The sequence below is a fragment of the Cuculus canorus genome, chromosome 12 (genome assembly GCF_017976375.1).
Source record: "Cuculus canorus isolate bCucCan1 chromosome 12, bCucCan1.pri, whole genome shotgun sequence".
In the NCBI taxonomy this organism is placed as follows: Eukaryota; Metazoa; Chordata; class Aves; order Cuculiformes; family Cuculidae; genus Cuculus; species Cuculus canorus.
Window position 1 is genome coordinate 1364475 of NC_071412.1, and position 560847 is coordinate 1925321.

A 560847-nucleotide genomic window follows, 5' to 3' on the forward strand; every position below is an offset into this window, starting at 1 on the left:
CAGGATTGCCTTATCTTGAGGGATGCCACATGGGATGTAGGGGAGGAGGCAAGTCTGGTAAGGTTGCTGAGAGCACTCTGCCCCTTCTGTCCCAACATGAAACTAAACTCTAACAACGGACTCTGTCTTGAGAATCTATCCCGTGTTTCTCCACAGTGCATATCGCACACCTTAAGCCACAGGAAGCCATTGCTAGAGAGCTCCTGGGGACAGATAAGGGCTCTGATCACATCAATACACACAGAACCATTTACTCCCAGAACAGAAACTGCAGCAAAAGCCAGAGCTATTCCTGCTGTGTCTTTGCTGCAGCCCTGCCTCCCCAGCAGTCTTCCTTGTGCAGCGTTTGCCTCTCAGGGAAATACACAATTTGCCACATATTTATGGAAATAAATGCCAGCGGTACAACAGACTTTTCCTTAGGGAATGCGGAACATTTGACCCTCTCCACAATTCCCATCGGATTCCCACAGGTGGACCTCACTGGTGCCACCATTTCAGATTGCTCCAGCGGGAAAATGACAGCAAAGCTGTCCAATGGCGTTCAAAAAGACCCAGGAAGATGCTCTCAACTCCTGTACCCACAGCAAATTTACAGCCAAGGCTCTGGGACAAAAGTTTTAAGTTTCATATTCTAACAGATACAAAAAATATGATGACAAAATCACCACAGGTAGAGTTTCTCAGTGTTTCAAGACACCTCGCGGCTCTTTCCTATGAAAATGCCGAACTTCTTTTCTTCCCCATAGTGAACTGCAGAAGTATTAAAAAAAGGCCAGGTGCAAACTCTGTTAAAGGACAGTGTTGCTGGTTGATTTCGATTTTAAAAACACATAGAACATCCCGAACTCTTTCTCAGGGATTTGGCAAAGAGGCCTATTTAACTCACTGTGTTCTTAGGTAGAACTGCAACAAATGGCTCAATGATTTGTTTTTACAATGTCCTCTCTGGGAAGACTAATTACCAGACAGCCTTCTAGTGTGCAGCGTCAAACATTTGGGGCCCATTATTTTTCAGCCAAAATTCATACTACAGACTGCAGAACCTGTCCTGGTGAGGAAATTTTGCTAGAAGTTTCTATAAGCTTTAGGATTATGGGCTGGCCAAGAGATTTCACGATGCTTCTAAAATTTCTAAAACTTAAGTAGGAAAACCCCATGCTTTTCTCTGTGTTATTGTTTGGCTCTTTGGGGCTGTTTGACTGTATTACTATACAGTCACCAAACTAAAGGAACTGCAAATGCTGTTCTCAGCTGTTTCGTACACAAAACTCAGAAGAACAAAGGTAGTTTTCATCCATTAATTGTGAACACTGTGTTCAGCAACAAGAACCACATCGCACAGAGCAGTGCAGAGAGCTGAGCCACCAGCAGATTCTGTCTGACAAAAAAAAACCAAAATGATGGGCTGCTTCCAGTTTCTCTTCTTTCTTACGCAAAGTCTCAGGATGATCAACTTTTCTTTCTAATTATTCTCACTAATAGACTTCTTTCTCCCTTCTTAATTCCTACTCCTCTTGGAGTAAATGATGTCTCTCTAAACATTCTGGCAGAAGCAAAGCACTGAATCGTAGAATCATAGCACAGAATCATAGGATAGTTTGGGTTGGAAGGGACCGTAAAGCCCATCCAGTTCCAACCCCCCTGCCATGGGCAGGGACATCTCCCACTGGCTCAGGCTGCCCAAGGCCCATCCAACCTGGCCTGGAACACCTCCAGGGATGGGGCAGCCACAGCTTCCCTGGGCAACCTGGGCCAGGGCCTCACTGCTCTCATGGTGAAGAAATTCCTCCTTATGTCCAGTCTAACTCTGCCCCTCTCCAGTTTATCCCCATTGCCCCTCGTCCTATTACTACCAGCCTTTGTCAACAGCCCCTCCCCAGCTTTCCTGCAGCCCCTTCAGGCACTGGAGTGTACCTGAATGTTTAACTTCACTCTGCATATAGTCTCTGCCAGTATTTCCAGCTTTGTCATTAAACACCGGGCATGCCAGACAGTAGCTCCTTACAGACTGTGTTCCTGGGTGACTGAGACTGCAGAAGCAAAGCAGCAAACACAGCGGTTTCCAGACTGTTTCAGCAGCCAGCGTTCAGTAAGTCATTATTAGCCTCATCCGCACAAGCCAGTCTTAACCCATCCAAATCGGCTTTTTTCCAGTTACAGACATCAACTTTTACGGCAAATACATTTGTAATCTATTTCTATCTAGAAATTAAGCAGCAGCAAAGGTACTATATATTCAGAACTCATTGTTCAAACACGTTTTATAACCTTTAAAATAAAAAATAAACAGCCACAAAGACTTGCTCAGCTTCTATCCATATCTTCTATCCATAGCCGAGTCTTTCCCTCGTATGGATGTTATTAAAGCTCTGGAAGACACGTTTGCTTACTTTATTTTGAGTCACAAACCATCTCCTGTTGCGATCACAGGCAAATTACTATCTAAGCAACTTCCGATGCTGATGACCAGAGCGAAAAAATTGATCAACAGGGATGAAGGGAAGGTGTAGTGGAGTGGCTGGCTAAAATGGGCTTTCACTGTCTCTTCCCCTCAGTCCTTGGCACAGCTCTTACAGCCTCATGCCTTGCTCTCAGTCATGCACTTGATTGCACCTCCTGCACAGCTCTTCTTCTACAACCTTCTGCAGTTGTCCTTTGAGTGGCGTTACTTTAAAATCTAAACATAAAGGTTCCTCTGCCTATAAGAAATCAAGCTACACACATGCCACACAATATTAAGAATTTCCAGAGTCCATACAGAAGCCAAATCCATACATTTGCTTTAGTTGCTCATTTACTTCAGTGATGTTCAAGAAGTTCAGACCTGGAAAGAAACTCGTCGTCTCCTCACGAGACTGTGGAATATATTTACAACACAAATAGGCTTTGGACAGTCTGCAAACCAGAGTTACAAGATCTGAGGGAGTTACAGTTACAAGGTAAGCATCAATTTTGAAACCCTTCTAATAAAATCAAGTTATTTCAGCTGTACTGGCCTGCAGGGACAACAATATTGGCTTTCTTTTGCCTCATCTTTGTCCACCTTCCTCCATGGAACAAAAAAAAAAGAAGAAGGTGTTAACTGATCACTTGATTATTTGTGTGCAGTCCATCAAAACCACGGCCCCACTGTCCCCTACAAACATCATAGGCTTGGTCTAGATCTCAAAAGTTTTAGTAGTAAAAGGAAAAGCCAGGAAAAAGGGAAAATAACTACTATTACCATTTTACAGATAAGGAGCTGATTAAGAGAAACGCACGCAGCAACTCTTCCGAGGATTGCAGAGGAAAATCAGCCACAAAGGCTAGGACCAAGCACAGATTTCTGGACTCCCAGCAGTGTCCTGCTTGGTACTGGCCTCTTCCTGAGCCCTGTTTCTTGCATATAAACACTGTAGTTACAGTACTGTAAAGGAAAAATTAATACAGGCAAACATATACCCAGAGCCCTGATGAGGCTCTTACAGAGGAATTCTGCTTATCTAAAGATCTGTAGGAGTAGAATTTAAATACTTTTCACTTCTGACAAACTGAGCTGGCGAAAGCCCTCGGAATTCATGGGATCTAATGATCTTTTAAGACTGTAGGTACGGGGGTCTGATTTTTCTTGTTTCAAATAACCACACCAGACATTCATTTCTACATATTTAGACTCAGTGCAGGATCTCTCAGCTAATAAATAATACCATCAACTTTCACCAGGTCTTGGTTGTAGACAAATGAGCTTTTCAGCAATTGTATCATTTTACTGCAGTTTTGGTGTGTTGTTTCCTGTTTCTTCACAGCCAAGTGGCAAGCTCCATGCTTGGATATGCCTATAAGTTAATTAGTTACTTTTTACACACACACACACTCCCTTTCTCTCCCCATTCCATCCTTTGCTTCCCACAACAGAAGATGAGCTTGCAGAGGACCTAAGCACTCTTCATCCCTGCTGAGTTCATTGGGAACTGAGAGTGTTCAGCAACTCTGAAAATCTAGGGTACACAGGGATTTAGGCATCTGCAAGACTTTAACTCAGCGAAGCAAGCAGGCATCTGTTGTATGGCTGCGCTTAACTCCAATTTGTAGTTGCCTGACGAAAAAAACCTTCGAAAAGTTGAGTCCGGAGGTGGACCACTAGAGGAGATTTCTGACAGAGGCTCAGTCAGCACAAACTGCATAGAATCACACCAGCTGCTTGCTCTTAGCTCCTGGTATTTTCTTTTTAAACTGCAGTCACAGTGTAAGACCCTCCTAGAAGGTACCAGGTACTACAGACAATTCAGCTGCCTTCACAACTACAACAACACACTCAAGCCAGTGCAAACAAGTGATGCAATGCAAGCTGTGTTCTTCCCAAGGGTGGAGAGCATCCCCCAGCCAGACTCTCAACTTGTTTCTTCCCAGGGAGAACAACTTGCAAGGTCACTTTTGAACCCTTACTTCCCATGGGGCGGCCACAGTCCACCCAGCAGAGCTAAGGGAAAAGAAAATAAACCTCTGAACTATCTTTGCTCATGTACAGAGGACATGAACTAGCAGGGAGCAATACATAACACCAATTAATTGCAGCTTCACTTGCAAGGATTGAAAGATTCTCCTAAATAATCTGGAAGATACATGACTAGTAGTGATTCTTGTGACTTTATTTGGAAGCTTAAATTAGATGGTAGCATATCAGTGTATAAGTCTGGTACGATTTCCAAATGCACGGACCTCAATCATTTTCTTACTGTTTCTATAAGAATCACTGGTGATTCCCATTCAAATCTATTATTTAGAAACTGGTTTAACTAGAAGAAAAATATCATCATCTAAATAATTATAACTTCCTTAATTTTTGCTTTTTAAAGCATAGTGGAAATAGAAAATGCTCAAATATATTCTTTAGTGTAACAAAAGATTTGACATGATTAATACGATATCAACTTTTGAGTTATTAATCAGGTTTTATGATTATCATTGTTTGACCACCTAATATCTACATTTGTTATTCTGATGTAAATAAACAGCATTTTTTCACCATCATTCTCTTCTTTAAGGAGCCAAAATATGTATCTCTGAGTTGGTCCCTAAAGGGATTTGGACTTGTAGTGGTTTTTCAAAATAGGGAGGATTTCAATAATAGATCACACAAATAAAAGTCGATCCATATTTCAAGTAAATAACATGAGTGAAAAGCATTTAAAAGAAGGTATACAAGTCAGGTGCATTAAGAAACAGTTTGAAATTTCACCAAATGTTGAACACCTCTGAACTCTCATCAAGACTGAATATTCAAGTACACCTCTGTTCCTCTTCTTTCCCCTACTTCATTCCCATTCTCAATCTGTTTCATAGTTCATTGCACCAGATAATTTTTTCTTGTCAAGACTGTGTCAGTTCAGCTGACTCTGATTAGAAATCTCTTCTTGCGGCAGCTCAGCCCGTTCTCCACACCAAAGAATGGCGATAAGCAATCTGAATTCTTAAAAGCCAGACGAATGTTCTTTCTGATCTTTTCAGACATTACTTGCTCATAACATAGAACAAAACACTTTAATAGCAGCCTTTTGCAAACCTAACAGCTTAAAGAACCCCCAAATTCTCATTATATTTTCTCTTAAATGTTTATGCACAAATGTGAAAAAAACATCCAAACCAGAATACATCACTGCACATAGAAATAGTCATGAGAATACACACACAACAGATGCTAGTTATTCCGTATTACCGGAAGGTTCTCAGACTGTACATGGTCAGGAATAGTCTGCAGGGAGACTTTCATACCACCTACAAAACATCACTGCTGTGAGATTGTCTAATGTCTTTCAAGCAGATAAACAGCTTCTGCAGTGTTCCAAAGGGCAAACCTGGACTGAATTGGGCTGAAATTTTGCAACTGCTATACACAATAACAAGTTTTCTTGCACAGTGTAATAGGACCTACATAAAACTTAGTCTTAATGCCCATGACATTCCATAGCATCTATAGGTATTACGAACCAGAGGTCAGACCCTCCAGCAGGTGACATCTGTTGTCCTGGTGATGGGTTCCACAACAAATTAGGGCATAATACTAAAGAAAACATGTGACATCGGTAAAGAAAAACAAACAAATGAATAAACATGGGAGGAAGAAAAGACAAGAAAAGACATCACATTTTTTTTTTAACAGGGCAGAACAAATGTTTGACTGAAAAGCTTCAGGTCCAGCTGGGAGAAGGCCAAGACTAATTTAACCTTTGGTCAAATGGTTGGGAGTTAGCTGGTTTCCTTTTTCCTCTTACATCACTCCCAGAGATTTCGACAAAAATAATATGGCCCTTATTACATGACATTACAGGCTCTCATAATGCACTGGGGAGGATAGTGTTGAAACCCCTTTGAGGCAAATTAATCCCAGCAAAGCAACAGCTGTACAATTGCTATAAACAGGGAAAACAACTACAATGTTTGCATCGTGCACTTATATTATTTTAATATAACTTATTAAGGGGATCAGATTATGGAATTTTTTTAACAGATTTGACAGCCTCGTATCATCATGAAAATATCAGTTGTCGGGCTGCATCTAGTTTATATTTAGACATATAACTACTTGGTACATTCTTTCAAAAAGCTAAAGCAGACGCCGGTATAAGATGATTTATCTTGCTTTCAGAAAATGTATGCAATCAGAGAATAAATGATCTACGGGGTTTTTTTTTAAGTATGCTGGAACAGCTCAGCACTTCTGCCGCTGTCTGCCTCTCTGAGCCCCTGTGACCGATCGGGTGTCAGGCACCTGCTCAGCCCGCGGAGCCCCCACGCGTGGGCACGCTGCTCCAGGCAGAAACCTGCTTCTGCCTTCACACTTTGCAAAAACAGAATTCCCCCATTGAAGAAAACACAGCCCTCCCGTCCCTGCTTTCCAGTTACTCTATACACACACCGCTTTTCTCGCTCACCACATGTAACACATGCTTATTTGGGAAAAAAAAAACCCAGACCTGAAGGCAGATTCTGGGTTGAGCGCCCTCACTGTAGCTGCAGCCATGCCCAAAGCATGCATTCATCATAGGGATGATGCTTCCAGCATAGGAAGGACCAGGATGAGCAAAAGGTAGGTTTTCCCAGTCTAGTTCTGGATGCAGACAGCAGGTGAAGAGAAGCACTGCGAGGCCACCCCGGCTAGAAGCTCTCTCTAGCCACAGGGGCGGTGATGAGGGGCAGAGCTGCCCACAGGCTGGCTGGCGTGTCCCTTGTCACTGCAGGGCTCCCCAGAGCACGCCCAAGTCAGCCTGACCCCTTTCTCGCAGCAGCCTGCAGAGCAGAGGGCAGCCGGGTGGCACTGACCTTGCAGCGCTGCCAGGCCAGTGGCTGTGCCTCCACAGCCCCCCACTCCAGGAGGCACAGAACCTTCTGGAACCTCTCCTTGCTACAGTGGGAGGCCACAGTTGTGAACCAGCAGTAGCCTCATAGTCAACAACAACAAGAACCATCACCGATCTGCAGCCGTGGTCCAGCATCCTGAGCTGGCCAGCCCCACCTCATCGTCAGCCACACCAAGAACCATCACCCATCCACGGCCGTAGTCTGCAACTGTGAGCTGGTCAGCCACCGCCTCATCGTTAGCCATACCAAGAACCATCACCCATCCACAGTTGTGGTCCAGCATCCTGAGCTGGCCAGCCCCACTTCATCATCAGCCACACCAAGAACCATCACCCACCCATGGCTGTGGTCTGGCACTGTGAACTGGCCAGCCCCACCTCACCGTTAGCCACACCAAGAACGATCACCCACCCCTGCAGCCCTGCCCTGGTGGCAGACAGCCCTGGCACAGCCCTGCCCTCCCCTTGTTCCTTTCCCTGCACTCCGGTCTGAGGCATTGGAACAGGCTGCCCAGGGAGGTGGTCGAGTCGCCTTCCCTGGAGGTGTTTAAGGAACGGGTGGATGAAGTGCTGAGGGACATGGTTTAGGGAGTGTTAGGAATGGTTGGACTCGATGATCCAATGGGTCCTTTCCAACCTGGTGATTCTGTGATTCTGTGATTGGCTTGGCTACAGCAACCGAATGGTGCCGGAGGGAAAGACTTCAACAAAACACAGTGCTTTCCTGTGGTAACGCAACCAAAACTACTTCCCTAAGGCTGCGGCAGCCATGGAAAGCTGTGCAGTGAGCGAGAAGTGCAGAGACCTCTCCATGTTCTATGAGGACAGAGGGAGGTGGGTTTTTTCCCAACTGAGAAAATATGCTCATATGGAGGAGTATTTTTAGGTGCTTTGTGTTGCTACTCTGAGAACAGGCACTGCTTGGGTTTTATTTTCCCTTACTTGGTTTGGATTGCATTTCTGCCTTCCAGTTTGGAGGAGTAAAGATAGCTGTTCATGGTAACTGTGAAATCTGACAATACATTCAATTTTAAAAATTGCTTTTATATATGGTAGGCTCAATTTTATCAAGTTAAATTTAACTTGTGATTGCAATTTGAAATGCTTCATTTAATAGATTGTAGCTAATAATGTCATGACTAAAACAAATAGTATACAACATTGCAAATATTGCTGTAAAATTTAGCCCATATTGAAATGACAAATTTCATTAAAGGCATAAAGCAGTTTCATGAAAATCTGCATCAGTTTTAAACAAACACAATTTTTCACTTAAAATTATACAGGTGAGATAAGATGTGACTGGATTTGCTGTTATGTTCTCCCATGTGTTAATCCATTTTATATGTGTGCTTTGTGAAAATGAATGGATTTCTTGACAGATATTAGGAATACATTAGAATAATAGAATCATTGAATCGCCAGGTTGGAAAAGACCTTTTGGATCATCGAGTCCAACCGTTCCTACCTGCCACTAAACCATGTCCCTGAGCACGTCGTCTATTCATCTTTTAAATACCTCCAGGGATGGTGACTCCCCCCGCCCCTCCCTGGGCAGCCTCTGCCAGGGCCCGATGACCCTTTCGGTGAAATCACAGGAACTATACCTCAATAAACATTGTATCATTCCATTGTACGTAATCCACAGGGGTTTAAAATGTAAAAAAAACAGAGGGTTTTAAAAAAACATACTTTCTTCTTAAAGAAATGTTAACATTATATAATAAAATGTGCAATCTTGAGAAGAAGAAGTTAAGAAAACCAGTGAAAGTGCACACAATGTTGAAAGCTCAACACTACCCACAAAGTAAAAACTGTGAATGCAAACGCATTTTTCACTGTGCAGTTTTCACTTCAAGTTTGGGCTGGGCTGCTGCCCATCTGAGGGCTGCATCTTGTGTTGGAGACGAGAGATTTCCCCTGACGGTTTGGGCAGGTTCTCAATCCTGCATGCTCACTACCCTCTGCCCTTCTGGAGGGGACGGAAGCGGCTGTAAGGTGGCACGTGGAGCCAGCTCTCTCTGTGGAGAGCACGAAGAGAACTGAAAGAGTACCTGTTGGGGTATGATTCCTGTTTATGCTGTTCACAAAGTCACGGCGCTGGGCTAACGTGAAATCAAAAAGACAGAGGGTGCTTCCAGGCTGTGAACACTGCTGTGAGTGTAGTGAACGTGCAGGTGTCTGCTGTGCCTTGCGGGGAACAGGGCTCTGGCATTCAGGCGCTGCCCAGGGTCCATCACCGCGGCATGGCAGGCAGGGCCTTCCTACGTTTAGTGAGGAAAAGTGAGCCTGTTAGGGGGACATGTTGTTTCCAGGAGGCCAGATAAGCGATTCTGTGTGTTCTTGTGGAGAGCGTAGCTGTCATTTCTTAGGAGATGCTAAGTATGTCTCAAAGACAAGAGTTCTCCACTGCTATGCAAGGCATGCTTTGATGTTATTCCTCCGAATGATCTTTCAAGATCTACTGAATTGTAAAGGCATCTCTACATATGGCGGAAGAAACAATAAGATCTGTGAAGTAACAAGGCCATAACAGAGCACTTCCCTTGAAATGCAACCATTTTGTATGTTATGCAAAAGAGATATAAGCCTGCTGGGAAACACATGAGGTTTTGCAAAGATCATTCCAAGCCTAGAAAGGAAGAATGCTCTTGCTTCATGGATACCTTATTAGCTTTATGTATTTTCACGTGTTTTCTAAATGAAGTTTACAGCCTATTTAAAGTGTATGGCCTGTGCCCCCCCTCCAAAAAAATTATCTAAATACATTCTCTTCATTTGCTGTGAGCAATACTACAGAATACACACCTAGGAAGTACATGTATACCTTGCACAGCTACACCATCTTTTCAGTCCTACATTACGACACCTGTAATCTCAAGCAGGCACTAAGTAAATGAGACAAGCACATTTAAATGTGTCCCACAGCACAATTATTGGAGCTTTGGGGCCTGAAGCTGACCCTGGTACCATGCTGCTGTGAAGGGCATGATCTTGGCTATCTATCAGCATCTAAACAAGTAAGTTCCATTTCATCAGCTTTGCTCTAGAATGCCAACTAAAGAGACTGGTCTGTTTTTGTAAAGGAATAACATAAAGGAATGAGCCAGCAGTGTGCCCAGGGGGCCAAGAAGGCCAACGGCATCTTGGCTTGGATCAGAAATGGGGTCACCAGCAGGTCCAGGGAGGTTATTCTCCCTCTGTACTCGGCACTGGTGAGACCGCACCTCGAATACTGTGTTCAGTTCTGGGCCCCTCACCACAAGAAGGATGTTGAGGCTCTGGAGCGTGTCCAGAGAAGAGCAACAAAGCTGGTGAGGGGCTGGAGAACAAGGGTTACGAGGAGCGGCTGAGAGAGCTGGGGTTGTTTAGCCTGGAGAAGAGGAGGCTGAGGGGAGACCTTATTACTCTCTACAACTACCTGAAAGGAGGTTGTGGAGAGGAGGGAGCTGGCCTCTTCTCCCAAGTGACAGAGGACAGGACAAGAGGGAATGGCCTGAAGCTCCGTCAGGGGAGGGTCAGGTTGGATATCAGAAAAAAATTCTTCACAGTAAGAGTCATTGGGCACTGGAACAGCTGCCCAGGGAGGGGGTCGAGTCGCCTTCCCTGGAGGTGTTTAAGGAACGGGTGGATGAAGTGCTGAGGGACATGGTTTAGGGAGTGTTAGGAATGGTTGGACTCAATGATCCAATGGGTCCTTTCCAACCTGGTGATTCTGTGATTCTGTGATTCTGTGATTCTGTGATTCTGTGAATGCAGGATGGTAGCAAGGAGACTGCTAAAGTAACCTGCAGCATAACAGGCGGTCTACACAAATCTCAACCCACACTAACACCACTCCAAAAGTTCACTGTTTTCAAACAGGACACTAGAACACACACACTGTCCCACCTGTTAGCATGCAAAACTAATTATATGCTACTTGAAGAAAAACAGGGAGTGGTAACCCATGATGCTCACAGCCAAAAAAAGTCAGCACATGTATCAACCCTGAATACCATGTAGGAAGGCTAATCTGTGGCTGAAAGCTAGAGAGGTATTCATGGAAAGTAGCAGCTTCCAGCTTCCGCTGAGTTCAGCTCCAGGTGGAGTCACTATACCACCCAACAGCTGCACCATCTGGAAATCAACACGAGCTGGAAGTGCTGCCTTGCCAGATGAAGGTGCTGCAACTAGCTCTGATCTACTTGCCTACTTCACCTTCAACTTTAGAAGGAAATAGCCAGTTTGGCACTGGGCACCAAAACAGGGCCACTCATAAAACGTTGCTGACTCCAGCGTTATAACACATTGTTAAGCCAGTTACTCAACCTAATGGAGTAATTCTGGTGAAGTTGCTTGTTATAAATATTGGGACCATACTCTTCTAGCAACTGCATGAAGAAACTCTTAGTGTTGTTTAGAGCATAGCCTGGTAAGGGGTAACTAATCAAGGAATCATGGAATCATAGAATCATAGAATAGTTTATGTTGGAAAGGACCTCAAAGATCATCCAGTTCCAACTCTTTTGTGATAGGCAGGGACACCTCCCACTGGCTCAGGCTGCCCAAGGCCCATCCAACCTGGCCTTGAACACCTCCAGGGATGGGGCAGCCATGACTTCCCTGGGCAACCTGGGCCAGTGTTTCACCACTCTTATAATGAAGAAATTCCTCCTTATCTCTGTGGTAAATCTACTCCTCTCCAGTTTATCCCCATTGCCCCTCATCCTAACACTACAAGACTTTATAAGAAGTCCCTTCCCAGCTTTCTTGTAGGCCCCTTGCAGGTACCGGAGTCATAGTCAACACAGTCTATCAGCAATAATAATCAGCATAGTCAATTTAGAGGAGCAATGACATTAGAGCTTGTGCCACGGTTATATTTCTGCCTTATTAATTACAATATGGAAAATAAATCCCTTCCTAGGACTGACTAGTCAAGGTCGGCTGGGTGAAGGAAGGGGGAAATAACTGAGGTTGCTCTCCTGAGTCTCTGCAGTAAAAGTCCTCTGTATGATCCTGCTTTTAATAGAACATCCTAAAAAATCAAAAATAACAGTTTATAAAAGTCAGCACGCAGCCTCACTGCATATCAATGCACTCACTTATACATGCATATTACTGAAAGATATATTTTTACATAACCTCTCAATATGAGAGCCATGCTGGTGGGCAGGCTTCTCAAATGTCTTCCATTTCATGGTGCACTTTAGTGGTGGGAAGTCACTGACATCAGAAAGGAAGAATAATGAAACTGAGGTCACAGAGTTATTTACACTGGCGGGTGGATCCCACAGCATTCCTGTATGATTCGATTGTTTTGATGACCCTCTTTTAGGGATTCTGTCACACATTACATCTGATATTTGGATCTTGGTAAGTTGAAAGGGACACTGAGAGGTTTGTTTGGTTACCATTACTAGTGAGTTAACATAAGGTTAAAAACCCTGTCCCTATTCAAGCCAATGGCACCATTCCCAACGACTTCAGGAAGTTTCCAAACTCCCTACCCCAAAGCACTAACAAGCCAAACAGAAGAAAGAGCCCTGTAGGTACCAAGCCGAGCAGGGGACCAAGGAACACCCAGAGAAATCTGATGAAATTATTGAGCAGGGGAAGGAGAAGGAATAGTCAGCAGTATGCAAGTTCCTTTAAAAGGCAAGCTTTATTTTTAACTCTGGTGTTGAAAGGGAAATCTGCCTTTAAGGCTTTTGTTTAGAGTTGAGAACTGACAGCTTACTGCTACACAAACCAATAAAAGAAATCGAGTACAAAAAGCTGTGTTCAGATCATAAGCAGAAATCTCATAAACTCCCCAGTCCCGAGATAAGCCTTCCCTCTGCCTTCAGACCATTACTGTAAAGCTGTTAACCTTCACAGATACTGTACCACGGTCTGACCACCGCAAATTAACCACCCAGGACACGGTGATTAGAAAAAACAGACTAGTGACACATTAGCAACGAGGACATGTAAGTATAGCTGTGACTGACGTGGCTGTGATCCTAGCGCAGAAGCTCAGGGCTTCATTACAGTTAATTACTTCCGGCTTTAAATCAAGGCCTGCTTCAAAATGAGGGTGGCTTCTATTAAACTGAATTACTTTCCCCTCAAGCTCGTCTGGGAAAGTACAGTACCAAAGGAAGACAGCTTCTATTAAAAGCAGTATGGTAAAGGTGCTGCTGCCAATCTAGAGATGTTTTGTGACAGGGAGCAGCTCATAAATGAAGTTTTATACGGTATCTGTCTTTAATACTTTATGAGGGAGAAACCTTTGTATTTGGTTTGGTTCCTTTCTGCCTCTTCCTTTCTCCTTCTCATTGTGCATCTCTGAATTGCTATAGTATGACCTTTCCTAATGCAGAAGTAACAGATCAGCCCACTGATTCTTTTTCCTGTGGGTTTCCCCCTGGCAGGGTGGGTAGAGGGAGTGACGGTACGATACTCAGCAACACGGGACTTCCCAGAAACAGAGCGTACTCTGAGACATGGGCAGGTTTGAATGACCGTGTGTTTGAGCCTAGATTTCAACCATAAACACACTAAGTGATAGAAGAAACTCCCTCCCACAAAGGTCACAACACTTATATCCTGGACCTATCCAGATGACAGCCCTAATTAGTATTGATTAAAAAAGCAGTAAGAAGCAAAATGCCCGCAACAGCATTCGATAAAATAACCTTCTGTGGGACAGACCAGATTCCTAGTGGACAAGCTGAAATAAAAAATGCAGGATGGGTTACTCAAATCAAACCAAATACAAACTGAAAGAGCATTTACCCAAATCTTCTGACAGGTTTTTTTAATCCCTCTTGCGTTTCTGGCTCTCACTCCTATTCAGCATCTGCTCTCTATCCTTGATCACTATCCGAATATTTGTTCCACGCACTTAATTTCATTCTCTTTCATTTTACAGCCTGCATGGTTCGTTTGTTCATTCTTTGATTTGCCCTCACATTTTCTCAGCTTTTCATCTCTTTCTGCTTCTTTTTCCCTGTCTCCTGGCTTTATTGTCTCTTTCTCTCCCTCTTTTTTTTTTTTTTGCCCTAGCCTATACAGCCCTAAATTTCCCTTCCCTATTTCCCTGTTGCCTTCCTGTCACCATTTGTTTTCTATCACCCTGCTTTTCTGCTGGCTGATGTTGGAAATATTTCAGGAATTTCTAATTCACAGTGCCATGAGAACTGTTATCTTCGCATTTTCACTAGTGAAAGTGCTCTTGCATGGTGAGGATGATGACGGAGCAAGCCTGGGACAGAGAGGCTTAAGATGGACTCTTCCCCGAGCCCACTTTGCCTCCAGAGTGGTATGCTCCAGTGTGGAATGTGTGAGAGGAAGCTAGGTCCATAGGGAGTGTGCAGGCTGGGGGCAGGGAATGTGTATTGAGAAACCTCAAATTCCACACAACAGAAATGAGTACAGGAGAAACTGAAATACAAGAGAGAAGGAGAATGAGGGACCAGCTGGAGAAGGGTGGGGAGGAGAGCAGGAAAAAGAAATACACCCACCATCACCACACCCTAGCCTTCAAGTTTTTCTTCCATGCAGGTGCAGATAAGCAGCAGTACCAGCTCTTGCTAATATTCACTCGTTCTTAGTAAGTACTAAGAAAGCTTCAGACCTCAATCTATCCATTATTTCTTCCCTGAGTAGGGCTAAGGGTCAACTTTAAAATAACAACTGCAAACGAAAGGCAAGTACGTGCAATAAAAAATGATCAGTGACCAAAAAAGACAGCCAATACATGCACTGCTGGTGACTTGTCATTGTAGTATGACAATATGCCAACTCAAAGTCACTACAGAGAGAAAAGTAAATAAATGGATAAGTGACTATATTCCAGCATCTAGAAATGTCTCAGGAAAAGACCATTAAAGGTTAAACCACCTACTTTGTTATTGCTTCTGCTGCTCCTGCTATTGTTATTTGTATTCTGGTATCACCAAGAGGCCTCCACCAAGATTGAGGCAGTTTTGTTAGGCACAAGATAAATACACACAGGAAAAGAAAGTTCCTGTTTTAAAAACTTAAAGTTTAATGGGTAAGATGAGCAAGAAGTTGAGGAAAAACAGATAAAGAGAAGTGAAATGACTCAAAGTGAGTCACGCCAGGGCAGTCAGAGAGCTCCTGTGTTTTAAAGTTGCAAGGAGCTGAATAGGAAGAAACTGGGAACCCTGTATGTATTGTTACTTCTATTGTTTAGAAATATAAGAATTCCATATGCTTTTTCATCCACAGCGATGGAAGCCTCCTCTGCATATGGAGATAAAGGTTAGTTCATATTTGCTGTTTGCTAGGTTGGTCCTTCACATGCCCAACATACTGTCTCACCATAATAAACATACGTTACCATTTACAGATCATGTGTAGATAGTGATAAGATCAGGATATGTTCAGCTAATAGAGAATATCTTTGTATCGTCTAGTTCTCTTCCTTCTTCCATTCAGTTTCTGCAGTGGCTTTAATTAAGCTCTCACAGTCTCAAGAGCAGCCAGAACCGTCATGATGTTAGAGAAAAGGTGACCTCAATTAGCAGGTAGGACTCGAGCTCCTTGGACTCTGAGGTCATCTTTGCTTCAACTTCACATCTTCCAAATATTACTGCAGTTTGCTAAAACTCAAGTGCATAGAACTCATTAACTCATCACAGCTCTTCGAGCCAAACCTGTGCATGACAATCTGCTTTATGCATGCTTTTTTAACCACTCTCAAATACAGATGCAAGAAAGTTGCTGCGAAGCTGAAGTTCAAACAGTAAAGTAACCTAGTTGCTAGTAAAGGGAAAGCAATAGGTATACACAATGCAACAGCAGACTTCGTGCTCAAGAGCAGCAGCACAACACAACGCTCAAAACTAGTGTTTTAAAACCTTCAGAAACATTTTAATGAAGTGCTACAACTTGCCAACGTAAGATAGTTCCTATGACACACAAGGGTGAAGCTCATGGAAGAAGCACTGCAAAAAATGGTACAATCACCCCTGTGCTATCCCAGTAACAGCAGCCGCTCCCAAGGCTTCAGGATGGATGCACTGTGGCTGGTAATGTTACAAGACTCTCATAAGATAATTAAGCACACCATTTGTTCATACTGGGTCAACAGGACAAAGTGGTACCATGTTAGAGACATGGCTATCCATTAAATTGACAAGTACTGAATGACTTTCAGCAGGATTTGCTACTATCAAACAGCATTTTCCCCCTAAAAGACAGAGAAGAATAAGCAAAAGAATGTCTGTAATTATTTCCTTTCCCTACCAAAAAGGCTTTTCCTTGTCAAAATCAGATGGAAGTACCCCTGAGCCGACCAGATGCCAAGGCCAGTCACACAGTTTTCCAAGGACCATGCAAGCTCCAGGCAGAAGACCTGTGACTATGGCAGAGAACCCATTAGACTTTGTTCTCATCATTTCCCCTGAAGTCTATTAATTGGTTATAATTGACTGACAGTTTCTGCAGCACTGATTGACTCCTGTTTTCAAAATATAAACCAAAGTAGCATATTTCTCAAAAGTTGTTGAGTGGTTTGAGATGGTCAGTTGGAAATGAAACAAGGAGGTTACAAAACCCAGACATGGGGAATGAGGAGTTTTCTGAAACCATGAGAGAAATAAGCAAAGGGAGGTACTTCCATTGAGTGTGCCTCTCTCAGAATAATGCGTTCCTGAGCACCTATTTCAAAACTATTTGGGTCCAATCTACAAAGATCGAAAACCAATAATACTCAGAAGCAATCAGCTGTGAAAACAATTAGGACAAGACTGAGTAGGTTAAACACTGTGTCCCATTTAAGTACTTGGAAAACAAAGGTGGTCCTTTATTCTCAGTAGTCCTCAGGCTGGTCACCATAAAATCCTTTAAAGAGAATAATCAAATTCAAGGTATTTAATAAGCCTCTTCTCGGGTTCTGTTTTGAATATTTTACCTTTGTTTGTAATTATTAAGCGCTACTGGCCTCAGGATGCAAAAAAATCTGAGAGGTAAAGTCAGGAAAGGAGTCGGATACGAATCAAAATATGCCTGACCACAAAGAAACTTCATCATTATTTCCTAAGTGCTTGAAAAAATGACCCAGCTCTGTTGTAAAGATCAGAATGAAAACACTACTTGAGATGGTGTTCAAAATATGGCATACCTAAAGCAAACGTGGACACATCAGACAAATGGAAACTTGCTGAAAAGCATCTGTGGATTTCAGTGAATCAGAAAGTGAACAGAGTCAGCTAAGTCATGCTATTGCAAAAAACCTAAATGAAGAAGACATCCTTACAGTGTACAGCTACAGATTAGAGATGGTGAAGAGAAAACACAGAACTGAGCAGTGATTCTAAAAGCATGATCACAGAAAGACTCAATGAACTAGAGTTACATGGCCCAGTGAAAATACTCTAGAAAGTAATGGGGGGTGGGAAGGCTAGGAGTAACAACCAAAAGCTATACAAAAAAGACCGTAATGGGACCAGTGCTATTTAATATCTTCATCAATGATATAGAACAGTGAGATCGAGGGCACCTTCAGCAAGTTTGCAGATGACACCAAGCTGAGAGGTGTAGTTGCCACACCGGAAGTACGGGATGTCATCCAGAGGGACCAGGACAGGCTGGAGAAGTGGGGCTGTGACAACCTCATGAGGCCAAGCACAAGGTCCTACACCTGGGTCAGGACAAACCGTGGTTTCAGTACAGGATGGGAGGTGATGTGATTAAGAGCAGCCCTGCAGAGAGGGACTTAAGGTGCTGGTTGATGAGAAGCTCAACATGAACCGGCAATGTGCGCTCGCAGCCCAGAAGGCCAAATGTGTCCTGGACTGCATCAGAAGAAGCGTGGCCAGCAGGGTGAGGGAGGAGATTCTGCCCCTCTATTCCTCTCTTGTGAGACCTCATCTGCAGTCTTGTGTCCAGTTCTGGAATCCTCAACATAAGAAGGAGATGGAGCTGTTGGAAAAGGTCCAGAGGAGGCTACAAGGATGATCAGGGGGCTGGAGAACCTCCCATAGGCTGAGAGAGTTGGGCTTGTTGCACCTGGAGAAGAGAAAGGTCCAAGGAGACCTCAGAGTGACCTTCCAGTATCTGAAGGGGCTACAAGAAAGCTGGCAAGGGACTGTTTACAAAGGCTTGTGGGGATAGGACGAGGGGCAATGGGTATAAACTGGAGAGGGGCAGATTTAGACTGGACATAAGGAAGAATTTCTTCACTATGGGAGTGGGGAGGCCCTGGCCCAGGTTGCCCAGGGAAGCTGTGGCTGCCTCATCCCTGGAGGGGTTCAAGGCCAGGTTGGATGGGCCTTGGGCAGCCTGAGCCAGTGGGAGGTGTCCCTGCCCATGGCAAGGGAGTTGGAACTGCATGATCTTTAAGGTCCCTTCAAATCCAAACTATTCTATGATTCTGTGATTCTATGATTCTGTGATTCTATGATTCTATGACTTGAAGAGTTTGACCTGCATAAATTTAAACTGTAGCAATGGAAATTCAGATTTCACCTTAAGAAAAATTCTTCTAATATTAAGGCATTATACCAGGCAAGATCAATACCTATTATACCAGGCAAGATCACTTGAAAAACAGTGGTATCTTCATCACTGGGCATCTTAAAGAACAGTTAAACAAACACCTGTTGGGAATGACTTAGCTAGACCACATTACTCCTTTGGGCAAGGAAACAGACTGGATGCTTGTTTACCAGAATGCTTTTTCACATTTGTCATCATAATTGGTCAGTCAATAGACTTCCTTTCTCTGGACAGGAAAACAGACGTAGACTTCCAGTAATATTCATGTTCAAATCCCCCGTGGCCAGACATTCAAGTTAGATAATGGGTTTGGAAGAGCAATAAAGAGAAGTTATCAACATATTTTGAATGGCAACCTGGAGTCTAAAATTCAGACAATCAATTCAACAGTGAAGGACAGATTGCATTTGAAGGTGCTTTCAAATCACTTCCCATATTGAGAACTCATAGTCATCATTTTCTGTGCAACTGACAGTTCTGAAATAGTGAGGCCACTTTCACATTAGCTCAGGTATTATCTCTATTCATCTTATCTGATGCAAAATTACTCTTGACTTTTCCTTTGGAGAAAAGAGGGAAAGGGCTCTCCCTGCAAGGCTTGTGGTCAAAAAAAAGGAAAAATAAATTGACAGGATTTTTGAACTAATGCACTTGATTACCTCTCGTGTTAGGTTCAAAACACCATCTTTCTCATTCAACATGTCAATCTGTTTGACTTTTATAACAAAAATACAGTCAGACCTGTGCATATTGCATTTCAGAAAAGTCATTTTTTGAAACATCTGTTTGGAAGTGTTAAGGTTCTGCTGAAAAACCTCACACAGATGTGAGCAGTATGCCGTATTCTGAACAACAATGGAATCTCCAAACATCCTCCCAGAACATCCTTAAATAAAACTCCCAAAGAAGAATGAAATCAAAGGTTTTTAACTAAAATTCAGATTTGCTAAGCTGCACGGGGTACCATATCTGTCCAGCTGCATGGAAGACCAAGTAATCTGCCACTTTCCAGCAGTCCTATGTCTGCACATGGTCCCACAGTACGTTTTCCACTATCCCATGTCTGCTGATCCCTAGCACATTAGGTAAATGAGAAGAAAATGTAGGGGGAAAGTACCACAGAACTCAGAGCAGTATGTTTTTCTTATTTCTTCCCTTTATGCCATTACAGTACCCTGTATGCACTGAATATTTGCCAGGATTCTCCACCCAAACTTATTGCTCTCAATCCTCCCATGTTTTTCAACACTTCTCTTGGGATTCTCAACCCATTGTCTCTTTCAAATTTTGTTTTCTTGTCTCTTTTTCTCTCTAACTTTCTTTACTTTCCCCCCTGTTTTCCACAGTCCCTCTCACCCCTGCAGGAAAGAAAAAAAAAAAGGAATGAAATGAACTGCATTTTAACAATCAGAATAACAGCGAAACAATGCTCTTGAGATCCCATCTGTTGCCAACACATCTCCCAAGACAGCAAATGATGGGCATTCCTAGCTAAATAAAGAGAAAATCCCACACCCATTAAAGATCTATGCAGCAAAGACTGTTGCTTAAGTATTTCCTTTTTATGGCATACAAGAAAACTACCTGGAATTGTAAATACCAATGACATATTGTTCACATCTCTACCAAACATGTGGTCAGTGGCCATATGGATAACTTCTGGGTGTGAAATGTCCTTTCTCTTTTTTACAGTGCCACAATATCCTTGTGCCAGAAGCTTTTTTAAAAGTTTAATTGCATAATTCTACCTCCAGCGGGTGAAATCAAATTCTATTTACAAACAAACCCACATTCCTCCCTACCCTAAAAATCTACCAAAGCAAACTGTGACTCATTTCTTACATATAAATTTAATTTTTTTTAATTCATTCAAACTTTCTCTGATTAGGATTTCACAATTCTCCATCTGAAAGAGCAACATTTATGCACACAATTTACATCCTCCATTTAATTCACAAAGAATAGTAATGATTTAGACTATGATTGCCTTGGGTTGCTAGGGTGGACTTATCAAAACCATCAACACCGGCACAACACTTCTCAAAGTTATATAGTTTACTAAGGACCTAAATGGGAACACAGTGAAGCTACAGCACAGCATCTTTAAAGGCCATTTCCCATTAACTTCCTAAATAACTTCATTAAAAAAGGAAACGTGACAGACTTTTTAAGAGATGTTGTGTGAGTTCTTAAGAATTTTGTGTGGAGTTGCCTTGACATGCCTACTGTTCCGGCTTTAAGTCTGCACTCCAGAGAAATGCAATTTCCATATGGTTAAGCAAATGTTTCTCACCAGCATATCTCCAAACCCAAGTTATTTTCTATCTCCTTTTTCATCAGAGTCATATCCCAGATGGTGTTTCACAACAATAGGTGTTACTGTGAAAATACTGAGGCTTCAGAAATGTAAAACCACAGGAGAACATCTGAGACAAAGATGGGGAAAAAAAAGTAGTGCAAATTAATATAGCTTTATTCGCACCAGAGCTGAAAGACCTTTTGAAAATGGGTGGAAATCCATGATCCAGAGAAACCAAATTATGAAAAGGAAATACGGAAGAGCGTAAGGGTAGGTAACAGGCATCTATTAGAGGAACAGAAGAAAGAAGGGAGAAAAAGAGATCCATACAGAAGGCTGGGACAATCCCAAGACAATTTTAAAGTCAAGCAATGCTTTTTTTGAAGTGGTTCGTGAGCTGAGTAGGGAACCACTGGAGTTGTTTGAGGATCTGGGCGATGTCATTATGCTCTCTGGCACATGAGAGAACCTAGACAGCGCTGCCCGGCACAAGCTAGAACTTGAAGGAGGGGAAACATGGAAAGCCACAAAGAAAGAAACTGCATTAGGAAAGGTGGGAAGAAAAAACCAACCACAAACAGGATTATGCCTAAAGCAAATCTGAGTACTGGTGTTTGGTGTGGTAGAGGTAAGATAGATGCTGAGAGGAGGAATTCATTCAGAGTTTAAATAGAAGGACAAATCTGCAGGTAGTCAAAGTAATCAGAATGAAGTAATCTGCAGGCAGAACAAGAAAAGGAATCTGTAGGTAGTCGAAGTAATCAGAGAAGGGAGGCAAATGATATGGAGTCATGGTGAGAAAGTTGCTCAGACTTTGAGAGATATTTAGATTAAGAGATTAGCCAAAAGATATTTATTGAAGGCTCTGAACAGATTTATACTTGAACCTGATTAGGATGAAAACAGTGTCACTAAAGCCGTGCCTATCTAAGAGACAGTTCACAGGCAAGGGTAGCATCTTGAGTTAAATATAGCTGGTGTAGACCTCATTGATAGAATTGAAAAACAAAGTCTTCCAAATAAAGAATTCTCTCTTCACATCGCATACAAATAAAATACAGTCGATATTTTGGAGTTGGAGTAAAGATGATATATCTGAGACAGAAAACAGTGGAAAAGACAGAAGCCTAGACAGTATACAGGTATACATCCTAGCAGACACCATTATCTTTATATACAGAAGAGGAAGGAGAGACAACTGTCTGGGTGCTGTACATACAACCTTGGAAGGAGGAGGACAGCTGAGACAGTTCAGAAGGGTAAATGTATTTGAAAGCAGAATATATGCACTATCATTATCTTCCACTTACCAAAATCCTTAAAGGAAAATTATGCAGGATAAAAGGATGATCAGTGCCAAACTATAATGTATCTCCCCAGTCTGAGTACAGACATCTCTTGAAGCTCATGATTTGATCCTGACATCCAGAAAATTTTATTTCCAAAGAATTTTCTGACAGAATATCTGACAGAATATCACAGATAGGTTATTGCTGATTTGATCATCTGGTGCTGTGATAAACTATTTTGGAAGTACAGTCTATCAAGATGTAATATAAAATCTAGCTTCTGCCTACATATAATATGCTGGGTTTACTAATTCATTACTCAGCAAGTGTGCAGTTGTATGGCACAAACTGCTTGTGTCTCTTCTATGTACTTAAATAACCACAGCCAGAACTAAAAAGTCTGTTTCCTCATACAAGGAGGAAACAGGGAAAGCATGTCAGGAGGAAATGGTCACACCTGTTTAGCAATGCCTGACTGATAAAATGGTGTGAACACATTTGTAAATGAGCTAAAATGCCTGAAGGATTTCATATTGTGGTTACATTTACGCTTCCTTGTCTATTCTGGCAAAGTAACAGTCTCTCATATTTCGAAAATACTTCCATAAAGAGGCAGGAAGCACATGCAGCAGGTATAGCTCTATACTCCCTCCCAGTAGGAATTTGTTAGATCACTTTTGCCTTTTCCAATTTCCATTTCATGTCCCCTTTCACACAGTCCTCTTGCAGCCTGTTCCCTTATCTGGGCATGGCTGTGGAATGGATTTGTACCTCGCTATACAGGCAAATATTCAGTCTCATGCGCAAATCAAGCACAGCGGACATTTTTCCACTTTTTGTTGCTTGAAGAGAGTAGGAATAGATTCTATAAACAATTCTGAAGGATTATGAAGTGTCTGCTTCCATTCTGTGTGACAGAGCTCAAGTCAGCAAGAACCAGTCAGCCTTATGCTTTCCACCTCTCCTTTCTCTGCGAGATAAAGAAAACTACACCAATTTGCTGCTTGAGGAAAGAAGAGGACATGGGCACAATTCTCTCCCAGATGATGGGAGCTGAATTTACAGCCTTTGCTCTTTAGCAACAGTGATTATTAATACTGCCTCAATTATGCTTGATGATGATGAAGATATAATTAACATAAAGATCCATTATCTTTTACTGATGTTAAGTGTATGTTGATTATAAATGGGACAGGATGTATTTACTTAAGCTTCATTTTTGGAGGAAGGTTGTGAAATCAGAGTCCAATCCTACATTGAGAATAAAACCTGCACCTTTTATAATTGTAATAGTATCCAGATGTTCTTCTGTAACATGGATGCAGGTGGTGAAAGCAGTAAACCAGTATGGAGCAGATGTGCTCTAAGCACAGGTGGGACTTGCTCCCAGTGCTACAGTGAATTTTGCACTCACTGATGTAACAAAAGAAGAGTCCAGAAGATATAAAAGTGTAAAAAAGTGACTTAAAAATGTAAAAAACTGTTCTTGTTTTGGTGGCACACCTTGATTGTTGTGGTTTTAGAAAATAAAGTGAGCAAAACAGGCCTTTCTTAAACTGAGACTACAAAAATGCAAAGCGGCCAGGTGACAGAAAGAAGCTATAAGCAACCAAGCATACTCAGGTACAGGAATCTGGAGGATGTAGTGCTCCGTGCTTTGGGGGATGTGTGTAATGTACATCAGCTGCAGAGACTGTTTCTGCCTTGTTTCATCACATAAATTATCACTACTTCTTTGTTTTTACTATCTATTAATTACCTAACTTATACGTGGCAATTGCACTGTTCTTTTCTATTATTAGGGGAGACTGATATGACTTTGTCATCAAGGTGATAACGCAAAGCCAACCAGCCCGATTCCTATTAACTTTTCAGACTGCATCTAAATGATTCTAAAAAGTCTTCGCTGTCACACAGAACAGACTCTGAAATGTCACATAAAGGCTGAGCACTACTTGTACTTCTCTGACATTCAGCAACACATACGCCCAGAACACGTGCCTCAGTTGAGCCCACTCTGTGCTAGGTGTTGAACCAACCTATACCACTCTAAACAAGGATAATTCATGCCCCCAAAGTACGTACACTGAGACAGTCACTTGCATATGGAGGTAAAAGATGCTCTTGGAAACTGAGAATACAATCATTGCCTTGACAGCACTCCGATGGGCTACTCACTGGCATGTTTTCTGTAGACATATAAGTGAGAAAAAGTATTAGAGAGGGTGTAGAAGGGAAGGAATGAGCAGTACATGGATGTTTGTGGAGTGCCTGCCAAGTGTAGGAGGCAACATCAGAGTATATTCAATGGATGATATTATTAGGGATCTAGATATCAAAGACAGAATTTGTCCTCTGGATACAGAAAAGGCTAGGCTGTGACAGACCGCAACAATTAAAACTGAGATAGCTAGAAAGTAGAAGCCACTTAAGGATGTTCTGGCTTACCTGGAGGATAGGAGAGGACTCCTATAGCCACACTCTGAGCAGATCTGAATGGTGCAACACTATGGGTGTCAGAAAGAGAGGGAAAGAAAACAGCACATAGTAAATTAGCATGGTGCACCAGCACAGTGACCTTGGCTCACAAACCCCGCTCACTAAACTGGAATAGTTTGGTCAACAATGCACAGATTTATGTTGGGCTAGTTTTCATTATCTCCAAGTCATTATTTATACTAGATGTTCAGGGACACCACCCTAAATAGGTGCTTCAACAGAGCCTGGTTCCTATCCCAGAGAGCTTGCAGTCTAGACAAAAACATCTATGCTATTCCTAATCATATCAAGCTGAATCTGGCTGTTCACATTTGCAGCCCAGATGAGAATAAGATTTCTGAGGCATGCCCCATGACTACTTCCCCTCTGTGAGTTGGGTAATCAAGTTATAAACCATACTATGATGAGCTAGGCAATTAAACATTCTCTGGCTCATCTGAAGAGACTGCTATGGTAACAATTTCTATACCAGCTCTATTGTTGGTCCCAGTTCTTCTACCCTTCTTTATTTAGCAACAGCATTTGTTATCTTCTCTTTAGCCATACAAGGTGGTTATCCTGATAGCAGCAGACGTACGTAGTCTAACAATACTGCTATATAAGGAAAATGTTATGGCTATGATACATCTGGATCAAAGAGATGAAGATACCACATACCTAAATTGTGATATTAATTCCCTGTACGAATGAGAAGCTTTATGATAGCATGCTGTAGAAATTAACAGTGAGACAATACGATACATCTTTAAGCAACCTCTAGACAAGTGTTCTGGGGGACAATCACAGGACAGCAGAGTTCTTCCAGACTCCAATCACATAACTGTTTTAACACTGATAGCACATAATAGCTTGACAGCTGCAAATCATCTACAATGGCTGCAGTGCACTGTGGCCGTATCTGAGTTGGCTTTAAATTAACTAAAAGGAATACCTTTAAAACTTCCACACTTACGCCATACATTAAGATTCATCCTGCTCACAGATGAAGGAAACCATCTGGGGCAGAAGAACCGTTGTCTTTGATTGCTGCATAGCAACACTGCACGAGAAGATCAGAAAAGATAATAACGAATACCACGTATATTTGAAATAGCCTTTTGCATGAACGAGGCTAATTATAAGTTTGAATAGAACTAACTCCTCTTACAGTCTGGACAAAGGGCAAAGTAATTCTGCAAAGTGGGCAAAATCCTGACATTACATCTCATCCAAAGGAAAGGTTGAAGAAATATTTTTATATCTTGGAGTCTGCAAGACCGGCATTTTTACATTTTCCACTGTACTCACCTTTACCATGGGCACAAAGCACATTTAGTGCATTTCCATAATAAGTCAACTTAGCATATTGAGTGGAGGACTAAACATCCTAGTCTAAAGGTACTGGTAACAAAATATTTCTATAGTTTCAAACTTTTCCTACTACCAGCCAGAGTTAGCCTTGCAAAAGGATGTTCTATGCTGATGTGAACAGTTTGGGGTTTCTTTTAAAGCCTGTTATGAAGCAAAACTGACAGCTGTAGTGACTTAGCTATTCCTTCTCCTCCATACCTCTGGGTTAAGAGGAAGGACAGATCAGAAAACAGTTTGGAGTCCCATAGAAGTGAGACAATCTAAGAAGGAGCAAACCTCTGGGAAAGGGCAAAAATTGCTCTGCTCTGGGATCTGTGGATGGGCAGAACTCTACAGAGATAAGTATTATGAAGGAAGGGAGAAGAAGAAAAGCCTGGTAAAAGACTTTCACTTTTTCTAAGCCCCAATAAATTCAGCCTCCCAAATGAATCGGTCCCTGAAGAAGGTAAGGACTTCTTAGTAGGTAGTATAGTTGATAGAGCCTGGATATGATAAGTCACACACCACTAAAGATAACAAATACTCAAGATTCAATTTACTCACATGTAATAGCATGCAAATTCGTGATAGGAGTGAGCCAGTGACAGCAGCACACTGAGCTGCAAGTACGTAAGCACCACGGCTGCATCATAAAAATAAAGGATGACCAAATCGCATATGATTCCGTTAACTAGAGCTGACTACAACACTTGAAAAGTGATTAATGTTGTAGCCCAGAAAACCTATTTCCAGTAGCATAAGTGCCAAGGTCCTAACAGTGTGAAAGAATACAGCTGATAACTCGAGTCAACTTTTGGTATTTTCATCTGTAAGGCAGACACAGAAGTACACAAAAATCTTAGGATAAAAGTTGTCTGTGTCTTAATAAAGATACAAAGAGTTCCAACAGAGATTTAGTTTAACTTGGATGAGTTAATTGTTATGGTGCAAAACACGAGACAGTTTGGTTCAAGAACGCTGGGAGTCAGAGTCAGCTTTAGAGACATAAGACAAACAGACTTATTTTTCATGCTATAGTCGTGAAAGAGCATATCTAATGGTTTTTTGTTTCCATCATGGCTAGGTATGATCCGTGATGCAATGCAAAATATTTATTTTACCTTTATCACAAGTACACTCCAAATCCTTTCTTTCTTTTAAACTAAAGTAGCACTTGGCCAGTGTAGATCTACTTTTCTGTTCTCAATAGGATTTCAGCAGTAAGAAAAAGTCAGCTATCCTGTTAATTTTTTGAGGCTGAGTTTTAGCGCAATGTGAACGTGAACGTATACAACATGAGGGAAGCTGACAGAACAATGGTAATGTAACTTGACTCCAGCGCTGATTCTAAAATTACAGCTTTTCTTACCTTGTTACAGCATTGACTTGAATGCTTCCCCAAAATAAGCACCAAAACCAGAGCACATACACACTAACTCTGTTCTTTCTATCCAGATAGATAAAAAATATCTAAAGTATACAAATCTTGCAGGAATATTACAAGCTTGAGTGTTGCCTCATTTCACAGAATGATTTTGGTTATGTTTACACTTTATAGCCGAAGCTTCAGGACTGTCTCCTGCCTTCTGTGGAGGATGATGCTTTTGTGTCATTGCACCTGTTGTGAATTTTCCTTTTATTGTTTGTGGGTTAGGGATAGGTTTTAACACTTAGTTGGCTCCATGTCAACAATACCCAATGAAATCTTGGGGAAACATAGGGAAGACGCTAAGAAGAATACTATGGTGAAAGTGGAGAATACCTAGAGGAGTACTGTTCGGATGTATATGCTTCCTCCAATTGTTCCACCTCTGGCTCTTTAGTGTTGCCACCTATCTCTCTTCCTATCATTTGTCTTTCACATGGGCTTTTTTTTGGTTACAGCTGTTGTTCCTCTCCATAAAAGGTACATTAATAGAAAGGAAATGCCAAATCCCTGCTCTCTTCTGACTGATGTGTATTTTGCAGAGCATAAACAGCTGGAGATTTAAGCTCTGTGTCCTGGATTATATGTGACGAGAAGATGAGGCAGCGAGGGGGAAACCACCTTAAATTTACTGTTTAGCTTTTATACACAGAAGAATCCAGGGAAACAATTAAAATGGTCTTAGTCATGACGTGTAAGAGCTGATACCCATTGTGTTGTATGCAGAATTACACAGTAAAGGTCCAAGCGTCAAATAACACCATATTACCACATTCCTTGATATTCTAAGTATGGCTGACATACAGGGCAATATTTGTCGGTATATTTTTATTTAAGAATTTACATCAGGGATATCTTTGGTCAAAAGTGAATCAGCAGCAGTTCTGAGGACTCCTTAGAGCAACTTTTGAAATAATAAACTTTTATCACAGGTAATTACCTTATATCAAACTGAAATGGAATTGGGATTTAAGCTTCTCTCGGGAGAACCCAGATACTAAAGTAGTCAAATCATTAATAATCAAATTCCTTCCTGACTGCAACATACACGGAGTTTCAATTTAAGGAAGAAGTAAATGTTTTGTATGGACCCTGTTGACACTTGCACCGTTTGATGCATCTATGATTTTCATAAAAGAAAGGAGCATGAAGTTACCAAGAATCACGACGCTATTAAGCCACTTAGAGAAATGTCTGTGGGCGTCAAAGACAGAGCAAGGTTTCTAGTCTAACAGAAATGTTTCTTCTCCCAGTCAATCTAAACTTTTTAAAAGACTAGAACTTCCCCTGTAGTGCCCCCAGAGATGGTGACCTGCTTGTCTTCCTCTCCCTCACACGACTTGTGGTGCAAGAACTGCAACTTGCTCTCACTTCCTGCCTCTTGTGAGCAGCACTTAATCCTGCCCCGAGCCTTTGGTAGGCAGAGATGCACAGTATCTACCGCAGTGGGGGAAAAGGGACAGATGCCATCTCCCACTTCTACTGTCTTCCCACTGCCAGAGCATGGCAGGCATGAAAGGCTGGGCAGAAGGGTGGCAGAGACAAAATGGGGCTTCACTTTACTCAGCAGGACTAAGCTAGGTGCTACCCACAGTGTGGCACCTGCCTGGGCACAAAGCTCTAAGTGGGAGAGTTGCCAAGCTGAAAGATTGCGTTTCTAGCCTATTTATGTTGCCATTGTCTGTGTTTTCAAGCAGTACAATGAAGTTTGTACATTTTATGAGAGTGAGAATAATCTGTCGCAGTGTCTCTGCCAAATTAACTAATGTTTTTATTTGCTTTGACAATAAAATAATCGGAGTACTTCATTCAATAGTTTAAAGCATTTCCTAATTTGTATCACAATATTAAGGAAAATAAGAGGTTTCTTCAAGAGTCCTGCTTGGGAGAGGGCACCGTCCTACGCTCTCCAGTTCTCAGACCACAATTAGCGCTTTAGCAAAGCCTTCCAAGTACTTTCTATTGCTCGCTCTCAGTATTTCTTATACCAGACCTTCTTCAGGAACTCTCCTTCTATTATGACAGATCTGATTGTATGCTACTTGGTTTCTTCCTAAGGAATGTCACCTCAACATTTAGACAGTCTCAGCTTCTCATTTCTCCCTGTTTTCACCACACGCATCACCGACTCCCTCTCCTACTGTCCACCGTCAAAACTGACAAATGGGTATAAACAGGAGAAAGGAAGATTTAGACCAGATATAAGGAGGAATTTCTTCACCATGAGAGTGGTGAGGCCCTGGCCCAGGCTGCCCAGGGAAGCTGTGGCTGCCCCATCCCTGGAGGGGTTCAAGGCCAGGTTGGATGGGCCTTGGGCAGCCTGAGCCAGTGGGAGGTGTCCCTGCCCATAGCAGGGGGTTGAAACTGGATGATCTTTAAGGTCCCTTCCAATCCAAACTATTCTTTGATTCTATGATTGCTTTAGGCTGGAGATCTTCAAATGCACCTTCCTCTGAGCCAAAGATATCCTCCCTAGCAAAAAGGTAAAAGTACCACATAATCTCTTGCAAAACACTTCACCAAAAATCTCTCATTCACACCCAACTTCTATTAAAACACAAAACTGAGTATAATCAAACTGACTTCTACACCACAGCCCGAATTCTGGAGAAGCCCCAGGTTGTTCTTTTCTCTTTCTCGCTAATACTTGTGAAGGAGAAGTGCCAATTTCTTTGTAGTTTTAATTACAATTTGCTGACTACATGCCTTTCCTAAAAATCTGAAGTAAATAAAAGTGAGAGTTGACACACCTTTTTAATGTTGCTATGATTTAAAATATCCTCCACTTCTCACCCACACTGTCTTACAACACCAAGCACTAAATGTGGTGGTAGTTTTTTTCCACTTCTTGCTTGTTTTGTAGCTAAATACAGAATTTCGTAAAAGATCCATTTTACTTACCCTTTCATCTAAAGGGGCACCTAAAAATCTATTTTAAAGGTAAGCTCCAGTCGTGGAGAGCACTTTAGCTTTGTATAAAATACATTTACATCCATGCTAAGGTGCTTCTATTAAACAAGCACCTTTCTTGGATGGTGGCTAAAATTTCTTAGGCATAGCTGAACTGTAGCTCTAACACAGCTTTGTTACCCAAAGGCCTAATTCGTTACTATGATGTACAAAAGGAGCATTAGAGCTTTTATATGTAGGGTTTGGGAATACTTATTAGAACCAGAAGCAGTGCCTCCGAGAAATTTCTGTAGAAAGTACATTTGCTGTAGCACAAGTGATAAAGCTATTAACAACAGCCAAGTTTCCTTCCAACTTTTCATTTCTGAGTAATTTCTGCAATGAAGACAGAAGTGTAATAGACATGAAGGAATGTGGCAATCCATTTGTTTTATTTCTATGAAATTATTGCTGATTGCAGGTTTGGAGGATGTGTGGGTGAAGTTTGCTGATTTATTTCAGTTTGGTCAGGAATGCTTTCTTAAAACACCTTTAACCTTTTTCTTCCAAACAGTTAATTTGGGTCACTACTTCTGCACTGAAGCTTTGATTATTAGAGGAAATACTTCTGCATACTTTTGCTCTGCTGTAAGAGAGGCAATAGGTTGTGGGCCATATGCCAACAGATTTTAACCACAAACTTAGGGAAAGGAGACAGATTAGATTGTGGTGGTCTTATAATCAGTGTTTCTCAATATTCTTTTCTTGCTAAGAGCAAGTATTCACCACAAAAGTGGTTCTATGTCATACAGATGGTGGATCCATAGTAATAGAGCAAACGACCCCCCAGCTGCATTTCTCTGTTCTCTGATAAGTGTTTCATATTAATTTTATCACAGAAGAACTTATTTAAAGTGCTGAGCCAACTAATATAATTCAAGCTCTTCAGTGAGTTTTGCACTATTTTTCAGCTGTCTGCTTACAAGAACCTTATTCAATAGAGGAAGGTATTAAAAAAAGTCCTGGAGGTCTATGAGGATGAGGAAAAGCCTAGCTTCTATTCAAACACTTACAAATGCTGTCACTTTTAGAAGTGGGAAAAGGAACAGAGAGAAACAAGATCTATTTGGTCACTGCATCTGTCTGCCGTTGTCTGCCTCTAGCAGGAAACTCTCTAGTTGTTTGAGCAATGTAGCTTTAACCACTTAAGACAGAGATCAAATAGATCCTCCGCCAGCTCTCTGGGGAGACTACTCAACCATTTGTTAATCCTCCTGATACTACTGGTTAAAGTCTTCCCTTTCTTAAAATCTTCCCCTTCTACGGAACAGCCAGTGATGGTGTGCACCTATGCTGTGCGTTCTTTTGTTCCATCCCTTACTCCTTAGCAGCTGCTGAGGCCAAAGCAGGATCGGTTGATGTGACTGACCCAGTTTGCTTCAGGGCCTGCCCAGATCTAAAAGCGTGTGAATGCCCTGGTCAAGAAAATGTATGAACACAGTGGGTGTTCCAGGGAGCCATGAAGGAAGGGTGAGCTGTGCAACATATTAAAACAGATAGCAGGCTAGCCAGATGCACAATTTTTGTGATACAACAGCTGGAAGGGGACATTAGTGTCCTACGCTGGGATTGTGACACAAACAGACCGTAAAAGCCTAATTCGATATTCCCTCTTCGCCGAAAAACACAAACATTCAAATGAAAACAGCCTGTTGTCAGACTGCCACAGCCAAGAGTGCAAAGAAAGTTATTTCTTAGGCTATACAATAGACAACAGGTAGAGCATGAACCCACAAAACCATCTTTAGATAGAGGGAGTGTTAGTTACCACTGACTTCTGCTTTATATCCAAATGCCTGAAATCCCCAATAAGGACAATGCTTGTTTCAGTGTTGCATTTTTTTGTTCTTTTAAAACATTTTTCAATTTATAGAGACTTGATTTTGTAATTTTTAAGTGCTTGGAGGATCTTAAATGAATGCACGGCAGCAGCAGCAGCACACTGAAGTTTATAGTGTTTATGTAACTTCCCATATAAATTAAACTTTTACCAAAGCCTCGTTACTGCAGCATTGTGCCCATGCTAAAAACCTCCCGATCAAGCCTGAAACCAATTTACAGAACAGGAATCCATACAGAGTGTTTTTTTCTCAGATCTCATAATGTCTTTGGTAACTTTGCTGTGTAGAAAACTGGAATTTGTTACTAAGGAATGAGTTCCGGGAACTTGCAGAAGGAACCTCTTTCTCCTGAGGATGAATGAGTAAATGATGGGCAGCCACATGAGACTAACTTCAGCTTTTGTTTAACATGCCCATAACAAATGCATGCAGGACTAACTGAGGAGGCAGCTTGGTGTGGGGGGAGGCAAGGAGGGAAATGCAGGGCTAGCGAGACAAATAAATCAGCTTCCCACCTTACGAAAAAACATCAGGTCACAATTTAATTTCTATGTGAAAAGTAGCCCTGTAAAGCTGGCGCACTTGAAAAAGAACAGTTGAGAGCTTTGTCCTGCAAATTAAGTCATTTTCTATCAAATTCATAATCTCAAGGTTTGCCTTGGGAACAGAAGTCAAAAGCAATGGCACTTTCTTGCCCCACTAAAGAGGACCTAAAGTATGAACTTCGACCATTGCTTAACTTGCCTTTCTCTAATTACTCCCATTTAGACATTCTCATTTGATGATACAAATATATACAATACAGATGGTGCACGAACATTATATACAAACATATATAACATCGATGGGCATAGATGTACCTCTAATTATGAATCAGCAGTCTCAAACTGACGAACATAGGTAGCTAATTAGATTAGTCTCCTCAAGAGGTACTACCACCACTAATGCATTTAGGTTGGCTTTAAGTATCTGGAACTCAACTGAACACACTACACCCCACTCAAAGTGGTCCCCAGAGATCTGCTTTTCACAGGATCAGACACACTGTTTCACATTTAACAATCTCCATGCGATCCTACTTCACCTCTCTTGGAATTCTCTCTCACATAGATTCTCTTTGAGAGAGGAGACCTGATGGAGCAACATATGATCAAGGATTAAAGCGGTATTGCTGACTGGCTTTTAAGTAAAGGTAGGGGATAAATCTGAAAAGCTACAGATGAGCAAGACTTTCTTTCCTACAGAGCAAATAATTTAACGCTGTAAGAGAGAACAGAATGGTACACATAGATTAAAAATGATAGAAAGAAGAACGAGCTGACTCCTGTAAATAGAAACCAAACCAAGAACTTTTCACAAGACACTAGAAAAGATTCTTCAGGACTCTCAGCTGACATGTAAAAAGAGTCTTTCCTTTAAAAAAGAGAAAGCAAAAAGCAGAGATTAAATGGTCATTTTGCACCACAAGTTGCAACAGAAGCTGGTGCCAAACAGCTGGGCCCAGCACCGTTTAACACATCCCAAATTATGCAGAATATTGAGAGAATGAATGGTAAGACAGTAAGGAGGCACAGAGTACTGATGGCACAAAATTCAGGATAAAAAAAACCCCTAAAAATAACTAGGAACAGATAAAAAAATCATTTGCGACATGACACTGAATGAATGATCGAGCAAATAAAATAACAGAAATTCAGTGCGGATAAGCGCAAAGAAAAGCAGAAAAGTTAAACCCAACCTCAACTACGCATCTTAATCAATAGGATTCATATTTGCTATTAGCTCCACTACACAGATTTCTCAGTCACTGTTTTTCAAAACCTGTTCATATCATCCAAATGCTCAATAAGAATTAAAGAAAAGAGATTGCTAATAGTAATCAGAAACAAAAGTGAGGACAAAAAAAAAAAGGATCATCATACCTCAGACAGAACTACATGTGCAGCCTACATGGACAATGCTGAGAACAGGGCAGCTATCTATTAACTAGTTACACAGATTATGGTAGAAATGTGCATTAATTTATTCTTATGAAGATAACAGATTATGATGGAGAAAGAAAGAATTAGTCTGTAATGATGGCAATTATCCATGCTGGCAAAATAACACCTTTGACTCTTTAATATTTACATAACTTCCTATATAAATGAAACTTCTAGGTCACTTCCAGCCCAAGTTTCCTGAAGCCAGGTATTGCAGCGCGGCAACCATGCTGATTAAGCCTGAAACTGATTTGCAGAACAGAACTTTGTCCTATTAGGCACAATACTAACTTTTGGGAAACAGAGTCTCAGCACAGTACTCTACATCACTCTTACCCTAAATGAGAGCTACTGCATAATCACGTCAGTTTACTGAGCCATTCAGAGCAAGAAGTGATTACAAAAAAATAATTTGGTCGGGTAATAGATTCATTTTATTGTGTTCCAAACCAGGATCATTTCAATCACCATTTCAGTGTAAAATTGGAGAACAATTTCTCTAGCCAGTCTTATCTGCTTGCTTTTCTGTACTGGGGTAGGGACACTTGAAAGTGCCAGTGGGAATGTGTTTTTCCGCAGTCATCACTATTTTGTATTTCCTACCCTTAAAGCAAAAACATAAATATTTTCAGATTCTTATTCTTTCCATTCCCTCCACAGACAGATTTTCCCTTCACAAAGCTTTGCTGTGGACAAATGGTGCCTTCCAGACCTCCTCAGAACATCAGTCTAAGTGAGTGTATTTTGCTATCAGTGTTTAGCATATTGATTAACTTGTTTTTAGATAAAAGCTGTGAAGAAGAAGATGCCTCTTTCTTCTGTTCCTCAGCAGGGATCTCAGCAGTTTCTCATCACCTCCAGACTACATGCTGAAGAGAGGTGTGGGGCCAAGTTGTCTGCAAACATCAACAGCTGTGCTTGATGTAGCCAGCAAACCAACACATGTCATCTCAGCAATGCCCTCCAGGTATGTTATTTACTTATAGTGGTATAACCATCAGAAAGAAAATGCTTACGGGAGAAGGTCCATACAACACAGTAAGAAATGTTATCCTACTAGTTTGTTGTTCTTCAGCTACTCTGTAGAGTCGATACTAATATTATTCCACTTAGACTATTTAGCAAAAACCATATAACACCTACAAGGAGAAATGAGGTTCAAGTTGTCATTCACTAGTACGTGTAGGTTTTAAAGAGTTCTTTTTTTTACTTCTACCCTATTCTAAAGGGTCTCTAGAAAGCAATAAGAAATCCAGTATTCAGAATGATTCAAAACATCACTCAGGAATAACAATTTCTAGTTTAATTTCTCATTTTGGTGATAGACGCGGCCCTGCTTTCCGGTCTTTACCACAGTTACAGTTTAGGTAACCCACTCCCCAGGAGTTTTTGAAAGATTAGGCAACTTAATAGCCTTGAACGGAGACTTGAAGCATTTCATATTCTTCAGCATGAAACACTTCCATCATTTTTCAAGCATATTTAACATAAAATCTGAAAAAATATTTTTGTCTGTGGAAAAAGTCTTTACCTGGACACTCGCATGAATCTTTGAAACAGTTTTGTAGTGTCACTTATTAGCCATTTTCATGGGGTTTCATTTCATGCTATTGGCTCTGACAGATTGTAACTTGTTAGGCAAAGACTGCAACGACGTGGGAAGACATATCATGATAGAATCATACAATAGTTTGGGCTGGAAGGGATCTTAAAGATCATCCAGTCCCACCCCTGCTATGGGCAGGGACACCTCCCACTGGCTCAGGCTGCCCAAGGCCCATCCAACCTGGCCTGGAACACCTCCAGGGATGGGGCAGCCACAGCTTCCCTGGGCAGCCTGGGCCAGGGCCTCAGCACTCTCGTCATGAAGAAATTCTTCCTTATGTCTAGTCTAAATCTTCCCCTCTCCAGTTTATACCGATTGCCCCCCGTCCTGTCACTCCATGCCTTTGTAAACAGTCGCTCCCCAGCTTTCCTGTAGCCCATGCAGGTGCTGGAAAGTCGCTCTAAGGTCCCCTTGGACCCTTTTCTTCTCCAGGCTGAGCAACTCCAACTCTATCAGCATGTCCTCGTATGGAAGGTGTTCCATGAATGAATTACAGAAGCTGCCTCAAATGGCTACACTGTGAAAGCTCTCTGGCTAGCAGGAATATTCCTCGTAGTTAGTAATGAAGGATGGTGTTTTAGAGCCCAACTCTCCAGCCCTTTTCTGACACACTGAGACGTGACAGTGCACATCCTAATTGGATTACTAGAAGTAAAGCAACAAAGCAGACCTTGATTCAAAGCTTGGTGTTTGTTTCATAAGCGGATGCAAAACCAGGATCACAAAGTGTTCTCTTTGAAAGCTGGGATGCAGCAGAGCAGCACTTTCAGTCAAATTCAGGTACACCAAGAACAAGGCCATGATGATCCATATGCTCTAACACTTTCATTTGCTTCTCATGAAAGAAGTGATTTTTTTCGATGTCATTGGAATAATGAAGAATAGTTGCAATCTCAGGGTTGACAACTTCTCTTCAGTGTCATGCTGGTTTTAAGTTAACATCTTTAGAAGAAATGCAGGCATAGTCATGTCTCCAGCAAGCACATGAAAGAATATCACCAGAGAACCAGAAGTTCACTGACTAAACACATGGTTCAGAAGCTGACCATTTGCTTGCAAGCATATGTAACATTTGTTTAAATTCCCATGCTATTGAGATGATTAACAAATAGCTTATCCATCCTGTTCCCCCCCCCCATGTCCTAATAGCTCAGGCAATAAAAAAATCCTTTACAAAGGTTAAAAAAAATTTCCACAATCTGAAATCTGTTGATTCCAAATAATCAGAGACTACTAATTTGAGAGGCATCATATAAAACCCAGGACATGTTGTATTGAGTATAGTTGCTTAGAAGGTACAGGCCCAGGAATAGTCGTTTAGGAAACTAGCTTACATTTTTCTTCTGATTTTTACATCTGGTTTCATAATGAAAATTCAAAAAAAATTACTCCATACAGACATTCAAACAACATATGAACAAACACACAAAATGTCATCCAGCATCATCACATCACGCATTAAAAACAGCTAAACCCAAATGTACTTGCTCTTTCTGTTGTAGCCTAATATTCACTTAATCCAACCTAACCACTGAAACACACTGATGTACAATAGTTTCCCTTTATTATTTCATATTCATACAAAATTAAGTATTTTTTGAGCGTAGAGATATAATGTACTTGAGATTCTTCCTCATTTGCCATCAAAATACCAGCAGAGATTATCTATTACTATTGTAGTTTTAAAAGAAAAAGGAAGCACATGTAGACTGCAGCTGGCAAATGCAATCCAACCTGCTACAGGCAAAACAGCAGTGTTTACCTACCCTGCATTTGAATTTTGCTGTTGTATCTGCACCTGCAAGAATTCTATCCATATATCTACTAAGTACTTTTAATGAAACTTTTGTTTGTCTTTTGAATTCTCTGCGTGATCCAACTCACATCTATCTGCCTGCAACAATATCTCATGCCGTTAATCAGAGAAGGCATCAGGATCTATCTGCTATGAGCAGATTTTACAGGCATCGGTTCTTGTGGAAAGCATGTTGCCTTTGGATCTCAAAGGGCTCTGCCAAACCACAAATACCTTTAATCAAAAATATCACGAGAGGAAAAAGGCCTGCAAATCAAATCATTGTTTTCTTTTGCAATTTCATGGCTTGTAAGTGGAATGTATGGATTATCTTCAGGCATTTCAAATATACTGAGAAGTAACATGAGTGAAACTCCTCCAGCAGGAGGAGTTGATGTTCTGATCAAAATGTTTATATTTTCAGGTCAAGTTTTCAACCAGAACCACTGAAGCAAACCAGTTTCTTAGGAAACATGCACTTTACATTATAAGTCAGGACCTTGCAAGATATTTTGACATAGTCACTCAAGAACAAAGGCACAGAAAGCCAAAATCCTTTCTGGAATGCCTGACCACGAGTTACCCCACCTGATGTGACATGGTAAGAGAACACATAACATGACACTCATTCTAGTCCCTTGGAGCTTGGAAAGATTTTAAAGGACATATATAAAAATCAGTTTATGAATGGATTGAAAAACATGAAAAATGCATCAAACGGATCTTGACATTTTCAAAACTATTTTGATGTAAAGGCAAATATTTTTTCATTTACTTTTAATAATTTAGAATTTGTATTAAAAATTATCCCGACATTTAGGTTTTATATTCCTATTTCTCTCTTCTCTTTTAGCTTCTAAAAAAAAAAAAAGAAGAGAAAATGGGGAGGGCAAAATGCAGAAAATGATTTTGTCTGTTGGTATTGTTCTACAGAAAATACCTACATGCAAATAACTGAAAATGAGAAAGAAACGTGTATACACGCACCTGTCCCAACACATTATAGCACAGTTGTCTGAGGATGGAAAATCTCTAGTCAAAATTCTTATCATTCGAACATTTGAGATTGACATTGGCTAAGTAGATAATGATCCCATGTGATGAATGTATCTATTTGTCCGTAGGCTGAACCATAACCTTGTATCTATCCAGCTAAAACCCAAGTCCTGCCTGGGTTTATTTGATTTCATTAGCAGTGCAATGAGGGTATGTTACTTTGCGAAGGCAACAGCTTACAGTTGGGGTAGCGTCATATCCAGCTGCCTCGACTTGCCCACTCTGCATGAGGAGCTACTCATATTCATCTGGTAGAGGAGGGTCAGCTTTCAGAACAGACTAATCCTAGATCCAAACAGCTTGATCCTTTCTGCTATGTTATGCAATTTACCTTCAGAAACATCAAACCATATGCAACTTTAATATTACTTGAGGAATTTTTATTCCCGAACCCATACTGATATCTCACTTCCCACTAGGATCAGAAAGTAAATAAAGCCAATTGTGGCTCTGTACGATTCACAATCAGGAGCCTTGCTCTGTCCTTATCAAGAGAAATTATATGTTGAGTGATACTTAGACATTACAAACCCTTCATAAAAATGCTCCTCTCGAGACTTCAAGCATTTGAATTGTCCCAGCAGCACTGCTCTTTTTCATCAAGATTTTTTTGTTGAAGAGCAACTCTGCAACCTATTTTCTCATGTGCCACAAGAAATAAATTTTCTTATTTTTCCCATCAGTAATTTGGAACTAATCTTCCAAAATCTTCCTCAGATATATACAAAACAGAATAGATTCTGCCCAGAGAGACATTTGTCAATGGGAATACTTGTAAGAAAAGGATCTCAAATCCTTTATTAAAGTCATACAATTCAATACCAAATACTGTAAGTACCATGTGTCTGAATTTCCTCCTTATTTCATATTTAAAATAAAAAAAGTCTGAAGCACGGAGGCTTATTTCACAACGCTAACAGACTATCACTGGACAGGTCTGGTGGCTGAGAAGAAACTGCAGAACCCAGCTCACGCATTACCGGCTAAGCCATTTGTTTTGTTAACTACCTGTCAATGTTACAAAGTGATAATCTATCTGAGGTACATAGATTCACACGGCCTTCTTGAATAAATACTTCCCCACCCTGGACTTCTAAAGACAGAGTTCAAAAGAGAAAGCCAAGTTCATTTTCATATGCTGAAACAGTCAGTAATCAACAACCCTTGTTTCAACTGCCCTTCAATCCATTGAAGTTTACCTTCAATAGATTTGAACAACTAAATAATTGAACTGATGTATCTGTCCACAATGCTAAACCTGTAACTCCACATTAAAATAGAATTTATGCTTTTAAAGGGATGTGGTGTGAAACACCATCCCTGTTAGTATTTTGCAAATGTTGTTCAAAAAGGGAAAGGTATATCTACATACCAAAGCAGCGAGGTTATTATGACGGAGAACTCAACTGATAAATGCAATGTTCTGTTTAGCCTTTAATACATTTTATCATTTTATGCTGTAGGGTAGCACATTTACTAAGTAAAACACCTCCTTACTAGGTGTTGCAAAAGCAACAGCATAACGTTCTGGCACCTTCAAATTCGAGCCCAAAGGTAATAATACATGTATCAAATCTTCTATAATCCTAATAGCAGACCACTGGGAGCTAGGATAACTTACAAATGCTTTGCTTTGTAAGCAATCACCATTTCTCCGATGTGTTTGCCCAGGAATTAGCATAAATTATTCCCAAAGTACTTTTTTTGAGGTGTAGTTTCTATTGGAATACTCCGGCTAACATTGGAGAAGATCTTGTGACCCAGTGAAAGTAGATATTTCTTAAGCTGCTGCAGTGTTGCCGTTAACTGGTGAGCATGGCAGCACTGCTGGGATGAAGCGATACCCTTTATCATATGAAATAACAGAGCTAGGAAGGACAAGATTTCAAGTGTGTCGTTGAGCCTATTGGTGATATCCAAGTTCCTCACTGATACTTTTCAGCAGAGTGACAGTGGAACTAAATGTGCCTTTTAGCTACAAAAAAAACTTGAGAAATTTACTATTTTAGCAAATAGGTGTGTCCAAAGCAAATCACTGAAGTAAGAAATTTTCATTTCTGGGTAGAAAGTGTGGGTTGTTTAGGATCCTCCTCTGTCAGATGTGCTGCAATCCTGGTATTTAACCAAGTTTTCCACCTGATTAACCCTTCTTTGTCTCATTTCTCCATTCATTTTTTTCCACATATCTTAAGGAGCTTTTGTGTTCTAAAAAGGCTATTTTTGCACCTTCTTAGTATGAACAGCATTACTCATGGGGCCCTTTAAGAAGCAGAACTCTAGGCAATAACATCGCTTGCTGCTTTCAGAGAGGCAATGCAACTTTGGAAATGCAGCTTTAGCATTGAGAATACCAGTTCTTTAATCAAATGGCCTCGAAAGGGGTTTTATATTTGATCTCACAGACATGATGAACAGGATGAGAGTTCAAGGGTGCAAAAAGTCAGCCTGAACGCTGTTACTCCAGTGCCAAGATCCAGAAGTTGGCAATCGTGTTCTGGCTGCAGCTGATTCAAGTGAAGAGGTCACTTCTCCCAGCTACTTCCCAGAATATCCAAGATCACTACCTCACTACATGCTTCCTAATCTAGTTCAATTCAAATGACTAGGCTAGATTAAACACTTTGAAAATACACACGTAATTTTTTTACTCAGATAATATATAGAGAATTTACACACAAAGCTATCAAGGCAAATCTCTGGGGAGTTGGAAAAGAAAGAGAGAGAGCCCGTGGGCAGTAACCTGTTCACCCTGCAAAGCTGCAATCTGAACAGAATGTGTGACTTTAGTATATCTTCACATTATGGTTCCCTAGACAGTATTGAGCATTGTTTCCTTTGTCCATAGAGACAATGGCATGCATAACCCCACACTAAAAAATTATTTGCTGAAATTTCTTGACATTATTGTATTAATCTCACAGAGTTGGGGTTAGCAATTAAATTGTGGGATCAACAGAATAGCACAATGAGAGCATGTAATGTACATAATGAAGGAAGTAGATATGACACATGAGCTAATGGAAGGTCAAGTTGTAACAGGTACCAAAACACACGCGAAGGTTTGCAACAGAGATTCTCCAGAGAAAATTGAGCTGGCATGAGATTTTCAACAGTTGATAATGCCCCAAGTATTTTGTACAAGTCTGCAAAGCTGGTAGGTCCTCAGGAGAGAAGGACTTCTTGCAATCAGAGCATTCACTACAGGAAATATTTCGTCAATACCACCAAAATCTGAATTCCTGGACTATCAGGAAGATGCTGAGAGAGAAGGAAAAATATTTCCGTAAAGCACAGTCTCTTGTTTAAAGCAATGTGGAAATAAAGAAACTGCAAAGCCTGAACAGGTAAATAAATCCAAAGTAGAAATCAGGGAACAGTTTTAATTTCTTTTCAGTGCAACAGTTCAACAGTTCAACAAGCACAGAAGATCATTAGACTGCACAAGCAATAGTATCCATCCACAAGCCAAGGGATGACAGCATCTGATCTAGGAAGGGGCAGTGCTGTCGCTCTGCCAAAATATCTGTTTCCACAGTTACAACTAGAAGTTTGAAGAGACCTCAGATTAAGTCCCTCCGCGTAGTCAATGCTGTGAAGTTAAACTTTAAAGCCCCAAAGACCGCCTGCTGGGCAGTGTAGGGTAGGCCCATTGGAGGAAGGTGGGAGAGGGGTCATATGGGACAAGAGCCTTTATGGGCTCATCCTGGGCAGCACGACCTGTAGCAGCCCAGAATACAAGATGCTCTGGAGGAAAGCTCTCTGTCCACAGCCTGCCTCCAGCTCATTACAGAATTCACAAACCTGACTGTTTTGAGCGCCTTTTTTGCTGTCCACACCAGTTACTTGCGTTGAAAAATAACAAATACCTCCCCCCCGGCTTTTAAATTAAGAACAAAATAAAACAGTATAATTAAGTTAGAAATAAATTCTGACTTATTCTGTGACTAGCCACACAAACTCTCTGCAGGATATTGAGTTACACAATAGCCTTAAACAACAAAAAATTACTTAGAGGCATTACATCATCCGATCAGACCCAGGGGCAACAGCATTGTTACCTAACAACGTTAGACAGCTGATTAACCACTTTTTGTAGGGTGTCAGTTACACCACACCCTGCTTGTTCATAACTCTATTGTTGACAGCACAACACAGCAAGAGAAAAGCATACTACCCCCCCACACACACACCAATGCAGCTGCTGAAAGGATGTGTTTCATTTGTCGTGAACTCAGTTAGAAGTACTTAGAAACCTCCAGTAAATAAATAAAACAAACAAGCTCAGCAACATAATGGCACATATGGGCTTGTTATGAGGTGATATAGCAATATGTTAAATTTCTTAATGTTATTTCACTTGTTTTAGGACGAGCAATGAAGACCTTTACAAAGGGAGCCACTCACCCTTGACAATGCCACTTTGAGATTCAAGAATTGCCCAGTGGAAAAGAGTGTCTCTCTAAAAAAAAATATCTGGTTTTATTCAATTTCCTTCACGTTCTTTCTGCTCATCTTTAAGGTACAGTTCATCATTACCTACATTACTGGTGCTGAGGAATTTAAAGTGATCTTTCCGGTTTGATGCAGAACTGATAATGCATACTTTCCTTATAACCTCTCCTTTCCATGTGCTTGGCTGGAAATTGTTTTTCATTGTTCATAAGGCCAAGACGTGTTTACATTGGAATACAGGAAAAGCTAAAGGAGAATGCTAGTGTGTAAGCCATAGTGGCTTTTTTTGGCTTTTGCTGTGAAGTGATAAATGATTCTCGGTCCCCCATGGGTTAGAGGGCACCAAACTTCAAATAACTACAACATCCGATAACAAAGTTTTTCTCCATCATTTGCAATCAAAACACCAAGAACACAGCCCTCTGGACCTCTCATCCTTCATGTTCAATTGTAAATCCTGATTAAATAGCTTGCAGGTGTCAGGATTAGAGTATATTCATTGGGAGCCTAAACATAGCACCAGCTGGGTTCCTCATTTGCCAGTTGTAGTTGCTTCTTTGTTTTGAAACTGTTGACAGTACAACTAAAAATATTCCTTTGGGTAGAGACGGAGTTAAATAACAAGCAGGATGAGTAAGAGAACAGCTGTAGATATTTTTCTGTGTTTAACATACCTGCCTTGTTGATTTATAGTAAGCCCTCCATATAATGTACATTCTGTGTAATCCAAAACATTTAACCTTTCGAGCTGGGGCTGTGATAAAGCTATCAAACACAGGAAAGGGTCTTGACAAGTCCTGTATTACCAGCCTTTTTCTCAAAGGAAGAGTGAAATATAGTTTCACCTCACTTTTAGTATACAACAACAAGCAGTATTATGCCTTATCTGTTGCTACCAACTAAACTGTATGCCAGACATCCATACAAACAGAAGTGTGGAGATGGAGAAGAAAAGACGTAACTTTGGCAAGTTCTCAAACATCTTGCTCTGGTGAGTGTCCAGTTGGTTTCAGCATGGCTTCCTTGATGGGATGAGAAGTTCAGCTCTTTGAAAAACAGAACCAAAGTAAGTGCTTAAAGAACAGAGAGGCCGTTTTCAGTTAGTCCTTTGCAAAAAAGCAAGCAGCATCTGCCAGCGCGCAAGCCCATCAATCCGAATTCAAATCCTTTTTATTATGATTTTAGAGCACAAGGGTACACCATTGCCAGCACTGTTGTCTCAAGATGTAACATCATGATTTCAATCCATTTCCATCATTAAAGAATTTCTATTGTTTCCGCTATTTTGTCCAAAGCCATATTCTCTTTGGAATTAAGTTCTGGCTACTTAAAAATCCCTAAAGTTTTCAAATAGTTATTAATTTGGACTTCCTGTCTGAAACTCTTGAGTAAAACATTACTATGTTGTAATCCCAAAGGCAACTTCATTTCAGTGGGCAGTGAACCAAGTCATACGGAATAGATGTAAAGAGAGAGACGTGTGTGTACAAAAGACATTACTACTTTTCCTATAAAAGAGAAGAGGGAAAAATCTGAAAAATTTAATAGTCTTTTTATTACATGGCACTGAAGCAAAAAAAAATTTGTGAGGGTTTCAGATAATCAGTCCAAGATAAGCTTAAACAAAATATTGACTACTTTACACATCTGTATTTATGAGGGGGGAGGATCATGAGTAGACATGGGCCAAATGGTCCCAAAGCAATTTGCACAGTAGTGAGGCACTCACCTCACTCATGACTAATTGAACTCACTTTCCCCAACATCAGGTCTCAGGAGAAATTGAAAGCACGCTAAAGAGTCTATCTTAAATACTGAGATTTTAACAAGTTAGCTTGCAATGCTGCTGGAGTTTTAAAGGCAAGTTCTTCCTAATAAATAATATAATGAGAAAAGATCAGGACTTAAGAGGATGCCACAGGGTTAATGCCAGGTTTTAAAAGACTTCAAAATGGATTTTACCCAGTTCACATGTCAGGAGGCACAGCACGGAATCAATTTACAGCAGGAGCCAAAGATCACAAATTTTAGGGGAGCCTGGGGACTGATTCCCCCAATCGGTGCCGTGGGGTGCACAGATGAAAGAGCGAACTTGTTTTTTTTCTTTAATGGTGACAGCGTATTCTGAAATTACGCACAGCAGGCAGGAGAAACCTGCATAGATTTCAAAAGATACTGCAGGTTTGTGTGCTGAAGCACACATTTAAGGTCCTAGTTAATGTGCTAGCCTTTCACCTCTGGAGGTCTGGGCTCAGATTTATCTAAGGTAAAATGAAGCAGAATTTTGGATTTCTATCTTCTTAACCCTTATTGGCCTTCAGTCCACGTCACAGAAGTACAAACCAGTTATCAAACTCTTGATAAAGCTCTACTTACTTTTGCTATTCTGAAGTCAACCTGAAGTAATTCATCTAAACACTAATAACCTAGTTCTAGGTTTCCGCTGATTTAAACTGGACTTGCTGAATGAAAAGCCAAATTCTGTTCTTGTTTATATCAGTGAAAACCTAGACCTATAACCAGTATTCAGGGAAAACACACAAAGAAATTAAGTATAAGACATTAGAGAAACAGATACCCACCCAGACTGGAAAGCAGACTTTTTCAGGTCCAGAATATTTGCTCAGAGCCTTTTTGTAAGACGACATCTTCTCTATTTTTCTTTTTATGCACAAATGCTCCTTATATACAGCTTCTAAAAATGTTTGCATATATTTGGCTTTAAGTAATGCTGGCCTAGATAGAATTAGAGTTCAAGATGTGCCCGGTATTTTCAAACACACCAAGATAATCCTTTTTCTTGAAAGTGTAGAACATTACAAAGAAAACATCCAACTCTAAAAAAAAAAAAAAACAAAACTAAAAAGTAGCCATTTGTATGAAGCCTATCCCGACAGAGCGGCAGTCTAGCATCCATCCATTGAAGAACTGAGTTCATAAAACAGAGGAAAGCTCAGAAGACCATATTGTATTATCCAGTTTTGTAATTTTTAGGACTTCCACAGGATTATTCCTATATAGTCATGTTCTAAATGTTTTTCTTAATCATGTTTCAGAATTTCCAAGCAACAAAGTACTCGCCTATCCTGCAGCCCAGTTGCACTGACTTAACGTTCTTCCCCGTGCATTCATTCTCTCTCCTAATTTTCATTCTACTCATACGAATCAGATGAAGCATGTGAAACCTTTCCTTTCTAGACCTACCAACTACAAACCCAAGGGTATCTCTAATTCTGTGTTCTTTTACGCCTATTCTTAATACGTGTAAATCCTTGTTTCAGAGATTTGCACTGCATTGGGTGCATCCCATGAGTGGGTTTATTAACAGCACTTTCTACCCAGAAAAGCCATTTCTCTTGCAGCATGCCCTGAAGATAATGGCAATATCTTTAGCATTATGTACAACAGAAAGCTAGTCTGTATTCATAGGTCTCATATACAGAGCTTCTCTCTCACATCCTCTGTGTTATCAGATCTGTCAATTGAAGCAACCACAGTTAGTCTTAGGTTGACCAACCTGTACCCTATAACAAGGCCAAAGGAATCTTTATTGCAGCCAGGTACTTTCTAGAGAAAGGTACAGGACTGAGCTTATCTCCATGCTGATGCAAGTAAGGATACGTACAATACCAGCTGGTCCTTTATATAATAAATTCAGTCCGTAACAAAGTCATCTTGAATCTTCATGATCCTCCTTGCAACAGCATGCCCAATATTTCCTGCTAGGATGGGCAATATTTGTTGCACCCTAGCAATTTTTCTGTTAGCAATTTTCCTAAGGGCAGGCGTAACTTCTTGCAGGATATGACATTCCTGAAAAGACATGTAGCTTTTTTCGTTTGTTTTAAAACATTAGGTCATCTTAGGCAGAAGGTTATCCTCCCATTTGTCTTATTTCCTTTGTTATTATGATGACTGTAACTCATATTCATTGCTGCATTTATATAGGAAAATGCACTTCTCAGTTCTTCTGGTTTCCCCCAAAAACAAATTTAACCACCAAATCATGCCTATTAAAAAAATACCTCTTTGTAGTTTATAGCTTTAAAGTCTTCATTGTCTCCAGAGTGGCAGAACGAGTTATGCTTTTTTTTTTTTTAAGAAATATCTAAATAAGTTTGCTAAAGCTGATTGGGGAAGAGAGGGAGAGGAGGAATTTCCTCTGCAACCGTTACTTTTAAGTCCCTCTGAAATTTAACTTTAAACGATGCATGTAGCACTAAGCCTAAAAATACCTCAATATCCTTTCCTCCTTGGTTGCAGAAATATTTTGTAGGAAAACATCATAATCGCCATTTCTGTTTACTCATCATGAATGTTCCTCTTTCCTGTGAAGGACCTGTGAGTAAATTCTGTTGATTATGAACTTAAGGAAGCCCTCAACAGGTTGAGAGATTGTTATTAGAGTCATTTTTATAACCACCAAGCCAAAAAAACTTGTCATATATATTCACTGGGGCCTCCCTTCCCCCTGCTCACTCTTTCCAGGTTCATTCAAGAATCATGGGTATAAAAAAGACCAGCGTACACAGCTGTCTCAATATTGCTGGCTACAAAGTCTGACATGAACATACAAGAAGTTGGGTAGTTGTTTGTGTTGCAAGTGCTGAACAATGTTTTGTCTGTCCTTCGAGTGACAAAGTGGTTTCAGAAACAGGTCTAACACAACAATACAAATAGCCGTGAAAACAGCTACTTCGTAAGGTAAATGTCACACGCGCATTGTCAGAGCTCACACCCACGCAGAAGTATGTCAAAATAGTATAATTAGACAACAGAAAGGAGTCAGTTAACACGAAAGTTGTGTTATTCAATCCCATGCAAAGGAAAAAAAATTATTGCAACATATGACCTATTAGAATCAGACACATTAGACAAGCCTCTAACACACAGTAACACATATAAACAAATACACTGGACTGAAGGACTGAGCAGAAAATGACAAACTACCCCTTTGCGCTGGGAGAGGCAGTCATAAAAGATATATTTTGCTAACAGCCTTCCTCGCTTTGGCTCATTTCTTTTGTGTTAGGCAAGAGAAAAAAAAAATCCACGTTAGCTCATTAAACATCTTCAAGTTTGTTCTAAACAGGAGTGATGAGTGAAGTGAGGAAAACAGTGCAAACTACCCACGGTACTGCTTACAAGACAACAACCTGAGCCATGGTACATGGCAAAGAGCCTGTTCAGAACAGACAGAAAACAGAAGCTTCCTCATTATAGGTTTCCTGCAGGTATGAATAACCAAATAACTTGAATGTCATCTCCTGTGATCAGGTACAAGAAAGCTTATACGTGAGATGTTACTTTGTAACCACAGTAAAATAACCTGAAGCTTTTCTTCACCACAGTTCTATGCCTATATATGAATAGATATATTTCCCCAAATGGTAATGTCTTCATTCTGTGAACAACATGGAACAACCTTCCACTGAATTCATTTTAAAGCTGACTTATGTGGTTTCTAGCAGAGATTAGCCTGAAATGTGGCCACCACAAGCAAAGCATAAAGGCATTTATTTAACCTTAAATACTTGACCAGGGCTTCTGAGATTCCTAATCAACCTGTTGGTCTTGTCCTATTATTCATTTTGAAGATTCATTCATATTTTTTTTTTTTTTGGTAGATGATACTCAACAGCACCTGTGACGGTATTTTAGCTCTACTACTTGCAGTTAAATCTGTGCAAGACACCCAGCAACGCACCCCCTGTGCTCCGCGCCTCACAACTGGCACTGCACTTTGGTACCCAAACCACAGACCTGTTTGTTGAATCTAAAATATGCCAGCAGGAAACAGCATGGACCAGAAGATGCATTGGTAAAAACACCAACAACAATAAATAAAGGCCTGTAAGTAATACTGCCTGTAGCCGTTAGGTGATCACTGATTTCTTATCAGAAAGGAGACCTCAGAGCGACCTTCCAGTACCTGAAGGGGCTACAAGAAAGCTGGGGAGGGACTGTTTACAAAGGCACGGAGTGACAGGACGAGGGGCAATGGGGATAAACTGGAGAGGGGCAGATTTAGACTGGGCATAAGGAGGAATTTCTTCATGATGAGAGTGGTGAGACACTGGCCCAGGTTGCCCAGAGAAGCTGTGGCTGCCCCATCCCTGGAGGGGTTCCAGGCCAGGTTGGATGGGCCTTGGGCAGCCTGAGCCAGTGGGAGGTGTCCCTGCCCATGGCAGGGGGTAGAACTGAATGATCTTTAAGGTCCCTTCCAACCCAAACTATTCTAGGATTCTTATGCCAGCTAGAACAAGAAAACCGGACAACTGGGGATCAGATGCTTATGGCATCTAGCACACAACAGAGATAAAAATGTCCATTCAACAGGAATGCAAAGAAAGGTAGCAGAAATGCCAGCTTATATATTTTAGAAAGCATTCAGCACGGTGCAAACTGCAGTTCAATACTAACAAAAACATCACCCTACATAAAAAAGGGATGATTTTTCAGCAAACACAGAGCAGACGAATTCCATACTTCTATTCAATAAGTAAAATAAATCGAGATCTTTCAGACTGAAATTAATACAGCTGTCTTGGTGACACACATCAGTTCAGGGTTTTGTCTTAACCGGGCAAATTATTCCCAATCAATATAGATAATTATTTTCCGAATAATTATTTTCTGAATGAGTTGTTGCCATATTCTGCAAATTCCACTTCAGTACTCCTAAATGTCTCCTAAAATATGATGTGACTCCTGCAAATTCTTCCTACTTACAAAAAAACAACCCTCCTATACAACCTTAAATATTTAAATCAGCAAGAACTAATTATGAAATGATGTTTCACAGAACTTTATGCCTGATCTACCATTAAGTATTTTCATCAAATATGATGGTTAATTTTACTCTAGGTAATAAAAAGCTCTTTCATGTAGTGTAATTTAAAATGACCACATTTTTCAGCAAATGAAACGACATGTTGTCAATGAAATTTAAGCAACCTCAGGAGTACCACAGAGGTTTGACTGAGTAATGATCAGATGAAAAATTAGTTGGTTAAGTCTTACCAAGGATGTCCACACATTAGAGTTAAGTCTGCACTGAAATGCTGCATAAACATATACTTCTTCAGGGTTTTTTTTTTTTTTTTCTTCTCCCTTATTTTTTTTAAGTGAGTGTTTTTCATTTGGAGATTATATCACGAACAGATGTAGGATAATGTTAATAGTCCCTTCTGGAAACATTAATCACAAGGTTTTACTTATTATTTGGTGTCAGCATTTAAAAGTTAAAGCATTTCCAGAACTGTCAGCATTGAAATATTCTTTTTGCTTAAAGCTAAATTACAAAACAGTAATTTATTTTACAGTCCCAGCATGTTTTTTTAAAGCATATATCAGAAGGAAAATGGCAGGCAATGCCCTGTTCTCATGGCAGCAGTGTCGACTGACAGTAGTAAGCCTGTTTTTACTTTAGAAAGAGGACTGAAAACCTAACTCTACCAAACTTTTTAAATGTTTAGGCAAATTTCAGTCTCCTCAAAAGAGATTTTGGTTGTCAGCATGATACTAACATGATGCTTTCATAGGCGGATTTCCCATTCCCAGTTCACTGAGCAAACATTAACCAGAATCAAAACAAAAGCAGGGTAGGACCTTGTTACCAAAGAGACCCCAACCTCTCTTGCATATACCTTCCCATATGTAGAACGTTGGGCAGGCAAAGCAGACTACTATTGCTTCAAAATACTTATTAATGTATGTGCAGAAACATCCTACTGATTGTATTCAGAAAACTAAGAGAGTAACCAAAAGAAGTCCATATCCTTCCATTCCCAGCTAACAATCTTCTCGCTTACTTCAGTCCAGGTACTCAGGAACTCTGCCCTATTCTTCCAGTTCAAGATATGCTCTGTGTCACCCTGGAGAAGTTCAGCAGGGAGTTTACATGCACTTTCGTGTTTGGGCTATTAAAAAAAACCAAAAAAAAACCCCCACAAGCCTGTCCTTAAAGCATCAATAAAGTATAATCAAACACAGGAGCACAGAATCATCCCAAAATCATTTTCACATCTTCATTCACATTTGACCAAGGTGAAAGTTATTAACTGCTTCACATGAGATTGACCTAAGGTTTTAAAGCAAGGAGATAAGAGAAAAGACTATTCTCTTGTTTAAATAGTGCTCTATTTGTCAGCATTTAGAGGACATAAACTTTTTCCTGTAACATTCACTATCACTTCTTCTCTTTTATAATATACAGGATGGACATCAAATAAACTCCTCCTGGAGATGCCTCTGTCTCTCCACTGGCTCTAGAATTGAACCAGCTTCAACTAGGCACGGAGTCTTTAAGAGTGCTCAAGGGTATGAAATGAATCCTTAAGACCATTTAGCTATTCTAACATCTTTAGTTCTGAAACTTCAGCCTTGATCCTCCCCTGCCTAACTCCACTAACTAGTCCTTCAGATCTTGTTTGGCACCGCTGGAGAACAATAACAAAGGGCTAAAGGAAAGATGGAGCTGCTTTTGCTTCCATGTTCAGTAAAAGGGACCACATCTTGCAGTTTGTACAGAAAAGTGGCTTAAGCCTGCTCCCTGGCAAACTGATTCGCTATTTCATTTCCACAGTATAATTTTCAAAAATGTCCATGTGAAAACGCAAGCACGTGCTCCAAGGATTATTTTGACACATGGTATCCATCATTTGGATTTACTAATTTTCCAAAATAAACTGTTTTGTCAGTCTCCCTGTGCGTGTGAATTTTTGAGGAAAGGCAATGTGTAACGTTATAAGACCCAGTCATGTGCTGACCCTTCACAAAACCGAAATTGTTAGTAAAGCTAGGGTGGTGGGCAACACTCCATTTCCATTTTGGCCCCAAGATTAACACACCCAGATTCGAAAAGCGCTAGTGCTGACCAGCACTAGCTTGTGGGCTAATTCTGCTACCTCAGGAGCCATCTGACTGAGGAGGCAGCATTAAAAAGTGTTACTTTCACAACAAAATGTTTCTATTAATAGATCCGTTCAGAAAATTTCTCTGCGTACATGACAGGCACAAACCAGGCCTATACAAGTAACAGGAACTAATTGCAGCTTATTTCCAGGTCTAATTCCAGAGGCTCTATGTTCCTTTAGTGTGGCATAGGTATTTCTGCAGCACACACTCAGAGCCAAGTTTTGTGTATTCCTTCCTGTTCCCATAACCATAGCTTAATTCCTACTTTTTTCAGAACATCCACTATTAGTTCCCGTTCACAGGGCACTTACACACAGTTTGTTGACAGACTGAATTCTTCCTTATTGATAAGACTTCTTTAAAAAAATGTTTTCTTTTTCCAGTTAAATAGTACACTGGATTTGAATGCATTTTGAAACAAAAATTCCAACCTTTATAGAAAACCACCCGGTGGCTATGAAACATAGCCATGAAACATAACCACGGGAAGAGGAGTCACCAATGCAAGTCACTTAAAGATGCCGCCTGCTTCCCTACCAGGCTGCAGAACGAGATAGCTACAATTCCTCACTTCACTCAAGTCTCCCTTTTGGAGAGGGTTCGTAACACTGCAAGATTTCTCACGAGAATTTGCATGACAGAAGTTTAAATGCATTCTACTTTGACTAAACCATGGTTCACACTTTTAAACAAAAGTTTTTTCAGCACTTGTACATGTTTTCTGCTAAAACTGACCTCTGTTTGGAAAAAGCTCAAAATAACACCTTTTTTAAGCTGCGCGATCTGATTTTAAATACACTGAGTTAATACCCATTAACACATTTTGGCTAAATGCAATGAAGGCAAAACAGCTAAAACTCTAAGACCTGTTTTGTTACAGCAAACCTTAAGAAGCCAGGCTTGTTCCCTCTCCTTTACTTTCACCAAAGGCAAGAGGAAACTTCAAAGAAGCAACAAGAGCCACCATCTGCAATGCACCAGAGAAGAGCAAATCTGTCTCATCAGGTCTCTGTTCCTGATATCAGCCTCAGCTTCCATCTCCTAGCTTAGAATCCAGCTCCAGAAAACAAATCGGAATTGTCAAGGGTGTTCATCAATTCAAGTCTATGTTTAGAAAGCACTTCTGAGAACAGAGTTACAGACAATACAGTAACACTGAGCCGCTTTTAACTAACAAAACCCTTACAGAGACCTTGTGGCGTGGTCTGGAGCTATATTCATCGTCTCTTAGGAACTGCTGTGGCTGTATGACCTGTGCTACGTGCAGCCACTGCTACTGGAGATCCCATACCTTACTGCAGCTTCCAACTTCAATTCTTTTGGAAGATGTAAAGGAATACTTCTCCTCTCTGTCCTCCTCTACCCCTCCTCACTCCCACCTCCTATAAAAATCCACATATCCCAAAAATCCAGACATAAAACCAATGTTTCCTACCCTTTAAACTGCCCGCCTTAAACAAAATCAAGTAAAAGCATTTCTGTAAGGAGGAATAATCAATTTATCTTCTCTATATACAATTATGTGTATATAGGAATAATGACATTAAACTGTATAATCAGCCTTTGTGGCAGAAGAGAGTTCGTTTGGGAAGGACATGGAACTTCCCAACCACACAGCCCTACAGCATGCCCATCAAGGACATCTGACTTTGTATCTATTATATTGTTTGCAGTTTGCAGTTTCTGGCAGAATCCCCAAAGTAATTTTCAATTAAAAGGTTAAACGCTGGTATTTGTCAAATGTGATGACTTATGGTGGTAGAACTGGATGGTCTTTAAGGCCCCTTTCAACTCAATCCATGATTCAATGAAATAGCTTCCTTACAATTAAAATAGATTCATCGGGTATTCAGGTAGGGGTCGCAAATATTATGTCTTTGGGTAACCTGAACAAATACCTAAAAGAAGTGCAATCATTTTTTGTCGCTACTGTGTCTCAAGTGGAATACAAGCCTGGCCTTCAAATCCTTTCAAACGAGTGATTCCAAAAGACGGCGGACCAACATACTTTGGAATATTTCTGTTTCCATTAATAGCCTGCTTTTGTTAAATTAGCCATGTTGTTAAAAAAACAACATTTTTTTGTCCAATGCTAGTCTGGTTTTTCACCTGAAATATGTAAATTAGCCCAAAATGAAGAAATAGTGATGCTCCCAGATAATCACACAAAGAATCAATGCCTTTGACTGAAAAAAATACTGAATAAATTAATACCACCAGCCCCCCCTCCCCGTCCCCCCAGGTTAACTACTCAAGCTGTCAAACAGTAGAATTATTTCTTTGATACAGGTCCATAGAAAAGGGCTTGGGAAATGTAACACGCCTGAAACAAGGAAAACACAGTAAATGACTTCGGGTAATTGAAGACTCACTCTAACCTCCAGCAAACTCGAGAAAAAGACTTTCATAATCTTCAAGACACGTATGACTGGGCCTCTAATTCTTATACACAATTTGATGGAGGAGTAAGAATGATAAAAATATTAAAAAAGTATATTTAGCCAGAGTTTTGAAGCAGTCTGGGCCAGTGGTTATGCTCTGGCCTGTATTTAGAAGATAAGCTAACAGATTTTCATAGAATCCTAGAATAGTTTGGGTTGCAAGGGACCCTAAAGAGCACCCAGTACCAACCCCCTGCCATGGGCAGGGACACCTCCCACTGGCTCAGGCTGCCCAAGGCCCATCCAACCCGGCCTTGAACCCCTCCAGGGATGGGGCAGCCACAGCTTCCCTGGGCAGCCTGGGCCAGGGCCTCACCACCCTCAGAGTGAACGATCCTATGATTCTATCTGTCAATTGAAACATTTGGGAGATATTTTTAATTAATTTTCAAATATGTTAAGTAAAATAATACTCTTAAGCGCTGTCCCTGTTACATCAGGAGGTCAATGCAAAGATCCTGTGCCCGGATCACTGTTTGAAGTGTTGCAGGATTTTAAAAAATCGTATGAAATTGAAGCTTTGATTGGGCAAAGTCTTACAAATGAACTCAACCTCAGTGATGGGATTATCCTGGCATTTAAAATTAAGCATATAGACAACTTATGTGTTTAAATGCAGAAGTTCAGCTTGGCTGCCAGAAACATACTACATACAGAAACAAAGTAGAAATAAATCTTAATTTTCCTCTGCAGATGTAGGTGACAACCCCCCCCCCCTTCTCCTAGCCTTGGAACTTGTCCTCCATTCATCAGATGGTGTGTTTATTTTTGCTATATGTGATGTGACTAGCAGAACTTAGGCAATGAAAACTTTTTAATCAAGTGAAGATCTTTTGAAGAAAAAAAATCGACCTGCTCCACTTCTCAAAATGCAAGGTCAAGAGTTATATACACACATTTAGAGCACAGTTTCATTTAGTTACGTTTACAACTAAGAAAGGGAAACATTTCTTCATAGAGCCTGTGAAACCCACTGCCACACAAAGTTACAGAAATAAATAATGTTTTGGCAGTAACAGAAACAGAACTAGATAAGTACATTACCATTAATAATCTATGTACTTAAGCAGATTATAGCTCTGTATCAGATCACATAGCCCACAGGAGTGAATCAGAGAGAAGTTACTTCCATCTGATGAACAGCACTGCTCTCACTCCTGGGCAAAGCATTGCAGAAATGTGGTTTTATGCACTTACCTATCAGCAGAGTACTGAGGTTTTCAACCAGCAGTACTGTTTTATTATATATATATATATATATATATATATATATATCTGTATATATATATACTGTTATATATACTGTTATATATGTTATATATGAGCAGTCCTTTATTTCCATACCTAGAACATAGAACCAGAAATTAATCTCTTACTGTAAGGAGTTGTCTCTCCAGCCTCACACTGTCAGGCACTAAAGACTAACAACAACTTGTAGTGGAACACATACATTCACTCTGTTTTCATGTACATTGTTAACAGAGGTAGAAAGGTAGCAGAAAATTTTGAAGGATTAACTCAGCTTGTCTCAGTTTTATCAGCTTCAGTGAAGAGCCTTATCTTACATTTATCGCAGAATGAATATGCAAGATTGAAGAGTCCTACCTCTGCTAAACATTTCCCTAGAGGCCTTCCCAAAATGAGCTCATTCTTTGTACTCCAGGGAAATGCCCTGTGGAACCATGGGATTTGTGGTCTTAACTTTGAAGTGCTACCAGCATTTATTAGTGGTGGAAATGAGAAATGAGTTATTCTTATACTCCAAAGAATGAATAGGAAAATAGAAGGAAACTCTTGATTTGTTATTTATTTTCCTTGTTTATGTGCCTTTATTCTTTCTTTACAGAGGCAGTTATGTTCCCTTTTTTCTGCTTTCCGTGCTTGGTTAGCGAAATACAGTCAGCTTGCATGAGGCTTAGAAGACAAACAAGTCACGGGAAAAGGAAAGAATGAAGCATACATCAGCAGAGGAGATGATAAACATGAAACTTGAAGGAGACAGGGCAGTGAAGCTGCCTGCATGACTTCATTGGTGCAAGGCAAAACTGTAGACCAAACATTGCACTGTCTTTAAGATGAAAGAAAACAAGTCAAAACTACAGGTAGCCTTTTCTATTCTGCCTCTATTACTTTCTATGTGTGCCAAAGACTACGTTTCTTCAGGCAAAACCAACAATCACAGTGAGGTTTCTTTATTGGTTCCAGTGGAATAGTAAACTTGCTTTGCTCACGGCCCCCGAGTTGCAGCCCCAGTGCCTCTGCTTCCTTCCAGCCTCAAAGATCCTTCCATCCCGGCCACGGGCAGATGCTTCAACACTTGCCCAGTGAGGACTCTCTACACTGTGCAATCAGTTTGGAAGCTAGAGGCACGTTACAATGTCAGTTAAACAGATGTTATCTGCATTCATCATAGACTACCAGGACCTTACCTGAAAGCTAGGTGATATCTGTTGTGAGAGATATATATGTATCTATATCAAATATCTGTCATTCCATGGTAACCACTTCTGTGTGCGCTCTTGCACTCAACTGACTGTCATAAGCATGAGTTAACTCAGCCTTCTGTCCTCTTGCAGCAGAACTAGGGCAGTGACAGAGACAGCTAACACAGCACACCTTATGGACTATCGTTTCCCGTTCATTCGTACCTCGTTGTACCCACCTAGCCTTAAGCATGTGAATTACACCAACAGAACTGAAGATGAAGATATGTTTCCTTCTATTCTTTTGTAAGACTAATCCAAATAAGAAAGAACACCTGTTCCAGGGGAAAAAGGTGGGGAAAGAAAGGAGTAAACATAAGAAGATTAAGGAAAGAGGAAAAACATGAATTGTTATAATCTGTAGACATTTAGATCTGTAGACATTTTGTGTCTTATGATAGAAAAAGACAGAGTGGGAGAGAAAAAGAAGCTGAAGCTTAGGAAAGGAACGATAGCTTAGCAACAATATTTAACAAGACCAAAAATTAGATAGGTAAAAAACCCACAAAAACAACAAAGGACTGGCTGAAGTAAGGCTGTGTTTTAGGCTTCAAAAGGTAACTCTCCCAGAACGTTATGGGTTAGATTTAGAGCTTTTGGATTAAAACAGTTTTATTGGAGTTAAAAGTACAGTCAGCTGCTTAGCTTAGAAGGAAATTTCCACTCAGGAAATTCAGAATCACAGCCCTCACTCAGTACCAATCAAGAAGAGAAAATGGGATTGTTTGCATTTTTTTAAATTACATAGGAAGTCAGTAGACAGAGGTGTGATTATTCCACATAGGTATAAACCGTGGGTGCATCTGCCCTAACAGAACTACAGCCATGCTTTGTTCTAAGCCATCAATGAAGAAGCCACAGTTAATTATAAGGTCACATTCAAAACTGCTAAATCCTTTTTGGCCTTTTTGTGTCAGAGGACTAAGGCACTAGTAGAGGATTTTCATGAGTCAGTCTGCAACTGCTTTATCAAGCCACTCAAAATAATCTCGTCATTTCCATGTTTCATGCAGATGACTACAGCCATTAAGATACAATCAACTTACATTAATTTTAAAATAAGTTTTAAAGTTATAAACAGCTTTATCAAACTCTCATTCTCTTTTCACGTGTATAGATTCCACTTACTTATTTTGTCAGGTTCAGAGAGTTTAGTTCCATATCCAGTCAAGCTTGATTCTTCCTGGGAAGCCTAAACAACTGCCTATTTATCTCTGGATTTATTTTGTCAACAGCTACGCCGCTTTCTGTTTGCAGAAAACTGCAATGTCCATTTTCTAGAGAACTGAAATTCAGTTAATTTAACGTTATGTTTAAGCACAAAAGGTAAGGTACTACTAAGCCAAACAGAAGCTTAAGGAAATCAGCAATGTCAGATGTTATTCAGCACCAGAAATTCTATGGGATCAGGTCTTTACATCTTGAAAAAGAAATAGCATTAGAGAATAGAGAGAGCAGCTAGCACGATCAATTGTTTGCAGCAATTAACTTGCAAGGAGAGACCCAAAAGACTAGAATTTATCAGTCTGAAGACAAGATCAAAGGGGAATATAACCGGGATTCCCAAAATGATGAGGGAAGCGTGAATAATGAATGTACAAATTTTATTCTCACAAATGCCACCATTTTGGGGGCTATTAGGAGGCGCTGAATAAACACGTAATACAAAAGAGATAAAGTACTTTACACAGCGGGCAGCACAGTTCCTGACTGCTGGCACAGGAGATAGCAAGAACAGACTGTACTAGCAGGTTCAGAGGGGAATTTTACAAACGCATGGTTAATGGGTCCATAAATAGATAATACACAATGACTACTGGTGGACTGTCCACACATCTGCAGACGCTGGGGAGCCTAAGGAGAATGGACCACAGCAAGCAGCTAGGCTCTAGGCTCATGTGCTAGAGAGGGTCTCCTGGTGCCAAGGTTGGGGGCACAGGGCTCTTCTGATCCAGTAAGGCATTTCTTATCTTCCTATTTAGATGACCTTAAGAGAACCATCACTTTAACTATTCACTAAGGAAATGTTACCTGACCTACCTACTGAAAACCTCAAGCTAGCTGCACACAGGTCAGATCGTTTGTGAAACGCAGCCAAATCACGACGCTAGGGGAGAGCTGCGTAGAAATATCAGAATGCACTAATCTACATTGTGTCTAGATAAGGAATGCATGAATAAAAGAACAGTATTTCTATATTTAATTTAGAAGTCAACGGTGTTACTCGTGTTTTTCTGAACTGCGGTGCCCTGGTACATAGATGCGGAGCTTTTCACTATTTAGTAGTTGTCTCAGCTGCTGAAGTCATACAAAATAACAGCTTTCCATGGAAAATCCTTACCACTATGCACATTTTGAGACTGGGGGTTCTACCATTTTTTTGGGGACATAACATTGAGAAAAACATCACCGATCTTCCTGAGAGTAAGAAGCATAGCAAGTTCCCTATGCAAAAGCCCTTTCTTTTCAAGAGAAGTTCTCAAAAAACCACAAGAAGCATAGAAATCTTAAGTAATGCATCTTAAATTTTTTAGGGTATATTACACACACAGCTGCACATATGAAAAAAAGAATTCAGCCAATTAGCACAGGAATCATCATTTTAAGGCCCCTTTGGTGTCATTTTTTGTTTCAGTCAGAAGAATTTAAATTTCATTTGCAACTATTCTGGGATATTTATTTTATGGTAATCCACTTCTCAAAAGTTTGCATCTACTTTACTTTCATTAAAAAAGATGTTTCTAAAATGAAACATCTGGCTAAAAGAAGAGAAGGAGTTTTGGCATTGCTTGGCTTTAAAAACCTTATGTATATATGAACCTATGGTGACACACACATCAAAAGGGAAAAAATTAAGGAGAAAAGCTGTCATGGGCTTAATGCTGCCAGAAGGACAATTGTTTTTCTTCCAAAATGAAGTACTATAGCAGCTTTTAGAGGATATCAAAAGTACAATTTATCTTGACCACAGAACATAAAACACTGATTGACGTCTATATAAATTTCCACACACAGTATTTATTTTCCTATATTGCTGCATTCTATTGTTATGAATGCGAAATACTTATGAAAGATTCTTCTTTGGATACCATGCCATTCTGATTAGACCAAAAATAGGTTGACAATTCTACCAACAGGATTTTGGCTGCATATAAGTTTAAAAAGTCCTTTTGATGAGAAGAAAATTATTCTGGTTTCATGGTACTTTCTTTCCCAAGGTGCTTAGAGATGGAAGCGGATAAGAAAGTATTATTTTTTTATTTAGCAAAGATATTTTTGAGCAAGTTATAAACACAAGCTAAACTGGGAATGTGAAATATTTTTTTAATCGGGAAGTAAAAATGTCTGGTCCATCTAAATATGTTAAGTGGAATAAATATGCCATTTGCACTATTAATTGGTTAAAAATGAATGTTATAAAAGATAAATGATAACAGAGCATGTGAAAATCTGGGAATCCACGAAATCCAGAATAAATGTTGGCACTGTGGAGCAGCTCCTATCTCTGTGTACTGATTTGCTAGTCTTTCAGACGGGTAATGACAGATGACATTTTTTAGCTTTAATGGCTTTACACTTCCAAAACCATAAGGATTTGTTAGATCTTGTGGCCTTCTAAAAAGGGTAGTTTTCCCTGCATCAAGGTTTATCTGCTACAGTTTAACCAGTGAAAGACAAATAAAATCTCGTGCAATTTCTACTCACTCCTTAAAACAATGCCATCCAAGAATTAACCAAAGTGGAATAACTTAGGATCAAGCAGGAAGTTGAGAAGCTCCTCCATAAGAATTTGGGTCATGTCATCTGCTTTGTCCATAGAAAAACACACTGTACCACTCCGCTAATAAAGTGATACTGCTCTGTAATAAAAACAGTTCTACTTCTCCCATCCTACTGTGCTTGTCCTAGAACTTGGCTCTTCCATTAGTTAGAAATCTAAACCCCAACTCAAATTTCCTCAAGGCCAGTTTATATCCTTTTGTTTGTCTTTAATTATTGTCTTTTAAATGGCACTGCTTTTCTGGTATTTTCTCTCATGGATATATTTATAAGTCACATCTGTGATTTCATTTTGCTAGGCTAAATAAACAATTGTCAATGTAGTTTTTTCTTACAGATAAGCTCGTCATTCCCATGATCCTGGTAACTCTTCTATGCATTTTTTGCAGCTTGAGTTCCCCTTTTTTTAACAAGGAAAATTGAAGTTGTACATGGTGTTCAGATCCAATTTTATTGTGCCTCATCATATACAAATGCTTCCTTATTTCAAGTGGGAAGACTTGGTCAATCTCAAATTCCATTTGTCCTTTGGTGCCTGGAACATATTGCTGGCTACTACCTAGTCTGTGATCACCTAATGTACTCAAGTCTGTCCTTTCCTCTGTTATTTCCAAATAATGATCTTCCAGTTTGTATCAGAACTCATCCATGATCCCAAAGTGCATGACATTGCACTTCATCCCTTTAACTTTAGGGATCCCCTCAGCCTGTTCCTATTATTCCAAACCTAGAGGTCATTCATTTCTTCCTGAAAGATATTCCTGCCCTTTCTGCATTAGCAACGGATCTCAACTGTATATTATCGTCAAATTTCCTCAACGTTCTCTGTCTTTTTATGCCAAAGTCACTAATAAAAGCATAAAGATATCCAGGCCCCTGACTGATCACCAAAGAACCTCATTTGTTCTTCCCGACTTGTATTTCCCCTCTCAACAGAATCCACTCTTCTGTCTTTCAGGCAGTTTCTTACCTGCAGTGCCTGTACAAATCCCCACCTCCTACAGTCTAAAACTAGGAGTGAGTCCTCTGTTGCTCTCTAGCAAATATTTTGCTGCAAAACATCTAGAACTGATATACTTTTTCTAAATAATCTGTTGTTTTAAATACCTGTTTAACAGCCTATGGACCTAACACACCTCACATGTTGTCGTTTGTTTTTTACTCTTCATTTTTAATTATATTTTGCCTTCAACACTTTTTTTCAAGTCTTGAAAGTATATTATATCTGCCACAGCAGGGAGGATGGAGCAGCACACAGATTCACATCCTGAACTGTATCTAGTCTTGAATAATATTTTAAATTACTTTTCTTCCTCATTGCTTTTCTGCCAATGGATCAGAGGACAGAATGTATTACACAGATATTGTTCCATACTTTCTAATTCTAGAGTATTTATTTGATTGAGATCTTTGCTAGAAAGAGATGACAGCTATGAAAAAGCTTTGACATGGTGAGAAATAAAAGAAAATAACATTTTAGTTGAAAAGAGAGAACTTGAAGGAAATATGGTTGAGCAGGGAATCGCTAGTCATTATTTTTCACAATGAAAGAATAAAGTAGGAGTGCCACATAAATTGACTTAAACAAAATATTTTTTTTTGCCATAGAGTATGATGAAGTCAAAATTTAGAACATCTTATGAAAGGCTAGATATGCTCATATCTACTAGACACAATAACCCAGCACAAATGGCCACTGTTGGTACTTCATTAAATGACTATATGGTCTGACAATGTGATTTTTGCTCTAAAAAAGAATCATAGAATCATACAATAATTTGGGTTGGAAGGGACCTTAAAGACCATCCGTCCCATCCCCTGCCATGGGCAGGGACACCTCCCACTGGATCAGGCTGCCCAAAGCCCATCCAACCTGGGCTTGAACACCTCCAGGGATTGGGCAGCCACAGCTTCCCTGGGCAACCTGGGCCAGAGCCTCACTGCCCTCATTGTGAAGAAATTCCTCCTTGTATATAGTCTAAATCTGCCCCTCTACAGTTTAAAGCTATTGGCACTAGTTTTATCACTCCATGCCTTTGTAAAAAGTCCCTCTCCATCTTTCCTGTAGCCCCTTCGCATACTGGAAGGTCACTATAAGCTCTCCTTGCAGCCTTCTCTTCTCCAGGTTGAACAACCCCAACTCTCTCAGCCTGTCCTCGTATGGGAGGTGGTGCTCCAGCCCCCTGATAATCTTTGTAGCCTCCTCTGGACCCATTGCAACAGCTCCATCTCCTTCTTGTGTTGAGGATTCTAGAACTGGGCACAATACTCCAGATGAGGTCCCACAAGAGAGGAACGGAGGGGCAGAATCCCCTCCCTCGCCCTGCTGGCCACACTGCTCTTGATGCAGCCCAGGACTCGGTTGGCCTTCTGGGCTGCAAACACACATTGCCAGCTCATGTCGAGCTTCTCATCGACCAGCACCTTAAGTCCCTCTCTGCAGGGCTGCTCTCGATTACATCATACTCCATCCTGTATTGAAATCAGGGGTTGCCCCGACCCAGGTTTAGGACCTTGCACTTGGCCTTGTTGAACCTCATGAGGTTCTCACAGCCCCACTTCTCCAGCCCGTCCTGGTCCCTCTGGATGACATCCTGTCCTTCCACTGAGGCAACTACACCACTCAGCTTGGTGTCACCTGCAAACTTGCTGAAGGTGCCCTCGATCTCGCTGTTCTATATCATTGATGAAGATATTAAACAGCACTGGTCCCAGTATGGAGCCCTGAGGGACACCACTTGTCATGGACCTCCATCTGGACTTAGAGCCACTGACCACTACTTTCTGAATAGAACCTTTCAAAACATGATTGGGTGGAACTCCTAATACAGCTAATTCATTTAATGTTCTCTAATTTTATCCACGGCACTGAATAGAATTCAGGCCTCTCCATTGATACATAGGAAATATCCCTTAGAAATTAATGGAACATATTTCTGTACTCTAATTCACTCACCCACACAAAATTCCAGAAGACTGTACAATTCTATTTTATCAAGCTTCTCAACAATTTACTCAGCTCTCTGCTGAAATGAACTTGATCCCACATCACTCTTACACAGCACAGAAAGTATTGCTTCCCTTTAACTTTAACTTCATTTGAAATTGTGTAATAACAAAACATAAATAACTATCCATGTACTGAAAACAACGAAGACCAATTTCACAGGAAACCATAGCTCTTTGATGCACTCAAGTGACGCTTCTCGTGCTCAACGCAGACACTGTTTGACAGTAAACCTGTAAGATCCAACACACTCTAGAGTTCAAACTCGGCCAAAAATATGTTTCCTGATGAAGAGTAAGACAGTCAGCCCCCAGAAGGAGGCTGTGGGAGGAAGAGAGATGGGGGTTTAATCATTTTTCTCCCAAAATCAAGGAACTGGTTTGGCTTCTTCTTTGCTGAGGTAATTTTGTGTCTGAATAGATGATAATAAATAAATACATTGTAATCACTGTGGATTTATGAGACAACTGAAGCTATTTAGGCTCCTTCAGAAAGCAAGGCTGGGAAAATAAGCTGGCATTTTTTTTGATGTGACACATGCCCAACTAAAACAAGGTTAAATTTCACTTCCCTTATATATTCTGGGGGGAAAAAAAAAAAAAAAGAGGCAGCCACAGCTGGCACTAAACCCATCGTGCGTGGGCAGCTGTATTATGTGCCCACTTTGCAGACTTCAGAAGGAGCACTCACAGGCTGGTTACACCACTGACAAAGCAAACACTACCCCAACAGATTCTTGCACACCCTTGGCAACCAGTTCTCTTCCTGCTTATTTTACTGGCTTAAATTAATGTTCCAAATCCTCACATGTAGCTACACCGTGCTGATTTGTGTCCTACTTATGAACACAACACAATCATTAGAGAGTTTCTCCAAATGAACTGCCACAGAAATCACATCTTGTTTTGTTTTGGTTTTTTCCTGAAAGGAGAAGTTCTTGATGTGGCATCCTAATTTGAGTATCTATTGACTGGTGTAGCAAGCTGTCTCTACCTCCAAGATCCCAGCTGCTTCCTCTACAGATGTTAAACTTTTTGGAGCTTCTATACAAAAAGGCCAGGGTTCAAAACATTAGGAAATAATACCATATTTCCTGAAGTACACCTTATAATGTCAACTCACTCTGACATGACACCTTATGAATACTGTAATTTTAAAATTCTCACTAAAATAAGTGTTGTTTTTTCCTCAACAATGCCTTTCCCACCACAAGAGCAGACTACTGGAAGCTACAAGTACTGCTATTCCAGTCCTAAGTTTCCACTCATCTACAGCTTTAGCATATAAAGGACATAGGGACCCACTTTAGGATCCCTACCAATATGCCATAAAAAACATACCTCAAGATTCAAAGCATTTTATTGCCAGCTTTTTGCCATTTTGCCTGTACATTTATTTAAGTAGACTTACTTAAACAAAAAAGAGACAGTATCATAGAATCATTAGGTTGGAAAAGACCTTTGAGATCATCAACGCCAACCATACCTGTCCACCACCTAATCATATCCCTAAGCACTTCATCTACCCATCTTTTAATCATGTCCAGGGATGGGTACTCCACCGCCCCTCTGGGCAGCTGCTCCAGTGCTTGAGAACAAGTCCTTTCGGCAAAGAAATTTTCCCTAATTTCCAGGCTGGACCTCCCCTGGGGCAGCTTGAGGCCACTGCCTCTCATCCTATCACCTGTCATTTGGGCAAAGAGACCAACACCCACCTCTCCACAAGCTCCTTTCAGGGAGCTGTAGACAGTCATAAGGCCTCCCCTCATACTACCCCTCGAGTGTACTGCTTTTCCATTTTTAAGTTCTCCAAAAGACTCTAGGTCTCATTCCTGTACCTAAGCCTTGCAGAGATAACAGATAAGTGAAGGAGATACAAGGAACGCCAGCCATTTCAGTCATAAGTGCATAGCTTTTAAGTGGTCAATGAATAGAATTCACCCTGCCCCAAATCTAAAGTAATGAAAACAGACAGAACTTTCACATACAGTGAAAATAAAGTTTTAGCTGACTTAGCAGGAAGAACTCAACAAATGGAGTGAACAGGATAAAAACTTTTGTTACAATATTGGCAGCTGTATAGGACTCCAGATTCAAAGCTGACAAAAAGATATTCCTAAGGAAAAATAACATTATTCTATTTCCCTGAGGTTAGTGGCACATCTCAGGATATTCATGAACAAGGCCTGAAAATTAATGTCTATTCACTTGCGGAACGTGGCTTTTCTCTGTTGCTAATGTTACAATCAGAGGTGCCAGTTTACTTAACAGAAAGTACTTCAAATTATCTTATTAATGAGACTGAATATTAGCTATCACAACTACTACTTGAGACCCACATCATGAACAGGAGTAAGGATGTAAGATCTTAGTTCCTAGAGAACAAACAAGAGCAGGATCCCCTTGTCTAAGGCCAAAGCCTGCGTGGACAACGACAGCATGGACAAAGGGAGGGGATGGCACATACAAACAAGCAGAATGAGCAACATGAGACCACTTACAGTCACGTTAGTTCTACATTTATGTATTTAATTTTCATGGGTAAGCTAGTATGTCATTACTAGGAGCCTAGCTAGCTGCCTTTAATTTCCCGTTCTTGCTAAACAAAAGACCCAGAGCACTACAAATGCAAATTTGCCCACCTAGGAGATTTTGCAAGGTTTTAAGAGCTGGGAACAATGCGTTGCACAACATGGCTTGTGCTGTGAAGTTCCAGCTTCCCTGATGTCCACAGCAAAATTCCCATTGACTCAAGCAGAGCCAGGACTTCCTATCAGTTCCCAAGAGGTCAGCTGTGCTGAGAATTGTGAGCTGTGTGCATTGCAAAGAGCGAGTATCACCAACCCTTCAGCTTTCACTCACTCTTCTTGTGATCGTTTTTGCATGTGGTGGTTTTAACTTTGCATGCTTTACAGATCAAGAAGCCACCACAGCATTCTGGTTTTGTTTTATTTATTTCATGCAATAGCGAGGCACACTTAATTTCCTTTTTTTTCCAACCATAAGTGCTGCAGGGATGGAAATTAGATAAAACCTCATAATTCATCTGGTTTCCCACCCCCATCAAGTAGCTCTTTTTGTAATTACCCATTTGTTGCAGCTCAGTTACTAAAACTTTTCTCTGCTCCAAAATAAGCTTCAGGCCTTGTTTCTTCAGCTTCAGTTACACATTATCCGCAGAGCTTAAACTGTTCTTGCCTTACTGATGCATGAATAGAACCTGAAGACAAATGTAGATTTGGATGAATTGCTGTCGCCATAAGGAGAGTAGTTGACCATGGGAAGACGCTGCAGTTCTTGGCAGTACTGCTCCTGAGAGCTACCACCATCGGACCCTCTGGCCTCCACAGTCACGTAGCAAAGAGGAGGAGACTACGCGAATCCACATAAATGGATAGAGCCTGAGCTGTAGGACATATTGCAAGTTTTGTTTGCATAGGTTCTTGTGATATTTTTCCTTTGATTTTTCCATATACGTAGTTTTGCCCCTCCTGAATTTCACTTTGAGTTTCAGGTTTGAACAAGAATGGTAAAAGCTCAAATTGAAAGTCACTTGAAACCATCAGATTTCATTTCCAAAACCGTAAGTGGGTTTCAAGGCATCTGAAAGGTGCAAATTAACAAATTTAAGAGCAACTTGAAAGTAGGCAAGTTTTGTGTGGTTCTGTAAGAAACATTTCATGCAGCAGTTCTCTTGGGCTTACTCTCAATGTGTGTGGAGAAATGTGCTCTCTGTGCTCGCCTAAGATGTTGCAATACTCTAATATGCCAGATTATTTTTTTCTTTAAACCTCTGCTTAATATCTCTCCTCCTTACTCTCTCTGGAGAAGAACCAGCACCAAGACCTTTGGGCAATGAACTCTCATAATAACTTCCCAGAAATCTCCTCTCCTCTTTTAGGACCTAAGGGGTTCCTGGCTCATGGCTATACACCATCTGTCATTATCTACTGAGACTAAAATGCCAAGGATGGCCTTCAGCTGTCAGCTCTGCCCCTCTGAACAGGGTGTTACAGGATGTCTCGTTCAGCATTTGCAGTCACAGGAGAGGGGAGATTCTTTCATTCAGAGCAGGGAATAGCGTCCACAGCTGCAGAACACAGGAGGCCCAGGGAACTTCCTAAGGCCAGCAGCTGTGGAAGAAAATTTTGGCTGGATTGGTCCATTACTGTTGATGAACATAAAGGCTGAAAATTGTTTCAGTAAAAAGAGTGCACATGCAGAAAGGCTCATGGTCTTATTTTTTCGTATTTTTATATGCAACTGTATAATAATTAAACCTTGCTTTGATGTTATGCTCAATACTTCCTAGCATTAATAAAAACTCATGCCAGCTCTTGCAGTGAAGTCATATTAAAAGATAACTCAGACCTGCCACCACCTCCTTTTTCAACTAAACCAATGCACCAGTGCAATAATCGTGACTTGGAAAAGCTGTCACAAGCATGAAATTAAACTAAGGTAGACATCTTTTCTTCCACACTGTAGTATGTATGAAGTTGGGAAGATTCAGTTTTTACTCTTACTGGGTAAGTACCATCTACTTACCATCCTGTATCACCCAACAGTACAATTGTATGCCCAATCTCATTGCAAACGTTCATCTGCCCATCTTCCAGAAGCTTCCTAGGAGATCTATATGAAGACAGCGAAACCTATCATGGTGTTCAGCACTACATTTTTTTAGTATTTCTGGCTCTGCACAGACCTGAAGATGGGGAGATTTCCCGTCACTCTGCCACCAAATTTCTTGAGACTTCTTGGGCTAACTCTGGAATAACTCATACTGGTTTTGTACCTTGACTTCAACTCATATAGCATAGAGGCAACACTTGCCTAACTTCACACAGATGTGTGTTTCGCTCATGACCCTGTGGTATTCTCAGACATAAATTCAGAACGTTATCAGCAATACACATAACTCTAGAAATGGCTAGAAAGAAGTTTTCCCCAACACATTCAGGCAGCCACTAGGCACAAACTTTCCATTCCAGTTTCAGTCTGAGGTGAAGCAGCAAAGACTGCCCCTCCAAACCTAACATTCCGCAAAGCAGTGGGTGATTCCGCATTCCCTGCTTCATACCCTGTGGAGTAAGCCAAAACTTAAGAAACAGACTTGCCCAACAGCTGAACAACAGAGGCAGAAATAGATCCATTCAGCAAGAAGAGCAACCAGACAGAGCAGCAAGACAGAGAGACAAAGTCATTAGCTTCCTGCTGCCTATGCAAGTAAGAAAAGAGCCCAGAACAATGGAGGCAGCAGAACAGGATTACATTGGGGTCCTTGGCTTTAGTTCCCAAATTGCTGATAACAGATGCCTCTAAGTAAAATTTGGATCACGTTGCTGCTCCCTCATCACTCTGGAGCCACATACCCCATGCTCAGTTTGGCAAACTGTTTCTCCTTGTCTGCTTCATGTACCCAGGCTGAGACCCAGACATCGACTGGCCCATGTGTGGGGCCCAAACTCCACCATCTTCCCATGTTTTGAACCCATCCCTAGAACTGTTAATTGTTCTTTTGGCAGAACTTGCCTGCCAGAGAGTATCTCCCAGCCCACCCCTGTGGGGTTATGAGAAAAGTGCAGCTGAGAAAAGGACTGATAAATAATTGGTCAACTGAGAAGCAGAACAGTAGCAAAGACCATTTGATAAGCACAGGAGTAGAGGACAGAGAGGCAGGAGAGGACACTGAAGGACAGGAAACAAAAAGGGACAGATCATGGGAAGGGACAGAGAATTTAGGGAACAAGAATATAAAGGCAATAGCATGACATGGCGGCTCCCAACCTATGGCTTGAAGGCAACACATTGTAACGTTGCTTAAGACGCGGGAAATGAAAATATTCTGAGGAGAGATGGGAAACAAAGCATGACATTGCCAGTAGCGTGATACTTCCTCAGTGGTGTTGTCAATATTTGCCTCTTTTAGCTTGCTGTTACACTTCGTCTCCCCCAGGTAAAAATTAAAATTACTCCACCTGATTGCCCTCCAAATTTATTTTTCCTTTTTTGTTGGCCTCATCTCTGCTCATAGGAATTTGGCCCCGGAGCTGGCTTGGTCTAGCTGGCTACAACATGTGTAGGCACACTCTGCAGTCAAGACAAAATGGTCACAGCCCATTTCACTACAGACAAGCAAAGACCACACAGAACGTCCGCAGTGCTGCACGTAGCTGAACAGTCCTCTAATTCTTAAGCTGCTCATTTTGGTGCTCTCACCAATGAGATGGTGGCAGGCACACAGAGAGATGCTCACTGCTGCTTTCTGGGATGATCCTGATCTGAGAGTATAACCGTAACTTCCCGAAGTGCAAGTCTGCTGTGCTTCACAAGTACCTAATAGAGCACAGAAAAATTAAAGATTCCTACTGGAGACCACATGAAGGAAAAGACCCTCCTGTGAGAATCAGAAGATAATGAAATTTCTTCATTTCTAACCAAATAAACACTGAGATGTTTGTTCTCTGGCCTCCATTTCATGCACATGATGATTTTGAAACATTTATGTTTGTTTTTTAATATGCAGCAAAACGAATGCTCCTTACGCAGCCCCTTTTCTCTCTGCCATACGCATACACCAAAAAAAATCTAGCAAGAAACTCCTTTCCACATCCTTCCTTTGTGGTTGTCAACTCCTCTGAGGCTGACAGAACTCCCAGCAGAGCCAATAGAACACTTTCTGCTGCTTTCAGCCGAATATGATTGTGCCCATTTCTTACAGCAGGCAGAGAGTTAATTGAACAGAGTTGAAGAGCTATTGTAGGAGACAGGAGTAAATCAAATTATACGAAAACATTCCCACGGTTTTGATTTACTTCACAGAAAGAAGCAAAATATTAGACATCTTATATTACTTCACGTTTGCCTGGAGGGCAAATGTGAGGTAAATGGTCAGAAAATTCTAAAAATGCAGCAATAAGCCCCTTCTTCTAAGTTCTGTATGAGTTCTGCATTACTGAGAATACAATGTTATTCTAAGATGCTGAATAGCTGTCTATAATCCTGTCTCAGGGGCCAGTAGATTCCACTGGTTTAGATGGGCTGTTCCTTTGCAAAACTGAAATTGGAAAACTAATTAAAATTGTAAACAGGAGGGCTCTCCAAGGGATAAACTGCGCAAGTTTGTAGTGTTGCTGACATCTACTGAGAGAATGCGAAACTGCACAGCTTAGTAAATGGATGAGGGGAGGGCTCTTACTCGTTTGCCATTTTAGTTTTCAGCTGCATTTCATGCATGCTGGCATATTAGTTTATATACTTATCGATATTCACTTACACTCATAGATTCGTAGAATAGTTTGGGTTGGAAGGGATCTTAAAGATCACCCAGTCCCACCCCTGCCATGGGCAGGGACACCTCCCACTGGCTCAGGCTGCCCAAGGCCCATCCAACCTGGCCTGGAACCCCTCCAGGGATGGGGCAGCCACAGCTTCCCTGGGCAGCCTGGGCCAGGGCATCACCACCCTCAGAGTGAAGAAATTCCTCCTTATGTCCAGCCTAAATCTGCCACTCCCAAGTTGAAAGCCATTCCCTCTTGTCCTGTCACCACAAGCCTTTGTGAACAGCCCCTCCGCAGCTTTCTTGTAGTCCCTTCAGGTGCTGGAAGGTCGCTGTAAGATCTCCTCGGAGCCTTCTCTTCTCCAGGCTGAACAACCCCAACTCCCTCAAGCCTGTCCTCATAGCAGAGGTGCTCCAGCCCTCGGATCATCCTTGTAGCCTCCTCTGGACCCATTGCAACAGCTCCATCTCCTTCTTATGTTGGGGATTCCAGAACTGGACACAACATTCCAGATGAGGTCTCACAAGAGAGGAACAGAGGGTCAGCATCCCCTCCCTCCCCTGCTGGCCGCACTGCTTTTGATGCAGCCCAGGACACGGTTGGCCTTCTGGGCTGCAAATGCTCACTGTCGGCTCACGTAAAGCTTCTCACTATCCATTTGTTTCATTTAAGGTCAGTGAGTCAACAGAGACGTTACAGGGGATGTTTAAGAGGGAATGTAAGTGGCATTCAGGAGCTGGCTGTATCTCTTGTATGAATTTTGCAGACTTGTTCCAAAAGTCTGAATGCCCAGATTGACACACGCTACTGGGTATATCAGAACACATGCCCGGTTCATACTAGCTGCACAAAAAGCCCTCAATTTGTGGCAACTGAAGCCAAAATCCACATAGTACAAAATACTTGATTTAGGAAATGCTGTACATGTGATATTGAATATTTATATATCATATTTTCCCTACAGGAATTGGAAAATTTAAACTATAGAAGGAATAAAAATGTCACCGCTAAGAGAACGGTACTCCAAATAATTATTCAGAGATATTTTCTGATATGAGTGCCTGTGGTCGTGATGACATATGGCAGATACACTGTTCGGGCTGCTCAAGAAAAAAATTTGCTGGTGTCTCATACATTATAAAGCATCTTTTTCCCCAAGCTGAAGAAAGAAGAATCCATAGCCATCTTTACTGCCACAAAATAATCATCATTGCTTACAAATCTCATGTCTAGGGATTTCATTTTATAAAGTTAACAAGAAAAGTCTGTCTATATCAGTTTGGGTAACAGCAAAACTAACTCTACAGTGTGGGAGAGGGCAGAAACAACACATAAAATTCTCATAGAGTTGGAATGAGTCAGGGTGATAATGACTGTGAGTGGATTTGTGTTTCTCCACTTCTGGGTGAATTTCTCATCACTGAAGTTAGACTGAATTTACAGGATTATAAATAAAAACTAATTTGGCCAATAAATATTTGTAACATGGGGTAACACTAGCATTAAAGCGGTTTAACCGATTTGCTTTTTGTAATGAGAGAAACAGCTACAGTGAAAATTAAATATCACATTACATGATTTGATCTGTGATGAAGTTGTTATGAAATGCCCCTCTTACCTTGACAGGGGCAGGATTTCAGTGTCTGCATGTCCTTTTCGCATTTGTTTCTGGAGATTCTGAAATAGATATAAACGTAAGATAAGATGCTTGGCTCATGTATCCGATATATAAAATATCCCCAGTAGCCATACTTGATCATATAAGGCTGAAACCCAGGATTTTTACATGAGTAGGCCCAATGGATAAAGCTGATCCATCCTCAGCTCCCACTTAAGTTCTGCTTTCATCACATGAAGATTAAAAACTGCAGCATGGTGTGGAAAGCCCTCTCCCAGTTGTTCTCCAACTGAAGGTACTTCATTTCCATCTACGGTCCAGTTTTCACCCTGGAGTTCTGGTACCTGAATCTTGGCCTCTATGTGCATTCTGACACGCCACATCTCGGGAAGGCTATGCAACTCACCACTTACTTATCACTCCATGGTCCGTCAGGATTCATGCAGCCATCAACTTGTGGCTCATACAGTACGCATTCTCATTGCCTACACTGGCTTCCTCAGAAAAAGAGGAGCCTCGTCTTTCTTTTGGAGTAGGAAAAGGTGGCTTATACAGCTTGTCCACCAAAATAATCCTTCGAAGAATGACTGGAACATAATCTTTCCCTTCCACATGCCAGATAGGTTAGAAAACCAGGCATGTTCTCTCTTTCCCTGAAGCTTGGTAATCTGGATAACAGCTTCCCCAGAAGTGATAAGCTTACACCAGTACAGAATGGTTTGCAGGCCTGTGGCTAATGAATTCTCCAGAGACATACAAGAAATAGATTTGAAGGGAATAGGCTCTCTGCAATAAAGGGATTTAATTCCAGCTGAGTTCTACACTCGCTTCATCATTGGATGGTCTGATTTCAGAAGGAACCAGACTGCAAATCAAGAGTACCTGGAGGTACTTCCTTACTGGTTCTCTTTTCACGTTCTGGTCTAATCTGGACTCTGCACGGCTCTTTCAGAAGGGGCTTCTCACGTGTTGTATAAGAAGCCCTGGCACTGAGCTCCTGCCTGTGCCTTTCACTCTGTGCTCAGACTTCTAAAAACTGCAGAGCACGGTGCTCAAGACGGTAACATCTAAGCCGCAGAAAATCTCTTAATGAAATGCCGTTTATACCTCCATATCAATACACTTTAAGAGGGCATTTAGGAGGGTTAAGCATCTAGCAAAGCAAAATCCCACAGCCTGGTACTTGGATGGAGTTCTAACGCAGTATTATATTTTAAAACACACAGATCAGAGATAAAGATGAGGGAGCAGATAGATTTGAACAACTGTTCCTGAACAGAAATAATTTCCTTATTCTATTATAAATCTATTTCTGATTACCTAAAAAGAACGTTGAAACATTTGGCTTTCTAGAAATAACCCATTTCCAAAGACGAGTCTCTGAAAAGCTCGTTCTGGCCTGCGCTCATTGAAAACCAAGGTTCTCAAATTAATATCAACATTTTGGCAATTCTAATAACAGAGACTGCCAAAAGTATGTTGTCTATCGAACGTACACGGAAGAAAGATGTTAGAATATTAAGAACAGATGTCACAGATATCTTGAAAATGCTCATGCTCCCCAAGTACTCTGCAAGGCAAGATGTACAAAAGCTCACGAAAGATTAAATTAATGCATTTTGTCCAAATGCTTCCAAATGCCGTAGAGGTATGTGAACTTACTTATAGAATATGTACATTTAAAGATGTTAGAGAGGAAGGATTGTGTCATAATTTGATAATAGCCTCGTAGCTTAAAATACAGAGATTTAACAGTTCAATAATATATTAAGGACTACTTTTTATAGTCTTGTTATTTAAACCACTCAGTTCTGTTTCAGAGAAAGCCTGCAAGGCTTTTCAGTTATTGAGTATTCATTTCTTTACATTTTAATGATTATTGTACTGACAAAGGAAGTTTACAAAAAAAATCTCCAATTAAAAAAACTTTACACAACATAATAAGAATAGCTTATTTTCTAAAATTAAAAGACCACTTCGAAAACTTAAATATCTTATGAGTTTATTTGAGCAGGCACAGAACACACTTTCATCCTCTGCTCTAGTTATTTTCAGTACTGATAATTCCAAACAGCAAAAATTAAGCCAGTTTCCAAACAGAAAACCATGGCGATTGGCCGATTTACTTATTTATTTGTTAGTAAACATAGAACATATTGGATTCTTTTTATTGATAATACTAAGAAAAAAATTTACCTCTAGAGCTGATGTTTCCAGATTCTAGGCATAGAAAAATCACCTTACACAAATGAAGCCAAATTTTTCTTATATTACAGATTCAGGTCACGAAGTGTTTAAAAAAAAAAAAGTAAAATAAAAATTAATAACCACACACAACCCCCCCAAAAATAACCCAAAACCAACCAAAACTATTGAATTTCATTTCAAGCACACAATAAAATAACGGACGATGACAATGCCGTGTTTCTTAAGGGATGATACTTTTAAATCATCAATAAAGAACCCTAAGCAGAGCAGTTTGAGCTAATAATAAGTTTTTAATTGATTTATTTATTGTAGCAGTTCAGTAAGAAGTGGATCACAGCTCTATAAAGTATGCCACAAACCTGCATTCACTAGAGCAAGCAGAGCTGAGTAAGATTTGTCTTTATTATCAGTTTAAACCTGTATGCATGTGAACTATTTTCTGAGGTAAAAGACAAACAATTTGATGTTAAAATGACTGTGCCAAACTCAGAAATGTGATGTTATGAATGATATTAGAGTAACGTAGTAATTAAATAATAAAACAGTATCGTAAATCATAATGTAATAACAGTAACAACAGTGACATAAAATCATAGAATAGTTTGGGTTGGGAGGGACCTTAAAGATCATGGAATTCCAACCCTCCTGCCATGGGCAGGGACACCTCCCACTGGCTCAGGCTGCCCAAGGCCCATCCAACCTGGCCTGGAACACCTCCAGGGATGGGGCAGCCACAGCTTCCCTGGGCAGCCTGGGCCAGGGCCTCACCACCCATCATGGTGAAGAAATTTCACCTTATGTCTAGCATAACTCTCCCCCTCTCCAGTTTATACCCATTGCCCCTCATCCTGTCCCCACAAGCCTTTGTAAACAGCCCCTCCGCAGCTTTCTTATAGTCCCTTCAGGTTCTGGATTGTCACTCTAAGGTCTCCCTGGCATCTTCTCTTCTCCAGGCTGAACAACCCCAACTCTCTCAGCCTGTCCTCATATGGGAGGTGCTCCAGCTCTCACATCATCTTTGTAGCCTCCTCTGGATCTGTTCCAACAGCTCCATCTCCTTCTTATGTTGAGGATTCCAGAAGCGGACACAATACTCCAGACGAGGTCTCACAAGAGAGGAACAGAGGGGCAGAATCCCCTCCCTCACCCTGCTGGCCATGCAACATTTTCTGTTCTTTCAAGTTTTTAAAACACTGCTCATTTCTTCTGACCACATAATGCTGACAGGATAACAGTGGCTCAATACTGACAACTACAACAGCTCCTTGGCCAAGGGGGCGCCGGGTGCCGTCACAGCGTCGCTGGATGCCGTCTGCCAAGCTCCAGCCCGTGAAGGCCAGCTGCCTTCCTGCAGCACTGCTCTGCCAAACATCTTTTATTTCCACGAGCACCAAAATGTGAGGGCTTCAATTAAAGGGATGGATTTAAGCCCATTTTTGTGAAGTACACATTTACACGCTTTGCTCGCTTCTCTTCTTTTAAAATCACCCCCTTACAATTACAGGTGAGAACGCAAACTTGGCATTTATGGATGGCTGAGTTTTCTTCACTTTGAATAACTTGGTTATCTATAGTTTCCACTGCAATCGTATGAGTGTTTACGTTGTTTTTTTTACATTTCCCTCTTTTAATAATACAAAGCAGACGCAGTGCATCTGATTTACTTCAGGAGGCAGCCGGAGAGGAAGGGTACTACTGGCTCCTCCGCGGAATGTGCTGAGGGGAGTGGAAGGGGATGCTGCGGTCGGAGTTATTTATTTTGTTAATATCTTCGGACCCCAAGGGCCCCATTCTCATCCTCCCTGGCTGCTCTCCAGACCGAGGCTGTCAGCCAGCAAGACTATAATATCTTCAGGCTATGGCCCATTGAAAGTTTTTCCTCAGGTCTCACGGAGCTTTTCCTGCAGCTCAGGGGAGGCCACGCCATCCTGCCTTGCCATGCAACGGCCGCCGGTACCGAGGGCTCAGGTCCCTTGGTTCCCCCACAGAGCTCATCCCCGCTGCACCTGCAGCACCCAGGAGCCCCTCACCCGGGCTTGCTGGCGCACAGCGGCCGTGAGGACGGCTCTGTGAGGGGAGACCTTATTGCTCTCTACAACTGCCTGAAAGGAGGTTGCAGAGAGGAGGGAGCTGGGCTCTTCTCCCAAGTGACAGGGGACAGGACAAGGGGGAATGGCCTCAAGCTGTGCCAGGGGAGGGTCAGACTGGATATCAGGAAAAAAATGTTTCACTGAAAGGGTCATCAGGCCCTGGCAGAGGCTGCCCAGGGAGGGGGGGAGTCACCATCCCTGGAGCAGTTTAAAAGACAGGTAGGTGAGGTGCTCAGGGACAGGTTTTAGTGGCAGATAGGAATGGTTGGACTCAATGATCCAAGAGGTCTTTTCAACCTGATGATTCTATTATTCAGCCCTTCCTCAGCAACCCAAGACCTGTGGTGCAGCCCAGTCACCATCCCAGTTTCTGTCACCCTGAGTTTTTCTGCCCTCACAAACAAAATCCCTGGGCCAGTCCTGGAAACTGGGGTTTTCCCTAGTGCCCCAATGCCAAGTGACCGGCAGGGTTACCTGCTTTATGCAGTTTCTCTTCCTGCTTTCTATGCTTCCCTTCTTCTTATGCTCACGATGGTCTGATACTTAACAAACGTATCACAAAAAAAAAAATGTAGATACTTAATTGCATGATGATGTCAGATAGCCTAGCTTGACAGAACACCGTAAATCCACAGAAAATTGGTTTAATGTTGGCGTTGAGCCGTTACCAGCAATTGCAAACAGACCAGCTATATTCTTCAAGCAATGTGAATAGAAGCAGTATCAGGCAGGGTTGCGTATACCTGTATTTTTCAGTAAAAAATAGAAAAATAAAAATCTTAAAACTCTTTTAACATTTAAAATATATCTTGCTTGGTTACTCTACCAACATGAGGCTACGCTACCTAGCACAACATCATTCATCAGCATGGCTTAATGAAGGCATGAGCTCAGTGCTTATGAGGCTATGTTGCCTCCAGCACCCTGACAAGCCAGCCAGCTTTCCAGTGCGCTCCTGGTGCCACATTGATGTCTCCAATGGCATTACACCAGGAATACACTAGCTATAATATAATGATATAAAAAACCCAGTTACAATTTTCAAACCCCAGAGCAAGTTCCAAACAAGGCCATTTTTTATGAAAAATAAAAAAAATGTTCCTTTTTATCTTAGATTTTAAAGTTACTATGGCAGCCTTGACCCATTGGCACAATGACCAAAACCATGAAATGGTCATATGGCACAGCTCAGCCCTGCAGCAGGAAACAGGGGGATCACAGGGGTATATCGACTCTCCAGCCAGAAGCACAAACCAGGGTTGTACTGAGCTTGTGGCTCTATCAGACAGCAAGCCTAGTTTTAAGCACCCAGTCCCAACTACAAACAAAACACGACTGGGCAGATGGCTACAGTGGTTCAGACTGACCCCATTTGTTCCAGCTGTTCTGAAAAACACCTTTCTCTGTTTGGCTGCAGGCTGGATCTCCTATTGCTTGTCGTTACGCAGCTGGCATAAAATTGTAAAGGCAGGATAATCAGCACACTAGCTGCTCCGGCTACGTAGACAGGAGTAAGTTCTGTATCCATGTGGTATCCTGGTTGAATTAGTACTGTTGGGTGATCCTGAATTATACAGCACCAGTGTTACTAATAATAAAACCATAATCTGGAAAACCAATTCCTGCCGCAGTGCCAGGTTGTAAAGTGGAGTCTGGCCCTCAGTAAGTCTCCTGGTTCTCCTCTGGCTAGACCAGCCAGGTGGTCCTTGATCAAAGCCCATGTACAATGTATTTAAACGCGATCTGATCCAGTGCAGTCCTGTGACTTATAGCACTCCTACAAACATCCTCTTCTATTACTGCCACAGACATCCATCTCACCGCAGTGTTCAGGCAACAAAGTATGGATTTCATATCAAGTTCCACGATAAAGTGTAATCTAACTCTCATGTCTCCTCTACTCCCACCAGCAAAGCTATTTACTTAGACATCAATTTAGCAGGGGACATCCAAGTATAGTCCAGGTTTAAAGGCAAGTGTCATGCTCCCTTTTCTTAGCACATGGCTGGAAAAGGTGTTCTAGGCTTTCATCCTATTCTCTACATCATTTAATCTTAGAGATGCCAAATATTTTGGAGCTATCCTTTCTTACACACCAACATCCAAAAGAGCAAACCAAGTTCTCTGGAGCACTTGCCTCCTAAGCTGGAGCAGAGAATTATGGACCACGTACATGGGTTAGACAGATGTGACACAGGCTGAAACACAAACTGCTGCTTCCTCCAGACCTATGAAAGTTTATCTCTCATCTCCCTGTTTTTAAAAGGCAGGAAATGTGCAGTTCGGGTGACAGTCTCCCACAGATCCACCAGTAAAAACACAGTGATGTATCTAGCACAAACCAAGAGGCAGAGCCCCTTTTCTGTCTCATAAGAGATGCACAATGGGTGAAATCTGAAATGATGCTTTGCCGATTCTTTGTATGCTAAAAGCCAAACACAACTGATAACCATGAACAACAACTTGTAAGATAGAGAACTGAGTTCCTCTGAATATCTGGCCAATATATCTCCCTTGTATTCTCTTTTGCAGGAGGACTCTGAAATCCTAATAACAATATATGCTGTTTGCTGGGTTCCTTTTTTGGTGGGGTTTTTGTGAACAAAGTGCTGTTTATAAAGTGGCAAATTGAAGCTTTGACAAATAATGAAATATGTAGTTGATTAACATTTTTTCTACATCTTGCTTTATTTCTTTTTAAAACTTTCTCTGCATATAATGTAGGTGTGTGGCACCTCATTACGAAAGTCAGCACGCAACATGTGTACTTCAAGGTTATCTTTGGGTCTCTAAAAAACCTCATAATAATTGAGGCAATAAAAATACCCAAAGAGAGGAATGACTTAACATTTTAAACATCCACATGTCAAGTATCTCAATAGCCACCAAGTACAAACTTATAAAGTTCACTTCCTCTCTACTTCACAGCAGCTTGAGTCAAAGGAGGGATCAAGGCATACAGCTTGAGCTTTTCTGGTTTTACACAAGCAAAGCATGAGAAGAATGCATAAAGAGAATTTATACTTGCTACAAATAATTTGAAGTTAATTTTATTACTGTTTTCTATCAGGATTTTCATTCTTGGGAAAAAGTAATCAACGTTGGAACAGGGCACAGCTGATAAGTAAAGCAATTACCCAGACTGCCCTATCCTTTCAGCAAGATCAGAAAACAAAACTGGGGGAGCAAAAGACAATTGTCAATGTATTTCAGATTCAAGAGCTGATGAACAATTTCCCTTAAATTCTATGTGAGTTAAGGTAGCCAAACCAGACTCTCGGGTTTTAATCCCAAATAGAACTGAAAACAGCAGCTGCCCTGCAAGAGGGGCTGCACACAAAGCAAAGGCAGCAAACCCTGATTACCTGTTTACCTGGTCAGCACAGAGCTGTTCTCTGCTGCCAGTACTTTGCCCAGTGGAGTTTTAAGCGCCTGCAGCAGAGAACCTAACATCTTCCCATAGAGAATCATTCAATAGGTAATTCCTCTGTTACAAAAGTTTTTGCTTAATAGTCACAATCTACATCTTCCATTTAGCTTCAACCATTAAGCTTTATTTGCTGTCTTTCCTCAAATGCCTCTCTCCAAGTAATAAACCTCTAAATAATTTGTCTTCTCCCTCAGTGTTCCTGTAATAATGCACAGGCTACACTGTCTGAACTATAACACTACAAATTTCCGGTCCATAGTTTTAGCTATAAGGAATTAGGTATTCTAATAAATACAAGGTTAAAACTAGGGGAAATTAATTACCAAGCTATAGATCAATGAGCAAGAGGTGAAACTGCCGAAGAGATGCTCTTATTAGATTATCAGGCTCAAGGCTGATTTATAGCTTTCACTGTGCTTCCTTATCCATCATTTTTATAGTATGTGGAAAAGGTTACAAAGCACAAATTGCTTATTTTAATTAACGCTGAAGTTTTAGATAGGCTCAGATCAGAATAACCAGGCTAGATTACTTCTTTTTTTCTCCTTCTAAAACACGAAAGCAGAAAATATTTTATTGATCTGGGAGAGCTGTGACAGAACTGAATAATACAAAACACTCACCAATCTAAAGCTTCCAAATATACTTGCCTAAAATTTACCCAGAAATGAGAACAAGATGAGGAGCAGTCCTGCCAAAAAGGCCATGTAGCAAGAGCAAGTTGCACGAGCAGCTGGTGGTGTACCAGTACAGTGGTACCTGTTCAGCCTGGAGAAGGGAAGACTTCAAGAGGATTGAACAGCAGCCCTCCAAGACCTAGAAGGGGGGTCATCAAAAGATAGAACCAGACAAAAGCTGAAACAAGAGAAGTTAAAACTGGGTTTAAAGGAAAATATCTCCCCCCACTCCAGAAAGACAGTCATACATAGGAACTGGTTCTCCTGAGAGGCTGTGTAGTCTCCAACCTTGGAGGTTTTGAGTACTAGGTTGGATTAAAGCCCTGAAAAGCCTAATCTGGCCTCACAAGTGATTCTTCTTGGTGCAGAAGGTTGGCAAAAAGCAAACCCCCGGTGTCCCTTCTAACCTGAACTGCCACATGAATGCAAGTTTGACTCAGGACACAACAATTTTGACAACTAGCATAGAGGAGAATTTCTGAATCGTACTCCAATACCATTCTGCCCTTCCACTTCTGAACTGGATAATGACTCATTGGTCAGGCTGACACTGCACAGTTGCCTAAAACATTCTTAACCTGTTGATATAGCAGGACTCAACCAGCGGCTCAATAACATGGGCAGCCAGCATATGCTAGCACTCATGCTAGTGACAGCCAAGGTGGGAACCCATAGGAACACGTGCCGATGTTGACAGCCTGGGATGTGAGGAAGCATAAATTCAACTGCAAGTGGTGATGAAGACTACTAAATCCTCAATGCTCTTCAGAAGAATCCCTCGGTTTGCCTGGCGACCCTGGCAACAAAGATACAGATCATCTCAAAGTAGTAGTAGTATTAATAATATTGGTGTTTTAATATACGTAAATAACTCTGCAATCTCAGATACGTGATTAATTCCTTGTGAAATAAGTGGGTTTGCAATTATTGCCCACACTAGAGGCTTTTCTAAGGAATATAAAAGGTGCGCAAAAGCGGAGCATGCTTTTACTAACCATTCCCTCATCACAGCTGTATTATCAGGACCAGATCCGGACTGCAGCCCAAGTTTCATTCAGTGATGTAGTTTCATTCTTTTAAATACTTCTGTACATATAAACATCTTTTCCCTGTCTGTAAGGGATATCACTTTCTTAGCACTACCACGTTACCAAAAGTAAAAGGATAAAGTAAAAAAGATAAGGAAAGAATCCTTTAAAACTACTGAGATTAACTTTTAAAAATGATTATTTATCATTTTCTTTTCAGCACAATTTAAGTGGTTACCATAGCTGGAACAAATTATAGTGCACTGCCAGGATTTTCAGAAAAGGCCCTTCCACCTCAGGAAAAGTTCAGTTGCATTCGGCTTTAATGGCTCTTGGCAAGCTTGCACTATTGTTTTTGTACAAACAGAAGTAAATTTGATATAAATAAAAAATGGAACTTTATGTGAATGAAGCAAACATCAAATTCCTGAAACTTCAAAAGAAATTCTATCCCTGAATAATTAACTATGATATATTTATAAAACTAGAATAATTGAAAACAGAATTCTAAGTTGATTCATGTGGACTGCGCTGAAATATTTATTATTGCAAGTCCAGAAGATCTGTCTGGGTTTTGTCACTGGAAATGTCTAAACTCAGTGTCCAGATGTTTATTTAAGTTGCTCCCACATAGTTCTAATGTCAATTACCAGGGGTTATCAGAGAGCATCACTGTGTATCTTCCTTGACTAATATTCTCATTTCTTCTGCATCTTTGATGTTTTCTTTCATTAAAATTCCTGGCTCACAGCCACAAAAATCTGCCATGCAGGCAAAAAACTGGTCTGCAGACATGACATACAATGATGCCCAATGTCTATGCAAGGATAATATTTATCATCACTATCGTTTAAGCAGTAATATAACCAGTACAATGCCAATTCAAAGCAGCTCAGACAAATACATGTGAAACCAGGGAATAAGAACTTCTAACCAACGTGAAATAATTTGGGTCGGTAAAGAAAATATTATTGCATATAACGAAGATTTTGTAAATCTGTTTTGTTTGAGTTGTTTTGGGTTTTTTTTTTCCCTTCAGGAAAAAGCAGGGGGAAAGCCAACAACAAAGTAATTTCACACATAATTACAAATGGAGTTGATGGATCTGTAACTCTGGAAACCACAATTACATCGAGTCTTTTATAGTAACCAGGAGACAACACAGGTCACTCATAACAGTGACTTCAACAGAAAGAGCTTATCACACAGTCTCTGAAGATTTCCAACATTCAAATGCAAATAGTTGGCTAACACAGCTCATTTATATATCTATATCTGTTGCCCAAAACAAGGTATTTCATTTGGATTGTAGGCAAATTCTGGAAGAATTCTTTTTAAAGATTTTAAAAAAAAAAAAAAAAAACAGAAGAAGAAAATCAGTGCTAATTCAATATAAATGGAAGTAGAGGCATAAAATGGCTGGAGAAGACACTGCCAATCCCACTTCACGTTTTTACGTCAGTATCAACAGATATCGGGTTCCTCTCTTTGTAAGGAATGTTATCCATTTTAGTTAATCCATCAGTAAGAGCCAAACGCCTTGCAACTTCAATGGACAGTGGTCTAAATGATTGTGTAATTTACTCCTCTCCCTCTACTGTCAGTTCGGGAAGGTGTATCCACCCAGCAGATGAAGCCCTAACAGCTAAGCATTCAGCCTCGCTGAGAGTCATCCTCCCTCCCTGTGATCTCCTACAAACGCTGTCACTGCGTCTCCAGAATCAGTTGTAATTACGTGTGCACAGTAAAAAAATCCTGTCGCTTCCTGCAGAATCTCAAGGTTTGTCCCAGAATTCGTGCTCTTTGCAGCACAGGTTGCACGCAACCTGCATGCACAGGAGAGCAGCGCAGGGGACAGCTTCAATTCAGGGATGGATGCAGAAGACATGCTGCTATAACCAGAGCAACGGTACTCCCACCACTGTCTGACTGATCTCTGAGTAAATTAAATGTATACGTTACTAGCACTAAGTAACAACGAAGAAAACATTTTGGGGAGGGGAAAGGAAGGAAGCCAATAGAAGAAAAACAGACAGAAATTTTGCAACTGAAATTTCTATCGAGGAGAATCATAGAATCATAGATTCATAGAATAGTTTGGGGTTGGAAGGGACCTTAAAGATCACCCAGTTCCAATCCCCAGCGATGGGCAGGGACACCTCCCACTGGATCAGGGGTCTCAAAGCCCCATCCAACCTGGCCTTGAACACCGCCAGGGACGGGGCAGCCACGGCTTCCCTGGGCAACCTGGGCCAGGGCCTCACCACACTCATGATGAAGAAATTGTACAAAGACTATCTCCTACCAAGTGCTCGGCCTCAGAGACTCAGCAAAACCTTGGACTGCAACTACTTGCCACATTATATCACTGCCCTGATCTAATAAGCAACTACATTAATACCAGCTGTGTGGATAGAGGGAGGAAATAGGAATACGTTCATTAAGCATTATGGCCCCACTTATCTCCCTCATGACTTCGGTGGAGATGTGCCAATTCATGCATGACACAATTATGGTCCCCAATATCAAGCCTGGAAGAAAAGCAATGAAGGTGTCACTTAATACAAATTCTTACAAATTCCCCTGTCAAGAAACCTCTCTTATACTTACTGCTGGAGGACACATTCACTCTTATTTGGATGATTAAAAGTGAAATACTTAGTTCAATGATTCGAGCAAGTTGAAAATCAATTTGCTTCCCACACACATTTCACTGTGCTCATTTGTATCATCTCCTCATATACAGTAATTGGTTCACAACCCTTATTCACATATTCCCATGCACACAGAGATTAAATGAAACACGGAGCCAATATCTCAGTTCAACTTGCACCGGCGCATAAATGTTTGTAGCGGAATAAAGCTTTGACTTCAGTACGTGCTTTCATGCTTCACCAAATCAATGGCCAATTTAATAAAATCTTAATGACCAAATGATCAAAACAGTTGCTTTAAAAAAGAGATGAGTAAACGCCATATGTGTACATATGGAGTAATAATTACAGTATTTACAAAGGAGTCAAATGGAGCTAAGCACTCATATCCCACGAAAAGTCAATGTGAGTGTAAAATGTTCGGATTACGGTCAGCTAACATTAATCTGACACAATGTCAACAGTGACACGGCACTGCAGAAGTGCGAGAATAAAAAACTATCATTAGCTTATTGAAAACAAACAAAAAAAAAAAAACCCACAGCAAAATAAATGTTGCTTACACACAGCTGTCTTTTCTACGTCCCTTTCTCCCCCACCCAGAACGTGGGAGTTCACAACTGAAAAACAAACATTAGGAAACCGGGAAATCTCAGTGGTCATCTCCACACATACCACCCCAAGAGCAGTGGCTTGGAACAAAACATGAACAACAAACTCAGGAAAAACACAGTTCCATTAGCATCTCCCTGGAGCAGGACCACACCATGCAAGACTTACTCCCTGAAAAATTTGTCCTTACAAGACAGTTTGGAGAAATTACACTTCTTCTATTGCTCTGAAGAAAAAGCGAGGCTGGCAAAGCAGAGAAAAGCCACCTTTTACTACAGCAGAGTCCACAGGGTAGGGCACGGATTTTCCAACACTGGACTCCCATTCCCTGTCCCCTTTATGGCATTCATAAATTGGCATTCAAGGCCAAGAATTCTTTACAAAATCTTCTGACCAAAGGATATTCCTAGCAGGCACTAACTTTCTAAAGGCAGATGATGAGCCAAATGCCACTCAAACTAGGCCAAAACTGTTTGAACAGGGTCCCGCTGCAGATGATTTCCCCTGGCAGAACCGAGCTTGGTACAGAAGGGAGATTAGAGCCAGCCTCCTGGGTGCAGGCAACTGGCTCTGCAATCTCCACCTACAACTCGGGCTAGTCAGCTCCTACCTCTTCTGTGAGACTGCTAAAGGCTGCCAGCTTGTGGTGTGTCTGCAACATGGAAACTGTCTGCAAGTTCCATACAGAAACCCCCAAACTACTGCCCAGGGCTGCTCACCGAGCATGACCAGCTTTTGCCATGGCTTCCTGCTAAAGTTCCTACTCATCAGTCTGTAGCATCTGGATATTCTTTTCCCTAACTCCTGATATGGTATCCCTGTGGCAGGTTCAGAAATTCCACAGCACAGAGCCATGGTTTTCAAATTCTCTCAGTGTGCAGACCCTGTTTCCTCCACACAGAAATTTGCAGCTTAGTGTCACTGACTTCTTTTTCATTGCATGGCCTGTAGCAGCAGTCCATAAGCCAGCAGATGGAAAACTGCTAACAGAACTGCTGGCCTGTCAGCTAGATCTAATTCTAAAAACCAGGAAAAGCTGATGTGTCTTTTTTACCCTTACTTACTCTTATAGTCCCCCCAAAATAATTAAGTACAGCAGTATTTATGTCTTTCTTGTTTAAAATGTTATCTCCCAGATATTAGCAAATGTTTAGGCTGCTAAATCCTGTAGATCACATTAACATCCCAGCTGGCAAAGCAGATTGCATGTTCCCTCCCTCAGCAAAGGTTATAGCACTTTTCTTTGGTGCCATTTGGGGATCAGGTAGCCCCAACGATGCAAAAATCAAAGCTATGCTGCACAAAAACTTCATACATGCTACAGCTCTCATATTTGCACCATAACATTGAAGCTCTTTTTGTCATCTTTCAGATCTACATGATTTCCAGGCTTTAGGTCTTACAGATCTTTTCTCATCCATTTGCATACCCAAAACTTTTCTTTCTCTATATAGCAATTGTTTCCTACCTTCTTCTACAGTGCCTTCTTAAGTACAAGGTTTTAGTTTTCTCCAAACTTTACATGATCAAAACAAAACAATCTTCACACCAGGAACTTCAGAAATATATTATCAACTCTTTATTTTCTACTGGGTTAACAGCCCACTCCAATGAAACAGTCCACTCCCAAAAAAAGAGAGCAAGCTCCTCAATTTTCAGTGTTCTGAAATGCTCTGGAACTGGAGAACTGTGAAACACACAACAGCAGTACCATACATCAGGAACTAAGTTCAGTATGACTAAACCATTCTGTGATTCATCCTCTTAGTCTCTAATCTTTTACAAACTTTTGGACTGGACAACCTCCTTAACATGGGAATCACTTTACACCTGACTCTTCCTCCTTAGCATGGAAATCACTTTACACCTGACTCTTTGCTTTCTTATCATCTTATCACTCACAAAATGTTAATTCAAAGTATATACCTATGGCCAGAACCTATGACCAACACCCCTCCATGAAAGCTTCCAGGTTTTGCACAAATAGAAACCCCTTAGCAATAACTTAAAATTCAGACCTTAAGCTTGGTTTCGTATCCAGGCAGCACTCTCTTCCACAAGGACTCCTCTAGCACTGTGCTGAACAGCTGCTAATTGTATGACAAACATATAATGCACTTCACCTGTTACTGAAGTAATTTCTTTCTTCCCACCCCGTTAAAGGTGGCATTTGTTCAGGGGATTCACTTTGGCAAAGTCCCAACAGGTTGAATGCTGTCAAAATACAGACCAAGAAAACCACCTCACAAAGCTTAGAGGAAAAGAAAGCCTTAAAAGGGTAAGGAAAGAGCATAATTTCAGTTAGCACAAGAGCGTAGTCAGCAGAAGCCTATGTTGAGCTAGATTCAAGTAATCTAGAAAACAAATTCTTAACTGTGTAGCCTTGTGCAAATTCCTTTAGCGCAGAAAAGCCAGCATGGAAAAACCACATAGAAACTTTGAGGCGTGACAACAGTCAGTACAGGGACAGGGGTGATGATAGTAAAAAGGAGGAGAGGCAAACAGGCCTGGAAGCAATACCTTGTGCTTCCTGCAACAGCAAAGGGAAAGTCAGTGCGCTTATGAGGCCTCTTGTCCTCAATCAGTACAACAGACTGAAATAATGGGAGGACTGATGACCAGAACTGACTGGGTGAGCAGGTAGTGGCACCGGGCAATGGTGATCCAAGAGACCAACTGCATCCTCAAGAGCTATAAGGCCTGGAAGTGGCAAACACCTGCACAGTCTGAAACCAAAACTGGAAACAAGAAAGCAAGCCTCAACAGGAGGGCACCCTCAGCTAAAACACAGAGACATTTAGGTTTCTGTGAGATAATCAAGCAACTGAGGTATGTAGAAGGTGCTCAAATGGTATTTAGACAGAGCCGGAGAAATTAGGAGAAGATTGCAATGACAGGAGGATGTGTGATGCATGGTAGAAATCAAATACAGCTAAAGGGAGCAATATGTCATATGAAAGGGAATGGATGGTACAGGGATGCAGAGAGGAGATAAATCTTATAAGAAGAGGAGGGCAGACAGCTGCTGAGAACCCAATGAACAATGAGAACAAGAAACCTGTGAGAGGAAAGAGTACAGGAAAGAAGCATCACAGATGAGCAACAGGTGACATGCTCAAAAATTACCACATAGTTGTTGGACAGGATCTGTCTGGCTTCAAGAAAACCCCCAGCACAGATCAGTTGATAAAAGCAGACGTGCTGGAACTTGTTGGCCACAGGAGGGAGTGAGATAAGAACTTGAACAAAGATGGCTGGCTTGATCGCGGCTTGATCGCGGGTACTTGTTGAATGGCAGGAAACTGTCGTTAAGTGAGGCAGATGTTTAGAGAGAAGACCCTTTTGTATTAGCCAATAATGAGCTTGCTTTTTGCAATATGTATGAGCCTAAATTAGCTGTAACTGGTATAAATATAAGTTAGCTGCGCAATAAGGACGACATTTTGCTTGCATCAAGCTGCGTCCCGTCTCTCAATCGCGGCACATAGTAGCTCAGCAGCACTTACACCTGTCAAACTGCACTGCCAGGGTATGGACCGTGCCACAAAGACTGCCTGGGAGAGCTGGTGGAGCATTTGGGAGAGTTACTGTCTGCTACTGAAGTGCTGTACGCTCTCAAGAAGTGGCAGAGGCTTTCATCGCCCATTTCTGGATGACATCATGCAGCTTTTTGAAATACTCAGATCTGGAGTGCTCTCTGTTTCCGGAGACACTATTCCTGTGGGAACACGTACACATACAAGGAAAGGCTTGCACGTCCAGCTGCCCTGCACGTGCTGCTGCTGTGTCTCAGAAAACAAGTGTTGCCAGGCTATGAGAGCCACCTCTGAGGTTTGTTTTTTAGATCTGAACTCACACTAGGGCAGGAATATCCTAGTCAACAATGGGATATCATGGTGAAATACTTCTCGGATGTATTCCTTACCTTTCAAAATTCACATTAAAAGGCAGAAATTGTTATTGTAGGGAAGACAGTTTTTTATCTTTAAAGAACAGCTAAACTGCAAAATGCACAAAACATTTTCTCAAAAAACAGAGGGTGGATCTCTTAATATACAGCATCACACGATCTAAAAATAGTATTCCAAAGCATGAAAGCAGTGTACAAAAATACGGGAAAACACCAAGACCTTTAATAAAAATATTAAAATCTTCAGATTAACTTGATCTCTTGATGTGCTTCGCAGTAATCACCAAAAATGATACAGCAGAGTCTCATAAGGCCCAAACAGAATCCGAGTTACAAAACAACTTGAAATTCTAAACCTGTTTAAAACATAAGGGCAGAAAGTGTTATTTTAAGGTGCAGGCACAGAAACAAGTTCTCATGTGATAAGAAGCTAACTTACAGCCTATCACGTATTTATTGCAGCTGTCCAGGCATGTATGTTCACCATATGGTAAAAGAAAGGTAATCTTAAATAGATAAAGAAGTATCTCACATTTATACAAGACAAAAACTTTCCTACACACGAGCATTTCATGGGCACCTTAGCTTACTCCACGGACATGTGTGCCAACGCCCTTTGTAATCATATTTCTGCACAGAAGAAACCTTCTCTTGTTGATGACTTGTCATAGCCTGCAAAAGCGTATCAAAGAGCCAACTTTGCTGTAGCTGAAAACTATGGGGCATTCTACAAGGATTAACTGCCCCAAGTACTCAAAACATAGTCCCCAAATATCACTGGGGTTACCACTTGATAACACTTATATTTATGGCGTTTAGACTGAACCCTTCCAAAAGCTGCAATTAAAAATTGGAGGAAAAAAACTGACTACATCACACATTCTAAATATCCAGGTTTGGTTTTTAAGAAGTACTGCATAAAGATCAGTTACATGGCTCATCCTCAGACATCCCTTCTTCAAATTCAGTCCTCTGCTGAAAAATAATCTTCATCTCTCACTTCTCTGTATTGCATTGAGGTCTCTCCCTCTGGTTCGAACTTGAGCATTTTTACATCCAATCTCTCAGCAAGCTTCTGCGCTGCAAGCTTGGCTTGCATTTCCTGTACAAAAGGAAAAAAAGACACAAGTTTAACCAAATGTTCATTTCTCATTTTCATCTTGGACATGAAAGAATTAATGCACTGAAGTATAAACTTGACATAATAATATTAGTAATTCCAGAGTGATCTTTAATTAAAAGTCTTTGTAACTAGCAAAGAAATTGTAGGTTTCTTTTTACACTTAGACATAAGTGTAAGTGCTAAGAGCACTGGAAAACCTTTCTGAAATTCCCCATGTGGCAGTTGTCACCTGCAATACCCTCATTAACAAAGGAAATCAGTCCACAACAGAGAGCAGCTGTGCACAGTAACCATGTTGCAACAGCAATCCTTTTCATTCAACAACCTCAGCTAAAAAAAAGTCTCTCTGTTTTCCAAATAAAATACCTCCCTTAAGATGCCAAGATGACTACATTAGCAAGTGCTTTTAAAACAATAGCAGCAATAAAACTTTTACAATAGCATCTTATTTAAACATTAGCTTGGCACTACCTAGGAAGTCAAAATCAAAATCCATTACAACAGAATTTGAAGAAACTCACAAGTCAAGTTCTTCAGACGCACTATTATTAAAGGCAAATGCAGACACTTGTTTATTTGACAAATAACAAATACTGCTAGGCGTTCATTTATGCAAGGGACAAAAACTCTCTAGAAGAACAATATGCAAGGTACATGCCTAAATTTCTAATCAGAGGCGAAGTGACTGCCATGATGTCAATGTACGAGCACACCAAGAATAACACTAGATGTTGTTTAATGCAGGAATAACAGTTTCAGGAGGGATTAACATTATATCATTAAAATAAATAAATAAAAGTGCCTTGTCTCACAGTTCGCACATCTCAATTTCATCATCAAATTCATCAGTATGAAAAGATCCCTTTGTGGTTTCTTCTTTCAGGAATGATCCCAACTGCATAATTAGTTTTCAGACCAAAGCTTAAATTCATACCTCATAAACTTCTTTTTGCTGTATCTGAATTGCTATCGATTCCTCTATGGATAGCAGCTTAGCAGGGGAATGGTGAAGTGGTGGCAGCTGAGCTGCTGTGATGTCATTCAAATGTCTCTTATCTCTAAGTCTTCTCTCTTCAGCAGTCATTGGAGAGCCAAATCCCCTGGGTGACTGACTGGATGAGGAATCACGCGATGATCCACTTTGCTCTCCTGATAACCTGGCAGTGACAAAACATAAAAGTTGTGACCCAAATTTGCAGCACGAGGTTGAAAAATTTCAGTTCCAAAACTTGTTACTTTCAATATGTAACAGTCAAAAATAAATCTGAAGTGTTACACCACCATAAACAAATGAAAAGTAAGCAGTGTTCAGAACTAAAAAGGTTTCTCTGCAGAGAGACAATACCATAAGTTTCTCCCAAGCCAACAAAGAAGCTATGCCAATCAATTAGCAAGCATGATATGGCTTTGGGAGTCGCACAGAGCATAAACTGCCACTGCTCTCAGCACAGACAATGTGAACCGTAATTTCCCTCTGCATGCAGGAAAAGCAAACGGCTCCCTACTATTAAAGTTCTTACAGTTCTAGAGTCTACCCACAACAAAGTTTTGCCAACTGTTTAATAGTTTTGTACTATAAGCTATGAAACTCTATGAAAATTCATGACAATACTTTCAAATGGGTAGCACTAGAACACTGCTTAAACTGAGATTCCGTGGCACTTAATACTAGAGAACATTCACTTTGCATGTCATATAATTTAAATCTCTTTAATCACCATAAGAAAAGAAATCCATTATGCTTGTTCTGTACCATTTCCAATTTTATACGAGTCAATTATTACACAAAGGATTCCTCTATTCCGTAATACTTACATATTTGGTTTGAATTTGCTTTTTTTTTTGACTGGGTTCTTGGCTCTGGCCTCTAGAACTTCAATATAATGTGGTGTCTTGGGGTGCTGTCCTCCAAAGATACTGCCCATACGTTTAGCCACATTCTGTTCTTTTTCCAATACTTTTTCACTATATTCCCCATCTATAATTGTAATTTTTTGAAAGGCATCAACCAATGCGTCTTTACTGCTGTCCATAGCAGCTGTACTTTCTGTACCATCCTCAGAACGGCTCTGCAATGCCTGCTGATCATTTTTCAGATCACTGCTTGTGGATGACTTGGAGATGACATCACCAAAAAGATTCTGATCTCCTGCAACAGGTTTTGCATTATCACTTTTCCTCTGAGTCCTTTGATTTTCCAGATCCGTAGTTGTGGCATCTTGCTGAATACATCCTGCTTCCTGCCTTTGGGAAGAAATCTCAGGAACACTTTTAATACTGGAGTTTTCATTAAAGAGTAAGGAATCCTCACAGTTTAGCGTGTCCTCATCTAGGATAACTTGTTGTCTGCTTCTATTAACCTCCTGTTTCACCCGAAACTCCAATCTGACAGCAGATAACAGCTCAGCCGTCCTTGCCAATTCTTCCTCTTGTAAAATGGCACGCGTCAGCTTTTCGGCAAAATCGGCGATCTTCTTACCCTTATCTGGAAGCCTAGCAATGAATTTCCTGAGATAAGGAAACAAATTATTTCATAGGTTATAAACAATCCTATTTCCATCCGATGTACAGAACTGTTTTACAAGAACGGATAGCACTCCCAAGATCCTCATCATTACATGAAGTTCCTTGTTTACATCCTACACCACTGAAGAGAAGCAAAGCCCCTCCAGCCTCAGAGGGTTGATAAAATCATAGAATCATAGAAAAGTTTGGGTTGGAAGGAACCGTAAAGATCACCCAGTTCCCTTGTCATGGGCGGGGACACCTCCCACTGGCTCAGGCTGCCCAAGGCCCATCCAACCTGGCCTTGAACACCTCCAGGGATGGGGCTGCCACGACCTCCTTGGGCAACCTGGGCCAGGGCCTCACCACTCTCACAGTGAAGAAATTCCTCCTTATGTCCAGTCTAACTCTGCCTCACTCCAGTTTATACCCATTGCCCCATATCCTATCACTACAAGCCCTTGTGAACAGCCCCTCTCCAGCTTTCCTGTAGCCCCTTCAGGCACTGGAAGGTTGCTCTATAGTCTCCTCGGAGCCTTCTCTTCTCCAGGCTGAACAACCCCAACTCTCTCAGCCTGTCCTTGTATGGGAGGTGCTCCAACACTAGCATCATCCTTGTGGCCTCCTCTGGACCCGTTCCAACAGCTCCATCTCCTTACGTTAAGGATACATAATTATATACCAATCTTATAAAGGCCCCATCCAACCTCGCCTTGTACCTCTTCAGGGATGGGGCAGCCACAGCTTCCCTGGGCAACCTGGGCCAGGGCCTCACCAGTCTCATGGAAAGGAAATTCCTCCTTAGGTCCAGTCTAACTCTTCCCCCTCTCCAGTTCATAGCCGTTGCTTCTAGCCCTATCGCTACAAGCCGAAGGAGACTGCGACACGCTTTTCTGGTCAGAAGCGCGGCTGCTGCTCCCAGAGGCGCGGCGAGAAGCGCCGCTGCAGTTCTCGGGGCGGAGCACAGCGGGGTCTCCGGTCCCCCTCGAGCTGTCGCCGGACGCCCCGGGGCCTCCCCGGCCGCGACACCCGCAGGGCTCGTCCTGACCCGCTCCGCCTCTCCTCACCGATCCGCCAGCAGCCGCTCCTGCCGCCTCAGCATCTCCCGCAGCTCGGGGAGGCTCCGGCCCCGTAGTCCGCCGCCCGCCTCCATGCGCGGCCGCCGGGGCCCGGCGCCTCTTCCGCACCAACCCGCGGGCCGCCATCTTACCGGAAGCGACGGCGAGACGGCGGGGCCCGAAGCGGTCGGAACGCGAAGGGGCGGTCGGAACGCGAAGGGGCGGTCGCGCCCCGCGCCTGTGGGTGACGTCTGCTGCCCCGGCTGCCGGCGCTGGCGAAAACCCTGCCGTTGCCCGCGTGTTGGAGGAGCTCTGGCAGCTGGAGGAGCTCTGGCAGAGCGTTGGGAGCGAGAGAGCCAGCGAAGAAAATCTCTAAGAATGGTTTTAGGGTGTAGGCAGCGAGCAGCCTTTATCAGCCCTGGGCAACGCGAGGGAGCGATCCCCATCGACCCTGTGCAGCGAGACAGGAGCTGGGACAGAACAGATTTCCCACTCATGCCTGTGGATAAATTTTCCCAGAAATCTGTGTATTCTATTATAAAATCATAGAATAGTTTGGGTTGGGAGGGACCCTTAAGATCATAGACTCGTAGAATCACCAGGTTGAAACAGGCCTCTTGGATCATTGAGTCCAACCATTCCTGTCTGCCACTAAACCATGTCCCTGAGCACCTCATAGACCTCCAGGGATGGTGACTCCCCCCGCTCCCCGGGCAGCCTCTGCCAGGGCCCAATGACCCTTTCTGGGAAAAAGTTTTTCCTGATATCCAGTCTGACCCTCCCCTGGTGCAGCTTGAGGCCATTCCCCCTTGTCCTGTCCTCAGTCACTTGGGACAAAAGGCCAGCTACCTCCTCTCTGCAACCTCCTTTCAGGCAGGTCTCCCCTCAGCCTCCTCTTCTCCAGGATAAACAACCCCAGGTCCCTCAGCCACTCCTTGTAAGACTCGTTCTCCAGCCCCTTCAGCAGCTTCGTTCTCTTCTCTGGACACACTCCAGAGCCTTAACATCCTTCTTAACACAGAACTTAACACAGGATTCAAGGTGCGGCCTCTCCAGTGCTGAGTACAGGGGCAGAATCACCTCCCTGGACCTGCTGGTCACACCGTTTCTGATCCAAGCCAAGATGCCATTGGCCTTCTTGGCCACCTGGGCACACTGCTGGCTCATGTTCAGTCGCTGTCAACCATTACTCCCAGGTCCTTCTCCTCCATGCAGCTCTCCAGCCATTCTTCCCCCAGTCTGTAGCTGCACAGGGTTGTTGTGCCCCGAGTGCAGTACCTGGTATTTGGCCTTGTTAAACCTCATGCCATTGGTCTCAGTCCATCAATCCAGCCTGTTCAGATCCCTTTGGAGCCACCCTACCCTCCAGCAGATCCACACTTCCACCCAGCTTAGTGCCATCTGCAAACTCGCTGAGGGTGCACTCAATGCCTTCATCCAGGTCATTGATAAAGACACTGAACAGGGCTGGACCCAGTACTGAGCCCTGGGGACACCACTTGTGACTGGCCTCCAGCTGGAGTTAACTCCATTGACCACCACTCTTTGGGCTCGGCCATCCAATTAGTTTTCCACCCAGGAGAGTGTGTACCTGTCCAGGCCAGTGGCAGAGTTTCTTAAGCAAAATGCTGGGAGAAACTAGTCCTTGTTTTCTGGCTTAGTTGGATCAGTCACATTCTTTCCCATTCTTTCTAACTGCAGCCTTGTTAAAAGTCCTTAGTTAAGTGCTGTCCAGGCGCAGGCCAGCTAAAAGTTATTATTCAAGCTAATCCTACATTCTAGGTCTAAAATCACAAAAGCTATACGTAATATTCAAATATATCATAGGTTAGCAACTTAGAACAAATCATTTCTTCTTTTAATAATAACATTATAATTAGACCTTGGAAAGTAATAGTATACGCATAAGATTTCTGGGAAGAGTGGGAAATCTGTCTGTCCCAACAACGGAGCAAGGTGTGACCCAGGAGTATTCACCTTAGAATATAATATAGCTAAAAAGAAAAGTATTGATATAACTAAGAAACATGTTCTAGCATAGATTATTTTTTTTTAATATTACACCAGTTACAAGGAACACTGGAGCAGACATTTGTGTCTGAATTCTTAGTATGTCTGCGTTTTCAATGCCGGTTACAATTAAGCTGATGCATTTTAGGCATTTTGGGACAGATGGCCATGAAGTACAACTGGCTGAATTTTTTCAGGTAGAAGAAATATGTGACCCTGTCCAAAATTAATATTAAAAGTAAAACTCTTGCTTCTTTTCTATTTAAGGTATCATTTCCATTGCCCTTTTCTCCTTTCTTCAACTCTATAAATGTTACTCTTGCTTCTCTTCACTAAAAAGGGGGCAAAAGAGACTTTAGAAAGTAGATTTTGAAGCGGAAAAAACCCCTATTTTTACAGAAATATTGAGCAGGAAGAGAAGAATCAAGCCAGACGTACAAAATAAACCACCCTAAAAAAGAACAGAAAAAATGGTATGGATGTTTGGAATTAAAATGAACATACCTCAAGTTGTAGATAGCTGCTATCACCTCATTTTCCTGTTTCTTCCATGTTCTAATGCTTGAGGTAGGGCTGGAAGGGCCTTAGCTCATCTCTTCTGCATAGTTCTTCTTTTACACATGCAGTTAGCCCCAGGTGCTGAATAGGAATGGAATAAAATTGTAAGTGGACTAAAACTCATAGCGTGTACATCTCCACTCTGTGGAGCAGGGATTTCCTGTACAGAATTACAGACTTTACAATGTGGAGAGAACTTAATTCTTACCTATTTGCTCTGCTCATTGTCCACATCTGAGTCTTCAGATGTCAAAACAAGGATTTAAAGCCTCTCTGAAAAGCATTAGTATCCAACTCCCAGAATCCTGTTGTAGGTTCAGCACTGAGCATTGCTGATTTCCACAATATTCTATGAGGTCCTTTTGACAATCTGTACTCAATACAGGTACACAGGGAAGCTTTACTCCAGTGACAAACTTCACATTCTTCAGCTGAGCATTGCAAAACAGTAACGCTGCGATTGTCACATTTGGATGACCTCTTGGTATTTAGTTGACATGTAGATTATTTCATTGTGATGGTCTTAAAGATAAATCCCTATTATCAGAGTGGATACAAACTGTTATAAAAGATGGGCCATGGTCATCCCAGTCCCACCAGGGACAGTATGAAGCCTGGAGGGCATCCCAGATATATTCAGATGTGATCTGTGGGATCTGAAGTTGTTGGGGTTGTTTTTTTGTTTTTTGAAAGAACTGAGCTACCCAGTTCTCATGTATCCTGTGCAAGTCAGTGGTTCTTTATTTCCTAAAAGTTCATCTAGTTTTGTTACTTGGCTTTGAGAAGTCTTGAGCCGTTAGCAAGGGAGTGTCTTCCCGTTCTCAAGAGCCCATCTGCCAAAGGAAACACTGACAAGAACAGCGAGGCTCCAGAGGAACTGGGTTTTGCATTCATACACGTCTTAAACAAGACTGAATAGAGTAAGAGTTTGCAAGGTTTTAAGGGAAGTTTATTTCTAAGTGATTGTTGACACAACAGAATAGAAAGGTCAAATACAATATTTATTGCAATTTATCCTTTTGAAGTCTGACATACAGGATATATTAAAAGCATACAACGTAACTGCATTATTTATACAGCGTATATGAAAACCATATCCCAAAATACTTTCCAGAGTATCTGGAGTAAATCTCAAAAGAATACTTATCATGATACAAATGTAGTCATACAATTGACTCATATTTAATGCACTTTCTGGAACCTAAATATATGGCTTTTATTGATGTTTACAGAAGTTTTACTAGTTTCTGATGTACCAGTACTAATTAACCTGATCTCTTTGACAAAATTTATACTGAAATGTTACAGTCTTTTCAGTCAGATTTGTTAATGCTAATTTATATTGCTGCCAATTTGACTGGAAAGCTGTACATTTTCATGTAACACAGTGATATAAATGCTCTTCCTCTCCTGTTCTTCACAGTTACCAAATGCAGAGAAGCAGTTCAATTAAATGATGGTCATCCAGCTCACTGCATGTCAAAATGTTCTTAAAATATAGCATAGACTTCAAGCTTTATTTGGTTTAGGAAAAAATATATTTCATTAAATAGTAAAGACAGAATTTACACAAAAAACTTTTACAGGAAAAATTCAATAGCTTGCTGCAGTCTCGGTAAAGTCTTGAACAGATGATCATCGTTTTGCAAGTCTGAGTTAAAATAGCTTGCATTGTTTCCCAAGGAGATCCTCCAGAATATATTAAAAGTAGAATGAACTTCCTTTTGAAGTCTGAGTCAAAATGGCATTTTGATACTTCATCCTGCCCTCTCCAAGCATTCACTGAGCCCTTCACAGTCACTAGGTTTAGTTTTCTGAATTCTGGCCAAAACCAGAGGGGTAAAGTATTTTTACTTATTTAAACTTGTCAGTCAACGTCTTGTTCAACACCACACATTTCCTTTTATCTATAAATACCACCTTCATCCATTCATCTTAAGTTCGAGGATAACTTTCACGAACCATGATTCAGACTGAAATAACCTGATATATAGAGGGACTATTTGGGCACAAAACAATGCTGAAAAGACATTATGTAATGAACTAAAGCTGCATCTCTGAGGGATGTGACTGTGGTCAGCTGGGATTAGTTCTTAGTTCATCTTCAGACCCTGTCTGAACACGTGCTGCACTCAGCCACTGGAGGGAGGTGCAACCACACAAGTACAAACCTTATCCCTGACATTTCAGTTGGGTTCTCATCTTTCGGATTCAGCAACGTACACTTCCAGTTCAAATGTTTTCTCATTTAGAGTTTCACTCCATGATCGTAGTTAATCATAACCATAATTAATTTAGTTATTTATCAAATGAACAGATATTTGAGAACTTTGTTGTGCAAATTCAGTCTCCCAAATTTACTCAAGCATCAAATCTTCATTCAATGAAAAATACCCTCTACACAGTATAGACTACAGCTTCTCCCAGTGTCCCGGTACGAGACAATTCCTCTGCTTTGCCTAATGAGAGGGTGTTTTATCTGAGGACTTTTTTTCACAGGTAGCAGCCTTTACTCTCAGGGGCCTCACCTTTCCCGCTATAAAGGGTTTGTGCCTCTTCTCTGGGAGAAGCTGTTTGAGCAAATGTGTGGTATCATGTCCATTTACTATTGTGGCAACTGGAGGGTTTTCTCTCCCTTTTAACAGCCTGAGATCTTTTGCGCTCCCTCATCACGTGCAAAGTAAACAGTTTCCTTTTAGAGCTATTAAAACTAACAATATATTTTAAAATTATTCTTTTATAAGAAGCACTGAGCAGCCGTTAATATCTGCAAATTCTATACCAGTGACGATTACAAGCTTCCTTCACACATTTACTTTTTTGTTAATTATTTTGATTGCAATCATTGCTTGAATGTTGTGCCTAATACAATCCATAATACTGTGTTCATAATAATGTGACTTCATAGAAAGACTGACTGTTTTAAGTTCTCAGGAGCTGAACAAGTCACAAGGAAAAAAATAGCTTATGTACAAACAAAGTGTGATCTGAGCACAAAAGCTGAAGAAGCCTGAGCTTCCCATTTTATTTTGTATGTGCTTTGATTATATCAAGCAGTTCATGTTCCTGCAAGATACCTGTACCACGTCAAAACACCATTCAATCCATCCTCCAATATAGGCTTCTTTATCTAGTAGTTAAACAGCACAGCTACAAAATAAACAAGTTCTCTAATAAATTCAGAAGCCCATGAAATAACGCGAGAGTAGGATTTGGATTATAAGGTCAACATTATTTTAAATACAACTCTAGTGAGGATACTTAATTTGAACAGACAGTACTGGCTTTAAGAACCTGCATTACGCTGGAGATAAAGGCAATCACTTTGTGGAGCCCTGTGGCAAGGTTAGTACGTCTTGGGATTGACATTCAATGCAAGAACAACATTAATCATAAAAAACCTAAGTTGTTTGTTATCTATAGCAGTTACTGTCATGAAAAAAAATACTCTTCATTCATGTTAATAGAACGACAATGGAATAGTCATAATTCATTTTAGTTCACTATGACTGGGAGATCAAAACATAATGTAAAAAATAACCTATATATATTTAAATAAGTTCGGTACTATATGCAGTCATTTCTGCTGGTAAGTGCTTTGGGAAGAAGAAAAAGTATTCAAAATCCTGATTCAGGATTGCTGTTGCTATAGGAATTGCAGGGAGTGCTGCAAGTTGCTGTAGGCAAATTTCTGTTTAATGAAAATTCCTTCCTCTAGTGGAAAAGTATATTTAAAAAGTGACAGGGATTTTCCTACACAAGTGCTACTGAGTGTATCACCATCAGTCACTCTATCCCATGACTGATAAAGCGCAAAGCAGTGCCTCAGCCCAACAAAGCCAACCCGATGATAATCTGCTCTTTTGGTTAATGTTTTGAGCAACAAATACCACATCCTTCTCCATGCATTGAGGGAACTGTTTGAGACAGCCCAGTTGCATCTCTCCCTCTCAGCAAGAGGGTGCTGGTTATAAGCAAATTTCTTCCAGGTGAACAGAGCCCTCAACTATACCAGTCTCTATGACAGGCGTGAACAGCCCTCGCACTTTGTACATGGCCAAAGGGGAAGCTTTCAGACGAATGTCCTTTGCCAGCATAGCTTCAGATACTGCTTCTAGTAGCATTGGAAATAAAATATATTAGAACTTCATAACACAAGTAGAATGACAACACAACTGAAGGAAAAAAAACCTGTACAGTTATACAATTCCTTCCTTACAGGCAGCTGAAATGACACATTGCACTAAGCAGCTTCTAAAGAAGCAATACTGACTGCTGTTTCACTCATCCCACCTCTTCCGTATCCCCCTCACAGTTAATGTCAGTCGTAACTTCAGATGTGAAGTTACTAAAAAGCTGATTTCAGGATAAATTTTGCAAGACTCCATGCTGCTGTTCTTCTCTACGACGGATAAAAATTTATCTAATCAAGCTGCAAAGATACAAGATATTTGCTCATATTTAGAAAGCATGTTGACTTGGGTGCTCAAGATGTACTGTTCTTTGTGCTGAATTCCAACACTCTCTTGAAAGGGGTGTATGTCCTCACTGGCCTTGCACTTTCAGGAGATCTTCGGTTCTCAGTACTTGTGCTGTTAAGGAGACAGGAAAAAGCTCACAGAGTTAATTGACGCCAGAGTGTCAGACAGCTGGGCTGGGAATGCTACAGCAATGAACTTGTGCCTTGTTATTGATATTTACAGGCTAAAATTAAGCTGTTCAGTATACTTGATATGTTCCATATTTGTTTTCTGTAATGCCACAAAGAATATCTGATAAAAAACATGGCAGGTACTGACAAGTTTACATGCAGGCATCTGCTGGAGCTCATACTGGAACGTCCAGCAATACAGCTACTAGGACTAAGGATCCTGCAACAAGAGACAGCAATATTACATTTAACAACAATAATAAAGACAGCAATGTTACACTTAAGAACACAGTTAATTGTGAAGAATTCCATAAAGTTTAAACTGCAGAAAGGTGAATTTCTACATAGAGATAAATCTCAAAAATAGGAAAAATATCAGATATGTAGGGGCTGTGGTTACACGCAGAGAGGCTCCAGAGAGGACAACAAAGATAGCTTTCTGTTGGCACCTTAAGTGAAAAACAGTGTTTTTCAGATTTCAAAACTCATGCCATTAAAATAGTCTCTAGGCTGAACACTGAAATGAATCTATTTTTCAGTTGGGGAGAAAATTTTAGTTTGTATTGCAGCCTGCTGATTTCACATGCTAATTTACATTCCTCAAACTAAATGATTCAATTTGCAGGGCAGTTAAGATGGAAAAGTTTACTTTTTTGTAGTAAAAGTAAGGTGTAATAGTCCTTCTTACCGTACTGTTTTGGTTTCTGGTTTGCCCCTTCACTATAGTGACTTGCTGGAGAGAAAATTGAAGTGCAAGACCACAGCTTTGCTCCCAGGGCTCAGAGCAATGCTGTCACAGTGTTCGGGGCAGAGAAAGGGGAGGAGGAGAAGGAGAGGCACAGTATCTGGATCTCTACAAAGCCAGGCTATAGAGCCACTGGCCACCACAGATCAGAGACAACCACTCCAGTGCAGAAGTGGTAATGTTACCGTGCTGCTTACTTGGCAGTCTTCCACCCAGGGCTCCATAAAGCACAGCAGCCCTAAACACTGCTACTGTGGGTGTTATCTGCCCTTTAAAATGCTCTGAATGCATCTCCCAGAATACAAAGAATAAAACATGAGTGAAATAGTATCGACCAGCCTCAAGGCAGAGCTGTCCACTGTCTTCTGCTGCACTGCCAGCAGACATTTTTCCTCAATATTTCACAAAGTCAAATCTCTTGACTCATACCTTAAATCACGCTACTGTAAATAAGTACTCCCCAAGGGTTTAAAGTATGTTTGCATCTCAAACAAAAGAAATCATAGAATCATAGAATAGTTTGGGCTGGAAGGGACCTTAAAGCCCATCCAGTTCCAACCCCCCTGCCATAGGCAGGGACACCTCCCACTGGATCAGCCCCATCCAACCTGGCCTTGAACCCCTCCAGGGATGGGGCAGCCAGAGCTTCCCTGGGCAACCTGGGCCAGGGCCTCCCCACTCTCATGGTGAAGAAATTCCTCATGTCTAGTCTAAATCTGCCCCTCTCCAGTTTATACCCATTGCCCCTTTCCCTGTCACTCCAAGCCTTTGTGAACAGTTCCTCGCCAGCTTTCTTGGAGCCCCTTCAGGCACTGGGAATTCTCCTGTGTAAGTCATTCCAGTACACTGCACCTAGCAGATGTGCTCTTCTAAACCTAGGAAAGTTTTGTTAAACTCTACAATCCACTCTTTCGGTTTATTAGCACAGTGGTTTGCTAATTCAGCACCAAACGGGGACATGATGAAGAAGTTTCCTATGAACAAGCAGAAAAAGTCAATACCTGTATGGAAGATCACATCCTACACCAGTGTCTCTGGTTTCTATATTGGTCTTTGGCTGGTTTTCCATTAAGTAGTCCAATTTATCTTGTAATTCTTTATTCTGGAAAACAGTAATTTTCATCAAAACCTTATTGTATTGAGATTATGTTAATTGAACAGGGAAATAAAATTGCATATTGGCTTATCCCGACAAGAAATAATTTATTAAGAAAAAAAGAAAAAAAGGAATCCTTACTTCTGGGAGAAAATGTAAATTAAAGTTTCATTCAGAAGCCTCCGGTTTAAGTCATTATAATATGGTCATAAGATGTATGTTAAGAAACGTAGCATGAACATTGCGACTTTGTATTACATAATTTCCTCGTGTGACTGGTGTTGTAAGTTTGATTTCCATACTTAAGAACAGCAAATACATATAGTAAATATGCATCCAGATAACATCAGGTGACATAGGTTCAAATTTTATTTGGCTTCATAAAATAATCACAATAAAATAAACTTAAAAGGTAACTTCTTACCTCACATTCTAAAAAAGAAATTTTTTCTAAAAGCTGTATTATAAATAATTCCTTTTCTTTTACTTTCTTCCTTAGCATTTCAATCTATGAAGGAAAATAAAACAGAGACATTTAGTCTAATGGGGATGGGAAGAGGAGAAGAAAGACTTAAGATTCCACAGGAAGAAAGCACAGTCAGTTTTATGGCTCAGCAACAAGTGACTACCTGTGCATATTCACAAACTGCTTTAACCCATGGATTAGCTGCCATCCCACACGATAGGATTGTCTACATAAAGATGATACACATATACTAACGTGGCTTTGTAAAGTTTGTATTTTTCTGGAAAGAGAATGAAAACTCGGACATTGTCACGTAAAAAAAAAAGAAAACGAGGGAAAACTCCATCTTGATTGAAAGGCCTTCGCCCTCGTCCATTTTAACTACACCCAAAAAGATGTTGCACGTTTGCTAGTTTCTTGAATGTCTTGTTTTGTTCAGTTCTTTCCTGGCATATTAGACTCCTCGGAAAAAAAGTGTATTTTCATTTTATACTTAGGGAATGGAAAGAAGTTACTTATGAATGTTGATGAAAATTAAAGTAAACCGCACCAGAGCATTGCATCTTAATGCTGTTCTATATGGAATAAGAGGCAATCTTCCTTATATTCTGGATTTCTATTGGTCATACAGCCATACAACAAGAACTTTTGCATTAAGTCCTTCCCTCCTACCACCGCAAGCAGGTATGAGCAGAGAAACGCAAACCAATAGCTAAATAACTTCAGTTGTTCCTGCTTCCCCAGAGGTAGGCTCGGGTTATTACTCGTAGGCAGCTGTAGGCACACCACCCTGCAAGCACAGAAGACAACGTGCTTTGTATCCGTGTAGTTACAGCCCACTTCAGCTGCAGAAAACACTGTTGAAAATATTTAAGGAGAATCATCAGAGGCTCTGCAAAGGGATCTGAACAGGCTGGACCGCTGGGCCGAGACCAATGGGATGAGGTTTAACAAGGCCAAATGCCGGGTCCTGCACTTGGGGCACAACAACCCTGTGCAGTGCTACAGACTGGGGGAAGAGTGGCTGGAGAGCTGCACGGAGGAGAAGGACCTGGGGGTGTTGGTTGACAGCAACTGAACATGAGCCAGCAGTGTGCCCAGGTGGCCAAGAAGGCCAACGGCATCTTGGCTTGGATCAGAAACGGTGTGACCAGCAGGTCCAGGGAGGTGATTCTCCCTCTGTACTCAGCACTGGTGAGACCGCACCTTGAATACTGTGTTCAGTTCTGGACCCCTCAGCACAAGAAGGATGTTGAGGCTCTGGAGCGTGTCCAGAGAAGAGCAACAAAGCTGGTGAGGGGCTGGAATCAGAAGTGCACTGAAAGGTAAGTCTGAGGAAGAAGAGGGAGTTGATATCATGTTTACATCCAGGCAGGAACTGGGAGAATCACAGAATCACTAGGTTGGAAAGGACCCACTGGATGACTGAGTCCAACCATTAAGAAGACTGATTTCCCACTGGGTTCAAGTCTCGTCCTACAGCAACAGCAATGAAAGCTGATAGCAGTGGATATTGGTTTTGCTCTCAGTGTTATATGATATTAGCTCAGTAAGTTTTCCAATTAAATTTCAGTCCACCTTTCTTGAACAAGCCATTTCAGGTCAGACGTCAGGAAAGTCAAAAACTCTGTTTCCCCCCTTATTAAGACCATGGGGAATACACATTCTCAACTGAGATGCTACATCATTATTTAACCCCCTCTCCCTACTTCATGGCAGCTTTCTTTAACCAGACAGAGCCCAACCAAGAACTTCTACTTTATGGAACAGTGCATTATCTAAGGCAATTGTCTCCACAACTCATTAAAGTAAATTAAATATATAAAAAGTTTCTGATCTTAAGCTTGAGAGCAGAATCAGAAATAAACCAAGCTAGTAAACGGGCAGTCCACATTCCAAATGGAATGTCAGTCTGCCATGCACTGCTTTTAGTAAAATCTCTTTTACTGTACAAAAAAGTGCACCCCTTAAAGCTACGTTAGATGAGGAAAGACAGATATTCAAGCTGCCATTACAGCACAGAAAAGTGTGGATCCCACACATTCTTTCACAGTTTTGGGCAATATGCCAACAGTGGGGAAAAAAAACAGATGTGTGCCTACAGCTTTTTTTATCACAAGAAAATGATAAAAATACCTGTGCATAATAGAGAATGGATATTTGCTATAAAATTTCACAGTAAGCGAGGTAGCTTTATTTTGTCCGTATTGATTTGCTGTGAGCTTCACAGACAGAATTTTGAGGGAAAAAAAAAAAAGAAGTAATTGTTAGTAAAAAACTCAGTCGACTTGCCTAAAGTTAAATCACTTTGTAGAACAGTCAAACTGAAATCAAAGAAAGCTCAGAATGCATTCGTTCTTCCTGGCAGCCAATATTGATATGCAAGAAAGACCATGTCTAAACACTTGGGTCAAATTTTCCATGCATTCTCACCTGGCACTTTTTTAACTCTATCTTAAAATCAGCATAAAAGAACATAACAAACCCCTTCAAACCACCAGTGTAAAACTTCTTAGCGTGTCTGGAAACAATTACTAGTAGAAATAGTCATGCGCTGCTAGAAGAGAATGATAAAATACTCAAAGGTACAGTAAAACAACAGTAGTGTTATCACCCTCCCAAAAAGTTAGTGCGAGGTATTATAAAACATTTCAACCCAAATGTACAGAACTATGAAAAAAATGAAGCAAAATAAATACATAAACTAAGCCAAAAAAAAAAAAGAAAAGTCATGAAACCAATTAAACTTTCATTTAGTCTTCATGATCTTCAGTTATCACATCTATTTGCACAATGATCAGTTATTAGTTGGAAAAGCTAAAATGTAAGCTCCATATAGTGTTTCAAGCTACAGAATATGTGTGCTGTCATCATGCATCTTTCACAAAATCAGGTTATTTCCTTTTTTTTCCTCCTTGTACTTTGAAGTGCATGTAAAAGCTATCCATGTCATCTAAAGCCATTAACAACTTCAGTTTTCAAATCACAGAAACAGAAGCATTTTCAGAAAGTCATAGAATGTGTTTCGATCTTCATATTTAATTACAACTCCGTTTAGTAGTATGACTAAATTAAGTCATCTTTATCTTCAATGGTTCAATCGCTTCAGTCCTGCCAAGAAATCACATTTCAGAAGAAATAAACTGTTCTTTTAGAACTTTCAAGTGGATCTTCTCTATTAATATTCTGTTCTTCTATGATGCGTACAAGGAAAAAATTTTAACACCAGTAATTGGTACGACACAAAGATGACTGAAGTCAAGCACAGCTACGTGATGAGGGAATGGGGTTTGTTTGGCAGATATCCATTCTTGTTATTGAAGATAGTACAGCTCATCAGCTCCCTAATTCATTTTTTACATCAGACACAAACTATTTCTATTTTCAAATAAGTGATGGAATTATCTATTATCCAAAAGCAAGACCGAATTCTGGTGTCTCATAGGCATTTACCATGAGTTATATTTACTCTATGATACGAAGGCTCCAGGACATGAAGCAATCTCTGACAATAACCATTATGTTCACCAGTATTATTCACAAACAGATTCACTGTAAGTTAAAATCAAACTTGTATTTGTTTATTCTTCACACTGGCTACAGAGACATAAAATCCTTAAGAATGTCTTTGAGTTATTTAACTGGAATAGTCTGAAGGTAAAAAATTACTATGAACACCTTAAAATGTAATGGAGAATCACAGAATCATAGAATCATGGAATAGTTTGGGTTGGGAGGGACCTTAAAGATCATTCAGTTCCAACCCTCCTGCCATGGGCAGGGACACCTCCCACTGGCTCAGGCTGCCCAAGGCCCATCCAACCTGGCCTGGAACCCCTCCAGGGAGAGCACACCCTCATTGTGAAGAAATTCTTCCTTATATCAAGCCTAAATCTGCCCCTCTCCAGTTTATACCCATTGCCCCTCGTCCTGTCACCACAAGCCTTTATGAACAGCCCCTCCCCAGCTCTCTTGTAGCCCCTTTCAGGCACTGGAAGGTCGCTCTAAGGTGTCCTCGGAGCCTTTTCTTCTCCAGGCTGAACAACCCCAACTCTCTCAGCCTGTCCTCGTATGGGAAGTGCTCCAGCCCTCGCATGATCCTTGTAGCCTCCTCTGGACCCGTTCCAACAGCTCCATCTCCTTCTTATGTTGAGGATTCCAGAAGTGGACACAATACTCCAGACATGAGGTCTCACAAGAAAGGAACAGAGGGGCAGAATCCCCTCCCTCCCCTGCTGGCCACGCTGCTTTGGATGCAGCCCAGGACACGGTTGGCCTTCTGGGCTGCGAGAATACAAAGAGGAAGACGATGACAAACAGCTCCCTCCCCTTCCCAAACACAAACCTGAACTCCAAAAAAATATTCTGTTATGTGGTTGGAATGTTACTGATCTTACTTGTGTGGTTGTGAGACTCCTCCAAGCCCGGCAGACCGAGCCGTACACAACCAGTCAGAGCCCATTAAATCCATCTACTTTGTCCCTTTGAAGAATTATGGCAGAAACTTAAAATAAGCCTTCTCTTCTACAGTATGAAGAAGAAACAATGTGGTACTGTATCATCACACGCACAAAGTCTTAGTCCAGCAGTAAGATAGAATGGAATGATGACGCAGATTACGGATGTGATAAGGCTGTGAATTGGGTAACATATAAAAGCTTTTGGTTGATCTTTAGAACATTATGTACTCAAAGACACAGCCACACAAAGCAAATTCATGCCAGGTGAAATAAATTAAGCAGGAAATAGATTCAGCCGCTGCAGAATGAAGGCAGGGACAGAATGCAGCAGGGCACTGGTGTTACTTCATACAGGCACAAGGCACCCCCAAACACACGGTCAACTAGTTCCAACTAGCTGTCTCAGCAGTCCAAGGGCTGAAATGACTTCCACCCAAGCTATGACGCACCTTTAAAGCTACCCACAGGTCTGATGTAGATGACACATCTCAGAGTAGTTTACTACAGAAAAAGTTTATTTACTGAATAAGGACTTGAGTACACATCACCTTATGCCATTAGCACCAGAGTAAGCAAACCTGGTTTGATGAACCATGAGGGCCTGTGCCACAGGAAACCAGGAAAACCAGGAATAACTTTAGGGGATTATACTAAAATATTACTATCTTAAATAAAACGCAACCTTTATTTGATACATTTTTATAAATCCCATTGCATAAAGTAGAAGTGATGGTTGCCTTTCAGGAAGGAATGTGATGAGAACACTGGATTATAATGCTGATATTGGGTAAAAGCACTTCAAAAATAAAATTCATGCCTTTCTAGTTAATGCCATTTTGATTTTTTTCCATAAAAATATTAGTTATGACAAACTAAAATAAGATGATAACACTTAGAGCACCATACGCCTGTATTGCACACGCCCAAGTCTTAAGAGTGTTTTTGTTACAAGAATTGCATAAAGCAAGAGAACCAGCGAGTGACAGAGAAATAGATTTTGGCTTTTGGTTTGAAGGTAAAGAAAAGGAGAGAAGAAGCAAGATAGGTCGAAGACAATCCTGAACTGAGGGCCCAAGTGATGGCCAGAATAGCCCAGGGTCAGAAACAACTCAGTGCAAGTCCAAGACTCTCAACTTCCACCAACTGACTTTTGGATGTGAGTCACTTCCAGACTGACTCCAGGACAAATTTATCACCAAGATGTTCCTACATTTTCTTTGCTCAATGCCCAGGGCCTATAGTCCACCTCATCCTTGCTCTGTCTGCAGACCTGAACATTTCAGCTTGCTGCCAGCTCAGCAACTCGCTTCCAAATCTGCTTTTTTGCATAACTACCCTTTCAGATTCCTCCATCATTTTCTACTAATGCTACTCAGGTATAACCTTCAGCCTCTCCTCTACCAGCCTTCTGTAGAAGCGCTCAGACAGACTTTCCCTAGCACTTGCCTCTCCATCTGACGTGCACTGACTGACTAGGCATTCTTTGCCCTCCGCTTTTCTACCAATATTTCTACAACCTTCTCATCCACATTAAGTAGTCAAACAAAACTGGCAACCTACTCAGCAATATCATCTTACGTTAATGATCCACTCATTCCTTTCAAAACAAGTCTAACTAAAAATGGGAATTTAGAAACCCTGGGCCACACCATCACCCTTTTCCCCATCACTTCATTCTCTCTTACCTCCCCCACCCCACCGTATTAGAATCGTAGAATCACAGAATCATAGAATAGTTAGGGTTGGAAGGGCACAAGGAACCTCCAGATAGTCATCTTATCCTGGTTTTGTCCTCCCCATCAATGAAGATCTATTTCTTTCTTACTACTGCACCTTGCTGAGTCTCCAATCCATCTGAAAGACCAAACAAAATTGTCATACTTGAATGGACTGTGTAACTACATTATAGGAAGAGCTTCACTTCTGAATTTCTGTCGCTCCACCAAGTAACTAAACTTTGCTTCACTGAGATGGGAAAGCTAGATGTACAAGTCAACAACATTAAATTGATCGAACACATAAGAAGAACAGCCAAGAGAAGAATCATGAAAAGAAACTCTGTAAAGAAATGCTGGAGATAAGAGTAGTGATATTAGAAAGGAAGTCAACAGAATTACAAAGCAATTAAAGCAGAGGGAAAAAGCATCTTACAAGAGATATAAAGTTGTGTCCAACTGTAGAGTCTTTTATAAAGAAAGTCTGAAATAGCAAACTTTATCCTGTGTTCTCAGACAGTTCTGCAGGCTTAAAATAAACAGTGAACTATTGGATTGGAACAGATTCAGCTGTTAGGTAAACTCAGTCAGCATTTACCACTTGATATTATCATCCGTTAATTTAAAATATTTATCACAACATGTTAGTTAATATATGTAAGTATTGTATATTATTATTCAAGTATCATGTATTTTCCTTATTCATCTACCATTAATGGAATGGGCATCCGTAACACTGATACAGAGACATGAACAAACCAGTTGTAAATATAAATAAACACAGGACAAACACATAGTATATGATACAAAACAAGGCAGACAAGACATTGCAACATCAGCTTGAACTCTCAGAGTTAACTGCTGTACAAGGACAACAAGATTTACTCCGTCCAATATTTCCCTGGACCTTAAGTGGCGCTTATCAGAGGCCAGGCAAGAGTGTTGAATTTTTTTCAGGGAACACAATACAGTAAACAGGAATGAGTATCTTCACCTTTTAATCCTCCTTATATAGCCTCAATGCTTTCTGTGTTACAAAACTCTTATTTTAAAAGAACCCTAAAAACTGACTGATTTAAGTTAACGCACCAACTTAGAGACCTTCCTAAACTAACGAGCTGTATGAACACATGACACCAGTCCTTGATGCACACCTACGTGTCCTAATGAGCTATAAACATTGGCACATTGTCTCACAGTTCAACCCACCTTATTAAGAGCTACCTTAGCAATGTGCAAGTTTTCTAATTAATGACTTGGCCAGGCAATTCCCAGCTGAAAGCGCGATGCTATGCATGTATAAACACTCCCACCAAACACCCGCAGTGATTCTACTTTTGCCAATAGATAAGCAGTGTACTGCATTGCTCAAGTCCACTGTGGCATGCCAAACACTGGAATTGGGGTGGTGGTGAGTTATTTATGTTCTGCCATTTATCTTCTTCCTCCAAGCTCCCGAAGTGGGTTTCTCAATTTGTTGTCATATGTTTTCTTGTTGTTGTTTTGTTTTTACTGTAGGCACCAGGCGATGCAGATTTGGTTAGTAAGAAGTTGGCATGTGCCTGTAGCTGGTAATTCCATCTTCTCATCCTCTATGTTTCTGTTTGGCTTCTTTTACTTGACCTAAAATTGAAACTGTACTTCCATACTAAAACTGGGATATTTTGCTACATATCTGGAGTTGGAGTATCTTGATACTGAAGTTTTCAGGTGGTTATTAAGTCTTCAGTGGGGAAATTTCTTCTTGATTCCCCATTTGTGTAATACAAAGCATCTTCTGTATTTGGATGTCATTTGTTCATTAGCACTTTGTCTTTTCATGCAAGTATCTTCCACAACAGAACAGGATACAGCTTCTTCCTGGTGTTTGGTCACCATTTGTCATCCAATGAATCTGAGACTAAAGCTGGAGAACAGCTCATGGGCCATGACCTAGAGACAGTTCAATTCAGTAGTTAGGGGAATTTCATGTGAAATCCGAGTTCTGTAGATAATTTCTTGGCATGGAATCAAATACCTTTTTCTCTTCTCAGTTACCTTCCGAACAACTCCCTTATAACTGCATCAACACACTCGCCTTGCTTACAAATGTAAATGGTTCTTTCCTTCCTTCTCCTGCTTCTCGCAATGAAACAATATTACATATAAAATCAGCTTATTGTGCCATGAAACTGCAACTCATTTCAATGCCAATCACACAAATCTCAAAACTAAAGCTCTCAATTCTCCCCAGGTCTGAAATTGAGATCAAGCCAGAATGTACTTTTGTTGCTGGTTTAGGATAAATGTTTGTCTTTCATCTGAAGACTTTTAATTTTATCTTGCACTAAACTCTCCCATCGCCAACACTGGCACAGACAGGATGAACTGATTATCCATATCAAATACATAACTCAAAAGACAAGCTTTTGCCCCTCTCACAGAACAACAGCAATTTCGGCCCTGAAAGAAACAATGTGCTGCAGCTTCCCATGCCCTCTCCTAGCGCCTCTGTGCCCGCACTCTGCAAACTCCGTAGTGGAAGGCCCTGAAGTTTGCACACTTCCACTTTTCATGCTATGAGTCTCCTGCAAATTCGTCATCTGATCAAACTGCCTTTTTTTCTGATTTGTCTTTGAAAGTCTCTCTCTGCCCAGCCATGCTTTAGGTGAGCTCCAAAGGCAAGAGGTAAAACAAACCCACCAAACAAAACAGTAATGAGTCCACCATTATTAATGTTCACAGATTTCACCACTGAGCTCGGGCAATCTATCTCTTCTCACTCTTTTCTTGAAAGCCTGCTACGTACAAACGGTATGAGAAAACGGCTGGGTTTCTACACACCTGCCAAATGCAGGTCTCGTGCTTTCAACTGCCAGCACTTCATGTAAAATGTACTGCGCTAAGATGGAAACAGATAGATTTATTTAACAAACAAGCTCCACACGGGAATAAATCTGTCAGTCTGAAATCATCTGCAATCTCTCTGTCTAATGAGAGCATGAGGCTTTAAGACTATGCAGGATACCTTTCTGCTCTCTGCTGGTGCTCTAATGGGCTGTGATCTTGGGTCTCACAGCGGAGACCCCCTTTCAGCCTTAAAAAGGGGGGCGCGTGGAATCTAAGACACAGAGATGTTGAAGGTCAACAACTCCAGCAATCTTCCATTTTATTTCTTCCATTTATTTTCTTCTGAAATTTATTTTCCATGCTCCTATTTAATTTACGGCTGGTCTGACTAGATCAAGGTGAAAAAAGTTCTACTAATGCCTGAGATGGGAGGATTTATTTTCAGAGAAAAAAATTAGAAGCAAATATTTTCTTTGCTAAGGAGCACAAGCACACTGAACTGTGACTATCCTCTGCCTGGGCTTAATTCCACAAGTCACACACCTACTGCACTCAGTACCAACAAGATGGGTTCTGTGAAAAGGAAGGCTTTAATACTCTTTTCCTCCATAGTCTCCTACATTTGGTGCTTCTCAGTCAATATCCCCTTTCATGCATGCTTAGATTAGGACTAACCACTGCCTCCTAATACATCTTTAAATGCCATCAAAACAGCACTGGAGGTGTTAAGGGTTGCCTATTGCATCACAAAACTCCACTATAAAGCCTCTCCCCCACTTCCTCCTGACCCTTGCTGTTCTTTTACAGAATGCTCTGCATCTGTCACCTGCAAATGATCTGTCATCTTTCCCTACAAAAGGCCTGAAAAGCAATCTATTTTGTGATTTTCAGCCAGTAGATTAATCTCACTACTTGTTTGATTTCCACAGATCTCCGTGTGAGTTTGAAGCAGCGTATCTTGTTTGTTCAGCATCCCTTGGAAATGATGTTCATTTCCGTAGCAGCACTTTATCTAAACTGGAGATAACAGAATAAACCCATTGTGGTTTACACTGTGAGAATAAAACCCTCATCTATACTTCAGATCTGTGTCTGAATATACCCAGATTAATACCAAATAAAGCTTATCCTGGAGTCAAGCAAGCATAGGCTTAGCCATCATTCTCACCTACTTTGTACGGTGGCTCTGTTTCAGCTTCTAACAAAGTGCTGCTGATAATTTTGACTACTTACTTTCTTTCCACTTCTCTTCCGAGTTTAGCGGCTTAGCCTGTTCTCAGTCTATTCTCACACAACAGAGAGGCTACGTGTTTCAGAGAGCAGGCTTTCTAGCTGCTTTGATCAGTCTTTATCAATTATTTAAATGCAAATTATTCATCATTATAATACCCTCATGAACCCTAAGATGGAATGTTATTTTACAGAGAACAGCCATGCAATAACGAGTTATTGCAATAACCAGTAACACGACAGGCTTCAGGACAATTCTCTGGATATTCCTAACCACTACATGCTGTAATCAGTAAATGTAATGTAGAGAGGAGATGCATTCAAGAATACCCCGATGAATACCTTTTCTAGGACTTAGTACAATTATAAAATCTTCCCTATTTACTCTAAAAAGTTTCATGTTGCTGCTCACTAGTTCTTAACTTAATTCCAGAACAGACTCTTCTGATAGCATTCCTTTTCACAGCCTACCTCTTAAGAAGTATTTTGGTTGCCAATTTCTCAGCTTCTATGGCATAATCAGTAAGTGCTGCTTAAAGTGAGCCTAAATATACTTATTTAATATTTATATACAGAAGAGCAAAAAGTCATGACAAATACTCCATACTTGGGTTCCTCAGGGCATACATATCCACAATGCTTTTTATCTTTCCCCATGGCAAACATCTACTCTCTTCTGTACTATTAACGCTTCTATTTTTAGGTCTTTAATTAAGAGTCCAGCTTAAAGTAGTGCATGCCATGTAGATATTTTCTCAAACACAGTACAAACACAAACCACGGATAGCACAAAATTAAAAAAACCCCAAGTGCCTAATGTATTTTGTACTATCTGACCTGACCAAATCTCTGCTACAGGAGTCTTTAGTTAGCTCACTGATAAAAATACAGATGTAGCTACAAGTGTTCATGCAGTTCTGAATTAAAAGAGAAACTAAAACACACAAGGACCAAAGGAAAGAGCACAAATATATTCCCTGGGGCTACATGGCAGTCAAGGATTTGTACAGAGATCTGATTGATTTTTGAAAATCAGCCAGTCAGACATAATTGAAAGAAGACCTTTTTGACAGCTAAGTAGCGAGTTGGTCATTTAACATTCTACTTGTTAATTAGGATAACCAAACAATCCAGAAGGGCTTCCTATGTATACGAAGGCTCCAGCAGAAATACATTACAAGGAATCAACAAGCTAAACACACCCATTAAACCTAACATTTATGAAATAATAATCATTGGGCAAGCTTTTTGCCAAAACACCTCGCGGAACTGCAAATATTTGTTATACCAATGCAGCCCACTAGAGGTCAAGTTACCTCTAAGAGTTTAAAATACAGTGCAAAGTTTAGGCCCCCATCCTCTTGCATGTTACTGAAATCATCTGGCTTGCCCCACATATCACAACGTGACAAGTCCTTTAGAACTTCTGGTTAGAACAAAAAAAAAGCTCATAATATGATGGTTGGCTTACAGAGATAGAAAACATATTAAATAATTGTTTCCATAATCCACAGACTGATTGGATTATTAGATTGGGGAAGTCTTCCTTATTAGAATACCACGGTATAAAGATTGTTAGCTCAGTTTCAGACCACCTGCTACGAGGCTTGAAAACAGGGAAAACAGCAGGCTGAACTAGGAACAAAACCTCAAGACTTTATACTGGTCTTCTATACTGATGATTTGACAGAATAACTTTAATGCACAGAGATATTTTGCATTCCTCTGTGTAAAAGACACTTAGTATTGCACATCTGATCATACAACAGGACTACATTAGAATATTATAAAACAAAACATAAATAGGTAAATATAGAAATATTTGTTTATATATATAAAGTATATATATATAAAACCACCACACTGATAAATACGGAAAAACTCCATGACTGATCAGAAATCCTGAAACAGTATATTAGGAGTGCAGGAAGAATGCCTAAGGTTTGAATGGTTTCCAAACATTTGATTTTGTGAATGCGTGATGCCCAAATAAAAGCTATTCCATGAACGCTTATCCTCTGTGCAACAGCAAGGCTCAGTGTAATACTCCTGTCAGTCTGCTTTGTAAAGCTCCAATTTAAACTTAATTTACCTATTTTCCATGTCATTCTTTGATCCACTTGTAGAAACAGAAATATTTGTAATCACAGCCTTCTGACTGCTGAACAGCTTCTTGGCATGTCGGTGGCCTGGAAATTAAAGCAGCTTTCCAGCAGAAATTCTATCAGCTAAAATTATATCTCAAGACCAGGGTGAAAATATGAGTGGTGGTAAGCTGTGATTGCCTCCCTATTTCTATGAGAAAACACATTAAAGGAGGGGGAGGGGGCAGCTTTTGCCTTTCATGAAGAGCTCCAGAATTAGTGTCAGCCTGAAGACCACAGTTTATAACCCATTGGACTAAAGTGCTTTCAGCTAGTCTTCCTGCTTCACTAGCTCCAGATGCTTAACTCATCTTCCATTGCATTTGTAACTACGGTGGCATAAAGAAACTGCACACAGAACAGAGTTCTTTGGATTATGTACTACAGGAGTCAGTGTTCCCAAAAGACTCGTAACTGTTTTACTAGATCTCACCTCCTCGACCATGTGCTTGACTTTCTTCTGCTGGCAGTGGACCATATCATCCAGATGTTTGATTCGCTCTCTTAGGCTAGCTGCTACCTCCTCCAGATGCTGTGACCTAGCAGAACATGGAAGAGTTAAGCACATAAGCTCTGCAGTCTAAGCAAAACAAGAACCCCCCCAGTCCCACCATAAATCAGGAAGACCTGCTCAAGAGGTAGGCAAGTCAAATTCCACTGACAGATGTCAAATTGGTCCAAAGTACATTATAATGGCAGTCTTTTAGTCGAAGCAGCAGTCTCCACCCAAGTTAACTCACCTTTATCTTGCATACCAGGTGCTGACTCAGAGCCTGAAGTGCTGACAATTAAACAATGTGACAAAGCTCATCTCCTTAAGATATCTGGTTTTCTTTGAAATGAAAGGCATTTAGACAACTAGATCTCTTATCATCACAAAGACACATTCATCCAAACATGAACACCTGCAAACTTTTTGGAAATATATACTAAATAACAGCCAGGAAGCACATCTGCTGGTTTCCTTTCGAAAGCTCTCCTGCTGCAGGGAAGCCTTGAGTCAAGGACTCTGACGTAGTTGCCAACAGTCGCAGAATGCTGGCTGGAGTAGGTGAGTTAAGACTAGATGAGATATTAACTCATCAACAGCCAGCAGGAATCGTTGCGGATGTTTCGGGTATGTTTGTATTACTCTCTAGACAGAGAATGCATTTCTTCAAACCTATTTAGCACAGAAATTGAACACCTACAGAACTCCTGCCATAAGTTCCCTTAACAGTTTGCCAGAAAAGTAGTTATCGAATACACAAAGAAACAGGAAGGAAGCTTTTTAATAAGTTTTTGGCACATTGGCCGTGGGAGCCTCCGTTTTTATCTGAATGTACAATTCTTGAAATTCTTCAAGGAAAGCAATCTCTTATTTACAAAATACACTTCTGTACTCCTAGGTTCAGGACTGGACAGAATTTGAGAAGTGGAGGAGGGGAATCAAAACCAACAAGGCTTTTTTTTCATTTTGATCTGTGCACAGCAGAAGAAACCGTTGAAGCTGCAAATAGAACAACCATTCTAAGGCAAAGCAGCAGATGGCAAACTGTATGACGATTCCAATGAATGACTGAATTGTATGCCGTTTCCTCCCAGAAAGAATCTCTATTAATTGTGAAGTACTCTACAGAACTGTAACTGCAGGACTTTTGACAAGGACTCAAAAAATCACAGCACTGCTGCAGGTTTTTCAATCTCTCATATAAAGGTCTCTCAAAACAGCAATTTATATTTTGATTGCAATTGTAACACATATTTGGTCTCTCACTGAAAGACTCCGAATCTTAAGCACCAACAGCAATGGAGACGTGGAACAGAGGTAGTTCCTCTGGTGGAGCTCAAGTGTTTAGTGAGGTACAGACAGATAAAGAGAACTCGAGGACAGTCTTGAGCATCTGAACACAGATTCATTGCTTGCACTGCATAGATTGCAATGGTTTGCTTGCTTGCATTGCACAATTCCAATCTGAACATTGCCTTTATCCTTTTTACTGCTGCATAACTTCTCACGCTGAGCAGACAGGGCAGGATTCACTGAAGCGGGAAGAGTATCTGTTACTCAGAAGTAAAGGAAGAAAGCAATTATCTCCCTTCTCCGTATTCTGTGTTGCATGCAACATCTGTTCAATTTAACTTATTATTTTAACAGGCTGCTGTAAAATGTCACTATTACCCTGAAACCGCATAAGCTGGTCATGGATCCATACAACTAGGCAGCGAGATGCTCTCAGCAGGGACCTCCTTTTATGTTTAGGCATCCTTCAGAAGAGCAGGATGCCAAAACCTTAAAATTCAATTTCTGGGTGCCACAGAAATGTAAATAGTAATCAAGTACAATTATTCGGTCTCTGCCATAATTCATCTTTACCCACTCAAGTAGTGTCACATAAACCTTTGAGTGGCAGATGCAATTTTCATTCCAATGGCTATTTCAGCGCTGGATGGATTTCTCTTGAAACTTTGCCTGTGGCTTTGCTTGAAGCTTTGTTTTGCCTGGTCTTGGTGCTCTGTCAGTCTCAAGGAAGCAGTACTGGATGGACATGCCACCTGTGGGCAGAAACAGCACATCCACAGGCCAACACTTTCTTCTAAGCCATTATCAGGGGTCTCACTGCCAATAACCTCACCCTCACACTCCCAAAGAGCTGCAGAGCTTATTTTTGCACCGTGATGCTACCTGACGCACTTCGTACATCCTTTCATTTTGTTCGTGGGCATATGTTAACATGCACTGCATGTGTAAACACGCCCCTCCGAGCCCCCCTTATCATCCCCGCTTTCCCTCTTTTATGCAGAAAACACACCTCTGGCAGTTATATGCAAAACAATTGCTCTCTTTTAAGAGTCAATCTTTTCAAAGGGGATGTCCCACAGCTTAATAGAGGATACAGAATGGGTTTTTTTTTTTCTTTTAAAACTGTGTTGAGCAGTCTAGGAGGAGATAACGGAAGTGTTCATAGTCGGGATCACACTGTGCTGGATTTGGGAATGCCGATTTAAGAAAAATCCACAAGTCGGTCACAACCTCCTCCATCTCAAATGTACTCTGCATGTTTGCAAACAACTTTTCAAGAAAGATGCAAAGTGCTTTTTATTGCCAACATTAACCCTCTTGATATTTTATATGTAAATAAGCTTGCATACAGACAGACAATCCCTACCAGACTGCAGTTTTATTAAAGTCAGAAAAAGTAAAATTCAGGTGTCTTCAAAAACCAAACCCCTGAAGTTTCCTAGCAATACTCGAAATTCCACAGACAAGAATACCTCACCTTTCACTGTCAGAGCTGTTTTCAGATTTTGCTCCAGATAATTGTATTTCATTTAATTCAAGTTGTTTTTGCAGCTGGTGCCGTTCCTAAACAAGAAATATTATCCTTCAGTCCTCCATGTGTCAAAATGTAAGTATGCTTCACAAAGCATATTCCGTTGCAATTCAAAAGATCATTTGTGAAATTAAAATAGAAACTGATTAAACAAAATTCATGCATTTCCTACAGCCAAGGAGCACAGAATACATAATAATAAAATCAAATTCCCAGCTATGCATGGAAATAAGATGAGCATTTTCAATTTGCTATTCAAAGATGTATGGTTGTACTCGAAACTGTATTTTTTTTAATAAAAATATGAGTCATCACAATCTTTAACTACAATAAATGTCAAATTTTCTATGTTATCACTCCAAAAAGATCTCTCAATCCAAGGCTGAAACAAAAGGTATTGCTCTGTTTTCTTCCCCAAAATATTCCTGTTTATTTTTTTGCTGCCCACCAGCACAGTGCTCATGAAACCTTTGAGGACTTTGGGGACTGAGTCAACACCACCTAACAGAGGATCTGCTATCCACTTTAGCGGGAATTCAAGAGGCATTCAGTTTTACTCTGCAACTATCAGCCAGATAAGAGCAAATTAAATAATCAACATGAAGAAACTCATCTGTACTTAAGAACTATATTGCAATCCTTTACTCACTGCATAACACTCACAAGTTGTAGGCTGAAGCCCAGATGAAGTTAATGGAGCTACTAAAGGGGCATCTTAAGCTGAATGATTTCTCAGTGTAATCACTAATTGTACTAACAGATGGGCAAGCATTAGACAAAAGGGGCTCCACACAAACGCACGTTAGACTAACCTGTCAAGCCAACACCACCAGCTTCTAAAAATCTATTGCTCGGTAACAAATATTTGCTATACTTATAAAGTTGGTGAAAAAATACTTCACTTATAAGAACAGATGATCATATTCCCTCCACTTACCAGCATGCTCTCTGCTTCTGTATTTTAGACAGCAAGGAATAGATGTTTAAAGAATTAAAAACAAAAATATATCCCTGCTATTGAATGAAATGAGAAATGTCCAGGTACATCCGAGAGCACCAGAGTCCCTCCTATACCCTTTCTAGTGACACTGTTCAGTCTAAGGGATAAAAAAAATAACATTTATTCTCAGTTAGGTAAATTATACCAGAAAACAAAGAGGAAAATTCACCCTAACTGTTTGAGACAGCAGATATAAGCTTTTTCAGGTATCTGAAATTGTTCAACAAATGAGATTCAGATGCAGTGTACGATGCAAAGAGAGGTATGGTGATACTCTTATGCTTAACAATACATTCAAATAATAATCAACTGACTACTAGTCCGAGTTTTGCCCTGGAGCAAAGTCCATAAAACAGGAGCAGGTAAAGCAGGAAATAAAAAGAAGCAATGCAAAACCTGCTACAATTAGTTTTACAGCAGTGCTGCGAGTGTCACAAGAGGTAGATGTCAAAGCATTTCTGCTTTCAGAGCTTTAAAAGTAAACTGTCAAAAACCTCCTCTCAGTTACAGATTGACAGTGAATAGTGAGCCAGGGAGAGGAATCATTAAAAGATTTTTAATGCTATCCATAAAGGAAGAACCTAAGTTTTGGATTAAAAGGCAGTAAAAATTACTTCTTCTTGTCTCCTCAAACTATTCTAAACCATAATCTAAATAAGAAAAATATCTGCATGGAAGATTAAGTGGCTGCTACATACCTACAAGAAATGCTCAATACATTTTAGTCCTCAGCTTTCAATTTAGCATCTTCCATGTGTGGAGAAATTTGGAGACACAATCCCAATCAGGACTACGAGCACCTAGATAGTAAGATCTGTTCCTAATTGAAACACATCCTAATGGACCTACTGGCAGCATTTCTAAGATATTTTAGGTCATTTATGATTAGTACTTCATTAGGCTTAGGAGATCTTCCACACTGAATGAAATCTGAACGGACTTTCAATTCTTTGTTTAAAATAATGTTTGATTTACTAAATAACTTGACACCTGAGGCAGCTTTGACTGTAAAGGCCACTAGAAAGATAGAACCACCACTCAATCACAGTGTCTCTGTGGTAGTCCACGTCCATTTACTTATACGGACACACTAACTGAGACGCAAACAGCCACGGTGTGTCACCGAGCAGGGGACTCAGCAGCAGGCAACAACAACAACAAAAAAAGCATCAAATCCAATTTCCTCCATGCACTTCTGCATTTCCTTCAAAGGCAGCAGTCAACTAACTCTCCTACCTCTTCCATGCGTTCAATCAGCCGGTCTAGCTCACCAATCCTCTGGTCCTTTTCCTGTATGCTTGTTTCTGTAACCTGCATCTTCTTATTTGCCTCTTCAATAGCCTTCAGAAGCCGATTCGTTTCCTCCTGCAAATAAGAACATTTACATATTAACATACACTATATTAACGAGGATTTTGGGTGGTTATTTTTGTAGGCCATACAGCCAGGCTAATACCATTTAAGCAAGCTCAAAGATTTTCACTACACCTGCCCAGAAGTCTGGAAGAGAGGTGACCCTAAATGTGAACTGTATAGAACAAAAGACCTGTGCACTTCAAAGCACCCCAGATATTTGTAAGGCATCATGAAAATCTGAGAATAATTTTTACACATTTTGTTTTTTGTGCATTTGTTTGATATTTGTTTTCCCTTGAGAAAACACCATAAGAAAAATATACTGCTGCAGTAGATAACACATTAAATACTGAAGTTTGCCACATTCAGCTCTGTATTTTCCTCACGTATCAAACAATATGCACAGAAAGAGACTGGGGAAATCTACCTTCAATTTCAGTCATTATCCATCTTTATCAGTTAGAAAAATGCAATGACCTTCTGCTCTTAGAAGGGTTTTACCTGAGGGTGGAGGGATATAAGGGGACAGGGAGGGTTCTTGCTCCAGTAGTGCTGAGTGAAGCTGTTCCCCCTCCCATTCTTAAACTACCATGACAACTGGACATTATATTTTGCTTTTTTTTTTTAGAGAACAAGAAGTTAAAACCTCCGACTTATTCAATTTAAAATTTCAAAATTTCAATTTAAAATTTCAAAATTTTATTATTACTGTTACTGTGCTTGAAAGCATTTTTTTTATTCTTTTTTCAGCCCTACAACCCCAAACACTTTGAAAACTTAGTAACTGTGACATGACCAGTTGCAGACAGGAAGCAAATGAACTGACGTCAACTCTGGAGCACTAAGAGACTGAGAAACAACACACAAGCTAAGAACCGCTCCCACAGACTGGTTATACATACTAGGAGGATTTCTTTCTCAGCTTTATGTTTCTGCTCCTCTTCTCGCATTTTTTCTTCATACTGACTATACAGTTTTCTTGTCATCTCTCTCATGACTTCAGCATTGGCTTCCTGAGACGATTCCACCTATGAGAGGGGAAAGTTGACTCATTGGTCAGTATAGCATTGCTGGCAGCAGGAGAAACAAAGTTCATACGATGCGAAAATAACCCTTTGAACTTCAGCTCCACCTTCTAATAAATTTGACACTGCTGAAGCAGATTTCCATTTGCATCAAAACCATTAAAAACACTGCCAGTACACAAATCGTTCAAATTTTCAGAAGCTACAGTTTGATCACATTTTATATTGTCTGAATTTAACCAGTCATTGCTCATCCAAGATCAGGCTGTGCCTCTTTCCTGACCTCTTCCATAAAAGCCTCCAAGTCACTTGGTTTGTTTCCTCATTGACAAGATATTGCCTCGCCTCTATTTACTGAAGCATAGATTAGAGATGGTCTAGACTCAACTCCTGTTCCCAAATTACCATGAACACCCAAAGCACTAATTACTTTAAGCTGCACCCAAGTATGTGTTGTTAACCAGAAGACACAGTTGTGCCCTCCCTTGCTTTTTCACGTACTGCTCTTTGTGGAGGCACAAGAACTGGGGTGACCATCGAGCAAAGCAGAGCAGGGAACAATCAGACTTAAAATTAATATGATCAGGGTGTGGAAGGGTTAATTTTTAACCACAGGACCACAAGCTTTACTACTGCTACATGGAAGAGGGCAGGAATAGTAATTCAGAGACAGGATTTCCCCCTTATGTTGGCTCAAAACATTGACTGAACCACACCCTCAGTGATTAAACCACAGATCGGATATTCGCAGCTTAAAACCAATCACTCTGTAAACTGCAATAAAAGCAAAGTAAAACAGCTAGTCCAAGGCTTAGTTCTCTTACTAGAGATGCTATAAATCAAACAAGGTTATCGTGAAACTCTGCGTGTGCTACTAGAAGGTCAGGAAGAGAAGGAATATACTGTCTTCTGGAAGAAGAATAAAATGTTCCTTGTTGACCACTGAAATTTACACAGCTACAAAATAGCTGTTTCTGATGATAAAGGTTGGGGGGGTGTGGTTTTCTTCCTACTTCAAAGACTGAAAGATTTACTAAATCCTTGTGCTTATGTTACATGGTGGGAACAAGCTGCTTTACTACCACGTAGGATAACAGCAGCGTGTTTCATCCTTCAAAAAGAGATTGAGTTCTGAAAGACTCTACTTGCACTGCAATTGCCCCCTTTGGCACCTCACCCAGACCAACGCTGGGGTCATAACCTGCAATTTGTGAGAAGGACTCTCCAAAAATGGACAGCCTGATCTAGTGGGAGGTGTCCCTACCCATCACAGGGACATTGGAAGTGGATGATCTTTAAGGTCCCTTCCAACCCAAACTATTCTATGATTCTGAATGATCATGGAATATGGCAGTTACTGGTAACTTCCCAAATTCCATATCACCTTCTTATATATACCATTGGAATTAAATCTCAGATGTCTTAGCATCTTCGACACGTGATTTTACCTTTAACTTTCAAAGGCAGCAATGAAGTATTTTATCTACTAACTTTGTAATAAACTGACAATTTCCCGGGCAAAATTTAAACTTTTCCCTCGTTAAGCCAGGGCACATCTTCTGCAGAGCTTGACATGCTTGAAGATAAACAAATCCTTACGCATTCAGTTTTGCTGGGACTTAACTTGTGGTTCTCTGCCCTTAGAAGCAGATATACCTTTCCCTGGCTTGTCGGTGCATGTCCATAAGATTATAATAAAATCCAAATTTCTGTTTTGAAATCCTAATTGCATCAGCTTTGCTTTCTTTTTTCCATTTGTTTTTTCTGTCTTTTTATTTCCTGCTGACAACAGCAGACACAAAATACAGCTGCTTTTAGAGCCTGTAAAGCTTCACTATGAGAGGAAACTAGAACGTGAATTGTAAATTGAAATAGACTTATGTTAATGTTTTCTCTTTTAACCACTCATCATTAAGCATGAATGCAAGTCACGGAAGAGCCAAAGAGAAACATCTTCTCTGACGAAATTAAACATGAATAAAGCAGCAGTTCACCTTAATTTCACAGTGACAAATTCTGATAGAGTACTGTATACAAATCAGTCTATTTTGAGCAATTTTAAAAGAGACAAAGGTTTCCAGAAGGGGGAGGTCAGTCAGTTGGTTGTTTTTTAAATGAGAGTAAAGGAATACATTTGGCAGATGAGGGGAGAAAACAGGCAAGCTTTCTGGCATATAAAAGCTTCCAGTTTGCGTTTTGTTCCCTTGCACTTCTCTGAAAGAAATAGCTTAATTCTCTTTCCAAAACTCTTACTGTTACAGCATGTATCTGCTGGCCATATGCTTGTAAGACTTCACAAATTACCTATTAAATATTGTGCAATACCAAATAAACAAATTCAACATCAAAAAATTCTTACAGCACTGTGTAGAGTTATAATATTACTTAAGGCAGTGAATGCTAATGACCATTTAATGGTTTGAATTTTCACCTGCCAACATCCCTGAATGGTAATCCCATGTTATGGAAACACTGAGTGCTGCCAGTTGAGATTCTTTGTTATTAAAGCAGTATTGATTCACAGGCATGTATCAGCCCTAGGGGATGGTGAAGGCATGAAGAATGAAAAACCCTTTACAAATAAGACCAAGGAACTGGGGCCTTGAGCAGCCTGGTCTAGTGGGAGTTGTCCCTGCCCATGGCAGGGGGTCAGAACTGGACAATCTTTAAGGTCCCTTCCAACCCAAACTATTCTACGATTCTATGATACATTTAACATACTCTTAATGCCCCTACTTTGCAATATTTTTAGGGTATTTTATATACTGCACCTTTAATTTCAGTAACTGGTTTTCAATTTGCGCTGTTTCCAGTTGCTTCTGCTTCTCTCTCAGCTTTTCCATAGATTGCTCATGTGTATGTTTTAAATTCCTTATTTGTTCCCTTATGTCAGTGTTCTCCAATGTAACATCCACTAGAGTTTTCTAGAAGAAAGAAGTAAACTGTATATTAAAAATCACAAATAATTTGTTGAACAAATATAGGCAAGAGATTATGGAACAAACAGAGCATTTAACGGTTCCTGATATGTCAATGCAGTGTAAACAGTTCTGCAGGTTTTAACATAAAGTAATGGGTTTTGTTATATTTGATTTGCTAGAAGGTATTTCCATGAGGAACATGCTCAGTGAAATCAAGTCCTGGAGCACTATAAAAAAAAAATAAAGTATACATTTCAGCATGAATTCTACTCCCAACAATCTTCCTTTCTTCTTTCCAACGGCTGTGCTAAACTTATCGAATGTACTAAACCAAGAAAAACTGTGATGTACAAGAAAGCAAGAACATTGAGTTGTTCAGCTCAGATATGTGGGAATTTGGAAGTATTTAAACAGAAAATTCCTTTCTATCTTCTCCCTCCCCCTACATTTCACAGGTATGTAAAGTCTCACAAGTGTTCAGCATCCAAACATGCCGTTTCCATTTCTGTTAACCAGGGGAGGTAGGAATAAGCCAGGAGATGTACCGCTCGGCACAACAGAGAACAAATCACACTTTCACCTTAGGTATTTAGTAGGGACAGGACTAGTGGCATCGTCTGCCGCAGACCGGTATCTTTTTATTGTATACTATTTTTTAACAGGTTGTTAAAAAATACAGGTGTTCAAATTGTTTTTCTCAGTTTCCTATATTGGCTGCCTTAGATATCCAAGACAGTACTTTACGGACTTGTTAAGTGTTAGAATCTGTATTTGTCATCCATGTTCTATGCTTTTAAATCCATGTCAGAAAAGGCAGTTGTTAGCTGTGAAACAGCTGTTAAAATGTACCTGCAAGTCTATTGATGCTGATGTCAAGGAGCTGTTCATTTCACTAAAGCTATCTAAGGCTGCAGCCTGCACGCGCACATGATTCTCTAAGGATTCCTGATGAGCATTTGTCACCTGAGCAGAAAAAAAAAAAAAGAGTTTTATATAGAATAATGATCAAGTTTACCTATTCTTGCACAGGGAGCTACAGAAGAGAAAGAAGAGAAAGATGCCACAGTTAATTTTCACAGTACTAGGATGCTTAAAATATACAGCCCTCAAATCATACTCTTGCACCTCAGAAACAAACAAACAAAACTTAAAACCCAAATATACTAACAGAAATAAAGCACAAGGATCGATGTTTATTGCTAGTCTAAATACTGTGAAAGCTGTTCTTCTGGAAAAGAAGAGAGGACACTTGGCAGATGTCTAATCAGAAACGTTATATACACAGAGTGGATAGTTTGTAAAAAGTCAGAGTCAAAAGCAGAAGAATGCAAGAAAGGAGGAAATCTAGAAAGGTCTGGGTGAGCTGTAGAATAGCCTTAATTAAGAAGGACTTGACTAATCAAGTATGTAAAGAAGAAACATCAAGACTTAAGGATGAAACAATGCGAAGCAAGTAGGAGGAGTCAGTAGAGAACTTTGTTGTGCAAAAATTTGTCATCTTCTGTTACGTGCACACACACACACACTTTAAAACTGGAGGGGAAAAGGAAAGCACAAAATGACATTTAAGAAGAGACCAAAACCCAAGCAATGTAAATAATTATGAACCATCCAATAATAAAGAGAAAAAAAAAATGTTACTAGCATTTGGCCAGCCCAACGCATCAGACGGACCAGATTTGTTTCTTGATAAAAACACAAGAACACTAGGGACTGATAAGGAGAACAATTAGTGTTTAGTAACCAAGTCATACACAGATTAGGACGCACAGGGAGCAGAGGCAAGTAGTTACTGTTAACCCTTTACAAAAGTGTGCTCATGTGAAAACAAAAAACCACCGCAGAAATTCTTCAGATGGATTAAGAAAGCTAGAAGACAAGAACTTGTGTGAAGCAGCATACTGCCCAGGCCGGGACATTGAAGTACGAACTTTAAACAAACTTTAGAAACAGAAGTAGTCCCAGAAACTCATGGGGAAAAAAGGCATAGAGATTCAAAGCTGGAACAAACAGGATATAAAGGATTTTTAACAGGATCCAAAAACTGTATAAAATATGGCAGTAATGTAAAACCAAAACAAAAAAAAACCAAGCCAACAAATTAAAAAAGCATATATTATTAGGTAGAACAACATCTGTGCTTTCTTTTGGGCACTCTTAAAAAAGGGGGTAGGGTGTCTTATAATGTGCCATCTGCATCAGGAGTGCTTCATAAATCGCTAATTTGCTTCAGAACTAGAGGTTCTGTCAGAGCTCGTCAGAAACCCTTACTTAAGAGAGATGTTCAGACTCGTGCAGGATTTCTACTGGTCTGACAGAAGATCTGGAAATGCAGAATATAACCACTGCTATTCAGTTACCAGCAGCAGGAGAGATGACAATGCTGCATCTGCATCAGCCTTTGCCTACAGGCGTGCTGAATAGGGGACTCGCCTTGTTGGCATCATTAAGACTATTTAACACAACTTACAGAAATTCAGTTTTCTCTCCTTCCTCCTCACAAGTCAGGAGATTTATTTATTTTTAATTTTTATTCGGTTGCCGCAGAATAAAAGTACCAATTTAACAGCAAGTTCTGGTCTTTGCATATAATCCAGCACACAGGGAACTGACGGTCTCCACATGGGGGTGGCAGAAGGGCACAAGTCAGGGTCCTAGTCCCCTAAAGTCAGAATGCATTTAATTGCCAAGATTTCACTTGAACCAGGGCTGTGAAAATCAATGTTGAAATTAAACCCACAGCAAGGTTTCAGGGAGAATTTTTGGACCAACAAACTCAGCAGTTTAATCTGAAGGATACTTCTACAGACTGCAGCAGCTTTTCTTGCTAAAGCAGCATGTCGGAAGAAAGAAAGGTCATCAAATCACCACTGAAAGGTTCAATTATGAACCAAAATGTAAGAAACTTTTAGAACTGTTATGCATTTTGATGCTAAAGAATACTGCTGCTTCTTTTACTATAGTGTTTAAAGACCACAGTCAGTAAACCAAAGCAAATTACATTGAAATGATGCCAACTAAGCTCCACGTTACTCCTTGTTATCTGTGTTATTTATTTAGTTCACCTGGCAGCTGACTGGTATGAACACCTCCACTAATTACCAATACACAAGGACAATCCAATCAAGACCATTCTTTTATTTCCAAGAAGCAGGCAATTATGAATTCCATATGTAAAAGCATCCCCGTCCTACTTTACCTTCCTGGAGGGAAAAGTAAATAAATAAAAGTATAGACATCATATAAAACAATGAACTGGAGGGGTTCAGAAATTATTTGTGGTCTGCTGAAGCGATAAAAAAAGGTTTCTAAATAATACTGGGACAATTATTCTCATCTACGTTCCCTAGAGAAGAATGTATACTTACTTTCAGTTCGTTTGTTAGCTGCTGTATTTTTCGTTTCATTTCATCATATTCACCATACATTTTCTTTCTTACTTTTTCCAGAGTTGCTCTCACCTGGTGCCGGAAAAACCAAATGCCTTTATTAAGCTTACTGATGATACTGTTTAGACTAGTAAAAAAACCAATTATGTCCAATGTCCTTCATTGTCACTTTCAGTAATTTCTGTCATTAATCTACCTTTTCATCAACAGTAATTTACACTAAAGAACAAGACAGAAACTTAAGTCTCAAGACTCGTTTACATAGTGATGATACAAGTACATGTCTCCGAGTAATTGTAAAGGTCTACGTACACTTTCAAACACTTGTAAATTAGTAATTTAAATAAGGAATTTAAGTTAAATTAACCATAACTCATTCTAACTTGATTATTAAAGGAATTAATTTCAATTCAAGCATATAGGGGTTTCTTTCTGGAAAGAAAACATCCACCCATGAGTTTAATATACCTTCATACATCTTAAAGTGGTTAATTAGTTTTCCCTGAGTATCCTTTGAAGACAAACCCTTTAATTTTGGACTTTCATGTTTGTAACTAGCTAAATAATATATTAGCAAAAATTTAACAATGTAATTTCAAATCTGAGGAGCAGAGTACTCAATTTGGTTTTATTTAAGAACTATGGATGTAAATTATACCTTGCCCCTTCTGAAAAGGAAGGCAGCTTGGGTCTAAATGCCTTTGTAATCATGCACTGAGCTACTCTTCTCACGAGCACATACTGTAAACACTAGTTAAATGTTTGTCTACTGTGTACCTTCCAGCTACGTAATTAAAACTCCTTCTTTTCACCTCACCTCCATCAAACACAGCCTGATTGTAGATAATCCAGGGCAGCAAGTTTACCTCATGTCAGCACAGGCTTAGGGAAGGAGCAAGGGGAACACATCAGTAGGGCCTTAGACAAGACGGGATGCTTCTAGCAGCTCTGCAGTACATCCCCTGCCTCCAAAGGACAGGGGCATTAGCCACCAACTCTACGCAAAGAGTAGGCACGAGCCTATCCAGACTGCCTGCTGAGTTCAAGATGAGAAACACAGAAGGATGCTGACTCCTGCACTTCACACCTCAGGAAAGCACCCCTCACCCTTACCCACACATATGTACGTGCGCTCACACACATGCCTCTCTTGCAAGGTGCAAATTTTACTCAGATACAGAGGAAACCATCAGCAGTTCTAATGCAGCCCATTGTTTTTGGTCTATCTAATTGCGCAGGTATGTGGGATAAGCTGAGGATTCTTATTTAAGATTCTGCTTTTGAAGATGAAACTCATGTGGCAGACCAAAGTTCACAAATTAGCACAGCTGTACACAGTTTCCAGAAGGTCCAGTACATCCAGTACAATGCGCGCTCACAGCCCAGAAGGCCAACCGTGTCCTGGGCTGCATCCAAAGCAGCGTGGCCAGCAGGGGAGGGAGGGGATTCTGCCCCTCTATTCCTCCCCAGTGAGACCTCAGCTGGAGTATTGTGTCCAGTTCTGGAATCCTCAACATAAGAAGGAGATGGAGCTATTGGAACGAGTCCAGAGGAGGCTACAAGGATGACCAGAGGGCTGGAACACCTTCCAGACGAGGACAGGCTGAGAGAGTTGGGGTTGTTCAGCCTGGTGAAGAGCAGGCTCCTGGGAGATCTTAGAGTGACCTTCCAGTGCCTGAAGGGGCTACAGGAGAGCTGGAGAGCGGCTGTTCAGAAAGGCTTGTGGTGATAGGATGAGGGGCAATGGGGATAAACTGGAGAGGGGCAGAGTTGGGCTAGATATAAGGAAAAATTTCTTCCCCATGAGGGTAGTGAGGCCCTGGCCCAGGTTGCCCAGGGAATCTGTGGCTGCCCCATCCCTGGAGGTGTTCCAGGCCAGGTTGGATGGGCCTTGGGCAGCCTGATCCAGTGGGAGGTGTCCCTGCCCATGGCAGGGGGTTGGAACTGGATGGGCTTTAAGGTCCCTTCCAAGCCAAACTGTTCTCTGATTCTATGATGATCTCTTCCCACATCTTTTCCACTTCTTCTTGAAAGGATCAGTATCCTGAACACACAGGTAAGTCATGCAGTTCCCCTGCTCTGACATGTCTCTCCATGCCACAAGCTGGCTGTGAACAAAAATGGGCTGGGAGATGGTTCCAGTCCAAGTAACCTACGCCCCAGGTACCAGGAACACTGCAGCCTGCGAGCTGGACCTGCCACTTGACAATTCTATCCCGAGACGCCACTCCAGCCAGGCAGATAAAATAACCAGCCAGGTAGGAAGCCAGCAGCTGTGATAGCTCCCATGCCTCACCTGCACTGCAGAAGTAACGTAGCCTAACTGCGAGTGCAGGAACTTGAGAGTGGCGAGTGCTAGGAGCTAGCAGACTGTGAGTAATAAAGCAGAGAAGCAAGTGCTGAGCGCTAGAGACCAGGTAGATGTTAAAAATACACATAATTACAATCTCTTACACTGCTGGCTTGTAACACGATAAGCATTGACCAATAGCTTCCTGGGTGGTGAAGGTGAGTGGAAAGAGAAGGTCAAATTATTTGCCCTGGGCTAATTACGGGGTTACTGCCAAAGCCTGAGAGCCAAAAACTGACAAGCAGAGATGCTGTTTCAAGCACTGAAATCGGCAGCGTCAGAAAAGCGATTTTCTCCTTTCAGGAGAGCTTCTGCCAATTATGATAAATGTGCATGCACAGAGAAAGTAGTACAAAGTCATCCTTACTAGGCTGACTATTTTAAGGCTGCCCCAAAACGTACCCAAGAGATTTTACTATGTCACCTAATTTAGAAGCTTTTTCAAAACTGGGGGAGTTAGGGAGGAGGGAGGCGGAGGAAGAGAGGAAAGTTTATCCTTTCACATGCCTGCTTACATAGCTTCTTCTGTATCACGTTTGAAATATGAAGGCCTATGGGCAGGAACCCCAAGATCTATTTGGCAGTTTCCTTTCCCAGCAACAGCCTAGTGAGCAAGCATTAACATGTACCACTGGATACAAAGACCTCGAGTCTGGACCACATAGTTCTCAGGTATACAGCATGCTTTTCTTTCTAATTTGAATACTAACAAGTATCCATCGGCAAGCCTTTATCTTCAGAATAAGTTCCCAATGCACATTCAGGTGTTGGATTACACATCAGTCATCCCGTATTCACTCACAGCTCTAAGTGAATATATGGAAAGTATATTTTGACAAATATTGAAGCTGAAAGCATAACTCACTTCTTTAATGTAATTCATCTCCTCCTTCAGCTGATCGGCTGACCAGCCATAAACCACCATTTCTCTCTTGTGGTTGTTGTCAGTTCGGTGCACGACACCGTACACCATCCCATGAGAGAGCTTCCCCGGAGACATACCATTTGGTACATGGTAGAGCTCCTTAAAAGTAAAAATAAATAAATAAATAGTTATTTTAAAATCTTTAAACTTCAAAAAAGTTACCTTAAAAAAAAAAAAACAAAAAACAAAAATACAACACCACCAGGCCAGGAGAGACAGCCAACTTTAACAAAAGCACAACAGTACCTAGGAACACTGTTCCGCACATTTTGAGGCCAAACTGTCAATCTTAAAGTTTTTGGAAAGGTAAATGACCAATTTATAATTGATAGAGATGTTTAATTTCCACTGGTTTTAATGGAAGTAATATAGGTACAGCTAGAGACAACAGACTGGATTTGTGCAAGGATAGGTAGACGCTATCTAGGATAGTTATCTCTAGATAACTAGAGAAAAAGTTATCTCGGCTTATTTTCATTCTCCAACATATGCTAATTTTCTGTGTTCTTCCAGGGCATTGTCAGCTCCCACAGTCCTCCTCAAACTCTTGCAACCCCAGAATTGCTCCTCACTCCACAATCTCCCTGCTGCAGGAAATATAAAAATTCCATAAGTTTAATCAAAAATTTTAAAAAGTTTTCAGAAAAAACTGAAATTAAAACATTTTAGGCAAGGTTCCTTAAACAGAACTCAGAAAATATCTGTTTATCTTGGAGATACAAAAAGTAGAATTTCAGTTTGCATTTAGAGCTAACTAAGGACCTCCAAAGCAATCAAACACTCATTTAAGGGGTGCGTTTCTCTTATAGAAATTGTAGAACTGACAATGCAAGAGCCAAAGCAAAGCTACGAAACAGCATTCATGTGGGTATTGCAGTATTATTAACTATGGTAGAAGGATAAAACTTTGAAAATCAGGTCTTGAGAGGTTAATAGAAAGGCTGTTCTAAAGCATTTGCATTTGTTGTTTTAAAGATGTGCAGAAATTTGTAAAATATACTGGTAATAATTGTATGCCTTTCTTTAACCCACCCTTTGCAACAGACTCGTCTTATTCATCTCATCAATACACTTAGTAAGAAAAATATTCATGCAAACATTACGAATCATTTCCCTCAGCACATCTGCAAGGTCAGGTGTGAGCACCTCAACTGACTACTCACCTCGCCTCCCATCCAATCAACCCAGAGAAACATCCTTCTGTAGCAATCCCCTGAAATGAGTCAGTCTCCAGAAGTACTCATTTCCCTTCCTGATTGCAAAGAATTCAAACAACTTAAGACACCCGCATTACAGCCTTTTGAAAAGAAGGTAAAAAAACCCATATTCCTACCTAACTTTGAATATCTGCAAACTAGGAACCTAAAATGGGTGATTATTTCTGATTTGAAAGTTAGAAAGATGCAATCTTGGAAACGCAGCTGTTACTGCTTAGTTTTGCATGTTGTCTTTGAAAGGCCAGCGCCAAGGGCGAATCGGTTATAGGTAGCTTTACTCAACTTTCTTTTGCATCCTAAGATATCAAGATACAGGTAAATTCGAGAATATTTACTACATTGACCTTTGAATACGTTTGGGTTTGGGTTTTTGTTCAGTAATGACACTGTATGCAAACGAACAAAGTTTGGGATTCTTTACTAAATTAAGAGTCTAAGCAGTGTCTAAATACTCTCCTTGACACCAAACAGACTGGAAGAGATGAAGCTCAGCATCTTAAACCCATTTGCAGCTGCATCCCAGTCTCCAGTCCTTACCATGACAGATTGTGATCACAGAATCATAGAATAGTTTGGGTTTGAAGGGACCTTAAAGATCATCCAGTTCCACCCCCTGCCATGGGCAGGGACACCTCCCACGGCACGATGATAGCGCCTGCAGTCTAAAGCAGTAGCACTCTGAAGTTGTAGCAGCCAAACTGCTACAAAGGCAATGGAAAAATAAATACTACTTTAGTATTAGAAAAATGAACAGCAAAATCTACCTGCATTAAGAAAAATGAGTAAAGATAGACATTCGGTTTACATTGTGTCTCTCCCACATGGCACCGAGATCTTCTCAACATTGTAAACCCTATATATTTTTCTTTACCGTATTATTAATAGCTTAACAATTTGACTGAAGCTCTGGGTGGGTGTTTGCAGGGCAGAGCTGACACTTTATAATAAAGAACCAACAAAGCTACAGGCAATCATTTAAAAAGAAAGCCGTAAAACAACTCAATGGAAAAATATTGGGCAATCAGCCCTACCTACACATGACATCATTGCACACTTTGAAAACATTGTAAGCAAAGCTTCATATCCTGATAATCAGAAAATTCATATTCATGTATTATTGGGGGGGTTGTTTTGCTGTTTGGATGCATACAAACAAAAACCCCACACATAATATCTGAGAGCAGAGAAAATACAGAAACTAGATAGTAACATGACTCCAAACTTCTCTGTGTTTGTTTGCTTCCAGGGTTGTACAGTGTCTTTGATAGCTTCACGGCAGCTCCTCCCCTGCATCTGGATAAAGGGATTACATACAAGTTTCCATCTTCCTGATAACCAGATGAATAATCACTGTGATTCTTTTAGGGGTTACTAAGGCGCCAGACACTGGATTCATAAATGCATACCCTTTACCCAAGATCATTCATTTTTTATGGGGTGAACAGCTGAATACCAGCAACTACCAAGAACCTTTGTGCCTCCAAAACATTAGCAGAATTGTTTAAAATGCTGTTTGCAGAGTTCAGTTTGAAAATTATGACCAAGTTCCTTATTTTTAGAATATTATAAACACACTCCTAGGGAATGCATTGGAGGACTTTTTTCTCTTCCCTCTAAGAAAGACCTACAAATTCAGACCAATGGTTTTTGCAGCTGGAGAATCACCCATGGCACTTACATATTTCACAGATGAACAGACTTAAATTTACATCAAAATGAGCAGTACATGCAGGATTAAGTAAGCACAAAGCCAGTCTGGTTACATGTCTCTTGCAACTATCCCAAACTTGCTTGTTGTCTATATTTGCAGAAGCCTCCCAAGATGCCTTTTGTCACTTCTCTTTCAGAAGATTAAAAGAATCTCCGTCATCTGTTGAGTGTTCCAGTTCTGTTATGTGCTCCTTAAAATACAGGATATTGCTTTTACTCCCTCCTTATTCCTCCTTCGTATCACAATCCTCAGGCAAGCATCTGTTGAACTTTCAGTACAGTTCTTGCTCGATGTTAAAGCTGTGTGAACCAACAGCTATACAAATAACTGCTGATAACTACAAATAATTTCCTGAGTCTCTCTCTTTGCTGTTCTATTCCAGCTATACTTGCCTTGTACTACCCCTTTTCCACATCACAAGGGACTCCAGAAAGTTTAAGTCAAATATTTTCCATTGTTTTCCTTTATGTCCCATGTATATCCACTCTCAGAGCTCAAGATATTGCTCTGAGGAAGTCTTTGCCTGTCTCCACTCTGATCTGCAGTGAGGCATCTCAGTGATGATAACAGAGTCAGTGAATACACCCAAGTACTTAGGAGCAAGTCAATACTGAAAAGCTATCCAGAAAGGTGCTTGAAGATGGACGTTTTCATTAGATTACTTAACCGTTGCTGTTTAAGGTCAAAATATCGGCCAGCGCCAGAGTACAGGGATGTTCTGGCTCCCCACCTGCCTGAAACAAGTGCAGCTGTTGCCTCAAATTGTGCTCAAAATCCCTTCTGATGCCAGCTCCTTAGCTGAAAAGGCAGGCTTTGCTTAAGCAATTTGTGAATATGTCTTTGTACCTACAATCAGTTACGTGACAGCCCAAGGTGACAGCAAGAACGCATCATGGGGATGCACACGGATGCTACAGCAGCTTCCAGGAACTCGCTTTGATTAGGTTGCAGCAACAGTCGTGTTGCACTTGCTGTGATCACACAGCACATACTAGAGAAACGCAGGCTGCGTTTACTTAATTAATAATTTTTTAAAGCAGAAGCCTACACCCCAGTGTTGCAAAAGTCTTGATAATTGCCACGTATCCTGTTTATGTCTCTATCCAAGGAAGTAGTGCGTGTACCATGAAACAGCTGCAGCAAAACCACTCTTAAAACCAAACCCTAGATGTGAGTTGTTAACTGCTTTCTCTATTGCCCATGGTTTTATTTGTATTGTGCAAATAACACTAACAGATTATCTGCTTCACAATCTATCTCCATCAGTTTTTTAAACAAAAATCAGATACCCTCACACTTTATGCTTTATGCCTACCCCAAAACTGGAAGCAGAAGCACAGAAGAGGTATCTTATTTTGAGGAAAAAGGACATTTGATGTAACGATTACTACAATTCTGGTTTTAACACTCATATGTCCTTAAAAGTTTGTAAAACCATGACTTTCTGTCTACCTACACCATCTAGAAACTCTTCATTGAACCAGAACTATATTCATTAAGTGAGGCTTTATTTTTTCCTCAGCTGCTGCATTGCAGAAGTTTCTGAAATATTCAGTTATCTTTTGCTTGTTCACTTTGTGAGCTCACAAAGAACGAGAACATTCACGTTGTTACTTAGGCTACAAATTTTCTGTTCAGTAAAATGAATGGATATGATTTATAATATTTATATTATAAATATTATCATTATTTATATTTATAATATTGAGCTTACCAAGGAAAGTTACTGTGCTGTGACAAAAGGTAGCTACATTTTTACGTTTTCACATATTCCTCAACAGCCTCATGAAACTCATGTTATGCTTAGGGATGTTTCATATATAAAAATAGGGAAAACATGCCAAGACATAGACATGAGCATTCTTAAATTCATGACACTAAATAAGAAGCATCATTTAACACACTCTGACTTTTAAGCTCCTTGAAATGCAGCATTTAGGTGCCTATTTCAAAACATAGACATGACAGGCATCATATCTAATCGATGAAGTTTGTACAGAGAACACCAATGTTTATATACTACAAAAATAAGATACAACAAATACAGCAGTAACCGCAGAAGTCACTGGAATTCTTTCTGTGATTTTTCATGCAGTGCTGTTTTTAATGAAGGTCTCTCTTAATTGGCACACATCAAAACCGAAGCAATTCGTGCTGGAGAGGCTGAGGAGCAGTAACATCAGCCACCTGCAGCTGGTGAACCACATTTCTTGCGACACAACTCCTGCTCCGCTGATGGGAGTGGGCTGGCAGCAGCAGATCAGCAAAGAAAATAGTCTCTGTCCTAGATTCAATGCACACAACAGCCGCACGTTCATTGCACTCATATTCTTTGACACAAGTTTCTGCTTAATGCTCTCCATCACATAAGCAGTAAATTCCCCTTCCAGTTTCTTTACAGCCTACATTTTTTTCTGGGAAACCCAGTGTTTGTTATGCTTCTGTATTCCTGCTTAGGAAGCAAAAAGTTTCACCGCCCGGTTGTGATGCTTTAAAAACATAAGAAAACTGAAGAGTCTGATGATACATAGAGCCAAAGGACCTATTAAAGTTTAAGACTAAACACTGCTCAAGCTCTGCGGAAAGCCATAAACACAGGAATGTGACACAAATTTTTAGAGTGTTATCTCATTTTCATTCCCTTGTCTATACATCCAAATGAAAAAGAAAGATCTGCCTATACATATCCTCATATTCTGCCCTCGACCGCCTAGCTGCAGCTTCCAAGGACACTTCCAAATTTAGCTATGACAGTGAAGAAAGGGACTGATGGATAAAAATAAACCCAGTCCCAAACAGGGACAATACAATTGTCTGGGAGTCCTTTATTATGCAAGACAAAGCAGGCTTCACGACATGCGGATTTTGCGTACAATCTGATGAACACAACACTTCTTTGTACTTCCTGGTGAAGTAAACAGCCTCACACTGTCACCCATCGTCTACCATTAACGGAAGGGAACAAAATCAGAATAGTTTCAGATTCTCTCTACCTAAAGTGCTGACAACTGAGAGAGATTTAACTACTGCTTAACAGCTTTTAGCTTGTAAAAAAGTGAAGAAACCAATGAACCAGTCTCTACTTGTGACTTCAGTTCTCATCCACTTCTTTCAAGGTATCATAGCCTAAATACAAGTACAAAAATCCAACCTGGCACACTGAAGCACAAGTTCACTCCCCTTCCGACTTCTGAGATCAGCTTCTAGTTGTGTACCATCTGCCAGCCTCTCACTAACAACAGGACAGTACTGTGCATTACTAGAACAGTAACGCCTGCAGCAATTCTGTCGTGACAAAACTGCCCAGCTCCATCGTTTTGTTTTCATCTTTTACACTGGTTCATTTTAATTTCATGGGTGGATAGCAATAAAAAAGTCAGACTAGAAATTTAATGCACTGATCCCGATTTAATGAAACACAGCGTGGGTTTTCTGCTAAACTTGGACTACGATGAAAAAGGCTAAACTCACAGCTACTAACACAACCAATAAAGAATCAGTTCTAATCCAACATCAAGCTCTGAAACAAGTTCTTGGGAGGATCAGCACTATCAAGAGCTTCCATGCCGCTCACTAGCTAATTTTGCAACTAAAACATCTCTTAATAGTACTGAGTCCCAGAAAGATAAAAGTAACAAATAGTCAGTAAGCCCTCGCTAGGTCACATTAGGGCAGCTCAAAATCACCTCCTTGTAATGAAAGAGCAGATTACAACCAAATGTCACGCCATGGTATATTTATAGTTTTCTGGCATTCCCTTTGGCACGGTGAGGTCTCTGCTCTCCACGCAGAGGCAGGGAAGCCTCTCTCTCTCTCTCTGGCACTTGTCCGGCTCCAACAGGAGAGTGCCTGGCAGTCAGGCTAGGGCTGCCAGAGCAGCGTGAGCACTCCAGCAAAACTGGACAATCCCTCAGATCACCCTTGCAGTTCATTGCCATAAGTCGCACAAATATATTTTAAATACCAAAAACATTTCCCCTGTTCCCATTTTCTTAATACCCAGCGTTTAAAGACAGCACAGAACTCCAGATTCCCACAAGAAGACCTGCTGTTACCGTTGATTCTTGGTGAAGCTCTACTTTTTGACCTTAAATCATAAAGTGCAAGGCAGAAAACTGAGCAGTTCCTGAATTTCTTTCCATTATCCCTACTTCCAAGAAAGGGGCACAGTTCTCATAGGATCATGCAATGATTATTTAACATTGGTAAAACCTGTTCTTCTCAAACTGCTTCAAGCAATTTCATTAACAAGAGTTAGTTGACCAAGGGTGGATCAGCAGAGATACCTGGTCACTCCTTTTAGGTGATGCTTTTTTGTTTATTTAATTAAATTTTGCGGTAAGAGAAGAATATCACAGCCTGACTAGTCAAGAGCCCTGTGTGCAATGCAAGTCACTGTGTAACTAATTCAAATATATAAAGCAATACATTACATAGACAATAAAAATCTATACGTAATACATTACTGTCTTTTTTTAGAGACATGAGGAAAAACCAGTTCACGAACAGCAATTTTTTTGTAGTTGCTTCTATATACTATGACTATACAATCTGTAAGGCTCTTTTTTTAATTGCACCGGGATGGTAAAACACAAGTAGATTGCGTAATTACTCTGTGTTTTTTAATTGCTATGAATTTGACTCATTAGATCCCATCTAGCTCTGAAGGCTTTATGTATGTTTTCTACAAGTCTATGAATTGTGTAAAAGTACTGAACTTTAGAAAACTACTCAGAACACACAATACTTAAATTAGACACCATTTTATTGATCTGCAGTGGGAGGTGTCCCTGCCCGTGGCAGAGGGAGTGGAACTGGATGATCTCTAAGGTTGCTTCCAACCCAAACTATTCTATGATTCTACTCTATAATTCTGTACTGGAACATAAGATAAGCCAAATAACACATTTATTATCTTTCAAATCCTCTCCTTAACATTCTCTGATATAAAACCCACTTGCCTTTATTTGCATTATGCAGAAAATACAGCTCTCATTAAATACAAGAGAAAAAAATGGTCACATAAGAAAGTCAACACGAATTGTCCGAACCCAATCATTCACATCTCTTTCTTATTATTACACTAGTCAGCACAGTAAAGTGAGCAAGCCATGAGTCAGTAGCTATCCTCCTCAAAAACAAACTCATATTCCCTCTAGAGGCAATGGCCCATAAGCTGAGGCCAGTCCGAGGGTTTCTGCAATCTGATACGAACTGACAAGAGTAAGTGCTGGGGGAAGCTACTCTTAAGAGTGCTACAACTAAACACCTCTGCACAAAATGAATTATTACTATTTAATGGTAGCCCAAATTTAGTTTGCATGAAAGCCTTTCTAATCCATTCTGTAAGTACCTTTTATAGATCCTCAAGGACCTATGACTCTGCCAAAGCAGTGTTTAAAAAGCCCATGTATACAACATTCCTGTACAAGAAATCTCTGATAAGGAAGTTTTATCTTTACCATTTTACTTGGAGTTTATTTTTATTGCTTTAAAATGTTTGTCGTTGAGTCATTTCACAGTAACTTTTGCTTCTGAATACCCCTAAGAAATTATTTCAAATAAATCCTATTGTTGTTTTGCTTCCTATTGTCGTTTTGCTTCCTATTGTCATATTGCTATTCAGACACTGGATCTGGTAAGCGCAACCAACTTCTTGTTTGATTTTAGCTTACCAAAGTATAAGTGTGGTGAATTTGTGGAGCCAGTCCAGCTCCCCTTTTCAGTCTCCATCCTTAAGACTAATTAAACACAAATTTATTGCTCTAAAAGAGCTCTTAAAGAACAAGTTCTGCACCAAAGCAGCTGTAAGACCTTTTTTGTAATGCCCTTCTGAACCCTTTTATACATATGACTTTCAAATCACTTTCACCTCAGAACAATCTTGAATTCTTTATTTTGTATTTCTTACCAGTACCTCAACTATTAGCAAAATCAGCCGACGCAGCAAAACATTCAGGTCCCAGCCAGCTCCCATACATATTAAGGCTCAAATCTTACACACATGAAACATAAAGCCTACACAAAACATAAAACCCCCTTCAGGTGAGGATCTGCTTAATGCAAGAGCCTGCCCTTGATGGCAGTTTCCTCCTCTTTAATATATGAACATTAAATAATCAAGTCTTAGACTCATAGAATGGTTTGAGTTGGAAAGGACCTTAAAGATCATCTAATTCCAACCCCTCTGCCATGGCAGGGACACCTCCCACCGGAACAGGCTGCCCAAGGCCTATCCAACCTGGCCTGGAAGGCCAAGATGCACAAATGACCTACAATCCCTGTGCTGTTCCTCTGCTACTGTCCTATTTTACATGCAGTTTTGCCATCCCCAACTCCAAGGTTCAAGCTCAAAGATCCCAACTGAGTTGGTTGACTTCCAGATCTTCCAAGACGACCCGGCTTTGGACTCCCAAAACAGCTAATAGCAGCTTCTGTGGATGGCAATATTTACTCCTTGTTTATACAGAATTTAACTTCGATCCTTAAAACTTACATTTTTCTTTCTTTCAGGTTCCTTTCCTCCCTGTTCAGGCTGCGAGCCCTCATCAGGCGGTACTGTTAAACGTAGCCTACAGACATTCATCTGGAAGAAAAACAAAAGCTGGCTTTTAGATTTAAGTATTACCAAAAAATATTTTAATAACTTGCTTTACAGAATGAACTCTACTGACATTCAACTATTAATTTACTATTTTCTGTCTTCTACCATCATTTTCTGCCAAAAGATTATTTTTTAAAGGTCAGAGGGGTTTTTAGCTGGCAAGAAATAATTCAAGGGCATCCTCATAATTACATACCTGAAATAGCAAAAATCCATTTCAATCAACAACATGTTCTTATGTACGCAGAAATGACATTGAGAGCTGAGATAACAGAACAATGAACATCATTTTCTACTTTCTCAGTTTTGTTTGCAGATTTGGTATACTTTTAATGTTCAAAAGGAATTATTTAGAAACACAAAGTGTATTCTGGGGTGGATGCCTCTTTTCTGTTCAGTATATACCCACATATTAGATCCAAGGATAGCTCAGTACCGCAACTGCACTGAACGTGAATAGGAATATTATTGGAATCTGATACACACAAGCTGTTCGTAAAAACCTAAGCTTCAAAATGCTTCAGAGAAAATTTAAGAGGTATTTTTTCCTATCTGATTTCAGAAAACCCATTCTTTTGCTGAGGAAATAGGCTAATAGGGTTGATATCTTTTAATCTGCAATTGCAGTTTGCCTTGCTTTTGACTGAGAGACACATAGTGTAACGATATTTTTAAAGCAACACCCTTCATACAAGAAACACAGTTAAAACTTTCAGTCTTAGTCCTATTCATGAAACATTTTTGTGGAAAACAACTATAAGTTCTGAGTGCAAAATAGCAAATGATGAAATAATAAATTTGTCTGTCCAAATTTGAAGCTGCACAATACCTTCCCATGAAATCCCAGCTGTTGACAACAAGCAGGGCTTTTAAAGCTTTTCCTCAAAATGTCTAAAATATCTCTTCCCTGACTACTGTGGGCCATCACCCAGCCCAGCATCTCATCTGATCTAGATCTCTCTAGTTTCTCCTAACTACTTACCTCCAGTCACGCTGACTGTGTACCTTCTCTCTGAAACACACCTTTCCATTGCACTTGCCCAAGCTCACGTCTTCATCATTATGGTACTTCCCTTTGCCTTGAAAACGGCAATCGTGTTTTGCTCACAGGTATTCAGAGCACAGCAGCAAAGTCCTTTCCATAGATCATAATTTTGCCATTCTATAATTCACCACTTCCAGCTGTCTCCCGTATCAACTAGGCTAACTTGACTTCACTTTCAAGGCTGTACACGACACAAGCTCCTCAGAGCAACACTAGTCAGCATCAAGACAAGGATTCCCATTTTCTCTGTTTCCAAACAATGGACCTTTTTTCACTCTTCAAACAACCTTTAACTACTTCTTCGTCCCAAGCACACACAATTGGAAGAACTCTCTGCAAGTATCTGCCACAACTTCACTATTTTTCTTTCAGGCTTTCTTTAAATCTCTTGAGACAATGGATCGACCGTGTTTAGCCTAATGCCCCACAGTATTGAAAAAAAATGCTACTTGGTATTGCCTTCCATCTTCCTCTCTCAGTTTGGTCTTTTAGGTCTGCAAGGCCTTCTCCTGATAAAGAGCAATGTCCTGAGATAAAATTCCTATAAAATATGTGAGCTGAGTCTCCATTATAAAGAAGGGGAAAAAGTCTATAAGAAGATCAAGGTGAAATATAACCTTGGACACACCTGTGGATGCTACTTCTTGTGCGTGTTCCTCCTCACCATTAATTCATCATTCAGTCACACACTAGCAAATGTAGAACAAGAACCCACAGAGACGGGTGACTTAACCTCCCCCAAAACTTAGTATAAAAGCAGATTATCCTTTCATATTTGCTAAATAATTCTGAAACAATGAGATTAATCTTAAAAAATGATAAATCCTTGCACATTGGCTTTTGACTGACATTGCACATTGACTGACTGACTGCTATGTTTATGTTTCTGAGAAAGCCACTCTCCCCATATATTCCGAAGCTGGCGCTGCTTACGAGTTAGTTATCAAGATATATAAATAAAAAACTCCTCAACTTTGGAGATCATAATTAATACCACCTTTCCTCACCTATTTAATTTCCATTTCCCCCTGCTCTTTCTTCCCATTAGCTTAGCAAGGCTCTTTCCACTTAAAACATGCCTGTTTACAACAAGAAGGGAAACAGGGTCTGGCATTCCTCCATGTGGAAAAACAAAGAAAGACCAGACCCACAAATAGGAAATAGAACTGAATTTGTGCTGTGTTGTGCAGGAAGTGACAGACGAAGCCAACTTGTTCTTACAGCGATTTCAAATGAAAGAAAACTGGACTAAAAGGAGTAAAAGGATTGTTGTGAGTAAACGTGAAAAATACCTCGAATAAATAGAAACAGATGAGTGGCAACTCAAAGTCAGCAGAAATGGAGTTGTGTGTGATGCTCCGGAGCAGACAAATAGCTTGCCTGTAAGTCAGTTTGGGACTAATTATAGCCAACATACATCTAGATTGACAGTGCAATGACTGTAAATACGTAATTATCCCTGTACCTGCCTATCAGCTAGTGAATCATGACTGCTTGTCACATTACAGCGACCAATGTGTTACAGGGCTACTAGGAGGGAAACCACAGAAGCCCAGTGCAGATGGCAGTCAAATCATAACAACTAGGTTGGAAATACACATTACTAACAGTAGTTTGTTGAGACTAAAACCACTGTATAATGAAGGGGCTGTTATCTCTTAAACCATTTTTCTTGCCCTTTTCACCTTGCCTCCTCTGTTACTCCCCTGAATCGCTTCCCCCCCGCAACATTTCATAGAATCACAGAATCACTAGGCTGGAAAAGACCTCCCGGATCATCGAGTCCAACCATTTCCACACTAGCTCCTAACTTTTAAAGCACCTCAAATCAATATCATACTTTTTGGCAGCATTTCTGACACAAAATAAAGCTGTAATGCTTTACTTTGTGGCCTGTTGCATGCAAATGCCAAAGCATGGCATTAGCAATCATCTACGGATTCCAGCCTTGAAGTCATACCCAGTGAGGCTTCTACAGCGCTGGCAAAGTACCACCCAACTCCTCACTAAGGCAAACGCATACAGGTTGTACTCTTCTTGTTGTTTATAACAATAGGGCTTCCTCAGCATCCCTGGGGAAATAGCAGCAAATGCGTAAGTAGTCATTCTCTCCTGCTCCTCGTGGGCCAGAGATAATGTACTCTACCCAAGGGCAGAATTACAGATCAATCTGCTAAAATTCAAGAAGGCTATAGAGACTGGAAGGGAAAACCAACAGGCACCACCTTTTCCCCTAACCTCCAGAAGCAATTATGAATATTGTGCCTACACTGTTCTTCATATGCAGCGATTCCTGAAGGAACAACGTGCTGTACCACTTATCGGCAAGTTGACTTGACCAAATGAATGAGCAGACAAGTGCTTCTGCAACAGCAAAACACTGCTGCAGCGATGCCTTAAAATGGAAATGAAATCATAACAGGAAGAGCCTCGACTCGGTGCCAAAGCGGCAGAATAATGTACAACTGAGGATAAAGGAGTAATTTCCAGAAATACGCTGGGTTCTGCAGAGAGAAAGCAGGGAGGAGAATGAAAGAGAAGTCCCCTAGCAGGGAAAAGGCTGTGATTCAATTTCCTTCAACTGCTGACTGCCAGGAAGAACAAGAGAGGAAAAACAGGGACAGGCTTCCACCCTACCTTTATGTCAGCGACACTGGAACTTTGTGAGCGTAACTTTTCAAAAGAAGTGCTGGATAGCAGAACCACTGGGTATCAGGTTTTCTAGACTATTGGATTTTAGTTTGATTTGAAGCCTCTGTAGCTTTGGCAAGCCAGCAATATATGTAATCTTAATTGTGCCAACATTTTATGTTCACTCCTGGCTTTTTGACACCAACAACCCACAAGCGGTATTTCCAGAGCTCATCTGACATCATTTGTGAAACAAATACGCAGGCAGGAAAACAAAGACTGACAGGTTCATCCCAGCACAACACCAGACAGCAGAAGTTTGCTGAGCACAACCAAAATTAACAGGTGAAGACATGCTCTTTTTGCAGTTTCTAAGAGGATAGTGGGACAGCACAGATGAGAGCTACCGCAATATGGCAGTTAAGAGAAAAGCCAATCTAGGTCAGTTAAAAACACTGAACTCATAGCCCAGATCCACAATCTACATTCTTGTTTACCATCCTACTCAAATCACTAGGGTGAAACTTAAAACAAATACAGATGACAGTTTGAGCCATGTTCTTCAGCCTCTTCTTCTCCCCTTCTAAAAACAAAGCACCCAGAAAGGCATAGAATAGTTAACTATCTACTGAAATAATTACAGAGCTAGCATTAAAATAACGAGCAACCATTAACCAACGTTACTAGTACAGCAACAGAAAAATACAAACTGTTCTACTAAGGACTAGTCCCATCCTAAGATTTTACAGCACTCCCAGAGGCTCAACATTGATCTAGTTTCTATCGACGTTAGAGTTAACATCAAAATTTAATATTGTTAATCTTTCTAATGTTTGATAATACAACAGTTTGGGGATAACAATTTGCTGAGTAACTAACTGTTAACCTACCAGCTCAAGGGCAAAAAAAATCACTCCCTTTGCCTAAGACCCAACATTAGTTTTAGATTTTTGAAGGTGAAAGTAGAAAAGGAGCAAGTGTTTGATTTCAGTCCTAAAAAAGAAAGAAGAAACCACCTTCATTGCTCATTTATCTGTTGATTAGGCTGCTCCACTTATGAAGTCTCTGCTGCCAGAGATTTACCCACACAATTAAAAGGCACTTTTCCTGTGACCACAGGCACACAGGAATGTGACAAACATCTTCAATTTATTCAGCAGTTATTCTAACTGTCTTCCTCCCCTCTTTTGACAACTCATGGTAACGGAGTCACATTTCATAAAAACAAAACAAATCAGCAGCTTCCCACTGGGTTTTATTTGCAAATTAGTTTTTTAACAGTTTCCTTAAGAAAATTTATCAAATACAGTTCATACCACATAATCCCCAGGAAATGTATCATGGGAATGAAAATAAGAAAAGTATCACTGAAACACAGATTTTCTTAGGTTCAACTTCTTTAAGAAACTCTAAAACAAGAAAACTCAATGAAACGTGGAAGACATTTAGGGAACATAAATAAGATAAGTCATCTTAATTTTTCCACACACACGAGCAATTTTATTTTTATGAAAACCAGAGTTTTTTCTGTAGAAGAGCCCAACCCTCACACTATCATGTAACGCATGTCAACATGACATTCTTCATTGTTTCAATTATAAACTCATCTTTTTCGAGCATCAAAAAAATCACTGAGTAATTCAAGAAGTATCACAATCGCAAGACTGTATTTCTTTGTAAGAACAAACTTATCACTTATTTTGATTTATTTCTTCACACGTGGAGTGCTCACTCACAATAAATGACAGTGCTGTGATTAAATACACCAAAAAGGGGTATTTAAAGCAGGGTGGCTGTAAAGACATTCTTGACATATCTGCCAGAGTTTTAACAACTTTTTAGAAGCATTTCCCAATAGATTAATCATAGAATACTTTGGGTTGGAAGGGACCTTGAAGTTCACCCAGTTCCAACCCCCTGCTATGGGCAGGGACACCTCCCACTGGCTCAGGCTGCCCAAGGCCCATCCAACCTGGCCTGGAACCCCTCCAGGGATGGGGCAGCCACAGCTTCCCTGGGCAGCGTGGGCCAGGGCCTCACCACTCTCAGTGTGGAGAAATTCCTCCTTATGTCCAGTCTAAATCTGCCCCTCTCCAGTTTATCCCCATTGCCCCTCGTCCCATCCCCATAAGCCTTTGTAAAGTCCCTCCCCAGCTTTCCTGTAGCCCCTTCAGGTACTGGAAGGTCGCTCTAATGTCTCCTCAGAGCCTTCTCTTCTCCAGGCTGAACAACCCCAACTCTCTCAGCCTGTTCTCATACGAGAGGTGGTCCAGCCCTGGGATCATCCTTGTAGCCTACTCTGGACTCGGTTCCACCAGCTCCATCTCCTTTTTATGTTGAGGACACATTATTATATGTCTCGTTTATGAGGTTACAAAGAAATACATCAGTAAATCATACTCAAGGAACTGTTGATAAAAATAAGTTACTGTTGTCATCTAAATCATTACAGTTCCTGATAGATAATGCATTATTTTGTCATTTATGAAATTATGAAGACATCAGTAAATAGCATACGAGAAGCTGTTGATAAAAAGAAGTTACTATTGCCATCTAGATCATCACAGTTCCCAACAGATAATGCATTATTATATGTCTCATTTATAGAATTATGAAGAAAGACATCAGTAATGAGGAGTATTTGAGGAGCTGATGGTAAAAGTAAGTTACTATTGCCATCTAAATCATTACGGTTCCCAAAAACTTAATGCATTATTATATGTCTTGTTTATGAAATTATGAAGAAAGACGTTAGTAAATAGTATTTGAGGACCTGATGATAAAAGTAAGTTGCTATTGCCATCTAAATCACTACGGTTCCTGATAGATAACTCATTACATTGCCTTTTATGAAATAATAAAGACATCAGTAAAGTGTATATGAGAAGCTGTTCATAAAAGCATGTTACTATTGTCATCGAAGTCATTGCAGTTCCCAAAAAATTAATGCATTAATATACATCTTGTTTAAGAAGTTACGAAGAAAGATCATCATCATCAACAAATTGTACTTGAGGAACAGATGATAACATTCCAACCCAAACGACCCTATGATTCTACTGCCATCTAAATCATCACAGTTCCCGACAGATAAGGCATTATTATATGTCTCATTTATAGAATGATGAAGAAAGACATCAGTAAATAGGAGCTGATGATAAAAATAAGTTACTATCGCCACCTGAATCATTAGAGTTTCTGACAAATTAATGCATTATGATATATCTTTTTTAAGAAGTTAGGAATGAAAACATCAATAAACGGTACTTGAGGAACTGCTGAGAACAGTAACGTCCCTTCCAACCCGAACTATTCTATTGCCATCCCAATCGTTACAATTCCAGACAAATTCATGCATTATGATATGTCCCGTTTATGAAGTCAGGAGGAAAGTCACCAGCAAAGGGTACCCGAGGCACCGGTGATGGCCACACGGTGCCCCCGGCAGGGGAGTTCTCCGCGCTCCTGTCGGGGCCCGCGGGGCTCCCGCCCCCCGCTCCGCGCCCGGCGGGGTCTGCGCTGCCCACAGCCCCGCGGGACCCCCGCAGCGCCCCTGTGGCCATCCCAGACGCGCGGGAAGGCGCTATCGCTCCCCGCGGGCTGCGCCGACCCCGAGCACAGCGCTGCGCCGGGCAGAGGCGAGGGGCGGAGGGGATGGGGGGTCCCGGAGCCCTCCCCCGCGTCCCCCCGCGTCCCCCCGCACCTTCCGCCGCTCCGGCCGCCGCGGGGAGGCGGCGGTCACCGAGAGCCCCGAACTGTAGCGCAGCATCGCCGCTCCCGCACGCAGCGCCTCTCCCGCCCCGGCGCCGCCAACCGGGGAGGGACCGCGGGGACCGGAGCCGCCCCCGGCAGGGACACCTCCCACCGGACCGGGGGCTGTAGCGCCATCCAACCCGGCCCTGAGCACCTCCAGGGATGGGGCAGCCACAGCTTCCCCGGGCAGCCTGGGCCAGGGCCTCACCACCCTCAGTGTGGAGAAATTCCTCCTTATGTCCAGTCTAACTCTGCCCCTCATCCCATCCCCACAGCCTTCGCAAACAGCCCCTCCCCAGCTTTCCTGTAGCCCCTTCAGACACTGGAAGGTCACTCTAAGGTCTCCTGGGAGCCTTCTCTTCTCCAGGCTGAACAACCCCAACTCTCTCAGCCTGTCCTCCTATGGGAGGTGCTCCAGCCCCCTGATCATCTTTGTAGCCTCCTCTAGATCCATTCCAACAGCTCCATCTCCTTACAATTGGAGATTCCAGAACTGGACACAATACTCCAGACGAGGTCTCCCAAGAGAGGAACAGAGGGGCAGAACCCTCTCCCTCGCCCTGCTGGCCACGCTGCTTTGGATGCAGCCCAGGACACGGGTGGTTTCTGGGCTGGGAGCACACATTGCCGGCTCATGTCGAGCTTCTCATCAATCAGCACTCCAAGTCCTTCTCTACTTAAACTTGTTTTGGAGGTTTAGAGAGCGAGGGCCTTTATCAGGCCTGGGCAATGCGAGGGAACAATCTCCATCAATTGTTTGCAGTGAGACAAGAGCTGGGACAGAACAGGTTTCCCACTCACATTTCTATGGATAAATTTTCCCAGAAATCTATGCTACTACTCTTCATGTTCTAATTTTAATGGTATGAAACTTTGCAATAGTCAAAACTCTTGCTAATTTGGAGCTGGCTCCAGCTCTGTCTGACCTGGCCGCCTGTTAAGATATGTATAAACTCCAAACAGAGGAGATTCCAGAAGAGACATCTGCTCAGCACAGATCACACTGAACACCAGTCATTATCTTCAAAAAATGAGCAGTGTCTGGAAAACACCATTTTAAAGAGAGCATGCTCTCAGAGGAACATTATGCTTAACGTTCAGGAAAAAAAAAAAAAAACAAACAACAACCCACAGCTGCTTAGGTGGAACTTATCTGTACTTTAGCTTAAGTCAAAAATATTTCACGTATCGTATCCCTGCACTCCTTCCCCTGCTGCAGAGAGAGCCTCCCTGCCCCAGCTCTTGTGCCCCACAGTGCCCCATTCCCTTCCGTGGGGCAGAACTGGGCAAAGTCACCATGGGACAGCATTTTGGATGCAGAGGTGCCAGTGCAGGGCAGCATTCCCACCAATCCTGGGAGCTGCAGGTCCTGGCGGGCTTTAAGAGGAGCCCCAGGCAGGTCCGTGTGGCGCTCGGCCACCTCCCGGGCAGTGCAAAACAGGGTGAGGGCTCACAGGAGCTGCTGGAGGCCATTCAGTCCCATTCACCAGTACCCACCACCCAGTGCTCTAGCCAGAGACTGCTAGATGGGAGCTGGGCGCTGTCCTCCTGTCATTGCCACTGCTGCTATTCCTGAGCCACGGCTCTCAATTTGCTAGCCGTGCTCTGGGAATGGGTACCGGACTGACCAGAAAGCACCCAGATCCCAGAGAGCCTTGGGGGAGAGGCAAAAGGCAGTGCAGCTCAACACACGAGCAACAGCGTAAGCCGCAGTCTCAAAGGTCCACCGAGGAGGCGAGGCGGGTGCACTGGAGGTAGCTGGCCCCAAGCCCAGCTGCAGGTGTGGACTTCAGCATTTCAGCCGCTCGGCTCTTCCAGGCTCTGGGCTAAGGGCACGCCATTCCCCTGCTCCGCTGCACACAGGCCGAGGTGCACACACATCTGCCGCCTTGAGCATCCGCCACGAGCAGCACGTTCCTCAGTAATCAAAAGGGTCACATCCCAAGGATATATAATTACCCTCAAATAATTAAGACCACAAAAAAACACAGTTATGGCTATGAAATGTCCTTGCCCTTTAGGATGTTAATAATCGTGCTGGTTCCTGATTTGCAGAATGCTGAGGAGAGGGAAGAAATTTGTATTGGAAAAATGGAAACTGCACTCAACTACCAGTGCCTCCCTCTCTGCATACAATGTGTCTGTTCTCTTTGGACTCTCAGTTCCCTGTCCCCAGGGCAAGATTCTGAGCTATCAGCATGACAAGGAGCTGAGGAAGAAAGCATTGATCAGGTCCAGAGGGATGAACTGAAGGCGCTGTGTTTAGTATTCGGCATATTTTCTGTTGTTTTCCCAGCTACTATTCTCTTCTCCACCTGAGGAAGCTAGTATAGCCCAAGGCAAATGAGACACAACAACCACTTGTATTTGGATTTCTGTCAACTCAAGACTGGCTGCATGTTACACGTGGGTTTTTTTTGTGCAAAGGTATATTGTCATTTCCATATGAATCATTCATTGTCTTAACTCCTGGTTCTAATACTGCCTTCAGAGTGGGTTTGCAAGCAGAGAACAGGTTTATCTTCAACAGGATCGTGCTCTTTCACCCACTGGGCTGTTCCTTAGCAGTGGTCATTACTTGTTCCTGATCATTCTGGTCAGCAGAAATACCTCAACTTAAATTCTGGTACGCAGCCAGCTGGTGGGCTTTGTGGTTTCAGCTGGGAAGGAGTTCATATACCTGTGAGATTCTCCTGGTGAGTGAAGAAGTTGTACCTTCTGGACTTCATTCCCCTCTGGGAAAAGGTACGTACACAGAGCTGTCCAAGGCACAAACACAACTGTTTTCCTAAAAACAGGCTCAGAGACTAAACTTGTCCCACACTATGGGAAAAGACCTCCCTTCCCATACACTCACGCATGAAAGAGAAAAGCACAGTAATCATATCACAATTTGCAACACCCACACAATTTTGAGAATTTTGATAATTTTTATGTAAATCTTATTGGTGTGGCTGAGAAAAAGACTTGTCAATAGATAATACAAAGAGAGAAAATATAAACATAACTTTCCTGGTTTTGTCTACATTGCTACCAGTTCTCCCCCCACTTTTTTCTTTTTTAAATAGCAGCAAGACATGTCGGCCTGATTTAACCAACATCTGTTTGAGCAGGAGCATCTTCTACTTTGGGGCATATCCTCAGATTAAAATCCTCAAAGAAAGAATAACCTGCCTGCATGGTTAGTGGTCTACTTTTTTTGGATACTATGAATCATCTCCTTCCTTTCCCCCTAGTCCACAAACTGCACAAGTGTAGTAAGGAGTCTAATTTCTTTTCTGCCTTGCTAGTTAGCTGTGTATCTGATGAACCAACCTGCAAGCTCTTCAGCCCTTGTGCAGGCTCTGTTGTCCTGTGTGCATGGTAAACATTTAAAAATACTTTATAATCTCTAAACTCTGGCAGAGCTGAGTTGAACATGTAGAAGAAGAAAAAAGAAACAAACCAGGTTTCAAAAGAAAAAAGAACAAACCACGAATACTGCTCTTGGCATCAAAGCAAAATTTGGCATAACTTTTTTTCTATCCCCAAAGCTCTGATACACTACAGGGATTATAAAGCCAGCCACTAGCATTGAATGAACATCCAATACTCCCAGGTAGGAAAAAGGAAGCTCAAGAAAAGATGTTGCAGCAATTTAAGATGTAGAAGGGCTTCAAAAAAAAGCTCCAAGTTATAGAGTTATTTTTGCATGAAGACAGGATAAACAGATTTGGGATCTTCAGCTTGGACAAAAGATACATTCTGTGAGGAATCATAGAGTGATTTAGGTTGAAAAAAGCCTTTAAGATCACCGAGTCCATATGGAAACTTGACTGCCAAGTCCACCACTAAACCATGGTCCTAAGCACTGCATCTACACTTCTTTTAAATACCTCCAGGGATGGTGAATGGGCAACAGAGGAATAGAAGATCAGGACTTCTATGCAGAAATGAAGGGGGATGGCTATTCATTATTTCCTACCCTTGAGAATAATGGATTTGAAACAAACCAGGCACTACATTTATGTGCAAAATTAAATTATGGCAGAGGATACTCTGATTATGAAAAGTATAAATACTGTCAAAAAGCAGCTGTATAAACTCATGGAAGACAAGCTATAAGGGCTATAAAACATGAAGATATGTCTACTGACTCAGGAAGTCCTTGAATTGTGGGTTTGCTTTATTGATAGCTCTCCTTTGACAGGACCTCTGACCACTATCCTTTCAGCCTGGACATGGCAGACTTCCCACACAACAGTGGCAAAGGTGGCAGGCTTCTAGCAAGCAACAGCTCTCCTCTGCGCTCTCACCCCCCCTGAGAGATCAGAGAGAAAAGTCTGCTTGGTTTTAAGCTTGTCCCTGTTTGCCAGAACCATACTGCCCTGGTTCTGATACAGTGAAGCAGATTTGCCATAGTTTCCAGCTCTTTTTCCCTACAAGGGACATAGTACACTGTTGTGAGCATTTCTTGCTGTCTATGGCTTGGACATAGAGCAAGCTCACAGAAACAGGATGGGGAAATAGAAAGTAAATCACTGCTTGGGGATTAGTTTCACTAAAACAACAGTATTCCGCTCATTTTTCCAGTTGGACAGACTACAAAAAAGGTATACAGACACATAAACTGCTCATAGACAATACACAACGTGGTGGCAGAACATCATCTGACCAGGATGCTGAGCTTTCTTTACAAAACCTACCAACGCTTTGTGAATGCAATGAACCAAAGGCACAGCAGGTTAATTACAAGACGACACTATGGTATAAATATCTGAAGCAAGATATTGTGAAACGTCTAACGTAATTACACAGAAACTACAAGAAATTTAAAGCATAGACACATTCTTCGTTTTTTTGCAGACTACCTATTTCCCAACCACCAGCATTACTGAAATATTTTTTTCCTAGGAGGCCCGAAGATCATTATGCTGTGAGGGAAAATGAAACAGGATGTCACAGAATCAACAGGCTTTTACACGGAAAGCCCTTGGTCACAAGCGGGCAACAGAGCATACAACACATGGAGTAGGAAGCAGAACCGCAGAATAGCAGATCACAAAAGAATTCCTGCAGGAACAGGTAGCCTGATCTTACCTTGACAAATTACCTAAATGTGGGCACGATAAAAGGCTGATTTTTTTTCATCAGGATCTCCTCTCCATCTTCAGGTTAACCACTAACAGAGTCCAGACGAAGAAGAAAAGTTTTGACAACACTTGGTCAGCTGGAATATTAATCCTGTGGGATTTGGGAATAATTGCACAGTTACAAATTGAACAAGAACTCACACCTGTGGTCATTAAGGTTATAAAATCCCATTTGTACTGCTACCAAAATGAGGTGTTATAATTAACTTCTAATAGCCTTTGCTTTCCACAGGGATTAAAATCTATTCTGCCTTCATCCCTAAGGCATGAAACCCATTTATAGCACAGATTATCAAAACAGACAGATGCACGTGAAATGTTTCAGAACCAGACACTGTAAGGCCTGTGGGTTTGATTACCTATTTTTCCTCAGAGCTGTTTCTTTTTTTCTGCTAGCTTTCACTCTTGCTTTCTTTAGACAAACACTTAGGTCGGCATCAAGTATCTCTCAAGCTCTGGTTTTGGGGGGCATTAGAGCTGCCTGAAAAGTTTTGGCCTGTGAATAGTCAGAAAAGAGCTTGTTAGAGGATATCAGAAATTGAGCCCCCAAAGTCAGCAGTCATAGGTCCTCTTATATGCCATATACAAACCAATATATAATACTGTTCAGTTTTCGTCTTGAGCAGTATTTCATCTTTCACTGGCAAATACATCTTTGCTGCATTTGGAGCTCCTGTGGTTTATAGTTAGCCCTTTCAAGCTACATAACAAGTACAGCTATCTAAATGTCCAGCTTGGTTTAGCTACGAGCATGATTTCACTTCTCAAACTGATTGACAGAGCTGTTTGTAGTCACTTAACAGTCTTGGTGCGTGGCTAATACAGAATTACTACAGAAACTCGGACCCTTCTTTGCTGATCTCATAAATACACATCTATAATCGAAATTCTCACACCACGAGTTTGAAATGCAGAATACACATTTCACTTTGCAAAGCCCTTAGCACCCATTTTACATTATTTCAGTTATAGTTGAATTGAATAAAAAAAGAGAAGTTCCTGTAGTTCCCTGCAATACAGCTTGATTCCATCTTTACTGATAATGTAGAGTCACAGACTGTAACTGCCAAACGTTTCTTTCAATGTTTTCTGCTTTTAATTGCTGTCCTACGTCTAATTGAGAATCTCAAAGTGCTTTTCAAACATGTATCAATTAAGTCACAAAATGCTAGATAGCTCTATAAAGAATATAATGAAATGTTGATTATCATTTCCTCTGGAAGAGACACAAAAGACAAAAGAGAATGGGTTAATCACTCAAAGCCATATCTAGGCAAGAACACAGAGTAAATCTACTGAAGCCAAATGATAACAGTAACATGATTCTACCATGTACATTGTGCATTTATGTATTTCACACAGTTTGTGCACCTAGCAGTTAGAAAAATGAGTTTTACACCCAGTAGCTATGATTTGCAGACTCAGCTGTTAAAAAACTATTCATAGCAAAAAAAAAATTACTGCTAAGATTTTTAAAGAAGGCTGCAAAGCCTTAGGAGGGCATGTTTTTCAGGAAAAATAGATTTTTTTTTTTAGCTTTATTTGGCAGAGCTTTTAACTGAGCGTGTCTGTAAGTCATAATATTTACACAGCTATAGTCAAGGCCTTTGCTTTATTAAATAAAAACCCAAAAGCTTGGACTTGACCAAAATCAACTTAAGAAATATAAAATATATCTAAACAAATATAGGACAATTTCATTTATCATGAATATGTAGCCACATATGAATGAAAAAATAGCACTGTCATTTTTCAGTCACAAATTCTTAGGTATTTAGAGAGCATCGCTTCAGATTTTGCTGAAGCATCTAGGGCATCAATCCAGTTCTGATTCAGCAGAAGTACCACCCCTTGATCCATCTCCCTATTTCTCGTTTCACGTAGGTCTCCCATTCAGTTAACAACTGGGCCACAGCCCACAGCAACGTGGCCCAAGAAACACGTGCAGCGCTAGAAGCCTGTCACTCATTCTCCAGCAGTAGCTGAAGAAGTTTAGTCAGTCCATGCAAGCAGGACAGTTCAGCTTGCATGCCATGTAAAAATAACGCAGCGCAGGAGCAGCAACAGTGTTCACACAGGGGTGTGACCTGGCCAGGTCACGTAATTGAACTGGTTAAGATGGGCAGGAGAGTAGAAAACAGGCACGCCCATCATTAGCACCAGGGTGATATTGTTAGGTAGCCGCATTTAAAATCATATTACACTCCCTGGAGATGATACCAAAGGATAGATCGCTTCCAAAAGCGTGATTTCATTTTTTTCCTTATGGCAAGAAACAAGGAAATTTTAGAGGCAGAAATAAATTGTGGAGTGCAAGTTCTACTGTAAGTGTAAGGAACGCATGTATTTCAGGGAGTGGGAGGATTAAGGACAAGAAATCACTACATGCATTTGACTGACTTCTTTTAGCTTCTAAGGGGGAAGACGACACAATTGGAAGATCTGGTTCTATTATTTATCTTCTTCACGCATACTAAAAGTAAGTTTATTAGAATATATAAAGAAGAATATAAAATATCAGGTCATACTCACTCGATAGCAGGGGACTTTCATTAGGAAAACTTTGGTCCCTCCAGCTCCAAAAACTGTTGCAGCAGACCCATCTGGATCTACAGTATAGTGAAGTTTTCTAATCCCGTCACCAGGAATTGTCTCATTTCCTCTGTGCATAAGTCACTGTAATAACAGAAAAAGTAGTAAACTTATAATCAATACAGAAGACATTGCTCAGCCTAACTGAAGTAATGTTATTAGGAGGGAGTGTAGGGAGGACTAAACTGTGAAAGGGTACTTAGTAATAGCTTAACCACAATGACTAAATACGCCCCTCTAACAACAGACCCAGTCCTCGGAAGGAAATGGATTCGTACACCTAACCACTTAAACATTTGGTCACAGACCGTACCTGTGAATCTGGATGGCCACTCCCCAGATTGCCACTGTGTCATCGTTCAGGACGCTTCAGCCCAGAAGGTGGAACATGGTTTTCCTTTGCCTGCGTACAGTGCATCATCCAGTTGGCAAGAATATAGCTGTGAGTAGCATGGATCTGGGTCCTGATCACAGAGCAGCAGATCTGAACCATTGCAGGAAGGCGCTTTCAAGAAATATTACAGACTTTGAAAGAGATCAAAACAGTAGCAGTGAATTGGACCAGTAGAGCAGGATTTCCTGACATTCTGCCTGCTTGATGATAATGTGAGACCTAAATAAGTGGTGGCTTTTGAGTGACAGAGGCTGGTTTACAAAGGGAGAGAAACCAGTTTGCAAGATCACTCATAATTCAGAAGTTAAAGTTTCCACTATGAAGTTAAATTGTTCCTGCAGTGAAACTACTCCCACCAGGCTTCTCTCCAGAGAAAATCACAACAGAAAGTAGTGAGTACTCGATCAAAAGACCTTAGAATTTACTTGAAAGACCCATTCACTTCTGTTGAGTTTTGACTTATTCTGTAAATTTATTCCTATCAGGAGATTCAGATTGAAGAAATCTCCATACAATTCTTCCACTTTCCCTGCATTTCAGAATATGCCTAAAATTTACTGTGCCAAACATAACTGCTCAAATCCAAGGGAAGGGCAGAAAAAGAAATACCCAGAAAGCATACCCACTGACTACATTATGTCAAACTTTTTTGCAGGCTCCATGGAAAGCCAGTTGTCTTTTGTATCGCTCTGAACTCCACTTTATCTTACTCTTTCTATTCAGACGCCTGGCCCCATCTCTGGAGCTTCTGACGTGCCTTTGAAAAAGCATTCAAGCTATGCCTGTTAATAAAGTCTTTATTTGCCCAAATTATATACATATATAGACTTACGAATATTTAGATATAAAAATTACATGTTATATGCTTATTAATATTTTTATCTTTAAATATAGATTTCCAAAAGGCATCATTAGCATTAACTTGAAAATTGAATTACCCTGAATGATTAACTGCTATTCTTCCTCTTCCCCGTAATTTCACCGTGCTTAGGCATTTTGCTGCAGTTCTGGCCTACCCAGATTACATCTTCAATTTATTATTAAAGGTTAATAGAGCACCATGGCCACTCTGGAAATCATCGAGTCACCTGAAAGCTCAAAAAGCTAACGGCATGGCTGGACTGAGTAACACCTGGGATTCTATTAAGCCTCTTTGAGTTAGCCTAATAGGGCACATATCCTCTAACTTGCTTGGGCAGAACCTCATCCTCATCTGCTAGAGGAAAACAGAAATGGCATAACTCAAGAGGCATCTTTAAATTCTTCCCTGTTGCACGTTTTTTTTGCGTAACTATTTCAGCATGGAAAGCAAATGCTATGGGGCTGCTGTATTTACTCCAAAATGCAGCTTCTGCAAGGGGCTTTCTTTTCCCATTAGCTTTGTCTAACTCCCAAAGCTTTTGTTTTACATGCACGCATACAGAGTCATGTGCATGACAGCTGATTAACAATGTCTTTTAGTTCGTAATCTTGCTGATTTTGGCACTGCAGTGTTCTTCAGCTGTCAGCAGAGAAAGCAGATCTAAGAGGGGTTTGGATAGTAATGAACGCTCAGGACCTGTCTGGAACACCTATTCTCCCCATTGCAGAACAAGAACAGAAAGAACACACACAAAAAAAATCACTAAAAGACAATTGCCCTATTTCTGCTCTAATTTCTTACTATCGTCTGTCTGATAATAACTGAAATGTAAACGGAGGTGCTCTGGGTATTAATGTGGGTTAATAGAATTAAAGTAGTACAAAGGAAATATCTCATTGCTTTTTATAATTAGCGTGGAGATCCATTGGTGCCACAGGTCAGTGAACAAAGAAGTTACTAACATTGAAGGAAGAGATACAGGCAGATACGTATACAGGATCAGGTTTGGGTCAGACAAAACGGTGAGCTAACTCACATGGAATCAGCAGAGCTATGAATCAGGTTTCCTCCCTGGCCAGCAGTGATCAGAGAGACTGTCACTAGTCTCCTGTGACACAACCCACCCTAGACACAGGGGGAAGGAAAAGAGCAAATTTGTCTTCTCATGGGGCCCTGGAAATTGACCACTGTTGAAAACAGGATATTAAACCATCACTCTACCCCCGGAAATTTCTATATTCCACCTTTTAGAGAAATATTTACCAAATGATTAATATAATAACACAACGCCCAATCCTCCTTCCTCTAAAATCAATACTAAAATTCCCAGTAATTTCTACAGATGTCGCACGGAGGCTATAATACGTTACTATGCTAATAGCATGCACTGGGGACACTGAAAAGAGCTGATGGTTGTTCATTTTCTAGCTCATTTTATTTAAGCAAACTATTTGGGGGAGCAACAAACACTTCAGAAATCTTCAATCCACTGTCCTATGACACCGAGTGTACTTTTGCTAAAGCATTAACATTGAAGTACAACAAAATATTCTGACAACAGATAGGCTAGCAAGCTCCTAAGGAGGAGTTTTGGTACGTTTCTTCCCACCTCTCCTCATGTGGCTGGAGTTATGGAGTTTCTATGATTTTAGGGTTCTTTTGTGTTAATATACACACTTGGTATCTTGAAGAACAAATGAGAGAGAAAATATGCAGACAAAAAGATCCTATAGAATTAAACGTTGGACAGAAATCGTTGAAGTGGCCTCCAGATTTGTATTCCCATTGAGGATTTCTGACCCTGTACTTAGGGACAAAATGTTGAATCAGGTTTCTCAACAGAGTATTATTATGCAAGCGACAATGGCGAATGTGTGCATAAACTGCAGTGGAAGAGAAGTATAACTAGAACCCTTTCCAGGTCCTATCCAGTTGGCCTAATCTTCCTGTTTAATGGCATGCCTTTTTTCTATAAATCTGCTGTAACCATAAACAGGATCTCGCCCTCAGATTGGAAACATTTCAGTATAAAGGTGATTCTCTGATAGCAATGGAAGGATCTAGAAAAATAGTGAATTTAAATGTACTTGGATATTTGGCTGAAGTTTCAACCCTGATGGGAACCCAACAATAACTTCCACATCTCCAGGTTGGATTTTTGTAGTGCAGGACGACCACATGAACACATACGGATGAACACCAGTATTAAGGTGGTGGGCTTTTTGCAGCTCACTACTGGCGCACGGCCAGATTTCTTGACTGTGTATTGCTGACCACCCAGTTTTAAAAGTGTCTGGAATCTGTATTTGGGCTGTATTGGGCATAGTTTAAATATCTTTTGTTTGTTTTCCCCATCTACAGAACCTATACAATTTATTCAGTTTTCAACTGCCTGCGGCTACTGTTCATTAATTTTTTATCAACATCACAGGTGTTTGATGGTTTCCATAGATCCCATCAAATTATCTGGCAAGTTTTCAGCCTGTGGTTCGATTGCTCTTTGACAGTACCAGAAACAGGTACAGTACAGAGTTCAAGATTCCTTGGCTGCCTTTAAGTTAGCATGTTTGCGTACTGGCAACCACTTTGCAACAGCAACACAAAGGTTGTAACTCACTGACTTACCCTCTTTATGCAGATATACCTTGAATTCCTCTCTTTCTGTAGCCACATATGGTCAAGGCACTTTTAATTGCTTTGGCTGAATTTTTAGCTGTCTTTTGGTAAATACCATCTGATCATTTTAATGTAAAACCTTCCAAAAAGATCAAGTCTTTCCGGTGCAGAAATTCTGAGGGTTCTCTTGGGCTAGAACAGTATGATTTTGTACAGAGCTTGGTGATACAATATGGGGAACCTGTTCAAGGATCATTTGGGGTCTTACACTCTTCTTGGTGACATGGCTAGCATAGGCCACCAGGGAATAAACAACAAGCATTTCACCACAGTTCGTTCTGTCCTGTGTGAATTCTGGAAAAGTAGAGGAATGCTTAGGGCTTGCACTGTGAAATGGTGACTGCTCAAATCTCACTGGTCTGTGGATGACATATTCTATACATCACAAACTATCTTTGTAACTGGGCTTACCATTAGCGTTGATCCATATTCCAGTAAGGAAACATCAAACAGATAATGTTTTCAGTGAAAGACAGAGATACTAGGATCTCAGCAAGTCAGATAAAATAAAGAAAACTTCTGAGAAAGACCACAATAAGAACTGAAAACACTCCTGTCTGCTAATGAAAGCGTGGATGTATCTGTTTATACTTTTCTTACACCGCTGACATCTTCACAGGTTAGTGCCTGAAGATGAACCCAGTTCTAAAGCGCTACTGAAAATCATTTGTTTGAGAATACATTAAAATGTTGAGATAAAAGACAACTTGGTTTCTGGTAAATTCTTTCAGAATTCATAGTCCAGCCCTAGTCACGAACTACCTCATCCTGCCTCTCAGATCATCACTCTGTGTTATGCAAAATAGCACAAATACCCAGACTGCACCAGAGCCACTATCTATAGCCTCTGTCAGTGGCCAGGATTTCTTGTTTCAGAAAAATATGCAAAAACTTCATGGGAGATAGATGTTAATCATCCTTTCACTCCGTCCAAATATCTCCTTGGCTTTCAAATCATTAGCCTGGCTTACTGCCTGAGCTATAGGTTTAGTAACTCCTGCTGACACATTTTCATGAATAATAGGCGTTCTTATCAGCTACGAACTTTTGTTTCTTGCTAAATTATCACCATCAGCACTAGCATATCGAATCATGCTGTACAAAACAGTACCAATTTCGGTTCTCCTTGCTCCATCCTGGTGGTTGTCTCCTTGTTCCTGTGTTACAAACCAGCACAGAGTAGATGTTATCTATGCTTTCTGTCCTTCATAAATGAATTTCTCCAGACTCAGGACTTTTATAGTCATGCATTGATATCTGAGCACTTCTTATGGCAGCAGCAATTTTGTAGGAAAGCATTGTATCCCTTCTACCATTAGTCACTTCATGTACATTTTGAATGCTATTTTGACTGTGGTTCTATAATGAAAAGTATCTTTGTTGAGCAGCAGGTCACTTTCTGTACAGACCGCTTGAGCAACCTGGATATTCTGTATTGCATTGCATTGCTGGAGAAGGATATCCAAGGAGGATTAAATAATTTCCCCCACTTGCAAGAATCTTGTGCTCTGGCAGGAGCTCAATCTCAAGATTCCAAAGCTTCAAGATACCCTTTAGCTTGTCAATCTCTCTTTTAAGTTGGTTTACATATGAACCCTCTTTGGAAAAGGAGCATCACAATTGGATCCACACCACTTGCTGCCTGGGAAAACAAAACAAAACAAAAAGGTGCACTATCAAGGCATAACCAACACAAGTCAAGGGGGGGAGGTTCAATACCTCAGTTCCAATGACAGCCACAGCAGGACTCCCTGCTGCTTAGCATTGCAGAGGAATGAATTCTCACTATACCAAAGGATGCCAACAACAAAATAAGGCAGCAGTGCCACTGGGCAGTTTTTCACCTCCAAGGGAAGCATTCACCACTTTCATGGATAGAGTTGTGATTCTTTGCCAACCTCTGTATTTTAGCAAAACGCATACAGTCATGGTATACAGAGGCCATCGTGCCATTAAACGTGATTCACAATGTATTAAAACATATCTGCAAAACAGGATCAAGACGCAGATCTGCTGAACTTCCCAGACCGAGGCAGGGCACTCCCTGGGCTCTCCCTGCAGGCTCTCTGCTGCCGCCTGCCCGAACGCTCCAGGCCACCTCTGAGCAGGAGAAGGACTCATCCAAGGCATCTTAGTCATGAATGCAGTTAATGGCTATAGTTAATAGCTTCCAACCTCCCTTTTCCCCCTTATTACATCTAAATTTGTAAAAATTATCATGATGACGAGAACAATTGCACTGACTAGATAAAGCGCCAGTCGAAGTTAAACTGTGCTGCTTTTATCCGATTCTCTGCACTCAGTTGCAGAGCATCCTCAGAGGAGCTCACAGCTGGTGTCTCGCAGGTGTGCGCACTCCTGTTTGTGGTTGGCAGCATGCATGGCATACTCTGGGAAAGCCTAATTGCAATTTGTCCAATGGGTATTACCAGTATGCTCTGTGGCTGGCCGGTATCTATATATTCTTACAAAAAAACCTAAAATGACGAGACTTATGAAAGTCTATGGAATCAAAGTTCAACTATCTGATGCTCCAGGCTTGCAGGTGTAGGAGGTCTTTTTAATCACTTGGTGTGGAGACCCACTCTACCCAGGAGTTACTAATCCTGTGCACTGCCACCTCCTGCCACCTGCACTGCCCTTCAGATGCAACTGCTTAACATCATTCATTGGATGGCACATGGACATCTCCAGGCGCTGTGGTTTATACACAGGCTCCCAAGGCTTGTGCCATCCCACTCCGAGGCACAAGCACCTGCCTTTCTTGGAAACAGTAGTGTGAAGCGTTACAGTAAAAGCCCTCCAGGTGAATACAAACACACTGCAACAAGAGGCTAAGTAAGTATTAATTGCCTAAGTACAAAAAGCGCATTATTTTGCTCAAAGCTGAAAGATAGGTGTGATGAACACAGTGCGTTGTAACATTTCCTGTACTACAAGCCTGGAAGTGTCATGACAGCCACTGCAGATCCTGCCTGCCTCTCACTTCCCTTGTGGACACCAGGGAAGCTGAAAACATAAGTAAAATGTAGTAACATGTAGTTAAAACATCTAGTCAAGATTTCACCCACGAGAGAGACGATGCAATGGACACCTAGAAAACACAACCAAGAGAGAAACCTCACCTGGCAGAGTTTTGTTTTTTTCCCTTTGACCAAAACAAAATGAAACCAAACGAAAACAAAAACTGCCAAAACAAGCTTGCCCCAAAAAACCAAAATTGCCCAAGAGGCACCTATCAAACAGGCAGACCTTTCTGTCAGCACCTGGGAACACGTTTGCCAAAAATAAGCAAATGCCAACTATGTTTTCCAAACATCGAGTGGTCAGGACTCCTCGGTTGCTCTCTGCCCTGGTGCAACTGATGTCATGCATTGGCTCTTCCAACAGAGTGTCTGCCCTTGTCACTCCTCAAGAAGGACCACAGCTGGGAAGTCCAAGAGAGACCGTCAGCCAGGCACCACATTAGAAAGCACATTGCAGCACAGCAGAAATTGGTAGACCTCAGACATTCTTGCACCTTTGCAGGCCTGCTGTGTGGTAGGTAAATAGCTGGCCCAGCAGGCACAACGCTTCCTGGCAGTTGTCACAGGGTGACGGATCTGATGAAAATCCAGTTGTCCCTGAAGAAAACACTTCCATAGGACCTAGTGCAAACTCGCTGACACATACATGTCTATAAATTGAACCTGTTTAATTTCAAAAAACCAGTTACATTTGTGAGCATTTTGAGTTGGTTTGTTATGTATGTACAAACTTAGAGCTACCTTTCTCCTGCAGAGAACATGAAGGACTCTAGGTTGCCAAGCAGGGATTTCCCAAGGCCACTATCGCTCATCTTCTCACTAGAGAAGCCTACAACAGCAATAAAGGCAGAAGAGGAAGAGAAGCTGATTAAGTAGAATGTAGTTTTCCTTCTGCCATCCCCACTCCACTTTATGCAGTGTGGAACATGCATAAAGGAGGCTTATTATGCACAGACCTACCAACATTGCTGTAGTGACTATTTCTAACTCTTTTTTTTCTCTTCTCTGCTTATCCCACAATGTTTATTAAATTCAATCCATCTAAAGAAGTTTCCTAGCCGAAGGACACCAGGCAGGCAAACTGAAAAGATGAATTCTTTTGAGCTCTACAGGAGACTCAGACTGCCCTTGGACATCCCAACAAATATTTATCCTTACACGGTATCATGTACAGCACCACATACGCCATGGCCTTTCATTGTGACTCTTAATACTGCTTAAGAAGTTTACAGTTGGGAGAGACATTTTGATCTAAATTGTGAATTTGATCTTATCTCTAAAACAGCTGGATACCACACACAATATGTACTGAAATAGCAAGGCACAGTGAGCTCTGTTTAAAGTAAATATAACCTGATCCAGGAAGCTCCCTTTCTTTGGTTGGCTGACGTTACTGCTTTTACATATTTTGATTGGACTAATTTTATTTTGTTCTTCCTTCTTCTCACAGCCATTTTACCTGTTACACAATAAACTATTCTCTTATTTGAAGAAAAATAAATTTGAAACTCCCTGTAAAGTAAGGAAATCTAGACTTAAGGCTATTTTTCTGCAGCAGAGGCACTCCACAGAGCCTTTTGGTTACTGCAAAGCCAGCCCAAGACCTTCAGTCTCAGATGTGTAGCAGGTCAAACGGCCCCTCAATTGGGAAGCACTGCAGGGCAAAGGGCTAAACACAGCACAGAAAGTGGATACGCTAAGACGTCAGATTCATTGAAACGTCAGATCCTTGGCATTTCTTTCTAGCATTTTGATCCAGGAAGTTTCAATGCAGACACAGTATCGAGTTTTCAAGGTCTAGTTTTGTGCTCTATTTTCTAGGCATGTTGACAAAAGCATGAGGAGGCCAAGGACTGAAGCAGCAGCTCAAACAGATTAGAAACCAGAATCCTCCCGATTCACAGTGCTCTACTTCCAACTATGAGACCACCCTGTCTTCTCTAGATGGTTCAGCTTCCTTTGTTTTTAATTTTGATGAAGCATTTAAAAGACAAATTAAGAGGCTTGTTGGGAGTCTGTCAAAAAGCTCTTTTATAAGGCAGATATCCATGACAATGCCAGAACTCAGAGGAGGGTGTGCTGGGAAAGATTTAGAGTAACCACAGTGTGACCATAGCCACCAAATTTGTTCTCAAGTTTTAAACAGTGGGGCAGGCACCAAATCAGCTGATAACTCTGCGTCACTGCATGTGCTCTATATCACTCTGCCTTCAGAGTGTGTGCGTGCACATGCATTTGCTCTTGGGTGCTCGAGTCACAGATACTCAGTGAGTCCTTTCTTCTTAAATAGCATTTGCTGTACTTTAACCAAAAGATCTAAAGAACAAAATGAGAACTACAGCAATCTCAACCTCATGTGTAGCACAGAAATCACATGCTGGTAGCCTCAGCCAAGTCAAGTTCTACATCTCAGTTCTTATCTTCCACAAAATAAAGGCCAGGCTGGGCCAAGGACAGCCAGCTCTGTGGGTGTGAGAGGTGAACTTCTAGTCAACAGCTCAGCTCTCCTATGAACTGCTTTCTAGAAAAGTGTATTTCATTTCTGGCACAGACTGGGTTTTCCCAGGGACGAGTCAGTCCATCTCATTACTCTTTCTACTCCAAGGGCAGCAATGTCACAAAAAAAGCCACAGAAGTAAACACACAGTTGACAAAAAGCCAGATCCGAGGGAGAACATAGAACTACGCACCCAATTTCTTTCAGGAAAAAAGGTAAGATAAAACGTGAGTCACACAAAACAGATGCATCTGATACTTGCAGGACCTTGGCTATCCAGGGCCTGAAGATGCTGAAATCATCTCTGCAGAACAGAAATACCCACACTGCACAGGGTTATGCAGCTCAGCAGTTTCAATTAACAGTGCATCCACAGAAATATCAGAAACATATGCTGTTCCTTTTTAAGCACTGTCATTTGTCTCAGCTGGACTCTCTTGAGAATCTTTGCTGCAAATGCATACAAGAAATAGGCATTTCCTACCCGTACTTCAATGTGTGCCTTACCATCCTGATCTTGAACCTCTACATTCTTTCCCTGGAAACAGAATCTTAGATTCATCCCAGCCTGACTTAGGTATGTGTAGGTTCAAAACAGCTTAAGCAACATTCAGTGCCGGGGTCTTTAAGAGGAGTGAAGGGAAGGTCAAAATCAAATTAATCAGAACTGGATTGTGCATTTATTTCTTACCGTCTGCATTTCCTCCCTTACTTCACATTGTGCCATTGGTAAGTTTCACCCTAGACAGACAACAGGCAACCAAAGTGAAGGGACTGCTTGAAACTAGACAAATAGCGTTGTACCTTAATATATAAAGCATTATTCAGAAAGCCCATTCTGCTGAAGAAGCAGAAGTACATAGAAAGCAGAGAAAAACTCAAGTTACCTGTAACGAGTCCCTTCTCTGCACTCACACAGAAGTGTTCCTACAGTTTTCCTATCGGCAGCTTGGAGAGCTTAAACTTTCATCATCCACTTGTGCTCAGAATTTAAATAAAGTTTTTTTAATTGCCTGTTCTTCTGCCAAAGGCATGAAGCTTCAGGATCTGAATAAAACAACAAATTGTTATCAGAGGCAGAGATTAAAAAGATTAAATGTTCCATCTTGCATAAACCACACAGTCTCTGCTGACAACACATGAGGTTCCCCGGTACTAACCATTAAAGGGCTGTCACACTTGTGCAGAGGTAGGTGAGCCCAATTCACTACTGCACTTGATCCTGTCTGTGGAACTTTACTCCCTACCGAGTCTTCCCTGTTTTACACATTAAAAGAAAAACCCATAATGGCTATACCTTCTTCTCAATAGTCCAGCGCTTATGAATCAATTTTGAAATAACACTGACATTCTCCCCATTATAACATAATAGGGTCAGAGGATTAAATACGTGACCTAGTCAGCACCTTATACAAAAATAAAGAACAAATGTGTTATAAATCCTGTCAATCTCTAAAGAATGTTGCTCAGTAAAGTCTTTGAACATTTTGCGACGCTACTTGATAACTGCAGTTGGTAGAAATTAAACAGCTGAAACGTGTAGCTCTACTCATAGGACAGGAAGCACCAGTAAGCTAAAAGCATCGACATTTAATTACTGAAATATGCTGCGTGATCCGGAAAAGGCCTAAAAGCTGAAGCTATTGCAATGTGTAGCTCACTCAGCAAAGCACGCAGCTGGTCTGTAAAAAAAAATGGGGAATGCACATGGCTTCTGGAACAGTTTAGAAAAATCAGTTATACATCAGAAGAGATTATTCAGTCAGGAAAAAAGAAACAATTAAGTTGAGAAGAATGAGGATAAATCAGAAGAATATGCAGATTAATCAACAAGTTACAGTCTCATCACCAAGATGACAAGGGGGGATCTGCCTGGCGACTGACCAATAAAAAGCAACTGACAATGCTGAATTAAGAAAGTATTTGCATCATATACAGTTTTCCTTAAATAAAGCACAAAGCAAGCAGGCTCAGGGGTACAACGAGACAACAACTTTTCCTTTTTCTTCCTCCATATGCTAAAAAGATATATGATAGCTGAAAGACCTTAACGTTTTTATGAAAAGGGATGCCTTCCAAACTCAAGGGCATTAAAATTCACTATATGTGAAAATGGTCAGAATAGAAGTTGCATTTGATTTTCAGTACTATAAATGACCACATCAATTCTCTTAAGGCACAAGTCAGGACCTGAATATGGTAATATTAATCTTACACAGCTGCTTGAAAAGCATGTATATTTAGGCAGAATGGAATTTTAATGGGAAGAAATACTGGTTTTATAGAACATCACCACGTAAAAACAGTCAAGATCTCACCAGGATATGAAAGGCCATTAATCAAGAGAGGACAAGTTCATTGTTCATCACAAATTACTCAGAGAGAAGCATTCACTGTATAAGACAACAGGTTAAGCTTCTATCAAAACTGATTTAGCTTGTGTCTGTTTATGAGATTTCTGGTAACAGGGAAGAAAACTAAAGGTGTCCATGGATCAGAATTCAAGCCATATCTCTATAATGCACCAGAAACATTGACGTTTGTACAAATTTCTGAATGTGTCACAACGATGTTTCTTCACATATTCTCCTCTTGCTAGATTGCATGGAATTAACAGCAAATTTTTTTTAAACCAAACTTTGACTTAAGATGAGTTATGATCAAAAACTGCTGTGAGATAGAATGAACAAATTATACGCCCTTAAACTATTACCAACCCTGTTTAGTGGCAATCAAGATCTAGATCCTACCTTGACCATAGCAAGCACGTATCAAGAAACAGAGCTACCAACAGTTTTGTGGATGAGTTGGAAAACGCTTTCCAACACCTTTTCTTTTATTTTAGTCGCATCATTTGAGAACTTGAAAGAGGAAATGCCATTTCCAAGGCTAAATGAACAAAGACCAGTCCTTCTTAAGAAGATGTAGGGGGAAAGGGAGGTCTAATAAGCAGGATCTCTCCCCCTAGGAGGCCACAACAACACGTTTCCCTCCTCCTAATTTATAAGTTCAAATGGAAAAAGGAGTATTCTCAATTACACCTGCCACCTGCTTTACAAGTTAAAAAGAAAGTAGCTATCCAAAAGCAGAAAATGCAGAAACTTGTTTACAGCATCAGTATTTCCCAGATAATTATTTTCTTATTATAAACACATTAATCCATATGAAATTAAATTGTCATATCAAGCTATGTACACATACAAAGCAGAACTGAAAGAACTGACTGTTTATTTTAAGTGAATTTTTCTTTTACAGTTTAGTGTAACTGGAGGTAGATGCGATATTAAGTGATTTTCTTCCAGTGGTTTGAAATAAAAATAATCTATGAACATCAGGATAGTAGATTATTGTATCTTGGAATCAATTTAAACTTTAAGTCCACATAAACATGCAAATGGAACAACAAAAAATAAATCACAGCAGGTTATAAGATGATTGTCAATACATTATAGTGCAGATCTTCTTGGAAGAACAGCTGTCTCTATGTTGTCAAAATAGTAAAGCTAGTGCTAAAAAAATATATATACTGTGTATACTTGAAGAGCTAGACAAGATTCAGAGAGTGTTACAACTATGCCATTCATATCATTTCCCATCTATCTCAAACCAACAAAACCAAGTTAAAGGGAATTACATGGCAAAAGAGTCTGTAGTCGGCTATGAACGAATATATTTCTGATCCCGCTGGCAGGAGTTCCATTTCACGTCATCATATGAAAACAGATACTGCCATTGTCAGGACTTTTCCCTTAACCAAGTCTATCTTACTTTCAAAGCTGTTAAATTTGTCCTCTTCAGTAGACACCTTTGTGGGAGTAATGGAAGCCCCCAGCAACTTTAAAGTATTATATTACACTATTAATTGGTGCATTCAATGAAGAAGAGCTCACTAACCTGTAACTGGGGACAAATACCAGTAATCAGACAGGACTTACCTATGGTTTAGTAACAAAATTATGTACTAGTGCCCTTTCCTTAGAATACTAGATTTGCAAAGGAGCAAAGTTGGCCTGGTGTAACATAAATGCAAAAAAATAAATACTTTTCGGAATTAAATGGAAACCGCATTTAAAATAAAATCTGCAATGCTTATTTTTTTTCCTTTTATATTTCCCACAATCTGATGAACAGACGGATCACCCAAAATGCAGATACTTCCGTAAACTGAAATACTAATTACATATCTGCATGTATGACCACACTCTGCAACAGATCACAAATAGATGCTCAAGAACAGCTTAGAAAGAAAAACTAGATCACATGCTTTGCGTTTCCTGGTGCAATTTCTTGACAGGTGCATAACATTTTTGGATCAATTAATGAACAGATTTAAGCATGTCAAAGACCACAAATAATTTTACCGGAACAAGTGGGACTGCTTAGAGATTTCAAGATGTCTGTCCTGATGCTCTCAAATCAGCAGGTCTATAACGTTTTGCCTCTGGCAGTATGGAGCTCCTTTCAGGAAATTAAGCATACCAAGTAATAGCTGACCTCGTGCTCACCTTTCCCTACTGAGAACCAAAAGCTGCCCAAACTAAGATTTTGGATTTCTTCCCAAACAAGAAAGCTACATGCTAGCCTCACTCATCATGCAGATATGATGGTCCTTTTAAAGTCCACAGGTAGAATCAACACTCAATCTCTAATATACAGAATACATACGATAAAACTTGCACTGGTTTCAAAACGGGAATGGACTTCCTGGCTTAGGACCTTTGAATCTGCTATGTAATGTATGAAATGTATTCATTTTCATTTGTTTTCTTCTTAGTTAAACCCCAAATATAGCATTCAGTATAAATTTAAGTACTTTACATATGAAACTGATTTATATAATAATTGAAACTTTAAAAAAATAGTTCTGAAGTAGTCATAAAAAGATCAGGTTTAAAATATTTACATTTTATACATCATTTACCCCTACTTAGAATTATTAAATAATCTTCAGTGGTTTCCTTAATTTTAGGGAAAAGCTTAATAACTACAAACTATTTTTTAATTCCTTTCAAATGGCTTTTTACTTGAACATAAATTTAGCAAAATCACATTTCCAATGTGAACCGTTATCCCTGTGTTTTCAACAGCAGTTATATATATACACATCTCCATGTTTTATAGCTTGTTTATAATGCAATCCAGTTTTCTATAATAAACAGAGATGTAAATAAGAAAATGGCACAGTATGGATGAAAACTTTGTATTCCCAACTCTTAAATCCCTTTATGTCATTTGGCTTCTAGAATATCCAGTTTCTTGACAATTTGCAATTCTTCCAGTACTTTTAAGGGAGCACAGATTCAATACTTATTTAGATTTTTGCATCATCATCTTTTGAAAAGTTATTTCCTGAAGGTGCTTCACAGAGACTATCACCATCTGTGCTGAAATCATCATCGTCATCATCTTCAGAATCAGGCAACACTTTACTTGGTGACTTCTTCAGTCTACTAGAAGAAAAATACACACCGTTGCTATTAAAACTGCACATGTACATACAGAACACTTAAAGCTTAAAATATTAACAGGTAGGATTTAAATGTTTAAAGGATGTCAAAGGAACTCATGCTCCAATAAGGGTAGTTAATACACTCTATCTTAAGTAAAAGAAACATTCAAGAAGAAGATAATCAATCAATCATATTTTCAAGCACGTTGACTAAAGTCATAGAGAGCGTAAACTGTAAACTTCACACACTGAGATATTCAAGGAACGCAGGATAGCTGTACCTCACAGTTATTAGCAGGAAATTTTTATCACTACAAATGATAAAAGCGTCAAGTCCCATCGCCTTTTCCCATTTTTTATTCCCCGCCTCAATGACCTTATTTAGCAGGCACATATTGGAAAGAAGGTTTGGGCACCCCGGAAAGAGTAGGAGAACATTTGTAGAGAAAGGAAATGCCAAAAAGATTCACAGGTTTGTCTCTCAAACTCTGTCCGCTTATGACACACTTGAAGTTTGTGAGAGGAAGACCTCAGTTTATGGACTAAAGAAGCAAGAGATCAATCTTGTGAGTGATGGTGTGATACATAATAGTAAGCTCTGATAAGCCATCCTACCTTAATTCCTTCTTTGCTGCGTTAAGCTGTCCTTGCAATTGTTCATTCATATCTAGTTGTTCTTCTAGTTCTCTCTGGAGTTTCTTTTTCGCGTTTTCCAGTCTGTCTATTTCTTCTTCAGCTTCTTCAACTTGCCGTTTCATTGCTTTCAAACGCAAACTCAACTGAAATATTTACATGTCAGCTGATTAGAGGACTATTTTAATAAAGGAATTTTATTCTTCCAGCATCTATGAGAGGGAGAATAAAGACACAACTTTGCCAGTGCAGCGACGCTGTAATCCTACACTTCAGAAATATTCAAAATTCAGCATTAAATTTTGAGAAAAGTGATGGGATACAATTTTGAAAGAAGAAATAACAGCTACAAGCGAACATAGCTTTCATACTGTGAGACAGTTTTATGTGTCAGCAAAAGCCCATTTACCGATAAGGGAAGACTGGAGCTATTGGTCAGTCCAAGTTAAACAACTTTACCAGACATATATATAAAATGCATTTAAAAATCCAGAGGGTATTAAAAAATTGTTCCCTTAACAGATGTCTGCAATTTGAAACACACTGTTCCTTCTCTAGGCAGAATATTGACTATTTGACTTATGCATTGAAACAAAACATGTTTTAAGCAAGGAATCAACAAGAACACAGGAAGGGTAGAGCATGTTGCTATTAGAATATCAATGTATGCCTAATACTTACAGCCCATATTTAACAATAAATAGCTTCTTTCTTTAACAAAATTTTTATGGTGGCAAAATAGAATATATTATTTTGATAGTGTATGTATTTATAGGATCATGTGTTATTGTATATATTACAGATTCATATACTGCCTGTTATTTGCTTTATTCCTTAAAATAATTACAGCATTGCTTCTAGAAGTGCTTCCTTTTCATAATTTCAGAAATTAATAACAATTTAGAACTGGACAAAAGAACATCACGACAATGGGAACTGCAAATCTCACTAAATGCGAGTTCATAAACAAGAATAATGAGTAACTACGTCTATTCTTCTTGTGTACTTTATATATGATAATTTATGCTAGTAGGATTAATATCAGATATTTGCATATTAGTTTTTTCCTCTACCTGGTCCTTTTGATCAGTCAGTGAGAGATGTTCATCATCTACTTGCATCATTAACTCCTTCACTTTTCTTTCAAGTCTGCGGTTACTTAGTTGGAAATTAGCTCTATCCCTAGAAAAATAACAAAACAAACAAGACGGGCTCATAAAAAAAAAAAAGGAACTGAAATACTTCCAGTTGTGCTGACATAAATCCTTAGCAATCTTCTAAAAATTAAGTTAATTCTAACGACCCCTGCTTTGACTTACTGATTCAATGCAACAGGTTAAGAAATTGTTTGAAAGCAGGAACCACTAAGTGGAATTTTTTCTGTCTCCAAGGCAACATTTAGAAAAACAAATACATTCCTCCAAGATTAAACAATGAAGTGAACATGGATATGGAAGTCATAAACTATAGTTAATATTTCTAAGCCTGTTACTGATGTTAGATATTGATAAAATAATGAAGAATGGAACCATGTTAGCACTGTGTCTAGTTTTAAATTTGGAAGGTAACTTCTAGTGTCCTTTAGGCAAAAGAACATTTGGAATACTTGTTTGAAACAGTCACCATTGAAATTTGGTGCTTGTGAGAGAAAAAAAATCAAGTTAATTGTATTAGAGACTTAATATTAGCAAGAGGCCAACTAACAACCGTAATGGTTTGATCTTAACATAACTAGTTTCACCTCTCTTCATTTTCAAGTCGTTCTTCTAGCTCCGCGATCCTTGCTTCCATTTGAGCAACAAGTCCCTCTTTACTGGATCGGTAAGAACCCTCCAGGTGAAGGATTCGACTCTTCAAGTCTTTGTTCTATAGTTTGAACATACTTGATTACTACAGACACTCCTGGATTAACAAACATCACCTTAACACAAAATCAATTCTTCCAGGCATACATACAGTGATAAGTTAATTTTAAATTTAGTAAATATAGGAAAAGAGAGTCGGTGAGATTTTACCATTTGCTGCAAACAAATCTATCACCATGTTTTACTTAAAAGAATTTAGTGATAAGCTTGGATTAAAGTTTTAGGCTTAAATGGACCTTTGAATTTCAGATAGTTGCAAGCCCCTTCCGATAGCATATGTTAATATGCCAAAATTTTTCAATAGCATCTGTCTTATTCTCCACACGATTCTTTGGTCAAATTCTGTATTCTTCCCCTCTACCTCTCTGCTATATGGCTAAAACAAGTAGACAAAGAAGTTACTTGCATCCAGTATCTCTTTACTTTACCAAAGCTGTTACTGTAGAGTTGTTTTCCTCCCTTTCTTAACTATCCAATGCTACTCCTACTACATAAATATTTTGGAAAATTTTGCAAGCTGCCTGATTTGTAAAAGTACATTTTTTGTTCAGATTTCAAACCATGATCTTGGATCTCAAACACTAAAAAAAACTACAACAGAAAAGTCAGAACTAAAGTATAAAGGATGTACATGGGATATACCAGTAGGTGGCATTCTTTTTTTTCTCAATTAAGATGAGATTAATTTCACATAATTTAAGGCACCAAATTAGGTGTCTGGTATAAATATTTCCCTAAATTCCCATTACAATTTATTTTATGTTCTGAAGACTGTCAATAATAGTATGACTTGCTAAGACAGCCTTCCTCTGGATCTCACCTAGAGGCTATGATAGTAATCTTGCTTCCAAAGACCACTGAGCAGCAGAATAAAACGTTGCCAAAACGCTAGAAAATATTTTTACTATGCTTTCTGTCACAGATATCGAAACACAAGTCATAATCCCCCACAGACAACAGAGAGCAGCAGTTCTCTATCAAATCTCTATCTTTGCTTTCAGAGGCACAGCATTTTTTCACTTGTTTTCTCCCACATAAGAAAAGACTCACCTAAAATCACAATTTGTGGTCAAAGGATTTACAGCTAAACTGGATAAGTGTCTTTAATATTCTATAGTCCTTTCTGTATATGTGCTTCTTAAAAGTTTCTATATTGATATCTCAGTTTTATTCTAAAACAAGCATATGCTTTCAACTGTCCCCAAATGCACAGATAGAATCTGTGTGGTAGAGAGATGCTGCATTCACTACAACAAAAAAGTTATTAATTATACAAAGAGATGTATGCATAGTATAAGTGTTTGGTATATGAAATTCATAACCTGTGACAAATCTCAAGCTAAAATGGAGGTACAGAAGAAAAAATATGCTAAGAGATGATTTAATTCAGGACTATAAGATTTTCACAGAATCACAGATTCACAAGGTTGGAAAGGACCCATTGGATCATCGAGTCCAACCATTCCTAACACTCCCTAAACCATGTCCCTCAGCACTTCATCCACCCGTTCCTTAAACACCTCCAGGGAAGGCGACTCGACCCCCTCCCTGGGCAGCTGTTCCAGTGCCCGATGACTCTTACTGTGAAGAATTTTGAGTATTAGTATTAAGATAGTCATGGTTTTTAATCTATTCTTACTAACAAATTTTTCCAGCAGCACATTATGGTGGGATAGTGCCGGCTACCAAATCCTGTATTCCTTAAATGCTTATTTGAATTTCCTAATGAAGGCAGATCCTTGGCCTGTTATCTTGCTAGACTGCTAGCATGTGATAGTTACCTGTCTTTCCAATGAAATTTTGTCACACTCCAAATCTTGCTTTATAGCTCTTTCCTGAAGTAGCTCTGTCCTCATTTGTTCAATCTATAATAGAAAGAAAAAAAACCACTTTAATAAAAGATTTAATTTACATTTACCTATGTGGTATTGTGTGTATGTACGCATATACACATAAAGTACATATACCTACACAATGAGAAAAAGATTGCTCGCTCTTAGAACTCAAGACATACATGTGATTTCATATGAAATCTACAACTACAACCTGAAACATAATTTTCTCCTTTGGGAAGCCTATTTTATTCCCAGTGCTTATTCTAGGCCTTTTCCAGCCACACTGGGTACTGTTGATGTTCAGTACATATATTCTGTAGCAGGGAATTGAATTCTAAAATGTTGCATGAGCTAGATATCGTGTGGCAGGGAGCTGAGCTCCACAACATCACATCAGTCTTCAAACACCTTCTACAGTCGTTTTCTTCATCTTCAGTCTGAGGCTTTGAAATGGCACTTTCCCTTAAGGCTGCTGACTAGGCTATTTCAAAGTCTGGCTCTATTAAAGACAAACTTGCGGCTGCAGAGAAGTGCCTAGAACTTCCCGAGACATCCTACAGACAATTACAGTTTTCTATGTCAATGAGTATAGTAAAAGCTCTTTTTCAACAGACTGATACATAATGGATATGAACATTGCCCCCCTTCACTTGTCAAGTTTATGCCTTTCATGCCAGAAAAGCACTGACTTCTGGATCTGGGGGTGGTAAGGAAGGGGGTTGTTTGCGTTGTTAAAACACAACTTTTGCTACAGTTTCTGTAAATAATTCAGTAGCACAGTCAATAACCAAAAGGAAAGTATATTCTCCATAAGCAAGAGATAAAGAACTACCTAATCGATAAATCAAGATAAGAATATAGAATTAGTTTGTTTTATCTCACTATTGGACTTAACTGGAAAAAAAAAAATTCCAAGGATCAAGAACTGAAACTTCAGGACTACAGGAGAAAGTCTGCAGTGCCCAAAGACTTTTCTTGCCTCTCTTTCCCACTGAGACTGCCCTTAAGTGTTTACAAATGCCTTTGCAGGCGCTAATGTTACCGCAGCACTCCTCCTGCTCCCTGCACCACATCTACTCTGATGACCATCACCTCAGGAACACAGGGAACACATGTGCCCATTCCTCTACCTGTAAACACACTGACAAAGGTTGGGTGGCCACAGCCGCCTTCTCTTCTTTACAACACTTACATATGAGCTTGTATAAACACAATATCATATTTAAGCAGCTCTAAGTTACAAATTTATCTCACTAAGGTCTTTCAAAAGCCATTGGGACCTCTTGCATAAAAAAATCCGAAAGCAATGCTAAGAATGCAAAGGTTAAACAAGGAGAGCACAGGAAATTTAACCTTAGGTCTTTTTTTTTTTTTTTTCCAACATTATAATATTGAATGATACATTTTTAGTGAATCACATGTTTCAAGCAAGTTAATTCCTTTAGCTTTTAAAAGATTATATGAATACAAATAATTGCAAGAACACATGCAGTTGCATATGTTATGTCACAGAATGATTTCAGAACAGCAGAAGGCATTCCTGAAAACTAAGGTCGTAACAGTTACTGGACTATAAATGTTAGCACGTGGCTGTGTTCTTAACAGTTCGGTAATTCCCTAAAAGCTTTCATTGTCTCATTGAACAGGTCCAGAGGAGGCTACACCGATAATGCGAGGAGTGGAGAACCTCCCATACAAGGACAGGCTGAGAGAGTTGGGGTTGTTCAGCCTGGAGAAGAGAAGGCTGTGGGGAGACCTTAGAGTGACCTTCCAGTACCTGAAGGGGCTACAGGAAAACTTGTACATCTTTAGAATCATAGAACAGAATCAGAGAATAGTTTGGGTTGAAAGGGACCTTAAAGATCATCTAGCTGCAACACCCTGCCATGGGCAGGGACACCTCCCACTGGCTCAGGCTGCCCAAGGCCCATCCAACCTGGCCTGGAACACCTCCAGGGCACAAGTCCCCTGGTTAACCTGGGACAGGGCCTCACCACTCTCATGGTGATGAAATTCTTCTTTGTATCAAGTCTAAATCTGCCCCTCTCCAGTTTATACCCATTCTCCCTTGTCCTATCACCACAAGCCTTTATGAATAGCCTCAACAGCTTTCCTGTAGGTCCCTTCCAACCCAAACTACTCTATGATTCTATTCTACGATTCTATGATTGTCACACAGAAGCCTCATGATAATAATAAGAATAATGCTTTATAGATTACATAGTAAAATACTATTTTATATATTATTTTAATATAAAAATTAGAATTACTCGTGTATGCAAAGCCTGCATTTATTCATTAAACAACTGAAAAAGTTACGTGAAGGATTACACAGAATTTATTCCGCTGTAATTGCTTTAGCCATGATGAGAGACAGAAAAAATAAAGCAAAATTTGTAGTAAAATGAATGACTAATTAAAAATGTGACTGTTAACCAAAGAAAGGGGTTTTGTATTATGCAGGAACTTGCTTAATGGAGCACTCTGAAGTTCCACTGTGCTCTTACTGTGCTCAAAGGCTGTGACAAATTTGTGCAACCTTCCCAAGATCTCAAATTAAGGAATTATTTAAAGGATAATTATTATATTTCCAAGATGACTGCTACCATTGTTAGACACCTCATGGTAAAAACAACCTCACAGAAAAACAGTGAGATAGAGAAATAGTACTATATCTGATTAGGATCAGGAAGCTATGTGCAAATATATACAAGGGATTGTAAAAAGGGAAGGGCGGCAGGACAAGTCTTCCTTGGGGAGGTAGAAACTGTTTTCACTTCTCTCTTTGCACTTTTCATTAGTAAACACATAATTAACACACACAAAGACAAAAAGCAGTTGACTGCCAAAATGTGCTGGAATTTTTCACTTATTTCACGTCAGTTATTATAGACTCTGGGTATGCACTGTGTAGAGCTTTGTGCTTCACATTCTACCTTTCCTATAACTAATATATTCTAATTACGCTAAAAGAATAATCTATTTCTGCAGCTCAGGGCAACAGTTATCACAGCTGGATTTGAAGAATGAGAAAGCAATAGTACCAGATTTTGCAAAGCTTTATTAGACATGACAGCACTTTGTGCCAGCTTTAGGGTTAGAAGCAGCTGTTGAGTTCATTATTAGTGAAAGTAATTTGATTTCTAATAAAACTTTAGACGCTACCACCGCTGTTCACCATCTTATACTAGCTTTATCATTTATGTTTCTTGTTAATACCCAAGTAAAGAAAAGCAAAATATATGTGCCTAGACACATATCTACTGACCTATATACACAATTCCCAAGTATGTGACCAAAAAGACGACACTATACAAACAAGCTAAAGCCAAGCAAACCCCTTTGAACCTTCATAACTGAAAAGCAACCTTCATGACCGCAAGTTCATTTTTTTGCTTCCCATACCTGATGCCAGCTAAAGAGCACGTATACAGCTATCCATCAGAAACGCTTTACCAAAAAGAAGTGAATGATGCAGTCAGTGCAATTTTATCCCTCTGATTTATTCCAAAATTGTCATGGAAACTAATGAGCCCATTTTTCACACTTCCTGGAAATGACTCTGAAGTCAATAAATACATGTTTGCATTTTCACAGAATAGAAACATTGAATAGGGTGTCTTAAGTATTTTTCAATTATGTTTGACAAAAGAAAATGGCAAGAAGTACTTCATTTCACTTGTTTGGAGGAAAAAAACCCATCAGGTACTAAAATGTGCCATGTCCCCGCTCAATTTAGCACTCTACCTTTCTATGTGTGTTATTTATTGGTCATTTTGCTCTTTCCAGAGCTGCTCTCTTTCCAGAGCTGCAAATATCTTATCACTTAAAAACTAAAAGGATACGATCTACCTACCCCTCATTTTTTTTTACCATTTTCACATTGTTGTGATAATTCTTGAAACCAAGGTAGAAAAAGCATGAATAGGGTCTCATGCCACCATTCCCAGATTCAAAAGGGTGTTTAAATTAAGGAAGGATAACATTTCATGGTAAATGAAATGTGAACCATCAGCCTTGCCAATGTTTAGTCAAACATTCAGCTTTATGTAAAATAGAACCAGTTGCTTAAATTTATTTTTACGAGATAGGAGTATTAAAGTTCATTATCGGTATATTAAAATAACATATTTATAATTAAAAAAACATTTCCAGAAATACAGATCTTACTAAAACAAATCCATTCTAATTTCTCATGTCATTATAAACGCTTAGCAGACCCTGAAATCTCTTCAGTAATTTGACTACTTAGTCATTCTGGCATAAAATCAAAACAAAGCAACCTTTGTAACTCATGTGTGAAATGAGAAACTCCAGACCTCAAAATAAACACGTCTCTTACCCATTATGTAACATTTCGGTCACTCGTCTGTATTTTAGGTTTCCACTCGGTAAGCAAATTAACCTACTATAGTACCCACTGTTGCAGCTATGACTAAGGTTCTTTTATCCCAGGCTTACAACACCACCATAGACTCTAGAATTAAAGGCTTCCTAATTTAACAATAGCATGACCCCACATTATTATGGGTCCTTTACATTCTATTTCACCCACTGACTCAGTCAGTGAAATATCAGTGGAATAATAGCAAAAAGACCATTGTGCAATCGAATAGAATCAGAGTGACCCGAGTCCCAATAAAGCAGTAATGGTGCCTCAGTGTTTCAAGGATGCATGAAAGAAACCTGCATTCTAACTCACTTCAAAACTCTCCAGGTGTCTCAGTAGAATATGCAATTTCACATCTTTCAAAATACAAAGCTAAGGCAAAGAACACTGCCTAGGCTAGGATATTCCAAGACAGCCACATCACCATGTTCCTTTCTGTGGAGTAATCAAAAGCTTGTATACTACGGACTACTCAGCCATGGATGCCCTGGTTACTTTCTCAGTAATCAGGCCTTAGTCTCTACTTTTCTGGTTTATCATAAATCTTTGTTACAGGACCTATAATTTCAAATGTCAGTTCTTTCACAAATCTTGAATAACATTATTAAGGCCTCTTGCTTCATAACAAGGAACTACTAATTGTCGCAGACTTGGTGACTTCCAGCTCAATGGTCTCATTTCCATTAGGCTGCTCCACATCCCCCAACATGCACTTTCACTGGCCTTACTGAAGACAGAGGCAAAATATTCATTTATTTGAGGAGACATACCCGGATTACTTTTTATCTTGACTGATAACTCATTATACAGTTTCCACAACTTCATTCTTCTCATTACACAGTCCAGAACCTTTTAGTTACTTGTTTTAATTACTATGATAGGTCTCACTTCACATTTTCTACCCCATGGGACACATTAATACATCTTTCTTCCCCTCTTTCTGGGCTATCTACTCACATAACACTTCTGGAACTAATGACTGGTGTTTTTATGTAGGAAATGCTTTCCAGCTGTCTTATCTTTGATATAACTTAATCAGTTTTTACACTTGTAATGAAAACAAAACTTCCTCTCTGCTGAAGCTGGCCAGCATCTTCAATTCAGCTGACTTCACTAATTAACTCCACAATTTCCTAAGCTCCTTCTTTTAAATTGTGACTCTATTACGCTGGCCTGGTTTAAAAATTGTGATCTTTCAATCTTCAAAGATACTTTCCACAGCCAGGCTTTCTCTGATAGCCTCACCACCCAAAACTAAGCCTGAGACAGCGTCGTCTCTGCATTCACCAATGATTACTTGATGAATCTTGCTGCACCAAGAATGATGATACGGGTCTTCTGTCTTTATGTGTTTATATTATCTTTGTCAGTCTTCCAGTTAGAAAAACAGGAAAAAAATGGTCTGCAATGATGTGGAGGAGCATCTTTAAACATGTTTGTGAACGTCGATTTTCTTTATTTACCTACTCCACTTAAGTGTAGTATAGTAACCTTACTACTAATTACTGTTTTAGTTAATCAATATTGTGTGTGTGATCCTATTAACACTTTTTCCTCATCATTATACAGCAGCTGAAAAACTTGTTCAAGTACCTGTTCTCTGCATCTACTGATCCTCTCAGACAACAAATCCGAGTTGGTCTTTTCTTCATCAAGCTCAAGTTCCAGGTGAGATAACTTGTCCTACGCGGAACAAAGAAAAGTAATTTCAACATAGTACTTTCCCAACCTCTTCAGATTGCTATCAGGGCATTCCTCCTTAAACTCCAAGGACTCAGACTGCCTGAAAGAATAGGTTCGCAAAGTGAAATGCCTCTGAAAACACATACAGAATCCAGAAAAAGAGATGAAATGTAGATAAGCCTTTAAAATTAATTTCTCTGTCAGAAGTAAAGTAGGAGTTTCATTTCCTTTTTCAGTCACTCAAATGTATTTCAAGAAAATAAGAGAAATTCTGTAATGTTTCTCGAATGTCTAAGTTACATTATTCATTTGGAAGACATGTATTTTCATGAGTACAAAGGTATAAATGTGTCTGTTTATGAAAGTCAAAGCTTAGGTGAACTGAACCAGTTATGAAGCTAACCCTGTAACAACAGAGTTTTTCTAACAATGTTATTTAGGTGCCTCAAACTAATTGATGTTAGATGCTAAATGGAACTTATACTTCCAAATATTCTCAAAGTCCTGACTGATGGGCCTATGAATGAAAACAATACAATTTTGCCTGATAAATTCTACAGAAAATTAATTAAAAAGAAAGCTAATCAAAATGATGAAAGAACAGCTGCAATTTAAAATAGATTGTCCTACAGTGGAGAACGCTAACAGATCACCTTTAGAATATGCCAGAATAATTCCTGCAATAGTACCACATGGATTTTCAACAACCTCCATTTATTTTGTTTCTTCCAAGGCAGAATCTACATGAAGTACCAATATTACTTTAACTAGTCCTAGTAAGACATCAGCCCTTACAGATGTTTTTTATGCTGTCATGGTTTAAGCCCAGTTGGCAACTCAGTACCACACAGACACTTGCTCACCCCCACCCGCAGGTGAGATGGAGGAGAGGATCAGAAGAGTAAAAGTGAAGAGACTTGTGCGTTGAGATAAGAACACTTTAATGACTGAAGTAAAATAATAATTTTAAAAATTGTAGTGACACGGAAAATAACAAAAGAGACAGAAATAAAAGCCAAGAAAAAAATGAGTGATGCAAATGAAAAACAGATGTTCATCACCCACTGACTGACACCTGGCCAGTTCCTGAGCAGCAACTACTCCCCCAGTTTCTATGCCGAGCATGTCATCACACGGCATGGAATATCCCTTCGGCCAGTGTGGGTCAGCTGTCCTGGCTGTGTCCCTTCCCAGCTTCTTGTGCACTTCCCTTCTCACTGTTAGGGACTGAGAAGCTGAAAATTCCTTGACTTAGTACAAGCATTACTTAGCAACAACTAAAGCATCAGTGTGCTACCAACCTTATCCTTACACAAAACCCAAAACACAGCACTATACCAGCTACTAAGAAGGAAATTAACTCTGCCCCAGCTGAAACAAATGCATACCTCCATTATTTTGATTTGCCTTGCCCGATCATCTTTTAAGTGGGTTTTGGCTTCCAGTTCATACTCCAAGCTTTTCACAGTCTGTTCTAGTAGCTGAGTTTTAGTTATTGCCTCATCCTGAGCTCTCTGGTGGTCCCTCAAGTTTTCTTCCATAAGACGCATCTGAAACAATAAGATTATGATAAAACACTTTATACTGTGCTTTCTGTAAATCAGTGATGCCAGTAAAGGGGACTGACACAGACATGAGAGATCTGGAAGTGTGACAGGAATTGCACTGAGTTACATGCTTTTCACAGTAATTTTTCTTTTATCCACAAGATGGCACCAAGGAAAAAAACTTGGATTAAATATCAGCTGTAAAGAAATGCTTCATACTGTAGGTTTTACAGTGACAATTAGACATAGCAAGGGAGTGGGGAGTGGTATTTATTTATTTTTTCCCCAGTTACAGCAAGCCAAAATGTTTACATTTTTCTAAATGGTTATATCCTTGGAACTTTCACTATATTATTCCCTACGCATGGCAGGGGGTTGGAACTGGATGATCTTTAAGGTCGCTTCCATTCCAACTGAAACTATTCTATGATTCCTTTCCTTTTCAGACTACCATATACTTTAGCTTTTAAATAATGACGTAGTTTATATTTCTGAGCACTTTGATGACTGCATTTTACTAATCACATAATAGCAAACATATATATTTATATTTATTGGTATAACTTTTAGATGTAGTAGGACTATCTGCTGAGGACAAGAGATTCCTACTCTAACAACAGCATGTATTCAATAAAATTCTCTCAAAACTTCACAGTACTTTACAAAAAAAAAAAAATAGTGAGAAGGGGTCAGGTGAGAGTGTGAGCATTCCTTATACTTGTAACGTGACAAAGCTAAAATAATGTACTAGTGACTGTTTACGGGGTCTGTACCTATTGCTAAGTTCTGACAACAAAATGCTAGACATCTGCACGACTCGGTGAACAGCTAGTTAAGTGCAGACATCTGCATATTAATGGCATTTCAAATGCATTTAATGTTCCAAAGGTTAGCAGAGCGTTTGAGATAGAGCAATGAGAAACTCTCATACTGCCCTGTGAAACTGTTACATCATTTTTCTGCTAGAACAGGATGATGATACTCAGTACAATCCTCGGCTTTTGATGAGACTCTCAAAAAGAACGTTTCGTGCACTATGACACCTACCAAGGAGGATTTTGACGGACAAGAGACTCTTTCACGTTGAATGGAAGGACTATCTATTTGTACTTCTTGTTAGACACAAAAGAGGAAGAGATAATAAAAATTTTCAATTGTCCTGATTATTCAGTCTCTCCAAGAAGTTTGCTGTTTAACCTGCCCATCCTATATTTTCAGATTTTGTCTTCTCTTTTGCAGCCAGATGCCAAACTACATTTTTAAAGCCCCAGGATCTTAAATATTGCCTCATGGAGATTCAGAATTCCACATGAGATATGTTTTGTCCTTTATGTAGTGTTGGGATGAAGGTTTATTTTGTTCTGACATTTTGTCTTTGTTTTGTAGTTAGATAGCACTATAAGTATTTTTTGTAATAACTAAACAGAATGTACACGTGTTTACATATACATATCTTTTATTTAAGCTGTCTAGTCTCATTTATTCAGCTTAAAAGTTCTCAACATCCCAGTTTTATCTTTCACACTTCATTACAAGTCTTCATCCATTTACAAAAGCTCTCTGGCCCTGAATGGAATAGATGCAGACAGAAGACAAAATAATATATAAGAATTATACTTCCTTCTACTGCTGTTCTTTTACATTGAATTTAAAACAATTTTGTTATGGGAGAGAGCAACATCAAAGAAATTCTGAACTGGAAAAATCAAAATATTAAAATATTCTACATACAGAAAAATCTGTGCATTCTCATAGTTTTTCCAACTGCAGAGAAAGTACATGTAGATCTTTAAAAGACCAGATTGCCTTTATGGCAAAATTTACATGCTAAAAGGTAGGCACTTCAAAACTGTGGTTGATTCCTGGTTACACAGACACCTTTGTCATTTAAATCTGGAATGTATGTCAGCTCCTTTCGAGCCAGGGTTTGGTGTGGGTGGCTTTCTTCCTGTTGGCTTTTTTTTTTTTTTTAACTATTTCAAGAATATTTTCACATTCTCAATTCCTTCAGCAGCAGGCATTAAAAGAGCAGCAGATCATCAATGGAATCCTTCTCATACCACTTAAGGTACCTTCATTTGTCAAACACAGCGTTTATCTGTCATAAACAGGAAACCCCATTTCCCTGGCAGAAGTAATATGCTTGATCATCAGCACCAAGAATGAAATTCAAAAGCATGCTGCTTGAGATCAGTCTCTCATGATGAAGTACACAAAGGCACAATAGCAAACATTCATTGTCTTGAAAACTATCTGAGCTGTATTCAAGGTCAAAGGTTAGAATTTGTTACTGAACTTATGAGTCATTACCTCATCTTGCATTCTCATGGTTGTCAGGCGTGCTTTTTCTACCTCTAGGTTTTTCTCTTTTAATTGCCTCTGCATATCCACAAGTTCCCTGTGATTTTTCTCCTTGTATTCATCAAGCTGGTTCTGAAGCTCCAGAGTTGATGTTCTTGAGGCCTCTACCATTTCAGATATCTGGGAAAAAAGTACATATAACAACTTTTCTTTCTACAACAGTGCTACAAAGTGTTCTATCATGCTTAGTACACAGGAAGTTTTTTTTCCCCTCTTGTTCAATATTCAGCTCTGTATTTGTGAATGGAAAATTTATCAAACATTCCCAAACAAATCAATTTCTATGCAGAAGTGTGAAAACATAAAACATTAAGGTTATTTTCTAATAGTCTGAATGGCAAGACTGTTCTCTGTCAGCAGTTCTTCCAGCTCACTGACATAATGAACTGTACAGTCACACTTCAGTATATCAATATTGAGCTGTATAGTTTATGCACAGATGGCAAAATAAGTCTAATGCAGTAGCATGTTGGGAATCAGCTGTAAAACTCTGAAATACTGCTACAGCATGCATGAGAACTAAATTCAAGTCTAGGATATTTTGTTTAAACAAAACAAAGCTGGTTTACAATAGTATTTTGAGATAGCAGTGTTCCAACCACTGTTCCAGCTCTGAAAGCTTTTATTGATAGACTCCAGGTTAAAGAAACTAATAGTGAAGTTTGCATTTCAATTTCTTTTACATGTTAAAAAAAAAAATTCATTACTATTCGGCAGCTCATTTGCTTCTGTCACATATTTAGATTCCTGCAGCCTCTTTGGAGTGAACTCATACCTCCTCCTGTAACTTTTCAACAGTCTTGTTCAGTTGCCATCGTTCATTCTCCATTTCATTCTTTATCTGTTTTAACTGTTCCTTCTGGTCACTTTCATCTTTTAACTGTTGAGTTAACTGTTGCCGTTCCTGCGAAATACAACGGATGTTCTCCTGCAGGAGATTAAGAAATACATATAATGAAATGAAGATCTTCTTTTCTAATGCCTTGCAGGATTGGTATACAACAGTAATACCATCAGCTGTTGGAATATTAAGACCAACTTAAATTTAAACAAAAAGAACATTTATGGCATTACAGTTTGGTAGCCAGTACAGGAGAAACATTATTCTAGCAATGCAGTGCTTTATACTTCCTACAAATTCCTAAAACACTGTTGCAACATTCAAAGGACCAAACGTAGACCCTTGTCATGATCCTGTTACACGCAAAGTGTACATTCTTCTGCAGTTGCACAAATCAGCAAATCCTGCACGAGGTTCAATACAGGTTTCACATTTTCCTATATGCTGCTTTTAATGCTTCCCTAAAACTTTTCTCAACAACAACCTTTTTCTCCAGATGAAGAAATAAAATAGAATAAAATACAAATCCGTTACTACAAGTAAGAAATATCAGTGGGGATATTTTTCCTGTTGCTGTACTTCCGTAGCACCCAGAAGTCCTAATCAAGATGATGTCTTGTTGTGACAGATGCTGTGAAAAGCAGAACTTCTCAATTCCTAGCACAGAAATCCCCTTCCTGAAAGAACTTTTAGTATTAATGTTGAAACCAGACCTTCATTATCTGGATTAAATTTCGAATTAACTGCAAAGCTATGCTGTATGCGCATCTACCAGGAGCTCCAAATGTTTCTGCAACAATGCTCAGGATGTCCAAGAACTTAACACTCTCCATCTTCTAAATGTTGTCCGTCAGCAGAATAACTGATCATCACAAGGTCACTCCAATACAAGAAAAGCAAGTTACCTTCCAACTGCATATTCGGACCTTCACCTCTTCCTTCTCCCTCCATAATAAAATACCTTAGGGGCCCTACACTAAAGAGACACTAGAAGACTAGAAAAGGGCTTTGTTTTTATGAAGTCTGAGAGGTACCATTAAATTGATTAAAAACAGATTATGGGCAGTTTAAATTTTTCCAATAGAAAAAAGTAAATAATTAAAATGAACGTAAATGGTAAAAAGCATCCCCAAACATTGTTTTACATTTTAATATTGGAAATTTCAAGTTTTGTTGATTATCTAATACCTATCATGCTTACTTCATTACACTTCAAAAAACTGAAATGTGAAAATGCAGTAGTATTTCTGTAGGCAATATAGAGCAGACAGAGCAACAAATAAGAGAAAAGTTATAAGAGAAAAGAAAGAACATCATCAAATATTACAAGTTAGAGATGTATTTAGAATCATTAGAATTACGGTGAATGCCCAAGAAGTGTAAACGGAACACTAAAATATGCCGGGGGCTAACAGATCTTGTTTGGCAATGCCTAAATATATGCTAGAATTGGTTTAGCTGACACCGAAGGATTTGAGGAACTTGAAAAGGTTCAACTTTAGCACTTCAGTTCTAAAAGTTTTGGGACCCTGCTAATGTGCTGTATTTGAACAGGTTTAAAATGGCATATGTGCCCCTCTCCCCACCATCAGCCTTTCACAGATCATTTAATTTTACTGTTTGTTTACAGATCCTTAAGAAACAAACTGCACAGACACAGATCAGTGAAATTCACTGTGGTAAAATAATGATGCCAGCAGGATGCTGTCCTTTGCCATAGAATAATTTATTCTGCAAATAAGTGAAATTACCACTAGAGCACAGTAGGGTCTTTGTTGTTTTGCTAAAACGTAGCCAGCAGAAAACTTGATAATGTAGGCACAGCATAAAAATATTCCTCATGAAAACTGAGCATTGCTACAGAAATTACCTCTAGTTTAATAAAAACCCTGCGTTACAACAGATACTCCTTCATTCCTGTATATAATACTCTGAATAGTATTACATGTCACATGCACACATGTAGTTTCTCATGAACAATCATTTTCCTTGGGCAACACAAATTATGATGTGGTATTTCCCTTTTCTAAATTAGCCGATAAAAGAGAAAAATTAGCATGCCTAACTTAACATTAATATTTAAGCTAGACCATTATGTCATGCTAGAAACAACTGAACTCCCATTTATATCACTATTCTTACATCAGGTATTATTTGTCAGTTGTCAATTTAAAGTCAGTCTGTAGTGGTAATTAATTGCTGACTCTTGTAAGAGCATTTCTCATTTTCAGGCTGGTGGACAGACAGTGGTCCAGAAGGCATAAAATAAGAATAGAACACACATTTCCACATAGCAAAGAAGGAAAGAAAACAAAAAGGGGGAAAACAAAAAGTAGTAACTTGCTTTTATAGTAAACCTGTAAGATCTTTGGGATACTTTCTTGCTTTCCAAACAGTAATAGTTGAACCATCATTTTGCAAAATCAATGATTTCTTTCAACTGATAACTGAAAATTGAGGATGTATTTCAACTTAGGGTGCTCTGCAACACTAATTTTATGTGCTCACCATTACTTACTACAATGAAAAGATAAGCTTCACATGCTTCCACTCATGGAAAGAATCGTGCATGCTGACTGTTCAATTCAGAAAATACAGAATACCGAGGATTACCATTTATAATGTCAGTATAACTGACATTTCTTAATACATTGCAGTATCATACGTGCTATGGTTATGAGGCATAACATTCCTGAGATAGTTCTCAAGAAACTTCCAAAAGTCTCCTCCATGTTGCAAAAATGTTAAGATGTATTTTATTTCTTGAAATAGTAAACTACACTGGAGAGGCTACCCTAAAACAGAGGTTGTAGCACTGCATGACACCTCACAAAAAATACCACTTGCCTGAGCATCCATAAAGAAAATTTCATCACACAGAGGTTGATTTTAGACAAATGCATTAAAACAAATTGTCTAAAATAATTACGTTTATTCCAGCTTTACCTTTTCTGAGTGGAAATTTGGGATGGAAGAGGCATAGATTTGTCTATGTTTACAGTAATTGTTAAAATTTTATTCACAGCATCATTGTGTTTCTTATGCTAGTCCACATTAAAAGTAATTATATTAAAAGCAAGATGGGCCATCAGAAATTAAGTTTCACTGTGATAAGCATTATTACCGTGCCAAAGTTTGCTGTCTGAATGGTCAAAGGTAATACAAGGCCAAATCAGCCTACTTCATAACACTGTTCATTAAAACAAGCAAAAATCTAAAGACAGAAAGGCTGAATTGTTCTAAACAAAAGGGACCGCTGATTACATCCTGAAGTCCACCAGCTCTTGTATCCGCTGGACAAGAAGAGTGTAGAATCAGAAAGAGTATTAAAGTTGGCGTGCCTGAAATCAGGCATAAGTTGTGAATAAAGTGACAGGACAGACTCTCCTATCTGTCACCTTCCCTAGATTTCTTTAATTTGAGACCCAGCCTGGAGGCAGCATTACTTGGCACCATGCCCTGAAGGATGCATAAACAGGAAAAGAAAGAACACACTTCTCAAGCGACTTGACCCAAAGCTAATCAAGATGCAGGAGATGCACATGGTGTGACGACTCACGTTGTGCCCAAAGGTCACACCCGACTGTGACAGAAGGGAATTCTTAGAGAACAGTGCTAAAAGCAAGGCAATGATGAGCAATGGGGCATCGATTGAGACCGTGCAGAGCATCAGCAAAGCGCACAAGCAAATGTGGAGAGCTGGTGAGGTAGAACAGATAAACACATTTATACAAGAAAAGGAACCAACCAACTAAAAGCCTCAGATTAAATTTATTGATGTAGTCACAAGAAACCTAGGCTTAAAACATCATTTTGTAGAAACAAAACTTCCTTACACATACTGTTAGAACCTTCTCACCGTTATCAAGTGAACCATGAAAACACCTGGTTAATAATATCTTCCCTTGGTTTACAATCCACTTATAGCCAAGTTTCATTTTCATATTTTGAGCAGTAATGTAAAATTTGTTTTGAAGACAAGGGAAAACATCTGTTCAATTAAAAAGAGGGTCACTAGCACTGTACACATACCTCACTTTTCAGACTGACTTGTTTGATAGAATCCCTTAAAACCTCTCCTTCTAGAAGCAAAACTAAGAGAATTCTGAACTAACTGATATTGTAGAAATAAGTGCTTCTTTGGTACATGTAAAAGGTGAATTACAATGAGAAAAGCTTAGGTTTGCATCTTTTTCAGATATAGATTACGAGGTTAGTAAGAAGAGTTTTAAGATTTATACACATTTGTCTCCTTATTAAAGAGATTTGAATTTTCACTGCATCTGAATCATTCCATCTTTACAATATTCCATCAATACAATATTGCCAACATCCCTCTCCACTGCTGTAAAGCAGATGCACTCTCTTCATGATTAATTTCTGGGCTAATCTGGAAGAAAGCATATCCTTTCCTGGATATTGAGTAGAGTAAGTAGCAAAGTGAACAGGGAACTTCAGTTCAGTTCAAGAAGCTGCAAGTCCTACTGATATTTGTTAAATTTCTCTGGGTTTGTGATGAAATATACCAGCTCCATTCAATATCTCCAAATAAGAGAGGTTCACAAAAAATAAAAAGAGAAGAAAATTCTTTGATATTTGTCTACTACAAATATTTTTAATCATTTACATGTAAATACCGACACACAACAAGAACTGAATAATCATTCAAAATAATAAAACAGATCTATAAAACCTTAAGCAGTTTATTTTGCAATTCATCTCCTTGAAATTTTGCTAGATCCATGGAAACAAAAAAACCAAGAAAAAACACCATAGCAAAAAACCAATTTCAATTAGATTACGCTATGCTTTCAGGAAACATTTTAACGTTACAGTGAGGTCTGGACTTTAAAATGAAGGGTACCTCAAAAAGAATAAGATATTGCTCTGCAGAAAGCAATGGTGAATCAGATAACAAACAGGAAATTTAAAATTTAATTATTCCAAATTGCTTTCTACTTACCTGTATATCTTCTAGTTGGCTTTCCAAAGACCTTTTTAACACCACCAATTCTTTTGCCTCCTTCTCAGCATGTTTCAAAGCTTCTTCTAATTGTTCCTTCTCTTCCTGCAATGAGATGATTTGATACATATAGAAATAGCAGCAAGGCCTTTAATCTGACAAATAAACTGAGCTATAAAGTATGTTCACTCCGGCCTATCGCTGACCTCCCCAGTTCCAAGCTGTGACTTGCTTTTACACTGGTTTTCACTTGAGAAATCTTTCCTACCCATATTAGCAAAGTGCATCCTGCTTCCTGAAGGCCTGCTGGTTTTGTTTAGCCTTCCCAACAACATTGCCCAGCGTCTTTTTATCAGTTTTGTTGTTCTGTTTCTTGCAAACAGAGAGAGACTACTTAATGGGCTTGTTTGCTTAACTTACCTCATATGTATTGATTTTTTCCTTCATTGACTTTTCCTCTCCTTTCATACTCTCAATTTGTTTGTGCAACTCTTCAACTTTCCTCTCTAGCACATCAACTGTTCTCTTCAACTGTTCATTTTCCTCAGTCAGCAATTTGACTTGATTTTCCATACTACTTTGCACCTCTTGTGCGGCGTTTCTTTCACTGGCAAGGGCAGCGGCGCTCTAGTGAAAACAAATTATGTCACATTTAAAAAAAAAAATAATAATTGATGCTATTTTCCAACAGAAGTTCACATGGCACCATACAACCACAGCTAGGATAAACCATTAATGTTTTAATAACATTAAAACATCAACAGAAGTTTTAAATTAAAGTCTGTATGCATTACAAGCATTTTTATCATTCATACTATTGTGGAGGACACATAAAAAGCATTTTTTTTCCTCAGGCATGCTTAAATGCTAAAGTAACATACAGCACCTGAACAGTCTCACACCTGCCATCACATATTTTCACTTTAACATCTTTCTCTTTATTTCCCTAAAATATTTTCATTACCATAGCCCATTGTTAGGTAATTCCAAATAATCTAAGAAACTTAACAGACATAAAAGCTATATGGGCCCTTAAAGAAGAACATATTAACGAAGAGCATCTCCCACAGCAATACAAAGTTTAGGCAATCTCAGCCCACTGCTTATTCCAAACACTAACATACAACACACTACATCCACTGAGCTATTTGTGCGGCTGCAGAGTAAATCAACTGAGGGGACAGTATCAACTGTAATACAGACACACAAACATAGAATCATAGAATAATTTGGGTTGGAAGGGACCTTAAAGATCATCTAGTCCCAACCCCCCTCCCATTTCACCTGGATAACAATGATAAATTGGAAGAGGGAGAGGAAGGTGTTCTTGGGGAAAGAGCCCCGCTCCTTTTCAAAACATAGTCCAACAAAGTTCTGTGCCAGCACAGAAGAGCAGACAGTGAGCAGGCATGAAAAAGCCTGGAAGTACCTTACAACCTTACAGTGGTATCAGTGCAGCTCGTATTATACAGTCTGCATTTCATACAGCCCACACTTTGGGCTGTACTTATTCTGTAGTAGTACTGCTAGGTTTTCACTAACTGCCTGAGGCTGGAAGGAGTTTAGCTACTGAGGTCAACTTGTATTTGAAAAGACACGCTTTGTATTTTTTCAGAAACTCTTATCAATATACAGCACAACGGCAAAAACAATAAACTACTCATCATAAGTTATCATGTAGTGATACACTTTTTTTTGGCAGGGCAACTGGCTGCAGCGTGGAACTTTTCAGAGCTAATCATCACCTTAGTCTCACCACTTGCCCTCTATAAAACACCCTACCATTTATTGTGGAATCCATGAGTGGAAGCCTGTCTACACAGTTATACTATCCGTACTGTTATACTACAACTCAGACCAGTTATGTACTTGTAAAGATTTAATTCTGTGGAGTAAAGAGCTGAAAGGATTTAATCTTTGCTCTTCACTGATTCGTCAGTAACAATCTCCTCCAAAGAACATTAAAAAATCCAAGGTACAATTTGTGGTTCTTGCTCTTGGCCATTAAGGGTTTAATACAAAGCAACGCTCCAATACAAAGACCTGGTTCTCATGTACAAACTCACTGCCTCCTACATTAAGGCTTTAAACAACAGTAAGAATACCACAATAGACATATGAATCGACATAGACCAGTATTCTCTCCTGTGGCCATTGCTGATGTTTATGGACCAAGAACTACAGGGTGAACACCTTTCCTATTACATACTTCTAGCTCTCACTGTTTTTACTCCATGAATGTATCATCCTTTAATTTCTTTAATCCTTTTTTTATCCATTTACACCTTTGGCCCCTACATTATCCAGCGACAATAGGTAACTACACATTAATTACTGAAGCATAACGTTTTTGCATGTGAAATTGCATTTATCTGGGTGAAAACAAAAGAAATCCTACTGAGTAGGTCATTAATAAACTATTTGGGGATGTATTTTATGAAAGCATTAAAATCACTTTTCAGTTATGCTATTTTTGATTGTAGCTCCTGATTTTCCCCTCCCCAGCCCCAAAATGAATAAGTAAAGTTATATAAAAGGGTGTTTACAAAGTGCACCCTCACAAGATTGTTTTCTAGGAAGCAACAGCTTTAAAATCATGCAAATTAGTTTGATAAAGCGTAACTCAGAAAACACTCTACTGTCTACAGGGTCAATGAACTTATTATACAAAAACTGGCAGCATAAGCGGGCTGACAAGTTCTGGTCTTTTGAAAATACTGAAAAACTTGTTCTTCTAAGTACACGACTAGTTAAAAGCTCCGAAATAAAACTCTGCTGATGCTTTAATTTCTCACAAACTGAAATTCCACTAGCATTTATATATTCCTTTAATTTTTGGGTTTTGCATACAGCCAAGTTTTACTAATTAGCAAGCACTCCACCAGTGGCTCCTTTTTGTCTCATTTCCCCTTTCTGGAGCTGAGTGAAAGCAGCTGAAGCACGCTGGGGAGTTCAGGGAAAGGAATGTTGATTTGTCTGTTCTTTTTCATCCAACCACCTACACAAGGCTGCGCGGTAAGAGAACTGTGGCAGACCCACAGCGTACCTGAAGATCCCACTATCTCATCTACCGCAGTTTGCTCTGCTTTCACAACACAGGAAGCATTATTTACTTAGAAGCGCACACACACACACAAAAGCAAACCACTGAATAAAACCCCCAGATTTACATCATAAATATACACATAAATACATAAATGTATTTAACCTAAAAGATTCAAAATTAAGTTCAACCTACGCTGATGCAGTGATATCTAGAGATCTGTGCTGCCATTCCAGCCACTAAAATTACAATAAACTGGAATTCTCTCTCTTTTTAATGTATTTATGTATTTTAGTACTTTAGTATTTTATGTATTTATGTATTTTAGTAAGTTGGCAAGATGTTATGTGAGTATATATAAAAGGTAGAGAAGTATAAAGGGCATATAAGTGGCACATATTATCTGTATTAACCTAATCTAAAATCTTGGAAATAAATTGAATATATAAGTAAAAGTTCCAGCTGCCTGAACGACCTGCACTTAACCAGTAGATCTCCACATGTCTCTAAGGACCCTGGCATAATTACAAGTGTTACAGCTTCACATGAATGAACTGTTCCCAAACAAGTTCTCTAAAACGTTAAGTACAAAATTCCTTTATTTTGCCTGGAAGAGGCATGTTTTTAAAAAATACCGACGCTGAGTACAAACACGCACACAAACTTTTTCAAGATGGCAGGAAAACTCGCTCAGTACACAAGGGGTATTTTACTGTACTAGAGTTGGAGAGTGGGGCTTTTTCTACATATCCTCTGGGCAGAGTAGGAGAAATTCTCTTCACAATGCACATTTCGCTGCACACTATTGTTTCAACATCTTTTCAACTTGTTTTTGCATAACATCAAAAAGAAGCAGTGGAGTATCTACCCTATCTGTTTACCTTATACAATTGTACTATACCCATAGAGCATGGAAGATCACCCTCAGGGTATCATTCAGGAGAATATTAGCAAAAACAATACACACCTATCTTCAATTTGATAGCAAGATTTAAAGTCAAACCAAACAAATAAAATTTAGTTCTTTGAGAGGAAATGCACACATGGCATCACTTCTCCAAAAGAGTTAAATTACACAGCTGGGTTTAGATAGAAAAGAAAAATATATTAATTCATCCCCACCGTAATGGGAAGCGCATGCATAACTCTTCACTGGCACAAATGAAGGTTCTGGGTTGTAATAGCTTTTGGCAAGACGTGCCATATCCCGTAGACTGCCAGAGAAAGTTAACGTACAAAAAACTCCATCCCTTTTCCCTTCTCCTTTTCTCCACTATCTGCAGTCCTATCTGCCACCTGTGTCACCTTCTGTCTTCCCTCCAGATCTTCTCATGGGAAGAGAGGTGAACATGACAGAAAAGAGCCTAAGTATCATTAGAATGGAAACGCAAAGGAAACAAGCACTGAAATGTAGTTCTGACTACATAGCGACGCTATTAGGAGAGAGCCCAGTGCAGAGAGATATATCCATATATTGAACAGTTACATAAGGTTCAGGCCAGCAGCTATCAAATCAGACACGGACACTGCTGAAGCAGAAGCAGGTTGTTGTGTCCTTTGACTGTGGAACTCTACCACGCAGGCAGTGCAGTCAACCAGCCCCCAAGCAACTAGAAGGCAATATTACTCATGTAGAGAACATACTTCTGTCGTTACAGATGGCCCACTGTATTCTGCACAAAATTCCCCTAATAAAACATGCCAGCAGAAGATGGGAAAACCACTGCACTGAAATTACAGAGAAATTACCATGGATGGTGGGTGATACATTCTGAATGCCAATTACTGCACTTCACAGGCTAAAACTGAAAGTGGCAACAGCAGAGAGAGTTTAAACTGTACAACAGATGGTATTTGCTAACAGCCAGCAGTAATCCGAGTCTCTTTGGTTCTGTCTACATGAGCAAGAACGCACAGCTTTAATTTAAAATTCAGTGACTGGCTCACACATTCAAAAAAGAAGCTGAAAGCTGTTTGCAAAGGCATGGAATTAGACTGTGTTAGTGATGAGGATGAAAGCAGGAGGATAACTGAACGCTATAGGGCTAGTAAGTACAAATGAGGGAAAAGGTCAGACAGGGAGAACTAACGTGTACAGATTGTGCTGGGGATCCATCTACTTCGGTCCACACATGACTTATTTGTAATAATGCTGTACATAAACAGCGTAAGCTAACAAAAGGTCCTTAGGGCTTAATCACTCTACATCAATTAATGACTCCTGTTGGTACCCATTCATAAGTCCTTCACACCACTACATTTAACATTTGGGGATGTTGGTAAAGTTTTGGCAACGATTTTAACTAAGTTCAAATAAATTTAGCCCATGGTAACAGAATTGTGTAAAGGTCACAAAGTAATGATTTAAGCTGACTATAAAACATTAACAAACATGTTGTTAATATAACGTGATCTTTTGTACACAGCATTGTGGACCAGCCTCTTCAGAGAGCTGAAATGAGATTATGTACATACGGAGTACACAACGGATAACAGTGGTTACAAAAGATGGTTAAAGACAAAAGCTGGAATGAAATATGCTATATTCCAACATTTTTGCCATTAGAAAAAACCCCAAACCCTCCAAAAATCAGGCAGAGGGTGGGTAAATTATATCAAGCCCTGAAGTGGGCTCTTTGGATCTTGAAATCAACAAATCTCAACTCCAAGACTGCAGCTTCTTCTCTATGATAAATAAACGTGCTTATTTCTTTTTACTTTGTGGCAGTATGTTTTAGTAAACTGATTTTTTACTATATCATATCATGGATTTATATTTCCATAAAGTAAAAACCCTAGAGCATTTTCCTTGATATGTTTGTTTGCCTGCATTTCCTTTGTCTTTACTTCTAGTCCGTCTGTCCTCACTCTGTCTTCCAGGGCATTCAGTGCCTTTTATTCCCTATGTTTAGACTGTTTCACATTCAGATTTCCAACTCTTCAATCTCGAAGAAATAATACTCTTAATACTCACATCCTTGTAGAGTTCTTAAACACACTCATCCCTTCTTATTTTTTTTGAACACATGAAATATTTTATTATGCTTTCTCAAATTTTCTCACGTTTGAACTCATGATTTAAGACTGAACAAAGCCTTATCAGCAGACTTAAGATACAGGGATTAGGTAAAAGAAGCTGGAAATGGGTCGCATATTACTGAAAAATAAAAAAGCTGAAAAAAGAAAAATAGTCCAGCTAGGAGAAAGAAAACACAGCTGTAATGATGAGGTCCCACAATACAAAGCCTTCTGCAATTGCCTGAAGATAAGCTGCTGCATTCTGACATTGTCATTGCGCCACACTACACATGCAGTAGTTTCAATTATTAGCCCAGCAGTGGGCTCAAACCACCATGAATACAACAAGTTATCAAACCCTGAAAGAAAGGTTCACTGCAAAAATATCAGTTTCTGACCACAAAACCAGATCATACATGGAGGAAAATAATTTATGGTGTTCAATAATCACTGAAATTCTTTACTAGTTCTCATACATTTTAATTCTAATGCCTAAAGGATTAGTCCATCAGCTTGAGAACAAGTCAAAAAGTTTACAGTGGAAGAGACCGTAGTTGCAGAAATTAGTGAGGCAGTAAAAGAAAGGATCATTTCACAACTAAGGTACCCAAATACAGCCCTAGAAGATCTGGGCTCTATTCTTGTCTCTGACAAAGAGCTCCTGGAAGCATGTCACTCAATCAAAATTTTCCAGAGGGGATCAATAACTGCATGGTGCTTCATTTGAGACAGTAGGGTCTGGTTTCTAAAGTCCTGGGTTCACAGCTGCAACTCAAATCAGCAAAATTTGTACCCTGATTATATAAAAGACTATATAATTGTTAACATTATGTTAACGTAGGCACCTCAATTTGAACATGCACAACTCCACAACCTTTTGACAGTAGTCTCTCTACCTCTTCCTTTCCTATACTTAATACAAGGAATAAGATTACTTGAGAGCTTGCAGCTATGCTGAGAAAAAGAATTAAAGTTTCTGAAATATTCAATATAATTCTTTCTTCATAAGAAGTTTTTAATAGCTTGCACTGAGTATGGAAACAGACCAAAATCTGAAAAACACTGATAAGTGAAATAAACACAATGTTAGAATAAGTGAATAGGAAGGTTTTAACCCATATCAGAAGAATGAGTAGAAAGTGAGAAAATGCACGCACACATAGATGTATACTATTCGATTTGTTATGTACACCTGACCTATAAAGGCCTAGCCCAGGTGTGTTTCTCTGAGCCCACGTAGTCACAGCTGCTGGATTTCATACACATGGCATTTAGTTTTCATCTTTGGGCCCAAGGATTTTACTCTCCACAAGGGAACTTTAGCAGTGAAATTAAATCCCATCACTTCTCATCTTGCTTCTTTCTGGTGTTTTGCCTAACAAGAACTCAATCTAATATAGTCTGAGTTTGTATCTTTATAAATCACTGTCCGTGTGTCCAAAAATACTTTAAAATACATTAAAATTAGTCAAGAACAAGGTTAAATAAAGCAATAAGTATTGTTCCAACTCCTGCGTTGACAAAACCTCAGTAAAGCAAATGTATTTATATAGTATTCTACTCTTTGGTGCAAGCAGTGAAAAGATTTAAAGAACTGGAGATGAAGCTCAGTACAAAAGGTATCAAAAACCTTCCAGCCACCCACTGTTGTGTAAACGTAAAAAAATCCTGGAGAGAACACATAAGCAGGGTCCTTGAGATGCAAATAAGATATTCTATTTCAACCTGAATACAGAAAAAAACTCTTGGATAGGAATGCAGAAAATGTTCTGTGGCTCCACACCTTTTTTTACCACACCCTCAACACTGGCAAAGACGTGAGAGTGGTTGTGTAACTGATCATTAAAAAATGGTTTTGGCTGACTTCAGTGTTTCAGCTGCTGAAATTCCCCTTTGGCAGTGGCTGCACAGTACAGGACCTTTTAGAGTCCTTTAATAAAATACAGGAAGAGCTAAAGTGAGCGGAAACTAAGTATCTCATTCACAGCTTATTAGTATTGTTGAATTTTGGCTAGATTTAATATTTATTACGCACAACTCAGCCAATTTTTCTGAAAACCTTTGCATTTCCTTTCAGAATCAAGTTAAATGAACAAAATCTGAATTCAACCAATTAACTGTTCTCTAATTGCCATACTTGAAGTACAAATCTAAAGAATAAATCTCCATTCAAAATGAGCTAGAGCACAAAAAGAAGGATTTTTTAATGGAAGTAAGAGACATTTAAATATTCTCTCCATATTCATACTTGTGGAATCAAAGTAAATGACATGATAACCTTCCAAAACCTTCTGAAAAAAGGGAACTGTATGGTTGCTCACTTCATTCTGTTCCTGATGCAGAGCAGTTACAGTATCAAGGAAGATACTGTCTGCTGAAACCAACTCTCAAGACTCAGAGGCCACTTTTTTACATTGAGGCTGGACTAGTTGTTTAACTTCTTGAACTACATGTAAAAAGGATCATGTGGCTTCAGGGATTCAGATCTACCCATCTCCCTCAGCTGATCCTGAGGGGGCAGGCAGTGATGGAGATATCAAATCACTTTCTATTGTATTTTCCTCTCCTTTATGTATATAAACAAACCAAGTTTAAATAAAACATCTAGACATCAATTTCCCTAGGTAACATGCAGGTGATTTCCAAAGAAATAAAAGAACAAAACTAACCTACACCCAAAGTCTGACACCCAAGGAAAAAAGACAAACATACTGAGTCTCAACACAGGGACAGCCCTTTAATTGTAATCCTTATTGGCTCTTCAGTAAAGAGAGCTTCTGAAATCAGTATTATTCAGGTACAGTCATCTATTTTTTAAAGCTCATGAATACAAATAACAGGTCTTTATTTCTGTTTGTAGCTCTCTTTGTAGTTCTGGTATTTTTCCTTACTGTGCACCTTTAGGCAATTCTTCTAACCTTAGACACTATTTCTTAAAGCTGTAGGAAGCCCTGGGACGAACGACACGGTAACATTGGATAATAACATCTCACACCTCTAAAAAAGGAATGTGAAAACTCCTTAAAAGCTAACTGGAGTGTTAGACTACCAATCTGTCCACCCTGATCCCACACCCTAAGAAAACCCAAAAAGCCCCCTCAAAAAATCCAAAACAAAGAAAAAAAACCCGCAGCTTCTCGGAAAGAGACTAAATGTCCAAAACAGCTTTAGTTTTCTACCTCACAGTGATTATATTAATTCTTTCCATCACCTCAAAATAACATCTAGCCTACTTTAACACATGGCTATGCCTTTGGAAGTTAATCGTCATTAGTTACCTATTAAAAGGGTCGGTGTGTTTCTTCTTGGTGAGGTTCACTGCAACCAACTTCAATCCTCAGCTGTGCTTCAAGAGATTATTCAGTAAGCAAACTGCACAAATTTACAAGCAAATGAGACTGTTTTTTCCTTCATTTCAGCTCCAGCCATTCTATTAACTGGTTCAAAATGATTCATTTGCAACAGTTTAGAGACAAGGCCATTTACACTGATCTAAACAGTATCATAGCCTTAATATTATTTCCAAAAGTATTGAGGTTTTCATTTATGAGATGTAATGAGAGATTTAAATGCCTACATTTTAAAATTGAGAATGAATCCCCCCCCTTTTTTTTTCCACAGAGCATATTAAAGTTTCCCAATACAGGCACGACCTAACGTTTACCCAGTTATAAAATGCAGAGCCAGGAAAGTATTAACCTCTCAACCAGTACCTATATCAATGTCATATTATCCTCCTAGCTATGTATCATGATATACTCAGACTGGCTTATACTAACAGTTTTTTCAAGGTCAGAAGTTGTTGCAAAGACTAGAGTAAAATATTAACTAGTTCTGTGTTCACATTGTACTCTTCTGAATAGAATGACACGGTCAAATACTTCAAACGTACACAAAACATACACTTCCACAGGACAAAACACCTGAACGTACACATACCATCTTCTGCTGATAAGGATTAGGGATCCTCCTGATGGTATTAAAGAAGCATCTGAGTGCACAGGCTTTTGCCACCTTTCAGAAACACAAAAAAAGCCCAAAACCAACCCACCCACCTTCCCAATCCAGACTAACTGCAACAGTCCTGGCTGAATAAGGCTCACAACGGTGAAATGACTAATTGCAAATAAAACAGGTATTTTTTACTGTGGTCCAATCTCACTCAGATAGAACTTTGCAGGAGAGTTTTGCTCAGAGGCTTTCTTGACTCTACATACAGTATAAAAAACATTCAGTTCTAGTTCCATGGTACTGTCTGCATCCCAGCACAGCCATTCCCACTAAATAAGTGGAGGAGTAAATGTCATGGAAATGAAAGACCAGAGGAGCAGGAACTTAGAAAGCTTGCCTTAGCACCAAAGACAAAGTCACCAAGTTGCATCTTCAGTGCACTTGAGAGTCACATTCATTATTCTCATTGACAGCACAGCTAATATTCCATAATTTGTCTGGTATTTCATTTAATGGGTGGCTAAAAATGTGGATGATGCTATTAAACCAAACAATTTCCTTTCCATGAACAGAACAGACACTTAAGCAAAACAAATCATATATGTCTCCCAGATTTCCATATAGAGTTCTAAAATACGCATTTCCAATAATGATGCCTATTCACGGAGCGCCTGCAACCTTCCTTCCACCATCGTGCTTTTGTCTGTGCCCGCTCTCTCTTTCTCAACTCCATCCATGTTTGTAGGACCACACAGGAAATCAATAAAAACATCCCAGGCCTTTAGAACGCTGGTTAAGGGAAGCAGAAAATGCAGGGAGGGGGGAATGGATGAATATCACAAAAGAGGACACATTAACTTGGACCAGTTAATACACTATTCTTTGATTCTATACAGCTCAGTTACCAACTGGGTTCTGATACTGAAATAACAATACAAAGGTATTATTTCAGCATGGAAAAGGCAGCTTTAGGCAAATAGAGTGAAGGAAAAACCCACTAGTGACATCTGAAATCCTGGTCCATCTTCTCTAAATCCTTTCCAGTTGTTTTGTATCTTGTTTGAGGTAAATGGACAAGACTCAGACATGGCATTCATATGGGATTGATGTATGTACACACAGGCGTAACAATGTTCTTATGTCCAACTTCTATCATATTTCTTTCTTTTAGTGCTATCAAAATGTTGCTTTGATAGATATTTATTAGAATCGTAGAATCGTTTGGGTTGGAAGGGACCTTAAAGATCGTCCAGTTCCATTTCCCCTGCCACGGGCAGGGACACCTCCCACCGGATCAGGCTGTCCAAGGCCCATCCAACCTGGCCTTGAACACCTCCAGGGATGGGGCAGCCACAGCTTCCCTGGGCAGCCTGGGCCAGGGCCTCACCACTGTCAGAGTGAAGAAATTCCTCCTTACGCCCAGTCTAACTCTGCCCCTCTCCAGTTTATACCCATTGCCCCTCGTCCCATCCCCACATGCCTTTGTGAACAGCCCCTCCCCAGCTTTCCTGTAGCCCCTTCAGGTACTGGAAGGTTGCTCTAAGGTGTCCTCGGAGCCTTCTCTTCTCCAGGCTGAACAACCCCAACTCTCTCAGCCTGTCCTCATAAGGGAGGTGCTCCAGCACTCGGATCATCTTTGTAGCCTCCTCTGGACCTGTTCCAACAGCTCTGTATCTTTCTTATGTTGAGGATTCCAGAACTGGACACAACACTCCAGGTGAGGTCTCACAAGAGAGGAATAGAGGGGCAGAATCACTTCCCTCAGCTTGCTGGCCATGCTTCTTTTGATGCAGCCCAGGACACGGTTTGCCTTCTGGGCTGCGAATATATGACTCAAAGATTTCGCCTTCACGTAGCACAAGTTAGTTGGGATCCTATTGGATTTTTTCCATATATGTAATTTTACAGCTATATAAAGTGACAGACAAATTTAAGTTTTGTACCAGAGTGTCTCTGCAATGCTCCACAATCAGTTATGCCTTCGCTTTATCCTGAGTAACTTGGGTAGTCACTGTTTGGTGTTTGTACAGTGCTGTTTGAAAATAGTTTCTCGGAGTATGCTAAATTTAGTATCGCTTCATTTTACATTTAAACTACGTATGCCAAGCCATTTCTACAAGAAAGACTTACATGGTATACATCAGCATCATTTATAATGCCTAAGCCAGTTTTTGTTAAGCTGCTGCCCTATGTGTGAGGTGTTTATTAGCTTTGAAGAAGAAATATATTATCAGAGTAGGTGGAAAAAGATACAATATTCACTGTCATTTCAAAGTTCTTTACAGCTATGTGCTGCATTCACCAGATAGGGAAAAGGCTTCTTGCAGCTACAGTGCTCAAAATGTTGTATTATTTTCTCATTTTAAAGGAGTACGCTTCTAGTTCTTTAATACTTGCAGAAGGCAACTACTATCTTTCGCTGTCCTAGTTGCTGCAGTAAAATTCATCCCTCTCTTTAATCACATCACACGTCATAACGCATGCGTTATAGTTAAAGCTCACATGACCACAGGCTTCACTGCATTCTTGAAGGTGTTGATAAATTAATCAGCTTCTCAACCCTGAGTGTCTGTTTTATCATTTTCAGGACAAGGTCAGAAGTACGATGAGCCCTGAATAAACGAGTCAAGGTCAGGCTTGGATAAGCCTCTCCATAATGTGATGATTACAGTTTTTTTCCGAGCAACATCATTTGCGCAGGCTGCTTCTCAAAACACACATAAATTTGACAGTGCTGTGCAGTTTGCAACCACACACCCAAGCTGATACAATTTCAGTGGAATTTGAACAGTACTAGTTGCAATTTCCTACAACCTTTTACCTACAGTACTATATTCCAAAAGCTATCTACAAATTTTACTGAAACAGTGGTGCTTCGTCTACAGTGACACAGCACTCCTGTACTCCTTGATTAAGGAGTACAATTCTGGTCTGCTTTGTAACCTAAGAGAAATATAAATTTTTGTACTACATTAAAATCAGAAGAGGATTCATATTCATTTCTGCTCTAGCACTTGCAGTGATGAAGAAATCAATTTTTAATTAAAAAGACATTAATTTTTTTATTATTATGAAATCAAAGATAATTATTATTCCACAGAGGTATATTATGGAAGAGTAAGACTTTTACTCTTGTTAAATGCAAATAGTCTAGTTTTGGTCTTAATAGACAAGTAGTGAAGTTAAGAACAATCACAGCCATCTCGAGATCACCACAAGCAAAAGACATTACACAAAACTGAGTCAAAAAAGGTAAACTGTAGCAAAGAAAATGAATACGTTAATATCTGTGGCTTTATACAACAATCTCTTTTAAAAAAAAAAAACAAAACAAACCCAACCTACCACCACATCAGTGAGCACGGGAAAAGAATCACTCATCACAAATAACTCCCTCTGCTCTCCTATCAGATAACCTTGAGTACATTTCCAACATGATTTCAAAACAGATCTATGTGGCATTCTAACCACACAGACTAAGTGCACTGTATGTTACTTGCCAACCTCTCTGTTGATTTAACACTGGCACAAAAATTACTTCCTTTCTCCGTGCAAAAACTAACTTTTTGGCCTAATACATATCACAAAATGTCTTTACTCAGTGTACCAATTTGGATGATATATAAGCAACTAACAACCTTGTACACACAGACTCCAATATCCCCATTTATCAAACATCTATATCCATATTTTATGTATGATGAACCAGTGTGACAACATTTACACACCTGATTTTCTCATTAAACACAACAAAGTGTCCCTTTCTATTAATCTTTGATGTAAATTTCTTGTACCCTACCATCCAGAATCTCTCCAGCTTGCAATAATATAAAAAAAATATATTTAATAGCTCAAGCAGCTTCAATTGTATAAAACTATTTTCACACACACTGTAGGATATTCCACATTAATTACAAGACCAATAATTAACAACATATGTAAGACCACAGCAGATCACTCATCTAACTCCCTGCAGAGACTGGTTATAGTTTCCTGATAGATGACATATCAATCTCAACAACTAATCGCAGTCAGTAGGCACAGAGACAATGCTGGGCTTCAAAAAGTCATTAAGCGTACTAATACTAACAAGATTTAAAAGAAAAAAAAACCACCTTCCAATTAAGCATGATAAAAGTCTTAAAACCTACAAGAGTCACTTAAAGTAAAATTGGAAGAGCAGAACTGCTGCTTAGAGCAACATTAATTAAATTTCACTTTTGAACATCTTATTAAATTTACTATTAGATAGACTATGTCATGCAAGTAAATGAATGCTATTTATAACTATCTCTAAGCCACAGCAACCCAGTCATAGAGCCATTTCCCAGGCCGTGTTATTGTTATGCCAAACAGACTACTCTTTCATTTCTTGTCAGTTGTAATTACAGTTCCATAATTGAAATACAGTAAATTACCATGCAGCAGCTTTGAGAGATGGTTCACTGAGGTTAAGCTGTCACTACAATTACTTTATAATAAAAAACTGATAATTTAAATGTTCTACTTTTCTCTCAAAGAAGAAAAATTAATTCAGATCAAGCAGCTTAGATGAGTCAAATACCTTCACGATGATGTAAACAAAGAGAAACAACACATTTAAGCAAAGCCAAACAATCTTAACTTGAAGTTCTAGGCTACCTAAACAAACCAGTATAGATAAACTTCTCTAACCGCTGAAGAAAACTGTACATTTAAAAGCAATAATTTACAAGAATACTCTTTATCAAATTAAGTCATACCATACCTATTCACCAACTTCCATCTGTGTTCTTATTTTGCTCATGAAGCTCATAAAGCTTTGGAAACCTCTTCAAGCTTAAAGCTTAATTTTAGTTCAGTTCTACGTTATGTTCTCAGCAGTGACTGGTAGGATAACTGCAACTCACCTAACACCAATGAAGCGTAGGTAAAAGACACACCTTAGCACGGCTATTTCTAAGCATAAAACAGGGCCTACTGTTTTGACTTGCATTGGTCAAGCAGTTTGCCTTTACAAATTTTCTCTAATATTTGACAGAAATAAAATGAGGGAAAGGTATATGGAAAAGACACAATTAACTGGCATTGTACAAATAATGCTTGCAATTTTATGAGAACTCTTCGCTTACAAAAAAATCTTTCAATACATTCCTAGCTGCTTTCTCTGCAAAGATAACTTCACAAAGGACATCTTTAGAAAACAGTAACAGACAGGCACACCTGAAAACTGTTCCTGTTCTCAGCCTCACAAAGACTTCCTGCTGATGCTGGAAGAAGTAATTCCTTCAGTTTTGTTTTCCTCCTATCTGCTTCCAGACACACACTCCTTGCTGTTTCCCTTGTTCTAGCATTCATTTGACCATTCAGTAAAAAAGGTAAGCACAATAAATGGAAAGGACCCAAAGCAAAACAAAAAACCGCTAGAAGCAAGTAGCTCAAGGGATAAGGTGTGACAACATAAGCAGGGGATGGGACACGATACAAAGAGCTAAAGGTAAGAACAGTGGGCTGCAAACTGCAGAGAGCTAGAAGCTCCAAAATGCTAATTTCAACAGCATCACTGGCAAAGCACACCAGGACTCCACAGGGCATCCTCAAAGTTTCAGTGGTTAAATTTAACCCAGAACAAGCAAATGATTCTCTCTGCTATTCTCCCATCTACTTCCTCTCAAAGTCTGCAGTGAAGCAAACGTAGTAAATAACTTTGAAGAAAAGATCATTACTTCAGCTGTGACATTATGTAAGTGTATTAAATAAAAATTATCAGCAGCTAAAAATCTCCTAACCCAAATCTTTACCTATTTATTTTGCTAGTAAAACATTAGTATCTGAAAGCATCTAGTATGGGACATCTGATAGAGGTATGATTTTTCCCTGCAGAGATTAACTGCATTTCACTTATTTCACCTCTGTTGCTTTCTCCAGGCTCTGTTGTAGATTGAGCAATTCTTTATCGTGTTGCTCTTTAAGTTTATCCATCTCCATGTCATGGCTAGATACTTCTTCTTTTAGGGCTCCTTTTAAAGCTGTAAGCTCTCTCTCTCTCTTTCTCAAAATCTCTTCTTGTTGATCTTTTGCTATTAATACTTCTTGCAGATCCTGCTTCAGTTGCATCAGCTCCTAGAGAACAAAAATTAAACACAATTGCATGACAAATGGCTCCACTGGATGATCCGTTTGTGTTTCAGAGAAGCAAAGCATCCAAGTATGAGTTCCCCCCAGGCCAGCTTTGTTTCGTATGACTGACATATTATTGTAGCTTTTATAGTAAGTTAAAAATTTACCAAACCTTTCTAATGTTATTAGAAGTATAACATACAGCTGATGTTTTTATGATGGGTCAACATATCCGATACTGCAAAACTACAAAATATTTTGATGGTCATGTTATGCCATCTGTAAATAAAGCAGGAGTCAAACCAAAGTTGAAATTCAATAACTCACTCAGTCCCTACCTTCTGCAGCAAAGAGGTAGATAACAACAAAGAAGAACCCTTTGGTTCCCACTGCAAGAGAAGTGAACCCAATGATAATTCCTTGTCTTTTCTGCCGTAAAGAATGAAGCTTTTTCTGCAAGTGCTGAAGACAAAACAAGTGCTTCCCAACTGAGTCCATGCCTTTACGCCCTTCCTCCTCCCACCATGTTCCTCCTAAAAGTCATTTCCCTTCCCAAATTCCTGGGAAGGAAGTGGGCAGTCAGTGAATCTGAAGGATACACACATCCATGAAAACAAACACAGAATAAAGTAACAGCAGCAATCAAAAATGTACATCTTCAAGAACTATCTAATTTGCTGTTTCCCAAGCTATGAATAATTGCACTTTCAAAAAGAATGTAAACTTCCCCTGCACTGAAGCAGGATCATTGCTGACATACAACATATATTCTGTCATTAAAAGCCTACAGTGAAAGGGATTCCATTACCATCCCACATAGCTATGTTCCACTGTTTATTATCCATATTAATAAAAAATATCTTCCAACACTCATTTTAAATCTCTGCAACTAAGCCTCTTTTTTGTTACTCTATTCCCACAAAACTTACAAAAATTGACCGCTATCTCCTTCACAGCAACATTATATAACAAGTACTTTTGACTCTTCCCTCAGTCCTCCATTCAGACTGAAGTCCATAGCTAATGTTTTTCTGTACTTTCACCATCATTCCAGATATTCCCCTACTTATCTACAACTTTCAACTGAGGTGCCTGAGATTTAAAACAGTAATTTAAAAGAGTAATCAAATCTCACCTACACGAAACAAAGCAGTTTTTCTACATAGCATCCCTTGCATAAAAATATCTTTAATATTCCTGAGATCTACCTTCTATGGTTTTGCTACCTAATTTGCATTTTAACAGCTAGCTTACGTTTCTTAAGCTATTTATTTGCCCTAGTATTAAGAGAAGTTAATTGTTTTGGTATTAAGACAAATTCTGAATTCTAATCTTCCTCTTGAATCATTATGCACTGATACTCTTACACACACTTATCAACAAGTAGTGTTCTCTACTTCATTATCAGCACATTACTATAACCAGAGCTACAGCCATTTCCTCTTTCACACCAAGGTACAGAAAACTTATAACACTCTACCCCTGCTCTTCTCGCCCTGGTGCCGTTAATAGGTAATCAACAACTGAGAGACTGTTTTGGCGAGTTCTTTTAATTTTGAATCTCTTCTGGCCCTGCTAGTATGCACACCTTCTTTACACTGATCTTCCCTGTTCTGGCCCAAAATCCTATCCAACTGTTAAAAATGACTGAGATGGTCATTTATCTGGTAATAGTGGATAATTTAGCTGTTCCTAAACCATTATGTAATTTGTTCTCCTTTTCTACAGAACAATAATACTTATACTTTGTATTCCCTTCAGTGTTAATGCAATTACTATAACATGCTTTCTTAGGTCACCTAATAAAGATCTATTGTTTTGGATTGATAGAATGGGAAAAATTAAGGCATGTATTTCTTTTACCTGTATCTTGGTTCCCACTTTTTATGAAATTCTTTTGATTTTTTTCATCATTCTGGTACTTTATAACTAACCTCAAGCAGAACCTCTTTCTCCCTTTCATCAGTATGTTTTGCGTTATCCAGTTCATCATGCATCTCAGAGAGCTGGTCTTGAAGATCTCTGATCTCGGTCTGGTGTTGCTCCTGCTCCATCTTCAATTGGAAAAACCTCACCAGGAAAAATTACACAGGATTTTTTTCATTTCTAGAAATACTGATTTGTTCTTTCATATATAAAAAGATACAAGAATCTATTCCCATGTTCACCAGAAGGGAATGGAACATAATGAGGTAGAAAAATGAAATGTCAGAAGGGTAAAAATGAGAACTAGAAATTTAAGTGGAAAGTTGTATTTTATTTTAAACCCAGTACTATACTCTTGACTAAAGCACTCGAGTGTTTTCCATTTTTTAAAACCTGAAGATGTATTATGACCATGAAATATTAAAAGCAATCTGAACGAAGAGAAAGACTATAAATTCATCAACCTCTCTTTTCCTTCCAGACAGTCTAAAAGCATGAAATTTTCAAATGGTAGAAACATTTCTTACAAGAACAATAGTCACTTCGTCTGATTGCATTAACATATTCTAAAGACACAGTTACTTTTAATCTAAAAGGTTTAAGAAAAGGTACAATTTCCAATTAATAACCTTTCCAGAATTAACTCACTCTTCAAGGTTTTGCCTCAGTTCCTTCTCACTTTCTTCCAGCTGCTTTTTTAAGGCTTCTTTTTCACTTATACTTTCATCAAGCTGCAATTGAAGATCTTTCAGGCTTGCTTGTGTAGCATCTCTCTCTTCTTTAGAGGTTTGCCTATTCTGAATTTTGTACATCAAAAGTTAAGCAAGATAATTGAATACGCATAAACAAAATAAAACAAAGGCTCTTTTTTATTGTATGAAAGAAGCCATTTCAAGACTTCAATATTTTTCACTCGTAGAAGTGCTTATTAATTTATAAATACTAAAAGGTTGGACTGTTTATTAAAACACACAAAGCACTGCTTTTCTATTTTATTAGAAACATGAGAAGTGAAGTTTCCTTGGTGCTACCTGATCAGTTTGAAGTATTCTTATCACAGACTCAAAATACCAATTGAAATAAGCCAAGCTGTCCTCCTCACATCTTTAGAGCATGGCTGTAATTAGCTTGAATTCAGCATCGCGAAAATAATGCAGTAATTAGTAAACAGCAACTGATGAGTAATACAGTTTGTCTCTAACTCTATGTCTGTCTTACTGCAGTCAACAGATTAACATTTACCTCTGTGGACACCTAAGAGAAGTTTCATGTGCGTGTGCCTGACATTTTTATTCAGTGCTCCAAACTGCTTCTCAAATACCACAAAGAAAAAAGATTTCTTAAAAGTGTAACTATGCTACGAGCAACTACACAGAATGAAAAAGTCTTCAGTAAAAGCGCAGGTATACTTGGATTAAAATGCATAGGAAGCCAAAAAACATGCAGCTGGTTATCAGCTGTCACTTATTTAGAAAAGTATATTTGAAAAAGTAAAACGTGCTTTAACAAAGTGCCGTACCCTGATTTCTAGATCCAGGTTTTTCTCTAATTCTTCCACTTTCCTTTCAAGTTCTGCTTTTTGTTCCACCAATGCTTTTACTTCAGCTGAAGAATCTGAAACCTACAATTAGAGATGTTTATTCTCACAAAGCCAAGATGTTCTTGAACAATGTTTTTTTAAAATCTAAGGTAAACTACAAGCAAGGCTAATGAAGTGTAGCATCAACTGCTTGAGCTAACCAGGGACTTTTTATATGGGTCAAGCTAATGTTTTCAAAGGAACGATGATGTGATTTTCATGAACCTTCTTGGTAATTGCTCAAGGCATGCTGCCAATAATACAGAAAATTTACAAACTTAAAGAAAAATTCAAATTAGGAACATATGAATTAAATCACAAGGACTTGGGGCCAAATTTGACTGAGATATCACCAACTACAAAAAAATGGACATCAAAGGGATTCATGCTCCTATGTCAAGACAGATTTTCAGACACTGCATTTTGGTAATTTCTTAAGATGTGTTTTATATTTTCATTTCGACTAATTATACTCCAGGATAAAGTAATCATCAAAAGTAAATATTTAATCCTTCCTATGCCATCACTGCAACAACCAGGCATTGCTTCACTTCTTAAATGTGGAAGCAAAATGTAAAAGTTCTCAAGGTAGACTGCTTTACATGCTTTATTAGTTGTTAACAGAAAGATTTCCCATAAGTCACATTTAAAATAAAGCTATACCACTAAGGGACTGCAAGAGCAGTTTAACTGAAGTCAACGAGGGGGTTCAAGCTTTTAAATCCCTGTTAAAACATGGTGTCACTATGAAGCAAAACAAAGCGACTTAACAAATGGCTTACTTGTGTCTTTCCAGCAGCTCTTGACTTTAAAGTCTGAATTTTCTCAAAAACTAAGTTGACTTTCCTCTTTGTTGCATCATCATTATCAGCACTTCTAGAATACAGACAGTACAAGTAAGAAACAGTATGATTAAAGGTACTATTTTGTTAACATCAAAATAACTTCAGAGTGTCCAAACTATTGAAAATTACCATAACTAAAAAAAAATCTAATACAAACCAGCCAGAAGTTATCTTAACTATGAATTCGTTTAACCTATTACAAAGAGGCTGTTAAAATATATTGCAAATGTTTTCTAAAAAAAATTAAAAATTATATTTTTTTGAAAAAAAAAAAGTGCACCCTTTCACTGCAGCTCTCTTGTACGAGACTAGAGTTGTGGAAAGACAGGGATACAGCATGTAGATTATTCAAACATACTGAAATTAGAAGTAATTAGCATTAGGTTTTTCAAGTCCCAACAACTGCACCATAAAATAACACTTCACTGGCTCCCAGAACCTGCTACATCAGGAATGAAAATAAATTTAAGTGCATCACGTACATTTGAATTCATTTCTCCTTCCTTCCTTCATCTTTCAACGATAGAGAATACCAAACAAAAGAGTTATAGGTGGACAACAGATTAAACACACAGAAAGAAGAAAGCTTCTGTCAATCCTTAGGAGATAATACTTTTTTTTTAATGTTGTTTAAAAAATCCACAAGCTTATACTCCCATGACGTACGTTTTGAATTCTTCATGAACCTCCATATCACATGAAGCTTAACTCCAGCAGTATTTAAAAAGAAATGTTCCAATTCACAAATGTCAAGTATATCTAATCAAATCCCATACAATTCCTCATCAAATTCCTGATTGCCTTGATATTTTGAGATACTATAATACCTTAAAGGACACAGCTGAGATAGAGAATTATGAAACATACTTTTCATTCAGTTATAGCTTTGATTTTACAGTTTCACATTTTAAATGTAGAAAATAAATGCTCAGAAAATAGTCTCCTCTCAGAAAATTAACTATGTCTACTAACCCTTCCTTAAGGTAATTGTAAAGTATCTGTTTAGCAGTCTCTTCATTCGTTTGCTGTGCAAGATCTTGCTGCCCTTTTAAGAGATCAGGTGTTGCCTAAAAGGATAAGATAAAATGTCAAAAAATGCAGTCCTGTGAAGGCTGTAAATACAACCCCTACTACTGAAATTCTCCACTCTATTCTATTATGAAAATAATTATGTGCTGTGGACCTAAAGTTCACAAAGGTCCATTGGAGTTTTGGCAAGAAGAAAGCACACTCCTCACCAAAAGAAAGACGACATAATTTTGCATCAAGTTACATATATTTCAGCATTCTACTTTTGTGCATTTATGCTTACAAATCATCATAACATCATATACAATAATCTTCTTCGGCCCTACCATCCTCCTTCAGCTACACAAGAACAAACTGGTTTACAAACCATGTTTTCTACAACTGCAACTAAGGGAACAATATTTTACAGTTCTGCAGAACAATTCTGCTATCCCATTTGAAAGTATTGCGTGATAGGAGTTTGTTCTAATGAAGAGCGGAAAAAATACACATTTAACAATATGACAGCTTTAGTACACTAGAGTGCAAAAACACAACTTGAAGAGTAAATTCAAAGTTACCTGTATATTAGGGATGGATGAAAATGTTTTTACAGAAATTTTCTTGGCTCCCGAATCAGGTGGAATTGTGATTCGGTTTGGCAATAACAAAGTGGAAGTTACTGTTCTAACTTCCTCTCTCTTATTCTGCCCTGGGAGTGTAGATGACCTAAACACCAAGCTCTCAGCATCAGCTCCATTTTGTTTATGATATTGCAAAGAATTGTAATTGCTGTTCCGAGTGTCTTTATCAGGCATTTGTAGTTTTCCAATGCTTCGAGCAGAAATCTTCATCTCTTTGGAAGGCGACCTTTGATCTCTGGATAACTGCTTGTGAAGGCAAACTTGAGATGGTTTCAGTAATTGCTCAGCTGACGTACCCAAGCTTTTACTGAATTCACCTAAATAACCTGAATTTACATCAAGCTCTAATGATAAGGCACTATCAACACTTCTTGATCTTTTACGATCATCTGGATGTATTCTGTTCCTTTTTCCTGACCTACCTCTTCTGTGATAATTGACTTTCTTATCAAACTTTTCAATTAGCTGATCTACTCCTGGAAGTGAACCAGTGTCAATATCACGGCCAGTTCCAGGCAAGAATGGTATATATCTTCTGTTTTCATGCCGATTAACGTTGTCTGCATAGATGGCATACTCCTGATCATCCAGTAAAAATCTGTATAAGGAATTTGCAGAAGTGGGAGTAGCTGATGAGGAGGATGATCTTCGTGAGTCATCCAATATTGGCCCAGCTGAATCTTGTCTGCGGAAGGGAAGAATATCTGGTCTAGGTTTTCTTGTTTCTGGATAAGTAGTGGGACTAACACATGAGGAGCCTCCTGCAGATGAAAACGATTCTGAAACACACACTTCATTGGGGCCAATTGTGCTACTGGGACAATCCAACACCTGCTTATTTTGGTTTTCTACTGATCTGTTCAATTGTATCTTTTTTGAATTTGCTTTGATTGGTTCTGCAAGATGTGTGTTTGATTTCTGTAGGGACACCACTTTAGATGAGGAAATCCAAGGCTTTGCCTTGGTTTTATCTTCATTTGCAAAAGATTTAGATTTATTGCATGCAGAAGGCTGGTAGTTTTCCAAATTCAAGTTATTTTTTTCAGGATCATAAGGCTGTAAAAGTTCAGGATGCCTCTGAAAGTTCAACAAATTGGAGGGTTTCATTGTTCCATCTTTAAAATCTGATACTCCATTTTCCTTTTCATCCACGTTGGTTATCTTTGGGCTTTTAAGTACACAGGGTTGCATCTGCTGTGTTCCAGGCAACTTTGTGTGTTCACAAACATTTTTGTCCTCCAACTTAAAAGCAGTATCAGAGTCTGTGGGTGGCTTGCTTACAGTCTGAGAAATGGCCTGCTGTTCTTTTCCAGAAGGAGGGGCATTTTCTGACAAACACGCTTCTGTATTGTTTAGTACTATGTAAGGATGTCCATCAATTCCTTGAACTCTAATACTGACACCATAAGACCCCGTCCTAGAATTCTGTGCATTTCTGGTTTTCTGAGTCTCCTCACTCGCAAGTTCAAGAGTGACTTCATAGTCCTGCTGCACGTGCTGAAAACCAGCAAAATATGGTTCCATGGTTATCAGAGGATTATAGCTGAATAGAAGAAAAAACACAAAAATGTCATTGTTTTAAATACTTTAGATTATCTCCTTAATTACTTTATTCCACTATTCAGTGTGACTATGAAGGTTAACAGTAATATGCAGAGAAATCAATATACAAGCCATACAAACCCCAGAGCAAACGTATTGTGATACAAAGACAAATGTCTGACTCACTGATTCTGGATCAATGTAATGATAGTTTATGACTGTAAATGATAAGAAACAACAACTGTTAAGATAACCTACATGGAGGTCATGCTAGTTGCTTTGGAATCAAATTACTTCAAACACAAGCAATTTTAGCACAATTTTTTGAGTCAATGCAGCTTTTACTTTGGGTAACTCCACTAAATTTACTGAAAGACTGTATCTTTCACAAATAAATGATAATTTTATAGACAGCAGTTAGTACCAGCCATATTAACATTTAAACATAAACCGAGGAAAGCAAAACACAACCAGGCAGTTTTACATTATGAGTTTTAGAAAACTAAAGCACTGCAAGGAAGGTCAATACCCTCATGTCTTGAAGTTAGCTTTTATGTTACTTCAGGCTTTCTATGTTTCAACATTTGTTTCTGAAGACAGCTGAAAAGAAACTTCATTTATTATCTCCTTGTCACCCATAAGAATTAACTTCCTACAGATTAATTTAACAATTCTCCAATTGTGGGCTTGTTCCAGAGAATTCCAGTTGCTACTTTAAAACAGATACTTTGCTGAGCAACAGAAATGGAAAAATACTTCACTTATTTCCAAGGCTGATAGTACCTTTCTCAGAAGCAAAAAGAATGCTAACTCCAAGCTTATATGTGCCAAAACCACTTTTCAGTTCTAGAAAACAATAAATTGAACCTACTTGTGCTTTTTATGTTAAAACAGCATTCTTTCTTTCTCTAAAAGCTGGTTTTGTGGGTAGTTTTACTTTACTATCTATTGTGCATTATAAGCCAACTCTCCAGTGGCAAAGGCAATGCTGTGGCAGTAAGAGTTGTGTCTATAAAGGAATGGAACACGAGACTGTCAGACTGATGCAAAACCTGGAGGAATAAACTTTTGAACTGAGTTGGAGACTTGAGTAATCACTGAAGCCCAACAAAACCAAAATCACTAAAAGATGGTGAATGATCTTCAAGAGGAAACCAAAACAACGGGATGTGTCATGGAAAAACAAACTTGTGCAGTGTTTCACTTTGCTGTGTATACCACAGGTTAGAATACCCTCAGGTATTCTAATCAACTGCAGAAATATCTTCTTTTCCTGACAGTGAGCTAAAAAGTTCGGTTCAAAATTCATAGTATGCTCCCCTCAAAAACCTCTCCCTAAAAAAACAACTCTAGCTCCTTCTCAACAGCAGACTTACTTCATCTGAAGGAATCAGCATGTTTCTCTAGATACGATGCTACGTATCAAGTGATTATTTTAATGAAGAAAAAAAAAAAAGCAGTCCCACTGTCAAAGTACTCCTTATATATTAAAAGATTTGGTGAACTAATTAAATTCACCAAAATCAATTCAGGCCTTAAATTCTCGTAATAAAGGCAAGTAAATAGATACTGTGAAACTGATCTCCATTTAAGACTTTCTGGGGTAGAAAGAGAAGCAGAACAAGGGAAAAGCAAAGGTGAGACAGAGAAAGCGAAGGGAAGTGGAAAAATGAAGGAGCAATAATGAAAGGAAACGGCAAGGACCATCACACCTCATTATCCTGGGCCTCCATTCTATGTATTTCTCCATCATTTTTTACCTTCTTTTTTGAATACTCATAAGGTCTCACATTAATTACACTGTTTCCATGTATAAGCTGATGCAAAAATTGACAAAGTAAAAATAACAGAAGCTGATTTTAATCACCCAGAATCAATGAGGAGGTCTCCATTGATTTAGTGGAGTTTTGACTGGGGCACTCGAATCAGCTTTTTGAGCTACACTGATGGTAACTGAGGAAGCAATGGAGGAAAAAGAGATAGTGCTGTACAGAGCTGTGGCTTAGAATATACAGTGTAGAGGAACCAGACCACACTAAGCTAACGAATGCTTGCTTGAGGTACAAAAGAAACCAGGCTCTCCACTCTGTTCTTTAAAAAGTTGAGTGGGTCCAGCCACGTTCACCGTCTCAAAACTGTTCTTTGTCTGGCAACAAAAAGGCAATACCTTTAAAAGCTGTTTTCAAATAAAGTAAGTATTTTGAAGCTTCCATGCTTTCCATTTCTATATTACTGTTACATTATCTCATGTTGATCTGAAGTTACTAGGATGGATATGTAGCGAAATAATAAAAACTGAAATTACCTCAAGTTTTAGCAAAATAAATACTATGAAATAAAGTTTCTTAGATCCTAAATCAAATCTGCATGATTGTCTAGGGAAAAAGTGTCAATAAGACACTTTATAACTGAAAATTACTAACAAAGAGACTTCAAACAGTCCATGATAGATGCAACATTAATTCTGTATCTTCCAAAGAGCAAGCATTTAAAGTGCCCCAATTAATGTTATCAGAAAATACAAATCATTCAGAACTCTAATATAAAAAATAATTGGAGCTTGCAGGATACAGAGTGCTGATACTACTCTAAATAAGTTAAAATCACCCATGGCACACTTGCATGCGACCACGCAAATGAAAAAACCCATGATTTATACATAGTTTGTAGAATACAGCTGTAATAGATGAACACGCGAATGTCTTTAGAAAGGCTCTCCGCTTTGCGATTCTAGGAGGATTAGAAACACCGCCAACAACTTTAGACAAATTGCTTAGTACATGAAAGTTTATGCTACACCTTAAAGCTCTATGTATTAGCAGACCTATAAAAAGAATAAAGTTCATCTGAGTTTGCCAACAGTGGTAACAACTAATAAACACAAGAAAAATGGGTCAACAAAAAGAAACTTAAAACTTAAAAAAAGCTATTCAAATTGGTCAGCATAAAAAAATAGATAAGCAATAAATTAAAAATATATCAAATTCAAGGCAACTGCAAAAGCTCCATTTTGAAACATGCTGCAAAGTTGCTAAAAATATTAAATAAACAGGGAAAAAACCCTAAAACAACTCCCCAAAAAACAGCCACAGAACACTCAAACCCCTAGTGTATAGTGTAAGTAGTATTTAGGTTAATAATCTTCCTTAAATTCAACATTAATATACTTGATTTGCCTCTAAAACTATAAAGAAACAAGTGTATTTGCCTTCTTCCTGTGCATTACACTAATAAAACACTGAATTTTACCAAGCAAAAGGATAAAATCTTGTAAAAATTTATTGCTTTAGCACTTTCTAAGTAAAACATTTTATCTTTCTGGAACTGTCTGTGTGGGTATATATATAAATCCCCATTATATCCACAAGAAAATAAGACAGCTGACCCTACTGTTCAAATATTTGAAGACTTTAGAGTTCCTGTTTTATAGTCTGTCAAGCCACAATGGATAATACTCCCATGAACTACATAATATCAAAAAGTTATTTTACAATACACAAAAACATGGGGTTTGCAATACTGTAAGCGTTTTTAAATTTTAAAAAGTGTTGCATTTCATCAAATACAGCCTTTCTGATGAGAACCTAAAACCTCTAATAATGTTAATAGTTTAATTACAGTTACAGTCCTGCTTCTACACACAGATTGAACAGTCGGCATCTCGGGCTTTGGCAGGCTTCCAGCAACAGATTAAGACGAGAGGACTGAAGCTATTCCTCTTCCATCTGTCCGCCCCACTCTCCTAGTGGACGTCATCATGTCAAAAATGAGAATATGTGAACACTCTGACGGGTGAGCGTACACCTCAGGCACAAAAAACTGCCCACTGGCACGCTCAGGTGAATTTAACCAGCCTTGCGCTCCCTACTATTAACAACTGAAATTCTGACAGAGGAGCTGACAGCTGGGGGGGCACTCACGGCTACAACTGCCCAGTTCTAATCTTCTTTAGGTCTGCTGACGCCCTGAAATGTTATGACAGAAGAGTTTGTTTACTCTAAAGCTTACAAAGAGAGGCTAGACATTTTAACAGTAGTTAGGCAGAGATCTTCCCTGTTTGTGGGGCTGCTGGTTGTTTCCTTGCAGTTACTTATAAAAAAAACCCAGAAGGGTGATATAAATTCTTATTCCAGGTTTTCTGCCGAAGTAATACTTTATTTTAAACAATAGTCTTGATAGTAATTTTATTTGCTGTCTCAGATGAGTATAAAAACACAGTTTTCAGAAAACAGAAGCAGTGATTCTGCATAAATTCTTAACCAGGTAGAGAAGACTGACATTCTACTATTTTATAAAAATCAGTTCCTAACCCCTATTTGTGGCCCCAATATCTCAACAGCATATACAAATTAATCAGGACATCAGAAAACTCCTTCAATAAATCATTTTCTTTTGAAAATATTCTACTTCCTAAATCAGCCAATAATATAGTTGAGGACATACAACTATCAATACCTTTCAGAGATTAGAAGTGCAGCTGCAGTTGATAACAATCTAAGTACACTGACATCTTCTGATTGGTAAATTCACCTGCTGTTTGTATCAAGCCAAATTTTATTGAGCAGCAAAGTTTCACCTGAAAACATGTGACCAGTCTAGAAAAGAAATGGTCTGGTTTTCCACACTTACACCATGTAAAATTAAACAGCTGGATTTACCAATCAACAAGTTCAGCACATCCTGTCCTCATCTAGAGCAAGTCCAAAAGAACACAATTAAAGATTCAGGAAACATAGTCGAGCACAAACAAACCCAATACGTTCCGCCAAGTAAAAAATTAAGTTTTATAGATATCATTGGAGTGTATTCACTCCAGATAAATTATTTCCTATGAAATTCGACAAGAGAGTAGTTTTCATTGTGTATGAAAGTCCCATATTTATCATTACTCAGAAGTGGTTCCATTTTGACGAAGAACTTTTTTTTGCCAGAAATAGGAACTACTACATTTTTGTTTATAAAGAGGACTGGTTAGCAGAGTTTCTCATGTTTGAAAATCCAATACTCCACATGTTCTTCTGTAGCGGTTTGTTCTTCGGTGGTGAGATGATACTCTACAAAGAGCCACAGCAGAGGAATACCGAAGCATTAACAGGGTGAAAACTTCTTTTAAAGAAATGCCTCCAAAACATTTCCTTTCACTGCGATTTTGAAGCTAGCTACCAGGGGTTATTTGAGACCCACATTACAAAAAAGAACCCCCCTGTAATTTGGAATCCTAGCTGCTCTCCCTGCCAACACGAGCAGAAAAGACTGCCTTTGAGAAACACACTCCCATGCCAGACATGGCTGCTCCTTTCAGCGGCTCTGCAGCCTTCCTAACTGTACAGCATCACAAAGGCATGGAACTGTGTCCACTCATCCATTTCAGTTCTTCTTTAGCCAAATCTACAAGACAGATCTATCCAAAAAACCTTCTTCCCAATCTGCTAAATAACATGCTCTGCACATCGTTTGCTCTTCTGTATCCTGCCCATACACCCTCATTACTAAACATGGCTCTAAGCATCTGCGTTGAAGCCCCTCACAGTTTGTGCTTCAGGCACGCAGGCCATCTAGCCGTGCTGGACAGACCGGGCTCCTGGGATATACGGTACAAGCAGAATACTGACTGGCAGGAGCTAGCGTGGGGGAGCCGAGTGGGACCATATGGACACTATCCCACCAACCTGTATGTTCCTTGGCCTCCATAAAGAGCCACAGATTCTTCACACGTATTGCCTCACATCCTGTGTATGCTCCTTTTCCATACATCTAGTGAAGGAATATGGAAGAATAAAAAATGATAAGATTTTTCCACTTTGCCTATGGCACCAGGACTCCACCCAGGCTCTTGATGATCAAAAACCAGCAACTTCCTCGTATTCAGTTTCATAACCCTGAGACTCCTAAATCTGAATCAGCTGAAGATTTTTCACTAAAGGAAGATTAGGGCTTACCACACTATCTTCTCTTCAGGGAGTGAACTTTTTGAATTCATTAAAGTCATTAAAAGCAAACTTATCAAATTACCTTTGGTTTCATGAAGTTATTTCTAAATTTTCTTACCACAAAAAAAAAAAAAAAAAAAAAAAGTCAGTCACTGCCATATTATTTAATCATTGCCTTTTCTAAAAAAGAGGGATGTAACTTTTCACATGTGCACAGCAAAATGCCAGGAAGGAACTATGAAATTTGTCCTCCAGCTTTATATAACACTGAGTTTGCTCTCCAAGCTAAATAATAGATTCTCTGTGTAGCTGACTATTCAGAAAGCACCAGCAATAAATATCACACGAAGACAAAGTGGGTGTTAGGTCCATAATAAATGACAGTGCTATGGAAAAAGGACAGGAAATAACTTTAGGAGAGAAGAGGAAGGAAAACTTACATACTCTGAGGGTAAAGAAAAGGAAACAGACAGAATAATTCACGGAAAGACCAAAAACCATAATGCTTTTACGCTTGATGGAACACAATCTCACAAACACGCCTTGCAAGCACGGGGGTGGAAGCTTCATTGATGTTGAGACGAGCTACGACCTAAGGCTTCAGGAAAATGGGCCAGCATTGCTGTTTGTGCTGGTTTTGGGGGGAGTGAGTTAATTTGCTTCATAGTGCTAGTTATGGGGCTGTGTTTCAGATTTGTGCTGGAACTAGAGCTGATACAGGGATGTTTTAGTTACTACTGAGCAGTGCTTACACAGAGCTAAGGTCTTTTCCGCTGCTCACCCCACCAGCGAGCAGGCTGGGGGTGCACAAGAAGCTGGGAAGGGGCACAGCCGGGACAGCTGACCCAAGTGACCAAAGGGAGACCTTATTACTCTCTACAACTGCCTGAAAGGAGGTTGTGGAGAGGAGGGAGCTGGGCTCTTCTCCCAAGTGACAGGGGACAGGACAAGAGGGAATGGCCTGAAGCTCCGCCGGGGGAGGTTCAGGTTGGATATCAGAAAAAAATTCTTCACAGTAAGAGTCATTGGGTACTGGAACAGCTGCCCAGGGAGGGGGTCGAGTCGCCTTCCCTGGAGGTGTTTAAGGAACGGGTGGATGAAGTGCTTAGGGACATGGTTTAGGGAGTGTTAGGAATGGTTGGACTCAATGATCCAATGGGTCCTTTCCAACCTTGTGATTCTGTGATTCTGTGAAGAAGGAAGGGGGAAACATTTGAAGTGACGACATTTGGCTTTCCAAGTAACCATTACATGTGATGGAGCCCTACTTTCCTAGAGATGGCTGAACACCTGCCTGAAGATGGGAAGTACTGAATGAATCCCTTGTTTTCTTTTGCTTACAGGCACAGCTTTTGCTCTACTAATTAAACTGCCTTTAGTTCAGCTCACAAGTTTTCCTACTTTTCTGATTCTCTTCCCAATCCCACCAGACGGGGAGTGAGGAAGTGGATGTCGGTGCTTGGCTACTGGCTGGGGTTAAACCACAGCACTGTCCCTTTTAGTCTGTAAGGAAGCTAGCTCCAGGGTAGCTGAGTTTACTTGATCTACTACTTATAGGGCAGCAGAAGGGAGAAGAGTGAAATTTTAAAGTTCTAAACTGTAAAAAGAGATATAAAAATTCTTTTAAAAGCAAACTGACAATATCCAGCAACAGAAAGACATCAAAAACAAGAAGTTTGCCTTCTTTCCAGTAGATTCCTTAATCCTATTTAAGATTTTTTTCCTACTTGCGGTATATTTTTAGTCTATATAAAATTACATTTGTATCGTATTTGGCAGTCACTCTTCACAATTAGTACAAAGAAAATTATAACAGTAATGGAACACAATAAAACTTCAACAGCAATTTCTTCTTGTCCCCATACTGTCCATAAACTGCTGCTCCCTGTCCAGTGGTCAAAATTCAAACCATTCAAAGGCCTCTACAGAGCATTTTCTACAATATATCATGTCATAATTCAGTATATGCAGACTTTCTGCAGGTGGGGGCGGGGGGGGAAGGGGGTGGAGAATTGTCCTGAGAGAGATCTATTTTATTGACAGTCAGATTTAATAATGTCAGCATCAAAGACGTACCTAAAACTTCTATAAATGAATTTATACATTTCTGAATTGACCACTTTCACTTTTATACTGTGAAAAATATCATTCGCTGTTCTGATTTCAGATGGCAGCCGGGGGATGACAAGTTAGAATTCCCTGCAGGACGAAAATCCCAAATAGCAGTTTTCTTCCATAGCTGTTAGTGGAAGCAAACAGCCATGTTAGCGCAAATTACACATATTTTATCAATTTCTCCCTAAATGCAGTATGGCAAAGAGGGTAAGTCTTGGATTTCAGCTTCAGTTCTGCCCAAATATTAAACAACCTTATTCAGATACTCAGGAAATAAAACAGAATATTAATAGCCACCCTTTGAAGGACGGGAAAATTTATTTATTAAATATAAATAAATAAATAAATATAAATACTGACTTTCGGTAGGAAGAACTATTAACAGCAGCTACAGCAAAAATTGCTGTTCACTTATTTACAGTTTGGTTCATGCTCCCTCTGGCTGAAAAATGTTGTGTGTGAGGTCTTGATGTCTCAAATGTAAAACATCTTGTTAGTCCTATGAAAGTATATGACAGATCAGCCAAATGCTGTGTGACAACTAGCAGGTTTTGCTGGTTATTTTTGATTTATTTTTTTTTCAAAAGGAAAATCTGCTTCGATGGCAGTAAGTCAACAAGACATTTTGGCAGATCCTCAGGTCTCATAAACTGTCAAAGTTTGATGGAAGACAAGGACATAACACATATCGCATTTTCTTAACCTACTGTGTAGAAGCCATATAGTCATAGTTTTACAGGATTTATCCCCAGAGGAAATATGGCATGACCTACTAGCCTTGCTTACTGAGTGGAAATTAAAGCCTTAAATTTTGTTAATGATAAAAATACTATGAAAACCCAAATTTCTCATGTAATATTCTAAACTATCACCACTGCAATATATTTTGTATCATTATTAAAAAGCTCTCTTTTTATTTAAGCCATTAGTTTCCAGAGTCTCATGAATCATAAACAAAAAGGAATCAGAGACAAAAAAGCACATTAGAAGTTTAGTGAAACAGAAGTCAACCTGTATCTGAAATACAGTTCCAAGAAGTTAATTCATGCCGCCTGTCTCAACTAGTCCCAGGTCCTGTTATGTCACTGGAGGAAGATCAAGAGTTACATTTGTTTGTTAATAGTTAGGTTGGTTCAAGCTTTCTGTAGACATGAACACCCGTGTAAGCATACTTACACCACTATGCTGTTTTGCCTCCCTCACAGGCTCATTTACACCTGTGCAAGGTCTTTTTTGCCACTAACACAGGATCCAATCTACTGGGGTTATCTACTTGCACTTGAAGTATCCTGACTCCACTGCAATACAATCAGCATTTATACAAAACACAAAGAGCAAGCAAATAACAGAATCTTATAAATACTGATCTTGGAGTTAATTACATACACATGATATCAATCACATTCAATCTTTCCTCATTTTTATGACAAATTTGTAAACGAGAAGGTTAAAAAAAAAAGTAATGAAGTCATCAAGGAAATTTTCTTTCATACACTATCTTCCAGTTCATCAAATTCTAAATGTTCATATCTGCCCAGGTATTGATAGAAACAAGAGCTGAGTGACACAAGGATATTTACAGATTCTAAAAGCAGTTTGTGATTTCAAACACAATAGCTGGTTTGTATCCAAACATGTGATATGAGTACACTCACTCGACAAGAGATTCTATGTTGTCTCACTACATTTTCCTCCAATTGTCAGTGTTAGAAACTTTGTATTTTGTTCCAAAGGAAATTATCTTAATACATCCCAATGATATCATTATCACGTAAACAGAGGAGTATCCTGTTCGTATTTTTAGAGGCTCAGGCAAAAAATCTCAAGTTTGTTAAAATAAAATCTCTTAGAAAGCCCTTCTGAAAGAAACGGAAACAGACTTAGGGCCACCTTTGTTAAAGTTTTACCGGCATTTCAAGAACATGTAATTATCTATAATATTATCTAAAATAAATAAATAAAAAGGTTCCTCTACTCCAAATTACTCCTTGGCTTTCAGTGTGACATACCAGTGGAACTTCTCAGTATTCCCACCCAAAAATACATAATCTCATCTACAGAAACTGCAGTTACAGCAACACAACAGATGCAACCATCGTAACCTTCGTTATATAAGCACAGCTTATTCCTAAAGAAAATTAAGGATGAGCTGTGTGAGTACAACTGCATGCAGAGACCAAGTTCTTGCCTATATGAAGACACACAGAAAAGGGTTAATCTCTATGAGGATGAAAGTATTTAAGAACAAAAACTACATGTTAAAAAGGCTTTAGGAGTCATATTTACACAGCCAACATAAGGCCACAGCGCCATGTGTATTCAAGCCAGTTATGGCTCCCATTTTCCTATTGTTAAACTTTGTCTTAACTACATTGTATTCTTTCAACACTGGGCTTCACACTCATCTAGTTTCTTTCAACTAACTCAACCATGCATTTTAGAATTTAAATATGCAGTCAGAACTGTGGGCCCTGAGCCCAGCCACCACGAGACAAGATGATATCACCACACTCTGTCTAAAAGACAAGAGCTGAGCAGAGACAAGAGAACCTAGATAACTCCACAGAGAAAGGGAGCTTCATAGCGTACGGGACTGCTCCACCAGGAGATGCACCACTTAGACAGGCTCATGAAGCCAAAGCTGCCTGGTGGGGACTCTGTTTACACGGAGCACAGGTTTAACCAGCTCCCACTGTCCTCACCTTCACCGTGGATAGCATAATTAATGGGGGAAGCGGGATGAGAGGTAGAGCTGCTTCTTTATCAAGCTTAAAGTGTTTGTGGCATTATAATGTAACACTAAATGGCAATTGTACTTACAAATAAACGCTGCTACCGCTGAACATTTGCCCACAGGTGCGCACATGACTGCATGAAGGCATACTCCAGCCCATTAACAACTTCAACAAGGCCTAAGAGTATTCTGAGCCTGAACCACATCACTGAAAACATTCATCCATCTCTATTTAAAAGCTCAAATTTTACCCACCACTTCTATGTTATGCTTTCTGTTGAAATAGATCATAAATCATTAGCTACTTTTCAGTGTGTTTATATACATAAAATACATCTTCCATTCTAATAAACTTCAACAGTACTTAAAGACATCTTTCAATAGAATAAAAAATAGGGTAGAAACATCCCTAATGGCTGATAATTACTTCCAAGGCCTCTGTAAGTGTCTGTAAGTTTATGTACACACACACACAGAAATACATCGGCAGGTACGCCCATGACTGCATAAGCATGGGCAACCTGGCTAATAAGCCTCTTTTCCATAGCGTATTTATATAGTTTCCACATTGACATTTTAGCTACATTAAAACAGTATGTGTAATGTACATATAACTGAAGAGTTATGAGCTTCAGCAAATGTCTAGAGTCAAATACGTGCCCTGCTTGGACTGCTGACAGTCATGCAGCTGTTTGAATCACAGAATCATAGAATAGTTTGGGTTGGAAAGGACCTTAAAGATCATCCAGTTCCAATAGTAATGACTGACTCTTGGCTTGCCTGGGGTTTGTTGTGGTAATAACAGAGGCATCTTCCAGTCTTACCGATCTCCCTGATGAGTTTTTTTTTTTAGGTCAACATGCTTTCTGAGATGTTTCTCCAGTCACCTTTATTCCTCACTCATCTCTTGTCTTTACCAAAATCAAGTAGAATGTTAAAAGTTTACTATAGAATATTAATTTTAAATCCAATACTGTCAATCTGGTTAACACATCTCATAAATATAAAATATTGATCAACTTAACTTAAAACAGAGTTAATTTGGCAACAAGTTTAGAGGCATTGATGAAAAATCTATACTATGTAATTAAAATATTTGGCTATGGATTGTTTTGTCATCCACTCTTCCACATAAAAGAGAAGGTTATAAGCCTACATTTGGATAAACTCCTTCAAGCAGGCTGCCAGCTCTGTTGGCAGAGAAGGTACAAGGTCACAGCAAATACACTGAGCTCTAAACCCAAACAGTGGGGACTCCACAACTACTTCACTACATCTTTACATTCCTAGCATGTTAATTTCTCAGGTTTAAATATTAAATTTTCATACTTGGCTATACTAGAAAACATTACCATTTAGATTTACCTCTGCTCAGAGAGCCAAGGCCAAAGCAATTTCTGAGATGTGTTAATGTTTCCAGATAAATATGCCTAGAATAAACACTCCACAAGCACGTGAAATACCTTCCCTCACAAAATAACCTGGTAATGTAGCATTCTCAGATCGGGGCAGGCAGGGGGTGGATTTCTCCATTCTTTTTCCAAGTAAGGACAGAAATGACAAAACCAACCTTTTTGGGGGTTCCGCACATCCTACCAACACAGCATTCAAGAAGTATTAAAAAGCCCTGTGAACTGCCAAACTTAAGTCGAGTATGCATCAAGTCAGTACCATCAGTATGCAGTTTGTTGAGACCTAGCAACAAAACAAAAGAAATTCTAACATCTTCATCTCACCTTGGCCATTCAAGACACAGTTGTGAATCTCAATAGGTTAATCTCTATATTATAAAAATGTAGATCTTTGTAAAGCCCAGCTCTGAATCCTATCACTGAACTGATCAGGAAGAAGATAACTTCCTCCCACCCCTAAAAAGGAAGAAGAAGTGGGACAGAAGAAAGAAGAAACACACATTTCTTTAGCCTGCTTTATCTGAATACATAGGCAATAGTTACCTCTATCATTTCTGCTGCCGTTCAGAGTTGCATAGAGAGCATGCAGAAGTTGGAGAAATGGCCCACTGTTTTAGCATTCATTGCCATTTCTCAGAAACCTATTAGCACCAGCGAACTTCACCAGATCCTCGCTAGTTCCCCTCTATCAACACAAGTAGCCACTGCCATAGGCTGAATATTATTTTGCATAATCAGGTTCACATGCTTGATATTAATACATTCATTTTCACACTACCAACATAGCAAAAAGGCCAGATGATAATGACATCATCACTATGACCTCAAAAAGCAGAAATGGTAAAATAGCAGCCTGCAGAATGAAGTGGTACTTGTCTACTTTTAGTTTCTGACACCAGCAGAATTATTTGGCCTCAAAATACTTAAGTAGCTATTGTTAATTAATAATCGCCCACCATGGTCCACGATGAATAAACTCCCTGCATGTATGTTCATCTTGTATTGCTCCACAACAAAAGATCTGAAAATTCAAGTTTGAGGTCATGCCATTTCACCTACATGTTTCAGATGACATTGCAGAGCCCAGACAAACCAGTTTCACCAATAGATCCAGAAAGGTCAACTTCCTATTACACAAGGTAAACCAAAAGAAGGAACAGAATACTGCCACCAATACCTTTTTCACAGCTTTGTCATCCTTTTATTGAGGTAAACTTCCTCACACAGGCTACTCTGCAGATCATTTTTGTCGTGAATGAAGTTCCACATCCCCAATACACACCCCATCAGGGGAACCTAAGTGTATTCTCAGACATTTTGCTAGTGACAGTGAGATCTAGTAATGCCATTAACAGAAAGTAAAATAAGCTGTTTTGCTTGGAGGCAATTCAGGCAGCCTAAGCAATCATCCCATTTATTAGATTTAAAAGCAAAACAAAACTAAGTCAGAAACCAAAAAAGTTGTGGGATACACTCACAGAGAAGACTTCTTCAGAATATCACCACAAATTCTGCAATCAAAATGCTCTCCCTTTTTATTACTGCCATAACACTGCTCACATTTGCTAAAATAATCTTTCCTACTGTGTATTTGCACTAAGGTGGAATTTGGAAACAGGTAATTTCAGCTGCAATTCAAGGTATACGCAAACCAACTAGGAATAATTTTCCAACTATTAATAAATTTCAAACCAATCTCTAAATTGTAAATACATACATGAAAATATATCAGTCCCTTTATAAGATACTTGAAGCACTACATTTTTTTAACTCATATAAATTTTTAAAGAAATATATCTGGATATTAAACTGAAAAAATCTTCCACTAATAACAATTATCCTCTATGAAAGATTATCTTAATGGCCTAAGAGACTTTTTAATAAAAATTAGAAATATTTATTTCTGATTTTAGAGTTTTCTGTTTTAAAAAGTATATGTGACTGCCTCAAAAAGAATAACACAATAAAAAGCAGTATAATTGCATTTCGTAACACGACAAATCATCTCTCCTTTGCAGAACATGCTGCTTACTACACTAGTGATGGTACATTCCAATACTGTATGAAAACTTTTCCATTTATTATCTTCTTCCCAAAAGAGAAGACCCTAGTTCAAACTAACACTAAGTATTTAAAATAAATCAATAAATAAAAGAAAGTCAACCTTATAGCAACTCAGTATACTTTTAGATTAATAAGCAGGAACCACATCTGGTTTAGTACACGCAGTGAGTGTAAGCAAATTTATTCTGGTTCTAATATAAGAAAAAAAAGAGAGACAATTCAATGACACTTCTACAAAATATAATCACTAGCCAAACACAATCCTCTGAAGCACCTTAGAAAAGTAAGATTGGTTTTGCCATTTGAATTATGTTTTTTACGAAAGTTTTGAAGTTCTGTTAAGACCAACTCTATAAAGACATCCTGAACTCCAGGATGTGTGACAGAACAGGTACCAGACACCGAATCTATCGAATAAACACAGGTATGCCACAAACCATAATATCCTACGGGTTCTGATTCATCTAAGGGATTCATTTTACATCAGTGCATGCAGATAAAGGCAGTCCAGATGTTCAGATAAAATAACTTCCAACGATAGGCTTCCACTATTTCTACTTTGATAACTACTCAAACTACAGCGCAGTGATTTTTTTGTTTACATTCTAAAGAGAAAAATAGGAGAAAGATCAAAGCCGTAACGACCATTCTGCCTCTCTATTCCTGTCTTGTGGGACCTCATCTGGAGTATTGTGCCCACTTCTGGAATCCTGAACACAAGGATATGGAGCTGTTGGAACAGGTCCAGAGGAGGCTACAAGGATAATCCGAGGGCTGGAGTACCTCCCTTATGAGGACAGGCTGAGAGAGTTGGGGTTGTTCAGCCTGGAGAAGAGAAGGCTCCGACGAGATCATATTGCGACCTTCCAGTGCCTGAAGGGGCTACAGGAAAGCTGGAGAGGGGCTGTTCACAAAGGCTTGTGCGGATGGGACGAGGGGCAATGGGGATAAACTGGAGAGGGGCAGAGTTAGAATGGACATGAGGAGGAATTTCTTCACTCTGACAGTGGTGAGGCCCTGGCCCAGGTTGCCCAGGGAAGCTGTGGCTGCCCCATCCCTGGAGGGGTTCCAGGCCAGGTTGGATGGGGGTTGGGGCCCCTGATCCAGTGGGAGGTGTCCCTGCCCATGGCAGGGGGTGGAACTGGATGGTGTTTAAGGTCCCTTCCAACCCAACCCGCCCCATGACTCTCGCAGCTGCTGCTCCAGACCCCCCCCACACGACCACATGAAGTTGTCACTGCGCGGGAGGGACGTAAATCAGATCCGATGCGAAGTGAATTGCGAAGAATAAACGGCGGGGCCGTCGTTCTAAGCTTTTCCCATGGAAAGAACACGCACAGGGCGGATACACCCTTCGCCAAAGCAGCATAAAAGGAATGAAAGGGAGACGAAGCCGCCGGAGCGCCCCGGGCTCCGGAATGCCAGGAATCCGCGCGGAATGCGGCGGCCCCACCTGAACGCGGGGCTCCCGGACCCCGCAGCTCTGTCCTCCCGGGGACTCGGTGTCTCCCCCCTCGGCCAGGAGCGCGGCTAACGGAGAGGAGCCGAGCCGGGCCGCGCTGCCCCCCCCCCCCATTGCGCTGCTCACCCCCCCATTGCGCTGCTCACCCGTCCCGAGCCGCTTCGCCCTCTGACGGGGATCCCCGCAGCTCCGCGCCGCTGCCGCCCCGACGGCGCCGCCCCCGCAGCGGCTCCGGGGCGGGGCGGGGGGGCGATACCGTGGGCGGGGCGGAGGGGGGGCGTGCCCGTAGGTGAGCGAGGGGCTCTGCTTCCCCTTCCAGCGGCTCCGTGCTCGGTGCCGGGGAGGCGCGGAGGCCCTCGGCCACCTGCGGAGCGTCCCGCCACCCCCCGGCGGCTCCGGGGGGAGCAGGAGGGGCGCAGCGCTCCGAGGGTGGTGTGCAGCCGCGGAGTGGGAGGAGGGGGCCTCGCGCGGGCGGGCGAGGGGCTCCACGTGCACCGCTCCCCCCCTCAGCTGCTCCGGAGGCGGAGTTGGGGGGGAGGGGGTCGCGCAGGTCGCGCAGGTCGGGGATGGCCCGCGAGCACCCAGACCCCTCCACAGCTGCTCCGGGGCAGAGCGGGGAGGGGGGACAAACACTGCCATAGGTGAGCGAGGGGCTCCAGGGGCGGAGCAGGAGGAGGGGGCGCTCGCGCAGGTGGGAGAGAGGCTCCGGGGCGGAGCAGGTGGGGTAGAACAGACGCCCCCAACCGCAGAGCTCCTCCGGTGATGGGGAGAGCTCCTTTAGTTGAGCGATGGGCTGCATGTGCACCGTCCCCCCACAGTGGCTTCAGGAGCGGGGGAGGATGGGGAAGGGGAGGCGGTGGGCCTGGGGGGCGGAGGAGGGGGAACTCGCTCGGGTGAGAGAGGGGCTGCGCGCGCCCAGACCCGCCCTCCACCCGCTCCCCGGCCGGGGCGGGGGGAAGGCGCTCCCACAGGTGTGTGAGGGGCTCCGCGTCCCGCCTCAGGCAGAGGGAAACCTGGGCGGGTCCCCCCGGGTCCGGGCTGCGGTGCGGAGGGTGCTGGAACAGCCCTGGAGGGAAGGGCTGGCGGGAAGGGGCGCCTCGGGTAGAGCTCCGCGGGGCCTTCAGCTGGAACGGAAACACGGGCTGGTTTGGGTTGGAAGGGACCTTAAAGATCGTCCAGTCCCACCTCCTGCTATGGGCAGGGACACCTCCCACTGGATCAGGGGCCTCAACCCCCATTCAACCTGGCCTGGAACCCCTCCAGGGATGGGACAGCCACAGCTTCCCTGGGCAACCTGGGCCAGGGCCTCACCACTGTCAGAGTGAAGAAATTCCTCCTTATGTCCAGTCTAACTCTGCCCCTCTCCAGTTTATCCCCATTGCCCCTCATCCCATCCCCACAAGCCTTTGTGAACAGCCCCTCCCCAGCTTTCTTGTAGTCCCTTCAGGTACTGGAAGGTCGCTCTAAGATTTCCTCAGAGCCTTCTCTTCTCCAGGCTGAACAACCCCAACTCTCTCAGCCTGTCCTCGTATGGGAGGTTCTCCAGCACTCGGATCATCCTTGTAGCCTCCTCTGGACCCATTCCAATAGTACCATCTCCTCCTTTTCTTCAGGATTCCAGAACCGGACACAATACTCCAGACGAGGTCTCCCAAGAGAGGAGCAGAGGGTCAGAATCCCCTCTTTGCTGGCCACGCTGCTTTAGATGCAGCCCAGGAAACCGTTGGCCTTCACAATGAGGTGTTTGCAGATTTCCCCAATATTCTATGATATATAGTGAGAACCGAAGTAATCCTGCAGTGCCTCCCTTGGCCCATGGGTGAAGGAAAGGCAGGTGCTAAGGACTTGCGTTTTACAAGTGTGGTACAAAAATACAGTCGCTATAAGCTTCTTACAAGATTTGGACCTCAATTAATTTCTTGCACCCTGAGAAATTTGTTCTCAAGATTCAAACCACCTAAAGCAGCATTGTCAGGGGAAAAAAAAAAGGTTCTAGTGAATGTACAGGGGGGAAAAAAACCCCACACAAATACAATAGATCCTTGTCTAGAACAGAGACATGGAGGGCAGTGAACATGAGAAGGAAAAATTCAGTGCATAAGCCGTGAAAGCTACTTCCAGAATTGTTCTATGGGAGGAAAAGGAATAGGCACAGATCCTCTTCAAATCCAGCTGTGCTGGAAGTCTCTGCTCACGTTTCTGCCAGAGCTGTCTTGCTACCTGTTACACATCTGTCAAAACAAGCCTGGTTGGCAAATGCTATTAATGGAATTGTATATAATTGTGTGGATTTTATGTGGAGAATGCCCCTGTCTTAATCATAATATATAGACAGAAAAGGTTCAACCTGAAAAGTCGCTGTTCTCAATGCAACATCAATATCGACACTCCAGGGCACTGTATCCAGTTTCAGGTTCTGTGCTGGGGAAAAAAAAAACGACCCAAAAATAGTTAAAGTTCACACGAATCTGCAATTAGAAATCTGCATCAGAAAATTTAGTGCATTCTCAGAATTTTAAGAAAACGTGTATTTTAGCAGTATTGCAAGTTAGATCCATAAGGATCTATTGACAGCTGCAAGCAACGGTCAAAAGGAAAACAAGGTGACAGAAAAGTAGCAGCTGATAGCCATAGCTTGCGATAAAATAATACACTGATGGTTAATCAGAGGAAAGAATTGTAAGACTGTGGAAACTGGGAAAATTCTCAACAGTTCTAAACAGGCAGCTCATAGGATGTTTGCAGACATCTAACAATGTTTTCTTTTACTGAGAGGATGGAAATGTTGGGAGTGATGGGGGCTATCAAGACATCTGTTGTGGTAAAATGCACCTGTACATAATGTACTAAATTAATTCTACCTCAAAACAGTTGTTGAGAGGAAAGATTTTTCTGCTCTTGGTATATTAAGTTGACCTGTCAGAAAAATGCTTATGAGACAGAACAGCCTGAACTTGTGTTGCCATCTTCATTTTTTACACATTTTGCCATTTAACATTTGCTTTTCATACACATTTTTTCACATAACCAGAGGCTATGACTAATCGTGGAGTTGTTTAAGTGAAAGATTTATATAGTATGCTTAGCTCCTTTCACTGAAGTTTTCAGAAAGAACATCAAGTTTACCTTCTTCACCCTCTCCAACTGGTAGAACTGAGAAACAAGAAATGGAAAAGAAACAAAATAATTGAACTATTTTTCTCAGTTGCATGAGCATGTGGCAAAGTTTTCAGTTGAACACACAAGGATACCTATATATGGGTGTATTTTATCGCAATTAAAGTAAAAAGAAATATGCTGACAGGTGGTTCAGCTTCATGCTGTAGTTTTGTAATGTGTGAAGGAATTGAACTCAACAGAAAACAAAATGCTTCATTAGAGAGGTATATACACCTATAATTTTCTGGTTATTGTTAGAGGTTAATTAAAATAGGTGTTAACCAATGATGTTATACAATAATACATTTGCATTGCATTTAGAAGCAAACCAGAAGATTCATTTCTTACTAAAACCACCAGGTTATGATGACTACTAGTCATTATTATCCAGTCTGTAGTTAATGTTTTTCATGATGTGTTTTTACCTATCATGTAACAGCTCAGGAGACAATTCAATTGCTATCTGGCATGCTCAGCATTAAACTACTTTGAAAATTGTTCTATTGCTCTGTAGTGAGTTTTAGAAAATATGGTTCATATGATGATTAGGCCAAGCTATTTTTCTTTATTTTATGTATTAAAAAAAGGGCAAAACCAGAAAAAAAAAACCAAACCACCACAGAGAGTGAATAAAGTGGGAGCAGCACAATTGCTAAAACTCTTATATTGGCTGTGAGCATCCCAGAGTGAAAAGGAGGGCTTTGACTGCATTTTGCCTCCATCCTACACTTTAAAGGCCTTTAAGGAAAGTTGAATTCAAACCTTTAAATTTTAATGAAAACTGTAGTTTAAATAAAACATTTTGTCGAACAGTTTCTTACAGATAATTGGCATATACTGAACGTGAATTTTAGAAGTACTTGGTATAATAATGCTACAAACACAAAGACTTTGTTCACTAAGAGCCGTAGTCCAGCTGGAATATTGCAAAAACACAAAGTTGTCCAGTGAGGTAAGAATTTTTTTAAGGAATGCATACAAACTCAGCAATAAGCTAAAAATGCACTGAAGACAGAATTAGATCATACATAGACTATCACCTCAGTGCAGGCTACCATTTCCTTTCCCACCCCTCATCCACCTACTGTTCCCTTCCTCTCCTATAAATGAAGGCTTTGGTCCTTGTTTACAAAACTGGCTCGACACTATGATTAATGTCTCTCTGTCCAGGCAGTTGTGAAATACAATACAAAATGGAGTATGCAGCTAAAGTGAAAACAAACAGTAATGCCCGGACAGCTTGCGCTGTAGATTGATTCCAGCTGCTGGCTACTCCAGCACACCTCGGGTATTGAATAGCATTCCCTAAATTAAGCTCTCATTTTGCATTGAGTCAGACTGTATTGAAAGCTTTATTACTGCTATGCTTGGGTCCTAACAAGATGCACCTCTATCTCTTTCTATTCAACTACACATGGAACTGAATTTTGACACTTTATTATAGTCCCTTCATTTCCTTGCAGGAAACGATTTGATCCAGTAATCACAGTAGAAGGAAAAAAAAGCCTTTCTCACAGTATATAATTATTTTGAAACACTGCTCTGACTCACCTTTTGCAACATATTTTGCAAATTTTCTCAATTATTATAAAATAGATGTCTGTTGCTTAAGAAATAACAAAATTATCCCTGTTATTGCTGTGTTCAGAAAAGTATTGAATAGACATCTATTTGTTATTTCAAGAAACAATCTTCAAAATTCAGGCCTTCTTTCTAGTCTCTGCTGTTATTTTCACTGACTTGTTTTCTCAAAACATGCTCCCTTAAGTACTTTTGAACTATATAAGCATGGAAAAGTACCATTTTATAAAAATCAGACCACTTTGCCCATCATAGAACACCAAGGAACAGTTCTATGCAAAATATTAAATTTGCTGTAGTGTAAATTTATTCTAAGAGGAGGATTTGGGTTGTTTGATGAAATCTAATGTATAACCTTTGTGTTTTAACTCGAAAGACAACTAGCCAGAAAGGCAGGCCCTTCGTTGTCTATCTTTCTTACTTCTCCCTACCTCTTTTTGCAGCAGCTTTTCTCTCCTCTCCTCTCCTCTCCTCTCCTCTCCTCTCCTCTCCTCTCCTCTCCTCTCCTCTCCTCTCCTCTCCTCTCCTCTCCTCTCCTCTCCTCTCCTCTCCTCTCCTCTCCTCTCCTCTCCTCTCCTCTCCTCTCCTCTCCTCTCCTCTCCTCTCCTCTCCTCTCCTCTCCTCTCCTCTCCTCTCCTCTCCTCTCCTCCCTTTTTCCCTCTCTGTTTTTTGGGGTAGCCCCAGTTTCTTATTCTCTCATTTCTCTGTTCTGCTTTACACAGCTGTCAAATGCATTGAGTGCTGCTGATGCAACCCAGAGCACTGGATTCCCTACCTCCAACCCAGGTACGCAGTGTGGAGACGTGTAACAACATTCTAACAAGGCCTCAATAATCCTAGCCATTAAGGTAGCTGTTCAACAACATATCTGCATTGCAGGAGAATAAGATGTGGTAAATAAAATGACAGATGAAATTGTAGAACAAGGTATTAATGTTTTCAGATTTCTTCAACAGGGGAAAATACCTATTTTTACTTTATGTTAGCCAAACAATGGTAAGGAAAAAGTTGGGAGACGAAGCTATAAACTGTTACTTGTCTTCTATAGAATTTAATTTCATTGTGGTTAGCTCAAGTTTACAAATACTCTTCCTACTGAATATAAGACTGTGCAATTACTAATCTTTTCTGTGTATATAGAAATCAAGAATGAGATACAATATTCAAAGGTGTAAGCTGAGATGGAGAGAAAATATCATTGACTTTAAAAGTTGTTGAGGGTAAAATATACACAACAGTTTTCTCACACATGATAGTTTCAATATTCATTTAATAATAATATAATAATATATAATATATATTATATATATTATATATATATATAGTCTAGTAATCAAGTGAATAATTAGTACTAATCTGAACTTCAGTTGAAGATTTTGGACACTGTTCTGTATCTAGCCACCCTAAAACTTTCTGATCACCCATTCCTCTCCTTGGACAACTTTTGGCTGTATCCCCATTTCTTCCTTTACCTTTATAACACAGTTTTGCTCCTGCTAGCCTTATTCAGGCAATCCTAGCAATGACAAAAGAGGTTTTCCCAAGAAGAACATGCAGAAATCCTAGGCACTATCAAGTTGCATCTACATTAAAGTTCCAGAAACCACAGTAGCTATTATCTGCTCTGCTGTGGTCTACGTAGCTCCTCTTGGTCAAGGCCAGCCTGCTAGGGTTCTGTCGTGTCCACACCGTAGGAACAAACTTGGCCTTTGTGAGTAGCATAGATTGAGTCTCTGTTTTGCAAAAATATGTAAAGTTGGTAATTTGTTGGCATTGTCAATGTATTTATTTGAAGAAAGCTTAAAGGGCACATTGTTCCAGTCATTGCGAACAGAAACATTGATTAATGTATCACTGAAACAGCAATATAGTAAATTAAACAGCTACTATGCTCTTTATGGAAGTCACTCTCAAGAACTGTTACTCTTATCTATTTTATAACAGCGCACTCAGTATTAGGACATTGTACTAGGTATCGTAGAGCTCCGTGCAGAAACGGGTCTACACCAAGAAATGCTTTACACTCTTAAGTAGACAAAAGATACAGTCACAACAAAAGCACACAGAATGTGCTATGCTGAAACCAAAGATAACAGGAAGATAATGCAGAGACTGTCTGAGAAACTTAACAATTCTGTCTCTCATCCTGAAATAAGCTGCATATGTGTAATGTTAAGCAAATTTAAGCATGTTTTATGTGTTTAAAGTTTCACCTAGCACAAAATATTTGTAAAATTAAGGTGTAAATTCTTAAGATTGTCATCCAAACATTATGTCCTGGATACAGAATATAGACTCTTATCTCAGAAATATTAATTCCAAATCTTATTTTACTTTTATTTAAGTAGATTTCTTTTGCTTACAATTTGTATCAAAGATTATTTTGGCTTAGGTTATGCAGGCAAATTAACACATATGTAGTATATCAAGGAAGACTGCACATAAGAACAAAATTAATATTTTCATATTTTAAAATGTACTGTTGATTAAAAATATAGGAGGACAGAGTTTTATGTAGTTTAATGTATTAATCTTTTAGTCACATGCGGGTTTGCAGACATTGCTTTTTATACTTAGCTTTCTGAAAAAATGTGTGTGTCTTTCATAAGAACTAAGGCAAATATCCAGGAAAGAAGTTAGTCTCCTTATTCCTACTGAAATGAAATTATTTCAGTACAGAGGTGAAATTTTAAATACATTCTTGGGTTTCGACCCAGGCAGACTTTGAAACAGAGAAAATCGTCACTATGCTATGTAAAAGTTACCTTTTTTCCTTCTTATAGGCATGCATGGGTATCTAATTAGTGCTTTTTAATGTTTTCTTTCTTTTGGACAAAGATAAGGAAGATTTCCAAGCCTATGGAAGACTAAAGCAGTATCTGATCCAAAACCTTTCTCCCAACTTAATTTTGGTGTTGGCCAGTGGGCCGTTCTGGTGTTGTGCAATAGCACCACCTGGTGGCTCCAGTAGTTTTAATCGTTCTGACGGGAGTAGCTTGAAAATAGGGGAAAAAAATATTATCTTTAATATTCCTAAGATTGTTTTTATCTCTAGCGACTTTTCTTAATCAGGTGAGGTAATATTTTAGAAGAGGCAATACTTTAGAAGAGATATAAACGTTTCAGTAGTGTCCCGTATAAGAAGCTTTAAGGATTGACTTACAAAGGTGTTGATCATTCTGCTTTAAAGGTAAAGCATCACTCCTGATTCGCCTGCAATATCTTAACAGATAGCAGAATAAAGTCAACTCTCTCCTAACTGAAAAACTATATCCAGTATATTTAAAAAAAAAAAAAAGAGCAACAGAAGAAAGACTTATAACCTATGAAAAAATTTAACTGCAATAGTAGCAATTTATACTTCTACAGCATCGGATTCACTGTGTAGGGAGCCAGTAGAAGGGTCTGCATGAAATGGAGAGCTTGCTGAAAAAAAAAAGTAGTGTATGAAGATCTCGGAGGCATGTTACCATGTCCCTGCTCACTTTGAAGCTCCAGGAAGGGATTGGTTTGTGCCTTATGGGAACTGCTAACTAAAACCCAAAAACAAGCAAGACATAAGTGTTTGCACAGCATGATGTGCCTGCGTACAATAAACATTTCATGGGCAATTAATTTTTCTAAATTTTTTCATTTCCACTTGTGAGCTAAGTTCTGCACAACTCTTACAAGAAGTATTCTGAGAACTAAAACAAAGAACAGATAAACACAGGAAATGAACTCAGAGAAACTAGTTCATCCTGATCTTTACCTTGCTTTATCCCTTGCTTTCTTTTGAAAATAACAAATACAGCCTTATCCTGGGTTTCTGTTTCAGGTCCCACAGCCATCGATTGTCTCAAGAGAAGTTTACAGCCTTATTTTGAGTCACCCCAGAATACTTAAGGTATTTTAAATACTTAAATTTTAAATCTAAATTTTAAAGGCTTCAGTGTGATGTCTGCTCTTCTTTACTGGGGCTTAAAGCACTCACAGAGATACATTCATATAGATCTGGGATTATTATGATAAAACTGATATTCCAGTTTTCAGTAGCTTTCTTTAGATAGAAGAGCTTTTCCTAGTTAGACAGTACTTTGTGACTGTAGAGGGTGCTCTTAAAATACTGGTGATGGTAGTAATATGTGGTCATCAGTTCCTCTTTCTGTAAAGGTTATCAATGTTATATGTTTATATTTAGCAAAGAAAGTTGTACAGCTAGCGTGTTTTATTTTGGATATGGGCAAGAGTCACTCTCCATGTTTGGATCCAAATACATCCCTAGATACTTTTCTGGATTTAGTTTATTTTTACAAGTAGATTTCTGCCAAACAGTGATAGTATCTTCTGAGAAAACTATTGATGCTGTCTAAAACAAATTGAAATAAATACTAAATAGAGTATATTTTTAGTTGCAAGGCCATTCAGAGTTGGATAAGAGCTGATATTTCCAAAGAAGTAATTTGAATGTTCACAAAAATTCTTCAGTTACATGAAGTTGATGCTCCCACGTTGTGCTATATGGAATTCTGTTTGGAAGGTTTTAACTTTGTTTTATTTTGCTTTGTCTATGGTTTGGTTGATTGCTCCACCATACTCCCAAGCTATCCGTTTTTATACTTCTCTGACTGAATTGTCCGGGGGTGGGGAGGGAAATCAGAGGTACACAGATTAAATCAAACTTTGTCTAGCTGTATTTATCCCTCAACCATACAATGCATGTATCTTTTTAATATAAAATTACATGTTCCCCTCAGCACAGCCAATAAATTATTGAGTTAATTCTGTATGCTTGAGAAATGTTATCTCTTTCCAGAGAGGATAGAGCTTATGCGCCTCAGAAAGATAAGAATTTTATTTTAATAATCAGACTGCAATAAGCTTCTTTCAGAGCAGTATGAGGAGAGTTAACGTTTCTGAGGTCAGGACCTTTCCTGTGAGACCATGACTAGGCTACAGGCTTCTGCCAGTACTACTCTGTCAGTCCTGAACGTGATGAGGTGTGATCTTTGACTGACACGACTGTGTCAAAAAAAGCCTATATCATAACATACGCTTACAACAGCAAAACTACACTTTCTCTTGAATAGGTTGGTATGCTGGGAGAAGATAAAACATATGCTGCAGAAGCAGTTTTCCCAGTCTAAACTTTTTCTAGCAACAATTATTCTGCTTCTTATACTGGATTTGTATACTTATCCTGAGACGGTACTCTAAGACGTGAATTCAGATAACAAGATTTTCACCAGCAGTCACTCATTTGACATCCAAACATCACATAAAATTAACCCTATATTAGGCCAGCTCTACAGAAGGTATTTGTTATAGATTTGTGTGTTACAAAGGCTGTGACTATTTGCCTCGCTTCCATAACAGCTCTACTGTAGGCCCAGTTTAGAGCATACAAGTCAGTGCAGCTTCTTTTGTCTGGGGAAGCCCTCTGAGCTTTTTTGGCTAACTTCAGCAGCATCTATTCTAGGGAGACTTTGCCAAGATCACTGCATTAGGAAACCTTTTAAGCGTAGACCAAGCTTGACAGATGTTTGCTGGCTTCTAATGAAATGAACTTGGCCTGTTCCAATCTCCAGTTTCCGCATCAAATTCATCATTCTTTCAACTTGCAGGTTAGGGCATATCCCTTAACATGTTTGTACACTGTACTGTACAAAGGGGACTTTATGTTACCTAGAACTGCGACTGCAGGCTTGCCATGTGAATAGTCAAATGAAATTCTGTCTGTGAAAGCTGGCAAAATTACCTACCCCCACGCATCAAGCAAGTCTCTTTGATGGAAGAAACGATACCGCCTGAGGTCTGACGTTGGAAAATATTTCTGATATGAGTCATGTAACAGGGGAACACACTGATAAGCCAAAGACAAGCAATTTGTCTCATAGGGCTTTCCTTCCTCAGGGTTTAGTATTTAGTAGTAATTGGAACGAACAGAAACCTAGGCCTCCCCAGATCTTGACTAGGACACCGATTATTAAGATCCATAGTCATACTTAGTTTTGGTGGACAGCATTTTTATTTCCATCAGGAAAACTAGAAGTGTTTCACCTAAATGCCCCACATACTTAGTTTCTTTAAATAGGAAGCTAGAAATGCAAATCTAATATCTTCAGTAAGAGTCAAGACTTGAATGCAGACTTCCTCTCATCACTAGCCCTCTGTTCACTGAACTATTAGATGAAACAGATAATACTTTTCCTCCTCTGTTTTGTAAGACAAGATTGGCATAATTTTTTAACTCTAGGAGAGAGTTCAGAAATGTATTTTGGAGATTTTCACATCCGTACAGTTCACATTAAAGGACCAGAATGTCAGAAACAGATGGAACCCAGGACCCATTACCCTTTCTTCAGTCTTTAATAATTACCAGCCTGGGTGTAACCTGTCAACTCGGGTAACTTCTGTGGTGGACCCTCTTTCCCCCAAGTGTGGAAACAGATTATGTCCTTGGTTCTGGGCTGGAGATTCCACTACGCAGCAGACCATCACAGCGCCAAAGCCTCTAAACTGTAGCCACTTACAAAAATTACCTGACACATTCTAAATGGAATCTGCCTTCACTGCTTCACTTTTAAAACACACTCCACAATTCTAGAAAATCTTACAAGCTCAGAAAAAAAATCTTGCATTGTACAGTACTTGTGTATTTCAAGCAGTGAAAGCTGTAAATGATGCACATGTTGGAATGACAATAAGACAAATGGAAGCTTTCATTGGGAAAATGCAAACCAGAAGACAGATAGCTTGTTTTGCTTTAGGCAAAGCATGAATTCAAACATTTAAACTGGAGAAACTCCCCTTTCCTTCTCTGGCCCCTCTGAGCCATTACATTAATTACTTGGAACTATTTACCTACTTCCCTTCATTTAGGCCCCAGGTGCAGACACTCTGGATACTGAATATTATTTTCATTCTTTTCACTAGAGTGAAAAAACAATATATGGAAACACTCATCTTTTCCTTTCTGAATCCAGGAATGTGAGGAGAGATGGCATTCTAATATATATTTTGTGCTTGCCTGTTTTTTAACACCCCATAATAAAACATGGGAGTAGTAGGGGCATCAGTGATATTTCTTTTTCAAAGTACAATGAAAATGTTTGTTTAGTTTTGTTGCAATAGCAGGGGCAGCTGGCAGTGTTTGCACTTATGTGTCTTCTGACACTTCAATGAAGAGATACCCCTAATCTTTGAAGAAAGATAAATATCTCATTTTGCTAATGTGCTGATCTGTGCTTATGCAGTGGCTCTGACAGCCTTCTTTTGCGATCAGAGTGGTAGCCTGTCTTTGAGAAGCGCCCTTAAATATGGCCAACCAGATCCAGGCATGCACTTTTTCATATGTGAAGCTGAAGAATTAATGGACGCATTAAATGTTTAGAAAATAAACAAGCACAAAAAAAAAGAATACAGCAGAGGCTCAAAACCTGAATTTTTAAATTGGCACCAAAGAAGGTCTGTCTCAATAGCTATAATTCTTTTTGGCAAGATAACCATGTCTCAAAGCTCCTACTTAGAGTTTCATTTCCACCTTCCCTCTGGAGGAAAAATGAATTAAATCTTTACTTGTGCTCTTATGGAGAGTTTCCTCTGCTCTTGATTATTTTGGAATACAAACAACAGGCTGTGGGACACTGACTGTATGGATGTGTTAAAAATTATTAACAAAATCTATGGCTGTTTGCACAAAGAGTATTCAACTTCTTCCTTCCCAGTAAAGGATATCAGTCAGTCCTAGGGCAGCCCAGGTCATCAAAAGGTGGCTACTGAGTCTGGTTCCCCTGTCACAGCTGCCTGGCAGCAGGCCCGCCCTCAGGAACAGCCAGCTGGCTCTGCTGTGCACTTCAGCTTCCTCCAAGTTTGTATGCGGACCTGTGAAGCAGCTGAGTTTATTTTGTCCTATCAGCTTATTTGTTGTCAATGCACAGAGTTTTCCCATTGCCATGACTGCAGATGATGCAGTTGGTTTGCAATTGGAGTTTTCGGCACGGCCTCTATGCTCTGTAATTTCCACTGATCTGCACTGACTCTTCAAAAGATCAGATTTGTTTCACAGGTTTTTGTTAGTTTTCAAGTCAGTTCAGTATTTCTCTGTTCTGATCTTATTGCTTTCCCAGATGTAGAAGTTTCTTTTCTCAGTCTCTAGCTTTTGGCCCCTGGCAGGTTCAGAATCTCTCTCATATTCTAACTTCATACCTGTGAAACCGTACAAGCTGCTAGGGTGACCCTTCATTAAGAAGGTCTTGCTAGAGCATAGACACCGATGTTCATCATTAATGATATATATCAAACTTCAGTCAGAAGTGTAACTCCCTAGTAGAACTGTGACCAATAACAACGCAAAGAAAACCAACTCATTCTGTGTTCATCTTCTGATGTCAAAGGTAATAAGTAGAATCTGCCATAAAAACAAAACTTTGAATTCTAGTAAATCCATGTATTGAAGGATTTTCAGAGGTAATCTTAAGAGTAAATGACTATCAAAAGTAGGAGAGTAAAAAGATTATTTCCTAGAATATTCATCTTCCTTTAAATTAAAAATATGATCTGTACCCAAAGCATACAGAAACTTTCTTTTTAGTCCCAACTAATAATCCAGTATTTTTCTGAAAAAGTAAGTTATTTGGTCTGGTGAATACAATTTAAAAAATATTGTAATTCATTTAATTATTTATTTAGTCATATTTTAATCTCATTAGATTAATTAATATCCTGATGCATTTAGTTACCTAGATGAGGGAAAGTTATATTTTGTAAAACCCTATTATCTGATCCTTTTTACTGTACACTGTCTTCTGATTCGATGGGACAGCACTAAAGACATTCGTAGTGATATTCATTGCTTTACATAACCTCATGATCTTAGTTACTTACAGTCTGAGCTTAGTAGCACAAGTTTCACAAATCTGTCATGTGAAAGTCTCTCCAAATTGTTTTTAATCACTCGCGACTTCTGAATTTTTTCCATGATTGCAGTATCCTTACTGAGATGTGAATTTGAATGATGGAAAATAGTCCGTTCCCAGACATCCATATCCCGGGTAGATGAATTTAAGACCTCATCATGAGTCAGAGGTGGCCTTTTCTAAACTGGGTTACTGGTAAGTGCAAGAGACATCCTTACTCCAGCTTCAGCCACTCCTCAGATTTAAGCAGTGGTGTTCACAGGCACAGGAAGAGCCATGTAGCTCTTTGAAAAGCTGTTTCTTTTCATGGCTGATGAGTGTCAAATCAGGTGCAGTCATACCTAGGTGGTATAACAACTTAGTCACACAAGCCATGACCATCATCACATCTTCACGTGGCATACTTCCTTGTAAAGGCACTAATAAATTTCATTCCAATGCTTTTCCAAACCACAGTAGTTAATAGAGTCATGTAATTCAGTATGAATTACTTTGTATTCAGCTGGACTGAAATTCATCTGCTTTAATAGGTTCTTTGTGACCTCCCCAAGTCTTGTAGCAGCTTGTCAGGAACTTCTTCCATGAGCGTAGCCCATGTCAGCAGTTAACACAATAAAATTTGCTGGCAGATACATTTATTGTGACTGAAGTCTAGTCAGGATGGAATCTGAGCTCATGTGCAACTTCTGCAGAATTACTCTGATACTTGAAGTTACTAATACTATTCTCACGTAACTACCTTCTTGAAATGGGGCCTCTATGACCTGTAAAGATGAGCAGCTGCCAAGCTGAAAAAGATTTAAACAAATCCTGTGGTATAGAAATCTGTTTTACATTCCGTGTTCAATGTTTTAACACTCAACTAATTATACCTCTACTGTGTTCACACGTTCTGATCCCAATTCCTCTTAAATGTAGTCTCAAAAAGCCTGGCTCAGGATTTGTATGGAAGTAAGTGAAGTAAATATATCTGTGAAAGAGAATTAATTTAAATTGTAATGTTTTGCTTGAGAGTTAGTGATTACATTAAGCATGAGATCTGTGTGATTTGTGATTATTCCTGCTGTTTCTGATTTTTGCTTCAAATTGAAATGGGCTGATTGTGAGGATTGTTACTGAATTCTTCTATTTGTTTGAACAGCAAGTTGGAATTTTTGAGGGATATAAAGTGTTATCACTGCCATTGGAGAGCAGGGAGATAAAGAGCCAGAGAGATGCTTTCCCATAAATACAGTGTTCTTCAGGCACAAAGACTTGGGAAGGAAACAATTCCTTCTAATTAGGAAAGTAATTTTAAGCAGAAAAGATGTAAAAGCTTAAGGACTGTTCTTGTCAGAGAGATGTTTCTGAGAAGAATTAGGGCAATAGAGGATTATTGTTTTGTTAAGCCTTTGATTGAGATCTCAGACTTTCATCAGTTCTGTAGCAATGCAAGCAAAAGATCTAAGGCTCAAACACATCTCCAGAAAAGAGATCTTGGTGAAATAAAATAAAGTAAAATAAAATAAATAAAAAAAAAAACCCAACCCAGACTAGGATTTAGCTTTTGGGTATTATAACTCCTGGTTGAGAGCCATGGGGGAGTTTTTCTGTCATCGCTCTGTTACTTTTAAAAATGGGGGGGTGGGGGAAATTGCTTTCAATTTCTCAAAAAATAGTATTACTTATTTGAAAAATTCCAGACTAGAGCATGAAATATCCTTTAGAGGAAATCTCCAGAGTTGTTGTTTAGAGGCTGCCCTGAATATAATCAAGATTAAAGCCTTTAATGAAGGCAAAGCTTACTTATCTGATCAGATCCCAGCATAATGGTCTAGCATGTGATATTATTCTGTATAAGTTACATAATTTTTTGTTTAAGAGCATACTTTACCTTCAGCAGCACAAACAACATTTTTAACCTGTTTGGATCCTTAAGAAATTTGAAACAGATTTGAAGAAAATAACCTGAATATTTGTTAACAAAATAAAATTAAACCTCTCTGTGACTTTGTTAAGATGAAAGCAACACAGGAAACTAACAAAAAGAATCAGATAACCTGGAAATAAATGTTGAAAGGCTTGTGCACTGGCAGTTTAAAATCACATACTATCAAGCATCAGCTTTCTGCTTAAGTGTTTGCCTACAAGATTGCCTTTCCCTAGTAAAGGCTAGAGATTATCCACAACTCATTTGTGTTTGCAGGTTTTCGCTTGAGTATCTGTGGGTACATCCTACCATTTATCAGCCACAATGCACTGAGGTCACAAGTCCCTTGCCTCATTAAAAGATAGTGAGCCAATTGAAAAACAACTCCCTTCTCCCTTGGCGCATCTGAACATATGGTGCAGGAGCAGTATCCTTAATTTTGAAACAGTCAGAGCTGGGAAGAAGCTAAGCAGTTAGGCAGAAAGTAGGTAGTAAAACTTTGGATATACAGAGTCATATATTTTTCCTGTTTTGACAATAGAATTGGTGGATGGAGGCTTCAAGCTTCTTAGGGTTTCTCACACACTGAGAAATAAAGTTTAAAAGTTACAATATTAAAAGCTTTTAGTGGAACAATAAAAATAGAAGCATGACCCTACTCCGATGTGGAAATATATCAGAGCTTCACTAAATCACTGAAGGAATAGAGCGCTGGTGTATCAGCACACTGTGTTGTAGGAACGTTGTATTGTCAGGGTGTTTGTTACTGTTGGAAAATATGATGGAAGAGAAGGTGGTTGCTTGACTTCTTCTATGTCTCGTATAGTGTGATCTAATGTGTCACATTAAACAATTGTATAGTTCTACAGTACAGGCTTGTAATATCTGCTATTCCACAACTTACAGACATAGTCTGAGCACGGTTGGTGTCCTGCTGTCAGTCTCACCTTTTGCATTGACATAAAAATATGGTGCAAATTCCTGCAGTTCAGATTGCTTTTGGCTGTGACAATTTATTTTTTTTAAATTTAGATGTAATAGTTAAACTTCTCACTAATCTGTTGATACTTTTGCACAGGAAAGCTACTACTGTGTCTTGAGAAAACTCTCATTCTGTGTAGCCTTCTCCAGGGTAAGGAAATGCAGTACTTTTATTCAATTTTTAAAAGAAAACAGTCACTAAATTTCTGTACTTGTTTGCAGACCTTAAAAGTTTTGTTCAAAATGGCCCTTCAGAGAGCGCAGTAAAAACAGTTTCTCTTGAGACAGCAATGGAGAAGCTTTCATCAACATTAAGAATGCAAATATTTTTAACCATATTTTAACCATATTTTCAATTTTAAAAAAACTATTTTTGGTTTCCTTTATTATCCCCCCCCTGCAAGATGTCGCCTTCCCTGCTGAATATCAAATGTATTCTGGTTAACCGGAAAACAGTGAAGTTAGCCAACATGTGAGGTAATTTCATTGCCACATAAAAGGACACTTTTTGACTGCATCACGACATGTTCTAATACTGATGTAAATAATATAGTAGAACAGAGTGCAGCACTGTTCTATCTGCTTAATGCTATCAGTTCAAACTTTTGCATGAGAAAGAGGCCAAAAGAGAATGTTTAAACGGTCCTCCTTAAAAATATCTTTCTTCTCTGTGTCAAATACAATAATTAGTTGATGTATTTTTGTTACAAGCTGTAACAAGGCTTCAGCCAGCCATATTTGCACAATGAAGCTATAATACCGGACAAGGAAGTGTTTCTGCAGCAGGAAGCAGGGAGATAAAAAAAAATAAAAAACACAACATTGAGCGAGAATAAACAGAACACATCTTTTCCTTGCTCCTCACCAGCTGTACAGAATGCTGGAATGGAAAGCGAGTGCCACAGTCAGTTACTTCCTTCCACAACACACCAAGAAGCAGAGTAGCCAATTTTGTTTTCTAGCTCCACAAACAGATGCGGTACGAAGTTCTGTGCACATGGGCATGAGTGCATATGCAGATGTAGGCATGAGCGTATGTACCCTGCTTATTTCCACATGCTCATACTCAACAGAGAAGGCCGAACTGTAACTTTTGTCAATCACCCACAGCCTGTAAGCAGTTCAAGCACAGCTCCAGAGCTGTGGTTATACTTTTGTCCCCAGGACAAGGGCTGTGATAATGCATGATGAGTCCAAATCCCCAGGAAGAAGCAAGACAGCTGGGACTACTAAACCTGGCATCACTGTATTGTAGTGATCGAGTTGTGCACTGGAGTAAGGAGACACCTGGAAGCCATTTCCTGCTTGTGAACTGATCTCCCCCCGCCTTCCTCTCAAAGATAAGTACATGCAATGTGGCTTTTGGCCACAATGAGGCTTTTTTGGATTTGTAACATCTGAAAAGTTTGCTTTAAAGGCACAAATCCAGTTTTTCTCTTGCATATAAAAGTTTAGGAGACCATTTTTTTGTCCCTCTGATGCTTTTTTTGCAGTCTCTTCTGACTTCAAATTTTTCCAACCCTGAAAAATCTCTGCAATTTCATCTTGAAAGTCGCAAATGAACTTTTAACAGATTAGAGACTGCTTATGTACTGGCCTGAGCTTTCACACTGCCAGTACCAGAGCCACTGATTGCTGCTTTCTAGCCATACTTCACTAACGTACAACTGGTTAAGATTTCCACACCCACTACTCTTAAACATGTGAAGTTTCCTTGTCTGTGCAAAGTAAGCACATATTTTGTCCATGAGAATGCCTTTGAGCGGTATCTCTTCTGTCGGTTAGGTTTCTCTTGTGCATTCTAATTATTGCCAGGAGACATCTCCCAGCTGCTTTTTTTCTGGGCAGAGGGGTTTGTTTTGGTCTCTGTTTTAGCTGTTGGGTAAGGTGTTGGTCCCCTGAAAACAACAGAACCACCGAATTGTTAGATGCCAGATTTTTTTACCTCTTGTCTTTAAAACCACTTGAGACTTCAAGCGTGCAATGTTTTGTCAGTTTGAAAATGCCTCAGTGTTTTCTTGGTATTTTCTATGGAACTATTCATCTTGGTAAAATTAATAGCAGAGGTGAAGCAATCTTGTATTTCTGACACAAGTTTATTTAAAAAACTTTAAAAAAAATTTTAAAAATTATTAAAAATAATTAATTTTTGTTTTGCTTAAAGAAATCTCAGATTTCATAACTGAAGTCTAGAAATTTTTGAAAACAATTTTTTTAAAAAAAGGAATAGCTAAATGTTAGGACGCCAATAAAAATGCTTTTGTGAAGTCACATGCAAAATATCACTCATAAATATCTTCAAGATTTTGAGAAAATTACTTTTTAACTAAGGTTAAATTTTTTTTAATATGCAATTCATTGGTATTACATTATCACACCGTTGCAGTAGTTGTAAGATTTTAATAGTTAATTTTTATTTCTTAATCAGTGACCTGTAACTACAAAGTCTGAATGCAGGCTTAGCCTCCAAGTCTTGCTGGGGAAGGTAGAACTTCATAGTAATGTGACACTCTTAGTCTGTACAAAACAGAAAGGGTAACATAAAGCATAAGTGGTTGGGGTACAGAAAGGACTGACTTGCGGGAAAGAGGCCAAACACGATACTGCAGCCGGCATGGCGGAAGCCTCCCCAGCCAAGGGCCTGTCCCACAAAACCAGAGCAACAGCGCAGGGAAGGCTCGGGGGAGGCAGGAGGGGTTGAGCAAAAGTCGTAGTAGCAGGCAAGTTTGCAGTGGCAAGGCAGGTCCAGCATCAAGGCAGGCAGGCAGTCCCGCTGGTCAGGGTCAACCCAGCAATCATCCAGCAGGATCACAGCAAAAGGCAGAGCTGAGGTGAAGCTGGGAAGTCAGCCCAGCTCATGATCTGGTCAGTAGGGTCTGCGGCCAAACACAAACACACCTGAAACATAGCTCAGGCAGGGACTGAGTGCCCAGGGCTGAGCTTGAATTAAGCCTCTGGGATGGTAGGAGGAGGTGTGGGTAGAGGCACCAGGTGAGGCTGATTGGGGCCATTAAGTCCTATTGGTGCAGTCAGGCCCTCTGACATAAGTTAGTAGAACATCACTTCTTCTGTTTTCATACATAAGCAAGGAAAGGGGAGAATTATGATTGTGGTTTGACCTGTGCTGCGTTTTCTGACCCTGAGTGCCTGCTTTCTCAACCGCGATGATACAGTAATGCTATGTCTACCCATAGTTTATATAAACACAGAGTATGTTAAACAACTGACTTATGATGTGTTTCCAATGAATTCTAGACTATCTGTGTACTAAAATATTTCTAGACTTGGACAGAAGATCTGATCTATTCAGTTCTTTCACTAAGTAGTTACAGATACTCCTGAATCATTCTTCTATGCGTACTGTGACATTTGTATTCCATTCAATTTGTCATTGCAATTAAGCATCTGTTGGATCCCAGGACTTGGTTGATACTTCTGTAGTTTTGAAATGTCTTCTTTGTTCATCTCAAACCTTTAAAATTCTCTATTTATATGCTGTTCAAATTATGAAAATTAATACAAGCTTTTTTCCCCAAGACTTACACTTGCTGTAGCTGAGTTTCAGGTCACTTGATTTCTGAAAATTAATTAGGTCCATGTCTCTTCATTAGAAATGTTTTCTTTTTCATCTTTCTAGCTGGATATTCCAGCTGAATATGCTATCCCATATTCTTGGACACAGAGCAGGATGTCAGCAGCATTGCAAGGTACAGTTGTAACAGGCACTCTGCACTTCTTGGAACAATGTGTAAAATGTCCAGTTAGCTGACTTCCCCGCTTTATAGTTAAGAAATTGCATGATTCTCCTGTTGGCAGAGAGAAGATTCAAAGCCTATCAACTTCTACCAAGTTCTCACTGGGGAAATTTGGGCAGAAATTGTCTATTTCAGTGCCTCACGTAAAGGGATTTGATCCCAGCAGACTGCAGCAGTCATTTGGTTCCCTAGTTCTGGCAGGCTGGGACTAGGAGCAAAAGAGAAACAACAGGTTTTGTTCCTGGTGAAAAGAGCATAAGAAGTTAAGGGCATCTTAACTCAAACCAAAAGCCCGTCTAGCCCAGTATCCTGTTTTCAACAGCAATCAAGGGTGGGTTCATTGCAAGAGGGAAATGTTTTTCAGCTTTTCCTTGCAAAAGCTGGTTTTTGTTTCCACAGCTCTTCTTCAGAGAACCGCAGTGGACAGGACAACTGCATAAAAGCTAGTAATTAATGTTTTGTGCAAGATAAAAGGGATCCCGATCTTGCTGGTATAAACAAACAGTGGTGTTGGCTTCAGTGCCCGTTCTCAGAATATTACCAAAAAAAAATTTTCCATAGAAAGAATAGTCTAAATTTAGATATTACTCCAGTAACTGTTATCAGACTTCATAATCTGTCTACTTTTGATGTCTTCTAGCAGATCACAGCACTGCTTTCTTTCTAGTCTGACACTTTGTTTTGATTTTAGTAACCTAATATGAATTGAAATAGCAGGTGCATAGCAACACCCTTTTAGAATAAGGAGTGTTTGATGCCAGTAAGCATGTTTAGCCAAGATTTTGCTGAGCCATGGCTTTCATCTCAGCCTGTATATATATGATATAAAGCAATTAACCCCTTTGCTTCTGGATAAAAGATTATGAAAAGCATGTATAAAATACAAACACAAAAATTTTAAGTTGGGGAAAGGGAGATGATTAGGAAAAGAGGATCACTTGACTATCACTGTACTTTGTATTTTTAATAATAATGCTATCAACACTGGAAAAGCTGGATGTGGTTTGATAATAGACTGATGCATCTAAGAGGAACTAAACACTATAGAGGAGGATTCCTGCGCAACATAAAAATTAAAGAAAATTGTGCTCATGGACACAAGCAAAGTGCAGTTTGAATCTAGTGGAAAATGGAAGGCTTATTGAAGGAGAGGGTTAATGAAGGGATTACAAGAATGAACTCTAGGCAGCCATGGATTCAATTCCCCTAGATTGTTGGCAAAAGCTGCATATCTTTGTCTCTTGTAATTGTTTTGTTCATTACCCTCCTAAATCCCCAAAACAAACAACAAACAAGCCAAGCCCTCCTGTTACACAGACATAGTCTTGCTATTACAAAGGTTCCACTTGTGAAAAACTCTCTTGTCTATTTCTGTGCTTTTAAAGATTTTATCCTCTTACCAGGTTGAAGGTCAACAGAACTCACAAAGAAAATACTGTAATTTGTTTCTCTAGCAAACTAGTACTTTACTGGAGACACGTACTAGTTCAACATATCGTTTAGTTTCTTGTCCAGCTTCTGGACAAACCCTCTGTGCTTCAAATTTAGCTCACGTGTTATCAAATAGTGCAAATCTTATTGCATTCCTCTCCAGAAGTTCAGTAGTGCTTTTGGTTCCCCCACGCCTGCTGTCTAACTTTTTTCCCAGTCACCCACCAGTCTCTATCCTCATCAAGCTGCAGCTTCAGCTGAGGGAAGGACAATAGGCTGGGCATCATTGGAGCCTGGTAAGCTGCCTCTCATCCCACCTTTGCCTCATTCTACTCTTTTTTTTGTATGGTATCTGAAATGCAGCCACCCACTAGTACCAGCTAACAGCCATTTCAGAAGGAAGTAGTCAAGTTGCTAATATGTTCTTCAGTTTGTTCCCTCCTGCAGCCCTAAGGATTCACCCACCGAACTGTTACAGTTAGACGAGCAAAGCAGACTGATGAGCAGGACATGAAGTGGGGCGCAAGGATAAAAAAGACTTTGTGTGGCTCTTAGATATTGGAATTTCTTTCTGGGAAGTGAGTCCAGCATGGGTACAGCATGAAGTTGTGCTGTATAGATTGGGTCTGTTGGGTACAGCAGTGCAGAGATCTCGCATATAGCGGTAAAACTGCAAGTGGTGAGTTGTCAAACTGCTGCCTAAGGAGAAATGTCTCAGGTCCTTCATGACGGAGAAATTTTCCAGAGATTAGTCAGATGTTTGTTTATTTTCATACCTCTCAGACAACCAGCTCAATAAAGGAAGAAATGACTTAATGTCTAGGAATGGAGCAGGAAAGAGTGTTCGTAAAGTACAGTCCTAGCACAGGAAGAACATACAGAAGTATGTTTGTTATTATCTTAAATTAACCAACACATAAGATAAATTCCCTGTATAATGGAGGTTTGCAGTCTTTCCGTGGCTTTAGTACTTGAACAACACTTCATGTCTCATTCTGAATCATCAGACTCTCCACCTTCTGATAGGAAGTACTAGCAAAATGTCAGAACTTAAGAGAGAAATCCAACCCACGTGACAGAATGAAAGGGATTTCTAGAAGCTGCTTATTAAATTCTGTTTTTTAAAAAATATTGTTGGCCTCGGATGTGACTTGGTGTTAGAGATCTAATTGCATTCATTCTCAGCAAGGAAACAGAATTACTTAAGCAAACACTTCCCCCAGAATTTTCTTTGGCAACAAGATGCCGTTAATAGCCCACATTCTGCAGAAGTGTCTATTAATCTAGTAAATACAGATATACTGCATGCAGATTTTACGTGAGTAAACCTATGTATTTGAAGTCAGTGAGCTTAAACTGTGCAGCATAATTAGAGGAATGAGCCTCAGGTTACTTTGTCAAAACATTCTTTAATTGCTGGATTTTAGGATTATTGGATTAAAAGATTAGATGGGTTGCCTGGAAATCTTAATTTGGAGCATCTAGCAAAGTGAGGCTCTCATAAATCAGAGTTACAATATATCTTTTATAAACCTCAGTTTCCCTAAGTTGCTGTAGTAATTGTTGAAAGATATTTTAATGCTAGGACAATAGGATACTAACTATGTTTTCTCTCATCTCCCTTATTTTCTAGCACATTTTTTGATTTTAAGGAATTTATTAACTTCTCTCCAGAAAAATCAATGACCAACTTCCATGTCGCTGTGGGTGTTAGAGTCACTCTGACCATTGTCTGTGAGTCGCTAAGCTTCCTTGCCCATATGCTACTAAAGGAATCCTGATACCAACCAGACATTGCATGGCATTCGCCTTGCACTGTGTATTTATCGCTTAATTACGTTATGATCAGTAAGCACAGCTACTTTTTTTTTTATGTCATTCTTAACATGTACAAGACACTCTGTTGTCAGAGCATTCTGCTTTGGCTGAACAGTGGCTCCGAGGCCAAAGAACATAGTGTAACACAGGCTGTCCTCTTTTTTTCTCAATTCAATAGCAGATTCAATAGCAAGTGCAGAGCTGTCACACATGGCACACAGAAAGTTGTTCTGTCACTCTAGCTTAGCTTACTGCCAGGAGAGAGTTAGTACTTCACTCCTATAAGGTTCTGTGATAAAGATCTCTGCAGCTGCTGTTGCTCTCCCTGTTTGGTCCAACATGTCACAGATCTCACATGGAGCTATGAAAACCACAAGAGAGACTGTCTATATGCTATATATATACATGCGTATGAGCAGAGAATTAGTGGCACAGTGATATATAGATTAACACATAGGGAGGGAAACTTTGAGGCCTGGTTCAGATCTCGCTCGTGAATAATGCTACTAAGTTGGTCATATCAATATTGAGCAGAAATGTCTGGATTCTTCTGCGAAAGGTTCTGAACAGATAGGTTTAAAATCCAGATGTTTCAAATGGGACAGTAATAGTACTATGTTGCTCTTTCCTGAGAGGTGTTTGTAAGTATTAGACAGAGGACTTTTAATTAGTCTATTAAAGTTTCAAAAGTTATTACTAATACTCTGTCATCAAGTTCTGTGAAGCAAACAGAAGAGGAATTCTGTTCACAAGCAATATGGAGACAGCTGTGCTAGCCATACTCCCAAGCCGTTAAAAACCACTTCAAAGCACCATATTCCTATATCACTTAGTGTTTGCACTGCTAAAATGACAGCATCCAAGACAAAAGCAAAAACCACAGAAGTGTCCCATTATGATGATCATGACTGTATTGACAGAAGGATCAATATGGGAAGTGTAAGTCATATTCTTATTTTCTGGAGTGAAAAAACCCCACTTTGGTGCAATTTTGGCATCTTTTAAAATCAACTAGTATTTTTGTCACTCATTTCTACAAGGTCAGAACTGTGCTTTTTGGGTCTAAAATACTTGTCAGGATTTAACATACCTAAATTAGCAGAATTGTATGTAGTAATAGCTTCATGTTTTCAAATTGAAACTGTAAGAATAAAAAGACAATAATTTATCACTTCCTTCTTTGGTGACAGAGCTCTATCAAAAAGAAATGTTTTCACTAAACTCCCAGTATTTCAAAAATTTCTGTCTGATGTAGCACAGAACTCTCCAGCTTCCTTTGAAATGGTGATCTGTGTTTCTGTTTAACCTAGGGGCTGATACTGAATAGTTATACTACTGAGTAGCATAAAATAAGGAAAGAAATGGCTTAACAGATGTTCAGTGGGGTACAGGTTTTTCTCTGTTATGGGTGGCAGCTCGCTACTGTTGAACTGAAAAGTAAGTACCTGTGAAAGGCCTTTGCATGCTTTAACTGGAAAGGCAGTTGAAGTCTTGCCTAAGAGTCAGAAGCAGAGGAGTCTCTATCATTGACATGGGAGCTCTAGCGTAGGGCTGCCTTTTGCCAGCATGGCCTCTCAACCTGCTAGCAGGGATTGCAATCTTCAGGTTCTATTTTTCCCACATTTTACACCAGTGTAACTATACTGTCTTCAGAGAGTATTCCCCACGTGCACCAATTTAAACCTGATCAGAGCACGGCCTTTCTTTAACTACGCATCCTCTTGAAGCACTTATTTCTGTGAGACGTTGCAGCAAAACTCAAAACAAAAACCTAGAACATAGCCTGTAAATAGGGGCAGAAGTGAACGTGAATCACTTCCCACCCTCATGGCCGCTCTGTGCCTTAAGTATTACTATGAACTGGAAGCTGTGAAATCAGAAGAAACCTCTGGCCTGTTTGGAATTGCTCTTACAGGTAATATTATCCTGAAAGAGCACGGTACCATCCACACATTATTTAGAACCACTGCTAACTTTACATCAATCAATTTTGTTTGCCACTAGCTCTAGAAAGCCATTTGGCTTCTTTGGCTTCTTTCCCTCACAAGACATAGTTGTAAAGGTTTTTCTCAGAGATTTACAGAAAGAGAGAAAAATGTAGAACGTTATAGTGCGTGAATCTCCTGCCATTTAGATTATAGAAATATTTTTGTAATCAAAAATATCCTTGCCAGAAGCAGTTTCAGGTTTCTTTGGTATTTAGAAATCCTCTGGTAAACAAAGTAAAAATGAATGATAAACAAAATCAAGTTTCCTTTGAGCCTGATGTTCTTGCAGCTGCATTCCACTTTTTAGAGTAACCCATTAGCAATTACTTTAGAATGACACTGGCAAGCAGTCCCCAGACTTTAATTAATATCTTTTTGACAAGCTCGTAATCTTTGTAGTTAATAAAGTCTCCCTTAAATTAGTTTAACTCTGATTTCACTTACTATTGTAAGCAATCGGCCTCAAATCTCGGGTATTTTACAATAATTCATAATTTAAAATGCTTTAAAAAAGAGAATTTAGTTACATTTTACAGAGCAGAAACAGCCTTTCATGAAGGTCACCCTCAATCCAGTGGCAGAGCTGGAAAGAAAATCTAGGTCCCTGAATGCCCTTTGATTGATTAAGCAATGGTGCTATTTCCTGTCTCAGTCTCTTCCAAGGAAAGGATTACACTCTGATTCCAAGTTACATAATTAAGTATTTTCTTTTTTGCCATATCAAGATCTTAGAATATTATAGTACAATATTGTAACTTAATATAGTAAATTATTGCCTGTAAATTTTACTTAAATGATATGCATCGCTATAAGCCAGCTTAGGGGTCAACTTTTCATTTAAATTCATGCTTTTACTATGTGTCTACTTTTGGAAACTTTGCCCTTAGAATTCTTTGTCCATTTTACCCCCACGTCTCAAACACAGAACCAGGGCACATGAGTAAGTTATGCTGCCACATTATTGTGTCCTGGGGAACAGGACCATCTTTTCGATGGTAAGATAAAATCTCCTTTGACCTTTTGGTAAGTCAACAACTTTCATATAAATGTTCTGAAATAAGCTATATGTGTGCTTGTTGCATGTGTATTATGAGGAAAAAAATATCTTTGCTCAGCTGAACCTATTTTCTTATGTAGATGCTGTAATAAAGTGGGTTTTGATATGTAAGATCACTTCAACCTTTCTGTTTGTTTTGCCTACAGAACCAAGTAGGAGGCACACAAGTTACTTTCGGGCTTTAAGTCTGATAGTTTTTTTCAGAATTTACAAAACTCCGGCTACCAGTGTGTGAAGTCTTGGACTGATTACACCTACAAAGAAAGTTTAGCTTTCATTTAGTTTTAAAGCTAACCAGTGTTTTTTATTCTGACAGACAACTGTAAGAAATACCTGCCTAAGCATTGGATGACTGCTGCAATTTATGGCCTAGGGAGATTGACATAGGATCACATTTAAAAGTAATTTTTGCCAAATGAGGATGGAACTGTTTTACTTTGATGATTCACGGGGATGGCTTGTATTAGTTTTTACTTTTCATGTAAGATGAATAATGAGGTGAAAATGAGTGTGAAAAAACCCAAGTTTATTAGTCTCCTCCATCTTAAATAAATGTAAAAGCCTAATTTAAAAATCTGTTTCATTAACGGTAATGTTAAGGTAATCAAGATGGCTAAGAAAGATCGCCAGTGCTGTGCAACTTAATTGGGATCGTAAGACCAGAAGATATCTCACCACCTCTAGAACTTGTGAGCATTCTGTGCACTCCAAGTATTTGTCTAGGACATGTAGAACTGAAAATAGCTTTTCCCAAACGCCCTCTGGAACAGTTTGTGAGCAGCAATAGGCATCAGCATGTACCGTGACCTTAGGATACTAACTTTGCAGAATGAAGTTATTTTAGGTTGCTTCTTTGTTCTCTCTTTTTTTCCCCACTTCTTAAGTCATCTCTGGGGGAGGGTGGGTGGCAAAGACATGAGATAGATATTAGCTAGTGAGGAAAATTGCAAAAGATGTTTTCAATCAGTAGGATATTCTTCAGCTGAATTTCTACATTTTTTTCCTTAAGTGCTTGCTGCCAGTGTCAGTCTCAGCATGCTAAAATAGAGGCCCTGGTGCTATGACAATTCCTGTGTTTCTGTGGCAATGATAATTCCATTCCAGAAGCCACAAATTAAAAAACAATTTCTTACAATGAAACACCAAATGAAACACAACATGGTCTTCCTCCTTTCTCATGCGTGTTAACTGTAAAAAGTTTCTTTGTCTGGAATGTGGCTCTGATTACATTTCTCTATCCAAAAATAAACATGGTGCAAAAGAAAAGGATATGGGGGGGGGAAAGCCTGTCAATGGGCCACCCTCAGGAAAACCTCACAAGATCTACTGTGTGTCTGTGCAAGCCATGGAAGAGCTAAGGAAGTGATCCCAGCTTGGTGGTCTTATTTTTAATTAAAACAAATGAGGCTCTTTCAGCTGCTGCAGATAAATATTTGATGAAAAGAGACAAGGACAGATGTCAAAAAACCTGTAGTAAATAAAGAATAAGACCAGGAAAGCAAATGTTACAACAGTATTTTATAGACCAGAAAAAAGAGAAGTCTCTTAACATATTTCTGTCAAACATGTAGTTTTACTAAGATCATTCCAAAAGCAGGAAGACTAATCTTTTGTATCCATTTTGACAAAGTAGAAGGAAAATACAAATGTATATAGATGAAAAAAAGTTTCCAAGTCAACTTGTTGCACATTATATGCTTTAAAAAAAGGGTTATTTCTTCGGCTGTTGATGAGACAGAAGACTTCAAGGTAATTTGAATACTTTCATGGGAGTCTATATTGATTTTAGATTGACTAATAGAGTTTTGCTTCAAAATATTTTAAGGATGCACAGTGAGAAGGTGCTTATCAAAATACAACAGCAACATCCCTACTACAATAATCTGTTGTAGCATCTGTAAGTCATGTCCTTTATGAGTGGTGATTTAGAAAGGTGAATATGCTACCATTCAACCTTTTCCCGTAGTCATGGTTGTATTTACCAGTACACTGAGATCTAACTTCAAACTTCACCTTGCTGTCAGTGAGGATTTACACAAGATGATCTCCTAACGTCCTTTCCCACTTCAGTTACTCTATGGCTTGATAACGTTGAGTCTAGATTTACTTTACCTTTTAACAAATTCATTTGTACCATTCTATGAAAAAACCAATCCAACAGAATTAACTTAAAAAATAGGCCATAAAAGAAAGTCAAGTTATGAAATAGAGGGAAAAAAATCATAGTAGTTGGTTCTTTCAAGTTTATAATTTTTAGCATTATATTGGCATTGCCTGCTACTTTAAGTTCTGATCTTGCATGGATATTTCTATGGAGTCCAATGTGAGTTATACATCTGAGTGTGAAAGAACTAATTCTATAAGCAGGCTTTACAAAATCATAGAGTGAGTATGAACCAGAGGAGCTGCAATGGAAATATTTAATGTGGCACCAACAAGCTGACACAAAATTTCTAATCCATGGGCCACGCAAAATACCTGCCCTTTCCCATGTTGCAATTTTCAGACAAAACAAAGAGTGTTAGTCTCAAGTACAAAACAATCAGATAGATAAATTTTAATTTGAGGATCAAACATAAAGAACTCAATAGCAACCTTGCTTGGCACAAATTTACTTGTGATCTGACAGAGCAAATCTGAACCCACAAGCTCCCAGAGATAACAGTTTGTCGATTTCCCATTTCAAAGGCAGCACAATAGTTGAAAGCTTCCAGATATATCACATGGAAATCAAACTTGCAGCAAACTTGTGATAAAGGCCTAAGACTAATTCCACTGAAGTCAATGACAAAACCCTAGCAGCTTTCAACAGAAGTTGAGCGAGGCTCAAGGTGAAAAACAACTCTGAGAACAGTTATAATCAGCTCAATCCTTAGTTAGGATAGAAAAAAAAATGAGAGGATTCTTTATGGGTGGTACCTGGGTTCAGAGTTTGCAAGGAGCGAGTTGTGTGGCTCTCTGAGCACTTCAAGAGAACCTTGCAGAAGCTGATAGCAATTGGGAAGGTCAGCATGTCCCCACTTAGCATGGCATTACTAGGCCCAGCTGAGAACTTCATGGAACCTGAGAGCAGTTACCCTCTTTATTTAGCCTCCAGCTATCTATGGGCTGTCAACACAACTGCAGCTGGATTCGTGTGCACCAACTGCAGATAAACACTCAAAATCCCCGTGCACCTTTTCTATGCTACTGTAGCTGTGTGTGAGCAGTATTGTCATTTACACAGGCCGAAGATGAGCAACTTCTGTAAGGAATGTCCCTTTTATTCTTCATGGTGCGAAGGAAATGGGTGGGAGATATGTTTGGTGTTCCTAATCATCAGTGATCCATTCTCTGAAGACTTCTGTGCTGGGTGAAATACAAGCAAAGAGGAAAAAGTAAATTTTCTCCAAATCCTTCTTAAAAAATGTAAGGAGAAGGCCCCAGAGTAATAATTGCTCCTTCCTCTCCCTAACAGATGAGGTTAAAGCAGGCACATATTAAAGGATTGACCAAGGTTATGCCACACGGTCAAGATTTGAACTCAGAACTTCTGAATCCAACCCCAATGCCTGAGCCACACGTTAACGTTCTTCTCTGTATTCCCCCACAGTCTTAGGCCATGTGGCCACTCTTGGTAAAATGAAAAACAGGTGCAGATCCTTGAACAGATGGGAGACCAGACCTCGCTGATCTCTGGAGGATAATACAGGGTTGTTTTCCGGCAAAGAGGATTCCAAAGAACCACAGAGGCAGCACCCCTGCCCTAAAACTGAAGCTGCTCTGCTTTACACTGAATGTTATCTCCGCCAGCCTAGCCGGTGGGAGTTTTGTCTGTTGTCTGTCAGCAAAGGACACTGCCTTACTGACCTCTCAGACTTGCAATATCGACATCGCTGTGTTTCAGGCATGCCTGTAAAGATTGTAGAAGACTAATCGCAGTTCCATTCTCTGCAGTAACTGTAGCCAATGTTTTTAAGTTGCTAAAACATGAAATTTCTTCCCTTGAGTAGACGACCTGGGAATGTCTAACCTTCAAAAAATGCTATTAGTCATATGTAGAATCTTTCTCTGGGAAAATCACTAGTGATGTGGGAGGAATCAGCGAGGTAAGATAAGTAATATATTTGTTCTGGATCTGTAAGGACAGATTTACTTTTGATTTCCATTTCACGGGGAGCTGATGGCTTACTCCACGCTAGGAGCTTAAATAAAGAACTTGGACTGCTTTCTCAGTGGGAGAGTGGTAGTAGATGACTAACAGGGCAATTCCCTGGTCCTAAACAGAGGGTGGAGTGCTAGGGTGCGAAGCACTTCCCTGCCTTGTGCAACCCGCCGTTGTAGTCCCTGCATGGTACAAAACACATTTCCCCTGCATCAGCCAAAAGTATTAAAGAAGGCGTGGCGATCCTCAGTTTCCACAGAGCACACCTCAAACCCAAGAGGATAGTATGTGCAGGAGGACATAGTATGTTTCATCTTGGATACTAGTGGTTCTAGTGTTCTTGTACATTTCTTTTGCTTCTTCCAAAACCACTCTTTCGGTGCTGTGTCTGAGAGATCTTAGTTGTGCTTGCTAAAGCTGCTTTTACAGCAAAAATGCATCTCTGGTTGTGCCAAAGAAACTCGAATAAATAAGACCTGATTTTCCTTAGACTATTTAAATTGAGTGCACAAAACCTGATTTGCCACAGTAGGTCAAAAACACACTGCTAACATACGTATGTTCTGCTTATGCCAAACTGTAAGTCAGATGGGTTGAGAAAATTTATCTTACCCCAGTTTTAGTCAGGTTTTGAAGGGAAACATTCTCCACAGATGACACTCATAGAATTTAACAGCAAAGACCACCCAGGACACTGGGAATCTCAAACTGCTTGGCCTCAGGTTCTCCGATTTGTTCTTCATGCATGCTCTTTGAGAGACAAAAAAAGAGCATTTCTTTTATTTTGAACATGGATTTCTCTTTCAGCCGAACATTTGCAAATGCAGCTGGTCCCAGAGGTGGAATGTTCCAAAAGCCCATTTGGAGCCAAGTATGTACGCTATGAAGTCAGTCGTGACACCACTTTATAGAGAACAGACAATGAGTTTTGGATCTTGTAAGTACCTTTCCTCCCTGCAAGTAAATTCCCTTCCCCCATTCTTTTGGAAACATCTCTGTCTGTATTGGAAACAGAGGATGTAATTTATTTTTATCATCTTCCCTGTCAAACTGGCCAACAGCCACAGGGTTCTGCTTTCAGATGTAGCAAGAGCCAGGAGAGCCACAATGAAGACGCATTCATTTCAGTGGCTCCTCCTCTGTTTCCTTATCTTATTTTGAGGCTACCTACCGTGGTATCTTATCACTCTTTCTAATCCTGCAAAACTTCTCTGCAACTTGACCCCTCCAGAGAAAGATCTGACCTCCCTGCTTCTCTGCTCCTGCTCCCTTGCTCCTTCCTTTGTTACTTTAGGACTCCTTTTCGCTGCCTATCTTACCCCCAGGTCGTCCTTTTCCTCGCTCATTACATGACATTACATTTCCTAGCCGAATGTACATTCAGCTGTGTGGCCTCCTCGGGGTATGCTTAATTTCTCACTGTCCAGCCTGCGCTTTGATGTCTGCCAAAGAAGGATACGTCGTCTTTTCCATCTCTTCACATGTGCCTATTAATTACTTTCTTCAGAGAGACTGTTTACTGACTATCACTCTGTTTACAGTTGAATATAGCTAAACATTTGGTCTTCACAGTTCCCCCTCTTCTACACCACCCACCCAGTTTCTTCCCAATTGTTGCAAAAGCGATGTCTTTATAAAGTCACAGATGCAATGTACTTACATTCCCACACACAGCCTCCTGCTCTCATACACTGTTTTTGCTTTACTTACAAAGAAGTAAAGAAGGATTTTATATTGGTATTTTTGTCTCCGGTGCTCTAATAAAAAAAAGAAGCAGCCAGGCTTAACAATTTGACCTTTGCACATATTCCTATCTTGGGTATTGTAGAAAACCCAGTAAGCATCAGACTTACAACCGGTGAAGAAATCAAATGAAGAATTCCGTGTGTAGTGTAGAATTATGCCCACTGAAACAAGAAGGGCTATCCCGTGCGTAAACTGTGCGTGCATCTTCATGGATTGAGGGCCCTTGGGCAGTGGGAATTGTAGGGGGTGGGAATGTGTGTGTAAAAATCACTCTAGCAAATGGATAGAAAGAGAAGAAATACATGGTTATAATGCAGCAATTCCCATCTAAGTTGAAAATTCCTTCAGATGTCCTTCTCATTCCATATGGAGTTTAAAATACTACAAAATAATATAAATAAATTTAAAACAAATGTGGGCTATAGGATGGATTTTTTCAACGGACAGATTATTGTCAATCTATTGCCTTAAAACAGTATTTGGGAAAGGAAGGAAGCAGATCCCTCAAAGAGTCTAGGAACTGATTTATGACAAGGTGTATGAAGCTCACTGAGTGTGAGCATAAGCAGGAAAGAGTGAGAGGAAGGCTGTCAGTAAGAGGGTCACGCACTCACACAGTTCAACGGCTGAACAGCCCAAATACCTCAAACCCTTTCATTTGGGTTTTGGTGGGGCATACTTGTCTGTCCAGCTGGAGATGGTTCCATTTCCCGTGGGTAAGGTTGCCTGCTACTTCCGAATTTCAGCTCCTGTTTTTAGTGCCTATTGATTTACAGATTTTAACCAAGGGAACAAGTTTTCCACCCTGAGAATTTGCGCTGAAATCTTTTAAGATTTTCAGCAAAAATAATCCAGCCTTTCCGACAATTTGATTAAGAAGAACTACTGGTTTGTGCCTGTTCCTTTTTCTTTACCATTAGTGAGGAATTCTACTGCCCATAAATTTACTGCTAGCGAATTAGAATGATATCAGCGTCCAGTATGTGTTTGTAGGTCTTTGTATCAGGAATGTTGCTTTTCATTGAAAATTGCCTTAAAAAAGCTACTGGTTTAATAAGCGTACGTTCAGTATTGGCTTATTAGATTTGGGTTGAATGAGATTTCCCCATGTAATTCCTCGTTCCAGTCCTCAAGGCGAGTGTAACGCTGCCGGCAAGAGGACTTGCTCTCTCTTCTCCTGTCCCCGCCGCTCTCTTACGCTGAGGAGGAAGAGTCAGCTGCTGCTTTACCTAAACAAAGCAGCCCCAACACTGGGCCTGGAAGGAAGAGAAGCCAACATGGATCTGGCTGGAAGGGAAGAGAAGGACCGGAGCTAGAGCTGTAAACCCGAAGGGGCAAATTGTTAAGGATGGGCACGGGGCCAGGCAAGGAGTGGCGCGAGTAAAGGAGGTAGAAGTGTCTTTGATACTTTCTTGTGAATGCTGGAACTCAGCACTGTTGAACCTCACCACTGCTCTTCATGCTGGAGCCGTGAACCTGCCCCACACTAATCATTCCATTACTTAATTAACGGAAGCATTTACCTGGAAATAAAAGTTTAAAGCTTGCTTATAAGTGTTGCAATTTGGAGACCATATCTGATGCAACAGAAATGGGAGTAGTGTGGGGCAGGGCAGGGACAAGGGAGAAAGCAGGTCCAGGAAGACAGCTCGGTGCACACAGACTTCCAGCGGAAAAGGCAGTTCTTGCAGAAACAGTAGAATTAACCAACGGCTGCTTGGCATTATTTTTCATCAGTTATCCTGGATATGTAAAATAGCCATGCCAGAAGAATAGACAGCGAGGTCTAACAGACACACATCATCTTTGGTTTCATTCCCACTCTTTTCCCTGACAGCCTGATACTCCTGTAAATGCAGGATCCATATTTATATGTATATATGTATAAAATGAGCTTTACTGACACATTTGTTGTATTTCTTTATAACAGGATAATGATGACGAGCTGGCTATAGATAATGACAGGTGCCAATTTCTATTGGGTTACTACCTTTGTATTCTCCAGGCTGTCGCTTCTGTATTTTATTTTATTTTATTTTATTTTATTTTATTTTATTTTATTTTATTTTATTTTATTTTATTTTATTTTATTTTTAGCATTTTTGCCCCCTTGTACTTGCATTTTGTGATGTTTGCATTTACTATTCTTGCATGCTAGGGAAGGAGTAAGCATTTTAAAAGCTTTATGTTTAATTATGCTTTCAGCGATTAATTAGTCATGTAAACAAATTAAATGGACATTTAATTAAATGTCAGTCTTTTAAAAGGGTAAACTGGAAGCAGAGCCCATCGACTTAAAACCGATATTACATGCATTTATCTTAATTAGTCAGGTAGTGTTAGGGATTAATGTACTTTAGCCGTTATATTCATAATCAGATACATTAGCATTTATGTCTTTGTAGCACAGAGAAGATCAGTTCAGATGGGAGCTCTCTGCTATGTACTGTACAAACACAATTTGAAGTGCATCCGTAAGACTTCCTTCCCTTCTTTGTCACCTCTTAAAGAAAATATTGTGATACCCTCTTCAGTTTTTGCGCATGTGAACTGACCATTAGGATCACAATTCACAACACGATCCAAAAACTCCCCTCACCGCATGATTTTATATTTATACAGAGGAGGTTTCTCTGCTGTGGAGCAAGTTTTCAGTATTTTGCAACGTGAACTTTTCATTCCAGCGTATCAAGGTTCTAGTTTGAATGAACGAGGCTGACACAATAAATATCAAGGCCAAAAAAGCCCCAAAGAACTCGGCTGATTTTTAAAGCAGTTATTTGCGGCAGTCAGAGAAAATAATTTAGGAGCAGTCTGGAGCACCCAGTCTGGTTGTGCAGCAAACAACTGGCGCTTTGGTGTCTTTCCAAAAACCAAACTAGGGCTAGGGATAAATTCCAGCTAAGGCTTCCGATGCCGCTCATCTCTGCTCATTTATGGGTGCTGGGAAGTAAAATGCAGAGCAATGCTCTACTCCGCAGATATCTCATTCTATACATGAGGTTATAACAAATATAACATTTTATGTTATTCAGAGCTTGATGGAAAGAGAGAGCTCCAGCTATGGGATCTGCATAGGTTTCCCATATTTTCCTCAAGTCAAGGACTAGCAGGGTCTACGTGTAACACAAACTGAATTTTGGATTATCCTGTAAATTATTTTCTCATCTGTTCAGTAACATTGGGCAGCAGGTACTGTTCAGACCAATACAGTTGATATTTAATTCCTTTTGTCTCTGGATGTGTAGGTGGTACGCTTAAAAATACAGCGGATCTCTCCTGAAAACAAACCAGCCCTGGTATTCTTGTTTATCCGAAATAACGAGCATCCCAAATGTTCAGCCCAGCCACTGACCTTCTGAAAGATCCGCTCTCCACAGTCAGTTACGATCAACATTTTGAAGGAGATTTTCACCTAATTTGGTATTTGATACAATTTTTTAAAAACTGATTTTTTTTAATCCATTTTTCTTTAACAGCTGTTGGTAAATGCATCAAAACATTTGAAAAGTCAAGATTAGGAGAGAATTGAAAGGGGTTCTGTTTACAGCCCGGACAATTTGCAGTTTCAGAGCGTGAGGCCTGGGCTGTCCGCGACATTCCCAGGTGACCGAGGTGGCTGAGCTCCTTCAGAACGCGCACACAGTTCCGTGCAAGAACAGTGCATTTGTGACTTATCCGCAAAATAAACTCACGGTATTTTGCGATCACATCCAGGGGGTTAACTTCAGTAAAACAAACTATATTTAAAGAGTACAAAACACTCCCCAGGAATGGCAGGTGACCGATCTGCTCTTTGACAGCAGGGAGAAGGAGGGAAGGAAGGATCGCACCATCTCCCAGTAGCACCATTTCCGCACTTTCTGTGAGACTTTTCCCTGGGTGTCCTGGCCAAGCGAGCAGAGGGCAGGAGCTGAGGCTGCGCCTCTCGCCAGCGCTGCAGCCCTCCTCCGGGCAGCCGCCGTGCGGCTCGCTCAGCACTGGCCCTGTGGTGGCTGCACAGAGGCAGGAAGGTGCCAGCGGGCTTATCCGCTCCTACTTGGCTTTCTTGAACCTCACTCTTGAGACGCTGCCAGGCTTTAAAATTGGGACAAATAGTTCTTCCCTTTTAGGGGGCATTTCCGTATCCACAGGTTAGGGGTATTAGAAAGGGATTAGTGTTACAGACAAAAAGCCAAGTTTACCGCCTCGTGTCCAGGTTGATTTATGGGCTGTTGAGTTTTGTTTTGTTCCAGATGCTAAAGGGGAAAATGTTAATGTTGATTAATTCTTGGGAAATGTTAACTCTTATATAAAGAATCCAGAAACTTCTCTTAAATAGCATCTACTCAGTGCCAGAGCAAAAAGATGGACTCCATTTCAAACCTTTCCCAATGTTTTGGATTTACAGAGAAGCTTTGCTATAATAGGCCCTGGCCCAGGCTGCCCAGGGAAGCTGTGGCTGCCCCATCCCTGGAGGGGTTCCAGGCCAGGTTGGATGGGCCTTGGGCAGCCTGAGCCAGTGGGAGGTGTCCCTGCCCATGGCAGGGGTGTAACTGGATGGGCTTTAAGGTCCCTTCCAACCCAAACTATTCTGATTCTCTGATTCCAAATGCTTTTTCTAGAAGAATTCTATTTGGCAAAGTACCCAACGTGCATCTCCTCCCCACAAACAAAAAGAGCAAAGCAACGCAGCAGAGGATGAAGAAGGGGCAGATGCTATTTCCACTCTCTGAAAGTGATAAATTGTTGTAGGTCTCGTTCAAAAAAGGGGAAAGAAGTGGTGATGGATGTTCCAAGGCTTGATTTGGAATTATTCCTGGAATAAGTTAGAATTGAGAATGTGTGCGGGGGGGAGGCACCAGGGCATCTCCTCCACAGCCACAGCTAAAGACAGAGTGAAAGATGTCGTTGATGGCCAAGTCTCGCCTCCCCGTTTGGCCGGATCATGGCACGCATCTCCCTGTGGTGAAAGCGCGGGCACCTTACAGAGAATCCCTGTAGGTGAGTACGTGTGCCCACAAGTCCTCTACACTGTAAACTACATCTCAACACCATCCTAAGGTTACAAAGGACGGTATCAGGTGTTGAAAACCAGGCCGCAGACGGGTGCCGCACCGACAGGATGTGGTGTACGCCACCACTGTAACTTTACAGACGTGGTGTCTCCGTCTCCTTTTGTCTTTGATAAGAGTTGACAAAACTCGCACTTCTACAAAGTCTGCTCATGACTCGAGGTTTTTGGCTTGAACTGTATGAAGATCTCCCTCGTCTGTGCACGCTGTGGACATCGTACACTGCCACTTTCTTTTGTTTGCACGTGCAGAAAGAGGAGAGGTAGAAAATGTGAGAACTTTCATTTCAAGCGGAAGCTACAGGTTTTATTTCCCTCTTTTTTTCATAAAACCCACGTAGATGCCTCAATCAATTCAGAATTAAGTCAGCACTGAATATCCATCCCAAAAGGGGCTTAGAGCTTAGAACCCTGTCTGTAGGGGAGGCAAAGGAAAGGAACAAGATGTGGCAGGAGGCACGTGCCTACGGGATCGGGATCAGCCTCTGCTCCCCGCCTGCCCGCGCCACCCCGTCCGCACAGCCGCCAGAGCCGCTGGGCACCGCCGCTCCTCGGCTCACTGCAATTGCTGCCGCTGCCTCGGAAGCCAACGCACTTCCCTCGAGAACGCACACTAGGCCTTATTCAGATAAAGGCGGAAGCTCTGCCGGTGTTTTTCAAGCAACCCATTACCTACGAGGAGAGAGAAATTTAAAAAACTCACTGATTTACCATGTTAAAAAAAGATGGCACATTTATTGCTACATAAATGTTATATACATAGTGTTTTCTGTTACATCGACAGAAATTTTTTGAACTTCTTGCTGCTGGTTGGAAAGGTTTATCAGCAATACCTTGAAATTTGACACAGGGTACAAATCTGCAATAAACCAACAATGGAAACTGGAGAACAAGATGAGAAGCAATTCATCTCGGACAATTAGCTCTTACAATACTCCATAGGTACTACACGGTATGCTAGAACCCTACTATGGTCTTACAATGCTATTGTAAATTTCTGATATTAATGAACAGGTTATGGTAAATAACCCTACATTTTTACTACCTAATATAGTAAAATAAAGTAAGAAACTTTTTACTGAAAACTTTTTCGATTTCAAAAATCTAGAAAGAGTAATATTTAGAATTCAAGAAATTTTCTTACAAGATTATTGTATAAAAGACTAGCTACAGTGAAAAATAAGCCAAATGTTTTTTTCTTTCTATTTTATGAAGGAAAGCTTCTGGGCATACTGCAAAGTCTAATATAGCCAAAAAGACAACAAGCTTAGAAGGAAAAAGGCCAGGCAGTGGCACGTGATCACTTTCACACGTCATAAGCAACAAATCCGTTTAGCTGATAAACACTGAAATGAAGAACAAGGCCACAGATATAATCAGGTGTTATTCGATGATATATGCAAATTAAAGTAATAGAAATGAGTCCACTAATTCCACAAACTGTTTTGTTAGGAACCATCCAAACCATGAGCTTAAATTCATTAGTTTATTTTAACGATCCGTCTTTTGTTCTTTCAAATTAAACGACTTCATCAAAATTACTGCTTTGTTCCTGGTTTACGTGTGAACCGATTGCCGGTGAGGAAAGATGCGCTATAGAAACGACAGCTCAGACAGCCTTGGCTGAGGCAATTCCCTCCCATGGTCACTGCAGTGGAAGACGCTTTCCATGGAAGTTCCAAGGGATTTTAACCATTCCAACACATCTCTGACGCAGGAATACTTATGGACGCTGTTCCGGTGGAGAAACATTTAATGCTAATATGGCTTGGGAGGGGGTCACTTGTTTGCATTTGATTCACACTATTTTTCTCTCCACTGACAAGCCATACAAAAATGACAGATAATTAATGTATACAGTAAGGAAAAACCGGTGACCATTGCTCTTTATATTCCATTGTAAGGAAGCCCACCTCGCCGGGGTTATGTCATCACACTACCTGCCACGGTGAATTTCGGGTTTTACTATTCACCACAATTACAGCCTGAAAAAAAAATCTCCTTTGTATTTTAATGCGTTTTGTGCTTACGTACAGCTAACACTTTACATGTACTATATGTAGTACTTACTGCTCGGAAAACAAAGCAACTCTAACAAAGTAGATTCTCCCCACCCAATTTACACTTCACGTTACAAGCTTTACTATGAAGCCTAGAAGCCTAAAAAGGTTTTGTTTATAATTAGAAAAAAAAAAACGTTTGAGGAAAGACTGAGGGAAAATAAAAATCACTTTTTAAATCCAAGAAATGTTATGGCCACAGTACGGCTCCTGCCCGCAGCCTTGGCGAGGCCTCTTACCGGCTCGAAGCAAGGAGCTCAGCATGGAAGGGGAACTATGACCATAACTGTTCAGATTACCAGAGACCAAAAATAACATAAAAAAAAGCTATACCAAGGAATAGTTTCCTATTGCATGGAAAACACTAGTCATATGGCAAAAGGAGAGGAAAGGACAACGAGACTTTTCCCTTCCTTTTTTAAGACACTAATAGGTATGCTGGGAATGCTACGGGTCGACGGTTGTCACTGCTTTGTTCTCTGAATGTGAACAGCTTTAGTAAATGCTGGCATCCAGCTGAAGTTTTCTCAGCTTTTACATGTTAACTTTTCCCTTTATATGTAGACCTTTACAGTTCCATTAACAATAAATAAAATTTGTAGTTACAATGCATTTGTCAATTCAGTTTAGGCACAAGGCAACTTCCACAATGAGTGGAGAGATCACAACAGTCTCTGATTGTGCAGAAGCGACACACTGCTTGCAACAGAATGATATGTTCAGAGTATTTCACGGGCTGAAATTCTGTCTGAAGATCTCGTATCTTCAATCCTGATGCAGGTGTTGACCAGTAGCTTTGATCATAAGATTGCATTTGGGTTTCTTGCTTCAAGTGTTTTCTCCTGTCAGGTTTGTGTCTTCATACAATGTTAGTTGTCTGTGTCCTTGTGAGGAAAGGTCACCTTCTGTGTATCCTACCAATAATTCTGGAATTCTAGAAAGAAAGGCAGGAGAAGAAAGCAATCAATAAGAAGCGTAAAACATCGGAGAACTAACTTAAAATTGTATCTGATGGCATTTTCAGTCAGTCGACTGCGAAAGAAAATCACGTGGAGAGGCCTTGAGATCCTTCACAGTAACACCTGGATTGCACACCATACAGCGAACAGTCTCCTCTCAGAAACGTTCCATTTGGACTCTCTGGGTCTGGGAGAACAAACGATCTGCAAATATCAAACCTTTGATTTGTGTTTGACTTTGTTCTCTAACAGAGGCAGGAGCCAAGATCTCATTAATCGCTGGTGCTGAAGGCAGGGTTTGCCCCAGCCCCGAGGAGCCCGCGCAGCCGTTCACCTCAGCATCGCCCTTTCACTCATCTTACACAGCGCAATTAAAGAAACTTTGGAAAGCGGCTCCCTGCATTAATGAGGCATGAACAAACTATCAAGCCTGCTGTAAACTCAGGATTATCTGACAATTTCGAAGGAGCCACCACTCTGGTGTAAAACAACACAAAATGCAGAAATCCAAACCACCTTCTTTTCCTAAAAACAAAACCCATTTCATTTATGGAGAAAGATGCTGCCTATAAGGGACGGGGAAAGAGTACTGACTTGAACAGTCTCGGTTTAAATGCCATTTTGCTGCTTTTTAAGGAACTCCAGGGAAGAATAAACTTCTGTGGGACACATTCTGGCAAGATGTGCACCTGCACCTTAAGCTAAAAGGGAAGTAAAACAGACTATACACAGACACCACCAAAAAAACCAAAATGTGGAATTCAGTAGAGTTATGGATTAAAATAAGGGCACCAAACCCAATCTCTTTCTCTTTTTGAAAGTGGCAACAGCTCTGCCATTTTAGAAGACACAGAATACCCAGATTTTCTTCTTCTCAAAATGAAGTTTTTCCCAATTATTTAAAAAGGCCAACAGCATGCAATAAAACCAGATCTTCCTGCCAGACCTCCCCATCAGCAGGTTTTAAATCAACTATTGCGTATTGGACTACACAGGGCCTTTGGAAACACATGATTCATCTTGCAAAGTTGAAAACACCACTTTTAAAATCTTGACTATCTTCACTCGTACAGATGATTAATTAAGATAGTTCGCAATCTCTGTTGGGCAAACGATACGAGTTAGAAGGACTGGCCTTAAGCCAGACAGCAGATCTCTGAGATGAGGAGTCTCTATAGCTGTTTGTATCAGCACTAGGAAACAATACGTGGATTTTTAAATGAACTAATGTGATATGTAGACCATTTACAGATGTATAATTCATCTCTATTATGCTTGGCTTATCTAGCAAGCCATTAACTATTCCTCTGATGTCCCGCCAAGAAGGCCACCTGAGCCAAGAGACGGAGCCATTGGCAACAACAAATGGAAATGAAGAGACTTCACCAGCCATTTCTTGGGGTTTTGTTTTATCATAAAACTAAACAAATCTGCATGCTTTTGCTTACGCTCACAGATACTGAAGCACTCAGCAGCGTAAAGAAGCTTGGTGACAGTGGCAGCGCAGTCTCCAAGAATAAACATAGCTCGATCTCCCCAACTTCAGCCAATAAAGCAGCAAGAGCCACATCCCCTCCAGACGCGAGACCCACCTGGCTGGTGTTCACATATGACCCATAGGGTTGGTAGTTTCACTCAGGCCAGGGTGGCTTCCTGGGTGTGGTGTTGGCGGCTCTGCCGATACGGCAGAAACTTTTTCTTCTTCCCTTCTCTTAAGGCAGGCTGCTTTAGGGTTTAGGTTTCGCTCTGGAACAGAAAATGATTCTTAGCATCCCATATGCTCACGCCAAGGGTAATAGCGACACATTAACCACTGCAGTAAAAACAGCTGTGCGGTTCCCTCTTCTGGCCATGGCCGCCCCTGGGCTGGGCCGCAGGTGCCTAAAGCTGCAGAGCAGCACCACTGGAAGTCCTACCAGGCAGCTCCTAAACTGCTGTTTTCAACAACCCACCCAAACCGTACCCGCTGCCTGCAAACACCTTCCCAAAGCTTTAGGAGCGCCTCCCTGGTCACCAGAAGGTGAAGTGCAAAAGGAGAACGGCCTCTAAATTACCATGTAATCAAGCACGTTTCTGTCTTGTGACAGGTATATCGAACCTTCCGGACGTGGCACCAGTTCTAGTAACGCGGCTATTTCTCTCCCCCCCTCAAGCGTTAGCGCGCTGTCACACCAGGGGTTGCAAGGCCTTAAGCTGATAGTTCTCTTCATCCCTCCAGCCTGTGAAACCATTTTGTGCCCATCTTGGTTAAATCAAAAGAATGCAACGACAGGCACACAGAGCACAAGGATTCTTTTTAAACCATGTTTCCTCTCCCACTGAGGTCAGTGCTTTCTAATAGCCAGTTGCAGATTAGCTATCGAGGTATTCCCATCAGTGTACTTCCACATCCCCAACTAGCGTCAATAGATGTAGATTTGGATCTAGTTTTCAAATAATGACGGTTTCTTCAAGCCAACTGTTTCTGGTTTTCAGAATGGCTTTTCATGCAACAAAACACAAAAAGACCCAAGTCGTGATGGCCAGAGAGACACACAAAGGCTGTGTATGTGCTCTACCAGTGCACACTGAATCTAATCAACATTTTGAGGTATTTTTACTGTCAGTGAACTCTGTTTTCCAGCTGAAGACTGCAGACACAACTTCAACTGTAAGATAACTGTCAAAACTGAACAGGCAGCACCAGCCCTTCTCTTGCACCGTGCAGCTCCCCTCTGGTACTCGCAGTTTGCTGATTCCCGTGTATTTTACGAGGGGTACCATCTAGCACATCTGACAGAGACAGCTTTGGACAGACATGCTAATTCTGCTTTCAGCCAAGTCGTTATCAGCAGCCTCCTACTGCATTCTGTAGGGATGAGCACTCCAAAGAGTCTACTGGGAAAAAAAAAAAATTCGCTAACTTCTCTTAATCACAGTTTTCTTTGTTTAAATATGGCTTGCCTTGAAGTTTTAAAGAAGATTTAATTATGCGGAAACTTTGAAAGGAAGTTAATTTACAATGATTTAGGAAACGGAGATAAAAATGCTCGCCTACATTCAGAGCTCAAAATCTGTAATGTTTCATTTTCAATATCACCAATCATAAAATGAGCAGCCTCATTACCAGCAGGGAGAGGAAATTGTTCATGCAATTATGTAACGCGCTGGTGAAAGCTCCGCTGGGCACTGCACAAGGCTCCGGTCGCTCGCTTTCAGGAGCAGGTGCAAAGAAAGGCAGGGGAGGCAGAACAGGGAAGAGAACCGCTCACGAGAGGCACAGGGGCCCCAGCCAGCCTCCCTCAGGTGCACACGGAGCAGGAGGTGAGGCGTACGCGAGGAAGAAATGACCTCTCTATTTATACTGCCTGCGGAACAGGCCCCATTTAATTGTGAGGATGCTCATTCTCCAGTCACTTGATGCACTTCCATCTGCAAGATGCTGAGGAAGACGGTTATTCGCTAGTCCAAAGGAGCAAACCACGAGGACTCTCGCCTAAGTGCCAGCTACATACAACAGAATAGTTTTGTTGGAAGGGACCTATGATAATCACACCAGTTCAACTGTGTGACCGCTGCAGGGCTGACCACAAGTTAAAGGGAGGCGCTCACAACTCCAGCGTGTCTCTGAACCAAGTTTACAGGGAGATTAAAGTCAGCTGTAGCTTCACCAACAAGAACGAAACAGTTGAACCTGAACCTGGTTCCTAGAACCATCTTTCCTTAAGGGAGTGAACTGTACACAGAATTCCTCCTTGTGCACCTACCAACAGGCCTATTATTTCCATCCTGGAAAAAATTAAAGGAATCGGGGAAAGAAAATACATGTAAAAGCAGCCCGATTCAACTGAAGTAGAAGTGGGCTGGCTCCCTCCTCCCCAGAATATTCTTAATGCAAAAACCTAAGTAAATGAAGTTAAATTCACCCATTTTAATGTTTCAGTTATGGGGGCGTCATCTTAACAGAGATCTCCAATTTTTGCTAAAGCTTCTGCTACTAAGTAAGTGCTTCTTGCAATTTAAAGCAAGATGTGTCAATATTTTAATTAATCTGTTTAACTTGAAAACATAGGTGAAGAGACAGCTAATGGCACAGGGGAAAAAAAATATCAAAGTAGAAACCTACCCGCACTTCTCCCCCCATGTTTTTAAAGAGTTATTTCTTTGCTTTCCCTAAAGAACTTCCCCACCCTTCCAGAACAGCGCACACCCACAGTACCCTGGGCATCCAGCGAGGCAGATTTCAAGAGACAGACACTTCCATGAACAAAGCCACCGCGCAAACGGCCCTGGCCTGACGCACCACTGACCTCTCACTTGCTGCTCCAGGCTGAGGATGACGGCCACAGCCTGGTGAAGGATAAGCAGTTTCGTCTGGGGTTTTTCACTTTTCAGATGAAGCTGACACATACGGCCAAGTTCTTTAAATGCCTCATTAATATCTCGTACACGCAAGCGTTCTCTAGCGTTGTTTGCCATTCTCCTCTCCTTTTCTCTTTCTATTTTCTGCTCTGGGTTCAAATCCTCATCTTCATTAGTACTGCTATGAGAAAGTATAAATGAAAGTGTATTGGAATACCACTGGTACTTCAAACAAGCGGTCCTGCTGCTGGTTCAAAATTTTCAGTTAATGCAACTTCTTCCCGCTTCATCTATTTCACACCGAAGCAGATTCAGGTAACTAAGAAAGCGTTTGCTATTCGGGCTCACACGTTCAGGGTAATTCATGATGTTCCTGCCTTTTCCTAATAACAAACATTAGGTGGTTTCTGCCTGCAGAATATCCACAGAACGCTGCCTGCGGAGGGCAAACGCCTCTGGGAAGAACAGGGGCAGCGCTGCACCGTGACGCACAGGATACCCCCAAGCTACGGTTTTGCTCCTTACTGACGGATGGTCCAATAGTTACAAGGTGACTCGGACATCTTTCAGGAGAGGAATAAATAACTTTCAACAAATAGTTTTTCCTAGCTCCTAAAGTATCAGCTTACATAAAAAGGTGTTCAAGTGCTTCTCAATTTAACATGTGTATTAAAAAGTTTTCATTTTGTTAAGGACCTTCCTGGCCAATTTTAGAACTACTTTTATTTCTAATGCCCAGTGCAGAGTTGAACATTTATAGTTACGGTTCCTGTATTGCTTCCAATTATATTAAGTTGCATGCCCTTTTTTTAATACAGGACTGTCCAATTAAGTCTAAAACTCTGCACAACCTTGGCTCTACTACAGTTACTACACTAAAATGCCACGAGACACACGTGACGGTACACACTGCGCTGCCTTTGACTGCAAAGTTCTGACCATTTACCATTATCTCAAATTTCAATGCATAAGTCAGGCCTGTCGGGTAGATCCAGAAGCATTTTACCTGGTGTCAACTCCAGAGTTTCTGTCCACGGCTTGGAAGGGGAAGAAGTGTTTAAAAAGGATATTTACCTACTGCATTCACCCCAGCCTCCAGGTTAGCAAGCTGCCGCTCACCATCACTACCGGCTCACACTTAGAAGCGCAGCCCTGGCACAGGTACAAAGCACCACAGATTTGTACCCTTCTCCCATCCTCGAGGCTGGGCAGAGCCCTCAGGGTGTTCCACAGCTTGTCTGTACAGGCGCCCAGCTGGCGAGACACCGCTGGGACAGAAGGCAGACTTTTCAGGTGATTGTCCCAGAAAATCCTCAACCGATACAAATGCTGTAATCTATTTATTTCAGCAGCCAATTAATATCTGCACTGCGGTGATGCAACAGCCTTGAAATAAATTTATCAAGCTTAAGGACAACGCACTCCAGAGCATTAACAAAGCCCAAATTGTCCAGCTCATTTCAGCAACCCACCTTGTTCTGCCTCTAGACGAGACCTTGATATCCTTCTGGGAGGACTCATCATCTGATTTCATGTCATCCGATGAGGGGGGTTCATGGATGTTTTCATCCTTCTCCTTATGTTCAGACTTGATTTCTGTTGGACCAATAGCCACAGACTGGCTCTGTAAGCCCCCCGACAGTGCTGCAAACCAGAGAGCAGGATGAGGATCACAGGACTGAAACATTTAAGACAATCTCAAGCAGGTACTGTTTATGGGAAGCCAGAGCCAAGCAGCTGGGAAGACAACCGGCGGAATTATGCTCTGACAACAGAAACGAGAAATCCTGGTAACGCTGCCGTCCGCAGGCATGTGGCATGGGCTGTAAAGGGACCATCATTCATTGAGCAGCTCCATCAGTAACAGCTTAACCCAAGGCAGACACAATTAAAGACAAAAGGACGTTTAGTTAGGTAAAGAAATTTGGCCCTCATGTGTGGGCTCCAAATCTAAGGGCAGCATTGCGCTGCCATGGAGGCTTTGGGCTTAGGCCAAAGGTGCAAAACACCCATCCCGAAATGGGGTAAACACGCTAATGACTAACGTCATTTCTGTTTTCTATAGCTTACTTCTTTAGGCTAAAAACTGAGGGAACTGTAAACACTTGTGTGGAACAACTTCCTTTTCTTGGCTAGACTGGAATCTGGCCTCGGCTCGCTCTGCAGCCCCCCCCGGCTGAGCTGTAAACAGCTGCAGTACCACAAGCGGCGTTATGGTTTCTGAAGCTGGAAAACGTGGCTGCAACACAAAGTCTTCTGCTGAAAATATACTGGGACAAGTCTGACACGGGGACGCCCTCAAAACCATCACAGGAATCCCTAACAGTGGTGGTTTATAGGATTTACAGTTAATTTTTATTTCCCAACACCACCTATGTCCCTATCCCTTGTGTTGATGCAAGTTTACCAAGATCTACAGCCTCACTGACTGTGGATTTACTGCAGACCCTGTTCAACATTTAACATTGCTGGAAAGTTACCTCTGTAGCTTTCTTGTGTTTTATGATTTAATTCTGTGCTCTGAGCAGAAACTGTACTGGGAAGAACCGAATGGTTGCTGTTGAGGCTGACACTTTCTTCCCGGTGAGTCCCAACCTAAAGCAAAGCAAAGCAAATGTTTCCATTAAAGATGTTATTCAAAGAAATCGTCCAAAAATAGAAGTTTAAAAGACTTAAAGTATTTGCTGGATTAGAGACCCGAGTTAAAGTTCTAGTTCAGTAAAGGAAAGATTTAGTTGAAGGATGCTGTTAGGCTAAACCACTGGATTACACCACACGGGATTAAGCTGTGTTTCAGGCGGTGCCCAACACCTGTTTGGGAAAAATGTAACAACCCAGCACATATTTGTTTTTCAGTATTCTCCTACAGAAAACTACAGAATTTTCTCCTTGATTTATACGTGAGGGATATAAGATTGTATTAACCTTCCATTGCTTTAAAGTAATACAACTATCAACTCTAGCACTTGTAACATGCTGATGCCTGAAACGAAATGTCACAGGGAATAATGGTCTTCCCCACGTGTGAGAGGTGCGCAGAAGCCCTAACCTCATCTACACAGATACACCCACGTGTGTATTTATAAAATATCAATAACATCTCCTCACATCTTGGCTGAAACAGGATTAATAAAGGCTACATCGAACATAATTTTTTATTAACATTAATAATTCTCTCTTATTTTCCTCCTTTCTCAGCTAAATACATTTAGTTTAGTCCCATAACAGAACCTTATCATGAAAATAATCCACGCATCTAACTATTTCTACCACCCCTCCTCAGCGTTTTCTAATCTGTTCATTCACAATACATCACGCCATTACGTTTCTAAGCAGCAAGCATCGAGATGAAGAGTCCTCAAAAAATTCTAATTTTGCATAAACTTGAATCAACGATACTTATATCAAAAACAGCTACGAGAGCACACACCTAGGCCGAAGTGGCCAATCTGTGGAAAAACTGCTGCTCCACACAGAATGCTGTTATCAATGCAAACCTCTATTTATAAAAACACATTTGGTTTGACAAAGGAAGAGGTAAAGACACATTGCCTGCATTTAAAAAAATTGGAACGTGGACCGTTTAAAGCTTTTGATACTCAAAGACACAGAAGTCCTTTAAATATTTATAATATAACCACCATAATACAATCAAATAGTTAAAAAACCGAACAAAGATGAGGGATTCTACTATTATTTGTATAGTTACAAAAATTGGCTACAGATGGAGCTTTTTATTGGAACAGTAGCAAACATGTCAACTAGAAGATTAAGCCTTTAATTAAATAGGTTTATTGCCTAGAGTTACACATGAGAACCACTGTTTTTCAATAAATCCTTCAATCCTAGTAAACTGCTGAGCTTTGAATCCCTCTTGAGTAATTAATGCAGCTTTTACCTTTCATGTCTTAGTATGGGTTTTACCCAGAGAGAGATAAATACCCTTATGCAAGTTTATCCTTTGTTTAATATACACTCGTTCCTGTAAGCTAACGCACAGGAACAAGAAAGGAAAGGGGGAGGACACCCCCCCCCCCCCGCCAGCCCACAACTAGTATCAGGTCATTCTGGGCTATTGGTACCTATTGTTCTGCAGAAAATCCTCTCTTGCATACTATGGAATATCTGTTGCTATTTAAAGTCTATTTTATCTTCCTTTGTGTGTAATAGGCTTTGTTTGTGAGAAGTTCTACTACGGATGCAGTCATGGCAGCTCCCGCGAGCCTCTTCGCGAGCGTCTTGAATTCACTGGGCCTAAGCAGCAGAGCCCAGGTCTCTCGGCCTCAGACAAAGCTCTCCACAACAGGAACGTGAAACTCATTCTCCACACTGAACTCCCCAAACAGTTTTCCCCTAACTCTGCCCCGCAGGTCGTGTGTTTTATTTTATCCTTCTGGTCATGCTTAGTCCTAACACATGAGGGTGCTTTTCTTCAAGCTACAGACTATTCATCACTTCAGGGCCAGGTTTGTTCCAAAATCTTTCTTAAAAAAGGAAAAAATTTCTTAAAGCTCTGCACAAATGCAGCAGCTGCCAGAGCCCTGGCAACTTTCAAATCCAGAGCTAATCTAAAAGCGGCAGATTAGCAAATCAGTTCTGATAAAGGCAGAAAATAGGTTAGAAATAAAAACTGAGTTGAAGTCCGTGTTCCAGTCCTTTGTAACAAGCTTACAAATCCAAATCATACAATTCAGATTAACAAGATTTATAAAGAAACATTAAAAGTCAAAGTGTTACAAAACTGACCACCACCTGATTTTTTTATTCCCTGATCCACAATGCCCGGGAAAATCCGAACAGGCAAACAAAAGCCACCTCCAAACTGAAAGCCACGCCAAGTATGAGAGCTCGGTTTCCCACAAGCACAGCTCATCAGGGACCAAACTGGATCCCCAGTACCTTGAACTTGAGCTTAGGAAATTTAGTTTGCTTTTCTCTGCCTGGCTCCGTTCCCCAGAGAAGCTCTCCACATCTGCATTTGAATGGGGCACAACCTCAGCCTTCCCCTGAACCTTTGGAAAGGCTTTTACACCCCAGCTGCCCCAGCCCTGCCCGGTTCACCGCTGTTGTCTGCAAGCCCTTCTCCAGCGATTTGGGGTGGCTGATCCGTTCTATACCAAACGAAGAGGGAGTCCATTCATTCTGGCACTGTCTGCGCGACCCCGCTGCAAGCAAAACCCCGGGCTCAAAATGGAAGCAAAGGAAGAGGCCGGGTCACACGACGTAGAACTGAAGTTTTCAGCTGCACAGGCAAAATGTTTCAGAAATGCCTGAGAAGCAATGAGTGGAGACACCACATTTGTGGAAAAAATTGAAATCGCTCACCCCTGTGTATTCCCTCAGCACAAGGACAACCTGACACAAGGACAACCTAAGGCGTGTTTAGGATTCCCAGCAAATCAAAGCTACAGCTTAGAAAAATCTCACACTGAGAAACCTAAAGCCCTGTCTGTAGGACTGAGACACCCAAAGCCCTGTCTGTAGGGCACTGAGACACCCAAAGCCCTGTCTGTAGGACTGTGACACCCAAAGCCCTGTCTGTAGGGCACTGAGACACCCAAAGCCCTGTCTGTAGGACTGTGACACCCAAAGCCCTGTCTGTAGGGCACTGAGACACCCAAAGCCCTGTCTGTAGGGCACTGAGACACCCAAAGCCCTGTCTGTAGGGCACTGAGACACCCAAAGCCCTGTCTGTAGGACTGAGCTGCTGTTCTTGACCAGGTGACCTGCAGTTCCTTTTATGCCATGCCCTGTGTGCCTGGCAATCTGCTGCCACACATAGGCTCTCCCGTTTTTAAAAAAAAACAAGTGCAGAACTTATTTCAATTGATTTAAGCGATAACATTTGGGATCTGAAACCAGAAAAACCAGTGAAGTATTTTTGGCATCTAAATAAAACCCAGCAAAAAGCTGGCAGCTGATGCCACCCTCCCCTGCACAGAGGGGAACTGAAAGCGGCAGGTGGGCAAGGACAGACCGCTGCCAACACAGGCCTGCACCTCACGCCGCAGAGCTGTTATTGTTTTGAACTCTTAGTGATAAAAGCTTTTGAGAACTGGGAGGAAAAAAGAAAAAAAATCAGCTATTTCTCATATTTGCCACAGGACTTACCTAAGCGTATTTAAAAGGAGATGCTCTCTTCAAGCTACACTAGCTGGTCAATTTGGCCATGGTCATAAATATAATTTTAACTAAGGTAAGCATCATTAAGACAAAGAAAAGGGCTTTGGAATCAAGACTTATACACTTGAGACAGCTCGAAGTCGTTCAGTGGGAGCACAATCTCTGCAGAGAACTCCGAACACTGATGAGGTTTGAGCAGGAGCAGAGGCTGCTGTCGGCAGAGCCGCTCCAAAGGCCCTGTCGTGCTTTTATACTACAGCAGACACAGGGGAGAGAGAGGCAGATGAGGAATTTTCTTAGATTCCTGTTATACCTGGAAAAAACTCTGTGACTTAAGGATCGAGTTTCATCCTTAACTGAGTTTCCAGGCCTTTTATTTATTTATTTTTAATCAATTCAGGCTGTTCTTTTTCCATTGTATTACAATGACAAATAAAAAGCAGCTTGACTAAGAACAAAAAGAGTATTACTTTGTAACTTTTCAATAATACATGAAATAAAATACAAATCAACTTCAAAGGCCACTTAGCAAATATTTGATGAGTTTGAGATATTAAAAATCTATTTGAATAAGTCTAATGGCCAGCCCTGCTAAAAAGAAAACAAGACCATTCAGCAGGAGCAGGAAATGAAGTCAACTAGAGTTTTAAAATAAATCTGGCTCAAAAATTAAGCAAATGTTAAAATAAAACCATGTCTGGTTACACTAATTACATAAAAAGGAGTTAAATTACTCATTTCCTAGCTCCTTCTGCCAAGCTCATCTTCTTCAAGGGAAATTCAATTTATTTTTTTTGTTGGTTTTTTTTTTCCTGAAGAACAAAAATGTTTCGTACAAAAGATCCCCCTCCCCCAACAAGGAAGTTTCATTTAGTGCTGAACCCCAAACAACATTTCTTGACCAAAAAACTCCACAAGCACGTCAAACAAACCCAGACAAACACCCTTATCAATGTTGACATTTCTCACTATGTGAGCCAATATTCATTATTTTCTTAACACGTATTGGTGCTCCTCTAAAGTAAAGCACTATTTAATTCCTGAACAAAGTCTAGGTCTTGCAGTTCTGGTTGTGTGTCAAACCCTCTGCTCTCCTACACTTACTATTTCCAGAAAAACAAATAGTAAGTCAGTATAATTTGAAATTAATCGATTACTGAACGCTGTAAGAATTACAGCTAATCCTTGGGGCCATTACTGAAATGCAGTTGTCACTAATCAACCACTCTGTTTCCAGGACTGCCAGATGTGCCAGCCTCGGCTCAGGACATATTTCAGGACTCCATCCTAAGTCACGCTGAGTTCCTGCAACTGCAAGTGATGTCAAAGGGCACTCTTTGGGGACTGGGCAAGGCCACGACAGGATGCCTTCTGTTAAAGCCAATTATTCTGATGTAACAAAATCAAGGCGAACCCAAGAAGTTCTTTAGCTGACTCACTGTACAAGCCAAAACTGATCTGCAAGCTCGATTCGCCCAACAAGGATGAAACATAAAAGCAAAGCTTTTCTTCATTTTCCTAATCTGGGTTTATTTCTAGCAGACAGAGAACATCCTTCAGTCAAAACTGCAGATCTATCACTAGATGATCAATCAGGTCTACGTTACGTAGAAGCTACATAACTACATAAAACTACAGCAGATCAAGCAACCTTTATACATAGTGAAGAGTCATTTTCCACTGTCACCTATTTTAATCAAAACTGAGTTGATAAAATATTTATCATAGCTTAATTTAAAAGAGAAACAGATCTTTATGCACAGTTTGGCACTGTCTGCATCTGACTGTATCTGGCTTAGTGGTGTTAGAAGGTTCCACAGGCCTGACGGAGAACAATTTTGTCACTGCAATTTCAGTCATTCCTTCTACCCCACATCATTAAAACCTAGCAAAAAACCTCTTCTCTTTTGTATGACTAAATTTCAGTCTACCCCAGAATACTGTAAAACCTTTAACAACATTCTTTAAATATTAAATATGAGGCGGTATTAAAAGAAATTCTGAAGTATTTATGCATCACTTCCTTCATTACTGAAACTAACTGTGAACTTGTACAGAAACCTAAAGCTGGATATGCATTTGGAAAGTATCCCCCTCCCCAGAAGCCCCCAGACACAGGCAGCTTTTAGAAAGTAACCAGTTCTGTTTGATGTTTACTGCAGTGGTTCTGAAATTAATATAAATGGATGTGTGACGTGCGAACGGGAGAGCCTGGAACTAATTCTGTTTTATAGAATACAAACCCTTCAGCAATTGGGGTACCTAATTATTTTGATGATAGGTGAAATTTTGCCTTGATCACACAGTACCCAGCTGTGAATCTGTTTTATAACAGAAAATTTCACAGCATGTAACTGGTCTTTAAAATTACGCTGGAAACATGCAAACACATGGCACCACTAAAATAAGCGTGTTTTAAAAAGCTCTTTTTCCTTTAAGCATTTTTGAGAATGGAGGAATGAAAAGGAAGAAAAAAAGGAAGTGAGCAAGACTACAAATAGATTTCATTTACTGCATAATGCTTTTAACAGAGTTCTGATCTATGAAAAGCTCGACTGCATTTTTTCAAAACAGTTCACATTTTTAAAGAAACTAAAAGAGATAGATTGAATTATTTCACTCTTCTTGGGGATTAATCTAAAAGTTGTTTCCTCTTCATTGTTACTTACACTACAGCTGTGCTCAAACTCCTTTTCATTTAGGAAAAAAAAGTAAATTTTGAGCCTGCGCACACTATGGTTCCACATTCCAACAGCTTCCTCCCAGTCCTCTGCCAGCATCTGCTATTGAAGACTAGTTCCAATTTACAATAAACAGCTTTTCCAGACCAGAACACTTGAAATTCAGTCCTTCTTGACTGCTTTTCCCATTCAATCTCCCTATTCACCATTTCAAGGAGAAAACTGTTCTGCCAATTATTACACATCTGGAAAAAATGCATGTATAAGCTGAAACGCTCTCAGCAGAAAGTTTCAGCTTTCTGCATATGGTCACAGCAGGATTTTATGGGCCACTGACCAGGCCAAAGTCTAAGCTTTCCCATCTTTCTCCTCCCCCTCACTTCTGCTCACCCCCACCCGAAACCCCTAATTGGAAACCCATAGCAGGTGCAAGTTGTCTGCCATCTTTTCCTCCGCAAGATTCTTGAGTAGTTTTTTCCCCAATAAATACTAATATTACAGCCCAGTTTTAACTCACTGTGCTCTACGGTAGTTTAAATGCATTAGCTGAAATCGCTTTGCATAAACACATACAGGTTTATAAGTACTCTTACCATCGATGCCTGTCTGCTGGTTGTTACAAGGCTGGATGCTCCATAGCTTGAGTTCAGGCTTCCAATTGGCCCATTGTGGGATGGTCCCAATAAACTATGTATATCTCCGTGGCCACCGGAGAGGCTTGTTGAAGGCCCCACGGCATGATTTCGGAGTACATGAATGGCATCATCGAGCCTGTCCAAGCGATCCTCCATTCGAGACTGCTGTTGAGATTGAAGAGGGATAGTAACAGCCATGACTCAATACATCCGCAGACTCATTACACCGTAACAGTTTCTACCTCGGAGATATTAAAGACAGAAGAAGAAATGCGGTATCAAAAGACTTTGAAAGCACCTACCAGCACTACAAACAAACAGGAAAAAGAAAAGGTATCTGGAGATTTTGCTCGAGATAGCATTCATTCCACAAATAGGTGGCAGCTTTTAAAGTGAAGCTTATTATAAGGTTAATGTTACTCAGCTTCCATTATGTGGCATGAACAAGAAAAAAGGAAGTGCTACAATATAAGCTATCTAACACACGTCGAGAAAGAACGATCGTAACATCGTAACATCAGCCTCACCACTGTGGCAACAATTAAGAGAGGCAGTGAGTTTTTGAGAACCTGTTTTGCAAAAAAAAAAACCTGATAAACATTTAAGTTATCATTTTCTAAAATGGATCTTTAAACAGATTAGATATTGCAGAAATAAAAGCAAGTTCTGTATGCTACTGCAGAAAAGTCTGTCTTAAAATTAATTTCCGTTAAAAAAGACCAAAAAAAAAACCCAAAGCAAAACCAATTCTGGCATTGCAGCTCTCTAGAAACTGAAACAGCAGAACGTTGGAATCAAAAGATGCATCATAATGCTACACTAATTTAAGTTTTTAATGGGGAATCCGAAGGAAGCATTAATTGAAACACAAAAAGGCACCATCTAAAGTGAAATAGTACCTCACAGACATCCTTTAAGAAGGACATTGCATCTTGCAAATGCTCGTGAAGTTGCTGTTCAACTCGATTTTTCTGGCAAAGTCAAGACAGAACAGGAAGCAAAGCACAGGTTAAGATTAATTCAAAAAAGAGGTGAGGAAACAGCTGATGTGGACGTCAGCAATAAATTGTTAGTCAAGTTAATGCAACAGAGATCTGATTATATTAAGATAAGAGAAGGCTAATATTTAACACTGCAGTTCTGTTAAGATTTCAAGATGTACATATCAATTATACTTAATTGCAAAATTACCAAAGAAAGAAAACTGATTTAGCTTAAATTTATTCTTGTAAGACAGAAAAAAAAAGAAATTACATCTGTGGAAACTGGTAATATTAACAGGTAATCAAAACCTTCCCTCAAATTTTTCCCCTTTCCTTCCTGAAGCTGTATCAGGAATTTAAGAAAGTAGCCAGTAACTTAAACCCTCTAGAGAATCTTCAAAAGAAGAAAATCTACAATGCTGCAGAGTATTTCCTCTGTGTTATTCTGTAAAATGTTTCATCAATTAATAAAAGAACATTCCCCAATAACAAACAGTAATTACAAATAAGAGGCACTAATACTTTAACTGACAATATAATGCAAACGAGCCCCAGAGACTGCCATTTCAGGGAGAGGGGGAAGGACGAGTAAATGCAAAGGCATGAAGTCTTTATCTTTTCTCCAGACTGAACTTTAGATAAGAATTAGCTACGGATTTGTGAAAAGGTACCAGAATCTCATAACAGCGCTTTAGCACCAGCTGTCCTCAGCACAGAAGCCTGATGCCCAAGGAACAGATGGTGAAAGACACACCCTGCCCGTCCTGTATTGTTCAACTGAACGGGCCATTTGTTAGCAAAGAATTCATTTGTAATGCTATCCTACTGTTTCCCTTAATGATATGCAGGATTTATACAAAACCAAGCCTTCAGCTCTGGAGTAAGAGGTACTATGTTGCTTTCAGCAGTTCTTACCAAGGAGTGTAGAGAGTTTTCATAGTTTGGAGATGAGGGGGCTTGTCCTCCACTCCTAGACCACTGACTGGCACCTGTCAAAATTGTCTAGGTTAACACACAGATTTAGGCAGCAGAAGCGGGAAGCAGAGATGCAATTATTTCTCAACATAATTAAAACCAACATAGTCTGCGTAAAGGTAAGCTAACATATGGGTATACAAAGGAGGACAAATTCCTTCATTTTGCCTTACTGAGGGAAAATTTTTATATCCTGGCATCCGCGGGGTTAGACACGTTATTGATGACAAAGCAGTGACATCTTCAAAGTACTTCAACATTAAAGAAGTGAACTAAACACACACACGCTGTATAGGAAATACCTGCCTTCTGCCAGTGTCACCATAAAAAGATTGCTGAGTTCTTTCTTCTTCAGATTATGTTCAGTATATGTAGTCACATCTTTAATAGTGTTAAAATATAAAACAAAAATATTTAAAGAAATCAAACAGACACTGAATGAAGGATAACTGGAAAACCATTTTTATGACACCTCTCTAATAAAGAAAACTTTGAACTAGATCAAAATGCTTTATTTTGTCCAGCTCTCCATCATACCTTTTTAGATTATAATACCCTCCAAGCTGATAAGAGTAAAAATACACTCAAGTTATTCCCACTTGTTATTTCAGATATATTTAAGGTAAACTGGTAGCTAAAGAATCATTAACTGGGCAGTACACTGACAATTACAACAACATTACCTATTCACCACAAATTCAAATACATATCCATTCTAATATGATATAAATACACCTAATTACCATGTAAAATTTAGAAATAATTAGATGTGAAATGCAATAACTAATAAAGCAGTACTTTTAAAACAAAGCTTGAAGTAGTACATGTATTTTTCTCACCAACTAATAATGTATCTTTTATAGAGATGCTCCATGCAATTCTCTGTCCATTAGAGACAGCTTCCTTTCAGCCATACAAATGTAATAATAAAGCAATTACATTAATAAATTATGGACATACAATCCAAAGCAGCTCATTAAAGGAAGAGCCTGTGGGCTTGTTCTTTCAATAACAGCCAGAGCTGTACGTCTGGAAAACTGGGAAAAGGTTTAATAACATTACAGTTCCTTTGTTCAGAGAGCTGCAACTAGTTACCTTTCAAAGAAAGGGTTTTATTTAACAAAAAGAGTACAGCTTGCACAGCTATTAAAATACCTAAATATTTCCCTTCTAATTAAAGAAAAATAAACCATCTCCAGTTTCATAAGAGCCCAGAGCTGCTGTAACTGTGCTGGAATTCTCTTTTAAAATATAATGACATCAGTAAGTTCATAATTACCGAATTTCACTTTGCACAGCTACTCTGGGTATGAATCCGTAGTCTCCCTCTGCATTATTCCAACTCCTGAACTTGGGAATAATGCTTGGAGTCCCACTTATTTTGCAAAGCATTAATGAAATGACTTTAGAATATTTTGGCTCAGCATAGCGTTGAAATTCCTATCTAGTCAAAGCTCCATCTTTTTGAGACAAGACCACAGCCAAGGCTTTCACGAGCGCTCACTGCCAGGACTGAGCGCACCGCTTCCTACCATAAAGCATCACTTGGATACTAAGCAGAAAGGCAACCAAGTAGGAAAAGAAAGCAAAGAGACTCAACACTCGTGCAAATCGTCTGATGAGTTTGGGTTTGTTTTTTTAAATGGAAAAAAAAGAACTATTTCCTTAATGTAAGCCCAGAACAAAACTCCTGAGTGGGAAACAAAAAGGGGGGAGGGAACACTCAACTCCTCCTCTCAAAGGAACAGCCCAACTGCAACCTGCAGTTTTTCATCACACCTCTAGTAATGCTAGCGCTCTTTCTGAGCCGTGCCCTACCCTGTCTCCATGTCTGCGCAGGTTGCCAGATGGCCCCGATTTCCTGCTTTCCTCATCCCACTCCCCCTCCTAGAAGTTCGTGCATGAAATCCCCCAATTATGTTAAAAAGCATCCTGGCACCACAAGCCCTGCAATTAACAACTGCAGCTTTTAGTGCATCACCAACACAGCGGCATGAAAAAAAACAAATAAGCCAGGCAAGTGTTCGGATTTCCAGGGGTCAGCGACAGCAATCACTGCAGTATTGTTCTTGCTCCCAGAGTCTCCCCAACACTAATCCCTTGGCTCCCCTTTCAAACACACACTCGCAGGGGATGCGGCAGAGGCATCCTCAGAACCCACCGAACCCTTCTGAAGACCTCCAAGCCAGGGCGGAAGATTCTTAAAATACCAGGGCTGCCACCATGCCGATCCCCGTAGAAACTTCACGTAAATATACGCAATCATTAAAACTATGTGAGAAGCTCTGGGCGTGTTTATGTAAAATTAGAAATAAAAGGAGGCCAGAGAAGAGGAGCTGCATGCTACTGTCTTGTACTGCTTGCGGTGTTTCATCATGTTATTCTCAAAGTTTTTACTTAAATTAATAATGAAAAAAAAACCCACATTACTCCTTCTTCAGTAACATAACGGCCAAATAGTCAGAGACGAGCTTCTACACTGAAGCTGTCTCCTGAAGTCACTCTTTCTCAATGCTCTGAACGGCAAATAGAGTGCTCCTATTGTAATTCACAATTAAAGGACAGGTGAATTATGACTGAGTCAAATGTGTAACAGTAAGAACGCTAAATAAACAAAGGATTAGCTGCAAAAGAGGAAAATGAGGATGAAAGCTAAAATGCTCCAAAATATATTAGTTTAGTATACATAAAACATTTGTTTTATCTGCAATAATTTTTTGGGTCAGAACAGAAAATGGCTACCAGGAGTATAAATAGCAATAAATATAGTAGTAATTACTTTACATTGTGCTTCACTGTGTTCTTAGTGACTCATCTGGGAATAAAGATAAAAGTCCAGATTCATAAATGAAGGTAATTAGCTACTGGAGCAATTTACCAAAGGCTTGATAAATTCTGTATCACTGGAATTAAAGGGGGTGGGGTGGGAGGGTATAATTGTAAAGCAGATGCTAAGTTTGCGCCTGAGAAGGATTTCAATAAAATTTGCTTGTATCTACTGCTGTCTTAGCCATCAGAATCCAGAATAACGAACATAACTCAAAGTGCAAATTTTGGAGAGTTTTACTTTTGATACTGGTTCCAACAGACAAAGGCAACAACAGCAAAGGGAAAGCCCAAATTTTAGAGCTTTCATATTCTAAAGCCAGAAATTAGCTAGCACTTTCAGGCTTACAAAATTAGGTGCGGTATCTAATCAGAGACTTCCAATTGGGATCTTTGAAATGTCAGAACTTCTTTCTTCCCACTACAGAGCTCTTTTTAAATTTGCTTTGATGTGAAAAACAAACTAATACTGATTTTCTGGTCTGATCTGCCTTTTCAGTGTAACAAGGACACACAAAACAATTTTTTTGTCAACTGTAGTCACTAAATCAAAAATCCTATTAATCCCTTTGTTATTCAATTCGTGTTTTTCATTTATAGAAACAAAATGCCCAAAGCAGCTGCTCAGGTACGCCATGTCAGCTACTCATTAATCCGTTAAGTCTGCAGAAAACCAGAACTGTGTCCATTAAACATGAGCGAAGTATGAATGATGGAAGTGTTCTGAGTGATACTGAATATGTAGATACACATGTTCACATACATACGTATACGACTGCACTTCACATGCAATAACTTTACCGATTTATTTATCTATACTACAATCTATTCGTCTAGATTCAGCTGAAATCATTCTGTACACTTTTCAGTACAAATCGACTTCATTTTTTTTTTATAAAAAGCAAAGCTCTCTTTTACAGGAGTGACCAATGGCCAGGAGCCTGCAGGGATATATTAAACAACAGAGAATGGGAAAACAGACTGTTGTATAAATGTTAAATAATTTAACAAATCGCACTAGAGGAAAGAACAGGGTTAAAGTTACATCATCTTGCTTGTAATTCTAGTTCTTTGTTAAACAACAAATTTAAGTCAATGGAGCTTTCACAGTCCTCTCTATATGGAGAACAGCTGTTCAACTTTTACTAGACAGCTGAGGCCACAGTGTCTGTGAAAGCTGCACTACCCACTAATAGCTGGAGGCAGCTGCCCACAGTTCATCTCCACACTGGAATGCTTCTTCCCACATTCGCGCTACGAACACACAAAGCACAGGTGACAGAGGTGGCTGCAGCACCCAGCATTTATTCTGACAAATGCCAGATATTCTTCTCCCATAGAACGAAAGCATTCATGAAAGAGATGAATGAAAAGCTATCCTGTATAAAAATTGGATAGTCTCAGAGCCTACTGTATTTTCATTAGAGGGAACACACATCTGCTGTGTTTGTCACCCAAAGCCGCCGCAGAGTTTTACCATATAGCTTTAAAAAAATCCAATCTAATCATTCTTATTTCTCTCCAATGGGAGAGATCCGCACAGATATCTTTATAGCTGTGACAGCGTAAGGTCATTCATTGTTTCAAAAAATTACTTAAATAAGCTAATTTTCAAAGCCAGTTGCCAGGATTTAAGTGCATGCTCACTACAAAAATACTTAAGAATCCGGATTTATAGATCTGGGTTTAGTACAATGGAAAAATAAGCAAAATATAGAAGTAATTATGTAAGGAAGTTGCTGCTGTGATTCCAAACAGGATGTTCTCAAAACGACAAACAAGTTGTTGACAAACGGCTGATCCCTACCTGTAAGAGGCGATGGCGATCCAACTGGTGTTGATGGATTTGATGGAAAACTACTGCTGGTATGATCAGGAGAATAAATCTAACAACAGACAAAAGAGATTGTATATCAATACTTGTCATAATACACAGTAAAAAAATAGCTACTAGGATTCCTTCTCAAGCTTTTAATTGTCACTCTTGATGCAGGATTGATAAAAAAACAATATGATCCTTCAATCACAGCTCTGCTTTACTGCACTCAAGGCTCTAAATATGTCCAGAGAACTTTTCAAGCAGCTGTCAAAATAAGCACAGCCTGCATTTGATAACCACACGAGTACAAGTGATCTTCTTTCTGCTTTAACAGCAGCAGAAATTACAGCCTTGTTATTATTGAAGGGGAACGACGCATCTAAGAGTTAATAGTACACAGATAATTATAACAAACAGAACTTCTGGAAAATGCAGAGGAAAAATGACTTCCCAAACTTACAGCGAGAAAATATTTCAGCAGTCAACACGTTATCTTCTAAAAATGAATTCTTCACAAGAGAAAATACCAAGGAAGCATTAAGCTCCTGTTACTATTGGTAGCTACCAAACAGAAACCATCGGAAATTTTGTTGCTGTTGCTATGTATTGCAGCATATACAATTTTTTTCCTCTCCTTTTTCTATATCAATTGCTCCCTTAAGATACTAAACCTCAACTTGCAACAACTCATTCCTTGCTATTAATGTAATTAAAAAGTCTTAATAAAAACAGAAGACATAACGCTTCAAGCTTTAATTAAAACTTAAAAATGTGAAGATTCTTGGAAAATTCGTCTTGTGAAGGAGTTGAGTAGGTTTGGAGGCTGACTATGGACCTTAGAACATATTTTTATAGCTCATCAGTTCAAACCTGTTTTATTTGAGCAGAGAGCAGGATTTGTTAGTCATCAGATGGCAGTTAAAAAAATCCGCAATGGCAGTGTGGCTGCTGTCTCTTCACAGAGACAATATGACATTTCAGCATTTAGCTGACAATAAACTGGGGCTTGGTTAAGCTGCAGATTGTAATTTTTTGAACTGACAAAAACAGGCCCTGACAGACCACACGCTCCCTCTTGGTCTATCGTACTTCTTCATTAGAAAAAAACAGCAGCTCCCTAATGGAAATACCTCCTCCTTTTCATACGTGCCAGCGAGAAAATATATTTAAGAGAGTAAAATACCTCAGACCATTGTAGGAAATTCATGCATTGTAAATCGGTATAAAAGTAAACCCTGGGTGTCAGCATAGGAACCGCAGAGTGCCCGACAGATAAAGTAAGAAAATAAAAATTATGTCAGAACAAAGGCCATGAAGTTTCCTTTGAAACTGGTTGTTTGCCACCGCTCTTCCTGCCGCTTTCGTTTGCCATGTTTTATAAAAGTGAAAACCTACATTCTAGCAAAGCCGCAGCTACAGCCGAGGTCAGAATTCATTCCGCATGCAGTCCCCGGCCACTGTGCTGTTAAATGACCAATGATGAACAACCCTGACACCTTCTGCCAGGCTTAAACGGTAACATGACTCATTTTACTGCAACAAATGAGACTCCTCCTCCTATCAGTCATGGTCCATTCCAATCAGCAGGGTGCCAATATGCCAGGGTCTAATGAAAAGGCTCTTAGACAAAAGCTGCACAATTGAGAGCCTGCAGAGCCAAACCTCGGAGCTGTTAGTCCAATTTTTTAAACACTACAGTGTACATTTCAGTTAGGCTTTGTTATGGTAATGTTATTGAGTCTAAAGCAACAAAGAAACTTAATTCATGAATTACTTTTAGAAGTCAACTTCCCTACATTTTCTTTTCTTTTGTGAGGGGACCAGTGGCTATTTAACTACCGAGACCGTACAAAGGCCTTTACCCTAGTTCTGAGGTAGGAATCAAAACATAAGTTATCACAAAGAGGTCTGATATAATCAACAAAGTTAAACAGTCCTCCTGTTTGATCTCCTCTAAATTAAAGACCAAGTGTTTTGATTTGGCATTAGGCAATGAAATAAACCAGATGTTTCTCCTGCCATATAACCCTCCATGGGCACAATCTTAAAGGGTTATTGTTTGGCAAATGTTCAGGGAAGCACATTAGAAATGGCACGAATACCCAGATTTTCTTTTCTTTCTATCTATACTAGTTCATTATCCAAACTAATGCATAATCCACAGGGCTTTGGGAACTTTGTGTAAATACTTTCATGTACAATTCTCTTTCTTGCCTACCCTGAGATTAAGACCACAATTATCCAGGCTTAAACCTAAAATAAAAGAACCTTTGCAAATGTATTATCTGGCCTTACATGTTTAATCACATACTATTCTGTATGGTCTTTAATACCTAAACTGAAGAACAAATGTCGTATCCTCTGATGTTTCGCACATGAAAGGCCTATTGTGAGATGTACATCAACAGAATTTTAGAGCTAGAAATTCCCCTCAACAGTTGCAGCAGTAGCATTTAAAATCCCAACAGAAAGGCATATACCATAGCCTTATGGGTGGAAAAAGAAGTTAAGGCAATCGCAGTATTTAAATAAAACTTGGCTGAAACAGACAAGTATCCTCAGCTTACTAGCCATCGGAATTCACGTGTGCTAGCTTCACCTGCGGGAGAGCCCACCTCCCCCCGGGAGCAAACGAGCACACGCAGAGTGCTGGGTGCGTGCGTTTTGCGGGGTGCGGGGGAAGCAGATGGATGAGGCGAGGGATTTGAAGTGTGCAGACTATGGCATGCACTGATAGAGCAGATGGAATGCATCACCATCAGCTATGACAGAAATGATTTATGGAATGACCTGGCTGCTCCTGCCAAGCAACAACACGGGATGACAGAAACAAGTTTCTATGACAACCAGAGCCCACCCACCGGTTAGATTAAACATTTCTGCCCTGACTTCCACTCCCAATATATTTAGACTTTTTCCTCAAAACATCAGCCTGGTTTTCTCTGCTAGCGACTTGGGCAAAAATACCTTAAAAGATGCAAAAATGATTTAAAAAAGGAGAGCAGTGGAAAGCATCACAAAGTCTCACGGGTCTAACTGGCCAGCGCGCCAGGCTGCAGAACATCCCATCCATCTGCAGAGCAATGAAGAGCCTGAAGTATGTGAGCATTGCTATTTCTAGGAGTCAGAGTGATCCCAGTTCTTCTCTGACAGGTCTCAAACAGACATAAAGAGAGTGTTAACTGCCCTCTGGACTCGTGAATTGTTATCTACTTGCTGAATCCCCAAAAGTAACAGGGACAACATTTTTCTCCACAAAGCCAGCAGGTCAGCGTTCTCCTGCCCAATATGGACATTACAGACATTATCAGATCTGCTAATCTTTTAACATATGACCCTCCAAGGGATGCAGGGGTAACAGGATCTGCACAATATACACATTCACATTCACTGGCAGGAGGCGCGGGATGCAGAATCCAACACAGGAATGGTCTTTTGGGGCTGCAAAGTAACCATTTCTATTTTTTAGAATCAGAGTTAGTCTCCCTATTTGCTGCGTACAAGAAATACAAAGTGCTCCCCCAGCCACCACTCCTAACTCTGAAATTTCTGCTATACTACATCAAACACTGTTTTATAAAAAGTAATCTGATTGCATTAATGCAAAAATAATCGCTGGATGCGCGCTTATATAAACAGAGCTTTTAGTTGAGTGAAGATGCTTACAACGCTTTACATCATCTTCATTATTCCACCAAGAGTGAGGAGTTTAAACTTTATGCACATACAGCATTTTAAAGGCTGTTGCATAAATCATAGCTGTATAACACTGCATTCAAAACCTCTCAGTTTTATAAGGCCACTGAGAAAACATTTTAAACCTTGATCTGCTCTAAAAGTAATGTTAAAAATATTTTAATCCTTAATATAGAAAAAAATCAAACTCTAAACTTATGATTATCTTTTACTTTGTTTAAACAACTTTCTCAACTGTATCAGCCCTAAATTTTTCTATCACCTGGAAAAAAAAAAGTCTTCTACAAATGCAAGCATTTTCCACTTCCTTTTTTGTAGACATTTGTCAAGTATAGGACATCGTGTTGTAGGACATTATTTTGACTTCATACATGAAAACACCCGAATCACAAAATGAATTAACAGATAAATAGCGAACAAAATGCGTTTTTCAGCTCGAAATACTCTAACTGCTACTTACAGATGCCAATGCCTTTCCAAGTGCATCACCTGTCTGTGAGCTTCCAGCACCATTTCCTCTGTTTCCTGTAATGTGGAAAGCAAACCCAACACTTATTTTTAAAGCTAAAATTTTATTTACTTTTATTATTTTATTCATTACGTACAGTTGAGCAACTACTCTTTAAACAGAAATTCTGAGGAAGTCAGTGTCAACAGAATCAGTTCTCATTATACTTAAAAATTTAATCAGAACAATTAGATTTAAATTTAGATGCTCTCCTCTTTAACGTCAAACACAGTATTGCTGTGATAACTTAAGGACCAACAAGTGAAAGCCGTTAGAAAAAAACCTGAAATTATTTTCTAGGATCACGGGCTAATTTTAATGAAATGTGAAAAGAAAATCAAAATTAGATTATTGCAGCTTATTTCTAAACTGTTATCACTAAAGTGCTGCATGTTTCATTAATTCTTAAAGCCAAATTCACTGAACATTTCCTCATGTGTCTCCTTGTTCCCTCTGCTCTAATTCCCTACGTTGTTCTCTCGTCTTTGTTTTAGAAAATCCCTGAAAAGCCCTCATCCACCACGCTCTCTGCCACTCCTGCTCTTAGCTGCACGTCAGCAGCCCCACGCGCCCTTTTGCTCCACACACCATCAAGCTAAGAGGAGGTGTGAGGCCCTGCCAATTGGAAACACAAAAAGGACCTGAATCCCCTGAAATATCTGCTTTACTGTAGCAAACAGACCCTTTAAACGTGAACATCATTTCTCCAATTATCAACTTCTAATGCCAAAAAACTATATTTGACACTAATGTAAACCCTTCACATCAGAAATTCAAATCACAGAGCACTCGCTGCTTCAAGTTGGAGGCAAACTTGGATTTCCCAGCCTGAATTTCCCCTGCAGATTCATTAATTGGGTTCTGTTTAAAGACACGAGTTAAAACAGGTTCCCAAATCAAAGCCAGTGGAGTCACTCTAACTACATTCTGCACTTAAATGACGCTAAGTGCGAATCATATTGAAAGGACAAGGGGCGCCCACAAGCATTTAATTTCTACAACTGGATGTTAAGCAGTGCAAATACATGCAAGGAGCAGATGATCATCCTGTATTTCATGCTTTCTAGGTAAGCACGGAAGAGACTACACCAGCCACCATCCTGGCTACTCAGTAATCTCTAAATCAGTTAAGAGAGGAATTTACGATGCAGTTTATCAAGCTCCTCAAAGAAACATTCTTCCTGTCTTTCTCCCATGCAGCGCCTTGGTGATATAGCAGCTCTGAAAACCACACCACCAAAACTACCCATTTGAACGGTACATACTAAACTATCGAAGGATAATTGCCGTTAAGTTAGAAGGATACGATCTCCTGAACATAGGCTTGGCTGTGAAAGCAAATAAACCACTAAGTCTTAAGCTGACTGCAAAACAATTTGCTTCATCTGAGCCATAATGAGGTCAGAGTGTCACAGTGGTGCGGTATCCCTGATCTACAACAAGCATCCCATAAATTAAATCTTACTAATTTCATGCATCATGCAGCCCTAAATCTCATTTTCTTTTAATTTTTTTTTTTTTTTAAAAAAAAAAAAAAGGCAGGAAGAACTTTTTACCCAGAATATTATCTGATCCATTGACAGGTGGAGTGTGTGAGGCAGCTACATAAGGTGAACTGCTGGTACTGCCCCGATGGAAGCTAGACATTGGAGGAAGACTGGCATTTATATCTGTAGGCGAGACTGAATGTGGGGGATAGCTCTGCAGAGAAGAGAAGCAGACAGAAGACATTAAGTAGTCTTGAAATAAATGTTAATATTTTAAGATACCAAATATACAACACTCCGCCCTTTTGATAAAGAAAAGAACTCATCCATCCTCCAAACAGACCACTATACTGTCACAGATTTTTTTTTTATTTATACAACAGACGTAAATAAAAGGATATAAATCCAATACAGTAAGTTTGCAACTAGGTTCTTCACTGTCATCCACGAGCAGCAAAGAAGAAATGTATTCTTGTAATTCAGCTCTCCACATGCAAGTACAAATGCGTTAATCTGGGCTGCGTATCTTACCAAACGGTCATGTGCGTGCAGGCCGCCGTAACTGCCGGACTGGGACATGTGGGAAGAAGAGCCTCCCAGCATCCCACCATAGCCAGGCTGGCTCATGCCATTGGATGAACTCCAGAGGTCAGAAGAATTGTGGGTCCCATCTTTTTTTATTGTTTAATAAAAAAGAAAACAAGAAAAATATGTTTAATGAAAAAGAGTACCGTGTTTTACTTTCCCTAACAGAATTAATTTAAAAGAACACAGAATTCAGGTATTCAGACTAACAGCAGCAGGGAAATGGTGACCAGTTTATACTGTGCCTTCTATTTTCATGCCACCACACTGCTGCTGTATTTATAAAAAAAAATGAAAAACCAACAGAGGCTTTATAGCTGAAATACAATCCAACCACAGCTGAGAAAATACCAAGTACATCTGCTAATTACACAGGCCTTCAGCAAAGCCAGATTTGTATCAAGAGTGTTGATAAAAAATTCCAGACTGAAAGAAATGGTAAAAAAGGGAGTGGAGCAGAGAGAAGTTCAGAGCTCATCATGAACATACAGTGCAAAACATCCACTAGCCTAAAATACGCAATTTGTAATCTAAAATACTCTTGCACCATAAAAATATAAAAATATTTCATGATAGCAGATTTAAGTAACTGAAATGACTGCATTACATAAGCTTTAGACCTGCGCATCAATACCACTGTCCTTCCGTAGTACAAAATGAAGTGTTCTGTAAATTCCCATATCCAGAGACTATGCTTTCAGCATGCTCCAAAACCTCACCAGGCTACAATACAAGCTCATTCTATGATGCGAGGCTGAGAGAAAGAATTCTGCTCTCGCTTTGTTCAATGCAAAACCATTTATTTTGGCATGCTGGATAATACACGCATTTGAGAACTTAAGACTGTTAGCTGATACTGTACAGTCAAATTCCAGAACAGTCAAGAAGCCCTCACCTCATTTTTCTCTATCACTCCAGTGTGCTGCTCTGAAGCTCCTACAAATCAAAGGATGGGGGATTCTGTCCATCTGGCCTGGTGTATAATTCCCTTAAATTTCAGTCAGCAATTAATGTCATGAGAAAAACTTTAAATCAACAGACAGCTCCCTTCATCTAACTGTTTTAGAAGTATATAAAACCTAATCACAGGCTCTAGCACAATATGTTACCTTTACGCTTCCTCATTCATTCCATACAACAGTGGCCAACTGTAGATTTCTGCCTAAAGGACAAATGAGATCTACTCACGCGTTGAGAATCATTTTACCCACCTTGCATAAAGAAAGTGCTAGCAAACATACTGCTTGGTGGCTTAGGAGACGGGTAACTTGGAGATTCTCTGTTGAAATCATCAGAACTCGGAGATGGTGCGTACACCTAAATATTGGAGAACAATGAGAGCAGGTCAGCGACATTTGGGTGTTGTGCATTAAAAAGCCCATAAGAGCATACAGACACAGACAGCACTAATAAAAAAAGAACAGTGTAGCAAGCTGCAGCGTTCCTTGCCCTTGTTTTATTTGCTTTTTAGCAAGTTGCCACAGTACAGAGGAACTACAGTAGAATGATCCTAACAACACACTTTCTGGTGTGCCAACTCAGCCAGGTGGCCTGATAAAAGCTTGAATGCTGATTTTGCTTTCTAAGTGCATGACTCGCACAGACTTGTTGCTCAAGATAAAAAAGGCAAGATAAAACAACTGGGCCCCAAACAAATTTTATTTTAAAACAACTGTATGCCTGTTTGAATATTTAATTAGCTGGCATCTCAACAATCAGAAAGAAAGAGAACATCCAGTGACAAATGGAAAGATTTTAATGCAACCATTGTATAATCCATTCAGAAACTTGCACGCCTTTGTACAGTCACCAAATATATATGTAATGCAAGTCCTGAGGAATAATCTTATAACTCCAACATCAAACAAATTATTTTCACACTGGCCTAACATTAAAGAAAAGCAGCATCATTCTTTTTCTCAGTGTAACACCACACTGGAATGGCCATCCTCAACCTGCAAACAATGAATATTCTTAACAACTGTAACATGCCAAATAAACATCATGATTACAAGTCTTTCACTGCAGTGACTCTAAGAAGAAATATAAAGCATAGTCAGGAATAAAGAAGTCAAACCAATGAAGCCAGTATTCACAGACTCAACGGCTCTACCCATTAAATCAGTTATTCTAAGTGATGCTATTTCTCCATGACAATATTTTGGTCAATATACTGAATATTGCAACATGAATAGTGCATGTTAGAAGAAAAATCTATTAAAAACAAAACACAAATTAACAAATAAGGCATCAAATTGTAACAGTGAAACCAGGGCAGCCTTTTGCTACAAAGTAAAACATGCCTATTTTTATTTTTCAATCCTTCACCTTACTTGTAAATATATAAGGCTTCACAAATGCATCTGTTAAGCATGATTTTAAAACTTTAAAGCTTCCATGACCTAAAATTCAAGAGTTAATGTTTTTATCCCTCCCACGCACGTATCTCCAGCATTCGCGTTTCTCCCTTGTCTTCTCTGGCTCTACCAAGCCAGAGAAGAGCCAGGAAAACCAAGGCGGCCAACAGAACAGCCCAAGTTCCCTCAAAGAACAGCACTGTTCTCCGGGAGGCCGACTGTTCCGATCGGAATAGGGCAAGCCCCCGTGCCCCCTCCCCACAGGAAGGATCGGGATAAGCCTGTGGAGAGGAGAGCATCCAGGGCTCCCGACCCACTGAACCAGGTACGATGGAACCAGGACAAGGGCACAGGGAACCAAGCCAGGGCAGAGCTGTCGGCACCCGCCGTGTAATGGAAATGACAGCAGGGAAAGGACCCCCATACAAGTGGAAAACTTACGACTTTGAGTTATTTTAACATGCTTGTTTTAACATTTTTTTTTTTAATCAAAATAAAGGAAAAAAATCTAGGAAACAAAGCCCTTCCAGGATCTTTTGTTCAATATTTTACTTGCAGATTTTCAATTTACGCAATAAATGCAAACTAGAGATCCTTACCAAACCCAAGTGACAGAATGACAATACGCTCAAAGCCCCGTTAACAGTACATATGTATTTCCCATATAGGATGAGTGCACGTATATTCCATTCCTCAGACATATTTTAACAGAAACGTCACTCTGTCAAATTGTAAATATTCACACCCATAGACTGCAAATATATTAAGCAAAACTGAGCTTCATTTGCAAGTTCTGTGTTGTGCAGAATAACGCAGCATATGCTATAGCTGATGGATAATCTATCACTGTCACGGGACAGCGGTGGAAACAAAGCTTTATGACATTTAGCACCGCCACCGAGATGTACACTGATAAATGGAAAATCACCTACAATGATGAATTATACTTCTTTTAAACTGCAATGTTATCGACGTGATTTGTAAATACAAGATTCAGACAAAAATTTGAACATTTTACATTAACTGGGTGATTTATAAAAACTGATTAAACACTATCTCAAAAGTGAAATTAAACTGAAAAACTCCTACAAATGTATCATTTACAGATACATATGTACAAGCCATTAACATAATAAAAATGTTATGAATTATATTAACATAAAAGAGGCCTTTCCAAACAGCTACATGAAAGTCCTAGCAGAGACACATAACTTTATATAGTTTCTGCTTGTTTTGGTATCTTAACTATAGCTTGCAAAAACATAGCTGCGATGTTATGAAGCTGCACTTGTGCCAGTCTAGATTTTTCAGATCAAAGGGTTCTTGCGGCAAAACACAACTGATGTGGTCTCAAAGACTTCATTAACTCCAGATGTGGGGAAATAGCCAGCCAATTCCACAAAAGGAGCAAGTCTCTTTTAGTTACAATCAGAACTAGCCACAAATTAAAACCAGGCCTCTGATGTCATCTGATCACCTGCAGATGAGCACCAGGTTTTTTTCTGGTTAATGACCTAATCATAATTTTTATGTTGTGTTACTACAAACAAAATTTAAAAGCAGAGGAGAAAATTCACCAAGATTAACCTGAAGTCCACAAAATGCAAAATACAAAGGTTTTAAATCAAAAAGTTGATTAAAAAACAGACGACATTTTATTTTTAAATTGGGAAGTGATCTATCAGGGCAACTAGTTTGCTTGGTCTGAAAGCCCTGCGTGCACTGGGAGCACCATCCGCCCCTGTCCTCCATGGCTGTGGCCCTCAGGAAGCTTGCATGGCTGCGCAGCAGCTCCCTGGTCCACATCTCAGTTAAAGGGCTCCTCTCTCCTGCGACAGCTGAGCAAGGCAGTTACAAATATGACACGGCTGCTCCAGACAGCCTCTTTTAGCTATTAAACCGATAACGGTGACATCCAAGAGGCATCAAACCAGTTTTTCCTGGCTGACATTCCCACTAAGACGAGAAATATCGTTGAAAGGTCAGCCTGTCTATGGAGTCTCCTTGAAGAGGGTTGTGTCCAGCAGGTAGGAGCCTATCTTCTAATCCCCTTCACTGCACAGCGCCCAAAGACATTGGATGTGTCTCCACGCTGACAAGGAAAACACTGCCCCGATCATGAATGGGAAATCCCCTTCCAATAAAGGCACACCAAACCCAGGCCTTTTATATGACTTACCAAGTGGAAGACTCGACATTTCTGGAACCGCGCTAGAATATACACCAGCCTGAGGGCTGCGGTGGCTTCTGGAGAGGACAGAGCCCCCGCAGAGGGAAGCGGAACAAATGAGCGACAAAGGACATGCAGTCAGAGACCCGCACCAGTCTCTTCGCACCCTGAACTGCTTTGTCTTTCTCCAGTAGGAAAGACAGGGTGACAACTAAGATTTTTTTTTTCAGGAATAGTGGTGGGAGCCTACTTCAGAACAGAGTTGAGAAGACACTATCTCTACTACATCAGGTTTAAGTCAAACAAACGCATATCCAGTTCTGAAATCTGCCCTGGTGATTAACATATGTAATGAACGCTATCAGAAAAGCTACGCAGACCTGAGATATTTAAAACATATCAAAGGCTTACACAGGGCGCTTCTGTTTACTCATACAGGTGCCAGTAGCATGAACGTTATTTGAAGATCTGGGTTTACCAAATTTTATGCTAAGCAGAACTTCCAAGTCTCGTTCTATAAATGCATTTAATAAATATAACACTCGGAGTCCTCCTGTTGGCATACTTCCTTCTCAGGCAATTTTCCCATAGTCTGTTTCTAATTCTTAAATATTTATCCATGTTTAATATTAATGTTAAAAGCAGATTAAAATATAGCGATGAAGCAACCAAACCTTACTTCCGATGAGCTCACGCTATCTCAAGACCAAGGCTCCTATCACACACACTGTTTATGGAATTATGCATTATGGTACTCATTTAAGTCTAGTTATTAACAATTCTTGGAAATTCAGGAAAATATTTATCAAGCTGCTGGAGACGCGGAATTTTTTGAAACCAGTGGAGATGGATAACCTATTCTGTAGACTGTAAACTCTGCTAAGTAGTCTATCTACATTCCATCTGCATCAGTCATGAACTAAGCAAGTGCGCACTGATGAATGATTTGTACATGTGGCAGAATTTTACAGTGTATTATCTGTAGGTTTTGTGGCAAAAGCTAATTCCGCTGAAAAGCAGCTCCGGCAAAAGTAAATTTGTTTTCATATTTACCATATTCCTGACAAAATCATCTAATAGAAACTTCAGGAATGTAGAACAGTAACTATAGTTTTCCATATTCTTCCTTACAGTAAGACAGAAGCAGATTAAAAAAAAAAAAAAAAAAGGCAACCCAACCCACCCGGAATTCTTGTTTAGTTGATATTTAAGCATGATGATAAACAAAGAGCCCGAGAACACAGGACACCATATCCTCAGTCATACTTTTTGTTTCCAATACCAGGTGTAAAGGTTCATACATTTAAAAAACTGTTCTCGCCATCCAGAACAAAAATAAAACACTCCTTTAAGAGAACAGAGCATCAGTCTTGTCTGCAAATCCAACCGTGATTTTTAAGGATGGTATAAAATTCAGCCCTTGAAGTAGCTAAACTGAATTCCATCTTAAATAAATGTTTACACAGTTTAGGCATGCTATACATACCTATTTGGGTATTCCTGAAATACAGAACCCCACTGCAGTGATATATAGCAAAATACTTCCTAGCTTCTGTCCCAGTAAATGACAATTTTAAAGTCATGTTTAAAAGTGATAGGCTAACTTACAAAAAAAAAATCCCAAATTCAGTATATAGAAACCTTTTTGTCTGTTCTTCCGATTTTATCGTAGTTTTTTCTGCCTCTGGTGTGAGGCAGAGAGGGAAGGAAAATGAAGGTAAGGCAGCAGGAACACCACCAGAAATAAATACATGTATATGGTGCTTGAAGATTATATTTTATTTGCTAAGTAAAATCTCTTCCGCGTACTCTTCAACTTATGCTGTTACTAAAGGATGCGTACAACTAAGTCTTCAAAAATTCCTGATTAATTTCAGATTTTATGGAAACAAAAAAAGAAAAAGTTGAAAGCAATCAGCGTGTTTCTGAACCTGTTCCCTGTACTTCTGAAGGCTGGTTTAGCTGGGCTATGAGCCCCCATCGCCAGTGCTGAAAACAAGAAGATGCAGTAGTAGACATAATGCTACTTTTTGCATTTCTCTCTTCTCTGCACTTACTCATGCTCTGTTTCTGCACCTCCGACACAGACTATTATATCGCTAGAAATGGACTTCAACGTGCACGTGGTTATGAAAGCAAAACGCATGCAGGGGTGTGTTACTCTTTGGTGTTCCAATTTTGAGAAATATAGATCTGCCCAATACAGCACCTGATCCCATCCCTAGCTGCTTTCATTTGCCCAAGGAAACGGACATAACCTTCACTCGAAAGCATCAATAAAGCTTGTTGCAGACAAGCTACAATTCTGGCAGGGGACTGCTGCGCAGTGGATTGGCACTTCAGCCCAGTGGAGTGGAGCAGGGAAAACTCTCTTGGGCTGATGCGCTGTAACTCATCAGTTTTTAGTGTGGTGAGGAAAGAGAAGGGCGAGGAACAGGGGGAAAAAAAAATCCAGCTGACCAGTGTTTACTACCTCTCTTTATTCAATGTCCACAGCCGTGTACCCCTAGAGATTTTCCAGATGATCTTCTATTTGTCCTGACTTACAAATGTTAGCTTTGACCTTGCTGAAGTTGCTGTGGGCAGCATATGGTACAGAACAGCTTTAATTGTACTTTCCTCCCTGTATACTAACTGGCTCGATGCTAATAAAAACTGAATTGAACTGTTCTTTTTAGCACCTGGTTGCTCCAAAATTTACAACTGAAAACATTTTCCATTGATGTTAAAAGACTCAGTCTTTTATTTATTGTGTAACTGCCACAGAAAGGCAGGCTGTGGTGTCACCGAAGCCCCACACAGTATTATTAACATGTTTCTCCTGTGATGCTTGAGCGCAATGACTGCAAGACAGGCATTTTCTCCACCAAAACTCACTCAAATATACCCATAATACACTCACCTCTACATGCATTTATCCATCTTTAGTCGCGTACCTGTACGTATGGGAGGTGTGTGTATATATACATATATATGCATGCATACGCAGGGACACATCTATAAAGAGCCTTTTACGCTCAAAATTCTCAAGGAAAAAAGATTATCTCAAAAAAATCCTAATGTAAGCTAGTTTGCAAAATCGCAAGGCACAAAGCATGATATATATGCAATGTACACAGACACACCCCGCTGATTTTTTTTTTTCCTCATTTTTTTAACAGGTATTGTAGAAATCTACTGAGAAAGATGCACTAACTCCGCATGGGAATAGGGCTCGATAAAATCTCAGCCTATACCAAGAAAAACAAATATTTACTCAATAACAAAATATATTTACACACAGACTGGTTTAGCAAATTAACCCATAAAACACGCAGAACAAAAATAATGTGGAGTATCGTACAAACTTATTTTCATATGAAATAATAGTCATAGGCGATATAAAATAAAATATAATCAATATTGTTCCTTAAAATTATTTAACTGACTTTACTCTATCATGGTCTATATAAAACTAATTCTACAGTACATTTCTAAAATATCCAATTTCTTTCTAAATTTGTAGGTGAACTGAAAAAACAGGATATCTTTGAAGTCTGTAGTTTATTCTTTATGCCCAAAGAATATCTAAAATTTCTATTACATAAATATTTCTTTAGTGCTATTGCATTTTATAAAATTTAAATTACAAGGCCTCAGTAAATGAATAACTTTGCTTAATTATTTAATAGTTAAAAAAATTTAAGAAGTATAATTTAAAATTGTGCTATTAATTCTACCTAAACATTTTGCAGCTTTGTTTTAAATGGGGGTTAGGAGGGGTTGGTTTATTTTGGGGTCGGTAGCATAGCTCTTGAAGGAAAGAGAAGAAAAGGTAAAACTTCAAACACAGATGTTACTTTCAACTACAGTTGATTTTTTTTAAAAAAAGTTCCATATTAAAATTTTTGAACCTTCTATAAACTGAGACTATTTTCTATATGTCAACAGGTGAAGGACAAAAAAGAAAAAGGGGCTAAATCTTCTAGCTCACAGTAAAAGCGCTTTATTTTCTTTATGAAAATGATTACGAATTTTTTTCCTTTTTAATTTGGTGAGAAATACATGATTTTTTTAATGCCCATTACAAATAACGGTAAAATTTTCCTGCCTATCAAGGGATTTGTATTAAAGCAGTATTTTTCATGCTCAAGTATCCCTCCTAAAACATACAGAAATTATGAAAATTGAACCTCTTCCGACAGCAACCCCCTCCTGACTTCATTTTTAAACTTTTAATTTTCGTGCCAGTGTGCACACGACCATCTGTTGGGGTGCTGAGATACTCGGGGTTCAGCTTAATATTAAGCTCTCTTCTAGCTTACCAATTTAAAATGTTGAAAAGGCTAAGAGATATTTAATAGAAAGATTAAAACATGCATTTTCTACATGTCATTTCCCACTTGCTTTGTGTGGATGTCAGTCAGATTTTGTATACAGCAGCAGGTATCAGGGAACATCAACATGCAAAGTCTAACAGAATAATCTAAATAAAAATCGTAAGCTCAAACAATGAGGGGCATACTAACAGCCACTAACTGATCAAAGAGTACAAGTAACAGCAATGAGACACCAGAATTCGGCTGCGCATCGCTCTCCCGTTACGGCCAGGCTCATACAAAGATCTGGCACACACATCAAGACGTGTGCTTCAAAAACTCAGACGCTAAACCCACCCCTCCCAACTCCACATATCCTCCTTGTGTATACGTCAATCAGTAATTTAGTCCAACTCGCAGAATTCCTAGGAGAGAAAATGCTAAAAGCTAATGAGATGTTAAAAAAAAAAATTAAATAAAACCTCGGGCAACATGATATAGGATCATCATATGATTTGTCATCTATTTACTAACTCTTCAAGCTCATAAAGGTCACCTCTGACCCATACCAGGCACATGCTATCAATTTTCAAGCCACGCTCTCCTACAGTACGAGCCCTTCCATCTACGATACGCCTGGAAATACTTAATAAGATCAAAGCCTTTTTTTCCTGCTACAAGAACAAAGAGAAATGTTGTAATAGAGAGATCTGCGCTCTCGGAAGAATAAATTCAAAACTCCACACAAGTTATATTCCCTTCGCTTCGGGGGTAGCGTAGAGTTAATTTTACTTAAGTCTTATATATATCTTCACATAAAACTTCAAACGGATTGTTTTAGCCCAGGAGCGGACATGAAAGAAAAATCATTTCATATTTGAGAGACAGCTGGCACCGGGACCAAAGGAAATGAAAGAGAGAGCGAGCGGCTCCGCTCCTTCCCCGACCTCTCCCGCAGCTCTGCTGCGAGTCGAGCGACTCAGCCGCAGCGCAGAGCGAGACCCGCGCCTTAAAAAAAAACTTGGGAAAAAAAGTTTCGCGGCCGAAGCAACACTCGGGACGATCGCGAACCCCCCGCGGGCACCGAGCTGCGCGGAGCCAGCGCCGTGCGGGACGGAGGGGAGGGAGAACCCCGAACGAGCTCGCGGGGCAGGCGAACCCCGAGCGCGGAGCCTCCCCGGGGCTCGGAGTCCCGCAGCCCCCGCGCGTGGAGCCCGCGCCCGGCTCGGCGTCCCCGCACCGCCCAGCGCCCAGTCCTCACGGGGCTCCGTGTCCCCCAACCCCGCGCACGAAGCCCCCGCGGGACTCGTTATCCCCGCACCCCCCGAGCGCCAAGTCCCTACGGGACGGGCTGTGTCCCCGCAGACGAAGCCCCCGCGGGACTCGGTGCCCCGCAACCCCTGCGTACGGAGCCGCCGCGGGGCTCGGCGTTCCCACAGCCCCAGAGCACCAAGTCCTCGCGGGGCTCGGTGTGCCGCAGCCGCGGGCAGGAAGCCCCGGCAGGGCTCGGTGCCCCCGCACCCCCCGAATCCTCACGGGGGTCGGTGTCCCTCAACCCCAGCGCACGAAGCCCCCGCCGGGCTCGGTGTCCCCGCACCCCGTGAGAAGGAAGCCCCCACGGGACTCTGTCCCCGCACCCGAAGCCCCCGCGGGGCTCAGCGTCCCCCAACTCCTGAGGAAGCCCCCGCGGGGCTCCGCCGTCCCCGCGGGGCTCAGCGTTCCCCACGCCCTGGGCACGAAGCCCCGCGGGGCCCCTCGCCCCCCGAACAAAGGCGCCCTCCCTTACCGTCTTGCCGTTGTAGTAGTACATGAGGGAGTTGGTGCCCACGCCGGGCACGGGGTAGGCGCAGTACATGGCGGGGCTGGCGGCGGGCCGGGCCGAGCCGCGCCGCCTCTCTCCGCCGCCCGCGCACATGGAGCGCCTCAAAGGCGGCTTATGCAAAGCAGGACTGAACCATCTCCGGCCGGGCGCGGGGGTCGGGCGCGCGCGGGGCCCCCCGCTCCCCCGCCTGGGCCGCGCGCGCCCCGGACCGCGCCACGCGGCACGGGGGGGGGGGGGGGGGGGAAGGGGGTGGCGGGAGGGGGAAACGCGGCCACCGAAACCCGCGTGCGCGCCCCGGAACCCGCGGGCAGCGGGGAACGGCGAAGGGGGGGCGGCCTCGGCCGCTGAATCGGCTACTTTTTGTTTTAATTAAATTAGAGCACTAGTGCAGCGGAGACGCTGCGTGATGCGACTCCAGCCACGCGGCCATCTGGCTCTGCTCGCACCGCGCCCGGCTCCGCTCGGGCCGCCCGGGGAGGGCACGAGCCGCGGGAGCAGCGAGTCCAGTCCCGGGGTGGGGGGGGGGCACGAGCCCCCGGAGCGGCGAGTCTCGGGGAGCAAAGAGGGGCCAGTCAGGGGGGCAGCGGGGCACCGAGAGGAGCGAGGAGCGAGTCCCGAGGGGCAAAGGGGGGGCAGTCCCGGGAGGCAGCGGGCGGAGTCCCCGGGGGGCAAAGGGGAGCGAGCCCGGGGGGTTAATGGGGATCCAGCCCCGGGGGGGCAGCGGGGAGCCAGTCCCGGGGGAAGGGGGCAGCGGCCCCGCAGAGCCCCCCCTGCTTGAGCACACACGGAACCCAACGAGCGAACGCTCCGGGGCCGGAGCCGCCCCGCACCCCTCCTGCAGCCCAGAGCGCCGCTCCTTGGGAAAGCCGAACCGGAGCCCCCAACGAGCCGGGGGCGAAAGCAGCGGTTCCGCGCCAGGGGGAGAAGGGGGGGAGGGAGGGGAGGGGCCGCAGCGGCTCCGGCCCATCAGCAACGCGGAGCGGGCGGCCCAGCGCAGCTGCCGGCCCCGACAGCCGCAGCCCCCCGCACACCCCGCAGCCCCCCGGCACACCGCACCTGCGAGCAACGAGATAAGTTAGACGTGGATTTCAGTCCAGAGAGAAAAAGGTTAAAGCCAAACTCTCCACCTCTTACTGTGTCAACTGCCGGAGCTGTGAACCCTCCCTGCCTCCCGTCTGACAAAAGCGGGAAAATACTCGAGGATAAGGGAGAACGTGGGCCACGGCGAAGGCGGCGGCTGACGGGGTGGGGGCGAGCGGCGCCCGCTGGGCTCGGGATGCCAAAGGCCTCGGGAGCCGAGGGACTGCCCGGAACGGACAAGAACCCCCAGGGCGGCAATTTGACTGCAGTGGAATACTATGGTCAGATAGAAATCATAGATCGTCCGACTGCTGTCTTGGTTGGGATAACTATAGTAGTGTCTGCAAATATACAGAATATACACGTACGGACAAGAATATTCACACCTCCACAGCTTCAAACGCTTTTCCAGTGAACACTTCCAATGGGTGAGGAGGCTGCTGGGCTCAGAGCATGCCGGCAAATACACCCTGAAGTTTCCATCTGCTGAACAACACTTGCGTTTTTAGCGCAAGTCAAACTACGCACCCAGAACTATTTAACTATGCGGTAAACCTAATGATATCTGAACCAAACTCTTCTCCGATGCAAAAGGCGTAGCAGCAGCTGCAAAAAAGAACATCACTTTACTTCAGACTATTAAATTGCCAGGCCCGCAGAGTGACTTGCGGCTTCCTTCCTCCCCTAGGGACCACAAAGACCCATTTCAGACCCCAGAGAGTCTGTAAGAAGCTTTGATTTGCAGCTAACAATGCCATTCCTTAAAGCTTCTCACTAATGTTCGGGATTCTACAGATGAGATATGCTAAAAGATCTTCAGCTCTTTGCCTGTGCTACTTCTCATAGCGCGCTAGATTAAAATCACTCGTTCAGACTAATGTGCAACTTAGAAGAAAAATCTAAACACTGGAAAAAGCGCTTTCAGCTTGCAAGAGTTGAAGTAGTAAAAGAACCCTTTTTTTTTTTACTGAAATAATTCAAGCACACAAAGATTTAAATAATTAAAAATACTTCCAGGGTAACTGGAGTCAGTGCTTTGAAGTAAAGACTATCATAAACATAGCTGTAATTGTGCCTCCACGCACACATGCTCAGTTTTCAATATAGTTATATTTGAGATGAAAAGCACAATCACGCTCCCTCTCAAATAATAAGCGTTACCCACCCAGGCAACCGGGAAAATGTTAAAACGTACAGCAGGTAAAGAAATCTAAGTGGTGTTGGGAGGGGGCTTCTCTGCCTCACAGCTGCCCTATATCTGTACTGAGCAATCGTAACAAAAAATACAGCGGTAATATTAACTGGTAATATTTACCAACACAATTAACATTTATCAGCACAAGGCCATCATTGAGGTTGTTCACCATCACGCGAGTAAGACAAGAGCAACAATGTGACGAATAAAACTGAGTGACGCCACGGCAAATGCTGTCTCTTTGTAGACAAACTGGTTTAAAGACTGGTACGTCCATAACGAGTCAATAAATGAATATGCTCCTGAGGTCCTACCCCACAAATCAAAAGGACTGCCATTTCATCTTACCAGAAAGGGAATGAGTTGTCGTACACCCTCAGTTACATCGAGGGGAATAAAATCTTAGTGGACAGTGCTTGACATTCATCACTGTGCCCGCTCTACATTTACTGTAGGAAAACATTGTGTCTCACAGGACATTTGCTACAGGATCAAGCCATAAATACATCACGTGTATCAAACTCCAACCCACACAGGTTTACTTTCACCAGAATAGATGAAAAATAAACCTAAAATGGAAGAATTTGAAAGATTGCTCAAAAAATTTTGATGCTATTAGCAACAACTCCGTATTCGCAGGAATTATGCCCCCGATAACTACTCCAAAAGCTCCTGAAGTCCAAAGCAAGATTTTGTTTTGTGGTTGCAATTTTTATAATCCCCATTTAAGCCATGCAACAGCTGCTCCGAAATTTGTTTTCTTAAGAGAATCATGTTACAGTGAAATGAATCATAGCTGGATCAGCGATACTGTACTGGGTACAGTTGTTTACTCCTTTTTTCCGTGGTGACAAGTCAAGGGTTAATCTTATGACTCAGCCTGACAAAACAAGTCAGCTGGAGACAGGGCCAATTTTTTAAACTTGATTTCAGACAGACATGCCGTCAGCAGAGGAGCGCTGAACTGACATGCACTTTGTAGCCCGAATTGTTTCCACTCATGACCCTGTACTGCGTGTCAAAAACAATAAACCGCCTGTTTCTAGAGAGATTGTGAAAGCTGACGCAGAGCGAAATATTGACCTAATAATAAACCGAGCTACCTGGAGGAGAATATTTTCCAAGATCGCTTTAACACAAGGAGATTTTGTGAATGAACTGCACGCTCTCCCTGGAAACCCGCTTTTACATGAAATAGATTTGAGAGCCACAAAGCAAACACACAATAAGCACATGTAACCCATTATTTGAATTGAGAAAAAAACAACCGTCATTTCTCCAGATCACTGAAAATTGTACCACGTGAAAGATAAGTATGTAACTGTCCCAACAAATGAAAGCCAGCCTCCGGTCAAACATACTCCACAAGCCTCAAATATTGAAATACTTTCAAAATGCTATTGCTTTTTATCACAGTTCTAGTATTTTAAATGGGTCTATTCAAACACAACAAGCAGCAAAAATTTTTACAATTAATTACGTGCGACTAGAAATTAAAGTTCCTTTTTCACCAACAAAAGCAACTGTTATGTGTAAACCCAAGTATCACGAGTTTCCTCGTGGGCTGTTGGCTTCAATCCTGCTGAAAAAAATGGTAACTTGGTAAGAGCCCAAACCTCCTTTTGATGGGGAAACCGAGTCTATTGTTCTTACTAATTCCCATTTCATCTCTCAGGGGCTCGGTTAACCTGCTATCTTTGGAAACAACACAAAGGCAACTGCCCTAGAAGCCTCTCCTGTCCTCCCCGCTCTGCCCCTGGTTGGAACTTATCAATTGCAACCACATTCGACAGAGGAACAGAAGTTTCACAAGCGATTAAGTTCTTATCAGTTCTGAGAAAACTGGATGCTGAGCAGGAGAGAAAGAGCCCAACCGCTGCCCCGCTGAAATAAAGGCAAGGAGTGGGCAACAGAGGATAAAAGACAAATTCATAGAAACTTGGTCCAGTACTGACAACCTGCTGCTGAGCAAAACACATGCAGGAACTCAGAGCTGCTTCTCTTGGCGCAGTTTAGAAAAACAGCCCTGAGCATCTCCTCGAACTCCCCATAAAACTTACTTTGAACCCAAGCATTTCTGATGATTAACCATGGCCGGGCCAGAGTAGGAGCATCCATAAAGGATGCACGGAATTTCACACGGAACAGAGCTGTCAGACAAAATTTCAAGGTTTGAGAAACAAACATGGCTGTTTTAAGGGGAAAACACATCTTATTATACTGTCCCCTATTTAATTAATCAGTTAAGTAAATATTAATTTATTTTAAAATGCCGGAAACAGAGCCTTCTGTTGTTAACCGACACCTACAGACGCTGTTTGGCAGAGCCGGAGCAGGCCAGCGGTGTGGAAGGCAACTGAAAATAACTCAGGGAACCAAATTTGAGAGGCAAAACACCCGCAACATCCAAAGAAAGGTGTTTTAAGCAAATTAATATACTAATCTACATAAAAGCTAAAATAGTTTGGTGGTTTTCCTGTTCAAAAGGTTTGTCTTTAACTCCGTATTTAACATTCATATCACTGTAACCAGGAAAGAGGAGACAGTTGGAAAGGAGAGAGAACAGGCAACAAATACTAATGAAATTGATATTAATTGCTATCCATTACTTTAATCCTGCAATATTATAAGGGGGGGCAGGGGGCAGCTGGAGGGGTGGTTGTTGGGTTTTTGTTGTTAACTGGGTTTTTGGTTTGGTGGTTTGCCCCCCCCCAGCTCCAGTTATGACAGATATGGGTAAAAATAAAGACTTTTTTAAATTTTATTTTTATTTGGAATCTCTGGCTGGGAATTCTCTCTTTCAGTAGGTTTCCAAATAATATTGAATTCAGACATTTGAGTTTTTACATAAATATTTTACTGGAATAGAATGAAGAAAAAAGTGCTGTATATCCCATTCTTCAGAATCAAACACTGAACAATTTGAGGAGGTTTTAAAACTTGTTTCAAAATCTATGAAATACAACTTTGCTAAGATATTGCTCAAGTTCAGAAAGTTTTATTATTTTGCTGAAATTATTAAGCACTTAAGGTTTGAAAGCCTGTATATGAAGGTCTTAGTTACCCATACCAGCATTAAAAAGTCAACCAGCACGTTTGTTATCCTGAGACAATAAATTACCCCATCAAAAGCCAGGCAATCGCCAAACCAAAATTCCCTTAAAACCTACCCAATCTAAAAACGTGTATTAGAAGAATTTTAAAACCTGAACTGAGTTATCAGGGCTGTGTTACCAGAACTTGCATAAGATGGTCTGAATTGCAAACCTTTCCACAGCAACTCAGTACGTCCAAGTAAAATTATCTGAAAAATCTAAAAGTGATTAAGGGGTCCCTCTACTGGCTCAACCTTCGAATCATCGAACTTTTATTTCATTCCTGAAGTACAGTGTGTTTTTCACTGTCTCCCCTCCCCAAAAACGTGCAGCTCCAGTTACACCTGCACTTGTGTGATGTCCCTGCAGGTGGCTCCATCGCCAAAACTTAAATTTATTAAATAATTGGGTGGCAGAGAGGCTTTAGAAGATATCATGTCAAAATGCAGCATGCTACTTGCTCCTCAGCATGTATTTCCTTGCATCTGCCCCTTTCTTCTGTATTCCAACTTGCTGCTTGGAAGAATTCTTTCACTAATGAAGCCGAGTGAGCTATCAAAAGCCAAACGAGCAATCCTTCTGTCATCCACGGATCTGAATCCGCCTACTACTTCCCTACAGAAAGAAAAAACGCAAACAACTAATCCTAGCTATCAGTGCAGCCGGTATGAAACCCAGTAACTCTGTCTCCAAGGCTGTACAATGTGCTTTCTTTAGAAGTCTTGACGTCACAGGAAAGGCTGTGGCACTAAAACAAGAAGTAAATTAATTCAATTTCTTCCTTTCACTGTGTAAATACACATCTTCATCTGAAATTTCATTTAAAGATTATGCAGTGCTTTCACTTCAGTGTCATTCTCTTGAAAAAAGCAGGCATTTTTGTATTACCCGTTTCTAACAAACGCATGGGCCCCAGCAAAGCTACCTGCCCAACATTCGGCTGCGCAAGCAACCAAAAGGAAACAAAACACTTCAGCTGAACAGCATATAGAATCATAGAATAGTTCGGGTTGGAGGGTTCAAGATCAAGATCATCCAGTTCCAACCCTCTGCCATGGGCAGGAACCCCTCCCACTGGATCAGGCCGCTCAAAAAAACCCTAGCGACACCTCCCTGCTCACTGCTTTCCCAGCTGACTTTGGCAACTCTAAAAGCCTTATCACCAAACCCACAAGAATTACCAAGCAAGAGATATTATGAAATAGTCATCCAAAAAAAGCTTTCATCCTTATCTATTCTTATAAAACATCACACTAATTTACGGTAATAGATATATTCATCTTTGAGGTAAAGCAGGAGTTGCAGCAATTCTATAACTTCTCTCTAAATCACACGAGCTGCAGTTCAGTCGTGTTATTTTTTCAGATACGTTCTAGGACTGTGCGCGGATTTAGGGTTCTTTTCTGCAGATCTATGCTCTAATTTAAGAGCATCTAATACACTCGCTTTGATATGTTCTGAAAACTTCAAAAATAAAGTATCTCCGTTAAGTCCAAACAGAGAGAAATAATTTGACATTGCGCTACATCCCTCATACATGTATAGGCAGGATTTTCACAGAGATCCCTCAATTAAGCAATGTCCCCACAACTAACCTCAGCGGGACGACAGGATTTTCAGCTGGGAAAAATGATCTGATTGTGATTTTTAGAAGTGCTGTTAAGAGTGGGTTGTTTAAGCACCTTCACCCTAATTCAGTGAGAACTCGCTCTGAACTCTCACAGCAGGGCTGCGCAACGGCCTGCTTAGTTGTTTGACAGCTCGTGTTCTCCGAGTCAAGAGCAGGTGCGATGTTGTCAGCGGAGGTTACTGCTGGTTTCCCTTAGACTTCAAATAAAGGCCATGTTGAAAAAGATTGCAATAATCTAACCAGAAAACCAGGTCATTTGCTTAATAAACAAAATCTGAAAGAAACACTTTTACTTGGTTTGTAACGTAATTTAGGGGTCAGATGCTTTACACACCTGATTTTTCTTGAAGCTCACAGATGAACACGGTGCTTAAAAAGACGTATAGAACAAGTTCCTAAAAACTTTATTCCTGGAACCAGGTGACCAATGAAAGAGCAGAAAGCAGAAGAAAGGAAGTCAGAAGACTGAGTCACAAGGAAGAATTCACAAGTTCTGTGTTGTATTATGCATAAGGATTTGTTTGCTCAGTTTTGTTACTTAAAAACGCCTCCTAAATGCCAGCAGAGCATGGGAGGTGAGGGTCAGGCCACTTACTGCTGTCTGCGAGTGCGGTAGACACGAAGGACTGTGACAGTTGAACGGATCACTCCACGGTGCGAGAACACCGCAGAACAGCTCCCAACAAACTAAAATGCCGCTTTTTACATTTTAACACCACTTCTGGCCAGCGGGAACAAATCTTACCAAACAAAAAAGTCCCACTAGGAAGTCAGTTAAACATCACACACCGGATCTACCCGGAATGCTCTAAAGTGTTTGCCCGGAGCCACAGACATCAGACAAGCATTCCAAGGATGTTGCTGTACACCAGGATCCTTCAATACACGTGGAACTGGCTACCAGCGAGGACAATTATCTACACCAAGTCCACTCAGCATGGTGAATGTTACACTATTTTTAATACAAGATACACATTAAAGGCTCAAAAACAGGGTTTCGGATAAACAGTCAGAGGACTGCATCCATTCCACTGCACCGTTTCAAATGATCTGCTTTTAGCCTTTGGAACAGGTGGAGGGAGGAGGGCAAGCAGAAGGGCGTAAGATCTATTATTCTTCTACTGGTACCACTGGTATCTTTATGAGACACCTCTTGAAATACGTTCCTCAAGCTCAGTCTCAAGAGACTTGCACGATACCAATAAGAAAAGTGCCTTAAATGTTTGGGAGGTAGCTCTACGCATGCAAACCAAGTTTTCTCTAGCTTTGCTTCATAAAGAATTCCTTCAATGAATTAGCATCCATGGACTATACGCATAATATAGAGAGTGATGTACGAGGAAACCCTATAAGCAAGCTACAAATTGTCTTAAATGTATTTAAAAAAATAATGAGTTTGAATTTAGAAAGAGATCTCTGGTATTAGAAAATATTCATTTGGCAATCTCAATTAAATAAGTGGCAATCCAAAGTTTAATATTAACTGATAGTCTCAGCTACTGTAGAAAATCTAAAATACTCAAAACAGCGATACGAAATGGCACCACGTGGAAAATGATTGGGTATTTGTGCCTCTGCGGGACACAGCTGACTCTCTGTAACAAAAATCAACAGGCCCAGGGTATTTCAGGTTACTTCTCCAATACAAAACTAATTCAACGGCAAACGAATGACAACAGCCATGCTATTTTTCTTAGCATTATGACCTGATAGCTCCTGATTATGGTACTAATCATAAATATGAGTTTGAAGTATTTTCTGACTGCAGATGTAAACAGTATGTTTGTGCTCACAGCCCATCCCTAACGAGCTGGCGTCTCCCGGTGCCTTTCCCAGCGAGCCTCACTTCCCTTTCTTCTCCCTCTGGGGACTGAGAGCTCTCTGAAAGCCCTGCCCATTGCTTACAACTGCCTTCGGGTTTCACGACGTTGAGTTTCTTGGCTTAGTTAAGATAACTCTCCAGCCAGGAGAGTTCTCAGAAATATAACAGCTTTGAATCTCTGAAGATAACGTAACTCACTAAACAGCACCTCCCCCCGATAGAAAAGGCACATCATAATCTTTGTGTTCACTCAAGCCTGCTTTGAGCTAACAGTGAGGAAAAAATAAAACAAGGCTTCAAATTTAGAAGTTGTAGTTTATCATAAATGCTTGCATGTCAGCATTAAAAATGTTCTGGGCAATGACTCACCACTTAGTCACAAGAAAACTTAAAAACGCCTTTACCCGATGCATTTAATCCTTACAGTTAAAGGACAAGATCAGATGGAGTTGGACTCCGGAAAGCAACTAAACAATTCATTTGTACTTTTCTCTCTATTTTTACTTTAGGTCCTGATAAGAACACGTGAAAAAAACCTGAAAGCAAGTAGCTGCAGAAACTGAGAAACAGAAACAACTTAGCAGAAGATTTAAAAAAAATCTCAGTATTTCTTAAAAGACTCATTAAATTAGTTACGTAGGAAATTAAATTGAGTATCCACTGACATGGCAGCCCTATGCTAACACAAAAGCATTGCAGGAAATCTTTTAGAAGCTAAATACAGATTCATACAATAACACTAAGTATCATCTTTCTCGTGACTTCTCATATTATAATTAAATTTCTCTGCACGACCTATTAGCTAAATCAATTTTTGTCTTGCCCACAATACATTCTGACTTCTTTCCAAGGTATATTTAAAATCAAGACAACATCTACATAATTATCTACTCAATTTAAACAATGCTCAGTGAAATTTAGTTTTGTGTCACTTTTCAAACAGATAATATCTCATATGGCTTTTTTTCCTGTAATGCGTCATTTCACTGCCGGGCTCCGATCAGCCCTGAGAGCACTGAAATGCAGAGCAACAGGACTCCAAACCAGCAGCATCGCGACTGATGATTACTCACAGTAACTGCACTTTATCGCGCAGATCGGTGCAATGTTAATACGAATAAAATTCATCAGTTTGTCATCTCCGCTCTTGTCACAGAAGCAGCAGAAAATGAAAATAATTTGAAAAACACTGCTTCTTTAAATTAAAGCCCGGTAACAGAAATGAGAGAAATTCTTCACTTGCTAAAACGATCTCTTTACCTAGCTGACACTACTAAATATTAAACGTGTAACGTAAGCTTTATTACTCGCCTAGAATTATGGTAATAAATTACACGAAAATTGCACCGCTCTGTGTTTTAGCTTCTCTGACATTTTAAAGGCATTTTTGCTACTGTAGCAGAAATCATCGCTAGCCTGCAAAGCCACCCCCCCAACACAACTGTTAAAATGTAAATCGCCAAACTATTTTTAGCTGCTGCTGAAGGAGAAAAAAGAAAACAGCGAGGGGGGAGGAAGAGGAAGAATATTCCTGGCCTCGGGAATAACGAGTGGAGGCATTGTGTGCATTTTGTTTATCAAGCAGCTATTCAGCCTCTAGTGGGGCCCAAGTGCTTATGCCAGCAGAAGCTTTGGAGAGCGATGCAGCTGCGGGCTGGCTCCCAGGTAGGCTGCAGGTTCAGCGCACAGCTGCCCCGGCCGCTCCCCAGCACGCCTGGCGGGTATTTCCCTGCGAGAGGGGGAGGAGAAGGGAACGAAAGGGAGGAGAAGGGAAGGAGAAGGAGGAGAAGGGAAGGAGAAGGAGAAGGGAAGTAGAGGGAAGAGAGCTTGGCTGCCGCCTCCGCACCTGCGCCCGGGCTGCATCCATACAACAAAGGGAGCGACCTGCCTGTGTTCAGCAGGGGAACACCCCATCCTCCGCCTCCCTAGGATTTCTCCCTTCGCTCGATTTTGAAATGCAGGTTCATTTATAAACAATTTTCCTCCTTTTAAGAATAAAGCGTATTTAATACCACAAAACACCCCTGTAGCATTAGATTATCACAGCCGTTAAAAGATTTTTTTCCACCGAAACCCTTCCAACCTTTTTCATCAAAGCCCTTTATTCTCGAAGGATAAATTTTTGAGCAAAGAGGGATCGACGAACTAGTTGCTTGAAAGCTTTCCTGATGCTAGGCTGAAGTTAGGAAAGGCTTAATGAAGGCTTTAAAATCCACCAGGGCTTCACAATGAACATCTGACTCGGTGATTTATGCATATTAATAACCTCAGTCCTACTGAGGCAAGCTGAGCTGTACATGTCCTCCGAATCTTAATGTCTTCAGCTCCACTGGGATTATTACAAATGTAAATTTCTAAGATTCTCAGCTATTAATCTCTGTCTGTCCTCCTGTTCAGCAACATAATGACTAATTAAACATCAAAAGACCTGTACAGGAGATCTTCTTTGACAGCTCCTGGCCCAGCTCTCTTCCCAAGAGAGGAATTGAAATGACAGGGACAAGTGGGTAGGAGCATATGAGCAAGCCACAAATCACCGCTATGAAATCTAAAAATTCCACATCAAATGCGTATTTAGTCCTGCAGAACCACTCCCGATCACCTAGCCTGGTGCCAGTGGCCAGGGGATAGGCCTCCTAAAGCTCAAGGACCGTCTGTGCCTGTCACAGGAGGACAGCAGTGCTAGTGGAGCTCCATTTGTTTACTACAAGTAAAAGAGGTCGTACTTACAGAAGAAGGCAAACCGGGGGGCACCTTTCTTACTTTCTTCGTCTGTAGAGGATCTGTACACAGGAAAAAAATGTTTCATTAAGTATGTACATTACAGATGAAAAAGAATAAATACACACTTTGCTTCTTACCACAATGGAGTTGTTCTTTTGCAACATCATGCATTTATTATTGTGCCAACAAAATCGGTCTTTCAAATTAATACAGGACTGTGCTTTAAATATATAACGTACCCACGTTGTTCTCTAAAATAAGACTTTGCTAAATAACTACCTTCAGTTCTTTCCATTAGGAAAAGTTACTCGGTAAGCTGATGCCCTTATTCACTTGCTAAGAAATAAAGATACCTAAGAAGGAAAACGCGATTCATTAGCAACAGCAATGCCTTCCCTTTCTGCACTTCAGAGTAAAGACAGAAGTATCAAAAAGGAATTTATGACACGTTAATGTATGATATATACTGTTAAAGTACAAACTTGATGTAAATTTCTGTAGCTTTTAGACTGTACCAAGTTTATAAATAAACATCAAGCCTAACGACCTAGTTACTTTTCTTAAGTCAAAAGGCAATACAAGTCAAATTTGCAAGTAATAGTAAAGTTAGAAGTATGACACCCGCTTCCTTCTACCGATCACTAATGTAACATCACAGAAGTACCCAACAATTTCACTACTGAAATCAAGAATCTGAGCCAGTTTAGTCAGCAGCTAGTAAAATAAATCTGAACAGCATGAATGCAAATTAGAAGTTAACTGACATTCTGAAGACAAGTAGCTGGCAAGATTACCAGTTCTACACTTGACCAATTAAAATACAAAGTTCCATTTTCTATTTTGATTCAGAACACTTAATCACAATTTTATTATATGATATGGTACAATAAAGGTGAGATAAAGGTAGAGTATCTGCTGGATATCTTTACTCTGATCATTCCCCATATGACATGTTCAAAAAGAAAATAAGAGGACTTCCGGAAGAGCCATTTACACTGCACTCCAGGTGTCACCAGGAAGGGAACACTGGTTGGTTTCAATGAACTTTAATAGCAAATTTAAAGAGAGTTTGTTAAAATCCTGGTCAGGCAACTCCTTCTGGGGAATAAAACACTCATAATTGGACTTTGCTTAAAATTTGCAGGCACCAGTTTCGTAACATTTAACATCAGAACAGTTTTGTAATGTTTATAACATCTAAAAAAAATTAAAAATTCACACTGCTTTCTCAAGCCCCTGGAAACAGGACTGGTGACAACAGTGCCCTTCCTCTTCCTGCCATTTCAGGAAAAACACTTCCATAAATCTGTAGGCACCGCCTACCACGTCCCGGGTTACAGCCCTCCGCCTCCTGCCATTGCAGAAAGAGGAATATCAGGCTGCCGACCGTTTGAACAGGTTTAGATCCCTGAGCTTTACACTTTGCTTCGTTTTGTTTAATTTAATAATCTGGAAATTTATATTGTTTGCACAAGAAACTAACTGAACCACCTATTGAAGTATTTAATAGAAATCAGATGACCTCATTTAGGACTCTCCCTCACCGACTCCTCCATCCCCTGACCCTTCTGCGCACAGCAGCATCACGCTGGGTCCAGCCCCTACAGCAGCCTCCCTGCTACTATGTTCAGTTATAAACTTGGTACAGTCTAAAAGCTACAGATATTTACATCATGTTAGTACTTTAAGAGTATATATCATACTTCAATGTGTCATAAATTCCTTTTTGATACTTCTGTATCCAGCAGCCTCCCTGCTAATAAAACCATAGCAGGTTCCCATTACAGCAGCTGCTCACTAAAACCAATTCAAGAGGGGCTAAAACTTCATAATAACTATATTTAAACCCCCCTGTCTTTTCTATTAAAGTTCAAACACCCTTCCAAGAGGCACCAATCACCCTGGACCTTCCTCAGACTGTTCCTCTTCCGAAAGAGCCGTGGGCTCTGCCGCACGCGATTCAGGTCTGAGGAGAAGGAGCACTCACAGAAATAGTTGTCAAGAAAGACAACTCCAGATTAAAAGGCAGTTCTCTTGACAACAGGTTAAACGTTACACAAAAATGGTATTTTAAAATACACGCACCCATGTATAAAGTTCCCAAGTCATATTTTTTAATAAAGATTTAAAAATCACTTTCAAGCAAGTTCAGGTCTACTTTAATGCCCAAGGAGTTTGCAGTCCTAGTTAATACTAAAGTTACTTCAAGAAACAACTGGCGTTTGATGAAACCTTATTTAAGGTAAAGTATGGTTTAAGTTATGTGGTTCCAACAAAGAATGGATATTTTATGACAGGATAGAAGCACTATACAGAATGAAGGATATTAAAAGCTGCCATATCTCAATGTTAGCATATTACATCACTAGGATTACTCTAGTTACATTTTTTGGTTTTTTAAATGATAGTATCAGGTTCCAGTCTCTCTTTTTACATCAAAAATAATTTTTTAGAACTACTACACCCAATTATTCGCGATAATCTTAGAGCAGAAATGATACAACAGCTGGCTTGTTCTTGATTCTCTAGTTGAATAAGAAGTCTTTAGAGCTATGAAATATTACCACTGACTATGACTGAGTAGGAAAATCCCATTTATATACAAGAATCTCCAGAATAAAATAGTAATATTGTCATAGCATTATAACAATTTTTAAGCAAGTTCCTGCCTGCATGTTTTACAAGGTAGCTGGATTTTAGGATAAACTACTAGTCTCCAATTGCTAAGAACTTTAAAGGCATGTTGAACCAATTACAATGAACTATATATTGCCCTGAATAAAGTTACTTTTAGCATGTAAAAGGATAATTGTTTCCCCTTTGTATCTCTCCTCTACTAAATAATGGTAATGACCTCAAGGTCAGGCATTTCCAGGAGTTAATGATGGCATGGGTTAAGGGCACTCAGCTGGTCATCAGCTCCTATCCATCTGTCATTATTGCTTTTGCAATTAAGAGGTTTATTGGAGTTTCTTGTTTGTTTTATAAGCAACACTGACCAGTGCCGAATCCAAACTAGTATCTCAAAGAAAACATTTAATAATTCTGGTTTATCTCTTACGTAGCAGTTGGCTGTAATTTGAATTGCTCAGTACAAAGCTGTCTGAGAAAATAATGAAGTTTGCAGAAATGCATCATGAACAAAAGTTTAAAAACTATCTATATTACTCACCAAGAGCTGGTGAATCATGAAGTGGTCTTCGGCGCTGATTTGTGCCAGAAAATGGGTAGTAGGGTGTTCCAGGTTTTCCCGAGGATGACAGCTGACCCGGACTTCCAAGCCCCAAATCTGACCGAAGCAGACTAGGCTGCAAAATAAAAAAAGTAAAATTAAGCTCTATAATAACTCGACTGTTAATATCCCAGGCTAAGAAACTACTAACCACACACACTGCTCTTGGCATTAATAGGAATTTACTGGGCTTTCAGTGAAGCTTTTAAGGGTTCAAAAAAGACATTGACTTTTTAAAAACAGTATTCAGAGAATATACTATAGCACAAATCAGAAAGGCAGAGCAAGTTCAGTTATGGGTCTCCAAAAAGTTTAAGACATCTGAAATCATCAATTCATATTTAAATACTAAACAAAAATCATAATACTTTCAGTCCACAATTTAACACCTCTTCTATTACACAATATTAACATAGATAAAAACTGCAAAGAGTTTATAGTGCGATGTTAGGTTTTAACACATACTTAGAAACCCAGTCGTATATTACAGTCATAAAAACATGGAATAATTGTCCAAAAAAACCCCAAACCTCACACAGACAAAAGTGATAACAGATTAGATTAATGCACAGAACATAAAAAAAATGACATTTTGAAAACTTTATACCAACAGTGTAGTTGAACCCTACTCTTTCTGTGCAGTAAAGACAAAGACACTCTGAACACTAACAAGTGCGTTATATATCATTTGGCCTTGAGTTACATGGATTTCTTCTGCGAAACTGAAATGGATGTTGGTGATTTATGAGAATACAATTCTTCCATGGTTGATAGGAGGCTTAAGCCTTGTTTTAGTTTGAAAATCCCCAGACTTGGAGTGAAACCCACAGAACTGTTTGTACAGAAACCATAATGCTACCAGTAAGGCAACAAAAGTGCATTCCCCACCGCTTCGCTCCTGTCTGGCGCGTACAGCCTTCCTCAGCCAGCATCGTTCTGTGTTACACAGAGCTAAAGACACCTGGGCTTTAATACCCGCAAAAATCATTGCTTTTAAGACCATGGTACCAGCAGAACCACAAAGGAGTGATTTGATTTCCTCACCCTTGGTCGTACAAGCATGCCTGCAGAGCGCACCAGGGCAGGAACCACGCTAGCTCTGCCGCCTGCTAGAGGCCACTGCTCCTGCCCTCCTTGCCTTTCCTCCCAAAGCCTGAATACTCTCATCCATAAATAAAGGTATTTTTTGGATCGCATTGTATCATTCAAGCTGGTTCTTTTGGCATGATGGCTTCTGAAAGGCGAGGCTAACTCCCATGGCTCTTGGTAAGGCACTAAACCTCTTCTAACTTGCAGTGCACTGGGATTGGCAGAAAACTCAGAGTTCGGATAAGATTACAGACTATACATTAAATAAGAAAGAATCTGAAGTATGGTTTCCCAGATAAATGTTTTTGCATCATATTGCTACTGAAATTTCTATCTTTTACTCATCTGATGACTAATTTGAGCATGAACATCTAATATTTTAATGGAAAAGAGTGGGATATGAAAGAGCCACTCCGTTACAAACTAAAGGAGGGCCCAGAGCTGTTAACTAGTTCTTACAAAGCTATCACACAGTTTGAAGAACAACATTTTTAATCATTATTAACTTTAAGGCATAAAGTTTCCACTCAATAATTTCTTCCTTCTTATCCTTCCAATAAAGCAGTCTTTAGATCAGAATTGTTAATATAAGACTCATACTGAAATGAGGTCCCCTAATAAGGAGTGAGATGATCTTCAAAGTTTACAGAAAATACAGAGGGGAGAGGGGAAATCCGCTTGTCTGGTATTTCAAGACTTGCAAATTTTGCCTTTGACAAACAGTTAAAGAGTTCACTTTGCAAAAAAAATCCATGATTTTCAGAATATCTGGCTTACACGGTATAAATCTGAATTTAACAAAGATGCTATTCTAAACACTTATGAGAGTTTGAATGGTGAACACTGTGTAGGAAACCCGGGTGATGTTTTGTGAAAGGCAGATCCTCCAGAATAACACCGTCCAAAAGAAGAAATGAAACCAGTTCTGCGCTTAGCCCAAGGCTTGACCTTCAGCCCAAGAATACCCAGGACTGAAGGAGAACTTTGTTACACAGCCCACGGGAAAGGGGAGGAAGTCTTGTGAGAGCTGTCATTGCAGGTGGCTGAAGCACGGTCCCACTCCAGAAGCGCGACCCGCTGCGGCTGGCAGGGATCTCTGGAGGCTGTCGCGCAGCCCCTGCTCGCTCCCATCAGCTGTCAAACACCATTAGGAGCTCTGGCCCCTTTCATGTTAGAGACAAGCTCCCTGCTCTCCCCCCTCAAGCATCTCCTCCTGATCACTGGCAGGGATTTTGGAATGAGATCCACAACAGACACAGACAAAAAAGAAGGGTGGGAGGATTCCGAGTTCCTCTCTTCCTCTAGTCATAAACGGGAGAAGGGGGAAGAACATGACCAAAAAATACCAAACCAAACAAACAGAAAGAAAACCCTCACACATCCCCCGAAACCCCAGTAAAAACTCTTCCATTCACTTCTGCCAAGCCATTCCAAAAGGCCTGTTTCCATATCTTTTCCAAAGTTAACCTCGAGCCTTTACCTCCTGACATTTGTCCCCCTTCCTTTTGTCCTAAGCATTCCAGTTGCTGGCATTTGCATCGGACCCTGAATTTCAAAGCAGCAAGGCTACTGCAACAACATTAAGTAAGTGTATAAGTAACATAACTCACACCTAGTAGATCTCAAGGTATGCAACACATTCTAAAGAATTTTTCTGACCTATATTGTGTTTCGGTAAGAATTTTTAACTAAGAAAAAGGCAGAGAGGGGACATGGAAGACACCACCATCACCACCACCCCCCAAGCCCCATAACCCTCCTTCTACCATTCCCACAATCAAATGAAGCATCTGTTTAAAATTTTATAATTGTTCTTCAGACTTCCAAAATAAAATGAAAATAGATGTCATTAGTTCAGCTTATTGATTTTTCTGCCTGTCTGAACCAATTGAGAAGCAATATTGATTAGGACTGATCCTTTCCTAAGGGCATCTGATAAAGAAAGGAATACAAAAATACCACTGAGGATAGCAAAAAAGCTTTGTATTATCCACACCCAGCTCCTCCTGACTAAGTGCCCGAGGTCCCTGCACACAGGCGGATCGCTTACACACGTAGTTTGCAGCATTCTCCATAGAGAACGTTCACGCTCACTCCTAACCTCATCTGCTGAGCACGGATCCAATTACTAAAGAATAATCAATGACTGTTTTTTCTCCTGAACGCTGTCAGTCCTGTCTGCATCACCATTAGAAACAAGCAGGCATCAGCCTTCAAAACTTTACCTGTTTGCATTTTATAAAGCATATTTCCCTCTTGAAAATAAACAAGAATTTTTTTTAAGCAGCGATTTAGCTAAGGAATGTGTGTTCAATAACCAACCTAAAATAAAGAAAGAAAAGGAAAAAACCAAAATAAAAGAGGTTTTTATTACAACTAACTAAGAACACAGCAAGCCTGATTGCAAAGAGAACAGAGAAAAAGAGGTAAACACAACTGCTTTACTCTTCAAATTTATTCCTTTCAGCAAAACCAAGAAAAAGTTTTGACAGCTTCAGGGGAAGCAGCATGGCCTGACCCCAAAAATAAAGACTTTTATGAGAGCCACTATCTAAACAAATGCTTTAAAGCAGTCCTTTTCCTAAAAAGTGTTCTCATAAAAAAGAACTGCAGGGGCGTCACCAATTCAAAGCCCGCAAGGAGAGGTGGGGGGACAGAACTGTATCTACACACGGGAGGGGTGTGTATTTATGCCCCACAGAACAGCAGTAGCGTTGCACCGGAGCTGCACTAGCAAAGTCAGCTTCCATCCCAACTAACAAGTTGATCAACCATATATTTATATCAAAATGGTACAACCGAGAAAAAAACAGCTCCTTACTCAACATATTTCAAAATGTTTTAAAGATTGATTCTTTTGAAGAATTGAAGCATAAATCTAAGGAAGAGTCTGACTGCTTTCAAAGCTTTCTTTTCTTTCCCCAGCCCAACTCTATGAATATTTAGAATTCTAAAGATAAAATCTGATGCCAAACTACAGCTCTGCCTTCAATGAACCTCTAGGACACTGGCCGGCAGAATTCTAATATGTTGGTAAAAGCTTTTTTTATTTTCTTACTTTGATATAAACAAAGAAATGTGAACAAGTCAAGGCCTACAGATGTCCTTGTGTAATACTCCTTGCAGCTCTCAAACATTTCAGCTATACGTAGGAAAGACAAGCTATCCTGCAAAATACAAGAACCCACTCAACACGTCACGCTATTGCCTGTCAGGTTTTACCTTTTCAAAACTGTAGTTGTTATAGGCAGTTCGCCTTGTGCTTCTTGTTCTAAATCACATTCTTTTTTTAAATGAAAACATATTAGTGAACACTTCAACTCAGATTTTCCTAGTGTAGCCGTAGCCAAACTGTGCAATAGTTCCATCATATAATGGTGCGCCTTTACATTATTCATTATTTTCTATGAAAAGAATAATATGGTGGAGAATAAAAGCATCAGCCCATTCTATGCAACTGATTACAGGAGGGCCATTGTGCCGGCGTAATCAGACAGGCTGCTCCGGCAGCAAAGCCAGAGCTGCACTGACCAACTGCAAAACAGATCTCGAACAAACCATCACCCCCCAAAACAGTCAACCAGATTGTGCTTTCCTACTTTAGCTTCCTATTTAACAAGTTCATGCTTGGAGTGAGCGGCCAGCAGGCAGGCTGGCCCTGGCTAAGGCAGGACAACATCGAAAGTTTAGTTTGGTTTTGTGTTTTTGTTCTGTAGGTTTTTTTTTTTTTTTTAAAGCGCTTAATTGTTCGGTTGAAAACGATTTTGTAAAAGTCAAATAATACCACAGCACTCAACTCAATCAAATCCCTCCTTTATCCAATGGCACAGTCGTGGTATTTCCCTGTTTCTCAGAATTCTGATAAAGGGCACTCCTTGTCTTACTCTAAACTTGAAATGCCACAGTGAGTGGATCGAAAGTTTTATGTCCGTGTCCTTTTGTTCAGTGGGCCTTTTGGATGACCTAAAGCACAAAGAACGTGTCTTAATATTTCACACCTTGCCTTACAGATCGGAACCTGACAATGTCTATGAGCAAGTTTAAAAGAATGCACCAAAACAGAGAAGTCAAACTCTGCTAAACCTGCAAAATCCCCCAGGTAAGTTGTGTACGCTGCTCCTGTGACGCCAAAGGGAAACCCAGCACAGAAGTTAAATGTGAGCAAATAATTGGTCTGTAAGATAAGTACGATACAGAGGTCTGGGCTGCAAAAAGACTCTCGCCCGAGCTCCACATCAGAGAGTTTAAGCCCCACAAATAACCAAGATATAAAGTGTTGTATTTGACTTTACTCGAGTTTCCAGTCTTTGGAAACTGTAATGAATATGCACTCCAAAATAGGAGCCGAATTTGGAAAACCACTGACATATGATATAAATTCATTTTAAATTTAAATTCTAGAGATATGTTTGCAATTATCAGCATGTTGTTAAAGAACCTCGTCCTGAGAATATCATCAAATAGTAATACGAAATACAGTGTTACCATTTTGAGAACAAAGGGACCCTGAATGAGTAATCAATAGCAACTGGCAGAAAATGAGGCATTAATTATGATCCTCTCTAGTGTTTTGTCTCAAACAAGGTTTCATTAAATATATTGTGCTAACCTGTACATCTTCAAGTCATTACCAATAGATATGATCAGATACATTTTGGGTCTGTTTTAGGAGGAGGAACGTATCAGAATTGAAAAAACAAAACAACATCTCAAGTGTTATATGATAACTTGAGCATTTTTTTCTTGATCAATTTAAAAGAAATCAGGGGTTGCTAATAAAACATCTCAGGAGAGGATCCTCTAACAACATGCCGATAATTGCAAACATATTCCTCATTTTAGAAAAAAATACTCAGATCTTATAATCTCAATGTAGTCTCTTGAAAATTTAATTATCATCTCCTATACCTAAAGTATCATGCAGGTTTGAGAAGATAATGACAGTCATCCATCAACTGCATCCTGCCAGCGTAATCAGGCTAATCTAGCTCACTGGAGTAAAAAACAGCCACCTAGGGTACTAAATACTGAAGTGATGCAACATCATAAACAAAATAACAGACATTTAGTTTTACTGTCTTCTCAATTAACGTTAACACTGAAAAATATCAAGGTAGCAAAATATTCTCTTTCTACACCAAAGCTTTTCTCCCGATAGCTGCGAGGTGCTCACCCAATGAGGGCACCTAAGCAGAAGCTGCTACTACGGATAATTCTGTTTATGCATAAATATATTGAGACTGAGCACAGGGACAGAGGAGGGAGAAGGAATAAGTTTATTCGGAATTCCAGATATGTTTTTTTAAGCAGTGGGAGGAGTAAATATTAAATGCAAAGGGAAAAGAAACATTTTGTACTCCTTCTGCATCTAAATGGCTTTAAAGCATCCAATTAATACAAAATATTTTGAATCAGTCCCTTCTCTTTTGCTTCCCTGCACTGATGCCGCATATTGGCATGACTACAAATTCTGCCTTAGCTTCTAAAAGCGGCACCCTGCTGATGTTGGTGTCCAATCCCCGAGGTTATGCTGGCTCAGCTTGTCTTCACTCATCCCCCCGGGCAAGGTATTTTTGCGTTGCTGACTGAATTCGAGGAAGGCATTACTAAGCATTGTGATTACAGGTCAGGCTCCCCTCCCTTTGCCTTTGAATCTTTTCGCTACATTATGAAAACAGTAATTTGAACAGCTTCCTTACTGTGATTATACAAAAGCAGAAGGTTTGTGAAAAACTGCAAAATGTCAGAAGAGAAGCAGCTGAGGGGTTATTCATCTACTTTTTAATTTTTTGGTACCAGCTTTCTTAGGTTTTTTTCCTATGATTACAAGATACGAGCATCACAAGTCAACATTACAATAAAAGATTTTATGCTGAATCTTATTTACAGAAGCCAGGCTATAACAGATATTATAAAGCTCAAACTATCCTTGCATCTGTTACTCCCTCTGCATCTTCAGCAAAATGATTTCAAAAGATTTCAGACTATTAGTGGAACGTTTCATGTATATGATACGGAAGCCGTGCATCTCCTCTCCCACACAAGCAAGAGAAAAATCTCACCCGCTCTCAGCACCGAGTCATAAAATGCGTGACATAATGAGGGTTCAAGAACTATCATTAAATATAGCAACCAGATAATTGTTAAGACTTAACACGGAGGACCCATATGTTTTCACATACAATCGAGTGAAAGCTACGTCCAACGCTAGGGTGCTAGTAAATGGATAGACAAGCCCATAAATATCTGAGGCTACAAATCTTTCCTCTTAATAAATGTTATCCTCTGTCCCTGCTCTTCAGAAATCTGTGCCGTCAGGAGCACCATCGTCTCAAAAAGCACTCCACAACACAACCGAAACCTGTGCGAGTTGGATGGTTCAGTTCCACGGAAGAGGCAGCAAAATGGCAAGCATGTCTCACGCCTCTTGCCATTCCTCAACTCTCTGCGAGCCGGGCCCAGGCAGCAAATGCCAAGGAACAGGTTGCTTACACCCTTTCTATCTCCCCCTTCGCAGTTCCACTCAGTCTGTATTCATTTGGAGAGCAGTAACCTGTGCAGATGCAAAGGTTCAGAAAAGAAAGGCAGGTAAATGGGGGTTTAACAGCCTAAAGGAGTCACAGACAAAAGGAATAAACACTTGAAAAAATCAGAAAGGCAACCCAGCTCGTTGGAATAGGTATGGCTGGGGAAGAGAACCCAACTAATCTTTTCCCCAGCCTCCAATAACACCATGAATTTCTAACTGAGAAGCACCCAGCTCTGAGGCAGGAAGATCAGCTGGAGACAAATACTAACTGGCCAAATAAAATCCACTATCTGTACTCCATGCTTTTTACTTCCTTGTGCAGCAACGTGTCAAGATACTCTTGACATATATTGATTTACAGGATATTCGTTACCTTAAATACATCCAAACACAATCAAACATTAAAAAGAAAAAAAAAAAGAAAATTTGCTAACTCTAAATAGCGTGAGAAAAAGAAGGGCAAAGACAAGTAACAGTTTGTCTGCTTAAGACATTCAAAATGCTTCCTTGCAGAGCCGCTCCCCTTTTATATTATAAATAGCATCCCTCCCCCGACTCTAATTCCTAACACCTGCTACCCGCTCCATGGCTGGGGATGTCTTCCCTCATTAACTTCAGGTGGTCACCTCCAGCTCTGCAAAGAGAAGTCTAGCCTGTGCCCAGGACATTCTTACTTTCTGAAAAGGTTCTGCAGGCTCCTTATCTGCCGAGACACGGGAGAGATTTTCCCAGTAGCACAATAATTCACATCTAATAAATCATCATCAAGAGGAAGTTATTATTGCTTGATTTTACTTGAGAAGTAAAATGAAGGAAAATAAACTCAAGTTTGGACACTCCATCTGCTCTTAAACTACATCCCTCTCCTCTATCTATCCCAGCCATTTAAGACAGTATCAGCAGGCAGAATCCAGAGACACTGTTTCGGTTAACATTGTGTCAGCCTTTCCTTCTGCAGACACGTTTCTTAGAGATTGATAGCTCAGCTGTAAAAATCTGCTTTGGGAAGACACCTGGTATCAAAAGGTGTCAGAGAAGAGGAGATTAAAAAGAGAAAAATTACAAAATAAAATCAGTTTGTCAGCTTTAAAGTTATATTGGTATTAAGACCCACACACACGTTCAAGCTTTGAAATCTTTTGCACTCCCGTAACTGTTACCCGGACTTGAAACAGACACGACCTTCTCCACGCCGTTTCTAAAACCATGTGAGGAAGAAGAAAAGCAACTGGTGCCGCTGCTTGTAGTCTTTCTAATGCCTCACAGATAAGAAAGGTCCAGAATATCATGTATTTTTCTACCTTCTTGGAAAGATCCATCTGAAACACCTCCCAACACACTGCCAGCAGTGAGCAGGAGCTGTTTAATAGATAATAGTTTCAGAAAAAAAGAAGAAAGAAAGGAAGAAAAACCTTTGTCGGCCCACAGGCGATGGAATCATCTTTTATTACTGGCACAAAGTAAATTTTATTTTTCTTTAAAAACTAGGAAATGGCAGCTCCTCTGCAGCCCCTAATGCTCTTTGAGAATCAGCGTATTTCTGAGAGGCACTGTCTCCCTTACTGCACACCATCACCCTCACACATATTCCCTATATATGCATTTTAGAAGAATTATTTTTTAAAAGATCTAGTTTCAAAACCTGGAAGTTTTTACAGAAGAAACCTGCTATAAGGCTTAGCCTAACATCCTCCAGAGAGAATTATTCACGCTCTAGGATTCCTTTTGCCACAATATTACTTCCTCTACCTTCTACCACCTAGGTGAGGTCTAAATATGCCCATTTCCAATAATTCCTGAGACAAGCTATTTGCATTTTGCTATTAATTTAAACCCTTTCATTAGGTAGGGGTTTTTTTTACAACCTTTTCAATAACACTACAATATCACAGGAGCAGATGGCACATCCTCAATACAGAGTAACTGTCTAATTATTTCTCTCAAGGAAGCCAAGCAGGGATAGAAGTCCTAGAGACAGGCAATAAAAAAAGAGTTTCAGCATATGAACAGAATTCCTACAAGAAGAAATGAAAACGGCAGAGCTCCAAATACGTGCAAGAGGGCTTGCACAGGCAAACTTTAGACACCTATAAGGCAGAATCACAGAATGGTTTGAGTTGGAAGGGACCTTAAAGATCATTTTGGTAATCCAAGAAGAAAGTACAAGGTACTCCATGGCCCCACAAAGAAACACCTAACGTATTCATTCTATACTGTTTTCCATCACTTCTCTCATCTTTCAGCAAGACACCCAGCGTTCACTGTTCTTCAACGGGTAATGCCACAGCGAAGCAGGTTACCAATTGTCTAGTACAACAGCTCTCACATTAAAGTAACCAAGAGTGAAAAGAGCAACCGCAGAGACCTAAGGCCACGCTGCTATTCGGGGGCTGCACCTGCACACTGAGAAAGACTTGTTTGGAAGTTTTCACATACATTCAAAAATCACCACACTTTAAACCACGGTGCACTATGAATGCCTTTTTCTTCTCTGACTCGCACCTCAGCTGCCAGATACTACTCAACCACCACCCCCTAGTCATGATCACTCATCCACTTTTGCCACTTCCACATGTTTTGTTCTCACAACGCATGTATTTCAAGTGGCCGAGAGAGCTGGGGTTGCCTAGCCCGGAGAAGAGGAGGCCGAGGGGAGACCTCACTGCTCTCTACAACTGCCTGAAAGGTTGGAGCAAGGTGGCTGCTGGCCTTTTCTCCCAAGTGTCAGGATGAGAAGAAATGGCCTCAAGCTGCCCCATGGCAGGTTCAGGTTGGACATTTCATGCACTTTTACTTCCTAACATTCACATTTTTGCCTATACGCTTGTTCTTCCAACTATTTAATGTTACCTGACCCTTTACTAAAACAATAAAACCAGTTAACCTTCTCCATTATAATATACACATCTTCCAACAGCATTGTTTATGAACATCATACTTTTAAGTTGGTGTTACTCCGTTCTATTCCTTTCTCCCTATGCAGCAAGCTGCTATCCACAGAGAACCATAGAATCACCAGGTTGGAAAACACCTCTAGGATAATCCATTCCTATCTGCCACTAAACCACGTCCCTGAGCACCTCGTCTACCCATCTTTTAAACCCCTCCAGGGATGGTGACTCCCCCCTTCCCTGGGCAGCCTCTACCAGTGCCCAATGACCCCTTCTGTGAAAAACTTTTTCCTGGTATCCAGTCTGACCCTCCCCTGGCGGAGCTTCAGGCCATTCACCCTTGTCCTGTCCTCTGTCACTTGGGAGAAGAGCCCAGCTCCCTCCTCTCTGCAACCTCCTTTCAGGCAGTTGTAGAGAGCAATAAGGTCTCCCCTCTCCTCTTCTCCAGGCTAAACAACCCCAGCTCTCTCAGCCCCTCACCAGCTTAGTTCTCTTCTCTGGACACGCTCCAGAGCCTCAACATCCTTCTTGTAGCAAGAGGCCCAAAACTAAACACAGGATTCGAGGCGCAGTCTCACCAGTGCCGAGTACAGAATCACCTCTCTGGACCTGCTGGTCACACCATTTCTGATCCAAGCCAAGATGCCGTTGGCCTTCTTGGCCACCTGGGCACACTGCTGGCTCATGTTCAGTCACTGTCAATCATTACCCCCAGGTCCTTCTCCTCCGTGCAGCTCTCCAGCCACTCTTCCCCCATTCTGTAGCTGCACAGGGTTGTTGTGCCCCAAGTGCAGGACCCAGCATTTGGCCTTGTTGAACCTCATCCCATTGGTCTCGGCCCAGCAGTCCAGCCTGTTCACAGCTCTCTGCAGAGCCTCCCTACCCTCCAGCAGATCCACACTTCCACCCAGCTTAGTGTCATCCGCAAACTTACTTAGGGTGCATTCGATCCCCTCATCCGGGTCATTGATAAAGACATTGAACAGGGCTGGACCCAGCACTGAGCCCTGAGGAACCCCACTTGTAACTGGCCTCCAGCTGGAGTTACCTCCATTGACCACCACTCTCTGGGCCATCCAACCAGTTTTCCACCCAGGAGAGTGTGCGCCTGTCCAGGCCAGAGGCTGACAGTTTCTGAAGCAGAATGCTGTGAGAAACTGTGTCGAAGGCTTTACTGAAGTCCAAGAAGACTCCATCCACAGCCTTTCCCCCATCCAGTAGTCGAGTCACTTTGTCACAGAAGGCGATCAGGTTAGTTTGGCAGGACCTGCCTTTCATGAACCAGCGTTGACTGGGCCTGATCACCCGGTTCTCTTGCATGTGCTGTATGATAGCACTCAAGATCACCTGTTCCATGACTTTCCCCGGTACTGAGGTCATACTGACAGGCCTGTAGTTCCCTGGGTTCTCCCTCCAACCCTTCTTGTAGATGGCTATAACATCAGCCAGCCTCCAGTCTAGTGGAACTTCTGCAGTCAGCCAGGACCACTGGAAGATGATGGAAAGGGATCTGGCAAGCACGTCTGCCAGCTCCCTCAACACTCTTGGGTGGATCCCATCCAGCCCCATAGACTTGTGGGTGTCTAACTGGCCAAGCAAGTCTATAACCACCTCCTCTTGGATCATAGGAGCCTCATTCTGCTCCTGTAACTCCTGGGTATGTACACACAGAGAACAACTTTCCTTACTACTAAAGACTGAGGCAAAGAAAGGGATTAAGTACACATTAGCCTTGTGGTCATCTTTTGTCACAGTTGTTCCCTTCACATCCAGTAAGGAATGAATATTGTCACTGGTCCTCCTGTTACTATTAATGTATTTATAGAAAGATTTTTTATTATCCTTCACTGACTTGGCCAATCTGAGCTCTAGTTGGGCTTTAGCCCTCCTCATTTTTCCTCTGCATGATCTCACTTCCTCCCTGTAGTCCACCCAGGACTCCTGTCCCTTCTGCCGAAGTTCATAGACATTCCTCTTCTTTTTGATGTCCACCCATATCTCTCTGCTCAACCAAGCCCTTTTTTTTTTTCCCTGCTGGCTCATTTTCTGACACATGGGGACAGCTCGCTCCTGAGCTGTTAGGATTTCCTTCTTGAAGAGCGCCCAGCCCTCGTGGGCTCCCTTGCCCTTAAGGACTGTCTCCCATGGGGCTTTATCAACCAGCCTCCAGAACTGTCCAAAGTCTGACCTGTGGAAGTTCAATGTGGCCGTTCTGCTACCCCCTCTCCTCACCTCACCTAGAACTGAGAATTCTATCATCTCATGATCGCTTTGTCCAGGCGTCCTCCAACCACCACATCCCCCTCAAGGCCTTTCTGTTCACAAACAGTAGGTCCAGGAGGGCACCTTCCTTGTCGGCTCTTTCAATGGTTGTGAGGAAGTTGTCATCCACACACTCCAGAAACCTCCTAGACTGCTTCCCCTCCACTGTATTCTACTTCCAGCAGATATCCGGAAGATTAAAGTCTCCCACAAAGACAAGAGCTAGTGAACTTGAGACTTCTTCCCATTGTTTATAGACGAGCTCGTCAGCTTCTTCTTCTTGGCTGGGTGGTCTATAATAGACTTCCATCACAATATCTGCCTTCTTGTGGACTCCTCTGATTTTTACCCACAGGCACTCAATCCTGTCATCACCATGATCGAGCTCGAGGGTATCGAAGCACTCTCTATCACAGACGGATACCCCACCACCTCTCCTACCTTTCCTGTCCTACCTGAAGAGTTTATATCCCACCATAGCAGCACTCTAGCTATACAAGTCCTCCCACCACCTTTCCGTGATGGCAACTACGTCGTAGTGTGCTTGTCCTACAATAGCTTCCAATTCCTCCTCTTTATTTCCCATGCTTTGTCCTACCATGGACCCTTGTCTTCAGTCTTGCTTCCACATTCCTCACCACCTCACCAGTAACACAAAAAAGTTGCCACTTTTGCCGATGCACACTATGAGAGAGCTTTTGTGTTCTCCCTAGATAACTCTAATTTCTGGAGTTCTCCTGTTATTACACCTCTTCAGCCCATGAGGCAGCTGTTAGAGAGAGCCTACTACTTTCCCCAGCGTTGTGTGATTGTTCTCTAGATTTGCATTCTGCTCAAACTGCCTTAAAGTCTTTTTAAATTTGAACGAGGCAAATCACTGACTATGCAAAGGCAAAGTAACATACCCTTGCAAACGCTTCTTTTGCCAAAGTGATCATCTGTTAAATTGCCCAAGAAATTGGTGCTAAAGGCATTTTTTTGGGTCTATTTCAAAGTTCTTAGAGTGTGTTTGTTAAGAAGTGACTTAATTTTTTTCTGCACAAAAGAAACCCCCAAACTTTTTAGTCTGTGAAGGGTGTAACAGACAGTCAATTGTTTTTCATGCTTATAAATTTATTCATTAATACCTTGCTAAATTTGTAGAGACATACCTTTAAAGTTCCACATCTAATTGTGAAGAAAGTTGTTCTTAAAGTCAATAAACAAAGAAAGGTCACAAATTTTTGCTGAAAAGCCAACACTATGAATTCCAGTTGCTCAATACCTACACTGTATTAAATTCCAAAAGCTTTTCCAGCACGAGTGAGTCAGGCATATACAAATCTAGCTTTCTCGGACTGGCACCCAGATGAGGAGAATATTTCCAGGTTGAATCATAGCAAAGGTGGAAGATGGATGAGTTTGTTCCAACTTCAACAATCACTGACAAGCCAGCTAATTTTTTCTCTACTGCCCAAGTGACAGCATACATTTAAATTCAAGAAACACGAAACATGCTCTGAAGATGCACAAAGCCCACTACACCTGTCTTAATGTTCTCACAAAGCACGAGGCTTTTTTCCCCCGATAAAGAAGAAATAGGTAAATCCTGAAAAGCCATCTGAAATTATGTCTCAATATGTTTACTTGAAGTATATTCCCATAAGGAGCACTAAGTATGGGGCTAATGTGCATAAAACCTTACTGTCACACGGCAAAATTCAGAGTAATTTAATAACACCCGATGTGCCTTACATCATGTTGCAATGATGCAATAATACACTGCTAAATGAGTCACCTCACATTAGCTTCACAGCAACAGCAGAGCCGATGGCTACTGAAGGGAGAACGGGGGAGTAATATTACTGGAAACACTGCGGGAGCAGCCTTCAATTTTTTTTTTCTTCATCCAAAAAAAGAAGATTCTGAAGCAGCCTTATTTATTATCAATATGCACAAAACTTAAATTTAATAATAGCAGCATAAATGACTTAAAAATCCATCTGCTACTATTACATTAAATATATACATAGTAAACATAGTACCATATAAATTCTTCATACATTCTCTACCTTTCATACTGCAGGAAATAGATAGTAGTGTATGTATATATATCATGTACTATGCAGAGTAGCATATATTTTATGCAGTATTTTATATATTTTTACAGACAACATGAAATGTATTTAGTAAATATAATATCCATATATATCCATAAATATAATCCATAGCTCCTTCCAGCATTCCTGTATTTTACAGATTCATCCTCGATTAAATTTTTTTCTAAATGTGTTTTGTAACACGTGAAGTGTCCTGTCATCACACAGAACGGATCAGAGAGTTAGAAAAATAAATTCAGATAACTCTCTTGATAGAAAGGTTACGCTTCTTTTTAATAAACACTGGCGAATGCCTCTTTATTTCTTGCCTAACGACCATTACATTTAGCACTCTATTTTTCTCCTTTCTCGCACATGGATAGTACGTAGACGTGAAATTATTATGAACGGAGTGTAAATGTGTTATCTCCACATGTCAAAAAATCCATAATGTCTGTTTCTCATGCACGATTGTTTAGAATTCAAGCAGAACATTATGGAGAGAGTCACAAATAATTTACTCTCTTCAGTTTAGCGATGCCAGTGGGGAGAAAGAGACTTGGCCAGGCCTGGGAGAACAGGCACTGCTCGGCGAAAGGAGCACCCCTCCCCTCTGCCAATTAGCCAGAGCACTTCCAGGCTCAGGAGGATAAAGCCAGCTTCTGTGAAGACCCACAGAAACAATTAGAAGAATTAGTCTAACAGCTACGCATGTATTGCACATTTATCTCAATTTCACTTTGAAAATAGAGCAGATTCCTGGCTTTCTTAGTGCTCGGTCCTATCAGAGCGACGTCCAGTGACAGCTGGGCACCTTCTGACGACACTGGAAATGGAGCCGTGCGTTCAATAGCTGAACTCTAATCTTGTTTCTTTTATGTAAGCTACAATTTTCAGTATTAAATCACACAAACGTAAAGAAAACCCTTTTTATTTCAAGAAGCTTTCTGGAAACTAAAACTATATCCAGTTTAAGAATTCTGAAAAGATGCCTTTCCCGTGGCAGGGTCCCTCACAAACATCACAAACAATGCCCCTTCTCTAAATCGAAGGCACAAAAAGAGACATTGTCTCAGGCCTCGTAGGGCTGTATTTTACTCTGATGGCAAAATACAGCTTTTTTATCTCTTCCAAAAGCTGTCAACTCTTTGTCCAGGTAAAAGTCTCTGACATTCATCTAAACCAGCTCTGCATAAGCCTCCATTTGCCATCTCAGCCATCCACAGGGGTCTGTATATGCTACAAAATACCAGAGAGGAAAAAAAAGGCAGTAAGAGTTGCAGAATACAGTGAAGATCTGTCAGAAGGAGAAAGGGACGCAGAGAAGTACAGATAAAGCCAAAAAAGGAAGAGGATTCAGAACTTGATTGCAAAGCTCTATGCAAGCACAAGTTTTAATGTCACACACAAACATACACCATTAACCTTATTAACACTAAACCACATAAAACCCACAGCTTAAGACAAATGTAACTACCTTATTCTCCACTGTTATTTGCATGAATGAGCCCAGTGCCAAGTGCTGTACTGCTAGACTGCAGGATGCTGCTTTTTGGCTTGCTTAAAACACCTGATGGAAGTAAAAACTGAAAGGATTTTACCCGTTTGGTAAAATATTAATGAATTACATTCTTATAAACGTTATACCTTCATCACATCTCTTTCCCTGACTTGCTTAGATTTCTAAACTACACTGAAAATCCATCACACTTAAACCCCTACCGCCCAAGCATAAAGCCTGTAGGCAGCTCCCAGTCCCTGCATCTTCGGCAGTGGGTGAGAAGGGACAGCAAGTCCTGAGCATTTCACTTGAGGGGGTCTTGACCATTTTCAAACTTAATAGGAAGTAAAAATTAGAACTGAACACACCTCCACACTGGGCGATGAATACCATTTACACCGATGGCTTAAGGGAAGCACAGGTTCAAGAGTATTTGGAGAAGTCAGGTACTCCAAGTTCACCTGTACGCCAGGACGCTCGGAGCGGCTCTTGCCATTCTAGTGACTGCAGAGACCTCAGCCACTGCCTGGAAAACTCACGGCTCGCAGAGAGCAGAGAGACTGAAAAAGAACTGGGTGAGTGGGCTGGTTTGTTGGAGGAAAAAACAGAAGCAGGGGCTTGTAATTCCTCAACAATTAAAATTCTTTTAGGGTGTTTGGTTTTTTTTTTTCTTGTTTTTTAAGAATGAGACTGCAAATGGCCAGAAGATATCAAAGCAGTGACACGGATTCAGCTGGAATAAGCTAGGTAAAACCAACTTTCCTTCTCAGAGAGCAAGAAGAGGAGTTTTAATAACACCTTTCCTACCTTCACATTTCACAGGTGAAATATGGAACCAAGGACAACTCAAACTACTGCTGAATACAGAGCATAGCTGTTTAAAAAACAGTAGCCAGGAGTTCACGAACAACACTGGGTGAATGCATTAAATGAGACGTTGCAGGCATCTGCTTTGGGCATCATTCCACCTCTTAATTAGTGACTTGGATGAAAAATGAAGACTACATGTACTAAATTCACAAAGCAAATAACACAGAAGGATCTACAAACGCAGTGCGAGCCTGGAATTCAAACTTGCACTTAGAGAGGGTAGAAGAGCCGTGTTAAGAAGTAAATACAGTTTTGCATATGGAATGTGTAAACTGCAAAATATCAGACGAGGAACGAGAAGCTGGCCAGCATTACTGTGAGAAAGAGTGGGAAATTTCAGACCATCGCCAATCAAACAGGCATCGAAGGCTGGATATTTGTTATGAAAAAGGCAAATGCCACACAGCAAAAAGCCAACAGAATTGTCAGAAAGATGCAGAAAATTCCTTTTTTCCATCTAGGTAAGGCCTCAGATGAAGTACTTTGCCCAGTGTAAAACACTGGAATTCCGTGAGGTTGCGAACCTACTGGAAAACATCTAGAGCAAGGCAGAAGCTTCTCTAGCAATATTTCAATCTGAGATAGACCCTCTTGCATATCTGCTATTAAAAATATACTAAAATTAAAAACTAGCTCTGTTTATGCCATAGCTTTTCTAAGGACTCCTTATCATCATAATCATCTCTTAGATTTACAGCCTGTACAGATCTAAGAGTACAGTTTCTTCCCTGTACTCACTGTCCGTAAGATGAGTGAGATGCCTTAATTACAATGATTTTTAGATAAAGCATCACGGAAACTTGTGAACAGTAAGTACAATTAAACAACAGAAAACCAAAGCTCGGCATGGTCATGCAGTCTCCTCCGTCTCCAGAGGTTTCAGGAACTGACTATCTGAGCATGTGGGGACAAAGTAGCTGATTCAGACCAGCAAAACGACCTCTCAGGATCACTTTTGACCTTCTTCTCCGCGCTCGCTTTCGAACATCGCAGCTACGATGCAAGCTGCATCTCAGGCACCACCATGGATTTATCAAAACCAGAAAAAAATACAACAGATGCAGAAATCCCCCTGCATTCCAAGTTAGCAAATTATTTCAAACACTGTCAGGTTTAACTGATAAGATCAAATTTAAGCACAAACTGTAACATCACATAAATTTAAAATTAAAATTAAAATTTGCTTAAGTTAACCCTGGGATCTTTTCTATTATCCTGAATATAAAAATGAAACAGATTTACTTACAATAACACTTTCCCCCTATTCTAAAAATGTTTGTGGGCAAGGAAACAGTAGGAAGCATAAAGGAATAAATGGAATTAGAAGTGATGTTAATAGAAACAAATATGTGGCAGGAGGGTCGGAACTAGATGATCTCTAAGGTCCCTTCCAACCCAAACTACTCCATGATTCTATGATTCTATATAGGATTTTAGCTTTTTAACAGCTACATGTAAAAAAACTAATATTAAATTATACCAGATATAAATAATTAAAAGATGTAAAAAGTACAAGCCAAACGGCAGAAGTTACACTCATTACCACAAAGCAAAACAGAATTTTATGCAAAGATTCACAAATTCATTTTCCAATACAGAATATTAACTTAATGAAAGAGTAACAATGAAATTAATTTGCTTCCAAACTAATGTCAGGTTTAAGTTATTGCATTTACACACAGTACACAGAGAGTTGTTTGAACAATACTAACAACACTCATACACCGTTTCACTGCCTATACTGGCAATAACATGACGCCCAGAACTTGAACTTCAAGAGGTAAACTGCTTTTTGTGGGAACATTACTGAACGTTCACCCATCCAGTTACAAATGGGTCTTTGTTCCTCCATCTGTGTCACAGAGAAGTAAGGAAGGCTGGGAGAAAGATCCTTTCTTAACAGGGGAAAGCGATGGTAGGACGGCATCGCCATACGGTGCTGCCCATTCACACTGCCCAAACTATTAGTTAAAAGACTCAAACCCAAAATGTCAAGCTCGTAGGCTAAGTTTTAGCCTCCAGAAGATGTTCCTGGAAACACTCGTTGACAGCAAATAGTCTACTTAGAGTAAAATTTAAAAAGATTCCTCTTTAAGGAAACAAGCAACACAAATTAATTTCTTACAATTAATATCATAATATATCAGTTATTTAAATCTTGTCAACAAATAGGGAGAGTAATCAAATGCTGATTATTTTAAACATTCAAACTTCCTGTACATTCAAAACAGACTTTTAAACAAGGATCAATAGAGCATTCTTAATGTGTCTCATTAAAAAATAAAAGGAAAAAAACCTTCAATCTAAGATGAAGATTTTAAAGGCATAAAAGAAAGTTTTCTTAATTAAAAAACATCATCAAAACCACAAAATAATACAGTAGTACACTGTGTAACCTAATCTTTAAAAGTTGAAAGCCTAATTACACTGCTCTCAAAAAATGCACATGATCTCAACTAAGATTAACAGTGACCTAATGGACTACATTCCGAAATTATCTCTAGGTATTCTTGGCAAATTATATATGGAAAAACTTCAGCATCATGGGCAAACTGTAATGGGCAATCGGAACCACTCTGCAATTCTCTTTACAAACTTGGAGAGAGAAATGAATAATCGCAGAGTAAGTTAACCAGTGTAACAAAGACCTATAGGAAAGATGGGATACTCAGCTGAAGCCCAGTATCCTCACACTGGTAACAACCTCCCTTTCACTGAAAACAGAAGATTTCATGCTCATGACCCACCAAACCAGTTACGCTGGCACAGAGCAGAAGCATTTATCTCCTTTAGGTGCACGGCAATACGACCATACAGAACCCAGAAAACTCATTCTGCAAATTGTGGAACACATTCTTATTAGTGATGTTTGGTAGCATGACATATTCCAGCAAGTTAAACTCAACTTTAGTTCTGGTTATTCCGTTTGCTTTCAATTGCCGCTATACTTACTTGGCAGCCTGGTAACCCCGTATCTCTACCGTACAATGGAAACGGACCTCTGTCTGAGGCTTTTCCTATAAAAAGAAAGACACTTGGAATTAGATTCTTTTTTAAGTCTGTCAGGTATCTCCATCAGTTGTCCTCATATTTGCAACTCAGGAAACCTCTTGCCATCATATTATTTTCAGAAAAATTAAGTTGTGTGAATAAAAACAGGCTTTTATACTCCTGCGTTTAACACCCTCGACCAGCACTGCTGTAATAGATGACATACTTACCCAAGACCACTTCTTACACAGCTGAATGTTAATAAATAACTACTGCACTTTTTATTGTTACAAAATATTCCTATCAGTACATTCAAACAAAAAGGGCAAAAATCCAGTGCAACTTCACTTCCATTATCAATGAGCAAAGGTAGAGACACTTTTTGACATTTTTCCTTTCCACAAGAGACTAAGTCGTGGCTATTATCATCTCAGGTGATGAATATACTAAGCAGTAAAAACCAATAAAACCATATGAAACATGAATAAAAATTTCAATTCAGAACAAAAAAACCCACACCAAACAAACCACGGCTGAACCATTCAGTCTGATACGCACCCCTTAAATCCTTAAAAATACCTTAATTTCACATACGCGCCAGTTGAGTACAAAACTCAGACAATACAACCGGTCAAGAGGGCAAACTAGACCCTTCTCTTCTGTCATATATGCAATACTTTCCCGTAGGCAGCACACACCAATGCAGTGCCTCGGGCTGAGAGAATGCCCTCCGGCCTTGCCAGGTGAGGACACAAGGAGTTCGGCAAGCTATGTGCTGATTACATAAAAACTAATTAGTGCTGTACTTGTTGGTTATGCCAAGCTGGCATGTTTGTGTAGGAAATGACAGTGGGAAAGCTCTCCAGCTTTCTCAGGGCTCAGAAATTTAGCAACCAAACCTTTTTTAAAAATCTTGAACAGAAATCTCTGTTGAACAAGGTCAATAGTCAAGGACGTGTGTAACGGAACCCACCGAGTGCATAGGCTTGCCCTAATTCTGACCCCGCGAGAACTACCAAACATCCCAGAACACCACATAGAGGCTTATCCAAAGGTAAGCATTTATAAACCATCTATCTGAAAATGAACATCATCGAATCAGCTAGGCGCTCCCTTTCCTAAACAATGCCTACGTCACCCAGTCCTCCTAAGGGCAATAAATAGCCTTTTGTACACGTGGCACGTCAAGGATGAACAGCCCCGGGCTATTGCAATTGTGCTCTAGAACTGCACCTCCCTTGCTGCTTCTGATTCTCTCTCTTGCTACCCAAAACCCCTAAATGTCCTTTTGTAAGAGGAAAAGCTAAAGTACGCTTATTGTTCATTTTAAAAGTGCATCTTGTGTAAGCAGAGAGGAAGAGGAAGTTCAACTCTCTTGGAACAACATCTCTGCAAGATTATAATCTTGATAACTACAGGCAGGCTGGTCAACAATAGTTTGCTTGAAAAATGGCAGCTCTGCTGTAACAAAGGGAGGAAAAAAGTTAACGTTTTTCTGCTGAAGCAATTTGCCTTTAACAACTATCGGGCACCAAGCAAATAAAATACCTAGCATGCAAAATTGTATGAAGTAGCATGAATCACACTGTTCACATTAAACCAGACTCAGCATTTTCTTTCTAGAAAATGAGAACCTTATACCACATGATAAACAGCTTCGACTGAAGTATGCAGTATTCCAGGCAGGCTTTAAAACAAATATTTGTAGAAGATTCAATTACAGAGACTAGAAAAATTATTATTTAAATTATGGTTTGTGTAACAAGGAAGAAATTGTTAGATAAGAGTGCATAAAATCATGTTATTTAAATGTTATCACTTAAAAAGTTTGGCAGGTTCATACGGAAGGAAAAAAGCCAACTAGAATAGCCTAATCTATACTAAATTTAGTTCTAAGAAACGATTGAGGGAAGACAAAGCTGCCTGATGCTGCACTGCCTAAATATTTATCAGGAATTAGAGCTGGAGCAAATTAACATTTAGCCTGTGTTCAAATGGCTAACCTTTTCACTAAAGGATTTGGAAAGGATCAAGTACAAACCGGTGCCTCTGGTGGAGAGAGGCTCCCAGACACAGCCCCAGTGCAAGCACTCGGATGCAACTCAAACCTGCAGTATCGTCACAATGCTAAAGGTACCCATCGCTAAACAACCAACACACCAGCAAGAAGGACACAGCGCAGGAACACAACACTAATCCACACTCGAGTCCTGTTCCTGACCTCCTCTTGTACCGGGAACTGCACGTTTTGTCCATTCTGCAGGACTGGAGCACTGTGCGTGACCTTCACGCTCTCATAGCAGGATGGGGGAAAGAAGGTGAGCTGTGCCGGGCGCCACTACAACACGTGTGTTGCACTGTTCCTGAGAGAAGAGCAAGGACTCCATCAGCAGTCCCTCAAGATCACCAACACTACAGCAAAAAGGTTTCCGGGCACCATGCTCTCTGCCAGTAACACTGGCCTGTTTCACTGGGAACACAACAGAAAAGTGAAAGAGCATGGACTACAAACGACCTGCTGTCATTCCAACAAACTTCAGCTGTTCCAGTCCAGGCATGATGCTATTTAAAGCCTCGCAAGCAAAGTGCTGCAGGTAATGTTTACTTATCAATAGAAGGAGGAAATACTTAGCAACCACTCCATCTAGTAAGACAGTCAAGTACTTGGAAAAGTGGGTAGCGTCAAGTTTAAGTCGACGACGATTCCATATTGTTGTAACAAACAGGTAGGTCCCGTGCATAACATCTTAGCAATGCAGAGGCAGTCTCTGGCATCCAATAAAGTTCAAAGCATTATCACTTTGGTAGTGTTTAGCTTGTCAAATATCTATCTTAATTACTCAGATTCTCTACAGATTGACAGAAGAGCATAAAAATGTACGGGTTACTGTAACAACCAAACTCAGCCGAGTACCAGTGTTTATGAGCACGCAAACTTCACAACTACAGCGACACTGAGAGCCAAAGCACACCTTGAAATGTCTTGCAGCTCTATCCCACCAGATCTGCTGTTGAGTGTGTTACACTCGCTGCCCGATCGCACCCGCTTTCGAGAGAGGCTTGTCTCACTCCCTGCTCAAACGGCAATAGTATCTTTTTATCATAGCCGGAAATCACAAACACTAATACTCAGCATTAAGGGGATAGGAGGAAACTCACCATGGGACTTGACATGAACTGGAAGCAGAGGGATAAGCAAAAACGCTATTAAAGGAAAAATTCTCATTTCATTTGCAGAGATTTGTGTAAACATGGCTGTAAGGCAGTGTGTAGACATCCCAGCTGGGAAGGTAAAGGAAAGCCCAAATGAAATGTATATCTGCTTCAGATTCTGTTTGATTTTCCACAAAATTCTCATGAAAAGTAGTAAAGCATTTTTAGCCACCTTTCTCCACCCCAACACTCCCCATCAGACCCGTGCTGAAGGGCTGCCAGCACAGGGCTACAGGGAATATCAGCTCCTTGATCACCTTCACCACCTACCTCTCAACTGACATGTTTCAAAAGTCACAAGCTGCCATTTTATAAGAAAATCTCTGCCTTGTTTACAATATAGAATCATGATAAACTTCTTCAAGTTATGTATTGGAGCCTCTAGACCCTCGAGTTTCATCTCCCATCCAGATCTGAACTACAGCAACTGACATTTTCAAATAGCTCAGGTGGTTGGAAATCTTAAGTCAACCCACAAAGTATTTGAATCTTTCAATAACTTGGAATGAGTGGGTTTGGTTTGGGTTTTTGTTTGTTTGTTTTTTAAATTAAGCTTAATGTGTTTTCATCAACAAAAACATCAATGACCCAATCACTACCCAATAGGCTCAAAGCCCAAGAACAATGGGGTTAAAAGGAACTCAACCAAGAAAATACCACCATGCATTTTGAACGTATTTCTTAAGTTCATAAAGTAAAAACCTTAACACATTCTGAACCAATTCAAACATTAATCGGCATTTATCAAATAACTACTTTTCTCTTGCAATCGTTTGTCTAAATGCGGTACCCTCACAACTCAACACAGTTTCTGAATGCTGCACAAGGAATTGTACTCCACGATAAATCTCTCTGTGCAACAGCTGCACAGCCAAAATACTCTTAACACAGAAGGAAGGGGAAGATGCTAAGTGATAGCGACCTGCACTCAGCACTACAGCAACTCAGCTGAGGACCACTCCAGCGACGGCGCTAGTAACGCCTGCCGGAAGCCAAAGCAGCTTTTCCCCACTGCTTCTAGATAATGCTTGCTTTGAGAGGATGACAGAACATAACTGCAAAAAAATACTTCAATTCCCACCAAAGTAACCTTTTACAGACTAAAGATCTTTCTAAGCAACACTAAGAATTTATTTGGTTGGCAATCTGGAAAGCACCACCATTTTTTAATGAAGCAATGTTTATCATCCGGTATGAATCCCATAGCGACCGCAGCTGGCAGCTGCTCTGTTTGTCAGACATGAAGTATGTCTGCCCCGTCGTACAGAGAATCAGCTTGCAGCGAATCCTGAACCGTGTTTGAACAGCTCCTAATCATCGCTTCATCTCCGATAACTCTGTTAAACAGTCACAACAGACAGCCTACCCAAAAGTCAGTTTATAGCAAAACACTGAATATCTTAGAAGGTTTGGGGGTTTTTTATTTATTAAACTGGTGTTGGTAGATTTGGCAAGAAATCAATTTTTATACTGCTTTTTCTCTCTCCACATCCAGTAATGAAGTACATCTCTTTGTTATCCACAGGATTAACACATTCCTATAATTTCTCATATGCAGATCCAATATAATAAGAAACAAAGAGCAAAAACCACACTGACGGTGCGCACAGAAGATGCAAGAAAAACATTCATAAAGGTAAACCTTTTTCCACAACTCTTAATACTGCTTTCCAACTTACCAGAAAGCAGAAATAAAGTACACAGTTTACAGAATAACATCTTGGCTTCTGGCAGTACAGGTCCTTTTTAATTTTTTTAGATTTTGGTGGTGTTCAAAATTCTTATTCCACAGTTACGTGGTACGCTGAGCAAAAAGAGGTTTGACGAAAACACAAACGCAGCCCTGCTCCTCCGATTTGGTGCACTGCCATCGTGCAGGCACTACCGACTGAGAGCCAGCCACAAGCTTCACTACAGACCCAGCACTCCCCACAGCACCAGAGCAACCGTTTCTTCCTCTTCTAAACAGCTAAATAGCCCAACCCGTTAGTAAAGGCTACCTCAGCTTTAGGATCGCAGCCCTACAATCTCATCTCACACACTTTGAAGGTACGTAACACACGTGTAGATGTTGTGAACACACACAAGAATATCACACACAAGAATATCACACGCATTTTCCCTTATAATATTTGTAACCCAAACTCACGGAAACAAAACAGAAATCTGAAGCGACACAATTTGAATGAAGTGCTTCAAACAAATGACCTCCTATTCTCTTCACAACAATTTGTTTAAGCGTTATTGGCTATCGTGTGCCAAGCGTGCTGCTGGCCACACCGAGGATGTGGAACGAGGCAGTGCCAACGAGTGCAGCTGCTGGACTCGACGCTCCCTCCTCCTCTCCAGCCCAGGCCAAATTACTCACTGGGCGATGAACAATGCAGCAGCAGCACGGGAAAATGCCAAGTGCAAGTGAGATTAGTGATAAACTACAGGATCCCCACAGAGGTCAGTGATTAGCAGGTCCCCAGTGGTAATCACTTCCCTAACCCAGCCTTTATCTCATCACACGCTCCATCTTAGCTCACTCTTCCGACTGCAAGCAGCTTCCCAATCAATAACCCCTCCAGTCTTGCAAACTCATCCACATAGCCTTGCCTTTTAATAAAGCAGTCAAACCCACCTTAATACTTATTCTCTGCAAACCCCTCATACAAAATTTGAAGCTTAAAATTAATAAGTAATTTATACAGAGCAAAATCTCATTGCTGGAAAATTTTGTAATGAAGTAACAGAACAGATGAAAACACACAAACATATTGAACCAGGAATGTCATGCCCAGGAGATGCTCAGCAACACAGTCTGTACAGGTAGGAATTCTGGCCTGCCTCCCCTTGAAGAGTGGAGTAGGAAATGGTATGCACAGACTGTGACAGGTGGAAAAAACACATTATTGGAGATACTGTTTCTTTCCATACAAGGACATCTTCTAAATTCGATTTTCCCAGATGGGAAAAGAAAAGGTCTAATAAAGCTTGATTTTAATACCAAAGATTTGCCGCCTCCTGCTCCTTCCTTTGGTCAAAATTTTGAAAGATCATGATCTTACAGAACAACTCTAATAATCCACAAGTAGTAAAAGATTATTATTTTGAATGAGATTCACGGGATTTAACTGTCTTTAGATATCTCCTTGGATTCTCCATGCCATATATTTGCATTTGCAAGACAGCACTCTACTTTGCTTTCCAGTCTACTAGTTATTCATCATTCAGAGCAAGAACTGGTTTTCATATCTAAATGATGCAAATTGGGGAATTCTGAAGCTGGAGTTACCTGGAATGAACTTCCCATTATATACTGCTGCAATTTAGGAATAACGCTTTACACAGCAAACACCAAATTATTGCTTTTGTTGACATTTGGACAGGATCATATGAGGAACAATATTTTTCATTGCGCTTCCCAAAGATGAGAACAGCTCAGAAGCTTTTATACTTAAAGACGTGTGGGCGTTTGCAGATGTCTTTCACTGTAAGAATTCTCCTGATTGAACAGACTACGCAACTAAACATACTCCGAGATTTACAAGACATTAAACATGAAACACAGAAGCTAAGGGATTTCTCACAACTCTTTAAATGAAATATTTTAAAAAGGAATTATGTCAGCGTGTGAGATGGTATTAAAGAACCTGCTTGCCAAAGACATCCCTCTGACACTTTCATCCTATTGATTTGTACACACACGTAAAAAAAAGATGGAATATTTTGTCAGTTTAGAGAGCAGGGTACAGATTTTGTGCTATAAAAACAATTTATTAATACTCTTACGTGCATCAAATACACAGGACGTAACAGTGGACTAAGTTCCACGTTATATTTGGATTGACCCCATGAACTTGTAATTTATATGCTTATGTCAAACTGAGAACACTTCTATTCCACCAGGGGCTGATCCATGAAAGCTCCTTCCTCAATACTATTCCTGTCCCTCCACTTACCAGGCTTATATCGTGCTAAATAACAAACCAAATGTTTGCAAAGCACCGAGGTCTGTGTCAGGAAGATGTACACAAGTAACTGAAGGCAAGACTCCTTAAATGAAGAAAGAGCTTCCTTCTCCGCCTCCTCCAAGTATACACAGGCAAGTATTTGTGAACAAAATAATTCCTGAATAGCTGTTTATTGTATTTAGTTTCAAACCTCCACTACTATGTCTACCCTAGGCTGACCTCGGAGTAAATCATGTCATTGCTCTATTACCTGTTAAGGTGTGTTGTGCACAAACACAACAGCCAGTAGGAGAACCGCACTAAAAATTAGGGAAACCGAGGGTGTACAACATCCAGAAAACAACCAAACTGAGTATGCATACGAATAAATAAATGTGTCTTGCTTGTGACAAGAAGGCATTTTATCACACACGTTTGCCCACCTCACCTATCCTCCCCATGTTTTTCTGGAGCATCCAAGCGTCTTCACCTTGTCTGCTCAAATATTTCTCCCTTTGCCATCTTCCTCATCTCATCCCCGAGGAATTTAAAGTTTTCAAGCAGCTAATGAAGTGCCTACTTACAACTAACGTGCAAGGCATCCCTTGCTTTCCTGGTGTGGAATTTGTCCCAGATCTAAGGACAAAAATTACTTCTCTTCTATGAGTGACTTTGAACATCAAGTACATTCTTAAGTCTAAAGTCAAGAGGATTTTATAATTGGAAATGAATAGAGAATCCACACTTTACAACAAAACGCTACACCTGTTTCTGATTAAAAGATTACTTTGGTGGCATTACTTACCTACAAACTTCTAAATTACTTTTTATATATACACACACACGTTTATCTAATCATATAAAAATTAAAACAGTTACTTCTATAGCGATCTACAGCTCCTCTCACCATCCAAGATCTATTATTTCTTATCAAACTTAAAAAGTTGGCTTTGTCATCAGGTAAAGAGTCCCCCTCTCGCCCATTCTCTCTACAGACACGGGTACGAGCACTCACAGCTGCCTTCCCCGAGGTCACTGGCACACACATACTGTACTACTGCGTTGGACGAAGGTTCTGACAGTTCTTGCAACAACTTGCACTGTTCATTCAAGCTTCACCCTTCACAGGCAATGCTGCCACCCCAGTCACACAGAGAGATGTTTGTCAGCTCCCAAACTGAGCCCTCCAGACTGGCAGTACCTGCTAGACCAAAAAAAACCCAACAAACCAATCAACCAAACCAACCAACCAGCCACAAAAAAAACCACAACAAAACCAAACAAAGAAAGCCAAGCCCCAACACCCATTAGATACTGAAACACGACTTCAGAAGAAAACAAACCAACATGTTCTCTATTCCCAGAATTACTGCTTCAACAGAATCATTTTTGAAGGCACCACAGAGTCACCAAATTCTCTCCTAAAGCAGAAGGGGAAATCCTCACCAGGCAGTGCCCGAAAGGAGCCATGCCCCACTGCAGGGCTGACACCTCCTAACTCCTCGCCTGCACTATACGCCAGCAACAGAGGCAAAAGAAGGTGAAACAAAACCCCCCACAATGAACAGTTAGAGAGCTGAAATTCACACAAAGCACTTAAAATGCTAAGAGCTTGAAAATGGTACTTTCAATTCAGTACAAACCCGGTATTACCGTAACGGACTTTGGACTGTCCAGAAACACCAGCAATCCCACCAAGCCCCAACACACTGAAGACTCTGTGGCTACACAAGAGAACATCACTGTGTTGTAGAAAATTAAATTGGTATCAGGGTCACGCACAGAATGAAATTTTAACTACTAAAAGTACTAAAACTGTCCTTAAACCACTGCCTATCTGCAGGCATCGCCTGGCTTCACACATCTCTGCAGACATGGCTACCGTATGCCAAGGCACCTGAAGGAGAAACTTTGTTTTTTAAGTCATTATCAAAACAAAAAAAACAAAAACAAACCTCCAAACAAAACAATCACCATTAAAAAAAAACAGTTGCAAAGGAAAACATGCGCTCACTGTTTATTTTGGGAGGTGAGGCAAGTACCATTCTTGATAAAGAAAAAAAAAAGTCTTCATAAGAGATCATAACAGTCGTGGGAACGTGACTAAAGGAACGTTAACAATAATATCCCGGGTCCAGACACAGTCAAGGTGAACACAAGTCTCATCTAACAACACCAAGGAACGTGGTGTGCTGTTCAATGAACTACAGAATAAAATCTCATGTATCAAGAAATCCCACCTCTCTGCGTGGCTACCCACGCTCTCCAGGAGTATCACCACACTGCTTTGAGTGACCGAAAGCAGATAAGGAAAATGCTTTTCCTCGGCACGTTAAGAACGACAGGAATACTCATGGCAACAGTGGCCACTATTTAATAGAAATAATAATGATATCATGAATAAAAATATGAAATACTTTCTATTTAAACAGCAAGGAAGATGTGAAATAATTGCTAACATTCTGCACTTCTGTGTTGGCAGGTATAGACAACCTGACTCCAAAAGGACTAAAATAATTTTTTTGTAATGTCTCTACAAACCAAGAAGTTCTCTCAAATATTAAAATTAATTTTACTTAATCTTAGAATACTCAGCAGGATCTCTTGAAGAAAGTTCATTCTGTTCAATATTTATAAGAAGCAATAAGGATTACCCAAATAATTTATTCCTCTGATAGCAAATCATAAATAATGAAATCACCAAAATGGAATTTGATTAATAAAGGATTAGGTAGGTTGGTGGCAACACTAGTCAATCCCAAATTTCCCCTTTGTGGAAAGGGGTCTTTTTTACACTGTAGGCTGGCAGAGTACACTATCGATGTAGCTGATTCTTTAAGATATGTGCCTTGCCAGGATAAAATGTTTTGACAAAAAATCCAGATGACTTTTAAAAGAATAATTTAAAGAAATAATCTAATTATTCTTTAAAATAATACTGCATTAAGGGAGTAAAAGCCAGGCACCAGACAAGGCTTTAAAATGCAACTGCCAACAGAGGATCATCGCTGAATATTTTTCAGTTACATCAACATGACTCAAACCTTGCCCCTAGATTTAGTCTTTTTTTGTTTGGAGTTGGCTTTGGGGTTGGGTTTTTTTTGGTTTGGTTTTTTTAAATCATCAACTTGACAATGTAAATGTGTTACTGGAAACAGAGCTTGTTGGCAGATTGAAACGATTCAAGACAGGTCACCGATCTGGAGCGCTCCAAACCGCATGTGAGGAAGCAAGCTGCCTTTTTTCATTCAGCCAAGTGCAAAAAGACGCCTGCAGGACTGAGTGAGGCCCTACAGGCCTGTTCTTGACCAGATTTCCCCTGGGGAGGAGAGTGGCGGCTGTGCAACCTTGGCCTTGGCTGGCCAGCCTCAGCAGCTCTGCACACTTCGCAGCCTTCGCAGAGCCCACGGGGCGTCTCCCGGTCCAAACGTCTGTCTTGGGGCGAGGAATATGGGATTCAGTACCTGAAAGCACTGCAACATGAAAATCTGCCTTGTTAGCCTAAATGGAGTTAAAGACCAACAGTAAAAACCATATGGGTTTTTTTAATCATTTTATCTAGTTTAACTTGCTTGTACTTTGACTCCCTGCGCTACCAAACAGCAGCTCTGGAGTTTGCATATTATTATAGATAGCTCTAAAATATAAACTAGGATTAATTTCAAACACACTTTCCCATTTCATATCTAGTCCTTATCTTTGCTATAAGCTCTCAACCACACATTACTCCTTGATATTAAACAGTCATAAACACCTATAGAAAAGGTTTTTCTTGATCCTGCTCTCTCTGGAGTTACTCATCTAAGTTCCTGCATCTCAAGCACCTATTTTACTTCTCATGCAGCTGCTTTTCAACCTGAATTTATGTTTATATCAATCTCCCTGCATCTATAGTTTTGTCATTACTAACTATCCAGTGTGTACGGAACCCATCCTGCTGAATGTCCTAGTAAATAGCCTGGAGGAGAAGACAGAGCACATCCGAAAGAAGTGCAGGAGACACCAGTTTGGGAGAGGCAGTTAATACACTTGAAGGCAGGACCACCTTTCAGCGGGGTGTAGACGATACAGAGAATTGGGCCAACAGGAACCTCATTAAATTCCACCATAACAAATGTAAAGTCACTTGGGAGAAACTAACGTCCCACAACTGTGCAGGATGGGGACCAACACTGTAGAGAAGGAGCAGTCATCTCGAAAGGCAAGCTGCATGTGAGACAGCAGCTGGAGGGGAGTGCTGTCCCATCTCTACTCAGTGCTCTTTACACCATAATAATGCATCCAGTTCTGGATCGCCTCCACCAAAAAAAAAACCCCACCACAAACACAAAACTAACCAAAGAAACCCACCATTCCCAAGCAACCAGCAGTAAGCCAGACAGCAGTAAGGTCAACAGGAAGAATCCTACTGGTTCCACTGGACATTGAAGGGAGACTCACAACGATGCATTCCTTTTTTAAATTGTTGTCACATCCATTCCAGAATTCTGGATTCTGAAATCCTGCAGCTGCAAGTTTTCCCTCCAACTTTCCATCACTCAACTTCTTCTCTCACCTTCCTTTTCCCCCCACTGTGGGACACTGACTCGATACATCTATTTCTGCACTGGTTTCTCTTTACCTCATACACTCAGATGTCATCCTTATTTTTTCCTCCCCATGTGAAATTTTAAGCAAAACAAAGTTAAACTTTCTAAATCAACCAAATGAACTTCCTTAATTACTCTTTACATATTGACTCTGCAAAAATGCTCATGGCATTTACAAAAACCTACAAAACATTTATTCCATACCGTCTTCCCTTCTCTGCCTGAGAGCACTCTCTTGGATACCTGGTCTCTGCAGTGAGCTTCACAATTTTCGCTATGCTGTATAAAACAGTAAATGACACTGAATGATGACCAAAACTATTCTGCTTTGAGCAATGAAGAAGGGTAATAAAAAGGATTAGGACTGCTATTGAAATGCCCAGGCCTCTCCATTTTTAGATTAAAAATGGCACAGTACAGTCTAACAGCGAACCATTACAGGAGTTCCATGCTGCAGCTGTATCCGAAAATTCTCCCTGCTTCTCCGTTGCTCTAATTCACATGTATATTCTAATAGAAAATCAAAATAGTAGTACTGAGATAATTTAAATGGTTGCACTTTTACTTTTAGGGTTATATTCACAAAGCCTATTTTAGGAACCGCTTTGGAAGCGACTGATGTTTTATGCAGTGAACTGCTATTTTCCCAGATGAATAGAATATCCATTCTTTGGCTCACAGTTTCCATGACACTAAAAACAAAACATTCATCGGCAGCGACTCAGTGTTTGATGGTAAATGCAGCTGCAGCTCACAACAGCTCGCAGTGTACCTCAGCCTGCCTCGGCAGAACACAGGCTCTGTATTTCCCCAACGCAATTTCATTGTTTTACAGACAAGCCCTTTCTTGCCAAACTCAAACATTTCGAACCCTGCTGGTGTTCTGTCTCAAAATGAGAAGTTATTCAATTCGGCAAGCAATGATACTAATGCGAAGTCTACCAAATTGCTGAACAGGGTACGTAACCAGAAACAAGACTTCAATAACAGTAGCATTTGCCCCCGTGGTATGAGGAAGTCTTTGGCCAAAGAATTCCAAACTTGGCTTCCTGTTACAATTGCAACTCACTTGCTTGCAGCAAATTGTTGAATAAAAATATTACAGGGCCCTTTTGAAAAGGACTATATTGAGAAAGTCGGGGCAATTTGGAGCCAAGGAACTGCACACAGCTTTCGGCGCTGCTTCCCTCCCCAAAAGGAGCATTAAAGCGCACACCTCTCTTCAGAACAAAAGAGATCACAAGAGACAGACTTCTGCTGTCAGGAAAGACACAAGACTCCTTTTAGTTAATAATTGAATCCTGCCCCATCTTAGCTAGCTTTTCACCCATTTGAGACTCATTCTAAGTCCATGGCTGCTCACCTCTTCACGTTGGTTTGCACACCACGGTTACACACACCCTGACATCACCACATCGGTCTCATTCTAAAAGCTGCGCTGAAAACAGGACCTGAACAATATGCTGCATTTATTAAAAGTGTCTTTATGCACCAAGTCAGTAAATCAATTGCACATATGTACTTGCAAGTATACGAATGAGCTAAATCCAGCAGGGATCGCTCATTTAATTTAAACTATGCACTTAGGAGAATATTGGTGGGCTGCAGACTGAACCCAGGGTGATCTGACAAAGGACGCAGCAGCTCAGTCTACTCGTCACGCAGTTTTTAAGAAATTCAGTCAAAATTTCTGAAAACGCTAAAAATTTAACATGTCTGATAACAAATTTGCAGCTTAAGGGATGTGCTATTTTAAGCTAGACACTAATTCCGTTAAGTTATACAGACTAAAATCCAGTTCTGGTTTTGCCATAAAAGCCAGCGATAACCCACCCTTTCCATGCAACGAAACAAAGTCCTGGCTCAAGGCACGTGTGTGTGTAAGGACAAGAAAGGAGACAAACACCCACATGGAACTACTGAAATGCCACGTTAGAAACTTGCCAGGAAGGGCTCGAGGCGGAGGGAGCTCCCCCTGCCGCCCCCGCGGGTCAGGCAGCGCTCCAGCGACCCCCCGCCTTTCCGTAGAACGGAACAAAAGTCCCCTTCCAACCGCGTTCCTTTAAAATAAAGCTCAATAAACATCAGTCCAAAGACCGTAGCGATATTTATTAATAAATCATTAGCAGATCAAAAGTGAAAAACTCGTTGCTCTTCACATCCGACCCTCTGACTTGGGCCTGAGATTCAGGAGGCCCTTCAGGATCACGAGCAGCACTGGCAGAGGCTGTGGAATTCGCTTTCAAGCATTACTCTTCATAAATTCCTATTGATGGCCTTTCTACTGACAACCTACTGGACTTTTATAACATCCTTGCACTAAGCCATTAACGAGGCCGGATCATCAGGGCACTCCCCACAGGCCACCACAGATTACAAGATCAGAAAAAAGCGAAGCCTGCTTTTATTCTGCTCCTGGAAAAGCTACAAAACCCCCAACACAAAGCAGCTCTCCCATTGCCAACGCAGCGCTTATGCATTCACCGAAGACTATCAACTGGAGGGAAATCTGTGCTGCAGGTAGTCAGGACTGAAAACTGGGAAGGACTTGCAACCCCAGTCCTGCAGAAGTTCCTTGGTGGGTCACTAATTGCTGACACAGGACACACATTCTGACTTCAAAATTTCAGTTTTTAAGTTAATTTTAACTTAATTTAACTTAATTTAAGTGTTTTCCAATGTTTCTACTCTTTCCTTCTGAAGCCAAAAAGGAGACGAGAAGTCCAGAAGCTGGTAGAAACAGTCAAATCCACTTACGGTTCCTGGAAACAATTTTCTTATCTACAGATTTAAATTCTTCAAGTTTATTGCAACACTGGTGCACATTTCCCTTCCTCAGAGTTTCACAAACAGTGGACCATAAATTAGAGAGATCCACCAGCGGACTGGCATACCACATATGACGTTGTTCTTCCTTTACTTCAAATCCAGAGCAAGTTTTATTGAAAATGTTAAAGATATATCATGTGTTTTCCCAAGACTGTCTTTTGACAACTGCAGTGGCAGTAGCAAATAAGGGACTTCAGAGTAAGAATAGAAGCAACGTCCTGAAGTCTATAGTGAATTCCCACCTGGCTGTGATTATCATCCATGCAGCCTGGTATGCAGGGGGAAGATGAATGAACCCAGAGGAACTTTTTAAAGTCTAATTTGCAGCATGAAAACTTGAATGAAACCCCACAGCCTAAGCTAACACAGATTCTTCATAGGTCAACAGTTAGCGATGCTTTTTATCCCCCCGTTCTCGAAAGCAGATTTGTTCTAGCTGCTTACTTTCTGAAACTTTGGATGATGGCTAGAGATGCTAAATTGGGATGTCAGCCCATTTACTCAGCAATGGGGGAGAGAGGCTGGATAAACAGTATCTATTATAATCATAACCAGTATCCCTCTTCCCCAGCCATGAACCATGTCCTCTCCATCTGCTCAGGTACTGACCTCAAAAGCTAATTACAAAAATGAACAAATTAATACCCATGTGATAGTGATTCAAAGGAAAAATAAAAAAGTTACGGCATCCATTTTGGATAAGGTAGGTCAAGATTTCCAGAGTCTCAAAAAATTAGTGTTTTAATGAATCTCCAAAACTGATATTGAAAAGATGTCTGCTTTTCAAATAGTAAAGCACCCAGTCAAGCGCAGAGGAATGCTGAAACCATCTCATGGAGCTCTCCTTGAAATCTTAAATATGGATTTATGGTCCTGATCCTTCCAACAGCTACCTTCGTGCTTAACAGGATTATGCATGCTTAAAGTCTCTTAGATGTGGAAGTATTTGTAAAATTAGGACTTACCTTGGGCACACAGCTCATTTAGTCAGAAGCATTAGATTTACACTGACTTTTGTTACACTCCAAGACATTTGGAACCTTCCCATTCTATCAGGCAATCACTGAAGTAAACAAACTACTGCGGCAGCATTTTACTTCCTCATATTACAAAAAACTTATAAGGATTTTTTTCCTCGAAGAAGATGGGGTACCATCAGAGCATTACCAAAGCCCTGGAATGCTAATGAAGTAGTCCTTTTGCTTATGGTAGAAAAAGTCATTATAAGTAAGTAAAAATCAGAGATTTCTTTAAAATAGCTTTTTTCACACCATCCTAGAACATTCTGTATTTCTAAAACTGCAGCTATACTGAGATACTTGGAAAAGCAAAAACACTTGAAATGTTATTCGGGAACTCTTGTACGTAACACCACCACTTCACCTACGTTTCAGTGTGCCCCAAGCAGTCCAGCCACACAGATACACAGCTTCACTGAGATTCTTCTGCCCTGAATAAAACTCAGTCCTTGTTTACCACTTTTTAATTCTTTTTTTAAAAGTTTTTTTTTTTTCCAATTACAGGCAGGAAATAAAAAGAAATGCAACTCTTTTATGTAAAGTAAATCCATCTGGATGTTTGCTGCATCCTATATTATAAACTTGTGATCCCCAACCAGAATGAGTTATAGTGAAGCTGCAGGCAAAATTGTCTCCATATACCACAATCCATTATCCCTGTCAAGTTAATGTTCCATGTTGAGCCATATGGCGTGGGTACACACTCAACAAAGGAAATTCCTTAAACTTGTTATAATCAGCACTTACAGTCATCCAAAAAAACTGACATAAACAGCTTTATTGTGTTTTGTGCATTTCGGTTGATATCCATGACAAAAAGAGGAAGCTTCGAGAAAAAAAAGGGGGGGAGGAAAGTCACAATAATAAAAAGGGAGGGGGGAACAGAGAGAGAGACTGTACATTTCATAATTACACAACATTTTCCTTAGCAAGTGATTTTCAATTACAATAAAGCTCAAGCCTCCTGACACTGATACACTGTGCCAGATTAACAAGAAACAAAAAACCCACCAAACCCCCCCTACATCAATACCTCATTTTCAATGCAAATAAGAAATCCTATAGTTTATAAGTGTCTGACTCATGTAAAAGATTCTCAATTAAGGAAAAAAAAAATCATTTTTAGTTTTCTTGACTTGAGAAGGTTTGCCTTCAGTTGTCGTATAATTACCAAGAATTTAACAGTCCTTCATTAACAATATGGTAATTTAAGTAAAATATCTTTCTATGCATTAAGCGTAGGTCACAGATGAATTAAGGACTCCCAGAAGCCCCTGGTACCTGGCACAACCCATCACATCAAGCCTAAGTCAAGGTACAAGTAGAGCAGAACTTCATTCCAGCCCCCGCAGTGACAACAATAAAACGCTGAGAAAACACACTATCAAATACTGAACTCAGCATCAATTTCTGTTAATTACAGCCTTGTCAGCAACGTGATTATTCAAACAGCTCATGCAAATGTTAATGAGTCCTTATTTGCATATTTATTTTTTCCTTTGTTGAAATGTCATTGATTATTACATTCTACAATGATGAATGCTGCTGATGATGTGCTCTGATATGTAATTAGTCATTAAGTGGAATGAATAGATCAATTATGAAAAAGGAGTGAGATTAAGAAATATCAAACAAGACCGCCCAATGTAACTATAGAATTTTTTTAAAGGAACTAAAATAATTTCTTGGCATTTAAAGTGCAACATCAGTAGTTTTCAATAAATAAACTACTACTTTTCTGAGGTTAAATAAGATCTTCTACATGCACTGCTACTTGGGTAATCTAATTACAATAGCGGAGCGCTTTTGTAACGACAGTAAGAAATCTGCAGTAACGCGTAGGTTTGGGGTTTGGTTGTCGTATGCTATCCCTCCCCTGGGTTTTTAAGGAAATTATAGCTGTCCCGAAGTTGCTTGTGAGCCCAGCACAGCCTCTCTCCTCTTTTAGTAGGAAGGAAAGCGGCGCTGGCCGCACTCGCAGCAGCCCCACTTTGTTCTCGAGGCAGCCTGGTGCTGCTTTGCGAGCGCCTGCTCCGAGCGCCCAGGCAGCGCTCGCTGTTTGCAGATGAAGGGAAACGCGAGAGAAGAGGAAGGAAGGAAAAAAAAAAAAAAACCACCCAACAAAAAAAAAAAAAAACACATTACTGCAGACCAGATGGGAACATTCCACATGACCAAACCAATCAATCACCTCGGTGGGGCGCAGGTGCAACACAGCCGTGTAGCAACACACCATTTCACAGTCTATCGGGCACAAACACATGGTCACCAATCAATGGCACCCCCAGGACCTGGGGGGAGGCTCTCTCGAGCCTTACTGGTCCATGCCTGATGACTTCATAATCACACATCATTTCATTCACTGGAGGATACAAACCAGCATTCTAATAACCTTCCCCCGAAACCGGTCATGTTGTGCATATTAATAGAGTGCCGGGTAGAGCTGAACCGCTGGCTCCATGCTGCAATCCGAGCGGAGCACGCAAGAAGGAAACAACCTGAAGCTAAGAACTTCTGCCCGAGGAAGGACAGTCAGCTCGGACCCAGATCAATGGCGACATCATTCTTTTTGCCAAAAGAAACCGTGCACAATGCTCGCACCTTTCACAAAGCAGCCCTTGAACAATAGCAAGCAAGCAGAGATAAAAGACAAAGCGGGATGAAAATCAATGGAAGAATGTGCTTCTCTACTCAGTTATACGTTAGACAAAACTCTTAAACAAACAAGACTGCCGGTAATGAAAAACACAAAGCTAAATCTACAAAAAAATTAGCTACAGGCTTGCTGATGCTCTCAGTGAAAAATTATTTTATTTCTTCTAAAGCAAGCATTGCAGATGAGTTTTAAAAAAGCAGATAAAAAATAAGCAATGTGATATGCTCACAGCACAGCGAGACTTGAATGGGAGCACAGGCTGCTTCTGACTACAGTCGGCAAAAAAGGCAAAATGTGAATTTATACATGTTACTGCTGACTTCGGACTATTATAAACATTACAGACATAAGGACAGGGAGATATTTTGGCCAGAGCTTATCACACTATAATGTTAAATATTTGCACTGTTAGAAAGATACTGAGGAAACAAATGTGACAGCGAGCGCATCTTCCCTTGAAATTACATTACGCCTTGGGGCTAAGAGTCAAATGATTTGCAACTGAAATGTAAAAGACTAACCAAACTACTAACGTGCACTTCTCACACTTAGAAGCTCGGAGGGCCCAGGTAGGGAGGACTCCACCATTTGGTATCAGAGCAGAAAGCTTAGTTTTACTTCTGGGTTTTTTAAACTGATTATCTGAGGAGCAGACACCTCTGAATTGCACAGTTAAATCTGGCCAGTCTAGCACCGACCGAACTACCCAAGTTTCGGTTTTGGGGCATAAATTGCTGAGAACTACTTGGAGAAATAATTATAGTAGGCATGACAGGAGCATAGTTGTTCAGTTGCACTCTGTAGCACTACATGTTGCTTTAGGTCAGTGGCAATTTCTCCTTTCCCATCTGGGAGGCTCCACAAAAGACCACAGCATACTTTAATTCATGTATACAAGGACAGAAAAAAACTAAATCACATTAGAAGCAGAAAGCGCTTTTTTTTTTTCCAGTTGCCACCAAGATTATTTGGTGATTGGTACTGCTGGAGGGCCTTTTATCTCTCTTCCTTGGCTTCCTCCCTTCTCTATCTCAAAGATCTCAGAGAAACACAGAAAAGCATTTCCATTTTGCTTTCAGTCTTGGTATGATTCACATTTTGACAGGGCCAAATCAGAGTCCTGTAATCCAAAACCTCCACAAAATAACAAGGTGGCAGACTTAGTGGTGTTAGACAGAGGAGCACAGAAGGAAGGGGTAAAGAACAAACGTGAGTCATACCAAAGCAATAATCACATCCTTTTGCAGAATTGTCTTGACCAGCAGCAGATGAGGAAGTGTTCACCCTCAGTAGAATACAAAAATCATTAATCAATAAATCATTAAATTAAGGGTCTGACGACCAGTTCTGTTCTGGGCACTTACAGAATGCTAATTAGTGTAGTATCTGGGGAACCTACAGTGTTAAAATCAGAATATCTTCTTTATTAAGATCAGTTTTTTAGATCAAATTCAGCTTCTTTTATTTTGAAAGCTCTTGAAATCAAATTAAAAATGTCATACAATGAATTAAGTACTAATATTACTCACACTTCATATGCAACACAGGGAAAGCTGACGGCTACACTACAGACTTGACATCTCTTAAGAGGCAAAAAAACTAACAGCTGGCGAGATGCACAATGGAAAGAGCTAGGAGGAATTTGACAAAGAATCTCACCCAAAGTGAAAGAGCCTCAGCAAAGCTTTCCCTTACCTGGAAACATTAAGCAAGAAGGAGATCAAGAGGACAGTTGGCACGAGTGTCCAGGTCGGTCTGAGCACCTCACCTGCCTTCCCTGTGCTCAAGTGTGGCCTGCGTGCAACCAAGGACATAGGTGTCTCAGGTGGGAGGTGCACCCCAGGCACAAAACCTCTCCTGGTCCTCAGACAAATGAGCCCCTCTTCTCACTACCATGAGAAAGGAGGAGGGTTTGTTGTCTTGTGCTATAATTAAACCTAAAAAAACTACAATGTAGAAGGTGAGGGTTCAGCTCAACACACGGACACTAGAGCACAAAAAGAAGATTTATAAGAGAAACGGCAAAAGAAAGGGTATTCCAAGATGGCACAAGGTCGTAGTGCTTGGGAGCAGGCGGATTTCTATAAAGACAGCATGAAATGCGCCAAAGACAAGTTTTAGTGCACTTCTAAAACCTATTTAGAAGAAGTGCACGGCACAGGTATCGGGGATCTGATTCTTATCTAAGCTCTATAGGTTATAAGGACATCGAGAGGACAGTAACAGATTTTAATCAAGTCGTTCAAATCAAAAAAGGAGTCATAAGAGTAACACCAATTTTAATCTATAAATAAAACAACACAACTCCTGAGACATTTCCTACAGCAAAGGACTCCAGTGAAGACTTCCTTTACTATGATTCTTACTCCTAAAATACACAGATGCAAAATTAAACAAGACTTTATATATAGTTCCTAAGTATATAGTGTATAAATCGGTAACATTCCTTTTGTAAGAAGTAGCTTTGATTTATTCATTCACTAAATATTAGACAAGCACCACAGTTTGGAAAGAGGGAGCTAGGCGTTCATGAAGAAAATAGTTAAAAAAAAAATAAGTTATCTTGTCAGGGCAACAGTAACTGGTTACAAGGTTAACCCTGAAATGGACTTCTGCAAATCATACCTACAGTCTCGCAAATATTGCAAATTTAGTATTTACAAAAAACAGAGGTAACAGTGTGTTGGACCTTATGACAATCGATAGCTAAGACTGAAAGGGGTTTGTGATTCCTTGGGTAAAAACGGTTAAATGAGATGGAGTCAGTGCACAAGTTAGACCAGCAAGGGAAAGACAAACGCTTGCTCAACATTAAAAAAAATGACAAAACCCACAAAATTCATTCCATAAAGCAAAATGCAAACTGAAAACATAACTAAATCAGGTCTATACTTCCCTTCGTAAAGGCAATTTTTAAGCATTCAAGCCCAAAGAAAACCTGTAACGCTAAGAGTGTTCTTTAACTACTGTAGAATCACACAAACCCAACTACATCGAATGCTTTAAAGTTTAGAGACAAGCTGCTGCTTAACCAGTCCCTTTTAGCTCATGGTCTATACTGACGTTACTCAGCTTTATCTGGGGTCAACACAAACTATTCATTTTACCTTTTCCCCAACTGGATTCCTTCTGATCAGCTGTTAGCATCAAGCTGTCTGATTTCCATTCAGCCTTCACAGCTGGATTCATTATAAAAAAAGGAATATTAAACCTTGGGCAGGCATAATTGGCTTTGACTTCAAAATAAGCAATTTTACAACTAATCATGCTATACTTTCAGGTATTAAATAAAATTTTCATTCCAATACAATTTTTTCAATGTGACACAGACTGCATATATTTAACAATTTCCAGTAGCTGTCAAAGTTGCAAATGTAAAAAAGCTAACAAACCTCACATTTTTAATGAGAAAAAAAACCAAAACAAGAACCTCTCTTCTGTCAATAAAAATGTCACTGCAGAGAGTTGGAATTACATGGTGGCTGAGGCATTTTTTATTTTTGTTTCTACAGTAGTTACTGATTTGGTTCTTAAGGAGTCGATATCTTCCCCATTCTCAACGAAAAGGATTTTTAACTCACAACAGAAAGAACGCCCACACTACTTAGAGCTATTTTATATATAAAGGCTGTTCTGGAAAACGAAAATATTTTCTGCAAGATGGACAGTTCTTCTGAAAACTGGCAAAAAAGAAAATCAATATCCACAGGGAAAAAAGGCAAGTCTGTGGAAAATTTTTATTTAGATTTGTCTTCCAAAACAGAAAAATACAGGAGCAGCTCTCCCAAAGATGCTTAGTTAGGAAAATATTTGAAAAGGATCAGCAGGACAGAAAGAAGAAAGGCAGCAGAAGTTAGAAAAGGTGGTTCTGTGTGTAACTGCAAAAGATGAAATATGGCCATCTAGTAATTCAGTTACATTTCTATCCCCTTGTTAAATCGCTGGAAAAGTCTGCTCCTGGATAACCGGGGGGGGGTTCTGAGGGGGAGGGAGTAGAGAAGGCAATGGGCCACCTCCACCTCCTCCTCCTCTGAACAGCAGACCTTGAACAGGCCACAAAGGGAGTTGGGGACTCCACTGACCACACAGGAAGGGGAGAACACATCGGCAAAGAGACAGCCAAAGGCAAAAAGGCAGGAAGGTAAGAATACGAATAATGAAAAAAAAAAAAAGGGCAAAATAAGACTAAAAAATTACTTGCTGCAGTTTTGTCACTTCCTGTGCCTTCCTGCTGATGTGCTACTTCTACAGATTTGCAAAAATTGAAAAGATGCATTTCACCACACCAAAATGTTCAATGGAAGTCTGTTTAGAACACTGAATCTGAAAACTGAGCAACTGGACATGAGTTGACCTGGTACAAATTTTGAACTGTTTAAAAAACATGAACTGAATTAAATCCTAAAAATACAGTGATGTATTTTTAAGATGTTTTTCACAGGCTCCTCACAGCAACCTGATTGAACTCTGAAGGGAGACAGTTGACCCGATATCTATTCAGTACCTTGAAACTTCAGGTTTTATTACCAGCTGCCACTAATCCTGCCTCACAGGCCAACACAACCAAAGAACATATCCAAAGAGACACAATCAGGAGGGCTTTGAAACTCATTGTATGCATTGGTTTATCAGCAATAAAAGAAAAACAGAAGGGAAAAAACCCCACAGGGTTTTCCTGTGGTTTTCCAACATTTTGGACAGTATCTGGCAGTTATGACCACTTAACATCTTTCTTGTAAAAATTAAATTAAAAAACTTCAAACAAAATCAGTTTAAAGTGACACCATCTTTTTTTAAAGACAAACTAGTTCTTTCTGTGCTTTATTTCTCATTTTGGCCAGCTTACCTATGTATATGTGACCCCTTCTGTTATTTACAAGCAGAAATTAAATGTAGAAAAGTTTGGATTAGCACTTTCTAAAGTGGTCACACAGAGGAAGCTCAGATGGTCAGTCGAACAGAACATCCCCAGGGAGACAGAGCAACCCCAGAGGCTTTGCGGGCAGAAAATCTTCAGGCAAAGTGATTCATCATGTGTGGCAAGATGACTGTGACATCTAAAGATTCTTGCCTTGAGCAGCATGGCACACGCTACAAGGGATCAAGGGCTCTGAAAAGCATCCACACACATCTCAGAAGCTTCAGTAATAAAGACAAATAACACAATACCAGATACTAAAAATTTGTATGTGAATTTGCTTTTTACAATGAAAAACTTGCAAGTGACCCTTCAGCACGTCTGTTGGCCTAAAAAAGAAATAAGCAATTTTTTACTGATTTTGCATTCAAACTCACTCTTGCAGAGTTGAGCTGGAGGATATTTTAACGTCTGGCTCATAGTCGTCACTCCAGTGTGACTAAGCTGTAGCCCTGCAGGTTTGTTTAGAAGTTGGCTATCAATAAACTAATAAATCAATAAATTTTTCCACCTTAAAACATATTTTACTACACTGGCTTTTATTATTCTCTCATCCATTCACAACTCCTAGCTCTTCTAACAGAGGATCAGAGAATGCATTAATACATTTTCATTGCAACCTAAGAGCCAACAGTTTTGATCTTCCCAACCTAGTGGGCAGTACTCTGGGGCGTGAAGGAGAATACTTAATGTACTACACAGCACTCCTGTTTGGAATCGGAACTTACAGACCGCTTAGAAGATACCGGGTTTGAATGAACAAATGTCTCGCAAACAAGAAAGAATACCCACACTGGAACAGAAGAACGACTCCTCTACCGTGGTATCCCACCAGCAGCACTAACAGGTGCACAAAGAAAGAACCGCAAAAAAAGAAGAGTGAATTTGAAGAAAAATATGCTCTAAATTTCAACAGCCAGGTGTTACAGCCAAATAATACCACACTGTAAGCACCAACAGAGCATACTCAGATTAAAACCTCTATTTCCTTTGTATTTAAGACGAAGGAAACAAAAAGAAAACATATCTACAAAGAGCAACACGTCTGCACAAAACCACAAAAAAAAATGGCCTTTCTTCAAACAGTCACAAAAGTCAACAGAGCAAGGAAGACAGACAAGCCAGGTAAAGACAGGAAAAATCCCAAAGAGCAGCTAAGCGCGAGCCTGATGGAAGTGCTCAGGTGGAACAGTGCACTGATCCAGATGGGTGCATTCAAGGGACGAAAATACAGGTTTAACCACACAGCAAAACTACAGTAAAATTATACTCTATAGATTTGAGGACAGATGATTCTGTTGACAATTTCAGTGCAAATTAAAGTTTGTGTTATTTTCTACCCCTGACCTTACGGCATTTTTTGAAGGAACTAAACCGGGCCAGTGACACCTACCTGGACTGCGTTAACAAGTAAGAAAGCAACGCAAGAATACCATCGAGAAAAAAGAAGAGATCTGAGAGAAGGGCAGCGGCAACTTGAACAGCAGCTTTCAGTTCAACAGCCGCTCTAAAACTGATTATCAAGGGAATAACGATGCTTAGAGCACAGGTTGAAAGAAGCGGGGGGGAAAAAGTGACTGGGGCCTGGCTAACGCTTCCTCCCGATGAATCACTGCCTCTCAATTTGGTGTTCTATTTCACATTGGTTTCCTGGCATTTGCACTATGTCTCTATCATGCGACCAAGCCGTGTGTGTGCTGGGGAAGAGGGGGAGGCACACAAACCAGAAACTCGGAGTACGATCAACAGGGAAGCTCGCCTCCTTCGCACTGCAGAATGTCAACCAAGCACGACAGAGCCAGGGAAAAGTCAATAGCTCGAACTCAAGACATTTGTGCTCCAAATTTTCTGTATGTAGGCAAAATGAGAGAAAGAAATAGAGAAAATAGTCTGCATTTAAAAACTGTTCTCTACCTTTACTCTGTTCTAAATCTATCGCTGAAAGGCTGCTGTTTCTTGCGTACACCTAAGCAAACTATCCTGCATGAAATGGTTACCAAATGGAGAAACACATGGGCTTTTTCCTTCTGCCAACAAACCATATTCCTTTCCATAGTTTGCAACCGTGCCACTGAACCAAGGAAAGGCAGCAGTTTCTCTCTGCTGGCCCCTCTCCCTGCCCCAAAACAGTGAAGGAACAAATTTATACTCAACTTACTTAACAGCTTTAACAATATAGTTTTTTTTACCGTGCACCTTTGAAATGTATTTCTAGGATGATACATTTCTAATGCAATAGCAAAAATATAAATGAAATAAAGAATTTACACATACACTGGACAAAAACACTCAATGCGATTGTGCCTGTGGCTTAGTGCCAGACAACTGTCAAACAAAGGAACAAAATCATACAGTTGTTTGGCACTCAAGGCTGAAATCATTGTGAAACATGCACTGTTTATAAATTGTCATTGATGAATAAAAGCAGGGAACAAAAAAAATTAAAGGAAATGCAGCCAAGCACCAGAAAGACAAACCAATCACTGCTCCTCCTCCCACCACTCGCAGTAACCACATGGAGCAAAATAACCCCCCAGCACCCCTAAGTGGGCAAGAACAACGCAGCAGGAAAAGGTGAACTGAGCAGCGCATGAACGGGTGACTTCAGACTGTGCTCTCATAGCTTGACCCGAAGTACTCAGAGAAGTGATAGTTTCAGGCACACGAGAAAAACTAGCACACAGATTTCTGAGCTTTATTGTTTATAAAGTAATATTTTAAACACTAGTAATGCTAGTGACACATCTCAAGCTCAAAAATAGCAATATCAGAACATGTCAATAAAAATTGTTTCAGTGATGGTAAAATATATCAGCAGGTCTTTTGCCAGACAACACAGCACTGCTGAAAAAAAATCACTTTATCTGTGATTGAGAAGAAAGATTTAATTGACATCAAGTGAAAAGCATACTTCTCCAAGTACAAGGTAAGACAGAATTGTGTTCCAGAAAACATGAGACCTCAGTTTCTGACCTTGCACACCTGTACCAATTTCAGTATCTTTCAAACGTGAAGCCATATAATAATGTAACATATCTATATGAAAACAAGACCGCCTCTAAGATTAAAGACAACGAACTTATAAACATGAAAAAAATGATTTTTGGACTGAGAGAACATTAAGGTGTGCTAAAAGCCTTCTATAGTGTAACACACACATGAACTTTTGCAAACTGCTTTGACGTTAGGGTGACATGATCAGAAAAGCCTTTATAAGACTTTTTAAAATATGAATAAAAATGTAAATATTTTATAAGGCAGTGCAACATCTAAGATAGGTAAGACACAGCTAAAAAATAGGGCTCCATAAGACGTAAAATTTTTAGATCTCTGTTCAAGCAGGTAAATCTGTTTGTAGTTTACATTGCAAAGTACCTCAGTGCTCCAAATAAATCAATGAATAAACGTGATGTGACAGCTTATAAAGGACTAGCAATAAGTGAAAGAAACAAATGATGCCATAGGAAAGACAATAAATAACAGTTCTCTTTCCGACTGGATTATCACAGCAAAATACTGAGGCAAACATCACTTTGCTCACCCGATGCAGAGGAGGTACTCCAAACTGCAGTGCCCTGATAAAGGGTGTACAAGCACACTCCTCCCTATCTCTGCAGAACTTGATTTAAACACAATATGAATTTATTTATGATACAGTCATTCACTCGGGTATTCAATGCAGATCCCAGGGATCAGCCTTGAAGCTGTTAGCAAGTCTCACATTACCCTCAAGAATTCTGCTTTCTACGTTCCATTGCATAAAAGAAAGAAATTGTAAGATGCCTCGTTTGTACTGCATTTGTGCCTGAAGAGCCAGGCTTATTTTAGAGGTCCCTGTTACACTGGAAACTGAGCTACAATGTCATTGCAGTTGTTGTGACAGTAGTACAGGTTTGCACACGGTCTGTACAATCCCTGTTCAAATTTCTGCATTTTCCATTCACCCACGCCGCATTTCGCCATGCAGGCTCCCAATCACCTTTAAGGCTCAGCAGTTTCACAAAAAAAACATAGAATCAGTCTCAAGCTATTTTAGTAGTAATTGCTGTTTCTCCCCCATTCCCATTTCAATGAACCTTTTTTATTTCCTCACCGAACTTGAGGCCACTGCTTTCTTGAAAGGAATTGATAGCAGCCAACCCAAACACCATCAGTTTGTTTAACCCTGTATATAACGGATCACCATGTAAAATGATGTTTCAACTATCTATCCACTTTCATTTTCAGATGGGAGACCCTTATGAAGGTCTTCCAAAAGAACCCGCAACAAAACGGCACGGTCCCTCCCCCAAACACCATCCTGGTGGAGCTTCCACACACCAGGATAACGAGGTTTCTCTTTCTCCAAGTGATCCTCCATCTGGATGCCTAAGAAACAACTCTGCAGAATTTTCAGGTGACTCCCCAATAAACATAGACGCGTTAGAGTGACAGAAGCTGAACATCCATCTGAAAGCCACACTGCTGCTGGTCTGCAGGAAAGCACAAAAAGGCAGCAAGAAAGTCCCACAAATAGAGCAGGATATTACCATCTTTAGCAGGACAAGCTGCACATTCTCTGGTCTTCTGCACATTGCTGTGATGTGAAAATCATTCACTTTTCAGAAATAACACCTTGGTGTGATATTGGACTGAAGCAAAAGCATCCAGACATTTTCACAATCGAATTAAAAAATGTTTTCTCTAGATGATGCTTATTCCATTAATCACTCTCTAGCTGAAGCATCGCACACCTACAGCAGCTTACAACCCTAGGGAAAATGCAGCAGCCACCACAAAACCAATACTATTAAGAGGTTCAACACCTTCATGCGTCTGAAAAATAGAACTACATCTTTTACAGGCTCACTCATTCAATTTAACCTGTTTTGCTTTCCTCTGAGGTGTCCACATTGTAAACAAAGTCAGGTTTCCAGCAGCAACAAAGATTTGACTCACTAAAACTCACTCTCTAAAGAAAACTATTAACAACTTCAAATAATATTAATGCAAATACTATAATGCCCCAAATCACAAAAGCCACTTGTTTTGACACAAGCAGCCTAGTTAGGACATTTTGGTAGATCAGTTCAGAACTTAATCACTGGATCCAGGCTGCTGCGCTCGTTAAACACCGGACCGCTGACAACCGACAGGATACAGCTACATGCGTGCAAGAACGAAAAAAAAAAAATAATGGAATGAAATAGAGATTAAGTAAATGATTTTTATGCACCTGGCGATAAGCAAACATCTTTATTGCAAAACAAAGACAAGCCATGAAAAATTACAAAATTATCTTTTAATCACCAGTGAGCTTTCTACAGTCTCCTATTTGAACAGGATAATAGTTATTCTGTAGATCCCTAAGCAACTGCCTCCTGGGGAAGTTACATCACCAGGATGGGAAAGAATCACCCCCTCCTCCCTTCTCCCTGGGAAGGAGCTTGGTGCCTTCAGACAGACTGAAATTTCAAATCCTGCAGCTTCACCCAGCTGATCCCATCCACTGGAACACATCTACAAGTGCCCAGGGATGGCAGGAACCACAGGAGAGAAATATGCCCTTTCAGCATTTCATGCACTGATGAGCCTTGTAACAGATAAACATACCCTACAGCAGCTCAACTGACACGCTGTAACAAAGAGGAAATGCAAGACTTAAAAATTTCATCAGATTACTATTTATTCCCCTTTTCAGAGGCAGAGTACACTGTGAATAAATCAACACTCAAATGTATCAGACTGCGTTAACTAAAACCCAAGCTTTGCAGAACAAATTTTATCAGAACTAAAATATTTCTAAATTTAAAAGCCACAGACTCGCATGTTTAACTCCCAAACCGGCAATTCAAAAGTACTCCGCCTGAGAAAAATTCTGGGTTTAACTGGGAAATGTTTTCGAAGGAGACAAGGTTCCAACTTCCTCCTACACAATGAACACTGTGCCCTGGCTTTTCTAGCGCTGGCGCACAGCACAGCACCGCTGCTGCCCGGGGGCCACGCCAACTGCCAGGCCTGCCCACGGGATGGCCGCGGGGCTGCAGAAGCTCTTCCGAGCCCTACACAGGTATCTCTGCTAACAGCCAGTGAAAAGGCAATGGCAGCTTCTCTGAGCACGATATTAAATCACAGCATTTGATAGATTTTTCAAGGACAGATTTCTTCACTTTGTTACTTGCCAGAAAGAAAACCCTTCTGTTTTTTCCCCTTCAAGCACAGCCCTGCAGACTGAGTCTGAAAATGACTCTGAAGCTGACGCGGAGATCACAAAGATCCCATAAACTTGCACAATACCATCCGTGCTCATTAAGGACGAAGCGCCTAAACACTCCACACGCTCACAGAGCATTTGGTTCCCCGAGAGGGAGGGGGACAGCCAGCAGGCCGTGGAGCACCTGCTCACCCCGCTCCTCACCTCCCTGTTCGGGGAGCCGGGCGGGCGCGGGGCCTCTGGCCGGCGGCAGCAGGAGGGCAGCGGGCAGCTGCGCCACACGCCTACCTGGCAGAGCCCCACCTGAGCACCACCTGAGGAGGGTCACCGGGGCCCCTCTGCCGCAGCTGCTAACGAGGAGCGATAGCGAACTCTCACGGGGGAGAGCACACGAGCAGACACCTGCTACGGCACAACGGTACAAAGGAGGAGAGCTCCCCGCTACGCCTGCACGAAGCCTTGAGGTATTACTGGATGTACAGAAATGTTAGGAAAGCTATCCGATTGAAATATTACTGTAAACAGAAAGGAAAACTGAGCTTAACACACACTCTTGTGAGCAAAAACCCAAGGGTAAAAAAGCCCTGCACTTAGCGCTGTCACTAAATGACTGTGTAATTTAATTTCTCAGAAACCCATTAGCTTTCACAAAAGGCAAATGAAGAGCAGATGAGAGCAATTCTTTGGTGTGAGTGGAATTTATTTAACGTAATACCTGGGGGAAAAAAAAAAGATAAATCTAAAACCGTACCAACAGATACAAAACACGGTGACTCCAGAGCTTCAGGCTGCAGATGGGCGGCTGTGCTCCGGCAGTTACCTGCATGGCAGGTCGGAGGCTTTCCAGTTACCGCTGACAATAGCCTGGCACAGCCCAACATGGCAGAGCCGGGACACAGCCACACACAGCAGCACCCCAGAACAAAAGGGGAGGCCTACTGCTAGCACTTCAAACAAAAGTACTTACATTTTTAATGGAGATTTTATATAACCTTATATAAAGCGAACAGTATATATCGTAATCTGGAGCAGAGGAAGCAATCACTGAAATTTGACTTAAAACATCAACTCTGGGTTTGAAATTTTCATGCTAAACAACAAAGCAGCATAAAATTTACATTAGGCTTTTAGCCAATATATACTATCATATATAGAACAGCATCAATCAAGCAATGCAGCACAGTGACACTCCTCAAAAGGAAAACAAACATTCTTAGACAGAAACTTAAATGTAAATCTTCCAGATCAATCAAATGCAATGATTTGGAAAAAAATGCTTTTTTTAAAAAAAACATAAGCCTATCTTTAGCAACAAAACCCAAAGCTTTGCTGGGGGCAGCAATGGCAATGCTTACTTCGGGAGAAGTAGCCACGACGTTCTACATAGAGATGAGTCAGGGTCTTGATACTGACAGCTACAATAACCAAAACTATACCGGATGTGATAAAATGTAAGCATAATGCACACCACCACTTACTGTATAATTGGTTTCAAAGAACTTTTCCAGCATGGGAAGCTTCCAGTCAACCTGTGTCTCGGAGCAGGAGAGTTGTATGCCTAAGTATTGTAACGGCGGATGATCTCAGACTTGTGCCTTTGTGACTGGGAAAAGTTCTTCTGAACTCTTGTTGTACAATAAAATTTGACAGATGATTATGCACTACATGAAGCTTATTAGCTATGCTTTCATACTTTTTCTTTCAATTTACTGCCCTACTCCTGTAAAATGAGATGAACTGACTCGCTTGTCATAATGTTTATTATGTCCCCATTTTGCTGTTTTGTTTTTTCAACATTTACATCTCTCTTCCTAATGAATTCTCTGAAGAATTTAAAATATTCTGTCCCCACTGTTCTCCACATTAACACCCATGTAACTGCCTATAAATTATTTCAGGTCAGTCTTGCCATTGCTCACGTCTCTGGAGATCATTTCCATTGTGATGCCTATTTTATTCCACGTGTTAAATTAGTAATGACTACAGAAAGCAATTCAAGGAAATCTAACTATTATTTTGGACAAATACAAGGTCTGCCAACTCACTACTCACACCTGCCCTCTCCCTTCCTAAAAAGCAATTAAAACAAGATTCCTAGCAAAAAAAAGATAGGCAGCATTCTTAAAATTTGCCATTTTAATAACTGGTTATCCTTGCTCGCTTCCTACTACAGCCTCCACTATCATAAAGTCATTTGATAACAAGCTCTAGCTCATGAATTTCAAAATTCTTTTATTGAAGTGCCACTGAGGAAGCAAAGTTTTCCTGAAGATTAGATTCTTAACTGAGAAAAAATTCAGATGAATGACCTCTTTTAATTGTATTTTAAAGTTCAAAAGCCTCTCCCTTTACTAAAAATAAGCTCTCCCAAACTAAGGCTTTAAATCACCTATTCAAGAACAATATCAATACTGGAAAGCTTACAGAGGCTTCAGCTATTTACCACATAGCTTGAAAAATACCCCTAATCTACGTCTTCAAAAATTTTTACCACTCTCCAAGCCAACCGGAGTGCTTCACTTACAAATCAAACAACAGATTTGACAATACAAATGAGACCTAGTGATTCCACTAGTATGAAAGATGTGCTTGCAGAAGCACAGCCATTCTTACAAACCTACACAATCGGGCAATCAAGTCAGTTAAGTGAATGGTAACTCCAAAACTGGAAGACAAGCCAGTCCAGATATTGACCACTCATTTATATGGTTAATGCACAAAAACAGTCTTCAGTTTCACAGCAACTCAAAATATGACCTTTGAAAATTGATGGAATTTGGCCTCAACAACCACCTCTCTGCTCCCGCTGCCCTGAACTCCACACGGCAGTTCCTCCCCGCACATACCAACCAACCACTTACTAGACTGGTACAAGACAGTTAAACGTGAATGAAGGGTAAAATAAATGATGTGTATATGTACAATTTACTCGCAAGCCCAGTTTTGTGAAGCCTGGTGACAAACCACGAGTGACTCAAGCGCACCAAGTATATCCAACATTAAAGGAAAACGAACAGCAAAAAAACAAAATGTATCACTCTGCTTCCATCAAAGAGTTCTAAGTTTGGTTCTCTCACCTATTTATTTCATCAGTACCGGAATGAGGCTCACCCTGATGGTGCAAATGGTCTAAAATCCTCCGTTCCCACATATTCAAAGTTTCCAAATCTGACAGTTTCCAACTACCCCAGTTGACAGCTCTTCAAACGCTGTGGCTAGCCCAAGAACACCCAGAGCACTAGAACTTAACTCAACTAAACTGTAAAGCAACTAGTTACAGAAATAACAAGAAAACAAAGAAGTATACTTGAAAGAAAACTTGGAAGAACGATCTCTCTTTCTGCTTCAAAGGAGTGATTTTAACACGGCAAGTTTAGATCCAGCCACCGCCCAAGTTCGTTAATGATGTCTCGGGTACACAATTGTGGCACTGCGCAGCACCCAGACGATTCGCATGGAGCACAAAGGTTTTGCCTTCAGCCTCACCACCTCTTGTGGAAAGAGACACAGAAGAAATGAAGTCACCTACTTCCAATTTCCAAGAAGGACCAAAAAAAAATCCCTTTAACCTACACTAAAAAATAATCTGCTTGTGTCCTTCCTGTTAGGCAGAAGTAGGAAAGCTCAGTAGAATCAAGTCCTGGGAACAGTACAACAGATACACCACCACATGCTCAAAGGGTCCCAGCAAAAACTGGCCTCTACTCACAAGTGCAGAGTACTAAAAGGCAGTGTAATTAGAAAGAAGAATCTCATATCCTTGTGAACAGTTTTCTAGAATGTAATTAAAGCAGAAAGCATTGAATAAGCAAAGATTATCAAGTCTAAATGGAGCTACAATACCACCAATATATCTTAGCCTGATTTTCTACATATCTCTATGGATACTAACAGACTGCGCTGGTGCCAAGAGATTCAGTGGTTTTACTTAAAATACAACAACGGCCCTTCTTTTTTTATACTAACAAATCAACAGGATAATTCTGGAATTCATTAGTGAAGAATACTAACCAATCCAACATAATAGCTTTACTTCCTCTGCAAAACACTTCAAAAAATATCTAAATGAATATGGAAATGTATCTTTCTGTGGCAAATTGTTCATTATTGAATCATTATCAACTCTTGTTAGACAAAATTTCTCTCTTTTGCAACGTACAAGATCATTAAAATGTTTGAGAGCTCCGTCATGAAAGACAGTGGCACTTTATAATCCGCTATCTCTTCAGGCAAATATGCTTATGGCTGAACATAATACACAAAACAACAACATCCTCTTGACACAATTCTTTCTTTTAATGGTGCTCTTAAGTGTTGACAGCAATGGTGAAATATGTTGTTGCTCGCTTTTTTTTTTTTTTTTTTTTTAATAGTTTTTAACTATCTCAGAGATGTATTTCAGTCATGAGAAAATGTTGGGAAGGGCTGTTTCTCAGATCTTCAAGCACAGAAACCCAGACCCATCATCAATCCTATCATCCTAGGGAGATACTTCCTATAAGCTTACAGAGTTCGTGTTCTCAGCTTCCATCTCCTTTTAACCTCTGAAGATCACACAGTAACCAATCGACGCAATAAATAATTAAATATCTTCTACAGTAACTAATAAAATGGATGGGTTTGTTCTGTGTATGGAAACGTCCACAATTTGATATTAATAAATTGTGTTACTTTTTTTGTCCAAAATACTTAAAAAATCTTGGTTTTCTTTTCAACAACAGACAAAAAGTCCTTATCAACGATAATAGTGTACTACACAAAAAACTGTGTAGTTTTATGGAGCTTTTATCATTCCTGTCTCCAAACTTTCAGCATCAACTGAAGATAGAGTGCAAAAACTCATGATGCGAATCAAAGGATGGTACATACATAAAGCTGCACCCTATCCTGTAACACAGGTAAAATGAACATGATTTTCCATTATGACAAGCCAAAACCCAGAGGTGGAATGCTTTTAAAAGCATATTTATGGGATTTTGAGGTTTAAATTTCTTAGAGATCTATTCAGAAAGCTTTCTATAATTCTTTGCTGCATACAAAACAAAATGAAGTACTAGTGCTCCCACAAAAAAACCCGTAAGAACTGTTAGCCATAAAGCAATATAACATTACTGCAGCTCAGAGCTGCTTTGAGGGACTGACATACGCATCCTGCAATTCATTAATTCTCTCTGCAAAACAATCTCAATGGAGGCATCTTCTCAAATCGGTATTAATGATATTAATTCTATTACGCTTAACGGAACCACCTAGCCACCTCTTCAATAAACCTAAAGAAGCAAGATATAGTTGCATCAATTATTTTTTTCATACACTTAAAGGCATATATTGTTCAGAAACTGGAAGGCTCTAAATAAAAGCATCGCCAAACAGTTTGCCTTCTGTAATACATATTAATTTACTGTCTTCAGATACAAGTACCATCGACCAGTTGATGTATACTCTGTGAACAAAGACTACAGAGATAGTGATTTTAGAATTACATATTTTCAGATTCTATGAAATGGTTTCTGCAATAGCTGTGCTTTGTCTGCTTCCATTTCAGAGAAAATTAAAGTAGTAAACAAAGACTGAGCAAAGTAGAAAGATTTCCCAAAGAAATTGCAGACCACCAGGATTTGGATTTAGGTAATCCACTTAGATTATCATGGCTATGTCTTAAAAGGACAATACTGAGATCACAAAATAGGTCATGTCTGCAAGACGCAGAATATATAAGTGAAACAATGTTAAATGTTTGAATGAAGAACAAAGACTGATGCCTAAGTTGGACAGCAGAAAAATATTTGCCCCAAATATATCGACCACACATTGACAAACAATAAATATTTTGAAATCAACATTTTTATGCCTCAAGCTATAATAAGAAGAAGAGTTTCAAACAATGCCGTTAACACATTAATATATTTTAGGTAGTACAAAAGTGCAAGTAATGCCAAAAAGGCTTTCAGTACCTAAGCCCACAATATAATATGCATTTTCCTTGCTTGTTTTCCCTGTTTCAAAAGCAGAAAATGTTGGACACCTACAGGCCCAGAAGCAGTAACACCATGTGCCTGGCAAAACAGGAGTTTGCGTCTACTTCTTAGAAGTGACAACATTTCTCATACAACAAATATAAAAGAAATTAGAAAACTAAATACAAGAGGCAAGCCTTCAAATTATTTACTAAAGGAAACCCTAAAGGAAATCAGTAGGCAGTTTGGGGATCAAGAGCATAGAAAAATAATTTCTTTTTTTAAAAAATGCACAAATTAAAAGTGACCATGATGTCTTCTCAACAAAAGCTAGAATTTACAAGAGAAACATTAAAAAGAAATCGGATATATCAGCTTTCTAGATCAACTTGGGAAAAATCCAGGTGGTTCCTTCTTCTATAACATCCTGGTCAAGGCCTTTGAGGAATTTGCCCCCAATATAAAAAGATTTCAACAGGAAAGGCAGTGTTGTTATGAGAAACAGAGCAACTTCCAGATGCTTGACATGTCAGTCCTAGACAAGGGAATGAAAAATGTCTCTTTCTGACCAAAGAGGCTTTGAGGGGATACTCGTAAAGAATTACCTACTTACCCATCAGATTTGAGTTCATGAAAGGTGTCGGGGACAATCCTTCATGGGGCCCTAATCGACTGTCATTCAAGTGATCACTGTAATGAGGACTGTCTGCAAAACCCTAGAGAAAAAAAGACCAGAGTATTAAACAGATTATTTGGCAGCCCTGCTAATTGAGTGTAATGACACTTCCCTAATTAAATGTGCAGAGTCACAATTGGTCATTAATCACAAAAGTTGGCTTTCGGGTCTATCTCACAGAAATTACTCCCTGCCCACATGTTACTTTCTCTCCCTCTTTTCTTTCTCCCCCATCAAAAGAAAACACACAATTTCTTGATAAGCTGAGTCCTCCTGGACAATGTTTCTAAAAACTGAATAATGCTGAGATATTTTCATATTTGAATCTTCTTAGTGTTAAGTCACTAACCAGTGAGAGAGGAAAATCAGTATGAACAAGTCGCAAGTGGATTTTGTTTTTCCTAAGGTTTGTGTTTGCATTAATACACAGTAAGAAGGTTAGGAAGAGTCACTGACATTAGGAAAAAATGTAGAGCACAAATGAGAAGAAGAAATTCCATTTCCCCTTGCAGAGTGCTATTAATGTTACAGATTAATAGGCATTTTGACACTATCACGTTACGAAACGGCAGAGCTCGCTGACAAAAGGTATCATTCCAAATAGTGATTAAATAAACAACTTCGTCACCCGTTTTGCAAACAAGCACTTAAACTGAAGGACTGTTTTGCACTTTCCTAGCGTTACTACAGCCAACTTAGCTTGGAGCAACCCTTCTGCAGTCGGGAAAGAGTGGCCTAGCAAAAGCTTGCACCAAAGGCAAGGAGAAAACACAGAAGCCCTAGGATGCAGATCATTAACCCAGTTATTTAAGATTACCTTTTGTACATTCAAAAATGCTTTCAGCTTTTCCATATAAAGATATGAATATCACACCTGCCATTCAGACTGATCAGGTGTGCCCTGATCACTGCATCACTTTCTTTGTATCAAAACACGACAGACCCGGCACTCAAAACTGCGCCTGCTTTGTAGCCAGTTTTGAAAACCGTTTTGTAACCCTTCCCTTACAATTCCCACTTCCTCACTTCTCTGAGCCTGGTAGAGAAAAACCTAAAGCTCATTCCTAATTAAGGGAGGGGGAGAAATTGTTCACAGCTACCAGAAACACCCCAGTGCCCTGGGACTGGAAAATCATCAATCACTGAACATTTATCATTTTTTCAGACTGCAGGCTCACATTCAAGACAACATTAATGGGGCTGAAACAGGCCTCCCTATCTTCGCAGGCGTGCTGTCAGATCCACCAAAGGGCTACGAACTGAGGGCTAAACAACTGTCAAATCACTGCTGCTGCTTACGGATGCATGTCACAACTCTCGCTGCTGTTCGGCTTTAAAAGTAATCTTCTGGGAGTCCCAACTCCCAAACGAATCTTTGGCTGACTTCATCTACTTCAGAATCGGTGATACACATGTGATAGGCATTCAGAAACAATCTTAGTGACATTTACAACTTGGTTATGACCACAAGGGTGTCCTCTGGTAAGCATGACCTAGCCTCGTCTGTCAGACAAGCAGCGTGTAGCAGCAGCTGCTGAGGAAACCGAGTGGCTCCTAGCTAAGGTCACCACATGTGGTTTATTTTTATGCTGAAATGAAGCAAAAAAGAAATTAAATCCACTAAATAAAGACAGGCAATTTTGCAAATATAGGACCAAAACACAAAGCTCCCAAAGAAGCAGATTCCTATTTGGCTCTCTGCTTGTACTCATCGTTTCTTGGCTTTTTTTAAAAAAAAAATTTCCCTAAGACAATGCTTCAATTACATTTTATTTTCAAAGAAAGAAACTAGGATTAAAAAAGTGGTAAAAGAGAGTCCATATCTCTGAGATTTAGAAAGTGGTGCCTAGATGAGCCCTAGAAATGGAAATCAAGAGATCTTTATTTACAAAGTAAATAAGAAAACTACTGAAAATAACAGCAGTAAGACTCATTTCATACAGTTACACGTCACACAACAATATGTGCTACATGCAGTGGATTAACAATGCTCCTCCCCAAGGTAATAGTGCATATTCCCTCCCAGAATAGAGGCATTGGAGAACTGGGTGGATAGTTCACATGGAAAGGAATGTTCTCCCTTCTACTGTCAGAATCCTTTCAAATGATCCTTTACATCATGTTCTTTTCCTATTCCGAGTTTCCCAGAAAGCACTTGCATCCAATTACCACAGCACCAAAGTTCTATTTCTATGCCAACAGACAAATCAACTACTGCATTTACCTGAAAAACACTCCAAGTCCTTCACAACACGAAAGGCACAGAAAACAGAACATTTACCACGTGGGGGGAAAATAAAGGCATATGGCAAGCACTTTAAATAGAATAATTTTGTCCATTTGAATTCAATTCCTAACTCAAATTAATTGTGTCAGGCATTTCATTCCTTGTCGTGCATTATAGAATCTGTGCGAAGTATAACCTCTCACAGCCTTCGCCTCCAGTGAACCTACATGAAGAGGTCCTAACCCGGCCACCAGCCTTGTCACCACTCTTCAGAATGGATTCAGTTATGGATTATCCGCTCAAGCAGCAGAATTTTGTTTGGGTTTAGAAACCCTCGGCTGAATCCCATGTATAACCTCCAAACACTAAATGAATACAAAAACACATGCAGTTTTGATTTAACAAACTTCTTTTGCACTTCACAAAAGTAAATTAGGCAAAATCAGCAGAGCTCTAAGGACAATGATTTAAATTACAGAGAGTTATTTCAGAGCATTCTTCACATTTAAGCTGTACTTCAAATAAAATTGCAGTCCTGGTATCATTCCTTGCTTTTAAATCTGTATTGTTAACTTACATAAAAAAGAGCGTGAAGTTCTGCTGGGAAGAGCTGTAATCAATCAACCATAGATGAAAAATTTAGAAGCTTCTAATAGCTTTTGCAGAGCTACTGGAAGCTTCTAGTCATAGACTTAAAAACGTACTTAAACATGATAGCACAAATTCACAACATATGTTTGCTTTTTAAAGAAGAATACAGTTGAGAGCCTTAAAAAGTCTGTCTGCAACATCAATAAAGGACAGTGGCTTATAAAAAGGTACATCCCACCTGCACGCCTGGAACAAAGAGAAAACACCATCAGCTGCCATCCCAACTAGAGGAACAGAAGGCTGGGGGTGGTGATAGAAAGTTTTATCAGAGCCTCTTTTTAAATCTATGTTATAAAGAAGAGTCAGGGAAATATGCTGCCAAATTTCAGTCTTTCTTTCTGAGAAAGGAAGGAAATTTCAGTTCAGGGCCTCTCTGAAAAGGTACTCAGTGGATCGTAGCTAGATCAGCTTTCTGCTTGGAGCCTGCGTTATTTCCCTCTCGGGAAGAACTCCATGATGTATACCCTGCTCTGACTCGACTGGAAGAGGCTGGTGATATCATTCTTTGGACCGCAGGTAGGCTTCCAAAGCCCTCTGGAGGATTGCTGCCTACTGTTAACTGCAAGGAAGGGCTGGAAGGATGCACTCCATGCTGAGTACACATCCCCATTCCTGCCACCGACACACACGCCCATGGATTAACACGCATCGGAGGGCACAGCACGACTATGTAGCAAATAACTGGCACAAAGTCTACAAAACCAGAGTTACTGGGCACCGCTTATTTTCTTTCCGAGCACCCTGTTCCACAGGGACTGCAGACAGCTCCAGACATTTTCCGGCTTACAGAAAGAAAACTGGTTCCAGATACGACTAGATGGTATAGTTGTAAACTCAAAACCATCTTGTTTGTTCCAACCCCTTACATAGCTACTACAAAGGATGAGAAAACCCTTTTTCGTGTATTGTTACAGCCCCAATAAGGTCAAACGGGAGCCAACTCTTCCTTGTAATGTTGTCACCATTCATTTCACAACAGGCCTCTCCCTGGATTTCAGTCTCACTGTATGTCTGTGACCAGAAAGACAAAGTGAGATACAACCACAAATAAAAGCAATGAATATTTTCTGCTACTACTGTCTGCCATGAAATGCAGCTAAAAGACTACTACTAACTACCACTGCAACTTAACCGAGCAGCAAAGGCAGTGCCAACATGGAATGCTCTAACATTTTATTCATTTTCCAGGTATGTCACTGGATTAAAGTGATGTTCTCTAATCATTGCAATAAATTAGGTCAATCAACTCAAACAATCAACACTTGCAACAATCTTCATTACCACCTCTTCTGGGTAAGATGCCCCAAGCATCCAAGGGATTTAGGCCTTATCTGTCTGTGTCAGGAGGATGTAGGAAATGGAGCAGGGAAGGGAAGAATCAGCTGTGTTGGCCTTGAGACCTGCTGGTCAAACTCGGGAACAAGAGGGAACTGCCCGGGCAGGGCAAGCAGGGACAGGGGACCTGGGAAGAGGACAGGGACACTGCCTGGCTGGGTAGGGATGAGATCAGGAAGGCCGAGGCGCAGCTGGATCTGAACTCGGCACGGGAAGTGAAGACCAACAAGAAGGGCTTTTACAGGTACATCAGTCAGAAGAGGAGGATTAAAGAGAACGTACCCCCACTGATAGTCGAAATGGTGAACTTGTACCAACAAGCAAGGAGAAGGCTGAGGTACTCAACAACTCTTTTGCCTCAGTCTTCACTGACAACCATTCTCCTCATCCCTTCTGGGTCATAGGACAACAAGATGGGGACCAGGGGGGTAAGCCCCCTCCCACAGTAGAGGAGGATGACGTTCATGAACACCTGTGGAACTTGAACATACATAAGTCTAAGGGACCTGATGAGATGCATCCCAGAGTCCTGAGGGGATTGGCCGATGTGGTTGCTAAGCCACTCTCCATGATATTGAAAAGTCACGGCAATCAGGAGAAGTCCCTGGTGACTGGAAGAAGGGTAACGTTGTGCCCATTGTTAAAAAGGGTAGAAAAGATGACCCTGAGGACCACCAACCTGTCAGCCTCACCTCTGTGCCTGAGAAGATCATGGAACAGATCCTCCTAGAAGCTGTGCTAAAGCACATGGAGGACAGGGGGGTGATTAATAGCAGCCATCACGGCTTCACTGGGGCAAGGCCTGTCTGACCTACTTAGTGCCTTTCTATGATGGGGTAACCACAGCAGTGGACACGGGAAAACCAACAGATATGATCTATCTGGACTTCTGTAAACCCTTGGACATGGTCTCCCACAACATCCTTCTCTCTAAATTGGAAAGACATGGATTTGATGGGTGGACAGTTTCGTGGATTAGAAACTGGTTAGACGGTTGTATTCAAAGAGTAATGGTCAATGGCTCAAAGTCCAGATGGAGATCCGTGACAAGTGGTGTCCCTCAGGAGTCCGTACTGGGACCAGTGCTGTTCAATATATTCATCAATGATATTGACAGTGAGATCGAGGGCACCCTCAGCAAGTTTGCAGATGACACCCAGATGAGTGGTGTAGTTGCGACACCGAAAGGACGGGATGTCATCCAGAGGGACTTGGATGGGCCGGAGAAGTGGGGCTGTGAGAATCTCATGAGGTTCAGCAAGGCTAAGGGCAAGGTCCTACACCTGGGTCGGGGCAATCCCCGATTTCAGTACATGATGGGGGATGATGTGATTGAGAGCAGCCCTGCGGAGAAGGACTTGGGGTGCTGGTGGATGAGAAGCTCAACATGAGCCCAGAAGGCCAACTGTGTCCTGGGCTGCACCAAAAGGAGCGTGGCCAGCAGGGTGAGGGAGGTGGTTCTGCTTCTCTATTCCTCTCTTGTGAGACCTTGTCTGGAGTATTGTGTCCATTTCTGGAATCCTCAATGTAAGAAGGAGATGGAGCTGTTGGAATGGGTCCAGAGGATGATCAGAGGGTGGAGCACCTTCCATACGAGGACAGGCTGAGAGAGTTGGGGTTGTTCAGCCTGGAGAAGAGATGGCTCCGAGGAGACCTTAGAGAGACCTTCCAGTACCTGAAGGGGCTACAGGAAAGCTGGGGAGGGGCTGTTCACAAAGTCTTGCGGGGATAGGCTGAGGGGCAATGGGTATAAATTGGAGAGGGATCGATTTAGACTAGACATAAGAAGGAATTTCTTCCCCATGAGGGTGGGGAGGCCTTGTCCCAGGTTGCCCAGGGAAGCTGTGGCTGCCCCATCCCTGGAGGTGTTCCAGGCCAGGTTGGATGGGGCTCTGAGCCCCCTGTTCCAGTGAGAGGTGTCCCTGCCCATGGCAGGGTGTGGAACTGGGTGATCTTTAAGGTCCATTCCAACCCAAACTATTCTACAACTTTCCATGCACAGGTATGCTAACACAGCCAAAACAATTAGAAGTTGGAGACTATTAACAAAATCATAAAGTAGCATGCAGGACACCTGCAAATTGTGTGACAGAATATATCATTCAAAAAGACCCAGAAGAGGAAACCGAAGAAACACAGAGAGAACACACTCCTTACTAGGCACATTTACCCCACTAATCTCTAAGGGAAGGCTGACACAATGAGTCTCTGTCCCGTTTTACGAAATGAAATGGTAATTAACATCCTAAAATTCAATGTCTTTCCATGTCCGTTAGCGTTCTGATGATCTGGTTTAAGTCAATCACAGAAAAAGCCAAAAAGAGCCTCCTCAGCGCACTGTTCCTACGTCTTTTCACCACTGGTTCCAGAGCTTGCATAGCAATCTCCCTCTCCCTTCTGCTTCCACTTCAAAACCATAGAACTACTGACCCTTAGTAATTATTTTTTGAAGTCACTCCAGGATTTATTCATGGATAAGCAAAACTATACTCCTGACCCTAACTCAAACTGTGGGGTTTTGTTGGTTTGGAGGTTTTTTTTAAGTGACTGCAACATCTTATTTCCACTTCCAGGTAAAATTTGAAAAAAATATGAATATATCATAACTACGTGGCACACAATCTTGCCTTGCATTTATTGACTTCATGAAATAACTATTCCTTGTAAGGTTAACTACTCCACAGCATTTTATTTGCTCAAGTCTACTGAACTAGAGAAAATGAGCTCTTTCGTTTCTTTTCCTTTTTCCCAAAGCCCTCTCCTACACAAGACCCTGGGAACAGACCAAAATCAGACCCAGTTGTGGCTCATAACCGAGCTGCCAGACCAGTAAGTGGGTGTTTGCATTTTAGTAACTTACAATATAGCTCAATTATCTCATTTAAACTTAAGACATTAAAATTCCAGTAAAAGACTGGTTGACTTCACAGTTTGATGTGGCTACAGATGAAAAGATTAAATTTAATGAATGGTGCTTCAGATTCCTTAAGTCATATAGTTCAGTTGACCTTAGCTAACAAATATTAATTGTTTAAAACTCCAAAATACTGAGGTCCCTTCCAAGCTAAATCCGGCGATGATCCTATGAATCAGGCAACAGTCATCCTAATGACTAATGTGTAAACGAACGACAGTGCATCTACTGCCGAAATCCACTTTATTGTGGATTATCTGCCTCTCCAAACTAATCTGAGAGTTCGAAGACAAACAACCAGGAAAAAATACAAGGTGGGGGGAAGCGGGGAGAGAACACAAGAAGCAGAGACAGCGAGACAGACCCAGAGGGAACATAGTGGTGAATCACCGACTGAAGATTAGACAAGAGGCTCAGGGCAATGGTCACCCCAAGATGTCCTAGCTAATTTCAAAGATTAAGGATTATGTGAGCATCGACGTTTCCAGAAATAAACAACGGTTTTGTTTTAGAAAGAGTATTCTCACCCATCAAACCCATAGAACATGGCAAGCACTGAAAAGTCTTTTTAACCTGGTAGTGCTTTGGAAGGGGAACAAAACACATCGAACAAGGAATCTGTTCTGAAATAATCATCCTATTCTCTAGTTCTAAACCCACTTCCAGGAAGTTAACTTCATGAATGATGAATTGTCATTTCCAAGAGATAAACCGAATGGCCAATTACAACTGTGCAAACTCGAGGCAAACATCAGCACAATCCGGGACAATTCCATGGCTACAAGGAAAACTAATTTGTAAACAGATTCCAATGCTAATTTTAGTTTGATAGGTAGTTCCAACAAAAACAAAACAAAAACCAAACCCCCACTTCTCTAATGTAGCTCACAACTGATTTTTCTAGCCCTTATCCAAGCTACAGTCCAGGAAATAAAATCATACAAGTACAGCCAATAGACTAACAACAAATGCTGAAAGCCAATACTTAAAAACCTACTTACAAAGCGTCCAGAGCTTAAATATTGGAACTAGCTTTGAGAAGTGCTGCCCAGAATTCACATGAACAAAAGCTGCATTTGTGAGTGGCCTGTGCACTGAATATGGGATGTTTAATTTAGGCTTCATTTCACACTGAATCATCTGCTTGCTTAGAGAATACATCGGGAAAACCAAATCACCAGAAGAATCACCAAACAACCTCCCTCCCCTGCAAAAACAGAGGACAAGAAGGACACAAATACAACAGACTTGATGACACTTACTGAATTTCTGTCCCTCTTGTCCTGTTTTGTTATTTAACAGCTTTCTTTCCTGTTTTGTACCTGAGATTGAGAGGTATAAAATACCATTTGGATACCTGCTATCTCATTACTAATTTTTGACTTCTTTGCAAATTAAGCAGTAGGAGGGGAAAATAATAGCTTGGGAATAAAGTATTTTAGGATCCATTTCACTTCTAAGTATTTTACGTACAATAAAGGGCATAACCTGTTGACTGATGCTACAAAACAAACTAATCTAGCACTGGCATCTTGAGCAGTTCAACTCTGGCTTCATGCATCGCAGAGTTACATAAATGAGAAGGAGGATGAACTGCATGCTCAGTATGGAAGCTAAATTCTGTGTTAAATCAGGTCAAAATGTACACTCGCAGCTTTTAGTGCAATATAAATGCTGGAAGATACTTAAAATATCCATAGTTCAGATTTTGAAAGAAAAATATCTCCGTTAGCTTATACTAAATCTTTAACAGTTAAAATTATTATGCATGTAAAAATAAAAAGGGTACCTAAAAGAAAAGGTCTTATGAAAACCTCTTTTAGATTTACTGTCTGGAGACAATCATAAAATAAAAAAATAAAAGCAACTCTTAGCCACTACGGTAGAAAAATGTTCAATTAAAAGACAACGTTTATCCAAAAAAGCGATTATACCAATTTGTCGCTGGGTTATAAGTAAAAATAACAAGTCCCAAATAAAGTGGGAAAGCTAAAAAGTTTGGAAGCACCTTGCAACAGGAAGACAGAACTTTTAAGTGCTACAGGGCAACGTATGATTGTGCTGCAAATGTCTTCCTTGGTTCAAGCACCTCAGAACTTGCTTCAAAGAGCTCAAGAGAGCAAGGCTTTCAAAAAGCAGCTTTAGAGCCCTCTGCACAACACACTGAGAGCCAGCTACCCCTCTAATGCAAGGGATTACCAACACATGCAAAAAATCTCTAGCTCTGTATCACTGAGATAAGGGAGGGACTTGAGTACATTAACCACGAGATATTCACTGAGAAACCACCACTGTTGCACATAGAGAAGTAAAAGCGAGACTGGAGAGCTGGAAGAAAAACAAGCACCCCAAGAGATGGAAAAAGGGGACACAGCATGGCACACGGACTTGAGGAAAATCACCCAAGAATAAGCAGACCACGAGCGCTTTGCAGAATTCCACTGACCCCATTAATCACCATTCCTCTAAAAAACACAGCTTTCATGCATTTTTCTCCCCTCCCCCCATATTTTCAAACGGCTCATTTTTCTAACAAAACATCTGACCTATGCAAAAGAGATTTTGCGCACAGAAATCACTGATGTCTGAATTTGTACTTTTTCACAAGTTGAAGACTGTCCCAGCCCATTCCAAATACACAAACACCCTCTGCTCTTTCAGTGCGAGAATGCCATTTAACATTATTAGGTAATGGAAAAACAAGGCTCTCGTACAAGGTTTTCTCAAGTCTGCAGTGATTCTCAGCCCTTCCAACTCCGATGTTATTCAACACAATATTTTAATAGCAATATTTTAGCTTTTAATAAAGTATTACCAGAAAGTCTTAAAATAAATTCCACTGCTATGGGATACAAGAGAAGGATCTTTTGTGAATTAATTACTGATCAAAAGATTAAAATACATAAACATCCCGCCCCAAGCACAAGAATATACATCCAATTTCCACAGTTAAAAGAAGTTACCAATGTGTTCTCCCCACTCCCCCCTAAAATTGCACCGAGACCAACGTTCTTCAGCAACTCCATGAAAAAATCAAAAGGAGTGGGTGAACAAAAGCATTGTAAAACCATTCTAACTACATGTTAGTGCAGAGTTGCGAAACAAGTTCTTTATGAAACTGTCAATAAAATAGCAGATAAAGTTTGGTGTAAGTAAACACAAAAGAAACACGTTAAAAAAATAAGTGTTGTAAAAAATACCTCAACGCCACAACAATGTGTTAACTACCACAGAAGGTAAGCAAAAATATCTTATTATTTGTCTACAGTTTTCTGAAACAGCTTCAGAGCTCTGTGATAGTCAAAAAATGCCAGACTTAGGAACAAGTAAGAAAGGAATAGAGAATAAAAGTATTGTTATATCATGCAGAAATGGCTGATATGCCCTCATCTTGACTAGTGCATGCATCCGTGATCACCCTAACGCTTAAGTTACACCAAAGAAGCTGAAAGACTGATAGCATGGCGCTAAGAACTAACCACAGGCTAGGAGGGGTTACTATACAAGCCAAGTCCAGGAGACGTCGATCCTTTGGTTTGGCTGAGGAAACACGTACAAGGGGCAAGGAAAATAAAGACGTTTGTGGAAAAAAGAGTTATTATTAAGTACATGGGTAACAACCAGTCATTACTATTCAGAACACAGGAACATGGTTGGAATCATGTTAAAACACTGGTCAGCACACTAAAGACAAAGACATTGGGGGTTTTGCCACTAAATGTGCAATTATTGCCAAAATCGTGATCATAGTCAGAAAAATTCAGAACTTGGAGAGAATGAGCCCACCTTCAGCTACAAGAACAATGTCTGAAAGATCAGCTCTGTTTAGGAAATCTCCTAAGCCTCTCAGCACTGGGCTTTGCCAGGAGAGTGCGACAGTAGAGGTGGCAAAAGTATTTGCCCTACGCTTACACTCTTCCCTTCAGCATCATTGCTGGCCACAATCAGACTATCTACACTGACCTGAACAGACGTTAGCAAGGAGTCAGGAAAAGATCTGTTCAGCCACTCTTCCATCATCCTTTTTAATTAGCCTTTAACAGCTATGACTTAACTACCACAAAATTCCAATTCTATTTCATTGAGAACTGCTTATCTTTATGTCTTTGGAAATTCCAGCCAATACTGGGCCAACAGTTTCAATTCTTAAAGAATTTGGTCACTGTAACCTTAAAGGGAAAACTCTCGTAATAGGCTGCACACAGATTTTTTTAAAAAATTAATAAACATTAAAAAAAAAAAATAAATCACACACAAGGTTCAAAAGAATAAGTGGTACCTCTTGAGGTTTCAACTTTTCTATGTCTGTGGAGAGATCTGAGCTTTTTCCATGAAGACTGCCATTTTCCTGTAAACAGCAAGTAGTAAAAATCATTAGGACAAGAATAACATTCTAAATTGAAATTATGGAAAAAGCACTGGAATTTTAAGTTAAAGTTGAACATAAAAGACATTTATAACTTATTTAAACTCTATGTTAATTCCCACAAGGAACAACCTAAGAATGTAAGAAAGCTAAGTGTATCATTTGCCCTGCCTCCCGAGAAACTCGGATCTATATTCTTACAATGTGGACCCACACTTCCATTTTAGCTCGCCCTCAGAATCATCTGATCTGGCAGCACAGAAGTAACAGTCAGAATCTTTATTCAAAATTCTTAACCAGTAATGTGTCTCGCTAGTTGAAAGAAAACCAGAAAAACAACGACCATACATACTACCTCAAATTTATCCATGCAAAGTGGTGAATGAAGTCCAGTGCTTTTTCAGTGATTTCAATGCAAACGAGAACTTCCTCTGTTCTACTTTTTGCAGAAGAACATGGCCACGAGATCAATTAATTTGTGCTTCTGAACCATCACTAATTCTATATAGAAACAGTATATATTTCTGGTGTTTATCACTTTTTCAGAGGCAAAAAACAAGGAGTGGAGTTTTCTTGTAAAAAGCATCAGGTTTTCTTTTAAAGATATTGACAACCAAGACAAACATTCCTTATTGCTTCATGCAGAGCCTTTAGAGAAAGTTGGCTTTTTTCCCCCTCCCACTATCAAAGTTTTCGGTGTACTAAAAGCCCGCGCAAAGATCTCCATTCCTTGGCCAAACCCTCCAAATTCCTTTGGACAGCCACTTCACATCAATACTATCTATTCTAAGGCTGTGCGACAGGCCTCCCTTCTGCAAAGAGATCCTCCTCAGGGCATGGAGGTCACTACACCAAGGGGATGCCCAGGTTCTGCAATCCAGCCACAGCGGGCTCTCGACCCACCAGGTCAGCGAGCCCCTCAGGACCCACTGCCGCACCTCAGGTCAGCAAAGCCAACAGCTCACAACTAAGCTGACCCCATGGAGAAATGTTATGGGCAGTTTGCTGTCAAACTCTGCACTAATATGAGACTCGCTCTTAAATTTATAACATTTAGCGGGTTTCTCGAAATGAAGTTAGGGTAGGAAGACACATACGTAAAAATACTCCACGTGTAATAACCTTTGGCTAGAATTTAGGATGATTACCATTTTCCCCCAGCCCTCATGACTTCTGCTGCCCTTAGAGAAAAAAAATCCCCTACCAAAGCGAAAAAGCTTTACCACTTCAACACTAAAGGAACAAATTATTCTTTTTTTAAAGAGGAGACAAAACATACAAAATATTGTTTTGGGTGACAGAGGGAAGAGGTGAACCTGAATATTGCAATTTTAGTTTATAAATTAGGAAAGTTTGTACGTAAGCATTTGGTCATCTCTTGTCCTAAATTTATACTGAAGCACACAAAGCCAAACCATAAAATCATTAAATTCAGCCACAAATACAAGTAGGGAAATAAATATACATGTCAGTATTTTCGAAGCATCTAATTTACCAGAAAAGCCAGACAGTATTAACTGCCAAGTCTCTAAAATTAAGCCTACTTTAATAACATGTTTAGCTTGAATTAAGAAAAAAAGTATTAAAACAGTTTGCTCCAGTTTAAACAAAAATGAACGCATTTTCTTTTAAAAAAAACCAAACAAATCAAACTATCTCATGCTGTAAATGAGTAGTGCTTCAGAATGAACTCCCAGTATCATCTGAAATTACTAGCATGCAAGAAAAAAGCCCTTCGCACTTCGCCAGCAGAGGAAGAAATACCTCAAGAACATACTGGGGGTAGGTTCCTTCAACTCTCAACAACATATTCAGTTGGGTCAGAGCCCAACTGGCTTTAGCTGAAACTTCCTAACATAAAATATGAATGAGCAAGAATTATTTGCTGGGAGGATAAATGTCTTTTTTTTCTTCCTTCTTACGCCCTATTCTTTTTTTTTTAAATATAAGCTGTTTTAAGTCCAAGTTGCAGCTGCTGAGGGGAGAGGGACACCTGACACGTATAAGAGTTTAACAACTCTCTTTTTACTAAAGCCTTCCACAGAGCTCAAGGAAAACTTTCACTTGCTCTGCTTTTCTTTATAACTCACTGAAATAGTATCAACCTCTTCCTATGATTCCACCTTCCGGTGTACCTCTGAGACAGCACTAACATCCGCCTTTATGATCAACTTCAGGGAATAGTGGTATAGTTTGTAGAGGGTTTGATTCTTGACCAGTGTTTAAATTTTCTAGTTGTGATCTTCAATTATAGTTTAAAAAAAAACAAACACAAGCAACCACCAAACAAATTACCAAGGTAACAGGCACCCTGACTTTACATTGTTACACTGTTACCTGGCTGACTAACATGAAAAAAACTAAGTGTGATTAACATAGCCACACAGCCAACAAATCACAAGCTCAAGTTCCAGTTAGGTCAGTTTAACTCACGACTGACTAAAATTGACCAGCAACATCATAAATGAGTGTCAAAACACAAACAGTTGCAATAAGAATACGAGTTACTTAAAGCTGCCTAATAAGATTCCATTTCAAATGTAGAAAAGGCATCTAAAGGCTGAGCTTCCTGCCTCAAATTATGCAAGACGTTCTAAAAGAATACCCAATTTCTACATTGCACAGAAATACTGGTGCAACACATCAAGTTCTTCTATGTTTTTATTAGCATTTATCTACCAAAGACCAATGGAAAAACGAGGACTTCATAATAGATCTTTATTTTGTTCCCTTCCGAAGTTCAACAGAGTTTTTAACAATACACAGCGAGCTCGACAAGCCTTTGCAGTCTACCTACTTAATTCCACAGCAAGAGAAAGCTGCAAAGCTGCAAGAGCTAACCCAGCTCTCTGGCTCAAGGCTACTGAAATCAGAACAGACGATTTAGGCTAGGCCCATCAATTACACAGTGTATTTCTAGTAATTAATTCATTAGGTACTTTGTTCATTGGCTTCTTAGGGAGTAGACACTCATAAAATGAAAATTGAACAGATGAGAGGGAATGTGGTTTACTAAGGGGAAAGCTAGCTTTTGACCGCTGAGCTGGGTTTTAAAAAGACAATGTTATTTTAGGATACTCTCAGAAACCTTTAGCTCAACAAGCAAGACGGACAAAGCTGCAAAAAGAACAGGAGAAAGATCTTAAGAAAGAAAAGCCTCTCTTCAGCATTATGACAGAGCACATACTATAGCTGGCTAACGTTAATGGAGAGACAAGTATTACCTACATTTTTCCAATAAATCCGCTTCCAGTTAAGTAACATGACTTCTGTTTTCGTTTGCTGACCATAAGGTAAATAAAAAGCATTCTCCTCAGGCAAGTATACAGTTACATATATTTTCATTAATTCTTCACCTACTTTTTTTTTTTACCTTTAGAAACCTGAATCTTTATTGCAGCATACTAAAGTCGTTACAAGTCTCTGAAAGATGCTAATTGTATATTTAAAGGAGCTTACCCTTGGCAAAAAATTGCCAAATCATCTGATGATTTTCACTGTACATTCCCATAAACTTCCACTATGAATTATTATGTGGGAACCTTACCCTTGAAGATTCAAATGAAGGACTTGGCTGACCGCTTGTTCCCCACGATGTGGCACCTGTTCGCTCATCCATACCTAGGAATAAAAAGAAAAATACAGACTTGTAAGAAAAGATAGCAGAAGCACAATGTTCTCCGATGCAACCTGAAAGCAAATTCATTCGCTTCCATACACTCAAGGCTGTCTTTCTAAACACAGAACTTAAGATGAACAGTTTCTCTGTTAATGAGGCTGGCTGCAAAGCAACCTACTCAGTTGGACACCTGCAGCTGCTGAAAACAGGAGCATAAAAAGTCAAGAAGATTGGCAAATCTGCAGCATCTGCCCTACCCAATCCATGAGAAATTAGCATGAGTAACAAAACAAGCACAATGATGTTAGCCTGGCTTTTTGCACAGCCTGAACATTGCACCTCACACTGCGAAATATATACTTGTTATTTACTCTCTGCTCTCATGTCTTGCTTAAGTACTGTAAAATGCATGAAATCATTTCCCCTGCTTGGTCTTTACATGACATGCGGGGTATTTTAGCATAAGGGGAGGAAAAGGCAAGATGGACTGGTTATATTTTAATGGCTTAAAAAAACCCACAGACACTCACGGTGTCTGCCCTACTAAAACAGAAATCTTTATAACGGTTCTTTTAGAATCAGTTCCCTTTATGCAAATACAGGTTACAGCTCAAGAGAGAAAGGGGAAGGAAAAAACAGGGAGATCTTCAGACTCAGTATCAGAATACATATCCTGTGTATTACCTAGCCAACAATTAAAATGTTTGCTGCCAACGCTTTCTCCAATAACATTTTATTGAAAGCTGATTGGTCAAACCATTTCTAAACCACATTCCAACTAACTGCAAAAGTACATGAATTCCTATAAGAAATTCATATAGGATAAGGTTACCAGTCAAGTAATTAGTTCCTGATGATCTGTATCACAAGATTTTTTTAACAGGTGGAACATCTCCATCCTAAATTGCAGATTTCCATGCACTCTGGCCTATAAAACATGGCTATTTAGTTCCCTGTCACTCAATCTTCTCTTTAAACAGATTTGATATACAGCATAAAGTCATCCTGTGATGTGTAGTATAACTATTTATGAAGCTTAATAATGTCAGAGTTTATAAATAAAAACTAAGTGCTGCAATTTATACATCAGAGCTGAGAGCACGTTACTGTCTCTATGATCATCCCCAAACACTAACTTTATATTGCAACTATACAACATCCTTGCATTTATCTCAAACTGACCACGCTATACAATAAAATGCAAGGAAATACTGTAAATAACTGCAAATAAATGGAATAATAGGAATCTAATCAATATTTCCTCAAGAGATGTGTTCTCTGAAGCTACAGAACACCATTGTGACAAAGACAGACTCACAAGACGCATTAAACTGAAAGTACAGTGCAATCACCCAGATAAAAACCATAGACACCTTCAATGCACTGCTGGAAAGATCCTCGGGGCAGGAGAACGCTCTTTGAAAATGCAAACCCACCTCTCTACCGAGCCAGCAGTTTGTGGAAGTTTGCTGCATTTTGCAGCTGACAGCATTGTTGTTGTTTTGTTGTAACTGATCCAGGAGCTGAGTAAAAAGTGGTGGCTGGCACTGACAAAGGCAAAAGTAATCTTTTGGCACAACTGACTCTTTTCTGCCAGAAACAACAGCTCTAGTAATCCAGTGATTATCATAACAAGTCTTCCATTGCTTTAGTTTCAAAGGAGGCATGTAGGGGGGGCCAGGAGAAAAAAAAAATATCTTACTGCAAGACAAAGTCTAAGACATGGTCCATTTTTATCAACCCATTTAGGAAATTATGGTTATGCACAGAGTGTTTAGATGCATGACCTCTAAATCAGTAAAACACGTTAAGTCATTTAAAAATTTAAGTCAGTGGGAAATATGGACTTACGCAAAGGTTGTGTTAAGTCACCACACATACAGCTAGAAATTCTCATGTTTAATTCTACCATTTGCATTATGCAAATAAATTGTTTAAAGAAATCACTCTAAAACAAATTGTAATGGCTTAAGAAGCAGAGAAAAACTAATTTCTAAATAGTTCCCAGAGTTCTTCCTTCTGAAAAAGGCCAATACAGTCCGAATAGTCAGGGGTATCCACACACTTCCTTTTTTCTGCCAGGCGTCTTTTTCCACTTATTCATGCAGCAATTTTTCTCTTCCTACAAGCCCCAAACAAGGTGGCATCTAGACCTACCAAATCAGAGTTTGCACCCAAGGCCCATGATTCACATTTTAGAAGCTCCTTGAGGACTACAAGGCAGGGTTTCCTACGCTGCACACAGGACACTGGTATTCCGCTTACTGCTGCTTGACACCCCGCTTTAACCCAGAAGAACCCCCTGCTGCCCTCAGCCCCTGCAAACACAGTGCACGCCACAGGAGCAGAGGACCGAGCAGCCCACAACGTTCAGCCAGGAGATCAGGTACGTGGCTACAAAGCTGCTCAAGGAAGAGGTTCTGGCTTGTACGTTAATGTTCTTTTCCACCAATGACAGATGAAAACCAACCAAATGCTGCAAGAGACAAAGACCAGATAAAGTCTAGCAGGCTGAGCACAAACAAATAATGTGTGGTTTAAAACAGCCAAAGGCAGCTCTATGTGAATGAACCGGGAGCGTAAGACACACCTTCCAGGCAGGAGAGCCTGAAGCGAGAAAGAGCTTACAGTAAGAACGAACACAGGAGTCATCTACGGCAATAAATTGAATAAAGTCTCAAAGCAAAAGTGACATCAAGGGTTCAAGCTTTTTCCTGGGAAACACAGAACAGAAGGGAGGAACTGGCAGGACTGCCACCTTCCTATAACCCGCTCCACCAGGAAACACACTGTCCAACTCCAGTATCCAATAATTCATCATGGATGTTAAAAAGCACAGGAAAGCTGTGACAGTTAGCCGAGCCCCGAAAAACATGCTACACGGGGAAAGGCTGCAATACCTCAATTTGTTTAGGCAATGCAAAAAAGAGGAAAATCCAAAACCAGCATGTTATAAAGGTCTAATAAGACCGATTCATGCAGTCAGGCAGACAGAAGTGTAACGAGGTTCTAACCCCACTTCCTTTTTTTAGTTGGCATTGAGGATGGAAACTAATTGAAATGACTCATGAGTTGATTTTGTAGTTCTCAATTAAAATCAGCTCCTCGTACAGCAGATATGCCGTAGTTTAATGGGGGAGGAATTGGGCTTTGTTTGAGCAGATTCAGCTGGCAGCCCACGGCTGCTCTGGCTCACGCGCACCTCGGCTGCACTCCCTACCACTGCCCCAGGGAGGACCAGCAGGACATCGGCCCTGCCCTTGGCCAGCCAAGCAGACAGAGCCCAGCCCAAATCCGGGACCCCGGCCAGGCCGCAGGAAGGCCTGAGTGTTCCTCACTCACCTCAGCAAGATCGGGCCAAGCAGTCACGAGGCTGCTTTCTGGCTTTATGCACTGAATTCTAAAACGGCTTTGCTTCATGTCACTTCTAAGATGGCGCTATGAGCTTTTCAAGCTCATACAGAACACAGGCTAAGTCTCACTTTGTTACTTATGTTCTGAAAAAAATGGTTCAAACATTCATCTAATAAAATTTGATCTTGCAATCAAACCAAAATGAAAGTTGTTTTTCTTGCTGGTCTAAAACAAAGACCATACTTAAAACTTATTTCAAGAGACACAGGCTCTAATGTTTGTGTAAACAAGATAACATACTTTATAGGGTTACCATCTGCTATGATGTTGATCAAATAAATAATTTGACAAAAAAAAAATCACATTGTAGATTGTTATACTAGGTACTCAAGGTATGAGTTTCTATCTTTTATAGCTCCTTTATCCAATTTTGTTTCAGAGCAATGATATTCCTTCAGAAAAGATTCAACAACTGAAATCAATTACAGAAAACCTAGAGCACAAACCATAACAGCATTGATTCCATTTTGCATCTTAGACACCCAAACAAATCAATCTACCCTTAGATCCTATATTGCAGAGGTCTATTGTGAGGTACAACACAAATTATTATCTAAAATTATATTTTAAGTCTAGACTTCCCAGTAAGGGGATGCAAAAAGTAATATTATTTGATGAAGTAGTAGCAGCTCAACTACAAATTTTAAATTTCAATAGGTTAAGGTTCATCTTAAGCCTCTTCTTTTTGAGTCCAAACAGAAAATATTTTTCATTTTATAACAGACTTTATTTTAATAACACAATAAAATAATTTGTATTCTAACAAAGTACCTGAAATCTGCAAGTCAGATAAACAAGTGAAGACAAGATGTAGTTCCACACGGTTATTGCTAGGGAAGAACAACACACTGACACAGCGGATGTGGACACACTCAAAATCAAAGCAGCTCTGACAATAGATGTCATGTGGTGGGCTTAAAATACACAAAGCTAATGGCATTAATCAAATTAAGAGAAGAAATTAAACCCAGGCAACCTATCGACAGTCTAACCACTTAAATGCTACTGGAATAAATTCAGATGCAACATAATCAATAAGCAGAAGACAACCACTTTCACTTCAAACTATATAAAGTGTGTTTTCTCCCCAGTCACTCCTGTTCCCAAAGTAAAGGCAGGGGAAAGGACTTCAAGGACAGGAGAAACAAACATCGTGAGAAACTCCAAATCTCAGTCCATACTGTTTCTTGGAGAAGGTACCTATTATCTTACAGTGTACGGATACGAAGTCACCCCCCCAGTCCTCCAGATCGGAAAAGTAAAGTTCCTCCTCAGTAACAGAAATGCTTTTTAAAGGCACCAGTGGCAGTAGCAGAGCCATAACCCTTTCGGCACCTTTTGCTCCAAAGAACATTAATGGAAGCACTATCTCATAGAAACACTCTCTTGAGTCAGAGTTGATTGGTACAAACTCTGCACACCAGAAGTCCTTCAGGAAGCTTCCCGAGATAATTATATCAGGTTGCACAATGCTGCTCCCTATACTGAACCACAGAACCGCAGATTGAACATTTAATCCATTGCGTGGTCCAAAAGTGAGATTTCTTCTGGCTTAACCATTGGTTTCAATATCCTTTTCTACCCGGCCCAGCCAGGTTTACAACCACGAGAGCTGAGCCCGGGAACTACCAGCATCCATGGGCAGACATTTCAAAGATGAATGAAAGCAAAGAGCTGCAAAAAATGAAAGCGAAGAGCTGCAGCAACCAAAGCCACCCTGAGGCAGCATCGGTTCTCGCCGTTATTACCCACAAAACACTAGATTCCATTTGAACATTTTCCTTTGCAAAGATCAGTTTGTAAGATCTGTTTAGAATATCAAGAGTGATTATTAATAGTAGTAAATAAATAAACTTGCATTTTTGAAACACTGTTTATGGGGAGAACTCTAGAGCACAATTATCTGACAAAGAAAGAACAAACACCTGCCATGCCAGTTATTGCGAAAATTACTTCAAGACTACACAGTAAGATAATGCTACACAAAGTTAATGTCTATCCCCAGCATAAGCAATCACAATTAAAATTTCATTGTAGCAAAATGATTCAAATGAGATGAATGTACAGCAAGTACACAACTTGCCTGGACAAGACCACAACTAACCTTGAAGGTGATAAGAATTAGTTGCAACCTAAAACATCAGCAAATTGAATTCTCTCTTTATGGAAAGCTGTTTAAAATCCATACTTTAATATGGAAAATTATTTGCAGGAACACTATTTTCTTAGGTCAGGGTGTACACTGGAAGAACTTTTTCTAACAGAAGACTTACATGGTATGATGACAGAAAAAAAATGGAAGAAAATCATCCCAGTTCAGGAAAATCGATGAAAAGCTTTAATTTGTTTTAACAGTGCCTATTACCATCAGAAGTCAGTACTGGTAATACGGTTCCTGCATAACTACCGAGTATGTTTTAGATTTGTTTCCACTCATTACCTAAATACAATTTGCTATTTTAAAAAAAGGCAATTACTACTTTTAACTTAATTTCACAAGCAACCCTATTCATTTCTTGTAATAAGGCCCATGTATTCCCCAAGAAGCACAGCATTAGGTTGATAATTCCTGCAATAACAGTGCTCTTACAGAAATGTCAGAAGTTACCTGCTGCTCATTCCTCTTGCTCTCTGCTTCCTACACACTGAATCACGTCACCAAACACACCAAGTGACCTGGCTTGACCTGGACAGCTTAAATACGATAAAACCTGCTCAAAATAAAATTGGAACTGGCATTTCGCACCCAAACTGTCCCAAACTAGGAAGCTGCACACTGCTACGCTCATCTTGCCAGCAAAAAGACACCAGGTACAGCTCAAAGAGGAGAGCATACTTACGATAGTGTATGTAATATGCTGCATGCAGTACATCTTTTTGTATGCTTATTCAAACAGTTCAGCATAAACTAATGATGAAAACAAAAAATCAGCATCTAAACTAGTTGTTAGGTTTCTTTTATAGAAGAAATTTTTGTACAAATCCATGGAGGTGCTCAGAGCACTACACAGTAAAGCTAATTTTGCTCCTAAAGGGAAAAAAATATTTCCCTTTATTAGCTTTACTATTATTCTTCCATCCAATTTAAGGTTAAAGTTTTATTTAAAAAATTAAAATGCTAATCTTCACAAATTATATCCTGTATGTAAGTGATATTTACATGCATGCGCACACTGAGAATATTTTTATACCTCTGCGGTTACAAATGTGAATAAAGCAAACCGGTTTAGAGATCAAGCTTTCAGCACGGATACAACCCAGAGCTTTTCTTCACATGCAAACACACACACTGTTAAACTGCTATTAAATTGCATCATGCTGCTTATTCTCGTCTCTGTATTGAACCATGAAGTATCAGGTTGAACAGCTCTAACAAGCAAGTCTCAGCCCCGCGACAGCAGCTATCACAATAATCCATTCTACTGGCAAGTTTTCCTGTGGTTACTTCAGTTATGACTCAACAGCTTTATATAACCACACACTTGAAAATGTATATATATTTATATATACACCAAATCAAGGCCAGTGTCACAAGACCGCACACACCAGGCCAAAAATGTTCAAATATAACTTCACAGTCAACAGCTACTGCTATCAACTGTATTGGAACAGTACAGAAAACTGCCAGCTATGGCACCAGAACGCAATACAATCGGAATTACACAGTGTGTAACTGAGGTGCCAGCTCTCACGAGCAAAGAACACACTACAAGTGTGGCAGGTTTCCCAATGTGTTGAAAAACATGAAGAAAAGGTGCTCTCTGTCATCTACTGCACCACAAGGCATCCAGTGAACTTTGACACTCCTGAAAAACAAACTCCAAGATCAGCGTGGTCTTTATCTCACCACAGCATTGAATGCCGTGCATCTTTATCTATATAGAAACTAAAAATATCCAATTGCAACAAATTTAAAATGCTTCACTGATATTTAGAAGATCATTAATGCATTAATTAACATCCAAGCCTTTTAAGGAAAGGGAGACCTCTGATACACCAAAAGGTTTAGGAGCAGAAGAGGGAAAAAAGAAAGCTGAAAAATACATTTCTGAGAAACACCATAGCTTTTGAATTTCTGAGTATTCTGAGTACCTGTAGGTGAACCAGAGGAGAAATAAAGCATCAGACAAAAAGCTTGCATCTTAAAGCTTAAAATGTTGGCTCACTAAGTAAAATGTCAAGTATAGTACACAGTACAGCCAAGGAAATGCCAAGGCAATTGCACATTTACATTTCTCTGACTGGAAAGAAGCTATTTACAGATATGCAGTCAAGTCTGAGCCCAATCTTCAGCAGATCTAGACCAAGCCATTTCCTAGGTGTACATGGAAGAAAACTTACATGTTGCTAAGCTTCATAGTACCTCTGTATCAATCTTTTTGCCGCTCTACACCACTGAAACCTAAAGGCTATCTATTAACATCATTAGGGCATCTCCCATTAAAACAACACACTAACATCTTATGTTTATCATAAAACAAGGCATGTAGAATACAAAGAAGCTTGAAAGGTTTCCAGGTTTACTTCTAGACAGGCATATCTCAGAAGAAGATTTCTTGCAATTACTTGTTCTGAAGAGCACATCTAACAGCCTCACCCACAGGACTGAACTCTTATTACTGAGCAAAGCAGAAGTTACACATCCGGGGCTATGTGAACACAAGTTTTTCTTCATAAGAGAATTCTGGCTCTTTTAATTCAGATGGGGAAAAGTGTCTATTATATGAACATGTCAGCATTAAACAATCTTTTAACTCTAACACCAAAGTTTACCTGTTCAGTATTTAAATGGTAAAGAATGCTTAATGGATAAACAAGCACTGCACATCTGTTCATCTAAGACAGAGACATGGTAGTCTAGCTCTAAGTTACATCTGAGAAAACAGAACAAATACAGCAAACATTTATAGCTGGTTTGTCCAAGGCGAAGATAGCACCTACTCGCTCCATTAGAACAGCTGGCTAGAGCAAAATGTGTTTTCTTCTATTATTTAAGGCACAGAGAAAAAACGTTTAATCTAAACGATGAAAACCTTCCAAGAAGCATCTCTATCCACACTTACACAGTCGAAAACTTGAGCTTATGGAGGTTGTCATTAGCCTGCAGTATTAAGAATTACTTTTTCCACTATGTATTTTGTGCTAACTAGTGCTTGCCCCTTCATAAGCTAGCTGGAATGTAGTAAAGCGCTTGCCAGATGTTCTCCTTCTGCAGAGGCCCAAAACCAACAGTTCTCAGTTATTCCATTACTTCCAAAAGTCATAGCCAGAACCCAAAGAAACTTTTGAGACATTTCTTCCAATACTTCAACAGAGGTTTTATTGATATTTTTGAACATCATTCTCAAAGTAAGAAAACGTGACCTTCTCTGTCAAAGGAAATAAATCTCTTTACATTTCCCAGCCATCACTATATCTGCCCAAGTATCTGCTGAATCAAGCTCGTCGCTGCTCACCGCCTGCTGAGTCAGGCAGGCAGGCTCCGTGCTGACAGCTCCCTTGGTGTGAGTGGCAGCAAACGCCCGTGTGCCCACAAAGCTGGAAAGCTGATACCATACAGTGCAGTCTCCTACATCAACAAATGAGGTGGAAGAAGATTGCTGCCCGATATTAACGGGCCTCGCACTAATACATAGCAGTAGCAGCAACTGAGCCGTCTGAGGGAGCCTAGTTGACCTTCAATCCCAAAAAACATTCTTTTCTGTTCATTAGGTGTTTCTGCTCTTTCCCTTTATGTAAAAGAGAGGCTGTTGCTCCCACTGGACAAGATGTCTCACCACAGCCCACTGAAGCCTGACACCTGTACTTACTAGTCTCTTCTTCCACGTGCAAAAGGTATGAGCTGACTTACTAATTTCTGCTGCACTTCAGGATCACCCACATTTTAGCATTCTTCTGCTAGAAAATCCATGTTGTTACAGCGTATCAATCTAGAAAGATTACCTTCCAACAACAAAATTCCACCTTTAGAGGACTGGTAATACAGAAGTAACAGCTTAGACCAGTCAATTCCCTGTTCAGCAGTGTGGTATTTAAAAGCGAAAGAATAATTTCCACAGCTTAGCATTGCTAATTTAGTAGAAACATCCAACTATTTTGAACTTATAGCAGTATCACACTAACTGAAAAAAATAACTTATTTTTCCTGTTCCAGAAAATAACTGCTAAAGCTGGTGAGATCCAGATGTGGTGGAAATGAGTCTAGAAATATCTTGGCTAGCAAGGACATGGAGATTTGTCCAACCTTACTTCTTAACCAAAAGTAAGAATTTTTTTTTTTTCTGTTTGAAGGCTTCACTGCTCTTCTGTCCACTTCTTCTGCTTGCTTTTCATTTAATATTCCATAGTTGGGCTGGACTGCCTAGCATTTCTCCTTGGCCTAAACCCTAGATATGACACTTCTTATAGAAATCTGAGTTTTCAATGTTTTTCTAGCAGCATGCGTTAAATGAGCTAAAGCACTCCTAATAAAATGCTCTTAGAAACCAGTCATTTCAGAAGCAGAATTTTGATGAAGAAGTTACAATTGGAATTTATACACAAGTAACCCAATTTTAAATTGCCTTCCTTCTCTAACAACATTAGAGCTGGAACTGACACGTGTTGCTTTCAGCAGAGTGCACCTCTTGCTTTTTTTTTTTTTTTTTTTTTAAAAATACAAATTGCAAGTGCAAATTGCACTTTGAAAAAAAACTTGCTGCTTTTCAAACATGCAGCTACAGCAGTTCTGTAGGTTATAGCCAGACAGTGCTGGGAGCCAATAAAACATGGGAGACAGCCTTCCTGCAGCGAGAAGCACCCCTGCCTGGCAATTATCCTTCCTACAATAACACAGTATTAAACACTTCCAGACATTAACTTGCATAGCCTGTAGTCAAAAAGCAAGTAGCAATCAATAACTAACTATTGTTTCTTAATTCCTCCTCTTCAGATGTTTTAAAAGTGTCTCCTTCTGCAAAAGCATCAAACAGTCTCACAACCCTATTCCTGTAAAACCTGCACTTTGAGAACAGATGAGTAGGGGTATTTTAGGAGAACACAGAAACTAGTGATTTTACATTAAAATTAGGATAAATAAGTTTAATACTAGAGGTGAGTAAGAATAAGAAGCAGAAGGAAACTGAAGCCCTCCAGCTCCCTAGCACTGCTGAGAGGGAATCATCGTCCAGGAGCCCCATCAGCCAACGTGCAAGCTGCTGCAGTACAAAATCCCCTCCTGCAAAGTAAGCCTTCAAACCGGCAAGCCACGTTTCCCAAGCCCTCACAAGGGATTTGGATGCAGGAATCATTGCCAGACAACAGCTTATGAGTCAAGTTTTATGTATACAAACACAGGCCTATCTTACTAACAGCTAAGGGCTGGCTGCCACCCAAAGGAGGCCATCCTGCTTCCCTTAACACTTGCTGTCCCTGCTGCCCACCGCCCGGCTTTTCCATCTTCCTCCCTCGTACCAGCACCAGTGCTTTGTAGGGTTCTGCAGTAAACCAGTTCGGGAAGAAATTAGTAGAAAATGGAACCATTAAAAAAGAAAACCCTGGTTTCTGGCCAGATTAGCTCACAGAAGTAGTTCGCTGCCAGGCCAAGAACACCAGTGTTGGCAGAAATGAAGAAGAGAGCACGAGAATCAGACAAGGCCAAAGTCAGGGTTGCATGGAGGGCCAGGGAAGCCAGCCCACCACCTCTCAAGCATTCACTAGCTCTGAGATGGGCTGTCTTTTAAAAGCAGAGTGATTTCTTCAGATAAAAATAAAAGGCAAAGTAAAAAAAAAAACAAGCATGCCGGCAGCCTACTCTGGGACTACCGGCTTTGTTGGCTCTTGCCAGTATGTGAGTAAAATAACTGAATAAAAGCATGTTTGAATTACAAACACCAATAAGCTTCATAAAATCTTAAAAATACTCAATCTGCTCACTGTTAGGGCAGAAACAAGTTACCAGGAAGCCCAGCACTGCCAGAACAGGAACAGGAGCATACTACTTGTTCACTTGCTACAATTTTAGCCAAACTTTAGAGGCAGAGTAAATTACTTCAAAGTAAATAGCAACAAAACCTAAGAACTCTCCTACCCTCCCTTACTTCAGTAATTAAAAAGACAAATAAAAAAAAAGCAATCTTTATTTAAAAAATTTAAATACACTTTGAATTTCAGCCAAAGTAAGTCTTGGGTTCCATGCACCAAATAAGTTGTTTCTACAAATTACTAGAGCCCATTTCCTGTTTTGTATTTTAGAATCTTAAGCATTGCCAAAACAAGCCAATTGAACACAGCACCTCGCTGGGTGCTGACTTTAAATTCTGTTGGACTTAAATCCTGTAGTCAGTTCTCTTTATGTTACTGCTTTTAGTACTGGCAACAGCTTTCAGACTTGCTTCACTTTGTACTTCAGATTTTCATACTCCAATACAATGAAATTTGTGTAAGTGCTCGGCTTTGCTCAGCCACTAAAAATAAAATGGTACCATTTATAAGGATTTATCAAATAATTTGAACAGAAGACAGATTCTTCACATTCTGTTAAATACGCAAAAGAACAAAATGAAAAAAAAAACCAACAGTTTCTGCCTTTTTGAAAAGGACAACTATGACTCAGTATTTGGGAAAGAATTTCTTTTATTCCAGTCACGAAGAATGTTATTACCCTTCAATGTACTATCACTTAAAAGTGTTCTGCAGATCACACTTTGTGAAAAGGTAATAAGGCATTAAAAGTCCCTTCAGCTCTCAGTTCATGTGAAGGATTACTTAAATAGGTTCAGAAGAAAAAAACCGACGTTCCCTCTCAGACATAAGAACCTTCAGATTTACACATGTAATAGGGCAACTCAGAATAAACATCACACTACACATGGACTAAACATGCAGGGCATATTCCTTTAGAAAAGGCTGGCCCACACACTCAAGAAAATTAAGAAATACTTGGAAACTGAAGTGAATTCATAAATAAACACTCTTCAGCTGAATTCAAACATGTGAAATGCTCACACAACGGAAGGGCTATGCTAGACAATGGTTGTGTCGTGCTGCACCCATTCCACAGATGCTCCTGGGATTTCCCCAACAGCCAAACCAACACAAGTACTTGATTGAATTTTCACCAGTGATCTGAAAGCCCAGTGAGTTCAACAAATACACATTAGCCCCTGGCAGGATGCCTGTGAAAGAAATGTGAAAATTCAAGTGCGAAGAGCTCCAGAACCAATTCTGTTCTACTTCATGGCACACGCCTTAAGATGTAAAGCTTCTGTTTAAAAGGTCACACAAAGGAAGTACACATGCACATCACTAAGGCACATACATGCGATTTGGACTTAAAAAAAAATACTATGTACATCACCAATTACAATATCAACTTCACATTTGAGATTACAGATTGTTGTCAGGTTTTTACTCCTTGCTTGGCTTTTCTTTTGAAAAAGCAGGAGATAATTCTAAAGCCATTTCCTTCAACATTTTCAGCTTCACTGTTGAATTTTTAAACATCAGGCCTTGAGCAAGGTATTTATTCTTCACCAATTATCAAGAAACCATAACACTGTGTACACTTCAGCCCCTAAGATGTCTTTAGCCTAGTTTTCATTTTCCTAAAGGACTCTGAGTGCAACATTGTCTTAATGCTGAATCTATTAAGGGAGAAACAAGAGAACTTAAAAAATACTACGAAATGTTACACTGAAAGATGACAAAATAACAGCCAAAGCACAGAGAAACAATCTATACCTGCTTTTATTAAGAGAGCTCCTAAGTCAACAAAAGCTTGACCCATGGTGGGACCTCTTAAGATCTGTGAAGTCTCCAAATCACGCAAGGACTAATTAAGCTTTTAAGAAGTCTTATAAACCTAGTACACTCTCTGCATACAGAATTTCAACTGAATATAGGTTCTTAACTCTTTCATTTTAAACCCACAGTTTAGTAGTTTACAAGATTCTAAAAATATAGATGAAGCTAAGCCACTTCAACTTATTTGCCATTAAGAATGACGTACATTTGAAGCCAAAATTCTACACTCACTGCACTCAACTAAATCCAGAGAAATACCATCTATAATGCTGCTTACAGGCAAGTAATAGAAGGATCTGATGTGGTGACTGTATCGATCTGGTGTTGTACTTCACACTTTTTCTATTCAGAGTCAATCACATCTCCTTCACACCCACATCCCTCATTCTAACACAAGATTTACAAGACTTTCATTAAATTGCATTAGCAAATTTTCTGCAAAAAATATAGAAAGGAATATCTGCATTTCAAACAGATCTATCAGACTTGACATTTGGCCTAACAAAAATACTGCCTACAATTACAACAGTGCCATTATTACGTGCATGCCATCTTTTCCACAAGAAAATCCACTCCACGTCAGCCATTTCTCAAACAGCTCCAAAATTAGAAGTCTAACTGCAGCAATCTTAAGGCTGTTAAGCTTCCCGACCACAGCCAGTTCATCGCGAGGCTGATTAGCTCAATCACAGCACCTTGTTAACAGCAGCCAAGAGCTACAAACTGAATCTAAATCACATCAAGCAACTCAAAACACAGGGAAAAGTACTTGATACTCAAAGCATCAAGGATACTAAAATAAAAAAGTCTGGATAAGCCACAGAAGTTTGAGCTAACTAAAACCCTGTGGTACACAGTGTTTCCACAGACAGCACATACTTCAACAACAGAAAAGTTTTAGAATGAGCCCAGAAATTGGCTTCATGAACACTCTTAAATTAGGGAATACTTTTAAGTTTCACGTTCTGTCTGAACCTCTTTGTCCCTTGATGTTGTCAGCTTCATTGAAAATTAAAAACATCTCTGCGAGTTCTATTTTGCTTACTATTTAAATGCAGTAGAAGTAATTCAAGGCCACCAGCAGGTTAAAGAGGGCAAATGAATCACCTGTAGAGGTCAGTAATCTAAAAGTTCATCAGTAAAAATGCAGCAAAATATGGCAAATTCTCTGTTTAGGAGGAACACTGTACTATGTGCGTTGAATAATGATAAATAACGCATCTATACACATGCATTTTCTCTGTCCTTTTGACAAATAGCACAGAAATACTTTGCCCTGATTAATACAATGCGGAGTCAGATGAGAACAAACAAAATTCCTCAAGTGGTTCATCACAGGAGTAATACTTCAATAAAACCAATGGCAGAAAAGAGTCACCGCTGATTAACTCTTTAATGAATTTCACATCAAGGATTTCCATGGAGAATTGCTCCTGAAAAAGAGTGCAGAGGTGGCACAGTCTATTTCCAAATTTACATACAAAGTTTTCATATTAAAACTAGTGGTAAAACTACTTTCCAGACCACACGGTTTTGCTCAGCTCATATGACGACATGTGTATGATATACTAAAAGGTCTTTCTGGGAGACTAAGAAATACATGCTCAAACATGGTTCAAAAACAAACTACATACTGCACAGCAAATAAAATCTCTTTTACTAGATAATGAAAATGAGTAAGATGTAAAACAATACTCGTAATATTAATATGCTAAAAGGTGAAAAAGATCATGAGAACTCTGACCATTACATCTTTTCTCTGAAAGTGCATGAGACAGAAGAGGTAAGATATTAGGTTTAACCAAAACTGTCTACCCATTTCCCCAGGAAACCAGCACAGAAAACACCTGCTACATAAAAACTCTAATTTGTTTCTTTTGGTTACATCTAACTCTTCTGTGTTGACCAAGGCATTTCAGGTGCAGTTGCTCCTTGCTAAATAGAGAAGCAACTTCATTTTAAATTATGACACTGAAAAGGAAAGTCTCAGTTATTTTACTGCTTTCCAGGCACAAAGTTACTTTAAAAAAAACAAAAAAAAACAAAACTAACAAGCCTCCGGCGATAGCATTAATGCCTAATTCATCTACAAAGCTTCACTTCTGAAAGCAAATGTCATGTTAAAAAAATGGCCAGCTAACCATCAACACTACAAGGCAAGCAAAAGTTACCATATCCTCTTAAAAAGCCGAACACAGCAACCTTATTTTGTCTTTAAAAGGCATCAATATGAGCAGAGTATATTTAAACCAAATTATGTTTCACCCTGGAGCACTAACTCATTTTAAATACTTTAATCACTTTCTTTTTCACTCATTTATCTTTGTATTTGATTTTATCCTTGTATTTGGCTGGACACGTTACACATGATGATTTATTTCTTGATTGCCAATCCATATCTTTCGGAAACAGTTTTTCTCCAAGGTTCTCCAAGTTTCCATGCTTTTAAATACACGCCCAGCTCCTGTATTTGGATCTGGCTGTCAGTTACATAACCAAGTCAGTCTCCAGACAATCACTTATGCCACAAAGGCTAACAGCAACGGTCAATCTGACAGAGCATTTATTTAGGAACCTACTTCTCCCAAATCTTAGTCCTGGCTGCTGGAGGTTGTTTTGCATTAAAAACAAGAAATCCATCTACTAACCCAGAACACCCATGTTATCCAACTATGCAGACAAAGCAAGCCACAAGTTCTCTGAACAACACGACCTTTGAGAAATCCTATCAGCAGAACTCCCTGCATCAAGGAGCTCTGCACTTCAGCCCATTTAAGCAGCCGGAGTGTGAAGGAATTACTTGAGTGCATGATCAGAATATTAATCATCTCACACTGTCCAGATTCACAGCGAAGCTATCAAATAACAGCAACTACTTCAGAGCAAAACTTTTTTACTGCCCCCCCACCATCAGTAGCATGGATAATGGCAGTATCCTCTGCTTCATGCCAGGCTACGCACTCAGAACTGTCTACTAGTTTGGAAAAAAACACTGTTGTAGCTAACAAACATGATCCTTTCTCCTCACTGCCAGAACTACTGTATGCAGTGACAGAGACTGTCTCCCTACAACTTCAGTATCATTTTAGGAACCACGGAGGTACTCTGGCCTTTCCAGGAGCCTTAAGTGGATTAGCATTTATTTAAAAACTTACTTGAAACCCCATCTCATCTCAAAGGATGCCTTCTGCAACTCTTCAACGGAAAAATACTTGCCATTACTGTGCTAGAAACACCACAAATCTCAGACAGAAGGTGCAATTTCCTTGTCAACAGTTTCCACTGCATACCCAACATCTGTAATATGTGGTAGCAAAAGCAGACAAAAAAAAACATTGAGAGAAAATGTAACAGCTATGATAAGGCTCCACAGTCCAGAAAATAAATATATAAGTGTTCATTAAAACACATATATATTAAAAAAAAATAGGATAAAAGCAGAAAGAAAAAAATCTCTGAAATTCACAAGTCACTTGAAAACTGCAGTTGTTCTTTTTCTATTGCTTTTACACAGCAATAACAAAAATATAACTAAATATGAGCCAAAGAGAGAGTTTCAGTAAATTTTGTGTCTCTGGTGACAAGATTGCAGAGTTAAACATGGAAATTCATCTTGATTTAAATTTATTATTTTCTCAGAGTATCCTGGGGACTCCGACAAAGTGCCAACAGGAAACTTTCAATGTTCTGCTGTCTTAGCACTTCGAAAGAGTGAGCCTAACCAGGCAGGTTCTTTACAGAAGTTAAGCAGCTACACAGTGATACAAAAAGGTAGATTTTGCTGAAAACTCTCCAAACTGACGGTGCATCCTTTTTTATTCAAGACTAGAAAAGTTCTCTCTTCCCAATAAACCAAAATTTTCTATGAGGCTGTTTTCTCTCCAGTTCCTAAATGCATATGAAGAATTCAGTCAAAGCTTTTCTGACTCAGTTGTTAACAAAAACCATCTGAAGGGAATTAGGACTAAAAACAACTTGATCTGGAGCTGGAAGAAGCTCACTGATCATAAGGAAGACCCAGAGTCTTTGAAATGGTTTCAAATGGTTGAGCTATAACACAAGGAACCTTCCTCTAAGACTGCATCTCACCATTTAAGCCAAGTTTCTTAAGATGCAGGCCAAAGCTGAACCTGAAAAAAGGAAATTAAAGAAAAACAAACAAATTAAAAGATACCTAAACCTCAAAATACTGACAGAATTTTTTAATCAGACATTATTATCTGGCATATGGCCAAAACCTTGCTGGAGAAATCCAGAGCTGCATCTCTGCAAGCAGCTTCTTCTGAAATTTTTCTAAGAAGTCAGCTTCAGGAGAAACAATTTAACCACAACAGAAGTCAGAAACTGCTCTGTCACAAAAGTTAGAAGACTTGATCAGACTTTTCAGAAGACATACACTTTAACAAATTAAAAAGAAAAGAAGAAAAAGAATCCTGCAACAGTACTGCTCTTCTCTAACAGGTGATCCAAGAATGCTAGAGGCAGATATTAATTCCAGAAAACAGCAATATTTCTTTAGAATTATTTTGTGTATATTAGCATACGGGAAACATTATCAGCAAAGTCTTCATAACATAACTGTCCAGATACAGCTATCCATAATTAGGAATACAAACCAGATTTCTAAATCTGCAGGATCTGCTACGGAAGTCCGTTAGTGTTTAAGCACAATGTTGCACATGTTCTAATCTATGATTTATTATAATATATCATAGAATCATTAGGCTGGAAAAGATCTCTGAGATCATCAAGCCCAACTGTACTTGTCCACTACTAAAAGATATCCCTAAGCATCATCTACCACCTTTTAAACCCCTCCAGGGGTGGGGACTCAGCCGCCTCCCTGGCCAGCCTCTGCCAGTGCTTGATTTTCTACATATATAAAATACTATGCTAGAATGTTGAACAGGTAAAATAAGGAAGAAAAAGTAGAAGAGAGGCCATCTTCCAACGTCAGACGCCAGACACCAACTCCCAAACTTTTAAAAGGAGCCACAGGCAAAGTACAACTTTGCTTTTGCTTCGAGTTTGACCTATTTGTGTCTGTGATGACTCATACATAGAGGAATTTGAAATTTATCCCAGAAATTGTTTAATTTAAAACAATGGTACTACTCCAGATTCAGCCAAAGACGCAAACTCATTAAGTCTCTGTGCTGAACACTACACTTAATTGATTACCACAGGTAAGTGCCCTCAGTTACAGTTGTCCCACACACCTGAACTCTTTCCCAAGCACTGTATTTGCCATTTCCTACTCTCTGGATCAAAAAGGAAATTTTTTTAAAAAATAAAATGAAATCCAATGGATATGAGGAAAGTCACTTGGTCCGGAAGCAGTTTCTTGGGGGCATTCACTGCCATCATTCCTCCTGAGGTTTTGGGTCATGTGTCCATCCTCCGGCCTACGACGCACCCAGCGCTGGGTTGGGTCAGTCCAGTGTTCCACTAACGTTCAGCTCTTCCCCCCGATCAACAGAATAAATTACTGCGCATCAGAGAAATTCGAGTTTAGCCAGGAAGGCATCCAGCCCAAATTCACTTTAGTTATTCAACAGATATATTTCAGGTACTCTGAACAAAATTCTGGCCAGAATTTCAATAAAGATTTAAGGGAGAATCATTAGATACTAGAAGGGTTTTACATTTCTTTTAAGTAAACATAAAGAAGTTCAACTGCTTCCATATGCCATAGCCTGACGTCACACCATCTGATGTGATTCTCTCCAAGCTTATATGAACCGCAGTGTCCCCAACATGTACTAAGCCATCAGTACTGCACCTGTTCAGATGTAAAGCAAACACGATGGAGTTTCCTACCTTTATTTAAAAGTTACAAAGTCCAAAACCAGGATTGTTTTTAATATGTTGTCTTCCATTTTGTTTAATTAGCTATTCTACTTTATTTAATCCAGTACCAATCACTTTCAGTTTCCTCTCATGCTTCTTTCATTTTAGATGCCTCTGTTCTCCTCACTTTGCAATGTTCTACAGCACCAGCACATAGACAACTGGCTGCGAAAAGAGCGACACTACCAGCACCTGCCTGGTTTTCTCTCTCTGCTTCTCTTCTGTGACAACTGAGGGAGTCTAAACATTAAATTTTCTCTTTGTATTAATTTTCGGGTCAGCATAATCTCTTCTAGTAGTCCTAGTACAATACTGTGTTTTTTCTTATTTCACCATTCCAAAGCAGCCTTCTAGAGAAGAAGTCAGTCAGCAAAACACAGTCAGTTTCATACCCCATTGCAAAACAATGACATCTAGGAGACTGATAGCTTTCAGTGCACACCAAGACTACCTATGGTAGTGCCACAGAACTGTGCCCCAAACCACTACCCATCATGCACTCCCAACAGTGAAGAAGCTGTAGGCTGCTCCACAAGTTTCCATTCAAGTCAAAGCCCAGACCCCGCTTCTTAGAGGCAACCATTTCACTTGACTACCTGAAAAAAATAATCCACAAACACTATTTAACAGCAAAAGAGAATTATAATCTTCCACAAAATAATACCTACAACAGCAAACAGAAACAGCCCCTCTAGCTCTTTTATGAGGATTTGCACCTCTATACAGCAGCAACCACCAGCCTGAGACAGGAACATTCCTAACCAGTTACAGCACAGTCTGAAAAAGGCATTTAAGACCTGTTCCCTTTAACTGAGACACAGACATGCTAAATCTCCATTCGGGGTGGTTTTTTAAAGGACTATGCCATTACATAGCTGTACATGGATTTTTTTACATGGATTTGTTATTGTGAATGCATGCGTACATTAATAGATGCTGTAACAATTGCTTTTTACATGATAGTGACAGGAGTAGACGTATTGGAAAAGATACACTTGGTAAAATATGTAAAATCACTAGCCAGTAAAGATCAGTCTTGACTGCACTGAGGGATAGAAGTTCACCTGCAAACTAGGAACTATCTGTGCCATATCTGTATCGTTGTAGTACTAACTGAACTATTCCATGGAGCATTTGCATGCATCTTCAATCAATATATTAAGTTTTTAGTTCTCTCACATCTACTATGTCTGTCTTTCAAAGCAAAGATGGCAAAAGGTATGAATTTCTTCACCAGATGCTTTTTCATATTAAAAAAAAGGTCCCAGATAGATTCAAAGAGAGAAGACATCAGTTTTTATTAATAACTGCTGGAATAAAAGGGAGCAGGGAAAAAAAAGTGATGGCTGCTGTAGAACAAGCAAGAGGAGTCCAAGGGACTTGAGGAGTGAGAGTAAACAAGCAAAGAACAAGGAAAAATAAGAGAAATATAAAGTGAAAACACTGGAAAAGCACTAAAGAAAACATTTCCTAATAAGCAGCCTATGTGCACACAGCTTTCTGCCCTTTCCTCCTTCTCCTGATCACTTCAATAAGAACTCCATGGTAATCCCTCAGGTGAAAACCCCTGCCTTGGAGAGTGCAGGCATGCGGCCCACAAACAACACGCAGGGCGCCGCAGGCGAGAGCGGCTGTGTCAATGCTGGGCTTCCTCCTGCTTGGAGCACAAAGTCGGCCACTTTTTTTGGTGGTCAGACACTACTTTTTAGCATGGCAAACAGGGAAGGCAACCTACATCGCTGCCTTGAATAGATCTGGCTTTAAAAATAAAATAAAACTTCACAACAAAAATTAACATAAGCACACAACCTCTGCCATTTTAATCGAGTAGAAAGAAAGGAAAATCAGAGCAAATATTGCTTGTTCAGATTTAAAGGAGGAGTACAATATTTTCCAATAGCAGGCTCTATTCTATCACCCAGGTGCTACAGTAATATCCATTCTCCAAGTCAAATGCAGTTGATCATGCTACAAAAGATCAGATAACGGTAACAGGCAACATCAGACTATTAATGCCACAACCTCACAGAACTGAGAAAAGTATTTAAGCATGATATTGACTTGGCAAGATTTAAGATACTAGCACACATGAACAGTTCATCCGTTTTTTGAGACGTTAACATATTGATATGAACTGGTTGGATTCATGGATTATAAAAGAGCAATATCATAAATTAATTCTGATAGATCTCAGCAAAGTTGCTGAAAAAAAAGAGAGAAAAAAAAGAAGAGATCTGCATTCTAGAAGTATCCCCAGGGGAAAGCAGCAGCCGATCATGGCACACATTACCTCTGCCCCTTGTTCATCCATCTGCTGCACCCCAAGGAATGCCACTGGGGAAGCAAACATGTGGAGCACAGCTAATAACAGCAATTCTGTCCATATTAGAAACTAATTATCACCCTTTCCTATCAGGATCAGTGCTGCCAGAATTATAAGCAATTTACCCTACTAAATGCAGACTAGAATTTAAAAAATAAGCTATTTGCTTATTGAGTGTTAAAAATGCTGATTTGGAACTGCATATAATATAAATTTTCTCCTTTCTATTCTGCACAACCTGCTCTCCGGCATCTGAAGATTTAGTTTTTTGTTTGTTTGTCTGTTTGGGGTTTTTTTTGAAGAGATGAAGAGAAATAAACTCTGCCTCAACACAATCCTGTGCATTTTAGCTCTCGGCTCAAAACTGCACAATAGCTGTGGTTAAGTCTACGCAAATCTGAGGGGGGAAAAAAAAAAAAAAGGATAAACATTGATTTTATATTGTATTAGCAATCTTCTGGAAATAACAGCATGAAATCCTATTGCTTCCTACCAAACACATTACTTTTCATTAACTACACAGACCGTAAAACTACAAAATCAGATAAAAAGCTGTGAATAGCATTTTATATACTGACCTTGCAAACAGAAATCGGGGTTTTTCCTTGGCCTGTTTTCATTCTACCAAACTAAAAATTAACAACCTAGAGAACTACCAAGATCCTTCTTCATTAGGCTGCTTTATAAGAAAGTAACTTATTTCAAAATAATCAAGTCAACATTGTTTTGTTTCAATTAACATCACCTATTTGAGGCTCTGCTGTTGCACATAAGCGGTCCAAACGTTCTGCAGCACAAACTAAAGAAATTAGAAATGGGGAACACCAAGGAAAAATCATACTACGAGTGCCATGACCTGAAAAAAAAGCATCAGACATGGATCAACACGGTGCTTCTTTCCCAAGGATCTTAATTTCTATTTGTTTCCTATCCATCCATTCCTTGAACCAAGTACTTCCTTGGGTCTCACAACCCCAGGTTTCCTATCACAGCCTACCAAGACCAAAGGAACCTCTTCTATGGTCCCCCAAAGCCCCTCCTGGTCAGCCAGCAGGTGTCACTTTTTCGAGAAAGACAAGGTCAACATTCCCCTCGGGATCCATGCAAAACGCCTCCTCGAGCGAGCAGTCTGGGATTGGGACTGGGGTCTGCCCGCCTGAGCCTGCACATGCTGGCTCAGCGCCTGGAGCCAGCAATGTCAAGAACCGTTAAGGAAGGATCTACAGAAAAGTCTCAGAGATATAAGTGAAAAGCATTCCAACACAGAAAATCAAACTACTTTGTAGCTTTGAAGAACAGACACTAACATTGCCCTACAAAACATTTTTGAAGGAAATGAAACATTCCCCAACATAGTCAGATCTCTAAGATTTATTCAATTTTGAATTAACCGATGCTGAAAAACTGTAAATACATAGCAGGGCACTATTTTTGTACGCAGCTAAATGGAATAGCAGCATACATTCAAAGTACTTACAAAGCTTAGGGGTTTTTTTTAAGAAAAAAAAAAATCAAGAATAGTCAAGACTGTATTTACATATAGCTCTACATATTACTATAAAGCTCTACCTTTCAGCATCAAAGCATACCTAGAATAAGCCTAACACAAAACACCAGCAACTTGGCCTAATAAGATTACAGAACATTAAAAAGGTGCTCATAAGCATTTTCTATAAATGAAATGTAAAGCCTGATGACTACATACGATCCGGAAGACCAACCTAAGCTCATAATGAAGGTATTGTGACAAAGCTTAGTACCGAAAACACCAACAGAAATGTGTATTTTTTATGTAGTTGAAAATTTTACCCTGATTAGAGAACAGCTATGCTCAAGTGACCAGTGAGGGACCTACTGAAAAACACCTGAAAGACAACACAGCCCTTGGACCCAGCCAGCACAGGTTTATAAAGGGAAGGTCTTGCCTGACAAACTAAATTTCCTTCTATAACAAGGTCACCCACTCAGCTGACAAAGGAAAAACAGTTGTCGTAATCTTTCTGGATTTCAGCAAGGCCTTTGATCCTGTCTCTCACAGCATCCTCTTAAACAAGATGTCCAGCATTCAGCTGGATAAACACAATGCAGTGGGTGAAAAACTGACTGATGGGCCAGGCTCCAAGGGTCACAGTAAGTGGGGTTCCATCGGGCTGGCAATCAGTCAGCAGCGGGGTTCCACAGGGATCCATCGCAGGGCCAGTGCTCTTTAACGTCTTCATAAATGACCTGGATGCAGGACTTGAAGCTAACCGAGCTAGCTGATGACACGGAACTGGGGAGAGCTGTTGACACTCCTGAGGGGAGAGGCCCTGCAGAGGGATCCAGACAAGCTGGGCAGTTGCCAACCACATGAAGTATAACAAGGGCAAGTGCCAGGTTATGCATCTGAGATGCTGCAACCCTGGATGTCCACACGGACTGGGGAGCAAGAGGCTGGAGAGCAGCCCTGCAGGAAGGGATTTGGGGGTGCTGCTTGATGGCAAGTTGAACATGAGCCAGTAGCATGCCCTGGCATACAAGAGGGTCCTGGGGTGCATCCAGCACAGCACTGCCAGCAGGGCCAGGGAGGGGATTGTCCCACTCCGCTCTGCAGTGACCCACCTCGAGTATTTGGTGGGGTTTTGGGCGCTGCAGTATAAGGAGGCTACCAAGCTACTGGAGAGCATCCAGACGAGGCCACAAAGTTGGTGAAGGGTCTAGAGGGAAAGCCATATGAGGAGTGGCTGAAGCCACTTGGTCTGTTCAGCCTGGAGAAAAGGAGACTGAGGGAAGACCTCATCATGGTCTGCAGCTTCCTCACACAGGAAGGAGGAGGAGCAGGAGCAGGTGGTGATCTCTTCTCTCTGGTGACCAACAACAGGACCAGAAGGAATGGCAGAAAGCTGGGCCAGGGAAGGTTTAGATTGGATATTAGGAAAAGATTCTTCACTCGAAGGGTGGAGCAGCAGCACTGGAACAGCTGCCCAGGGAAGCAGTAAAGGTACCAGGCCTAACAACAGTCAAGAAGCATTAGGACAAGGCCCTCAGACACACGGTGTGAATTTTGGAGTTCTCCTACACAGGGATAGCAGTTGGACTCCATGATCCTTGTGGATCCCTTCCAACTCAGGTCATTCTGCGATTCTGTGCAATCAGTATGAATAAATGCATATCTAACTGTACAAAACGGTTCATTTTTCATTGTTCAGTTCTGGGCCCCTCACCACAAGAAGGATGTTGAGGCTCTGGAGCGTGTCCAGAGAAGAGCAACAAAGCTGGTGAGTGGGCTGGAGAACAATTTTTATGAGGAGCGGCTGAGAGAGCTGGGGTTGTTTAGCCTGGAGAAGAGGAGGCTGAGGGGAGACCTTATTGCTCTCTACAAGTGCCTGAAAGGAGGTTGCAGAAAGGAGGGAGCTGGGCTCTTCTCCCAAGTGACAGAGGACAGGACAAGGGGCAGTGGTCTGAAGCTCCGCCAGGGGAAGTTCAGGCTGGATATCAGAAAAAAATTTTTCACAGGAAGGGTCATCAGGCTGCCCAGGGAGGGGGTCGAGTCACCTTCCCTGGAGGTGTTTAAGGAACGAGTGGATGAAGTGCTTAGGGACATGGTTTAAGGGAGTGTTAGGAATGGTTGGACTCGATGATCCGGTGGGTCCTTTCCGACCTGGTGATTCTATGATCATGATCTTCTATGGGAAAAGCAAACCAGCAGACTAAACAAATACCTAGAATTGTATCCATTATTAAGCAATGGCACTAAACAGAGGGGGGAAATCAAATCCCAGCACTCCTGCACTCTAATCACACATGGCCTCTACCACTACACAGCAGCAAGTACTACAGGATCAGGCAAATTTGGTGTTGTTATCCCAGCTTTGCAATTTTGAGCATGTTTAAGCCCACACCCACCACATACATACACAGCTATTCTTATATTATCTGCATCCCTCCAGAAAACAATCCAAGAAAATCTAGACAAGTAATGACACCAATTTTCCAAAACACATTTGTCAGCAGCAATGAGAAATACCACACAGACTATTCTACTAACATCCTACTTACTTATTACTCTTAGATGCATTCAATAACTAAATTAACATTAAAATAATTGTACAACTGTATTTCAGCAAACATTAAATATTGTGTTCCTTAATATCTCAGCATGAATCACACCCAGGCTCAGGGGAAAAAAAAATAGAAAAGAATACTTAAAAAGCATAAAACAGGCATCAACATCATTTGACTTCCCACCTGGCTGGCTGTCCAATCAAAACATCAATTAAGTCAATACCAGTCAAGGTCTTTATTTCTCTTAAATCCCACCTCAACCCACGGATACACAGATAAATTCCTCTGATTTACAAGAGTTACCAGGACGTCATTGTGCATGTGCAATGCATATACTGTGCTGAGGAGGAAGAACTAAAATAAGGATACTCTCAACACAATGTAGCCACTCATCCCTGCTGCCATCTACCAACAATAAAAAAAATAAAATTTTCCTCTATAAACTTAAGTAAAGCTAAGTACCTAATGGAGTTTGTGTTTGTTCAGTTAAAATGAAAGATCAGTTCTGGAAAATAAAATAAACATAATTCTTTTTATTTTAATTCAGAAGACATGCAGATCATAAACCCACAGCCAGGTGTCCACTTCCAATAATTCTTGTAAGAAAAGCAGAGTTTTAACTACAGCTCCTTCCTGAAAGAGGATTTTTTTTTTTTCCTTAAACACAAATAACTTGTCACAGGCCACAATATAAAACCAGAGGGCAAACTTCTTAATCACCTTATCAGATTACCTACAGCCATCCAGGAATACACAGCTGAATCAGAAGTTGCAGGAAAAGGGGCTGGTGATTGTTGTTCTTTAATAATATGCAGCCACTTACAACATGTAAATACCTTCAGAGCCAACACTGGCAACACAAAAGAGAAGCCACATTTACAGACATGGAGGCACATACAGCCAGCTTCTACTTTGCAATACCAACACTTACCAAGGTGCTTCCTTCATGCCTGTGCACCCTGCATTACCATGACATTTACTTTTAAAGTTTTCCATTCCCAGCTCCAGCCACATTTCACAGAAGGTATTTTTTACGGACATGCAATGTTATTAAATGTTATTTTAAACAGATGAGCCCAAAAGCCTTCCCAGGACCACTTTCCCTAACACTAATAGTACAGCGCCAGAAGGAAGTGCTAGCCTAAGTCATCAAAATCCCCAAAAAGAAAGTCAAAATTGAAAGGCCAAAGAGAAAAAGGCCAAAAAGTGTTATAGCCAGCACAGAAACACTTGAACAGACACACTAAAACAGAGCACCCTCCTGAAGAAGTACATTAGAGGCATATTAAGAAGCGTGCCTCACACATTAGAGCACGCAGAGCATGCACAAGGCACTCACAGTGCCAGGCCACATGCCCATCCAGAGAGCAACAGAGGACAATTCACAGGTTATGAAAGCACACCTCTTTCGGGCTTCTCATACCCTACAAATATAAAGGTGACTAACTACTGAACAAACACAAAAGGTCTGAAGCAGCAGCTTCCAAATAACCAGCATTACCCCAAGCTATTAGAATGGAGTTACGGGGATGCATGTTACAAAGTTTCTGAAATTAAATTTCCAGATCCCAAAGTCCCTTCGCGTCCTGGTTGAGCTCTTTCCCTCCAAAACGCCAAACCCAACAGCTTCTTTCTGCTGTCAAAACCAGGCTGGCAATAAAAGCAGAATGAATTTGTCCCCTGCAGACAGCAGAATGCAACCACGCTCCACCACGTGTACAGTGCTAACTGCGCAAGCAAATGGCTTTCAGCCAGCTTGACTCCTATCAGTCGCAGGCAGGAAGAAAACCAGACAGGCCACTTACGAAAAGGCTTGTTCACTGTGGGACTGCAAAAGAAGATTTATTTGCACAATTGGAGCCATCATACCAGTAAATTCTGTCCACGACACCCCTGACAGAAATCCACACGGTTACCTTCCCTCGAAGGAAAAAGTTACAGCACAGAGATAATTAGGACACGCAGCAACAGTCCCAAAAGGGCTGAGACCATGTGAATTCAGATACAGGTTTGTGAAGGGAAGAGCAAAAACTGCCAGCACTCATGTGGCTTCAATACAAACATAGCATGGGCTTGTTAATCCAGCACCTAAACCGAATTCCAATAGCAATATCCTGTCCTATTAAAGTAATGCCAATACTTCAGATTAGGTATGAAATTCCTAGTCTTACAGGAATTTCACAACATCAACACTTCTTTTGCAGTTTATATGTGATTCAAATAAAATCCCCCAACTAAACCAGGCATACGAATAAGTGCTTGACTGAACCACACAGATAATATCACTTAGACGTTCACTAGTCTGAAGTTACATCTTCTACTGAACTGAGACAAATGTAAATTAATCTGAAGTCTGGAAAAAGTAGGAAAGAAAAAACAAACTGCAGATACTTTATAAATTCATTTAAGGTCAGGAAAAAAATAACTGAGAATAAAGAATTCAAAAAGTGCTTAAGAATAATACCAGAAGACTACCAAAATACAAGTGGCCAGTAAGAAGAAAGCAAGCTTCTTAAACAGCTAAAAAGGATAAGGTGGTCCAGAAATCTGTGATAAATGGGAATAAATTTATGCAGAAAAACAAATATTAACACCAGATTACCTGACAGAACTTAAAAAAGACAAAAGCCCCCAAAATTATGAAAGTGGAATGTGACAAATTTGAGAAAATTAACAAATTTCACCAAATTACCAAATGCTCATCAAAATTCCACATGTTTAGAGATAACAATCATAACACAAAGACTAAAAATGTTTTGGGTAAGGGAAAAGGAAAGATTCCTTGCCCCAAGAAAGGTGATGATACCAAACATGAAAGTTTCAGCAACTGCATCACAGGCTCAGCCCATCTGCATTCCATGATAGAGCAGGGTCAAGGAGGAAAGGAAGCCAGTGTTTCAGTGCAGAAAGAAGCAGGACACCAACTACCTCTGGTACTTTTTCCACTTTCAGTTTGTTTGTCACTACTACTATTGCAGAACACACAACAGTGTTTCACAAGTGCAAGCATGCTTTAAATTTTAAGTCCCCATCTAAAAAAATAAATAAAATAAAAGGAAAACAAAAAAAAAAGAGCCCAGCCCTCGCACAACACACACAGGCACTAAACTTGCATTTCATCACAAATGTGCCAAGGATTTTCACAGCAAAAGTACTAGACTTCAGAGAAATTAAGTCATTCCCTATCTTGTTAAATTTTATCTGAATCAGTTCGACAAAATTCCTAAGAAGAAATAGTATCATCATTCTCAATTGTATAATTCCGGATGCATGCCAATTAGATCTATGTATTGTGTGAGTATTTCAAAGATCATTTCCAAAAGGGCTGGAAACAATTATCTTTTTTTTTTTTAATTGTCTGCATTTAAAGTCAACTAGTCATGAGGCTTCAGAGGAAAAAAACAAGCTAAGAGCATATTTAGAAGCCTATTTCTTATCCCCATAAGAACACAAAGTCTCAAAAATACTGAACCTGTCGGTGGTTGCGGGGTGACTGCAGACAGTTCTGTGCCTCCCAATTACATTTTCAGTTGTACATTTCCAGAAATAAACATGTGAGAAGAAACGTTAAGACAAGTGATTTTTAAAAGGAGAAAGATTTGAAACTGCCCAAAGCTGACTATGACAATCGCCATTTCAGGCAGTCTGGAAGGATACTGACAAAGTAAAGGTGAATCAACATATATGTCAGAACAGTGTCACTATTCTTAACATTTACGTCCACGCCACTGCATGTATCACGTATTCTTTTCTTGCACACATACAAAATAGGACTCGTGTATTAAAAATACAAAATCGCCACACCAGGAACAGCAAAGAAAGAGAAACTTACTGATTTGTCTCTGGGCTTTTTGTCCATCAAGACACGTTAGAGAGATTAACGGAAAGTGAAAAACAAAATACAGGATACAGCATTCAGGACTTGGCATCCATTTGGTTCCTACTGTACAAATGCCTGGAGGAATGACACACAGCTAGCTGCGGTTAACAATACACTGCCAGGGATGAAAGCAAGTCTAGGACAGTGCAAATGGCCAAATAAAGTTAAAAAATTATTAAACATCAACCAAACATCCAAATTCAAATCTGCCCTGTACAAAGGAAGTTAACTTCACTGTTTTTCTTGCTACCCAATGGCAATTAATATCAAGAAAGTTTTAATTATGACATGAGTACCTACCACTAGAAGTAGCACCACTAACAATCAGTTACAAAACGCAATCATTTTTTAACAGTGCACCTTAATTTTTCCTTGGAATTGAGACCTAAGTAAATACTAAAAAGAATTCATTCAGAAATAGAGAAATATGCCACATCGAGGCCAGAACAAAGGCATCCTCAACTACCAGAACAGTAACAGGAACCTAGTGGTGCGCCACAGTAAGCACTGGGAATGGACGTGGCCTTCTGCATGAAGAACACCAAGGGCAGAGCAGTACCATTCTTTATTTCCCAGCTTCAAAGCTGAACACTATTCTTTACAAATGTTAATGCTCTTAAGCTTTGTTCTGAGTTTTGGATAACACAACCCTGCCAAAATAAATAGGCAAGTTGTTTTCATATTCTGCGTCATTACCGCTTAACTCAGACAAATATTCTTCAACAAGTCACAGACATCTATCTACAATAAAAAGAAAGGGAAAGGATCAAACATATACATTGCACACTAACAACAAAAAGGAATCCTAAAGTTACTGGCATTTCAGGCATATGGAAAAGCAAGTAACCTTCCCTCACTAGCAGTTGCACAACCAGACCATTCTCCTGGATTCCCCTGGAAGATCTCTCCCTCCTGCTTTCCCCAGCTTTTGGTGTCCCCCCAAATACCAGCTTCAGTACAAACTCATCACATTTAAAAATAAGTACCTGAAACCACTAAACTGCAACAAGATGAGAAGGTAAACACAATTTTTAAAAAAAGAGAAAAAAAGCACCTCACAACAAGTATTACACTAAGAAGCTGCTGAAATGTAACCTATAAATTAGGGTATTCAATAATTCACCTTCCTAAAGGAATGTTTAATTACTCAAACTGGTACACACTCTCTCACCTCTCAGTGCTTTCTAAAGCATTGTTCCTGCCAGCTATATCAGAAATTCTACCTAAAGGAACAGAGAACAAAGTTACAATTTTGGAAGACACTGTGTTTTTATCCTAATCTGTCTGATTTTACTTAAATTTAGATAGCAGGTTTTTTTCCCCAAAAAGCTAGAATCACATAGAAAACAACAGCCACAGCACACTAGTTCGGCAAAACACATCAGTTTACTTTTGTGTCACAAAGGACTGTTTGAGGGCCAAGACAGTTTTTTCCTTAAAGGATATTTATGTACAACATAAGTTTTACAAATCAAATGTAATTGAGAGCAAAGCACTGTTAGCCTGTAATAAAGTGTTTGTTTTCAAAATATCTGTAGTGCTCAAAGTCTTCCCCTTTGACACGTATTTACTCATCCGTACTTTTTAAACTTCCCCTCACGTACCAGCATTATTATATAAGAATCGTGTATTTCACAAAAGGCCCTACTTAATTGTATACAACTATTTTTATGACAGAATAAACAAACAAGTTAAAAAGCACTTCGGGGGAAGGAGAAATTAATGTTTTGAAACCAAGTTCTTTGTGATCATTAGGTTAGATGAAATTTGTTTCATGAGTTTAAAACACACGCTGTTGTAGCACAATTAGGTTTTCCATCTCTGTTAAAGCATAGGTTCCGCCTACCACATCCCAAAGGGTATTTATTAAGTATTCAGAATGCAGGCAAGGTAGCAAACGCGGTCACATTTAACACAACCTCATTTCTTGTTTCAGTCAGAGTTGGTTTTGTCAAAAAACACACTTGATTACTGAATCTTTTTAGACGACTTGTTACCATATCCATGATTATTAGATCATGGCCATAGGCTAGACACTGGTACATATACCCAGCTGTCAAAGTGAATTTAATCCACTAAATACAAAGGATAGCTATGGACAGGGCTGTTTGCTGTTTGTGTATCAGAAAACCTTTTTAGACTAGTAATTTTTTTCCTTGAAGAAATTTAGGCAAATGTATTTATCTGTGTTTTCTTATTTGGATTAGATTCAAATAAAATTTACAGAAAGGAGAAGCATATGTAATCTGTGAAGGTGTGCTGAAACAGTTTCTAGAGCGTTGGTACGAGTCTAGACTGAAATTTGCATTTCCACATTTTTAAATAACAGAACTTGCATTTAAAAAGCTGTACTGTGGATACACTAAGAACTGAATTGAAAAAGAAAAACCCCAAAACTTTATCAAACTAAGTAAAAGATTGGATTAGACAAGCAGAGACATAGAAATTATATATAGGGAGCGGATATTAACACTGAAAACGCAAGCAAGCTAATTTAACTCTGCTTAGGTCATATGAAGTTATTCCTATCAAGGCATTCCAAGCCCACCACTTCCCCGAACTGAGCAAGTTGAAGAACACTTACTATTTCTTACCCAGCGTGAACACTAGTCCTTATTTTACAGCTGAGGAAGCCAGAAAATAGAAAAAGGAAAAAAAAAAAAAAGCAGTGTCTCAAAGAGACATGGGAACTATGCAGCAGAAATTTTGCCTCTTCACTCCATCCTTTAAAATTCAAGATTATTCATTATGCAATAATACAATCTGGGCAAAAGATTTGATGTAGATATTAATGCCTGCTTTAGCTTATTTAAATAACAAAAATAACAGCACTAAGAACCAAGTGAGTAGAAATGTCCTAGAAACTTACTATTCTAGTGAATTTCTAGATACAAGTTCTCATGGAAAGACAAAAAAGATCATATTTTACGAATATTGTATTTTGTTCATAATTCACTATTCTATATTCATATAATTTAACTGACCCGATAAAATACTAGCATAGATGGAAACGAAATCAGAGGATATTGAGAAGTATTCAATATCTCAGGACAGAATCTTGTTACATGAATTACATGAGCTGCTCATTTCATTTTAAATTCAGTCACCCAAGTATAAAATTCTTTCAGAATTAGAATTTCAAAAGATAAATACCTAACTTCTCATACTAAACTCATTTTAAATGTTATCTTGGTTAAGACGGAAAAAAAGAAAATCAGGCCTATATTAATACATACTTACATATTCAGAACACAATGAGCTTATCTCAATGTATTTCTGTGAACCTATTGCCACAAGGCCAAACCCAGAGCTTACTCAATCAGCATTAATTGATTTAAAGACTAAAAAGGACACATAAATAGAACTTTTGTTGGAGTAGTCAAAGATCTTTTTTCCCCCAAAATGTGACCTGAGACCAACTGGCAAAACAGTTACAGGAAACCTGGGTTATTAATGTCGCCTTTGTTCCCAAGGATAGCTACAGAGCTTCAGTACACAGGTCCGCTGACGCAGCATTAAATTTGCTTAAAAAGGGAAAACAACAACAAGCAGCCACCTTGCAGAGTCTAATTCCCTTGGTGCAATCAATGCTGACCTCTCCTTGGAGCAGGATCTGGTCACCACGCCAAGGTCACTTCCACCCCGCCTTTTCTCTCCGCGTTAGACCAACACAGCCGGAACTGCTTAGAGCAGCAGCTCACTAACACCTTCTAAGGCCAAACCAACCTGAAGCTATGCTTCCTTCCTGCTCTGGGAAGGGGACAAGACTGGCAAGGATGAAAGAACAAAACTCAAGGTGAAGATCACTACCATGGCACTTACACATGTGCTACATGTGACAAAAAGGTACTTCAAAGTACAAATAAAGTATTAATTCTTTCATTCTTCATTACCCTCACTTGTAAGGGCAGAGAAGAATAAAATGTCTGTTTAATTCTCATCTATATCTGCTATTTCAGAAAAAGTCATAAAGCTAAAGACTATCTTACATAAAAAGCTGCAAAAGATGTAGCAAGCTATATGGGTAACTTGAAAATTCTTCTCCTCTAGAGGCTCTTTCAGGAATAAAGGAACTCTTAAACATGGAAATGTGAGTCCACATGAAAGGATACACTGTACAGTGTTAAGCACATTCATTGTCTCCCGAAGACTTGGAAAAGTTGTCATTTTTTCATTATATTCCTCAGTTTAAAAGTTATTTGATCTTTTTAAAGAATCAAAAAGTTAATCGATGTCATCCCAAAAGCACATGAAGAAATGGATGTTACTGCTGCCCAGAGTATCAGCACTACACAAGTTGTCTCTGAACTCCTACTCTTCATCTTGAGGAAGAAAAGCTCGCTTATCAAAAAATTTATATACCTGATGGGACAGTCATAGAATTGATAGAATCAAAGAAATTCATAGCCTTTTCTTAATTTTATAACAAAAAGACACTCTGAAATATTTATACACCAAGATCTAGCAGTGTTTGCTGAAAAAGGGATATCGGTATATTTTCAACTATAAGGTACATTCTAGTATATTCTAAATATATTTTCCAAATAAGGTATATTTTCCAAATAAATATGGAACTATACAGGTCCACAAGTGCTGCTCCTCCTGCATTAGTGTCACCTTTAAGGTTCTGTAATATAAACAATACTGGAGCTAAGGAAAACATTGAGTTAAAAAACAGTAAGAATAAAGCAGTCTATTTTCACAGCTATTTTGTGGTAACCAGAATCATGGAGGAAACTCTCTAAAAATATAGTTTCAAAGTACTAAAATGGACAAGTACTGTAGGAAACTATGAAAGTCATACAGGGATACTTTTGCAACAAATACCAGTTAGCTGTTACAACAGCTCAATCCATACATACGTTCAAGCTAAGTCTGTTAAATTAATGAATTGTTCACAGTGTAAGATTCCAACAAGCTGTAGCTTTACTAATCAGAGGTTCAACCAAAAATTAGAAAAGAAAAAGAAAATATTGTATTTTCAAGAAATCTATACTTTCCGCTCTTTCACCACAGCTATGTGCCAATACTGACAAGGTACTCTCAGATCAATGCACCAAGCGGTTTAGGAGAAGCAACAGCTCTGCCAAGACTCCTGCCTTCAAAAGGACTTTCATTGCTATGGCAACAGCATGTTCTCCAGTATCCAATTCGGAGACAACCTATGACACATACATGAGAGATGGCCAAACTCTGGCTGATTCCTCACTGCAGCACAAGTCACATTGCCGCATACCTACCAGTTTTCACTTGCAGAAATAGAAGGTACAAACAGGGTTTTTTTGATGACAGGGCACTCGGGTCACCTACAGATAAAAAGCTGCATTTGGGAGAAAAAAATCACCATTAACTCTATAAAACAAATAAAGACTATTCAAAGGCCGAACAGAACATAATCATTAGTATAAAATAAATGGTATTACACACAATCTCGCACTTGCAGACATTTACCTCTTCTTTGATCCCAATTTCCCTTAAGAGGATGGGGAAAAAGGAAAAAGGAAGTGTTACTACAGCATAATAAGCAGAGGATTGAAGCCGCTGTTCAGGACTCAAGTGTCAACAAATAAAGTGGGTTCAATGACTATAAGGGACATGCATGAACATGAACTCTGGTTTCACTATATCACTCAAGGAAAAAAGCAATCTCTTATAATGCTTCAACTTCTATCCAGAAACATATAACATCTTGCAATGTATTCACCTAACCTGTACAGTTTTAAGTATCCTTGCCATACATATCACTCTTAAACTTGTAAAAATTTGTACGCTAGGAAATACGGACTAGTCAGTAATTCAAGCCGTTAAAAAGGATAAGAAGGAAATTTAAGTTACGTAACCATTTCTGTACTTTAATAACACAGTTGTCAAAAAGCGGACAAAAGCCAGCCTGTCATTGCTGACCTAGGTCCACTCACCCCAGATGGTCAGACTCACCTTTCCTGTAACACAATGAGATCTGGAGCAGCGTGGTTGCTTTCTTACCTTCCTGACAACCCTAAAACAATAATGCAGCAACCTTCAAGATCACTTCTGGCTGTACGGTACAGCGCTCAAGTAGTGAAGACTAACATACAGGTAGAAATTTTTTGTGGAGAACCACAACCTCAGTTAAAATCTTGGTGGAAAAAAAAAAAATCTTAACTTTTATAGAATCGGACTACTTCCCACTTCAAAGGGAGTGGCTTACAAAGAGGGTAAAAATAAAAGGTCCTTTTGCTGTTTGATGAAGGCCTGAAAGACTGTTAGGAGAGTATGTTCTGGAGAGGATATGGTCTCCCATTCTTCAGAGCCTCTCTGTGCTTCCCTTTTAAGTATCAGGCATTACCTAGCTTGATTTGCAAGTAGTAATACTAGAGACTGTTAAAAAAGTACTCCAAACAAAAGGAACAACAAAGGGAAAAAAGATTGGGGGAAGGGGTCTTCCAGGTTCTATTTTTTTTTTTCTGGGGGTTAGCTAAGGAGCTTTTTAAGTTCAGGATCCTACAAGTACCTGCAAGAAAAATATCTAATTCAGATGTTCCTGTCATAAGTAATATTGACAAAGTTCGTGCCCTGGGTTTTTTTTGTGTGCTTATTACTGTCCTCTGGCAAAAGAGTACGATATCAGAGATACTTTCAAGGTTACCAAAATAAAAGCATTACACAGAGCAGAGAACACACGTCAGACATTACATGCATTTATACACATGAAGTGGCAGAGATGCGAGTTTCTTTCATAAAATCAAATGAAAGGAAAAATGTTTGATTTACTGCACCATTTGGTCGCCTGGCATCTAAGCATCCCAAGCACTAATCTTGCAAGGACATACTACAAACACAGCCATTTGAACGCTGCAGCAGCAAGCACCACGCATCATTTTTAGAAATATACAAAAGCTTTTCATTACTCCAAAACTCGGTCATCTTCATTAAATCACCATCTCTTCATAAAAGCCTTGGCTTCATTTAGCATTCAGGAAGATGAAAGAGCAGCTACCCTCCTTATGGATTACTTCTCTATTACAAGAGAATGTTTTGCACGTCAAAAGCAAACATTAAAGGATTAAATGATATTGTCATTTCTGCTCTTGTTTATTTGCAGTGGGCAGTGAATAGAATTGCAAAAAAACAATCAGTGATTATTTTAAGCCGTGTTCTTTTGCAAGGATTATGACTCATGAAGTTGCTGCATAAAGAAACTGGAACAGGATAGGTGTCGCATTGAAAATCATCGAAACATGGTAACATAAAAAAAATGCTCGTCCTACAAGCGAAGCTGTCTGGTTTAATCATTTCAAAGAGTAGCCACAATAGCTCTTGGGGTAACACCAAGACAACAGTATCTTGCATTCAAATAAATAAAAAATAAAAATCTAAACAGTGAGCTCCATTCTCCTACAGAAAACTAAAAACACTGTAGTGTTTTCTGAAGTATATTTATCTCCACAGCATCGTATCAACACTAATGCAACACAGGAGAAAATTCAAGATATTTGGTTACAAGACATCCCTGCAGCATGAAAAATGCAAAACTCTATGACTTCAGCACAGATTTATCTACACCTTTTATGCTTTAAACATGTCTTCCAACATAGCTAGAGAAACTAAGTTTGCAAAGCAATGTTATTTTAAATTAAACTCCTGACTTTTTTTCACACATTATATGCTGGTAGGTATGAATCACACTCAGCATGTTTTACGTATTCGCTAAGCAAAACCAGTTTATTTCAGACTTCTAGATAGATGCTAAAACTGCAGATACTACATACAAAAAGCATCAGTGTGCTTTCATTTTTTTTGTAGTTAAGATGTGGATCCATTCAATACACTAAAGATTTTGTCCGTAAAACCCAAACCTGTAAGAAGGCAGGAGGACAATAGATCAATTCACTCCCCAAAGACAATGATATACATACACTAAAATTAGCAACATATTTTAGTTATACTCCAAACAAAATAAATACATATACCAGGTAATACTACAGACCAAGCTCTTGTTCGTATTGAATTAAGGGTAAACTTCGGTTTAAACTGAATTACATTTAACACACAGAACATGCACATTCGTGGTCTGATATTCACTGGTATTTTATCCTCAAAATATAAACAATTAGATATGATCACCTTTGGTTTTTGTTTTACTAGGTACATTTTCTTAACTATTAGTTCTGCCTACCTATCTTTGTATTTAAAAAGGTGAAAAAATACACCATCTACAACATTATTTTCACAAATCAAGGCTCAGAATACACTCCTATATACAATTCCAACCCAGAGTAACTTAAGCTTCTCTGTGCAACCACTGATTCATCTTCATCAGCAAAGAGCTCTCTCAGAGACAAGGCACAAACAAAATGTTTCCAGCAGTTTTGTTCATGCAGAGAGAAGTAAAACAGCAAAAGCAAGCCATTCAACTTACTACCAAAACTCCACATACCTAACAACTTGATAAAGACACTGAGACACCACCATTTCTACAGCTACAACTGGTACAGAAAAAACAAGCCTAAATACCAAAAAAAGCAGACTTGAAAAGCATTACTTAAATATCTCATGCTTACAAAAAACAATATAAGCAATAGCTGTAGAACTTCAGGAACAAGAGATCAGGTCCCCTGCAATAAACGACACTTACTTCAGGGAAAAAAAATAATTCAAAACAATCAACTACACATAAAAAATATCCATCTATGTTCCACTTCACAATAAAGTAATACCAGAAATGTACACTTCTTGCCTATTTTTAAATGTTTTTCTACAGCACGAGAAGTTCTCTAAGTTTTCCACAGAACTAATATGGAGGCGTACGACTTCCCTACCCGAGACAAATCTTTCTTAGTTTCACGCTAAGGTTTTACTGGCATTCCTAAAGAGCTACTAACAGGGCTGTAAAGTAAACCCTTTATATCGAGTCTTTTCCTCTTCCACTCCCCATTCCACATATGTCTTTAAAACACCAGCAACAATTATTTTGATGTGATCAAGTAAGATTTGTCTGCATTACAGCGGTAAGAACATGAACTTTATTTCATTTAAAGCAATTTCAGCTTCTTTAAAAAAAAATCGTATCCCTAGCACACAAGAAGAATCTAACAAAGTCCTAAAGATTGACTGGGTACATTTTAGCCTGATTATCCTCTGAAGACAGTGAGATATTATTAAATATAACAAAAGCCGCTCTTTCTGGTCAATCTTGGTATTCAGTTAACATCTTCACCAAAAAGTATGTCCTTTATGTTTTTGAATGTTGTGTTTACAAACACAGCTTTGTTTCACAAATTAAAACAACAAGGCATTCATTCAAGACATCCAAAAAAAAAATATCATTATCTCATCTTAGACTCATAATAGAAAAAACAAACCCTTGCCCCTACAGTCACTAGTAAATAATAGATTGTGGTATTTTATAAGTCCACAAGTACTTCCAAATCATTGGGTTGAGATATACAATAGAACTGGAGACTTCTAGATTTCCATATTAGTAGAAGAAAAACAAATTGAAGAAGTGGTCACCCAACTTAGACAGAAAAAAATAGAGATTAATAATACATTTCCTGCCCTTAGAATGATAATTATGCACTTAAATAATACTTTCCCCCCTTTCCTAACAACACTTAAAAACAAAAAAAGCAATTAAGTTGTATACACAATTTAAAACTAGTTATGAGTGGTCAATAACGATCTCCATCAAATAACTGACACATAGAAGAAAACAATGCTTTTTCTTACTTGTTAATTTAGCACTTAAATTTAGTGACTTCCTCAAAGGAGAACATACAAAACATCAAGTTTTGCTATATGCTTCTGAGGAAGCGCTAACACATTTAATTAGACAATGCCTCTAAAAAAAGCTTTTTAGAGAACATACGTTGTACAGTGAAGTCATTTATTGGAACTGAATTTCCAAATGCAATAAACTAGTATTTATTTTGAAGCAAATTTAAGATAGAAAACTTACTTATATCACACAGATATCCCGTAGAAACATAATACTTCAACATTAGAGCACCAAAAGAAGAACTGCATCTGTGTCATCAAGAGGAGTCAGCTCAAGAGATCTAGTAAACTACTCAGGTTTATGCACATCGTTCGATTTTAAAAACAGTCTCCACAAGCTCCGAGCTTACTAATTGATATGGTACTATATCAGTGCCTTAGACATCCTTCTGCTCATTAATAAAAACACACCATCTACTATCATGAAAAATGACACTATACTTTTAGCAACTTGAGGAAGTGGCAGTTTAACAAGTTTATCATACAGTAGATAAACAGAAGTAATATAACAGTATCTATAGACCCAACTACAGATAAAGTAGAATTGTCTGAGACAAACAGCCATCATACCAACTTGATCGCAAAATGACTAAGGGGTTAAGTCTTCTTTGCGTAACAGCTGGAAAGAAGTTGAGGGAAGGGTAACTGGCACCTACGTATGAATGACAAGGTTTTAAGTTAAAATTCCCTTGTCAAAGAACAAAAAAAAAGACCACAAAAAAATAAAAACAAACAAAAAAAAATCAAACCTGAGCAAAAGCTACAAATGTCATAAAAAAGTAATTAAGGGACTGAATACAAGTTCAACTGCCAGTGAAGAACACACAAAATATGTAAGAATCTCATTCATACTTCTCTTTCAAGAAAAGGAATTCCTCAGATAACACGCAATTTCTCCAGTTTATTTTGAGGATTCTTCCGCCACTTTACCCAAACCTTCAGTCCTCACATTTACATTTATATCAACACGGCTCTCCGGTAAATAAAAAGACGAGCCAATAGTCAGCTTCAAATTCTATTCCTTCACATGTGCCATTGAGACCCCTTGCCAAAAGCATCTGGATACTCTTCAGAACCTACAGCAGATGAGAAAAACATGGGCAGATCAAAGAGCCACTGGCTGGGGTGGAGGGTGATGTTGGGAGGCACTTCGTCCCCATCAGGAAAGGACAAGGCGCTACTGACACTCCAGACCTCTGGAGCCACCCAGAATCATCATTGCAAAGATTTCCTCTGCATGGTGAGACAATAACATTCGTCGAGGGACAGGAGGTTAGATGCACAGTGATCACACTGCTGCTCTCACCCAGGGAAAACTAATTACTGGAAATAAGAGGATAACTGCTTGAAAGAATGCATTCTACATGCCAATGCAGCAAAACTTACAGCTTCCCTTATTAACAATGTCAAGAGTGTCTCTAAACAGAAGACAAGCCAAATGCTACTAAAAAAATCTAGAAACGGCTATTTGGAAGCCAGCGAGGAATTTCTGACCAGCTGAGGTTCATCCCATCACCTTAAGTGATAACAGCCATTTCAAAACCATAAGCAATGGCAATAAATAACAGATGAATACCTACTTATCTGCTCACCAAGCTAGATTCAGAATGATCACCAAGCTGTTCCAGTAACTTTTCCCTTCTTCCCCTATTTAAAAAAAAAAAAAACAAACCACAAAAAAACCCTCAATATCCAAGTCACCACAAACACCTTCCGAGAGTCTGTCTGTTTTAAACCTGGGTTATCAGTTCCTTCCATCTGTCCAACATTTTTTTTCTCCTCTTTCTTAAACAGGAATATGAAAGCAGTTACTTAGCCCTTTTATATGCTGCACTTGAACAGTCTTGAAAAGTGTCTGATAATTTATCTTTCCAAAGGCAGGGGAAGGGGAGGAGGAAAAGAGACAGCAATAGCAAAATAGAGGCTGCTGACAGGCAAGCTGCAGTCACATATTTAACAGCACCGCATCGCCTTTCTAGGCATCTTAAAGCAATACCTGAGGGATCCAGACTGAAATCATCATCTTGCTTGCACTTGGCCCATTCAAAGGGTCTCCCCACTAACAACCAGAGGGGACACAAGCTATGAATATCTTTCTGCTTTCAAGCATGAGGTTTCTACAGCTCTTCCCAGGCTCTTCAGAAGAGGACAGAATTTAGCACACCTCAGACCCAAAAAGAAATAGCAGGTTACCAGGTCTGCTAGTTCGCTTTTATCAGAGCTAGAGGGCAAACTAGATATCAAAAAAAGAAGGTAATAAAAAGGCCACACAGCTCCACAACCTAATGTTTATTTTAACAGGCGACCCTTGATTTCTGGCATCCAACACACAATAATCTTTTCTTCTGTGCAACAAACAAAACCACAGATGACTATATCAAATATTGGATAATAATCCAGAAATATGGATCTGGCCTGTGGGTAGGCCTTCCAACCATGTGTTATATTTAAAAGTCCGTCCTGACCTAACACGGTAGGACAAGACTGTGTGACATCTCTCACCAAGTCCTTCATTCAGGGATTAGGAGCAGGTACTAGGAATTTCCTAAACCTCAATGGGAGACTGCACCAGAAATACACATAGAATGATACCAAATAATGGACTCTTCTTAAGAATCAGAGGTCTGATAAAAATAAGAAAAAAAAACACTGTATTTTGAGAGGCTAGGAGTACTAATCAGCATACAAAGCAAGTCTCATCTTTCCTCAGTTTTCTCCAAGACTGCGATTTGGATGTCAAGGGTTAAGAGTGCATTTTCTCTTCAGCACTTGCTGTAGATCCATTAAAACACTGCCCATCCAGGTAGCTAACCCAAGGGGGGGTTGCTGAGGGTTTTTTGTTTGTTTTTACAAGGAACAGCTTATGCAAAACTAAAAAGGGAAATAGAGTTTGCAGGGACTGACAAACAGTAATAAAGTTGGTGTTTGCTAATTTGGGAAACACTGCCTGGAAACTTAATAGACTCGATAAAGAATCACCATTATGTCCAGTCCCAAAACACACAATTTAGGGACATTCAGGTTAATGGTACATTATCAACAACGACCTTTGCATCAGGCTACTAATTAGTGGCCTTTCCCAATCCATTCCTTACAAACTCAGTACATTAGTAGACAGAAGTGGAAAGGGCAGTCTCCTAAATTGCACAAAAGGGATCAAACCGATACTGATATCTAAGTGGGTACATTCAGAAGTGGGTTTTGCACGCAGGTCTAGTATTGGGCATGTCCAGGTACACACAAGATGTGTGCCCAATGCTGTTTTTTAGGAGCTTGAGGAGAATCTTACAGGCAAAAGAAGTGTCCTATTTGGACAACTTAGCTCTTGAACTCTATTTCTTAGCTTAAACTCCTACTACATTATCTTACTTCAGCTTTTTCATCGATACTTCTCTCATATGCACATGCAAAAAAATAACACTATTGGTACAGTGAGGAGCCTGGAAAAACTGAAGCTAGGAGGCCATGCAGAAAAATGCTGTCTCAGAAATGTTCTTCTTTAACATCTAAAAAATTATTTGAAAAAGAAAAAAAAAAAAAAGGTTTATTTTAGGTTACCACACCTCAGATTAAAAGGTTTCAATCATGGGAAAAATTGGTTTCACAGGATACTGAGATCAAACCTACCGGGAACAATAGGAAAATTGCATCATTATTGTCTACGACAAGCACCTGAATGTTGTGACTGGATTTTAATGGAGTTACTATAAAAAATAAAGGGCACTGGGCAAAATGGGTAACCATCCAGGTTTGTACTGGCATGCACTTTGTGGTTTTGACAAAAGCAAAACAAAGCAAAGTTTTACTGTGAATTATAAGCGCTGCTATAAACCATAGTAGCAACACAGAAAATTTTCATTTTAAAGAAAGACTGCAAAACAGCATGGCTAAAAAGCCCAATAGACCATGTCTCTGATCTTTGACTTCTTCTACCATTTCTAAGAAATGGTTTCATCTTTACATGTTGTTTTCAGAGAAGAAAAGGATGGGAAGGTTAGCATTCAATAAGAGGTAATTACAACAGGTGTAACAAGGAATATTCTGTGGCTTAACCCACTGACTTACATATCAGGTTACGTTTCCCATATGTTTATTTTCACCAGTAGTCTGACCAAGTTACTTGACTTCATCAGCAGATTACATGACTTACTGTCATAAGATACTGTGATATATCAGATTAGTTCACCTATTTCATCTGCAGCTTTCATTCATAGCTGACTGACCTGTAGAAAGCAAGCCTGCCAACACTAGACTTCAGCTATCTTTTAATCGAAACATGATGTTCATACGTTAATCCATGACGGAATGAGAAAGTGGGAGTTCCATAATAACAAACAATAAACACATTTTCATTCCAACTAAGAAAAGGAAAACACCTTCTCTTAGTATGCTTACAAAGACATCAGAAAAAAACACACCTGAGTTTAATGGCAAAGATACTGAAGATACTTCACTTCTGTAATTGCCATCAAATTCACAGAAGCTCTCTGCAAGAGACATCATCATTCCATATCAAAAGAAAAAAATTTAAACAGTACTTTTTAGCAACCTGTGCATACTATGCTTTTTGGTACCAGATAGCTGAAAGGAATAAACGCCTCCTCCTTTCATGTTTCTCTTTAAATGTGGCCTCCAGTAGCATTAAAAAAAAAAAAAATCCAAAATTTCAGACTACTTGTCCTAGAAGTTACAGAACACTTGAAATTTAAGCGAGATGATGATTAAATCAAGAGTCCTAGGAATTAAATATCTGTACTTCATCAATGATGTTAACACTGTTTTTCTCCAACACTTAATGCTGACTCAGAACACAACTAATATCGAAGTCTGTCACCGCTCACTCCTGCAGAATAATCCCCTAGGTCAAGGCTTCGGTCATAACATTACAAGAACTGGGACATATAATTCACTAAACAGTAAATTTCTACAACTGGAAACATTTTGAACTAAAACCCACAGCTATACGCCATGCTCTTTTCCAATAGGAATTCAGTGGAGGTTGCAGTGTGTTTGACAGCTGCAGGGTATTGCTAGTGATTGGCCTCTATGTGATGATACTCCATATTGGCAAAAAAAAATCAAGAAGTCCATAAATTTCTCCGTAAAAAGCTGAGGATTCTGGCACTCTCCTTTTTTCTAAAGCCATTCAAGGAAAGAAGGAGAAATATAATCTACAAATAGGGCGATCTGCATTACTTAAGACTGATCTAAGAGCTAAACCAAAAATTAAAGCTTTACTAGTCATTAGAAAATTACCCTACTCATTCAGGAAAAGCAAAGGGAAATAAAGGGGGGCACGATGCTCGGGTTGTGCTTCCCACCATAAGTTTTAGATACCTGAATGTCTTTTAAGACAAGCTTTTGGGAAACAACTGTCTTGAATATTTGTGTTCCAGAAAAACCATTAACCGCATTGTACACAGATTTGCTGTCTTCCTATTGCCAGTAATTTAAACTTGACAGACTTTCAAAGAGCAAGACAAAACCACTTACGTACTTCAGGAGAGAAAGAGTAAAATACTTCAAGTATGTTACAATCATATTTGCTACATGTTTTTATTACATTAAATGCCAGAGATAGTCTCTGGAGAGTTTGTAAAATTACACAATTCAGAAGTTTTGAGATCTTTTCAAACACAAAAACTCTAAGGTGTCACTTGGACTCTCAAAGAAAGAAGCAAACAAGCCATGACACTGCACAACTTCAAGCAACTACTTCACTCCTCTTAGAGGCATTCTAAACATTTATTTTCCTTAACTAAACACACAAACATCATTTTGTTGCATTCATAAAAACAAAAATATCACTTTACTGTATGCAGAGAAAATAAGAATAAAAAAGAACAAAACACATTATCAAAATGATATTTAGTTTCTCTTTTTAAGTAGTAGTAAGTACACCCTTTACAAGAACGATACAAAGTATCTGTTAAAAAAATGCACTCCTTTCCTCTCCCAGGCTTAGCTCAAGTCTCTGGAAACAGCCATTAGGTGGACCTCGATGAAAAGGCACTGAAGCCACAAAATACACACCACATGTAAATACAACTGTTTTCCAGACTCACGGATAAAGGGTCAACATGAGAGAATTCTATTTGCCAAGACTTTGAGAACTACACGATACAAGAAAATTGTTATAAGTCTTACCTTTGCCTTAAGAACTGCATTTTAAAATATGAACTGAGTCAAGAGTATTTCATCATTTGGCATTTTACCGAAGCGTTTTCCCCTTTCACACAGGGGCCAGGAAATACTTCAACTGAACAAGTGAGTTTGATTTTATCAAACAAAAAGCCATTATTTTTTAACATAACAGATACACAGACAACTTGCATGTCAGTGTGACGAGAGGTACTTAATGCTTCCCTGCACTCGGACAAGCAGTCTAAGGCACGCAGAGGAAAACCGTGGTTAAAGTCAACAAAATGCACCATCAAGTCAGATCAAAACAGCACATCTGCACTTAATGTCTTATGAGAATATGCACAAATGAAAGACTACCATACTTTGAGCACATCAAAACTAAAGCTAAAACATCAGGACCTAGTTACGTGAACTCTATGTATCTCAGACGCATCCTACCTGATCCACTGAACTGGCTGCTTCCCAGTGTAGTTGGTCTGGTTTTCCCACTATTAACAGGTGGGGAAAACATCTGCAAAACAAGAAAAAAAACGTGTTTAAATTGGCTTTGAAACTCTGTGCTAAATTATTAATGTAAACTTTATAAAAAGTTAATAGGAAACAATTATTGTTTACTATCCATTTTCCTGCTAGAAGATAAACTGAAAGCAAGACTCATTTAGACCCATAAAGCCAATAAGTTAAGGTACTCTTTGCCATTTACCAATAGCACTAAAGTCTCTTTTCTACAGGAAAACAACTTAAATAAAATTAAAAGGAGACCTACTACTACTATGGCAATTTAAACAGAGCTTACACGTCTTAAGTTCTGCTACTCAAAACATATTTCTTACTGATCTCTGAGTTTGAAGTCGCTGGATAAAGACAGGTTTTGAGAGGCATTAGTTTTAGTTTTCTATTACGTTTATAAACCAAGCGCCTTTTTGAAATCTGTTAAAGTATTACAGAGATAATACCTGTCATTTTCTAAACCAGAATTAGGTACAAACTATCAAGGAACAACGAGTTATTTACGGGAAATATTTTTTTTTTTAGTTTTTTTTTTTTTTAAAACAGAAAGAAAAAAACCCGCAGCAGCAGCGCCCCACACCAGCTTAACGAACGTTAATTATTAGATTATGCCATCAGTGGGTCAGCCCGATTTTAACCAGTTAAACCAATTGACCCAGCGGGTATTACGGCATTAAATCTGTTAGTCTAGACGTGACATCAAAGTTCAGGCGCCCGGGCCGGCCGCCGCCCCTGCCCGCAGCCCCGGGGCGCGTCCTACCGCGCTGAAGTCCAGCAAGTCGCTCAGCTCCTTGTCGGTGCCGATCGCGGCCATCCTCTGCTGCTGGGAGTTCATCGCCGTCGCTCGCCGAGCACCTCTGGGGCACAGGGGGAGAAGCGCTGGAGGGCGAGGCCGGGCGGGAGCGGCGCCGCGAGGCGGCCGCCCCCAACTCTGCCCAAGTTGGGCCCGGCCGAGCGCCCGGCGCTAACAAAGGTGCGTGCGGGGGAATCGATCGGGGCCGCGCTCGGCGCCGCCGCCTCGCGCCCCGCGCGGGACCCGCCCCCGCACGCGCACACGCGGGGACGCGCGCGCCGCCGGCCGCGGGGAGGGGGGGGGGACTGGAGAGGGGTGCGCGCGCACGGCGGGGCCCGCGCCTTCCCCCACCCCCCCCCCCCTCCGCGCGCCCGCCGCCTCCGCCACAAGTTTCGGAGGCGCCCGCGGCGCTGCCCCACCCCCGCCCCGGGCCCCGCGGCCTCCCCGCCGCCGCCCGCCCCGCGCTCTCGCCCCGCTCGCGCCGCCGCCCGTACCTGCTGCCCCCGCGCTCCGCCGGGTGGGACGCGACGAGCCGTGCGCTCCCCCCCCCTCCGCGAAGAACTTGTGGGCTCCCCTCAGGCAGACATTTTTTCGCTCGCGGAGCCTCAGCACCGCGCTCGCGGCTCAGGCTCCGTATCCCTCCGCGCCGAGCGCCGCCGCCTTAACCCTTGCCGCGCCGCGCCGCTGCCGCCCCGGCCCGCTTCGGGACTGCGCGACGGGACGGGGCCTCCCCGGGGCCTCCCGACCTAGCCGGGCTCGGCGCGAACCGCCGCTGCGCCGGCGCCCCGAAACACGCGGTGCCGCTCGCCCTGCGTGCGTGCACCCCGCCACGCGCCTGAAGACTAACGGGGATCGCTGTAGGGTCTCGCTTTGCGAAATTAAAATGCGTGTGAATGGCACCAAGCTTCAGGCGGCGCGCTGGGAGCTCGCTCTCGGGCACACGCACCCAGCCCGCCCTGCGCGGGCAACTCCCGCCGGGCTCTGCCCCGCTCCGGCACCGCGGGCTCGGTGCGGGTTGGACCCCCCCGGCAGCGGCACGGGGCCGCACAACAAGCACAAAGGCTGCTGCCAGGCCTGGAGCACCCGCAGCGCTGCGGGGCGCCCGCTGCCCTCGGCAGCCCCCGGCGCGGAAGGCGGCGAGCCGGACGGAGGCAACTGCGGCCCCACGGCCGCCCCTTCCAACTCGACTCTTCCCATCCCGCCCGTGACACCTTCCGGAGGAAGAGGAGGGTGATAAGCTGCTCAGCCGCCCCTCGGGCGAGCACGCACCGGAGGCTCTGGAGCCTCAAAGCGTTCTCCTCCCGGTTTCTCCCGTGTGTGCCGTGTACCGGGTGATCGCTCGGCCTTGCGATTCTATGAATATTCATATATTCACCACTTAGAAATGGAGAAAGAAATTTGTATTAAAATACCAACCCAAAGGCTTCCATTCGCTGTGCCCCTGAGGGACATAAATAGGTATTTTTCCCCTGTGTTGTATACATAACGCTTTGCTCTAGAAGAAAGCGCCCAGTCAAAGGCATCATTATACTTCTCCTAAGGAATATGTGAGTTACAAGGAAGATCCCTATCTGCCTCCGGTGAAATGTTGTTTCCCTTAAAGCTCTACATTTTAACCAGTACTGGTACTGGGTACCGGTTAGTGCAGCTGCAAAGCTGGCAGGCATTGATTAGAAAACTGAATAAAGCTGAGGAAAGTGGGAGCAGTAACGCTAACGATTTGTACTGATGTGTAATCGTATTAAAATTAAAACTTAATTTCAAATATAACACTTTTTAGTTGCCCTCTGACCTAAGTTTTTAAGGTTCACATTCGCAGGCTTTTATTTGCAGCTTGAAACTTGGAGTGGAAGATGATATATCCGCATAATCCATGACGCAGGGTTTAAAGATACACGAAATACCACAAGATCTCCCATTTGCTCCACAATGACCTGTCACTTTCTCATGCAGATCCCGGCAGTAAAACTCACATGACCAAAAGTCACATCGCAGCAGCTGTTCTCCTGCATTACATCTCCACGGGTCGACAGTCCTCTTTGAACATTTCCAGGCACCTGCAGAAAAATTACCAGAACGTAAATGAACTTTCCAGAAATTATGCCAGAAAACTTAGCAAATGCCCAAGGCCTCAGGGAAGGTAGGCTGTGGCCCAAAATATACGGTGAGTGTGACCTGAAAGAGGAGACCCAAAATTGTAATGAATTGGCCAACTCAGACATTTCCAAGGAAACCCACACGGGTTAGCTTAACCAAAGCCGTGGGGAAAGGCCAGTAGCTATTATAGCCTTCATTAAAATAAAACTCTACAAAGAGCTTTAACCAAATGTTTCCTGGGTACCAAGCATCGTCTGCCACACTGGGGAGATTTGGAATCCTTATTTTCAGGCTTTTATGCCTCTTAACTCAAGATTTGGAATCTTTATTTTCAGGCTTTTATGCCTCTTAACATCGATCAGAATTAACATGTACACTTGAAACATTGACACACTCCATTCTATGTCCATGTTATACTGTCTTTCACCTATTCACCAAATCTTCAGTCCCTTTCTGAAGCCGCCACCTACTTAGTGTCCTTTCATCTCTGCTACTCCCTTTAATTTTTGTCCTGTTCACCACAAAGGTAGGAGTTTTAAAAAAAAAATAAAATTCGGGGCACAACCCTATCCTGTCACAGTCAGACACAGAAAATTAAATAGAAATCAGAGCAGTCAACATTCAAAAAACCCACCAAGAACAAACACAAAACAAACCCCCTGCTTTTAGCTATCTAGAGATCTTTATGAGAAAATTTGACCAGGTAAGACTGTATAAACATTTAAAACATTTGACGAATCAGGTATTTAAAACCTGGTTTGGATGATTACAACAGTTTGCCACTTGAAACAAAGAAAATACTTCCAGTTTCATTCCTGCTTCAATCCCTAGTCATGGCTCTTTCCTTATTCACGTGCAAATGCAGCAAACAAACTACACAAGCATACAAAAATGAAAACCCTCCAGTTTTGCAGTGACACAACGGTACCTTCCTTGTGCATTATACAGAAAATTGAAATGCTGCTGTCTTCCGTAACTGCTATGCCTTTTTTTTCCTTTGATTTCTTTAAAAATTAAAGGTCTTCACTGCGTAGGGAGCAACGGATCAGATGGATAGCACAGAGACATAGGAGCAATCATAAACCCCAGGCATTTTGCTAAAGATTTGGTGAGCAAGGACTCCAGCGATCAAGGCTGAAGGTGTTCTCCCAGTCATATTATCATTGGTGAATTTTCTATTAAAATAAATGAATTCATTAGCTTTGTGGGTAAATAACCTTTCCTAGGGAGGTCTTAGGTCTGTCAAGAGTAGAACAAGTACTAGGCAGGGAAACCCGTGCACACAAAGCAATCGGTGATCTCCAGACTCTGACAGAGCATAGAACACAACTGTAAATCTTTATGGTAACAGCCCCGACAGCTGATCTACCAACATCAATATGGTCAGCTACCAACCGGAGCAATCGGGAGCTGCTAGCTGCCAGATGGCCATGGCAACATTCTTCCGCATGCTTCAACATGAGCACGAAAATGAAAAATTACATACAGGACATAAAAAAATTAAGAGGAATATAAAAATCAAATCACAGCCTGCTGAAAATAATCACGCTCCTATGCTGTTTCCACAGCCTTCATGAATCGCTTTCCACCCACTCCTTAAAGGAAAAATATTTGATAGAGCAGACAGCTGTTGTGCATTCAGGGATATGAGAAACCGTATTCCATATTACTATTTAATGTATCACGCCTGTGTGAATAAAATCATTAAGCTCGCATGCCTCCTTTGGGTTTATTTATTCTTAAATTTACACACACTGAATTGATTCCCAGCGCCCAAACTGTACAAGATCCGAGGGTCTTCTCTGACGGAGCATTTGACCCAGGATGGAGTTTTCACCGGAATGGCTCCTTTAAATCAACACATATGCGCTCAGCCTGCAACCACAGCCAGCAATTTATCCATGATAAATGCTTTTGCTCAGCAATTCCACGGCCCTGGAGAGAAGTCAGCCAACCTCCTTTCCCCCTCCAGTTTTTTTTTTTGTTGTATTTTTTTTTGTTTTTCAGAACAAATTCCCACCATCACCTAAAACCCTGAATCCCTTCTCCCGTCTCCAGCAGTTCCCAGCGGACAGCAACGCTCATTCGAAGACAGCAAAGAAGGGAAAGAGAACCTCGCTCCCTACAACGAGCGGGGACAAAGCAAACCCATTTTATCACTGACTTATTCCCGGGGTCCTCTGGAATCTGACTCGAGCCAATGAACGTTACAATACGTTTGTTGTCACCCCCGAAACTTTGGGATGAGGCTCCCGGGGCAGCGCGGGGCTCCGCTGTGCCCGGTGCTGCCCGAGCGCCCCGGGCACAGCCCGCGGGGCGGCCCCGCTCGCGCACCGCCGCTCTCGCCGCCCGCTCTGTTGACCCCGCGTAATTAACGTTATATAACGCGTGCATTACGTAACCGACCCCACGCCGGCGGAGCGGCTCCGGGCGGCCCCGGGGGAACGCGCTCCCGCGGGAGCGGAAAGTTGGCCGGAGGAAGGGGGGGGGTGTGTGGGGGGGGTGTGGGGCGGGGCAGCAGTGGGGCCGCCCGGAGTTGCGCGGAGCCCAACAATGCGGGGACTATTTGTCCTTCCGCGGGGCCCGCGGGGAGGGGCGCGGCTGACCCCGCCCCGGGGCCGCTTATGAAAGCGGGGCAGCCGCCGCCCCCCCCCCGAGCGCTCCCGGGGAGCCCAGAGCGGGGCTCGGGAGGCGGCCCGGGGCCACAGCCCGCTTGAACTCGCCCTGGGGCTGCCCCGTGCGGGGACTCGGCTCCTCCCTTCGAACCCGGCACAGGCTACGACTCTAAAAGCACCACAACGTTTTCTTGCTTTTACCGTCCCGCAGTACTTCACTTGGCAGCCACGGGCGATTTCCTCCTGCTTAGTAAAATACAACCGAAAATTATACTGTATTCAAGGGTGCCGCTAAGAAATAAGTCTGGGATGTAGCCTATTTAAATAAACACCGAAGCACGTTACAAGTAAAGCCTTCGTTAAATCAAAAGCAGATTGATAACCCTGGAGAGAAAAAAATGTCTCTTTCTGGTGTGTCTCAACCTTTCTGCTCGGGAGCCCTCCATGTGGCCATTCCAGCCCTTCCACAGCCGCAGAGATGGAACATTGGAGCGTCTCGGCTGCAGGAGGGACAGGGATTGCCGGCAAAAACCTGCGCGTGCTGTGCTGCTGCGTCTCCTGGAAGGCCTTCGTGGTGAGATAACTCACTGATAAACTCAGAAGATAGAGATTACAACAAAGAATCGCATCGCTGAGAGTTACAAAGCGGAGCTGTTTACAGTGAGGAGATTAAAACAAAGGTTTTCGTTTCCGATGTAAACTACGTGCCCTTCGCTACAAATGTTTTGTGATGGTCCGCATCGCGCAGCAGTTCTGAACTACCCCTCGGATGAGCACCGCTGCTGAGAGCGCAGAGTATCACCCAAATGGTGTCTCAGACTGGAAGGCATTGGATAGATGGTCAGAACAGAGTTATTTTGCAGAGAGGATAAAGCATGAGTCTCACCATTTTTATAGCCTGGCTTCCCAGGAAAACCCCTTGCAGGCAGCTACACTGTGTTCAAGTGGATGGATGCGCTTCCTTAACAAATCACAAACTTATTTGCTAATTTCAAGGAAAATGAGATCACACTCGCATACATTTAATTGAAACAGAGGTTAAAGCAGGAAAAATAGGAGACTTGGTGCACCTACTGCAGGAAAGTCTAGTTGAGGTCAACCCTTGTCAGTGATGAGAGAACCCAGAGGCAGGCTGCAGCGCTAGGGGAAGGCAACAGTAGGTGGTTTCCCTTCCGGCAGAACGGTTTCTGGTGTTCCGCCTGCCACTGGGAACTGAAACCAGCACTCTGTTTTACACAGATCTTTTTGAACATTTCCTCATCTCCAAACTTCCACAGCAGCCAGGAAACAATTGCTTTAATGTAATCAAAACCCATATAACCCACAGATAACGCTTTACATTCTAAAACTGCTTGAAAGGATGTGACTGAAGTCTGACGACAGCCGTTCATCAGCCAGTCCCAGATGGGACTCTCAGGCTCCAGACTGCCACTGAACACTAATTCCCTCCTTGGCAGTGGAGGAAACAGGTTCTCTCCCTCACACGACTAATGGACCATCAGATGATGCTTTCTGGGGAACTAAGGGATGACAGAGAAGACCAAATTCAGAGGAAAATCACAGCTTTGAAGAACAGTAGGAACTCTTTATATCAAGCAACGACACTTAAAATTACACTGAAAAAAAACCCTCCAAAATGTTTCATTTCTTAAATCAGGGGAGTGATAACACATTGGGGTTAGTATTGTTTTCTGTTGTTTGTTTGGGTTTTTTTAAAGTTCTAGGAAGAAAAAAAAATCCTTATGTCTGTTTTGAAGACTGCTGCAGCCTCATCTTAGGCTGACTCTCATATGAAGAACATTGTGAATATCATGATTATTTTGTCCAACAATATCTGCAGGACACATCTGATAAATTTTCATTTAGGAATACAATTGTGGGTAGTCTTCTTGTCATAGGTATTTGTGGTGTCATTCTAATTAATAGAAATATTTCTATTAGAAATAAGCGACAGTCTTGCAAGTTCCTCTGTTCACAGAACTACTGACTGACTACATTTAACGTTTTTTTCTTGTTAATCACTTACAACTGATCCCCACAAAACACATCTTGCCCCTGCCCTCCCCAATTGGCCTTTATGTGGCCTTTTAACACCGTAAAACCTGGAGGAGTTGACCCATTCATTGAAGGTACTTGATTAGCCAAGATTCTGAAAATCCTGGTTATCTGTCTCAGAGTGAAAAAACATCAGCTTCAGAACTAATAATGTGACAGGATCACCGTGTATAACATATCTCTATTTTGACCACAAAGTGTTTCCATGAAAGACCTACAAATATTCAAGGCTAGATGACTTCAACAATAGTACCCGTGCTTTTGAAGACTAGTTTGCATTATCTCCTCTGATCCCCTCTTTTATCCTATGTAGATGGGACATCTTAGCATTCACATGGTTTGGACACTGTCACCTGCAGATACTTATTGCACCTACATAGTTTCCAGATGCTACAAAATATCACATGCCATCCTATTCAATAATGCCTCCAACAGGAATTTTATGAGTTTGCACTCAAGTACGCTTCAAAGAAGGTGATTTTTTTTTAGGTTTTAGTTTTATCTTTCTTTTTTTGGGGTAGAGTTTTACTTCCTAAACAGCGTATCTATGCTTTCAGTTTTCTGTGCTTATGCAGCACTAGTTACAAGTTCCAGGGCCATTATAAATCAGAGGTAATCCTGCCCTAGCTGTGGTCTTGGAGAGCTGGCATGTGTCAAACAGAGGCTTCTGAATGAAATATGACCTTTAATCAAGTTTCAACAGCTCATAAGAACAGAGAACATAACAAAGGCCATGCTGCTCAGACCAGAAGTCCACCTACCCCAGTAGCCAATCTCCAAAACAGCCACCCAATAGACTGTATATTCTTTTCAGTTTAATCTCTCATATGTTCCCAATGTAGTGACTATTCCGTGGGATTCTGGAGAGGAGGGATGGGCTTGGCCCTGTGCCTGTTCCCAGTATTGCATTGTTTTGAGAGCAATGAGGAAGAACAATCAGTATCTGGTACAGGATGCTCACGGAAATATGTAAGAACCAGGCAGAGAACAGTCATCCTGTATCTGGCACATTCCCTCTTCTGCCAAAACAAAAATTAAGAATTTCTCAAGCAAGAAGTTGCTTTTGATTATTGTTCTTAATGCCTATTGAGGGCTAATCCTTCATGGATTTCTTTGGTTCATATTGAACTGATTTAACTACTCAGCAGCTGTACATGTAGAAATCATGAAAAAACAGAGACAGCGAGTAATGAAGCTTTTTAATACTGTAATGGGGCAAACATATTCCATGAGGGCCACTCTTTGAGACTCAGAGATCCAAGTCTTGAGGGCGAAGACTTGTATTTGTTCTCCATCAAATAGAAGATAAATACAGTACCATTGAAAGCTCTAAGGGCCAAATCTGATTTCTGTTAAAATCTGATATTTCAGTCAGATATTTTACCTTCCCTACATCACCTGATCTCTAGCTGTAAACTTAAGGTTTTACAATATGGAACATACTATGATTAGCCCAGTGTTTCATGGTTAGTTTGTTAAATATTCAAGCTACTGCCTCTTGGTTGCTGGGCAGACCAAGCAGAATGGTTAAAGGTCAGTCTCTCTCTGCATTTGCCTTAGTAGAACTCGGGCTCTTCTACCTAGATTCTTATTTACATGAAACCTGTAGGGATTTAGTACCTTTGAGTCAAGTACCCTCTGTTAACTTGGATTAAAATTGCAAATTACATTTTGAAGTTATTGGAAAGACAGATAAACAGGCCAACTCATAGTGCAACTTCATAAAGTTATCTTCCATAAAGAAAAAAACAGAATAAAAGCAGTTATAAAAGTTACTTGCCATAATACTGTTCTGTTCGAAGTAGATGGATCTGAAGCTATTGGCTTCAAAGGAGTACCAAAGAACAGCCCATCTAATGTCCCTTCAGTAATATTCCCAGCATAAATGTCACAGCCTGTCAAAATAATTCATATTACATGTGGAAATTTTCATTAAGTTCTGTAATAAAAATTGTTATTTCAAAGTCAAAAGAGTTTTCTTTCTAACAGTGTTTTGTATTAATTCCCTCTTTTTGAAACTGCACAAAAAATTCAAATTAGTTCTATAGCTCAAGGCAATTCCAAAGTTTACATTCATTGTTGATGGTGACTGAAGCGATGGTTATTACAGACCTGAGCAGCTGCATTGCCATCAGGGTCCTGGCTCAGAACTGAAAACTGAGGGTTTGCTGAGCCCAAGCTGAAGTTCAGAACATACTTTCATCTCTGGGAAGCAAGAATTATGGTACAGATTGCAAGCTTTTATTCTATGTCAGACTCACTTTAAGGTTTTTGAAAGGCTACTGTGGCATAAATACATTTGCCTTCCACTCCCATAGCTTTCAATATTACAATGCCTGTTCTTATTTTTACCGTTAAGGGAAATATTTTAGCGGCATAAATAGAAGACCGGCAGCAGAATCTTGCCTTCCTGAATAATCTCAAAGTTTTAGGTTTCTCTTCAGTGGAGCTATGAGTTTTCTTCCAGGCTTTCGAGTCTGCCAGTAATTGAGTAACTTTGCATAGGTCAGTTTAGCTTTCTTTATCTCAACTGCCTCACATATATAATGAGAGCAGACAATAACCTGTCTTAAAGGGTTGCCAAGAAAAACTAAACTACAAGATCCTCAAATGAAACACATAGTAAAAATAGGTTTTCAGTAATTCAGCATTTTATACTATAAGTGGGTAATAGTCTACATACCTATATGACGGTATTTTAATTTGGAATTATAGGGTAGATGTACATAGAAAAAAAACTTAGGTAGTTTATACAAGTTACTACTAGGGAGATACTATCTTGATTTAAAAAAACTAACAATGTTGTCCAAAAAAACCTCATTATTGCTATTTCACCCACAAAGATTTAAAGAGATGCTGTCCTACAACCTCTTTAAACATCTTTTCAAACTTCATGAGAAATACGTCTAAAAATTACTCCTTGTAGAAGCATTACTGGAATATATATGTGACTTGCATTTTCTAACAGCTGTGCAATACCTAAAAAATGTCTTAGGATTCTATTACCTGTGAAAGCAAGCAAATCCTAATTTTGTTTTGTTTGCAGAAGCTATAAATTTAACTTTTTCTGTGTAAAATTCCACTCACTGGATTTCTCTGTTTCTCTGATCATGTTTTAAAATATGTTAATTTCAACAGGAAACAGTTTCTATGGTTACACCTTCTACGTGATCTTATGAAAACACTGTAAAACATATGTCGCAACTCAATATCAATATAGCCTTTAAACTCTCCTTAAATCATATAACAAAAGAGGAACTATTAGGATACCTGTTCTCAGACCTGCTTGTCGGGGCGAGGTGTTGTTTGTCGGGTTTTACGGTACAGCTGTGTATTTGTGTATTGCGTTTATGGTCGTTAAACTGCGATAATAACTACTAAAATAGCACGAGGTATGTATATCTAAAAAAACCCCATTTTACTCCTTAGTCTGTGAGACAAGGCCATATCTTGCACAGATCCAAAAAAGCAGGAAAATTTCTTTATAGTAAATTTTACACCTAGTTGGTCATTTGTAGCCTATGAATAAAATAAAACACTATAGATGTTTACCGTGAGTTACTACTTATTTGCATTTCACGTCTTCAGAACATATTTTTTGCCTCTTCATTATAGGATAGACAATCCCCAGACAGGATGGTGGAGGGCTGAGAGGTCTACAGCTGTAATATCCAGCACAGATGCAAGAATGGGAAGAAGGCCACAGAGTAGCTAAAGCTTAACTCTGAAAGAGAGGTCTCCAGCTTTTATTTCCCATAGGATAAAGGCCCACGTTTTAGAAGCCTAAAAGAGCTCTCTTGAGACAAAAACAGTTTCCTGTGGGATTGCTTTCCAGAATACACTAGTATAATGATATAATGATAAACAGTAATAATTTGGTATGTAAGCTGCTGTAACTGCCATGACACAAGAGAAGAACAGAACAGTTTCCTTTATATCACGATATTCATGATACTGGTCTTGTGACCTGCTCAGCGCCACCTTCTTGGTCTGACTCAGCTCTGCTGCACCTAGCATAGCCGGTCATACCCACGTATCATTTGATTGATTGACCTTTTGAGGTCCCTTCCAATGTGAGTTACCTCGTTATCCTATGGTTCTTCATGTTAGTTGGTTTAACATTTCTTTGAAGCCTTCACACCAGCAGAGAAATTGTGCATGAAACCCTGCTGTAGGTACACAGAACCTTCTCACAGAGACCATCAGTCAGCCTTTGGAAAGGTCAGCAATGAAATATCAGACAGTCTCTCAAATATAGAAAAAACCAAATTGTTTAGTCTGATGGAAAGCCAAACTAAAACTAGGACAGAAAGCTTTTGGGGGAATAGACACATGCTAAATAAAAGTGGCTTCTGCCAGTGCCACCCTACAGGGCCTTACAAGATATCATGGAATGTGTCAATGTGATTTATTTTTTTGAATTATTCCTATGGGCATTAAGTACGTATTCCATGAAGATTAAAAGTTATTTCTTTAGAGATACTACATTAAGAATCATCATAGTGTTATAGCTTAATATTGTAAAATAAAAGATCCCGCTTGCTGAAAATAGATCAGCATAATGGAATAAATGTTGTACACAAATTCTAACACAGAACAATTCACACAGCTGAATAAATTTTTAAAAGCCAATGAAGTTAAAAATTAAAGAGATGAGGCAATAAGCAAATATATTTTCCAGTTTTGAAGCAATATAATTAGAGATGTTATTTCCCATATTGTAGGATTTAATTTTTCTTAATTGTGCCTGTTAGCCCTTCAAGAAGTTAGGAAGTGGCTCCCGCTGTTGTCCATGTGTTTTTTTTAAAAGGTTACCACTTTGTCAACTGTCCATAGAGGCACCGGCTTCAGAAGAAGCCCTAATTTCACCCCACACTGAGCAAGATTGTGATTATCTCAAAAACATTATTTCCGGTGTTTGTTTTTTTTTTTTTTTCCTAACAATCCACACTGAAAGTCAGACTGCATTTGATAAGTTTCTATAATAATTAATCACAGGATATTTTTCTGCGCAGCGCGGTACAGAAGTTTCCAGAAGTGCACAGCCCATTTGTTTCAGTCAGAAGCAGCACTGATTACCTTCTTGTTTCTGACTGGAGTTACAGAGTTTCCACCAGAGCACCTGTATTTCTAACAGATGCTGATTTTGATGTAGGCAGTGCTCCCTGTACTTTTATCCATTGCTGCCCGGGAAAACTATCACTGTGCACGAGAAGACTGTGAGAATTCTCTTTTGCTAAAACCTTGTAGGACTGGCCTGTTGGCTATGGCCGAGGGCTCAGCTCTGAACTGTTCTCACTTTGTCAGACAAACCTGGATATGCTTAAAGCTTTAGGCAATATGGAAGGTTTCACTCCTGCGCATGAGAGGCCATGAAAATAATCCACGTTTCCACCTTACACATAAAGCGTATATCTACTTCTAAATAAAAAGTATCTCACATCATTAATTCTGAAGATTATTTATTTAATTCCGTATGTGCGGAGATAACTATTGCCGTCTTTTCATACTTCTATATTCCTTTCTTTCCCTTCCTGTCTCATAGGATGTTGTGATTAGGGTAGACTCTTGGTTCTTAGAATTGTTATATGTCTTCATCATTAAGTGCAAATTTTTCTGGCAGACCACTTACACATGAGAATGTAACTGCACTTGTGCAACAGTTGTATATGGATATATTGACATACATAATTATACATATATAAGTTAACTATAGCACAAGGTAGTTGAAAAGACATATTACAATTGTTGAGCATTATTTATTAAATCAAAATTTGGTTTTGACAGATGTCTCAATTACTTACTTGAGTATAGCGTCTCTTTAACACGTATTTAATTTTAGTTAAATGAGTTTCCTAAAGACACCCGTGGACACAAAAGCAAGAGAAACCAGGGAAGTTGATTCTATTGCATTCTGGAGGTAGTTGTAAGGCAATTTATCACCTATGAAATGACTTCAAAAGCTCATAAGTACTTGGGGCACCACAGATCAAAAGGGAAGCCAAGTTCATAAATGACTCACTAATGTTACAGGACAAGAATGGTTCTGGCTATCTCAGAGGACTGTGATATATGTCCAAAGGCTGTTCCAGAGTAATAAGGAATCTGGAGAATAAAAAGCATATGTAAATGTTCTCCTGTTTTCTCTACTTGTGTATTCTCTTTATGTTGCTAATAGTAAAAGACACCAGCTTAGAAATTATGTCACAAAATCTGCATACTCTGTGTCAGGGCCCAAAGTGCTCTCTCAGTAATAGCTCTGATGAGCCTCGCTTGAAGCCTCCACCGCCTTTGACCATGGACTCCATTTAAGCTCAGGCTGGACATTTCACTCCTTTCCTGCACTCCGTGTTAGGTGTGCCTGCTGCTGATCCTGTACCCAAAGTGCTGCAGCGCATCCCCCAACGGATCTTGGACCCTGTCTTGCCTGACAGTCACCGGACCACCGCCAGGACCTGCTGCCACCGCCACCCTCTGCTTGCCTGTCTCTGGTGCTGGGGGCCTGTGACCCCACAGTAAGGTCCTTGCCTAGTCTGCACTGTGGCCACCCCTTGGATGATAGCACAACTTCCCTGTGGGAGAAACCTTCTCTTGCTGTTCCTTTATATCGTGCTTAAACCGCATTCCTAAAGAGAGACACTGCAGAAAGAATTCCTGTCATGTTAGAAATGTGGAAAGCTTGTAATTGAGTAATTGAAGTCTTCACTCATCTTATGATGGAAGGGTAAGGTGCTACCGGTCTGATGGGCTCTTTCTGGGTTTGCAGTTTGTACCCAGTCCCTCCGGAACGCAGATAGTTTTGGAGTCTACACAGACTGGTGCAAAAGTACAGAGTTTACTTGAGTACCATGCAGGCAGACACTGTCCTAACAGTGAGAGATGACTTTTATATGAGAGACAACTGTTACAATAAACACACGTCTATTTTATAATGTGTTAGAATACGAATAAATGGGACAATTGCTGGAAAACAATTACTGCAAGATATGTTTTTATAACTGAGGTCCATCTTGGCCATTAACTAGATCTTGGCCATTACATTCCCATTTTGTTGTGAGAGAACAGGAAAAAAACGTTTTTTTTATACAACATGATGCTTTCTGTACTACCTTTCAGAGATGTTTATGCAGGATGGCAGCTTACCTTGTTCATTCATTGCTCAATTACAACTTCTAAAACATGTTTTAAAGAGTTAAATACTAATCAAAATTTTTGCATCCCTACAAAGTCAGTCTCACTGAGTCATTCATCAGTGAAGTGTTAGGAATGAGTCATAATTTTACAGAGTGCCGTTTTTCTGTAGTATATTAAATGCAAGAGAATGTCAAACATATTGCCACTAAGGTTTATTGTTAAGTCTGCCGAAAGCATTTTGTTCAAAACAATGTTTTCTGTATCTCATATAGCTCGAAGTCTAAATTAAATTAGCTTCTTTGCTGCAGTGAGCAGGAGAAAAGAATTATTTCCCTGCCTCAACTCTCTGCCATGAGCAACAAGGGTGTCAGCCTTCAACTACGATACAAATATTAGTGGTGCTAATTTGAAACTATGCCTTGAGCAACTGTGGCGTTTCTTTGCCACTATGTCTTTATCCCTAATACAAGTTTGATGACAGACGATACCACATAGTTGGCCCTTCTCTAGTGGCCCCAATCTCAGTCTGTCATATACTGTACATTAAAGCAACTGCATTCTCTTCCACAGGCTAAAAGGTTTAGATGCCTACCTGAATTTGCAGCCTATTCCAGGTACGTATGCTCTGCATTAGGCAAGTGAGTGCCATATTTCACATACAGCATTAGTCACTTACTGAAGTATTACTGGGGAAAAAAAATCAACAAGGACGTGAACATATGACTAATCCATGTGGGGTTTCAGTTACTTTAGTCCAGAAGGCTCCATGAGGCTGCGTGTATCATTAAGATCCTAACATATAATTCAAACTCTTTCATCTGGAGAATAGCCTAAATAAGCAGCACAAGAACACGAGCAGCCTCTAACTTATATAAGTGATGATAATATTGTAAGGCATTTCTTTAGTTTTGACCTTCATGCCCTGAAGTATGTAGGGTCTGTAAAAGCGGTGATATAACCATCACTTTTTCAGTGTTAATTTGAATTACATACTACCCAGATCACACTGAAAGATGATGAGTCTGTATGTGAATATTATTGACAACTGAAAACCAACCACAATCTTTTCACGCACCCCTCTGCAGCCGAACCAATTGTGATTCATGAGAATCAATATAATTTGCGCTTTCTAGAAAAGAGGACTTGATGACTTGATTCTAAATGTGGTGTGTATTTGTCTAAGCTATAAAAATACTATGGAAAGAGAGGCCCAGGGCTAAAATAGCAGGTGTTTTTCAAGCTAGAATTGAAATCAATTGGCGGCACTGCATGGGGGAAGCTTGCACAGTATCTTCCTGAATTCTGCTTGATTTAAGCAAGTGTTGGCAACCCTTATTTTCATAAAGTTAACATTATCTATTTTTTTTTCAATAAACTATAAAAAATATCACTTCCAATCAGGTCTTTTCACATAAAAAAAACATCACTGGGCTTCCTGACAGAAAAGTCTGATAATTTATTTGAAACAAGCAAGAGTTAATATAAAACTGCAGCTCTTCTCTAAGAATTTTGAGCAGTGGCTTTATGATTGTGGAGTCTGTCAGGTCTTTTAGTGGCTCACATTTCAGTATCAGAACTATGGGTGGCATCAGGTGCCTAAGTTTTGCGCCATTGAAACCTGTCAGCAGTTAAATTTATCTTTGTTGCATAATATAACCTCGGAATAAAAAGGAAAATTTTCAGTATGACGAGTCAGAGCAGGATCACTAGATTACATTTTCGCTACGCTACACAGCTCTTCATAGCAATTCACTCCGCGTAGGTAACAACTTCAAAGGGACAGATCCTCTATGTTTCTGATTTTGTTGTGCTTCTCAGCCAGGAAGACCAGAAAGGAGGCTGACCACAGCCCTGGGTGAAACGGGATGCAACAGCTCATCACCTTTAACTGCCAATCCTAATGGGGGCTGCGACTGCAGCACCTTAGGGAAAGGGTGCTGAGGCTGACCCTATCTGCTGCTGGGTCACTGCCAAGTAGGAAGGATTAGAGCCATCCCCAAGCTGCTGGCGTCTGTTATAGCCAGAGCATAGCTACCACAGCAGATAATTTCTTGTGCTCTTCAAATTCCTCTTGCCTCTCTACTGAGCAGAAATGTGCTACAGCAAAGAATGATGTGCCCATTTTAACAAGGTTTCTTGCAGCTCGTGCACTAAGCAGTGCCTTTGTCCCGGCCACAAGGAAGCTTACTGTCCAGGCTGACTGCTCTCTTTCATGCTACTCTTCATCAGTTGTTGATTTACTACGACCACTGCTAGGCAGTGTTCAGGATGGTTAACACGGAGATTCTTCCTGTAATCACGATTGAAGATTTACCCTATCATTTCTTACCCATGTTTATGTGACTGGATTTCTAGGTGCAATTAAACAATCACATTTCAAAAGGATCAGGAATGTAGCTTTTTTATTTGTTTAAGCAGTGCGTGGCCAGCCTCTGCTCAGTGGTGTTCAGTGACAAGAGAATGGGCAACGGGGATGAACAAGCACAATAAATGCTATTTAAACATAAGAAAACACTTTACTGTGAGAGTGACTGATTGCTGGACCAGGTTGTTGAGAGTGGAGTCTCCATTCTTGTGGAGTCTCCTGGTCAACCTGTTCTAGCTGACCCTGCTTTACACACATAATTTAGGTGTCCTTCAACCTCAACTATTCTGTGATTCTGTAATTACACCACTTTATTCAATGCAGCCATCATATTATTTACGCCTTTTACTTTGAGATTGGATAACTGTAATTGATTCAATAGAGCAAGTTCTCATGACCACTGACAGTATGAAGCTGGTAGTGATTAATGGTGAAAATGAGATACCCAAAATGAAAACAAATCACATTAGTGTTTCATGTCTATCCTGACTTGGGTAACTATATGTTACCATCCTGGAATTGCCCGAGATGAATGACCACATCTCTCCCTCTCTGTGCCACACAGCAAGCAGTGGAGGTGACTGAGCTGGCAGCCACACCACTGGCAGAACTGTCTACCAGCATCTCTTCCCACTGCAACATCTTCCCTGCCAGTCTCGAATAGGCAGGTGTTGCAAAGTTAAGGTGGTCTATAAAGCTGCAGGAGTTCCACAGGAGAGAGATTTTGCTGAGAAGGTTCTCTTTGGAATTATAGGATCATAGAATCATTAGCAGATCACAATAGCAAGATCACAAGTATTCTGCCTGAAAATATTCTTTGTCTTTGCACATTCCAAATAAACCCAGTTCAAAATTCAGCTTCCTTACATTGTTTCCTCTCCCTTAGTGTTAGAGAGTGCCATTCAGATGTGTTGGAATATTTGCCCCCTTTTCAAAAGCTACTCATACAGAAATGTTTGCTTTCCCTTCAAATGGAACAGTATAAAAAGAAGAAAGCTGCTCAGCACACAGGTAAGCAACAGTTGCACTTTAAAAGGATTGATACTTTAAAATGAGTAATGGACTGAGTCTATACTTGTGAAAAGAGAACAACAGGTACAGCAGAGAGGCCATGAAAACCAGGTTTCTAATACAACTGGTTGGACTCATGAAACACGATTAGATTATTAGCAAATAAAACCTGCATAGAACATGGAGTTCAACATATTTCTACAGAGATGTTTCAGCTGTAGTGCCTTGGAGGATTTCACTTATTTAACAAAGACTTTGCAAAAGAAATAGCTCACTTAAAAAGGCAGACACAGAAGCCTAGAGATTTTGATGTTGTGCTTCCAAATGTGAGTAGAATGTGATTTTTAAAGAACTTTTAAATATGGAGTTCCTTTCAGTGGATAGCAGTTTAAAAAAAGAAATTAAGCAAATAATTGATGGGTAATTTTCAGTGTCATTCCTATGACATTAGAACTGATTGTATGTATTACCTATTTCACATGTTAGACCCTTAATAAAAACTGAGAATGTATTTAGCCACCCATATCAGCATAAAGTTACATGAGGCAATAATACACTAAGACCCCCTTACCTTATACTAAGAGAAAAATGATCCCCTTTCTTATCTTTTCAGTATAGCGAGCTCTTTTATCCATTTCTTTTACAAGCTGCTGTTGCCACTATTCCCCTTTCATGAGTCTTGACAGCTGACTCAAGTTGATGGCCACACTTCCACTGACTGCTGTAGAGTAAGTGCCAAACCTGTCCCGTACTGTGAGACTGGTGGGATCTGTAACTCCCCATTTCAGAATTCCCTCCTAGTACGTATATCATTTCACTATGTATATGTTATTGTGGAAATTATGCATCTGTGAAGTATGGCGAGGAAAAAAAGCTTTGTTTTCTTTATACTTTTTTTTCTGAAATTGTCAAATCTTTAGGAGTTAAGGCACAGCAGAACTCCTTTCCACAACATGGCTAAAACAGGTGAAAAGGACTACGTTTTAAAAGTAAAATTTTCTACTGTAGAAAAATGAGTTAAAACTGAGCTGAGGATGCTGATCAAACAGTAGAAAAAGTCCTTAAGGAAGTATAATGGTGTTGAATGTGTGAAACAGACCAGTTTTTGACTGAGGATAGAATGGTTGTGTTAGTTAAAACACACAAGGTGTGGGCCCAGAAGCAGAGATTATTTGCAATAGTTATTGTGTTTTGCAGACAATAGGAAGCAGGGTTTTGACAGGCCATCTGGCCTGCACTCTATAGCTACAGCTGTGTTCGCTAGCTTAGAGGAGGAGCTGCAGCTGTGTAATGAGTACATACAGCATAGGAGGGTGTCATATTTATCGCAAAGACAAGAACTGATGAAAAAGTAGGACTGGACATGCTTTAGGTTTAAGATGTCATTTCAAAACCTTTTGTCTACGATTCAATGCTGGACATTCCCTTAAAATACCCAGAGATCTGGAATAAGATATTTGATTCCTGCCGGGTGCATATATACAAATGTTAGTATAGAGTTGCCCAGGTCCAGTTGCTCTGAACATAACTATACAAGCACAGAATTTTTCCGCTGGGCAGAAAGATTAGATGTCTTTGGTTTGATAGCTTAGTAGCTAAGAATTAGAAATTTCTTATAGCTATCTCGAACTCTGAATGCCATGAGCACAAATAATTTTATACTACTAATGGCAATGAATCAGACTCAGAATTGGAGATGGTTTGGGTAGAACAACAAATTTTCATCATAAGACATCTTCACTGATGTAACTTCTTGGTATTTATACTTTAGTAGAAGAAATACTTTTTTTTAATGGTACTTTTTTTACACTGATATATATACAGCAGATGTTAAACCCATTCTCCTTATTGTCCCTTCCAAAGTGGCGGTGAATAAATAATTTGAATATAATTATCTAAAGATACACCTTTCCTTAGAGGACACTATTTAGCTGCCAGAGAGAAAGCTATTTGTGATAACTCATATAATGGTAGAGAAGTATTAAGCTGCCCACTAGTTACCAGTAGACAGGAGCTAACACACAGTTGGCACAGAACATAGTACCAGCAAGAAGTTAGCCTGTAACTGGTTGGAAAAGGAATCGACAGCAAGATTTCCTCATTTTTGCCTTATAAAACAAATGTATGGTAGGTACTGCCTCCGAAAAAATATTCAGTAAGAAGCCCTTGAATAGGGAATTAGTCACATTCCTGGTTGCTTTTCCTGTGCCCAGGGAGAGTCTGTGACAAGCACAGACAAGTGTGAAAAGCTTTGATAATAAATCCAGAGATAACATTCATCTGAAGAGTTGGTGTCCTCGGAACAGTGGTGAAATGTGTTATTCTCTGGTATTCCTTAGAACACTCAAAGCAAATGGGTATTATTCTGCCTAGGAAGACATTTTCAGAAATCTAATTCTATTAAGTGCTACTGCTTAAGAAGTACTAAAGAGAGTTAACACCCGATGCCTTCAAGAAAAAAAGGGGCCACAGTAAATCCTTAGATATGAGGGTGAATGTAAGTAGCTTGCATTTGTTTCTAATTTGCGTTTATCTTATTTCACTGCAAATTTTAATTCATCTCTTCCAAATGAATATGGAACATTTCATTTGCTGATCTTTTGCATTAATGTGGTCAATATAATTGGATCTCAAGTGAGCTGTTTGCCAGACTTTCTATCCGCTGCCAAGAAAAACTTGGGTGTCATTTTAGAAAAATCCATGGGTGGAGGAGGAGGAGATCATGACCATCTGTCTGTGCATCAAAGGCTAAATCATTACAGGGGAAAAAAAAAAACTTCTCTGTGTTCGCCAGCCATGTTCCCCTTTAAAGTAAGTTCAGTTAGTAACTTTTGAAGATAAACATTTTCAAAACTGCCCTTCCATTTCTTGGAAGGAAGATGGGGAAAAATTTAAAGGACCAACTTGCACAGTTTGAATGAGATAGCAGGGGGATAACATTAGAGGAAAAGTATACTGTCTCTTTGAAATCTTCCCAAACGTTTTTTTGTTGCATCCCTTTCAGTTCCAGGTACTAACAAGTATACAGTAAAGGAAGCACATAGTCTCTTACTTGTCCTACAGACAAATTACATTCCATGCCCTATAGCATTTATGGACTTCTTGACTTAGCATTTAACACAAGGACAAAATAGTAAGACTAATAAGACTAGTAAGACTACAAGACTAATAGTAGTTGAGAATCATGACAGTAAATAGGCATGTAGATCCACCTGAGCCTTAAAACTTGTGTTTTCAGTCAGGAAAATAATCTGAAAATTAAACATCCCACCAAAAAAAAAATTGCATAGAGAAAAGGGACATTATCTGTAGTATAGCTAAGACTTTGCTCTTTTTATTTGGCTGGTTTTTTAATTCATGCACTGCAAAATTAAAATCTTGGCATTGTGCTGAAATCCATCATAAGGAGCGAAACTATGAATGTTTCTGAAAAGCCATCATTCCTTCAAACCAGGAGTCACTATTGCGGGAGTGCTGTGGGCTCCTTTATCAGTAGTCACTGACATAAAGGTCTCTATGATGAGAGTGAAATGACAACAAATTGAAAATGCCAGTAACCATGGGAGTTCTGTTTAGGCTGCCACTTCCAGCATTGCTGCTGTTCTAGTAGAGTCTGCTGTAGTAACTGCTTTAGTTCCCATACGTTCCACCTTCCAGCATACTCTCTCATCAAAATATTTGCATTTTGTAGAGTATGACATCTAAGTCCAGACATTGTTACTTTAAAATATTGCTCTAGCTTCTCTGAGCAGGAATCCTTCATAGTGTCAGTCTTCAAAGGAAAGATTTACAGTTCTTATCAGGAGTATGGGGTTTTTCTTTGTATTGAGATTCTGAATTCTCTCCTTCTTTGAAGATAAGAAACGCCTGCTATCACAGACTTTATCTGAATACAAATGGGTCTCTGGATTTGATAAACTGTTTTGGACCACTAGGATCAAATCTTAAATATGTGTACATTGAGAGTTCAAAAGGTGAATTAATTTCACTTTTGTATGCTTGCTATTCTTGATTCCTATCTTTCCTGATAATAGGTAGGAAAAAAAATGTAATTTAAAAATTTATGGGTTTTTGGAGTTAAGTTACATCATGTTCTGCTCAAACATTTTAAAATTAAAAAAAAACCCAAGCATTTCATAGGCAAATCAGGGTGTGACTTCTGGCAAAAATATCTATTCCTTATTTTAAATAAATGCAAAATCATGCACAATCATGCACATTTTTTATGTGCAATCAAACGTCAGTAGCATGTTTTATGTACTCGAAAAGAAACAAAAACAATTTTAGTCTGCAGTACATTCTGAACAGAGAGCCACAGCATTCCACCACACCTGGAATCTTCAAAGAGAGAAATACATATTACATGTTTCTTTCTACGAGTAAATACAATGTATTACCTCAGCCTTAGGTAATAAAATGCCAGCATGAAGATAAATTGAAAAAATTATCTGTCTAACTAAGATTTTTAAGAGGTACTGACAATTCAGAAAAATTATCCTTTTACATTATTAAAGTTAAATGATATCTTGAAAAAGAACTCAAAATCGGCAACTTCTCTATGAAATCAAAATTAGTTGACTGCAATGACATGGCTGAATTGCTAAAATGTTTGTTTGCATTAGGCTTCTCGCTTGAATTGTGTTAGTCATCTTTTTAAACCTTTAGTCTTTACTTATAACTGAACAGTGCAATGTGATTTGAGTATTTAAAAAAAATAATCAAGGGTTAAAAGAGTAAAAAACTGAGTAATTAGGCACTCCTGTAACACTTGCAGAAACCCAGTGGTAAAGAGAGAGTTTATTTCATTGTAAGGAAAAATATATGTACAGTATATATACATTCTGTTTCAGAACATTCTCTTAAAGTTTTTTAAAAAATAAGGGTAGATACCTTTTTTTGCCCTGCTACTGTGTCACAGTCCACACGGTCAACTTTAAATAGCAGGTCATGAATAGTAAAATTCACTGTCTGAGCTGAATAATGGGATATCTTGTAAAGCAGGACTGTTAGAAATCTGCGTAGAGGATTGAATTGGAAAATTGCCAGAAGTTCAAGGGCCACAACTATTTTGCATAAAATGGAGCAGATGGTAGCTGACTTCATCTTTGATACCATGGTACAGTCCACAGAGATTATAAATCCCAGCATGAAACACTCCATTTCTTTCTTGCATTGAGCAGGTGATAAAGGAAATATCTTGCAGATATTTTGAAACACATACTTTAAAAACAGGCTCTATGCTGCATTATTGTTTCTCATCTAGATTTCTCTAGCAAGAGTTCTGGTTTCAGCACGTACAGCTAATGGCATACAGTTGATTAGTAACTACCGCTAATTGGCAGTTTCTTGGCTATTTTACTGGAGCTTTGCCTATGCTGGCCCAGAGATCTACCCTGTTTCTTAAGAGGACTTTTTGCTATGTTACTCGAACATTTTTAGATCTCCTGTCAGTATATTTCATCTATCTGATACCATTCACAGGCATAACCAGATCAACCAATAGATCAAACGCAAAGAGTTAATATTTTAAATTTTTACACTACTCAAAAACCTTATGGGACATTAACATATCGCTAAGGAGCGGATGTCTTAGATTGTCCCTGAGGACCATCTTCTAACAGCTATTTTACATGCCATGAGTGTCTAGGATTATCAGCTTTTTTTTGGTTGAGAGTGCAGGAGATTTAGAGCCTAATTCAGCAAAACTTAAATATAAAATATAGTTCCTGTCGTATTAAGCAAAGCAAGTAAAGAGGTAAAAAATGCTCTAAACAGAAATCTCAATGTGTACATCAAAATTCCAGGAAATCTGCACCATCTACATATGCAGACTAAGGAAGCACGTGATATGAAAATGTGTTATGGATAGTGTTGAATCAGCCACTACTTGTAGACATTACTGTGCTGCACCATATCAAGTTAACACTGGGTATGATTTGTGATTTAATATAAAGAATCTTAACTCTTTTTAGTTCTATTGCTAAAGTTCAGATACAAAATACTATCTGAAAATACTGGTATTCCAGACTGAAGAATGCTGAAGTCTGAAGTCAAAAGGAGTAAAGTATAGAATAATTTCGTCACCTATCCACCTGTTTGTTTGTACAGCGTAAAATCCATTGGGTGTCTGATAATTAAAATTGTGTTCTTTTGTCTTTTGGAAATACTTACACAGTTCAAATTTGATTACTGATAACTGATCTGTTAGTAGAAAGATGACCTAGAAAGTTATAACTTGTAATAGCTAGTGCTTCTACAACTATTTCTTTCACAAAAGGAAAATGAGCAATGTTTTGCCATTCAACGTTATATCCATAACACTTGTGAAGCAACTTGTGAAACTGACTGCACAGAGCAAAGAGAAATCTGGGCGACTTAAATGCTAAAGATTTCATTGGCATTCCTGCGTATCTTTCAGATCCTGCTCCCCTTCTTCCCTGTAGGTGCTGCCAAACAGCGGACATGCCTTTGTAGCTTTGTTAGGATCTCTCTCTCTGAACCTTTAAAAGCTGTATGAGAGCTGAAGGAAGCTCAAATACATTGTTTATGGAGCCTGATGGGGCTGCAGCTCTCACTGTTACGAGTCTCCCATTTGTCATTAATAGTTCCAATATCATGGTGCTGTAACAGCTAGAGTGCCGAAGAGTTGTATCCATAGCTTCAACTGGAATAGCATTAGAGCTATTATTTGTGTCGGGGTCTGACTTGGTACAAAACCTAAGGGTCAGCACTGCAAACTAAGGGGTAGTACTAAGGTTCACCACTTCTGATGAGAACTGCCCTGAGCGTACATAAGCAGCAATATTTCAATTTTATTGATAAGAGAACACAAGAGAGATTAAATGATTTCTTTCAATATTACAGACGGTTTAGCATTCAGGATTCTCTGCTCTTGCCCTAATACTGCAATAGGAAAACAAAATATCAAGGGGAAATAACACTTAGAAATCATCGCAACTCCATCTTTCCTCTCCTTTTGAGGATTTTGTTTTCAAGCAATGGCTTCCTCTCACAGCTTTTTATAGTAGTTTTTTAATAATTAGTAATTTTCATCAGCATGGAGTTGTTCTTATTTGTTCTGTATTCTGATTATGAAATATGACAGATTTCTGGATATTTAATGTGAATGGGATTATGAGCAATGTGCCTTTGTTGCATGCTGCATTGTTTTCCTCTTTGGTATCATAAAATATATAATGTACCTGTAGCAAAGAGACCTTAGTAGAGCACACAGATGGAACAGAATTCCTAAAGCAGTCATAGGTCTGCAAGTGTTATTGTCAAGATCTCACTACAGTGTTTCTAGATTATTATACACGAACACCAGTGGAAAAAAAAAATCTTTCTCCATCTTCTTTTTAGTACAGTAAGTCTATGTATTATCCAAAGATATAGTGGTACAAAATGATCAGTTCGATTGCACCCCAAAATCAAAAAGACCATTTAGGTTTTTGGTTGTGTTCATTGACAGAAAATAAGTTTATGATTTCATGTTTTACTGTATGGGATATTTTTCTTGCAGATTATAACACCCTTCAGATTATTTTGGGTTCTCTACTCACCATTTTAATCTAATTTTCCTAAAATTCTTAGAGAAAGGTCAGTCCCTGACAAGAAATTTTCAAATTTGAAATGGACTAATAAAAAACGTTATGGTTTAAGACTTAGAGAATCACATAGTGAGATCTTATTCATGCGTTGAGACACTCAGTGAAGATTATTATAATATCTGCTAGTTAAGGTAAGAATACAGGCATGAAAAGGCTCCTAGATTATTCACTTGGCTCTGGTAGTTTTGAAAAGAAATCCCCATGTTGTAAGCAAAACATAGATTTTTGTTTACAAGGTGCTAGGAGGAAAATAAAGGACAAGTTCTTTACGGCTCCTAAGGTAAGCTTTTCCAAATGAAAGAGCTAATTCTAAGGTCGTGGTATATCTGCAATGGTTGAAATAAAAACTCTATTTGCCACTTAAAAAATGTAGCAAATTAGCGTGGGATTTTGATATAAGCAAGATGTAAGAATAGAGCAGCAGCTCAAAACATTTACTTACAGGCAGATAGGCAGACAAAAGCCTGGAATATACTTGGGACTGCGTCACAGATTAAGCTCTACCAATATTAACCCAGCTGTGGGAACGGGAAGATCACAACAAACTCAGATTTTCTTGAAAGAACAGCTGGTGAGACTAACTCGTATGACAGAAATAAATCAGCAGGAACCATAGAGGTAGGTTGCATTAAGACTAAGTAGATTTTTTTATGTAGTGGTCAAAAAGAATATGAAATGGAGTTATTTGTGAGTTGCTTGAGCAAAGTGAAGTACATGGTTCATCTAGCGTAGTAAAAGAGCACTGCCTAATCAGCAATAAACTACCCACCTTCTTTTCTGCTGCCAGTTGTTTTCAGTTCCACCAGTGATAAAGATCAAGTCAAGATGTCAGTCACTGCTTCCTGCAGTCTTGATTGCTCTGTGACTCACCATAGCTTGTCTGGAACTGCGGCTGCAGAAGCCAATTTTCATCTCATGTATCTTCTTTCACCTCTGTTAGGCTCTACCACAGACCAGCCACCTATCTGCTGTGCTCTAATTTCTGTTCAGCAGTGTTCCTTGATCACTGCAGATATAAAGCACATAAAGGGCATTTTCAAAGCTTTTTTCCCTCATTAACGGAGGCTCTTCTTCCTTACTGTGTTCTTCAGCCTCATTTTGAGGTTGTTTCTAGCTGACAGCTATACAGTCAGGATAACATCTAACCCTTCCACTAGTTAAAAAGATGACATTTCAAAGAGTATTCCTTAAAATTCTCATAATATACACTTTTTCAATAAACCCTACAGAAGTCAAACACAAGTAAACAGAAACCAAACACAATGCTTGCACTGGAGAGGTGGCTTCCTTGAAAATCATGAAATAATTAAAATATTTCTCAAATCATGAACATTAAGCCTAATTAGGAACTTAGTTTTCACAAAAAACATGGAAATCAGATGTAGGGTGTTCTCAGCATTGATTGTAACTACCAGGAATTAGGAAATGGAATTAAATTGCAATATGCTACATGTGAATGCCTGACAAATTCAGAACTGCTGAAAAGTAAAAAAAGTAGTAAGCCAGAAAGAATACTAAAAAAAAATTATTTTTTCACTATTTAAAAATCTGGAGATGCTTTGCCCTACATCTAAAACTGTACCTCAAGGCTGATGTCATTAGAACAATTGCTGTTGTAAGTCTGTTTTAATTTCCAATTGCTTTATTTAGTTCTTTCACTCACTTCTCTTCAGGCAAGATTTTAATTCATGGCATCTGATAGTGCTTTCTCGGTATCCTCTAAAATTCAAGGTTGGAAGAAAAATGAGGTTGCTAACTTCATGGACAAAAATTCCTACAATAAATCTCCTCTTAACAACAGCATAAATAGCCTTTATGTTATCATGTGGCTCTTAAATTTGCAGGTACTAGGAATATAAATATAAATGTCAATCTGTAAATATGTAGGACTGTAATTTTTTTAACTCGGTATTAGGAAATCAGACATAGGCAAACAGTCTGTGTTTCTACCTGGAAAACATCCCAGTCAGAAGCTCTATGCTAATGAGATGCCTAATCATAAAGCGTTAGGCTTGAAACAGTTTTCAATCAGATCAGAATTTAAAAAAAAATAAACTTATTGTTCTCTTTTATTTTCAATTGTAGATTTTTATTAATGCTATACAATCTTTCGCTTTAGATTTTTTGATTACTGAGGAAGAAGCTGTTAAAATAGAAATTATTATCAATCTCAATACTTTTTTTTTTCTTTCAACCTATGTTTTTTCAACCTTGAATAACCCGTGAAACAATATAACTGGAATAGAACTGTTCCACTCTTGGGCAAACCCTCAGATTCTTATTTTCTCAGAAATAAAGTGACTCTTCACTTTTTCCTCCCATTCTAGCTTCCAGCTTTCCCACCAAAAGAACTAGGAATGCATTCTAGCAAACTAGGATTTCTATAGTTTTAAATACCTAACTTAAAGAATTTAATCCTATTCTATTCTATACTGCTCTGAGGGCTGTGTTCAGTAAATCAGAGCCTTATCAACCTATCAAAAAAAGCCCCTCATAACTGAAAAAGTAAAGGAATGCAAAAGTTTTGCTTGTACTTTTACATTAGCTTTGATTTTTAACTAGGTCTGGACACATACAAATTGCATTTCCAGAGCTGTAGTATATTTCACTCCCAAAACATTTTCTACTGCTCCTGAAAAGTACAGAATTATGAAGATCCTGATTAGTGCCACAGATATTAATAACTGCTGACGCACCGCTGTTTCTGCAAACATTGTGTACTCCATTAACATTCAGCTTCATACCCAAAGACAACTGATCAGTGCAAAAGCTGATCAGTTCATCATAATGGCTTTCAAAGTACCATTCCAGAAACTGTAAAACTGCCCAAGAGAATCGATCCTACGCCAAGGATTGGGCAAAGGTCCAAATCCTGGCAGTGGATCCACATGGAAGCAATTCTTGTCCAACACACTTCTTTTTCTGTAATTTATAGAAAATAAATTTCTGACATTTAAGGCATCAAGTTTCTGCTTTTCCTGTAACATTGTTCAGGAAGTTTAGCTGTCTTGTGATTTACAATGCTATTCAAGGTTTTACAATAGCATTAGTCATCTATGTTCAGCGTCACCACTTTCAAAGTAAAATTCTTAGTAGAAATGCAACCAAAACAGCAAGTACCTGGGAGAAGACACTGCAGAAACCTTTATAATTTAAATACATTTTATTTTAATGTGCTGTGGTAGAGACTGGTAAAATTACATATTTTTTAATCCAATAAGCACAATATTAGGTTTATATATGGTAAGGAAGTTATGTTCTGTTAATGAACCAGAATATCTGGTTTGGACTCTAGAACTATATTGCTTTAAATATTTCTGGTATTTAAAAGAGTACGTTTCCTCTCCAAAATAATATCAGATTGAAAATACTCTAAACAAACTAGATGACTGTATGATTTCATGGGAGCAGGATCTTTTCCCCTATTACAGATCATTAAGTGGTTAACAACGTGAATGAATGTGGCTGCTTCTGCAAACTGCTTTCAATTAGCTTTTGAAATAAAAAACTCATCTGAGAAACTGCTCTGAAATTATATCACAAGTTTCCCAAGTGAGTACTTTGCCACTGAACTAAGAGAGCAGTCCTACAGCTTAAGTGACTAGAGATTGTTTATATTTAATGCCTAATTCTTCACAGGTGCATTTTTCATACGTGTTGTCGGGGTATTGGCATTGTAGAGTTAACTCAGATTTTGTCAAACTGAAAGTTGCAGTTGAAGTCTGCACAGCATATATGGATAAGGTTTGTTGCTAAATTTGTAAGTCAGTTTTACTTGGTTAACTTCCAGAAGATTATTTTATTTAAAATATAACTTTTCGTCAAAAGTGTTGCAGCACTATGTGAAAGTCTTCTCTAGAATAATAATCCTGAACAGAAGGCTGCCTTTAAGTATCAGTGCTCCATATATCCCGCTGCTTCCTGATAATTTCATCCTTATCTTTCCTGAAAAGTAAAATATTAGCTTGTCTCAAACCTTCAAAGGGATGAGCTGTTTTCTTACTGACTTGTACATGGCCTTTTAAAAAAGTAATTTTGGGGATTGGCAGATCTGGTGAGTAATCCTGGCTTGTAGTAAAGGATATGCACAGTGTTCGCATTAGCTTAGAAAACATGAAAAAATACCATTTGAAAAAATAACATTTAAAAAAATCCTGTCAAATTCAGATAGGCATCTGTTTATTGTAGAAGGTTATTATCTGTGCTCCACCTGTCTAAATAAAAGCCGAGCAGTTGACTGATTCATTGTTAATGTGTCCTGGTGAAACCATATACTAGAAGTGGGACACTAGAGAAAATTACTAGTCTGACATCTTTTCTTTGCAACAATGAAATTAAATATCAGCCACAAATTATTTAGGGCTTCAGTGGTTTGCTAGATACTTAAGGTATAGAAAAAATATTTTTTACTGCACATAGATTTGTACTTATACATTAGCACAATGAAGGAAATCATCCTGCAAATGGCTGCTAAAAGCACATAAAAAACTTGTTAGAGAAATCTCCAGTCTGCAGAAAGTTATGATCAAGATACCTTAAAGAATACTGTGCAGGTGCTGCCTACCTGTATCGTTTGTTATGATGGATTTTATTGCTATAGCATTGTTATTTGTGATTCAATACTGCAGTAAGTTCTAGTTTGAGACTTAAGTAAGACCATTATTTTAAGATGACTTGTAGATGCAGAAACGTAATACACAAGTCAGCAGAATAACTGATAAACAGCTAATAAAGGTTAAAGAGGTGAGCAAATTATACAGACTGTCACTTGGACTCTAGCTGTGCTTTGGGAACTGACTGAGACTCAACTGCTCATGTGCCATCCTTGTCCTCCTAGCTGCGAAGTTACTGGGAAAATAACGGTGCTTTCCCTTTGTTAACTCTGTTCTGTAAGAATCATAACAAATGAAATCTGACTGTTGCTTGCAAACCGAGGGACACTATAGTCGTGTAATTTCTTCGATTTCTTTCCTGGATAGAAGGAGTGCCTCCTCATTCTAACTCTCAGTATGAGAACTCTATACCCAACACTAATTTTATCAAAAATTTGAAGCTTTACTTTACTTTAAATGTGCATCTACCCTTTTATCAAATTTGTCCCAAATCAGCCTATGTGCTCAAAACCTATTAACGGGGCACATATGCGCTATGATTTCACAAATCTCCTTTCCTTAGTGAATTAGGCTAAATACCTCTAAGAAGCCAAATGATAGATTAATCTTTAAGAAATGACATTTCTAAAAAATCCATTTCTTATAGGTGTTCCCACCAAATATAATACTACTATTCAGATGTGCAGGAATAAATACGAAATTACATTTTTTATATCAATTTTTGGTCCCCCGTCCCATCAAAAATACATTTTTCAGTCAAGCTGTTTAGAACACCTGAGATGTTGCACAGCAAATGATTGCCTTCTCTGCTTCAGAGCTAAGTCAATACTAACACCAATGAAGCATATATCACCATGGTATTCAGATGGACTTTGCATTTTGATTGAAGTATAAACTTATCCAGGCTGCCAGACACATGTAGTCCAGGTGGGAAGCATGCATTCTGTTTTGTAATTTGGCAAGGGAACTACAAACTGGCTAAGTTTTTTGTCAGGGACTAACTATTCAAGAATCCGGAGATGATGGAGAGCATTAATAGTATTAACCCTGTAATAGAATTGTTGCTTACAACTTTGTTTCTTAAGTTTTCTTCAAGAAGTACAATATTTCCTGTTAAGAATTAGCAGGAATCCTTTATGGTCAACATAAGGGAGCCTGAAGGAAAGATAAACAAGTTGACTGCTAAATACTGAGGCAAAAAGGAAATAGCTGTGTAGATACAGAGGCTGTCGGACAGTTTCAGACTTTATAAATAGTAGTCAGTGGATCAGAAAACTTATGACAAAAAAAACTCAGCACAATAATTATTTTTAAACAAGGTTTTAAAAATTGTATAATTGTACCATTTTAATGTTATCATTCATATACTACAGAGGACGTTTCTAAAACTGAAGAAAAAATGTTAATCTTCTAGAGACTGTTCTCAATAGAACCTGGCAAAAAAATGCAGTTTAAGGGAAGCCAATGATACACCATCTACATTAAAAAAAAATAGAATGCTTTAGAGAGGCCAACATTTTCTTTGGATGGTTCCTAAACTTCATAAAGCAGCATGAATGCAAAATTCTGGGATGTGACTGGCTAGATTCATAAGCAAGAAAAGGAATGTGGAAGTGATGTTGCCATTCATCCAAAAGGTGAAGCAGTAGTGTATTTACAAGGGAGAATGCATTAGGCAGAGAAGATCTCTGTCTAGCTCCCTCTCACATTTGAGGACATCTGCTCACTCAGACCAGTAGGGATTTTGGAATAAACCTGTTTCCACAGCAATGTTCCATTAGTCAGAATGACTCAAGCCTGTTGTGTAAACCAGGAACTGGGGAGGTGGAGCACCCTCGGCTTTTGATTCCTGTTCAGGCAGACATTCAACATTCTTGATGTGGAACAGCTAAATCAGAGAAGAGCCCCCCAACTATCCTGCAAAACTCTGATTAGATCAGACCCATAAGAAGTGTTGATTCTAGGACTAATAAGGGATCTCCCCTTACAGCCTGTAAACTAATTGGCTAGTGGATAAAACAGCAATCCCCATTGTTTTCTGTTTTCTTATCCTAATACTTTCATTTCAGTTTGGCAACCAATCTGATAAATAAAAATCAGCCATTGGCACAGACTTTCACAGAATTCATGGACATATTTTACAGATGTGATTCTAATGCCAAGACATCAGTTTCAGTTCCAGTTTTATGAGCAGGAACTGTTAGGCAAATACATGATTACTTCTAAAGAATATAAAGAAATCTAGCGATCTAAAAATGGGTCGCTTTCTCCTCACTGTGATTTGCCCAGAGTTGCTGGTACTCCAGCAGAAATCCTAAAAAACATTCTACTGAAGGAATATTACACTTAAAAGATTTTCTTTATTTATTTCTGTATTACTAGTTCCTTCCTTTTGGATGATAATATAATACTTACTGCTTAGTAGCCGATAAGTTTGTATGTTTATTCTAATAGCAATTCATTGTGATGCAACATAGGTTATTTTATAATTTTCAAAGCAGATGTATCATTTAGCACTTCCAATACTACCTGCAATAGCTTAAAGGCCACATTGGAACATTGTGCTTCTACAAGTTTTAACTAACTTTTTTTTGTCTTTTCTTTTGGAAGGAATTACCCTCTTCGTCTGCCCAACACAATGTCATTTACTTGTGGGATCCTATATGAAGAATGTGTAATATCTCGCATAACAAGTTAACCAAATTTACAAATCACAACTAAAGGCATCTTAAGAGAAGTTTACACTTCCCATTACCAAGGGCACATGCTACTTAATATCTGTTCACAATATTCTAATGAACTAGAGTACCTTGGCAAAGTGATGTTTGACACCGTTTCTTTCTCTGGCAAGGCTTGCAAGAGAGAGAACCTACCTAGAAGTAGGATTCTTGCAGTATAGCAGTTGTTGCCATTATGGCCTGGCAATTGCTGTCAATAAGACAACTTCTCCAATAAATATACATTATTCCCTTTTTTTGAGAAAGCAGAAAATATAACTGTGAACTTCACTGAGTAGTGTTATTTTTAAACAAAAGTCTCTGGGGCATGTGTTGAGTTGGTATTACGTGACTTTTCGCGCTATTTAAGGCTTCTGCCAACTAGTATAACAATGTCTGGCATCAACCCAATGGAACAATGTCCTTCACTGCTGAATTACTTAATAAAGAAGAAGTGGGCGCAAAGGCTAAACCAAGTAGTTACATGCTTGGATTTTCTTTACTATGTGGAATATATAGTAATAGATATCTAGGACTGAATTTGCTCTAAGATGAATGACAAAAATGAATCCCATAGACAAAGTGTATGCCCTGTGTCTCTGGTTTGAGAACTGGACAAGCAGTTGCAACAGATAAATGGATGTACACAGCATCATTTTTCTAAAATCAATTGCTTAAATGAAAACTAAATAATTTCAAGGCTTATTTCTTCAAGTTAATCTACTAACTTTGTTTTAACTTAATGTCACCATGAAAAGCCCTTGGAAACAAACACTTTTTAAAGAAATATTTTTCTTTTGTATCCAAATAAGCAATCTGGTTTTGTAATAGCAATGGCTCCGTTTGTAGCCATTTTTTACTCTGATAGAGCTCATCCAATACAAACATTTCTTGTAACTTGAAGCAGTTTAGAATGCATACTCGTCTGATGAGTCTGAGTAGACTTGACAGGAGAAATACATGCACACTGAAGAGACACTGACTCTCCTGGAAGTTATTGTTGTTATTGTTATTATTATTTATTATGGTATGTTGAAAGATGGTACATTTAAAAAGATAATTTATCTTTTTTTTCTTAACGTACAGAAGCATAGTTTTTAAGTTTAAAAGACTGGAAGCTTTCCTCAGAGTTGAATGTTAGACTTTTCATGTTGTCTCAACAAAGGAAAGAATAAATATATTATGCCTAACAAACATTATAAAATAATGTTATAAACAGATTAAATCACTTCTTAGTGTTCATAGTTCTGCCAAATTCCTGAAGGTATGATGCTGTAACAACAAACCACAGCAGACTAAATGCAATCAATTTTACAAGCATACCTTATGGAATACTTGAATACTTGAGTAAACCATACATGTGTTGAATAGTGTTTGTTTTGCAGATGTTCATTTAGTATCTGTTTGTGCATTCATAGTTACAAGCTTCCCATATAAACATATCCATTCCAATAAAATTTTGGCAGCAGCTCCAATTGCAATGCCATGCAGGTTGGTACTTGCTGTATGTGTGTAGTGTCTAAGAATAACAAATAATACTAAACAAACTCATAACTTCAATGCTAATGAGCAAGACTTCCTCACTCTGGTGTAGTTTTTTTACTGACATACAAAATAAGAACTACACAATTGCGCTTTAATTCCCAGACTACAAACAGTGACCAGACACAACATGGAGTACTCACTCACTCACTCACTCACTCAGGTTTTTAAAAAAAGTAATAATTTGGTATACTTGTCACAGTACTGTAGCAGCAACTCCCCCAGTAGTTTTTAGCACTAAATGTACTAAGTCTGTTTCTGACATGTTTTAACTTAGTCTAGAAATCTTCAGCAATGGGGACTTCATGTTCTCCCTTGGTAACTGATGAAATAAACTGATGTTAGCAATAAGGCACCATTATTTTAAACTCAACGGGATTTTCCCATTCACCTCCACTGTTTGTGGAGAGAGTAGAGGAAGCCAAGACTCTCTAAATCTAGTGAAACTGATTATGTCATCAGAATAACAAAATGGATTTCCTAAAATGAATGTCAAAAGCAATAGTTCTAACAATTTCTTTATAAACTCTTAATCCAAAGATAATGTAATTTGTACTGTATATCTGATTTTGTGAATCTTTAATGGGGTGGTTAAAGGTGTTCCAAATTAGACTGTAACTACAAATGAATAAAACACTAGCTTGTCTTATGATTTGATAGGAAAATGTAAGGTGGTTTATTTGCTTTAAACACACGTTTTCCTTTTCTTGCATAGAAAAGTTTCTAAAGAATTAACGTTTCCTGTTTTCCCGCTACCTAGCTCTTTGTTCTCCATCTAGAAATTTAAAGCACTTCAACCAAACTATTTGTGTTGCTAAAAACCTTGATGGAATGTTTGCCTTTTAGCTACATATGGGTGGGAAGGCTGTGGTTTAAAATCAAAAGGATGAACAAGTTAAAAAGTATGGTGCCAGAGTGAAAAGTAATCATTCAGCATTTGCAGACGTCCATGCACTGTTTAAAGACCTGCTGACTGATTATAAATAGTATAAGGATTTTTTTTTTTCCAGCCCAAAGGTTTTTTCACATAAGAGAAAAATGGATGATCATTTTGAGAATAATTATACTGGGCCTTTTGGTTACAGAAATCAATGGCAGGTAGACATTTGCTTACCTAATTCTTTTCTAGTCTCCATGAATCAATACGAGGATTAACATTTGAGCTGAAGCAATTGAGAGCAACAGCTGTCTTGCAATTTGATTGTCTCCAGTTATTAATTACTAGTTGAGAAGACACACTTTGGTTTCCAGTTTGCCTCACCTTTGCCTATCTCAGCTGCAAAATCCTCCTACTTAGCTGACTGATACATACTTTTTTTGAGAATAAAACACAAACAGTTAACAGACTCTGGTTTTCATTTGGACTGGCAGGTCTAACAGCTGCCAGATTTGACAGTATCAATGGGTCTAGCTGCCTACTTCCATGAGTCCATGGTAGCAAGCCTCTGTGGTTCGCAACTCACTTATTTGTGTTTCATTTTTTTGTAACCTGCAGCAAGCAACAGAAGCATTTCAGACCATTGAGGGATACTGCAATGAATTGATTTCTCCGGCTCAGGCAATGCTTTTGGGACAAAACCCAGAAACTGATGAGAGATTACTGTCACTAAGTCTCAGAAGGGAAAGGAATGTCTCTCCAGTAATCAAGCCACAGGCTAGTAGATTATCTTAGACGTAATTCAGGCTAGTTAGACTTCAAGCTCAGCTTTACTATTGTAGTCAGCAAGGCACGCATGCTGCCTGACTGCATGAAATACAATTGTTCTCTGCAATCGGCTTCTGCTAAGTTTCTCTTTTTGGCTGTATCATATTTGCAGCTTTCTCTGTAAGTTTTCAGACATGTTCCTCCTAAAATCTCTTGTTACCTTATCAGTACCTCCTTTTACATACAATGCAGCTTTCCTTCATGGCACTTAATTCTGGCTGGCATCTTCAGAATGTGCAGTTTTGCAGGCTGCAATTGAAAGTACTGTGTGTTTTCCATCACACTGACTTCTCCTCTAGGAGATATAAATCTTCCTGTGTGGTGCACCTGCCTATGCCTTTCTTACTGCAAGGACACCATCAAGGAGTATGTTCTTTAATTGCCTGCATCTGCCAGCTCACTGCAACGATAACTGCCAAGGACTATTACTATTTCAGTCACATAGAGAGCTTTTTCAGATTTCATTAAACATTCTACTTTTTTCTTTAGTTAGTCACCAATTATTTGTTGCAACACAAATTTTTAGGGCTTTCTCATTAACTACCTACTAAGCTCAGGCAAGATGCTGATCTATAAAATGAGGGGAGCCTTGGAGTTTTGAAGCTGTGAACAGTTACTGAGTCGCACTTGGTAAACTTGTTTTGCTCCTATGGCTTTGTAGGATGATGCAAAAGCACAGTATTCAAACAAGTTTGTTCAAGGCCTTAGGAAGGGTTCTTGAAGAATAGACAGCATTCAATTGTGCACCTTCAGAATCCACAAATTGAACAAATTAAATGTGCGGATGATCTTAATTCTGTTATTCAGTGTTTTACCTTGGAATCTTAATATTCTCTTTGTATTTATATTGCTTCAAAAAGAACATAAACATCTGCAGTGATTTCTCAGTAAGTAAATGACTAGTTGAAAATACATGTTTCAAATAACTGGACTGTGCCTCTCTTCCCTGTTGTTTCTGCCAAAATAAGTTCCCCTCTCTAATTCCCATTCTTTTTCTCCATTTTCTGCCAAATATCAAAAGTATTTTTCTCTTTCGTTTTCCTCCTACTTGGTCAGGATGGCATAGTATAATTGTTTAATTACTAAACTGTAATAAGCAAATGATTTAATGGCATAATCACTAAGCAGCAATTATTTAATTACTAATGTTTTTTAATTTCTTTCTTTACTTCCAAAGTACTTTGGTAGAGTCTCAAGGCTAAAGCCAACACTGAAAACGAGCAGAGTGTTTTCCAGGCTAAACACAGCAGTCAAGTCTTCAGAGGCTTAGGTTCACAAGTAGAAAGACACTTCACTTATTCTTCTGAAAAATACCTATATATGAGAGACAATTTAGAATCATGGAATAGTTTGGGTTGAAAGGGACCTTAAAGATCATCTAGTTCCAACGCCCCTGCCATGGGCAGGGCCACCTCCCACTGGATCATCCAACCTGGCCTTGAACACCTCCAGGGATGGGGCAGCCACAACTTCCCTGGGCAACCTGGGCCAGGGCCTCACCACTCTAAGCGTGAAGAAATTCCTCCTTATGTCCAGTCTAACTCTGCCCCTTTCCAGTTTATCCCCATTGCCCCTCGTCCCATCCCCACAAGCCTTTGTAAACAGTTCCTCTCCAGCTTTCCTGTAGCCCCTTCAGGCACTGGAAGGTTGCTCTAAGGTCTCCTCAGAGCCTTCTCCAGGCTGAACAACCCCAACTCTCTCAGCCTGTCCTCGTAAGGGAGGTTCTCCAGCCCTCCGACCATCCTTGTAGCCTCCTCTGGACCCGTTCCAACAGCTCCATCTCCTTCTTATGTTGAGGATTCCAGAATTGGACACAACACTCAAGACGAGGTTTCACAAGAGAGGAATAGAGAGGCAGAACCCCCTCCCTCACCCTGCTGGCCACGCTGCTTTGGATGCAGCCCAGGACACGGTTGGCCTTCTGGGCTGTGAGCACACATTGCCGGCTCATGTTGAGCTTCTCATCAATCAGCACCCCAAGTCCTACTCCACAGGGCTGCTCTCAATCACATCATCTCCCATCCTGTATTCAAAATGGGGTCACCCTGACCCAGGTGTAGGACCTTGCTCTTGCACTTGTTGAACCTCACGAGGTTCTCACAGCCCCACTTCTCCAGCCTGTCCAGGGCCCTCTGGATGACATCCTGTCCTTCCACTGTGGCAACTACACCACTCATCTGGGTGTCATCTGCAAACTTGCTGAGGGTACCCTCGATCTCGCTGTCAATATCATTGAGGAAGATATTAAACAGCACTGGTCCCAGTACGGACCCCTGAGGGACACCGCTTGTCATGGATCTCCATCTGGACTTTGAGCCATTGACCACTACCCTCTGAATATGACCATCTAACCAATTCCTTATCCACTGAACAGTCCACCCATCAAATCCATCTCCAATTTAGAGAGAAGGCTGTTGGCAGGGGCTGTGTCCAAGGCTTTACAGAAGTCCAGATAGATCACATCCGTTAGTTTTCCTGTGTGCACTGCTGTGGTTACCCCATCACAGAAAGCAACTAGGTTGGTCAGACAGGACTTGCCCCTGACAAAGCTGTGCTGGCTGCCATTATTTACCTCCCCATTGATGTGCTGGCTGCCACTAATCACTTCTCCGCCCTCTATGTTCTTCAGCATGGCTTCTAGGAGGATCTGTTCCATGATCTTCCCAGGCACAGAGGTGTTTACTAAGTAAACTGAGAATTAGACTAAGTAAACTGGTGTTGTCTGAAGGTAGCTACGGCAGATGTCTACAACAGCAACCCAGGAGAAGTATAAGCTGGAAACGCTGAGATACAGGATACATTTAAGTACCTTTGTCTCCAGAATCATTATGATATTTTGCTACAGAAAGAATCACACCTCTTTTCTTCACTCAAGGTAGAATGGACAGCACAACTGAGAAAAAAAAAAAGAAAATCTAAACTGAGGAGTGCTCTCAAGACAGATGTTGGCCAGGGTGACATAACACCCTGGCAAAAAGGCAGGAGAAAATTGAATTTCTTGATCACCTTTTGATGCAGAGATTTCCATATGCAAATTCTGAGTGGAAACGGAGCTCCCCCCCCCAGATGCAGCCTTGTCCAGCAGCTCTGCCGCATCCCACTGAAAGTAACCGGCACATCGGATGCGGTAAAGGTTTGGAATGGCTAATCCATGTGTCTGATGATGTTATTTAACCCGCTGGGTAAAGGGCTGACAGAAACCACAGCGAAACAGAGCCGCACAACGAACGTCCAGTCCATCTCACGCTCCTCGCGTTCCCAGCAGTTTGTGTTTAACGTTAGCTCTGGGTAGGGCCCTGCCGCGCTGCCGCCCGCCCGCACCGAGGGTCGCGCCGCCAGATCTCGACGAGGCGGCGGCTGAGGCAGCGCGAGGCGGGCGGGAACCGAGGCCGAGGGGCGTGTAAGGCGGGCGGGCGCGCGCCAGGCCGCGGCCGATGTGGGTGAGATGGAGCGGGCGAGAGACGGGGAGGCGCGCTCCGGGCCCCACGCTGAGGCTGAGGTGCAGCCAGGCGGGCGGCGGCGGGGCGTGGCGGTCGAGGAGGTCGCGGGTGGGCGGGAACCGAGGCTGAGGGGGCGCCGGCAGAGCAGTGCCTGGGGCTGAGGTGAGGCGGGCGGTGTGTGCCAGGCCGTGGGCTGAGGTGGACCTAAACCGGTGCGAGGCCCCGGCGTGAAGGTGAGGGGGGCGCGAGGCGGGCGGGAACTGAGGCTGAGAGGAGGTGAGACGGGTAGGAGCCCGCCAGGCCGCGGGCTGAGGGAACGCGGGGCAGGCGGTGCCTATGGCCGAGAAGAGCTGAGGAGGGTGACGCGCGCCGGGGTGTGAGATCGAGGAGGGCGCGAGGCAGGCGGAAACTGAGGCTGAGGGGAGGTGCGATGGGCGATGCGTGTTAGGCCGCGGCCTGAGGGGACGCGAGGTGGGAGACGCGCTCCAGGCGGCCCCGGCATGGAGCTGAGGCGGGAGGCTCCTGAGGCTGAGGAGGAGGCGTGGCGGGAGGCGCGCGCCAGGCCTCGAGCTCCGGCTGAGGAAAGGCCAGGCGAGAGATGTGCTGCAGGCCGCGGGCGGAGGTGAGGCGGGCACGGCCCAGGCCAGGACTGAGGCCGAGACTGAAACGTGCGGCCCATGGTGGGGTGTGAGGCCGGGCACATGGCTCGCGCGGCCCCGCCCCCGGCCCGGCCCCGCCCCGCGGCCGCCGGAAAGCAGGCGCCGCTGTGGGGCTGACCCGCGCTCTACCCGTCAGGCACCGCGCCGGGCGGCCGCCTCCCGCCCTCCCCCAGCGGCAGCTGAGGTTGCGGCGCCTCCGCCAACGCGGCCGCCTCCCATCCCCCGGCGGGCGGGCCGCGGCCCCGCCGCACGGTAAGCCAGTCCGCTGCTCCCCCGGGCCGCGCCGCCGGCTCCCCGCGCGGGGGCCGCTCGGGCGGGGATCACGGCCTGCGAGGCCGGCGCCATCTTAGGCCGGAGTAGGGCCCGGCGCTGGCCCCGCGCTGGGCCGCTGCGGCTCCTGGGGCCGCCGGGCCCTGCCCGCGGGGCGCCCTGGGCGGAGATCGTTCCGGGCCGGTCCTCCTCTCGCCTCGGTGCTCCCAGCGGCGTGGGCCCTATCCCGGCCCGAAGCGGCGGTCCCGAGCGCAGGGGAGGCGGGCGCTGCGCCGCTGCCCGCGGGGCTCGGATTCCTCCCACGGCCTCGCACCCGCGGCGCGGGGGTGTGAACTTGTGCCTGCCTTGCGGAGGCGACGCTGCCCTCGCCGAGGCGGAGCTTGTGGCGTCGCGTGGCCGGGGGAAGCGTCGGCTAGTGCCGTGTGGCTTTGAGGGAAGTTGGTTTGCGCTTTGGCTTTTTAAAGCGCTCGGTTTCGTCGTCGTTTCTTCGCTGTTGAAATAAATGCGGCCCTCGTTAAAAATACAGTTTCTCACAGTCCCGTTGAAGCTGTGGGTCACGTGTTCTTCTGCGACTACTGTGATGCCACCTATGTACCTACAGAAAAAGCCGTCTGAAAAATACAGCGTGGGTGCTCACCGTCTGATCCGAGTTCTACATTCGTTTTGAAGCACAGATATTAAATTGGAGAGGAAAAATGTTTGAATGATTATCTGATAATATTATAGAAAGATAACATTATCTGCTCCCTGGCTGCCCAGGAAGGTGATTGAGTCACCATCCCTGGAGGTGTTTAAAAGGTGGTAGATGAGGTGCTTGGGGACATGATTTAGTAGTGGACAGGTACAACTGGAGTGGATGATCTCTAAGGTCTTTTCCAACTCTGTGATTATGGAATGATGACAAACGGGGCTAGTGTGAGAAGTTTGTGGTTAAAGGTAGATGTCCTCACTCTTGAACCTTACTATCAGTTTCATGCTAGTGATTTTAAGCCAATCCAAAGAAGTGGTGTGTGTTGGAAAGCTCATTCAGCCTTAAGAGTGGGATAGGTGAATTACATGTAAGTGAGTTTTCAGTAATTGTAAAGCTTATTGCAGGTGCATTTGCTATGATTTTTTTTATAGGATTGAATTCTGTACATCTTTAAGGTGCACTTTTACAGAACTTCTGTTGTTTCCACTACACCTGTTACACTCTTGTTATATTTACTAACGTTTTTGTCATTTTTGGTTTTTTATGTGGATGCTTTTCAGCTGTAACAGTAAAAAAGCCAAGTTATTGATACAAGTGGCTTTTAATGAAGTTAGCTGTCTTTAAATATAATTTCAGTGGTGCGTAAAGATGTCTAAACTCGTGCTTTTAAAATGCATATTTCGTTCAAGGCTTATTGCTCTCTGTGCAATTAACTATTTTTTTTTTTCTATCAGGTTTTTAGTTCATTGCTTGTCTAGTAGCTACAGTGGTGTTCCGTGCACTTGTTTCTTTGCAGGTTGTTCATTTCATCAGTGCCTGCCTAATGAACTTTCAGGACTAGCCGTAGTTTTTGCTGGGAAGTTGCCTTTTAAAGCAATATCTTAATGTAATCTAGTGACATTTTTGAAAACACATTTTGAAGAATTTGTTCAGAACTTTTTAGCCCAGAACATTTTAAACAGTTCCTTTTATCATACACATAGACCATTTCATTGGAGTCTTGGACCACTCAGATGCATGGACTAGCTTTAAGGACATGTATGTATGAATGTGTATGTATGCTTATACAAATTAAAAAAACAGGGAAATGAAGTCTGTCAATAAGTTTCTCTCTTATACTACTGTCTGAACCTCCACTGGGAAGTATTTGGGGAGAGTGGGGTAAGAATTAACTGTTGGTTTTGGCTTTAAGCGTAACCACTAGCAGGATTCCTGGAATGCATTTTCTACTTGAATGTAGTTGAAGAAGCTGAAAACTTGGAAACTAGTTGTGCTCTAAATCTGAGTGTCAGTGTTTCCTTTGGCAATGGAGAGTATTCCACCAGTTCCTGCACACCTCCTGTAATCAAATCCATTCCTCCTTATTGCAACTGTGATTGCTCAGGCTACAGATATTTTTTTACCTCTGTCGTGCCAGTAAAACTGTTATTGGGCCAGGTTATTTTTAACCTGCACTAGTTCGTGTCATGCCCTGTGAAAAGTTGTACTAGCACAACTGTGGGAGCAGTGCAGAAGCTGGGGGAAACTCACTAGGCTGGCTTTGTTGCCAGGAAAAGAAGTTACAGCTTCAAATCATAGCACTGAAGCTAAAAAGTCTGATTAAAGGGTTTGAAATGATCTTGATATGTCTTAAAAGCTGCCATATGTTTTGAGTCACCTTTTGAGAATACCCTGATATGTACATCCTGATTCATAAAATGAAACATCTATAAGTGGTGCCACCAGTTGGTGTGACTTTCTAAAAGTCCATATGTTTGTTGCCAAATTACTCTTACCTGTATAAAAAAATTATCGGCAGCATTAAAGTGTAGTTGAGGTTTTCACGCGTATTTTGTTAGCGTTCTGTTAACGTCCAGATTTTTTGTGTCTATTTTTCAATAAGAATTATATGTTCTCTTATTTGCCTTCTCTGATCACATTTCATAATTAATTACATTTTTTTCCCCTGAGGTCAAAGAAAAATGATATTTTTTAATTAAAAAAAATCATACTTGTCAGTTTAATGAAAAAAACTATCTGAAAATAGTTTATCATGAATAAGCTTTTCCTCTGTGTTAGTAAAGAAAAGGTGTTCCAAAGAACGTCCTTCGGACTTGATTCTCTTTCTAGGTTCTGGCACATGGCCCCTGTTATCTGTCAAGTGGGAACTGGCTTTATACTCGTCCTGTTTTCCCATGACAAGAATCTAGCATCATGTTTGACTTCAGCACCCTAAGCTGATGGGGGAATGAGGGAGTGTAGCTTTTCAACTGTGTTTTGCCCCCAAGACTTAGTTTGTAACAACAGCAGCCCAGTTGGTGTGCGCTTTAATGCTAGTAGGGGCATGATTCTGTTGGCTCCCCTGTGATAAGCTCTTACAGACTAATCATTTCTGCAGTTCCATCACCGAATCTAGCAGCTCACTACTCCTATCATGAAATTGTCTTCTCTTACTAGAAATTGGGCTTTTTTTTTTTTATAGTCTCTGTGCTGAAGACTTCTATTTCAAACACTGTTGATGGGTAATGAGGGGTATTCTTAGTTTTGTGTAATTACATTTTCAAAAAATTAACTTAACCCAATGTTTAATATACATGTTGCTCTTGAAATATTTTTAGAAAGGAGAAAATTATGGGAAATTGTACGGAAAAATGTGTTGAATAACCCCCCTCTTCATGTTACAAGATCAATAATTTAGGTTAAGAAATATCAGTGTGTAACTGTGGATATAATTTTGGGTTTTGTCACCTTGTGTGTGAGGTTTGATAGTCTTTCATGGCATAATTATATGCATTACTGCTGGTCTGATGTCCTGACTATTTGTTTTAGGGCATTATAGTAGTGGGCAGTCAAACTTCCTTAATGAGTTTGCTTTGTGAAGTAAGTGCCTAGGTTGATTGTGGGCTTCATGAGAGGAACTGTTACTAGGATGTTCTTCACTTTATGTCAAAGTAATTCAATAATGAATTGAATTTTATGTGCTTAACTGTTGACTGATTTCAGTGAAGTCTTACATTGACTGGAGTTATTACTGGATTCCTCACCCCAAAACAGTTTTGTTTCCTTTCTGATTTACTGAAAAATGGAGACACTGAATTTTGTGAAGCCCTGTGTTTCAGGCAACGCAGACGCTATTGAATTGGGATCGTGATCCTGGATATTGCTGAGGCAGCCCTGTGGTTTTATGAAATTACTAGCCTTATTGCAAATTAGATATTGGTAATGCGTGTAAAGAAATATAAGAGTTTATTTCCTGTACTGTTCAGAAATACTTCCATGATTATGTTAGACAATGTGAAAAGAAAGAGGAAGATTTCACTGGTCATCACTGTTTATTTAAAAAATTGAATAAGACCATTTTTGGTTAGAGGTGCTGATGTTCATTTAGTTAAGTCCAGATGCTACATATTAATGTTTTCATACGTGACTTTTTTCCCTTACTGTAAGACCATGTCTCCAGTCAAGAGTGACTCAGTCTAATGAGATCTATGCAAAATTTTTATCAAGTCCCAATTGATAATAAAAACATTATGCAATGTGCTGTGAGTGTGGTTTTAGGTTTTTGTTGTTGAGAGGGGGAGGTTCAACTTTTTTTTTGTGGGTGGTTTGTTTTTTGTTGTGTGTGTTTGGGTAATTCTGTGGGTTTTTGGTTTTGTTGTGTGCTTTTTTTGTTTTGTTGGGTTTTAAAGGAGATGTGACTGGGAAGCCTTGACAGAATCTTAGAAAATTTGTGGGGCTGTGGTAGGCTGTGGGTTTGAGTGTTTGGATTAGGTTAGATTTTTTTTTTTCTTTGCATACAAAGGTAATAAAGCTGTAACTAGTTTCAGTAACTCAATTGTGGCAAGTATATTATATATTTCATGGTAGGGTCTTCACATTTTTTGTGAATCACTTACCTGGAATAGTACTATTTTTTTTGAAAGATACCTTTCACTGTGGAGTTGGAGGTTTTCTCTGATAGTTACTGATGGGTTACACAAAACCCAGTTTAAGTTATATGGACGATTTCTTTCATCTTTTCTCATTGCTAGTAGCAAATATGAGGATCCAAGTAATTATCAGAAAGGCAATGTAGTGATGGTCTTTGAAAATCTTCTATATTGGATGAGGTTCAACCTGTCTGGAGTGTGACAGAGGCGGGAGCGGGGTGGAGCAGGGAAGGAAGACCCTTCTCTGGGAATTATTGTGAAGTGCATTAATCTTTACTGTACAGGGAAATGTTTGTTTCATTAAAGTATTAAATGTTTCGGTATGTATGTTTTGTTTTTCACTTGTCTAGTTGCAAGATGGCTGAATTATTTATGGAATGTGAAGAAGAGGAGCTCGAACCATGGCAGAAGAGAGTTAAAGAAGTAGAGGAGGATGATGATGATGACGATGAGCCAATCTTTGTTGGGGAAATCTCAAGCTCGAAACCAACTAGTACATGTAAGGCAATATTTTCCATAATTTAAGACATAAGTTTCAAAGTGTAAAACTTTAACTTTGAAAATACCAAACTTTCAACAGCAAGACAAGAAATTCTATATCTTAAAGTTTTTGTAGTTCGCTGTCATTCTGAAAACTGGAAATCTTAAGAAACTATGTCCTAAAACCCAGGTTGTGCATAGCTCTGTCTGCTTCTAGCCTTAAATCTCTGAAGAAAAAATAAGAACAATTGAAGGCTTTGGCATTTTCAGTATGGTTAAAAATCCAATATATATGTTGCTGAAATTGCGTATAGGTGCTTTTAATGTAGTTGATACATAGTTAGATACTTGGAAGTGTCTCCTTCCTAAAGGCAGGTACATGGATTTAAGTCTTCATGTTACAGTCCCTCCTTTTTTCTTCATCTCACATTTGATGTCCTGGTAGACAGTGTGAATGGGTGGACATCTTTCAGGTAAAACCAAGTTGTAATTGTCTCAAGTATTTATTATAAAAACACAATCACTGAAAGTGATTAATGTGAAAATAGAGAAGCCTCTCTAAGATATTTTTATTAATTCATTCATCCCATGTAAAATTAAGATTTTTTTTCATGAATTTCTATAGTTTTCTCCTAATGCAGGCAGTGCAGAGTGAGGTTAGGTGGTTGTGATCACAGCAGATGTGTCAGGATTCCATGTTTGTTCTGTGCTTGGTCTTTGGCAGGTAAGTAAAGGCAAGCATTATTTTTATTTAAATTAATTTCAGTAACGAAACTTCTTGATTTCTATATGCAGCTGTATTGTAGTCAGTTGTTAAGAGGTTTGACCTGAGGTTTCTCTAGGTATTGAATGCACGAGACTTTGCATGGTGAGGTTTACTGCTTACAGTTTCTTTCTCGTGTCTGCTGTGCTTGTATCCAACATTTCCATAGTTATTTTCTAAGGGTGTGTGGTTTGCAGTGAAGAGTTTCGAGATAAAATGTTAAACTAGGTACTCTCTCACACTCTGCATGGACTTTGGAATTATCGTTAGCTCTTCAGTCATTTTAGTTCACAATAGTTCCATCTTGTAGCTGAACTCTATCTTACGTTGTTTCACACTGTGGTAGTAAGTAGTGCTTCTTATGCTAGCTTAAAAAAGTGGAAAATTATGTTTTAAATACTAAAGGAATACTGAGACTGATGTTAAAGTTGTCTCACCTGAAAATGGTTCTTAAGGGTTATCTTTTGCAATATTTTAAAATATGTTCTAGAGCCTCTTGAAAATTTGAAGAATGCTTTAAAATCACTGTAAGAGATTTTCTGCATTTACAAACTTCTCCAAGGACTGAGAAATATCCTTACTGTTTTCTGGAAGGTCCAGAGACCTCTGAATTGCTCTTGATCATTTGCAGGAGCTCATGGCATAGAACAGCTATTGAGGCACTACATATACATTGGAACAACAAATGCGCCAAGTTTCATTGCAGTTATTGAAGTCTCAGGATTTTTTTTGTAGTCGTAAAGGATGGAAATACGTGAAAACTATAATTTTTATATGATTCAGCAACTTCAAGAACTTCGGTAAAAACAGAGACTTAAAATGTACGCATCTTATTCTAGTGCTGTCCATGCTTGGTCCTGACACAGTCATGTCACTTATGGTATAACTTTTTACTTTATCTCTTCCTTCCCTTTCCTCAACTTTTCTCTTCATAGTCTTCTACATCATTATCAAAAACTGCTATGGAAGAATGACCTTAGCTCTTCTCTGGCTTGTAAGTAGTACCACCTGGCAGTACTCGGCCTTCAGTTGTTACTGGTGGTAGGCAAGACACAGTGAAATCAACTTTGTTGATCACTGTTTGGTTTTTACTTGAGAAAACACCAGTCTGATCAGATGAAAAAATAGATGGAAAATGGAGGCTGGCATGTAGTTCCTAATTTCTCTGAGAGGTATACTCTCTGCAATACATAGCATTTTTTTAACCTTTTCCTGACAGTGCAGTTACCAGTTTTTATACAGGGTGGTGTGGAAAGCTTGAAGGAAATAGTTAAAAACCCAACTTTGACCTGCTGTCATGCAGTGTCATGTGCAATGGAGGATTAGTTTGACTAAGACGAAAAGTAATTGACAGTTTGTTCACTTCAGTATTGCCTGCAGCTGCTCATCTTTCCTACAGTTACTGCTCATTTTTCTTGCTTCCTTTTTCATAATGATACAAACCTGTAATTTGTTGCTACTTTAAAATGTTGTGCTGCATGTTAACTTTCTTAGACTTCAATAGTGTTTTACATAAACAGGACAAATAACACTTTGGTGGGAAAGGGGGAAGGGCCCATCAAGTCCATGATGAATCAGTGTCATGTAAAGCTGGATTATGACTTCTAATCACTGACTTCCTGAGATGTTATTTCTAAAAACTGTGATTCTCCCTTTGTAGTTGAGGATGTGAATTGTGTGTGCATCAGGCTGAAGCTGAATATGCTTTTGTAAGATGTAACTTCTAGGATAGCTTTTTTCTTGTAGGTAAATGAAGGCTTTAGTTTCATTTAATTTCATTCTGGAATTCAAATACGAGGTATAGATAAGTGTGTTCAGCAAATCCTGAATTCAGTTAATCCTTGCTAATAGGTACTGTTGAAGAAAAAAATAGTATTCCTATTACAGGACAAAGTATTGTAATGTCTTAAAAAATGCAAACCTTTTTGGATCTGTTGATTGCGGCTGCTTTTTTTTTTTATATTAGTGTGATATGAATGCAAGTGGCAAGTTAGAAGTTGTGATCTTCTGAGCACTGCTGCCAATCTGTATATCAGCCTGACTCACATGTGCTAGTTACAGAGTCACTGGTGGTGGAATCAGCCTTAACCTTGTTAAACACAGCATGTACTCTAAGATCTGTTGTTTGAGATCCTGATGTAATTTGAACCTGGTTTGAGACGGTAGTTTAAACTTTGTTGGTTAGATACTGGAGGATCAATCTAATTTCATATGCATATTTTCACATGTTAGAGCAAGAAACTTGACAGCAACACTAATAGTTGAGAATTTGTCAGTAGAAAAATATTTGTATTTATCTGTTTTTGTAACATTCTGGAATGATCAGAAACCCCAGACTAAGACATAAAAAGTTGGAATATTGGTAGTGTTAGTTGGAGAATAATGCTCCAGTCTAAGAATTTCAGGTGTTTCTGATGAGCTAGAAGTACTGTCATAGACTACCATGTAGAAAGAAAAATCAGTCCTCCTGTAATGCAGCTGAACACGACTTCTTTGATTACTAGTCTGTTGATTTTTCTTTCACATTGGAAAATGGAGACTGTGAAGTATAAAATCAAATTTATAAGTGCTGTGTTCTCCTGTAATACAGAAGCAAATTGTGTAGTTACTGGTTTAGAGAAAATGCTTCCTTTAACGTACGTATACAAGAAATGGAAGTGAATAAATGCATTATAAATATTTAGCTTTGCTGATTATGAAATGTTACTTTTTTTGTTTGCAATCCTGTTTGTCTGTTAATCTATCTCCAAGAAAATAAAACCTGAGGTTCTTAGGTGAGTTAGTTTAACCGAAGCGAAGGGGAGTAGAAGGACACCTTAATCTGTATAAATGACACTTTCTTTTGCGAGGTATTTATTTTAGAATTAATGTTATCACTGATAAGTCAAATACTAATTTGTTTAATTAGTGGATATGAATGCTACTTTGAATTTTAAAAGCAATCAAGCTATTAATTTAACTGCAATTAAGATAAATGTAACTTTTGACAGATATATTGAACAGAGTCAACCTCAGCTCATCACGAAGGGGGATACAGAATGGTGCACCCAGTAGAGGTACTTTATTGTCCTAATATGGTAATCAAAACCAAAAAATCCACAAAACTGATGAGACTTCTGACCGCAAAATTCTGTAAAGATAACTTGGGAATCCTTTGCAACAGGTACAGTTACTACGTTCAAGCCTGACAGTCACCATTATGTGATGCCTGCCTCCAGCCCCAGTGCCGTGCCTGTTTCATCAGTCTTTCAGTCTGTAGCCAGACCTACTAGCTCTGTAGCAGTTCAGCCCTTGTCTATACCGGTGGATGTTTTGGGAACTTCGCAAACTCTGCAGAGACCAGTTGCTGGATGTTTATCAACACAGCAGATGCCTGGGTCAAGTTCTGGAGTATTGCAGCCTGTTAGCAGACCTGTAACCATTCCAGTGACGACACAGCCAGGATCAAGAAATATCACCATTCCTGTAGTGGCTCAACCTATATCCAGGCCAGTGAATACTGTGACAGCACAGCCTGTAATGCTTGATCAGGTAAATGTTTATTCCTTTAAACTGTGAAATACCTAGGTGCAATTTCTTCTGTGTAGATTAATGAGGAAATGACTCGGTCTAACCATTTGAAGACCTAGACTAGATTACAGACTAGGTTTTTGTAAACTGGTAAAGATTCTAAGACCATAACCTTGCATTGGTCAATTAAAGTATTGTTTGAAAATACTGATTTGCAAGACTCAAAGACGATACTTTAACAGTGGAATTATGTTAAATTAAAATCTTAGGCCTAAGAGAGATCAGTGCTGTTCAGGTTATTTTGTTTATGTTGTGTGGAGAAATGATGGAAATTCTCACATTTTAGATTTTGCGGGTTTCTCTGCTCAGAGACAAATCCTCCATACTGATAAAATCAGTTTCATTTTTGAAATAGTTTGCATTTGGTGTCCAAAGTAACTTTGTGGCTTTCCCACCTGAATTCTAATTTGCCTCTCTTGGGATTTTTGCTTCTTAAGAGAATGCTGTAGGGGTAGCTTCATAGGTGGTTTTGTTCTTTGGTTCATGGCAGTTCATGTGGCAGTTGTAGTGCAATGGTGGTATAGTAAGGAGTACTTAAGCAACCAAAAGCTGCCATGTCAGTAGATAAAATAATTTGGCAGCATACTTGTTGGAAAAGAACAAGGGAACTACACGTGTAGATATGTAACATAGCTCTCTTCCTGGATTGCCACAGAACCTCAGAATGATAACTAGGGAGTCGAGTTTGGTGCTGGTTTTATTGCATTAGCCACTGGAGTTTTGTGAGGGAGAAAGAATGAAGATCAAAATTTCACATTTATATGAGGTAAACTGTGATGCAATACCTTCATTGAAAATAATTTAAACTGCAACTATTAGGACGAGGTGCCTGTAATATTAGCTACTACTGTCAGGTTAAAATAAAGCTCGAAGCACCATCTTCTACCATCCATGCAAATATACACACCTGCAGTTGTCCCAGCTGTCAGTCTTTTGGTATAAATAAAAATCATGCACCTTAATGTATTCTGCATTTGCTGAACAAGGGAATCTGTGTGAATAAACATAGTTAATAAGGCCATTAAAACGTGAGAATTAAGTGTTCTTAAGACTTGTGGCTAAATCATTGCCAATGGGTGGTTGTGTTTTAAGAAAAACAATGCAGTGTAATCATTGCCTGTCAAGCAGGTAGCTGAATACCTGGCAGATTTGTTAGGAAAGACCTTTCCAATTGTCATGCTTTCCGATTTTGAGTCTTTGGTAGTTGATTAATAGTTTGCAGAGAGTAGTTGTGGACGTGTCTAGTGAAGGAGGTTGGCTACATCACTTTGTCACTATATCTAAAGAAGGCCTAAAACCTGAAGTAATCAAAAGCACAGATGTCAGTGAGATATCTAAGTTGCCCCTTGAGTCCTCTCAGATGTATTCTTTACAAAGCAGGACAGATAAATACAGGAAGATCTGCTGTGTCACCTGATGTAAACACGTATTTCAAGTCTGTCAATTTTATTATTATAAATGTTTGCTTATGACTTTGTATGCTTTATTAAATCTTTCAAAGGAGTGTTAGAATGTCTTGCAGAATCTTTACTGTGAAAGAAAGCCCCCCCTCCTTTACTTCCCTCACACGTAGGAAAGCTGAACTCCAAAAGGTATGTGTAGGCTGGAGATAACTCATCAAGATAGTGACTTCGTTCAGACACTGTGTACACAGCACCTTTCTGTGAGAGTTCTTTCTCATTCATCGAGTTTACCTTCAACAGGAATGTCAAAGTTGAGACATTTAAGTTTTTCAGTACTAATGTGCCCAAATCTTCCCTGGCAGAGTAGAGAAACACCTGTTTGAAAAAGCTGCAGCCTGAAATACGACTTTGAAGATATACCGCCTGGAAAGGGATCTCTAACCATTTATAAGTTAGTTCCGTCTATTCAAAGTTAGTTTGACATGCTTTAGAAAGTAGAGAATCCTTTTCCGGGGTATCAGTGCCTATGTATTCTGTGGTCTCTTAAAACTTCCACTGTTGACATTATCGTTTTATGTGGTTTCTTTACAGTGTTGACACTGTTGTTGCTTTTGTGAGCTCTTAATTTTAAGTTATCTTAAATGTAACATCCTATTCTTTTCATGTTAAGAAATTCTTGAGTACCTTCAGGAAGATTTTTCTGAGTGTTTTTCCGTGCTGCTGAAAGTGAGTCTTCCATCTCTTCAAGTTAACTTTTCTAGATTCAGACTGTATTTCCAATTTCAGCCTTATCTAGAATATTCTGTTTTCTTGTTTTTGTATTATTCTTGCCACTTGATTGTTACAATTCCAGGAAAAGAAGCTTGTTTGGTGTGCTTGTTTTTGGGAAGGTACTATAGTTCAGCTTCTCAGGCAGAGTTCTGTAATTCTTAATATCACTCCTGTCACATTGTCATTGCTGTTCTTAGTGCCTTATGTGTACTACGTGTGTTTTGGTTCATGAACTTGGTTTGAATTGTCTCCATTCAAGAGCTCCATAGATGATTTTTTTTTTTTGAATTTTTTTTGTCCTTTATCTTGTCTTTAGTTCGCTTGGGGCCACTATTTTCTATTGATGATTTTCTGCCTTGAGCTTTCTGTGGTGTTTCCATTAACATATTTTCTGTTTCTTACCAACTCTGTTCTTAATAAGTAGTGAAGGCATCAAATAAGTTTTTCTGGAAGTGTTTGATGTTTTGATCTTCAGCTTTTAGATGTAGAAATTTGCCTTTGAAATTAAAATACCATGATATGAAGATGATGGTGAGGTATGCCTGGACACTGTGGCAGAACCCCTCTGAAGCAGGATGTCCTTCAGATTGCCTTTACATTCTTAGTATGGTGCAATAATTTTTAGTCTCAGGATGTCAGATTTTTTTCTGTGGGAATTGATAGCTTTTGAGCACCAACTGGATTGAAACACATTTCCTGAATTTCATAACATGTAGATCCACGACTGACCTTTTGTGAGTGTTTGGTATTCCAGTTTTATCATTAAAATACCCTTTTCCAGTCATAGGCTTGATTTACTGACTTCCTGAAGAAGTTTTTGTGATCTTCTTATTGCACTACATTAATGCAGTTCCAGAAATTTTTAGTTGAATTTGGCTTCATTCATACTGTTCATGGCAATTTTAGTTCAGTTGAAACTCCTGCTGTTTTACAAGATAAAATAAGGCTATCCTCTTCTTTAAGAAAAATTACTTCTTAGTGGTGGAAACTCAGTACTCTGAATGCTCTCCAAAAAGCCCCAATTAATGCTCACTGTATCTTTCTCCTACTTAATAGTCACTTTATTCAGTCTCAGTATGATTCAGTTTCCAGTTGTTCCTAGTTAATTTTGGGAGAGCAAAGGTAAGATCCGATGCATTGTAATTTCTCTGTGTGGACTTGGTTACCAGTTATCATGTTGGCTTGCACAGTTAGGAAGTCTAGGATGCACAGTATGAACCCATGAGTTTTGCTAGTCACTTGGAAAGCTAAGAATGGTGGTGAATTACTTTTCTTCACTTGAACTCTATGAACTTCATTTATAAAAGTATTGGATTTTGCTTTTCTGGATATGAGAGCACGTGTTAGTTTGATCATTTTTTTAATTGAGGTGTTAAAGCTATTTTTTTTAATGCTTTTACTTTCGAAAGCATGGGAGGATACTTTTTTTTCCTGTATGTAAGATATCAGAATCAAATTGCATGAAAAGAGTAATTGTAGACAGAGAGAGACATTTTGAAATTTGAGACTTAGAATTTCTAGGATGTTTGTTTTCTCTTGCTTACGTGCCAAATATGTTCAGTGTACACCAGGGAGATGAATAGATGCCATCAAAATGCAGAATCGCAGAATGATTAGAGTTGTATGGGACCTCGGGAGATCATCTGGTCCAAGCTCCCTGCTAAAGCAGGTTGCAGGGGAACATGTCTAGGTAGGTTTTGAATATCTCTAGAGAATAAGATACTACAACCTCTTTGGGCAGCTTGTTCAATGCTCCATTGCCCTCAAAGTAAAGAATTTTCTCATTGTGTTCAGATGGAACTTGCTGTGCTCCAGTTTTTGCTCATTGCCCTTTGCCTTGTCACGGGGCACTACTGAAAAGAGTCTGGCCCCATGTCTTGACACCCACCCTTTAGATATTTATAAGCTCTGATATGATCCACTCTGTCTTCTCAATCTTAAACAGGCTCCAGTCTCTCAGCCTTTCCTCATGAGAGATGCTCCAGTCTCCTGATCATCTTCGCTACCTCTGCTGAACTCTCCAGCAGTTCTATGTCTTCATTGAGCTGGGAGGCCCAGAGCTGGGCACAGGGCTCCATATGTGGCCTCACTAGGGCAGAGTAGAGGCAGGAGGATGACCATCCTTGACCTGGTAGCCACTCTGTTCTTAATGCATCCTGGGATACTGTTGACTTTCGTGGCCATGAGGGCACATTGCTGGCTCATGGTTAGCTTGTTATCCACTAGGACTTCCCAGTCCTTCTCCACAAAGGGTCTCTCCAGCCAGTCAATCACTAACCTGAACTGGTGCATGGGGGTTCCTCCCTAGATGCAGGACTCCACACTTGCCTTTGAGTTTCATGAAGTTCCTCTCTGCCCCACTTCTTCCAGCCTGTCCAGGTCTCACTGGATGGCAGCACAGCCTTCCAGACGCGGCTTTCAGTTTTGTGCCGTCAGCAAACCTGCTGAGAGTATGCTCTGTCCCCTCATGACAGATCATTGATGAATCTGTTAGACGAGACAGGATCCAGTACTGACCCCTGAGGAGCGCTGCTGGCCACAGGCTTCCAGGTAGACTGCACCACTGATGACAACTCTCTGAGCTCTGCCAGCCAGCCAGTTATCAATCTGCCTCACTGTCTGCTCATCTAACGGGCTATTATTTTGAAGAAAGTTGAAGTATCGGCAGCACTTGCAAACAAACAAACCATAGAGTAGCAAGAGAAGCAGATTTGCAATATCAGCTATTGTATTGGTCATATTTCAGATGCAGGTGATGTGCGTAGTCCTTCACAGCCTACCCCAGGCTTACTGTCTGACCCTTAGTTGTGTTTGACAAAGGGTTTCTAGGCTAAGCTGCTTTACTTGTAATGCCACTGGCTACTCTGAAACTGTTGTGGCTTCAGCAACCTCTGCTGTGTTGTCACTGCAGCTCAAGTAGCTGTTAATTGTAACAAGTAGAACAGAAAAATTTAGTAACTATTTGCGCAGCTGCTATTGAACATTGGTGTTCAATTTGGTTAGATCGTCTCACCAGAAGAAAAGGCTCTTCATTATTCTATGATTATTACTGAAGTCCTGCAAGATATGTACAACAAAAAGGCAGGATGGGGAGAATCATCATCCTTGTCGCTCAAATCTTTTCAGGTTCTTAAAAGTCCTAAAATAGATCATCAGACCTTTATGTGTACTTGTGCGCTTCTTTAGACTTCTTTTAATCAAATTTAGTCAACCGAGTGGTAGTCAGAAATGGAACTTTTACAGGGATGTATTCAAATAAGAGGCATATTTGAGAATGGGAAGCATTTTATGAGATCGGTCTTTATGGCAGGAAGTATTTTGGCCTTTGTTGCATGGATGCACTGGTGACAGTCTGTATATTGGCTGATTGTTATTATTATTGTTAAGGAAAAAGGAGCTCCTTTTATCTAGCTTTTTGTTTCACAGTGCAGCTTGATGAATTGTAACCAATTGACTTGTTTGAGTAAGAGCTGTGATTTTGCCATTCATACATTAATATTGAAATGAAATGTAACTCTGTTACAAGGTTTTTTTAACTCCTTATCACTATTGCTTAAAATACTTCATATTCCAGATGGCTTGTGTTAGGATGAATTAGGATTATTAAGATGTGAACAATATTGATGAATCTTGCAAGGAATTTCTTACCTCAACTCCCAACCCTGAATATCTGTGAAGAGACATAATTTCATGTTTTTTTTCCCCTCCAAATTTTACTTATTGAGTGATTAGTGAAGTTATTTAGTTTTATCCAACACTTATCAGTGTTGGAGCCAAGAAATATAGCCAAAAAATAGACTTTTATAGGTTATAGGAATTACTAAAGGGCAGATCTTTTAAACTGAAGGGTAGAAAGATACCTGTACCTGGAGATGCTCAAAACTCAATGTAACAAGACTCAGAGATGTGAACCAGCTTTCGAGTTAGCTGTGCTTTGAAAAGAGGGTTTGATTATTTTATTTCTGTAAGTCTTTATGAAGTTCCTCTACATAAAAGAGCCGTAGTGATACAGTGAATTCCAGTGACGTTCCTAGTTATCATAGTATAGATACTTTTATTAAAGCTTGACCACTTAGTAGAATTTAATTGCTTTAAGATCATCTTGCTTTGAGAACCTGCTGCTTGCTGCAAGTTTATGCTATTTTTGAGTTCTGTTCTCTAATATTTTATAATGCAGCTGGTTGTTACACAACAGTTGAAGGAAGAAAGTATTAGTATTTTTTGAGGAACAATTCAAGTATAATTTGAAACATGATCAGACTTTTGAACAAAAGCAGTTAAAATCAGCGAACTAAACAGGTTTAGTAATATTTCATAAAATCGACTTTCCCAGGTCTTACAGTTGTTTCCACTGTTCTGATACACAATTATGAATAAATTAACTACTACTGATAATAGTTGCAAACTTATCAAAATGTCAGAAACCTTTTTTGGGAGATTGTAATGAACTTGATTTACAGCTGAGTACTTATGAGTACTTTTAAGCATTCACGTGTTTTTAAAATAAACCCTTTGAAGCCTGCAAATAAAAAAAATGTTAAACCTCAAATTTCTTTTCCCTCTTGAAAATATCTTATTAGGATTATATTATGGATTCTCCACCAGATGCACCAGATAATACATCTGGTATACTGTTTGGTGTGAGACAGAACTCGGGAGTTCCACAGTACCAGACTGGGCCAGCAGTGAATGTATCAGGTGGGTATAACTGTAGTAGTTGATAAGAGAAAGAAACAGCCTAATGTCATGTAACTCAAATATCTGCACTACAGTTAAAACTTTAAATAGGCTTTCTAGAATGTAGTATAGCTACTTTTTTCTTCCCCCTGTACATAACACTGTATAATGTTTAATGGAATAAACTTGGGAGCCTTGTGTTGTCGGACTTTGCTTTTTAGTGCATTAGACTGACTAATATCAACTGATGTCTTTTATAATACTCGTTTAGATGGTAAAGAATGTTGTCAGTAATTTGTTTGACCGATAAAGGCTTGTTTTCAGTATGTCCAGCACTGTTTGACTAGCATGAATAGGAATGGCTGGTAGCAAGAGAGGGGCTGTGAACCATGTGAGAAGAACCTCCGGAATCTGCTGAGTGGATTCTTTGTGATGATGATGATGTTGGTTTCTTGACTGCTATGTATAGAAGTTGGAGTAGGTGGGATCAGAAAGATCTTATCTTGAGAAGGAGGGGAAGAGAAAGAAAACATAGTTTAACAACTAAGGATTTTTTTTTTCCCAACAAGCTAAATTATTTCAGCAGAAACTTCTACTTAAAAAGAAAAACCACAAAAAGTGCCTTTTTTTCTGTCACCGCAGATAAGTAGATTTGAAGCATGTGGTGTATTCAGTCTTGAACAGGATATAACTTGGGACTTTCATTTCTTTTGTGAAGGATTGCACTTTTGTAGTAACTCAGCAGAATCCTGTCATTCAGTTTTAAGTTACAGGTGACAGCCACTTCTGACTCTTCCATGAGGTAACAGGTTGTGTACAATGAGTGGCCTAGTGGGTCATACTAATGAGTTATGTGTAACAGATTGATTTCTAGTCTATTCTGCTTGAGGTCATGATTTTGCGTTTCTAGTTCAGGCATTCACTCCTGATACACTATCAACTTTCCATTGATTAAGTATTTCCTTGCATGTGTCCAGCTATTCTGTGATCACATTCTTGTCTTGCTGAGTTAAATAAACTTTGTAAAGTAAGCAAAGGTTTTTTTTCTTGCAAATGATTCAGTATTCCAGCCCTTGTTCCCCAAAGAACAGGTATTAAAGTTGTAATTGTTTGTGGGTTTGGTGTTTTGTTGTTTTTAATTTAGAAGGCATGCTTTCATATTCAAAAATTACTTGTACTAAGGCTCTTGCCAAGAAAAATGAAATAGTTAAAGCATCAAGGATTGTGGTTCGAAGTGTATTAAAATGTAATTAAAATGTAATTAAAACTTAGCCTCCTTAGTCTATACTTATTTCTGCAAGATGGAAATAGGATTTAGGAATTAAAAAGTTCATAGTTGTGGGTTGAAATGAGAGTATGTTTATGACACAGAGGCAAATTTAAGATGCATTTCACTTCACAATAAGGAAGTATCTGTATTTTGTGGTTTGACTTGCATGATGAAGTCACATAATGCACTTATGCTCATGTTGTTTGTATGTGCTGATGCTTGCCTGTGTTGTTGCTGTGCTTCTTCTAAATCACATGCAGCACTTTGGGCACAAGACATTCTGGAATATGGTATTTAAAAGCAGAATAATTTTGGGAACTGGCCTGTGATACTCTGAAGGACAATTTAACTTACATACACTGGTTGTTAGACCTTTTTATAGCTCAGTGTGGCATAAATATTTATTTCTGAGGTCTAAGCAGGGAAATGACGGGCAACTAATGGACATTAATCAACTGTTTCATTTCATTGCCAAATTGCTGGTGGTATTAAGGTAAACAATGTAGGTAACTCTTGGTTTGTTGGGCGCTGGGGATCATTCTCCCACAAAATTTACCCATGTGGAGGAACCAGAAAATGCCATAAGTGATAAAAGAACTGTTCTGTGGTATTTAGTAGTTGACTGGCCTTTATATGTGCATTCAAAGCATTAGAGTAATGGGAGATGCTGGAGTGGGACAGGTTGCTGGAGGCCTGCGATAATCTGGCTTTCATGTCTCTGTTCTCTTAATTTGATCTGACTGTTGCAAGAGTACGTTTTATGCTTTTGATAACATCGGGCTCAGCCAGCACAGATGCACCTAACAGTGTTAAGGGGTTTACAATAGCGGTGTACTGTGTGTTAAGAAAGCTGCTGTCAAGGTGATACTGCATCCAGAATACTCTGCTCTTTCTTGCAATCATTTTAGACATTGTACACAGTAATACTGTGTATGAGCACACACAAGATGCGTAATGCTGTACGAGCATAGCCAACTGTGTCATAACAGCTACAAAATATTTACAGGAGTATTCATTACTAGCATGAAGGGAAGGTAATAGACTTGTGAGCAGCCTGGAAACTGAACGAGAATTGTTTGGCTCCTGCTTCTTTGCGCTCTCCAGTACCTGGAGTCTCGGACAGTTTCAGCTGTGTGATCGGCTGGGTAGAGGATTGGACAAACTAGTCTAGAACACAGGTGCTCAAAGGACTCTTGTGTCCATGTGCCAGTTGAGAGAGGCACTTCAACTGGAAGAAGAATCAGTCTGATTTATACCAGATACTTGGAATTGGTTTGATCATTTTTTTCAAAATAGACTTTAACTTTTTTTTTAATGAACGAACAACAGAATTTAAATGCTAATCTATGTATATTCTTCTTCTATCCTTCTGAAAGAGGGAATTCATTAGGTCAGAGATGTATAATGCTCATCTTCATAAATATATAAAACAGTCTTTACAATTTTTGTCACAGATGTGTCAAGTTCTTAATGGAAATTAATACCCATTTTAGTCTTTTTGTTTTTCCAAGTTGTGTTTTCTATAGTAAAATAAAATACTTTGCTGAAGATTCCTCTAAAATCAGTCAGACCTTCTGTCTTTTTCCTGGCCCTGATTACAGAACTACACATAGTTAAATACATAACACCAATTCCTGCTTCAGGTTGATGGCCTGATGCTTGAATAGCCTCAGTGATATCAAAGAATGCTAAAGCCATACTGACTGTATGGAAGTCTACTGATCATGACACACATGTCAATATAACCAGCTTCTATACCTAGCAGTGCAAATATACATAAATTTAAAAAAAAACTAGGACGTAATGGTATTTAATTAATAACTTGTTCATTTTTTGAATGTTATTTGCTTCAGGCAAACAATGCATAGACTGAGACTTTTCAGCTTAATGTGTTGATTTATGGTAGAAACAAGGGAAAATGTGCTAACAAGGAGAATGTTAGGATGCCTAAATATGTATATAACAAGTGAATGATGCTTTGCCGTGTATGAGGCATAGTTTTGCAAATTCTCCAAGATGCTCAAATATCAGCGTTCCCTACTGGGTTTTTTCATCTCCGTGGATTGAATGGGAAGATGATCCAGAATGCTTGCTAGGTGTAGATGGTTAGCACCGAGTAAGCGCAGCTTGTAGGTGGGAAGGCGTTGTTTTTATTCTTCCCATAAGTCTGAATAATTCCATGTAACACAAGTTATCTCTGTTGAGAAGACTTTTAAAGATACTAAATCAGTTTCTTATTACACCAAAAGAAATCACTGGAGCAGCTAGGCCATTGGGAGGGGAATATACAGGAATATTCTTAGTTCAGAACATTGTGTCTGGAATTCAAGTCCAGTCCTTGTCGTAGTTTATCATAGTCTTAAGGTAATTTGCAGTCTGATTGTGAGAGATTTAAAAGTCCTGTGCTGGTACTTCAGACTTAGTGAATGTGGCTGTGCTCTTTAGGGTCTACTTGAGGAGGACTGATCTCTGTATTGAGATTACGTTGTCAAGGGTGACAGAAACATGAGTTTCAGGGCAAGATGGGGGGCAAGTATTGATGAGCATGTTAATCAGGCACCAAACCTCTGAATTTTCAAGTTACTTTTTAGCGATTTTCTTATATTTTGAAGAAATGCTACAAACAAGTGAATCAATGGCTCTTTCAGAAGAGAGAAGACAGAAGAGCTATGATTAGTCTTTATAAAATTAAAAAACCACTTCAAATGTTTGTATGCAAAATGAAGTCTCAACTGTTTTAGAGTTAAAAAAACTAAACCAGCTTTAACATACCACCAAAAAAAAAAAGGAGAATTTCTCATTAGAAGGGCAGATGATGTTCCAAATAGTGGGCACTGCAGAAATCAGCTGCCTAGCTTAGCTTTGTTACTGTGAACTCGCCTCATCTCAGATTAGCGTGAGTCAGGATGTAAAACTTAAGCTGGATGAATTCAGGTGGTCATGGTATTGCTTGCGAGGTGTCAGGAATGGGACTGTATCTCTGCATTTTTTCTACTCCACTGGTCTTAAAGTACTCAGTCTGAGTTGGGTATTGTTTTCTTAGCTTCTGTATGGCTTCAACTTAAAGGCTTTAAACTTAAGTATTTTGTGGACATGTGAACTGATTTTCGTAGACTTGCCCGTCCTTTAAAGAATGACCTGTATTGGGTAAAACAAATATTGTGCTGCAGCCAATAATACAAAAAAGATAACTGGAGGAACTTGCTAAATGCACTAACAAAGAAGTAGATCATATATTACCAAGAATCTTATTTTTATGGGTTTGTCTCTAAGCCATCCTGTGCTAGCATAGCGATTGCTAATCTGTCAGAGTCCAGCCCTGAAGCACTGCAGAGCGCTACATCTTGCTGCAGAACCTGTTCCAACTCAGCTTGCACTTAGGTGACATGTCTGAACATTTTACAAACTGTAATGAGAAGATTTGCAGCACTGTTTTGTGGTACATTTTTTGCGTAGTCATCCACTTATGTGAAGGGCTTTTTGCTTAATTGTGATTCTTAGCAAAATGTTTATCTTCAAGGAAAATTACCATTTGATCTGTCTGCTTCATGAACTATGCAAGACTGTTTGTGAAAAAATGCATAATACTGTTATGTAGTCATCTCTTAACTCATACACTTAATTATTCCCTTGTTATAAGGCAGATACATTAGTGTGGGGTGTCTTACTGCATTTTTTCATAGCCCTGGCAGGACATGGTTGACTCTGCGGTTGAGAAGGTACTTGAAACTCTTCCTGTGTTTAACATCTTCTAAACTTCTTACTCAGCATGGAGTCCTCCAGATTTGTGAATGATACGAGAATGCAAAAGAGCTTCATCTGGAAAAGTAGCTCTCACTGATGCTTTTTGGTAGTTTGGAGAAAACTTGAAGCCTGTTCATTAAGGTTTAAGCTAATGTAAAGCTTTTATGGTTTTACTCAAAACGTACTAATCATTTTATGTTAAGAGAAATACTATTTCATTTCATTACTGGGAGTAATTATTAAGAGGATTTATTCTTCAGGTTTTCCAAAGACATCTTTGCTTAATAGGAATGATGCATCTGAATAGGTGTAGGTTCCAGCTACTGTCCGGAGAGAAATATTCTCATCTTTGAGAACCAGATGGTGAAATTCCTTTCCAAAACTACTTATCTCAGTCATGTTGTGATGGTTCTCAGGTCATGGCTTAAAACAACTTTTACATGTTCATTTGAGAGTTGAAGTTCTTAAACTAAAGTCATCAAATATCTGTTCTGTCCAGGGATAGTGGGGAGGTGCTGCACAGAATTAATGCTTTGCTCCTATGATGCTACTTCACCTTCCCCCGATTTTTCCTTATTTCTTGTTAAGATTTTGTAGAAGTTGTTTGTAGATCCCTATCAAGCAACAGTTTTGAAAAAAAAGGAAGGGTAGTTAAGATGGTTACAAAAGCTGGCTTACGATTACTACAGCTACAGATGCTTTCATATGAAAGAGTATATTTTACTATATTAATAATAAATTATAATTGAATATTCTGCTTGTGAATTCTGAATCTTAACGTGTTTTAAATTTTACAGGTACAAATGCTGTATCAAGCACCATTAAAAATGGAGGACCTTTTCCACGTGCTTGTCCGAAGTGCAATATTCATTTCAATCTTATGGATCCTCTAAAGAATCATATGACGGTAAAATATTTTGGGGCTAGTAAACATTATAACAAACTCATGGCCTTTTATTCGGCTATCAAAACATAACACTCTTTCATATGAAGATAGTCTGGGTTCTGGCTATGTGATCAACCAGAGCCCAAATGTTCATGAAGAGGAAGAATGGGGATAGGGAAGCTCTAAATCCTGTCACTTTTTGTCTTATTTTCCCAATGAATTGAGGTATATTTCTAGTCTTGGTATGATTTCTCCCTGTCACAGCTGTGACTTCTTAAACCATTGGCGAGATTCAGGTGAATTTGATGAAAGGAAGTGCCTGTCTTAACAGGCAGGCAGTTGACCCACATCTGTATTTATGTGACTACTGAGACAAGGATGACAGGGTGAACTTATCTTGAGGTATTGTTTGCTGGGTAAACAAGTTGTTCCGCTGAGGAGAAAAAAAATTTTAGGTCATACTTAAACAGTGTGAGAAATGAAGCTTTCAGAAGCTATGCGTCACTTATTCTGCTTATGAAACTGCTTGTTACTGTTTCTGGAAACTTTGTTTCCTGGAAAATATTTATTATTATTTGACAAAACAGTAGTGCAATTCTCAGGCATATGTGTTCCTTTTCAGGAGGTAGAGAAATGGCTTCATGCTCTCAGTATCATGTGAATTACCCATGCAAAAAGGAACATGAACTGCTGTGTAACAGAAAATCTGTAAGACTCTGAATTACTGTTAACGCAGATCATCCGGTTTACTGGGCTTAAGATACCTAAATGGTAGCTACTGTCCTGAAGCTGAAGAGCTTCAAAACACAATTAAAAAACATATAAAAAAGAAGAAAAAAAATATAAAAAAAGAAAATAAAAGGGATTTATCTTTCTTTAATCATTATTTGTAGAGAATAGCTTTTGCACTGACTACATCAACCAAATGAAGGAACCATTGAAGAAGTGAGTTTACTTAGTATTACTCAGTTAAGTTTTTAGTTAAACTGTATGGGATAAATATACTAAGTTACACTTGCACAGTAGGAAGAACTCCTTGCTATTAGGCTTATAGAAAGTAATCCTGCACAAGAAGAACCATTATTCAGCAGGAGAAAGATCTGTCCTCTGAGACAATTTTGTTCACTGTTGGAAACTTCATAGCATCCTCTGTTTGAAGTACTTTATGCTTTTTAAGTGTTAAGTTTCGTATTATAGCTATTGGGTTAGGCATTTGTTGTGTGCTCCTCATGTATAGAAGCTTGAACAATGTGTTGTGTGACTTAAAATTTCTGCATTTTTCAGTAATACTGGGAAGAACTTTCACAGGTTTCAGTATATGTTCCCTGCAAAGAAATCCGAAGAAATCAAAGATGAAACTTTCCATTAAGTTCTCAATAAATTTATACTTTTCAGCAAAAAGCTGCTTTCTTCTTTTTTGTTTTTAAAGTTAAAATGTAGTAGACATTTTCCTAATGAGTAAGGCAACACTAGTATTCTGATTTCTAGATTAAATTTATCTTACGCGAACCTATGAGAATAATTTTTGTTCAGTCTTTATTATATATAGTGTATTATTACCTAAACACTACCTAAAGATAAGTTACTGTTCAAAATCCATGTGTGAATCTGAATGAAGTCAGTGTGTCGGAGAACTGATCTTTCATCTAACTCTGTTTAGTGAATGGCTTCAGATTGTAAAATGCATTGACGCGGTTTGGCAAGAGAGACTGATACCTTTCTCCCTGTCTCTTCTTCTCTTCCTCTCCCTTCAGTATTGTTGTCCAGATATGGTAAATGACTTTTTCCTGGAAGTGGCCAAAACAGAATGTTCAAGCACAACAAGCAAGACTGCTGAATCTGAGAAAGGAAAATTGATTATGTTAGTTAATGACTTTTATTATGGGAAACATGAAGGTGACACCCAGCAGGTACAACAGGAGCAGAAGACTCATACAACATTTAAGTGCTTCAGTTGTCTGAAAGTTCTTAAAAATAACATAAGGTATTTGAACTCACTTCCTTAATTGTTTGTGGATCCCTTACAACCCATACCACTTAGTCTTATGCACTGAAAATTTGTCTCTCTGGAACAGAACTTCTTTTCTTGTTGGAAACTGATATTTGATGACTGAACAGAAATTGAATACTTTTTTTTACTCTGCATGTATGTAATAACTTAAACTTTTTAGAGATTAGAGTACAAATTTTAATGGTGTCTAACAAACAGTAGAGCTGTAATGAGAACAGTTGTAGGTATTTGCGGTTAGAAAGGGCAGCACAAAGTACTTTACAATTTGCCATCTGGATTGATGGTGATATCAGTAGATGTGAGTGCTAATTCCCTTTAGGGATGCACAATGACTAATAGTTGGTGGTTTACTTACGTAACATCTGTTATTTTGATGGAATGGAATAATTTTACTTACAAATGCTGGAAAAAACCTTCAGTAAGCTATTTTAATGGGTAGATGAGTTCATGTCATTGTTCCTTCGGAAGTTAAGGTCATTGAACTTTTTTGTAGGCATTCTTCAGGGGAAGCTGAAGTAGCAGAATGTAAAGCTGAAAAATGGACTGTTCCTTCAAATGGCCCAGTCTGCAAGTTAAAATGCATAGGTTTATGCCAACATTAGACCCATATTGTTAAACAAAAGTTTCATGTACTAACAAACACTAAATATGCTATCGGTCTTTAAGTATGTATAAATCCTAAGTAAAAGTGCTGGTAATTTGTCTTAAGCAACTTGAAAGTGTTTGATGTTGTTAGACTTGGAAATGATTTTTACTCTTAGGGTTTTATAGTTCATGTTAATTATGGCATTTCTTCCCTTTCAATTTATCTTTTTAAGAACAATGAACAATGTTTGATGTGGGCTGAGAGGTTTTTGTTCTATTTTTCCTATACATAATACTTTTCAAATAAGCCTTTATTGCAGTATCATGATAAATGGTCCACAGAAAGAATACTTTATTAAGATACTCGCTTCATCTAAAAAAAAAAAATATATATTTTTCAGGCACTGCTTTTACACAGCATTGCACATGTAAGCTGTTGGTGCTATGGTGCCTGCATGTTCCACAGAAAGTCACTGAAAATTAGCGCTTGACGTTTCCTTTGAATTTCTCTAGAGCCAACTTTCAAACATACTAATCTCTGCTGTAACTCTGTAGCTGTATTGCATAGCTCTAACTTCAGCGGTTTTTTCCAAAGCGTATTTTGTACCTTTAATCATTTGTAGTGGACAAAATAAATACATAGTATTTCTTTACATAGTATCTCTTTACTGCTAGTGGAAGCTTTCTGGATCTTAAGTCAGAAAAGCACAAAGGGATTCATCTTGCTTCCTTTAAAAAGATCTGTGCTTGTTCTGTTAAGATAATATGCAGTATTAGTGCAATTCCTTTCTTTTCCTTAGGTACCTGGCTCTGTTCGCTTAGGTTTGGGCTTGGTTTTTTTTTCTGTTTTTTATTTTTTGGTTTTGTTTTTTTTTTTTTTTGAAGCAACTGCATGATATTAGAAACTTGGGCTCAAGAGACTATTTTCCTTGGTCACTTGGTTTTTTTCAGTTCCAAGGTCCCCATTTTGACAACTACATTCCTTTTGTGAGTGTGACCTACATTTAGTAGTTCCTTTGACTGCACTGAAATGAAGCACGTGAAACAGAACAGGTTTAGAAGTTTAACAGTAGTGTGTTGTGAGAATAGCCACTCCTTGTGCTGCTCCACCAGTAACTGACATGCCAACACTGTTGTGTGTGCCTGGACTTCTCGGCCAGAATAGGTTCATACTACAGACTGGTGAACATGTTGATGAGGAAAAGGTGGTGACTTGGAGTACCACCAAGTTTCTCATGTTCTTTGATAACTGTCCTTCACAATTCAACTTCAGTTCTCAGTGCTTTATGCAAAGAAAGCATCCGAGATCCTGCCAGTTTTGAATAGAGGTGGTTTCAGATAAAGCTATAATGTCTGAATTGCTGATATGTTCATGCTTCTTAATAGTTTTCAGCAGAGCTGAAGTTATACTTGCTTCTGAATGTGGCTTGGAGACTCTGGTCAAGTGTGAAGAGCTGACATGTTTTCTTGTTGCCTTTCCCAATTTCTCTTTGTTTCAAGGCAAGAATTTTGTCTTAAGCGAATATGAAAAATGCTATAGGTTGCTTTAGTCTTAGAACATGTTTCACATATGCTGCACGTTTCCTATAATAGTCAAGATTTCCTTTTAAACTTTGAAAGATGACTTCTGGTGTAGTCAGCTTCCTTAACTTCGCCTTTTTATTATTTTTTTAACACGCACTTATTCCTTAGAGCTGTGGTGCTTTTTTGAAATTAAGAAGTCCTTGCAGAGTAAAGCTTCTACAGAATCTGCTACGTCTTGCATGTGGTATGTCAAGTATACTGAATGTTAAAACTTAGCTTTTTGCACCTGTTCACTGTCATTTCAAGGTTTATGAACCACATGAAACATCACTTGGAGCTCGAGAAGCAGAGCAGTGAAAGCTGGGAAAGCCACACCACCTGCCAGCACTGTTACCGTCAGTTTCCCACCCCATTCCAGCTGCAGTGCCACATTGAAAGTACACACACGCCTTACGAGTCATCTAGTAGGTTGGATTGTATTGAATCTTTTTGTGACCTAAAATTTTTAGATATTTTCTGACTTACACTTAGCTGGTTTATAAAATCAGGATAAAGCTATTGTACTTTCAAGAGCTGTGGTCTTGAGATGTAATATAGGAGCTGAGCATTCATTCACTTTGTTAGAGCAATGTTTGTGGAAAAAATATTTTCGAAAGCTTTTTGGTTTGTTCTGTTTTGTTTTTTTTTAATTGAAAGCTTGACTGCAAGAATTCACGTTGTTTTAAAGGCCTTTCACTATTGGCTTCATGAAATCTTATTTCTTCAGAAGAGTAGAATAATTGCTAGATTGCTTTGCCCGTATAGATTTGTACAGTTCAAATACGCAGTATAGTTTATCTACTTATGACCCCAAATGAAATTTTACTTTTTTCTTTCTTTTCCGTTTTTCTAGCCATTTGTAAAATCTGTGAATTATCCTTTGAAACAGAGCAAGTTCTTTTGCAACATATGAAGGACAATCATAAGCCAGGTGAAATGCCATATGTTTGCCAGGTATCTTGGAGTGACTGTTTTGTATTTAGATTCTCCCCCCACCCCTGTCTTTACTATCAAACTTTTAACAAGAAAGTAAAACTTTGTTCTAGGTGTGCAACTACAGATCCTCAGCTTTTTCAGATGTAGAAACACATTTTAGAACAGTTCATGAGAATACAAAACATTTGCTATGTCCATTTTGTCTCAAAGTAATTAAAATTGGAGCACCGTATATGCACCATTACATGAGGCATCAGGTAAGCAGATATTTTTATAAATGTTAGAGAAATGCTAAGTATATGTAATATTTACGGAAATGAAGCATAATTGATTTGTATGGTTGTTACTGGATGAGAACAGTTAATAAAGTCGAGTAGAAGAATTGTGACTGCTTCTTTTGAAAAGTCTTTAAAGGAAGTATTAGGCTTTCTTGTGTTTGTGTGACAGCAGCTCCCTGTTTAAAAAAAATCTTGGAATGTCCTTGAAAGAATATCTCCCGTTTGGTTTCTTCATTAAGTTGTGGTGGTGCGTTTGGCCTTTCTTGAGGTTGCTAGTGTACCTTTCACTATCTATGTAGAGAAAAAGATTATGAAGTACTGTGTTGTCTTGTAACTGGTAACCTGATTCCTCCTTCTCTTAGTAATGATATTGCCATGCACTTTCAGTGTCTTGGGTTTGTTCAGTATTAGGAGTTTGTCCGCTGATGTTTTAGAAACCAGATAGCTGTTGCTTGAGACAAGCTGGGGTTGTAAGTTTGCTTATCATGATGTTTATATTTACTGTAAATTATCTTCCGTTTTTCAAAGAAAAAAGGAATATACCGTTGCACTAAGTGCAGACTGCAGTTTCTAACATGCAAAGAAAAGATGGATCACAAGACTCATCATCACCGAACATTTAGGAAACCTAAACAGTTAGAAGGTTTGCCTCCTGGAACTAAGGTAGGTTTTCATACAAGAAAATTAGAAGGTGCGAAGGAAAAAATATTTTGGTAGAGAAAGGAGTGGAGTAGGAATAAGTGCTTTTCTCCCTTCTTTTCCAAAGCAAATTACTTTTTGTTTCCCCACCTCTAAAATGTAAACTCTAAAAAATATCCCTGTAGTAAGAATTGTCAGGTGCAGTTCTTGGTTTTTTCCTGGTGCTCTGTGGTGTTGCCCTCCGTCCCATTCTTCCATACATGTAACATGCCAGTAGTCAGTCAATGCTGCTGCTTTCTTGAGCTGTTGATTAGTTTGCCCCCTCCCATTTATCCTTTCTTGTGCTAGGAGAAAAGGAGGTAGTATGGATGTTGGTCTGAGGGGTATGCATTATTTTTAGCAAAAGATTTTCAATCTGTGGAAGGTGGTGACAAAAAAATGACACAGAGAGCCAGGCATACTTCTCCATAGACAATATGTGCTTAAAACTTGAGTTCACCAGGTCACTTAGCTCCAGCATTGTTACTCCACAATTTTCTGCTCAGTGCTTCATGAAGTAAACTTGGTTCCCCTTGGAACGCTTAGGCTATCTGTAAGTCAGTGTCTGAGAGAACTGGGATTTTCCTGTGTATTTCAGGACTTTTTCCTACAGACTTATAATAACATATGATGATCCGTGGTCCCTCAGTTGAAAGGAACACTTTGCAGTTCACTTGCTGTAGAATAAGGAAGGGAAAAATGACTGAAGTTGATGCTGATTGTGTTGCTTGGCAAAATATAAAGCATTGATTCTCTGTTCTGTGACAATGCCTCAATCTTGTTAAAATTTTGTTGATAGTAGACCTTGACAGGATGTAGACGATGAGACTGAAGAGATTGGAACAAGGTTTGGAAGATGAGTTGCTTCTAAACTAGGAATGTGGGCAAGAAGTACAACTAAGAGTCAAGCTGCGAGTGAGAACTGAAGAACCACTTTTTAAGGGCAAGACAAGGGGCTGTGACAATGCCAGATGAGAGGTCAAAAACCAGAACAGGTCCTTGGGGGCCTAGGATAAAGGAGCAAAAATTTCTGAAGAAAATAGATTGGCTAATTATGAAGCAGCAAGGCGTGGGGCTTTTGTTAAATCCAGACACTGGTGGAGTTGTTTGGTAGTCGTCTTAGAAGGGCTCATTGTCCTGAGCCTCCTGGTTTCTTTTCCACAGCTACGTTTTACTGGTTTAGAAGGCAGAATGTCACCAGTGGCAGGTCTGAAATGCGAATGGTGTCTTTTGCCGTGGCTAACTAGTTCCACCAAAACAAGAGCTTTTAGCATCCAGTAGACTATGGAGGTTGGGTTTGTGCTAGTCAACAATATTTCATATTTTTCAGTCTTTACCGAGGAGTGTTTCTTATGCTATGATCTTTGTCCTGAAGTGGCCTAAACTTTGAGTGAAATGGAAATGGGAACTTAAGAAGCTTAAAACTAAATGGAAAAATATTTCATGTCATGCTTTTAGGTGACTATCCGAGCATCTCTTGGATCTTTTCAGTCAGTATCAAGCAGTTCCACGTTTCAGTTATCACCTAAAGCTAAAAATACAACCACTAAAAATCATAAGTCTTATACGAATAAGTCAAAGGCAAAATCAAAACCGACTACATCGAAGAAGCAAAATGCATGGACCAACAGCAAAAAAAAAAAAGTCACCAATACAGCATTGCATAATCTAAGGTAAAATATTAAAAATATCTGTAAGTATACCTTGAATAGAAGTTACTGATCACTTAGTTATCCTTTGATAGCTTATAATACTGTGGTGCTGAAGACTTGGCACCTAAGTCTGCAGAAGTAGCAGGCACGAACTTTCCCCGTAGCGGTACTGTGATGATAATTCTGAATCCTCAGTCACCAGTTTTGTTGATGGTAGACTGCTTTATGATGGAAGAACAGATATTCTGGAAACTCTTCTAAACCTAGAGTTTTTCTCTGCATGGGGCCACAGACTCTTGACATACTGACTCATTAAGTAGATTTATGCTTAAAAGTTACCTGTGGAGGGGAATGAATCAGCCTAGGTCTTCTTTGCAAGTATTGTAATGGAGAGAAAAATCTTTTTTTCCCTTCCTTTTTTTAATGCTTTTATTTGATCCGTTATTTAAAAGGTATATTAAAAGTTCTGTCTGTCCTAGAAAATATCTTAATTTGGGGAGCTACCAAATGAAGGCAAGAAAGTAAAAGCAAGCTGTTGGGAGAATGCTGTCCTTAGATTTAAAATTCACTGGGGATGACTATCCTTATATTGATCATTTAATAGGCATTTAGTGGATTCCATTGTCTATGTTAGCCATTTTTCTGTTCAAAATTGTAAACATCTTCCTTCCAGTAATGTGCTAACACAGCATGTAGGTGAGACATCCCAAAATGTCCAGCAAAATTTGGAAGAGCAGGAAGAAGACTCTTGCTTTGTGGATTTTTCAATGCTTGTGGGGAGTATCAGGGGTAACAGGAAAACCAGAGTTCTTTTTTTTGTGCGTTGTGGTGGATGAAGCATTTCTTTGAAAAACTTCAAGTACAACAGCAGCAGCTGAAGTTGGAGGTTCTCATCTACTGCAGTATCTTGTTTCCAGAAGTGGCCAATAACAGATGCTTACATTGACTTTCACTTTTTTATTAAGGTCATAATGACAGTATAATTCATGAAAAAAAACAAAGTTTTCTTCATGTGTGCTAACATAGCCTATATATTAGCACACAACCTATAAGAAGTGTTTAACTGATACATTTCAAGTTCCTCATTTTTTCCCTAATATAGGTAAGCTTGCTTCTGAATTAAAGCAAAAATTTTTAAATAGTTATTTTGTCTTAAAGGGTTGATATTAATTATTATTTTTTTCATGTTATTGTTAGGTGTCGTGTAGGAGCTCACAAATGCATTGAGTGTTACTCGGAAATAAAAGATTTTGCAAGCCATTTTCCTGCTTATGTCCACTGTAGCTTATGCAGATACAACACAAGCTGTAGCAAAGCCTATGTGAATCACATGATGAGGTAAGGGTTCTTCAAAATTTTATTGGGCTATCAGATACTTCCTGAATTCATACAAGGTGTGTGAAGTGTTTGTAAGCTGAATTTTGAACAGGGTCATAGAACTGGCAGGGCATATGTAAGGTTGGATTTTTACTTTGTAATGAGGGCCTAAACCCTATTTTGTCATTTTGCTGTAGAAATGCAGTGGTTCAGGCAGTGTGTTTTGTCTTTGGTTCAGAGTTTCTGTGGGATCTTCCATAATCATTTCAGCCAGACTTAATAAATGATGACTAATTGTTGAATGTTCTATGGATTTCGGCTTGAATACCTCATCTGCCGTTAAATTAAGTGCTGAATACATGCAGCCACAGCTATTGCTCACGAAACCTGTGCTCAGAATACCATGTAAAGGATGTCTCAAATAGCATACTCGAGTGCATACTTCTTACACCCCTTCTGGTCATCTGTTAAAAAACCATCTCATTTTGCAGGAGGTTTATCGCTGATTGTGAGGCAGTGTAGGGTCTTTGTGATCACAACTCTGAGAAAACCTGTTAAGAAAACAAATGCATTACTTTGTAGATAAATAGAACTATGCTATGCGATAATTAGACACATCACATAGCAGTGATGGTAAAACAAAATCTCGATAACTTGCCTGTTAATCCTGTGCTCTGAACAAGCCTAACGTATTGTGGAAAAATACTGAATGTAGTTATCTTTTTAAATACCTATATGTATAAAATGCCTTAGCATTTTTGAATGCTAGAATTCTTGAATTTATGACCCAACTCTTTAGAAGATTTTGTATATGTTTTTATATGTTGACCTATTCATATTAATTTCCATTTCAATGCTTAGCTAGGCAGAAATAGTATAGATGCTCTTATGCATGTACCCATCGGATGCCTGCTTAAAGAATAAGTGCTTAATTCTGATTGTGAGAGAGAAAGTTTACTCTAAGATAAACTGTTTCTACTGTTTCCCATGTTCCGGGTGTTGTCAAATTCAACAGTGCAGTAAAATAGCCAATCTTATCCTTTGTCTCCTTGACACCTATCGTCGCCTTTTTTTAGTGAGTGTAAGGAACAAGGGATGGTGAGGATGACTTGAGTTATTACATTTAAAGCTATCTCTTTAGGAAGCCTGAGTTCAGCAAAGCTTCACTTCTTTAGTAGAGCATTGCATAGCTACAGCCGTGGCGCTTCAAGAGCATGGAAGCTATTTGTTCTCACAAGACCATGCCTATGAAGTTAAGCCTTGCCACTCCCCAACTGTTTATTTACAAAAAAGCCAGTTTGTTAAACTAGAGCTGAGCTTCAGAAGCTTGTAACTTGCAGCAATTTAGTGGTCTAGAATAATGCAGGCCAGTAGTTGAGTTTTCTATTTTCATGCCTTGTCATAAGCAGTACCATGTAGGGGTGTGTAGAGTAACGTACTCAAGAAAACCAGTTTAAGTGAAAATCTTTTCTTGTGTTTAGTTTTCACAGTGCTCGTCCGAGTAAAAGATTTTGGATCTATAAGAAACATACAGAAGAGCTACGGTAAATCAACTTTTTTTAGTCATGGGACATTATCGTTTTTACTTTCTGAGGGTGAACTGATTAGGTAAATAAGAGTAGATGCTCTGTAATGTCTAGGCTTCCACAGTTTAGAAAGAGCAGGGAAAAAAATTTGTCACTGACCAGAACACTGTTAGTGGACGAGGTAGTTTATTTGTCAACATTTATTAACTTAAACTTCGGCAGTTTTAAAAAATATTTCTTTATTTTCCCATTATTCATAATGTGGGGAAGGAAACAGAAAAACCAAATAACCAACCAAAACTGAGAAATTCCTGCTTTGTAGATCAGTTTGTCTGAAGTGGTATTCTTTGTACTACATGCAGCGTGGAGACGCCCTGGTCATTGGCTGGGATCTCCAGGTGCTAGTTGCAGTAAAAGAAAAAAAAGAATATGTTTTTCTGAGTCATCCAATCAAAAGTTGCAGGATATATTTTGTTTAGTCTGTCCAGTTGCTGTAAATGAAGAGAAGTGTTTCCACTAATGTGTTGCATTCATGCTTCCTTTTTACATTTTCTTTTCTAGAGGTGTGACTGTAGTATGTCTTAATTGTGATTTCCTGACTGATGTTTCTGGCTTAGATAGCATGGCCACACATCTGAGTGAAAGCCACACTCATACTTGCCAAGTTATTATAGACAAAGGTGAGTACATACACAGTCTTTTCTGTATTGTGTGGATGTGTAAACACTTGCATGTGGATGTTTATTGCAGTCTTTTTTCAGTTTTATTATTATTATTTATGTGTACTTAGATTTGATAGTAAATATTTTTCATTAAACTCTCTATTTTTATTTTCAGTTTCTGTAGATATCCCAGCTGCTGAACAAGTATCTGAGTAAGTTCCGTTTTACTGCTCGATGTTTATTTCTGTTAATTTAGTGACAGATGGCCAAAATTTGCACTTTGATCTTGGGTTTCTTTTGAATTTCATAGCGTCTGAAATGTCTGAATGAACCCTTAATTTACTGGTGGTTTTTGCTCTTAACTTCTTCACAACTGCAAGAGTAGGGAGATAAAATAATTACCTGCTGCAGCCAAAATCAAATATTCTTGTTCAGTTTGTCCAGAGGGACATAAATAATTCTTGCACTATTAGAGCTTCTCAATCATGACTTCTAAGCATAGACATAGTGAGAATGTTACTTCAGCTCACTTTTAGTATTAGCTTTATTAGTTGTGTTATTTTTTTACGTAATATTAATATGAATTTTAAAATTTACCTTTGAAGTAGGACAAATTTCATCTTAATCTTTTATAAATATTCACAAATCCTTTTCAAAATTGTTATTTGCATGACAAAAAAATACAATGTTTTTTATTAGCTTTTAAATTTTGACTTATCAAAGAAAAACTAATATGAGAATTTTGACTTTGAATTTTTTTATGGATTTGAAAGAGAACCTGCAGTATTGTGGAGACTGTGTTGCAGGGTTTTCTTGGGTTTTTGTTTTTGTTTTTTTAACCGTAGAAGAATCAGATGTGCGAAGCCAGCCCCAGTTATCCTGGAACAGTACCTAAGGCTTTGCAATGTAGCTTATGAGCCTACTTAGGCCATAATTGGAGGTTCAGAGTTGTCAATTGAAGCAAGCATTTAAGTTCTCTTAACCATTTTGGAATAGAGGAACAAAAATGCCAGTTAGACTGTAAAGAAAGATATTTTAAAAGACAGAAGAAAATAGTGTAACCCTTATTCAACAACGGTGTGTCATTGAGTGCATCTAGCCTACAGCAGGACTCTAGAAAGGATTACATGTTTGCATGCATGGTGAGAACTCTACTAATAGAGTTACAAGTTCTTAGGCCTCTAAGCATGTCAGAGCTCACTGAGTGTTGGGAAGATCTGCAATAGATTATTTCATACTATGAAATATTTTCTTATTTTACATAAAATAGTCACTAAGAGGGGAAGTGACTACTTCTGGCTGTGATTAATGGGAGAGCAAAATATAAACTTCAGACCTTCAGTAGTAACTGTTTAACGTGTGATGCAGTTGAATAAAACTGGTGGTCTGAGATGACTGAGAGACATTATTAATAAGAACTGAAGATATTCTGACAGGGATGATCAGATGAAGGAAGTTCGCTTGTGAAACCATTCCAAAAAAAGCCATTTGAAAAATGAAATTTCTGAGGTAGGAACACAGAATATTGAAATTAGAGAAAATACTGGAAAGAGTGATACCAGGAGGATGATCCATGTTACCTTCTTTAACAGTGTCCTTTAACAGTTGAGGTTTCACTGGTATTCAAACAATGGGAAAACGAAGTTTTGAGCTGTGATACAACCAACGTTAGCTTTTCTACTTAAAACTGGCATTAAATGTTGGGAATTAATACTTGCTGAACTTTCCTGCGAGGAAATGTTTTAGACATACTGAACAGTGGAGAAAGCTACATTTGTGGCAGGCTGCTGTCAGTACTGCACAAGGATCTTGCTGTCTTGGATATATTACAGTGATGTCATATGAAACTATTTAAAGATGTTCGATATACAAAGTATGTGTTACTCAAACAGATAGGTGAGCACTGAAAAGATTTGAGATAAATTTAAGAATGTTTCTGCTGGGTGTTAGATTAGGACAGATGCAGAAAGCAGTTCTTGTTGTGAGCTCTGATGTTGGCGTAAGAATAGTTTACTGGTACTACATAAGCTGATGGAATCTGTAATGGTGCTTTTTGGAACTGTCATGCTCACAGACTTCATTAATTTCAGTAAATCTTGTCCTGCTCCATATACTAAATCTCTCATAGTTTGGACAAGAGTATATAATTGCTGAACCTAAGAGCATGAGTGTACCTGTGTAGCGGATTTTTGTAGTTCATTATTTGCAGTACAGAGTATACCCAAAAATGTTTGTCTTTTTGCAAGATGATTCTTTGTGGTACTCTGTGATTGGCTCTGGAAGAGGAGGAATTTGCAGGCGATAGTCATAACTTCTGCTGTGTAGTTTCTCAATGATCTATGAATGTTTCTTCCCATTCTTTGACCGATAATTCAATGAGGTGTGTCTTGTTTATGGGGCTCCTCAGAATCACTTCATCGTCAGAAAAAATGACTCACAACCTTGACCGCTTTTGGATCTTCTCTTGCATCTCTCAGATGGTATTTTTTTGGCATCTTCTATTATATGTCAGCCTGTCTGTATGTGTTGCAAAACTCATCTTTATTGCTAATGACCAGGCATGTACTATGAGCTCTGCATAGTGTTGATGAGACTGTCTTTGGACCAGAATCCTGCCATTAGTAATACAGATAACCTAGCTGGAGATGTTTCAGCATTTTTGAGTTGTTACTCTGTATGGAGTTGCTTTGTTAGTTTAGCGATCCACTTTGTGCTGAGGGAATAAGACTTGCTAACTGTGCCAATACTTTTCTAATGCTCAACACTCCGCTTTGCGCAACAATTAACATATTTTAAAATGAACTGACAGCAGACATTTTTATTGCAGGGGAGTTGAAAGTGAGCAGGTATCCTATACTGCCTTGGCTCACTGATACATCATTGTGGACCAGAAAATTGAACCCAGTCCAGCTTGGGATTATTTTGGTATGTAAGTGAACAAGGATCTGACCAGACCTTTTTGTTTTCCTTCATACATTGAAGCTATGGTACTCTCTTCTTGCATCTTTTAGGCAGTAGGTCTGGTCTTTTCTCCCAATATTGTAGTCTGGCAAAGGCCCTTCTGTGATAACGTTCTCTGCTTTGCAGCATTGACTTGCAGCTGGGGCTATATTTCTTTGAAGAAAGGCTTACCAGGATTTTCACTTACGTGATGCAGTGTTTCTTTGCTCATTTGCAGTGTTTCTTTGCTGCTCAAGCCTGTCAATATCATCTTAAACTAGAGTAGTGTATAAATGATGTGTGTTGACATCAAAGCCCATTTTGTTCTCTACTTGATGGTAGCTTCTGAAATTGAAGGGCTTTGTCATTCTCTTTGAGTGTTCACTAAAACATAGAAGTCCTTGTCTGTTTAATAATAAAGTAAGTTGCATTTTTGTCTGCTGATGACTTTACAGTTTATAGTGACAAAATATACTTTGAATGACTTCTGTCACATGTAACTGAATCTTGGCCAAAGGAATTTATTAGCTGCTTTGCATTGGTAGCTGAGCTTCTTTTTGCTCCTAAATACTGTTGGAGGAAAGCATGTGATTGAAGCAGAAACATTGAGCCTGGATTCTGAGCAGCCACAGTTCATTCACAGCTTGTTCTTTTGGTATCATCTCTCATCTTCAAGGATGCTCTGCTACACTTGCTGAAACATCTGCTGCTTTTGATTTCACTGCTTCTGACTTCATCTTTAGTTCCAGATTATCTATGGCAAGTTTATCCATCAGCAGGTTGTCTGGATATATAATGAGCATTCCTTTTGTCAGGATGAACATCTAGTGTTCCTCCAAACTCAACCTCCTGCTTACAGTGGGCACATGTCTTGGTTGAATCTCTAATTTACTGCCTTCCAAGCAGCCTAACAGATAGAGCTAATCTTACTCTGAGATCAGTTACTGTTACAACCTCCCAGTTATGAGAGATGATTTCTGATGAATGCAAGCTGTTCTTGATTTGCAGCACTTTCTTTTTCTGCATAATCATTCTCTGAAATTAATCCTTTTTTGCTGGTGTTTTTTGTACTCTTGACTTTTAGTGTTGGAGCAGGAACAGTTCTGGTGATAGTGAGCTTCTGCAACCACTGTGGTAATTGCTAATAATAGCAAGGATCCTGTCATCCATTGTCTCTTTTCATATTTGGTGATTGAGCATCTGCACGCTTACTCAGTATGCTAAAGTCTTGTTCTTTTTACTACTTTTTTTCTTCTGACAGAAGCTATGTTACATCTTGAAAGCTGCTGTTCACCTTCAACCATCAGTTACTACTACAGATTTTTCTTGCAGGACTTATTTCTGTTTTGACACAGCAGCATTCAGAAAAGCATAGCGCGTTTGTGTTTTCATTGTGAACATGCTGTTGCATTTCAGAGGAAGTTGAATCTGTGATGTTTCACTTTCATTCAGGTTTCCACCATCAACAAGACTGGAAGGTGATTGCAGATTTTCATGGCTTTCAGAAATGTTCTCTAGGAATTTACCAGAAATTACACTAGATTGACGTTTGATTTGAAACAATGTGAATTATACCTCTATTGAATACTCACTTGGAATATTATAATTTGGTTCTTTTACGGCTTTGCTACAGAAGTGTTTTAAGTTTTAGACTTGCAGTTAAAACACTTGTGAGCTACATTCAGATTTGCCAGCTTGCTGTAAATAGTTCACAGAGAAACAATTGGCATCATGGCATCCTTTTTCCATTTGTATGAGGATCTCAGAAAAGTTAATCCTGTGGAAAACTCATAATGTGAAAACAGTAGTAAACTGTGCAAGTAAACCTGCCTAACTCAAATATCCCTGATGGTTTCAACAACTACCAAGTGATATGAATAATGCAACATGTTGGGCCACACCTGCCAGGATGGAGCATGAATATGCATGATATAACCAATTTGGTTTATGGTCAAAGAATTAAGATTTCATTTGTATTTCCTTAACCTGTCTCTTTTATTACGTTTTAGGATGTTGAGTCTCATTGCATTACAGGTTCTTAAAAGATGTAGTTGCAGGGCACCCTTGCTTATTAGGAAATTCTCTATTAACTTTGTTTTGTAAGTCTTTCTGAAAAGGGAGTAAAAATTTGCTTCTGTTATTCTGTTAAGTGTTCCTAATTGTACAGCTTCGTGCATAATAACACTTTGCTACATGTAATGGTGGTTATTGTGTAGCTGTCTTCATTGCTAACCCTATTTTACAGGTGAGAACCTGGAGACAGTGTCCGGTGACTTGAATGTCAGTCTTTCTTTTTGCACTCCATCATTAGCAGTGTAAAGTGCCATAGCGTAGAAGCAGCTTTTTCTTCTCTTCAACTATGCATTCACACATAGCTTCCCAGTAAATGCTTATACAATCAGGTATTTGGGAGATAGTTGTGCTTCATAAATTATCAACTCTACTTAGTTCTATTTTTCAAGATGGCTTATTTCTACTGAAAGTTTGAGGCTTTTCTTTAAAAGAAGAAAAAGGGCCAAACCGAAACAAACTAAAAAACCCGGAACAAACCCAAAGGCCTTTATGTTCTTTTGGTTGTGAAATAGATCTATATTTATAATGCTGGATATGGTAGATTTGAGTGACTGGAAGGTACCTTGAGTCACTTAAATAGCGTGAAGTTGTTTCCTAGAAATTCTTTGGTTATAAGAAAACGTGATGGATGAGTGAGAAGACAGTTGCTTATGATTTGAGCTCTGTGTGTATTTGCAAATACACGTAATTTATTATAGGAGAGCAGGGGAAGCAGTTGGAGTGTGTGAACCTCAGAAATGAGAATACTTGCATCTGTGCTTTGACTGTGCATTTTAGAGTCTGCTTGGTTCACTTATTCCATATCTCTTACATGAGGAGTCACCCAGGGCTAATGGATTAAAGTTTCAAGATCAACCTGAATTTAAACTTCAAGGAGTCTCAAATTCATGTTCTTACTTACCTGGTTCTTACTCTGAGTCTCTTTGGTTTTATGGTTAATCCTTACCATAGAGTATCTTGATCAAGCTGAAATTTTGGAGACATTTATTTTAGGGATTGACAATGAAGAGCCATCTTTTCATTGTTTTTAATGAGAAATTTATTTTTATGTAGAATAAAGATTCTTTAAAGAGTTCTAGAGGTTTCAGAATTGCTCAAAAATGTGAACTGGAGATGATCACCATCTTTGTTTTATTTTCATAGCGTTCTCTCCAGAAGCACTGTAGCTCCAAAGATGTAAGCAAGTACATTACCTTTGTTGCTATTTGAGAACCGTGGGATTTAAGATCTCTTATATCCTAAAAGTGTTGGGAACTGTAGTGATAGTCTTCTATAGTTTAGTATCCATTTATGAAGATTCTGCTCATTACCTATGCCTAAGCAGAATTAAGGTTGAGAATATATGTCAGGAATTCAAGGTAAGCCATATTAACAAAGGTGTAGTTATCACAAAATGTTAGAAGTCCTGTTGACATCCAATCACAGTGAAGTAGCCACTATTTTGTAAGCTATACAACATGGCCACAGAGATGTACAAAAATTTCATGATGTAAAATAACGATTGTATCTTATTTAAAGCAATCCACAGATACAGGATCCATTTCACACCCATTTGCTTTGGTGGCAAAAGTCATGTTTATTCAGACAAGAACAACAGTAGGTTTTGTCCTTGGATATGAAATACCTGATTTATTTGTGTCTAAGTTGTTCTGCTCTTCAAAAGTGACTGTTTTAGGCAAATTTCTATTTCCAACGTAATTGTTTAAGCTCTTGCATAGAAATTGTTACAGCAGTGAAGCAAAGCTAAGTATTTGGTGTTACATCATTGTGAAAAATGATGTTGCTACTCATGATTAAATGCATTGGAGTATTTCAAGTCCCTGACCCAAAAAAAATATATTGTCACATTATTTACCCGTGTCATTTTATTACCATTAATTAGATGTTACAGTGCTTTTCATAGCAATGCTATTTTAAAAGAATCCTTTTCTTGTAGTTATTTTTGCCATCTTCTATTTCAAATTAAGATGTAATAATTCAAATAGTTTAAATATTTCTTTGTACCACGGTCCAAAGTGTTGGTTACCTGCTAGAATATTAGTGTTAGAAGGTTTTTATGGTATGCTGACAATATGTCCTAAAATTCTTTTAAGAGTCTGGTTTTAGCACAGCTTTCTTGGGTTAAACTAGGAAAATAAATGTAGTGGTTATCCATGTAATATTAGTATACATTTTTCATAAAATTTAGGTTGATAAAGCTATTCCTTTTGTTAAGTATTTTGTACCTTGTAAAGAGCCGTTAAGACTTGCTGAGGCTGCGATTCATTTAATTTATGATTAATAACATTATTTAAATATAACAGAGGCAGCACCATACTTCAGCAAATTAAGTTTGCCTTTAATGCAGCATCAACAGAGAAGATACAGGCATAAGCAATTTTGAGGGCTTTGTTAAGGTTTTCTTTTTTTTTTTTTGTTTTGTAGGGAACCTTCGAAAGGTTAGATTTTATATTAGAAGTGATGACTTAACAAGGTTTTGTAGGAGACGTTTCTTGCTATCTCCACGATAGCATTTTCTTATATAAACACAGAAGATCAATTTTAGTGATGTTGTGATAAGCTGTTTAATTAATGTGGTTTTAAGTCAATAAACTTAAATAATTTATAGCTCATCTAACATACGGACTGTGCCTGTGAAGGTATTTTGGGGGAAACATTGCCTCCAAGTAGTAGTTGGAGGTCAGCTGCAATGTTTTACAGTTGCCCTGGAGTGAACTGCAGCTGTGTTCTGCGTATTTGGGTTGTGGTAGACAATTAAAAGAAAACTAAGCTTGTTTTGCTAAATGTTTTTCTTGGGTCATGTAGCTTTATGCACTTCAAAAAAGTGCAATTTGGCAAATTTATCATTTCAGATCTTAAATATTTTGGTCATCGTTTAAAAGGCCTTTATGGTGAGGAGATTCCTCACGCGGAATTGCTGTAAGTTCTAGAACAAAAGTATCATCTTAAGACTGTTGCTTCCTGGTTTTTGTGAGGTAAGGTAACTGGACCAGGTTACAGGAAACAAGATAGTCTTAAAATTTCTGTATACCCAATAAAGCATTTTAAAATTATGAGATGCTGTTCTGGAACTCTGAAGTACATTTAAGCTCAAAATATAAGTATGGACTTTAAAAGCTGATTTCAGGTTACCAAATTGCTTTCCTCCTATAGGTATCTTCATGCTTATATCCATTTTAACTCTACAGTATTTTAAAACATTGAATCTTAATTAGTTGTCCACTAGGTTAAAGACCAAAATCTCCATTAGAGAGAGAGAAGTTAAATTGGAGGTAATGTCTTGTCTTTTCTCCACACAGCCTAACAGTATCTCTGACCTTCATAACTAGTTTGAAGATCCAAGACACACGTACTACAGGGTTGTGGTGTTGAGAAGATATCCGTAGTTCAAAATCTAGCTTTCTGTGTTTTACTCCCAAAAGATACAGCAGTGTTGGAGGGGCACCTTTAGGATATCTGCCACGCCCAAAGATACACGATTTGCAGTCAGTCCACTTTGATTTGTGCCGGGCTTTAATAACGGAATGGTTCAGTTGCATAATGTATCTTCATCTTCAGGGAACCTGAAATACAACCTGACTCTAACTTTCTGAGGTGTTGGGGTTTTTTTTTTTTTATTTGAAAATTTTTGGAAATGTCTCTTCAGGCCTGAATTATTATTTTTTTTAGCCATGTGTACAAATTCTTCCCTGCTTCCTGCCTATCACGAACCTAATCGATTTCGTAGTATGTGATCTTAACTTTTTTCAAAAATCTCATCTTTGAACTCTGATTTTACAAAGTTTTCTTCTGGAACAAGTTGCCTTTCTGCTGGCCTTCAAAAAGGGCAGTCAGTTACAGAAATCTGAGCCAGTAAGAGTGGGAGAAGGGGGTGGTAGGAGTCCTCAGACGTGGTAAACATTTGTTTTGTAACACTGTGTGCCTACTTTCCAAAACGCAAAAGGTTTGGTGAGGTTTTTTGAACAGAAGCAATGATTTTATAGAAATCTGAGAGGACTGTTCGTCCTCATTCAGCAGCATTGAGCAAGATTCTCAAACAAGCACAGTAACATGTTCTGATAGGCTCCATTATGCTTCAGGTGTGTTTTCTCTTTAATTTTTCACTTTTTTTATTCCATTTTGTGTTTCAGAATTAGAAGTTGTGGAATTTGCATTTTTTGCTCCACAATATTTGCTTTAATTTAAAAATAAACCAAAAAAATGTAGTGTACACCTCCCCTCCCCAAAAAACCAAACAAAAACAAAACCCAACCCCCCCACGCTCTAGCTCTTAGAGCTGGAAAGGATGGAGAATAGATAGAACAGGCTGCTTTGGTGTTTTGCTGTCTGGGCTTGCAAGATACCTGGACATAAACCTTTCAAAACAGTAAGCCGCTGTGTTCGTTGTGGTCTCAGCTGCAGTGAAACCAGTAGTTTTCTTTTCCGAAGTGCCGTGGAATGCCTGTTTCACTCAGCCAGATGCTTGACGTTTTGGCCACTCATTGAAATACACGGCAGGGGGATAAAGACAGACAAGGTGCTGAAGATCCAAAAATAGAGTTGATGAATTAAGTTTTATAAAATCATAGCATTTATAATTCAGAGCAAAAAGTCAAGCAATCTTCCCATTAATTCCCAGGGGGTGATATGGCCAGCCCAGGCAGAGGGGGATGGTGAATAGGGAAGGGGGTTCTCTAGTAGCAAGCAGAGAGCAGTAATTTTGAGTCAGAAAGTGTTTCTTAGTTAGGGTCTTCTGCATATGGGTTTGGTATGACAAATACAGCGAAGTATGATAGAAGTATAGCAAAGGGTATTGTAGAAGATAGAGTAGGCTTAACTTTGTCATGCAATTTTGAAATATTTGCTGCATAATTTGGCCTCATGGAAACAGAATACATCACCTCCCTGGGGGGAAAAATGCTATGTTAAAAGTATGTGACATTGTTTACATAATTCTAAATACTTCAGAGACTGTGATACAAATAATTACTGAAAATATCCACCTTTATGTACAGTGACCATTTCTGGTTTAAAACCAGAATTAACTTACCGATGTATTTAGAAAGAAAAAAAGTTTAATTTATTGTTGTCACTTAAGTACTTAGAATTTCCTAAATGAGAATAAGATTCCATGGGCCAGATGTCCTGTTGCATAGGAGATGCTTTTGGAAGACTGGTGTGGCTTTTTTTAGTCACTTGATTTTTTTTTTACTGTTCTAAAAATGAGGGAGGGAAAGAAATTGCAGTTACGTTGCTTGGAGTTAAAAAGTTATTCTTGTCACAAGCATTTTGTTCGGAATCTTCTTTATACTTTGGGTTAATCTAATAACGTCATAGCATCTGTGGGGTAATGTTTAGATACATTAACCTCAATCAGTTTTGTTTTTCTTGCTTTTCCTTTGCTTTTTGGGGGTGGTGGTTGTTTTTTTCTAGAACAACAGGTTTAGTACAGGTGGGTTTTTTCCCCTTCCAAATAAAAAGCTGTACAGAAGTAGTTTGCAGTAAGACATAATTGAAATTATGTATCTGAAAAAGGCTACAGGAGTTGCATTAAAGTTTTGCTTTGTTTCTATTTTGGTTTTGTTGCTACAAGTATCTTTTTGCTAGGTTCTTTTTTTTTTAACTCCGAAGATTACCTTCAAAGGTAATAAGATCCATGCTCAGTCTCTGCTACATGGCACATTTATGGGAGTGTCGCTATGAAATTATTTCTACAACTTTGTATTGTAATCAGTTGCTTGTGAATGTAAAATAAGAAATATCATTAATTATTACAGAAAATTTCAAGACCTAGTTTATCTGAAGGAAAAACAGAAACATCAGCTTTTGAAAGGTAAATACAATGATCAGCTACGTCTTGAAATCTGGTAGATAAAATAATACACACTGTGTGTTAGGTAATTGGACATAATGTATTTTCTATGATAAAAAAACTTTGGCAGTCATAATGTACTCAACAAGACATGCCGAGTTTAGGTACCAAGTGTCATTCTTGTTAATGCTTAAACTGCAAATTAGTCAAGATTCATAAGACATTAAGTAAATCATACAGATTGTTAAAAGAAGCATTTTTTATCATGTTGCTCATGAGTTAACAGTATTAATGAGGCAACAGGGAAACAGTTTTAAAATACAGTATAAAGTGTTCTTGGAAATTCATCAAGGTTTTTAGTAACTTGTGTCATTTGTGTAAAGCTTTCTGAACCACATTCTTAGCGGAACAGGTATGTGGAATTGTTGTGTAACTGGCAGTTACAGCCCTACACCCTACATTGTAAAGAAAAAAAAAAAGGCAAAAATGTGGAGTTTTTGTCAGTCTTATATATTTCTTTTGGTGCATATTGTGGGCAGGCTTATACTTAATGCAGTTCATCTAAATTATTACTCCATATCCCACAGTCTGAAGTGTCTTATTCCAGTTAGTGGTCTTTCACAATTGTTGGTGCAAATTTAGCTGTTTTAGAAGCTCAGTCAAAACATAATTGTAGCATTTTCTTATATATGCTTTTATAGATCCTTAAAAAAAAGGTAGATTGCTTTCAGGGTCTCCATAGGTTACTTTCTTTCTTTGGAAGGGTTTTGCTTTATTTCCCTTTATTCTAGTAATGTGCAGTGTGGGACAAATAACTTGAAATTTTACTTTCACTTAAAATCCTTGCTTAAGAATTGAGACTAAATGGTTCGGGTGTTAGAAGATACAGATTAATAAACAGTCGCTGTAATTCTGATTGAATATGATGTTCTATTTCTGTGTTTAAGTGGACAAAATTGATTTTTTTATATGAATGTGTTTTGTGTTTTCTGTTGAAACTTCATTTGGTACTACTTTCTGGGCTTTGAGATGGACACCTGGAGTATCATAGCTCTAGCATCAAAGTCCGTAAGCAGTTTTCTCTGTTACTAAGCCAAGATAGTTCTGTTGATGTTTGCAAGTTATCAGTGTTGCAGGAGCAGATCGTTAGGTGAAAGCAGTTGATTTCAAGAGTCCTGCATTTTCACTGCACTGTTATTTGGCGTTATTTTAGATGAGGCTTGTGTTCCCTGGATAGAATGCCCGTAGTGTGCATTCAGAGCTGTGTGGAATATCTGTTGTTGGTTTGGACTCTTGAGGACCCACCTCTGTTAAGAGGTGGCGCTTCATTTTCTTATGAAAGTAATCTGGCTTGCATACCCCAGGACTGCTCTGTAAGCCAGACCAGTATGTCAGAACAATCAAGGAATGTGCCTCAAAACCGTAGTCATTTTCATTTTTAAAAAGCCAAGTTTTACATTCTGTTAGTCAAAATCCGTTCTGTGTAATACCCTCATTATCATTCTTATGTTTTCCAGTCTTTGTTGTGTTTGAAGTTTTGTTTTCTTGGGCTGTAATCAGTATAGTTGGCACATAGAATATTAAGAGTACGTTTCATTCCTGAAATTGGATGGAAGGCTGTTCTTTCAGTTATAGACTTGCTAACAGAATGATTTCTTGTAATCTTATGACTTTTTTTATTGTGGAGTTGTAGTGTGTTGCAATTGCTAGATTTTGCTTATTCATCTGCAGTTTTCAGCAGAGGTAAATTGCTTCATTGGAGAACTGTTCTAAGTGAACTTATTGTTGTGATTTGCCATCTAAGAGATCCCTGTTCTTTGGATAACTGTTTGTGATGGTGATTGTTGTGCAAAAACTAGTTCAATTTTATTTTTATACTTATGTTTTGTTTGTATAAGCGACTTGTGGGAAGGTGTGCTGATGACACACAGCTTTTTTTCTGCATGAGAAATAAATATGTATAGATTTTTCTTTTCTCTTCCCCACTTCTTCTCCCTCTCTTTTTGTGTTTTGCCAAAACCGAATGAGAATGAGCAACTGGCTTTGGATGAAGCTTGGATTGTAATTACTAGGCAAGGGAGATTGTGATGTTTTCCTTTTATATATTAAGGGCAGGTTTGTCCTTTGAAGAGTTTCTCGGTGTGAATCCTGTGTGCATGTACGTAGATGTTATCCATTTGGGATTTTCAGTGTGGAAACACTGCTCTGTGTGCTAATGAGGCATTAGTCGCCCGTTTATTGACAACTTTTTTTTTTTCATATGTATGTTCGAAACTTCCCACATAAAATGTAATGCTGTGCTTGTTAACTCTGCAACTACGCTTCATCCCCAAGCTGCTTGTTGAGAAGTAGTGCAGGTAAAGGTCACGTTTATACACTGTTTCAGAAAGAGTAGATTGCATTTTCATATGAAAACAATATTTACTAGCATTTACATGACTCCGTATAGCTTAAGCGTTTCTTTGGAATAGATGATGAAACTAGGAACAGTTATAGCAAGACCAGTTATGTCAGACACAGCTGATGAGTGCTTCTGAGTGTTGGCTTTGGGCTGGAGCTTAGTCTAGAGTTTTCCTTGTAAATATTACACCTTTTCCCTTTTTTTGTAGAGGTGGAGAGAGAAGAACTTGGATAGCAAATTAGTTTGTATATTCAAGATTGTCACTTACTGGTTTAGGTAGTTTAGTAAATGAAAGAAACCCTTTGTTAGATGCAAATGGCAAATGCAGTAGTAAAGAGTCTGGCTTATCTCTTCAGTTAATTCTTTATTATGAATGAAAATATCAGTTTTACAGGATGAAGCGATTCTTGTGACTACCTCAGTGACCCATAAGTCTTCGCCAGCTGAGGATATCTAAGCAGTCACTTATTCCTGCTCAAAATATTCCTCTGACTTAAATTTGAAATAGAAGTTGGAATGTTCCTGGTTTAGTTTGCTTAAGTGAAAGTAAAACCTGAAAATACATTTCTGAATGTTTGTATTATATAGCACCTTTTCCAGACTGACTGTTTTGTGTGGAACTTGGTATCACTTGGCATATAGGCAAATCATAGGAATTGTTTTAAATTCCTAGATGAGTAGGGCAACATGTCTAGTAGGCTTTCAGCTTGAAAATACATCATAAAGACACAGTAGCGGGAAATAGGTTATTCCTCTTAAGAGTCCTGGAACTGTCTGTTGCTTAGGTAATGTTAAGAGTGGTTTTAGCCAAAAATTATTTCAAATAATTTTTTAGACTGTTTGAAGAAATAAAGTACAAATGCGTTTTGATTAATGAGATATTTGGCAATATTATCTCACATCTTTTGTCTGCATGTCACTGTATTTTCAATTTGAGTTTTATTTTTAAAAGTTAATTGGGGAGACTTATTTACTTGGTTTTTTCACTTCCTATGTATAATTTGTATCTGAAATCAGACCAAGTGGTGTTTTCTATCTTTACCCACTTGCTTTCTTTTGTCTGTCACCATCATCATTTTAGGTAATTTAAGCTGTTTATCATTCTGAAAAATTCTGAGCGGATTAGAAATTATGTAGAACTTTTGTCCCGAATTTAAATCTTTACAGCAAAAATTGAGCTTCATCATTGAAAGGATGGGAGAAGCTGATGTTCCTATAAAAAATGAAGAGAAATACTGGAAACTGGCATTTAGGATATTAACTGTTGGAATTATGAACATAGTAGCAAATTGCATATAGCAATATGACCAGAGTATTTTATGTTTTTGTGGTACAGATGGCATTTGAAGTAGACAGTCAGTCTGTCTTTAGAGCATTCTGGTGTTTGTTTTCCTGGTCCCCCTGAAGCACTGCATACGTGTGGCTTTGAGTGGCTTTACTGAAAATAACTACAAGGTTTAAACAGCCAGTTTGTATCTAAAGTTTATACACTTCAGATTTTATTGTAAAGCAAGATTGTCATTTTTACTTGCAAAATAATTTATATTTCCTTTTCATAAACATACAGTTTTGCTCTGAAAGTGACTGAAATTGCTGTTGTACAGAATCATTTTTCAGTCAATTCAAATTTCTAATTGTTCAGTAGAATTTTAGATTTAAGTTACTTCAGGTTTCTGGTAGTTCTTTTCTTCCTTTGCTGTCATTAATATTGCAGAGTAAATTGATGGTGGAGAGGTACAAACTGGCTTCTCTTTTTTGCACATCAACAAAAAGTTTTCAAATAGTTAAGTGTGCATCTGTGTCAAAGAGGCCGTGCAGGTAGAAGAACTTCAAACTGTATTTTGGGAAATCCCTGTGTCCCACAAAAGGGACAACTTAACCTGCCTTTCTGGAGATTAAATGCAAGAAGTACAAGTGTACTAATTGACTGCTAAATGCAAAGCTGAGTTTGTAAATAGATAAGAAAAATGCAGTTGTTAATTTAATTCAGCCCATCCTGCTATGACGAGTTGTGAACAGTACCATGTAGGAAATCTACAGTACTGCTTTCTGAGTGTGCTTTGCAGAGTACAGCCATGTGTTACTTTATTTCATTTGTTATAAAAATAACTTGTTTTGTTTTTACAGCAAACCAGAGCATGACTTTTCAGATGAAACACAAGAATGCAATAGAAATAAAACTACACAAGTTGCATCAGTTGAAAAGAATGAAGAAGACTCTTTGTCAAACACAGAAAATGTTCCCAGTTTGGAACTCACTGACGACAGCTCAAAGAATTCCTTGCATGAGAAAGGAGCATGTTGTGATTCAGATAATAACAAACAGTTAGTAGATGAGAAACAGAAATGTATTCATGATGAAAGTGAGTTGAAAACTTGCCGAAGTTCAGATAATATTATCTTGAATGAGCAGACTAAAGTACGTAGCTTGGATGAAACTACACTTTCAGCAATGAACGTGAGAGACTTAAAACTAACATTGGGAGAAGATGTTAGTTTTGAGCAGTTCTTCAGAAAAAGAGATGAACCCGAATCTGTTAGTTCAGACATTAGTGAACAAGGCAGTATTCATTTGGAGCCTTTGACTCCATCAGAGGTACTAGAGTATGAAGCTACTGAAATTCTTCAGAAAGGTAATGTTACACCTACATCAAAGAAAGCTGGACAACTCTCTGAACAAACCGATGAGACTTCTAAAGAAAGCAGTCCCAACAGAATGGAAACAACTGTAAATAAGACAGATGAAAATGAAGCGAGCTGAAATTGTTAATTTTATTGTTTGTTATAAATAATGGTAAGAACACCATGGACCATCCTGGATGAGTGTGCTCGTTGATGCTAATTATTAAAAATGAAAATGACGAGGGGAGAGGGAGTAGAGACTAAAGGAAGTTTTGCGTATGAAGATGGCACATATGTGTATGTACAACTGAATGTACATCTACGAAAGGTAGCACGTGCAAATAGATCTTCCTGTCTCTTGGATGTGATATCTTATTAGATTGACTATTTGAAAGGAGGAATAGATTCTAATTTTTAGTTAACTAGCCTGGGGTGATGTGATTTGTTTGCCAAGAAAATATTTCTTTAAATCCATCATTGTGAATATTATTGAATAGTGGAATTTGATATGAATTCACTTCAGATGCTGAAATGAAGCACACTTGTAATGATGGTTATTGGTCTGCCGATGATTTGGGTAAACATAAACCTTTGGACTTGGTGTCACATTCCTGTCTGTAAAAGCATGTAAACAGAGATATATGATCTATGCACCTCTGCACAGGTGTAGTACTGCCAGGATGTAAGCTTACCTTAATAAACTTTCAGTGAAAGTGAAATTATTACAATAAAAAATTTGTGGGGTATTCAGTGTCCAGGCTGTGCAGAAATACCGAACCTAATTGTATGAAGTAGAAGATACTGCTGAAAATACTGTAGCTTTTAGGCTTTTACCGTTGTTTAGCTGCTACGTCCTTAGCTGTAGACCCATAGCAATGGTCTGTCACACCAAAGTATGGTTTAATGTAAAAACTGCTATAATCGAAAAGAACCCCGAACTGGAAACACTAATTGGCGTGCATTCTGCGATTTGACAGCTGCTACTGGCTGTTAAAAAAGGATATAAGGGCATATAAAGTAGAATTGTACAGTTCTATTTCAGGACTTTTTGTAGTCTAAATTGTGTACAGAAAGATGGCTGCTGCTTTTCGTTTGGTTTTTTTTTTTCTATCTTCTAGTTAGCAGCTAGATGTAGGAATGCATATAATTAACGGTAGCTTGCTCTAATGACTTCTTTGCTCCATTTGAAACACTCAGAATGTGCTTTTGGCTTACAGTTTTGTTTCTAATGAATGTTAAATGTTTCGAACAGCTGTTAAAGCGCTGCTGTAAATTATTACTTTTTGAGTAAATATTTGCAACAAAATTTTGTCTTTTGTGCATAATTTTATGCTCAGCTTGAAACTTTGGGCATAGTCTTCTCATGTTTTTTTAAATATTTAGCGACAGCTCCCCAAACCTATTTCATTCAAATTGTTAATTTGAGACTTGTGAGGGGGTTTGTTTGGTTGGGGGTTGGCATTTTTAGAATGAAATGAACAAGTGCCTACACATAAACATATTTTTGTATGTGTGTATTGTGGTAAGATATTCTAATTTTTCCAGGTTAAATAGAGATATTTTTCTGGGCTATCAGCATGCAACTGAAGTCTGCTCTGTTCTCCTAGGTTAACTGGGCTTAGCTGCTAAATGAGTCTACTTAGCAACAGTATTAAAATTTCAAGACCATCCAGCTTATTGTTGGAGCATCTAAATAAACCACATCAATCTCAACATCTTAAAAATTGCTTCAAACTCAATATGACTTGAATTTTGAATTGCATCCTAATTTTCATCCATGCAGGTTTTAGAAGACTTTTTTAAAAATAAAATGGAACAGTTTACATAGTCACAGCTCTTCGAGGTCTACCACTTTAAAAACTTCAAGACACACGAAAAAGCTGAGAGCAATAAGTTGTAGTTCTTTAAAGATTTTAGTGAAATCATTATCTTGAGGCATGATAAACCAATCAGATTTCCACATGTACGTGCATGAAGACTATTATAAAACACACCATCAGAGGACAGTTTGAAGGACTTAAGTAACTATGGAACTTGATGTGTGTGTTATTGAAGGAATTCCTGAATGCATCTGCATTTAAACGCTGAGATCTCTACAGTATTTTCAGTCTTATTTATGATCTTCCATGCAAATGATATATTTTGAATAACGCTCTGATATGCGGTGTTGGAAAAGATTAAGCTCATCTGGAACCAGTTGTGTAATACTTGCTTGTAAGTTTCTCACGTTTGCCTTTTATTATGTAATTAAATTTTTAAAACATTTACTGTTTTAATAATAAGAATTTGGAATAATTTGGCCACATACTGTTGAGAAAAGCTGGAAAATAAAGCTCAGATTGGTAAACCTGCGTATTTGACAGCAGTGTATATATATTCTCAGGTACCTTACATATTGAGCATTGTTTATTTCAAACTGTATTTGGGATGCTTATGCAAAAGGTAATGTTGAATATAAAACAACCAAATATCTAGTAGCCCTTCCAAAGGAAGAGGTGAGAGAGAACCAGATTGTTCTAGCAAGACCATCGGATCTCTTTAAATAGGCAAGGAAGGTGTATCATGAAAACAGGAGCAAGGTATTTTTGTGAGGGGAAAAAACTAAAATTCATTACCATTTCTCCTACATGAAGAAATTAATTTGCTGACTAAACACTATAGGAGACTGTGTGATTATAAAGATTTATCTGTATTGTGTTATTTGGGAGATTTCCTAGACATACGTTAAAATGATACTTTCGGCTGAAGTCACTTCAATGGATCAAGTTACATTGGACTGCGTCTTGAGGTATTTGAACATAACTGCACATAATTAAGTTTTAGTAATTTAACAGTTAACAAACAGGTTGTTTGTTTTTTTCATCTAGCTGTCAGCAGTTATTTTTCTGTGCCACCTCTCCTTTCGTACTTAGGAAGACATTTTTCCTCAGGTTTGCATCGCCTTGTCAAAAAACGGTACCTTCAAGTTAATTTTTGGTGTCTATACTGGAACCACAATTTTGTCTCGTCTCAAGAGATTTACTGTATTTGCTTGAATAATCATTTGAGATTGTTTATATAATGTTCGTGTTTGAGGAGATCATGTGCCATGTGTACGCTGTTCTCATTAGTTACATTTCATGGAAAACTGTTGTTAGCTTGTGGTCAGCAAGTGTTCAGTCAGTTGGGCCTCCAAGTCTCGGTGTGCCTTGTGCAGTTTGGGAAGGAAGCTTTGGCTTACCTGCAGTTCCACGTTTCCTAAAGTAGATGAGTAAACCTGGGAAGAAAATCAGATCAAATAATAGCGCATACTTAGTTCTAATTATTGGATGATGTATATTAAACAAGGAAATTCTTACTCTGACTCCACATCTGTTTACGTTCTGTGGGGCTTTACTGCCAGAAGGCATTAGGAACTGAAGGTCCAGGTAAATAACCTTGAGTAACATTCGGTGTTGTGGAAAACCTTAAATAAAAGATCTCAGAGCTTTTCTGCAAGCAGTAAGCATTGTTATTTATTTGCTGGCATGCAGAAAGCAGTTATTTTTTTACATGTAGGATGTACTGATCCACCGAAGGCTGTGGCCATGGGCTGTCCCAGTAGCGTTTTGTTAGAGACTTGAGGAAGTCTTGTGTAGGGTAAATTTTATATCTGATTGTTCCCCGTTTGTTTTCATTGGTGTTTGGGCTTTGAGGCTTGTGAGCTTATTTTGTCTAGGTACATCCTGTATTTTTTTGATGTATGTTTAATACACTGCTAAGAAAAAACCCAAACTGGTAAGTATGTTATTACTTGAATGATTTTTGCTTTTAATGATACTTTTACTTTAGTTATAATATAGCTTAAAAGGACAGTTCTTAGATGAAGCCTTGTGTGGTATCTCCTTTGAATGTTCCATTTTTACGTATGATTTTGACTAATTTTTCCTCTGTTGGTTCAGTGCTAAAGGGGAATTACATTGACTGGTATTTCTTATCTGTTTATAGACACTCCGCAGGAAGTTTGCATTCTGCTATTTCATTTACCCAAAGTAACTGCCAAGTTGAAGTTTCATATATTGCACCAGATTTGAAAAATAAATCTGGAAAATGTTTAGCCATGTAACACTTCATTTAAGGAAAATAGGTGTAGTTGTTATGCCTGAAAGGTGCTATAAAGCTAATGTGTTTATTGATGTAAAAATATGCTGGTTTTGTTGAGGTTTTTTTACTGTTCAGACTGTTATTTCAAAGAGGTTGAGTTTTTTGTGACAAGCACAAGAATAAATGTGATATATGTATCTGCATTTAAATTTGGGTAAATTTAGCTTTATATGAAGAATCTTACATGCTGAAATTACATGTATGAGCTGTATCAGACAGTTTAAGATTAATTTGATGATCAAAAGGTGTAAATTTCTCAGCGATCAATTCTCCATTTCTTAAGCATTGTTTTAATGTGACATTGCTAAACATTCCTTATGTTATTAATTTTATGTACAAGAGCTAAATATTTTAGTTCTCTGAATTCCCAATGCTAGGCACTTAATTGAAAATATTTGTGTTCTCAAAAAATTTTGGTGAATAGCTTCGTGTATAGTGGTACCTTTTATAAAGACAATTGTCTCATACTGATAAGCCTTGAAAATGTAACGTTCACACATTTTGCTCATAAACGATGCAATTAAGAATTAATCCTTTTGACTAAAGCAAAGTAATCTGCGGGTTTGTTTCTTACAGCCTATTGTGTGACTTCTCATTCAAATCCTGCCATGATGTCCTAGCAACAAATTGAAGTCCTTGCTGTCCTCTCTTGTAAAGGCTGTGGAATATTGGAACAGGAATGCTTAATAGTTTTTAAATTGCGTATATTTGAATGGATGTTTGCTGCTTCAAATGAGGAGTGAATTTGGTTTCCCAGGTTTTTAGCTGGATCCACCTGAGATTTGTGCTTTTCCACTTTATCTTTGGATAGACTTCACTTCCTCTTTGAGCTAGGAAGTTGGTGGCTTATGGTATAATTTTCCTAGGGTATTTATTGAAATGCAGTGTATTTGTTGGCTAGCATATTGATGGCTTCTTTTTCCCGTCACAATCCTTTGTATCTTGGAGTGTCTCCTCTTGACTTGGTGTATATATAAGCAACTTTCAAGTTGCTGCCTGCTGATGGAAAGCAAAAGGCAGTTCTGCTGCAGAGAAGGAAAGGTGAGTTCGGAGTTTGAATCATATATAGTAGCGTACAATGTGCACAAGGGTTTGGTTAACCTGCTTTATCTGACAAAGTGAACCTTTTTTACCGATTCCTAAAATTGTAACTAGAGGAGCCAGAGCAGCTGTGCACATCCAGCTGTGAAAGGCAGTAAAGAGCTTGAGATATGCATTTCAGATCAGAATTCCCAAAAGGCAACACGTTCATGCTAGGGAAGTTTTTCTTCTATTTGTGTGACTTTCTGCTCTTGTTTTCTTTCCCAGATAACATACATACTGGATGCTCTCTGGAAACTGTAGAAAGGCAAGTTATCCTAGAGGAGGTGAGACTATACGATCTTCCTTAATGGAACCAGAGGGAAGCTCTTAGCATGTGGCATGTATTTTGTCTTACATTAATATAGAAAGGAGGGCTTTCATGTTCATTGGTGGCGTTCTATTCATCGTTGTTAAATAATGAGGAGTCTCTTAAGAATACTCTTGAAAATAAACATCCTTTTAACTGTACCTTGTCACTTTTTGGTGGCCTTTCTCTGAGGTAACAGGCTAAGAAGTACAACAGCAGAAAAGTATCCAGACAGGCTGTGTCATCCTGTGTTTTAAGGCTGTTAATGACTTAGCCTTTCTTAAGGATAACCTATGAAGTTTCTTCGAGTTTTGTTAGAAGCTCTGTGCACTTAAGTTTCTCTTCTATTGAATATATATTTTCTCTTATATTCACTCTGTCCTGAATTCTTCTTAGTTTTATTCACTTGAGCGAAAGATGAAGTTTCCTCCTTTCCCTTTGCAGTTGTTTCCCTGAGCATATTTAAAATACTAATGAGGGTACAGTGCCTGTATCAGACCTGATTTTATGTTTGTATGGTCTTTTAAATGTCAGCAGTGATGTTACCATGAAAGATACTTGAAAGATGAGCCCAGGAGCTAAAATGCAAACCTTTAGGGGATATTCAAGATAACGAGCTAAATACAAAGTAAGACTCGGTTATAATTTTGGCATTGTTCTTCTAGTTGACCCGTAGCAGTTTCGTGGGGATTTCATTGTCCTTCCTGCAGTGTTTTAAAATACTCCTAGTTTCTCCACTAGGCAGTATCTTGTGCTCTTTAGTTGTTTAATCTACTTCACCTCTCAAATTGGCAAATTAATGAACATAACAGAATTCAAAATAGTTGTTCCCAGCTTATGCTTCACTGCAGTTTGTTGCTTCAGGTTCACAACTCCAAGAAGGGATGTGTACGTGAAAGCTTGCCTTTCTCTTACAGTCGAAGATATAGTTGAGGAAAAAAAGATGGTTCTTCTCCCTTGTAAACCTGCATCAACAACGCCGTTTGGACTGTCGTACTACATTACCACAGAGTTAAGTGTATTTTGCTTTATAAATTATCCTTTACTTAGCCTTTACAGTTTTTTATATTAAGGTGGCTGAGTTACAAGAGGAAGCCAACTTTAATCCCATGAATTTGCTAAACTGAGTCTTGTAAGGCTTCGATTCTCTTAAGAACATTTTCAGTGATTGAAGCAGCCCTTTTCTGCTGCTAAGTCTCATTTCAGCCAGTTTTGCAGATAAATACTGAGCTAAATCACGGAGCTGATCATGCTGAAAACAACACTGGCAGCAGCAACAAGCAGCAGCAGAGAACAGTATGCTGGTTTAGGCCGTTCACTTGCTGCTAAAGAACGGGAAACCACAGCTTAAGAAATACAGCTTTTGGATTAGTCTGTAGGGAATTGTAGACGAATTCCTGCTTTTGGGGGGGGGGGGGGGGGGGGGGGAAAGCATTTCCATAAGAGGAATAAACAGCTCAAGCTTTCAGTGTATACCAAACAGCTGCAAGTAATGAAGCCATTGGATCAGTTCCTTTGGAAACTGTCTGCTTATTATGACTGGATCTCCAGAGATGTTGTTAGTTTTGTAATTTCAATCAACTGCTGCCACTGAAGATAGAAACCTTTCTGACTATGACCTATGCACCCTTCAGTGTAAATGCATAAAGGTTATATAATGTAACTTCTGTAATTTGCATGCATGTGATGTATGCTTTTCGATCTATGCAAATCCAACTTACCTGGTTCATCCAAGCAAGCTTGTTGCCATAGGGGCACCCTGTTGCAGCTACAGAGGACTAATTTTCAAGATAAATTCTGAAAATAGAGATTTTCAATATAAGTTCCTATTGTGTTGGATTTTAGAAAGGAGAAAACTATCACTCACGCTTTAATTTTCAGTTATTTATAAGTGTAATCTTATTACTGAGTAAACTTGGGACACAAGGGGGGGACTCGGAGTGAGTCCTAGTACTGTGAGTAATGAGGAAGAATTCAGCCGGAGAGGAAACCTTTAGAAATACTGAACTCCGTAGAGGGTAAATGGTGGCAGTATAGGAAGTTGGGTGAAGTCTTAACCACCATAGACTGTTACTGCATTCCCATTGTTTTTACTTGTGCACACACATGCAGGCTTGTTTATGTGCAACTATAAGGAAAACTTGATTTTATTTTCCCTTATGTATATGAACACAGTAATAAAGAACAAAAGGGGTCTTATTTTATATCATGTTAAAATTTTATATCATGTTTGGCAACAATCCTTATGCTCTCTCGAGCACAAAGATTGTTGAAAAAATTGCCTTTATACTTGAATTAGAGCATTTTGCTAATCCAAGCACGCTTCTGACTAGGTGAGTTACTCAATGGAGGAAATGGGATTTCATCTCCCCTCTCCATAAAAGCAGATGAGATGTGCATTCAGACAGTTTGTGCTAAGGAAGTAGGGCTCCCTGAGGGCTCTGGGAAGCACTGTTCCCATCCAGGACAGCTGTGCCTCGCAAACTGTTGCTAGGCTTGCGCACTTCCACCAGGCTAAAGCTGGCCTTTCCAAGTACAGTTGATCCATAGATGCTATTATATATGGGAAAATCTATTTGCTGTTGAAATGAAACAAACAAACAAAAAAGGAGTTCTGCATTGAAGTGGAGCTCTTTTTCTGTTACATGAGCTTTCACAATGGTTTAACTGCACTAGGGAACTGCTGTTTAGCAGTGGTATCTTGGAAGCTTTTAACATGCTGTTGCATCTTATTGCCATTTGTATTTTGACAGTAATAAAAATATATCTGTTGTCTTCTCACATCATATGTGGTTTATATTAATGTGTTCTTTAGTTGATGTGTTTACACGGTCCTTACAAATGCGCTGCTCCTTTCCATCAAAATAAAATGTGGTGTTTGAGAGCTCTTACTTACACTTTCATGAGTGTCTTGATCACGTTTCTTTTATATCATTTCATGCATAAAATAAATTGCGGGGACAAGGGGAAGAGAACTATGAGAAAATGTTATAAAGGTCAGTCTCTTGCTTATTCCTAATTAGAGTGGGTAAAGTATGTGTACCCAGCTAAAGCTAGTAGGAATTCTGCTGAACAGAATCTCCAGAGAAAATACCAAGCAGCAAACAAAGTGTCATTGGATTGTCAGGATGCCTCATTGCAATAAAGAATCAATAAGAAGCAGCAGCAAATGGGGACTTTACTGTGAGTGGAATATACAACACATACAGGCAAAATGCTTCTGCTTGTTTAGGCTTTTAGTTAACTCTTCTATTGAGAAACATGAGAATCTGTTTAGCATCTGACCAAACCCTCTCTTATCAGTCACTTCACAGCATAGAGAGTTGACCTGTCTGTAAACTGATATTCTTGACTATGATGTACCAATTAGGTAAATGTCAATGATTTGACAAAGTTCACTCAGTCTAAACTTGAGTAATAATTCCTGTCAGTCAAGCTAAATATATTTCACTGCCATATCTGGTTTGGGAAAGGTGAAAAGCACCTTCTGCACCTGAGCTGTGTTATCCACGAGGGTCTCATATCTTTTATTTGATCCTGCTGAAAGGAACACGCATGCAATAGGAAGCCTATGTGCTTGCTGGAGACCATATTAAGGCAGTACTATATTTTATTTGTGCAACACCTTGCATTTGGGAGTTGCTTTAAAAACAGTTTGTCTAACTGTCCTTGTGTTCTTCTTCCTAGCATAGAAAATAGACTTCCCTGCTTTTATTTACACAAGCATAGCTTTGCTGCTCTGCCGTCAGTTTGATAGTGTATATTTTAGTTGTGCACGGTAAAGTTAGTAATGCTGAGATATAAAATCAAGTTGTTTAGAAAGAATAGTTATAAATATTCATAGATCTAATGTTCACCAACTTCATGATGCCTCTTTAATAATCTATATTTTTTAATACTGTGCTGGATCAGTTCTAAGATGGGGATCATGCTGAACAGAAGCGGAGAGAGAAACTTATTTATACGGTAACTGGAAATCCAGGAAAAAACAGCAAATATATATATTTAAAATTGATCTTCCTTACTGCCACAGCAGGCAGAGCACTGATTGTAGAGGTCGCATCACAGAGCCACTGATCAGACTCTTCCTCAGGGTGCCCAGTGGAAGCCCTGGAGGAAGTTGCTGAAGCTGAGAACAGCTAAAAGAAAAGCAGACTCATGCATTTAGATTTCGCTAAAGTGTTCTTTAAAATTCCAGTGGGTTCTGCGTCAGATGCTTGTATTTTTACCATTCCCATCATCAGCAAGTTCCGTATGAAAGATTGTGACTGCAAAAGCGAAAAGATAGAACTTGATCAAAAAAAGTTAACAAAAGGACTGTTTTGTTTTGCACAACTGTGTACAGAAAACCTAAGTGACTGTAGGAATGTGTGTGTCTGAGGGAAGGTTCTCAGTGCAGATGCTGAGCTTGAACAAAGAAATTAGCAGCCCTTCCAGTGCCCGCAGAAAGGCTCTGTCTGCACATGCTGTTAGGGTGAGCGTTACCGTGTTTGTACGTGGATAGTTACAGGAGTTGCCTATGAAACCATAGCTCATTAATCTTTGCGCCCTTTTATGCACTGTTAGAGAACGTGGTGGGGTCAGTGAATTGCAAGGTTAACCAGCTGCCGTTGTGAAATGGAGACTTGCTTAACTGGATGCGATTTGAGATATTTGGACTAGAGTCTCTGCAGGCAATTCAGGCAATGTTTTTTCCTATGACTACAGAAAAAAGAATTTTTTTTTTTAATGATACAATATATTTTTTCAAAGTATGGATGAAAATCTGGATAGAACTCTCAAGTTCAGGTAATTCAATAATGAGCTAAGACAGCTCGTTATGCAGTGGCTGTTTCCATGATTGAGTCTGTAACCACTACAAGAAAATACTATTGAAAACAGGAGTAATTGGACCACCTTTAGACTTGGAAAAAATCTTTCCAAATGAACAGAGACAGCAACTGTAAAATATTCTGGTCTTCCTAAAATTGAATTCAAGAGCCTTCTTGTCAATGAAACATGATAGGTTTATTAAATATGTTATAGAATACCGTATGAGAGAGATCTTTTTATCTGCTACAGTTTTTCTCCTTAATTTCAGCTGTATGTATGCTACTGCAGCTTCAAAACATCTGGGTACAGCATTTTTTTTTTCTTTTCTGCACCTGCAAGTGTAAGTACACACATAAACAAAAAAGAAATTAAATCTTTCACAGAGCCAAAGAGAAAGAAAAAAAAACCAACCAGCCATGAAGCTCAGGGGAGCAGTATGACAAGTGCTGAGCTGTAAACAAGCTTGAGAGGGATTTAATTCTTATGACAAGCGCCAGTGGTAGCATCTCACATGGACTCAGCATATGCACACATTTCAGAGGAGGAATCACAGAGGACTTAATGCAAATATAAAAAAGCTCGGAGCACATCAGCCTATCATGTTCTAAAAATAGCCGCACAAATCAGGATGAGCTGGAGTTGTAATTATCTTGATTTTTCAGAATTTTGCCACTTCTAAGAGGGTTTCTGGTTTACGTTCACACGATAATTAGACTTGATACATATACACTGCAAGCTCTTTGGGGCAGGGATTTTGTGTCTTACATTTGTAGGAGGAGTACAGGACGACCTCGTTGGGTTGGCGTTTTCAGGGTGATAATACAACATAAAGGCTGAGTAATAGCTGCTTAGTATTGAAGAGTCTTATTTTAGGTCAGAAGCTCTTTTTGGGTTTGTTTGTTAAGGAAACAGAACTGAGATGCAGTTTGATATCCAAATTAAAATTTTAAAACCCCTAATGCACACTTATTCCCTAATTGCAGTCAGGTCCTTTCTCTTTCAAGCGCGCTTAGAGCTGCCTGATTTCTCTAGCAGCGTTATAAGCAGCACACCCTGCAAACCATACCCTGCGTTCTGTACTTAAGCAGATTTCCCCGTAGCAGCTGAGGAGTTGGTGCTGTGAGATGTAGCCAGTTTTCGCATAACCTTCAGACAGCTTTGAGATGAGCAGCGTGCTGCCTGCGCTCCGGCCACCGCACAGGTTTGATTCATTGGAGAAGCCGCAGCGGTGCTGTATTCACATCAGCTCCTCAATCCAGCTGCTTTTGCTGCTTTCCTCGATCTGCAACAGATTAATTTAAAGGTTAAATTTACTTGCGGAGGGTTTGTAATCCCTCGAGGTATGGTTTTGGATTGTCTGCAGGCTCAGCCAAATGCTGTTGTGTTGGGTTACATTTAGCTAAAAATCTGGGTTTAACCATAGAATGAAAATTATTTTTTTTAATGTTATATGTACCCAATTTTAAACACAGTTTTACAACACTGATATTTCTAGATTTAAATATGAGATTTTTGTGTGTGCAGATTGCCCTTCATTTGTATAATGTCAATATTCTGATTCTTAACCAGGTTCTGCGTATATATTTTGGACATCCCGTGTACTACAGATGACCGAAAATGGCCTTGCGTTAGTAGTTGGTATGAATAACTTTCAGAATAACAATTAACAAGCTTGACTCTGAATGGAGTGATTTCCCACCTTTGGCATAGAAAGTGAAAGCTGCTCTTTCTCTCTCATAAATGTAGTAACATCTTATGGTTTAAAATGACTCTTTTCAAATTCTGATGTTTATTATTTTTCTTCTAAGGATAGGTAAGCATGGAAGGAGCTCACTTTGTTTTGAAGTTAGTATTCTAATGGTTTGCAAAACTCTAAATAAGCATTATGTCTTCTAGGACCTGTGATTATTTGTTTTACCGATATAAAATTACTTGGATGGATCAATGTATGGGAGAAGAGCCAAATATCAAAATCCTTTTTTACCAGGTGACCAGGAAGAAAATATTTTCATTAGCTCTTGGTTACCAGAGCAGATGGAAACTCCCAGTCTGAACTGTGTTATTTGTAGAAGTTGAAGGGAATCATGTTTAATAAAGATTAAAATACTAAAGGAAGCTAAACAAGCATTAAAATCCAAGCATCTCTGAATCTTAAAAGGCAAATCCCAATGTAGTTTGGATCCTGCAATGTTTATTTTCCTTTTAAATGTTGAGCATAGGGCTGCGTATCGCAGAAAGGCACATAGTTATTTGCTTCAAATTCTGGGACTTCAAATTTGAAGAACTCTTGTATAAAGATAAGACAACATGTTTCCCTTTCAAAATAATCTTTTATGCAGATCAAGAGTTAGCATCTGATTTAAGGAAAGAAGTTACACTGACTCCATTTGTATTGCTATCCTTTGAAAGAAGTGTTGGCCCCTGTCAGCTTCTTGTTCTTTACGTGTGGCAAGATGTAATGAATTTGACTTTTCTGAAGAGCTTCTAGAAAAAAAGCTACATCGTAAGTTCAGCCCTAAAGGGTCTTACATTAAATGCTTTCTGGATTCCTGATTTTCAAATACAGTTCATCTTCCTAACAAAGAGAAACTCTGGGTTATGCTGAATTTATCATAATAATATTTAGAATTATAATAGATTCTCATCTTCTACTTTTCTTGCACAGGTAGGTTGAAAATAGGGAAGGGTTGTTTGTTGATTATGGTCTCATCCATAAGCCTTAACGCCTCTTAACTTGACGCAGGTAATCCATGTAGCTGTTGTTTACAGACCACTGGGTAAGCGTCTCACATCTTGTGCTGTGGCTGTTTGTAGATGCTAAATAAGCTACATCTCTCTTTTTTTATACGCTTTGTTTTGTAATTTATGTAGACTTTGACTTTCTCTTTGTGTAGTAGCAGTTGGAAGGGCAGTACTGGGAGGACAATGGACGTGGTGGGTGGCAGTAGAAGTGCTCATTTTTATTGCCCTGGGATTATGACTTATTGAAGAGTAAAACCTAATACAGACAACTATAGACAACAGATAAGGCTGTGGTAGGCTGCCGTGCGTATGGGGTTTCAATCAGTTTTGATCTTTCTATATAGGCAATGATGCCTCGGTATGCGCTTCTATGTTTTCTCCTGGCTGAGGAGGGCAAGGGAGTCCCTGCTCACCTGAAGCTTTGAGTAAAGACTATGTGAAACCAGGTATATAGTAACTAAGGCCTCAGGACAATTAAAAATCAACTGTATACTAAGAACATCCCTATAACGTAGGAATGGGCTACGACAGATACTGCGTGTCTGTGTGGCTGGTGTTTGTAAGCTTTTTAGGCAGGATGTTTTGCTTCATTTTAGAATTTGATTAAACCAAAGTTGCGTGTCTCTTTCAAAGGGAGGAGACTGGATTTAGAAGAAGGGATGTTCTAGGCTTCCTTTTGCTTACGTGCTTTGTAGCCAGGCTCCCTCTCCGACTCCTTCGATTTCACCTCTTGAGTAGCCTGGGCAGCCGGTGGAAGGAGCAACTCCCAGCCCATGCTATTACAGGTGTCGCGCTTTAGGTTCTAATAATCCTAGCAAAAAGACTGCTGCTTTTGGAGTAGGGAGAATTTCTGCAAACGAGGCAAATATCTATTTCTTAAGGATATTCTTAAGGATGGTCTCGATTTTTTTGTTGATTTAACTTTGTGTGCTCTATTATAGAACCTAGGTCACCTTCTAGTGTAACTACAAGCAAGTGAAGAGCAAGCTGCCAGTTTAATAGAGCTCCTCCAAACCTTGAATTGAATTTAAACCCTGCTTGTGCCGCATTTGAGAGCGAGGTGATGACTTTTAGTTGTCTGGTTGCATATGTTGGTCTGAACATTAAGGATGTTAAAAATGCTACATTTACTTGATTTCTCTTAGTAAAAGATAGAAATTATGCATGATGAAGACAACGTTCAGTAGAAGAAAAATTTATCCTAAGCACGTTGGCTGAGTTTAAACCTTGCTCCGTTTAATTTCAACCCTCTGTGGATACACAGGCCAAACATCACTAACCTGCAAGATTTGTTAAAGGCTTTACTCTTCGGATTCCCACTGGGATATTTTAATGTTGACAGCTGTTAAAATTCTCAAACTGGAGCTTCACATCCGCATTCTCTTCCTCACAGACACCTGTAATGGGATTCATCTGTTTTCTTTGTTATTCCCTCTGCTCATTTGAATGTAATGTGCATTTCTCATCATGCCATTGGATTAATTTTATATAAATTACTAAAATGCACAGATATACACACACATCTTTCCCAGAAGAACAGAGCATGAGATTTTGGAGTTTAATGTAAAGCCGGCTAAAGATAAATATAGTGCTATAATCCTCATGCCGTTCTTTGAAACAAAAGGAAATCTGTATTGTGTGGTGGGTAAGGAGTGGCCTTTCGAAGCCCCTTGTAAGATTTGCATCTCCATCCCCTCATCGCTGAGCCAGGTTCCAGGAGATTCATTCCATTGGTACTTAGGGTCTGTCGCCGGATCCACCCCACTCCCTCTGCTCCCTCTGGTCCATCTCTCCTGGTTTATAGTAGCTGGAATCATGGCTTTACTACTTTTCTTTTCGTGGGAGGGGTTAGCCACATACCGGGTAGATGTTGTGCTGCAGGGTTTATTAATTTCTAGGGCCTTTGTTTTGCAAATGCGTTACTGGCCTGTACTGATGGCTGTTTTAACCTGATGTCTGATTGGGATCCCTTGTGGCGCAGTCTCGTCTGCTCCGGTTCACCTGCAGCGCAGGCTGCGGCGTGACAGCCATGTCTCTGCGCTTGAGGTCACCCAAACCCACTGGTAAAGCTGAGGGGAGGGTGGCTGAGCCGCCTGGAAAAGACCTGTGACACTCTACAGGGATTTCTACTGCCTCAGCTATGTTCCTTTCCACACCTCACCCATTTGAAGCCTTGTTGGGGTCTCCGCGGCGGTGCGGTCCTAACGGGGCTCATCACGAAACAGACCTAACACGCTAATTAAAAGTGTGAGATTAGCTGCGATGTGGTCATTGAGAATCTCATCTGCGTAACATGCATGCTACTGGAATTAAATTCCAGTAGGAAGTCAGGCTTGTCTAGATCTTATTTTGATTCCCGTCCTGGGTGAACAGGGAGCCAAAGCATCGTTTACGTTAGGTGGGTCGGTGCTGTCTGCCCCTCTGTAAATACTCTTTCTGTACCAGCAGCATTGGCCCTTAGCTGGGAGGCAGTCCCGCTGCCTCTGGCCATCGGGTTTGGGGCTGCAGCCTTTGGGCGAGGCTGCCGAGGCTGTTTGTTGTCAGTCAAAGGTGGCTTTTGGGGATAAAGTGATACTGAAGTGCTTACATGAAGCTGTGGTCCTTTGAGCTGTAGGTAACGATGGGGGTTAGGCTGGGATGATGGCTCTGGTGGTCTTGGGAGGAAAAACAGTAACAAAGAAAAGATGTAAAATACTTCATTTGAACCAAATAAGTTCTAATCTGCCCTGACTTTGGATTTGAGCCACTTGAGGAACTGAACTGACATGCTGCTGGTTTAACTGTGCATTTTTGGCTTTTGAACTCCAACCCTCGCTGTCATTTTTCCCTTCTATATCTGCTTGCAGAAGACCAACCAGGATTTATAGTTCAGGTATACGTGGCATAAACATGTGTGTGAGATACCCAGTTAACAAAAATCCCATAGGAAGTTCGCAGTGGGAGGTCGAAAAAGGAAGGATTTTAATGCATCATGGAGAATAACCAACTTTCTAAAATGAGCGCTCTGATAATCAGATTAAGCAGAGCGTATGCAGTACTTTTAGAAGAGCTAGAAACCAAGAATTTCCTTAATTTCCATTCCAGTGTTTTCACGTACAAGGCCTTTCTTGCAAATGGCCAAGGTGTAATACTCCAACACCTTGAGAGGCACCAGTCAGATGGAACAGAAGATTTATTTTGGAACAGTATAGATGACTTCAGTGTTAGCGGAAAAAAACCAACCAAGCCCAAAAGACTCACACAACATCCTTTGCATAAAGAATGAAGGTATGGTTTGAATCTTGTTTTTTATTTTTGATACTGCAAAACTCAATCGTATTTGCATATTTGAATAGGGCAATTTTGACATGTCACATAAAGCCTTTTCCTGTCATACCTTAAAAGCAAAGAATATGTAGTTTCTAATAATAAAAATCCCTACTCTTTTTAACAGACACATACTAGTATGAAGATGTTACCTGTGCATCAAGCATAAAGAATAATGTTGTCTTGTTATAACGTGTCAAAATATTCTTTAATGAAGGATGGTATATAAAATGTACGAAGCAGGGCAAATCAGGTACTAATACCTTCATTACTGTCTGTCAAAAAAATGACAGTCCTATCGCTGAGTGAATGAGCTAAAAGGAATAAATGGACAGCTTATAGAAACTGCTTTCACAGTGATCTCTGAACACAGAAGATGCAGTTGTAAGCTTTCAGATTTCAATACAGTCATTTTGGCAACAGTCACATGAATGTATTGAGTGTGAAAGAATGTTTTTATATTCTATAGGTAGGCTTTGGAATATTTTTTTTTCTAGTTTTAAGTACCTTTTGTGAAATATTAGTGCATTCTACTCTTTAAAAATTGTTAAGCTACTGGCATCATTCTGGGCTGTAGAATTCAACCTACTAATTACAACTCTAACAACTGTAGTTGTTGGGGTTTTGGCCTTTCAGAATTGATGGACCTTTTTGTCTTGCTCGAGGCATATCAGAGCATAATGCTATGAACAAAATGCTGACCTAACCATTCCAGGACATGATAATGGGGCATAACATTTTTGAGGCTCATTCTAATAATAAATTACAATTTTAATAATGGTTCTGTTAACGTACAGCAAGTAGAAAACACTTTTCATAGGTTAAGCCACCTAGCTTCCATTAAACCTCTATGAGGACTAAAGAGCAGTAAATTGTTAACCACTTAAGTGCTCATTTGTTGTACTTTCTTTTGAATTATTTAACAGTATCCTCTTTCTTGCTTTAAGGTATAATCTGTGTTAGAAATATTACTAATCTGGTTACCAAATCTTAAATCATATATACTACTGCTATTTTAAATCTCTACACGATGTTTACCTGAGAAGCAGTGAACGGAGACTATTTCTCATAAATTAATTGATGAATATTTATATACCAGATGGTTTTTCAAGTGCTAGCCAAAACTGATGGTGTTTAAACTGGGGCGATTGACAAAGATTGAAGTTAGAAACTCATGGAAGTATCTATGAAGGGGTAGTACATTCGTGACTTTTAACAGCCAAATTATGTGTGGATTTGGGAGCGCAGCTGACTTACTGCTGAAACATTCTTGATTGTGCATTGGATCCTGTAGTTAGCCTGTGCTTTTGCAAGAATTCTTACTGCTGTACGTAGAACATGATTAGCAAAGGTTGAAAGTGTGATGGCTCCGGTAATACGAGCATCAAGCCACAATATCCCTTGGAAGTAAGACTGTCTCGGTGTCTCACTTTGCCGTGCATGCTTTAAAAGAGAAAAAAAATCTTTGTTTCCTAGCTGAGGATTGAAGTCTGAGACATGGTGGAAGAAGGAGCTGAGGCGAGGTGGTGGTTTATTTTAAAAGGCGCGTTCCAGCCCTTACTTAGTTTATGTCTGCTTTATACCATTTAAATTAGTTAAATTTCAGTACATTTGTTTTAATGCATTTGTCCAAGCAATCAGTCAGTTATCTATTAGCCTTTGCTTAAGGATTGAATTTTGGTGCCATCATCTGTTGACGCTGTATAATTGCAACACGGGCAGATTTGGATCCTGAAAGGTCTAAGATTACACTATTTGTGTTGTTCATTCCATGTTTAACTTCAGTTCTGGTGCTCACAGAAGACCTTATTTATGCTGTTTTAAAGAAAAAAAACCCTGCAGGAGTCTCTACAGTGGAGCGGCCGTTGTCTGTGTGGTTGGATGTCATCTGAATACTGGTGCAGATGCAGCAGAAATTATACAGGGAGATAAACATAAATGAGACAACGTGAACTCTAGAACAGCATCTATAAAGCTGATTTTATGCAGCCACTGTATGTCAAACACCACAGATGCTGCTTGGATTTTACAGCAAGGGTGTGTGTTATAGTAGTTATTCTGTTTGGAAACTTCTGCTCTTTGTTTTGGAAACGAGTCTCTGATCTGCATGAACAAAACTATTTGTAAGTTGTTGTTAACGTTGACTTAATTCTGCTCCAGCAACTATGGCCAACGCTCCCATTCGCTTTTCTGGGAATAAAGTATCCTGTATTCTCTTCAACACTAGCATCTGCAAAAAGAAGAATGATTGGTTTCTTCGCTTTACCAAAATGTTGTATTTAAATCCAGTGGATCATCCAGAGACGAGATGACCTAACGTGAGCATTACTTGCTGTCGGTAGATGCCTACACTGCACTTGGGCTCTTCTAGCTGTGAGGTTGGCAGTAGTAAGGTTCCTTTCTGCATTTGTAGGTTGTTACCCCTGAGCGAATATTTATCTCCGTTCACAGCCTCCATTTATCAATATTTTTCGAAGTCCAGCAAAAGAAATAAGTGTGAAGATGTTGGAGAGATGACTGGACAAGGTTGTCAGAATGAAGAAAGAGATTTGGCTACACCTCGGGGTGTTTGTGAGTGAAAGTCGTCCAAAATGTCTGTATCTGATTTGATCTTTGTCCATCAACAGCCAGTGGAGGGAGATGCCACGATCTCGCGTGAGGTGGGTGTTTTTAGCTGACAGGCAGAGCTGCTGCTGTCCGCTGGCGGTGACGGACTTGGTACTCAGCTGGAGATGCTGCAGGCTGAGCCTCGTTGAGATGGATCCCGTACAATATATCCACATACTGTTGCTGGATTTCTGTTGCAGCGAAAGCAGCTCTGTGATGAATATCTACAAAAGGTTGTCCTCTGAACAGGAATTACTTAGAAAATACAAGAGCCCTGAACGCCAGGGCAACATGCTAGAAACAAGCCCAGCCCTGAGCAGGGGCCGGGCCAGACAGCGGTCTGAGTCCCATCCACCTGCAACTTCTGAGCGTTTTTGGGTTTCGAGCAGGTACCCCCTCTCTCGAGAAAACCAAGGGGAAAGCGTTCTCTTGTAATGCGTGCAGGATTTCTGTGTGTTATAGGTGAACCTGAATGATTAAACAGATATATACCACTTCTAACTCGGTGACAGATCTGCGCTGCACAGTATGCTGCCCAGGTGAACTCAAAACTTGTCACTGATTTTTGCACTCTCTTAATCTTCCTGTTTATTCTGTGCTTCATTAAAGTCAATCTCTGCTGGACAGACTGTCACTCAGGCTAGGCCTGTCCTGCTGTCTGTGCTCTCTGGGGAGCACCCTTCATCCTGATAAATGGTCTATTAGGAGAGCACATGTCAGAGAGAAACCCTCCGTGAAGCTAAATAGATTAGACTCTTCCCTCTGAACAGTCTCAGTGGATTGGAGTAGGCGTGATCGTTAAAGAGGATTTAGAATGAGAAGGCACTTTTTCTTCAGGACAGGAAATTGCTCTGAGTTTAGAAAGGTACGGATTAGTTCTAGTAAATGTATAAAGGGCGAACTGTCTGCATGAGCACTGGCCACCAGAATGGATCCAGCGTTGATGGTCTGGAAGTTGCTCAACTTACTCATGGTGCCCACTTGAGAACGGAGTAGAGACAACCTTTCTCTGTGGAGGTTTTGCAGAGCCTCCCTGGAACTACAGCAGTTTTCAGCATGGCAGAGCGGTACTGAAAACGCATTTAATCTTGCAGTGCATTTTAGCAGCTGCAGCTCTGTTAGTGGGACCAGCACAGTGCCCAGCAAACTTCCAGCAAAGGGAGGGAAATTCTGTTCTTACAGCTGTCCCACCCCATGAACTGCAGCCTTCTAAGTCATTGCTGTGCTGTCCTTGACCCTCTAAGCACATCATGGTAACAGCAAGGCCAAAAAAACCCTTCTAAATGGAAAACCTGCTCTTGAAACCATCTGTTTACAAGTGTTATTTAGTGTGAGGTGTTGCACACCCAACCGTCTCTGGTTCATCCTCTGGTATGGCCTGTTCCCTGGAGCACGTTCCCTGGAGCACGTTCCCTGGAGCACGTTCCCTCAGTCACAACATGCAGAGGGGAGAGAGGAGCTTGGGTTGTTTCTGTGAGTGTGAGGAAGAGGAGGACGAGCTCAGTTGTTTCTGAGGTTAGTGGACACATAGCAGAGGTCGACTGTTCTCCTGCAGAGCCTCTCAAGCAGCTTTGAGCTCCTCAGGTTGCTGTTGCTGCTTTTTTTTTTTTTTTCAAATATTTCTTTTGCCTTCAGTGTGTTTACACCTTCCCTTTTTCTGCGATAGTGAGTGGGGATCTAGGGAAAACTGTCTCAGCTTTTCCCCACAACGGCTTGTCTTGAGCAGCCATTTCCGATAGCAGCAGAAGTCTCCATTTGTCTGCTCTGGAGTTTATTCACCGCTCTGTGGATGTTTGTGGTGTTGCACGAGTGCTTGTGGGAAAGGCAAAGCTGATGCGAAGAGGTCGGTAGGCAAGATCTTGGCTTCTTTTTTATTGCTTGCAGTAAGTTACATGAAAAAAGCTCAGATTTTCACCCTTGTTGGAGCCAGTCCAACAGGAATATCTTGATTCTTTTGGCACCAAAGAGGGTGGCAGGTCCTCATTGGTGGTGTTTGTACCAAACTGGGGAGGGAATGCTGCCAGAAGACTCTTGTGTGAAGAGTGGCTGTTGCCCAGGGAGAGGATAGAAAAAGAGCATGCAGAGAGAAGCTAATTTTAAGTGAATTGAAGGAAGATAAATTCACATTTTCTGGTAGAGCGTCTTCCTGGAAAATAAATAAAATAACAAAAAAGCATTAAGCAGCAAATTTAACATTATTTTTAATGAAAGACCAAGCAAATACCATAGACTTTTTTTAATAATGGCAATAAAAGCTACAAGTATCACGACAATGTGCATGTGGTAAACTCATGTAATCACATGCAGTTATTGTTCCTAAACTGCATCTTGGTTTTTTTCAGCAGTAATATATTCTCTGTCTGCCTGGGAAGATTTGGTAGACAATGACTGCAATGATGGTACAAAAGTTGAAAGAGGAAACGTGGGGGAAAGGGAGTTCTGGAAGACTCTTTTCAGCTCTTTCTTTTGTTGTTATTTATTTAAATGCAAATCTTCCAGCCAAAATAAAGACAGACATGTCCAAAATCTGATAAATATTCAGTAGCCTTCGTAGATTCATGAATGTGAGGCTGAAGTTACAGAAATGGTGAGTCACACGGAAACTTGGCCAGGGAGACAAAGCGCTTCGGGTGTTTTAAAGTTAAAGGAAGAGCAGAGGACAGTGAACTGTTCAAATAAGCCAAGGCCTAGAGTGTATTTTAGTGTCTTCTAACAGCGTGCCTCAAAAGTCATCTTTTAAGAATAAACTATGTAGGAAAAGATGCGCTTTGGTCATCTTCAGGCAGATCTAAGGGGTACTGAATTCAGAAGCTGCAATCAGCGCAGCCTCCTGCTTTCCGAGCCAGGAATAAGTGCCCATAAAGGCATGGTGTGGTGGTGTTAGGAAAGTGGGATGTTCCAAAGGCTGGGAAGGGCCGTCCTGTGCGAATGGAGAGCACCAGTTCGAGTTTGGTTTGTGTCAGTGGAAATTGCCCTGTCTGGGCTGAGACCCTCTCGCAGGGCTGGACACGGTCTGATGCAAACAGGTGCGAAAATCATAGAATCATAGAATCACTGGGCTGGAAAGGACCCACTCGGTCATCAAATCCCACCATTCCACCTTCGCTGTCTGTCCCTTGGTGAATCAGTGTTTGTACCGTGTGGTTTCGTGCCCTGGGCAAAGTGCAGCAAAAATGTGGCTGTTCCGCACAACTCCTGTGAGAACGGGACTAATCCTTCCCACCACATAGGGGGGGGCTGGGATGCCCCCCTTTACACTGTCAGTCCTGAAGAGGGTCTGAGAGTCGGCTCCTCCACCCGAATGACTTTGCGGCATGCTATAAATATGTTAATTCTTTAATTTATTAAGGTTAAAACTTACTTGACCTATTTAAAAAATGTCACTGTTCCCAGGGTATCAACAGTAAAAATAACACCTGAGAGAGACCTGCGGAAAAGCTTGGGTGCATGTCATGAATGTCGTGTTAGTTCATGGCTTTATATTTAAGCATCTTAATTACTGCGTCTACTTACACTTAGAAGATTTCCAACCAGAGCGGTTTCGAAATGTTGTTAAAATGAAATCTACATAGCATAAAAAGAATTTACAGTAAACATCTTTGGGATATAGGTAGAGAGGACAAAAAAGTGTGGTTTGGTACCTATTGTGTACTGATATTTTCATTCTGTTCTTGTTTTAATGTTTCTATGTGTTCATTACTAGAGCTTTGCCTTTACGGTATGACATGAGAAAGCTTATGTTTAGCATTGTTATTGTTATTATATTAGTTATTATTGTTATTATATATTAGTTTGTAAGCTCTGCCTATTTTATTGCTGAATTATCAATTGTTATCAATATTTAGAAAATACACGTCAACAAATGTCTGGGATTTTTTCCACAGATCCGTTTGAATTGCACCTTTCAAATCTGAGATAAAATACAGCTTATTAGAGTCTAACTGTAACCTTAGCAGTCATTTAGCACTGGCTAGGACTGACCAGAAAATTAAAATTAAGGGAGGGCTTCACACATTTTGGCATGAAAAACAGATCAATTTTTTTTCAACACTTGAGGAAAAAGAGACAAATTTTCTATCAGATGCAATTGAGGGCATGAAAGGTGGATCTTCTACATCTAAGCCTACTGGGTAGTTAGGATAATGTGTTATCTAAGAGATATCTCACTTTATTCCACCTTCCACATTGCTTCCACATTTGGAATATTACTGTTTGCTGCTAGAAGGACTCAAGCTCAAGGTGTCCAGAGAGGCACTTGTGCAGGGGGAGTCCCTCCTACACCTTAGGTCTGATCAGTCAGACACCGTTCTCCTGTGCGCAGAACAACGCGATGCTTTCCCACAACTTGCTAATCCAGTTTGGGAGCCAAGCAAGGTGGCTGTTTGCTGACAAGGCAAAGAGAATCAGCTTTTCTAATATTGATATTCATAAAAAGAAAAGGCTTGCCTCTTCCCTTTTCCAGACCTCCCCACTAGATATAAAACGTACACTCCTTCACAAACCTCTTACATTACATAACAAGGAGGTGGGAATGTATTATTCCTTTCAAGTCCGTTTTTAGAGTTAAATACTTAGAAACGGAGTCTTGCAGCATAGACAGCAGAAATTTTGTTTTATGCAGCTGCCAGCAAATAGTCTGATGTCAAAATGCAGTGGTACGTGTAAGTAGTAATCAATAAATATGAATTATTTATGAGACACCAGATAAAAACGGGTAAGAAAACAGAATCAGTCCACTGCATAAGCACTAAGGAATGTGTATGAATTTCTAGCAAATTGAAATGACACCTGTATGGAATCTCGGTTCACACGCATAAAAACAATATAAAAGTGAATATTTCATTATCTAAATATAAATTAATTATATATAGATCTTAAACTGCATGACCTAGCTGTTAAGGATCACCAGGTATCTTAAGTTAGAACATCTACAGTATATAAAAGCAGGAGTGTCTGCGCAGGTGGTGTGGAAATAAGAAGTGACTGCATTTCAAATAAATCGCGGCCACCTAGAAACGATGTGAGGCTCATCGGGGAGGAGAAGGATTCAACTGATCACTATGTTTTAAAACAACCTGAGAGGAAGAGGTGAGAGAGTTTAGGAGTGACTGTCTGTGCAACTGGTAGAGAGGAGCTTTTGTCACCATTGTAAGGTGGAGAAAAACAAAAAATGACAGCACAAAAGAGACAGTAGTTCAGGCTGTTTACTCTGTTATCAAATGCTTTTTTGAGTCTGTAAGTGACCATGCAAAAAATTATCACAGATCAAGCACTCGTGGCCAAACGAAACCAAGCGGAGAGCAGCGTCTGTGTTGGAGGGGCAATGAGAGAGTCTCAATACAGACACTGATACTCACTTTTTTGCTGATTCTGTCTGCAGAAGTCGGGTCCCAACAGAACTCTTGGATCCTGGAGAAGCCTGCTGAGAGATGCCATTCCAAACCCACCAACAGAGAAGAGGGGAAGTAATAGCCCTCACATGTAAATGAGCTGAGGCAAGCCATGGAAAAAGCTTCAGGAGAGAGAAATTGAGGGCAGGAACTAGGAGTGCCCAAAAGAGCACTTTGGAGAATAAGCACCTGTGGGATGGTAAGAAAATGCCAAATGGGAAATGGAGAGAAGAAAGAGGGTAGAGGTAATTCTTCTGAACATACCGAAATGAGCTCTTTAGCCTGCATTTCTGTCTCTGTAGTACATGTCTAAATACATGTGGGGACAGGAAACGGTTACTTATAAGCTAAAGCAAAAGGTAATATTACGGGGAGTTATTTTTTTTGTTGTTTTTAAGCAATGATATGTATCTAACGGAGCAAGATCATTACCCTGTTTGAGCCTCTGGCAAAACGCCTTTGGTTTCAAGTCACAATCGAGGCTGCTCACCACAGTCCCTGGTCACCCCTCACCGTGTCTCGTTAGCGCTGCCTCGGTGTTAGAAGCCAGTACTGAGCCTTCAGTTGTGTGCAGTTATAAACACACAAATGCAACTGCTCTGCGGTGTGGATACCGAAGGGGCTGACTCCCATTTTGTTGCTAGAAAACTGAGGCACAGAGAGCCAGAGACAGGACTAAGGCTCCTGACTTGCAGCACAGCATTTTATGGCTGGGAGCACGGTGCTTCCCTCCTGCTTGGGCTTCTCCAGAAGCCCAGGCAGCCCTAAGGACCTTCTGGGAAAATGGGCCATCACCCGATCCCAGAAAGCTCGCGTCAGTCAGAGCACGAGACCAGTGCTGCTTTGCCTTTGCAGTGAGCAGAGAGGCTGAGGAGAGTGGCAATCCCGCATCCGGGGATGGGCGACTCCTCCGAGCGCAGGGAGAGCCTTTCCTATGTAGTGCTGTATGCATTCAGATGCAGTCTGGGTCTGAACATCCTGATCTGGGTGATGCTTTTGCCACGTGTGAAAAGCATTGCTGCAGGCATGCAAAAAGGCAGTAAGATAAAGTAGTTTTCCGAGTGCTATGCAGCAAATTACAGACAAAGCCAGAATCCGGGCCTGCCTGATCACAGAATCACCAAGTTGGAAAAGACCTCCAGGATCATTGAGTCCAACCATACCTATCAACCACTAAACCATGTCCCTGAGCATCTAATCCACCTGTCTTTTAAACCCCTCCAGGGAATGTGATTCCTCCCCTCCCTGGGCAGCCTCTGCCAGGGTCCAATGACCCTTTCAGTGAAAAATTTTTCCTGGTATCCAGCCTGAACCTCCCCTGGCGGAGCTTGAGGCCATTCCCCCTTGTCCTGTCCCTTGTCCCTGGGGAGAAGAGCCCAGCTCCCTCCTCTCCACACCCTCCTTTCAGGTAGTTGTAGAGAGCAATAAGGTCTCCCCTCAGCCTCCTCTTCTCCAGGCTAAACAACCCCAGCTCTCTCAGCCGCTCCTCGTCAGACTTGTTCTCCAGCCCCTCACCAGCTTTGTTGCTCTTCTCTGGACACACTCCAGAGCCTCAACATCCTTCTTGTGGTGAGGGGTCCAGAACTGAACACAGGATTCAAGGTGTGGCCTCTCCGGTGCTGAGTCCAGGAGCAGAATCGCCTCCCTGGCCCTGCTGGTCACGCTGTGTCAGATCCAAGCCAAGATGCCATTGGCCTTCTTGGCCCCCTGGGCCACTGCTGGCTCATGTAATACTCCATCTCTGTCCAATCTTAATAATTGCTCTAACTTTCTTTGCAGCCACGTGCAAAAGGTAATTACATATTTGAAAATGTTCCCTCACTGGTTGCTTGGAGAGCTGTTAAAGAAGGCGATGTGAGGGGTGAACAGAACAAGACTAAGTTTCCCACTGTTTAACAGAAATGCAAGACTGTAAGAAAATTCATCTGAGTATTGCAGCCCTTCAGTGTTTGAAACTTCTGTTGCTTTCAGGGTGTGCAAGATCGGCCACCAGTTTGCAAAGGAGAAGCCTTACCTGACAGGCTTTTGAGGAATGTTTGTCTTTGAAGAAATAATTCAAACCATTGGTACATTTTAGAGCATTATTAGGAACCTTCCTCCCCGTGCTGCAGTTATTGGTTTCCTTGTGCATGGAATGAATTAGTGCCACGTTTCAGCTGGTTTTGATGATTATATTATCCAGGTAGTGGTAAAATCCATTCATGTCAACTCTTTGAAATACCAGGCTGTTGTGGATGCAGTGTCGAGTTTCACGGGAGCTGGGTACGTTATGAGGGAAAGAAACATTTGCAGAGTTGGCTGCTCCGCTCTTCTCTGACTCCAAACTTCAGGACAAGCAGGAGGAGGTAAAAATCCTGAAAAATCTCTGGATGGGTGGATGTTTCAGCAAACTACTGATGACTTAACTGTATTGTTTGCCTCAAAGGCAGAAACATCCTACATCTTCCTTCTGCTGTAATGCTGCTGGAGTTGATCAATTTAACAAAGTTTTTCAATCAAAGAATTAAGCCTCTTTGCTTCGTGCCACCAGTGGGCACAGAGTGTTGCAGAGGCAGAGGAAACACGTTTCTGCCTCCCCTGCCTGCCTGGCTCTAACCAGGTGAGGTGGCGACCCACCACCACCTCGTGCTTCTGCGTGTGTTTTCCTGAGTAAAAAAAGCACAGGTTTATTCTCTTCTTCTAGTTCCCAGGAGTTTAAATTCATAATCCTAAAGTTCTTTCTCGTGTTATTTCCTTAGATTCCTCTCCTGTGATGCTTTTACAATCTGTGCTGTTCTATAATCCAGAGTAAAGGAAGCACATTGATATTGCTTTCAAACACAAGTATTATCTAAAAGCCAAATCCAAGTGCCACGTTTTCTAAATGAAAAAAAATGGGTTAAAATTTAAGTAATATTAGATGGATGCGAAGAGGGCATTTCCAGCATACCCAGCAACAGAGGAAAAGCATGAACTGCTTAACATATCCCATAAAATTCTGTGGGTCACCAGCATCAGGTGAGGTGCCCTTATTAAAGCACTAAAAATGTTCTTAGACTTATTGCAGCGAAAGCGAAGTTGTTCGAGAGCAGTGTTCATCTAAGAGGGACAGCAGAGTGATCAGCAAGTAACGGGAAGGTTAAGTTCGTGGTCAACAAAAGGAGGACTTTTTCAGCCACAAGGGACAAACGAAGGGTTGGGGGCACTCTGAAGGAAGTTGTATACAAAGAAGCCATTTGATGCAGATTTGCCATAAGGCAGGAGAATAAAGCTTCGGCGTTATGATCTGCAGAACTCCACGAACACATTATATTTTAAACACTTAATCTGTTCTACAAACTATGTACATTCTTCTGCTAAATAAGATGAATTGGGATTCAAGAAGCAGCGCATCCTGACAAATCTCCTCCTAAAGGCATCCATTAATATAAATCAACAGTAGCAATTTTGTTTGATCATTTATTTGCAAGAATCATTAAGGTTTATTAGCATAATTATTCCCTGTGGGACTTCATGTCACATAAATGAAAAATGACATTATCAATATTTAAAAGATAAGTGCGTAATGTTCACAGTACTTAAACAGTACTCTGCAGGTGGTGTCCAGCTGTAGCAAATTAGATTAGGTTTGATTTCTAAATTGTAGAAATATAATTTCAGTGCAACTGTTTATTTCAGAACTACGTTTGCTTATTATGCAAGGCATAAACACACAACCCAACTCTATAGTTACTTCGTACAGTACGTGTGTGTACATTGTTTTCTGATTTCAAGTAAACAACTTTTTCTTAAGATATGAAATAGGAAGCAAATGTTGCTTACTAGTGGGAGTCCTTTTATAATCCTGTATTTTTCACTTTTACAGTTCTATATGATGACTTGAAATCTTCTCTGTGAAATGAGAGAACTTTCTCCCTCATCCTCCTGTCTCTTTCCAAGCAAAATAGTAGTTACGGTGTCATTAGATCTTCTCTACGGAGGCACAGAGAAGGGCCCTGCTTTCCTGTAGTACCTCCGAGACCAAGATCAGCAGGTGTCTCTGAACCAACTCTGATCATCTCGGTGCTAAGCAGGAGCTTGGTTGCATGAGGGCTTTTCAAAGTGGATGTGGGGACTGATCCTGGCAAAACCACTTGGGTAAGACCATGCCAGTCCTGTTCCGGGGCGGGCAGCTGCCCGCGGTGTGGTCCCTGCGCTCACAGCCTGGTTTCTGAAGGACGCCAAGGAGGTCGGAGTTGAGAAGAGAGTGTATGGGAACACGCTGAAGACAATTTGAGGGAGCTGAGGTGAGTGAACTGCCTGCTCGTTATCTGCTCTGGGGAAGTGTTGCCTGTCTCTGGTTCCCCTCGCTGCCCCCAGAGCGAGAGCACACGCTGCCTTGGGGAAATCTGCTGAAGGGTCCTGCGCGGAGGAGATGGCGCTGGGTGCTGCTCAAAGGTTCCCCAGGGCTCGGTGCTGGGTCCAGCCCTGTTCAATGTCTTCATCGATGACCTGGATGAAGGCATTGAGTGCACCCTCAGCGAGTTTGCAGATGGCACTAAGGTGGGAGGAAGTGTGGATCTGCTGGAGGGTAGGGAGGCTCTGCAAAGGGATCTGAACAGGCTGGACTGCTGGGCCGAGGCCAATGGCATGAGGCTCAACAAGGCCAAATGCCGGGTCCTGCACTTGGGGCACAACAACCCTATGCAGAGCTACAGACTGGGGGAAGAGTGGCTGGAGAGCTGCACGGAGGAGAAGGACCTGAGGGTAATGGTTGACAGCAACTGAACATGAGCCAGCAGTGTGCCCAGGTGGCCAAGAAGGCCAATGGCATCTTGGCTTGGATCAGAAATGGGGTCACCAGCAGGTCCAGGGAGGTTATTCTCCCTCTGTACTCAGCACTGGTGAGACCGCACCTTGAGTACTGTGTTCAGTTCTGGACCCCTCACCACAAGAAGGATGTTGAGGCTCTGGAGTGTGTCCAGAGAAGAGCAACGCAGCTGGTGAGGGGCTGGAGAACAAGGGTTACGAGGAGCGGCTGAGAGAGCTGGGGTTGTTTAGCCTGGAGAAGAGGAGGCTGAGGGGAGACCTTATTACTCTCTACAACTGCCTGAAAGGAGGTGGCAGAGAGGAGGGCTCTTCTCCCAAGTGACAGGGAACAGGACAAGGGGGAATGGCCTCAAGCTCTGCCAGGGGAGGGTCAGACTGGACAGCAGGAAAAAAATTTTCACTGAAAGAGTCATTGGGCACTGGCAGAGGCTGCCCAGGGAGGGGGGAGTCACCTTCCCTGGAGGTGTTTAAGGGACGGGTGGATGAAGCGCTGAGGTACGTGGTTTAAGGGAGTGTTAGGAATGGTTGGATTCGGTGATCCGGTGGGTCCCTTCCAACCTGGTGATTCTATGATTCAGAGGGAAAGCCTTTGACTGAGGAGAGGGGCAAGTGAGAGTCCGGCTGCAGAGTGGCAGAGGAAGAATGGCTTTCGGGGCCGTGTGGGCCCTGCTTTTGGGTGTGCAGAGCAGCACGGCGTGAGGCGCTGGGCTGCAACCACCCAAGAAGGGCTCTGGGGTCCCTTCGGCAGCCGCTGGCAGTGCTGGGGTACCCCTGGCTCTGCA

The 560847-nt window shown here is 40.0% G+C and overlaps 4 protein-coding genes and 1 long non-coding RNA gene across 30 annotated transcripts; 2 read left to right on the forward strand and 3 right to left on the reverse strand.

The window, feature by feature from the left end:
• Positions 1-85352: 85352 nt before the first annotated feature.
• MYZAP (myocardial zonula adherens protein) lies at positions 85353-157513 on the reverse strand. 4 transcript variants are annotated; one of them, XM_054077737.1, is made up of 15 exons: positions 149277-149434; positions 141790-141879; positions 132306-132464; positions 129070-129162; positions 126551-126664; positions 125552-125704; positions 122658-122783; positions 121636-121764; positions 119346-119431; positions 116519-116624; positions 103666-103749; positions 103147-103247; positions 92434-93126; positions 91553-91775; positions 85353-90597 (listed from the first exon to the last, which is right to left on the reverse strand). In XM_054077737.1, the coding sequence occupies exons 1-15, from the start codon at positions 149340-149342 to the stop codon at positions 90460-90462; spliced, it is 2361 nt and encodes a 786-aa protein (XP_053933712.1). In that variant the 5' UTR covers positions 149343-149434; the 3' UTR covers positions 85353-90459. The 4 variants fall into 4 exon arrangements, with proteins under 4 accessions (XP_053933712.1, XP_053933710.1, XP_053933709.1 ...); XM_054077735.1 differs by lacking the exons at positions 85353-90597; positions 91553-91775; positions 92434-93126; positions 149277-149434 and adding exons at positions 97732-101341; positions 154406-154549; positions 156991-157134; positions 157364-157513; XM_054077734.1 differs by lacking the exons at positions 85353-90597; positions 91553-91775; positions 92434-93126 and adding an exon at positions 97732-101341.
• Positions 157514-169716: 12203 nt separating this feature from the next.
• On the reverse strand, positions 169717-231698 carry CGNL1 (cingulin like 1). 4 transcript variants are annotated; one of them, XM_054077730.1, is made up of 19 exons: positions 231591-231698; positions 214123-215728; positions 213506-213600; positions 212471-212564; positions 211629-211730; positions 210758-210906; positions 210118-210253; positions 207974-208186; positions 192493-192699; positions 192073-192177; positions 187044-187196; positions 186218-186388; positions 183749-183910; positions 182271-182360; positions 176234-176317; positions 174329-174453; positions 173661-173769; positions 172570-172733; positions 169717-171955 (listed from the first exon to the last, which is right to left on the reverse strand). In XM_054077730.1, the coding sequence occupies exons 2-19, from the start codon at positions 215707-215709 to the stop codon at positions 171817-171819; spliced, it is 3885 nt and encodes a 1294-aa protein (XP_053933705.1). In that variant the 5' UTR covers positions 215710-215728; positions 231591-231698; the 3' UTR covers positions 169717-171816. The 4 variants fall into 4 exon arrangements, with proteins under 4 accessions (XP_053933705.1, XP_053933706.1, XP_053933704.1 ...); XM_054077731.1 differs by lacking the exon at positions 231591-231698 and adding an exon at positions 231436-231555; XM_054077729.1 differs by lacking the exon at positions 231591-231698 and having other exon boundaries at positions 169717-171952.
• A 3770-nt stretch (positions 231699-235468) lies between these two features.
• LOC128853406 (uncharacterized) lies at positions 235469-263355 on the forward strand. The gene is made up of 4 exons (XR_008451954.1): positions 235469-235555; positions 236907-236970; positions 240002-240070; positions 262972-263355. It is a non-coding gene; the product is annotated as an uncharacterized LOC128853406 (long non-coding RNA).
• Positions 263356-269678: 6323 nt separating this feature from the next.
• Positions 269679-442510, reverse strand: TCF12 (transcription factor 12). 15 transcript variants are annotated; one of them, XM_054078221.1, is made up of 23 exons: positions 442372-442510; positions 441845-441941; positions 441013-441085; positions 395306-395379; positions 391672-391740; positions 380203-380305; positions 344239-344303; positions 324007-324142; positions 320841-320893; positions 299853-299958; positions 298588-298727; positions 298126-298270; positions 296522-296586; positions 292354-292432; positions 288027-288101; positions 287661-287734; positions 286662-286733; positions 285721-285924; positions 278804-278918; positions 277796-277967; positions 276272-276504; positions 273575-273728; positions 269679-271957 (listed from the first exon to the last, which is right to left on the reverse strand). In XM_054078221.1, the coding sequence occupies exons 2-22, from the start codon at positions 441917-441919 to the stop codon at positions 273586-273588; spliced, it is 2271 nt and encodes a 756-aa protein (XP_053934196.1). In that variant the 5' UTR covers positions 441920-441941; positions 442372-442510; the 3' UTR covers positions 269679-271957; positions 273575-273585. The 15 variants fall into 15 exon arrangements, with proteins under 15 accessions (XP_053934196.1, XP_053934195.1, XP_053934194.1 ...); XM_054078220.1 differs by having other exon boundaries at positions 276272-276501; positions 285721-285927; XM_054078219.1 differs by having other exon boundaries at positions 285721-285927.
• A 39037-nt stretch (positions 442511-481547) lies between these two features.
• On the forward strand, positions 481548-533262 carry ZNF280D (zinc finger protein 280D). Of its 6 annotated transcripts, XR_008451815.1 has the most exons (18): positions 481548-481692; positions 486660-486808; positions 490543-490608; positions 490716-491083; positions 497877-497994; positions 503785-503894; positions 505628-505857; positions 508300-508457; positions 508886-508986; positions 509079-509225; positions 509775-509909; positions 511383-511597; positions 512774-512914; positions 514375-514437; positions 514981-515099; positions 515257-515293; positions 517909-518006; positions 530414-530552. XR_008451815.1 is itself a non-coding variant. In XM_054077340.1 (17 exons), exons 2-17 carry the CDS (start codon positions 486667-486669, stop codon positions 531045-531047), a joined length of 2784 nt encoding a protein of 927 aa, XP_053933315.1. In that variant the 5' UTR covers positions 481548-481692; positions 486660-486666; the 3' UTR covers positions 531048-533262. The 6 variants fall into 6 exon arrangements, 5 of the variants coding, with proteins under 5 accessions (XP_053933315.1, XP_053933316.1, XP_053933319.1 ...); XM_054077340.1 differs by lacking the exon at positions 517909-518006 and having other exon boundaries at positions 530414-533262; XM_054077341.1 differs by lacking the exons at positions 490543-490608; positions 517909-518006 and having other exon boundaries at positions 530414-533261.
• Positions 533263-560847: the final 27585 nt, after the last annotated feature.

What these genes read in the sequence shown, in the direction of transcription:
- MYZAP (XM_054077737.1), bottom strand. Translation starts at nt 149,342, where the DNA reads ATGCTGCGCTACAGTTCGGGGCTCTCGGTGACCGCCGCCTCCCCGCGG. An exon ending in ACCAGTTACTGAAATTAAAG is followed by an intron (nt 122,784 to 125,551) that starts GTGCAGTATATA and finishes CCCCTCTCATAG; the next exon opens with GTGGAATCGTCTCAGGAAGC. An exon ending in CTGAGAAAGAAATCCTCCTA is followed by an intron (nt 121,765 to 122,657) that starts GTATGTATAACC and finishes TCTTATTTGCAG; the next exon opens with GAGGAAACGAATCGGCTTCT.
- CGNL1 (XM_054077730.1), bottom strand. Translation starts at nt 215,709, where the DNA reads ATGGAACCATATTTTGCTGGTTTTCAGCACGTGCAGCAGGACTATGAA. An exon ending in AAATTTCATTGGAAAGACAG is followed by an intron (nt 174,454 to 176,233) that starts GTAACTATCACA and finishes TTCAAACTATAG; the next exon opens with AACAAAGACTTGAAGAGTCG. An exon ending in GCAGCAAAGAAGGAATTAAG is followed by an intron (nt 171,956 to 172,569) that starts GTAGGATGGCTT and finishes TTTTTCTTCTAG; the next exon opens with TAGACTGAAGAAGTCACCAA.
- TCF12 (XM_054078219.1), bottom strand. Translation starts at nt 441,919, where the DNA reads ATGAACTCCCAGCAGCAGAGGATGGCCGCGATCGGCACCGACAAGGAG. An exon ending in TATGGTGACACTGGCAGAAG is followed by an intron (nt 287,735 to 288,026) that starts GCAGGTATTTCC and finishes CAATTTTGACAG; the next exon opens with GTGCCAGTCAGTGGTCTAGG. An exon ending in AACACAAGAAAGCTACAGAG is followed by an intron (nt 277,968 to 278,803) that starts GTAACTTTCCAG and finishes TCTGGTTTGCAG; the next exon opens with CACTGTCGGGGGGCTTACAG.
- ZNF280D (XM_054077340.1), top strand. Translation starts at nt 486,667, where the DNA reads ATGGCTGAATTATTTATGGAATGTGAAGAAGAGGAGCTCGAACCATGG. An exon ending in ACCATTACATGAGGCATCAG is followed by an intron (nt 509,226 to 509,774) that starts GTAAGCAGATAT and finishes CGTTTTTCAAAG; the next exon opens with AAAAAAGGAATATACCGTTG. An exon ending in AAACATACAGAAGAGCTACG is followed by an intron (nt 514,438 to 514,980) that starts GTAAATCAACTT and finishes TTTCTTTTCTAG; the next exon opens with AGGTGTGACTGTAGTATGTC.